Source organism: Lepidochelys kempii, chromosome 12, assembly GCF_965140265.1.
Source record: "Lepidochelys kempii isolate rLepKem1 chromosome 12, rLepKem1.hap2, whole genome shotgun sequence".
Lineage (NCBI taxonomy): Eukaryota > Metazoa > Chordata > Testudines > Cheloniidae > Lepidochelys > Lepidochelys kempii.
In genome coordinates, this window is record NC_133267.1 from 8,142,527 (window position 1) to 8,719,242 (window position 576,716).

Consider the following 576,716-nt stretch of genomic DNA (forward strand, 5'->3'; position numbering starts at 1 on the left):
CACTCCCCCCTCCTTATGTTTCCTTCCCGCAGGGGCCAAAGTGAGCCCCACTGGCAAGCCAAGCCCCCACAGAAGGCCTTATTGATATCCCCCGCACATGCCCAGAATGGAATGAGCTTAGTCACCTGCTATTTCTTCCCCCAGCTCATTGTTTTCCAACCCGCATTTACTGAACGGCTCGAACACTGGATGTTCTGTTCGGAACAGATTTTTAGGAGGTTCCAAGGCCAGCCACTCACTCTCTTTAGTTGCGGAAGCTATTTACGGCAGACCTGGGGTGGCACAAAATGCCCGTAATTTTCTACTGCTGCTGGAGATTCTATGTGATACGTTCACCAGCTCTTACAAAAAACCGGGAACCAAAACACGAAGGCAGAGGAAACGCACAAGAAGGCACAATGGACGCAGCAGCTATTATGGGAAGAACAGCCACCACTTAGCAGGACAGCGATTTGCATTTCTCCCACACCTTCCATCCAAGGATCTCAAGCATTAATTATTTAAGCCTCCAACATACAGCATTTTCCCTGTTTTCCAAATGTGAGAGTCAGACAAATTAATTAAATGATTTGCCTCAGGTTGCAAAGCTCATCAGTGGTCAAATCCAAGTCTCCTGATTACCTGTCCTATGCTTAAAACCACAAGCCCACCTTTCTCCTCCTAAAAACTTGTGCAAAGCCTTCCTGGACATGACTCCAGGAATGGCTACCGAGACATCCTTGGCTTACTCCTATTGGGTTTTTTTCCCCTGGACGCTGTGCTGACTGAGCTAATGCACTTAGGCACTAAAGTGTGTCACCCTGCCCGTCAGGAAATATATTTACGCTTCACTTAACACTGGAAATTGTACCGACTGGTTGCTGAACAAAAGCCACTCCAAATTAACAAGGTACAATACTCCAAGCAGCAGTCTTCTGACTACTAAGAGCAGCAGGGTCTGCAGCGATATGGAAGTGAATAGGTGACATTGACACAAACGTGCCCTCAGAGCCAGCTTCCAGCAGTGGGTAAAAATCATGAATGTGATTTAAAGTTCTATAAATCAGTGCAAGCAATGCCTCGCCTGAAGGCTACCTGCCATTGTCAACGGTCATTTTGTTACTGAGTGGAGAACAAAAGTAGTGGGCATGGCAAAACAAAGGTCTAATACCCCTTACATAGATGCTGTGCCCAGATCATTGAGGAACATAGGACTAGAAAGGACTTCCTTGTTCGTGGAATCCAGTCCAGCCCTATTTAAGGCAATCCCTTCATACATCCCATTCATAAGGTCATCAAACTGCATCTTTCAGCTAGTTTTGAGTAGTTATGGCTAAGAGACTGGTTGTCACATCCAGGATTTGTGACACAACCCAGTCTATTTCGATTTGTGTTGTTTAAGCCATAGAAAGCTACCCCTTTGTATGAAAATATTCCTAGACCGACTTACGAACCCATCAAATTTAAAGACGCACCAGATTTTATCAACACGAGGCACAGCAAACGATGTAATAAAACACTGGTGTGTCTCTTTAAATACCGTTAAACTATTAAGGGCAGCTATTCAAATGTCCTTCTAAGGGAAAAGTGTAATTGAAACACCGTGGCAGGGTTTTCCTTTTCTGAAAAAAGGAAATGAAGATTGTACTCATGGGGACAAAGCCATGACTTCCTGTAACAAATAGGCAGGGGTAAGCATGAGACTGCAAACTAGGAACGGAGGCGTTCACAGGTCAAAGGTGAGGCCCCAAATCCTGCAGACTTATGCGGGGAGGAGAGGGTTAAAACCTGTGTCTCGTTCCGGGATCAAGACCGTAAAACTTTAATTTAAGATTGTTACCTTACGAACAAGCATGTAGGGCCTGGCTGTCCTTTCCCACCCAGGAGTTACTTCGCTGAAAGTCAGAGGGATAACCCCTGTTTGGGGCTACTCATACCCATCCTGGTCTGTTTATCATCTCTTAATCAGGCCTTCATTTTGAGGCTAGATGAATCATTTGAACGGTTATTGGTATTATGGCTGAACCTAGTAACACCAATCAAAAGTCAGGACCCCACTGTGCATTTCCCTTAATATTCACACAATTTGCATTATCTGTTCTGAATGCAGAAAACCCTGTACATAATACAGAAGATGCATTAGATACTGAGAGCCTAAGTAGACTAAGGCGTAAGTAGACTAAGCAATTGCTTAGGGCCCCAAGCAGCTCAAGGGGGTCCCCCCAACTGTTGTGGGGGGCCAAAATATTCCTGCTCAGGGCCCCCAAATGGGCTAGCACCACCTCTGACAGCCACACATTTTAATGCTCAAGAATTTTGCCTCACCTTCCAAGACAAACAAACAAAATAGCCGCAATAGTGAGTGATTCAAAGCAGCTAAGGAGAACCCTGGTAACGCTCTTGAACATCCGGGAGCTACACGCACATAGCTATAGGCCCCAATCCACAGAGCTCTCTGCAGGATCGGGGCGATAGGTTAAGTCATCTTTTGCAAGTTGCAATTTTGTCGGAAATATTGGCTGTATTTTGTTGTAAAGCACTGCTAAGGAGAGAGCAAACACACGTCAGACTTTACAACATTTTTACCAACCCAGGCACAAGCCCAAGTCACCCATCCTTATTCCGGATCCCTCGCCCTAGAGGAGTCGAATTTTTGTGAGGCTGGTGTGAGTTGTACGTGCCGGACAGTCTGCCATTCCCTTTGAGGTCACAAATCGCAGGTGCTTCTGCCCCATCTGAAGAGGGGAGCGAAGCTGGCCAAGAATAAACAAACAGATAAATAAATCACACAACGCTTCCCAAGGTAAGAGTCACAGCACTTGCCCGAAGAGGGGGCCTTACACGAGCAGACACTTGGTCATGCATGCTTCAGTCCCAAGGCTCTCATTCATGCCCACGACAGACGGGCAGCTATAACCCTAAGCAGAAGTTACTGAGAATACTCCCTAACGCTGTACAGTGATTCGTTCTGCCAACTGAAATCAGTGACTGACATATGAATAAAATCAGGCATTCTGTTTCTCAAGTAAAGCCTTTAATTTTCATTCCTCACACTCAGGGTTATACAACAATCACCATTGTGGGAACACCACTTTTTTTACGCACAAAATATGCATAAGAGAACAGAAGATGTCCATTTCAGGGACAGCAGCTGCATTTATTGGACGCTGGCTCTTTGCAGACACAGCCCTTGGCACAACCATTGCATCTAGCTGGGCAACAGGAGCAGCAGCCTAAACAAAATAAAAATAAAAAGACAGTGTATTGACAGCAACAAAGATGCTGCATTCTCTAGAATCTCAGGAAATGCAACGTATGAAAGATGTCTTGATTGTGGTGGTTTTTTGCCCCTTTGTGATCTGTATCTAGTAGAGGAAAGAATACATGGCACACTTCTCCCTGTTCTATACTAAAAGATTAACCTCTCTTAATGTAGGTTCCAAGGGCTTTTGACAATCAAGTCCTACGAAGGTCTAACTCTGCTCTCAGCCATTCCATTGCAAGGACCCAATTCAATAAGCACATGCCTAAGTGCTTTGCTGTTTGGGATCCTATAACCAGAGTATCTATTGACTTCAGAGCAGTTCCTCTGCTTTTAAACTGGAGTAACAGAGCAGAATGTGGCCCTGAAACTTTGGGCTCCTCTTCACCACTCTTGCTACTCCCACAACTCACTGGAAACAACCTGATTACATCTCAAAGCCTCAGCAATAACACTTCCAAAGAAATTACAGCTCATACGCTATGAAAGTGTCAAAATACTTCGATCTAACCCACATTATCAGTGGTAAAAAAAAAATCTACTCACTTTTTTTGCAAGATACACATCTACGATTTTTGCATTTGCACCCGGCAGTACAGCCGCACGAGCCACCTTGAGGGATGAAGAGAAAGGAGAGGTCATCAGCATTGTTCAACTAGAACACCTGGTCAGACACCAAAAGGAGAATTTTATCAACAATCCTTTTCAGGTTATACAAAGTTCCCAAGCTCCCATCCAACCCCATGGCTCAATTTTCATTGTTTTTTCCTGTTCCCTGGCTCTTTCCAAAAAAGAGAAAAAAGTTACTTGAAGAATCTTCTCACGCCCTGAAAAAAGTGTATTTTAAAACATACTTGGCCCTCTTACAGGATATTTAAATATTGCCCACCTTGCTAAGGTACGACCAGGCGGTATTCAAGTCAGAGAGTTTGGGTTCCAGAATCCATTCACAATGATTTCATAACCCAGAGGGGAAAGCCAGAGTCACTCCAAGGTGCCACAAGTCCTCTTGTTCATTTTGCAGGTACAGACTAGCAAGGCTGCTACTCTGAAACCTCCAAGAGCTCGAAACTCTCTCCCCTGCCCATGCTGATGGCATGCAAGGATGATGGCTGTTTCCCAGTGAGGGGAAAACAGAGGCCCTTCCCAGAAGGGCTTAATTTGTGAGGCAAGAGGTGCAGGGTCTCAAAAAAAAATTTTTTTTTTTTTTTTACATCCACAAACGATGCAGCAAAGACCACAGGTGCTGGGCTAGGCACTGCCAAGCCTAGAGGTGCTGGGGCTTAGCCCTAGCACAAATTAAGCCCTGGCCTCCCCGACTAGTCTAAGAACCCCCCCATGGCAGCTTGGAGCAGGTGTCTGTGCATCCCGCCAGCGGGGGGAGTCACTCACCGGTAACACAAGGACAGTCCTGGGGATCCATCGCTGGCGTGGCTCCTTCAGTAGCGGCTCAGTCAGAGGGAGACTCAGGGATCAGAGAAGAGTTTGGCTCACGAGCTGCGCCCGCTGCCTCCTATTTATCCCGGCGGAAGGGTGAAGGTGAGCGCAAAACCTCCGCGAGCCCTGCACACGACCCCCGAAACACCAAAGGGGGACGCAGTCTGCAAACCCCTCCCCCGAGTGCATTGCACGATGGTGCTGTAGCCACACAGACTGACCAGGGCGCTGTGTGCAACCCCCGTGCATTGCATGGTGCTGTGTGCAAACCCCCTCCCCCCGTGCATTGCACGCCGCTGTCTCGGCACAGACCGATCACAGCGCTGTATGCAAACCCCCGCCCCGTGCATTGCACGGAGCTGTGTGCAAACCCCCTCCCCCCCCGTGCATTGCACGCCGCTTGGTCGGCAGAGACCGACCAGGGCGCTGTGTGCAAAACCCCGCCCCGTGCATTGCACGGTGCTGTGTCGGCACAGACCGACCAGGGCGCTGTGTGCAAACCCCCCCCCCATGCATTGCACGGCGCTGTGTGCAAACCCCCCCCCCATGCATTGCACGGCGCTGTGTCGGCACAGACCGACCAGGGCGCTGTGTGCAAAACCCCGCCCCGTGCATTGCACGGCGCTGTGTGCAAACCCCCCCCCCATGCATTGCACGGCGCTGTGTCGGCACAGACCGACCAGGGCGCTGTGTGCAAAACCCCGCCCCGTGCATTGCACGGTGCTGTGTGCAAACCCCCCCCCCCCCCGTGCATTGCACGGCGCTGTGTCGGCACAGACCGACCAGGGCGCTGTGTGCAAAACCCCCCAGTGCATTGCCCTGTCCCGCAGCTCTCTCCCGGGGCACGCGGACCCCGCTGCACCCCCAGGCAGGGCTTCTCCTTTCAGGCTCAGCCTGTCCCAGCCAGGGCACGGAAGAAGGAGCCGCGATCGCTCCCCTCCCCACCCTGCCCGGGGGGCGGAAGCTGGGCCCCGAGCCCCAGCAGCGGGTCTCCGTCCCGTGCGCAAAGCCGGGGCTCGGCCGCCCAGCGGGACTCAGGGGCTCCCGGGCCCGTGCGCTGCCAGGCGCGTGCGGGGAGAGTCCCCAGGCCGGGCTGCGGGGAGCTGGGACAGCGCCCTGCCCCACGCCCCCCGGAGCCACCCGGGCACAGCGGGGCATTGCGCCCCCTGGGACACAGTCACTGGCCTGGCGGCCCAGGGGCGGGTGTTTGAAGGGTGCTGATGGCAGAAGCTCTGCCAGCGGGAGAGTAGCCTCTTCTGGGAAGCCTTAGAGCAGGGACGTGCCCTGGTCTGGGACACTTTGGGGGGGGTGGGGGGCAGAGCGAGAGAAGAGCAGTCCCTTAAAAGCCGGTTTGGCCTCATCCTTTCCCAGTTAGGGCCTCTGTTCCCTTAAGAAGAAGAGGAGGACTTGTGGCACCTTAGAGATTAACCAATTTATTTGAGCATAAGCTTTCGCGAGCATGAACTTTCACTTCATCGGATTGAGTTTATGCTCAAATAAATTGGTTAGTCTCTAAGGTGCCACAAGTCCTCCTGTTCTTTTTGCGAATACAGACTAACACGGCTGCTACTCTGAAACCTATTCCTTAAGATATATGGAGTTGATCACAGTCATGGCAGCCGGTGCGGGATTGTAATAGGTCTCCCCGGAAGGCAGCCCCAGGAACATGGCTGAAACCCCCCCACTTCCCCCCCAGACAGAGGGCTAACAGGAGCCAGTGGCTGGAAGCTGAAGCGAGACACATTCAGATTGGAAAGAAGACACGTTTGTCAGAGCAGGAGTTAGCCATCATTGGAACAATTCGTTCCTAGGGGTCCGGGCGGCTTCACCATTGCTAATAGCTTTTTAAAATCAAGATTGGATTTTTGGAGGTGAAATAGGCTCTGGTTCAAAGGGAATTATTTTGGGGCAGTTCTATGGCCTGTGTTACACACTAGGTCAGACTGCATGAGCACAGGGGTCGCTGCAGGTCTTGGAGGAGTCATTCTGAACATTGATGATCAGCTGTCAACCGCAGCTTTATCCTCCTCCCCCATTTCCTTCTTTTAGGCTCCCCTCCTGTTATACCAATAAAATAAAAACCAGCAGGATCTTATTAAAGAGGAAAAGGCAAAATGCCACATTTATTGTGAATACATATAGAAAGAATCATAGTAAGCAGTTAGTTATAGCTATAACATTCCATTCATTCATACAAACACACACACACACAGGTTCTGCAAGGTTGTTATCATAGTTACCAGCCTTAGAGTTGCTCATATCAAGCCACTGGCTAGGTGGCCTGGACATGAGGAGGGAGCAGGGCCTTGTCAGATGCTCATGTGATGCTCCTGGAAGTTGGTTTGCAGAATCAGACCCCAAAGTTCTCACTTTCTAGAGTCCATTTTTATAGGAATTTCTTCCTATGCCAGTCTATGGGAATTGCTTCATCATGCTGTTGGAGAATCAATCAGCAGATGGCACATTCCTGACGGCTCCGTGCTGCCAGATGTTATCTTGTTCTTTGGTTCTCCCATTCTTGAGGCTGTTGGGTGGATTCCAGTCTGCCCTCTGGGGGTCCTCTGTTTATTTCCACTTGATGCCTTCTTCAGCCGATGGACACTGGATTCTTAGGCTGGCACCTCCCTGATCATTCAGTTATTATCCACACCGAGCATCCATCCTCATACATCCTCTATCTCTATTTTAATCACAATTGTTAACAAAGCAAGATGAATACAACAAAAGGGCTGGGAGTCTCTGGGTGCTGTTTCTGTTGTTACAGAGTATTGCTTTGAGTCTCTCCCTGTGTGAGTAGTTGTTGTTACAAAGAATTGCTTTGAGAACAGACTCTGTCTTAGAATGTACTAACACAATTAGCAGCTTGCAAGTTTCACACATAGAGGGAGAGAAACAGTACCAAAAACCAAGAGACTTCTTAATTAGTAATACCCTGGAATTTAAACTATGGGGAAACAAACTCATTTGTGATTTTAATACAGAACTTCTTTAATATGATCCAACACTCCCACCAACTCAGGCAGCATGAGGTGAGACCAAGCTCTCCCTGAGCCACCACCCCATCTTCAGTTTTCCCTGTTTATTCTCAGGGGACCCCACAAACAGGTCTGTTGCTGGGGCAAAAAGCCTGCACGGAAAGGCAAAGAAAACCCCAGAGAGTGGGAGAACCACTGAGGAAATTCTTCTACCTCAGTGGTACAGCAGTTGGAGGCAGGAAGGGAGGCAGCCAGAAGTCGTTCAGGAGGGGTGGAAAGGGGAACTGTATCCCTCTGCTCTGGGAAGTGAGGGGATGATCTAGCCTGGCACTGCCATTAGAAAGATGCTGGATTATGACAGGTCTCTGTGGCATATGAGTGGGAATCTGTTACAGCAGGGCACGCCAATGTTGACACCTCATATCGTGCAGGGAGAGCCACCAGATGCAGTAGCTTCAAGCAGGACCTGGTCACGTGCAGAAATATTAACTCAGTTTTAGCAAAGCCCTTTAGAAACAAAGAAAATCTGGCTTCTGTTACATCCATGCAATGCCCCTGCATCCCCCAGTGTTTGTATGGCAGAAGCACCTATGTACCATGGAGTTGGATGCGGATGATTGGACAGACTTCAATGGGATCGCCGGGGCATAGATGAGGACAGGCTGTAACCCTGTGTTTACTGTATTACCCACAGAGTGATTACAATTAAGGGCATGCATTTAAGGCACTCTGAATAGGCCTAGGGTAAAGAAATATTGCATTGTGGCAACAGCAGTTCCTTTATCAAAACAGCCGAGTCTCAGTGGGTTTCCTCCAGCTCTGTTACCCTCAGTGAGCCTTGTCACCATTCAGAGCAACTGCACCTGCATTCCTCCTCTGTACCCTCTCCAGGGCACCTACTCTAGGCCCCCCGTGGAGGCCCGTATCTCACTCTCTCCGGACCAGGATTTTTCCAGGCTGTACAGTTCCCTGCCTACCCTATGATATCCCCAGCAAGCCAGGCTGCCCAGAGTCTGCATTTTGCAGCCTCCAAAGATGATGAGCAACTCTAATTTCTAGCAGTTATATGTTACCACACAGCTCTTTCTAGGCAAATAGATTAATTTTTAAGCACTACAAGGAAACCATAAAAACCGATACAAGTTCCCGTACACATACGCTTGCTACAAGTGACTGGAGCATTGGAAGCCTACCTCCCAGGTGGAGCAGGGCCTAGCCTCGTGGTTGTGGCAGCAGCTCAGACCAATGGCAAGTGTAGATCCAGGTACTGATCCTACAGTAAAGCCAGAGTCAAAGAACCAAGCGAAGAGTCAGAGGCAGGAAGCACCCGGGAGTGAAGAGCTAGAGCAGGGCAAGTTCAGCTATAGGTATGGTACACAATGAGCAGTCACTACACTGCTGGGCTCAGGTAGCAGGCTGCTGGCTCACCTGACCAGTCAGGCAGCACAGCCATTTGTGAAAGGCTCATTGGGCCCAGCTGAGTTTGCTGGGTTGCCTAGCAACTAGGCTGGGCACCAGCTGTGCTCCTCACACTTACCAGAAGTCCTCCTTCAGTCTGATGGGGTCTCAGTCGGCCAAAGCCGTGCAAGTCCCTGCTAGGGAGGATTGGGGCTTCCTTTGACAGAAGATCCTGCTGTTGGCTGGATGAGAAAGAAGGCCCTGATGAGGTGGGTGAGGTATTATCTTTTATTGGACCAACTTCTGTCAGCGAAAGACAAGCTTTCAAGTTTACACAGAGCTCTTCTTCAGGTCTGGAAAACTAACTCAAAGTGTCACAAGGTTTGAACAGATGGTTTAGCACAGGCAGTTAACATATATTTCAAGGGACCGTTCAATGGGTGTTCACTTATGCTAACCAATCTATTCAAATCTTGTATTCAACAGTGACGCTTTGAGTTTCTTTCTCAGACCTGAAGAAGAGCTCTGAGTAAGTTCAAAAGCTTCTCTCTCTCACTGACAGAAGTTGGTCCAGTAAAAGATAATACCTCATCCACCTTGTCTCTCTAATATCCTGGGACCAACATGGCTACAACACTGAATGCAAAGAAGGCCCTGAGTCAGTTCAAAGTCAGGCTTTTCATCCAGAAGTCCTTTTGTTGTCTATTTGTCTGTGGAGAATCCAGTTTGAACTGCTATAGTCGACTGTCTCCACTGGGGTCGCCTCTCTGGAGGTGTTACACCCTCAGTGAATTTGCCTAATTGCCCCCCATTCTTGGTTCCTGCAGGAGCTGTGGTCACCCTCCCCCATGGAATTACATCCAGTCCCTGGCTCACAATGATACATAAACTTTGTAACAGAGTAAGATCTCCCAAAGAGGTCAATTTCCTGTCACAAGCCTTATAACAGCTGGGTCCCAGTAAGACCAGCACTAAGCTTCAGAAAAGGCAGCCACAAAGCTTCAAATATCCACAGATACTGGGGAAAAATGAACTCCTTGGGAGCCATCCCAATGAATGGACTTTCTGGATTAAAATGAGAGTCTTGTATTACCTGAAAATAAATTGCTCCAGCCAATTACATCCTTTGTCAGCATCCTGACAGATGAACAGGAAACCAGACCCTTACAGTTGTATTACTGAGTCCCTCGTGATTAGGGTCACCACCTGGTAGGGCCAGTATTTGACTGGTCTGGCCAGTTCTTTTATGGCATTGCCAGCTGGCAGAAAAATAATTTAATCTGCTGGGGTTTTTTTACCTGGGTCTAAAGATTTGCATTATTATTACAATATACTGGGATACCTGATGTTAAAAGTTTCTGTGTCCAGCTAAAGATGCTACCGTGCTTCCACTTCTGCAGTTTAAGAAAACGATGTCATCAATCTTATCCATATGTGTTAGCTCTCTAGATACAATAAGTGGCTGTTGAAGGGGGAGGGAGATTCTGGAGTTACCTTGTGGTTGGGGTTGCCTGGGGCTTGTTTTGTGGGGGTGGCGGAACTGCTGGATTTTTGCATTTCAAAGGTGGTAACTCTACTCGTGGTTGCCCGGGATGATGAAGGAAAAGCCACAACTGACAGATCAAATATAAAACATTTTCAAAAAGTGCCCGGATAGTGGGTGTTGCCGTTTTGGGGCACCAATCCTGCAACACCTTGGGCTAATGTTCCAGGGCACTGAGTATCTCCAGCTCCCACTGACTGATATTCAGCCTGAACGTTCCCCTTCTTAATTTCCTCCTATCACCCTCTGGGTGCTCCCTGTGTACTGTGCTCAATAATCCCTTTCCTTCCTTGGGGTTTACACCCTTCAGATACGAGCAGCATTTCCTCATGCCCACCCACCCCACTTTAGCCATCCTTCCTTAGCCCAGTTCTAAGTATTGAACCACATTTCCAGTCTTTCCTCAGAAACCAGACCCCCTCCAGCCTCCTGATTAATTTTGTTTCTCTTCTCAGAGCTCCCTCCAATTCTTTACTATCTTTCCAGTACCGAGGGGCTCTGGCCTGAACACAATACTCCACATGCTGTGAAGTAGGGAGCTATCTTCTCCCTGTCCGGTGACACACAGCCCAGTATTGCATTCGTGCCTTACTGCACTGCCAGCTCATATCTAGCATACTCACCCGGAGGGAGCACCAGGGAGGCTGTAATCTTGAAAGAGCCCAAGGGCTGATAATGTTAGCTAGAAGCTAGCAGCATGTTAGCCAGAAGCTCGCCTTTGAGAGGAAGGATGATGCAGTGGTTAAGGGTGCCACTTGGGAGATCTAGGTCTAGTTTTCTGCTCTGCCACAGATTTCCTTAGGCTTGGTCTAAACTACGGTTAGGCGGACGTAAGGCATCTTATGTCAACCTAACTCTTATCAGTGTCTACACTACAGCGTTGTTCCCGCTGATGTCCGTTGCCCGCTACACTGACCTAATAACGCCCCCTCCATGAGAGGCGTAGTGCTTAGGTCGATGTCGTTAGGGTGACGCCATGTCTATGGAGATACTGTGTTACTTACATTGCCTGTTGGCTGCCAGCCCTGAACGGAGCTCACAGCGGGAGCCCAGCCACCCTAGGGCTGACAGCCTGACCCACACATCCCTGGGCCAGGGGCTCCAGTGTCCCACAATACTTCACACAGTTAAGTTGGTGGAAGTGCTCCTGGGGAGGACATGTACCACCGACGTGGGGGGCATCGTGTGGACATGAACCACTACAGTAATTACTGTGGTAGCTGTACGTTGACCTAACTTAGGTTGACTTAATTTTTTTTGTGTAGAAAAGGCCTTAGTCACATAGTCTCTCTGCGCCTCAGTTTCCCATCTATACAGTAGGGATAATAGCACAGTCCCATTCTCACAGGGATTTTATGAGGATAAATAGACTAGTAATGCCAGAGTTGAGTGTTAGACCTCACTTTGCTTGCCCAGCCAGGCTATGGAATTGCTGAGCAGCAAGAATTAGGAGATGGATTCTGGCCAGATGCAATGGGAAGACGTATTAAAATCTAGCAGTTTAGAAGGGAGCATACAAGCAACAATAAACAACGTGGATTCCTAAGAGACTCCTAGTGCCCCAGAAGGGGGCAAGGAGGCCATGGCCTCCCTCCACATGTGGGATCCAAAATGACATGGGCCTTCTTTGCTGCCACATCATGGCTCATGCTCTATTTATCTTGGGTACTTTTATGGCCCCCATTACTGGAGCATCCGAGCACTGCACACTCTTTAGCTGGTCGTTTTCTAAAGTGGTAGATTTTAATCCACCCAGTGCAGCCTCCTCACTAGATTTCTTAATTCCCCAGTCTGCCATCCTGAAAGCTCATATCCTTGTGCTGCCCTGCTCCCTCCTCCAATTCCTTGCAGGTGCACATGGTCACTCTTTCTCAGCTAGCTCCCCTCTCATTCTCAGTCATTTCTGCCACCTGTCAGTAAAAAAAACAGCCCCAGGAATGGCTTTTCCTCTGGCTATAGTAACTACTTGCTGTGTCATTTTATGAGTCCCACTGCTAACAAATGGGTACCCCGGCAACCCCCAGACAAGCAACCAAGAAGCCAACAAGTCCTAATATGATAACCGAGGGGCTATTAAGCCCCTCTTCCTTCCAACACAATTAAAGGTGTACAAACTCTAATGAGCCCCTGGTTTTTAATTAGTGAGACTGTAGCTAAGTCAGCTATTTCCCCTTAACCTTTGTATGTCCATGTCTACCCTTGTGGCTGGTTGTATTTGTATTGTTGCATTCTGAGCAGCTTGCCTACAGGGCTTCATGTGAGTAGAGTGCCTACAGGCCATATATACAGAGCAACACCTACAGCAACCTAGTTTGGAAGATCCTGGCCTACTGCAGTGAGCTGGAAGGCTAGCCAGATCAGTTATCCCTGCAGAGTTGGGGAGCCTATCTAGACCGTAAAGCATTGTGGGCTGGTTACAGGAAGACCGCCATGTTCCCAGCCTGGGGGATAGAGTAAGCTGCTGCAGCTACTAACCATGTCATGTAGACACAAAAGATGTTCTGAGCCAGCCCTGTCACTAGCTGGTTATAAATGCATTTGGAAGTGGCGGTGTAGACAGGCCCCAAGTTGATGTAATATGTGTGTTAAGAAATCAGGATGAAGGGATGTTACGGCAGTTTAGACTTCACCCCTCTGCATTGGACTTGCATCTGAATTGGCACAATGGATTGAGGGTCAGCATCTTGCAGAACTAGGCCCTGTGTTCTAGGCACAGCGATTCCTAGGCTGCTTCTCCTTGCTACCAAGGGACAAAAACAACTTTCAGAGCCACCACTACAGAAATACTGTGTTTGAAAACATTTCTCCTTTTGCCTGAAGTTCTGCTGGCAAAAGCAAAGCCAAGCCCATGCTAAAGCTTCATGCGTGAGCTGCATTCTCTGGGTTCTTGTTAATGCTCCCATGAGATGTGCTGCTAACGCCCTGTGCAAGAACTAAACTCTGAACAGGGGGTTTAGTCTTGCAAGCTGGAAATCACTGAATTGAATGAACATGCTGAGTAAGTCCAGCATTACATTTCTCCAATCATGGCCTTTATTTTCATTCAACCTCAAATCAACATTTCTATGAAAGGTACAAAATAGTCATTGCTACATTACAAACAAAATTAGGTTTCTCCCTTCATACAGAATATTTACAGGAGAACAGAAAATAGCCATTTTAAGAACAGCAGCTGCATTTACTGGTTGCTGGATCTTTGCAGACACAGCCCTTGGCACAATTATTGCATCCAGCTGGGCAACAGGAGCAACAACCTGTTGACAAAAATCAAGACAAGATTATTGGAGATGCCAGACGAAAAACAAACCAAACACACACCAACAACCCTCCCCTGTAAGAATTTAAGGAAGTTCAACATGGACAAGACAAGGAGCAAAACCATGCTGTGAACTATACTTTATAAAATATTAAAACATCTCAGTTGTATTGTTAATACATATTCCTCACAAAGACCACATAAAAGTCAAGACTGGACAATCCTGGGTCATTTCTCACCTTAATATAGGTCAGCATCCTTGCTCTGACCCAACAGTTTTGTTAAGAACACTCAGCATATGAAAAAAACAACTAGTTGGCATTGGAAAGTAGAGAAGTTTTTACAAATTATACTTATGGAAAGGACACGGATTCCACCTTTCAGGCCCACACTTCAAAAATAAGTATACAGTTTAACAACAGATGCCCTGCTTCAGCAAAGCACCTGCTTATCTTAAAGCATATGCTTAAGACCATTCCCTGTCAGCAAAGTACTTGCAGCCTGATCCCAAGATCCCACTGAAATGAAAGGCAAGACTCATTTTCCCTTTGATGGGCTTTGCAGCAGGCCCATAAAGCACAGCCCACTCCCACAGACTAAAAGTTGAGCACAGGCTTAATTGTTTTGCTAGATCAAGGCCAGAAATTCTAGCTTCTATATTCCAGCCTCCATACTGCTGCCATGGAAGCCAGTCACAAAACCCTCATTCATCTCAGTCTCAGCAAGGCAGGCAACTGCTTGGTTGACAAAACATTTTTAAAGGGGGGGAGGGGGAGAGAAATACTCACTCTTTTTGCAAGAGGTGCACCTGCAATTCTTGCATTTGCAGGAGTCAGCACAGGTACAGGAGCCACCTGGTAGATAAAGGGGGGGGGGGGAAATGAGCATCACAGCTGGACTAAAATTAAGAGGACAATCGGGGGGCAAGGGGAGAATTTTATCACCCACATGAAAAAAAAAAACCTCAACAACAGGGAAAGTCAATAGACAGACCATGGACCAAACCCCCAGGTGTTTAACACACCACAAAGAGTCTTATTAACTTGTTATTATTATATTCTTTTCTCCTGAGTCTGGACCTTGACCAATAAATTTGGACCTTGACAACAAATAATTGATTACCCCCGATCAACAGGTTTCATCTCAGTCAATTGCTTCCCATTGCCCTGCTAAGTACGAATTACCCCTAGGTTATCCCTTGGTTTGAATCGGTCTTGTTACCTGGATCTGACAAAAATTCACTGCAAAATCTTTTCCCCGCTCCATGGGGATATATTGGAAAGTAGCCTACAAATGGACCCCCCCCCCCCGCTGGAAAAGGATCTTTACAAGCCAGCCCGGGGCGCGAAGGTAAAAGCAAGTGACATTTGAACCAGGGAGTTTGGTTTGCAGGAGCCAGTCGCAGAGATTTCACAGCGGCCCCGAAGGGAGAGGCCAGAGCCGCTCCCGGGTGCGTCGATCCTGATCCTTCCCCTTCCCCTGCAAGGAGCGTGGCTGTTTCCCAGCGAGGGGGAAGCGGAGCCCCATAACCCGCCCAGCAGCTTGGAGCAGGGTCTGTGCGTCTCCGCAGCGGGAGGAGTCACTCACCGGTAGCACAAAGACAGTCCTGGGGATCCATGGCTCACGGGCGCGGCTCAGTCACACGGAGGAGGCGAGGCGAGGTGTGGAGGGGAGCTGCCCGCCGCCTCCTATTTATCCCGGCCGAGGCGTGGGAGCGGGCGCAAAACCACCGCCCCCGCCAGCCCTGCACACGGGCCCCGAAGCAGCGAGCGGAGCTGCTATCACCGCACAGCGCTGCGTGCAAACCCGGCCGTGCCGAGCGCATCGCACAGGGCTCGGGGGTGCCCCCGCACAGAGCTGCGTGCAAAGCCTCCCGGAGCGCATTGCGCGGTGCTAGCCCCGCACACACCAGGGCGCCGTGTGCAAACTGGACACATCCCCCCCCGCCCGCATTGCGCGATGCTAGCCCCGCACACACCAGGGCGCCGTGTGCAAACTGTAAACATCCCCTCCCCCCCTGCATTGCGCGATGCTAGCCCCGCACACACCAGGGCGCCGTGTGCAAACTGTAAACATCCCCTCCCCCCCCTGCATTGCGCGATGCTAGCCCCGCACACACCAGGGCGCCGTGTGCAAACTGGACACATCCCTCCCCCCCCCGCATTGCGCGATGCTAGCCCCGCACACACCAGGGCGCCGTGTGCAAACTGTAAACATCCCTCCCCCCCCCTGCATTGCGCGATGCTAGCCCCGCACACACCAGGGCGCCGTGTGCAAACTGTAAACATCCCTCCCCCCCCCGCATTGCGCGATGCTAGCCCCGCACACACCAGGGCGCCGTGTGCAAACTGTAAACATCCCCTCCCCCCCTGCATTGCGCGATGCTAGCCCCGCACACACCAGGGCGCCGTGTGCAAACTGTAAACATCCCTCCCCCCCCCCGCATTGCGCGATGCTAGCCCCGCACACACCAGGGCGCCGTGTGCAAACTGTAAACATCCCTCCCCCCCCCTGCATTGCGCGATGCTAGCCCCGCACACACCAGGGCGCCGTGTGCAAACTGTAAACATCCCTCCCCCCCCCCTGCATTGCGCGATGCTAGCCCCGCACACACCAGGGCGCCGTGTGCAAACTGTAAACATCCCTCCCCCCCCCTGCATTGCGCGATGCTAGCCCCGCACACACCAGGGCGCCGTGTGCAAACTGTAAACATCCCTCCCCCCCCTGCATTGCGCGATGCTAGCCCCGCACACACCAGGGCGCCGTGTGCAAACTGGACACATCCCTCCCCCCCCCCCCGCATTGCGCGATGCTAGCCCCGCACACACCAGGGCGCCGTGTGCAAACTGTAAACATCCCTCCCCCCCCCCGCATTGCGCGATGCTAGCCCCGCACACACCAGGGCGCCGTGTGCAAACTGTAAACATCCCCCCCCTGCATTGCGCGGTGCTAGCTCCGCACACACCAGGGCGCCGTGTGCAAACTGTAAACATCCCCCCCCACCGCATTGCGCGGTGCTAACCCCGCAGAGACCCGGGCGCGGTGTGGAAACGCCTGCGCCCCGAGTGCAATACACAGACCAGGGCGCTGAGTGGCAGCCTGCTCTCCCTGAGCGCATTGCAGGGCGCGGTTCCCCGCGCAGGCCCCGGCGCTGAGTGCAGAGGCCTCCGCAGTGCGGCGCACGGTGCGATTCCCGCATAGACCCACCCAGGGCGCTGAGGGCAACCCCTGGCCCCCTCCCCTGCCCGAGGGCGGTGCACGGTGCGATTTCTGCATAGACCCCAGGGCGCTGAGTGCAACCCCCGGCCCCTTCCCCTGCCCGAGTGCGGTGCACGGTGCGATTCCAGCGTAGACCCACCCAGGGCGCTGAGTGCGACCCCCGGCCCCTTCCCCTGCCTGAGTGCGGTGCACGGTGCGATTCCTGCATAGACCCCAGGGCGCTGAGTGCAACCCCATGCCCCTTCCCCTGCCCGAGTGCGGTGCACGGTGCGATTCCCGCATAGACCCACCCAGGGCGCTGAGGGCGACCCCCGGCCCCCTCCCCTGCCCGAGTGCGGTGCACGGTGTGATTCCCGCATAGACCCACCCAGGGCGCTGAGTGCAACCCCCGGCCCCTTCCCCTGCCCGAGTGCGGTGCACGGTGCGATTCCAGCGTAGACCCACCCAGGGCGCTGAGTGCGACCCCCGGCTCCTTCCCCTGCCCGAGTGCGGTGCACGGTGCGATTCCCGCATAGACCCACCCAGGGCGCTGAGGGCGACCGCCGGCCCCTTCCCCTGCCCGAGTGCGGTGCACGGTGCGATTCCCGCATAGACCCACCCAGGGCGCTGAGGGCGACCCCCGGCCCCCTCCCCTGCCCGAGTGCGGTGCACGGTGCGATTCCCGCATAGACCCACCCAGGGCGCTGAGGGCGACCCCCGGCCCCCTCCCCTGCCCGAGTGCGGTGCACGGTGCGATTCCCTCATAGACCCCAGGGCGCTGAGTGCGACCCCATGCCCCTTCCCCTGCCCGAGTGCGGTGCACGGTGCGATTCCCGCATAGACCCACCCAGGGCGCTGAGTGCGACCCCCGGCCCCTTCCCCTGCCCGAGTGCGGTGCACGGTGCGGTTCCAGCGTAGACCCACCCAGGGCGCTGAGTGCGACCCCCGGCCCCTTCCCCTGCCCGAGTGCGGTGCACGGTGCGATTCCCTCATAGACCCCAGGGCGCTGAGTGCGACCCCCGGCCCCGGCCCCCTCCCCTGCCCGAGTGCGGTGCACGGTACGATTGCCCAGGGCGCTGAGAGCGACGTGTATCAGGAGAGTGAATTTGTGGGGGGGGTGGAGGGTGAGAAAACCTGGATTTGTGCTGGAAATGGCCCACCTGATGATCACTTTAGATAAGCTATTACCAGCAGGACAGTGGGGTGGGAGGAGGTATTGTTTCATATTCTCGGTGTATATATAAAGTCTGCTGCAGTTTCCCCGGCATGCATCCGACGAAGTGAGCTGTAGCTCACGAAAGCTCATGCTCAAATAAATTGGTTAGTCTCTAAGGTGCCACAAGTCCTCCTTTTCTTCCTGAGTGTGATGGTTATTTTGTTTCCCTAATCAGGACCATGGCACTAGAGGGCCTGGGGGGCAGCTGTTCCAATCGCACCCACCGATCAGGGCCAGCTCTAAGGCTCACACAGGCGCTGGGAACAGAGGTGCTGGGGGGCTGCCACACCCCCTGGCTTGAAGTGGTTTCAATCCTATGCAGGGTTTACAATGCGTTCAGTGGCTCTCAGCCCCCCTGATTTCGTGCTGGCCGAAGCTGTGTCTGTGCTAGGAAATGGGTCCGTTTGGGATCACCTCTCCTGGCCTGCCTATGGGCTGTAACACAGCCCAGCATCTCCACAGGACTATGTTCTGGGGGCCTGTCCCCCTGCCCTGAACCCTGCGCCTTGCATGCTGGGGGTGGGGAGCCAGGAGGAGAACAGAGTGGCCACACACATTCTGCTTTGGCTCTTTGCAGCACCTTTCTGGCCCCTGTATGCCACACGGTGGTCGCCGTTGGAAAGTGCTGGTGGCAACAGGGATCAGGGGTGTTCACCGTCATGTCATCTCCCGCTCCCACAGGGTGACATGGCAGGGAGGTGAAAACACCAGGGTCCCGTTTGCACTAGAGCTGCCGGTGTTGCCTCCCTGGTGGTGAATTATGGCGCCCAGGCATGCTAGTGTGCAATCAAGCTCCGTCCAAGATTTAGGGAGGCGCTGTGTGGTGACACTAGCTGATGTTACTTAGCTTGGAAGCTAGAGAGAACGACAGTAGCTGTTTGTGTCCGGGAACCTCAACAACCTCAACCCCTTTTATAATCATCACAACTGAATCCTGCTTCTTCCTTACTGTGAGAAACACTCCAAGGAAGAAGAAAAGGAGGACTTGTGGCACCTTCGAGACTAACCAATTTATTTGAGCATGAGCTATGCTCAAATAAATTGGTTAGTCTCGAAGGTGCCACAAGTCCTCCTTTTCTTTTTGCGAATACAGACTAACACGGCTGCTACTCTGAAACTCCAAGGAAGATGCCTCTTCTCTAGGCTGGACTACAGGAGCCTGCTGGGTTGTTGGTTGGATACCAGCTCAGGGCAGAGCAAGTGTATCTAATGAGAACCTCCTGCAGCTGGAAGACATCCATGCAGATAGCAAAACTCAAGAATCACTGAGGCTGGAACAACAAAGCTTGGAGTGAGGATAAATAAGACGAATCAGAGAAAGGTTCTCCAGAGAATAAATGAGACTGAGTATAGTGGAGGAGTGGCATATCCTACTGAGTGAGTGCTTTTCGCGCTGACCTACATAGAGGTGTTTATGGAGCCCTGGACATGAGACTGCTGACACGTGGCACAGGCTGACCGTGGCATCATGTGATGAGGGGGGAGATGAGCACTGGGTTACAGTTCTGCAATTACAGAGTAAATGGCTCCTGCGCAGTCGCACAACTCCAGCCCACTTCCCAATTGTGAGTTGGGTCGGTAGGGGTAAGGTCACATATATGGGATGTGCTGGAGTGCTCCTACTTCTATCTGTGGGTGGCTGTGCATCCACCCATGAGAAGTGTTCACACAAGGCAGAACAGCACAAGAAGTAGAGAGTTGTGACTGGGGAATATGGGAGAAATACACCTTAAGAACGGCCAGACTGGGTCAGACCAAAAGGTCCATCTAGCCCAGTATCCTGTCTTCCGACAGTGGCCAATGCCAGGTGCCCCAGAGGGAATGAACAGAACAGGTGATTATCAAGTGATCCATCCCATCTCCCATTCCCAGCTTCTGGCAAACAGAGGCTAGGGACACCATCCTTGCCCCTCCTGGCTAATAGCCATTGATGGACCTATCCTCCATGAACTTATCTAGTTCTTTTTTGAACCCTATTACAGTCTTGGCCTTCACAACGTCCTCTGGCAAAGACTTCCACAGGTTGACTGTGCGTTGTGTGAAGAAATACTTCCTTTTGTTCGTTTTAAACCTGCTGCCTATACAAGATCATTGGGACCCCATTATGGCTCAAATAGTTCAGCTCTATATCGCTGCTTGTGATAGATGACTGTGATGAGGGAGCATGATAGCTGGTACTCAGAATGGACAGAGGTATACATGCTAGCCTCTGCAGGTACATATTGTACTCTGAGCAGAATCCCACTTTATCACAATTATTGCTTTGCATAGGGCCTGATCCTTCAAGTGCTTTCAGCTTGCCACTGATGCAAGCAGGAGTTCAGGATGCCTAGCAGCCTCCAGATTGTCTCTGGGCTTGTGTGGCGAAGTCCTACTGGGACTAGTCTACATGGAAAGTAAAGCAAGCAGGAGGGAAAAGATAATACAGTGATTCTTACAGGTAACATAATCAGAATGCTGATAAAGAATGCCTTTATCAGCATTTGCCCTATGCACAACTTTCATTGACTGCAATGGGAGTTTTACCCAAGTAAACCTTTAAAGCCTCAGGAGTTAACATAGAGTTGCAGTGAGCACTTGTAATTAGGAGCTTGCCTTTGGCAGTGGGGGAATTTTGTCAGAGGAAAGGCTACAGGATGTGACCTTAACAGTGCTAGAAAAGCCATTTAAAAGAAGGAAAATTACCCCACTTTGAATGGTAGGTTTTAATACCTAACAGAAATCTAAAGTGTCTTGCTACTAAGGAGGGGAGCAGTTATTTGTTTTGAAAGAGCTGGAAATACAGGCCATTGAGTTTTATGTACAAGCTATTTTGCATCTTTTATGCTGTTTTGCAGGGGACTTGTGTGCAAGATGGGGAGGAGTACAATAGGTGAGAGACGTGCTGTCCAAGAATAAAGTGACCAGCAAGAGATTTTAAGGTACATATATACATGTAATTTTATTGCTTTAAGTAGCTTAAGCTCACATCGCAAATACTAACCGTATTTGGACAAATATACAAAAAGCACAATAAGGTTATTTTCATGTCACCAAATATACAGATCATTGTCAGGAAGGGCAGTTGCCTACATTATTTGCAGCAGCTGCATTTGGTGGAAGGTTGTCCTTTGCAGATACATCCTTGGGCACACTTGACGCATCCAGGTGGGCAACAGGAACAACAGCCTGACAAGGAGTAAAAAAAAAAAACAACAACCCCACAGTGTCAGAATTAGTCCACGCCAAACAGTGACCCTACCCTGGAGTGGTGTGTGTGGCAGGCTGAGACAGACCAAATAAGCCTCCACAGCTATGGCTACATAAGAACCCATATGGGAGTTTTGCATTGAGGGTAAATGATAACCTAACCATATTCTGACACTTGGAGACCCCAATCCCATAGTTCTTATTCAAGCCAGACTCCCATTGATTTGAGTGGGAATTTTATCTAAACAAGGGCTACAGAGTTGAGTCCTTAACTGTTGTATTCACGGGGGGAAATCATGTGGAGCAATAGGGGGAAATCACGGCTATTTCTGCCTTCTGTTCCTCTTCCCATGTATGCCTTAACCCCTTCGATTCTTTTCTCACCATCTCCAGGTTAGTCTATTTACCCCCCACCTTCCTATTCTGGATCCCCAGTTTAAAACACCCTCACCTCCTGGGGTGTATTCTGGCTTTCACATCTTTCCCCAACCCTCTTCTATTTTGCAGGTGCCTTTCAGGTCTACACATACTTTGGTCTTTGCAAGGCAGCAGATGTGGACTAATATTTTGAGCAGTTTATCAGCCCCCCCCCTCTTTCTGCAGTTCATTGTGGAGGAGGGGAAGGAATTACTAGGACTTGCACTGGAGCATGGAAGGAGCCACAAAGAGAGGCAGACATGGGTCCCATGTCAGTTTCCCTTGTGAAGCCTCCTCTGTTCTGGGGCTGCTGAAGAGACCAGACTGCAGTGAGAGCTGAATGAATGAACTGGTAGTCTCACAGGGCTCTCTGGTCTGTAACAAATAAAGGCAGAATTTGTTTGATGTTAGTTTAGAAACGTTTCTTGAAAGGGGCCAAATTCATGCCTGGGGGGGAAAAAAACCGGTGAAGTTATTCCAGGGACTCATTTGGCTTACTAGATCAATCAATGGGTTCTGTTAAAAAAAGTTAGACCTGCACATTTTCTATGTGCATGGACTGTAAAGATTGTAAAACGCTACCCGCTAGATGGGTTACTGAAATCTGTGGAGCTACTCACTTTTTCGGCATGACGTGCATTTACAGTTTGTGCATTTGCAGTTGTTACCACAGGTGCAGGTGCCACCTAAAATGAACAAACAAGGGACAAAACATCCCATGAAGACACATGGGGTAGAAGCCGGACAGCTCTCAAAAGTTAGATTCCAGCCAGGACCCTACCCATATTTATAAATATCCACATGGTCACACGTGCCCATCAGCCCCTGGATCCTGGGGAACTCAGACAGCACGTCCTATTTCACTGTTTTTGTCTAAGGGAAGTTTAGGAACAGGTCTCCGGGAAGAAGCTGTTCCCCGTAAGCCCCTGATGACAGGAATGGCCTCAGGACCACTGACAGTAAATATAAAAGACTTGGGGTTTTTTTTTTTTTTTAAACGCAGGTTGCTACATTTTTGCTTCCAACTTTCATCGCTAGCTCAAGGGGAAAAACCCGGAGCTGCTACAGCAGGGCATCCCTCACAGTTTGGGGGCCTCAAGCGGGTAACTGGACGCTTACAAGAGGGACTCCTCCAGCAGGGGGTCTACAGGCTCTAGGACAAACACGGTGCAGCAGACAACGAAGTGCTCCGAGCGGCTACGCGCACCAGGGAAGACAGGCGACTGGACAGAAACCCCCGAGGTTACATCCCGCGGGACGAGGAAACCCCCCCCCCCCCAAGTCCTAAGCCCGCAAATCCTCCGCAATCGCTACCGCAGTGCGCGGGAGGCAAACCCTGCCCCGCTCGGAGCTCCCGGCTCTGGCAGGGGCGAGCCGGGTCCGGGATCTCTCTGCAGCGGGGGGCAGCGTCACTTACCGATCGCGCAGGGACAGTCCTGGGGGTCCATCGCTTGCTTGGCTCCAGCCGCCGGCTTTGCAGAGACGCGGGGCGGGGGGGGGGACCCAAAGGAGAAGCTGCACTGGAGAGGCGACCGCGGCCCCTTATTTATCCAGGCCGACGAGAGAGAGCGAGTGCAAACCCCCCGCCCCCGGCCATTGCACACGGCTCCGCTTCGGCCCCTGCCCGGGGCACTGCTGAGCCCGGCGCCTTTGCACGGGGGCAGGCCCTGGCGCGCGCGCGCCCGCCCGCCCGCAGCCAGCGCCGCGCGCCCGCCCCTCTGCACCCGGGCCGGGGCGGCGCCCCCGGGCTCAGCGCCGCGGCCCCATTGGCCGCGGGGGGAGATTGGAGCGCGGGGCTCCTCCCAGAGGGTGTCCGTGAGAGCGCAGAGCACTGTATGCACTCATCCCAGCAGTGATACAGCCTGTCTCCCTGTACTCCTTCCTCAGAGCTGCCTGGGGTTAGTGGCCTGTGAGCTCCTGGCAGAGTCGTGTGTTTGGATTAGCCGCGGGCAGTAGCACAGAGAACCAGGAATGAATGGCCCAGCCTGCTCCACTGGCCACTTACTCCGTGACCAGGGTTAGGGAAGCTTTATGCTCCTTCCAGTGCCACAGTGGTTGGTGTGTGTGTGTGTGAGTCTCTGCTCTAACTCCCTGCTCAGCTGTCCATAACTCTCCACAGTATGTTCACATGGAAGCATCTGCAGCAGCCAGCCCAGAAAAAAATGCAGTCAATGCAGGAGTGATCAGAGCCCTCTTGCACCCTACCCCGGCAGCGCACAGCTGAATGTTAGGTTCATCACCTCTAAAGTGTGTAACACTATTCATCGTGCCGTCACATGGCTTCGAAGGGGACTGGGCATGTGAGCTAGGGGTTAGAGCAGGGGGTTTGTTCTGTGCTGTTTGTACCCATTCCTTTTAGTTTATCCTGGAAACAGAATTTGGGGGGTTTTTTTTAAGAGATTCTGTTCCTGGTCTGCTCAACTTATTGTGTGGCCCCGTTTCCCCATCTGTATAAAGGGTCTTCTGAGGCTTTGCTAATGTGTTGCAAAGGGCTTTGAGAATCTTGGATGGAAGGTGCTGAACAAATGACTTGCTTTTTAAACAGGAGCAGTTTAGGCTGAATTGAAAAAGCCCAAGCCCAAGAGGTATTTTCAACGTGGGAAAATCCTTTAGCAGAAGTAAACACATTTTTTTGTTTCCTTCCTTTCTCGACCCTAATTCTCAGCTGCTGCTGCTGCGTTTGGCCAACATTTCCAAAAGTGAGTGGTGATTTCCTACGCCTTCATTCTTGGGGACCCTATTTAAGCTGCCTGGAAGGCACCAGATTTTCAGAAAGTGCTAAGCACCTGCCCTCTGAGAACCAGGCCCCTTTAAGGTGTCTCACAATGGATACCCCAAATCACTAATTGCTTTTGAAAATCTTGGCCTTAGTCCTGTGGAAGCTGCGCAGAACAAGATTTTGTATTTGTCAGTGATCCCTCAAAGTCGAAGATGATCTCTTTCACAGGTTTTATTTTTATGGGTCCTTTGTTGACTGAGTAGTCCGATTCTTGAGCCACAGGCTTGTTGGCAGACATTGCAGGTGGTGGTGGAAGTCAGGGCTGGGACGTGATTGCTGCATGACAATTCTTTCCTTTCTTTTCTGGTGTTTTTCTGTGACCAGGGCAAGGTGATTTTCCTCAACAGTGGACGTTCCCTCTCTGACAAGTCTTCGCCAGTTATCCCTATCCTGGGCTACTGTTTCCCAACGTGTGGTGTCAATGCCACATCTCTTCATGTTTATTCTGAGGGTGTCTTTAAAGCGTTTCTTTTGGCCTCCCTGTTTCCTTTTTCCTTCGGTGAGTTGGGCGTACAGCAGTTGTTTTCGTAAGCGTACATCAGGCATGCGTGCACAGTGCCTGCCCACCTCAGCTGGTGCTGGATAATCAGGGCCTCAACACTGAAGATGTTGGCCTCTGTGAGGACACTGGCATAAGGGCATGGGTGATCCTCCCGCTTTATGTTGAGGATCTTCCGAAGAAAGGGCGGGTGCTGGCGTTCCAGGTTTTTCAGGTGTTTTCTAAAGGTCACCCAAGTCTGACAGCCACAGAGGAGAGTTGGGATTACCCCCGCTTTATAAACTAAGTCTAGTGTGTGTTCTGATGTTGTGATTGTTGAACACCCGGCGAGACAGTCTGCCAAAAGCAAGGCTGGCGCAGCAGATTCTGTGCTGAATCTCGACATCTATCTCTGCCCTCCGTGAGAGATGGCTGCCAAATTAGGCGAAGTCTTCTACATTTTCCAGTTCTTCTTTGTCAATGTAGATTTTCCTTGCTGGGTCTGATTATTAAAGGGTGGCTGGCTGGTGGAGAACTTTTGTTTTGCCGATGTTCAGAGTTAGCCCTAGGCTTTTGTAAGCTTCAGAGAAGCAATTAGGGGCTGTTTGTAGATATATACCACTATAAAACACCTACACACACCCCCCCCCTTATAATACCACTATAAAACACATAATAATACCTAGAATTTACGGTGTTGTTCTTCAAAGCATGCTATGACCCTTAACTAAAAAAGACGCACAATATTCCTTGTAAGGCAGGCACGTGCGGTTATCCCCCTTTTCTAGACGGGGAAGGCAAGCAGCAATTCTGGCAGAGGTTTTGAAGCCTGGGAGCCGAAGGATAGGCACCTGTATGAAAATGACCCAATTTTCAGAGCGGCTCAGCCCCTGCAGCTCCCATTGACTTTACAGGGAGTTACGAGTGCTCAGTATTTCTGACAATTGGGTCAATTCTAGGTGCTTAACTACAGAATTAGCAGCCTAACTGTAGGAACTCGGGTTTGAAAACTGTGGCCTAAGTGACTCTTGCCCTGGGCCATACAACAAGTTAATGTCAGAACCAGGCTCAAAATGAGGCGCACCTGTATCTCCCAGGCCCGTGTTCTCTCCTCCAGACCATGCTGCCTTTTACGTACAAATTACAGGTTTCAGAGTAACAGCCGTGTTAGTCTGTATTCGCAAAAAGAAAAGGAGGACTTGTGGCACCTTAAATTAGCTGATGAAGGGGAAAAATGGCTGTGCTGTTTGTCCTGCAGGTTCAAGCAACTCTTCTGTGTTGGATCCCTTTTAATTACGTGATGTTATACCCATTCAATATAATTTAGCACCTAGTGGGCAGGCAAACTGTGCTTCTTTGCACACGGCTCCCTAGAGGACTGATGAGTAAGCCAGCAGCATTACGATCGCCTCCTCCATTCGCTCACTCACCTAGCCTGCTCATTTGCAGAGCAGCCACGGGCGCTTTCGCACAGGCAGGCGTTTTGGCCGGGAAGCTCCTTCTCACCGGTTGTTGTTACACTGAGCTTTTGCTTCAAGTTTCTCACTTGTGCAACTCTGCTGGAGGTGACAAGAGATGGGAAGAATGCCGGCACAGACAGGGTGCTGGTGGCTGATGGTACTTTTACGACCAGGTTGCCTAGACTTATTCTGAGCTTGTTAGATGACACACTAGTAAAACTGGTGGTGACCTGCCTATGCTCATACTCCCGTGGGTGGAACGGCACCAATGCTAATGCAATGGTGGGAAATTTTTAAGTAAAAGCTCAGTGTAGACACAACCTGTGGGGCCAGTTCTGCTCTCAGTGACACGAATGGCACCTGAGCCTCCTGCACTGGAAGGGAGATAGACTGGATGATGCAATCGACCTTTTCCATCTCTACCTTCCCTTATGTTAGGACTCTGTGAACCCCACTCAATTCAGTAGGGTTTTGCGGGAGGAAATGATAGCAAAATTTGGTCCAGTCTGTTTACAGAAGGAGAAAATGATTCTAAGAGTGTAGAACTGGCTGTTCTCTCTGAGGGCCTAATCCAAAGCCCACTGCCTTTAATGCAGTGGTCCCCAAACTTTTCAGGGTCATGCCCCCCCTTCTTCGTGTTCATGTGCCCCCTCCCCTCCCAGCTGGGGCTGTGGCTGGGAGCGGGGATGTGGCTGGGGGGATGCAGACAAGGGTAAGGGGGCCAAGGCTGGGGCTGCAGCTGGGGTTGGGTCTGGGGCCAGGAATGGGTCCGGAGCTGGAAATGGAGCTGCGGCCAGGGGCTGAGGCTGGTGGTGGGGCGGGAGCGGAGCTGCAGCCGGGCCACGGTGGGGGCTGGCAGCTGGACCCACCAGGTACAGAGCTGGGGCCGGGGCAGGGGCCAGAGCCAGGGCCAGGTGTGGGGCCGGGGCTGCAGCTGAGGGCGGGGCTGGAGCAGAGCTGGGGGTGGGGCAGGACTGGGTGGCACTCCCTCCCCTTGTGGGGGCTGGCCCAGGTGCCACCATGCCCCCTGAACATTCCTCTGTGCCCCCCAAGGGGAGCACGTCCCACAGTTTCAGGACCTCTTCTTTAATGGACTTTGGATCAGAGCCCAAGCCTGCACAGGCATACAAAGAGGAAAAGAGGTGCCAGATGTGTGAGAGGCAGGTAATTGAAGCCACTTCACATGGGAGGAAAAGTGTTGTGTGAAAATGCACAGGCTGCTAGCAAGAGATTGTATGTAAGGGTCAATAAGAGCAAGGCTCGAGTAAAAAGGATGGCAGGTTCATAGGAAACCATCACATCCCCACATCAGCAGTGCGACCACCTTACATTACTGCCCCAGGTAAGTTCAAGATGCCTACAGCTGCTGTCAAGAGAGTGTTGCTGGGCTTTTACCAGTTACCCACGCAAAGTGTCTGAAGACACCACTATGTAGCCCTGAGGGACGTTAGGTCATGCAGACTTTAAGCTGCTAGGACATTGGTGTGTGACCCTATGCCCCATACAGTATCCACAGGGCCAAGCATGTGCCAAGGAAATTACTGGCGCCAAAAGCATGAGTCACCCATGATGCTGATGGCTGGCAATTGGCCGGAGATACTGTGTACTGAATGGGTAGAAGGAAACATGACTGCACAAAGCAACATGGCTAGATCCATGGAATGGAAAATGCATCAAGGACTCAGTGGAGGTGGCACTGCAGAAGCACTGGCCACGGGATGATTAAAAATGACCCCATATATTCAAACCAGGGGATATCAACTCCTGTGCCTCCCAACAAAGGAAACCTTGTGAGGCACCCACTTATCTGTCTAGGCATTCATACGGCACCATTGCCACCTAGCCCTCAGCACCATCATCCCACTGAACAATGATTCATGAACCACAGCTCCTTGGTCCTGGCCAAGGCTGTGCATGTTACAGCTGCCAGCACGTCCCCGGGCAGCCAGTCTTCTCCTGGCCTAGCAACTGTCACAGTGGTCAAACCATTGCAACGATGCCCCAGTTCCACGCACTCAGGCAGATGCGTTCAGTAACACAGTGGCAGAAAGGTAACTGACCGGAAAAGTCAGCTCCACTCAGTGATTGTGATGCCTAATTGTGACCCACGTCCATAGCTACATCCCATGTATGAGAACAGCAGCGGTTTTCATTGGTACCAATAAAAGCTCAATGGCTAGGCGTGGGACCAGTCATGCTGCCTCTCGACCCGTAGGCGAGTCACTCACAAGCCCAACATAATGAGAGTGTGGTCCTCGCCCGTGCCAGACACCAGGAAAACACACGCATGCATCGCACCAGCAACCAGCTGGACCATAACAGTGCAAGGTTGGAAACTTGTCTCATCTGAGTCAGTGGACACAGCAACACACACCACTTGGCATATTGTGTAAACGTACACAAAAGGTGCAAGTTCTTGGGAAACACATCACACTCCTCAGGCCTATGTAACACTCAGGCCCCAAGTGAGTGGTGTTCTGTCCTAGAAAAGAGACGGCGTTACAAGCACACTAAGCAGTTTCCCTTCGCTCTCCTTTGATGGCATGGGACTACGCGGCTGGAGATAGCGGTGGCAGAGTACAGAGGACAAGACACAAGCAGTAAGACACCTGAGGGAGACCCACTCAGAGCCATCAGCTCTTTACTGAGTAATGGGGCCTAGTGCCAAAAAACAGCATGAGACCAAAAGCAAGAGCACCGCATAGTCATTACCAGTAGACTTGCAACCTGTGTCCCAGGAAGGGAGGAATAAAGTTCATGGCAGCATTGCTGGCCATATACATGTGTCTCTGGGAGAGTTACCATTACAAAGAGATGGTCGAGGGTGAATGAATGAATGAATACATATCAAAGGCTGGTGTAATGAGGTGTACAAACCCACATTGGATCAGAGCAGAAAGGGGTTAACAATCTGTCCCAGATACAGGGAATTAAATCAGCCCTGCCCTGCAACACCTGCCAGAGACGTCAAGCCTGGAGGGAGAGCTCTCTAGCTGTATTCAATAATAAGGGGAGAACAGAAAATAAAAGGCTTCCGAAAGCTGACAGCAACGATTATAAACCTGCAAGAAGGGTCGTGAGACGCACAGTCAGCTACTTAGCTTCCCTGGGGAAGGCTCAGCTCAGGCGACAGACTGACCAGTCAGTTAGTGAGTGGAAGAGAGTGACCAGGTCTCCTTGAGGAAAGTGAAGGCAAGATGTGGACTAGATGGTTTATATCCTCAGGCACTGACCCCAGCCCATACCCAAGTGGGGCATGGGTACCTTCTTGATTGCTTTGCTTGATTTTGTGTAAAGAGGGTTTTTTCCCCTCCTCCAACATGATCTACATGTGTGATCTTTTTGGCTCCAACTGAAGCCAACGTCTATATAGGCAGAGGGATGGAAAAATGGGTTAAAAGAGCAGGCTTATAGATCCTTGTGTAATGAAAATTTTTGTACTGTTGCCTCTTTTTGACCTGAGCAGTTATTCAAAATCTGGGGATCTGCAGGTTGTTTCTGTTAGAAGGAGAAATTGATGATGGAGGCAGGTGTCTTTGGTACAATCCAAAAAATGTACAAAGTGCCATTTACCCGAATACAGCAGGAATCCAACAGTGGGAGATAGTTCCAAGCCTCTTTTAGCGAGCACTCTGCCCAAAAAATGCTCTCTTTAGGCTCTCTCAAGGCTGCACTTCCAGTCCTTGCTCAGGCTGCAATCACTCCTTCCTTGCTGCCTTCTTTCTCAGCTTCTCTGGTCTTTCTGCTCTCTCTCTCCCAGACAAACACAAACTAACAGCCTGTGAAAGCCCTCCACCCACATGCACCTTTGCTTTGGGTGGGGACATGTGCCTGTATGCAGTTTGGAGGTCCCTTTTTTTTCAGCTATCTGGTTTCATAAAGAAGCTTAAAGGCGTCTCACAACAATATTAAATGAAGGGCAGTAGTTATACCCAATCCTTAACAGTACCATTCAGGGCCTCTGACAAGTCCTGTGGCGTGCTGTACTCTAAAAGGCAGCATGTATGTGTGTGTTGTGCCACTCATTTCATATTGATCTATGGAAAACCAAGGGCCAGACTTTGATCCCATACCAGTATAGCCCCACTGATTTGAACAGAATTTTTCCTGACTTACACCAATATAAGTGAGATAAGGTCCAAGATCTATATGGGTATTCAGCTATGTCTACAGACTGGGGGCCTGATTCACCACTGAGTTATTCCAGTTTAACAATTGCGTTACTCACTGAAATCAATGGAGTTACTCCAGTTTTATGCTAGATTCATGCAGTAGTGAATCAGACCTTGAATGTGCATGCACAGACTATGCTGCATTGGGGAACCATAAAGCAGAAGGCATTTCCTATGAGCAGCAACTGAATAAGTATTGAAAGTAAGGAAATGTACCAAGTTCCTGTAATGGTGGCAGTCCAGGTGCCAGCTCGTGCCAAGGCCCATAGGCTTCAATTGAACACTGACAAATGCATAGCTGGAAACCAGTCTGGGTCACCTGGGTGTAAGTATTGTTAAAGCTGGTATTGGATTGATAGAAATGTGTTTAGACTTTATGAAATGTTTGTAGGATGCTGTATGTCTTCATCTTATAACAGCCGGTACCCCGTGTTGTAAGGCAATATTTAAGTGTTTGCTCTGTAACTATAACAGTGTTTGCTCTAAAACTGTAAACGCCTACAGTCAGGAGAGAAGCATTACCACGTGTGTAATGCTAGTTTACCATAAGAGGGGTCATCTCCTCTCCAAGAAAAGAAGGTCCAGAGACACCAGACAAGCCACTGTGGAACATCAGCAGACAAAAGACTTTGTTGATTGCTCCCACCACACCAATGAAGAGATGGGACAAGCACATGTCCCATCACCTTGAACTCTGGGGGAAGGGAATAAAAATCCTTGTTAAGAAGAAATTATATCTATGATGCTGGAACTCTGAGGGGCAAAGATTTCTAAGCATAAGCAAGAGTTCCTCAGTGCTTGGCCTGGGCTAGCCCTAAAGGACATACAGTGCTTGCATATTATAGCAGCTTCTGTTACCCTTTTGGAACGTAAGATTGTAACTCATTTGTTCGTGTATGTTTTCCTGTTTTAACCTTGTAAATAAGTCTCATTTCTTTTTCTTAGTTAATATATCTTTAGTTAATTTATTATATGATTGGCTACAAGCATTGTCTTTGGTATAAGATCTGAGGTGCAATTGGCGTGGGATAAGTGACTGGACCTTTGGGACTGGGAGTAACCTGAATGTGGTTGTGATTTTTGAGGTAAGGGACCATCTACCACAAAGGCAGGCTTGCCGGAGTGGCAAGATAGACTGACATGCCCAAGGTGACTGTCTATGATTCTACGGTTAGGCTGTTATAGCACTTGAGGAGTTCACATTTGATACGTGGTTAGTAAAATCTAAGTATAGAACTCACAACCAATTTTGGGTTTGTGCTCTCCTACTTCACAGTCTGCCCTGAGGTCGGTCCTTATGCTTGTGAGCCACTCCAGACTGCTTGACAGTTGCTATAAAAGATCGTATGACCAATCCCGGGATTCAGAGCTTTGTTTCTAATATCTATATTGAGGGGTGATAAGAGCCATGAACTCACTGAAAAACTTCCTCTCTAAAAGTGTGACAGCCTTACATGCGGTTAGCCCTGATATTAAGTAGGCATCATTCCAGCAGACTGGCTGTGTGACTCATCTAATCAGCACTGGGAAGGACATTGAATCACCTAGCTCAGAAGCACTGTTAGAGATCAATACATTATAGTAAAGCGACAAGGTGGGGGAGGTGATATCTTTTATCGGACCAATGACTGTTGGTGAAAGAGACATGCTTTGGAGTTTACACAAAGCTCTTCTTCAGGTCTAGGGAAAGTACTTTGTGTAAGCACCAAAGTTTGTCTCTTTCACCAACAGACATTGCTCCAGTAAAAGAGATCGCCTTGCCCACCTTATCTCTCTAATACCCTGCGACCAAAAAAGCTCCCCCCACACTGCAAACAAAACTAAAGTAAAGGCTGTTAATCACTGTACAGAGTTTGATCGCAAGAACTGCTGATAAGGAAAAGGCAGTGACAACCAGGCACTGAACATGGCAGCTGTAGCCAGTACTGAGAATCAGAAATGCACATATAGCGTAAGCTACCTTTAGAGTGCAAATTCTTGTTCTATACATGGCACCCTTCCCTCTTTGTACACTGCCAGGAAATAATCCAGCGAGAACCAGGGATTTCCATGAACACCAGACTGACAAAGCAGTGCACAAGTCACGACCAAAGTTTCTGCAATTATAGAAAGCACCGCAAGGATTAACAAAAGTACTGTTCTCCCAGCAAAGGTGGTAGTCTGCATTAGCTCTATACAAGCCGTGTTGTGGTGGTAGACTACAAGCTCACACTCAGAATAACACACGTGGCTGTATCCTACAAAAAAAGGTCATTACCATTCAGATGCTGCGAGAAGCATGAAAGTAGGCCACACCTCTAGGGTACCAATAGAGTGGTACTCCATAAACAACTGCTTGTCTACTGGATTACCCTAACCCTCCGCCATCTTCAGCTGGGTGGTGCAGTCAGGTACTAGGATGTGGGAAGAGGCCTGGTGAGGCACCAATGGCCAGTTGTGCTGCACAAACCCCAAGAACAGGTGTATGAGGCAGTAGGAAACATGACATGTAATAACCCCACCACAGCCGTTGCCTGTAAGACTCAGTGATAAACAGGGGACATGAAAGGATACGGAACCATAGCTGGGGTCAGGCACAAAGTCTCGTGTGGAGCTTAGGGCAAAATCCTATGCCATTAGTGTGTGATCAGAAATAGCTAAAAGAACCACCACAATATTATGTTGTTATGACCCACTGCAGACGATGGCCTGCATTCCCTGCACACTGGCTGCTACAGTACAACTACGGCACAGCTCCAGGCCTAGGCAAGGGTTCATGAACAGACATACTGCACCAGTGCGATATCAGCAAACAGTACTAACGAGCTGCGGGGAAGAATAACCTTCTGGCTAAAGCACTAGAGGTCCCATCCAGCAGCCATTGCGGCCAATGGAAAGACTCTCAGAGATTGTAAAGGGCATTGGATCAAGACCTAGGAAATCTGGCTTCTGTTCTTGATTCTGCTGTGAATTTGATTGGGACAAACAACTGGCCACGTCCAGTTCAGTTTGTGGCCCTTACATCAGGGTCTTGTTTAGTCACAAAAAGGAAATGTGGAACAATAACAAAAAGCCACAGTCCCATTCTTCACTGAGATTGTGAGGCTCTCTGGGCCTTCTCTTGCTTAATGGCTGGATCTTCTCCAGCCTCAGGGGTGGTCTTCAGTGCTTGCCTGTCCTCTCACAGCCTTCTGCTGCTGTCACAGGAGAATCTACTCCCAACCCTCTCCTGGTCCCAGGCTCCCTCATAGAGGGGGCCCTCCTTTGTATTCCCTAGCTAGGAATAATCAGACCCAATCACTTGATGCTATTATCTAGCTAGCTCAGATGATTCTCAGCACCTGCCTGTTGGGCTCCTTTCCAGAACACATCAGCTGCTCCCTGGCTTTTAAAGGGACAGATGACCCCATTATAGTGACCCTGGGAAAATCATAGCCACTCTGTGCCTCAGTTTCCCTACTTTTAATCAAGATTGATGTACCTTCTGGGGTGTTGTGAGCACATCTAGGTGAACAGTGGTGGAAATTATCTGAGAACCTTTTTCTAAATTCTGAAGCATGTTGTGACAGGTTCCCCCCCGGGTGCCACCTGGAACTGGAGTATCACTGGGCCCTCTAACCCACCAGCCTGGGTTCCCTCTCACACTGTGCTGCTGTGACAAGTTGCAAAGCCCTCCAAGCTTGCACTTCGACCAGCATTCACACAGGTAGGGACACATGCAGTTTCATGCAGGCTCTCTAACCACCAGCCTCCCAGCCTAGGATCCCAGAGCAGTACCGTCCTTCCCTGGTCAAATCTGGCCAGTATATGGGTTTAACACCCAGTCCGCCTCTCCCTTAATGTGAAGAGGACCATGCACACTTGTGGTAACCAAGCTGAGATCTTCCCCAGACACCTTAGTAAAATACACACTGGTTTGGATTAAAACATAAAATAAGTTTATTAACTACAAAACGATAGATTTTAAGTGATTGTACGTGATAGCAAACAGATAAAAGTAGATTACCTAGTAAATAAACAAAACTGCAAACTGAGCTTAATGTACTAGATAGGTAGGATATGAATTAGCAAATTCGCACCCTGAGTGATAAACAGGCTGGCAGATTCTTAAGGCACAAGCTGCCTTGGCTTTGCATCTTGGGTTTCCTAGGTTTTCATACACAGGCTAGCAATCCCTTAGCCTGGGACCATCAGTTCGCCCCTGTTCAGTCTTTATTCCTCAGGTATTTCCAGGGGTGCTGTTGTAGGGAGAATGAGGTACCCCCATGATGTCATTTTCCTCCTTTTATATCTTCTCCCCACTTGCTGAAAAGCTCTTTTGCTATGACCTGAGTCAAACAGTTCCCATTGTGTAGTGCTATCTCTGAGAGGTTTCTATTGTACCCCGTTCTTGGGGTAATCCTTGTGCTTGTGTGCTTTTCCTCAATAAGCCATGAACATTGTTTGGCCTTTTTACAGTTGTACCTGAAAGGCTGCTTGTGGGTGTTGTCAACCTCAGAACATGTTTCAGTAACACATACACAGCCTAACTTTGTAACTTCACATACGACGATGGCACATGTAATCCAGTGAGATATTGCTGTCTAGCAGATCAAGACTTTTAGAATGATACCTCACAAGGCATACTTTGTACAAAACATATCCTAATTACATGACAATGGTGAATATTGGGGTGCCAGGATGTCCCACATATATCCTGATGGATACATCCCATGTATGCCTACAAGTTTTATACAATTAATAAATCTGTAGCATTTCTATGGCAATCATGAAAGCCCCAGGAAATTCTTTTTATTTTTGTAATTTTTCATTTTACCTTCCAGGAATTACATTTTATTTGGTTTTGTCCCCCGTCGGGGTGTGGCAAGGCTGGGGAGGGGATGAAACAAAAGAAAATTAAATTTCTGAAATTCCTGGGGAGGAGGGGAGGCCCTGGGGTGGGGGAAGGAGAGGCAGCTGGAGAGAGAGAGATCATCCCACAGCGCTGGGTGGGGATCCCCACTCCGGGCGTTGTGACCTGATGCATGGGGTTGGAGTGCTGCTCAGGTTTGGCCAAGCCACCAGTCCATCATGACGATGAAGGGGCAGCCGGGCCAAACCTGAGTGGTGCTGCCACCTGGATGTCAGGTTTTTTGTTGTTTTTTTGTGTATTTATCATTTTCTTTCATGTTATTTCACATTTGTGGGGCTCCAGCAATCATGACTGAAGTATCACCAAGAGCCTCTTTTCTGACTGCTGTGCAGATTTACTGGAATGAGTCTGTGAGTCACACACTGGAAAGGCTCCACTGGAAAGGACGCTGCTAACTGCTGTGTCAGGGCTAACACATAAATGGCTGCATGGTGTGACTGTTTGCTCACACTTACATATGATAGCTGCATGCACTGAACAAGCATGGATGGCAGTGATGCCCAGGTGTCTACAAGATGCACTAAGAACCATGATTCACTGGGACATGCCCTTGCCCTGAGCCACCCTGATCACTGTTGGACATGTTACCGCACAGCCACTTGATGGGTTACAAGCCCTCCTGGCAACCTGTTTTCATATAAGAGAGACATAATTGTTAAGAGGAGTTTCCTAGAGTATATATTAAAGGATGCTATGTGTTTGGATGTGATGCATACAAATATGGGATCATGCCACAAGCAACCCAAAGCCGTCAACAACCCAAATGGTGACAACAGACACAGTCTGTGGACAGTATTGCATCAGGAAACGTATCAAGGGAAGGCTGGCAAACCACCACCAGCCACTCATAGGTAGATCTGAGGGACACGCAGTTAGACAATGAACCATGTGCACTTACCTGCACTGCATTTGCAAAGCTATTCAGAAGAGCATGGCTGGAATACTGCCTTGCCAAACTAGGATTAAAATCTACCAGTCCAAATACAAAATATACTCACTAAAACTCTGATATTTTGCCTGCATGCCCAATAAATAAAACAAATAAATTAAATAAAATAAATAACTTTCCAAGGCAAATAGGCAAGCAGAATTTTCTAAACCTTCGATTCTGTATATGTGGTGGATATGCATGGATAAAGATACAAGGTGATTGATTGATTGACTTACTGATTGCATACCCATCATCACAAAGTGTCTAGGCACAAAAGCAAAAAAAAATACAAATTAAGCTATCGTCATAATGAATCCATGGTGATCTGCTCAAGAATTCTGTGCAGCTCTGCACTGATGTTCTGTATATATCACATCAGTTCTATTTGCCTGCATTGTGCATTCACAGTCTGAATGGACAGGTTCCTCTTACAATCATTATTAAGATAGCATGCTGCACCTGATAGCACTGTTACTTTCAAGTAGCCATAATCTCATCATGGGCCAATTGGCGATATTCTCTGGGAGGCATTTTGTTACCTAGACAATAGTCACTCTTGACCATAGTTTGGTTATTGGAGGAGGCTGAACCGATGCCTAGATGCAGTGACTGTAACACGTTACTGGTATTATGGATTGTAGCTGAGGCCTGGCCTGCAGAGAATAATTAACACATGGAGGGAGGCGTCATTTTTTGGAAGCTAGAACTAGGGACATAAATGAATCATCAGTTTGAAAACAGAATGTTTGTGCTAAATAAATAGGTCAGCAGGCTAAAAAGACAGAATGTCTGAGCCAACTGAGATAAGCGGGAGAACATGCAGGGCACTATTTACTATGAACTTAGATAACAAGGGACAAAATAAGTTAGGAACGTAGAGATGAGGTAAAGAGGAAGTCGAAGCATGTACAGTGCCTGCTGTACAGGGATTGGTTCCTGCTAAGTAACCGAGCCAGTCCAAGATACAATGTATAGTAAATTCAATGAGATGTGTAATGTATATAAAGGGAGAAGGTTTCTGTGTAACTTTGGAGCTGTGATGTACCCTGCATCCATCCCCCCTGTGTTGGAGTCTGATCAACTCTGCGTAGCACTGCTGTATGCCAAATAAAGATACCTAAGTGACAAAGGCTGGGGTCAAACTGAGTTCTTGGGAAGCCACGTGGAAATAGGTCTCAGCTCCACCTTCTGTTAGCCATATTACTTCCTCCAGTCATATGCTCACATCAGTCTGTCAATGCACACTATAGACAAAAGCAATGTCTGAAGTCCAAGTCAGCATGTATGTTCTTGAGGATTGATAAAGACCTGTTCACATTTCATACCATTGAGGCACACAACATCACATCACCCCTCTTATGTGACACTGTTGCACACCTTCAGGTTGTTAATGAAGTAGTTTCATTGTCCATCAGCATCAGCACCTTGTTGGATATATTCATTGGCATGCCCTAGTCAAGTTACCTATTTCATGAAAGACTCATCTTCATGAGAGGTATGACTCACATCTGACCTCTAGAAACAAGATTGCATCTGAGTAGCTGGATCACATATTGACCATGCAAACTTGTCTATAAGAGAAAATATTAATGGATGAATTCACAGGCTATGTAGACCCCACAGAACCACAGAGCATTGCTTAGGGCTTGATCCAAAACTCATTGAAGCCAATGAGTCTTTCCGTTGACCTCAATGGGCTTTAGATTAGGCCTTTAGATATTAATATTTATTATTATTGATATAGAACCATGGGTTCACATGGTACAGTACAGTAGGACAAATATTTTGTGCCAGAGAAATAACAGATTCTTTGCCTCAAAGAGCCTATTTTGAAGGCACTCCAAAATAAACAGAACAATGTGAGAAACAGAATTACAAGGGAATGTGCATTTGGAATGTGACAGAATATGTGACTTTTGAGGAGGAGCTCTGTAAATGATACTTGGGAGGTTGTTTCAGACATAGAGGGGGCATGGAACGACATGGCAAGAGTGTCTGAAATGACAAGATGGCGACTGATACAGCAATGAGTTAGCTATGGTTCTTGCAATGACAATTGCCAGGTGGACAACACCCAATGCACAACCGTGTAATAAGTGATGCATGAGCATAAGTGGGTATGGGAGAGATGATAAAAGTCTCCATTGTGGACTAAGGCTTGTGGCCCTAGTGAGGTTCCATGGAGACAGATACCCCTGCTTGAACTACAGTGTCATTTACTGATGCCTAAGATAGACAAGACGTTAAGGGCCTGATCCAACGCCAACTGAAATCAATTACTTTATGGGAGCTGGACTGTGCCCTTACAGCCGAATTTTTCAGAAGTCTGATGCACTCACAGCCGTGGTTGATTTCAACCAGAGTTCTGGGTGCGCGGCACTTCTGAAAAGCCGAGCCCTGTGGCACTGACAAACTCTGGCACCCATCCGACAGTGAATAATGGAACTGCTGTTGCTGTCATCATTAATCCTTATTGTGTCAGCTCTTCTGTAACCTGCCCAAGCTATTGATAGAGGGGATCTCTGGATGTTAACACACACAGCCAATGCTTTTCACATATTATTGTAAACAATAAACATTCTGCACGCCTACACAGATACAAGTGTAATCAACCTCCGCACTTCCTCAGGTGTGGAATGCATCTCAGTGTGAGGACACCCTATGAATCCTCTCGAGACGTTCCTCTGGAGATTCTTCCTACTATGTACGTCATGTACAGATGACATAACTTCGATTCTAGCCGGAATGAGCTGTGCCATGTGCTTTTGACTGGTATGCTCCCCAGTGGGTTGGCTGTGGCCTGGTGGCTATAAGCCATAAAACTAGAGGCCAGAATGATGCAACCAGGATAGAATGTGAGCAAGCAAAAGTGAGGGATGCACCTGTTGTAGGACCATTTAATTGTTACACAAACCACCTTGGTGCATAGCATCCCAAAGCTATATCCTTACCAATACATGTTTTTTTTGCACTTTAGGTGATGCTAACAAAATCTTTGGTTGACTTAACTTGAACATATGGCCCATCAATTACTGGAGCACAGCCACTAGGGCCCAGATCCTCAAAGGTAATTAAACACCTAACTTCCATTGAAATCTGTGGGAGTTAGGCACCTAAATACCTCTGAAGATCTGGGCCTAAGGGCTTGTCTACCTGCAGAAGTTGAACTGATATAGGAGTTACTGGTATAGTGCCACTGGGAAAACTATTTCCGAAGAGTGTGTTCACATCTGCCGTTTGGACCAGCCCATGTCGCAAGGCTTGCGTCCACACAGCCGTACACATGGTGCGCTGTGTCCCCCACAGTGCCTGCCGGCCCACTGCATCATGGCATTCTGGGATACCTGCTGTGTATTGTGGGAGTGTTGACTGGGGAGATTGGCCTAACTCATCCTTGCCCTACAGCTTGTCTAGTCATTTATTTTACAGCAGTGCAAAGTGGGTGTAAAACGCCATCAAGTCTGAATGGTGGCACAGTACACCCACTTTGGAGTGAATGACTAGATAAGATACAGGGCAACGATGAACTGGCCGACCTTGCTGGCAACACACACACACGGCAGACAGAGAGGAATTTACGTACAGGTGAACATGACTTGATCATATTTATCATGTGCCAACAGAATAAAGTTCAGACCAGTGATACGTATGCTGGTGATTTAAAAGGGCCAATTTCACAAAGCTGAAAACGATTATGAGACAAATCAGGTCGGAGGAAGAATTTAATCAGAAAAAAAATGTGAATGATAAAGTGTTAACAAGTCCAAATGACTAGCTGCCTAAACCCCACAATCGAGAAAGAAGGCTATACTAGTTAAAAAAAATGATTTGGTTTAGATGGGAAGCGAGGGCAGATATAAGAAAATAAAACATAACATAGATTCATAGATACTAAGGTCAGAAGGGACCATTCTGATCATCTAGTCTGACCTCCTGCACAACACAGGCCACAGAATCTCCCCCACCCACTCCTGAAAAATCTCACCTATGTCTGAGCTAGTGAAGTCCTCAAATCGTGGTTTAAAGACTTCAAGGAACAGAGAATCCTCCAGCAAGTGAACTGTGCCCCATGCTACAGAGGAAGGCGAAAAACCTCCAGGGCCTCTTCCAATCTGCCCTGTTGGCCACAGTCTCTGTTGTCCCTAGGGGCTTATTTCAGAACAGGTTTGCCTCCTGTCCTGACAGGGGCCTGTCTTCCCCTCCCAGGAGGTGTTTCTGTAGTGGCAGGTTGGAGGGAACCTGAGCCCGCCCTCTACCCCAGGTTCCAGCCCAGGGACCCTAATGGCAGCAGCTGTTGGCAGCCAACCTTTCACTGCCAGAGTTGCTACATTTCCCTGGGCCACTTCCCCACAGCTCTCCCTCTTCTCTCTTCTTCACCCTTACCGATGGCTTGAGGGTGTCTTCATTAACCAGTCCTTCAGCTGCACTTCCTCTCCTCTGGCTCCCTGGCTTTCCTCAGCCTGACTGGAGTGAGCCCTTTGATAGTATCAGAAGGCCTTAATTAGACTCAGGTTTTCATATTAGCGTAATGGCCTCACCTGACTCTTTGCAGGTTAATTGGAGTCAGGTGTTCTCCTTAGCCTGGAGCAGCCCCTGCTCTGGTCGGTCAGGGAACAGAAAACTGCTAATCCAGTGGCCAGTATATCTGCCTTCTACTACTTTGTTGAACCCAACTGGCCTGGGTCTATCATACCTGTAACACTCTTTCCACTCCATTACTATCTCTGGAAGATGTTAAACAGTAGTTACTAAAGTTATACATTTTAAAATCACCAGGCCTGGATAACATGCATCCAAGTTTCAAAAGAACTGGCAGAGAAGCTCAATGGACCGTTAATGTTAGTTTTCTATAAGTCTTGGAACACCATGGAAGTTCCAAAAGACTGGAAGAAAGCTCCTGTTCCGCCGATATTTGAAAAGGTAAACAGGATGACCCAGGTAATTATAAGCCTGTAAATCTGATGTCAATCCTGGGCAAAACAATGGGAGCAGCTGATACGGGGTTTAATTAATAATGTATTAAAGGACAGTAATATAATTAATGCCAATCAACATGAATTTATGAAAAATAGATCCTATCAAACTAACCTATCTTTTTCTGGTGAGAGTACAAGTTGGCTGATAAAGTTAACAGTGTTGATGTACTCTGCTCAGACTTTGTAAGGCTTTTGATTTGGTACCACATGATATTTTGGTTAAAAAAAAAAACTAGAAAAATATAAAATTAACATGTGTGACAAAGCTCTGTCCTCGCCTCCATGGGTCCCATGTTTCCTGGCGGATTTCGCTAGCCTCAGAGGCTCACTGTGACCCTCCACGTAACCCTTCTCTCTCTAGAGACAAGGGTCACAGTCTACTGAGCCATTTTCATCATAAGACAGTGAGGGAGGTGAGGAGAAGTTATCCTTGCACAGTCTCTGTTGGCTCCCAGTCTCAGTGATTAATTGGGGGCAAAGGTCGGGGGCTCCCCCCCGGGCCCACCCTCTACTCCGGGCTCCAGCCCAGGGACCCTAATAGTATCAACTCTGGTAGCTGACCTTTTAGAAACATGACATGTACAATTCCCTGGGCCACTTCCCCCACAGCAGCCCTCACTTCCTCAAGCTCCACTTCACCCTTACCTCAGGGCCTTCTTCCTTGTGCCTGATATGGTGTGTACTGCTCAGTCTCTCCAACAGCGCAACTTCCTCCCACAGCTCCTGACATCCACACCCACCTGACTGACTGGGAGGCTTTTAACTAGTTTCAGCCAGCCCCTGATTGGCTTCAGGTGTCCCAATCAACCTAGCCTTCTCCCTGCCTTCTGGAAAGTTCTTAATTGGCCCCAGGTGTTTTAATTGACCTGGAGCAGCTGCCATTTCACTTATCCTGGTATCAGGGATTTGTTTAGCCTGGAGCTAATATATCTATCTCCCAGTACTTTTCTATAGCCATCTGGCCTTGCCCCGTCACACATGGCACACATTAAATGGATTAAAAACTGTCTAACTGATAGGTCTCAGAATATAACGGTGAATGGGGAATCACAGCTGAATGGCTGTGTTTCTAACAGGATTCCATAGGGATTCATTCTTGGCCCTGTGCTGTTTAACATTTTTATTAATGACCTGGAAGAAAACAAAATCATCACTGATCAAGTTTGCAGAAAACACAAAAATTGGCTGAGTGGTGAATAAAGAAGAGAATAGGTCAGTGATACAGAGCAATCTAGATTGTTTAGTAAGGTAGGCACAAGCAAACAATATGTGCTTTAATATGGCTAACTGTATGCATCCAGGAACAAAGAACGTAGACCATACTTACATGACCGGGAACTCTATTCTGGGAAGCAGTGGCTCTGAAAAAGATTTGGGGATCATGGTGGATAATCAGCTGAACATGAGCTCCCAGTGCGATGCTGTGGCCCAAAGGGCTGATGCGATCGGTGGATGCATAAACAGGGGAATCTAAGCAGGAGGAGAGCCATTATTTCACCTCTGTATTTGGCACTGGTGTGACTGCTGCTATAATACCGTCCAGTTCGAGAAGGATGTTGAGAAACTGGAGAAGGTTCAGAGAAGAGCCATGAGAATGATTACAGGATTAAAAACATGCTTATAGTGATAGACCCAGGGAGCTCAATCTATTTAGTTTAACAAAGAGAAGGTTAAGGGGTGACTTGATTACCGTCTGTAAGTACCGACATGGAGGAACAAACATTTGATAATGGGCTTTTCAGTCTAGCAGAGAAAGGTGTAACACAATCCAATGGCTGGACATTGAAACTTGCCAATTCAGAATGGAAATAAGATGTAAATTTTTAACGGTGAGATTAATGAACCATTGGAACAATTTACTGACGTCATGGGGGAATCCTCCACCACTGGCAATTTTAAAATCAAGATTGGATATTTTTCTAAAAGATATGTCCTAGGAATTATTGTGGGGAAGTTATGTGGCCTGTGTTACACGGGAGGTCAGCTGAGGTGATCACAATGGTATCTTCTGGCCTTGGAATCTATGAATCTACGACCCCTTAGGAATGATTTGTAGCAGAGGCTGGAGCTGTAAAGAGATCTCCTATTACTAAGGCTTCTTGATTTTTACAATGTAATTCAAATAATGTGAACACTGAAGAATTATTCTTGAAACTAGATGGGCAGGTAATACCTGAAAAGCAATGTTTCAAGCATCTGTGCTACAGAATTCAGGAAAATGGGGACGTGGAGGATGAATTAGAGCTAAGATAATAAATGCTGGCTCAAATGGAGAATGAGAAGTGGTGTAGTATGTGACAGTAAGATACCAGTAAGATTAAAAGGGAAAGGCTATAAAAGGTCTGTGCAGTTTTAATACATGGCGCTGAGCGTTGGGCAGCAAAGAAGAAAAAGAACGTGAATGTTGAAATGGATGAATGGTGTAAGCAAGAAAGATCACATGAGGCATGTGTATGTTAGAGACATGCTCACAGTAACACCCAGACATGAAAAAATGAGGGAGTGCAGGCTCAGATGGCTTGGCTGTGGTCTGGCACATTCCTCACAAGGATATGCGTAAGTGTCCAACCAATGAAGACTGAAGGAAAAAGACAGAGAGGCCGACGTAAGAGGAAGTGGTGGGATGTCATAAGGGAAGACATGTTAGCATGTGGCATTACAGAGGACATGGCGTTGAACAGAGCACTTCGGAGGAAGAGAACTTGTAGAGCAGAACCCATCTGATGGGATTAACTCAAGGAAGAAGATACTAGTGAATATTCGCTAGCAAATTAGGAAGTATTATTATTAAAACTAAACTAAACTTACTCAATGCATGAACAAGCGACACAAGGGGTTGTTTCACTCCCCCTCTAAGTCTCAAAACCCAGTAATTCACAATGGGTCTCCCAATCCTTAGTGCAAATTAGCAATATTTTATTGTACTAAGGATCTAATCAATGATTTGTTCATAAATAACAGTTCAAGGTGCAGAATAATACAACATACTATTTTGATTTTATTTGGGTTACTAAGTACTTGCAGTGTGAACCAACAGATTGCACACAGGCTTGTGAATCAGTAAGTCCTGGGTTCTAGTCCCAGCTCTACCACTGACATGTTGTACAACCCTAGGCAAGTCACTTTACCTTTCCTGCACTTCAGTTTGCAAATATGCAAACCGAAGATCAGGATGCTTATCCCCCCTGCAAAAGCGCTTAGAGAGCAATAATGATTATTATTCTCTTTGGGGAGGAGAAAGCAAATTCACACTCAGTATCAGTGGAATTAGTTAAGTCAGGAATGAACTGATTACTTGATCTAGAGGGAAAACATTGAACTTTTTTTCTCTAGGCCTCGGAGACTTGAAAATCTCTTGTGATACTACAAAAGAGGGTTAATACCTTTTCTGCAGTCATGGCATTTTGTGTGTGTGCATAGGGTGTGTATAGTGAAACAACTAAACAACTGGGATGGTCCTCACTAGAGCCACATGGTCATTAGCACTTTCTGGGTTGGGTGGTGTGGGTTTGGACATGTCTTGCTGATTAAAGCATTTATTTTTCCTTTGATGTGTGCATGTAACTCTCATGTTAATGGGAGTTACATCAGTGCCTGATGAGGGGAGAATTGAATCCCTCCCACATATGGAAAGGAGGTGAAGTGAGGCTAGAAAAGACTCTGGTAGACAAAACGTAGACCTGGAATTTACCTTGTATTCCACCTTTATGAACTTCCATCTCCACCAGCTGCCATATCAGCCTCCAGTCACTGGCTTGACATCAGTTGAGGGTGGATTGATGCTAGGACAACCGCTCAGCCACAAAATATTTCCAGGTGGCTGAAGAAACTAGTGTTGGGACTACCAAAAATAAAAGGTTTGCCATTGCAGTCCTGACTATCTCTCCTTTCGCTCCCTATTCCTTTGCTGCTTTCTCTTAAATCATCCATCCAGCTTAGTCCTTGAATTCCCCTTCCACATCGGGTTGCTTGAATCTCTCTTCAACTCCCACTCCTGAGAACCCTCTTCTGTTGCTTGCATCACCTTCCCTAGATTCTCTGAGAAACCCTGTTCACTTGAATCCCCAACCTCACCCTCTGCCCAGCATCTCCACTGACAGGTACATAGGGGGAAGAAGGACTTCCCCTCCTTTCTACTCTGAGGATCAATCTCAGTTGGTGGGAAGTCTCAACTGCATTCGCCCCATGTATCTCTGCTGAGTGTGGGAGCCAGGGCTGGCAGTGTCCTGATCTGATTCCTCATGTGCTGTCTATCCAGGTTTTGTATACTGGTACCCATAACTGTAGAGTCTGAGCACCTCATTGCTCCTGGCATGACGCTGGGAACAGGAGCAGTAGAGAATAGGCAGGCTGGTGGGGTCTTTAAAAATGTTACCTACAGCTCTTGTGGCAGCAGGTGCTTTCTGACTGGCGGCTAGTGGTGGCTTAAGGGCTGCCCTTCCACCACTGCTTGACGCTTCAGTCTGATTGGGGGGTTTAGCCTCTGCCACCATATGTCTATAAAACTGACGTTCTTCTTGTGTAGGATTTTTGCTTTCCCCTCTTCCTTTCTGTTCTTCTCTTTCCCCTGCTACCAGCCCCCATCTTTCCCTTCCTCTCTTACAGGCTCACATGTTCAGACTTCAAACTCATCCACTAAAGTTCTCTTCTGGCTGAAAGGTGACCTGAAGCTTCCCAGTATTGTTGCATGGGATGCATTTATTTATTTTTCCTACTTATTAATTTTCAGAATATATGCAGCCTGTAAAAAGCCCAAACAATCCAACAAAACTTTACAATGTTGAGAAGATGCTTGTTTGAGCTTGCACAACACCAATGTAAAAAATACTCCAAATTTGCATGCAGTATACTCTGTGCTGTCTTCATTACTCTGCATTTGTAAAATGACCAGAGATCTTACAAACTGTGACCCTGATCAGATATCCATGGAAGTTGATGGAGATTTTGCCACTGCCTCCAATGAGAGCAGGATCAGAGCCCTAAATATACAAATCAGTGGGAACCCTTCATTCCTCCACTCTAGCCTAAGTTGTTGAACAGAACAAGGGAAACTAACTAGACACAGTCTCAGGCAAGAACAATATGACAAAGAACACTGAGGCGCACAGTCAGTGTCTTTCACTTTCCCACACTCTGAACCCATGTGGTTATTCCTGAGAAGATCTCTCCTTTGAGGCCAAAAGAAAAGGAGGACTTGTGGCACCTTAGAGACTAACCAATTTATCTGAGCATAAGCTTTCGTGAGCTACAGCTCACTTCATCGGATGCATGTAGCTCACAAAAGCTTATGCTCAAATAAATTTGTTGGTCTCTAAGTTGCCACAAGTCCTCCTGTTCTTTTTGCGGATACAGACTAACACAGCTTCTACTCTGAAACCTTTGAGGCCAGTGATTATTAGTGTTACATTTATTTAGCCATCCATCACCAAGATACGTGGGCACATTACAAGGCTTAAGATCTCCACAGAGACCAAGCACCAGGATCCCTTGCTCCTTGCCAGTCAGGCAGGAAAGCATGGGGTTTTCATGGTCAGCAGGTTTTCGACAACCTTTTTTTTTTTTTGCTGGAAATGCCTATTCGTTGAAACTGAAATTGTTCACGAAACAGGGACAGTTTCAATGCATCTCCTGAGTTGAAAAATGTTTGGAGGGAAAAAAGTTCTGAAAACATCAAATTAGCCCTTTTTCAATATTTTTGAACCGGAAAGGGTGGTTATTTTTTTTTCATTCCAAATGATTCTTTGTTTCAACATGTTAGTAAATTCAGACTAAAAATGTTTTTTTAAAAGAAGAGGAAAAGTTCAGATCAAAACAGAACCGTTTGAAATTATCAGAATGAAATATTTTGAGTGACCCAACTGAATTTGTTTTTGGTTTGTTGGTCTGTGAGAATTTTCGAGATTTTTGACTTCATCCTTGGAGTCAGGATGTGAAAAAATATTCACACCCTCAAAAATTCCCATGGGACAGGGAAGCCATTTCTTTCTCAGCCATATTTGGTGTCTTTGCCCAGGAACAATAACTACTGGTCAGGCAGATTTCTCATACCTGTTCTGTTGGTAAGCTTATCAGAATTGGATTTTTATGGTTTTATACTTTTGTTGGAGAATATTGAGGTTTATTTTTAAGCATTTTCACAGTTGTGGGAAAGTATGGGGTGGTCATACAAATAATTATTTAATGAGAGCAGATGTTGAGATTCAAAAAGATAAAGCTTTATAACCTTTAAAACACAAATGGTCGATATCACGTGCCCAAGCTACACAAAGTAAATATCCTTAAATTGAATTGTAATAAGCTTTCAAGCAGCGTTTTTCTTACTTTGCCTATCTATAAATGTCAATCATCATCCATGGAAATATTTTTTCATTGGTTTGTGAGTTTCCGGTGAAATCCACATTTACTGATAAAAATCTAATCCCCAGACTAATAAAAGGCAACTCATTTATTAGAAGACACTAAGCAGCCATCGGATGGTGTTCTAGGCATTAAAGGTCTAGCAGGAGTGCTCCGGAAGAACGAGGCCTACAAGGCAGCAAAGTAGCGAGTTATTGGCTTTATTGAAGGTAAGTGACACACCCGCAACGGGGACTCCAAACTTTGCTGTCACGGAGGCGGAGAGCCCAGCGCACCAGAGCAATGCCTGGGACGGAGTCTGACAAAGGGGCGGACAACAAGCGATAAAAAGCACTACATATTAACATATCATGAATATATAAGTAGGTGCTTTCCTAAGGGGTTTTCCTCTAACTGGCAAAGGGCCATGTGCGGCGGTTGAAACCGGCCAAGGGCTGGTTACAGCCAGTTCTCTGTGTCCTACAATGACCATCGGCGTGAGAAAGCGTTCTTCCCTAGCTAGGCCGTCACAGAGTCTTCCGCAGTCCCTTACAGATGGTAACAACTTTCATAATGTGGCTCTGATATCCAGGGTCTAAAGGTGAAAGGCTTAATAGCCTATTACCACTCACCTGATCCAGCAAGGCCCTTTTAAAGATTACTATATTAAATCTTTGCTAAAGTGATATAGGCCCATCAGCCATTAGACATTCCCGATGAACTCCCTTGCAATAACCACATAGTTGAGTCCCTTGTGACTGTAATGACAACGCGTAGCTGGTCAGTGGGTTTTTCAACAGTATGAAACATGTTTTGAATAAAGAGGAAAAGGTAGCCATATCAATATCAGTAGATAATTTGTGTACAAGAAATCTGGAATTCTAGCTTTCATGCAAGAATTTCTTGAGATAGATAGGAAAATGCTGGATTGGCTCCTGCAACAGATGTGGCTTTAGAGATGTTTTCACTAAAATCTGGAACATTGTGTGTGACAGATAGGGCAATTTCCCGCAGTATCCTTTGGAGACCTTACTGAATTAAGTTTAAGTATCTTTGGAGTCCATTGTATTAAATGCAAAGGTTATGCACTATTATGGGTCTGAATGATCAAAGGATTATATTGAACAATGTGGCAGTCAAGAATGGTCTTTTATGACAATATGTATGTAGTGACTTTCCTGGGAAATATCTAGGGGGAGGTGAAGCAAATTTCCCACCTCTGCTTATGCAAAAAACTCAGCCTTTTGAAACTATGCCTCGAGGAGAAGGTGATTGTCTATTATTTCCTGTTCCAGAAAGCTGGAGATCAAAGGCCAAAGCTGTATTAAAGAAACATGCCAAGCTGCCCAGTCAGTGTGTCTGTTTTCACCTGAGGCTATTATGACTTTGTAACCACAGAAAAACCCCTTGCTGAGGTTGGAAGGACTGACTCCGACCAAAGCCCTTGTTGGAGAGGGGTGTGGGTGTGCGTGTGTGTGTGTGAGTGAGAGAGAGAGAGAGAGATCTGGTAAGTTTATTAGTATGCCTGTAGGTTCTTCTATTGTTTTATTATGTTTTCTTTCTAATGCTTTCACGTTAAGAATAAATGTGCTTGCTGATAAAGGGTGGTGTGATAACTTATAACTGCTGGCAATCACCACTGTTCATCACCTTTGGAGAGAAAGAAAAGCTCAGACACTGGCCTCTTTAGGCAGTCTGGCTTGCTGGGGATATCACAGTGTAGCTGGGGAACTGTGAAGCCTGTAAACAACCCAGATCAGGAGGGAGAGAGACAACAGGGCTCTGCCCAAGAGAGGTGACGGGTGAGGAGCCTGGAGCGTGTGCCCTCACGGCACTATAGATGGAGAATGCAGATGCAGTTGCCTTGAACCGTGACACTGTGTAGGGTTCAAACAGAGGAGGGGAGTGGGATGAAATTAGAGCATAGACATAGGGTCCAATCCTACAACCTCCTTTGATGAACTGGGCATCCCTGAGCATGTAAGGTGCTGAGCGCCTCCTGTGAAATGCTGAGCCCTCACCTCTGACTGAAACACCATCACAACTGGCACCTTTATTGGCAGTCTCAGCCCTGGTAACCTCTGGAGATTGTCTCTCCTGGTCAGGGTTGAAGCACTTTACCAAGCTTTCTTGGAAAGCTCTCGCAGTTGTTACTGATATTGCAAGTGCTGGCATGTGCTATACATACCGTGATAATTTGTTCGTCTCTAAGGTGCCACAAATCCTCCTTTTCTTTTTGCGAATACAGACTAACACGGCTGCTACTCTGAAACATGCTCAAGTAGTTTAATTAGTAATGGTCCTTTATTTGCCTACCAGTTTGTTAATGAATATATTTGCTAATATCTACAGGTGCTCACTGAGTTTTTGATAAGCAAATTTTAGATATCAAAAGAAATAAAATATAGGTGCCAAGATCATCCGCTTATTTCAAGCACAAGAACAGGAACGCACCAGTGTAAAATAGCAAAGCAGCACTAAATGGGGAAAAACACTCCCACCACAGAGTGAGAACATGAGATCATTCCAACCCCACTTTGAAATCTTCTGACACAGGTTACAGCATTACAAGTTGCTATATCCTTTGGAAATCATCACCACAGTACCCAAGTGCATGGGAAGCCCGGGTTGTCCACTCCTAAGATTTGGTCCTGGGTGGTACACTTGTCACTGTTGTAAACTCTACAATAGAGGCAGTCCAAGTACTATGAACCGTGGTGTGAATTCATGAAGGACACTAAGCCATTTCAAAATCTCATTACATTGGTTCGGTTGCTTCCGAGGTATAGGCTTGCAATACATTAGCAATGACTTTGCTTTTGCTGTGGGATATTCTGTTACAAAGCTACAGTAAACCCTTTGTCTCTATGCTGATGCCTAAAGGCTGCTCCAGGGATTTAAAAGGAAATAAAAGTAGGGGAGAAGGGTCCCTAGATAGACGCTGTGATTTAGAACAGCTCAATGGCAGATAATATTTCATATGAAAACCTTTTAAAAAATAAAATCAATGCCTAATGGATTAGAAGACTGAGCTCTGGAATTTAATTAACAATTTTTTTTAAATGGATCAAAAATCAGCTGTGTTGAGAGACACTTAAAAAAAACCCCTTTTATTCAAAGGTGTCTTGTATGAGAAACACATTCAGAACCTTTACCCTCACCTTTTTCCTATGTAGCTTGTCCCTCTAACATTTTGTTAGTAGATCTATGAAAATATTTTTAAATTATTTTATTTTCAGCAAACAATGGATGGTGTGTATTTTGTATGGCTGTTCTCTCTTAATGCAATTAATTACCAGATGACATGGCTGTGACTGTCTCCCTCTTCTGGATGACCTACAAGGCAGATAAAAGCCTACTACAACTGCTAGCTGGTATAGATTCTCTCTTACTTCCATTGTTTCTCATGCTTGAGGGGTGCTGTGTCTTTGCGGCCTAAGTTCCCAATTTTTCCCCCAGATGCTGCATGAGTGCTATCTAACTATAGCCACTGATATCTGTATGGAGGCAGCCAATGGATTTGAATGCACCTACTTATATACCAAAACCGGTTTTTCCACACAATTCTGCAAAACCATTTTAGGTTCCAGAGTGGTAATTCAACTACTCACACCTGAGAAAACATCAGGATGGTGTCATATTTATATATCAATAGCTGACATTTATTTTCATAGAAAAAAGAATAAAAAGCTAAGACCCCAGTCTTACAACTGGTCTGTGTGGGAACAGGGGTCTGTCTGCCCAGATCCAGATGCAGGTTTAGAGCCTAGCAGAACTGTGATTGATTTTGCACTTAAGATAGTAGTCAGCTAAAGGCACGTGGCTCTTATATGTATACAGGATCACACTTTTGAAACCAAGGGAAATAAATTCAAAAATGACAGAAAAGAAAAATTATAGTTTGGATTTTAAAAGCCCCCAAACCAGGAAATTCTAAATTACAGCTCTATAAACAACCATAATTCAGCCAGATTATATACATTAACATCCTATAGCAGTGGAAACAAAAGTAATATATATGTTAGGCCATATTCTATATAGAGAGAGAGAGCGCATGCGAATGAGAACACACTACAACCTTGAATTTCCATGTGTTTAAAATTTTACCTATCTGTAACATTACATTACCATAGCTTTTTCCTTTTAATAGCTCCACTTGATTGGCTTTACACCACCGTGAAAGAACATACTCCAAATTCCCAGGCCTTGGACTAATGATTTTGCTGTTACATTCCCTGAAAAGACAGTAGTAGTTTCTGGACTTTTGAAACGACCCGTTGATGATTAGAGTTTATGCTGGCATTATGCCCATGGACTGTTATGCAAACCCTTACTCACATGAGGCATCTCATTGGCTACAACAGTTAGCAAGACTGGACTTGAAAGTTGTACTTATCCACAACAGTTACAAAAAAGGAAAAGCTTCTCTTTAATATGCTGCATACTGCATCTGCCTCATTATTAGACAATATAGTGACACATTTAGATAGTTTCCAGAAGACTTCATAAAAACTATTCAAAAAGCAAAAGCTTGTTTCCACATTTAGAGTCGCATGATTTCACCTAAACTTGAACCAAAGCCAGGCCTGCAATGTGCAACCCAGTTTGTATTGATTGTTTTGTTGTTTTTCACATGAATGCTCCCTTTGAGATCTCATCATTCAAATTCAGAACAGTACAGCTACTGTTGACCAGTGTCCTACAAACAAAAAATCACAGGGTTTTATAATGCAGTCCATAAAATTAGCAATCAGGGGGTAATATGCTACCTATTTCTAGATGCGAATCAGGAAGTGCTAACTGGCTTTTCTAAAAGCAACCTAACTTTTTCATGCAAGTGATTTGAAAGTCTTTTCAGAGAAAGGAAGAAAAATTGAGCAGGAACAAAGACTTTTCCCAGTGGACCAGACCACTAGTTTATCGAGCTTGGTATAGTGCTTCTGGCAGCAGCCAACAAATGATACTTGTGAGAAAGATGAAAACCTTCCATAATGCACCTCACCAGTTGTACAATGCAGATGGAGGAAATTTTCCTTCTTCATCTCTGCAGACAACTGGATCATACCCTAAAGCCTGAGAGTTGAATACCCTTATAATTATGTCAGCTACAAAAGTTATTCATGGTAATTATATTGTTCTGTTCTTTTAAAAACCTAACCATGTTATTGTTAAAAGCATTTCAGATCACTTCTAAAAATCACATCAATAAGGCCTTGCAGCCTTGGACAGATTATTCCTATAAAGACTGTTCTTCATACCCCAACCTTACTGGACAGCCTGATTTTCCTGCCAGCCAACCCCATAACCTGGCTTTGCTTAACAGACCTTTGCCTCCTAGCTCTGCTTCAGAAATATTCCTTGATATTTCATTGCAGAGAGTAGATTGGACTCCAGCTCTTCTGCCTGTGCATTTTAATTAAGATTTTTGATAAATCAGTTACTTTTTCTACCCCAATTTGCCCCTGGACCCTCAAACGTTTTTTTACTTCAAATCCAGTACACAATGTGAATATGTGCACCAACATATTACTCATCCGTATGTGGTCAGGTGCCGTGTTTCAATCCTGTCCCAAGAACACATGCTCATATTCTGTTTGACTGATAGTAAGCAAACATCAACAACTGTCAGTAAAAAATGGCAAAATAATGTTGAAACATTCTCAAATATGGCTCTGAAGGGTGGGTTAGCCACGGAATAGATGATTTGATGGCTAAAGCACAGAACTGGGCATTGTTAAAGCTTGTACTATTCCCAACTGTACCACCAAGTCACTGTGTGACCTTGGGAAAATCATTTAGGGCCAATTTCAGCAAAGCAGTGAAGCACATGCTTTACAAAATGACTAGGGATGAGATTACTCACATATTTAAAGTTAAGCACTTGCTTCAGTGCTTCACTGAATCTGGGCCATAATAGCTGTGTGTGTCAGTTTCCCTGTTTGTAAAATATGGATAACACTTTCCTAGCTCACAGGGACATTGTGAGACTTAATTGAATGAGGGTGAAATTTACCCTGGTACAGACTGTTGGAGTAAGGCCCTCCACTCCACTGAAAACCTGCGTAGAGACAGCTGGCTGATGAGCACAGATCCTAGTTTTCTGTGATAAAAAAACCCAGCAAAATTCTCCGATTAAAAAAACGAAAACAAAAAACAATAAAAATCCATGATTATAATGAAATGGGCCATGGGGGCTCGGGTGGTTAGCCCTGGGCCGCCAGCCCTGGGCAGCTGGAGCTCCGGGCAGTCGGCCCTAGGTGGCTGGGGCTTGGGCTGTCAGCCTCAGGCTGCAGTAGTAAAAACTAAAGATTCTCTGTAAAAATGCAAATTCTGTGTTTTTCCCTCGCAAACGCATTTATAGGATCCCTGCTGACGAGTGCCCCTGCTGTGGGAAGAGTGTCTATATTGGTCTTATCTATGCCAGCATAAACGGTCACTTTGTGGATGGATCCAGGGAGGGCCACTGATCCATGTTAATACAGACCTTAACCTGGGCAACTGCTTGTGGAGGGAGGGGCTGTGATTGCTACTGCAGTCCAACAGGCTCGAAGGAACAGCAGCCGCAGGGAGCAGTCCATCCTGGCCTGAATTTCACCTCTCCACTCCTATGTATTTGGGCTTTATGTGAGCAAGTGAATTTCCCCCTAATGTTTGTAAAGTAATTTGAGGGCTGCAGTAGGAAGGAGCCCCAGAAGTGCAAAGTACTATTATTAATGTATCTTAAATCTTCAGATTTAGTATTGAGTACTTGCCCTATGGAATCTAGAAGTACAAGTTTTTCCTAATGCTAGATATTATGGATTCTGTAAAAATCGACAAAAAGCCTCATAAACAGAAGCAGCATAAACGCAAAATTGCTTTGAAGTTGCTCTTTCCCAAGCTATATGGTATATTTTAATACATGACTGGTTTCTACAGGCTTTTTTCTTGGCTTGAAATTTTCCTCGGTAAAGAAAGACGGAGTGCCAGTAAAAAGGTGAATAATATCAGTAAATGTTACCCTGTGGGGAGGTATTGTTAGCTTATTTTACTGATGGGAAACTGAGACAGAGAGGGTCAGTGATTTGCCCCAAGTCATACGCTGTCGGGATTAGAATGCAAGAGCCCAGGGCACTGGCTCTGAATGGTAACCCCACTAGCCCTGGCTTCCCACCTCGGCATCATGATGCTCTAGATTGCATTAGGATATGGCTATTGGGAAGAACGCCACGGAGGTTACCAGGAGATTGAAGTGAAATCGGCACGTGGATATTTTGGATGAGCAGAGCTGGCTCTACTCTCCTAACTCCACTTCTCCCTCTTAATTCCCCTCTCCATCATATACTTCCCCAGATCTGCCCACACTTCCTTTTGTAGCTGTTTCCACCTCCTCCTTCTCTTGCCAACTGCCCCACCTCCTCCTTCTCTTGCCAACTGCCCCTGCCCCTGCTTCCCTTGCCAACTGCCCCACCCCCTGCTTCCCTTGCCAACTGCCCCACCCCCGCTTCTCTTGCCAACTGCCCCCTGCCCCACCCCTCTGCCAACTGCCCCACCTCCTGCTTCCCTTGCCAACTGCCCCTTGCCCCACCCCTCTGCCAACTGCCCCCTGCCCCACTGCCAACTGCCCCATCTCCTGCTTCCCTTGCCAACTGCCCCCTGCCCCACCTCACTGCCAACTGCCCCATCTCCTGCTTCCCTTGCCAACTGCCCCTTGCCCCACCCCTCTGCCAACTGCCCCCTGCCCCACTGCCAACTGCCCCATCTCCTGCTTCCCTTGCCAACTGCCCCCTGCCCCACTGCCAACTGCCCCATCTCCTGCTTCCCCTCTGCCAACTGCCCCTTGCCCCACCCCTCTGCCAACTGCCCCCTGCCCCACTGCCAACTGCCCCATCTCCTGCTTCCCTTGCCAACTGCCCCCTGCCCCACCTCACTGCCAACTGCCCCATCTCCTGCTTCCCTTGCCAACTGCCCCTTGCCCCACCCCTCTGCCAACTGCCCCATCTCCTGCTTCCCTTGCCAACTGCCCCTTGCCCCACCCCTCTGCCAACTGCCCCCTGCCCCACTGCCAACTGCCCCATCTCCTGCTTCCCTTGCCAACTGCCCCCTGCCCCACCTCACTGCCAACTGCCCCATCTCCTGCTTCCCTTGCCAACTGCCCCTTGCCCCACCCCTCTGCCAACTGCCCCCTGCCCCACTGCCAACTGCCCCATCTCCTGCTTCCCTTGCCAACTGCCCCCTGCCCCACTGCCAACTGCCCCATCTCCTGCTTCCCCTCTGCCAACTGCCCCTTGCCCCACCCCTCTGCCAACTGCCCCCTGCCCCACTGCCAACTGCCCCATCTCCTGCTTCCCTTGCCAACTGCCCCCTGCCCCACCTCACTGCCAACTGCCCCATCTCCTGCTTCCCTTGCCAACTGCCCCTTGCCCCACCCCTCTGCCAACTGCCCCATCTCCTGCTTCCCTTGCCAACTGCCCCCTGCCCCACTGCCAACTGCCCCATCTCCTGCTTCCCCTCTGCCAACTGCCCCTTGCCCCACCCCTCTGCCAACTGCCCCCTGCCCCACTGCCAACTGCCCCATCTCCTGCTTCCCTTGCCAACTGCCCCCTGCCCCACCTCACTGCCAACTGCCCCATCTCCTGCTTCCCTTGCCAACTGCCCCTTGCCCCACCCCTCTGCCAACTGCCCCACCCCCTGCTTCCCTTGCCAGTGCCCCCGCGGCCAAATCCCCCCTTGACCCATCCGCCTCCCGCCCGCTCCCCCGCAGCCCGGCCCGCCCCGCGGCTGACGCTGCGGCGTCGACTCGGCGCCTCCCCAGCCGGAGCGGGGCGGAGGCAGCGCTAGGCCGCGGCGCGCTGGGCCGGCGGGCCCCGAGTGGCGGTTGCCCGGCTGCTGCCCCGCCCGGAGGCCGCCGCCGCCGCGATGCTGGTGCCCGTGTTCACCCTGAAGCTCAACCACAGGATCCTGCCCCGCACGGTGGCGCTGGGCCAGTACGATGGGACCCACCCGTGCCTGGCGGGCGCCACCCAAGCGGGCAAGGTAACCGCCCACGGGCCCCCGGAGACTGCCCCCGCTCCCCGCCACCGGGGCATCTCCCCCCCCCCGCCACTGCCCCCGCTCCCCGCCACCGGGGCATCCCCGCCACTGCCCCCGCTCCCCGCCACCGGGGCATCTCCCCCCCCCGCCACCGCCCCCGCTCCCCGCCACCGGGGCATCTCCCCCCCCCGCCACTGCCCCCGCTCCCCGCCACCGGGGCATCTCCCCCCCCGACACTGTCCCCGCCACCGGGGCATCTCCCCCCCCCGACACTGCCCCCGCTCCCCGCCACCGGGGCATCTCCCCCCCCCCCCCGACACTGCCCCCGTTCCCCGCCACCGGGGCATCTCCCCCCCCCGCCACTGCCCCCCCCCCGCCACTGCCCCCGCTCCCCGCCACCGGGGCATCTCCCCCCCCCGCCACTGCCCCCGCTCCCCGCCACCGGGGCATCCCCGCCACTGCCCCCGCTCCCCGCCACCGGGGCATCTCCCCCCCCCGCCACCGCCCCCGCTCCCCGCCACCGGGGCATCTCCCCCCCCCGCCACTGCCCCCGCTCCCCGCCACCGGGGCATCTCCCCCCCCGACACTGTCCCCGCCACCGGGGCATCTCCCCCCCCCGACACTGCCCCCGCTCCCCGCCACCGGGGCATCTCCCCCCCCCCCCGACACTGCCCCCCGTTCCCCGCCACCGGGGCATCTCCCCCCCCCCGCCACTGCCCCCGCTCCCCGCCACCGGGGCATCTCCCCCCCCCGCCACTGCCCCCGCTCCCCGCCACCGGGGCATCCACCCCCCCCCCGACACTGCCCCCGCTCCCCGACACTGCCCCCGCTCCCCGCCACCGGGGCATCTCCCCCCCCGACACTGTCCCCGCCACCGGGGCATCTCCCCCCCCCGACACTGCCCCCGCTCCCCGCCACCGGGGCATCTCCCCCCCCCCCCGACACTGCCCCCGTTCCCCGCCACCGGGGCATCTCCCCCCCCCCCCGCCACTGCCCCCGCTCCCCGCCACCGGGGCATCTCCCCCCCCCGCCACTGCCCCCGCTCCCCGCCACCGGGGCATCCACCCCCCCCCCGACACTGCCCCCGCTCCCCGCCACTGCCCCCGCTCCCCGCCACCGGGGCATCTCCCCCGCCCCGCCACTGCCCCCGCTCCCCGCCACCGGGGCATCCACCCCCCCCCCCCCGACACTGCCCCCGCTCCCCGCCACCGGGGCATCTCCCCCGCCCCGACACTGCCCCCGCTCCCCGCCACCGGGGCATCTCCCCCGCCCCGACACTGCCCCCGCTCCCCGCCACCGGGGCATCTCCCCCGCCCCGGCACTGCCCCCGCTCCCCGCCACCGGGGCATCCACCCCCCCCCCCGACACTGCCCCCGCTCCCCGCCACCGGGGCATCCACCCCCCCCCCGACACTGCCCCCGCTCCCCGCCACCGGGGCATCCACCCCCCCCGACACTGCCCCCGCTCCCCGCCACCGGGGCATCCCCGCCACTGCCCCCGCTCCCCGCCACCGGGGCATCTCCCCCCCCCGACACTGCCCCCGCTCCCCGCCACCGGGGCATCTCCCCCCCCCGACACTGCCCCCGCTCCCCGCCACCGGGGCATCCACCCCCCCCCGCCACTGCCCCCGCTCCCCGCCACCGGGGCATCCACCCCCCCCCGCCACTGCCCCCGCTCCCCGCCACCGGGGCATCCACCCCCCCCCCCGCCACTGCCCCCGCTCCCCGCCACCGGGGCATCCACCCCCCCCCGCCACTGCCCCCGCTCCCCGCCACCGGGGCATCTCCCCCCCCCCCCCCCCGGAGACTGCCCCGCTCCCCGCCACCGGGGCATCCACCCCCCCCACCCCGCCACTGCCCCCGCTCCCCGCCACCGGGGCATCCCCGCCACTGCCCCCGCTCCCCGCCACCGGGGCATCCACCACTGCCCCCACTCCCCGCCACCGGGGCATCCACCCCCCCCCGCCACTGCCCCCGCTCCCCGCCACCGGGGCATCCACCCCCCCCGCCACTGCCCCCGCTCCCCGCCACCGGGGCATCCACCCCCCCCCCGACACTGCCCCCGCTCCCCGCCACCGGGGCATCCACCCCCCCCACCCCGCCACTGCCCCCGCTCCCCGCCACCGGGGCATCCATTCCCCCCCCCGACACTGCCCCCGCTCCCCGCCACCGGGGCATCCACCCCCCCCCCGAGACGGGGGCATCCCCCTGAAAACTCCTCCCGCCACTGTCCCCGCTCCCCGCCACCGGGGCATCCACCCCCCACCCCCGAGACGGGGGCATCCCCCTGAAAACTCCCGCCGAGACTGTCCCCGCCATTGGGATACCCTCCCCCCCTGAGACTGTCCCTGTTCCCGCTCCCCACCACTGGGACATCGCCCCATCCCCGAGACTGCCCCTGTTCCCCATCACCCCCCGAGACTGCCCCTGCTCCCCACCACAGGGACCCCCAGGGAGACAGCCCTGCCCATGGGGATGTCCTGAGACTTCCCCCACTTCCCGCCACAGGAACCTCCCATGGAAACAGCCCTGCACCTGGGGACCCCCTGAGACTGCCTTCACTCCCTGCCCATGGGCCCCCCCCAAGACTGCCCCCCAATGTCTGCCATGGGGACCCCCAGGGAGAGAGCACTGCACATGAGGAACCCCAGGGAGACAGTCCCACTCCCTGCATATGAGAACCCCCTTGAGATTGCCACCACTTCTTGCCATGAAAACTCCCTTGAGACTCTCCTAAGCCCTGACACAGGAACCCCCATGGAGATGGGGACCCCCCGAGACTGCCCTCACTCCCTGCCACAGGGATCCCCCTGGAGACACCCACAGACATAGACACCCACCCCTGACATGTCCCCCAGTCCCTTCCATGGAGAAACCCCTGGACAGAGGGACCCCTCCATAGAGACAGCCATAGACAGGGGGACCCTACTCTGGAGACTGCTCCCAATCCCTGCCAGAGACACCCATAGACCCAGGGCCCCACTCAGATGCCTCCCTGCTCCCCACCACGGGGACCCCTTACAGAAGCACCCACAGGCACAGGAACATCTGCCTCACAGAGACTCCCCCTAATCCTTGCTATGGGGATCCCTCACCCTGGAGACACCTATGGACATGGGGACCCCTACCCACTCACTCCAACATCCCCAGTCCCTGCCAAAGGGACACTGCCTTGCTGAGGCACCCCTAGGCACAGAGTCTCCCCGCTCCCCTGGCATCTGGTGACTTCAGTGGGATCTGTGGGTATTCACGACTGAAAATCGGACCATTAATTCATATCCGCAGTAAACCTTGCAAAGCTTGCACTGGTCAGAGCAACAAATACAAACCCATTTCTTTCCATGCCAATGGCAACAAATATGAGGTCAGCTGCCACACCTTCCCTCGCAACCCTTCGCTGTGAAATGACTCTTCATTGTTTGTCATACACAGTAACTTCCAGGGGAGGAAAACCCTAACTGAACAATGCTCCTCCAAGAATAAATGAAAACACCTAATCTGAAAACAATTTTTGGCTCATGTCTGCCAGGGTTTTGGTGTCAGCTAAAAGCCTTGTTTTTCCATGCACATGATTCTTACGAGCCTCCTTTTTTCTCCTCCCTGAGGTGTCCGTAGTGGCTTTGGCTGCCTTTCTTTTACAGAAAGAAGGATGAGATGCTGCTTTCACACAGCTTGTACTGCGGAGCTTGTACTGAATGGGTCTGGTGTTGCCTAAGCCAGCTCAGCAAAATACATGACAACTCTTTCCTTTTCTCATCCCTTTAAAGCAGTGTTTCCCAAACTTGGGACACCGCTTGTACAGGGAAAGCCCCTGGCGGGCCTGGCTGCTTTGTTTATGTGCCATGTCCGCAGGTTTGGCCGATCCCAGCTCTGGGCACAGTGAACAGCGGCCAGTGGGAGCTGGGATCGGCCAAACCTGCGGACATGGCAGGTAAACAAACGGGCCGGGCCCACCAGGGGCTTTCCCTGCACAAGCTGCATCCCAAGGTTGGGAAACACTGCTTTAAAGGATGAGGACCAGGGAGCTGATCCTGCAATCAGTGAAGCCAATGAGAATTTTGGCACTGACTTCAGTGGGAGCAGGATTGGGCCTGGAAAAATTTGCTTTTTGCTGTGGTTGATTTTATGATACCTTCTGATTGCTGAAAATTGATTCATTCTTAGAAAATGGAAATGTGAAACCATGAAATAAATAAATATCCTCAAAACACCCCTCTCTTTTAGCAGCCTGTGCAGTATTATACAGGCTGATAGCCAGAAGCTCTTATTTACCATTAATATTTTTGGCTCTTGTATCTTGCCAAGAACACTGCAGCCCTAGAGTAGGTATGTCTACACTAGAATTATTGACCTAAAATTTCCCACTGTTGCATTCTGCTGGTGTTTAACCATCGTATTATCTGCAGCATTAGATGAAACACTGGTTAAAATGCAAGTGGTTGGTCTGCACTAGCTCTCCCAACCATTGCTGCCACCAGTCGAGCTGCAACAGTGAGGAAATTGGGTTGTGTGTTTAAAGGCTAGCGTTGACCTTCTCCCCTCCCCCAAGAGCATGATTCTGCAATGTGTTTAATACCTGCAACTCCCATTGCCTGAATTGAAGGTGCTCAGCACCCAATGGCATATGTTTAGCATATAGCAGGATTGGGCCATAAAACAGTTAAATTAATGCATCCGATGAAGTGAGCTGTAGCTCACGAAAGCTTATGCTCAAATAAATTGGTTAGTCTAAGGTGCCACAAGTCTTCCTTTTCTTTTTGCGAATACAGACTAACACCACTGCTGCTCTGAAATACATCACTTCAGTTCATTTGGCACCTTAGTGGTATTTTAAAGATTTGCGCTCATGTATGTTGTGATATTAGACCTCAGATTCTGGAAGGTCATGTGACTGTTTCTCACGTTTTAACTTGTTTGTTTACCCCATAATTATTCAATGTTTTGATTGCTTCTGATGTTCTTTTTTGTATTTTAAAAAGTTATAAAATATGTACATTTAAATCAGTGAAGCTTTTTTTTTTTTTTTTTTCCAGTTCTGGTATGGCTAAAAGCAGACCTTCAGTTGCTTATATCAAGTTTTTTGGGTCCTGATTTTCTGTAACTTCCTCCAGCATCTGTGTCAGGGCTCCTTGCTTTTTTGAAATAGCAGCTGCAGAATGAAATGGTCACTGATGCCCACAGGATTCTTAAGGGCCCTGCAAAGGACTAGAGTCTTGTTAATTTCATTGCGCTGCTGCTGGGGGAAAGCCATGATCAGCAGCAGAGGCACTGAAGCTATCTGCAAACATAGAAAGACAACACTGGAAACTTAATTTTTTTAAATGAAAGGTTAAATTCTGCAAAAAAAAAAAAAAAATGAATGACTTAAGTCCCCGCCCCACCCAAAAAAAGTTTCTAAGTTTGTTGTTAAGTGGGCAACTGTATTTTTCAAGTTGTGTGTTTTGTTATACAGTTCTCAGCTACTGTAATGGAAATTAGCATCCTCACTGACTTAACTCTGGAGATGTTGCAGTGTTAAAGGAAATGCATGTTTGCTGTAAATCAGATGACTACTTTGCAACACTGGAAAACTTTATTAAGTGCAAGCTCCCCAACAGTTCTAAACCCAACAAAGGAAGTTTAACACAATTGTTAGAATAAAACATAGGCTGAAACATAAACCTACAAAAGCATAGAAAAGTTGCACTTAGGCTGCTGCAATTTGCACATGATTCACCCCTGTAGTTCCCAAACTCTTTTAGTATTATTTATTTGTATTATGGGAATGACTAGGGACCAATCAAGAACAGGGACCCATTATATTATGCACTGTATAGACAAAATAGTAGACTGTCCCTTCCCGAAAGGCCTTGCAATCTAAATAGAGAAGGGTCTATTTAGAAAAAGGGTAGGGGAAAAGAATATAACACACAAACAGAGTGATTGGCTGCAAACAATTTTTTTCCTTCCCTTTTGAAGGAGATGGGGATTGGTATGTATATTAAAAAACTGTAGCAAATGCATTCTACTGTGCGAGTAGGAGGAGAATACCTTTGTCTTCACAGTTCTACTTTTAAATCCACCAGTTCCATTTGCAAACCAAGGTTCCAGGCCCTGAATTAGATCTGCTTGAGTGAACCCTTTTGCACATGCAGAGGGCCCTGGATTACAGTGGGTCTCGACACAGACAGTGCTTTCTTTGGCTGTATAGATCCAATTGCAGGATTGTGGCATAAAACTTTATTTGGGTTTTAACACAAGAAACGGTGGGGGTAAACACTGCTTCTAGGCATGTGTGTTAATTGGGCTTGGATTAATTATACTATTAAAGCATTTAACCTTGAAGATAAGTACAGAAAAAGGAGGCTAACGATTTTCCAATCTCATGTGATATTGTGCTACTTGCATATAGTGCATAAATTACTATAATAAATTGGTTAGTCTCTAAGGTGCCACAAGCCCTCCTTTTCTTTTTGCGAAGACAGACTAACACGGCTGCTACTCTGAAACCTATAATAGCCCTGTTTTTGCTAATACCATTACCAGGAGAGACAGGGCATAACTTTAATATTTTAAAAATAATCATTCTAAATACTAGAGAGACAAGATGGGTGAGAAAATCTTTTATTGGACCAACTTCTGTTGGTGAGAGAAACAGGCATTTGAGCCACACAGAACTCTTCAGATGTGAAGAAGAAGAGTTCTCTGTGGCTCAAAAGCCCCTCTCTCTCTCACCAACAGAAGTTGGTCCAGTAAAAGATATTACCTCACCCATCTTGTCTCTCTAATATTCTGGGACCAACATGACTACATCTACACTGCATACCACATTCTTAGTACTAGTCAGTCTCAGTTTTCAAAATGGTTTTAACATTACTCCTCTGCAAAGCTGGCACAATTGTGCTTGTAACAAACTTTGGAAATTGCTGGTTATGTAGCGTAGAAGGTACCTAAAGGGGGTGTAAGAAACAGTGACAGCAAAAAAATAAAAATCGTAATGCGTCCATCTATCTTTGTTAGATTCCAGAACCTGTGCCTGAATACCAAGACTAACTCTTACTGCTTCTGAATATATGCGGTGGCTAGCAGGATTTAGAACAATCTTTGAAATGTACCTTTTGTTTGTTTTTTTTTTTACAGGTTTTTATTCATAATCCTCATGCCCGTGGCCAGCATGTAAGTGCAAATCGTATGATGCAAAGCAGCCAGGATTCTGATATTTCTCTTCTCAACATTAACCAGGGGGTCAGCTGCCTGACAGCCGGAGTGCTGAATCCCCAGCTTGGCTATGATTGTCTTCTAGTTGGAACACAGACTAATTTGTTGGCTTACGATGTGTACAACAACTCGGATTTGTTTTATAGAGAGGCAAGTTAATTTCACTCTTAGTCTTCATCTTTCTTTCTTATAAAGAAGTTTAGGAGTCATAAATTCTAAGTTTATTTATTTGATTGCTGTGCTTTTCTTTTTGCAGATCAGTGATATAATTAGATTCAGGACTTTCTGGGCAGAGGACTTGCATGTTTTGAAAATCAGTATTATATTTTTAAGAGGACAATATAATGCTAATGTGACATTGTCAGTGAGTGAGTTTTTTTAATATGCTATACCAGTTGCAAGTCAAAACTTAAAAGCCTTTGAAAATATTCAGAGCTGAAAAAAATTAGAATAGAATTATATATTCCAATCCGATATCCTAAGTCTGCTTGGAACAGTATTTTGGAAAAGCCATGGGTTTGTCATTGATTCACAAATTTTGTAGGAAAAATTTAACACATTACATTATTCTGGGCAAACTATTCTTTATTTTTTGGTTAAATAGCTAAAACTAGTTCATTAAATATTTCACCATTTTCTTTCTTTTTAAACTAGAAACAGGGTAATAAAAATTAAAAAAAAACTAACCAGGTGTGCGGGTGGGGAAAGGAGTTTGTACATAGAAGGTTAATGACCAGCCTGAGTAATTGCAGACTGATCTTATTGTAAACTTCATCCTAACCAATGTGAGTAACTGGGTTGACCTACCTTAGTACTGTAACCTCTCCCCATTGTTTGTTACTCTCACTTGTCTCATGTTATAGTTAGGCTCCAATCCTGCACTTGAATCTGTATGGCCACAGGGGTCAACCCATGGAGATTTGATTACAAGATCAGGGCCTCCTATGGCCTCCATCCCACAGTCACATGCTAGGAATGAAAGGGTTTGCTCGTGTGCAAGTCCCATTGAAGTCTACAGGCCTTTGCACATGCCTGGGGGAACACTTCCACAGATCTCATGGTCAGATTGGGACTTTAGTTTATAAATTCTTTGGGGCAATGAGCAGGTCTTCGCTAAGCACTTCACAGGTAACACTGTTCTGGGTACGATAAAACAAGAGATACTAAAAATGTAACAGTTCAGGTTACTTTCTCTTACTCCACTACAGTGGACATAAACAGAGCCAATTTTGGAAGAGTACATGCTCATTAGGTTGTAAAGAATGTGACATTATGAAAAACCCTAAAAGTTGCATTTTTATCATAAGCCGTAGATGTGGCATACATACAACCACCATCATGTACAATTAAATACAGCATACCTTTTGCTGTTTATGTTTGAAGTTGGTTATCTATTTTGTTTAATTCCTGGTTACTGCTTCAACCTTTTAGGCTAACAAATAGTTTAAAGTAAATGATGAATAACTTCTGAGTTATTCCATACAGTATTAGGTTAATGTAATGCGGGATGCTTTCTCTGATGCATATACAGTATGCATAGGCCTATCTGAATCTTTGCTATGTTTAATGGTTTCCTGCAGATTACCGACGGAGCTAATGCAATAGTGCTTGGAGCACTAGGAGATATTTCCTCTCCTCTTGCTATTATTGGTGGAAACTGTGCTCTGCAGGGCTTTGACCATGAAGGAAATGATCTTTTTTGGACGGTAAAGATACAGTCTTTGACCTTGCTACAAGAGTATTTTTGATCAAAATTATGTTTAATAAAATCAATATTAAATTGATTTGTGATTAATCTTAAACTAAGAAAGATTTGAGCTAATGATAAGCTATGTGTATTTGTAATTTACTCAGTATATACAACAATTGGAGCCCGAACCAACGATATTCTAATAGTCTTTGTTCTCTTGGCAACTCAGAACACAAATGTAATTGTCACAGGCTAAACTAGCATAAGTATTGATGACTCCTTTCTTTTAATTTTAGGTTACTGGGGACAATGTTCGTTCATTAGCATTGTGTGATTTCGATGGTGATGGGAAAAAAGAGGTTGGTTTGTTGTGGACGGGTTCTTCTGTAGTATTGTCCTGCAGTGAATCTATGTTGAAAGAAAATAACTGAATCATCATATTTGACTCCTTTATGTTGCTGGTTAGATTTAACTGGTTGGAGCTATCGTCCTTTCTTAGGCCCTGATCCTGCAAACACTTATGCACATATTAAACTATACTGTGACTTCACTGCAACTAGTTACAGTGGGTAAAGTTAAGCATGAACACAAGTCTTTGTAGGATTTGGAGCCTTGCTTTGGCTGTGTTGATCACTAATGATAATTCTGAAGCAGTTCTTTGCATTTTACAGTGTATTTTCTCTCAGATAAAATTAAATATATGTAAAAAATACTTAAAGCAGCCAGCTTGCTGGACCCCCTATTGACTGATTTAGATTAGTTTAAATGGAAAAGAAACAGTTCGTTAGAAACCATGTTATTCATTATAGTGGACAATTGTAAAATTGTATTACAAATAATCTCATTTATGGTTGGACTTGTTTTTGATTTATCCATTCTCAAATCCAATCACAGTGCATCTTTTCAATAATGACAATGATTAACTGTTACCCACTGCATTGGTGTAAGACTGAAAATAATTTTAACAAGCTTCTTGCTATTGAGACTACATAAGGGAAGGGCAGGGAAAACAATTATGCCCAGATGGTGCATTTACAGTGTGTGGGTGTGGACCCCTGTGCCTATTAGGCTACTACATCAGTGTGCAAACTTCATTATAAAATTCAAAGATCAATAAGAGATAGAAACAGCGTTTTTTAGAAACTGGATCACTTCCCCCTCCCTTTTTATTGCCTGGGAAAAGCCTCATTTTTGTGGGCTAAGGACTTGTACCACTGACATGCGCATACCACAGATGTAATCTAAATTTCTTCTGCTCACCCATGACGCAGTCTTACAAATATACAGACCCTTCACCTATAGGGGTCTCACTGAAGTAATCTATTTGCAGGATTGGTGTCAGTCACACCTCTCTTCCTCCACCTTTGTGACAGGGGTGGGACTCACCACTGCAGAGCCTCCTGTTGGTACCTCCAGGAATTAGCTCAGTCCATGTGGAGCACCCTCCACTGGTGGTGTCCCATCCATCTCTCACTCTCTGTTGGCATCTGGACCCACATTGCTCCCTTTTCACTGCACCCTCTTCAGGACACTGCCCTCTAGTCCACACTCACCTACTTCTAGGGGTGTGGGTTATCAGTAGTTTTTCTCTTCACCCCAGCCACAATGGCCAACCACACTCCAAAGTCTAACCCCTTTTGGCAGGGGTCTGGTGCCATCCTGATAGCCAAGCCTAACATCCAGGTGTAAGTGCAAGCAGGGGGACACAGGCCCACCCTCTACTCTGGGTCCCGACCCAGGGACCCTTTGGCAGCAGCCTTCCTGCCCTCCTTCTCTCCCTTTGTCCATCTCTCTCCCTGGGCCATTCCCCCTTCAGCCCCTTTGCACCAGCTAGGCCCTTTCCTCAGGGCCTGCAGCCTAGCAGGTACCAGGCTGGAGTTCCCTTCTGCTCCCCCTACATGACCAGTACTGCACTGTCCCTGGTGCTAATCTCCTCACACAGAAGACAGACCTTCACCCTTTGAAAGCCTAGGCAAGACTGCCTGTCTCTTACCTGGGCAGCCTTTATATAGGGCCTAGCCTGGCCCTGATTGGCTACCTCTTGCTCAGCCCTGATTGGCTCCCCACAGGCCCTCTCTGATTGGCTGCCTGTCTGTGCAGCCACTCTGGCCTGCTGTAGCCCAATCTGGCCTGGGGGTGGGGCACTGCCCCACCACAACCTTATTTGCTGGAACTGAGTGGGCTGATGGACAAGTAAAGCCACGTATTAAGCAATGCTGGAGATGATTCTAGGCTAGCAAGGTCCAGTGAGAAGGGTACCAGAGAGGGGGTTAGAACTGAATTGTATTCTTGGCTCTGCCATTGATTCACATTGTGACCTTGGACAAGTCACTCAACTTCTATAAACTGGAGGTGATGACATTTGCTCATCTTTGTAAAATGGTTTTCCACATTGCCTTGTTTGTTCTTTAAGACTCCCTGTTCCAACAAATAGTGTGCAGGAAAGGAACTGATAAAACTGAGTGCATGAGCAGTAAGAACCAGGGCCCAAGTCAACATTGTCCTGCACATCATGCAATCATTTACACTAAATCAGAACGGTAGCATTTTGCACCCACTTTTGCACTGGTGTAAAGCACTAAGGTGCAGGGCAACAATGAACTGGACCCTCGGATTAGCTGATTTGGGTCAGCATAGAGCAAGAGGCCTTTGAATATGAGATGATCAGTGCTGTAAAATGAAATAGCATTCAGCTGTCTGCTCGTATGAGCATGGTTAATGCTTGGCATTGGAGGTCATGATCTATTTGAATCCACATGGCTCTTAGAGAGTTGCAACTGAGCTGCAGATTCCCTACCCCAATACAGAGGATATAATTTTTCTTATGTATGTAACTACAGTTATGAATGCTAGTACTGAGTTGTGGACAGTGAGACAAGAATATATCCTGGCAGTAGTAGAGTGCTTTCCCTCATCCTTGCCTTAGGTATTTTAGTATGTGTTCTTAGAGTTTACACTGCCAAAATAGATGGAAATAATGCTTGAACAAAAAGAGAGTCTATGGCACCTTTTGGTCCCAAAGCACTTTACAAACTTTTCATATCACCATTAAAAACTCTTGAAGACTGGGCCTAGCGTATTTGTTTGCTCAGTAAAAACTTTCTGCTTGCCTCTAAATTCTTGTGTCTTTGTTTTTGTTACTGTGAGTTAAATAAACTGTTTTAAGATTATTTCTTTCTTTTTAGCTTCTTGTTGGGTCTGAGGATTTTGACATCAGGGTTTTTAAAGAAGATGAGATTGTGGCAGAAATGTCAGAAACAGAGGTAAATTATTTCTAAGCAGTGTTTATTGTATGCTCAGATGGGTACAAAATATTGCCCACCAATCTACAGTGGCTTAGATTTACTATGATGACCAGTTGAGTTAATTAATCTTTCCTATTTTATGAGCACTTTAAAAAGTTACAATTTAATAATGGATTTAAACCATCTGGATTGTGATTTTTGCTGTGCTGTTTTACAGATAGTCTGCCAGGTTTTAAAAAGAAAATGTTGTTTGTCAGAAAATTAGGGCCCCATCCAAGCACACTGAAGTCACTGGAATGATCCCATTGAGGTCAATTGGCTATGGATCAGGCCCTCAGTCAGAAACTGTGAACAAGAGAGCTCATTCGGTTACAATATTTGCCCCCAAAATCGTAGGATAGGCAGGGTCAGAGCATGGCTAAGAAGTCAGTGCCTGTAGCTCTTGGGCAGGAAGTTCAGTAGTTAATAAGACAACCTCAGTATTTTATGTTGGTATTGTCTCAGATTAGTGGTGCAAGATTTTTCTCGAGTGCATTGACAGAAACATGAGTAAGCAGTTTGTGGATGCACAAATACAGAGGAAGCAAGGTTACGTTAAAAAGAAAATCACGCTGTATGGACATAACTGAAAGTTGTTTGTTGTAACCAGGTCAGATAAGAGTGACATGCACCAGTTAAAAACCATGACTGCACCTGTAGCCTAGACAGGGCCTAAATTACAGTTGTGGGACAGGAAGGCTTTTAGGGAGGGAATGTGTATGGGTAGAAAGTAAAAAGGTGCGGGGTTGTCACTCGTCAGTTTAGTGGCAGAGAGAGGATCCCCACTATTAGGGATGAATTGCTTTTTGGGGGGGAAAGCACCTTGTGGTTGAATTTAGGAATATTCTTAATTATGCCACTTCTAGGCTTGCAGTGGAGTGGGAAGGACACCTGAGAGACTTCCCTCCTCGAAAATCTGAGGAGAACTGTATTGTGGGAGGAAACTTGCTGCTGGAGTTAGGGATAAAAGGCTTAGCTACTAAACCACTTATGAAAGAGCTATTAAAGCTAAAGAAGTGCAGTTTTGTTAGACGAGGGTGGCTAGAATTAGAATTTAACAGGGATACCCTGGCCTGGAATATTTTATGCCATTTGTGCTTCTGAAACAGTTCGGTATGGCTGCTAGATTTGCTGTTTTCAGCACTTCCCAGTGCAGCAAGATGCAAGACCATGATTTAGCTAGCAAAGCTGTGTAGCATTCAGCAGAGAATATCTGTTAAAATGCCTACAGCTGGTCAATACCTGAAGTCTGCATTAGGTATTTACTGCAAATTATGTTCTGGAGTAATATCCTGATTTATAGTTAAAGGGGAAGTTGTGCTCATACATGATGTATTTCTTAACCTACTTGTTTTAAAGCCATGCTTACAGATTCCTTAAGAAGCTTGTTCTTATCTTATAGTTCTAAATTAAAGGGACGCTCAATAACTCACAGACTCTTCCTTGGAGGAAGATAAATTCCGTGCAACATGTTTGGATGATGGCTTTTATATAGTGTACTCATTTTAAAAGACTGCAGAGTTCTATTTTTTGAAATATTGTTTGTAGTCTGTAACAAACCAATACATAACCTTTTAGTGATGCTGTACCAAAAGGGCTAATGTGATCCTTTGATGTGTAAATGAGTATATGGAGTAGGAGTAGATGGGTTTTATTACCTCTTGTTTTTGGACTGAGATGACTAGTACTGTAATACTGTGTCCAGTTCCAGTGTCCACAATTTAAGAGGGATGTTGATAACTTGGAAAAGGTTCAAAGGGGATCCACATAAATGACTAAAGGATTAGAAACCATGCCTTATAGTGATAGACTCAAAGAGCTCAATCTATTAAGCTTATCAAAGAGAAGGTTAAGAGGTGACTTGACTAGTATATAAGTACCTACATTGAGAACAGAAATTTTGATAATAGAAGGTTCTTCAATCTAGCAGACAAACTTATAGAAGACGAAATGGCTGGAAGATGAAGCTAGGCAAATTCAGACTTGAATATGAAGGTGCAGATATTTAACAGTGAGGGTAATGAACCATTGGAACAACTTACCAAGGATTGTGATGGATTCTCCATCACTGGCAATTTTTAAATCAAGACTGGAGGTCTTTCTAAAAGACATGCTGTAGATCAAACAGGAATTAATTTAGGGAAGTCCTGTGGCTGGTGTTATGCAAGAGGTTAGACTAGATAATCACAATAGTCCCTTGTGGCCTTGGAAATGATGCGTCTGTAACTCTGATTTGGCATCAGAACACTTCTCATATTCATGTTGAGGGGCTACTCTAATAGCTAACTTTTATGTGGTGCACCTAGGAAGGAAAAAGAAAATTGAGTTACGGTAGAGTTATGGTCTTGTAGGTACTTCCCTGGTTCTGCCATTTATGTTTGTTAGTGTTTTATTATTTCTGTAATGCCATAGATGTTCACCAGTGTTCCTTCCCCTACAAGAGCTTGATCCTGGAAACAGACCTTTGTTTTATCTCATTGATTTAGGCCTGGAGATTTGTGGCAAACATTTCCCACTGTTGGTAGCACCTGGCCAGTTCCATCAGTGTTAGTAACATTGTGCTACTAGTTTAGACTAGGCACCCACAGCCATTTGTGTTTTAAAGAGAGTTTTGTCTAACCAGAGTGGGTCTAAATGACACCATGTTATAAACACCAGTGACCACAGGCGTTTTCTCACTGGTACAAAACTTTTGCCAAAGAATCTTAGTAAGAAGGATGAGCCCATAGTGATTTTAAACTGATCTTCGGTATACCTACTGTAGTAATGTTCTTTAAGAAGGAAAGTTATCCCCAATTAATTAATGTGTAAAACAGCTAATTTAGTACAGAAATTGCGTGCATTCTATTATCAGTTACTTTAAACTCTAGAAGTAGAGATGCGTTCTAACTCTTACATATTCTTTTTTCAGACCATCACTGCACTTAGCCCCATGTATGGCAGTCGATTTGGCTATGCCCTATCTAATGGTACAGTAGGAGTTTATGAGAAGACAGCCCGATACTGGAGGATTAAAGTTAGTACAATCAAATACGTTCTGAAGGAAGAAATTGGAACGTTATGGCTGAGATTTTCAAAGCCAACTTGCAGATTTGGGTGCCCGGTTCCTGTTAATTTTAATGGGAATTGGGTGTCCAAATCTCTTGGTTTTGGAAATCTCAGCCTATGTGTATTATGGAACTGGTTTATTTTATAGGTATAAAATGTCACTATACAAAATTAATAGCACATCAGTTAACTTCTGCCCTGCAACCATGTGGGGGATTTTGAATTCCTTGTTCATACTGGATTCATTCAGTGGAGATACTGTTGACAAATATTTCGGAGGTACAGTTATTTTACATGGCATTTGTGAGGGACTTGCATCATTTTCTATAACTACATCAGTGCGGCTGGCAGGTGTGCTGGTGATCAGGAAGTGAGCATGTTTGTATTTCTCTTCTGCTCACAAAGGAGGTCAGAAGTCTCACATAATAGCATCAGTATGATTTGTGTATTGGTTACAATGCCAAAGATAAGGCTTTGGGAAAGGCCAGCTAACAGAATGCTGCTGTTCCCAAGACTTCTCTGAACACAGGTTGGTCTCCTATTTCTGTTTGGTCTGCTGTTGATTTGACAAAATGAAATGTGTTTTAACAAGAATACAGCAAACTCAATGACAATGGACAGGTGGAAATACCTATTAGCTCATCTAGTCCATTTTCCAGAGATCAGCACAAGATTGTTCCCTGCACAGTATGTTTCCAAGTGCTCTAGCCAGTGTAATTTTAAATGTCTGAAGTAATGGGGCTTTCCCAAGTTTCATTGAGGGACTGTTCCACAGCCTAATAGAGCATGCTGCTAGGAAGATCCTTTCCGGATACTCAGTTTAAATTTTCTTATTGCCACTGACTGGAACAGTTATGATATTAAAAATTCATGTGGAAATGATTTTCTTTGTGCTAAGGGTATTTCCCAACTGCAAACAAGATTTATAAGAACTCTGGTACTGTAACTCTTGTCTCGGAGAATCAGGCTCTTGTATTGTCCACTGTTTTTGTGGGAGGAGGTAGGCATTGATCATCTTCTTGGATGGAAACATATTGGAGCGAAAGATTACATCTTTGGAGAACACTGGCCTGTATCTCTAATGCAGCTGCTCCGATTTCAGAGGTACATGACTTATAGGTAGGGTGCCCTGACACTCTGTTAGGAGACATCTTGTTACTCCTGTATGTAATCTGTGTAGATACGAACTCCAGTACCAATAGCAATAGCTTCATGCATTTGTTCTTTGTTTTTTCCCCAGTCTAAAAACCATGCAATGAGCATACATGCATTTGACCTTAACTCTGACGGAGTATGTGAATTGATCACTGGATGGTCCAATGGGAAGGTGAGCTTAAATGGAGAGAAAATGAGTAGCTGTGAGTCAAGAGATTGCATTGGACAAAGCTGTTTAGTTGTACAAGGCTGAACAGAGAAACTATTCAAAAGACTAGACCGAGCTCTGAAGAAATATTACAGTGAGCCTGTCTCAGCTTATGAATACCCTGTCAAATACTCCATCATTTACAGGAAGAACTGTCCCCTGAATATTTTTCAAATCAATCGCCACAGTATAGTAAGTTGTTTCTATAGGAGTGGAGATTGCCTAGTGCTTTTGTTGTGCCGCTTCCACTTCCATCTCTGTATATTGAGAACACCCTAGTATCCTTCTCCAGTGTTTCCTGGATGTTCTTAAATGACAAATGAAGGAAACTTATCAGATAATAGAGAAGGTAGCGTCAGTCTTAACTGTGGAAGGATTATTGCCACTCCATAATAAATCCATCATACATTTGATAATATAATTAATATGTAAACTCATTCTGTAAAACTCAATTCCGTTCCTTTTAACACAGTTGCTTAGAATCATAGAATATCAGGGTTGGACGGGACCTCAGGAGGTCATCTAGTCCAACCCCCTGCTCAAAGCAGGACCAATCCCCAACTAAATTATCCCAGCCAGGGCTTTGTCAAGTCTGACCTTAGCATTGTTGCTTGCTAGAAATGGCTGATTTAGCTGCCGGGTCTCCCATCGACACCATTTGCCAATGTTTTCTTGTAAATCTACACTCCTTTCACAATGTTGTCTTTCATTATCTCAGGAGAATTTGATTTCATTCGTCTCAGGTTAGCAAACTAGAGCCCCAGGATTCACTGGAACCTCTGGAATGGACTGCTAGATTTGATACAACATTGTTGTGTAGGAAACCTCAGCACACTTATTTCTGCTTTGTCTAGTCTTTCATTTACAGTATCCTCACTGGTCATTGATTTGAAAGTCTCCCGCTCCTAGAAGAACATTGCTGTGTCCTGTCCCTTAGAAGAGCAAAGCTATACAGAACTGAAAAATCCCCCCAGGGAATGATCATTAAAGGTCATATTTGTGCATAAAAGTAACACATTTCATCAGACAAGGACTATGAGTAAGGCTGGAGACTGTAAATGCTGCCTTAAGGTTACTTACAGTTTGTCCAGTCATTGCTGCTTCAAAAATATGCATCACCTTGAGAGTACAGGCTTGCAATTCCCCTCTTCCTTTGTCTTCTTTTTACTTTTCTCTGGGGAAAGCCTCTCCGAGGAGCGGCTCATTTTTACGTGTGTGTCTGGACCTGTCATTTCGTTGCTAGTTCATTTTTGTTGGTGTTTTCTTTTTCTGATCAGCAGAGCTGCAAGTTCACCTGCAGTTCCATAAGTGCAGCAGGGTTCCTCAGTTCATGTCCCAGAGTGCTGCATAATTTAGACAGTGAGGTTTGCTTTCATTTCCATCCTGTGTCTTGAGCATGTTCTGTATTCCAGGTTGACGCGCGCAGTGACCGAACGGGGGAGGTCATCTTTAAGGACAACTTTGCTTCCTCAATTGCAGGAGTGGTAGAGGGGGATTACAGAATGGATGGTAATACCCAGTTAATCTGCTGTTCAGTTGATGGTGAAGGTAAGAGTATGAAAAACCCTTTGCAGCATCAGTGTATTAGTTTAAGCTAAGCAGAAATGCCAAGAGCACTACCCACAAGGCATTACTGCCAATACATTCTATTGTTACAATACCTGCTAAAAAAAAAGGAGGACTTGTGGCACCCTCGAGACTAACCAATTTATCTGAGCCTAAGCTTTCGTGAGCTACAGCTCACTTCATCGGATGCATGTAGCTCACAAAAGCTTATGCTCAAATAAATTGGTTAGTCTCGAGGGTGCCACAAGTCCTCCTTTTCTTTTTGTGAATACAGACTAACACGGCTGCTACTCTAATACCTGCTAAATGCCTTTTGAGTTCGCATGTATTTTTGCCTGCCAAATCTGTCATCATCCTTTGCAAAATCCAGGGAATAGAAGGGTCAAGCTTTCCGCAAAGTAAGATTTTGAATACTACCTCCTGGATGATAAACAATCAGATCTGTTTTCTATACGATGACCTGTGGGCCTACAAAGTTCAGTTGCTTACCAGAAGTGATCTTCCAGTAAAAGTGAAGCAGAATTGTACTCCACACATGCAGGGATACTTCAAGCCATGCTGTTCAAATTGAATGGTGAGGGGAAAAAATAAATATGTGCGGGATCTCTTCAGCTTCTTCATGACAAATAAAGAAGATCTGAAAGAGGTTTATTTTTTGAAAATATATATGTTCTTGCTTGGTTTTTTAACTAGCAATTTAGGAAATAACAACCTTGTGTTTCGTGGAAGACACGGTGGTTGACTGGAGATCTTGTAAACTTATATCGTCAGATACTAAGGAAGTGAAACTTAGTTGAGATGGGACGTATTTTTTATTCAAACTATTTAAATAAGTTTGCTCAAACTTAATATACAGATAAGCATGGGGGTCAAAGGAAAGGCTCACAGGTGACTGTCTTAACCATCTGAAACCCGCTCAGCAGTAACACATGAACCTGGCACAACCTATTTCGAACACAAGTCCAAACATATTAAAGAAAGTAGCATAGCATACCACTCTTTATGCGTACTCCTGCGTGCTTTTATCATAGTTATCAGGAGAACCCCCTGCTTATGTTTGGGCCTGTAAGCCCTTTATTGCAGGGGAGTAAAGAACCAATGAATAGGGCCATATTAATAAGGCAACTCATCTTAAATAAGCCCTATATGTTAACATCAGTGGCCTTGATCCTGCTCTTTGAGACATGGGCTGCTGTTTTTTGCTGCATGTGTATATATATACGCAGAACATGGCAATGTAGGATCCTTTATTTTCATTGGCGCCTCTTGGCACTACTGTATTACAGATACTAAATGATGATAATCCTGCAATCAGGTGCATATGCGCAGAAACTTACACCTTCACAGGGTTTCATGCAAGTCATTGAGGCTCTGCATGGGCACAAGATCCAGACATGCTGAGCCAGTTGCACGATCATGGCCATTGTTCTTCTGTCTTTCAGTGTTCCCTCTCTCCCTCCCTCCTTCATTTGAATTAAATTGTTGACCACAAAGGAAATAAGTGTGTGTGTGTGTGTTTCTCTCTCTCCATTGGGGTGGTGTGCCTTTAAACTCAGAACCACATAGAGATTTTCAGCTTCCCCATACCTTTTTCTTGGCGCTGTACAGTCAGGCCAAACATTCAGAAGGAGCGTTGGTTTTTCCTCCATAGATTTCATCTTCTCTTACAAACAGAACTAACAGAAATTACAGGGAACAGACCTGTTGTAAAATGAAAGGCCTTTGCAAGCAGTTCTGTGGTACCTAGCTTTCGACTTGAACTCTCCTGCCTCAGTATCCCCACCCAGATTCTTGGGTGCAGGGACTCTCCTTGGATCCTACCCAGCTGGACCCAACCCTCTGTTCATCCTGACCATTATGAAACAAATCTTAGGCCTGAAGCTAAGTCTCCCTGAACAAAAAATAAGAGATAGGTTAGGAGGGTTGGCTAGCTAAAATAGATGGAAATGGTGAGTCGCATTCATACCAAGACAATAAGAAGAACACTTGGCCCCTGTAAAATTCCCAGACAAAAGCTTGGTCAGGATGTAATGTAATGTAAGACTCACCTAAACTAAACTAACTATAAAATAAACTAAAAGAGTTCAAAAAGAGAGATCTACATTGTTCTGTCACTCATTCTGATCAGTGAGGGTCAGCTTTAGGGAGGCAGGAGACACTTTCATGGAAGTCTCCAAATGCACTAGAAGTCATCAGCGTTCCTTTAAATGTCCAGCCATGTTGTCATGGTAAGTATAGTGGGTCATGTCCTCAGGTGGTGTAAATCAGCATAACTCCATTTACTTCAGTGGAGCTACACCCATTTATGCCATCTGAGGGGCTGACCTGATATTATTTCTACAGTCAATCTGTTAGTGATTCATGCCACAGAAGCAGAAGTCTAGCGATTGCTGCTAAAGACATGCTTGAAATGCTCTGGGCTTTGCTTTTGTGCAGTACGTGGCTACCTGCCAGGAAGCCAGGAGATGAAAGGAAACTTGATGGATACCAGTGTGGAACAGGATCTGATTCGGGAGCTTAGTCAAAAGAAACAAAATCTGCTGCTGGAATTACGAAACTATGAGGAAAACTCAAAGGTACTTCTCAAAACAAGATGCAGGGCCCGATTCTGGTCTCTCCCCCAGACCCACAGGCTGATAGAAGAACGAGAGTGCAGTGACAATGTAAAATAGAGACATCTTATGCAAGAGGCCTGCTCCTTGTGTGTATTCAGCGCCAGCTCTTCTTACTTTAATACCTAACGCTTTCCCTACTTTTTCAGTCTACTGAATGCATTGGCTCTGCAGAGCTAATGGAGGGGGGGCTGGATTCTATTCTGGCTCGTGTACTTGAATGATTAACTTAAGTTCTGACTGCAGAACCTTCATTTTTGGTGATGCATGGGTGAGAAGAGGGCACGGAGGTGATTGGGTGGGAATCTGACAAATGGCTGTGGTTGGGAACATGGGCAGAGTTCAGGGGATCAGGGCAACCATGACAAATGGGGGCTACGTAGCAAAGGACAGAGTTATGTTGAGCTTTGAGAACAGGCAGAAGGAAGAGTAGATCCATGCTGTAGGTGTAATGGTTAAGGCCTGGATTCAGCAATGCACTTAAGTATGTGCTGATGAAGTATGTGCTGATGTCCCATGGGACTTAAGGATGTGCTTAAAGTTCAGGGTTGTCCCAAGCAACCCCTCTCATGCTTTTCTAAAGAGAAGCGCAGTTGTCCACGAGGCATTGTATCAGTCAGAGTCAGCCAAGAGAGTTTGAGGAAAAGCCTAATCAAAACATTCTTCACAGATGTTTAAAATATATGAAGGCTGCTGTAATAGATCCCTTCCCATGGTGGAGGGCTCTTGGATGTATCTTCAGAACTGCTTTAATGAAAACCTTGCTCTTGTGGTGCTGAGCTGGAAGTGTGTGTTTTGCAGCAGGCTGAACTGAGCGCTCAGGTGAACGAAGCTGATGGGCAGAGGGGAGTGATTCCAGCTAACACCCAGCTGCAGACAGCCCTCTCAGTGAACCTGGGCTCTGACAGTCAGGCTGCCCACGTCGAGTTGTGTATTTCCACATCTAATGGTGAGAACTAATTTGCAGCTGATGATGGTGGTTTCCTGTAATCTCACATGCAAATGTTTTGGTGCATTTAGCCAGTGGTTTGCCTGTCCCCTAGTTGGTCTGTCATCCTCCATTTCTTCTGTCTGGATGCCTTCCTTTCACAGAGTTTTGAATCAACCAATGTTCCATCAATCTGAATAGGTTCTTCTGTGACCCCATGGTATACAAAAGTCTTGTTAGCTCCTTACTGCTTGTTCCTTCTTCCATGCAATTGATACGTGAAGTGAAGTAAATTGGTCTTGCTGATCCCTGTTGCCTTCCTCATGCCACTGGTAGGAGTGGCTAGAGAACCATGCAGTGTGTGCCAACCTGAGACTGAGCATGCAGCTGCCGGATCTGGGTCTTGGCATGGAGGCTAAATGTCTGTAATCCAATATCTTCTCCCAGAAAACCCTCCCCTACTTAATTTTGAAAGTGATGCAGAGTTACTTATTTCATAGAAGGTTAGGGTTGGAAGGGACCTCGGGAGGTCATCTAGTCCAACCCCCTGCTTGAAGCAGGACCATTCCCCAATTTTTGCCCCAGATCCCTAAGTGGCCCCCTCAAGGATTGAACTCACAACCCTGGGTTTAGGAGGCCAATGCTCAAACCACTGAGCTATCCCTCCCCCCTCGCCAGTGGAGAACTATTAATTAATAAACCACTTTCTCCCCTTTCCTAAGACACAATTATCCGAGCCGTGCTGATCTTTGCTGAAGGGATATTTGAAGGCGAGAGCCATGTGGTTCATCCCAGTCTCCAGAACCTCTCTGGTCGCATTCAGGTTCCCCTTACTCCTCCCAAAGATGTCCCAGTGGATTTACATATCAAAGCCTTTGTGGGTTACAGAAGCAGGTAAGGTTTGCGGGATAGTAGAGTGTCAAGCCCCATTTCTGACGAGAGCAGCGTTTGATGTGAAACGTAGCAGTGATGTAGCTTTCTGTGCCCTTGTGTTGTAGAAGGTCTGTGACAAGTAGAGTTGGGAATTTCTTCCTAGTTCCTGTGCATCCTGACTCCTATTTAAAAGAACATTGACATGCTTTGAGATGCTCGATTTCCAGAGGTGCGAAACACCTGCAGCTCCCATTGGCTTGGAGCTGCGATTGCTCAGCAGGTTTGAAAACGGAGGCCCTACATGCTGGAATCATTCAGGGCCTGATCTTGTTTCCTTGAGAGTCAATGGGAGGTTCACCATTGACAGCTGTGGGACCAGGCTTGGGTGGAATATGGGAAATATTAGCAAATTAGGGAAATGTGGTCTAGATGAAATTATTATAAAGTGGGTTCACAACTGTTTCAAAGACCGTTCTCCAGCGTAATTATCAATGGTTCACTGTGAAACTTGGAGGGCGTATCTAGTGGGGCCCCGCAGGGGTAAGTCTTAGCTCTGATACTATTCAATATTTTTATGAATGACCTGGATAATGGCAGAGTATGCTTATAAAATTTGCTGATGACACCAGGCTGGGAGGGGTTGCAAGCACTTTTGGAGGACAGGCTTAGAATTCAAAACAACCTTGACAAATTGGAGAATTGTTTTAAATCAACAAGATGAAATTCAATAATAAAGACAAGTGCAAACTGCTTCACTTAGGAAGGAAAAATCAAATGCACATCTACAGAATTAGGAGTAACTGGCTGGGTGGTAGAACTGCTGAAAAGGATCTGGGGACTACAGTGGATCACAAAATGAATATGAGTCAATGTGATGCAGTTGCGAAAAATGTTAATATCATTCTGGGTTGTGTTAACAGGAGTGTCATATGTAAGGTACAGGATGTAACTGTCCCACTTTACTTGGCGCTGGGTACTGTGTTCAATTCTGGGTGCCCACACTTTAGGAAAGATGTGGATAAATTGGCAAGAGTCCAGAGGAGAGCAGTGAAAATGATGAAAGATTTAGAGAACCTGACCTATGAGGAAAAGTTAAAAAAAAAGCCCGGGGCATGTTTAGACCTGAGAAAAGAAGACTAAAGAGGGATCTGATAACAGCATCGGGGGATAATGTTAAGGGATGTTATAAAGAGGATGGTGATCTAGGATGGTGAAGTTAGGAGAAGAAGCAGTGGGCTTAATTTGCATCAAGGGTTAGATATTAGGAAAAACCATCTAATTCTAAGGGTAGTTAAATGCTGAGATAGGCTTCCAAGGGAGGTTGTGGAATCCTCGTCATTGGAGGTTTTTAAGAGCAGGTTGGACAAACACCTGTCAGGGATGGTCTAGTTTTACTTGGTCCTGCCTTAGCAGAGGGGGCTGGACTTGACCTATCAAGGTCCCTTCCTCCCCTAACTTCTGTGATTGCATATGGGCTGTACTCTGTCAGATGCTGACTGTCCTCAACTCCCTTTGACTTCAGCACAAGTCCTCGATCCATGTTTGAGGGCAGAATTTGTACAAATCACCATATAAATAAAATGCATCTGAAGTAACATTTGAGAATCATTTTCTCTTTTCATTTGCCTGCCAAGACCATGGTTCAGGGTTCTGTTTCCCCTGCTCCAGCTAGTGGTATCTCTACCAAAAGTGTAAGGCATGGCTGGACCAGAGCTTCCTTTACTGTTTCAGGGGCCATCAGTCCACTGCAGGAGCAATGCAGAGAACTGAATGTAGGGGTTCCATTCATCTTTAATGTTACTTTTAATAAGTCTTAATTGTAGTTGTTAATAAAAAGTCTCCAGTTTTATATCTTCTGTGTATAGTCCTAATGAGTGTTCTGTTCATTGCTGGGATTGTGGTGACAGTCTGTGATGTAAAAGTGAATCATCCTGAATTTGTTAATGGAAGGGTGCAATAGACAAATCACTGGTCTGTTGGTAAATTTCTCTCTCTTTTTCCTTTGGATTCCTTCCAGCACACAGTTCCATGTCTTTGAACTGACAAGACAGCTACCCCGATTTTCAATGTATGCTTTGAGCAGCCCTGACTCGGCCCCTGAACCTCTAAGCTTTGTTAACTTTACAATCAGTGAGAGGGTGCAAAGGGTGAGTTTATGCTCTGCATCTTATTTTCTGGTTCTGAACACCGTTGCTGCTTTTGTATCAGGTGGAGAGTTTGCAGTTAACTTGGGAATCCCTAGAGCAAAGGGAAATACTGTAATCTACTCCACTACTGTCAATAAGAGTCTGTGTTTAACAGCTTACCGCTTGAGTTCATGCTTCTTTTTTTAAAAATGCTGGGATAGCAGAAACATTCCTAGAGTTTCTATGCATCTGCAGGAAATAGCTGCTTAAGACCAGAAGTTCTAGTAGTTACTCATCCCTTCATTATACTTTATCTAGTAGAACTTGCCCAGCTTACACTCATGGAAGGGCCCTGGCGTGAATGACTGAATTTTGTAAATTAGCAAACGGGGAAAAGTGCAATTAAGTATCTAGGTAATTCATCTTCATGAGTTTAATTCAGCTCAAATTCATAATGGATCAGTAAATGTTCTATAGCGTATCTCGGAAATATGGTGGGATGGCAACTCGCTATAGCCTGAACTGAGAATTGGCCAGTTCTTGGGAGTGGCTTAGTGAGGCTCTCTGGCGCATACGTAACTTTCATTGCATAGAAATTCCTGGGACAAAAATACTTCTAACTCGGGTGGTTGATGGCAGATTGATCAGATGTAATACTCTTCTCTAAGGAAAACTTTTTGGCCTTGCCCCTCTGAGCTCCATCTATCTTAGGTACTTGTATGGGTTCCGTTATGTGAGTGTCTCACGATCTGTAATGTACTTATTCTCACATCACTCCTGTGAAGCAGGGCAGTGCTTTTATCCCCATTGTACAGATGGGGACCTGAAACACAGAGAGGCCAAGTGGCTTGCGTAAGGTCACACAGGGAGTATGTGACAGAGCAGGGATTTGAACCCTGGCCTTCCAAGTCTTAGCTACTGTCTTAGCCATTGAACAGTCCTTCCTCTGTCAATTTCTTCTTATGTATTATTTGTATTAGTGTAGCGCCTAGGAACCTGGTCATGGACCCAATGTGCTGGGTGCTGTGCAGACACAGAACAAAAAGATGGTCCCTGCCCCGAAGGGCTTACGTGACTTTCTTACTTACTTGATTCTCTTATTCATAATATTATACAAAATCATGCTTTGAACAGCCCACTTATAACATAGAAAATTGTCCCCATTCCACTAGGTGGGAGAGAGCAAAATTAATCATGAGTCATCCTGATCTGTCCAGTGGGGGTGCTGTGATCCTAATAAACTTCCATTTGAGTTCCGTTTTCTAATAGAGACACTTTATTTCACGACCCAGAGTAGGACTGTGCATATGATCACAAGAGGCACTGAGCTGGGTGCTTTGCAGCTCTTGTCTAGTGTATCCCATAATGTCCACTAGAGCAAATATATTCCAGACAGTTTCTCCGTGGGAAGGGTAATGTTACGAATTTATTTTTCTAGGTTGTCATGTGGTTGAACCAGAGCTTTCTGTTACCAGAGGATGCAGAGTTCCAAAGCGCACCTTTTCAAGTCTGTTTCACTTCCCTGCGTGATGCAGGACAGCTGTGCATAAAAATTCAACCCAGTGGGGAGGTAATTTTTACTCTTACCCCACTATATTTAGGTCTAATCTTATTAAAGAGCAGTGGAACTGAGAGGAAATGCCTACATGGGAAAGTGAACAGGGAGCCAAGGTACAAAGCGGAGGAGGGACCAAGCCATTAATATTTCCTGGTCACTCGCTTTTCGCTATTTCTGTCCAGTTAAGAGTTTTTATATTTAGTCCAGGAGTGCAGGAGACCAGACTAGATGACCTCTTGAGGTCCCTTCCAGTCCTGTGATTCTCTGATCCTCTGATTATCATAGCATCAAAGTGTCTCATGGTTTTATGTGACTGCAGAGGCAGATGAAATGCTAGTGTTTTAAGCAGGATATTGTCCACAATGGCATATTTAATTCTCCTTCAATGGTAGTTTGTGCCCACTTTCCTATCTAGGAGTAAAATTTCAAGCTCAGCCAGTGATATGGACAATACAGCATGGCGGTCTTTCAATTTTTTGAAGCAACATATTCTTATATGGTGAAATTCAAGCCGGTGCAGAGAGGCAGCACAGAGCCTCTCCACCACTTAAGCCCTATTTTGAGGGCTTAGATGGGATGTAACTAGTGCATGATCCTTGTGCTGGCCCTCTGCATACTGATGCATTTCTCCCTTAGGTCCTGATTCAGAGTCCCCTGAAGTCAGTGGAAAGATTCCCATATACTTCAGATCTAGCCCACAGTGCTTAATTCTAGCAAAATGTAGTATCCGATTAATAGGCTTTCCAATGGAAATCTTGCAGTATTAACTGTTTTGAGCATTACGTTGAATATGCTGCAAAAGGGGTCCTATTTAATGGCTGTGGAGGGAGAATTTTGAAGCGAGGGGAAATCTGAAACTTATGGTTTTCATACCTGTTAGATTTCTATCAGCACGGATGATATAGATCTAGCCGGTGACATTATCCAGTCAATGGCCTCCTTCTTGGCAATTGAAGACTTGCAGGTGGAAGCAGATTTCCCTGTGTACTTTGAGGAGTTGCTGAAAGTGCTAGTTAAGGTGAGTAGGCACCAAGCGTGTCTAAATGGTGGTTGATTTGGTGATGGATGGTGGCTTCAGGATTTGATGACTTTTTCTCTCTTTCTATGTCTAAACTTTCTGTGGCTTTCTGCCATTTAAACCTGCAACCATGGCTTACTGTGCTCTGAATTAAGGAGAGGGTGACAGCCCCTCTCTTCCAAAATTTCTTGTTATCCAAAACAGGGTCAGGTCCCCTCCTGGCTGTTGATGATTAAGACAATTCCCTCATTCTGTAAACTCTGGTCAGGAGATTCAAAGTCCATTGAAGCTGATGGTTTGGATCAGGCCCTGAGTGAATCAGGGAGGTCAATAGGCCCTGAAAGTCTCATCTAGCCTTCCTCTTCCTGGGCAAGGATCCAGGCGGGGGGATAGGAAACTGTTCCCTATTAAATTGGTGCAGTCTCTACCTTTCAAAGCTAGACTCTCAGATTTGCTTGGACTTCACAAAGTGCTTGGGTGTCTTTACTCTTGATAGGTGGATGAATATCATACAGTCCATCAGAAACTCACTGCTGACATGGCGGACCACTCCAACCTTATCCGTAGTATGTTGGTTCGAGCAGAAGATTCACGCCTCATGGGAGACATGTGAGCCGCCAATGCATTTCAGGAGGGGGAGGGATAGCTCAGTGGTTTGAGCATTGGCCTGCTAAACCCAGGGTTATGAGTTCAATCTTTGAGGGGGCCATTTAGAAATCTGGGGCAAAAATTGGGAATTGGTCCTGCTTTGAGCAGGGGGTTGGACTAGATGATCTCCTGAGGTCCCTTTCAACCCTGATATTCTACAATTCTGTATAATTCTCTGGCTCTGGTGGCCAGTCATAGCTTTTTGGTAGAGAAGAACACCTTTAGATAGAAACAGCTGCATGGATCTAGGCTGCATTAAATCTAGGTGCGCATTATTTACACATGATCATTGTGTTCCTGATCTGTTCTTTAGGCTGAGAACTAGCAGGCCGATGACTCAGGCAGACTCAGCACGGGGCGGGCAATGTGAATCAGCTGTGAGGTAGTGTTGTCAAGCTCTCAGCTAGGCCAGAGGGAGTTCCTTGTGTGAAGAGGAAGGGAGCAATAGCTGGGCAGGGCAGGACTCATCCTCTTTGGGCTGGGGTGGGGAAGGACTCTGAGCAGGAGGCTGAGGAAGAGTTTGTTCCCTGTGTTTTCAGGGCATTAATCTTTTGCTCTGAACAGCTCTGTCCTCCTGAAGCTAAGGGCTAATGTCCATATCACAGCTGTCTATTGCAAGAAGTCGAGGGATCTAATGCAACTAATGATCAGCAAGACTAATTCTTCTGGGGAAACTAACTCCTTTTCCCAGAGCTTCCAATCACTAAGAACATAGATGTGAATGGCCATACTGGGTCAGACCAAAGGTCCCATCTAGCCCAGTATCCTGTCTTCCAACAGTGGCCAGTGCTAGGTGCCCCAGAGGGAATGAACAGAACAGGTCATCATCAAGTGGTCCATGCCCTGTCGCTCATTCCCAGCTTCTGGCAAACCAGAGGCTAGGGACACCGTCCCTGCCCATCCTGGCTAATAGCCATTGATGGACCTATCCTCCATGAATTTATCTAGTTCTTTTTCGAATCCTGTTATAGTCTTGGCCTTCACAACATCCTCTGGCAAGGAGTTCCACAAGTTGACTGTGCGTTGTGTGAAAAAATACTTCCTTTTGTTTGTTTTAAATCTGCTGCCTCTTAATTTCATTTGGTGGCCCATAGTTCTTGTGTTATGAGGAGTAAATAACATTTCCTTATTTACTTCCTCCACACCAGTCATGATTTTATAGACCTCTATCATATCCCCCCTTTGTCGTCTCTTTTCCAAGCTGAAAAGTCCCAGTTTTATTAATCTCTCCTCACACAGCAGCCATTCCATACCCCTAATCATTTTTGTTGCCCTTTTCTGAACCTTTTCCAAGTCCAGTATATCCAGTATCGAGGAGCAAAATGCTATTGGGGGAGGCATGTAAAAAAGAGTGAGAGAATGGAGTAAATATATTGTTACTTTGTTTTTCTGGTGTAAGTAATGAGGAATAACACATATGACTAGCTGTGTAGTTATATTGGATACCCATCTATCTCTTATGCGTTCAGCCTTCTAGCTTCAGACAACTTGAGAACAGCAGGTAGTGACAGTAACCATAGTAACGAAACATTGTTGCTTTTTTACATTAACAAAACATGAATTGTCGCCTGGTTTCCTTGTCCCTTGATCTCCCTTGTCTCTATTGTTCATTTTCACAGGAGAAATATGAAGAAACGGTACATGGAACTCTATGATCTTAACAGAGATTTACTTAATGAGTATAAAATTCGCTGCACCAACCACACCGAGCTGTTAAACAATCTCAAATCTGTAAATCAAGCTATCCAGAGAGCGGGGCAGTTGCGTGGTAAGTCCAGGGCAGGGTTCTACTTTGGGGATTCCATTTTTGGCTCACCAAGCCAGGGAAGAGAATGGCACATCAAAGAGCAAATGCAGGATTGTTAGAGCTTGTCTTGAAGGCCAGATAAATTTTGCTGTACGGTCCAGGACTTAGTAGTGGGAATCTTGCTTCAATTTTCAGCTACAGAGGAATATGAAATCTCTCCGTATTTGTTTAAACTGTAGTGTTACTCTCACTTCTAAAAGACAAATACAAATCATCTCTACAAGGTATAAGATACATACCCTAATCTCAAGGGTCCCAGGAAATGCTGTTCAAATGTAAAAAGAAAAGGAGTACTTGTGGCACCTTAGAGACTAACCAATTTATTTGAGCATAAGCTTTCGTGAGCTACAGCTCACTTCATTGGATGCATACTGTGGAAAGTGTAGAAGATCTTTTTATACACACAAAGCATGAAAAAATACCTCCCCCCACCCCACTCTCCTGCTGGTAATAGCTTATCTAAAGTGATCACTCTCCTTACAATGTGTATGATAATCAAGTTGGGCCATTTCCAGCACAAATCCAGGTTTTCTCTTGGACACTACAGTGCTAATAAACTATGGTCACATAAACACCACCCTATACCAGAAACCTACTGTCCGCTATTCCTACCTACATGCCTCCAGCTTTCACCCTGACCACACCACATGATCCATCGTCTATAGCCAAGCTCTGCGATACAACCGCATTTGCTCCAACCCCTCAGACAGAGACAAACACCTACAAGATCTCTATCAAGCATTCTTATAACTACAATACCCACTTGCGGAAGTGAAGAAACAGATTGATAGAGCCAGAAGAGTTCCCAGAAGTCACCTACTACAGGACAGGCCTAACAAAGAAAATAACAGAACGCCACTAGCCGTCACCTTCAGCCCCCAACTAAAACCCCTCCAACGCATTATTAAGGACCTACAACCTATCCTGAAGGATGACCCAACGCTCTCACAAATCTTGGGAGACAGGCCAGTCCTTGCCTACAGACAGCCCCCCAACCTGAAGCAAATACTCACCAACAACCACATACCATACAACAGAACCACTAACCCAGGAACTTATCCTTGCAACAAAGCCCGTTGCCAACTGTACCACATATCTATTCAGGGGACACCATCACAGGGCCTAATAACATCAGCCACACTATCAGAGGCTTGTTCACTTGCACATCTACCAGTGTGATATATGCCATCATGTGCCAGCAATGCCTCTCTGCCATGTACATTGGTCAAACTGGACAGTCTCTACGTAAAAGAATAAATGGACACAAATCAGATGTCAAGAATTATTCATAAACCAGTCAGAGAACACTTCAATCTCTCTGGTCACGCGATTACAGACATGAAAGTTGCGATATTACAACAAAAAAACTTCAAATGCAGACTCCAGCGAGAAACTGTTGAATTGGAATTCATTTGCAAATTGGATACAATTAACTTAGACTTGAATAGAGACTGGGAGTGGCTGGGTCATTATGCAAGGTAACCTATTTCCCCTTGTTTTTTCCTCCCCCCCCCCCCCCCCCAGACATTCTTGTTAAACCCTGGATTTGTGCTGCAAATGGCCCACCTTGATTATCATACACATTGTAAGGAGAGTGGTCACTTTAGATAAGCTATTACCAGCAGGAGAGTGGGGTGGAGAGAGGTATTTTTTCATGCTTTGTTTGTATAAAAAGATCTTCTACACTTTCCACAGTATGCATCCGATGAAGTGAGCTGTAGCTCACGAAAGCTTATGCTCAAATAAATTGGTTCGTCTCTAAGGTGCCACAAGTACTCCTTTTCTTTTTGCGAATACAGACTAACACGGCTGTTACTCTGAAACCTGTTCAAATGTAGGTAGACTTTGGCCCAGATCCTGCTAGTTCCATAGCATGGGCAGAGCACTGTGTGGCATTGGGGTCAGCCTGTGCAGAGCAGCTTGCAAATTAGGACCTCTCTTTCTGTTGCCCATGAACATTTCAATGTATGAAACTGGAAACTTCAAAGTATGGCTACGTACAGGAAACCTATGGGAGCTAAAGCATAAATACAGTCTGAAAGTCAGTCCAAATTCTCTTTCTAAACCCTACCGTAAGTTTTTTTTAAGTTTTGTCCCACTTGGTAAGTCATCAGCCCTATCACTACTGACATGCATGAACTCAAATTCGATAGGAAAGGTTCTGAAAACACGGAGGTAGGTAGGAAATTGCTGGGCTGAGGACAGAAATTCAATGTCAAACCTAATTTGTTTTTTTCTAGTTACTTGGCTGGAAGAAGCACCAAGTGCAGTCCCTTGGTATTTCCATCACACTAATTACTTGCTAATGAATTGATTGAGAGTTGCTGGGCACCCTAGATTCTTAGGAAAGTCAGGGAGTTATGGGTGCTCAGCGTGACTTTGGGGCAACAATTCAAAGCAGTTATCAGCATTTTGAATAGTGTAAGACTTACTGCTTTTATTAAAACAATTTTTACAGTGTAACATTAAAAGTTACATTTGAATTCTTCACTTCTGGCCCAGAAGGTTAAAGGAGGACACTATCAGGTTAAATCAGACTATTGTAAAGTTTACCTGCGTTACTAGCAACACCGTAGATTATTAAAACTGACCTTTAAATATATTTTAGCTTTTGCTGTTGGGTGGTTTCTTTATGCTTTTCTCTTTGCACGTGCCCAAGCACAGTGTTCCAGTTCTTGCTTTGCAAATAGGGAGATACTTATTTAAGCTATTTGGGGAAGGGACTATTTTACTGCATATTTGTATGGTGCCTGCCATGGTGGGGACCCTAGGCACTTTTGTAATACAAATAATAGCCCCCCTTTTGACATGGAATTAAGAAAAAGGGAAAATAGTCCTACTGTTTGGTTTTATTTAAAAAAAACCCAAACAACAATTAATTTTTTTTACAAAATCTAAATTCTGAGAGACCAGCTCTGACCTGTAAATATCTATTTAATGTTTCATTCGGTTACTTAAATACATACTAGTGCTGATTCTGTGTTTTTGTTTCTTTCCAGTTGGGAAACCCAAGACACAGGTGATCACTGCGTGCCGGGATGCCATTAGAAACAACAACCTAAATATGCTCTTCAGGATAATGCGAGTGGGGACTGCATCCTCGTAAAAGGGGAATAGCGACTGCATAGAGATGATACTTCCTTACAACAGGTGATCTTAGACAAATGAACAGATGTCATAGGAGCAGATGTCCTGTAGTATTTTCTTTCCGACTGTTCCCTAAGTAAGCCATTGGGAGACAAAGGTAGGGAACTTGATGTGTAGCAATGTATAAGGGACTAATACTGAGAAGCAGTTAAATCAGCCTGCAGCTCCACCATAGAATGAAGCAAATGGAAAGATAGTTTGCTGTTTTTTAAAGTAAGCCATCAGTTGGGATATGCTACTTTGGAGGCTAAAGGATAGGAAAATCTATGAAGAAAGGCTCAAAGTTTTAAAGTGCAGATGTGGTATTTATGTAAGTCACTCAAGACACTTGTATAGTCCTGGAATAGTTATTTTTCTTACTGTAACTTATTTATGGAATTTATTATATTTTGCAGTTATGGTATCAGCTTTTCCATTAAAACACAGAACTGTCAGGCTTTTGCCATATGTGTGTTCCGTTGAAGAGATGCGGTTATTTTTGTTATTTATTTTATGTTAATGAAACACATTTCAGGTTTTGCTCCATAATTGTCAGGCATTTTGATCACAGACTATACCAAGCAAGAGGTATGTCTATTAATACAAAAAACCTTGAGTTCAGAGTGGGTCTAAACCAAAACCTTGGCTCCTAAGGCTCCCTAACTTTGGGGTATTTGAGAACCATACTGATTTGTGCAGCTTGCTCCTACCCCTAGTTATCAGCTGCTGACCTGTGCAGCACAGAGCTGCTCTATGTCAGTGAATCCCTGGTTTCAGCCGCTACTTTCAGAACAGGTTTCACTGGGAAGGCCAGGTGGGAGAGGTGAGGTGACATGGGAGTCACTGCAGGCAGAAGTCCCAACTACAGCACCCCCTACTGGCTTTATAAAAAATAAGCAAATTAACCAGTTCCTAGGTTTCCATGAAGCTAGGAACTGGTCAGTTTTCTAAAGTGAACACTTGAGCCTCACTTTGCTTGGTGGAAATTCCACCTTCAGCTATTCATTCTCTGCAACTGCTGGATAAGAGAGCACATGCTAAGGAGGGGGAGGCGGGGAGGCAGTGAGAAAGAGTGGCATGTATTTTATGAAGGAGCAAACTGATCCTTGGTAGCAGTACATGCAGGAATAAAAAGGGGGCAGGAAGAAGTATCTAGGTACAAGAGGTAGGGAGAAAAATCTCTTGGACTCTGGCACAAAGAACTGTCAGAAGAAACAGTATTTTGGGCCAGTTAGTTAAAAGTGGGTTTAAATAATGCAGTAGGATGGTGGACTGGAGTGTAAATTTTTATGCCAAAGCTGATTTCTCCTATGAGCTAAAACAGTTCTTAACTGATGTGCCTGACCTGAATTGCATCCTCAGTATGTTTCCTCATTCTGCTTCAGCAAGCCCCTTCCATATGTAACTATCAATACCTGCATACAACAGGGCAGGGAGAGAGGTGCCCCTCATCTCTGTGGGGTAAGATGCGCACATGGAAGGGGCTTCTTGGATAGCTCCTCTGTAGCTAACAGGCTGCTTATGTAAGCTGTGAAATAGAGACAGTGATGCATCATCCACCCTGGAGAGGTTAGGGAGCTCATAGCTGGCTTAAAAAGAAATTAATTCTTGAAATCTGTTTTAATCCTGAGAACAGCCTCTGTCATTGATTCATCCCCCTCAGTATGAATTGTGCTGCCAAACACACATCTGCCATTTCAAATTGGCTGCAATAGCTTATCGAATCCTTGTAAGAACCAGATTGTTAGTCGAACTCTGCTTCTGATTAAAAGGGTCTAGTGAGCCACCGGTTCCATGCTGGGTTGGTGAATTTTAAAACTTTATTATGGAGCAATCTCTAGGGATCTCTGCCAGCCACTGTATTTGTAGGGAAAGATTCCCATAGCTCCAATCTCTCTTCTTTGTTCTACTTGCCAATTCGTCATGCTTGATTGGTTTCATTGTGAGTGCAGTTTGTTTTACAGCTATACAGTGGCTTTGATCAGAAGGCAGACCATGTTGTTATAGCCGGACATGCTGATTATCAAAGCTACGTACCATGCACTTTCATGCCATCCTGTCTCGATTTTTGTGTCTGTGGGCAAGCTGTATTCCTGTAGCATTCAGTTCCTCAGTACTAATAATCTAGATCTGTAACTGGGCCAACTCCCCACCTGTATTTGATCTGAAGACAGGAGATTTGATACTTGCTGTAAGAACGTATTTTGAACTCATCTGGCATTACAACTCTTGTCCTAAAGGATGAGCCAAGCTATGCATCACCGAAATAAAGCAACTCAGCTGGCACACAGAAATAGGCAACAGGTCAAGGTAAGAAGAGCAGAGTTCAGTGGAACCTGCAGTGACCCCCAGGAATTCATGCTAGATTGACACACTGGTCCCTACATGCACGTGTGTGTGAACCTATTAAACCATACTGTGGCTTTGTAACTGCACAAGGGACTAGCGCTTCTCCACACCCCAACCTACATGCATTCCACCCCCATATGAGATGACAACTCTTGGGAAAAACCTGGCAAGCTTGTCCTTAGAGCACAAATGTTTTCCCCACACACCCTCAGCTCCTACAGAAACCAGTTGAGAAATTGCACTAGAACCAGTGCCCTCTCAACAGGAACATTTATGCACAAGTGATTTTCAGTGTCTTCATTTAAGCTTCAGCGTGGGGGAAGCAATTAGAACTGACACTTGACAAAAGGCCGTTCAGTTCTAGTCCTGACTTCTCCAAGTCTGAGGATTGCTGTGTTATCTTATTCCTCGTTTCAATCAGGAAGAGATGTAAAATCAGACACCCACTACGATGTGCGTATGAATGAGGATTGGTCTTTTTAAGTCTCCTTCAGTTTAGGCTATAGCTACCTTGCTGTCTTGCTCCATAATGAAGTGGTCCTTTTGTTTTCAGCTACTTGACAAAACTGCTTCCATCTAATACAAAGGAAATTGCTGCATTGCCAGTGCCTGAATTACCCAGAAGCCTGGTTGCATGTTTCTAGTGTCAAATGCTGGACTCTGTCTCTTGTGCAGCGGAGGAATCTGGTGAGCAGCCTGAATGTCCTCTTAGACTAATTAATCTGAGCCATTTAAATGTTGCATAATGTTGGATTGCCTGGTATGTATCCCTTCACTGAAACTTACGGCATGTCCCCTTTGTTCATGTAACTGCTATTCACTTGCACCGTTTGTTCTTCCTCTGTGTCACTCTTTTTACTCCCTTCTGGGGCATGGGTATGTTTCACATTGATGGTATCTTTCTTCTGAGGATCAGTGCATTTTAAAAGCAGGGCCAATCTGAACTACCTTGCCCAAATTTCAGTATCAGAAAAGAGAGCCTGGAGAGAGGGATATTTGCTGGATAGGCTTTGTCAAGATTAAACAAAAATGTTTTTTTAATTTAAACATTAGCTAATGTGATTTAAAACACCACTTGGCATTTACTGCCTCCTGAATTTCAAGTAATCCTGGGGCTTGTTCTTTCCAACACACAGCTTTCCACCCCAAGGCCCAGCGTACAGGGAGTAAGAGGAGCTGTTGATTTTTAGCTCCCTCAGTGCCAGTTGTGAGTTCAGGTTCAGCTTCTAGCCTGTCCTGGGGGAGGCTATTCCAGACTGATGGAGCTCAGCCTTAGGAGGAGGTAGTTCTTATACATAATCATCAGCTTTTCCAGAAACTCAACCTTCTACTTCTATTTCAAATGCCTGGCTGCAGTCTAAACATTTCCTTGTACTCTTGGTGCTTGCAGCCCTCACATCCTTGTAGGCTATTAGGTGCTTCTCTTTTGTATTTTAAGCCACCTGATCAACTTTCCTTTTCTGCATGGAAAATTCCACTGCACAGTAGCTTAGGCTTTGGCATCTCAAAGGCCGAGAACGGAATCTATTTCTCCAGGATAACTGTAAGCCAGGAAGTGATATCCCCAACCCTGAAGAAATGCAGCTTGGCTTTGCATTTAACCTAAACTACCCATTCAAGATTTGGAAAGTGTCCTGACCTCCAGTAGGATTTGTTTTTAGTTTTATACTCATCACAACTGGCTTAAAATAGCACCATGGTTTAAATGTTTAAACTAGGTGAGAAAGCCTTTTGGATTATTTTTTTTTCCTAAAAGATCTGCTGTAAGAATGATTTTGGGGGAAGTTCTCTTGCCTGTGTTATACAGGGGGCCAGACTAGATGATCACAATGGTCCTTTCTGGCCTTGGAATCTGTGAAACCAGTCTCTACCTTGCACAGAGAAACTAGATCATGAAAACAAGTTAGTTAATTACACGTAGCTCTGGCTAAAGCTAGATCATGTGCAGAGAGCAAACTTCTTGCTGTGCTCCAGCGCATCACCATTTCTGAGTCCAATAATAGTCCTGGGTTACATACACAGAGGAAGCCACAGATCTGCACAGAAATTGGAGGGTAGCAGGCTCCTTCCCCATGCTGCTTCATCCCATGCCAAGTTGGTATGCGAAGGCATGGTCATGCATGTTTCTCTCCCACCCCAACTCAAGCCCAGGGGCTATATTCCATGGCTTAGATGGATTTGCAAAGGCACTATTCACAGCAAAAGCACACGTGTGTGTAAGTCAGTTACTACTGAAGGTGCAAAACACCTTCTAGGCAATGCAAAATAAGCTCAGCCCTGGTGTGTGCAAAGTAGTAGCGAGTCAACGATACAGAACTCAGCCAGACTGTTTCTTCCGGAGAGCCAGCACATGTTGTGTGACAGCACCAGTTAGCGGGCCGATAACGCCTCACCGCTTCAGCAATGTGGCGCTCCTAGCAAAGTCAGAACTGCACCTAGTGTGGGGGCAGCAGGTCACGCCAATCTGCGTTTAAGATGTTATTTTAAAAGCACGTACTGCTCCTGTCATGGCTGAGCAACCAGTGTCCTAACTAGCCTACCCAGCGGGCTGGGGTGGCATAGATGGAACAAGCTGCTCAGAATGCAAAATTAGGTATTCAGCTACTGGAGTGATGGAGACCATACCACTGCCCAGCTAGAATTAGGCCACAGCTTGAAGGGTGACAGTGAGAAGACACACTGGGGATGGCAACCGCACCTATTATATTTGCCCAAGAGACAAGGAGGGTGGATAGGCCCTTCACTACATTTTTTCCCCACCAGCACACATGATTTTAACTCCTGCTTATGTCCTCCCACTACCCTTTCCCTGCCCACCAAAACCCTAGGGGTTTGTTCTTTGTATCAATACAAGTAGACTGAGGCTGAAGGCTCCCCCCCAACTATCATCTCTTCCCCCCTCATCCCTTCCCAGATATACAAGGTTTCACTTTTTTCATTGGGGGGAGGGGAACCCATGTTTTTGGGAGACATTTTCACAAGCTTCTCTCCTTTACCCACCACCTCCTAGACAATATAGCTAATTATGTGGCAGCATGCTTTGCATGCACCATTTCTCAGTGCAGAGGGAACAATCAGGCCCCAGAAGAGATATGGCTTGCAGATCAGGGAAGTCAGGAAGCCCTGGTTTGGAACAAAGCCTGATTCGTTCTTGATGACCAGTTGAAGGCTTTGGACTACAAATCTGTGCAGTGCTCATAGCAGTCACCAATTTGGGCTTACACGAAGTCTCAATGTGCATCATGACACAATGTAAATTCATCGCAGGGCTCTTCAGGAGAGCCGGGCTGGAAGGCTATGAAAAGCAGCTATTCAAGAGTTGAGTGTTACGGATCCAAGTAAGACTCCCTCTGGTGGAGCAGCACCAGAATGTGAGAGCGAGTAAGAGTTAAGATGGGACAGCAGAATAGTGCTTCCATTTGTTATTAAAAAACCTAGCAAAGACTCACTTAGACTTCAGCACCAGCATGACAGCTCGGATGCGGTCAGGTGAAGTTAGCTCTCTGCCTAAATCAAATCTAGGCTCATCAAATGGCACCAGCCGATCCATGCATTACAGGTGCACCCACTAAGAAGACAGTCCAGGAGACTATTCAAAACCCATTACTGTATCACTAAGCCATTCCCTCTCAGAAGATGGCCATGCCCAGTGCTGTCACTCATAGTAGACAAAAGAGAAGTCCCAGAATCCAGCTCTGCTCTGATGTTTTTTCGGATGCTCCAAGCTACGATGGTTAACATACTTCACAAATTTCAAAGTCTCTTTGTCTCTGTAAACCAAGGCCAAGCAGTTGTTCTCTGGATTCACCGTCAGCAGCTAGAACAGACAAGAGAGATCTTGTTTTGGTGTTTTTGGAGGGGGAAGCAGGAGTTATTTTCACAAAAACGATTTCAAGATCTTATTCATATCAGGGAACCATCACCAAAATAAGGTACGTTACAGCAGATAGCTGGAGAATATCATGAACTTCTATGCTGAATACTGCCACCAGTGGCATGACTCCAGCATAAGCCTGAGAATAAACAACATAGCCCACTGCATATTAAGTCCCATCAGCTTAGGTTCTTTATTAGACAATTGTCATTTGCCTCATCTACAAGGGGCCTAGCACTGACACAATATTACCATTGTTGTTATGGAAGCACCCAGGGGTCTCACACAGGACTGGAACCCTGTTGCGTTAGGCGCTGTACAGAAACAAAGGTAAAGATAGAATCTAAGCTCTTCAGGGCTGGGACTGAGACAAGCAACCCTCAGAAGAGATGGCAAGTGCAGTTTTTACAGACAGACATTTTGGGTCCAGCTGTGCACAATAATCATGGGCTACAGCCAAGATGGGGAGCATTTCATTGCTCCTCAATCCTGGAACTGCTGCTATGTTCTCCCATCCCCCGTGTAGGTTAGAGCAACCTCAGTGCTGCTCTAGCTCTATGCACCTAGGAACGGTCTGCTGGCCAGGGCTTACGAGTTGAACACACCATGCTACTTACCTCTTCATCTTCACCCTTGGCAATGTAGGATGTAAAGCCACCATACTCTGCATCCCAATCTGAACAGGTGAAATAGGAGAGAGAGAGAGAGAGAGAGACTTAGAAAGCTCAGCACTCTCTAGTACTCCCACTCACCCACCTAGATCAGTAGCATCTCCACCCTGCTCTCCAAAATTCTTGGGTACCATACTGCCTCCAGTTACCTATGGCCAGTGTTGTCATTCAGAGACATCGGCTTGAATCAATACACCTCACTACCCACCAGGTCCCCACATACCCAGGGGATTACTACCAACCTGAAAGAAGAGGCTAGACCCTCCCTGGGTTTCACATCCATGGAACAGACACCTCCCTGTAACTAGGTGATTGAATAGGATACGCCTGGTGGTCCCCGCAGCATGCTCATGTTGACTCTGGCTTGTGCATTCCCAGGGCTGCTAGCAGCTGGCCAAGATGCAAAAATACTGCTGACCATTTAGGCTTAAGTTTTCAAAAGTGATGAGCTCGTGCCTGACTAGCTAGACCTACAGATAATCTCCCACCCCTAAAATTCACTCGTTACTTTGGAAAAATGCAGGCTTCAGTATTATGTCTTTAAAAAAAAAAAAAAAAAAAAAAAAAATCTACACATGAATTTAGTGATAGTGTCACATGAAATGTCACCAAGGGAACAGCCCCTCCACTCTCCTGTGGGTGATCTCATCCCCCAGCCCCATGCTTGGAGTGAGGATTCCCATCAGAAACTCCCCCTACTCAGCTGGATGGCTTATACTGCAAGACAGGTCTTGTTTCCCCAGAGGGCTGGCGAAGTGCCCTGGCCTGGCCCGGCCCAGGGAGTCAGAGAATCCATTGGGAAGTAACCTAGCGCTACTGCATGGCAGTACAGAGCCAACTACTGTGGGACTGGCCTACGTCAGTAATCCCAATCCTGCTGCGAATGATTATTAGCCGGGACACCAGGTGACATCACTGAGAACTGGGAGAAAAGTAGGAAGGAGCCTTCTATTTAGAGAACAGTATGAAAGGTTTGGTGGCTTCAAAACTGCTGAAAATTTAACAGATGAGGCCAGATGATTTCCAACAAAAGTCCCCTTTCTTTCCCCTTGGCAGCAAGGAAAGGGAAGGCTTGGATCTCCCCCCACATACCTTCACAGCCACAGAAGAACAGCAGGTCCAGGGCAAACTCTGTCATTTGGGTGTCATGGACTAGAGTGTAGTGGCCGTTTGTCCAGTGCCTCAGCTCCCCCATGCACATGGGGACACTTGAGCCTAGGGGAGGAAAGCAAGAGTCTAACCAGCTCGGGAGGATACAGCAGCTGCACAACAGCTAACATCTACCACCCCAAAGGAGAAGGCAGGCAAACAAGCTCTGCATCTTTATTTAGCCTCTGAAATACCTCCACTTTAAAGCAGATAAATTTGGGTCCGGCAGCCCCAGTGGGAGCATGAGGAGAGGAAAAGGCCATGGTCACATCAATTTCATTCCCAGCAGGCATGTGCCTTGTGTGTGCCATGTTTGAGGGGGCCGGGAGTTGCCATGTGATAAACACAGGCAGGTTATGGAGTCCAGCAAGGCTCTTACCAGCCTCTGAAAAATGGAAGAGCTCCAGGTGGGTTTCCTGTCTGTGGGACTTACAGCTCGAAACTTTAAAACCAGCATCCTCTGTGCTCTGCATGGACACCCAAGCTCCTAGGCGCTTCAACAGGAATAGGGTGTTGCCCCAAACTCCCCTCCCTGCACTGATGTACTCAGCCATCTCAGGGATGTGCAGATCAAGTTGTGGAAAGTGCTTTGGGATCCCTCAGGATGTGGAGAGACCTTCTATTCTCAGGGTTTGGCAGCCCCACAGTTCCGTTTACCATTCGCACTCTCTCTCCCCTATACCCCATAGCCTCTTTCTCCCTCAGTCAATCACAATGTTTCACAACAGCCATAATGAATGGGAGTGGTTAAAAAACACAGAAGGGGAGGAACAGAAGTAGTGGAGGCTATGGGGTAGGAGGGTAAAAGGGAGGAAACTGATTTCCATCACCACCTGTGCCCACCAGGAATCTTAGGTAATTTAGGGTGCAACAGGGTCTTTCACAGAAGAAAAATACTTGTAAGAGAATAGGAAAATGTGGGTGTAAAACCACATTACAATTGGCAAAGGGTTCAGGACAGGTGTGGTTCTTGAAGCTACTTAACTCTTTTTAAACAGTTTGACTAGATTTCAACTTGATGAGGTCACTTACTAAATGTGTAACCTGCAGAAAGTCATTAACTCAGGCCACACCCTTTCAGAAGCAGTCACTGATTTTAGGTGTCCAATTTCAGACACCTTGAGCCTGATTTATACAGATGCTGAGCATCACCATTTCAAACGAAGTCAATGAGAGCTGTGGGTACTCAGCACCTCTCGGAAATCAGGCTTAAGGTGGCCACTCAAAATCAGTTGCATCCGATGAAGTGAGCTGTAGCTCACGAAAGCTTATGCTCAAATAAATTGGTTAGTCTCTAAGGTGCCACAAGTACTCCTTTTCTTTTTGCGAATACAGACTAACACGGCTGCTACGCTGAAACCTGTCAAAAATCAGAGGCCACTCTTAAACTAACTGTAGCCTTGGGGTGAAATCCTGGCCTCTGTGAAGGCAATGGGAACAAGGTTTCCATTCCAGTTCTTTTAACTCCAGCCCTGCTGGCTTTACTTACTGTTCTTTGTATCACTTTCTTTGGTTTGGGGGTCACTTTCAGGCTGATCTACTTGGTCACCATCGCCGTTGGCCTTTTGACTGGTTTCTCCTTGCTTGGGTTTGGAAGAGCTGTGTCCAGTGCAATCTGCAGCCTTTTCTTCTTCTCCCTCCTCATCCTCATCAGAGGAAGCCAGGAAGTGCAGCTTTAGGCCTGTGAAGTTGGAGAGCAGCAAGAACAAGGCCTCGGAGCGGAAGAACTCCAGGCACTTCCTTAGGACATCCGGAAGGCTCCCCTCCTCAGCCTTCTCGTAACATCTGAAGGAGAGTGGGGATGTGATGAGCAGATAGCTGGTAAGGATCCAGCATTCAGACTAAGGAGAATACCTGCTAGGCATCTCCCCGGCAGAACATGGCTGACGGAGTTAACCAGCAGGACACAACACTACCTTTTATTGGGTGGCCCTCGGCTGCTCCATGTGATGTTGTCTTTTTGCAGAGCTTCACACACAAGCTGAAATTTCTCCCCCTAGGAGCCAAACACATGGAAGAACCCTTTAACACACGGCTGCTCCACACGCTTTCCTGTTGCATTAGGAGTAGCTGCTCAGTGCTGTTGTGCGAGGCATCCGGCTTTAGTTCTATACCTGCCTTTGTCCCACGCAGCCCAGCAGGGGCTAGATGAATCAGAGGGTTGGGAGGGTGATTGTGATCCTCCACTACCCTGCAGCTTGTATTATCAATTACACCTGTGCAGAACGGGCATGAACTGCTACTAGATTAGCATCCTCTGCCCTCACACAGGTGAGAGCATTCCCCACTTTACACAGGTATATGTGACTGCATAAAGGGCCAGGCAAGGTGAATCAGACCCAGGACCCACAGCCTCTGTAGGGAAGCCAAGTCACAGAGCGTAGCCTCTACTGGTCATATATTTCACAAGTGGTGCAGCAACCCGTCCCCCCGTTCCCAGTGCTTCCTGGCCCGGAGACTAGCCTATATGACACAAGGACTCAGGGTAGGGATTCCACCAAAAACAGGGCTAGGGGACAGGAGGCAGAGCAGAGACGAGAGAAGGGAACACGAGGAGTTGGAGCAGCGTTTGTGGTTCAGTCGGGGTGTCCCTGTGCAGAAGAGGGGCTACAGTCTATATAACTTCCACAGGATAAATCGGGTGGGGTGGGGTGGTTGCAGCCACAGTTCCTCCATTCCTGCCTGAAGCCACTAAGAGAGGAGGAAGACCAGCTGGATCTCAGCTTCTGAGCTGCACAAATGACCCACCGCATTCACCACCAGTTTGTGTCCCACACAGTGCCCAACCAGCACCCCAACCTGGGGAACAAGCCCACACACAGCACATCATCCTGGACCCACCTTAAGGAAGTTCTTCAGGAGAAGCTCTGATCGCTCCTCAAATTCCTCCTGGATCTGGGCTTGGGAATCCATGTCCAAGTAAACTGGGTTGATCCACTCGTACAAGATTTCATGCTGAAATAGAAACATCTTGATTTGAATGCTGGATTTGAGATTACACAGATAATGGGTCTTCCCCCCCCCCGCACCACAACGGTGTAGGGCTGGACCATCCCCTTACTGCCCACGGCATTTGCTGCACTCCCAGCAGTACTGCAGCCATTTGCAATGGGCACAGAATTCCTTATACAAGGCTCTCACTAGACCTACCCTCTCTCCCCAAACCAGTCGCTACTAATACAACCTTGCACTTTTCATACTTGATCTCAAAGCCAATGAATGGATGAGGGAAAGGGGGAAGTTAACAAGATTCAGTTTTAAGCATCCAAGAGATTGCTGCAAACAACAGTGAGAAAAAGGGGGAGTTGTAAAATTCAAGGAGCCCACTGCCTCAACTGTGTGCCTTCTAAGCATAAGTATGCCACAGACACGATGGAGGCTGGGTGGGGGGCGAGCAGATCTATGCTTTTTTTGCTTACATCGTATGGGATATGTGGACTCCGGGGCAAGAGGGATTCAATGTAGCGGAGAGGCCTGGCCACTGGTGGGCCATGAAACCAACCACTCACAGACAACCGGCACTTCCCTTCTGTCAGAACTTCAGACACCTGGAATGAAAAGGTGAGGACTGCATTACGAGTAGTATCTAGTATGTGTGTATTATGGCATGCCTAACGGCCCCAACTGAGCTCAAAGCGTCATTGTGCTAGGTGCTGTACATGCACTTAGGAAGAGAAGTCCCTGTCCCCAAAGAGTTTACACTCTTTGGAGACAGAAAGGATTATTGTCTGCAGTTTAGATAGGGGAAATGAAGTAAGATTAAGCGTCTTGCTCAAGTCTGTAGCAGGGCCATGAATTGAACCCTGATCTCCTGTGGCCCAGTCCAGAGCCTTAACCCCTGAACTATCTTTAGAACCGCTATGCCCCTGGGGCAGAGCAGGAGCCAACAAAAACTATGGGGTACATTTTTTGCTACTTGGTTTGCTGGATTACTATTTACCATGATCTGCAAAACTCAACTTTGATGTGGCTATCGAGGAAACACAAAAAAGGATGCCCAGGACAGGTACTATGGGAAGTAGTCACAATCCACGAGCAATAGCCATACATTAATTTACATATGTTTATTTTTACCTTAAAGCAAAAGACCCAGGCATTTAATAGACTTTATGCTGGCTCCCTGCACTTGGGTGAATTTCAGACTGGTCACTGGAAGTCAGGGGCTTCTGTATTGTGATGAGACGACTGATAAGTGCAAAATTTGACAAGTGCTAGTCATCGCAATGTACTCAGGGTGAAATTAACTAAAGGCGTTAATTCCACATTTCAGGATATATAGTGTCCTAGGGGGCTTTGAGTAATTTGGGGTGGTGGCAACAACTCCCAAAACCATTTGATAGAAAACAAAGTGTGGTAGGTCACAGCTGTGCTAGAAGGTACTCACATCCAAACTATGAAAAAAGGGAAGCCTGGACCAAGATTCAGAGATGTGTTTGGAAGTAACAGCAAAATGCTCCTTGCTGGATGTTTGAGAAAAGGGATTTTTGCTGACTTCTGCTGTGAGGGGTTTGTATCATGCTGACCCTCACTCAGCCATCCAATGGCAACACAAAGACACTTAGATTAATCAATGAAAGGGTCAAATTAAGAGATTCAATGACTGCAAGTACTCTAGGGGGATAAGTGATGAACTCTGGGAGCCTTTGGCAAAAGCACTCCCAATACAGTCAGCTGACTTTTTAAAGCCTATATTAACAGTGTCAAAGGCTGAATGCAGGACTTTGAATGTTGCTAAACACAGGACTAAATATCAGTTAGCAGGAGGCAGTCACAAGGCTAAGCTATGAATTCACATGGCTTTCCATGCCTACAACAAGTTGCCAACTGATAACAGCTTGGGGAATGACCAGTAGGGCTTTCTGTTTTTTATCTCACTTGTATCTTAAATAAACCCCTAAGCCATATAGCTGAGCTCACGGCTGGCCTATGTTAACACATTCTCAGTGCTGTTTCCCCGCTGACTCCTTGCTGCTGCGCGTCCCGCCCCATGGTATTCTCAGGGTTCCGTGAGGTACTTTTATTTAGAACACACAGAAAGACCATGATGGCGGACACTGGAGCCAGGATGTTACTCAGAGCTTGATCTGAAGCCCTTGTCCTGCTCTGTGGCTGTACAGCAGCTAGCACAATGGGGCTGCCATTCTGGTTGGGGCCCCTTAGGGTGCTACCACAATACACCCAATGAATGCTTACAGCAATCACACTTGGTTGAAGAAAGAAGAGCAGCTCCTTGCCTGGTGGAAAGAGACAGGAGACACTTCGAAGAAGGCCAGGGAATTCCATGAAGGGACTAATGACTTGACGACCTGCTGCGGCTGAAAGTGGCCTGAGCAAGAAAAGACCATATGTGCTCTTTACAGTCAGACATGAAATCCCCCCCGCCCCCCACAAACCCCTTTATGCTAGTTCCAGAACCACTTGGGACTGGTAAGTCCTGTAGGCCACATAGGAGGGAGTTCCAGAGTAGGAAGCTGGCCTGGGAGGCCTAAATGCCCACCAGGGTGGGCATCTCCTCCTGCCTGGATCTCAGTCACTGAACAGTCCAGTTCACAGAGGGTACTGGGCAGAAGTGTGGCTACTAGCATCACCCCCATCCTGCCACCCTCACCTCCCTCTGCAGCTATGAGTCAGAAACAAAAGGTTGCCCTCTTCATCTGTAAACTTAATGACCCCCCATCTGCTTCATCCCCCAAAGCTAGTCCTAACTGAGCCATTACCCAGTAGCACAATCCGCAGTGACAGCTTCCACCTGTCTCACTCTGAGACATACACATCACAGCAATTCACCAGCCTTCAACTGAACGAAGCTGCTTCTCCTCAGCCTACCCTGTCTTAATAGTGGCTGCTATGAAGACACACAAAAGCAAAGTGTGAGTGTTCCAAATTTGTCCCTATAACTGACATCCTCAGACATACACAGCCAAGGGACCACAATCCTACCATCGGTGCTGTACAGGTCCAGAGTGCCCCCATCGCTCTTCTCCCATGGCGGAACCAGGTACAGGATGAAGGCAATTCTCCGTCCTTCCAGCTCATCGTCATGGCATAGCAGGGTGTCTGCAATCACAAGCTTTAGCATGCTTGCACAGGGTTTGCAGAATTCATTCATTTCAGTGACCATTCCCCATCCCTGCACCTTTGAAAGCAAAATCCATCCCCTTCCCTGGAGCTGCATCCTCATCTGGCCACAAGCCCATCTGATTCACAGACCTTGTAGATGTAATTTCCTCTGGACTCCATTACAATTACATCAGCTGAACTAGTCCATCAAAGTGTGTAACTACAGGGCCCTCCTGCTACCCTCCTCTCCTCTTGCAGCTGCTGCTACTGCTCAGTGAGAGGAAATTGCTCAGCTTTCCCGCATGATTCAAACACTGTCTCTTAAAGCCACAGTTGCATCAAAATGCACTTCGAGCGAGTTCCCTGCTGGCAAGAAACGCTGTCCTGACAGTGCTTGTGACTGAAGGTCTACTCAGCCAGGACAGCATGGGCGGTACCGGTGCAAGCTTCCTTCTCTCCACTCCATCGATCTCACTCAATCAGGAGAACCACTTCCAGGGGGAGGCTGGTGTCTGTAACTCACTCAGTCCTGGGCCAGCAAGGGGACCCACATGACAAGACAAGATAAAGGTATTAACGACAAACACCAGGAAAACCTTAACTTCCAGAATTTGAATCCCAGCCATCCTGGGGCCATTGGACTGGTCACAAACACTGGATTTTTTCAGAGAGGGGCGGCAGGGATGTGGGGGAGCTCCTGAGTTCACTGGGCCTGTTTAAACTATTAATAGCAAAAATATTCAGGTATATCACTTCTTCCATTTTCTGGCCACGACTTGCTTCCTGCCTGAATCTTTGCTTTGCTGGAGGACAGCTTCGAGGAGCAGGAGTTGCCAGGGAGCTTTGAAACTGGGGCCCCCTATGGCAATGTAATGCTCTCCTTCCCCTCAGAGGAGAAGGCACCCTGCTCACTTACCTGTATACTCATACTTAGCACAGGACAGGTCAATGGTTGGTTCCAGCTCCACCTGTGTAACTGCAGACAGCCACTCCCGGAACTCTTCAAACAGAACTTTCCTGAGAAGACAAGCACACAGCAAATGGGACATGTAGCCCCTCAGCCTAGGAAACCTTTAATGCTGAGGTGCTGCAGCACTGAGTGCATTGTCGTGAACTATATTCAACTTATTGCAACTATTTGTAAATGCCAACGGTTAAAGATGTATAATTCCTGCCCGGAGTCTTGCTTTCATGGGCAACCCTACAACAAACATCCGGGAGTGCAGCCCCTATGCTGCTGAGAAACATTTAAAGCAACAAAGCAGTGAGAATGGATTTAGTCAGTAAGGAAAGAGATGAAAGTTTCAGACTTCTACACAGCAATTTTACAGTGCTAAAAATAAAGAAGGGTTTTGGGGGAAAGGAGGATGAGAGGATTGAAATGCTAATGGGGAAGCAATCAAGGAGGAAACTGAGATGATCATTAGAACTAGGTGGATGGGGGAATCTATGCAATTTCTTCCCTCCTCCCCCAAAACAGTAAAGCATATCTTATACAGCTTGAGTTAACGAGACACACAGTTTGGTGATAAATGGGGTTTTCGTTAAGAGACGATGTTAGATTTAACAAGAAAAACCAAACCAAACAAAAAGATGCATCAGGTAGGCTATATCAGGCTTTTAATGAGAAGCTCACAAAAATTTTTTAAAAAAAAGATTATGCAATATTATCAAATGTGCCTTTTTCTGGTATTTTTTCCTGAAATGTTTACTGTAAACTTTATAAAAATAGGCATAGAAATTTTTTTTACCAAAAACTATTTTTGGTAAACAAAAAATTCTAGCAATAGTGTTTTTAAAAAACTGTCCCAATCTACTAAAAAAAAAAAAAAAAAAAATCAGAAAAAATAATCATGAAACATTTATGAAAGAGAGTCCATTTTCAACAACCCTGAAACAGGGTTTTTCACAAATTTTTCACAAAATGATTTTCATTTTCTGGCCATGTTCCTTTTAGACCTCTAGAAAAGGGTGCCTGATCATTTGCCGTGATTTACAGGAGCTACTTTACCTTAATGCTGAGATGTGAGGCTCTTTTCTCTTCTTCAGATCATCAGACTACAGACATGCATGGAAAATAAGAACAATTATTTCATTTAGACTCTGCTCTAAGTCACAGTTGAAATAATAACTAAGGACAGTACTTAAAATAAATATTTCTAGGACCATCATCAGTGTAACTTTTCTGCGACTATTCTGGGAACAGGAGTGCAGAATGGAGGGCAGAGGGCCATTGCAGGCAAAAGTGGAATTAAGTAACCCAAAAGTTATTAGGCACAGTGCCACCATCACCAATACAAGTTAAAGGTCTCATGACACTGGTCCAAGACTGTGTAGCAAGGTTGAGTCACTAACATGCCAAGGAAGTGTCTGCACTTGGGAGGAGAGTATCTGTATGCTAGAACTACCAGACCTCCAAAGAACCTCTATGTTCAGCATTGTACAGGACGTAGACATAGGAATTTCTCATTCAGGTGACAGAGATGGAGCGACAGTCAATTTTCAGAGGTCTGGGGTGAAGAAACCAGAAAAGGACTACTACTGTCTAGTATTTAGGTTTAAACCTGCATTCTCCTGTAGTCAGTCTGCAGCTCTAATTCTGCAGAACTCATCAGTAAATACTATTTCATGTTCATATGGGTACAGACAAGCAACACAGCACATAAACAACCCCAAGAAGAATGGTCTTCCTTAGACTTTACAGATTACAAACTTCAGAGTGCAATAGGAGGGAGCCTGGTCACATGAGACTGGGACATAGGCCTTAAGGGGTTTCACTCCCAGCTTTTCCATTAACTTGAGATCCCCTACAGACCACAAAGACAATCACAGCACATATGTGGGCATGGCAGAATTCAAATTTTAAAAAAATAATTTCAACAGATAATATTAATATTTTTAAGATTTTTTTTTATTGCACAGTTGTGCAAAATTATGGGATTTAAGGATTTTTACCCCCGTGTTTATTCATTTGAATTTTCACAACTGCAGGAAACTGAAGGGGGTTGGACAATAATTATTTAATGACAGTAGACACTGATATTCAAAAAGTTAAAGCTTTATAATAATTAAAACACAAGTTGTCAGTGTCACTTGTCAAAATATACCAAGTAAATATCTTTAAGTCAAACTCTAATAAGTTGTCAAGCAGCATTTTTCTTACTTTGCCTATCTGTAAATTTCTATTATTATTACTGATGGAAATATTTTTGTTGTTTTTTTGTGTATGGTGAAACAGAAATTTACTGATAAAAATCTAATCCTTCCAAGCCTAGATGTGTTAGATAGATATAGCCAAGTTTTCCAAAAGCAGCCACTGGTTTTGGGTGCCTAACTCAAAACTGCTTGGTTCTGATTTTCAGAGATGATGAACACCCCAGACTTCAATTAAAGTCAGTAAGAGCTGCGTGTTCTCAGCACTTTTGAAAACAAGTACCTGGTTTTAGAAGCCTAATTTAGAGCCACTCAACAGTCAGCATCTGAGGGGCAGCCCTGTTATTCTGGATCTATAAAAGCGGCAAAGAGTCCTGTGGCACCTTATACAAGCTTATATAAGGTGCCACAGGACTCCTGGCCGCTTCAACAGTCAGTGGCAGCGTTTGAAAATACTTGCGGTAGCCTGTGGTCTGGCTTATCATTTCCAGGCCTCAGCGCTGCCAGCTGTTAAATGGCGGCACCCGCACATTCTGCGGGAGCATCTTAATGGGCTTAGCTCACGTTTGTGAGCCCTTAAAGAGGCGCCGACAGAGGGGCCAGGGAAATGCACAGCGTCGCTGCCAGAGGTGTGTGCCGCCGTGTCAGATTTGGGCCATTCGGATGAAGACGCAGAAGGTTGGTCCTGTCCCGGAGAAGCACCTGTTTGAACTTGTACAAATCGTTGCACTTCTCGTGGAAATCCAGGTCCAGGAGCTCCGTCTGCAGCCCGTCCAGGAAGCCCGGGCACTGGAGGAAGTTGGGGATCACGCAGTGACAGAAGGGAACAGGATCCACCGCGATGGCCTCTAGGACGGTAAATAAGACACGGTGAAGCCCGGGACGCTCCGCGCAGCAGGACAAAGCCCAGCCCCCCGCTCGGCCCTGGCGCTAGGGTCGTGGCCCCCCCGGGCCAGCCCTTGCCCGGGCTCCCCAGCCAGCGGGGGCCCGGCTCCCGCCCCGGGCAGGAGAGAGCGGCGCGGCGCGGCCCGGCGCGGCTCCCCGGGTCTCGGTACCGTGGTTGAGCGGCTCCCTGCAGCCCCAGGCGGCCCCCGCCTTCTCCTTCAGCGCCGGCTCCCTGATGGCCGCCGAGAACTCCCCGCGCACTTCCCGTTTGTCCCGCTTCTTGCCCGGCTCCCCCGGGGAGGGGTCCCGGGCCCGCGGCCCGCGCCGCGGCCCACTCATGGGGAAAGCGTCGCCCGGCCCGCGGGGCTACAGCAAGCCCGAGGCGGCGCCTACAACTCCCGTCATCCCTCGCGCAGCCACCGGAACCAATCGGCCTGAGCCGGGAAGGGCAGGGCAAAGCTCTGATAGGCCTGGGGGTGGGGGAGGGCAAGGCTACATCAGCCAATAGGGACGCTGAAGGATCCTGCGGCGGGAGCGGGATGAGCGGCTAGAAAGGCGGGCGGCGGAAGAGGAGCCGTAGCCGCGCTCTATGGTCCTGGCGCTCTGTGCCTTCGTCTCTATGGTTCCCCTTTCCGGCGCGCGGGCAGGCGGTTCCGGCGCAGCCACTGGCGGTGTGTGTGAGGCCTGGCGGGGATGTTAATGGTGGACGCTGCTCCCGCCGCTGAGCAGCAGTGACCCAGCCCCGCCCGCTGCCATGTCCGTGGTGCCGCCCAACCGCTCGCAGACCGGCTGGCCCCGCGGGGTGAACCAGTTCGGCAACAAATACATCCAGCAGACCAAGCCGCTCACGCTGGAGCGGACCATCAACCTGTGAGTGCCCGGCCCTGGGGTGGGGGAGGCCCCGGCCAGCCTCGGGCCCCGGCCCTCCCTGCACCCCCCTCCCTTGTCTCTCTGGGAGAGACCCGCCCCAGCTCCCGGGGGAGGGAGAAAATCCCCCTCAGTCCCCGGGCGCTGCTGACGCTGGAGAAAGCCACCAACCCTTCCTTCCCATCCCCCTGCTTGTACCTCAGCCTCACCTCCCGCCTGGGGGCACCCCCGACCCGCAGGGAGGAGCTCCCTCCTAACCCCATCCGCGCACGCTGGGGAGGGCTGAACTCGCTGGGTAACTGGGGAGGCCTCTTTGCAGGCTCGTGGTCTGGAGGAGACTTTCAGTCTCTGAGGAGAGGCTGGAGGTGTAGATCTAGTGAAATTTAAGAGCATGTTACTTTGGGAGCCCTGCACATCTGTTCTTCTTAGGTTTTTGTATTGCATCTGCCACTGTAGTATCTGAGCTTGAGTATGGGACATAGACGTTTGTGCCCCACGTATGTTCACTGTTTAGTGTTTGCTGACTGTACAGTAAAAATATGTAATATCTGGACTACTGGGAGCTGCAGGATGCAACATGGTTTACACCGAGTATCAAAGATGTATGTGCTAATGTGCAATAAAAATATTTTCTTTGTGTAACTGCCTTAGTGGGCCATCTCCTGAAGCAATCTTTCCTTTACAATGGACAGCACATTCTGGTGCTTTCTTCTTTGATAGGTAGATTTGTGAAGTTGCAGTAACAGCAAATAACAAATGTAATACTCAACCGTAAACAATTAAACACTCAAAAAGACAGATATGCATCACTTTTTATATAGTTGAGTTTATTCTTACAGCCCAAAGGGATGACTCATTTTAAAAAGTGAAAATGTTAATATACAGGGTTTCTTTCTGGAGGGAAAAAAAATCAACAGGAAGTTCTGATTCTTTGGAATTTGTGTTATCAGTACAGGTGGATTTTTTTTTTTTTTTTTTTGGACCCAGGTTAAAGAATTTGACACATTTATAAAGTGGACAGCATTGCTGTATGGCAAATATAATCTTATTTTAGAGACTGAATTGGAATTTAAGATTTTGGAATAAATTAAGTGTAAGAAGAAAGTAGTGATGAAATCCTAAAGCTACAGATAAAGAGGAGAAAATGCAAGAGAATGGTAAAGTGGATAATGAAGACACCAGTGATCAGAAACAAGGGACATGGATTTGAGAGGATGTTCATTAAGAGCTTCTAAAACTAGAGATGCTTATAGAATAGCAGTATGCATGAGAGCAGGCTTTGGTATTCAGAGGGCTAGCCTTTGTGGTTTCTGTGCAGGGGAGGGGGGCTGGGGTGGAGGGAATTCCAAAGTAGCAATGAATTTGGGAAGCTGTATCTAAGATTAAGGTTGTAGAAAAAAAGAACCTAAAAAAGACAGATTTCAAGTTGAATGTTTGTAATTACTCTAATAGTCATTAAATTGAACTGTGACTTATTTATAAATGTATATTGGCATATTTCATCAAAGCACCTGCATACCACAGATCAATAAAATCAAGTACAAATCAACAAAATATAATGGAATGTCCCCTGCTAATTAACAAACCCATTCCCTGTTATTAGAATGAGTGTTCAAAAGTCTGTTAAACAGATTTTTAAACCACAAGTTTAAGCTCTCTCCTAACTCAGGCAGTTGGTTTCAGAGATTCAGTTGGTCACAGAGGTATGGGCTCTTTACCTGAGTCTCTTACTGCCATTTGCAGAAAGCTTCAAACCCAGGACCAGTTACTGAGTGTGACCCAGCAGTTAACTCTTGTGGTGGCAGAGGGACAGTCTCTCACATAAGTGGAGCCTAAATCATAAATATTTTGAAATCAGTGATCGCTAACTGTACAACAACAGTAGCTGACCGTCAAGATAAAGTACTGTGCACTTGTGCATGTGAGATCTGGATTAGTCTTCATGACATAGTAATATGTGGTTTTTTTTTTTTTACCCCCTCCTTCCCCCCCAGGTATCCACTTACAAATTATACATTTGGCACGAAGGAACCCCTTTATGAGAAGGACAGTTCAGTGGCAGCCCGGTTTCAGCGCATGAGGGAAGAATTTGACAAGATTGGAATGAGGCGGACTGTAGAGGGTGTTCTGATTGTTCACGAGCATAGGCTGCCCCATGTGTTACTGTTGCAGCTAGGTACAACGTTCTTCAAACTGTAAGTGTGTATTGTTGGAACTTGACATTACAGTAACATTTAGTAGAATCACAAAGCATTACCAAATACCAGATTAGTTGTACAGCAAGTGCACAAGCTGCTCAGCTGTGCTAATGGAGCATGGATTGAAGTGTGAAATCCAGCTGTTGCAAATGTTTATACAGGGAAACATTCTGAATCATCTCTCTCCTGCAGAAAATTGATGATGAGGTGCTATTAAGTGTGCTGACTTCTAGTCTTCGTTGTAGTACACATTATCAAGAGGAGATGTTTTTAGAATTCATCACCAGTAATTATTATTGTCCCTGAATGAAGGGACATGATGAAGATAAATCATGTATAAACACACTCCGTTAACATCTTAAGTCATTGAGGCTGAATTTTAAACATATAGCTGCTTATAGATTATCCTGTTTCCTTGATATGGAAAGAGAAAGTAGATGAATTCTTGTAAATTTCACACAATTCTGAATTAGAGGTGGGAAAGACCTGATGGGTTATCCGGACCACCAGACCAGAGCAGATTATCAGCCCACAGTAGCTTACCTTCTAGTTTTTGTGCACTCCTACAAGTGTGGTGTGTGGTTTTTTTTTTGGTTTTTTTTTGGGGGGGGGGGTTGGGTTAAAACAAATGCAGGCGCGATGCCTACAGCTCAAACCTACCCTTTTCCCATTTTTCTCAAATCATTAGGCCATTTCTGTTAAATTTTGTAGCTAAACTGTGTCCTTTTGAAAAGTCCTAGTAGGAACAGAGCATGTTGTTGTTTATCACGTTTTACTGAAAATAAGTCATTGTTGCCATGAAAAAACTAATTGGAGGTGATCGACTCAAAAATGCTACCCTATTTAGTTTTGAAGTTGTAATAAATCCAGTAAGGTGAAATTTGAAAGTTCAGATTCTTTTGGCTATTTCTTCTGTTAAGAGCTTGCAAGTAAGTTTGTAAATTCCTAAAACTGAAGAACTGAGACTCCCTTAAACTTACCTGTGAATATATCTGTAAATAAAATAAAAGATATAACATTAGTTCTCATCATTAATTTTTCACAGACCAGGTGGTGAACTCAATCCAGGAGAAGATGAGGTAGAAGGACTCAAACGTTTAATGACAGAGGTATATTGTCTTCATTTTTCTTTTCTTGTTACAATTGATCTCCAAATGCAATTGAATGTTGAATAATTCTTGAATGTTTTTTAGCCAAAACATTATAAATAGCCTTTTTGCCATTCCTAGCCTTTTGAGTGCTTCAGTGATTCCCAACTAACTTCTTTCTGGTAGTTCATATAGTATGATATACTACTTCATTCATATATTTGTATTATGATAGTGCCAGAGAGCAGTGGTGGATTAGCCACTGGGCAACAGGTCCTATGCCCAGGGGCACCAGCCAATTGGGGGTCCCCAGAAAAATGGGCTCCCTGGCACCCTGACCTGCTCTGCCCGCTTGGCGCTCCTGGGGGAGCGTGTCTAGGTGCATGGGCTTGCCTCACTCCAACCACTTGGCACTCCCAGAGGGGAGTGGGGCAAATCCTCGTGCTGTGACCCTGTCCCTGGCTGGAGTGGCGGGTGGAGCGGGGAAGCCCTGTCCCCGGCAGAAGCTGGGCTGGTGGAGCAGGGGGCTTCCACTTGCTCCTGGCCCAGGGCCTGAGAAAACTGCAATCCGTCTCTGCCAGAGAGAAGCAGAGTTGTCCAGTGCTTAGGGTACTAGACTAGGACTTGAGGAACCGGGGTTCAATTCCCTGTTCACTGCAGACTTTCCTCTGTGACCTGGCACAACCTTAGACAGGTCTCTCCTTAGCCTCCCCGTGCCTCAGTTTCCCATCTGTAAAATGTGGTTAACACATCTTTACTTCACAGGGGTACTGTGAGGATAAATACATCCGATTATGTTGCTCAGATACGGCGGTGATAGTCAGACCCAGTCAATGATCAGGGCCTCATTGTGGATGACTGCATCCAATTCAGTTGTCCTCTGGTATCCTGAACTAGATGCTTAATTTATACACCAGGGAGAACACATTACTTAGACAACTCCTGCGAGTTCTGATTTAAATGGCTTTATATTCTAGCTCTTGGGGTCAATTACACTCAATTGCATTTGTGAACCATATTTTCAAAAATGTTTGTAAAGGCTGATCTACACTGAAAAGTTACATCAGCATAGCTGCATCTCTCGGGAGTGTGCAAAATCCCTCTCTGAGAAATGTAGTTAGGCCTAGTTTTATACTTTGTCTGGAACATGAGGACCATATATCTATCAATATATTGGTTAGTACACAAGTATTCTAACGCTAATATAAGACTACTTTAGCTTGGCTCTGAATTGCATTAAACCCTTATTACAGCATCCCTTAATGCTTCAAGTATCTGGTTCCTAAGAGTACTAGCAATGGAACATGTAGAAGTTTTTTGACTGCAACTGGATTTTGACAGATACTGGGACGTCAGGATGGAGTTCAGCAAGACTGGGTGATTGATGACTGCATTGGTAACTGGTGGAGACCAAACTTTGAACCTCCACAGGTGAGTGTCCATCCCTGCATAAATTTGATGATTAAAAAATAATTAGCAAGGTATGTTTCTGCAAAAAACTGAGTCCATATACTAATCAACTTATTTGGGCAGCCATGGCATGTCAGGTTTCTTTTGTTGGGTTTTTTTGTTTGCTTCAAGATTTATTCCTTTTTGCTGGCTGCACTTTATTCCTTTTGCTGCGACTACAGTTGGGGCTTTATTTTTCCAGAATGTGGTGTCCTTTAAAGAATATCATCTCCCTTTAAACTTTATTTTTAATTGTTTAGTGACGATAACGTGCTTGGCACTGTGGTTCAGTTTCTCTTGCTGTCCTGGATTGTTCTTACCTGTTTCCTAGTTTCATATGGTGATCTCATTTTGAGACTGCCAATGTTTTCTAGACTTTGAAAATTTAACTGTGGGGGCTCAGTGTCTTTCGTAATGTTTTATAATATAGTTTTAAAAAAGGTGAATAAAGTTGTAGCTGAGGTAGTTCCTTTTCGTCATATGTGTGATTGTCCTTCTCTGTGATTCATTCCTGATTCTTTAAGAAGCACTTACAGATCACTGTGTACTTTCAGAGTGCTGTACAAACTAATTAAACTTTTTTTCCCCCTCAGTATCCATATATTCCCGCTCACATTACAAAACCTAAAGAGCACAAAAAGCTCTTCTTGGTTCAGCTGCAGGAAAAGGGTAAGCATTTGTAGACAGAGGTTCTAATCCATGTTTTAGTTTTGTGTGTGCAACTACTGAGACAATAATTACACATTTCATATTGAAAACAAATGTGGTGTTAAATTGATCTTAATGAAAACAGGCTTGTCATCTGTAAAGCAAGGTCCATAAACAAAGTTTCATAAGCGTTCTGCTAAAGAGAATGGGATGGGAGAAATAAAGGATCTCATGCCCCGAATGCAAAAATAATTAAAATGTAGTCAGACTAGTTCTTTAAAACTTGCTAGCAAGCATGTACTGTTTAGGTTTTTTTGTATTTAATCTAAATTATTTTAATAGATTATAGTAACTTTTTAGGCCACAACATAGGCTGACAAAGTGGGTGAGGTAATATCTTCTATTGAACCAATATCTGTGGGTGAAAGAGATAATCTTTCAATCTTCCACTGACACAGATTGTCAATTTCAAATTAAATTTTAAATAGGATTTTTATATATAATTTAAATAAAACCAATATTTAAAATGTTTGAGTAAAAATATCCAATTTTCTTGAGGTTGTGTTTTGTTTTTTTTTTTTTAAAAATCCACCCTGATTTTTAGTCCTCATAAACTGGGATCCTTTGCCAGGATAACAGGTGGGATAGGAGTGCCTATGTACAAAATCCCAGCATTAGAGCTCCACCTCTAACTGTGTAAAATAAGTCCATTGGAACACTGTAGTTCTGGATGTCAGTGAAGTGATTTTGTATTTAAAGGGGGGAGGGACCCTCAGTGAAACCATAGTTTGAAATTGTTTGAAACAACTTTTCCATTGTTAATACTAACTTGGATTCATTTTTAGCTTTGTTTGCGGTCCCAAAAAATTACAAGTTGGTAGCTGCACCGTTGTTTGAGCTGTATGACAATGCCCCAGGATATGGACCTATCATTTCCAGCCTTCCTCAGCTTTTGAGCAGGTATAGTATGCTGCAGATTCACTGTATAAGCAGCTACTATGCTGACTAATAAATTTCTCAGCATTTTTATAATATATTTGAGGTGCATCACTGCCATTCAGATAAGAAATATGCATTCCTTAGCTTTCTCCTTTACTGAAAATAGTTTGTACCTCATCAGGCTTGAGTTCACTGATCTTACTCTTCGTGTCACCTGTGGTGGTGTTGAGCATCTACTCAAGTAACTTGCCATGCAACCCACAGTGTAATTTGTCAACTGTCAGTAAAAGAGGTTCCATTCTTTACCAGTCACGTCCACCCGGTTGCATGGAAAAACCTTTGAGATATCAGAACTGGTACCATCCTAAAAGGCTTGTACCATTCTTACTCTTTATTTTTATCTCCCAATTTATCTGCTCTCAGCCTTTGCAACTGTTGGTGTAATTTTCACTTTTCCTATGTAAAGACCACAAAGGAAGTCTCTTCCAAGAAACTAACAAAATGCTGATCTTTAAGCAGGCACAGGTTGTATTACTGTTAATCACTACTCTTGCAATAGCTTAATGAGAGCTGAAGTCCCAAATCTCTAAACTTGGGTTTCTAAGCAGTTGTTAAAAGCAAGGACATCTGAAAATTAAGATCAATACATACTTGATGCAGTACAAAGAAGATTTGCTATTTCTTGCATAATGGTTTCTGTGTTCACTCTGCAAACTTCAGTTTTAAGAGTTTATAACTCTTGTGTGAAGCTTCTTGTTCAAACCTTACACCGGACATATGCAGTATTTGTCCAATAGCAATTTTCTTCCACACTATAAGACTCCCCCTCCTGCCCCCCCCCCCCCCCCATGGAAACAAAACTCTCATAGCTTCTCTGTCAGAGAAAAGCCGATTTTGAAGGTTCAAGAAGAATTAGTTCTATAGGATTGGATCTCTTACTATACTTGTATGTAAAGCTGAGGTTAGGGTCTACCTGGTGTTGACAGTTACTGGCTGAGGTACAAATACTTCTTGACTGGAAATCTCATCTTCGCTTTCTGTCAGATGTGAGTTTGTTTAGCTCAGAAATAAAATATTGCCTTCTACATATTAGTGATGAAAATAAATCTCTTGCATGGTATAACTGTTTTTTTATTTTAGATTCAATTTTATTTACAACTGAATTCCCATATACCTGAAGAGTGTGGTAGAAGAAGCCGTCTCTGTGAGCACAGCTTTAAGATGTAGAGGGAAGAATACATGTGATGCAAGGATTTTTTTTTTTTCCTGAAAACTGCTAAACTTTCTATTGCCTGAATAGCAAAGTGAATCTCAACTGTGTAGATAGTGGGATGTCAAATGTGATTCAGTGTTTTAATCACTTTTCATTGTAATAGTCGCCAGTTTTTTTTGTACAACATTAAACAAAATAGATTGGATTATGTTTATCTATTTCTTATATTACAGCTATTTGGAATGTGTTACTGAAGGTGGGTGAGAAATTAAAGCAAATGCTTTCTTCCAGGGTATCGGTTGAGGGAAACAGTAGGTCTAGATAATGGCGGGGGAGGGGAAACATTTCAGGGAGGGCCCAGTATGTAAACTGAGCATTCAAGCTTGTGCTTTCATGAGCAAAAAGCTCACATGGGGGAACTATCCTGATGAGAGTCTGAAACCTTTAAGAGAAAATAGTACTCAGAGTTAAGGTATGAGTGATTTTAAAAAACAGTAGCCCAGTAATCTGCCTTATGATTAGAATGGAAATGCTAAGTGGCAAGGTGGGCCATTGTTATAAGTGAAACTGATGTTGACTGGTGTGTGAACTCCACTGCTCATTACTGGTGATCTCAATGGAGTGATCTGGAACACAACTGATTTCAATCAGAAAACCTTTCATGGGACTGTCCTATATTAATGGGATCCAGGTAAAATAGGAAAATACCCTAAAGAGCCTTAAAGGAGCACTTTTCTGATTGGTCATGGGGGCAGGGCTGTAGAACTGAATTTAGATTAGTAACTGCATTGAATATGTATCTGTCCAATCCCTGGGAGCTGTCTCTTTACTGAGCAGAGCTCCTATAGTTTAACTGGTTTCAGAGTAACAGCCGTATTAGTCTGTATTCGCAAAAAGAAAAGGAGTACTTGTGGCACCTTAGAGACTAACCAATTTATTTGAGCTTCCGATGAAGTGAGCTGTAGCTCATGAAAGTTTATGCTCAAATTGGTTAGTCTCTAAGGTGCCACAAGTATTCCTTTTCTTATAGTTTAACTGTATACTTGTTTCTTCTTAAAAGGATCCATTGAGGCTCGCGGATTTCATTTTCTCAATTTACCTCAATCTACTGCCTGTATTAAACATATCCAAACAACTAGGATTCTCTTTTATGGGTGTGTCAAATTATTTTTTAAAAGGTATCTTCTATAAATTGGAATAAAGGGTACACTAAAACAATACATGTCAAGTGATTTCCTAATGGTACCATATCCATCCATAGTATGGACTAATGGCTAATTTACACAATATGTCTGAGCTACATTAGGAACAAAAAAGACAATTTAAACAAAACTGCCTTAAAATATATTGTGCTGAAATGTTGGGGAGGGGGAGGAGATACGGGGACTCTATTGTATAGGAACTTTATTTAAAAAACTGACTACATACTTTGTGCCTAAAGCTAGGCTTCTGAATAAATTGGTTTTATTTTCTGAGGTGTAGAGCTCTCACAAAAGTCGATAGGAACTGCAGCTGCTCAGAATCTCAGGTCACTTCTATTTAGGAGTTTCGTTTTAGGCATCCAGATTTGAAAACTGCCCTTGGCTTCCTGCCCCATCATTAACCTGTACTATGAGGTCTCTTCCCTGTCTCACTTTTCCTTAAATTACTACTGAACTTCTCCACATCTAAACCGTACTTTGTAAGGAGAGACAACATTTTGGGAGAAACCCCCAGTTGGGATATTAAACTTACGGATTAATTCTAAATTCTGTTTTGGCTGTATTGCTCCCTAAGACAGAAGCTGATTGCTATTGTAGTTATCCCCAGAAGAATTAGCTAATAGTCTGTGTCCCAGCTTCTAGCTTTTGACATTACTACAGGTGAGAAAGGTCCACCCTCTGCTAACCTGATAGCTTTGGAGGATCTACCTTGTGATGATGAGCAGGGGAACTGAGTCCTGCAGTCTGTGGGAGTTGCAGTTGAGGGTATGTTGTGTGGATGTTTGATGCAGGGTTAGGGAATATGAACACAAAGTGGAAAGAGCATCTAGTAACTTTTGTAACAAGGAGAGAAAGGAGTGGAGAAAAATCTTTGATCCTCTGAAAAGCCCAAGCTTAGTATGAACTTAATGTAAATAATGAGCCTTAATTTCTGTTTCCTCATTTTTGAGGAATGATTTACCATAAAAAAACAAGGGCGATAAACTTGGGTCTAAAATAAGGGGTAGGTGATTAAATGTTAAATTTGCTGTCTGAGAGGGTCTACATAATGCCTGTTGCAATTTTTAATTCACACTTTTTAACATCCTAGACCTGAACAGAGAACAAGAGTGTAAGTTGTCATGTAGTTGCTGAGGAAAATCTCTTGCTAGACTGTAATAAGCAAAAAATAGAACTGGTGGAGCAGCCAAAGCTGCATGCCAAATAAATTCTTGCAAATGGCATTTAAAAATAAATACTGAGTGTTCGATACAAGAATTGCCATGAAGGATACAGGTAATTAAGTTTGACATAACAGCCTAAGAAGGGTAGGAATTTTAATATTACATGAGCCTCGCAGTGGTACAGAAAACAAGAGACTAATTAGTTTTAAATACTTGGCCGATGTGGTATGATGTACTACTAATTTGAAGGAACAACCAATTCCCCTTTTTTCCACTGTGGTGGGCGCTAACCAATATTGACTGCAAAAATAAAATTGCAAAATGGACTACTGCTTCAGTGCCATCATGTGGCAAAAAACAAACCCAGTTCCTCCGAATTAGCCATTGGGTGACCATTTTAAAAGCTAAGAAAACTCAACAAATAAACCTTACACATGGGAGTTAAAAATAAGCTAGGGCTGTGAAGTGATTAAAAAAATTAATCACGATTCATAGTGCTGTTAATAATAGAATATAATTTATTTAAATATTTTTGGAAGTTTTCTACATTTTAAATATATTGATTACAATTACAACACAATACAAAGTGTACTGTGCTCACTTTATTTTTTTTAGTACAAATATGTGAAAAAACAAAAGAAATAGTATTTTTTTTCAATTCACCTAATACCAGTACGGTAGTGCAATCTCTATCATGAAAGTTGAACTTACAGTTATAGAATTATATACAAAAAACCTGCATTAAAAAATAAAACGTAAAACTTTAGCGCCTACAAGTCCACTCAGTCTTACTTCTTGAGCCAATGGCTCACACAAACAAGTTTGTTTACATTTGCAGAAGATAATGCTGCCCGCTTGCTTACAGTATCAGCTGAAAGTAGGAACAGGCATTCATATGGCACTGTTTGTAGCCGGCATCGCAAGATATTTACATGCCAAATGCGCTAAAGATTCATATGTCCCCTCATGCTTCAGTTGCCATTCCAGAGGACATGTATCCATGCTGATGATGGGTTCTGCTCGATAACGATGCAAAGCAGTGCGGATGAACGCATGTTCATTTTTATTATCTGAGTCAGATGCCAGCAGCAGAAGGTTGATTTTCTTTTTTGGTGGTTCGGGTTCTGTAGTTTCTGCGTCGGAATGTTGCGCTTTTTAAGATTTCTGAAAGCATGCACCACACCTCGTTCCTCTCAGATTTTGGAAGACACTTCAGATTCTTAAACCTTGGGTTGAGTGCTGTAGTTATCTTTAGAAATCTCACCGTGGTACCTTCTCTGCATTTTGTCAAATCTGCGGCGAAAGCATTGTTAAAATGAACAACAGGTGCTGGATCATTGTCTGAGTCTGCTATAACATGAAATATATGGTAGAATGCAGTTAAAAGAGCAGGAGTCATAAAATTCTCCCCCAAGGAGTTCAGTCACAGATTTAATTAATGCATTATTTTTTTTAGTGAACATCATCAGTATGAAAGCATGTCATCTGGAATGGTGGCTGAAGCATGAAGGGGCATACGAATGTTTAGCATATCTGGCATGTAAATACCTTGCAATACCAGCTAAAGAAGTACCATGCGAACACCTGTTCTCAGTTTCAGGTGACATTGTAAATAAGAAGTGGGCAGCGTTATCTCCTGTAAAAGTAGACAAACTTTTGTCTTACCGATTGGCTGAAAAAGAAGTAGAACTGAGTGGATTTGTAGGCTCAAAGTTTTACACTTTTTTTTTGTTTTTTTGAGTGCAGTTATATAACCAAAAAAACCCTACATTTGTAAGTTTCACTTTCATGATAAAGAGATTGCACTATAGTACTTGTATGAGGTGAGTTGAGAAGTACTACTTTTATCATTTTTACTGTGTAAATATTTGTAATGAAAATAATATAAAGTGAGCGCTCTACACCTTGTATTCTGTGTTGTAATTGAAAATATAGAAAAATATCCAAAAATATTTAATAAATTTCAATTGGTATTCTATTGTTTAACGATGTGATTAAAATTGCAATTAATCACTTAATTTTTTAATCGGGATTAATTTTTTGAGTTAACTGTGATTAATTGACAGCAAGTTGGTGGTTGTTTGGCCTATGTGAAATGAGTTGGACCTCCGTCTAGTTCACAATAGAGATCTCACTCGTTTCAATGAAGTTTCATAGGATAGAGACTAAATATCAGCACAGCTCTTTCGTCACCCCTACTCGTGGTTCCTTCAGGGTCAGGTTGTGGCACGCTGGTACGGCTGTATGTGGAAAAACTTCAGTTCTCTATGGCTGTCATGCCAGCATCTTGACACATATTACATTTATTTTTAAGCAGTGGTTCTCGACTAGGGATACACATACCACTGTGGGTACGCAGAGGTCTTCCAGAGGGCACATCAACTCATCTGGATATTTGCCTAGTTTTACAACAGGCGGCATAAAAAGCACTAATGAAGTCAGTACAAATTAAAATATCATAAGGACAATGACTTGTTTATACTGCTCAATAGACTATATCAGTGTTTCTCAACCTGGGATGGGGTTAGGGAGGTTGCACATGGAGGGCTGGTGTTAGGGGGTGGCAAGCAGGGCAATTGCCTGCCAGGGCTGGATTAATATTTTGTGGGTCTGGTGCCAAACATAGTTGTGGGCCCCCATGGGGCAAGGCGCAGGGGGACGGGTTGGTCAGGCTCCAGCGTGAAGGGCGGGCTGGGGCTATGAGGCACAGCGCGGCGGGAGCATCCCTGCTCTACGCAGCCCAGCAGGAGGGTACTGTTTACAAACCTGCAGCTGCCAGACGCACACTGGCCTGCCCAGCCCTATGCTGCCAGCATGCCCCTTCCCCTTGAGGGCAGGCCTGTACCACATGGCCCACCCTGCCCAGCGCCCCCTCGTCCAGAGACCTCCATCACAGATTTCTATGCCCAGTCCCCACTCCTCCCAGAGACCTCTCTCGCTGGCCTCCCACCACAACTGCACAGCACCCTGCCCATAGACCTCCCAACTGCCCACCACCTTCCTCGCAGTCCCACCATCACAGCTCCACAGCACCCCATATTCCTGAGGGACTCTGCACCAAAAAATTAAAAATTCTGTGCACAATATTTTAAAATTCTGCAAATTTTATTTGTTAATAAATAAATGTGGAGGCTCCCAACACAGCAGTGGGGAGCACAGGTCACTGGTTGCATGGAGGTGGGAGATTACTCTGCAGTCTCGCCTGGCCCCACCCCAGGACAGAGACTCGGCAGTGAGGCTGCACCCAACCCTGACACAGTGCAATAGGCAACATTTCTACAATGTTGTATAAAGAATTGTTGAAGCACACTAATTAGAGAGGAGAGACTAGGTCTGGCTTCCATGCCTTTGCCATACCCGCTAACCTCCAAAGGACTCAGAGCCAGACTTTCAAAGGCATTTGGGTGCCTAAAGATGCCGATGGGTGCCTAGGGGGATTTTTCAAAGATGCCCGGGTGCCAGTTAGGTGCCTAGGTCCTTTTTGATAATCCCACTAGGCGTCCATCTGCATCTTTAGGTACCTAAATACCTTTTAAAAAGCTGACCCTGAGTTCACCCTGGGTGTGGAAAAGGCTGAAACACCTCTAAGTCTTTCACATCCTCATTGCTGCCTCAAGGTCCATGCTGCGGGAAAACAGGGATGGCCCCACTTCTCGGCCCTGCCGCTTCCCCCTCCCCAGGGAAGTGTTTACTTCGGTCTGCAGCTCCTGCAAGGAGCCAGCCCCGACCGGGAACGTGGCAAATCAACCGCTGCCGCCGGGGAAAGGGCAGAGGCGACTTTCCTTGGCTCTTTTCACGGCAGTTTTCTTTGCGGTGCCTATTGAAGGAAATCAAACAGCATCCGCCTCCCCGCCCCATTAGCCTCCCTCCCCAGCTACTTCACAGGCTCGGCGTGTCCCCCCAGCCTCCGCCCCAGTAATCCCCACACCCCCGTAGGTCCCTCCAGACAGCCGGGGGCGGTGCTGGGCAGGCCCGGGACGCGGCGGCGGCGGCGGCGGCGGCGCTGGGGCGGCCCCAGGGGGAGGCGCCCGCCCAGGCCCGGCGCAGGGAGGAAGGAGGAGCCCGCGGAGGGCCAGCGAGTCGGGGCCCGCAGCGGCGTCCGCGGGAGGCTGATCGGGCGGCGGCGGCGGCAGAGCCGCGGGGCGGGAGGGAGCGTTAGGCCGCGGGGGAGAGGAGGCGGCGGGGCGGGCTGAGCCGGGGGCGCGGGGGACAGGCCGGGCGCCGGGAAGCGGTGGAGGCCCGTGGCCGCGATGCCGCTCCTCTTCCTGGAGCGCTTCCCCTGGCCCAGCCTCCGCACCTACACGGGGCTCAGCGCGCTGGGGCTGCTCGGCAGCGTCGTCAGCGCCTACCGCGCCCTCAGCCAGGGCCCCGCCGGGCAGCCCGGGCCCCGGGGGCCCTCGGAGCAGGAGCCGCCGTCCGCCGGGGAGTCCGCGCGCGGAGCCGGGCCCCTGCCCCTGGACATCGCCTACTACCTGCTGTCGGACAGCCTCTGCGTCTGGGTGAGAGCGGGGCGGGGCCGGCTGGGGGCCCTGGGGGGGCCCGGGGGCGGGGAGTGTGGGGAGAGGGGGGCCAGAGGTGTGGGGAGGGGGGGCAGAGGTGTAGGGAGGGGCCCTGGGGTGGAGAGGGGGGAGAGGGGCCAGGGGTGCGGGGAGAGGGGGCCCTGGGGCGGGGAGTGGGGCTGGGAGTGGGAGGGAGGGGGTGGGGAGTGGGGCTGGGGCTCTGGACTGAGTAGTGAGGATTGGGGGAGAGAAGCCCAGGGGCGGGGAGTGGGGGGAAATGAGCCCCGGGGTCGGGGAGTGGGGCTGGGGACACTTGAGGGCCCTGTGGGGCAGGTCGTGAGGTTGGGGGGGCGGGGCCCTGGGGCTGGCAGTGGGGCTGGGGCCTGGGAGTGTGGGGGGGAGGGGCCCTGTGGGGCAGGTAGTGGGGCTGGGGACACAGAGGGCCCTGTGGGGCGGGCAGTGGGGCTTGGGGTCCTGGCAGGGCTGAGGGGTGGATAGTTGGGCTGGGCTGGGGGGTAAGTATTCCTGAAGGAATGAGTGATGTTGGGGGGCTCGTTTTGCAGGACGGTGACCTGTGGATCCAGGGGGTGCAATTGCCTTGATGCCCTAGGGACGAGGCCCCAGGAATACCTGGCTTGGCTTCCAGCTCCCTCTGGGGATAACAGGGGTCCCCCAGACTTGGAGGAAATAATCATATCCCCCCCCCCGCCCGCAACTAGCAGACTCTTGTGTAAATAGCACAGCCATGGTTCAAACACACCCTGCTGTAGTTTGTGTGGTGGGGCTGGTCGCTGGATTGACTGATTGACTGGACTAGGTCTGTAGTGACTGATAGCTGCTACTGTGTGATGAGGCTGGTCATTGGTTTGTCTGAAGTGAGTCTGATGGTCCGAGTCTGGTTTCCGAGGTCCAGTTATAGAGGTTACGCTCAGTCACTAAACAGAAATCCTCTGTATCAGTTTTGGGCCCAGTAGTGTGATTTACACCAGTATTTAGATTGTCCAGGCCAGAGGTGGTGTGTAAAGGAGTATAAATTACATGTTAAGTAGGTGCAAGTTTGCACTGGTAAACTTGTTTAGACCTTGCATGCATTAGGGAAATTGTTCAACATTTCTCGCTGCTGTTAACACCATTTTGGCTTCATCAGCCTCACAATTTTGGGAGCTGTAGAGTAGGCGGAGTGCCGTTTTGAGTGCTGGTTTGGGTCTAAACACTACTGGTCTGTCTGCAGTCAACTTCCCACGTTGCTAAAACGTGTGGACTTGAGCCAATACTAGCAACATTGAGAAACTTCTATATTGGGCCTTGCATGCTGGAAGAAAATTTACCTAGAATTTAGTCCCAATGTCTACATTACAAAAATTGGTTCCCCAGTTAGGCTTCCTTGTTGTTAGCTTCAGCAGAGAGGACAAAGAGTGTGAACAGTCCACAGGAATTTAACTCACTTTGCCCTTAGGACTGGTCCCTCCAAGTCAGGATTGAGTCAGATTGGGAGAAGCAATCTGGACACCAGATTTGTTAGTCTCTAAGGTGCCACAAGTACTCCTTTTCTTTTCACGTTCATAGTGTATTTGTTCTGTTGCTAAGCAGAGATTTCTCTATGGCTGTCAGTTTGGCAGATGTCAGTTTATAAATTAAAAAAGGAATTACAACCAATTTAATCTTATGTTTTAATGTTAAAAACATACTTTTCCCTTTTGGCTTGGACCCAATTTTTAAATTTTGGGCCCAGATCAAGAAATCATGGTTTACTAGTCTTTACTGATCTTTTCAAGGATTTTTTAGGTATTTTTTGGAATTGGCTTTGTGCGCGCGCGCTCTCTCTCTCTCTCTCTCGATCCTCCAGTCTCTGCAATGGTTTTGCAAGACTCAGACTGTGTTAATTTACATTAACTCAGTGTAAAAACATAAAAGTGAGATTGTAGACGCTCTTTGTGGTCACTAAGATAGTAATATGTTAATTATGGCAGCATACCTATGTGTGTACACCACAGTTTGTACTTGGATAAAGTATATGTTTTACTTTACTTTGTGTTCAATTTAATATTTTAATGTCTTTCTCTCTTTACGTGAAAATTATTTTTAAAGTTAAAATTTTAAAGTGATTTAGTCAATTTAGGTATCCTGACACTACAAAATAATAGTGCTTACTGTGTCTGTGACGCTTTGGGATTAGCCAGTGAGACAAATGAAAATATTAAACGTGATACTCAGAAATAAATGTTTGTAAGAGAGGATTCTGTCCAAATTTTGAAAGTTGTAAAAACAAGATTTTGCAAAACCTAAGGCGAGTAGAAGTGTTTCCACAATCTTAAAAAGAAAAAATCACCTGCAGTGTCTGAAACCAAAACATGCAGCATGAGAACCTGAAAATAGAAGTGATTATAAATGACTACAATTTATTATTATTATTTGTATTACCATAGAACTTCGGAGCCTTAGTCATTGACCAGGACCCCACTGTGTGAGGTGCTATACAAACAGAATAAAAAGACTATCCTCACGTCATTGATTTTCTTTGTCTATGCCTATTGATAGTTAAAAAAAAACTCAACAAAGAACATAAATAGTGAATGGGTATATTAGATTTTTAAATTCCTTTGTGTTTAATAATCCAAGGTGGCGTTACCAGTCTGTAGGTAAATCGATTTACAATATATGATTTTTAAATTAACTATGGGTAAATTTTCAAAAGTGCCAAAGACATTTAAAGGCTCTTGAGTCCCTTTAGAAAATGGGATTTAGGCTCCCAAGTTGGTTAGGTGCTTTGGAAAATTGTACCCTGTGTCCCTTTAAAGTGCTATGTTATCGGGATGTATCCTCTCCTCATTTCTTTTCTCATTTCTTGTATCCTATATAGTTCAAAAGAATTGGTTGGCAAAAGAATGAGAAACCAGTTTAAGCGATTCAGTATTTTCTGCTCATTACAGTTTTCATTGAAATGGCTGTCAAGAGCTATAATCCCAGAGAGATTTAACTGGCACAGTTCCAGAAAGCCGATAGGTTTTATTTATTAGATTTTCAGACCTGGTATGAATGAAGTCACTATGAATAGTGAACATGTTCAGACTGGAGTATTCTGACTTGCGTTCAGCAATTTAAATATCAAGGTGAAATAGATTTTGAAAATTTCAGCACAGACCAACCTAGAGTCTAATTTGGCTTGATGTCTATGTAATGCAAAGCATTACCTGTGACAAGTGTGTAGTTAGACTTGCATGTTGGCATCAGGCATTATCAAGCTTTCATGGCTTCTGTACAGTGTTTTTTTGGAAACTAAAATATAGATTTGTAATTTAGGAGGGAAACAGCTTGATCATTTTAAAAATAATTCCTTGTAAAGGACCCTGTCAACTTAAATTTGGCAGCATATTTTTATCAACCCTGAGACTAACGGAAATATTTCACAATTGGGGAAAAAAAAGTTCAATGAAACCAATGTATTTTAAACAAATAAGTATTCTCCTGTAGTGTTTGGGTGGCAAATATTCCAAAATTAAGAACTTGGAAATGACACTGACTATAAGCAAAAGGAAAACTGACTTTATTGATTTTTATTGTCTGGGCTGAGAGAAAAGCAAAAAGTCAGAGCATAAACTGAAAAGTAAATGGATTTTAAAAATGATAATGAACATTCTATTCAGATGTTTATAGTAAGATAAATTTGTTTGCAACATTTATGATTTTTAAATTGACAGTGTCCCTTTTTAAGTACTGTATTTTTAAAATTTCTAAAGTTTATGACCTAGAAAATGTTCACAATAATTTGTACTAACTACTAAATCTGATGCAGTTTTAAAAGCTTTTCATTTGTTAAACTGGTCCAGTTAAATGATGATTGCTAATCTAAACTAGGCTCTTAGATTAAAAAAATGTTTTGAATGACTTGTTAATCATTTCTGAGTGCCACTGACCTGATGATGTGGGGCATCATAAATAAGCTGTTGCTAAAGCTTAAAGCCAATGGAAACCAGAAAGTAAAATTTACTGGGAACAAAACTGAATCTGACTAGTCAGTTTTTATTGTCTAAGTTGAGATGGATAAAATAAATAAACTGAATAAATAGTGAAAAGAAAATCAAATTCTGACATTATTTCATTTTTAATAAGGTAAGATATTAATGATAACTTAGGTAAAGAAATCAGTTTCCTTGCAAGTTTAGGTTTGGAAGCTTGGTTATCTGTATAATGATGCTGTTGATATTAATGTCTCAGTATCTCAGGCTGACAGATCAGTGTTTCCACAAATGAAATGATAATGAAATGTATTCTACTGTACGTTGCCTAGAAGTTAGGCTTCAGGAAGGGGCATATTTTACTGGCAACCTGAAACAACTACTGCACAACAACAAGGGGGTGAGGTATAGTGTTCTCCTTTTATGAATAGGACTAAAATATGTTTACTTTATTTTTAGGTACTCGTAAATACTGCCTGCTGTTTTCTGATGTTGATTGCTAAACTAATCCAGTGTGCCGTGTTTGGTCCTCTTCGTGTTAGTGAGAGGCAGGTAAGTAAAACATTTGATGCTTCTAGACGAATTGCCTTGCTGTCAGATACTTGTTTTCTTGATTTGTCTCTTGTTTATCTTCACATGGGGTTTTTTTTTGTAGACGAATGGTTTTAATATCCTACCTGGGAATGCTGAGAGTTGCACAGAGTAACATTTAGCACCCTAACAGTTTTTTAAAGATACAAATGTAGCTCTTATGATTTACAATGATTTTTTAAAAAGTAAGATTGATTTTGCCCATCTTTCTATCAAAATTGCTTTCCTTTTTAACCCCAAGCTTAGAAGGTGATTTGTCCATGATTTGGAGATATCCCCTTTTGATATTTTGAAAGTGCACATCCAATAACATTTATGGAAGTTTAAAATAAACTAAAAGCCCTTTTCAGTTCTCTTATGGGTAAACTACTCAGTGCATATATAAGCCTCCATGAATCTTCTGGCTTGTTTCTGAAGAGGAGCTTTAATTTTGGTGAACTGCTATTTTATTTTAAAAGGACACCTGTCAACTAGGAAATTACACTTTCATCATAAATTTTGTTCCTGTGCTTACAAGTGCTCTTAATTTTAAAGGAAATTAGAGGAAAACAATTCCCTATTTTTGATTTTAGTTTACTTTGTGCAGTTGACAGTACTTTTTTACATCGTCAGTTTCACTGTTTTATTACTGGTCAGCTAAAATTCTTTCCTCCTGTTCTGGCATGATGACATAACTGTCATGCACCATCAACCTCTGCAAGAAGAGGATGTTTCCCATCAGTGGCAGTAGGCAGACACATACACAGAGAGGGCAGGAGAGCTGAGCCCAAGCCATTTGTTACTGGCCCTAGGCTTGCCCCTTTTCTAAACACCAGCAAGGAAGCAGAAAAAACGTTTTTTTAAGGATAGAATATCAGGATTGGAAGGGACCTCAGGAGGTCATCTAGTCCAACCACCTGCTCAAAGCAGGACCAATCTCCCATTTTTGTCCCAGATCCCTAAATGGCCCCCTCAAGGATTGAGCTCACAACCCTGGGTTTAGCAAGCCAATGCTCAAACCACTGAGCTGTCCCTCCCCCCAAAAGATTTCAGGCCATACTATTTAAAAAATAGAATTATTTTGAAATTTTATTTTCAAAAATCAAGTTGACTGTGTCCCTTCAAAATTTGTTTCTCTCGCTCTCTCTGTATATATACATGAAGTCATTTAAAAACATTAAGCCATAGAAGTTTAATGTAACAGGCATGCAGTGCAAATGGGGCACTATTATTTACTTGTTCATAGGTGTCTTGCAATCTATCATATTGGTAATTCACAAACCTAAAGACCCCTGAATTCAGTGCCTATGCTTTAAAAGCTTTGTGCTAGATTTTTTTCAGTTGTCCACGGTGACCATATGGACATGGAATTCAAAGCAGTGTCAATGCTAGTTTCTAGTGTGTTCACTGTCCCTTTAAAAATTGAAATATACTTTGATAGCTTCCTTTGAAAGACAGGCTATATATGTTGATAGGTCAAAAATGTGATCATCCTGAAGGAATTATTAGCCTGTTCTAGCTGTCTTGCTGGTGACTTCATTGTGTTTTATAAAGAGGGTTGATAGGACTCTTTTTTTTCTATAAAATCTTCCCATTGTATAGTGCAAATTGTATAGTGTCTTTTATCCTGCAATAACTAACCAGTGTACTGTCTTTCTTTCTGATTGCATATGTGGGAATGCTTTTTTTGTCCCACTGTTTCTCACCTACTCCCCTCTTGCATGTAGCCATTATGTTGGAGACCAAGCAACTTATACATTGAGTATTTTTAGAGGGTTAGATTTTTGTCACTTTCTCTTAATTTCCTACAATGGCAGAAGAAAGATTAAATATGTATATGCCAGCAATCCAGAAATAAAAATGGCAATATTGGTAGCCTCTCAGCCACATTGCTCTGATACTGAGGATCCATTTGAGATCAGGGCCCCATTGTGTTAAGCACTGTACAAATACATAGTGAAAAAAAAATTATCCACAATGCTGCACTGTCTTGTTGCAATGGTACAAAAGGAACATCATTTAGTCAATACACCTTAAGAGAAAGTGGTGTCTAGTGGAGGCTAGGTAGATGGCAGACAGCATGGATAAAAATGCATGATTTAAAATAAAAAAAAAAGATAACCTATGTTAAGGCCTACATTTACTATAATCTATTTAAATCACTTAAAATAATTAAAAAAAAATTAGAACACATTTGTCACCAAGTGTTAAAGAAAGTCAAACCATTGAGCTGATGGAAGTGACTGGCTAAAGGCCTGGTAACAAAGTTTGTTGACATGCTAAATCAGCTTTTGACTGACAGCAGTAGCCTCCTTTGCAGGTGCAGAGAGAATATTTTCTTCATTTCAATGTATTCAAGTTCAGTTCAGTGACAGGTTCATTCAAAGTTAAGAAATCAATTGGGAATTGGAAATGCAGGAAAACTTGTTTTCTTTTTCCAATCTATGAACAAAAATTAGGTGTGAGAGGATGAGATCTACTGGTTCTAAAATCTTGAAGGGCATGTTCAATTTGCTAATTAAAGATAAATAGTTTACATAGAGAGAGAACCTGTTTAATAAATCAATTTTAAATGCAAAACATGTTTTGATAAACTTGTTTCTTATGTATCTGGCACAATTAAGGTCATTTTATTTAATTAAGAAAATGCTATTTTTGTGCATTTTTGATTGTATTTGAATTTCCATCAAAATAGAGCTTGACACAAATCCTAAGTTAAAAGAAAAATCACAATTTTCTAAAATAGTTAATTTTTACTTTGCTTAACTCACATTTCTCCAGATAATTTAAAAAATCTAATTGCTTAAATTAATGTTTTTATAGTGTATCTTCCTGGTTAGCAAAAAGAAGCACCAAATTTAGTGTAAAGGCTGTATTTGTTTACAAATAAACATGTTTCACTGGTTACCAACCAATGAGAATCAGCCTTCTTTGGAAAAATAACTAAAAAGTACAAGTGCAAATCATGATTAAAATTGGTGATTTAAATCCATCCACCTTGATGGCAGGAATTTCTAATATTTCTCATTTTTGTGTTGTTCATATCCTGTTATTTAAAAAATAATACAAAATATCCCCATCTAGCTGTGTGACTAGCTGGCCTATCACATTTTCATACTTCTGTTTCCTCCATCTTCCTTCCTTCACTCCTGCCTATTATCTGTTGCACTCATCTTTTGCTTCTTAGCTCAACTGAGACCATAAGCTCCCTGGAGCAGGGACTGTCCTTTTACTGTCTCCAATATCTAGCACAATGGGACTTGTACATGCTGTCCTAAAGCACATGGTAAATGATAATAGCAGGCAATGCAAGTGACTATGAATTGGGGTTTCTATCTCCCCATTCTACCACATTCTTGCTGTGTAGTAAGTTTTCCACTTGTGAAATGCGAATACTTCCCTGTCTCATGGGTGCGTCATGAGGATTAAATAATTGTGAAGCATGTTGCGATGGTCAGATGAAGAAGCTGCATAAGTGCAAAGTATTATGGGGTTTGTGTATTAATAAACTAGCCAGGGGGTGGATAATTTTGTATCTGAGCTTTTTAACTACTTTGATTACCTATGGAAAACAAATGTCTTCCTTTTTAGCATCTCAAGGACAAATTCTGGAATTTCATCTTCTACAAGTTTATCTTTATTTTTGGTGTGCTGAATGTTCAGACGGTGGAAGAGGTGGTCATGTGGTGCCTCTGGTTCTCTGGGCTTGTGTTTCTCCACCTCATGGTTCAGCTCTGCAAGGATCGGTTTGAATATGTAAGTTTTTCGTAATGACTGTGTGTTGGGAGATGTGAGTTCTGCTCCCAGTGCCAGCACTAACTCACTGTGTGGCCTTGGTTGTGTCACTTAGGGCTTGATTTTTCAGAGATGTTGAGCATTCATGTCTCCCATTGACTTCAAACTGAGCTGCGAATCCTCAGCACCTCTGAATATCAGGTCCTTAACCTCCCTGTTACAGTTCTTCCATCTTAAATGATCATCCCATGTTAAATTATATTTATCCTTTTTCATAAAATGCTGAAAGATCCTCAGATGTAAAGCTCCATGTGTTCTTGCCTTGTCTAGAATTACTGCTGTATCCTTTTTTAAAAAGTGTCCTTCTCAAATTGCCTTAGCTAACAATTCTAGAAAATCAGCCTCAGTTTGATGCCCAGTTGGGTACTTCTGAGGGTAGTTTGAAATTTTTTTTGATCTCTCAAAGTAAAATTACAAAGAATAGAGCAAAAGGAATTGGATTTCATTGCATATTTATCGTTTCTGTGCAGTTTTAATGCTTTGAAATAGTTATGATCATTGTGCCTCTATGAAGAACTGATGGGACACAATGCATCTTTATGTGTACTGTACATTATAAACTGTATCCCAAACTATATCTGTATTCAAGAGTTAAATAGTGAGTCACAGAGGGGGAGAGTAATGAATAGGCTCAGGCGAGGAGGAAAGGCAGTCTTCATCTGGGAAATGAAATGAGATGGAGGGTTGCAGAGAGGCTGTACCAGGTGGCTGGAGCTGCAGAGGACATGGCTTTTGCACCAATAGCAATGAGACTATGGAGAGCTAAGATGGCTCTAAACAAGGATAGGGGGCCTCTGAGTAAGTTAACGGAGTGCACGTTTGTTAGGGGTCTTAAAATGAATGAAGAGTCAGTTCAGTTTTAGTTAAATAAACAAATTGACCCATATGCAGACTGTTGTAATTTGATCCATCTAACTGGGCCAGGTCTGTCTATTATTCTGGACATATGAATAGAGATATAATGTAGATTACAACATGAAAAGCTTTCACATGGTAGTGTGTGTGCCACAATATGTGTTACCTGACAAGCACTTTAATTCTCTTTTCTATGGACTATTATTGGGATTAGAAAAATCAGCTTTGCACTTTGAGTAATTGTAGACATTTAAGTATAATGTATGTGCTGCTTTCTTTACTTCAGTGTCATTAAATAAAAGCCTGAGCCAGACTGAATTCTCTGGTTTACCCCAAACTCTATATTTTAAGGCCTCTTGTACTCCCCAGTTTTTTCCCGTTTCACCACCCAGGAAGGGTTGCCTTTCCAACAGTTTGATAGTGGCCTTGGGTGAAATGAGATTGAGTGGGGTGGAATAACTGTAAACCAGAAATCAGCAGGAAGGTTATCTAGCAGTTCTTGGTATACTGAAGGTATCTTCTAGAAGGCTGAGAGAGAGCAGACTGTAAAGGCAGAAATGCTTATTGCGTTTGAGTGAGAGCTTTTAAGAAAGGAGCTGTGGTGCTGGGACTTCCTTCCTTGTTGAAGGAAAACATTAAAGTCTGGATTACAACACTTTTCTTGATAAATGTGTGACTATGAAGCGGAGTCCAACTCAAATGGGGAAAGAAGAATGAATTTAGCAACTGAATGGGTGAAATATGTGAGCCAACTTAATAATTAACCAGACACCCCAGACTGAGACTTTGACTCCCACTCGTGATGGGCCTAGATACTTTACCTGATTCTTTCATCCTTAAATTAAGATGACTTTATTTTTGGTATAATCTATAAGCGAAGCATATAAGAATTTTCAGTTAAAATTATATGTAATCTTAAATGATATAAAGGAAATATTTTTCAGTCTTCTGATCAAAAGGTGAATATGGTCTACCAGTACCTGGATGGGGAGAGATTTCTGATGGCTCTTTAATCTAGGAGAAAAAGGCATAACAAGATCCAGTGTTGGAAGTTAAAGTTAGACTAGAAATAAGGCACAATTTTTTTAACAGTGAGGGTAATTAATCATTGGAACAGCTTACCTATGGAAGTAGTGTACTCTCCATCCCTTGACGTCTTTAAATCAAGACTAGATATCTTTCTAAAATATACCCTCCAGTAGGGTTGCCAACTTCCTAGTCACACAAAACCGAACACCCTAGCCCCGCCCTTCCCTGAGGCCCTGCCCCCTGCTCACTACATTCTCCCTCCCTTTGGGGCTCGCTCTCCCCCACCCTCACTCACTTTCACTGGGATGGGGAAGGGGGTTGGGGTTCAGGAGGGGGTGAGGGCTCTAACTGGGGGTGCAGAATCTGTGGTGGGGCCAGAAATGAGGGGCTTAGGGTGCAGGAGAGGACTTCAGGCTTGGACAGGGAGTTGGGGTGCGGGAGGGGGTGAGGGCTCTAGCTGGGGGTCTGGGGTGGGGCTGGGGATGAGGGGTTTGAGGTGCAGGAGGGGGCTTCAGGCTGGGGGATGGGGATGAGGGATTCGGAGTGCGAGAGCAGGTTGTGGGTTGAGGCAATGGTTTGGGGTGCAGGAGGGGGTGAGGTCTCTGGGGTGGGGCAGGGTGTGGCAGGGGGCTCGGCTGGGGCATGGGGCTGGGGTGCAGGGGAGACTGAGCGCTCTGGGCTGGGGGTGCGGGCTTTAGGGTGGGGCCAGGGATGAGGGGTGTGGGGTGCAGGAGGTTGTTCAGGGTTTGGGGGGGGGGCTCAGGCTCAGGGCAGGGGGTTGTGGCTCGGGGTTGGGGCGTGGGCTTACCTCGGGGAGCTCCCTGTCAGCGGTGCAGCAGGGCTAAGGCAGACTCCCTGCCTGTCCTGGCTCTGGGCTGTGTGCGTCTTGGAAGCAACCAGCTGCTCCAGGTCCTAGGCCGGGGGGCCAGGAGGCTCCATGTGCTGCTCTTGCCCACAGGCATTTCCCCTCCCCCCCCCCACTCCCATTGGCTGGAAACCGGCCAATGGGAGTGCAGAGCCAATGCTCAGGGTGGGGGCAGTGCACAAAGCCCCATGTCTCCCCCGCCTAGGAGCTGGACTTGCTGCTGGCTGCTTCCAGGGCGCAGCACGGTGCCAGCTAGGACAGGTAGGGACTAGCCTGCCTTAGAGCTGCAGCACCGCTGACAGGACTTTTAACCGCCTGGTCAGCGGTGCAGTCCGGAGCTGGCAGGGTCCCTTTCCGATTGGCTGTTCTGGTCGAAAACTGTACATCTGGTCACCATACCCTCCAGCTCAAACAGAAGTTATGGGCTTGATGCAGAAATTGCTGGGTGAAGTTCTGCGGCCTAAGTTATGCAGGTCACTCTAGACAATGGTCCCTTCTGGCTTGAAAATCTGAGAGTATAAATGAAACCTAGAGTCACAAGGCCTTATGTGCTTTTTGTTTGTTTTGTTTCTCCCTGCCCTCATGGCTGCTTGGTTAGCTGGTTGACGTTGCAATGTTGGTTATATTCAGGAAATAATTAGGTTCAATTGAATATGTGCTGGGTGAAGGCAACAGGGAGAGGAGCAATTTGTTAACACTGTTTTGTATTAATGTGTTTTAGCTTTCCTTCTCTCCAACCACCCCAATGAGCAGCCACGTCAGAGTCCTGACTCTGCTGATTGCCATGTTACTCTCCTGTTGTGGTCTAGCAGTGATCTGTGGAGTTATCGGCTATACGCATGGAATGCACACTCTAGCTTTCATGGCAGCAGAGGTGAGACTTACTTTATATGCAAGTTGATTTGCACTTTGTTTTTCCTCTTAACTTTGGTTTATGTGGGGGCTTTTGCAGTTTGGTTTTTGAAATAGACACTTCACCTAATTCTTCCTCTTTTTCTCATGAAGCACGCTCATTAGTTTTTCTCATACACAGATGTCTTTGATTTCAACTGTGCCAAAAGTAAGCAGCATTGTAAGGATTTATCATAGCTACCACCTCTTAAAGCAAAGATGATCTGCAATCCTAAGTTTAACACCAAGATAAACACAGATGTATCTGTCTTGTACCAACGTATTTTTAAAAACAAGTTCTGAAAAATCAGATGTCTCAAATGAACTGATATAGTTGCTTAGGCATCTGATTAACAAACTAGGGGCACTGTCCTGCCAGCACTTACTTGCATGAGTAGAGTGTTTGCTTTCAGTGGGCCTGCACTCCTGTGAGTGAACCCGTGTGTCTGCAAAGTGTAGCCTCAGGAGATATACTCGTGTTCTTTTTTGTCTGCCTCCTAACAGTGACATCTGGTGGTGATCCTCAGACTTAAAGGAAAACATAGTAAAAACTGCAGTGAAAGGCTTTTGAAATGTTTTCCTGCTGACAGTCCATCTGATGCTCTTTAAAATGGACACTGCCAACTATATTGCATTTGAGCATATGTAATTACATTGGATTTTAAAAAGTACCCTATTAGTCTCTTTCCTGACTTTGCAAACATTGATTTAGCTTTATTCCCCTGTGTTTTCAGTAGAGCGATGTGAATGAGATTCTCAGGTTTTAGCGAGGCTCCTTCCTTCTCTTTGTGTTTCCTATCCCCTCCTCTTCTCATCAGTAGGATGACAGGGATGAGTTTTGGGAGGGATGTGAGTGTAGTAAGAGAAGTAGGTTGTGTTCTGAAGGGGCCTGGCAAGTATAAAGGGCAATAGGTTGCTTCTCAATAAACATTTAAAATACTAAAGTGCAATGCTCCAGATACACAACCGAGCATATCCTGTTAAATTAGTCCATTTGTCCCCATGACTTTTTTTTTTTTCCAGTTAAAGGAAATTTAATGCAAAAAAGAAAATTACATAAATGCAACACAGCGTTGAAATTTTAAAAGTATGAAAGGCAGGACATTCAGGTGTGGTTCCGACAGCAACCGTAGTTTGGTCATATTGCATGTGAACAGTAAAACATTTTAAGTGAACACCCTGTCTGATAATCAGTATTTAAGTGTTATGTAATAGGAGATATAAGATGTAATTCTATGCAAGTTCTTGTACCACACTCCTCATTGTAGAATCTGAGTGCGTTCCAGTAGTGCATGAAGCAACATAACTAACATGTTTGTTCTTTCATCCTTTTCCCAGAGGTAGAAGTACAGGGAGTATTTTTTGTTTTGGGCTGTTACAGCTGCCAGGAGAATGTAAATGTCCTTTTCTGCATTTAAAATTTCAATCATAGATTTGCATTAACCAATTGTGCAATATTTTGTTTTCAGTGTAGCCTCTCTCATCCTGAAAGATCAATGTGTGCTTATGGATTCTACATACAATACACGGATCACTTCACCCAACTCTGGATTGGCCAATTGGTTTAATTTTGCTGTCCTTGCTGCCTGAGTACTAAATAGTACAAATATCTTTACAACAAAATGGTGAATTAAAACAAGGTATTTAGACTCCATAGCACACAGCCCATCATATTACAGTTCTTACAGAAGCTAAAATATAGGGCCTAAACTCTTTGCGTTTTCCCTTGATAGATGTTTTCCTTATCAGGCCATGTCCTAGCTTTGACATAAATCTGTGCTCAACAGCTTATCCATCTAGCAGATCTTATCATTCTGTTTCACCACAAGGATTTAATTTGTGCATTATATTTACTTTTGCTCATTGGCTTGCTCAGAAATTTTCCCTGTAACTAGAAGATCTTTTGAGAACAAAGAACAGTACCTTTTCTGTTTCTGTAGTTTGGTATGTGATTGCATCAGCAACGTAGGAAGGTTTAATTGTCATGTATGTGACCGGAGCAGATTGTGTGGCTGACTTAACTTTTTATGAAAGTTGGCTCCTGATTTGTTGACGTTGCTTGCTTTTAGTTTGACCTATATGTGTTGCTTGGATGATTTGCTGATCATAAAATATAAAGATTTCAGTCAGACAAATGGCTGTATTATTTAAAGATAAATAATCCTAGAAATGTATTCCAAAGCCTTCGAGAAAGCAGCCAGCAGATGATATGGATATTACTAAAGGCTTAAATACGAACCGAAGAATGTTCTGACTGTGCTTTAAAAAAATCACTAAACAGGGACTGAAACTACAATGTTATTGCTTTAAGTGGACGAAGGCATTTATTTTCAGAGTCTTAACAAATCTTTGCTCCTTTTTATGCTTAATTTTAGCCTGTGGAACAGTTTTATAAAACGGATTCACAGTTAAATCCACTGTAAACACCAGTACATCCTTGGGTTCTTCAGTACTCACCCCTTCAGTTAATTAGGAGTGATGGTGCTGGCCTCTCCTCAGCTCTGAAGCTGGAGGTTATGTGATATGAGGCTGCAAAAGTGTGCTAGGTTAATGGGGGAGATAATGGGGTTGGGGTTCTGAGAATGCATGGAAGGCCACGCAAAAGCCCCTTGGTATGGGCAAGCTAGTTGAGCTATTTCAGACAGTTTTTCTGGTGGCTTGTCTTTGGAAGCATCTTAGGTGCATGATTTAATCTTGCTTTGTGGTATAACTAAATTCTTCTCACAGCTCAGGTTAGTATGGACTAGACAGAAATTATTCCTGCAGTGATTATGTCCGCCTCAACAAAAGGAATGAAAATGACTTAGAGGGTCTTTCTTAGTCCCGCTTGAAACTTTAAGCTACTAATAAGCATCAGTGCGTTTCCTTGAGCTTCGTACTCAGTTCCTGCCCACAGTGGGATGAGAACTGTGCAATGTATGACTGCAGGGAGCTAGCAAAGTCCTGATCCTGGCATGGACAGGGCTTTAGAACATTAAGGCTAAAGGAGACAGCATGGTCCATAAGACAGGGCAAAGAGTTGGGAGTCAGGAGACCTTGGTTCTATTCCTGGCTCTGCCACTGGTTCACTGTCACCAGCGCCGGCTCCAGGCACCGCCGTTCCAAGCAGGTGCTTGGGGCAGCAGTTAGAAAGGGGCGGCAGTGTTTCGGCAGCTCCTCTGTCCTGCCGGCCACGGCAGCGATTCGGCAGCAGCTTCTCTGTTCCGCTGGCTGTGGCGGCAAATCGGCGGCAGTTTCTCCCTTTTGCCATCCGCGGCGGCAGTTTTTTTCACTGCTTGGGGCTGCAAAAACTGTAGAGCCGGCCCTGACTGTGACCCTTGTCTAGTCACTTCCACTCCCTGCCTCAGTAGACCTATATGTAAAACGGGGAGGAATTCTATTAACGATTGACCTTTTTTTCCTTCCAGTCTCTACTTGTGACCGTGAGAACTGCTCATGTGATTTTACGGTAAGTAGCATCTGGTTTAGGTGATACCCATGCCAAGATCTTGGTGCAGATAGGTGCTTCACTTTGTGAAGGTGGTGCTTAGTTATTTTGTTGGTTTGCAAATGGGACTTTTTGGGAGGGACAGAGATTATTTATTGTTGATCATATTTTTTCAGTAAAGGTCGGTAATACAGTAGTGAGTGTACAACTAAGGAAGTTTATTAATAATGGTGTATCTGAAGCATGGACTCAAATATAACCACACAGGGCTTAAAGTAGGCTGAGATAGCCCAAGACCAAGGGCTAAATTCTGATTGCCTGGCTTATCGTGAATAGTGCTGTTGAAATCATTGAGATTAATTAGTCAGGTGAATAAAAAAGACCTAAGCGTGATGGAAAGAGGAGAAACAGCAGCAGGAGGGGGAAAAAATTGTAAACAATGTTGTTAGAATCAAGTTCAGTTTCTAAACTTATTTATAAATAATGTTGAAGTCTCTTCTCTTACAGTTATGTAATTCATCTCTGGGATCTCAACCACGAAGGAACCTGGGAGGGCAAGGGAACGTATGTGTATTATACAGATTTTGTCATGGAGCTAACCTTGCTTTCACTGGACCTGATGCATCATATTCACATGCTGGTATGTAACACTGAAGTCAGTGTTAAGCAAACAGAACTGTCTTAATATAAAATGACCTGGCCACGCACATTTTTAATTTGTAATGGACTGAAAGTTACACAGAAGGTGTTTAAATAAAGAGATGGAAATGTAATACTGCTCTGTAGGCATTGTTTCTACCTGTATCATTGGACTCTGTGGAAGCCATTTTGTTTTGCTGTTTTGGCTCTCTATAGAATTATCTGTTTTGCAGATGTTTCACTTCAAATCGATATGTACTTGAGTAATGTCAGGCTTGAATTATCAAGAGAAATAAATTATTTCCATCCCCAGCAGGAGACATCACATTGATCAGGAGTGAATGTAACTTTTTTTTGTTATAAATGTTTTACTGTTCAAATAGTGTTAACAGTATAAACTGGGGGTGGTTCTTGTGATTGTATTTGAACACGGAACACAAAATAACCTGGGTTAATGTTGGTTTATTTCTGTATTTAGATCTTTCTTCCTTCTCTTAAGAGCCTGATCCAATTCCCATTGGCAGAAATAATCTAACTAAGGTTGTAAAGATTGGGTAAATGTTCCTCTGAAAACATAAATTACAGGCAAAATTCTCATGTCTGAGGGTGGAACAGCTGTTAATGGTATGGGTTTTTCTGGAACAGCCAGACTGGAATTTTCTGAGCCCTTCAGACTGGAACACTCTGCTTTGCTAGCCATAGTGGATTCGTATGATGTATACTGCATTTTCTGCTATTTTTCAGTTCTTCTCTTTAGCTTCTTGGTATTCACTTCTGAGCACCGCTTTGTTTTGTTTTATAGCTGTTTGGAAATATCTGGTTGTCGATGGCCAGCCTGGTGATTTTTATGCAGCTGCGTTATTTGTTCCATGAGGTTCAGCGTAGAATCCGTCGTCACAAGAACTACCTACGTGTGGTTGGAAACATGGAAGCTAGGTGAGCAAATGATGAGTGAGTTTAAAGTGCTGAGTTGGATCCTGAAGAGAGAGCCTCCTGATAAAAAATGGGTGTGAGGGGGCACTGTTTATCATGTGTTAATATAAAGGGCTTGTGAACCACAAATTTGGTGATCCAGCTGTTGTCTCCTCACTTATACTATGTCATAGTACTGATTCTTTGTTTCTCCATCCCCTCCATTGGAAGTAGACCCCTCTTAGTGCTTGTCTACGCCTAAAACACTACAGGGACACAGCACCACCACTGCAGGGCTTCAGTATAGACACTGCCTATGCTAACAGGAGGGATTCTCCTGTCCACATGGATAATCTACCTCCTCAGGAAGCAGTAGCTAGGTCGATGGAAGAATTCTTCTGTTGACCTAGCGTTGTCTACACAAGGACGTAGGTCGGCTTAACTACCATGCTTGGAGGTGTGGGTTCACACCCCTGATCAATGTAGTTAAACCAGCCTAATTTTCTAGTGTGGGCCAAGCTTTAGACCTAACAGAAATCTGAGATTGACTTTGTTATTGCAGTGGGAGCGATAACTACGTTACAGTAAAATTGGTGGTTTTTTTAAACATTGGAATCAGGAATGGAACAAGAGCTTCAAAGTTTTAACTCTCGGTGGTCAAATTTTGGTCTTGCCTATGTTAGAAATGTACTGGTTTTAATTAAAATGTTTAAAAAGTGATTTATTTAAACTCCTAACATTGACACTCTTAAACCCAATTTACGCAAGGTTTAACTGTTTAGTTTGTGTCAGTAAGTTACTGATTTAAGCTAAATCAAAATCTTAAACAGCTTTGCTAATCTTAACTGTGGAGTAACTAACACTACCCCATAATGTTGATAATTTACCAATTAAATCTAAATTGATTTAAACAGGGTGTGAACTGGTTTAAGAACTTCTGTTTTAGGGATTTGCACGAATCTGGTTTGCACAAATCCAGTTTAAATCAACATATTTGGTAAAGACAGTGCCTTTGTTCCAGGGCTAAAGCATGTCAGAGAGAAGCCTGATGCACCATCCTTAACCCACACCATCACTGATAGGAGAAGTGCCTGTAGGATGTTAAGTCACCAAAGATTACATGAGCTTTTCACGATGGTCTTCCTTATTTTCTTTTGTGGGTTTCAATAAAATTCTTAGTTTGTTTTTATCAGTGATTTTTGTAGGCTTAATTTTTTTGAAAGAATTTTTGAATTGAGGTTGTCTTGAGTCTAAAAGTGTTTGATACTCCTTCCTTATCGTCAGATTGTCCTCACTATGGACCTAAATGACTCTGATTGCTTCTGGGGTGTTCTAGTTTGTGGTGACGGACTAGACCCTTAGTCTATACAGTGTACTGTGTCAATATGACTTTGTGAGAGCACTAGTATATCACAAGAATCTTTATGAAACTACCAATTTAAATTAGCACCATGCCTGTCTGTGGATTGTCACTTAACGTCTTCAAAATAGCAAGTTCTTCACTAATTTTATTGCAAAGCTTTCCTATGGCACTCATCACCATAGCCTCTGCACTTGGCTACTAGAAACTAGTTGTCTGCATAGTTTTATCTTAAACTTTTTTTTAAAGTGTATATGGGGGAGTATAAAATTGCCTGAAACCACAAACGATTACACCAGATAAGAGAAGAACTTCCACATTGATGTAAACAGCTGAATTTGGTTTTAAAAAGTATAACTTATTCTTAAGCCAAGACTCTTCATGCTGTACCTTGTGTGTTCTCAGCTTAACGATGATGAGTCTTGGAGGAGTAGCAAGGAGGTCTATGGCCATCTTCCCTTTTCATAACTAGATGGGACAGGGTTCCCAAAAATGATGCTATGAACTTCAGAACTTTCTTCTCTTCTAATGTGTGGTTGTGTTTTGGAAAAAGCTGCAAACTACTGTTCTACAGCAACCCAGAGTGAATGGCTAGTGCAGTGAATAAGGGTTTCTAATGGGAGAACTTTTAGGTTTGTAGCTGTGCTGGGGTTGGTGTGCTCATTGTTGTGTCTGTTCCGATTGTAGGTTTGCAGTTGCAACTCCTGAAGAGCTAGCTGTCAATAATGACGACTGCGCCATTTGCTGGGACTCCATGCAGACTGCCCGTAAACTCCCATGTGGGCATCTCTTCCACAAGTATGTATCTGGTGAATTGATTGCAGGAAGTGCCTTGCTGTATATAGATGCTTGGTTTGAGCAAGCTCAGCTTTTTTCCTCTACCTTCGTTTCCTCCAGGAAGATTTATTATTTTTTGGGTGGTAGACGAAAAACCAGAGACAACACCTTACCCTTGTGCTTAAAACAAAAAAAGCGGGAGTTGGAAAGGGAGGCCGGGGCTTTCTGAAGTACCTGTTGTCTAACTTGAAGAGTCAGTTAAATACTTTGTCCATGTGTTGTATGATCATGTTTGTTTTGCTAACAGCTTCTTCCCTGGTGCTCTCTCTTGGCTGTTAGTTATCAAATCAGAGGTTATGATCTGGGGGGCTAATTTGTTGTTGTTCACTTCAAACCTTTTCATAAATATTTATCTGCATTCCATGAAGCCTCTAATGAGATAATTTGTCGCTGTTGCAGAAGCTCCTTTTACAAAGCTACAGAACCCTATGAATATTTAATCACCAGCCATACACTTGAGAAGCAGAGGCTCTCCTCTTCAGAAAGTTGTTTTCCATGTATCTAAAATGGCATCTTTGCATTCTTTCTGAACTCAGGTTACTCTGAGCTGCATGGTCCAGCTAGCTAGTGAGAGAGGCAACATGTTAAAATGGATGACTTAAACTCAGACGTAAAAACCTGATCTAATAAATTAACCTTCATGCCTTCTAAGAATTAATTCTCTCTTCTCATCATTGTTCTTTTTCTACTAGCATGCTAAACATGAAGCTTTTGTTCTTGTTCTCAGATATGTGGGAGTGCATAGCTATTTATTTTGAGCATTGGTAGGTGGTGGAATAGCTTTTGTTCACATAAAATCATAAACTATGTCCTCATATATGCAAGATGTACAAAAAGAGATGGTAGCCCAGATTCATGTGGTTGTGATCAGCCTTGTGCCTTTAAGCTGGGTTTTCAAAGGAGTCAAATCGTGTTAGCCCAAATCCTATTGAATTTCACTGGGATTTAGGTACCTAACTCCTTTATGCTCCTTTGAAAATCCCACCTTTAATTTTGAGTAGAATTTTGTTTGAATTCACTGTCTTACAATGTCCAGCACTTGTTTGGTACAGTAAGTAATGACTTTATATCATTGACACCACTAATGTGCTTCTTGGTACACTCTTCTGAGGAGCAAGCCGATGTAGTTGGCCAGATTTTCATTATATCTACTTTGGTGTTACTAGTGTGCTCATTACCATCATATCTAGATATTTATTCGTACATCTCCATCATATGTAGATGGACAGCTTGAGCCACTAGAATACAGCCTTGCACTGAGGCTAGTGGGTTATATTCTTGACTTTGCCATTGACTTGTAGTTTGACATTGAACAAGTCTTCTTTCACCTGGGTTTCACCGTCTGTAAAATGGGGATGAGACATACTGAGACTTCGATGCATTGGGAGCTTCTGATTAAGTGTATTAAATGAGCACTAAGTATATGGTTTAAGAAATTGTATTGAATTTCTGCAAGAGAATACAATTCTGAATTCTGCGTGATTTCTCATTGCAGTCTAGGCAGTCTGAATCAGAAAGCAGACACAGTGCTTAGTGGATCCCTGTAAGTCCTGGGACCCCAAGAATTGCAGATGTAAATGAATCTAGAAAATAAATGCATTATTGCTTGCATCAATAAATCTTAGTCCATAAAATTCTCACAGTGATAGGCCCCTTGTCAATAGCAGAAGTAAGGTTAACTGTCTGAAGAAAAATTTGAACAGTTCTTTGGAATGCAAACTCCAGACCAGCCTGGCTAAAAGTGCCTTGAAGATTTACCATCATAGCCACAAAATCTGCTCACCTGCTCTTTATGATGATGATGATCATTTGACTTCCCCTTCCAAACTAAAATTTACATGCTCTGGGCTACTTGGGCAAGTAAATCTGTGCAAGGCTTCTCTAGACATGAAGAGGGTCTGTCTGGAAGTGTGGGTATAAAAGCAAGGTACAAACACTTTCACTTGGGTTTCTTCAGCTGAAAAGACAAATCAAGTGATGGGGTCATCAGAAGCTGATCAGATAGTCTATTGCTTCAGGTAGCTGTAAAATGTAACAGCAATCAGACCTATTAATGTGTTGCAGAGAATATTGTGAGGTGTGATTGTTACACTGCAGCTTCTCTATGTACCTGTGATCTTGATATCTCAGACAAATGCTATATGCTTACTAAGGTTTTCTGTTCCCTGGTTTCTTGTCAGCTCATGCCTGCGTTCCTGGCTTGAACAGGATACATCCTGCCCCACCTGTAGAATGTCTCTCAATATCACTGACAATCACCGAGTTAGGGAGGACCACCAGAGGGAGAACCTAGATGAGAACTTGGTACCTGTGGCAGTAGCAGAAGGCAGACCTCGCTTGAACCAGCACAATCACTTCTTCCACTTCGACGGTGAGTTAACCAGGTTTTACAGTTGATGTCATCCAGAAAAACAGAAGAGCAGCAGCCTTCTGTGTAAATAAGATCCTCATTGTGGTCCAGTATAAACTTAAACTGTCCAAAAATTTCCTCTCCCCTTCAGCTTTCTCAGCCATACAGTTCCTTCTCCTAGTTATAGGTGAATATTGGTTCATAGGGTGTGTCTGCACTGCAGTCAGAGGGGTGACTGCAGCACGTTGTGACACGTAACAATAGCAATGAAGCCACAGCAGCATAAGCCAGCTGCTGAAATATGTACACAGGGTCCCAGGCAGCCGTGGACAGCCAGTGCGGCTGTCACGGCTTCACTGTGAAGCTATTGCTAGTTAAAAGCTAGCTCAGATATGTCTACACTTGCTTTTGTCACACCTCTGGAGAGGCTTGAACATACTCTTCTAAGACCATCCAAAGCTCCCTTCTTCCTGTAACTCAAGGAAAAGGGAGTGGCCACTTAGAGTTCTACAGGGTTAACAATTCTAGAACTGTTGTTTGTTCCATAAATTCTCATGCTCATTGGCAGAGCAGGAAACACTTGGGGTTTGTCTGCCTACCCAAATTGTTTGCTAATCGGTGGCCGCTCTTGAAAGACTGTTACATCTTACCAGGCGTGTGTTGAAGGCTTTCTCCAAAATTATACTAACCATCTAGTCCCCATTTATCAGCCAAAACTTGGAAGAGCCTTGCAAGACCTGAGTCATATGAAATCCCATAGAGGCCTATGAACGTTTGGTCTTAGCTAAAAGCATATGTTCAAAATAGAGTTGATCAGGTGGTCCTGGTGGTTTCATTAATATATCATATGATATATGCACAAAGCACATGGACTTCTCAGTGGTCCTGGGTCATGCCGTTCCCTCAGCATGCTGGTACAAAAGCTGTTTTTCGTGCAGAAAAGGCTCATTAGTGCAAAGGTTCTTCCAAATTTTTGTTAACTTTGACACCAGCATATGCCTTCTTTCCCCAGCTCATGGGGAATTTTGTCACTTGTTGGTAATTTTAAAGCCTTTTCAGTTAAGTGTGCGTCCACACTGGCAGGCAGCTACGATTGGGCTCTGCCCTAGTGGAGATCCCAGCATGCTCATAGCAGGCATTCTAACTTAGATGCTGCACTGCCACACAATGCACCTTTATTTGTCCGTTCTGTTTTTGTAATCTCACCTCTTTCAAATCAAGAAAACCAAGAGAAGAAGGGCTGGTCCCTGCTGGGTGCATCCAGGCACTTCACTGCAGACAGCTTCCTGCACAGTCTCCATCTTCTGTGTTGATTTTGTCTCTCCTAAGGACACTTGCAAGTAGAAGCTCCCCTCCCCAGCATTTTCTCATATGAGAGACCACTGAGGCTCCTGTGGAGACAGCAACTGCTATCCCTTAGAGCAAGGCATGGACCGATTAACAGAGAAATAAGAAATGAGGAAGGGAATGGGAATGAGGATCTATCCATTTTCCATACTCAAGGAGGCCTGATCCTGTAATTATGACAGGAGGAGGCGGAGGATCACTCAGGGCGATTGCTCCAGCCTCCTGCACAGCAGCACTTGCCCAGTGATACTGGCAGCATGATTGTGAAACAACAGGGGCCAAAGTTAGCTCTATATAGGCAGACACATGTTTATTGAAATTGGTGGGGTTGCACCCACTTACACCACAGCTGAATTTGACCCTCGAGTTTTCCCTTTGTCAATGAGCAGGTATTTTTACTCTACAACCTAGAATTTAACTGTAGGTTACTGGTGCTGTAGTGGAGTTCATGTCCTCTTGATTCCCTAATAATCCCCAAACTATTCAAGACTCCCTCCTTCCACCAACCAGTTTTTGTTTAAAAATAAAAATATTGTGACAGATCAACTGCAGATCAGTAGTGGCTGGTTTAATGAAATGTTAATATGTACATTTCAAACAAATAGTGACAGTTATGGGGAGAGGGATATATTTGTCTTTGCTCCTACTTTCTCCCCATTTGGGAGACATGCTTAGAATGGAATCCATTGTAGAATTCACCTTATTCATTTTCTATAATTATAGGTGATGGAATTAAATACACATGGAAAAGCTCAGATTGCTGAAAACCTCTTTTATTCCTGGCTGACCTTCCTTTTGGTTTCTTGCTCTTAGGCTCTCGTATCGCTAGCTGGCTGCCCAGTTTTTCAGTGGAAGTGATGCACACTACTAATATCCTGGGTATTGCGCAAGCGAGCAACTCACAGCTCAATGCTATGGTAAGACTGATTGATTAATTAATTAACTAATTAATTAATAGGTTGTACTCCTATGCCCGCCAATCTGTGTTGGAGTGAAAGGGATGTATGTGGACTGAGAGTGAGTGGAGACATTGAAATCTCTAGCAGATGCCAAGCTCAAGGCTTCACCACAGAGACGCCCTAGCTTACGTGGGTGCAGCTCCATTGACGTCTAGAGCTGGGTTTGCATGTTATCAGTGCTGATGTGTGAAAATAAATGGACAGTGGAGGAAACTGAAGTGAGGGGAGACCATAAGTCCGTGTTAACATTGTGCACTGCTTGCAACAGGATGTAGTGGATGAGGATAGATAGGTTGGTGTGACTTCAAGGACTGGGCCATAGAGCTGCTTCTCTCAGCTTGCTTGGTGTTGCCGTCTAATGGTCCTCTCCGGTACTTCATTCCACAGACAGTTCATAGTAACAAAGGTTCTGATTCTGCATCCTGAGTGTTTTGCCATTGACTTCAGTAGTAGCAAAATTAGGCCTTAAACTGACAAAACTGTCTCTGTTTGCAGTAGTGTTGTAGCCGTCTCTGTATGTTTCTTTTCTTTTAGGATTATTGTTGCTAGAGTACTCATCACTGTTATTAATGGTTCTGAGCACCTACATAGAGCTTTGTGTTCAAACACGTACCAGTGAGATGATGCTCTCTTAGTACAGCAGAACCTTGCTAATTCACATTGAGGACTGGGACACTGATTATAAATTACCAGATTTTGTGGATTAGTGCATAAACAATAGCACATGATAGCAAAACTCAAGGAAATTACATCACAAAATGTATTTAGTTCATTTAATCTGACAAATATAATTTAATCTGAATTATTTGATACCCAATTTCATAGCATATTAGTAATTGTTCATCAGTGTATCTTGTAAAAACAATGACATCTACCTGATACAAGACCTTACTGCAGTGCCATCTCTGCTGTTGAATCTGTGTGGGGTGAGACCACAGTTTTTGAATATTTTTGGGTTTGCAGACTATCAACTGTAATAATTTTATTCAAGTTAAATGTGCACAGAGTATTTAAGCAGACACCGGCTATTCTTTTTTGCTGAACAGGATGACACAGGATGGAAGTTATATTTAGGATGACTAATAATTTATAAGGGTCATGCATATTTGAATATATTTCAGTATTGTACTTTAAATTGCCTAATGTAAGGAAAAAGACCACTGTGTTAGTAAACCGAAGTATTATGTATTTTAAATTGGAAACCAAACAAAATTCTGCTTTGTGTTATCTGAGAAAAACCCTAATAGAGTATTCAAAGAAAGAGGCCACCAGTGGCTGAAATGCTGAACCTGTTACTTTGGTCACAGATTAATAAAAAGAGAAAGCTGTTGTTACGTGTATTGTACCTCTGTTGTTTTGTGAGCTATTTGAAAGTGCCATCCAGTATGTGCCTGGTTTTCTCCCCACTGTCCAGCATATCATTTGCCATGTGTGTCGTTCCCCCCCCCCCCCCCCCGAGCGTTGGAAAGGTTTACTGATCCTGAACACACTTGTACTGGTCATGTAATGTTTTTTTTAGCCCTGGCATTTATCAAGACTTTTTGGACCTTTAAAAGCACATTATTTTGATTGCCCTCTTGCCTTTCTTTGTTTCAGTTGTACATCATTTAAACAGCTTGAAATCCAATAACTTGTTAGTTGCTCATGCTTTAATCCATTTGAAAGCTGTTTTCTCGGGCTTTCAGGTGATGATAACGTATCGGTTTCTAGCCTGAACAGCTTGAGAGAGAGAGAGTGGACTATTTAAAATGGACACTACTAGTCCCTTGGGTTATCAATGCCATGTTGGCGTTAATCTGGGATTGAGTATAGTAAATCTTAAACATTGAGTTAATTTTCAGTCACTGAAAGATTAAATATTGATGGTATAAACGCTCATGAAAAAATACTTTCATTAAAAGAGTATATGTGAGGTTTTTTTTGAAGCCTGTATTCTTTCAAGGGCGAAGTTTCATAATGAAATCCTGGCTCCATGTGAGTCAATTGGAGATTTGACGTTGGCTTTAGTGGCATCAGAATTTCACCTCATTCTGTAAGTAAATTGTCAGCCTGGTCTCATCTTTCTGCATCAGGATGTAAGTTATTACCAGCCTCTCTCTAGTGTGTTATTCTTGTAACTTTTCTTGCTGTATTTGCCAAAGTGGCGACAGCTACAGTTTCTCATCTCTTGTTTCTGGGAAAATGGGACATGCGCAAGGTTGCCGTCAAACAGTACAGTTGTTCTGACATTTTTCTGAGAGCGACAGTGACCCAGAACTCGTGTGTCCAGTTTGCTCTTGCAGTTATTGTCATTGCATGCATGATTACCACAACTGGAATGGAATTGCAGTCACTTCAGATACAAACTAGGCATATGTATGCATAGTTCTGAAAATCTGGGCCTTCATCCTTCCATTAGGGCTCTTTTTTTAAGGCACTTTGCACACAGATTTTCACATTATAAATTTTGCTTTTTACAGGCCCATCAGATTCAAGAGATGTTCCCTCAGGTTCCCTACCATATAGTTCTACAGGATCTGCAGCTGACACGCTCGGTAGAAATAACAACGGACAACATCTTAGAGGGACGTGTCCAGGTACCTTTCCCAACACAGGTCAGTCGTGAGATCATGTTCTGACAGGACCATACTTTACCAATTGTCTAGATCCATCACATGGATGAGAATGTTAAGAATGAACTAGGAAAATGTAATGTTGATTCTTCAGTTCTTCCTTGTTTATTATCCACTATCAGTATCAAATGTTGGGTTAATGCAACATCATTGTTCGGATTTCTCCGGCATAAAAGTCAGGTAATTTCTACTGCCACCCTAACTCAGGTGCCCTTGCACAGAGTATAGCATTTAGTATTACAGGATAGGATTTAATTTGAATGCCTTACTATACTGTGTAAAATTGACTGGCATTCTGATGCTGTAGGTTCTGTGACTATGATTATCTCAACTTCTGTGCCTATAAAATCGCAACTGTATTGTTGTATTAACCCAGCTTTTTCATGGAATTTCCTTGCTTTCTTAAAGCTACAGAAACACCATGTTTTCACTCTCGTATAGCAAAAATACCATATATGGGCTAAAAACAAATGTAAGAAATTTCATCTTAAATGGTAATTTGCTCAGAATGTTACAAAGCATCTCCTTGGTCACGTTGCTCTAGCATCATAACATTTGCGGCTGCTTTCTCTGCTGATGTGTGATTGAGCTATATCATTGGAGGGATGGGGGTATTACAAAGAAAGTAGTCAGCAAAATAATGTTCAGGTCTTATTACTTATTCTGGACTGCAATAAAACAATCTGGGAGCCCCGTTTCTGTTAGTAAGAATATTTAATTCTGGTGCTGCACACACCAGATACTGTAGGGTTACCTGGTATGTACCTTATATCAGTGTGTGTGGGGGGAAGCGGCTGTAATTCTGTGTCTCTCATATGGGTATTCTCTTTCTTGAGAATTTATCTTTTTGAAAGAAAGCACAGTGTGTTATGGGGTGTAAGGCAGATCTTGAAGTTATTCTTAGAACCTACCTTTGTATTTATTCATGCATTTCATGTAGCTTATTAAATCTGTGATGCTTGTGTTGTAGCGTCCAGATAGCGTTAGGCCTGCGTCAAACAGTCCCGTGGAAAGGCATAATTCCGATCAGGAGGAAGCGGAAACTGCTACTCAGGTAAGCTGGCACCAAAAAGCACAGGTGCACGATGGTGAAAGGAAACCAAGTTACAGAGACATGAACTCAGGCAGCAGAGAGTACCAGTAAATTCTGCCTGTGGGTATTACAGTGCCTGGGCGACTGGTGCACACTGGCAACACCGGTACAGAAAAGGTCAGGCTTCCGTTCTAAAGCACAGTCGTCTTACGTGACTGTGACAGGATGGTTTTTCAAGGAATTCTTCATCTTGTTTCATGTCTGAGGAAGGAAGGCTGTTGGGGAGTTGCAGGACAGGGTTTCTTGCTATCCCTGTATTCTTTAGGGTGATTCCTTAAAGGGGAGGTGGGAGCTCCACTCTTTATTTTCTCTGAGACTTTGGGGATGTTGTCCCTTTTAATGAGTGGATTTTTTTTCATGTATGGGGATTTTGTCATATGGTTGTTGAGGGGCAGGGAGGGAGATAGATCTTGGGGGCATGGGGTGCCTATGAGTGAATGGGTACAAATCGGGGGGAGGGGAAGGGGAGGAAGGTAGTTAATTCTTTTCCTTTCTCTGACTTTCCCCAGAAGCAGAAGGAAAAACATTTTTCCCTCTTTAAGGAGTTAATAGAATGGTGCAAGTCGGCTAAACTAAAGCTTGGAGGAAAGATTAGAGTCTCTTTATTTGATTTGTTTTTAAGATTCTGTTTTTCCCTGAGCTGAAGTGGTTTTACCTTCCTCTGTAGTTGGATTTAGAAGGGAATGAATCATCAGATACAGAATTTTCTGGCCTCTGGCAGCCTTTAATAACCTGAATAGCCCCGCTGTGTCTAATTTAAGGACAAGGTGCAGCAGTTTGCCATCAGCAGACTCCGAGGTAGCATAGGGTTTTATTTATATTTAAAGCCCTGAAGTAGAAGATATAACGGGGTCAGTATTGGCATGAGTTTCAAGTGGGAGGAAGACTCACAGAGGAGGAAAATCTGAAGTTGGATATAAAGTACTTGATTTTTCTTGTGTCACTTAAGGAAACCTCATCCTGTGTTTCTTTTGGGTTATTCTGATTTCTTGTGGTGTGTTAGTAAAATCGTTTTAAAGGAAAATCCTCTCATGTTCAGGAGCATCATTTTACAGATTTGCTCTAGCTTTGAATGTTCTGTGTTGCACCTGAACCTTTTTGGTTTCTGTGCTGATGTTCTGGATCTGTGTATGCCGATGGTCTGACTTGCTAACCCACCTGAAAAGCTTTAAAAGTTGCCTATATATGCGATGCTTTTGGAAATGCACATTCAAAGAGTGGCACGCTTCTTGGTCTGATTTAAAATACAGAACTTTACCCCAATTCAAACACTTTAATCTGAGCATATTGACTTGGGGGAGGATTGCAGAATTGGTAATGGACTGGGGATAATGATCTAGGGACTTTTTCTCCTGGAGATGACTGAGTGTGAATTTCATCCCAGTCGTGACTGAAAGTTATCAGTGGTGGCTGTGGGGTCTGTGGGAAGTGAGTTGGTGGTATCTATCCTCTTCCTACTGGACATGGTGCAAAATGGGCACTTCTGACCATCTTATTAGAGGCCTAAACCAGTAAATGGGCTGTGGAGATTGAATTTCCCTCTCAACTTCCATATGTGTTTCCATCAGGTCAGGCTTGAATCAAGTTGGGGTCGTGTGAAGGAAGCTTGCAGTGCTGCTACTCAGCCTGTATCTGTTACTGTGCTTACAGAGAAGAGTCTTTAGTCTCCAGGGCTGTCAAGCCAGCCCCTTCTCTTCACATTAAATTCACCAAAACAATCGGACCATCCTTATTAGGACAAGAAGTAAAGGGCTTAATCTGGAGCAAGGGAGATTTGGATTAGGTATTGGGAAAAGCTTTCTGACCATAAGGATAGTTAAACACTGCAATAGATTATTATTGTGTTTTGGGATATTGTTCTCTCTCATACTACAATGGCTGAGATTTTAATTAGGTTACCAGCTTCCTTCAAGAACAGTTGTCGGTCCCCAGCTCAAAGAACAGACTTTTGATGTTGATGGTCTTGCCTGTCTCAGCTTTCATTTTTTGAGTAACAGGGGGAAGGTTGTGGCACGGTATTCTTCAACCCTCGGACACTTTCGTTTTCCCTCCACTCTTTTCAGTCTTGCTTCAGTCCCCAGTAGGGCATAGATTCTTAGTCTCACTGGCTGATGACTTCCTAGCCATGGGTAAAGGTCAAAAAGGCGGGAGGCGGGGGTCCATACTGATTTTTCTAGGTCTGGCTGTTGGCTATGGGTTTGTGGTGACTGTCCTGTGGACCCTGGCTGAGGTGGAGGAGCTCATTCTAGGGTGCTTCCATTCTTTCCTCTTGGAGATCCAAGGAAGTGAGGTTGCTCACTTGCTCCAAGGCTTTCTGAGGGGACCACAGAGTTCTGTTACATCACTCCTCCACCTCCATGTGTAAGCAAGGCCCCCCCATTGATATAAACCTCTCCATACTGTTAAAAGGCCCCAAAAGGTCATGTATTGGTTTTCATAAAGAGGGTATTTAAGGTTGCTGCAGTAGTAGCACCATTATGTGATCTAGCTGTTGAAGTTTCATGTCTGAAGGGCCTCTGCTGACATCAGATTAGTCGATGCCTTGCTGCTTGCACTCCAAAGATGCTGGTATCAACGAGATGGGTGCGCTGATTCGTCCCCTATGGTTTAAAAATGACTCGCTTTGCTCACCAGCTGTTGAAATCTCTGCATTCCACAGTTTACAGCTTCCATGTTCAAACTATGGAGCTTTATACTCTCAGCAGGCTGCCATCAGCACAACTGGACGTTGAAATAGACGCAGTTGATGATTTGGAGTCCTAGCAGCTAGGCTGTAGAAACTGACATGAACGCTGTATTACCCCTCTGATGCATTTCAGGTGTCAGGGCAGTCTGCCTGGATGGCAAATGGTACCGAAGCTCTTTGGCTGTTCGCTCAGGTCGTGCATTTCTTGAAGTTACCGGGTTTTATTTTGCTGACCTGATATGATCGGACATGATCCGTATAGGCTGATTTCTTCACCTAAAGTAGTTTAGTTGTGTCTTTGTTCATCAACTCAATTTTCACATGAGCTTTGGTAGGCCATCTGTCCAGGGGAGTGAAGTACTGAATGTTTTGTTGGCGGTTGAGGCGGGTTCCTGTACACAGTCCTTGTACTGCTGTGACGACTACTTCGCTCAGTTGGAAAAGCTGGAAAACGCTCCCAAATGCACAAGAATTCAAACCACAGCCTCTGCAGAAATTCTGCAAGTCGTGCTATGGACAACCCAGTTCTAAGCTTACGGAGCTTTGTGCACCCTCTGGAGTCTTGTTCACAGCTGCTTCATCAGAATGATGGTTCTAAACTTTACTCTTGTGCCAGCATGCAAGAATATGGCTCACTAGCGGACCCTGCTTTCAGAGAGCTCTTATTACAAGCAAGTAATTTTTTATGTCTCCAAGACTGTCATCAAATATGGTACAACAACTTTGTGCAGTGCCCACAAATTACACTGGGAAGCAATGGAGTCCTTAATGCCGCATTTTCAGATGAAGGCTGGATTCCAAAATGTGTGGTGCTCGGTATGTTGCTATACTTCTATCTTGGAGTTTCTTGTAGCTCTCATCACAATTGTATCAAAGTGCTTCCCATGTAAATTAAATCTCCAGGCTGAGACCCTAGCAGACTTCATGGAGTTTTCTGTTCTTCTCCCCTCTCTGAGCAAGGAGACTCTTTGGAGAATACATTCTATCATCATACTGGAAATGCTTTGTCAGAGGAGTACCTGGAAAGTGGTCAGCCTCTATATTAATCTGATCTCAGGAAGCTCATTCCACAACTGAGTCACTTTGAGAGAGCTTTATCTCCAGCTTTCATGCCCTTACTCCTGGATTTTGTAATCCGAGTCTTTCCAGAGATGTCCTGGCAGGGTTGTAGATGAAGATGTAGTTGCTGATGTACTTGGGTCCTTTCGCATTAAAGACTTTGAAGATTGGGGCCAATATAGGCCACCATAATTTAACATGACAAACTCTGCAAGGTGTTGCAAGTAAAAGAATTACTCGTTCAATCTGTTGTTAGCTTTGAATTTAGTTTAAAAAGGCTTAACCTTTTCTTCTTATATTGCTCATTATTAAAAGTGTTTTGGTGGTAAGAAAAATTCTGGGGTTGAATTTATTGTATCCTAAGGCTCGGTCCTGCAAGATGTGGTAAGTGCTTCCTTCAAGGAGCTATGGCTGCTTAACTTAAATCATTGAGAGTGGAGAGTGTTAAACAATTTGCAGAATTAGGCGCGCTGTGATAATTTTCCTGTTTATCTGGAATAGCTGTTTCTGGGGGAAAGTAGAAATAGTTCTTTCTGGAGAGAAAGTATAGCCCAGTGGATAGAGCACTGGATTGGACTCAGGAGACTGTGTTCTATTCCCAGCTGTTGGGTGACATTGGATAAGTCAGTTCACCACTCTGTGCCTCAGTTTCCCCATCTGTAAAATGGGGGATAATGATACTAAACTATGAAAAGCCTATGTAAGAGCTAAGTTGTGCTATTATTATAGACTCATAGACTTTAAGGCCAGAAGGAACCATCATGATCATCTAGTGATTGTAGTCTGACTTCCTGCACGTTGCAGGCCACAGAACCTTACCCACTCTCTCCTACAATAGACCCATCATCTCTGGCTAAGTTACTGAAGTCCTCACATCATGATTTTAAAGACTTAAAGTTACAGAGAATCCACCATTTACACTAGTTTAAACCTGCAAGTGACCCATGCCCCATGCTGCAGAGGAAGGTGAAAACCCCCCAGGGTCTCTGCCAATCTGACCTGGGAGGAAATTCCTTCCCAGCCCCAAATATGGCGATCAGTTAGACCCTGAGCAAGATCCACCAGCCAGACGCCCAGGAAAGAATTCTCTGTAGTGATTCAGAGTCCTCCCCGTCTAGTGTCCCATTATCGGCTGTTGGAGATATTTGCTGCTAGCAGTCACAGATAGACTACATGCTGTTGTAGGCAGTCTCATCATACCATTCCTTCCATAAACTTATCAAGCTCAGTCCTGAAGCCAGTTAGGTTTTTTGCCCCCACTGCTCCCCTTGGAACACTGTTCCGGAACTTCAGTCCTCTGATGGTTAGAAACCTTGGTTGAATTATAATTCCCCCACTCCATGGTAGAATGCAAGATTTCTCAGTTTGCAGTATTTTAGGGATTGAGATTATTGCTGATTTAAAGAAATATAATAAAATGCCTTTATCATCAGAAGAGTGACTGTAAAAAAGAGCTTAATGTTGCTGTTACTCAGTTTACAAGTCAAAATAATATTTAAATGCTATCTCCAGTTGATGTTTGATCATCTAGTTTTGTCATTTGTGCTTGTATATTTCGGTGAATAATTACAATAGAATTTCTTGGCAACTTGGATGCACTAATAAAGAGTTTGATATATGATAGCAGATACAGGTAGCTTCACTGAGGTGCATTTGCTCTTCCATGTTCAGCGTACTAAGCAGATCCAGCTCACTCTGCAGTAAACGGAACATATAATGGTTTCCAGCTCAGCTAGCATTGTAAATTTACACAGACCTTTACAACAGGTTGTGTGTATAATATGCTAAATAGAATGCCAAGAATGAAATTCCTGCCCTGAGGAGCTTACAAGTTAAAGGCACACACAGTACAGTTCAGATAACAGAGTAGAGGGAAGATCTGACTCTGAAGATACGCAGGAAACAGAGATGCAACAACAAACTACTCGTGGTAGATGGGCTAGAGTTCCTTTTATAACCTTTATCACACTCTTGTTGCTCAGTTACAAAACGGGGGCCTGATTGTGCAGATCTAGCTGTTGGAAAACTGTTGAAGTCAGTGGCAGTTTGTGTGCATGTGGTCTGTAGGCTCTAAGAATTCTAAATCCAAAGGCATGAGACTGAGACCCAAGGAATTGGTGAATGCTAGTACTTATGAAATAGGCTGAATTGCTGTTGGGGGTGGTCTCGCTGTGAACTCTTTTTGCCTTTTAATTTTTTGCTTCTGTACTGTAAAGTGGGTCAGATGAGACCCTTCATTACATCACTTTTTGTGTTTGGCTTTTTAATCATCTGTAAAAAGCTGTGATTTGTGGGTTTGTTGTTTAATGTTTATTTTGAAATAGGGCAAGAGGTGCCACATTTTTGCGTTTGGAAATTAAGCCAATCTCATAGCTAGTCTGTTCTCTGAATCCACAACCAAACTAATGATCTGACAGCTGAGATGTGATGCAGCTTTATAGAATTCTGACTCTTTTTAAATATGTTTTGGCTTGACCTGCTGCACATTTTGACTGGAATTTGTGAAGAAGCCGAAAGGAATTAGCTACCTGAGTTGGCTGCCTTTTTCCCTTAAATTCCTTGAAAACCCCTGCACTTATTAATAGCTCCGAAAGGCTGTAGCTTGTTGTTGTGATATAGAAACCCCCTGTTGTCAAATTTTACACTTTCCTATAAATTCCTTCTTTACTTTCCTATCTTTATCCTAGACTGAGAGAGTACCACTTGAACTCAGTCCGAGACTGGAAGAAATGGTGGAGTTCAATGAAATGGAAGCAGAGCCCAGTGAGACAGAAGATTTTGAGGCCAGAGGAAGTCGCTTCTCCAAGTCCGTTGATGAAAGGCAGCGTATGTTAGTTCAGCGGAAGGAAGACCTGCTGCAGCAAGCTCGCAAGTATGCTCAATCCCTGACACGCACTACTGTCCACTTAATTAGAGTGGTACCTTGTAAAGTGGATTTTGTCTGGACTTTTCCCCCTGTCTTTATGTATTTATGCAAAATACAGTGGGAACAACAGCTGTATCTGCTGCAGCGGGATCAGGACTCTGTCTAATACAGCATCATTATCAAAAACACAATTGTGAAGTGCTGACTTAGGCCCATTTCTCAACAAGATGTGAATATAAACCTAGGGCCTTATCCAGAGTCCATTGAAATCAGTGGAATGACTTCCAGTGACTTCAGTGGGCTTTGGATCAGGCCCTTCATAAAGAAGAGAACCCAGTATCATTTACAAGTCTGCTGAGTCTACTTGTAGTAAACCATCATCTTGCCTCCTGGCTGTGGCTGTGCCTGCATTCATATCTTACTATATCTGACACCACATGTCAAACACAGTTGTTTTCAAGTGTCGAGCAAGTTTTTGTTTCTGCTTAAGCACCAAGTGATATAGGTCAGTTATGGTACCCCTTACAAAAAACTCTACACAAAGTTCAACCCAGTCCCCTCCCCTGCCCCACAAAATATAGTGACTGGTTGTAAATTGATTCTTTTGGCTGCTAATAAATGTTTGCATATTGAACTGAACTTTTTTTTAATAAATTCTGCTCATATTAGTGAAGGTTGATAAATTCTGATAAATGCCAGGTGGGCATCAGTTGATTGATGCACACAAATGCCCAGTGAGACCAAGTACCATACAACAAGGTGGTTATTTATTTTATTTTATTTATTTATTTATTTATTTGTGTTTGGTTCATTTCTATTGAACAAGTTTCTGTGCCAACTTTTACGAGCAAAACGTTAAACGGGCCTGCAAGAAGTGTATGCATGTTGTTTGCAGGTGCAGCCCTTTTTGTCAGCAAACAGACCCAGTTGCGTTTTTTAAATACCTCCTTTTGTGTTCAGATGGAACATAGCCTGAAGACTTGTGGGTGCATTTTAAGAGTCTCTTGAGAAATTTGTCCTCAGATATACCTGTCCCCAGACACATCTTCCCTCAAATCCTTAAATTTTGCTCAGAGAGGCAAATTATTTTTTCTTTCCTATTTAAAACTACTAGTTCACTTCTCGTATTTTTAGATCTGTTGTAGATTCAAACTGTTGCTTTTAACACTAATTTTAAAATGCAGCAGGATGTCATCTCTGGATGTCATCTCTGGAAGCTGCTTTCTTGCTCTCCTAGGACTCTCAAATGTTCATGAACTAATCCTTGTGAGATAGGTACTACCACCGTTTTAATGAAGGGGACATGAAGAGACAGAGAGGTTAAGTCACTTGCCTTAAGCCACACAGTGAATTGGTGTGAGAAATTGGAATAGAACCTGGATCTTTAGACTCCCAGTTCCATGCTTTAACCAGAAAGTTAACTATATAAATTGCATGGTAGACAATGTAGTCCTCTTTCTGGTAACCATAGCAAGAGTCCGAGTTTACGCTGCTTATGGATCTGCAGTTGAGGTATTTTTCCACTTTCCCTAACCCTAAACCCAAACCCTCCCTTGCTTTTCAGAATGATAAACCCTGAATGGCTTCTTTTCAGAGCCAGAATCAGCCACTCTGTTGTTTTCACCCATCTTTTCCCTTTATCCTTGTAGGCGTTATTTAAACAAAACCTCTGATGAGGACTCCACCTCCGAGAGCCCCTTTCTGTCTGAGGGTGCTGCCTCTGACCCCGTCACCGTGCGCCGCAGAATGTTAGCCGCTGCTGCCGAACGGAGATTGCAGATGCAACAGACCTTGTAGTACTCTCTGCTGCTGCCCCCACCGCCTCCTCACGAGCAATGTTGAAATAAATAAATAAATAAAACCCTGCACTCTTCATACCAGCAGGAAGTCTCTCTTCCGAGCTCAGCTCGCTGTGCTGATGAGTGAGCTGGCTGCGTCTCTGCTGTATAAAGCATGTGGTCTAATAGTGTTTGGACAGCTGACAGATTTAACCTTTTCTTTTGGTAATATTTTCTATGTGACACTTATCCCTTCACAAACAAATGCAGTTTTTAAGGCTTGGGCGTGATTTCTGCTGCTAGCATAAGGTGCAGGCCTGCGGCAGAGGCAAGGGAAAGACTGCTGCCTCGATTAACAGCTGTTTGCATAGGTCACTGAAGGTGCTTGCGTGTTTAGCTTGAGATCGTCCAAGGGGAGTATTAGAAGAAAGAATTGAAGTGTTGAGATTCACAGTGAACCCCATCTTAAGTCAGCAGGCAGCCGCAGCCACGGCCAAGTCACTGTACATATCAAGAATGAGTTAAAAATGTTACATAGGCCTGCTCGGACACCGATAAATGCTGGAATGTGGGAGCAGCGCATTGGATGGTCACGGTTGTCTAGCTACGAAACTTAAAAGTAAAGCATGAGTTGTACAGTGAGGTGCTAGCTCATATTGGTCTCAATAAAACAATTTATTTGACCCTTTCTGAGCTCCTCCTCACTTCCCATTTCTAGCTCTGCTCACCCCCTGGAGCTTTTATTTCTCTATGCATTTCATTGCCAGCAGCAGATGGGTGGCTGAGAAGAGTAAAGCTAAAAAGGGGGTACCAGGCAAATAGATTAGAAATTTGAAATCAGTGTTACAATATGTTGGTGGAACGTAGTTGAAACCTACAAGTTTGGTCTCTCGAGTGACATACAAAGAAGGGTCCATACACGGATGGATGGGACTTTATTGACCAGACAAGTGATAGCTACAGTATCTTGCTTTTTATTTTTTTAAGCCTGCATTGTGTAGTAGCGTACCCATTAGTTTAATCCAACGTACAGACACAAGAATCAAGGCTGCTGGACTTTAGGTTAGCTGTGAACAAATCCCCCAACTTTTTCTCAAAAAAATTTAAAGACCTTTTGACTTTAGACTCATTTGAAAACTACAATCCTAGGTTACATAGCTGAGTTTTACATGGCAGTGGCTTAATTTTAAATGTTTTGAGGAGTGTCTTCTAGTATCACTGTCCTTTGGAAGCAGCCCAGTATTACCTAGAATTATTGGTAATTTTTTTTTACTGCTGGTTTTTAGGACATTTCAGTGAATTTAATGAAAGGATGAATTGCAGAAATGTTTTGGTGAAGAAGATAATTTATTTTGATAAATCTCTTTGGAATGCCTTACCTTGCAATGCTGTTAGTAAACTTTAAAATATTTGTGTGTAAGAGAGATTTGGGTTTGCTCAATGCACAGCTGTTTGTTTTATTGTTTAAAAAAATTAAAAAACAACACCACCCCTCTTGATCAGTGTTGGAAATTGTCCTGAAGTTTCTTTAATGCAACTTTCCTTATTCCCAGTGCATCACTGTTATAGAGGTGGCCTGGTTTAGGTCTTGTGTAGCCGTTAAAGTAAGGTCACCTCCGTTGCTAAAAGGAGAGGGAACATATTTGCTTAACTCCAGGTTTTTGGAGACTTTCTCCTAACTTCAGCTGTGCAGAAGCTGTGGGTGCTAGAACCCATGAGTGCTATAAATGTGAAAGTGATGGAGGAGGATTGGAGTGCTGTCCAGGGAGGCTGCATAGAATGCAGCTTTTGAGCCTCATCTTAGTCTGAGCTCATTTAAAGAGTATTCTGTGTTTTAAGATTTGGATGTCTCTTCTCTCAAAGGGCAGAGATTCCCAGGTTCCAATGGGACACAGTCAGGTGCAAGGAAAATCTCAGGCTTTTCAATCTTCCATTCCAAGCTGATATGAGAGGAAGAGCTCGTTCTGTCTGCCTTTGGGGAGCTGGAGTTCCTTGTAACCAGGCAGATGGGTTTCCCATGTCTGCTGTGGGTCTGCAGAGACATTATCATCTGATTTGTTGCCTGTCTCCATTCCTGTGCCTCGCAGGAGAAGGACAGCCAGTCAAAACTCCTGCATGTGCTGAGGGCCATGCTCCTTACCCTTCTATTTACTAAGGCCTGGGAGCACTATTGCAGAGTGCATCCCTTATTTCTTAGTCAGCTGGGAAGCCGCTGCTCTCTGACAGCTCTGCATTTCCCTGCATCAGCCTGTCAATTGCTTCGTACAGTTTGCCTGCTTTGTACATTATATATCACAACAATTGTCCCTAATTCCTCTTGTCATTTACCTCTATGGAACTCATCCTATACACGATCCTTGTTCATTCACACTGGCATGAAAAGGTAAACAGGTGGTGCCAATAAATTGTACTTGAACAAGACCATCTCTCAGCCTGCTGAGGCCCCACTGTAGAACACTGAGTGACCTGAAATGAGGGGGACACACAAATTAGTCAAACAGGGAAGCTAAAATAAAATGGTGTGGGACTCCTTCGTCTAAATAACTTCTTCTAATCACAATTTCATAATTCTTTGTGAGGTAAATACTTTTCAAGAACTGAGGGGACACCTAAAATGAGTAGCCGCCCCTCAAAATGAGGGACATTGGAGGTATGAACAAAACCCTGGGTGTGTTTCTCCCTCTTGGTCCTTTCATCTCGACCCCTTTCTGTTCACCAGGGATGGTACTTCCTTTATCCCACTGTCCAAAAGTGCCACTTTCCCAGCCGTCCCCTGGATGGCAGCCTCACATTGGAGCACTCCTTCCAAGTGATCTACTTCAGCAATAATTGGCTTGTTCATGCCTGGAGGAGGAAGACACAGTGTTGCCTCTTTTACTCTGGTTCTGTTTCCCTTGAATGGAGTTCATCCGAGGAGAAGCCTTTGTGCTGACCAACCCTGCCGTGGCCAGGAAGAGCTACTGTGTGTGTTCTCGTGGAATCTACTGTAAACACCAGAGATCGTGGAGAAATAACAGAACCTTCTGAACCAGACTTGTTGCTGTGGGAAAGAACTTCCTTTGCTGACGACTGTTTTCTTTCCCGGATACGCCCATGTTAGGGGAGGTTAGTGGGAGGGTATGTGTGAAATTAAGGTCCTGTCTGTTTATATATCCTGCTCTACAGCTACTTCATCAAACTCACTGGCAGCCGGGGGGGCCCAGCTGGCCTGGAATCTGTGCTTGGCAAATGTTCCTGCTGGGTCAGGGGCACCAACCATGAGCAGAGGGTGCCAGCCTCATACCCTACTTCTACCAATTGCTGACGAGACGCTAGCAGGAGAGTATATGGAGAGGCCAAAGGAGAGCCCTGATAGGGCAGCAGTGTGCTCCCTTGCTGCAGGCCGCAAGGTTTTGTTGCCATTGCATGCAAGCCCTGCACTGTGTCGTGATTAATTGCCTTGCCATGACCCAGGGGGAGCATTGTATGGTCCAAAGCAGCCAGACTAGCAATCCTAACAGTTAACATACTGTTTTTCCTGCCTAATGGAGCACTTTAACACTGATCAATAACCCTCTGCTACAATGCGTATGTGATGCTGTACCTGAAACCTCGGTAAGATCTCATGGGTAGATCTCCGCATGCTCTGCCTGGGAGGCTGTTAGCCCTGTTTCAGGCAGAGGAACAGCCTGTGTTTCATTTCGATGGTGTTCTATAGCTGGTGTGTCTGTCTTCCAGTACTTGGAATTAATACGCCTGGCTGCAGAGCTGTGCACAGTAGATTAAAACCAGTTGTGGAATATTTAGAATCAGATACGAGAGAGCCAAATTATGTCACTTTTTCTAGCCCCTCCCTGGGGGAGAGTTCAGGGTCATTCCCTTACCCTCCATTTACGAGTGGCTTGTCTAGCCTAGTTCTAGATGTGTCAGCCAGAGGGGCTCTTCCACCACATCCCTTGGAATTGCACAGTCTAGTGGATCTCCCTGGCAAGAAGCTTTCCTATGATGCCATCAGTAATTACTTGCCCTGTAGGCTGGCGAACAGATTCAGCACAAAAACCCCAGCATCCAACAGTCACGCTCCCTGCCCAAGGGAAACTCTTGCAGTTGCAGGACAGTGGCTCACACAACACCGAGAAACATTTTCCATCCTGTGTCTAGCTTAGAGTTCCTAAGCCAGATCTGCAGGGCTGGGTTCAGAGTGGAACATGGCACCTGCTGTTCCTGAACACCTGTGTGTGACACAGTGGTTAACTCCTCCTTTGCCAGGCACAGGGTAATCCTCTGTATTCTGTATGCCTCTCTCCTAACCCAGTAGGTGTCCAATAAATCCAGCTAGTATTAACTCTCCCTCTATATCTTTCAGGCCTCATCACCAAGACAGAGAACACCGAAGGCAACATTGTCAAGGGAAGCTGACTGTGGACTTTACTCCCTTGGCCACTACCCCCTGAGTCTCAATAATGGCCCAGTTTCCTTGCAGAGCCCCAGGCTCTGTAGGGCAGCCATGCCCTGTTCTAAGCGTCAGTAGAGTGCAGGAGTGCCTTCCATCCCCGGCACCCTTATTCTACCTCCCAAGGCAGCCTTGCAGCTGAGGGACCGTGGACTTTGGCGGATGGGAGACCTGCGTGATGTGCCCCACAAAGAGAATGCTAAGTGTGCACAGAAGGAGCAAAGGGGCTTGGTGTTTCCTTGGTGAGGATGCTTCCTGAGCTCTCTGCAGGGAGGAGTCCTGGATCACAGAGGGACAGTAAATACCTTGGGCCTGAGTCTGGCCTGAAAGGAGGTGGGCTTTTCTCAGCTTACTGGAGCTGTGTGACGGACAGATTGATAGAGGCACTGGTGGATGTGTCACTTGCCTGGGCCATCTGGATTGCACTGTCCCCAGGCTGCAGATTGTCCCAGATGCTGGAGAGCTATGGAAGTTTGCTTGGTCGAAGAAACCCCATCGAAGATCATGGATTTGGTCCTAGTTGGTGGTAATTTACTTCTAGCTTCATCTGCGTCAGACAATCACAGTTGAGCCCTTCACTTAAAGTGTGGTGAAGAAGCCAAGGAATTAATCTCTGAACTTGTTTTAGGACTAGAGAGAGCAGCCCAATTCTGCTCTTGGTTCCAGTGGTGTAAATCCAGACTGATTTCAACGGAGGGTGTTTGGCACATCAATCTTTTTTTGTAATGCACTTCTCCAGCTAATGAACATTTGGGTAGCACTTTGAAGCTGGAGACCAATTCGGCCCTCTTATTGGTGCAGATCCTTTTGCTGGAGATACTTCTGTTCAAGTGACAGCAAGATAAGGACAGTTGAGTCCTATAAATGCAAAGTGTAGTGACCATAATATGTTTCTCTTTCTTCCCTGTCTCATTTCCCTCTCACAGAGGGATATGATCTGGCAGAGTTTATCTTTCTTCAGGCATCTTCTTTTACACCACTTGTAACAGTGTAACTGGACTCAGAGTCGGGAGCCCTGCACTCTATTTCTGGCTCTGCCACTGGTCTGCTGGTTGACCTTGGACAACTCACTTAACAAATCTATGCCTCAGTTTCCCCACACATCCTTTAGATTGTAAAGTCTGCAGGGCGCAGGAGTGGTCTTACTCTGTGTATATCTAATAATCCAGCACTCCTGCCCAGATCTACGGCTGTTCTTTATCGCTCTAGGTCCATTTCCTCTGTCAAACACAGCTCCTTTCCATCTCCTCGTTGTCTGGCCAGACTATGGACACCTTGAGTCTTTCCTTGACTTTGGGCTCCCACATTAGTCTCAATTACCTAACCACTGCAGAATACACAAGATTCATGAAGTAACTGCATGTCTGAACTGGGCATGTCCCATTACTTGCACTGAAACAGGTCCTGCCTGCACTGATGTCACATTCCACCTCTGCATGTCCTCCTTAGGCTGTGTGTGGCCAGAAAAATGTTGGTGCCGAAAGGGTTAAGTTTTGTGTCAGCCATTCTGACGCATCCTTTCCATTCCTCCCCATGGCTATTCCTATCCGTGTGTGTGATCAGAATAACCCTACAGAACATTGCATTCCCACACCCAACCTTGCTGGTTAACTTATCCAATTACTGCATATGCTCAGAAGTGCTCCAGAGTATCAGTTTGTTGAACTGAAATGTGCAATAGTGGCATGAAGCTATCCGCTTTCCTTAGAGGACAATAGCCACTTGTCTTCATTTCAGAAGTGATTGCTATGATCTGCGTTCCTGCGGCAGCTAAGAATGCCAAATGAGATTGAAGCGCCATCCTGCTGTGGTTACTGAGAATAAGATCCAGTCCCTGCTGCAAAAAGCTTACAATCTAGACACATAAAGGAAGAATTATTATTTCTAGGTACGACCACAGCGAGAGTAAGTGACTTGGCCAAGGTCATAAAAGAAGTCTGTGGCAGAGTTAGGATTTGTACCCACGTTTTCTGAGTCTCTGGCAAGTGCCTTAACCACAAAACCATCTTTTTAGTGTCTCAGTCAGCAATCCTCCTCCTCAATCATCTTCTTCTGAGGCTGAGCGGTAAGGCCGAGAACTATGATGAGGCTTGATTCAGTAGTTGTGGAGCAAGTAATAAATAAATAATGACAATAGCGATGTGATACCTGGTGGTGGTTCTCCCAGGAGCTTGGCCGTGAGTTTGGAAGGGAGAGCGGGGGAAGACGTGCAATAGTCGAATCAGGCATGAAGTTGGAATTTTTACAGAAGGAAATAAGCCTAGGTCTTTGGAGCTCAAGTCCATTGTCAGGAAGTTTGCCTGTAGCAGGGAAAGATGCTTAGAGGGTTTAATCTTTGGCACTCGAACACTGGGTCTGATGCATGAGACACTCATCCCTCTTCTGTCATCGGATACGTCTTCCTGTGGATTTGATTTGAGACTTGAAATTTGGTCTAAAATATGGCCAGTAGTACATTACCTTAACTTTCCTAGGTCTTTGGAAGTACACACAGGCAGATTCTCTTTTACTCTTTTTGAGTTGTTCTGGCAGTGCAAAGGAAAGCAGCTGGACCTGGACAGCTGAGAATTCCCTCAGTGTTTTTCAGGCCCCAGTATAGGAGACACGGCTTGAGCATGGTGCACACCGGCAATCCAGCGTAGACACTGCTATACAGTACAATCAAACTTTGGTTCATTGGCAAATTGCAGTCCTGCTTGTCGTCTTCCGTTGGCGTAGTTAATCCACCTGCACGAGAGGCAGTAGCCCTTCCTTCGACATAGCGCTGTCTACGCTAGAGGTTAGGTTGGTATAATTGCGTTGCTCGGGGGTGTGGATTTTCTAAATAAAATCCTTGGGTTTTAGACTGTTCCCGAGAGGTTTAAGATCATTCAATATTTGAAATGCAAGCGGTGCTGGCTAGTTGTAGTGAGATGTATCGGTCATGAGGTACTGTTTCTGTTCCCTGATTGGATGAGCCTAACTCTTGGAATTACAGGTCCCCAATGCAAATAATAGCATTTATGGATTGCAAATTGGCTTTCTGCGAATAGTCTCTAAACACTTGCTTACAATTCACTATTTTAGTGGATGTTTCTGCCGATGAACTCATTTGCTGGAATATTTGTGGAGGGTGAACTGAATAGGGATGCAAATGTAGTCAGTTATTTCTAATTTTCAATCTGAGCCAGTATTTGCCAAACATTTTTTGAACTCTTCACCCAGTTTTATCTTCAGCTTGTCTGTTGTCTTTTGTCCTGGTTTACTTGATGTTGCCCTTCTCCCTTGTCTAGGCCTTAGAATGCTAAATTCAGCAGAAACGTCTTTGCTACTACGGGTTCTATTTCTGTGTCCTAATGCATTTTCTTTTGTATTTTGTGTGCAAAATTTCCGGTGTCTTTCAGCCATTCTTCTTTTGAATCACCTGTGTGAGTAATTCGATGATGGCTCACATGGGGATCAAATTGTTGCTGGGGTTATCTTTTCTTCTGCAGAGTGAAGTTGAGACCAATGGACATCCCAGGGCTTCCTTTTCTGCCTGGTCAGAGTGCAGTTTGAGATGACAAAAAATGGCAAGAGACTACTTTGGAACATGACATTGGTCTGACTAGGTGGAGAGGAATGTAGGGTTTAAATTGGATTTGGTGTGGAACTGGCTGGCAGAAGGGATGAGAAATAGCCTCTAGGCTTTACACCTCTGTATCATCAGTTTGAATATGTCCCAAACTGGCTGCAACATTAGGTCATAAACCTCTGATGGCTGTTTGGTAGCTCTTAGTATGTTGGGAATCTCAACACCGATCCTAGTGGATGCATGTCTACATCATGACTGACACTGCTAGCCTTCATTATTGCCAATCTGAGTGGAAGCCAAGTATTGAGTGAGAATAGATATTTAGGCCCCAGCCCTGCAAACACTTAACCACGTGTTTAACTTTAAGTATGTGAGTCATCCCCAGATGCTTCAAGATACGCATGTGGGAGAACGATTTCAGAGTAGCAGCCGTGTTAGTCTGTATTCGCAAAAAGAAAAGGAGGACTTGTGGCACCTTAGAGACTAACCAATTTATTAGAGCATAAGCTTTCGTGCATCTGAGGAAGTGAGCTGTAGCTCACGAAAGCTTATGCTCTAATAAATTGGTTAGTCTCTAAGGTGCCACAAGTCCTCCTTTTCTTTATGTGGGAGAACGTTTGTTAGATCGGGACTGTAATTGCCATCGCTCCTGCGTTTGGTGATCTCTGCAGTTCCGGGTCAACACATGTTGGTGGGCTGGGGTGGGAAAAGTCTTCCAAACTGGAACCGCCTGTGCATTAACTTCCTTAGAGGACACACAGGTGACTCCGGGGCTGTCAGCCTGGCACCTTGCACAATCAAAAGCGCTAAAGAAAAACAAATGTTAGTGGGATGATCCAGTTTCTGTGATTATTTTTTTTAATTTAATTATTATTACTAATAAATTCCTAGCTTTTCCATAGTGCTTGTCAAGCCTTAGCTCTCAAAGCATCTTACACAGGAGGTATATGAATCAACACCCCCATTTTACAGGGCATTAAAATGTTCCACCCACTTCAATGATGCTGAAAGGCATGTGGCTGGCAGCCTTTTGAGACTCAGGATGTCTCTTTCTCCAGCAAGCCGGCACAGCAAAGGTGCTGACCGTGACAGCTTCCTCCCTCTACTTTCCTGCTAGTGTGCCTCAAACCTGACCTGGAGGCCATCCCCGAGGGAGCAGAAGACAGTTCAGATTCTATGTATTCCATCCTTGGCTGCTGTGCGTGCTCAAGACAGCCAATGAGATTGCAATGAGTGTCGACGGTGGTATTCCATGGGACACACTTGATCAAGACTACCAAATCCATTTCACATAGGCTACCAGCAACCATCAGATGGCAACAACATCCAGATGCTTCTGCCCTGGGCGTTGATCGTGCAAGGTGTATTGTGTGGGCAGATCCCTGTGCCTGCACAGAGCCACGCTGAGGCCAACAGCAATCTGCATAGGTGTAGGGGGCTGTCTATATGCGATGCAACTTGCAAGATCAGGCCATGGGCTAGGAACAATTAGCTTAAACCCAAAAGGCCTGCGATTCCCAATCTCCTGAGCCACGCAGGGCCCAGATGTTTTAGTGCTCAGCTTCCACAATGGGAGCCAGACTTCCAAAAGCACCCGACATTCATCCAATAGGCTGAGTTCTCGTCACGGTCTAGCCACTGATCCCAGGACCTAAGTGGGAGCTGAGGTTTTTCTAAAAAATCTGGCCCCCGTGTCCGATAGCTTTTTGAAACAACACAAGAGGTGGAATAATTTGCAGTGGTGCCAATTTGTAAGAGGCTGGGAGGCACGTGCTCCCTCCCCTGGATTTTTACACTGGCTCAAAGTTCCATAGGCCCCAGAGCCTGGGGGGGTGGGGGGGGGGTGGGTGGCATGGCCTGACCGCTTTTAAGCAGTGGTCCCGCACTAAATCAGTCCTGCTGCTGCCAGGGAGATCCAAAGCATGGCTACTGAGATTTGATGCAGCTGCCCTGCCATACCCATGGACGGGCGACTGAGCCAAGTTTCAGTGAGTGGCCTCGCGACCTGCCACATGGAGAGTCTGTTCCTGGATGGTGGAGTGCAGCCCCATGTGGGTAAGAGAGAGGGGAGACTCCCTGCATGAGCAAGACCCAGGATTCCTGTGCATGGGGCGGGGAATGGGATGACTTACTTCGGAGCGGAACTGGGTCCCTGCCAGAAGTGGGAACGGGGGTAGGGACCAGAATTTGTCCCCTTCCCCCACATCCCCAAAAAATATATGAATTGGCACCACTGTGTTCTTTTTTCTTTTCTCCCCCCCCCTCCTTAATTAAAAAAGAATAGTCATAAAATAACTGTAGTCTGAAAACCAGAAGGTGAAAGACCAGGATTACAGACAAACATTCTCTTTATTGAGCTACACATGAATTTTCCATTAGTCAGAGAAAGAGATTGGCAGTGTCTAATATATCACAGAAACCTCACTGATTGGTAATAGAAAGGCTTAGAAAGACCTGGCGCTTTATATATATATATATTTAGTTTCCTCTTTATTTATTCATTTTATTTTAAACAGGTGTGTGGTTTCTTCAGCGACGGTAACTCTGAAAAGTGACTGTGAAGATGTCTGATTACTAATCAAAGTAGAAATGATGAAGGATTGGTCATGAAAACGGTGGCTTTAATGTAAACACTACATTTGATTTTGGTTTTTTTTTTTTTTTTAGTTTTTTTTGTGATTGGTGTGTGTGTGTCTGTGTGTGTGTGAGAAACTTTTTAAACATTTTCTTTCTTTTTTTGTTTTTGGGTTTTTTTGTATTTTTTTTGTATTTTTTTGTCTGTTTTTGCAGCACAAACATCCCCACATGAGAGAGAGAGAGCGAGAAAACACCATTCACTAAAAGGAAGGATCAGAGGAGGAAAAAAGCAGCACAAAAAAGCATTCACTGGAAAGAGTTACAAAAATAAATCCGAACAAAACAAAAAAACCCAAAGAAAAATAATCCCTCTAAGGTCTCCCAAACCAACCCCCAAAACAATAAAAGAAAGAAGAGGAAGCCTATCTGGTATGTAATACACAGTATTCTTCAGAGCAAAAAAGTCAAGAGAGGGAAAATCTCTGGATAATTTGGCCACTACAGGCCAGTGACAGCTGTGCTTTTTTGATACAAACCTGGAGCGCGAAAGAGACAATTCAGAACAAAGAGTCATTATTAAACTAGGGGAAAAGAATAAATAAATATAAAGCAGAAAGACATCCCCTGCTGGATACCTGACCCACAGTCATGGTCTTGCATTGTAGTCTTATCACTCCAGGCTAATAAAGACCCCCCTTTTTTTTTTCTTTTTAAGGAGGCAGGGCACAAATAAACACAAAAAGGGAAATTAAATGAAAACAAATGCAAATTCATTCCTGTTAAAATGAGGAATGGAGAAGAGGAGAATACCTCTTAGCACGGTTGCAAAAGATTTTTCTTTTCTTTTTTTAAATAAAGGGGGGAAGGGAAAATGGGAAAGGAATATTTTCTTTTTTTTTCCCTTTTTTCTTTTTTTTTAGCTACAAAGCACATGGAAAAAACGTGGTGTTTTTTTTCATTTTTCTTTTTTTTTTTCTTCTTTTTTAATCTTTTAGCTTCTAAATGTAAAGACTCAGCTAAAACCAGATCTACAGCAGTCTACGGAAACACACAGCCATCATTCCATGTTCAGAACATTATACATTGATTCAATAAGGAAGGCTGTGTCTTATGCAAAAGGCCAAAAGGTCATGCTACCGGTAAGGAGAACGCCAACAGGAGAGTCCGTGAAGTGGTCTGGAGAGAGAGAGAGAAGGGAGCCCAGGCTTGAATACATTAAAAATCAATCAAGAAATCAATTAAATCATAGGGGGAATCCCTCACTGCCAAGTAAAACAGTATCACAAGGGTTAATGTCCTTAATTAACCCTGTTCAAAAATAAATTGCGTCTCCCCTCCCCTGCCCGAAGCCCACCTGAAAGTGAGGTTGGTACTGATACACGGTTCGAATTTGATGGACAAATACATCCCTCCCCCCCAGTCTTTTTGGGGCACGCGCGTGTGTGTGTGTGTGTGGGGGGGCGGTGGTGTGATTGCCACTATGGGCCCTCCTCTTTCTTGCAGAACCCGCGCCGGTAAAAAGCCTGAAGCTCCACATCTTGTGCTTTAACTTGGGAGGAAGTTACATTCCACAAGTGAAGAGCTTGTTACGTAAAGAATGCTTTCCTGCTGCGTCCCGGTTAAAAAAAGTTCTAAAATATTGTGGCGTGGGTTTGTTTTTTTCTTTCTTTTTTCTCTTTTCTTTTTTTTGTCTTTTTCTTTGTTTATTTTTGAAACCCACAAGAGCTGAACAGAACCGAGAGGCACTGAGAGCCCAGCCCCCATGGTGCTGACTTACGGCTTCCTAACACCAGTCCCTAAAAAATCCAAGAAACTGGAATGGGGAGGAAGAAAAAAAAAAATCCCCTTCCCCTCTACCCCGAAGCCACTCCCCCTAAAGAAGAGTTAAAAAAATAACGCTATCGCTCTTTGTTTTAAGAAAACAATGCCTTTTAAAACTCATAGGATACCTTAGGTTCAAAATGCAGGCAGACCATTTAGCAAATGTCAGCGTAATTTTTCTTGGCTTATTTAATTGATTTGATTTCTATGACTGGTGACAATACCAGGGAGGGCTGAAGCCTGTCAGAGAAATCAGTTCTGTCCACAGCTCTTTGAGATAAACTAAAAAGATTGTGGTGGTGGTGGTTTTTTTTTTATATGTGTGTGTGTGTATATATATATATATTTATTTATATATATATATATAATTTATCATTATGCCTTTTTATTTACCAGCTTGCATTATTAGTATAATGATTTTGTTTTTTGTCATTTGATTTGGTTTTTGTTTTGTTTTGCGCTTTTTTTCTTTTTTTAAAATTTTTTCCTCCCGCCGTGATCATTACCAAAGGAGTTGCTTTGCTATACAGGACGAGAAGGCGTCAGTACAAGCCACAGCCTCGGAGGTTGTTGGCAATGATGATATCGGTGACCGCGTCGAAGACCACCTGGATGTTGTTCGTGTCCGTCGCACAAGTCATGTGACAGTAAATCTCCTTGTTGGGGGAGCGGTTTTTGCTTTCAAATTGTGCTTGGATATATGCTGCTGCGTCCTCGTAAGTGTTAGGGCCTGCAGGCAAACAAACAGGAAAAGAAAGAGAATCCCGTCAGAGGTCTTGCAGGCATGAGCACGCTCTAGGGAAGTGATTTTCAACCTATTTACCATTGTGGGCTGCATATGCAGCTCTCTCTGTGTTATGTACATCCACGCAACATACATACTACTGGTATGGCCCTGAGGATGTCACAGGGGCCGCAGCTGGGTGCTGATTGGGCCGCAAGCGAGGGGGCTGAGAACCACTGCTCTAGGGAGATCTGGAAGAAAAGGGCTGGAAGAGGGGTTGGTGTATTATCCCATAAAGGGTAAAAGATGATGCACGAAGAAGGCATTTTGTACTGTTTGGAGTTCACATTAGAAAACCAGGTGTCATCTACCCCCCGCCCCCCACTCTCTTTTTCCCAGAAGACTCTATAGATAGCTGGAGAGCTAATGGGATAATAAAACTGCAAATGAAACATGAGCATCAGAGAAGAAAAGGGATTTCCAAACTCTTTGGATCAGAGCCTCAGCTAGTGTAAATTGGCTAACTCCACTGACTTGTTTACACAAGCTGAAGATCTTGCTCATTGTTTTTGTTTTTAAACTCTTATTTAACGCTAACACCTGAATGAACAGCTGGGAGGAATGAACCTCCCTCTTAAAGATTCAGGATTCTGCAGCCCTTTAATTAAAGTTATAGAAAGCTCCCCCTCCAGGTCTCCGCACCACCAGGAGACTTCCAGAAACCCCAGGGGAGATGAGACTTGATAGTCCTGATATTTCTGAGGTGAAAAATAAGCAGAAAAATTAAAAAGCAAACACATTAGACAAGCGTGACGGCCTTCTTTATCCATTGCAAAGACACCCAAAAGGGCCGAACCTGCTGTTTGTTCTAATTTTGCTGGTCACATCAAAGATTAATGCACTGAAACTATCTTGGAAGCTCTGATATTTGTGTCTCCAACTGGGAGCCACGTTATCAATAGGAGGAGAACAAACAAAGAGATGGTGCGAGAGGAAAAGCATCAGAAAGTTAGCGCTCAGACCTGCTTTGTACCGCACCAACTTTAATGGAGTTACTCCTAATTGACACCAGCGACAGCGGGGTCAGGTACAGTGACTTCACGGGAACAGCAGGGAACTGCTAATCGGTGCGCATCCGTACAAACATGGAAAACGAAGGCCAGGTCTACACTACAAACTTACATCGGGATAACTACATCGCTCGGGGGGTGAAAAATCCAGACCCTTGAGTGACGCAGATAGTGCTGTCTACACTAGGGGCTAGGTCGGTGTATGTCAATAGGAGGGCTTCCCTGTCAACATAGCTACCACCTCTTGGGGAGATGGGTTAGCTACTCTTCACTAAAAGCGCTACAGTGAAGCTTTTTAAGTGTAGACCTACCCTAAGCACCACTTGTGCTTGATTCAGCCAAAGCTCCACCCACCCCCAGGTTACTACAGTCCAAGCTACGCTGAGGAATCTCACTATTTTGCCCCAGTTAATGCATTGAGAAAAGTATCTGGGCCCATGGAGATAAGCTTGGAACATGTTGATCCTTTCCACAAGCATTACAAAGGGGGAAAATGATCACGGGTGCATCCATGTAACTACTGCTACAAGCTGAAATGAAAACATATTTAGAGGCTTATACGTGAGCTTGATTTTCTGCATTTCACTTGCAACCCAAATCCCTACAGCAAACCTGGGAGCGGCATCCCCCATGCTCCTTCTGTTGCTGTAGTGATTAGAGACATAATGCAACAGGGAAAGCCAAGAACCACAAGGCACCAAACTCAGGTTTGGACACTAGGCCCAGATGCACAAAGGTATTTAGGCTCCGAGCTTCCATTGAAAGCAGTGCTAGTTCCTTAATACTTTTGTGAATCTGGGCCTAGGCCTTCATTATACTCACAGTTACATCACTATACAGCCAGAGTAAATTTCTTAATATTCATAGACTTCCTCCAGGGTTACACCTGTGCACTGAGCTGTAAGACTCCTACAGAAGTATCCAGCAGTTCCAGCAATGCCCAGTAAGTGGATTATTATGGTCAGTGCTATTACAATGGAAACTGTAATAACCTGTGAGAAATGGAGGTTGCCTATGAATCACATCAGTCGTGTTTCACAGGGCATCAGGCGCTTCTAATAACCGCCCTATAACACTGACCGACAGGGCCCGTTTCTCCTCCCTTGGTACAATGGAATTACTCCTGATTTACACAGCTGTAACGGAGACCGGAATCAGGCTTGTAACGTTAATCAAATAGATTGGGGGGAACAGACTTGACAGGTGCAACCAGATGCAAAACCAACACGCACACCGCTAAGTACTGACTAATTAAAATTACCGACAAGATGGCTGCAGAGTGGTGGGCCATTTTGATGCCAGGCATGGGCACCACCCTCACCAGGGGCTGCTGGGTCACACCAGCTGGGCTACTGCCAGGCCGGGAGGCGGTGGCATCACCCAGGCTGACAAGCGTGAGCCCCTGCCTGTGGCAGACCTAGCCCAGGAGTGAGAGGAGAGGACACGTGGACTCCCCACTGGAGAAGAAGCACCAGGCTCCTTTCTGGGCAGGGGTAAGGGAAATAGCCCCTTGACTGGGGTGAGAGCTCCACCGTCTGCCAGCAGCCTGGTCCCACCCATATCACAGGTCTCACCCCCGCCCCGCCGGTCTTCAGTGACAGGCTTTTGGGGGTTCATTTTGAGAACCTCGTCCCCTTACCCCAGCCAGGGTGTGAGTGGAGGCCAGCGCTGTTGTGGGCCCGTTTTGAGGTCCCACTCCACGTGCTGCTGCAACAGTTTGTACTGTGTAAAAAGAAATGTCCAGAAGGGCCTGTGTTCTCTAAGGGGCCTATCAGCTCCTACAGCCTATTAGACAGGGCAGAACTTGAAATCTTTGTCAAATGTTGGCTTGATGGTCTGGAGAGGGTGGAGGGTCAGTTGTTACAGCTGAAGAATACATGTTATTACACTAAGCAGCTTATGAGAGCATTGAGGCCTGGCCCCTTGCTGAAATGCACAGAGCCAGGCATCTTCTGAAGAGCTGCTACGATCTGGAGAGTTAGTTTCCTTTTCAAGCTCTCCTTCTCTGGCTCTGTTCCTTTATTTTAATGCTATTTCTTGGAGGAGTGAACATCCCCATGTTAGGTCACATCTGAAGGAGAGAGGGTGGTTGGCTTAAGCCTGAGAGGGCCTGCACATAGTCTGCTGTACTGTACCCTAAACAGGGATGATGTTGCCATTTTCTTGGGAATGGGAACACAGCTGGAGCCCAATTAGCCTGCTGGCTATCTGCATCCAAACCCCAGGGAAGCCCATATGAGGGGATGATCAGTTCTCAGGTGTGTCGGAAGATGTAATCAGCAGTCGTACACAAGATGATGTGGATTATAGTGCTCTGTAAAATGGCATTGATCCGATTTGGACAAAAATTTGGCACCTGTGGAAAAGCCTCTATGCCAGACAGATCAGTCCTTCAAGGCCAAACTTAATTCAGGAGGGGTCTGTCTTTCATAAAGCTTTTCCTTTGCCTCCTCTTTCCTCATCTGCTCCCCCATGCTACTGGCCCTGCTCCACGCTGCTTATCATCTCCTTTGAGCACCCAGCCCATCCCCTGGAGAAGTGCAAAGCTGGGGGAGAAGGGGTGAAAGAAGAGAAGAGGAAGGCTATTGAGAAAGAAGCTGAAGTCACTTCTCCTTCCAGCTGAGGGATGGCTGGGGGGATGGGTTAGCAAGAGATGCACAAGAGGATTGTTAAACAGGTGCAGCTGATTATCTCCATCCCTGGGTTTCCTCAGGACCAGTGGAACTATTCTCTTGGGTGGATTAATCCCGACTCCGTTACTTGTATTTGATTTGTTTCAGTCTATTTGATAAGTAAGTGCTGATACATCTCATGGTGCACCTCATGGGTCAGCGCACCCAAGGCACCGTTCTTTGACTAGTGTAAAATGAGCATCCTGTCAGGAGATATCCAGTAAGTGGAAGAAATGTCCGACAATGTTGTTGTACTGAGCAGCTACATAGGTTTGTATGTAAAAAGCAAGAGCAAGGGCCAGCCAAATGACTCACTGGTGGCATGTCCCGAGACCAGTTTGACTCCAGTCACGAGTCTTGCTTCCTGGACTGGCTGGGGCTAGGAATGAGGTGAAAGCAGCAGGCTGAATCCCTGTGAGAAAGGGACTGAGGTCCAGTGTCTCAAAGGTATTTAGGTGCCTAACTCCCACTGATTTCAAGGCGCCTAATTACCTTTGAGGATCTAGGCCTGAGCACTCTATAATCACTCAATAAGAACCCTTCTAACTTCTGAGAGGGTGTGCTGGGGTGTTCACCCCCGACACGGCCCGAACAAGTAAAACAGGCTAATTACCTGTCAGGCCCTGGCCTTCCTCCAGAGGCCGCCTGTATGGTTAGGGTGACCAGATGTCCCGTTTTTAAAGGGACAGCCCATATTTAAGCCCTCCTGCAGATGTCCCGACTTTTTCCTAAAAACAGGCAAATTGTCCAGTATTTTCTATATCCTGCCCCCCATCAGTACTGGCAGCTCCTGCTGCTTGCCAGATCCCTGCTCACCCGCTGCCCGCCTACCAGCAGTGAGTGTGGGGGGGTGTCCAGTGGCTGACAATGGGGGGGGGGCAAAGCTGCAGTGCGTGGGGCTGGTCGCTCCCCCGGCTGGTTTGTCCGCGCAGCCCCCGCTGCGTGCCGGCTCTCGACCAGCAGGGCCCCGACCCCGCTCCCGTTTCCGGCTGGCACTGGCTGTGCGCTGCGGTGGCTGGTGAGTGCGGGCAGGCGCCAGGCAGCAGCTGATTACGTGTCGCCTTTGCTGCCCACCCATTGGCCCTTTACATGCACCCCCTCTCGCTGTCCTCTCCCTGCTTTGCCTCTTCACTCCCCCCCTGGCCCCAGGGAGCCCGGGGCTGCTCTGTCCCCTAGGCACCCGCTCCTGCTGAGCCACCTCTCTGGCCAGGTTCACTGTAGCCCCTGCAGTCAGGTTCCCTGGGCCCTGGCGCACAATACATCCTTAGGGCTTAACCCCTTCCTGCCCGCGCGATCGCTGGGGGACGGGGGGCGGCTGGGTTATGTCAGTGGCCGGCAGCAGCTTGGAGGTGTTAGCTGCCTTTCGACACTGTGCGGACAGGAAGGGACAAGCTGCTTCCCGCCATGGGGGAGCGGGGGTGGGGTGGGGTGGAAGACGAGCTCTGCAAAGACACGGGCCAGGCCATCCCTTCCCCCTCCTGCAGTTGGAAGCAGCTCCCGTCCCTTCCTGCCCACACAGTGCCAAAAGACTGCTGCTGGCCACATTCTGGTGTGAATCCTGGCAGAAATCTGGGGAAGGGGATGTGACCCTGCATGCCCCTCCATGTGTTGCCACGGGAAGACGTGGCACCAGGTTTCAGGATAGGCGGGTGAATCCCGGGGGTCCCAGCCAGGCATGGAGGGCAGAGAGCACCTGGAGGGTTGGATCAGTCGGTCACCTCCCCACCCCACCGTGTGAGAGAGGTGTACAGGAGTGTGTGTATATGTGTGTGTGTCACCTCTCCCTGTGAGAACCCTAAAGCCTTAAAGATAAGAAGGTAAATAAAAAGAATCCAACTATGCACTATTTCTTTTAAACGGGGCTCAGTCAACTTGATGTTAATTTGAAAGTTTGTACTGCATAGTTCTGATTGATTGCCATGGAACTCACTTGAATACGAGTAATTTTCCCAGGTGTCCCGTATTCACCACAGGGAAATATGGTCACCCTGCTGATAGCTGATGAAACCCAGCTGGGGGAGGAGCTTGGCTAGGCTTATAAACAGAGGGAGTTGGTGATAAGAGAAAAGGGCTCTAGGAAGGTGATCTGTAGTTACCCCAGAGGGGAGTTTGAGTTGTTGGCTAGGGACAAGGAGGAGTTCTAGGGAGAGACTAAGTATCTTGCCTTGGATTACAGACTCTGGTAGGAAGTTGAGAGGGGTGAAGTAGCCCCAGGAAGTGGAGGAAGCTCCAGGGGTAAACCTAGAAATGGGCTAGAAGATAAGAAGAGAGGAGAGGTAGGAAAGAGCTCAGGGACAAAGCAACAGGAGCAGACTGTGGTTGCTAGGGATAGGGTCCCTGAGCTGGAACCCAGAGTAGTGGGTGGGCCTCAGTTCCCCTGTTGGCCATTGGGAAAGTGGCCCAAATTTCAAAGTGGATCAGAAGATTGCCTAAACCACAGATAAGACAATTTGTCCGGTGGGACTTTGGCACCCCAGAAGCGGAGGACTATCGTAACCTGGCTGAGGGGCCAAGACATGAAGAGGGAGCACCTCAAGTTCAGAGAGGCCATGGAGCAAGCAACTAATGGAGAGGACATCAGACCAGGTGAGAGCTGATCCCCAGATGTTGCCACAAAGAGGTGCCCCAGTAGTGTAGAAACTTGTTTGAGAGCTATGGAGGATTATTTGATAGACAGCAGTCCATTCCATTCTTGCTTATTCCTGACCAGGACAAAGGGAGACCCTGTCGGTGGGCACTAAGCAGCATTGGCTGTGTTAGTCTTGGAATCAGAGAGAACGACCAGAGGGTCTGTTTGTGTCCAGCAGCCTTACTAAAGAATCCCCTTTATGATCACTAAAGCTGAACTCTAGAAGAAAGATTTCAGAGGTATGTGAAATATTTACAACGACTTTTGAAACCTTCAGAATTTTGAGCAGTTCTGCCTCTTGTTATAAATTCAGAATTGTTTCTTGGTTTCCAAGACCTTTCCATGCTATATTTGCCAAGCCAAGCTGTTTTCCCCAGGCAAACCTAGGATTTTGTGATTTCACAGCTTTTTGCCCGCAGAATGCCTTTCTCCTGAAATTTCACAAAACCTAAACATTTTCAAGGGAGTAAATATGTGAGAAACAAATTAACAGAAAATTTTCTAAAAACATCCCTCCACTTTAAGAACCAGCGGACCCAATCCTGCAGCCTTTTCTCTCGTGAGTAAAGGCTGTAGGCTAGAAACCTTACCAAAGACACAAAATAACACAGTTTATGAAGCATGCAATGTTGTTGTAGCCATGTTGATCTCAGGGTGTTACAGAGACAAGGTGGGTGAGGGAATAGCTTTTATTGGACCAGCTTCTGTTGGTGAGAGAGACAAGCTTTCATGTGTACCCAGAGCCCTTCTTCAGGTTGGTTTAAGAAGTGCAGGCATAGGGCTCAGTGTATAGCTGGTTCTTCCACAGATAGTGAGTGTTTCAATGAATGACTTGAAACCCTTAATATCCAAATGCCATAGTGGCCAATTGAGCTGCCAGTCGCAAGGGTTAAGTTTCTCCCCCCCCCCCTTAATTTTTTAAAGAAAAAAATGATTTTGCCATTAATAAATAATTAAGATGAGGAATAAAATATTTTGTTCTTCTCTGCGATTCAGTCATAAACCAGACTCTTATTTTCATGACTCACAATCATGTCCTCTTTGCAAAATCCAGATGTCGCCCTCATTATTCAAGAAGGGGAATGATTGGCCAATTGGACTACTCAAATGGCTGACCAGTCTTTACTGTGTAATTGTGAGTGGAAGCCTCATTTTCCCTCTGCTCTGGGGCTGGCCAATTTTAACTACTGGAATGTTCCACATTAAAGACTTTTTTCCTTCTTTCTGTCATCCGCATAGTGCACACTTCTGGGAGTTATGTACTTACCCTGCATTCTGCCCTTTAATATGCATGGATCTGTGTGTACGGATTTGGTTGAGGGCAAAGGTAGCATAGGATTTAGCTGAATGATGTGTAAAAGTGTAATAAGAGAGTCCCTCTGCAACACACACACACTCAAGAGTGTAAAATAATCCTGCCAAAGTCTGTGTTTTCACTCCCTCAACTGGCTCACTCTCCATCTGTTTGGATGGTAACATAACTAACACTGGATTTTTGCTAAAGCTGCCAATTCTGGGGCAAACCATTCACTTTGGCACTATGATCTGGATGCATGAGCATGGGACTTGCAGTCGGAATGTCCTGCATCCTCTGCTTTTGTTTTGCTGTGGAGTCTCGGGCAAGAGACCAGAAGGGCAGCACGGCCTAATAAAGTAGGCAAGACAAACAGTTGAGGAAATATGCCTTCTAGACCCAGCTCCACCACTGATGTATTGTGTGTCTTTGGGCACGTCTCTGTAAAATGGAGGTAATTGTTCTTATCTCACTGGGGTGATGCTGATTAGTTAAAGACTGTTGCTCTAAACATGCACAGTAAAGTTCTCTCTGTACATATGTCAATCTGAGATCTCTTTATACGAGACCTAATTATCCAACATCTACCTACTTCTGGAGTTCTTACACCTTACATCTAGTACTGGCCATTGTTGGAAGCCTGATACTGGTTTAGATGGACCACATGTCTGATCCAGTCTGGTAACGCCTATGCTCCTGTTGGAGAGAAGAGCCTGCCGTAGCTTGGCTGTATGTTTGTCATAGCCATTACTTTTAGGGTGTTTTCACTATAAAAATCATTGGTCGTTGTCATTTCAGCCATCTTGCTACAGGAGCAAGACTCCATTGTGAACTTTTAGACAATGTAGCTGCCTATCAGTTTAACGCAGTCTGGTGGTTTCTTTTTCTTTTCTTTGAAGGGTTTAAATTGTTTGGTAAACATTACTCAATGGAGTTCAGTAGTTTATATTGTGCTGTAAAGGATATTTATTTGACTTCTCATAATTTCCCACAACAAACAACTTAATATCCATTAAACTATTGTGTGCCATGAATTTCCCTTAAACAAAAAAATGACCTTTTGGCATCTTGTTGCTCTGACAACCAACCAGCTGTAGCCAAAGTAAACACCAGAAGATGGATTGGTTGGAAGACCCCACCCTCTTGAAGAAGGGGCCATACTGTCAGTAGATAACTCAGGCCCCAGTCCTGCAAACACCTACACATGTAGCGAACTTTACAACCCTGAGTAGTTCCATTGATTTCAGTGGGACTTCTCACAGTAGTAAAGTTAGGCATGTGTATAAGTTTGACTGGGATGGTAAGACAGGGTTGCCTGCCATAGCAGGGGACTGGTCTCAATGACCCAGGAGGCCTCTATGCTCCTATATGTGTGTAAGTGTTTGCAGGACTGGAACCGTACAATCGTTGGCTGGTGATTCCCTTGAAAGTTGAACCTGCTAAACATATCAGAAGTAGAGCCATGGGCAGAGTTTGATCGTGAGCTTATAAGGAAGGAGGAAAAAAATTCTTAATATTACTACAATTAACATTGTTATATTACTCCATTAGTTATTGGTGGAGTTTTGTATTTTGATGCTTCGTAAGTTCATATGGTGTCTTGAGGTTTGCGTGTCCCATGGACAGCATAGGACCATTCAGTGTTACTCCCACAAGAACTGTCCGTAAGACACCCATCAATACAGACACCCCCTCAAGGCACCATATAACTTTAGGGCACATCAAGTGTCACTTCTCCTCTGCACCCCAGTGTTGCAAGATTACTTCTTTCATCTTTTGCTTCCTGACTGGTAGGCTGGGCTGTCCGAGTCATGACACATACCTGTATACTCAGGGAAGCAGATGGTCAGAGGTGATTTCTTGATCTTCTCGGCAAATAGGTCTTTCTTGTTGAGGAAGAGAATGATGGAGGTATCGATGAAGAATTTGTTGTTACAGATGGAGTCGAAGAGCATGAGAGACTCATGCATGCGGTTCTACACCAGGAAGCAGGTCAGAAAGGAAAAGAGAGACAGGCGGGGGGGGGAGAGAGATAAAGGAAAAGTTAGATTTAGGAAAGGAGACTGTTTACCAAACCAAACTCTGGGAAATGGTTAGAAAACACGTTTTCTAACACAGGACACTCATATAACACAAGACAGTTACAAAAGACAAGGAGACAGTTTTATTCTCTTCAGATCAAATCCACGTGAAGTTACTTAATATTCAACAGAACAGAATCCTAGTAGAGGGCACAGGACCGCAACAGAGCCTCCCATGATGACACGACCTACCATTTGCCATTCTTGATTGGACCGAAGGTCTGCTTCTAGCCGTGATCAATACCTGAAGCTTCTAAGAAAGGTGAAAAGCCCCCATAATGTATCTGACCACCTGTACAGTGCAGAATATGGGGGTGGAGGCGCATACTTCCTGAATCTTGCAGTTATCCATGGATGCCCAGAAGCATGACATTTCATTAGTCTCCTCTTAATCTGCAGAATTACAAGTTGTTGTTGTTGGTCATAAAGTGATTGATCTTGCTTTCAAATTCAGGGGAACTAGAAAATGGTCAGGACTGGAGAATAAAGCAGACTGTAGGCCCTTTCTCACCCCCATCAAATCAACCTATTTAATGAAATCATAACAAAGTCCTTCCTCAGATACCCAGGCCCTACATTGCATGGCCTGTCTCTTCTGCTGGGTGGAATGGTGCCTCACCTCCTCCATGAGGCAGAGAAAACAGAAGCTTCCATGCTCGGTTTTGCGTCTTGCTGGCCACCATTATGCAGTGTAGAGTAGAGTTGGGTGGGAAACAGTTTTCCCACCCTGTAAACCTTTTCAAGAGTTTGCTGTTTTTTCCATCTCAAATAAGACAAAAAAATCAATCTCAAATATTTGTGAACTGAAATTTTTGGTCTTGGGTCAGTTGTAACTTTTTTGATTATTTTTGAAATGTTTCATTTTGATCTTTTTTTGTCCTTTTTAACCCTTTTGGTCCAGTCTGACTAGCTTTCATTTTTTTTAAATGAAAAGTTGTTCTGAACCAGAATTCTTTCATTTAGAAAATGTTGAAACAAAACATTCCAACAACTTCGAGACTTTTCTCTTCAAATTTTTTTTTGAGATGGAAAATTTGTCATACTCACCCTGTTTCCTGAGCAGTTTTGTTTGTGATGAATATATATATATTTTTTCAATGGGGGGGGGGAAAATCTGTCAAACTTCCCAGTGATCTCTCCTGGTGACTGCTCAGCAGAGCTCGGCAATTGAGCAGCAGCTGCTCTGGCATTCGCTCTGCAAGGCAGCATACTTTTTCGGTGGCGTGGGGAGAAAAGGGTACCGTGGTGAATCTCACTCTTATAGGAATGCCAGATCAGGGACTACTGAGGCTCCAGGATGGAGTGGAAATTGAGGCATGTATTGAAGTAGCCCTGTGCTCCCACAGTGAACACAGTACCTATGTATCCGTCAGTAGATACCTGCCAGCCAAGTAGCATCAGACACATGGCATTACTCCTCCATAACCACTGTGGGCTACATTCATGCTACATAAACATGGTGGTGCTCCTAGTTTTGAAAGGAGCAGAGTTTGTTGTGTCAGCACTATCCTATGCCCTTGTCCCCCTTGAAAGTCTTCAGTCTGTCTCTGAATATCTCCTAGTAAGAGCAGGCATTGTTAAGAGTCCTGGCCCTAAAGGATTCAACATATTGGAGATGTAAAATGAACCAAACTTCTATTCATTGGCCAGTGTCGCTGCCCTCCTGATAGCATTCTGTTGCTGGTTACCTGAGAGACATTGCTCCTATCGGGAAGCTCTTCAGTGCCAGGACTTTGACTGAGAGGCTTATTTACACAAACAATTAGATCGTGCCAAGCTGGGGTGTGAATCTACCCGATGGGAGCCTGCCGTTGTCTGGCTGTTCGTGTGCACCCTACTGACCCGTGCTAAGAGTTTGTCTGAGAACTTTGAGCTAGTCCCGTTAATGAACTGTTAATGTGTCAGCAGAGTGGACACGAACAGTTAGACCACGCCAGGTTAGTGTGGGGTAGATTCACCCCCAGCTTGCTGCAGTCTTATTGTCCGTGTAGACAAGCCCTAAGAGAGAGTTTTAGTGAATCTTTGTATTGGATGCTACTCTGAACGCTGCGTTTGGTGGCTTCTCGGCAGCTTCTTAATTAAATGTCCCTCTCGTAATCTGGTGAGGGTCACATGAGGTCTGGTTTTTTTAATGATGCTATAGGACTTGTCACCAGAAAGCAATGAAAAGAAGAAGAAGAAAAAAGACAAGACAAGGTTGAGCTAGTATGAATTTGCTGCCAGAAATCACAGAATATCACGAAAGTGTTTTGACTCTCAGTGCTTCCATTGCATTCCATCATGTTCAATGGCTTGAGATGCTTCGTTTATATGAACAGTTATATACACAAGTCATTAAAGCAGGGACTGCTGGGACTGCAGCAAAGACAAGGATATACTGTACCACAGGTCCTTTCAACAGTAAATTTTTTTCTCTGCATAAACTTACCTTTAAAAAAAAAATCCAAATGCCATTTGCTATCATTCTTCTTACAATCATAGGCCAGATTTTAGACACCGGTCACACATTTTGTGTCCATAAATTGCCAGGGCAAGTTTGCCTCTTTGATTATTGTACCGACAAAACCACAAGCGCAAAAAATAGGGCCCTAGTTAAGGCTAAGATGAAAATGTTGTCCTTTATCAAAGTCATGCAGTGCAATAGTTACATTTGCCCAGCAATGAATTCTATTACTTTGTGGAATAGTCTCCCAAGAGAGCTGATGGCATTTCTACTGCTTAAGTCATTCAAAACGAAACTAGACACACCACTATTAAATGTACCACTTGGAACAAACCTGCACTGGAGGGAGATGGAAACAGATATCACTGGGTTAAGAAAACAGAGATATGGAGGGCTTTTATCCCTTTCTCATTTTAGAAGAAGAGCAATGAGACTGACACACAAACAACCGAGAGATCGATTCTCAGACCAGTGTATGTGTCATGGGAGTTATGAGAGTCACTTATGAATTTGACAGAGCTAGAAAAATAACCTTGTCAATTGCAGGCCCCAGAACTCTGTAACCTATTCCCTAGGTTGATCAATAAGAATCCTACCCTTGCCATCTTCAGGTCACAAAGCAAGAGTCACTCTTCAGTAAAACATTTCCCAAAGAACAAGAGCAGAAGTAAGTCAGGAAGCATGCTCAAAGGAAGGAGCCAGTTACTATTATCTGAAGCTAGCAGACTACATTATGAATTTAAATATCCATGTAGGTTAGATATTTTCTTTTTTTTTTTGGTTAGGGCAGGGATTTGTTTCAATAGGAGAGGGGCTGTTGTGTCATATAGACATTCATTACCTGTTGCTGTGCTCTGTTAAAGGGGCAAACATTTTTACCTGAGTCAAGTTAAATAAATAAATAACCACGCTCTCCTTACTGTCCTCTATTAAACGTGAATTGAAAAGGAAACAAATAGCCCTGACTGAAAAGTATTCATGTAGAAATTTTCTGATGGGGGGGGGGGGGAATAAATTTTTCCTGCCAAACTTTTTTCACTGTGGGATCAACACTGTAGCTGGTGTCCACTGAAGTATGGTGTTAATATAACCCACATTCTGAGTGTCCTGCTCTCTAACATGGTCAGGTATTCCACAATACACTAGACTGAGGATCTGATCCTGAAAATCCTCCATGCGCAAACTCTGACTTCAGGGGCATGTGGACTTCTTGCAAGACCAGTCCCTAAATTTTCCTTTGCAAATACATGGAAACCCCTCAAATGTTTCAAAACGTAAAGCAGTTCTTGAGCAGGTGATGAAGATTTTTTTCATTGAATTTAGCTGCAACCAGTCAGAATGCACTTGTTTGCATATATGTGATTGGCCAACTCTGTGGCGGTAAATAACAGAATCTCATTGACTGTCACATGGCTGTTTTCAGCTAACCACGAGCCAGGTTTGTCATCATGGATGTAAATATTATTCATTAGCCAATGAATTTATTATGCAGCATCACTACATAACATTGGAAGCCACTCAAAGCAAATTTTAGTTCAAGAACTATTCAGAAAGTAAATGCCAGCTCTCTTTCCAGGCTTTCCCACGATAGTGCCCTCATTCTCATAGATTCATTCATTTTGAAAACTCAAACTTATACCCTAAGCCACTGAGTGGGTAAGGAAGGAAGGGGGCCAGGGCAAGAGCGAGTGAGCATTGTTAACTTTTAAGTAATGGAGACTTTAGGAAACAGTGATAAGTAACTGGACAGATAGGAAGTCAAGAAATTTTATCCATTGATTGATTCAGCCACTCAGTTTGGCTCAGTAACTCTGATGGATTGCACCCTCAGCAAGTTTGCAGATGACACTAAACTGGGAGGGGAGGTAGATACGCTGGAGGGTAGGGATAGGAGACAGAGGGACCTAGACAAATTAGAGGATTGGGCCAAAAGAAATCTGATGAGGTTCAACAAGGACAAGTGCAGAGTCCTGCACTTAGGACGGAAGAATCCAATGCACCGCTACAGACTAGGGACCAAATGGTTTGGCAGCAGTTCTGCAGAAAAGGACCTAGGGGTGACAGTGGACAAGAAGCTGGATATGAGTCAACAGTGTGCCCTTGTTGCCAAGAAGGCCAATGGCATTTTGGGCTGTAAAAGTAGGGCATTGCCAGCAGATTGAGGGACGTGATCGTTCCCCTCTATTCGACATTGAGGCCTCATCTGGAGTACTGTGTCCAGTTTTGGGCCCCACACTACAAGAAGGATGTGGAGAAATTGGAGAGAGTCCAGCGGAGGGTAACACAAATGATTAGGGGACTGGAACACATGACTTATGAGGAGAGTCTGAGGGAACTGGGATTGTTTAGTTTGCGGAAGAGAAGAATGAGGGGGATTTAATAGCTGCTTTCAACTACCTGAAAGGGGGTTCCAAAGAGGATGGCTCTAGACTGTTCTCTGTGGTAGCACATGACAGAACAAGGAGTAATGGTCTCAAGTTGCAGTGGGGGAGATTTAGGTTGGATATTAGGAAAAACTTTTTCACTAGGAGGGTGGTGAAACACTGGAATGCGTTACCTAGGGAGGTGGTGGAATCTCCTTCCTTAGAAGTTTTTAAGGTCAGGCTTGACAAAGCCCTGGCTGGGATGATTTAACTGGGGATTGGTCCTGCTTTGAGCAGAGGGTTGGACTAGATGACCTCCTGAGGTCCCTTCCAACCCTGATATTCTATGATTCTATGGCATTTTCTTAGTTCATGAGGTTGGAAAGAGTTGTTAACAAAATGAGCAGTTTCTCCTCTCTCTATAGCTGGACATTGGTCTTTATATATTAGTTGCTCAATCCTGCTAGGTTAACATTAGTGTCCTACTGCAGGACAATGGAGAAGCACCAAGTAACATGTCATATCGTAGCCCACAAGGTCCCTTTGCATGGCCCGAGCAGTGCAAAGGGCCTTAAAACTGCCCTAAACGGGCAGCTGAAGATTCCCCCAGCACGGGCTACCCTGATTTATGGCAGCCTCTCTCAGTTGTTTCCCCGACCCCTTTAGCATAAGGAACAGGAAGAGGCCTTGTGAGGGCAGGGAATATACTACATAATGGCCTTAGTCTTTAAGTCAGGGGGACTGGGAGCTGCCCTACAGGGCAGCTTTAAATCTCCTTTATATGGCTGTCATGGCACAAAGTGGACTTACCCTGTGCTAAGGTTCTGGCTCGCTATGGCTGCAGCCTGCAGCCCATAATAGCCCTGGAGGCTTTAATAACTGGGCTCTGGTCCTGCCTGTGACACTGAGACTGGCTGGCTTGAGACTCTCAAGATGGCCTGATTAACCAATTTAGAGTCCACACTCTGGAGACTTAATAGCATCACACTAACAGGCTCTGTCTTGTGAGAGGCCTAATTAAACCACATAGATTAATACATATCCTTTACTGGCCTCACTAAGAACCCCTTAGATAATTAAACCACAAAGAATTAAAAAAAATGGAGTTGACTTTTCCTTATGTCTGCTCACACCCTTTCAGTCATATTTATTTCTACCCTGCACTTCATTGAACTTGAACCCTGAGACCAGATTGGTTTGTTTCACTCTGTTTCTAGTCCATTTCACTTTCTATTCGCCTGCACTAGCTCAAAGGCTGTTGTGTTTAGTGCTTCCAACATTTCAGGGTAAAGTTTAAATCCAAAAAGCCGAGTCTTATTGATGTATTTTTAAAACCTCATTTCAACATTTCTACTCCTAGTACATGTTGTTGATGATAATCCTATAATAATAAAATAGAAAACCTTAATGTTAGGCCTAAAATGCTTGACAATGTGACCTAACCCCCTGCTCCTCCCCTGCAGTTTCCTTTGAAAGTAGACGTAATTATGCCATGAGCACTGGAAGTATGAGTAATAGGTGAAAAGAGTTCCACATTCAGCCTCCTTTAGCATTATGAAAATGAATATATTGAGCCAAATTCATCCCTGTTGTAAGTCCATTGTCTAATACAACTACATCAGGGATCACTGATTTGGCCCATGCTGCCTTTCTATCCTTAATGCTTTTTCTTCTCGCTCTCAATCCCTGCAGGAACATTCTGAGTAGCGTGTTACCTGATGTTTGTACAGGGGCTCATCAAAAACAATGGTAATTATAATGCAACCAGAGAATGACGCATATAGTACTCCTTGGGCTGTAGTGTCACTGGGGAAGGGAAAAACCTGTGTTAGGCCCAGGAAGCTCCAAGAATTTTAACTCCTGGAGTTCCTCTGAATCATCCCATCAAAGGATGAGCAGTTTGTCCCTCTGTGGGAAGGGTGGGGAGAGGTGGCCCTCCAAACCTTTAGTGTCTCAAGATCTGCAGGGAAACCCCAGAGAGTTTAGGACCCTCAAGGAAGACTGTGGATTTGTATTTTTCCTTGCTTCCCCCTAGCTCCTTCCCATGGTGGTAGGTTTCCTTCAGGAGCCCTGCCATCAATCTGTATCTTACTCCAGCCGGAGTATGGCACCCTCCTATGCTCCTACTATGATTTGTGTGAGTTAGTTTCAGACGGGATCTTGTAGAAATGGTGGTTTCAGCATAGAAATTCTCAGCACTTTTATATAACTACTTTGTTCTACAACCTCTAAAGCCTTTTGCCCTGCTTTTGTGAGGCTGTTAATTTTGTTGTCATCCATTTTCATTAGGTACATAAAGACCACTGAAATAGATATAATTAAGGGACAGCTTTTCAAAAGTTCCTGTGCAAAAATTTGAGTGCAGTTGGGCACTACATTTGCGTGTTGCATACCGTAATTGCTGATACAATTCAGTAATTGCATGCTTAAATGGCCAATTTACACGCACAGCTACAGAAACAGATTATGCACATTTGGGGAACAACTGGTGGGGTCATTTCTGGTATTGCTCCATGGCCAGCTGGGACTTCTGTTGCCTTGATCACCTAGTAAAACATCACCACTCCATTTGACTTCCATGGAGCTTCTTAAATATGGCCACATGTGTTTCCTGTGAAATAGACAAAGAAATAGTCGCTCTGTAAAAGTGCACGTTGGGGCAGCTATGTTGATTTCAATGGAGAAAGAGCAAATGCTGCTAGTACTGATCACAACAGATTTTGAAAAAAAGTTATTTCCACCCTAGGAAATACAGGCTATAGTGGAACTCGTAGGAGCTTTGCTAAGTTGATGAGCAGTGACTGACAGCCAGAGAGCACACATTTTGTATTTACTGTAACGTCTATACAAGATCAGCTCAAGTTTAGTATTCTGCCTCTGGCAGTGGCCAGGGTAGTGTCAGGAGGCAATATACCGACACAAATCAAAGTAAGGTAATAGTAGGAATCCCATTTAAAAAAAACCCTCTCTCAGATAAAAATAAATCTCCAGTAAATATCTTCCTACTAATTAATATTAAAACATAGCTTTCATATTTCACCAGTAGGTCTCCATGTACTTTACAAAGGAGGTCAGTATCGTTACCCCATTTTACACGTGGAGCAAGTGCCTCAGTTTCCCAAGGTCACCCAGCAGGCCAATGGCTGGGAATAGAACCCAACTCTTCTGAGTCCCAGTACAGTATCCACTAGGACACACTGCTTCTATCTATTTGCCCACTGTTGGGCAAACAGCCGGTCAGTGCCATAATATGTATGTATATGCAGGGCAAGAAGTTGCTGCTGTTAATAATGCTGATCCTTTGTTATCCATTAGTGATTCTCGGTTACTACAAGCCAGCTTTTCACCTTGCCTCTGGGATTGTTTAGGGGCCTGCTTGGCCCCTGTTGAAATTAGAGCAGCCCTAGGGCTGCTCTAACTTATGTTTGGTCTGTTCTGGCTCTGTAGCATATGTAGACAGCTGAGAATAACCAGGCTGTGTATGTATTTCTTAATAAAAAGATGATCCAGTTACACATTTAGGAGTTTACAATGAATGTTTTAGTAATGAATAATTCTTCTAGGGGTGGTTTGAATGTGAATGTCACATGCAGTATTGAGCAGATGTCTGATTTCATCTTACTAACCCTGGGTTTACTCTGTAGTTCTCTAACAGAGACCAGCTGTAAATGCAGAGCAGTAATTTGTCCATACTCCAGAAAATCCATATCCAGCAAAAAAAAAAAAATACTAAAAGCATGTGGTGCTTCTTCATGGAAGCCTACTCAAACTGCCACCACTCACCTCATTTTGATTGGTTTCTTCAGGCTTCCATAACAGATGTGCCATATGATTTTTCCCGGTTCCTTTTTGGAGTCCCAGTTTTATTTAAGGGATATCACTCATGGAGGAAGAATAGATGAGGCAATAAACAGCATTTGTGGGGACTTAAGCCCCCCAAGTGAAACTGAAATGACAATAGCGTATGATGACTTCAGAGCCACTTGTGCCAATGCCTGGAACTTTTTATTGCTATTATAGGACACGATTTTTTTTAAAAAAAGCACAACAAAAACAAATGTTTCTTTTTCCTTGGGAGGCCTTGAAAGTTTCCTCACAGGTCAGGTTTTCTAAACTTTTGATCGTTTTTGTTGCTCTCCTCTGGACTCTCTCCAATTTGTTCACATCTTTCCTAAAGTGTGGTGTCCAAAACTGGACACGGTACTCCAGCTGAGGTCTCACCAGCGCTGAGTAAAGCGGGACAGTTACCTCCCAGGTCTTACACACATCACTCCTGTTAATACACCCCAGAATGTTGTTAGCCTTTTTTGCAACAGCGCCACATTGACTCATATTCAGTTTGTGATCCACTGTAACCCCCAGATCCTTTTCAGCCATACGACAACGAAGCCAGTTATTCCCCACTTCGTAGTGGTGTGTGTTGTTTTTTTTCCTTCCTAACTTTTGCGCTTTGCACTTTTCTCTAGTGAATCTCATCTTGTTGATTTCAGACCAATTCTCCACTTTGTCAAGGTGGTTTTAAATTTTAATCCAGTCCTCCAAAGTGCTTGCAATCCTGCCCAGCTTGGGGTCATGCACAAATTTTATAGGCATGTTCTCAGCTCCATTATCCAAGTCATTAATGAAAATATTGACTACTACCAGACCCAGAACAGACACCTGCGGGTCCCCACTACATAAGCCTTCCCAGTTTGACAGCAAACCATTGATAACTTCTCTTTTAGTATGGTCTTTCTACTATTTTTGCACACACCTCATAGAAATTTCATCTAGATCCCATTTCCCCAATTGGTTTATGAGACTGTCATGTAGGACTGTGCAAAAGCCTTACTGAAATCAAGACATGTCTACTGCTTCCACCCTATCCACTAGGCCAGAAACCCTGTCGGAGAAGGTAAATAGGTTGGCTTGGAATGATTTGTTCTTAACAAATCCATACTGGCTGTTCCTTATAACCCTTTTATCTTCTAGGTGCTTACAAACTGATAGTTGATCACCATCCTCTTTATTAAGTTGTTCTCCATGCTCACTGAAGGTAGGACAAGAAATAATTGGCTTAGTTTGCAGCAAGGGAGATTTAGGTTAGAAATTAGGAAAACTTTTTGACCATAAGGATAGTTGAGGTCTTGAATAGATTACCTACAGACACCGTGAAATCCCCCCACCACTGGAGGTTTTTAGCCAAACACCTGTCAGGGAAGGTCTAGGTTTACCTCAGTCTGGGGGTGGGACTAGATCTCTTGACGTCCCTTCCAGCCCTACATTTCTATCATTCCATGGTTATCTGTTTAAAATGATATGATTGGATATGGGTAGTGGCAATAAGGTTAAGGTTCAATTTTTCTACACTGCAACTGGTGGAAATCCTTCTTTGTGTCTTCTGGGAGTCATCCAAATTGTAAAAGACCTTTGATCTAAATTAACAAAACTGATAAGTGTTTTCAAAGGAGAGAAATACTCTACCTACTCTGTTGTAATGGTAGGAAATATCCTGATTTACTGAAGTTAAACACAGTTCGATAGATACGTGTTCAGCATCCTCGAGACCATGTCAATAAATGTTTCACATCTGTGGCTGCAAAGACAAATATCCACCATAGAAGTGTGGATCATACTTAGAACAGAATTAAGAGGAATGGGAAACTTCCCACTTGTATTAAGTTCATGAATGAATTATTTAAGGAAAATTAAATGGCTGAGATGAATTGATTAAAAGTTAATGACTGCTAACAACTTTTATAATACCAGCGTAGACACGTACTATTTATTTGGAAAACTGTATTTCTTCCCAACCAAGAATGATGCCATTATATTTAAATGGATTTTCATGCATATGAGTACACTGGATATTGAGTAGTGCTAGGGACCACTGCAAAATGACAAGCTTTGACCAAAGGTGTAAGAGAACCAGAAAACCACATTGGAAATAGAAGACCACATAACCAGATTATAGACCTAGGAAAACAAAGGCTATTGCACCATGTCCATCAAACTATGATCTACAGAGCATCAGTGAACAAATATGCTGCTTTCTGTATGATAATGGCTTATAATAATGTTCTGTTTGTTTTATGGGATGAATGTGCAACCCCTTGTCCTAAGCAGTTAGAGCCAATCATGACATGGAAAACCCAGCGGTATTATTCCACCAAGAAAACAGCACCTGTGTTGAAATCTCCACTTGGATCTGCTAAAGGCATTTTCCAAAAGATCAGACATTAGAACAAAGCCCAGGAAGTTAAAGTTTAACTCAGCCACATTGCCCTCCATGTGTACAAGTATACCATGACCAGAATACACAAGGACTGCAAACCATGGTGCATGTATACATTTTGGCTGAGGCTGTGTCTACACATAAACTTGCACTGGTTTAATTAAGCTGGTTTAGCTAAACTGAAGCAAATCCCTTCATGGACACTCTCTCTTACTTTGGTTGAGAGTCCTACTTTGCTTTAGCTCCAATCTGTTTCTAATCAACTTAAGCTAACCCGAAATAAGCTGAGTTTGAATTGAAATAAGTGTCCATCTTGCATAAACCAGTTTAAAATCAATTCTTAAATTAAACCAGTTCAAATGTGTGTAATAGTCCGCATAATACTTAACTCTGGTAGTGCTTTTCATCAGTAGCTTAACAAAGAAGGTCAGGATCATTATCCCCATTTTACAGATGGGGAAACTGAGGCACAGAGCACCAAAGTGACTTGTCCTAGGTCACCCCGCAGGCCTGGGTACTGAATCATGTAGATGAAGAGCTAATACTGCCATGAGGGGCTTAACTTTTGCATTTCTTGAGGGGTGTGTGTGTGTGTGTTCAAATTATCCATGTTAATGCTGCATTAATGTAAGGGTGGGTTTTTTGCATTTAATGTACATGCTTATTTCAGACTTTCAGGTCATTGTGCAAGACAACAGATGATACTGGCTCACCATGTAAGTAATATACACAGATACCCCCAAATTCTGACAACAACCACCCACCCAGGCGTTTATGATCTTACTGACATGACCACACAGTGTTAAAATAGTTTTTGTAAGGAAACAGCCTTCAATTTCAAGCTTCCACAGAGTAATTGAAAACAAGGGTAAGTTCAAAAGACAAAGATCTGATGTACATATTTTAAAAATACCTTTTGTCAGCATCCTCTTAAAGCTCCATATTTCCAAGAGCCTGGAGCTCTGGCAAACATCTGTAGCAGCTGAGTGACGGTTCCATCAGTGTCATGGCAGCAGCTCCGTGTGCGTGTGTATTGTTAATTCAGAGATTTCTAGGGCCTCAAAGGGAGACGCAATAAAACCCTCTCACACTAGAAAAGAGCTGGCACTTTATTAACATTTTGTAACTAATAAATACATTACTGACGGCCAATAAATTATTACAAACACTAACGATCTATTAACCAGATGGACAGTCACTCCCCGTACAAAATTACAGTTAATACAAGTTGGGCCACTGAACATGCACAAGAAAAGATTCAGCAAGGAATCGACAAAAAGAAAAATCTTAGCAGACGTCAGCGTTCCTTAAAAAACAAAAAGGCCCCGGGTGCTGCTGTGGGGAGGGGAGGTGGTGGGGAAGTTGGAGGACAGTTATGGGCCATAGTTGTCGGTGAATAGAAACAAACGGTGGTGATGTGTATGATTCTAAAAGCTGCTATTTCTCTATTTAGTTGGAGGGGAAAATGGACGGGGTGGGGGAGAGAAAGGAGAAGGAAAATGGATGAGGGGAAGAGGGATAGCTCAGTGGTTTGAGCATTGGCCTGCTAAACCCAGGGTTGTGAGTTCAATCCTTGAAGGGGCCATTTAGGGATCTGGGGCAAAAATTGGGGATCGGCCCTACTTTGAGCAGGGGGTTGGACTAGATGACTTCCTGAGGTCCCTTCCAACCCTGAGATTCTATGACTTTACCTCAGCCAGGGGAGCGTTATGAGCAAGGGCCTAGATTACAGAGGGAGGCGCAGGTGGTAACAAATGAGGAATACATTCGGTAAAGAACACACTTTTTTTTTTCAATGTAGTAAAGGGCCTGTCTTTAAACATCCCGATTTGTTTCCCAAATTAGCATGTAAGGGGTGGCTTAAACAGATCTACATTCGAGTTTGGTGTGGGCCGTTTGTTTTGTGGTGTCTCCAAACCCCAAGTTGTCTGCCCCATTTGCATCATCTGCCCATGACAGTGCTGCATTGTGGGAATAAATGGGTGACTCTCCTGTTGCCCTAAGTGCCGGGCACAACCGTTGTGGGAGAGACCTGTGACAAATCAGGCCTGCCCTATGAAATGCAGGTTCGCCGTTGTCCTTGCCTCCGGTAGTTGGGAGTCCTCTCAGCCCTAAGTTATTACCATAGGTGTGCTGTGGGGGACCGCAGTTGTCCCCGGCTAAAGCATAAAATGGACTGCAAGACCGGGGTGCTGTCCAGTCAGTCAGTGCTGGCCAGTGAGCGTGGCACTGGAAATGCTGATTAGTCTGGTTACCGAGGCAGCAGTGAAAGTCTCATTGTCACCCCCCGGGGCGGGAGGGGCTATTGGCACAGTGTCACTTGTTAACATCACATGTCAATTGGGTGTTGGCCATAAACCTACTTTCTAGAAGCACTTCAAGGGGGAAAAAATATATGGCAGCAAACCTTCACCTTCCCTGACCACCATTCCCTCCTCCCCTTTCCATGAGGTGGAGTGGGCTTTGAAATGCATTCACCCTTTCCCATTGCCATGTCCCCTCACGATATCATGCTGCCTAGTTTGGCTGTGGGACTTACAGAGCTAAGCCCCCATGACAGGCCATCCCTTACACCTCCTCTCTGGTAGTCACATGAAGCAAGGAAGTCAATGGTTCCTCTAGCTCTCTCCTTAGGGCCAGGGAGTTGCACTGCCTATTCCCGCGCCTGTTTCTGACATCTCTCCTGGCAGGGAAGAGTGTGACTTGCCCTCCCCCGACAGCCCTCTGACTCATCCCCTAAGTTGGAGTTGCCCATCCTCCCTCTGAATGTCTCCTCCAATGTCTCAAGGATATCTGATGGTTTTTGAGGTTCCTGTCTTTGGAGGGTTAACATGCAAGGCAAAGGGTAAAAGTCCAACCCCTTCTTACTGCAGAGCTCACACTGCAGGGGAAGCCAGCTCAATGGAAACAATCAACTGTCCTGTCAGCTCAAACTCCAGATTCTTCTCAAACCCTTCCATCCCAGAATACAGGGTGCTGGCTGAGAAGTTTCTTTCCCACTTTGATCACCAAAACAGCAGCAGTCACAGCTAAGAGGCAGGAGTGCTTCAGGGCAGGTACTGTGATATCCTTCTGTTGCTGCTGGAATGTGTCAGCAGCTCTCTGGCCTGCCTTCAGCTATTTATCTCAGCATGACTGAGGGCTCTGAAGGAAACCTACTGGGGGAAATCGGAGAGAGACACACAAGGCCACCTTTTGACAAGGAGTGCCATTCAGCCTCCAAATCTGCACCCCTAGCGTGTCTGCTGGACATGTGCAAAGGCGGGTCTTGGGCATGCAAAATGGAGGTCTCCCTATTAGAGGCCACATCCCAGTGTTGGAGTTGGAGAAGTGACCCAGCTGTGTCTCTAACCTACTCAGGTCCAATAGTGGCCATTTGTCTTTTGGAGGTATGCTACAGTGCCATGCCGTTCTTGTGGATCCTTCTGTTCAGAGGATCACTTCATTGCTAATGTAACTGGAAGTAACACCGTTGGCTTGTTGTGCCACCTTACATCCAGAGTCAGGAATTGAACCCATGTCTCCCAACTCCCTATCCACTGGACCACCTGTCTTCCAGTTATGGTACTACCAGTCAGGATGCCACAGCTAAGGCTGTAAAACCTTTTATTCCATTCTGAAACCCTGTTCCTAGTTGTTCTGAAGTACCTCAGACACTCTGTTTTGGGAATAATATGATACCTGTGATCAAACAAGTGCTAGGTAAGCCCACACTTACAAGTAATTTTTTGGTCAGGAAAATCTGATCTATTTATTGATCGATTTCCACAAGCCACTTCGATGGAGCTAGGCTGATATTTCATAATGCTTCCTTGCCTGGGCCTCTGACTGGCTTGGTCTGCGACCTTATGCTGAGAGGCGTGGCCAGCGCATTGGGTATATCTGGGACTGCATCCAGACCCTAGAGAAGAAAGAGCAGGCTATGATGGCAAAGGCAGCAAGGTGGCCAGTTCAGTGGGGAGGAATTCACAGTACTCGAGGTATTGCTACACCTCATTCCATTGTAGTTGGTGGGAGGTAGAAATGATCCACAGGAAAAGACAAGGCATTAAATTCCCCACTGCAGCCTCACAAGCCAGATATACACCTCCCATACCAGAGACGTGAGATCGTAGTGGGTGCAACAGAATGCCCCCGCAGAACACACTCTGGGGTCTGGAGGAGTGCACTGGCAGAGAAGCAGTTAAATACCATATATCCTAGATCAACAGGGATCTAATTGTAATGAGGCCACTATAAGGCAGAGCATAACAAAAAAACTGATTTCCGCTGTGAACTATGTATTCCTGATTTAGTGGAACAGTGGACCCCTCTGAGTAAAAATAAAACCAAACCAAGGGGGAGGATCATAGACCCTCCTAAGCAAGCATGTACTTCTACCACTCTCAAGACCACGGGCAGTGCCAGCAGCTCACTGGTCTCTAGGGACTATTGCTTTCAGACTGGATCCTATCAGTGACTATCTGGGCTCTGGTCAGATTCAGACTCCTGGTTCTCCCATGTCAATATGTTTTCTCTGTGGGTCTCCTGTATGACAGAACAGGGTGTGGAGGTTTTGTTTTCTGTGGCTTGTCCCAACAACCCAAAGGCCAAATGTGTATCTCAGTCAGTATTTAAGCTGTGGAAGGAGGCAACTTCCATTAGTGCTTAGTACAAAGAAAGGAGCAGGCTGATCTGCCCTGTAGTGGCTGGTATATCTGAACAGCTGCTGTCTCTGCGACTGCTGGTGTCCATGCAAAGCGTGAGCTACAGCAAGGTACAAAGGGGAAATCGATCTTGAATGCCCACAAGGACAGAATGACTGGACCAGGCCAGGGAAAAGCTGGCTGGCTATTCTAGGGCACTGTGAAGGCAGCTGCAAACAAATATCATCCAATGTATTAACAGTCCTTCACTGTGTCCCTGTCTGGAGGTACTGCTGCAGGGAGATAGAAGGAACTTGAGTAGAGATGAACACATTTAACTTCTGCTGCGACAGATCCAGTCTAGAGCTGTGTCACATTTCACTGTTATGAATCATATGCTACTTGCTCATCTGGGATAGATCCCTTGCCATGTCATCCACTGCATTTGAGATTTGCACAATGCCACTAGTAATTTGAAATCCAAGTTATAGTAGCTCTAGCATTGGGCACCAGACAGCCCCTTTAATCTAGAACTGGTCCTAGTGAAAAGACCTCAGTTTTGATTCTAGATCAGTAATGTGGAGCTGGCTATGTTTGTGAAGAACCTGTTTGGGTTGTGACAAAAAAAATCACTGTCCAGGAAGCGGCAATGAATAGCTTTGCCTGAATTTGCTGCAGTTTGCACAAGTTCACCATACTTTTCAGTGCAAGTGAAAGGTCCCTCTAGTGAGTTCTTGCGTTGCTGGCTTGAACACAGAATTGTCTGTTTTCAGAATCACATTCCCAGTGTAATATCTATGCGGGTCACGGGCCTGCATCTGCCAACATCCACGATACCCTATAATGGCAGCAGCTCAGAAACCATAACTTACAATAAGACTGTATTCCCCTCTGATAGTTCCTGATGGAAAACGAAATGGGGGCATAAACATGGCCAGCTCTTTAGTTTAAACTGGACCTATTTGTATTTCCCTTCTTCAGCAATGGTGGGCCTCTCAGGAACTCTGCCACATACGTGTGATGTGGTTGCTGTGGAGATGGTACACAAGTAATATGGGCTTGAGTGTGTGACCAAACTGGGAGGAACTAGTCTAAGGGCTTGATCCTTAGAGGTGCTGAGCAACCACTATTCCATGAGCTCGACCTCTCCGTATCAAGCATGTTATATTTATTCCCCTCGCAAACATGTCTTGAATTCTTGGTCACCCTCCTAAAGATTCACCTGCCTGGCACAGAGGAAATTGTGGTCCCATGTATTGTACTATTTTTATCCAATCAACCTCATTAATAACCAATCCCGCTTCCTTTGAAGTCAATGGCAAAACTCTCATTGACTTCAATGTGGGCAGGATCAGTCCCTTAGTATACATCTGTTTCTTGGGCAGATATCACAGGATACTGCTGCTTGTGTGGTTCGTTCAACGAAGGCCCATTGTTACTGTCTGTGGAATTCTCATGATTTCTGGCAAGTACTCAAATTTTGTGACTTCTGAGGTTGCATCCTGCAGTCTTCCCAGGGGCAGACCTGGTGAGAGCACTGCACTTGAAGTGACTACATCACTGGGTTCAGTAATGTTGGCAAGCCTTTGTTTAAAGGTGGAGGTTGACATGGTCACTTTATGACGTAAGAGTGTGTGTGTATGTGTGAGAGAGAGAATCCGTTCTGTGATTCATCTAGATGCTGAGATGCAGGACAGTTTATACTTCAACAAGAATTGTGGATGGGATTTGTCATGAAAAGACAAGTGGCAGAAGCAGTAGGAAACCTGTGGGGTCAAGAATCAAGACCTGATTACGGATCCTACAGACCAGCTTCCTGCCTTTACCACCCCACATAAGACCTGGATCATAGCGTACCCTCCATCAGAACCTCATACAGATGCTGCAGTTACCTACTACACAATTGGAAAATGAAAGGCAGCTTCCATGGAGAAGACATTCAAACCATGGAATATCTAATGAACTGCTGCCCTCTCAGATCCTTCTCCAGAGGGACAACCTGGATTCATTCCATGTCATTGCAAGCCATAGAGTGGAGGACAAATCTGAAAGATGAAAGAAGATGAATGGGTAGGATTTTCAAATGCACTCAGTGCTGGACTCTTTCTGCTCCCATTGAAGTCACTTAGAATGGTGTCACTTAGCCAACAGAAATAGGCCAACACACAGTGCTTTTGAAAATGAACACTCTACATGTCTCATTCTAAGCAAAATATCCAGTTTGGCTGATGATTGTACCAACGGACTGAGAACCAGTTACAAGAATACATTCTTTCACAGGGCGCAACCTTCATACACAGCAACTATTCAACTATTAGAATTGGCTGTGGATTATTTAGTTATAAATTAAAAAAAAAGCTATGTATAGTTTAAGAGAAAATACCATGTAGACTCCCATCATTAATAACTAACTATATGGCTAAATTAATCCTCTGCGACTAATTGGTAGTTACTCATGTACTCACTAAGACCTGCTCTTGCTCCCATTGAAGTCAGGGCAAACTGATTCTCCTCCCATTTACACTGATCTAAATCAGCAATAACTCTGTCAGGAGTCTCATAGGCAGACTTGAAGCAGCTAATGGCATTCCGTATGCACCATCAGTACCAAATCCTGAGCATAAAGTGGTGTGACTTTGTGTTAAATGCCCTAATCTTGCAGAGATCTGGCTTTCCTTCTATTGCTCAGTATATTCAAAAGCGGCATTGCATGCTCTCTGGCCATGTTGTCAGGATAGACAGAAACACCTGACACAGCACGTGCTCAAACTGCCTATCAATGCACAAAGGGGTGCATGCCCTGACCCTACCTGGCACCACCCATGGGGCCGCCCCAGGGGTTCTTGGATTCGCAAGATTGCACCAGATCTGGGAACTTCACTACACAATGCCTGGTGCAACGCCATCATTCATGGTCCCTCTGACTGGTGCAGTCATCCTCTGTGGAGAACATGTGGTGGTGATGTCTGTTTGAAATGATTTCAAACATCAATAGTTAAACTAGTGCAAAATTAGAGGAAGTAAAAGGAGTTTTGCCACAGACTCCAATGGCAACAGGAAGAGAGGGCTGACATGTCACTTCCTTGTAACTTTGCAGGAAAGTGTAATTACTATGTAATGACAGGTTTAATGAAGTAAAATGTGTGTATTAGCCAAGAAGTTGTTCTACTTAGGCTTTGTAATACAGAATGTAATTTTTCAGGTTTAAATCCCATAATAGTAATTTTGAAGACATTACCAAATAATTACTCCCTTTAGAACTTAGCTTATAATTACGCAGCACATGGCCATTACATAATTATGGAGTTATTACATGGGTATTTGTGTCCTGTAAAACAAAACTGTAATGACTGACAATACAGCAGAACCCTCCATCCCATCCCTATACTGACCACTCTCCACTGTCATGGAACAGCTACGGGACATGGCTTGGACACAGTTCAGCTGTTGTGTAAGTGGACACAGCTCCACTGAAGTCAGAGGCACGATAAGGCTTAATTTGGGTCTGTGTGTGCAATTGCTGTTGGGGATTCTGGGTAGCCTGTGAGGTGAGTCCCAGACAAACAAATGGGATTGCAAAAGAAGGCAGCCTACTGTTGGGATGTCCTGTCTCTTTAAATGTTTGAGCACTGCCCAGTGCAAAGCCTCACTTTCGTGTTAGATTCTTTCTGCTGCAAGAACAATAAAGTGAGCACAGCAGACAGCTGTGTTTCTATCCACTCCTTTTGTGTCTGCATCTCTCTCCTTCTCTGCTAGCTCTAAATATAGTGATGGGCGTGAGCTGGTCCAAAGAGGGATGGGATAAAATGAGGCAAAGGAAGATTTAGAAGTTTGCCCACTATTCAAACAGAGAGACCAGTTTGATAGTAGACCAGTTTCTCCAAGGGAGGTTGTGGAAGACTGCCCAGCTGATTGGACAAAGCTCTAGAGCAGAAATTGTAGGGTATAATCCTGCGGTGGCAGGATTAGATTACTCAATAAATCTTTTACTTTTCTTTGATTCTAGACTAGGCTCCTCAGGCTGTAAGTAAAAGTGGAGGTGTGACTTCTGCCTGTCAAAATGTTTATTAATAATCAGTATATAAATTTCCAGTACCATTTTATTACTACTGAGGCCCCAACTGTGCCATCTTTACCCATGGTGAGTAGCACCTTCCTATATGAGTAGTCCCACTGAAATCAATGGGATTGTGTGCGTAATAAGTTACTAAACATTGTGAATAAGGTTGCCACAAGTAAGCATTCATGTGCCTACATTCAAATCCTCGCTCTAACCTAGTGTTTTTGTATATAATGAAACCACAATGGCTTTAATCCAAGTACATAGATGGTTGCATTTTCATGGAGAAAACATATCATAGAATGATGCAAGTGTAGGACTGGAAGGGACCTCAATAGGTCATCTAGTCCAGTCCCCTGAACTCAAGGCAGGACTATGTAATTACTACATGCTTCAAAGTCATGACCATTAACTGCACAACAGCTGTATACAGAACCTGGGCATAAATCAGCGTAGCTCTCTTGATTTCAATGGATCTAGGCTCACTCACCCCAGCGGAGGAATTGAACCCTGTTACCGAAGGCATGGCAAGTCAAGGGCCTCAGATAGTTTTTGCTGATGCTGACAGCCCATTCCAACTCCTGCAGTGTGACATCTTCATAGGGGTTAGCGATATGGTGCTGGGGACTGGAGTCATTCCAAACATACAGAGCTTTTCAAGATACACTAGTAGAATAAAAAAGCATCTGTGGCCATTCTCCATACTAGCATCCAAGAGCAGGGTGGTATAAATTTAGCTGATTTTCACTAGTTATTAGACGTCATGCCATCCCTCTTCCCCCCCACCCCAACATAATTTTGTTGTGATTTCAAGTACCAATGCAAAGTACATGCTACACGGTGAGCGTGTGTTTTTTGTTTATAAATAAAAATAACTCACTCTGGGGCCTGTAAGGGATTTGAAGGCAGAAGGATGCAGCCTTTGTGCAGGGACTGTCTTATTGTGCAACGAGGGCTTTAGTAAGGGGCAGGGGGACGACGACTGTATCTCACTATTTTAGTTATACACAGTTCCTGCACTTATAACTGTTTCTTAAGAAAGAATAAGCATTGGGCAAAAGGTTGGCTGCTCATGGCAACCCCCACCCCCACGGAAAAGAATTGGGAGGAATGACCGAGTCTAGTGATGAGTAAGGCATTGGGATGGATTTTGGAGGCAAAGTCTATAGAAGATCATCAAGTAGAAATCATAATTATATTTAGTCCTTGCACAGAGTTTTTCACCTTCAAGTGCTATGCAAACATTTATTAGTGAATCCTCACAACTCTTCTGTGAGGCAGATAAGAATTATAGGCAATTTCAATTTGAGAGGCAGAGGCAGGCAGGTTAAGTGATTAGCCCAGAGACACAGAGGAAGCTGTGGGAACCAAATGCATAGCTCCCATTCCTGAGCTCAACCTACTGGACTCTACCATGTTTGTGTTTAAATGCATTATTATGGCACTTAGGAAACTATTGTGTTTATAATAGTTTAGTCCAGGTTAATTTAAATCCAACTATTTACTTCACCCTGATCTATTTTACTCTGGAAACCCCATATAGTATCAGCAATTCTAGAAAAAGGGAAGAAAAGTCTAAGAAAACATGCATGGCTAAAAAGGATCCTATATCCAGTCAACATAGAAACCATGAAAGATGCTTCCTGGCTGGTCTTCTGAAGGGGATCAGATGCCCAAAGGAGACTGACTCCCTTTAAGGCAGGGGTTCTTAAACTGGGGGTTGGGACTCCCAGGGGTTCATGTGGTTATTACATGGGTGGGGGGGTCACAAGCTGTAAGCCTCCACCCCAAATCCTGCTTTTCCTCCAGCATTTATAATGATGTTAAATATATAAAAATGTGTTTTTAATTTATAAGGGGGGGTTGCACTAAGAGGCTTCCTATGTGAAAGGGGTCACCAGTACAAAAGTTTGAGAATCACTGCTTTAAGGCATTGTGAATTAAATGTTGGTCCCATTCAAGTCAATGGGAGTTTGCCATTGATTTCACGGAAGCCAGGATTTCACCCTATTATTTTTGAAACACTGCCAAGGATAAATTCCAAGACCAAAAACTCAAAGAACAGGGAAAAATAATAGTTCTCCCTCCATCAGATCCATCTTTGTTATGCAAAGCTGTGGGAAGTACCCAGCGTGGGTCTAATTTTCACAGTGCATTTGTGCATGCTTAATGGTGAAGCCTCCTTTGGGTACAAATGATCTGATTGGTGAGTGCAAAATGAGATTTGATACACCTGCACATGACTAATTAGGTTTCCAGACATACAAGTATGCAAATTTCCATTTTGTGTATGCATTCATCCATGTGTGCGCAAAGCAGAAATGCATAGGGACAAATATGGGAGAGACTGAAATGGGACCACATTGGGTCAATTGTTTCTTGAGGTAGGCTGTTGAGTGGTGTATTTCCCCCCCCCCCCCCCCCCAATTTGCTCTGGTTTTAAATCTCTTTTTAAAATCCTTTTGAATATAGTGTTCATTACAGACTCCTGTATTAACCAGGGCAAAATCCGGCAGTTGACAGCTTTCTCAAGCAAAATCTCCCATGAAGTTCATTGGAAACTTTGCCTGAATAAATTCTGAGTCAGGACAATAGAATTCAGCCCCCGGAGATCAATTCATGCTGATTACATAACACACAGCCCATTTGCCACCCTGCAAAAAACCTACAGGAGAGATGATTCTGACCCAGAACACTGTATTTGAAACCCCCTGAATCTTTGAAGAGGTTTGGATCTGGATCTAATCCCAGATAAGAACTCCATGGCCTGACACTCAATTGCCCTGCATGTCGCAATGTCATTTACAGCAGCGTAAAGTGGGTGCAAAATGCTATCCATCAGATTGGCCACAACTGGCACCCACCCCACACAAGGTGCAGGGCAGTGGAGAATCAGGCCTGATGCCTCAGAGCCATCTTGAATAAGAACACCGATTCAATTACTGTACTTACTAAACAGGATAATACTCTACCCCCAGCAATGGGGAGGGGGGAAAAAAAAAAAGGCCCCAAATTTTATGTGCTACTGAGCAGCTGCTTCTGTTAAACTTCAATAAAGGCCAAAGCTTTTTCTATCAGCTGTAATGAGATAAAGTCTTTGGTGTTCTATGCTATGTATGTTTGGCATTTCACTTTATGCTAAATAGTTTTATATATAGGCGTGTGTGTATGCCCCAGTATCTATCTATACATTTTTAGATAAATGGATGTTATTTCATAGCTCTGTTCTTTAAATTATATCCATCTCTTTCACATTAGTCATCAGCACCAGTGTGTAGTGCAATGTACTGAATGTGTCATATTGAAATTTTTGGCCCAGATTTTAGAAACCAGTACAAATTAATTTGCCCAAGGGCAACATTTTACTAGGGGTATCCCTGCCATCCTCATCTGCCAAATCACCTCTAAAAACCAGAGAGCTGAGGTGGTCTTTTGGGACCATGTAGGCTTATTTCCCGGCAGTACTTTCCTCAAAAATTGAAATTAGAGGGCGTGTTCAAATTTATGGGGTGGGGGTGCGTGTTGGAAAATGACTAAATTGGCAACACTGTATGTAACCAGTTGACCCCTGAGAGGGGATGGAGGAGCTTGGGGGGAGGTGTAGGAAAATCCCTGCTTCCTGGCTCCCAAAAGCCTTCCAGTGAAAGAGTGGCCTCCAGATTCCTATTGTATGTCATCTTGAACAGGAAGGCAAGGAATTGAGCTCATTAGTTATCTTTCATTTTATCTGTAGATGCTGCCAACTTTAAATTTTCCCTTGTACAATCTAACTGAAATCAGTGGTGTGCAACCAAGAAGCCAGCATGGCCCATTTGTTTTAGTGGTTTTAACTTGGTCCCTTCTGGCTTTAAACTCTATGAAGCTTCCCTGTAGTTGACCTGTTTTTCACATTGCCCACTACCTGACTATGGCCCTGAACCTACACCCACTTGCTTAAGTTTACTGCCCTGAGTAGTTCCATTGATTTCACAGGGATACATTAGGCCTTGATCCTGCAAAGACTTATACAAAAATCTACTCCATGATTCCGCCAACTGAGGCTCAAAGGTTGGCACAGGAATACTAAACCTGCTGGCTGACTCTTGATGAATGCTGTCCCTGGGGGAGCTCTTTTGAGTTTCAGGCTGAACGTGGATATTACAGTGCGGGGAGAAAGAAGACTATTCCTCTTCAGCAGTGATGAGCCAGGGACAACACTACAGTACAATGGAACCACTCTTGCTGTTACTGCAGATACCTGCCCTGCGGGCAGTGATGCGTGACTATAAAATGATAGATATTATTTAATAATGTAGCACTATTTGATTATCATTTATACAGCTATATATTAGCATAAGCTCTGATATAATTGCATAGGGTAACTGCTGCCCTGGTAATTTCTTGCAGCCGGAGGACACTATCCGGATAAACTATTGGTGCAGTTTTAGTCACACAGATACCCTATGCACACTTTTTTGTTCACCTGGAAGATCTAAATCTTCCCAGACTGTGAATCTTCTCCAGCCCTCCCAATATCACTCTTCTCCTCATCCCTGCCTTCCTGCCAACTCAACCAGAGCGGTCTCCCTTCTCCCAACCTTACGTTTCTGTTCCCAATGCCAGCTCCCTGCTCCCCTCCTGCCATACTTGTTTCTTTCACTGACTCCCACATCCTGAACCCAAACAGGACCCTACTTACTATGTTGTGCAGGTCAGTCAGGTCTGGCATTATCTTTTCTGGGCCTGGGGACACAAGCTGTATGAAAATCCAGATCTTATTGGGGTTTGAGATACTCCAGAGTGCCCCAGGGAAATCTCAGCCCACACGAGGTAAGTGTACAGCATTCGTGCCAGGACCCACAGAAAGAATGCTAGACCTACCAAGGCTCTTTGCATTCATATGTGTCTCCCTGCTGTGGCATTTATATAGTGCTAAACATTGTAGCATATAGCTATACTCCCTACTCTGTTATGACTGTCTCCGAAGATCGGGCATGTTTGGGTCCAGTAGAGAACCCAGCGTTTAGCGCTTGTGAAACGGTACAGGTTTGATCTGGTTCTTGCTATCTAAGAACTAGTCTGGCACTTTGCAGTTAGTATAAATGGATAGGAAAAAATACATTTTAAAAAACCGTGAAGAATATTTTGATAGTGTCCTGTTCAGCCAATCATCAGCTATCTTTGTATGAAGACCAGTGTAATCTCGCGAGACTGTAACCCAGTCCAGAAACTTCCCGGGAGAGGTCACATAGATGAGGATCATGGGCAGGCCTATGGGTACACATGCAAAATATAGTAAAGAGTTAAGGGTCAGCATGGTCCTCCCTGCTCTCTCCTATGAGCCAAGGTTTTGGGGGGCCCCCCGAGACCTTTCTAAAATCTGGGTTCACCTGCATTGTTCACTAGCAGGTGCCCTCCGCCCAGAGCCACCACTAGGGCCTCCACAAGGCCTTCTGGGGCAGAGCTTGAAACCTTTTCCCCCAGAGGCCTCACCCCCAGCAGTGGGAGCATGCCTGAACTCCCACTCCTCCTCAAGCCATGGCCAGCAGCCGTACAACAGCAGCAGAGCCCCCCGCACTCCAGCATCCTGGCAATGCCAACAAGCTGTTGGTGTACCACCACCCCCATCTGCTTTCCCCTCAGTGGCCCCAGTCTTTGTTCTCCTGATCATCACCAGTGCCCTTCCCTCCCCCTCCACTTCTGCAAGCCTCTCTTCTCCACACCCTTGCCCCCTGCCTCTCCTGTTTTCACGTTCCCTTCCTGCTCCATCATGATGATCGCATCAGCTCCCTACCCCAATTTTCCTAAGAAAATTACATTAGAGTATCAACAACCCATAGCATCATCTACGTAGTTAAAACATTACACTGAAAAGGGATCTTGAAAAATGGCTGCATGCACCTGTGCACATCAGTGTATAGAGGTGTGTGACATGAGCCCCACACAGAGTCCCAGAGCTGAGCACTACCAATCTGTGGGACAGTTTGGGATCCAGACCCAAGCTTTGTGGCTGGCCATTATCTCTACCATGGACCAAACTCAGTCCTTGGATCTGAACACCCCCGCATCCAAAATTACCACCTCTGGCCCACTGCCAATTTCAGTCCTGACAGCTACCAGCAGTCTAGTATCACATCAGTCTTTGCTGTCCCACTCCACGGGGTGTGAATATTTGACCCCTCACCACTTAAACGGAAAGAACCAATCAGAGTGAGGAGTCCACTAGCCAACTGGGAAAAGCAATCGAGAATGCTTTTATATTCATAGAATCTCAGGGTTGGAAGGGACCTCAGGAGGTCATCTAGTCCAACCCCCTGCTCAAAGCAGAGCCAAGCCCCAATTTTTGCCCCAGATCCCTAAACAGCCCCCTCAAGCATTGGACTCACAACCCTGGGTTTAGCAGGCCAATGCTCAAACCACCGAGCTATTTGTGAGGAACTGCTAGGTACCCCCCAAGCAAATTATTTTTCTAATTCAAGGCCCATCGTTCAGGAAAATTGAAAGCTGTTCCACAAAAGTCTAGCATTGCTTTTCATGGGGCCACTGGTAAGCAACAGCACAAGTGAACTGCATGCTTCTGGTATTGCTGAAGAAGCTAAGTATTTAGAACCCTAATTTTAAAGGCATTTAGGCACCTAAAGACGCCGCTAGGGGCCTAGTGTGATTTGTGTGCGCACACATACACACACTCGACGCACAAAGCAGGCTGATTTCCACTCTCCCCCCCACATACTCATGAGTAGCCTTAGAAAACCTGGTGTCCTAAAAGAGACTGAATTATGGCATCCCCCTATGGGGCCTGAGATGCTTACTTCTGGTTGTGGGCCACAGTCTCTGGTCTGCTCTGTCCACTTTGTACTGCTCACATAGGGCAAAGTGGACAGATTTCATTTGGAAATGTCCCTTTGAGAAGGGAAACTTCTTGCTGATGCAAACCTGGCACCGCTGGGTCCTTTGCCAGTCACCTTCCCCTGGACATGCATAGGAGAGGGGAGAGGGCATGGGGGGGGGGGGGCGCACAACTTCTCCATGCTAATCTTCTGCCTAAAACCCCTCAGGGCCCTTAGGCCAATGGCATAAGTTGGGGCCAGGCTGACACTGCACCCAGCAGTCTTAACTAGCTCTTAGAGAACCCTGCATTTAACAGAGCTCGGACGCAGGAGGAAATTGATCCCAATGTCTCTTGTGCCTTGATCACCTCTGAGGGACCTTTAAAGTGTCCCTTCATGCCTTCCAGTCCGACACCCATGCCCACTCACTCTCCCTTCTGAGGAATGAGTCCATCCACATCCGTACTCCTTTAGCTACACTAGGAAATGTACTACTCAAAACTTTGTGCAGAACAGTTCTTGCCACTATTGTCTCATTCCATGAGTGTTCCCATGAATGTCCAGAAACTGCCCACTTACAGTACAGTAGCTCTGTAGTAAAGCAAAGAGAACAAGGATGAACTTAGAGTAACAAATGGGTTATCGAAACCATGCTAGAGAAATATATTCAACATTAATTTTGAAAGCGTGAGGTAAAACTGTTATTGGTAACGAATGCCTTTACACAATGCTTAGTAGCTTCTGTTACTGTGTCTTTCTTAGTAAAAGACACTAGCAAACCTCAGTCGGTCTGTTTTAGTCGTTCAAACGTTTGCCCCTCCCTGCCCCAGCAAAATTTCAGAACTCCACCTAACCTGACCTTTCCAACTTTGGGATAGAAACTGGAGCCCGACTGGGTCTCCAAAGTCAGTGCTGTGCATCTGGAGTTTCCAAAAAGAATGAAAGAAAAATAACGAGAATTAAAAATATCCCTCAAGTTTACGAAGAAACTGCTACTTTGATGCTAAATATTTTTAAGGCGTTGAAAAATTGATTTTTGTTTTTTAAAATGAGCCTTTTTTGGTAGTTGAAATACATTTTTAGTGGCTCTAGTAGTCTGCACTACAGTATCCTGAACATGGGCTGCCAATCCTAAAACTGAATGGTGGAAAGAGACACAGGGGGGATTAAAAAAAAGGGGGTGGGGGGAGAGACAACTAGGGGAAAGCAGAATTTTCTGCAAAGGTTCTTGGGAGCCAGGAGGGGGGATTATGTAATTTCTTCTTCAACTTCATCTTCTGGAGGGAAAAAAAAAAAAGGGAGCAACCCTTCAACCTGAACGGGAGAGCGTTTCCTGGAGAGCGTGGGGAGAGCAGCGAGCGGGGTTTAGTAGAGTCCGCATCCACGCAGGTTGTTGGCAATGATGACATCCGTGACAGCATCGAAGACAAACTGGATGTTGTTGGTGTCAGTGGCGCAGGTGATGTGCGTGTAGATCTCCTTGTTGGGGGACTTGTTCTTGCTCTCGTACTGAGACTGGATGTAGGACACGGCCTCAGTGAAAGAGTTAGAGCCTACAAGAGAAGCCAAGAAGAAAGTAAAGCACGCATTAAAACAGTCCCAAACCTAGGGCCCGAATCTGCTTCAACTGAAGGCAATGGGAATTTAGTAGCATTATATCATTGTCCTAACATGGCCAGTTCTTACTGGGTACCCTAAGAAATAATCTATGGGTCTGACCCTACTCTCACTTGCAAGAGTGAAGATAACAGAGTTACACCGATGTAAAATTAGCACAGGAGCAGATGCTTTCCTGCCAATGAAACCATTCCACTTTGTGATCCCAATGATATTTTCTTTCTGGATTACTGGTACCCTGTATGATCGTGCATGAAGGTAAAATGACAGGATAGTGGGCGGCATAGAGGTAGAGGGCAATGAGCACTGAAGTCATTTTAAAGAGGGAAGCAGAAGGAATTCTGTATAATCTTGCCAAAGAGCAGCGACTGTCCGATGAAGTGAGCTGTAGCTCATGAAAGCTTATGCTCAAATAAATTGGTTAGTCTCTAAGGTGCCTCAAGTACTCCTTTTCTTTCTGCGATACAGACTAACACGGCTGTTACTCTGAAGCCTGTCCAGAAAAGCGTCTGTTATTCGAGCTGGCCAATGTTTTCCAAATTTTGGTTTGTTTGACAACATTTTTAATCAATGTTTCCAATTTCAAAGCCAGGATGAACTGTTTGCAAAAATATTCATGAAAAATTCAGCCCATCTTTTTTGACCTTCTCTATAGCTGGTCAAAAGAATTCAAAATTTCTGTGAAAAAATGTCATTCACGTTTAAAATGTCAATGGAAAAAATGGATGAATTTTCACCCCCAAATTTCCCATTTTTCAATCGGTTCCAGAAATTGTCCTTCATCACTACAGTGGCATCTGCTTGTGGAAATATAGCTTAGATTGTGTCAAATAAATCACAAGGGTTTACACCTCTTCCCTAGCCAAATGTCTACGCCAAAAGCCTATTATCTGCTTATATGGATTTTATTTTTTCATTCTTTTACTGGCCAGATTCTATGTTAGATAATTACATTCTTTGGATGTACATTTCCACTTGGATACAATAGTCTTAATTTCTTGTCCTGAACTGGTGTATTGTCAAACAGCAATTTCACTAACTCCCAGAAGTGACTGTGTTTCATTGTTGGGCGGGGGTGGAGAGGAATAATTCCACTGTTTCGAGTCAGGGAAGCACTCTGGATTCCTTCTGGACTGAAGGTGCTTTATAAATGTGAAATATTATTACATGTTGTCAGAGATGGGCCTGCACATGGCTGAGTTTTGCCTGAGCAGGGGTTAAAGCTCTGGTTCAATAAAGCACTTAAACAAGTTAATGAATTCAATGGAACTTAAGCACGTAGTTAAAGTTGAGCGTGTGCTTATGTGTAATGCTAGGCAGAGACAGACTGCTGAATTGGGGCCTCAGTAAGGCTTACAGGACTGACCCCTAGGTTTGGTTTGGTTTTGTTTGTGCCAATATACATATGAGCATTTTTTTTATAAAAGGAAAACTTGTCAGTAGGACGCACAAGGATGTAGCCACTGGACTCCCACTGAGGGCAATAGGGGATAAAGTATTGTGACTCTTGATGAAATGTGCCCATGTCACCCTGACACGGCTTTGCCAAGGATTGTGGATTCGCTGAAAGCATGGGTAAATTAAGGAGAAAGAAACTGACAGTGCCTTAGAATACAACGGCCCCTTTGTGGATGCATTCTTCTAATAGTTCTGTGCCAGTCAGCAGGACTAATGCACATTTGGATCTTCATTGTAATAAAAGAATTTTGTGTAACCAACTCTTGATCTTAAAACCCCCTTGTTTGATTTATATGCTCATCAATGAATTCTGTGTAGCAGCAGAGACCCCTTTTGTTTGAACATTGCTTTTTCACCATGCCACCAGGCCAACGTGCAGGTGTTTCTTGGGTGGTTTGTGTTCTGTGGCATTTGCGAGATGAACGTTTGAGGACATGAATAAGCTTCTCCCATCAACATCTTCACTTTGGCCCTAAAGTTCCAATTCAGCAAAGCACTGAAACCTGAGCTTAACTTTAAGCGTGTGCTTAAATCCCAAAGCATGTGCTTAAAGTGAAGCACATATTTAAGTGCATTGCTGAATGGGGGCCTGAGCGAGGAGCCTGCCTTCTGGCGAGATGTTTACACGGTCACGTAGAACCAATGTCCTGACTCCTATGCCACCCCTCTCCTGGCTATTGGCACAGGGGCTGCGGATGGGGAAAAGGAGTGGGGCTGAGGTTCCCTGACCTCCTGACAGTTCCCAGCTGCCAGAATAGTGCCTCAGGGCTGGGGGCGACTGGTGCAATTTAGAACGGTCTTGAGGGTCTTCTAAGTTATGAGAGGGACTGGCATGGTTCCCAGCCAGGCCCAGAATTGGGATGCTACAAGAGGGCTCACAGCCACATTTGTTTTCCTCCTTTTTATTTGGCAGAGGCCTCAGCAGCCACAGATGATCTAGCCACTAGTATCTAATTTGTCCCTGTATTGAGATTCCTTTAGCATGAAAGACTCTCTATAAAACTAAGTTCCATTCTTTTCTATTTTACCTACTATCAGCATCTCCACGTCATTAGAAATAGCTCTAGGAATTCCTTAAGAGTGGGGCATTTCTGTGGCAACATAATTAATTCTAAGAAAAGGAGTACTTGTGGCACCTTAGAGACTAACCAATTTATTTGAGCATAAGCTTCTAAGGTGCCACAAGTACTCCTTTTCTTTTTGCGAATACAGACTAACACGGCTGTTACTCTGAAACCTGTCATAATTAATTCTACAATATGCCTAAACATTCATCCACACCTTAGAAGTTCATTCAAAATTGCCCCGATGGACTTTGAGTACAGAAAATCCTTTGTTGACTGAAATGTTTAGTTAGTGAGGTAACTAGCTTTATCTACTGGCTGGATTCTTTCCTGTATCTCATAACCCCATCCCCAAATAAATACCTGATCCTTCTCTGAAAGAGTAAGCTGCAGAATTTCTCTTGAATCACAAAGGGAGCAGATCAGCTCAATATTAATTTACTGTTTGTCACAGCGAAAGAACGAGGGATCCTCTCTGCCCATTCAGAGTGGGAATCAAGTGCTCAGATCTGGGGAGCTCTGTTTTGTAATTTGTTGGTGTGCCACAGAACTGTGATGCTCTTGGTATACTCGGTTTGCAACCACGCTGACTGACAAAGAGACCTGCCTTTCTGTCTGTCAGCTTGATTCATCCGGATGTCTCCAGCAGGACTCACTAATTCATGACTGTAAACGTTGATTTTGATGCCGGCTCAGAATTTGACTGAAGGTTTGTGGAAGACAGTGAGATATGGAGTGGAGCAGCAGATTGCAGGAGGAAGCGTTCTCATCATCAACAGGCCAGACGTGAGGCAGTCAGGCACAAGAGGGGTTTCCTGCATGCTGTTTTGTTGCAGCACTTCAGTGCTGATCTCCAGGGTACGCTAATGTCCATCTTCATTTAATATTAAGTACATTGCATCAAAAGTACTTAGTATCAGTAGGACAACTGTCCCGACTGATGCTGGGGACCTCCAGAGCTCCAATGATGATCTGCTACGGGCTGAGCTAAAGAGCTCCAGCTCTGTGACTGGTGGCTGTAACAATTCACATCCTCTGAGGACTGGGTTAGAGGGGGACCTGTGGGCTACTGCAGCAGCAACCTGGAGGCAGTGTGGCCTAGTGGATAGAGCACTGAACTAGCACTGATTCTCGCTACTGGCCTGCTGAGTGGCCTTGGGCAGTCACTTCAGTGCTCTGTGCCTCGGTTTCCCTATCTGTTAATTGGGGACAATTATACTGACCTCCTTTGTGAAGTGCTTTGAGATTTGTAGACTTTAAGACAAGAAGGGCCCATTAGATCACCTAGTCTGACCTCCTGCATAACACAATCTCCTGATGAAAAGCACTTTGTAAGAGCCAGGTATTGGTGGTATAATTAGTAATGCCTGGCATATGGAAACAGAGGTGGCTATCTGAATCAGGGGAAACGGAGTGGCCTTGTGCTATGGACTCATTGGCTTTATTTGTCGATGGCATGGCATGTGTCTTCTACGCTGTGTGTCTATCCAGCTGTAATTACTTTTTTATTTGTTGGTTAATAAGCCAGTTGAGTCTTTTCTGGGGCATCACGGTGCTCACGAGAGGTGTCATATTCCCAAGGGGTTAGACGACCATTTATTCACAAACAGCGCAGGTTCTTCAAACCTCTGCCAAATTGCCCAACCAATGAGCCTCAAGAGGCGGGAGCTTCTAGAAGTGGGAGCCAAGTATCATCTCCATGCTCATTCAGGCCTTGACCTTCCCTCTGAAACTGCCAACAAGAGGTCAGCTAATGGCAACTGTGGTTATTTTAGTGATGGTGATGACTTGTTCCCTAGGGACTTGGCTTTTACATGGGCCATTGAACAGCTGTCAGACAATGGAAGCTGCTGGGGGCTATTTCTGCAGCCTTTATTCAAAGAAAACTTCCGCTGGACGTCAATGGGAGTTTTGCCTAAGGGTTGCAGGGTTGGAACCTTTATCATCATTGCCTGAGATGTACCTTAAAAACCAACAACCTCTATTTGAAAAGCTGCATAGCCCATTACCCTGAGCCACCTGTCTCTTTGCTGGGCATTGTTGTGCACGTGGTTTAAAAAGGAACCCTTGTTTCTCATTACCTGTGTACTCTGGAAAGCAGATAGTCAATGGAGATTTCTTAATTTTCTCCTCAAATATGTCCTTCTTGTTTAGAAAGAGGATGATGGAGGTGTCTGTGAACCATTTGTTGTTACAGATGCTGTCAAACAGCTTCAATGATTCATGCATGCGGTTCTGCAATATAAAGGAGAGAGCATATCAGGCTAAAGACAGTGACCGCGTGGTGTTCAACATGTAGGGAAATCTAAAATAACTAAATCGAGGAGGGAAAAAAATAAAAACTACAGTATACGTAATAAATTTATGTATACATACAGGTGAACATATACATACACAGATGCAATCCCTATATTTGACATAGTTAGTAACAAGGGCATTTCACTACATAGAGCTGTTTATTTTGCATAGTGTATAGTTTACAGGATTTCAGCTCATATAAATGATCATGCACCATGCATGTAGGGGGAAGCTACTTTGCCCTTTGGTCAGATCTATGTGTAGGTGCAGGTCATGCAGATTTTCTAAAATATTCTGGTTAAAATTTTTCACTTCATTGTTGTGTGTGTATGGCACACAGTTGGTTGGATACATTAACCAAGGACTGGTGAGATCCTTGAATTAATCCAGAGTTGGAAGCAGACAGCAAGGTGACATCTTCTTGTTATTGACCTTGCCGTGACCTTTGCCTTGTTTTGTTATTTTGTTTAGTGGGTTTGCTTTTTTTTTTTTTTTTTAGTGGGGGTTCTTTGGAAGATGGCTCAACAAAAAGTGTCTAGCAAAGAAAAATTTTAAAAGAAAATAAGAAAAAAAGGGGGAAAAACCCTGTACAGAAGGTACCTAAGAACAACCAAACTACAAGTCAGCAGATTAGCCCGTTGATGTTAGCTCATGCCTCACGGAAGAACATTAGCTTGTTTGCCAATAAAGGAACCACGCGTTCAAATACACACACAGGGGGAAGGCAGCTTTTTAGTTATAGGTCATGCAACGACAAAAAGATACAGAAACAGATAAAACAAAAGAAATTAAATGTATTGGTTAGGAAGTTGCAAAGTCCGCCACGTGGTTTATGGTGGTGGAAGGAGCTCACGGCAAAGTCAACCAGTAGTGTCATGTTCCCCTGCTGCTTTCAACTCTTAACTCATTTTTCTTGGTTCAAGAGAAGCTTCATACCTGCCAAATTTGGTGGGTCTCTCAAAATCTCATTTTTTGGCCTTTGTTTGGTTAGATAAGGTCAGACGGCCGAGGAAAAGTTGTGAAGGTGCTGAAGCTTGGTGCTGTTTGGAGCGAGAGGCCGAAGCCGGAATGCGCACGCCGGTTGCGCGGCCACCTCCCAACCGGGAACGGGACAGCAGAGAGAGCAGGCATAATGAGGACGAAGCACACCCAAAGAGTCATGGGATTATCAAAGGCAAATCAGGTTACAGACCAGACCACTTGCTTGATTTTTGGCATTGGGAGCACCTCAGAGGGCACACCCCCAGTCCACCAACACTCATACAAGACTAGCAGCTGGTACAGTGAACACAGGAAATAGGCGAGATACAAAAGTCGTACATAATCTCATCTGTTAAATTGTTTCGGTGATCGGTGTGGCACAGCCCATCTGCATGTAGCCACACAGAATGACTTGTACAGCGTATGTACAGTGGGCCCTATTCAGCAGCCACTGCTTGTCTACGTCTCTTGCTGAGGCTGCACTGTTGACCCCAGTGTTTTATTTATTAGCACTTTCCTTTTTATCGCTGGACATCCTTTAATGATCACTGAACATTTTATTTAGATACAAATGATTCCATGGACAAGGGAAATATTTGAACCGGTGATCAGATGTAGCATCAAATGAAGTGCTAGAACTGCAACGTTCCTGTTTTACTGACACCATGTAGCTTTGATTAGAAGCTGTGGCTTCTATTAAATTGGGGGTTCGCTTTCCCCTCCAGCTTGTATGGTAATGATGTGTGGTGAAGAGGTGGCTACACGCTTAATCATTCATTTATTTGACGCCATTGTTTTTCCTGGATCCTCGAAGATGCTAGAAAGAAGGCATCTTGCAATTTAATGGTGCAAGCTGCAAGAAAACAGTCAACATCCTTTTGACCACCGGTAAATGAGTTGGTAGGTTTGCTTACATATAATTCAACATAGCACAGAAGGACAGAACTACCCCATTTTCTTAGCTGGATGAACCTTCAAGTGTTTCCTTTTTCTTTTTAAAATGCCACCTGAGAGTACGGTACTGTGCAGGTGCTCATACCTCTCTTTGTACTGTGGGGTATATAAGACACAGAGCGCTGCTTCCCTTTGCCAGAGGTGGAATCAAAATCATAAAGCTGTAGAAAGCTGAAAGGACTTTGTTCAGATGACCCTTGCCTTTCTAATACCCTTTTGTGAGGGGGGAAGAAGAGGATGGAAGGTGGAAAGGGGCAGGAACACAAATACACAGAGTCACTTTTAACCAGAGTCCCTCGCAGAACATTATTTGTGCCATTCTCTATTATTCTTAACTGTTAAAACAAGATGCATACACAGCAAGATGTAAACACAGCTTCTGGGACTGAATGAAGAACAATCCGAGACTAGACATTTTGGACTTTTATAATACTTACCCTTCTGTTCATCATCTCAGAATTATAAAATAATTAAAGAACAATCAGAACAGGTTAAAACAGCAGCGTTTATACAGTACTGCAGTCAAAGCACATCAGGTAATATATAGTGAACACAGAAATCTTGGTTTCTAAACAGAGCAGAGGCCTTCTCATCTGGTGGACCTTTTAGCTAGTGCTGTCATATTCCCACTGTAGCCAACATGCTCCAAAATCCCATGATGACTTTTTCCCTTTAAATTTACATCAAAATCTGGAGGGAAATGGAACACTTTCCTTGAGTAAGTAATTGATGTCATTGAGTCGTCACCATTACGTACATACAGCAGAAACAATTAAATGGCAAACCCCAGTAGAAAACAGTACTTGCAATAAACATTCCTTTATACCCTACAAATTCGAGTGCCAGGATTGGACATTGCTCCTGGAGTCCCCAGGCTGAATGAAGCTAGTCTATTGTCTCCTCTGGGTTTGGGACAGCCATCTCCTGACAATATCTAAGATCTGTTTTCTGGCTGAATATTGCCACTACTCCCCTGAGCTCTCCTTTTCCACCCACTGTCTCAACTCTGCTTCTGTTGTAATGACTGGGGCAAATAGGGCTGGGAAACCATGACATTTCCCTCTGTATGAGTCCTCTTAATATTTCCACCTCTTTTACCACATTGTGCCTACTTCTAGATGCATTTGCTTGGTCCTTTTGGTGGAGAAGGAAGGAAAGAAAATCTTCTAGTGTCTCTCACCTTGTTTCCTGCCAGCAGTTCTCAAATGCAGCAATTAATATTTCCTATTTTTGTGCTCTGGTGGCAAAGAGGAGGTGATTTGCTTCTCTGATCTTGCTACCATCCTGATCAGGACTATTGTGCATCAATACTTTTCTTCTGCTCCCCAATGTATAGCTTCTAGTTATATTTTCTACAGATGCCAAAGATCCTTGAACTTGCTCTTTGCTTCTAAGCACATGGATGACTGGTGCAATCTGCACACTTATAGCCAGGAGAGTATATTAATCACATCATTCAGTGAGTGCCAGTTTCTAAAGGTCCAACACTAATGCATAGCTAAGGTCAACAGCACGAAGGTGTGAGCGTGTTACACATTCAGCAACTAGGACACAGACAGTATCTTCACATACCAACTAGATACAGAGGAACTAAACAGTTTAATTCCAGAGGCAGCAAAGTGTACCAAGTGCATCTGCCTTTTTAACCTAGCATGTAAAAGGAAGAACTGAAGAGGATATTATAGGTTCACATGGTAGATCCCATGCCACCATTGTCTTAAAAAGTGTCATAGGGAGCAATAAAAATCCCCACCTGCTTATGATCCATTCCCGTGTTGTATATGAATGTTGCTAGTGGGTTTTTCCCCTAACCGTTACCTGGGATTTGGATATGGCCTTGGGTTTTTTTTCATATCATTGTCTTGTGAAGACTAAAAAAGTCACTAAACTACCACACTGAGAGTGTGACTGTGCAAGGATGTCCACGGAGCTGCTCAGTCACTTAGCAACTGAGTATTACCCCCCTTTATTATTTATTCAGTACTGTGGTGGCACCTATCAGCCCTAGTGACGGACTAATTAGATTTATATTGCCTGCCGTAAGCCGCTGTGTGAGACCCATCTTACCACTGGAGGAAAGCTTCTGTGAACTGTGTATGGGAGGATTTAGGGGAAAACTCAGCATAACATTTCATTTTGCTTTGCTGTCTCTACCTATAGAATATGTACGAAACCAATGGAATTCCAACTGCATTGTGGGTGTCTACTCCTACATTTCATTCTTCTGCTCTGGGAGTAGAGCATGACAGTCAGGTCATGGGTTGGACCATCATATGAGGAAGGCTTTGGATGTGCTGGCAGTATAGCAGTGCCTGGCTGAATTCAGGAAGTTCCGATTGGCTACGTATGCAAAGCTTGGATTGGTACTTGAATGTAGGTCTAGAAATCTCATGAGAAGAAACTTTCATGAGATTATTAGTTCAGGCTAAGCTAGACATGCAGGAGGACTAGCCTTTCTTCTGGTTTTCATGTATTTCTTACTGTTCCTCCCTGAAAACATAGAAGTGGAGAGGCATCCCTTACGAAAATTACGACAGTACTATAAAGCAGTGGTCTCAAATACTACAGCGCATGCTAGGTGCTGTGATAACAGATAAGTGTGGCATGGTTTTAAAACAAGGGTCATGACAAGTAGATTAAAAATGAGCAACTTTTCTGAACTACAAGCAAGGTTTCACTTTGAGGGGGAAGGTTTGGATCAGTTCTTATTTTATCTGCACTCATTTGCCCATTCCTATTTGACAAGGTTCCACAATTAACTGCTGCTTAAGGGCTGGCTCTCCAGTGAACTGGCCACTACAAACTTCTTGGGTTCAGTCTTCATCTGATAGGATTGGCCTGAAACTGGAAGCTGCCTGTAATGTCTAGTTCACTGACAGAGAGACCTCAAGGGGCTGCTGCTTTAAGTGCCTGGTTGCCCATTTGAGCCCAGTGAGAGAAATCCAGGATCTTCATTAGAGACTGTTTGTATTGTAACTATAATTTTGTCCACGTAAAGTACAGTTTTATTCAGAAAAGTATAAAATGGAGAGGTGAGTTCTCATGATTATTGTCAATGTTATGCTCAGTTTACAAGGAACAAATATTTTTTTCAAGTGCCATTTTTGCAAACGTGTTTTAAGACCTCACACACAAGCTGGGTTCTTTCTTTCTCATGTGTCATCACCAGTAATAAAGATTTTGCTCTTAGTGACATCTGTGCAATCTCAGGGCCTTCAATGGTTTTGCACAGGTTTAAGTGATGGGAACTTAGTAAGGGTTTCTATAGATGATGTGCAAAGAAGAACACAATCTAGCTTACTTTCTTAACTGTTGCCTTTGTGCTAACAAGTATGAAACAGTAAACGCTCCTTTTTGTAAATAAAGGCAGCAGATCTGACTGATGCACACAGGGGCTAAATCACCTGACCTAGGAGATGCCATTTACACAGTTAGTTTTAAAGCTGAACTATACTTTAAGGAAGGAGATTGTGGTGAATAAAGCTGTAGGTGAAATTGTTCCTGACAGAATGGTAGGGGTGAAATTGACTGAGGTCAAACTGTCAGTAGATGCTGTGTTTTCAGCATGCCACTTGCATAGGAGATCTGAGTTATGGAAGTAGCAGGGCCAAGGATACTGAATTTGTTGTTTTCTTTTTTCACTACTTGTGTTTTAACTCAGCAGGACTTGTATAGTTAGGCTAAACAAGAGCATCATCTGCATTTAATTTGCACTTTGCAGTGTTGTAGTTTCTTTGCAGGGTTGCCAAGACCTGAAGAAGAGTTGTGTAGAAGCTCGAAAGCCTGTCTCTTTCACCAGCAGATGCTGGTAAAAGATGTTACCTGACCCACCTTATCTCTTTAATTTGCACTGACAACTGTCCAGTCAAATGATCAGAATCTGTGTCTTTTTTCCTGTTGCCCAGAGTACCAGGGAGCGACTTGTGAAATGAAATGTACATAGAAAAAAAATCCCAGAACTGCACCTCAAATTAATCCAACACTAATATTCTTAATGGAGAGAGTGTGGTGCAACTGGGGTTACAGAAGCTGCTGTTTCTGCCTACATCAGGGGTTCAGAAAACATAGTCTGAATTAAAGACCTAATACAACACTAGTAAGGCTCCCATTGAGAATCGTCATTGTATTTCTGTTCTCTGTTAGAGGTCATTGATGTTTCTGTCACCATGGATGGTGTGGGGAGCAACAAACATTAAGTAATATAGCCTCACAAGACTCCTGTAAATCAATTTTATCCGCATTTTATAGACCTTGGTAAACCAAGGTTAAGGCCAAAGCACTAAAAAGTGATCACTAATTTCAGGAGCTTCAGTTTTTTGGTGCCTAACGAGAGACAACATAAACCTCATTTACAGAAGTCCTGAGCATCCACATCTTCAACTGATATCTGATGGTAATCAGCACCTTTGCACCTCAGACCCTAGACATTTTTGCAGATTGAGTCCTTCCTAACCTGCATATGCTCCTCCACATCGTGTGACTGGCAGATTTCCCATTCCAGAAGGGGCATCGCCTTCTCAGTGGGTGAGTGTCTCTTGGGAGCTATGGAGACTTGTGGTTCACAAACACACACAACAGAGTTGCTGTACTCTATTATTTTAGATCTATATAGCAGATGACACTAATGTTATTACAGAAAATTGATCACAGAGTTGATGGGCAGGATTTTCAAAAAGCTTTGAGAGTTAGGTGCCCAATTCCCATTGACTTTCCCCTAACTCCCTTAGGCCCTTGAAAATTCCAGCCAATATCTGTGATACTGGGATAGATACATAGAAAGTGGAAAACACATGAATAGGAAGGGTTCTTAGTTAATACAGATATTATAAAGTAGCTGGTGCATCCTAAATATTTTCTGGAGGAGTGTGGTGCGGTACGGTGATTCAGAATCTCAGTCTGAATCTGTAGATCTAGGGGGATGCGGATATGAGGATGTTACTATCAGACTAAATTCTGGTGTCAATGTAACCTAAACTAATGCAATGTAGGATTTCAACAAGCAGGTGACCTCTTTACCAGAGTTCATGAATCTGACCTAGAAGATGTAAATATCAGTGCTCAAAAAGTCTCTTCATGAATCCATTATTGCCTGCAAGTTACCAACTCTTTTAGAGTCCCTCCCCACCGTGTTATCCATTCTAACTTCTGATGCTTTACAAACAGGAAAGAGGGAATAAACGTTAGAGCCTCCTACAGAAACTGGTGACAATAGCATCTCCATTGAATTGTTGCACATTGGGCATGCACAGAACATTTAGGAAGCTCTGACTTTTGGTTCTTCAATGCTGGGCAAGTGCAACTCCATTTAAAAGAAAATACCTGGTTACTCCTAAAACGACTTGCCTTTTCTGTAATTGACATTCCATCTCCCCAAATGCACAGGTATCTTTCTTAGTGCATGCCGTATAGTTGGTGAAAAGTGCGAGTGACTGTTCTCCCACACTTCTAACACATTCAGATTAACGGGAGTGCCACACAATCATCTGGCAGCTAGTGTATCCCGATATCTCTTATTTTCAATTTCCATGCAGTATTTCAGGCCTAGTATCACAGTGGGGAGGTATAGGAGATAATCCCATCCCCCATAAAACAAATTCCACCTAAGAGTTGAACAGTTCCCGTTTAACCGGGAAAATGAATTTCTTTTGCATTTAGAAGCAGGTTACCCTGATAGCTTGAATCCGCCTGAGGAATTTGTGGGGTTGCTACAGCTTTGTGTATCTGGATGTTCCAAGTGCTGTTTATTTATTTCCTTAAGTTTGTTTTCAAAAGCACCTATTCATTGCTTATCACTCTACTCTCTGGGTTCAGGATCCTCTTTATGTCCCATGGCATTTTGCACTGATCAACTTGAGAGAAAAGAAAACATTATAACTTAATCAGAGCAAGAAATTGTTACCTTGGTTAACTCCACCCTGGGCAATGGAAGACTTAATTTCCAAGGGTTAGGGGAAGAAAGGATCTGCACACGATTTCAGAATCAAGGGAAGACGTATGATTAACAAAATTCCATTGATTTGGTACAAGCCAATGGGCGTGAGTTGATCCCTGAGCAACGGCAGGCTATGCAATAGGCCAGTGATGAGGTGTCGGGACCTGTGTCGCCCCGTAAGCACTCACCGTGGTTTCGTCTTCATGGAGCACCTGATCGTAACCACTCAGCGCAACACAAAAAATGATTGCTGTGACGTCCTCAAAGCAATGGATCCATTTCTTACGTTCTGACCTCTGACCTCCCACATCGAACAGCCTGTGCATGAAACAGGGACGTCTCTTCATTTATTCTTTATTAACAAAGGGAAAATATTAGTAATCCCTTTTGTATTTCTAAGTACTCATCCCTAAAGGGCTCCTAGCACAGGACAACAGAGTCTGCAGTGACTCTCACTTCTTCCTTCTCTGAGGTTTTGAACCCCGCTGTCCCCAAGGAGGAGTTCTACCGGCAGCGGCGGTTAGGGGAACCCATGATAGCATAGCTCCTGACGATTGTCCAGGGGCTTGGGTGCTGTGGGGGATTTGTTGACCGTGCATGGGCAAGGGGCCTCTCTGAGGACAGCTCTTCCAGAGAGCCCTAGCAATCTGCATGTATCTTAGGGGATCTGTGGCTTTAAGAGGCTGAACTCCCAGTCTAATTTATTGTGTGTGTATGTCTTAGAAACCTCCGTCCGCTCTGCACTCGAGAGTACAATTACTGGCAAACTCCATGAGTGTCAGCGTGTGGAGTTTCTCATTGCCTACATGTGACTCTCTCATGTGGACAACAAATGGCCGAATGTTTTTCCCATATGCCATTCCAGACTGGAGCAGAGACTGTTTGTTCTTGTGTCATGGCTCCAGCACAGGCAAGAGCCAGAGGGTTCAGAGGAAGGGGCAAGGAACCCCACCATGGGCAAATGTAGAACAACCTGCTCATCAGGGATTTTTTTTCTAAACCAAGGCAAGTAATACCTTGGTGCCTACCCCACACAGGTGATGAAAAGATTAATGTGGGCCAGAGAGGCCAATTAATCCACTTGGTTGCACCTGGAGGGTGGGTCAGGGCTAGTTACTGATGAAACCCAGCTGGGGAAGGGCTGGGTGGTGCTATACACAGAGGAAGTTTGGAACAGAAAGAGGCTGAAGGGAGAAACTCTGCTGTCCCTGTCCTGGGAACTGGGTGTGAAGAGACCTTGAGGGAACAGGAAACCTCTTGCAGGGTGAGGAGAGCCCAGGACAAGGCTTGGCAGTAAGAAGCCCAGGGATGTGGCAATAAGGAATTGTGTGGCATGAACCTTGACTGCCTGTCCTAGGTTCCTGGACTGGAACCCAGTGTAGTGGGTAGAACTGGGTTCCCCTACCAGCCCCCAGGAAGTGGATATGGACTACAGAAAGCCCTAAGACAAGGATGTATGGATCACTGAGCACAAAATCGAAGGTGGCATAATGGATGGAGGGACCAGATGTTTTCTTGCTGGACTCTATTATCCTGGAAAGGTAGGAATGAAGTGTGACCCAGCTTGAGGGCTGAGTCACAAGGAGGGATCACCCTCCCCACCAGGACTGGAGCAGCTGTGAGAAGGGGGTGCTACAGAGGACAGAACTGCCATGCCATACCCAGCCATGAGTGGGTACATCTGTGGTGAGTGTACTCTGCTTCAGTTACAAACCATTTTACATATGCTACTACCCACAGAAATGCAGCCACCTCTAGGGTGGAGAATAGCAGCTAGTCAGACAAGCATACTGTGTGAGAACTTTTGGCCAAGGTAATACGGTTGCAGTCTTGCACTGCCTGACAATATAACAGTGGATTCACATCAAACTTACCTGAAGTGGAGGTTTTTGAATGTGAAATGGGTTTCTACAATGCCGGTTGTTTTGACCCTGGTTCGAAGTATATCCTGCTCTGTTGGCTGGTAGTCTGGAGCTCCGATTCGATCTAAGCTGTCTAGGTAGCTATAAAAGAAAAAAAATCACGGGAGAGTAAGAAACACTAATTGTTGTCAATCTAATTTTTCAGTGCTCTTTGTACCTGTTGGTTAAGGGAAAAAAATCCTCTCTTGAAAAAAGCCCAAACCCACTGGCTCAAGTACAAGATCTCCCACTAAACCGGAAGCAGGAAATGAAATGATCAGGTTCTGCTTGATAGGATTCTTGATAAAGGGATTCCAATCTGTGAAATGTGTATTTTTGTTGTTTTCTATTTGTACTGCAGTAGCATCTAGTGGTGATCAGGATCTGACTGTGCTTGGCACTCTACACAACCCCCCCACTCCCCCCCCCCCCCAAAAAAGCCCTAAAGAGTTTCCAAAAAGCTTTTTCGAAAATGCCACAGCATTTTCAAACTATGGTCCAGAAGACTATAGTAAAGCTCTCCTACACTGCAGTGTTTTGGTCCATTACTGTAGAATACTGTTGTTTTTCCTTCCCCCCCCCCCCCAAATGGTAAGCTTTTTGCAAATGTCCTCTCCTGTATCTTTACAGCACCTAACCCATTGTGAGTACTCCTGTAATATAAATAATGATATGATAGGTGAAAGGGGGGGGAGAGAGAAGACAGGCACAAAGTGCATATACAGAAGTCTAAGGCTTAGACCAGGGAATTAAATACCAGATTTTCAAATATCTTTTATTTAGGTGCTTAATTTCAACACCAAAGCTTGAAAATTTTGTCTCATGTCACTGCCGGTGGCTTCATTTTACACGGCATGGATATAAATACTATTCACTAAGTGCTGGATCCTGCTAGGGGCTGATCAACCCTGGTCCAATCCACCAGCAAAGCACTTAAGCACATGCAGACCACCTGAGTAATCCATTTAAAATCAATGAAGCTGCTCATGTGCTTCAAATTGGGCACAAGCTTACAGGACTGAGCCTAACATAAGTTCATCCAGTGAAAAAGAACGGTGTGCAACAATGCCTAGAAATAAGAAGGCTGGAAGCAAAACGATAGGCTTTTCTGCGGGAGAAGTTGCTGACTCTGAATGGGCCTGGCATAGTTATTTCATCTAGAAACCAGCTCAACACCTGCAAAATGTTCCCTTTGAGGTAGGTAGATAAGTACAGTGGTTGCCATTAAACTTTTTACAATTTCACATTTTTGCCTAATCATAGTTCCTGAGGTATCTGTGGTATTCCCGTTATCTACCACAGGTAGCAATGCAAATACTGTGGTAGTGGAAGCTACTTGCCATGAGCAGTTGGAAAGATTTTTATCGTGTCCACTTTATTATTTGGGCTAGTTGAAAAAAATTTTTTTTTTGGACCAGCTCTAGTAGTTATCCCCATTGAAGCCTAGGCATAGTAGGGCCTGATTCAAAGCCCATTGAAATCGGTGAAAAAACTCCTATTAACATCAATAGGCTTTGGATCAGGCCCTAAGTAACTTGGCCAAGGTTACATAGTGGGGCAGTGGCAGAGATTGGCATTGAACCTAGGTCTGCAGAGCCCAAGTGTTCTGCTCCAATCCTTAAGCCATAAGTAAAATAGAACCCAAACAGAACACAGTAGTGGTGTAAGCAGAGCAGAAATAATGGAGGTCAGAAAAGATTATCATTAAGGGTACAATTTTCAAAAGCACCCAAGTCATTTATGAGCCCACTTTTGACAATTAGATTTAGGATCTTAAGTCATTTAGGTGCTTTTAACAGAGTTGGCACCCACCTCTCGATGCCCCCTTCTGATTAGGCATGTCTGGTTCTTTAGTTCTGGTGACCCCTTTTGGCGGTTGTCAGGAGGATTTGTCAGTGACACAGCGCTCCGGCCGAGTCACACTGTCTGCATGTTAACCAGCACAACCCCCTTCCAGGATATATGGTCACCCAGGGCCTCTCTCAGTACCCCTCTGTTGGTGTCTCTCTCTAGTCCTCTGTAGGCTTTGGTATTTATGTAGTCCAGCCCTGGTACAGGGCTGTATCCCCAGAGCTTCCTCCCTGGAGACACTATCTTCCTGCAGCCCTCCCCAGGCTCAGTCCCTACTAAGTCCTAGCAACCAGCCAGGCACTCCCTCAATGCTCCCCTGGGCCCTGCTATTCTTCCAAGCAGCCAGGCCTGCAGTCCTTCCTTCTATTGCTCCAAGCAGCAACTGACTACTGCTCTACTCTGCAGCTCCTTTTATAGGGCCCTCCTGGGCGCTGATTGGCTGCTTCCCCTGCAGCCACTCTTGCCTGCTTGGAGGACCCCTCCACTGCTCCTTCCCTGGGATGGCTGTGGCAGAACCCTGAGGCCTTCAGCACGGGGTCTTTGGGCCTAGTCCACCCCATAACAGTGCTTTAGAAAATTTTACCCAATTCTGACCTTAAAATCTATGAATGTTGCCTTTGTCTTGAACCCAGGCCCACTGGGTGTTTGGGAAGTAGCCTTGGCCACCGGGCCACACCAACGCATGAGAGTCCCAGGGAATTCACAGACTTGGGTGGGCTCCCCAACCCACTTCCTGGCTGGCCACATGGTCTTGACCCTGATTGGCTGGTGACCGTAGATGCCCATCCTGCTTCCCTTCTTGCTTTGTCTGAGCAATGAGCCATTGCCTGCTAGTTCTTCTCAGACCCATCTGACCCTGACTTGCTGGCTTGTCACCTCGTTTGACTTGGCCCTGCCACCTGCCCTGGCCCCACCTTGCTGTACCTTCCCCTTGGATTGGATCTCCTGGTGACTGGACCCCTTGTGTGAACTCTGACCTCTGATCAGGACTTCCCTTTGACCCTCCTGATTCCTGGACATTACAGGCCTTCATTGTATAGACTGGCCCAACACTCAAACCTGAGGCATACAGGTTCACTTTTTTTTTTTTTGTATTAAATCAACGTTCCTCTTAGGTGAAACTATCCATCGATCATTGGGTCTCAGGAAACCATGATCCATTTACTCACCCAAACGCAGGTTGTAAGGCTTAAAATAATTCAGCCTGATCAAATGTAGCATATAGAAATAAGATGAATTTAGTTTAGATTAAAATTTAATAAGTGTTTTCAGCATTCAGCTGTACCATCTGATGAGACCTTTTCCGCTGTCAGGTTGCATACACTGTAACTCCTATTGAAGTTGATGAGAGTTACACGTATGCATGAAGAAAGGGCCCCAGTGGAATTAGCAGAAAATGCCAGAGATGGGAAGAGAAATGGTGCAAGATTGTGTAAGGAAAGGATCATGTCACCCAGAATTAATATGAATTTACTGATGGGTGGAAGGCAGTTCAAGTTTGAGCCCTCCACGTTTGGATGCACATAGAGTCTGGTTTGAGCATCTCCCTCAATTTATGCTAAATGTACCTTTTTTTACATGTAAGATTTTGTGAGTGGGTTTGGCGCTCGTGGAAGAGGAGGACTCATAGCACTGACGTGATCATATGTGCGCTTCCCCATGCAGCTCTGTTGCTGTACCTCAAGTCTGACCTGTAACATCTTTGGCTGATTAATTCTGGGTTCTTATATAGTCTAATACACTTCAACCCTGACCTGCAACACGTCCTGCTGTTCCAGCTGTAGACACCTCACAGCTGTGCCAAAGTACCTGAAACTGTATCTGCAACACTCCCTGGTATTGCAATACCAGGCTACCAAGCAACTTTACTCATGCACCTCTCTGTGCATGTTAGTCTGTATCCACAAAAACAAACACACTTACCTCCTGATACTTGACACTCCATGCAAGGCACTAAATTTAAAGTATCAGGAGGTAGCCATGTTAGTGTGTATCCACAAAAACAACGAGGAGTCCGGTGTATAATAATGCCTGCATCTGTAATTTTCACTCCATGCGTCTGAAGAAGTGGGTTTTTTACCCTCAAAAGTTTATGCCCAAATAAATCTGTTAGTCTTTAAAGTGCCACTGGACTCATCATTTTTGTGGATACAGACTAACACGGCTACCTCCTGATAAGGGAATTAGGTATCCAATGCCCATTGAAATTTGATGAAATTTGGCCATGTAACTCCCTTCTGCGCCTTTGAAAATTTGATCCAAGATGAATTCATGGGTGTAAATCCATGCTGAAGCGGGGTCTTATTATGTGGTGGTTTTGTGATGTGCAACAAATGGGAGAACAGGGTAACACCTACCAACTGATTTTTATTTGTGTCCTGAGTTACTTTTTGACCAGAGCGCTTGAACAGAAAGACCTTGGTCTCCATTCAGTTCCATGCTCTTACGGTACATTCCACTACACTGGGAAAAACCAAGCCATCCTCTAAACTGAACAACAAACCCACTGCTCAGCCTGCTTTTGTCATCTTATATGTTTGCCACGGAATGTTTTTGTTGTTCATTTTCAGTGAAGAATCACAAGAATTACGTCACCCAAGGAACTTGCAAGGTCTAAGTAGAATTATTTCTACTGTGCCCTTTGTCAAGCATTTAAAAAACATAATGATTTTGTGATAGATGCTCCCTTATAGCTTTGTGATGGGCCCTGGATGTATGAATGGGGGCTGTATCAGCACATCCTTGTAATAAGATTCCTCGCTCTGATGGCTGCAGACATAATCACTCATGTTCTATTCACAACTGGTTGTCAGCTTGTATTATTTAAGAGATGGCTGTCTGAAGAAGTGAATTTCTCTACACAAGCATACACAGCCAGCTTTGCAGTAAATTAAGTTGTTCATATACACCTGGTGGTCTGTGCCCTCATGAAAAAAGTAGGGGTGTAAGAGTGGGGATGAGGAACTTCTCCCTGGATATTTTGTTCTGAGCTGCACACTGGATGCATGCATTCATCTTTGTTTCTTGCAAACGGCTCAGTTCTCTTCACCTTAGCATGTTTCCTGATAGTTATTACAATTTGTTCTTTCCCCTGGGGGATTACTCTGTATATTCCAGGAAGTGAAAACAGAAAAGAGATTAAAAGAACAGGCTAAGAAAAGGAATATGCAGAGATCCAGCCCACAAATTGCAGCCTTAGTATGCTGCAGTTTGCCAGGAAGTCAGATACCAGCATGTAGAGGGTGTAGCAACACAGGAATTGACACAAAAGAATAGACCCATGGTCCATCTAGTCCCCTATCCTGTCATGGGCAATGTCCAGTAGCTTCAAGAACAACTTCCCATCTGCCCGCACAGTGGATAATTATGTCTGTCACATAGGGGAAGTTCCTCCTAATCTCCATTAATTAATGATTAGCTTATGTCCTGAACCATCAAAGCTTATAGCCCTAGTTTTAAAAATTCTCATCCACTGTATCTGTGTGTGTTCTCATTATGCGAATACATCTTTTATGTTTGTCTTACTAAGCCCTTGGGCTCTCTGTCTTGTGGCAGTGAGTGCCACAAACCAATTTTGCATCATGTAAGCGGTATGCCCTTTAATCACTTGGGAATGTCTTGCCATTCCCTCTCGTTGAATGCCCCCTTGTTCTTGTGTAAGGAGAATTTTAATAAATGTGCCTGACATACCTTCTCTACACCATTCAATCTTTTGTATACCTCTAGCAAGTCCTCTCCTATATGTCTCGTCTCTAAATTAAAGAATCCCAATCTTTTCAAGCATTCCTCATATGTCTTAAATTATTTCCATTCCCTGTCTCTGGCGCCTGTGTATTTCTGTTATTCCTGATGAGGGCGGACCCTCACTTTATAGGAAGGCACAGTATTTTCAATGTTAATTTTCAACCCCATTCTTTATACAGTGTTAGTTCTGTTGGCTGCTGGGGCTTGGAATTTCCTGAATCTGGAGCAGCATCCTTTCAACTGAACTTTTTGCAATTGAACTGAGTGCACTGGGCATTGAAATGCAATGTTTCACCAATGTTCTCAAGCTTCATGGTAGGAGTGCATCAGCACACAGGTGTTACACTAATATAGAGCTGTAGGAATGGGAAGCTGTCTGCTTTGGATGGCCTGTTTTAACATTTTTAGCTTAGTTCAGTTCCCCACTGCCTGAGGTCTTTAAAGCTTCAAAGAATAGCAGATCCTAACTGCACACATTAATAAAGACCTGCCCCAAGGGTCATGATTCTGTTACGTGACACGCACACTTATTGAATGCTGTTGTGATAGGACTACAGTGCACTGTAGATGCTATATATGGTCAATGGAAGCAAAATCTTCCCTTCCTATAGAACTTAAATTCTTACTGCTTCTATGGTAAGAAGCCCTGCTGAGAAACAGGGAGTCAAGGCCCACTTTAATGAGGATGGGGAGAAATCACTACAAAGTTCTCAGTGATCCTGAGAAACACTAAGAGCTGTAACCCAAAGGCCAAAATATTGCAGCAGACAGTTGTCACAGCCAACAGTCTTGATGACACAACCCATAGGATACCAACATCCATTTAATGACACTTTAGAGGATGTGCAATGACCATATGACTCTCCTCAATCTACGTCATAACGACATTGGAAACTGGGCCTGTTTTGCTTAACTTGGGCACCAGGATGTTGTAAACTAGGGTGTTGTAAACACATCGTAAGGGGCAAACCAGAGCTTGTTTGCAGGCTGCATTGCTCTGGGCATGCAGGAATTAACAAAAAAGCTTCAGAAAGGATAGAATTTTAGGATACATGAGTAAGCCTCTGGCATTTATGCTCTTGAGTTGAATGGCTCATTTACTGTATGCATCTTCTATCTTAAAGGCATTGTTTTGCAGCAGATTGCTGATTCCTGAGTCATTCCGTTTATGAGGCAAACCCCAAACATATCATGCTGCTAAAAGTAAAGTCCACAAAGAACATAATTTCCTGAGGTACAGTCAGAGAAACAGGTTGAACAGCTGATGCGAAAAGGTAAAGCGTGGTCAGTCTTGAATGTCTTTACAGAGTAATGCTTAAAATAATCCAGATTACCAAAACCACTCTGCTGAGACCACATGTAAAGCCTCTTGTCACTTCTTCTTTAACTTTCTGCAACAGCATGTAATACCAGTCCACCGATACTACAGGTAATGATGACTTTGCCGTATAGGAATTACCATAAGAAACAGACCAATGGCAGCATGTCTCACAACGGCCAATGTTGGATGCATCCTAGAAATACTTAAAACCTCCCCAGTGCATTAAATTGGGTGATACTAGACTATGGGGTAGGGGGCAGATTTCTTCCTGAGTTTAAATGACTTTAATAAAGCCTCAATCAACAGCTACCTTGGGTCAAAATATAGCAGAGGCAGCTGGCTCAGCAGAATCGTTAGGGTCTATTTTCAAGGAGGAACATTTTCAGGATATCTCCTAGGAATTCATGCTCGCAACCGTTGACATTAATGAAAATGAAGTGGGATCTCTAAAGTGATCTTTTAGCAGCCCACATGTGGATTAAGATGTGCATGTTCTCTATGACCAAAGGGTTATATGTACTGTACCCAGCAGTCTAATTTGCTGGCATTAAAAACACCAAACAACTAAATCAGTGTTAGCTAACAGTTACCACAGCTTTTTTCCATTTTAAGTAGAGTTCATCTGTGATTATCTCAGTTATTACTGTGAGGTAACTAATGGAAAACGTTGACTTTTCAATAGTGATCATTGTATCAATTTTTTTCACACGATTCAAGCCTGGATACTAACTTCTTGTTTTCTTTAATCAATGGACAAATACCCTGGTGTGTAATTAACAATAGTCCTTATTTGGTATCCCTGAAATTAAGCAATAAACAAAAGGCACTTGACTGAAACAGCACTGGTAGCTGCTCTGCACAAATACAGTAGCCTCTCGTGATATCTTCCACACAAATGAAAAACAACTCTCATACACAAACACCAACTGTGGATAATGCCTTGAGCAGGCATGAAACAAATCTTAATACAGTTATTTGGGACGGCTTGATATGAGGCAGACACGTACTATGATAGTACAGCACCTCCCCCCCACCTTTTACCATATCTGCCACATCTTTCCCCCTTAATCCTTCTGGAGAACAGGAAAAGCCACACGCATGCTACTATATTCTCTTCCAATCATTCTGGAGCACAGGAAAAACACATGCTGTCATACATATGATTCCTGGCCCAGTCATATAAAACCGTTTTTGCCATCGGTCATCAAAGACAAACAACCATACCATAATATGCCTCTTGATTAATCCTCACATATGGAAACCTATGCACACAATCACCCTATGCCCCTTTAGAAATCAATTCCTGAGCATAGGAACCACACACACACGCTCCCATCCCATTTCATCCTTTAATTCTAAAGGATGTTGAATATTGTTCTTCACGGATCTAACCATGAGTTGCCCTAATGGAGAGGGAAAAAAGACAATAGATTAAAAAATAATAGGGCAGAAGCACCAGATAGGTGCCTTCCGATTCCAGTTCAGAGGAAGGCGCTTTTGAGAATGCACTTAGGGAAATTAGACACCCAATCCGCTGTTTTCCCTCATCCTCTCCGCTCCCCCTCAATTACACTGCTCTTTTTTTTTTTTCAAATACAGTCTCTCGCTGCAGCACCTGCATTTCATCATCCTGCTGCAGCTGATAAATCCCCATTTTGCAGCCGAACAGATCAGATTCTGGTATGATCAAAGTCATAATCATAACGCTGTCCCCTGCCCCCAAAGCCCACTTACAGAACCAAAAATACAGGCAGCATGACATCCCCACTTGACAGGCTGGCTACCTTTTGTGGAGAGAAGCTAATTCACCCATGGGTTGCACCTGAAGGATGGGTCAGGACTAATTACTGGTGAAACCCAGTTGAGGAGGGGCTGGGTGGTGCTACAAACAGAGTATGTTTGGAATGGAAGGGGGCTGCTGGGAGAAACTTTGTGGTCACTCTCCTGGTAGAAGGGAGTGAAGAGACGTGTAGGGAACAAGAGGGCTCTTGCAGGGTGAGGGGAAAGCCCAGGGAAAGGCTTGGGAGGAAGAAGTCCCAGGAGGTGGCAGTAAGGGGTCCATTGGGGGTGAACCTTGACTGCCTATCCTGGGGAACCCAGGGCAGAGGTTAGACTGGGGTTCCCCTACTGGCCACTGGTAAGGTGCGGTGAAGCCCCTGAGAGAATGATGTACAGACCACTGGGCCCAGAATCACAGGTGGCAGGCTGGACAGAGAGATTGGACATTTGTTTCTGTTGGACTTTCTATTACTCGGGAAGGGGTGGGACTAAGTGTGACCTGGCCGGAGGAAGAAGAGGTAGACCATCACCAGACTGGAGCAACCATCAACGGGGAGACCTAGAGAGGAGAGCCTGCAGTGGAGCAATTCTTTTTAAAAGTTGTGCACATCACCAGTGATGTTACTGGTAAAGCCCAGCTGAAAAAAATCACTATATAGAGCAGAGCTGACCCCAGGATGCAGCTACATTGACGGGGCTTACCAAATAATAAATAGCCATTGTAGTAGTTGACGGTGGGTGGGGCTCTCTAAGAACTCTCTAAGAGTTTCCAAATGAAACACACTGGAGACTTGCAGTTCAGTACTGTCCTCATCTTTTGTAAACTATATGGCCCAGAACAAAACTGGACTATGGAAGAATTTTGTCCTGCTTTTGGTTGATGACTGACAGTGACTCCCCTGATTTCCTTTTCCCACAGGGGTTTTGCACACAGACTGCAGAGCTGCGTCTTTTAGTTAATGACACCATTTTCATGTCGGGTTGTTCTCCAGTTCTACCTGATCTTCTTTTGCTAAATGGGAGGAAGGTGGCAATGGCTGATTTCCAGCCCCTTGGATCTTCCTGGATGAAGCTGACTAGGTCTCCCCGTCTTGGGATCAGCCCAAGAGGAAAACTGCAGAGCTGGAGTCAGGACCAGCTCTGCGCTGGGAGGCTCAGCACAGTGTGTGTGTGTGTGTGTGAGGATTGATTCTCTCTCTCATATATATTTCTCTCTCATATTCAATTTCTGCTGCTACAAGCCTGCTAACCCTTGGAGCTGGTGGCTTTCCACACTGCCGGAGAAAGTTTAAAAATTAAATAAATTGGCAGGGCCTTTGAGATAAAGGCCTGTTCTGATTAATAAAACCAAAACCTTAATTGTAGAAAGAATGCCGCTGTGCTCCAGGACGAGGGTCTGGCATGGGAGCTCGAGGCAGATGATTCATCCACATGGCATTCTAGCATTGCCATGACAGTAAGAGAAGCCACTTCAACCCCGACACAGGAGAGAAATAAACAAACCGATCTTGCTCTAGAAAATGCAGCCTGCTTGATGATGAAGTCTGACGAGTTACAAAGGCTCACTATCAACAGAGCTAGCCAAGTGAAATCCCTACTCCGGCTCATTTTCTTTGTCCCAAGGCAACCTTCTCTAACTCTGGAAGGCAAGCAGGTGCGATCATAGGTGTAACTAGTCCTGTTGGGTTCAACCTTTTGGCCCCTCACTGGCTGGGTCAGAGGTCCCAGGATCTGAATAAGGACATGGGACCTCTGCTTTTGTTTTTAAACTCTTGGGTAGTGTTGGGTAGCAACTTTAGTTTCTTTACCCCTAAGCAAAACAATTCTTGCCCATTTTTAAAAAAAAATCAGATCATCCATGGCAGAGACGCCATTTCAAAAGATCCGATCCAGTGGAGTGGTTTATCTTTAGCTGGCATGGGAAGGAAAACTTTAGCTAAGGAGATCTGAGCTCTAGTGTCAATCAAGTACAGGAGTCCTAGAGTTTGGTGGGAGGACAATTGTCAGACCTGGGTTTTTTACGCCCACCTGAAACTGGCATGAGATAGGCCTGTTTCATGCAGTCATTCACCTTGCCATTTAGAAAGACGAGCTGCTGCTAACGGGGCCATGCTACCAAGAGTCCAATTCTCCTTTCCCTGTACAGCAGGTAACCTGACCAATTAACTATCAGCTGGGGTTTCCATTTGCTACTCACATTGTATGTCCATCATAGATACCGTGTGTGATGAAATAAGCTAATTTCACAGCTCTGTTCTATTCCAACATCTTACCACACGGTTGGCATAACCCAAAACTAGTGATGGGCAAACCTCAGAAGGCTTGGATATGAACCAAAATGTCAGTTATCCCAGTTGCATCTGGATCTCTTGGGTCTGCAAACCTGGGTTAGAAATGTCATGCAAACAGGCCAGAAATACTCTGCAATGAGCCTTCTCGTGGTATTTCAGCATTTTGGCTTCAGTCCAGCTCAGAACCCAGAAACGAGAAGAGACGTACAAATTAAAGTAATGCGGGAGAAAAAAATGATCCAAACTTTTCCATACCTTCAGAAAACATTTGGGTTGACTATTTAGTGGGTGAAGATCTGTCTGCTATTATTCTAGCTGAAACCGCTCATTAGTTCCTGCACAAGACAGACTGTCACTGGAGCAGCCCCACTCTGTCAGACTCCTCATGTCATATTTTTATATCACCCAATGTGATCAACTGCAGAGTGGCCTGGAAGCTGAAGGAGCAACTTGAGCCTTCTGTGGCTGTTCAAATATACCTGAAAGACTTGACCCACGCATCCCATCTCGCTTTGTCTGGCCTGACTTCTGAGTCTTTGCTGCAGGAGGCTGGTTCCTGTGTAGCTGCCTCAGAGTACTTTGAGCCAATTAATTCCTTGTAGACATGGCTTTGATTGACAGGTATCATTTACTATGTCATTCTGGTGGGCCTCCATTCCTAAAGAAACTTATCTGCTAGAGAATTTCCTCTCAAAGATGTTACAGGATAAGGAAGATCTGATGCCCGGCTGGGATGCCTTATCAAAACGGCAAGAGTCGTTGCGATGGCATTTCGTGATTGCAGTCTTTTCCCTTGTCATTTTGCTAATAATCCAAAAATCAACCAGCATACCTGATTGTACAAAAAAATAGCCAAATAACTTGACTTGGGGGAGTAGCGGTTCCTTCAATTTAAAACCCCTCAGAGAGAAAGGAAATGATAAAATCAGCCTGGTGTTCGTCAACATGGGACAGATTGAGATGCGGGGGGGAGGCAGTGAAGGTTTGTGGGAAATTTGGGGAGGGATTGGAGAGCTGAAGTTGCCTTTTACTGTCCAGCGTTTCCCATGCAAGGGCTAGGGACAAGTGCAATCCCTGCACGGAGGCATGCAGGAGCTTTCACATGTGCCTCTGGGATCTATCCATGTACAGAAAGTGGCGAAGGCTTTACTGGGATATGGGATGGTGCAGCCTGTGCTCTCTTCCCATGGGCCAGGGAGCGACTATGCATCCTGGAGGGGCAATGCCTCATGAAGTGCCCCATGAGCTGAATCGCTCCACATGTGAGCCAATGGTTAAATAGTACTGTCAGCTCAATTCTATGTTTGCAACAATCATCTCTGTCGGCTAGGCCAAGAGTGTCTCTGGCCTACGTAGTCTATCAGGACAGGAGTTTGAGCTGAGAGTAGCTTATTTGCAAAGGGAGAATGGAGTTAGCACAAAGCAGTGTCAGGCCTGGAAAATATCAGTGGTTCATCAGACCATGGTTTCCTTTGTTTCCAATAAAAAGTCCTTGCTGGGCCTTCTCATGGGCATAGAATTGGAGGGAGTGGAGGCAATAGAGCATCCAGTGCCGTTAATGTAAAACTCTCCTTCACCCGCCTCAATAGTTGTATCATTGTAATATCTGAAGGCATCATGAACATTGAATTTGTCTTCACAACCTCACCCCACCCCCCCGCCTCGGCGAATTAGGGAAATATTATTATCCTCACGTCATTTATGGGGAACTGAGAGAAGAACTGACTTTCCTAAGGACATGACAGGAAGGCTGTTGCAGAACCAAGAAGCAAATCCAGGTCTCCTGAGTCCCAGTTAAGAGCTTTAACCACAAGACTCTCCTTCCTTCCTCCATGCTGCAGTCCTTAGCAATCCTCCTCCTCATTGACTTTAACTGGGTATTTTGCCCAAATAAGGGCTGCTTTTATAGAGTCCCTAAGCAGCAGTTCACACCACACATTGTAGATGGTGGTGGTAAAAACCTGGTGATTTGTCAAAAGGAAGACATCTCTTGCTCACAAAAAGAGCAGTTAATAAATACGTTATGATATTTGATGATACAATTTCAAGTTACCCTGGGAAGCTGAATGCAGATCACACACATTGGATTTATTTTGTGCAGACTGGAAGGGCTGAAAAATGGCTACTGTTGTGTGCTTCACTGCTTTGTCCAATAATATTTCACGCCTTGCGACGAGGATTTTGTTGAATTCTGCAGATCAGCGACAGAACATTTAAACACAAGACACACAGTAATTACGGACACAGAAGAGTTTTTACAGATTTGGTGGAACAGCACCAGGTGATGGAAAGATCAGCCATGTCTAATTAAAGCTTCCTACAAAATAAAGAGACTTTGGCTCTTGCTGCAAAGGAAAAAAAAATCTTGACTCACAGGAATGACGCTCGTGTTAAAATGTGGGATATGGCAGAATGGTTTATTCTTGTAATATTGCTTGCTGCACATGCTAGTTTGTTGTACGGTTGACTGTGTTGGCTTAGCTTTCACACACGGATGTGGTGTTGGTTGTGAGGAAAGATGGCACACGCTCATTTGTTGTTGCTAAGAGCATGCAATTTGGCCCCTCTTTCCACAAAGGCCTATTTCTCACAATGGCAGGGCTGAAGAACAACCTAGAACTTACTAGGGATAAGGGCCAGAGGAAGCTGGAAAGTAAAGTGGGTTGAAAACTAAGGAGTAAGAAAAGGGATCACCACCCTCCCCTAAGAACTCCCGAAGAGCAGCTCAGCTTGCAGTAGAGAGCAGAAGCCTTCCTGAGATTGTATTGCACTCTTTCCGTAATTTGGTGCCTCGTTAGTGCTCTGATGGGAGCATTATAAATACCTAAGCAGATGGGGAGGTAGTCGAGAGCGACTGGGGATACACTGTACACCCTAATGGGGTTCTCAGGTGGCATGGGAGATGATTTATTTATTTATTTACACCATTGAAGTATTTATTTTCAGTGCAAAAAAAAATACTCATGTGGAATAACGTGCTTAGCAGGCAGAGAGAGAGACAGACACACACACACACAAAGCCATAGCAGCGCACAGTATGGCATCTCTGGAGGAGTTGCTGCTACACTTTTGGCTTGTCAGAAATAATATGCTAAATCCGCCTAAATTGTGCATTTATTCCACCAAGTAAACATTATACTATACAGTTAGGGGGCTCTTGAAAGCAGTTAAAACAGACAAGATTCCCTTGGAAATGTAGTAATTTTACTTTATAGGCCTCTTTTCAAGACATCAGGAGCCTGGAAATGTGTATATAAATGTGTGCATACATTTTATATATGCAATTACTGTAACTCTGTGCACAAAGTCTGCATTTGTGCTTGAAAATGGCCAGTTAGTAGCTCAACTTGTTTGTGTCTCTCTCTGAAAACATCAGCAGACGCTGAGAGTGCATGAGGCTTCAGATGTTCTTTCCTGTTGGCTCTCTATGGCTGTCAAGACTGAAGCTGGCAGAACCTCTGTATGATGAAGAGCGAGGCATTCTAGAATGTGAATGATGAGATGGGTTTCAGAGGGGCAGCCGTGTTAGTCTGTATCAGCAAAAACAACGAGGAGTCCTCATGGCACCTTAGAGTCTAACAAATTTATTTGGGCATAAGCTTTCGTGGGCTAGAACCCACTTCATCGGATGCATGGAGTGGAAAATACAGTAGCAGGTATACACATACACATACGTGTGTGTGTGTGTACATGAAAAGATGAGAGTTGCCTTACCAAGTGGGGGGTCAGTGCTAACAAGACAATTAAATTAACAGTAGGATACCAAGGGAGGAAAAATCACTTTTGTAGTGCTAATGAGGGTGGCCCGTTTCAAACAGTTGACAAGAAGGTGTGAGTAACAGTATGGGGAAATTAGAAATGGATGAAACTCTTGTTATGGATGGACAAGATAATGAGCTTCTGATGTCTTTAGGGTGTCATCACATGAGCGGCCTGAAGGTAGTTTGGGCACCTTAACTGTGAATTTGTATACTATAAAATATTGGGGTTTCTTATAAGTTTAACTTTAACGTATTTCCTGTCTTCTTAGATAGTTGGTTTTTACTAATGACAATGATCCTTTGAGGAGTTTTCTCTTGAAGCTGTCGATATGTGCGCTCAGTCAGAGCTTCAGGAAATATTTTTGGTGACGAATTAGCTGAAAACACACTTCGGGGGGCACTGAAGCTATTCATGAATTTGGGTTGAATTTGGCAAATACTTTCAACCAAAACAAAATGCAAACAAATAAACAAATCCAGGTTTTTTCTCAGAAATGTCAAACCGTGTGATTTGGCATCAAACTGAAAAACCAATTATTTGCTCAGCTCTGTCAGCCTTAACTTTGCTTGAATAACGTTTTTTGTCTGGATTCCACGATAAGACGACAAGGTCTTTTACAACATGCGGGGGGGATGGGGGCTGAAGTGTGAGGATGGGCTTGCAATTGATTTCAGTTTCCGGAAGAGGGGAGTCAAGTTTCAAAATTTGGGAAATGTTGCTCTAAATCATCTTAATTTTCAAAATGCTTGGGTCCAGAAAGCAAGCTTACAGAGGGGGAGTGCTGACCTACACTTTAAAAAGAGCTATTAGAATCCCAAAGTGACACTGATCACACGGGGCTGCCTTATCTACCAGGCATGTGATTTCTGGAGCATGTATATTTCTGGCCCTTCCAAGCGAAACCACCACATTGCACAGGAGCGAGAACGGAAGCCAGCAGTGAAGGGGTTAAAGAAACGCTACACGTGACTTAAATCCTCAAAAGAGGGAAATTCAGACTGAACAATGAAAAGCTGATATTTCGTTGGCTTCAGCCCATGGAGTTTGTGCTTTGTTTCTTTTCCATCTATTTATTTATTTATATTTTTGCTCAACCAAGACAACAAAGATGGTTCAGCCTAAAAGGAGGTGGAGAAGGGGTTGCAGGACCAATCTGTTCTCTCTGAACCATTCACCCCAACCCATTCTGACCGTTGCTGGCAAAACAAGCTGGGTGGGCTTGGATCTTCGGTTTAAACTGAAGTTGAGAATCCAGGGAGCTTATCTGGAGAACGTATTGTGGCTGAAACTTCATAGAATCATCATAGAATATCAGGGTTGGAAGGGACCTCAGAAGGTCATCTTGTCCAACCCCCTGCTCAAAACAGGACCAATCCACAACTGTGGGTTTTTAGACAATCCCAGTGTGATTCTTATAGTCTTAACTCTACTTTTTTTTGTTTTTGTGGGAACTTCACTTATTCCACCATAGACCTGTAAGCTCAGCTGCGGTCTGTGATGGCACTGACAGAAGGCTAGCACAGCCTGGATGTGTTTTGCACTTGCAGAGTAGCAACCAAAGAATAGGGCACAAGAGAACTCTCACTTAATGGATCCTGTCTTCAGCCCACCTATCCCCACTACTCCTTGAATTCTTGTCAACTTTCCAACAGATGGGGTGAGAATGGGAGGATCCTTCATGCACCCAACCCCCAACAGAAATCTGGGGCCAGATCCTCGGCTGTTAGTACATCACCAACCACAGTTCCACTGACTTCAGTGAAACTATGCTTATTTACGCCACCTGAGGATGTGTTCTGATATTTGGAAACACCAGGAGACAAAGTGGTTGGGTGTAAAATCCTCTGAAGGTTTGCTAACAAAACCTGAAGGAAAGTCAGAGTTCCATACATTTGTTCTGACTTGTTATGTGCACATGTGCCACCATCTGCATTGCACAAGCTGTGCCCAAACGTACAATCCTGTGCTGCTGAACACTCCCGGCCAGGATGCCCAGATATACATCCCTTCTGCCACCAGACACAGAGTGGTTGGTATGCCGTTAAACACGCAGTGTAAGGTGTACCTTACAAACGAATCCCTTCTGTACCACTGAATGTACAACACCAGGCATGCCCAAATGCATCCCACCATGGATTCATAAGAACATAGGACCGGCCATACTGGGTCAGACCAAAGGTCCACCAAGCCCCGTATCCTGTCCTCAGGTGCCCCAAAGGGAATGAACAGACAGGTTATCATCAAGTGATCCATACCCTGTCACCCAATCCCAGCTTCTGGCAAACAGAGGCTAGGGACACCATTCCTGCCCATCCTGGTTAATAGGTCCAACAATGGCTATCTTCCATGAATCTATCTAGCTCCCTTTTGAACCCCATTATAGTACTGGCCTTCACAACACCCTCTGGCAAAGAGTTCCAGAGGTTGACCATGCGTTGCATAAAAAAATACTTTCTTGTGTTTGTTTTAAATCTGCTACCTATTCATTTCATTTGGTGACCCCTTGTTCTTGTATTATGAGAAGGAGAAAATAACACTTCCTTTTTTACTTTCTCCATGCCAGTCATGATTTTCTAGACCTCTATCATATCCCACCTTAGTTGCTTCTTTTCCAAGCTGAAAAGTCCCAGTCTTATTAATCTCTCCTCCATACGGAAGCCGTTCTATACCCCTAATAATTTCTGTTGCCCTTTTCTGAACCTTTTCCTATACCAATATATATTTTTTGAGATGGGGCGACCACATCTGCACGCAGCATTCAAGATGTGGGCGTACCATGGATTTATATAAAGACAGAAAATATCCTATTGCCTCATTATCTATCCCTTTCTAAATGTCTGGTGCCAGCTGGGCCCGGCAAATGCCCACAACCCTATGCAGCTGCATATACTCTACCAATGGAACATAAAATTCCATATATGTCTGAAATCACACCCTGTGCTGCTGAAGGGACCTTTGCCAGATGCCATGTGAGTGGCAAGGAAGCTGGCGAGGCTGCACCAAAGAAACCATTCACATTGTTCTGGGGCACAAAATACTCATGAGAAAGTGCTCTGCCTCTGAGAACAAACGGGAGGCAAACATGCGGCGGTTGCACTGAGAAGCATAATACAGTTGTGTAGCACCCAGGCAGCTCTAGTGTGTCAATTCTGGCTCTCTCAAGGCTACAGTAGAAAGAAAAGGAGTACTTGTGGCACCTTAGAGACTAACCAATTTATTTGAGCATAAGCTTTCGTGAGCTATAGCTCACTTCATCGGATGCATACTGTGGAAACTGCAGAAGACATTATATACACAGAGACCATGAAACAATACCTCCTCCCACCCCACTCTCCTGCTGGTAATAGCTTATCCAAAGTGACCACTCTCCCTACAATGTGCATGATAATCAAGGTGGGCCATTTCCAGCATAAATCCAAGTTTAACCAGAACGTCCGGGGAGGGGGGTAGGAAAAAACAAGGGGAAATAGGTTACCTTGCATAATGACTAAGCCACTCCCAGTCTCTATTTAAGCCTAAATTAATAGTATCCAATTTGCAAATGAATTCCAATTCAGCAGTTTCTCGCTGGAGTCTGGATTTGAAGTTTTTTTTGTTTTAAGATAGCGACCTTCATGTCTATAATTGCGTGACCAGAGAGATTGAAGTGTTCTCCGACTGGTTTATGAAGGTTATAATTCTTGACATCTGATTTGTGTCCATTTATTCTTTTACGTAGAGACTGTCCAGTTTGACCAATGTACATGGCAGAGGGGCATTGCTGGCGCATGATGGCATATATCACATTGGTGGATGTGCAGGTGAATGAGCCTCTGATAGTGTGGCTGATGTTATTAGGCCCTGTGATGGTGTCCCCTGAATAGATATGTGGGCACAGTTGGCAACGGGCTTTGTTGCAAGGATAGGTTCCTGGGTTAGTGGTTCTGTTGTGTAGTATGTGGTTGTTGGCGAGTATTTGCTTCAGGTTGGGGGGCTGTCTGTAAGCAAGGACTGGCCTGTCTCCCAAGATTTGTGAGAGCGTTGGGTCATCCTTCAGGATAGGTTGTAGATCCTTAATAATGTGTTGGAGGGGTTTTAGTTGGGGGCTGAAGGTGACGGCTAGTGGCGTTCTGTTATTTTCTTTGTTAGGCCTGTCCTGTAGTAGGTGACTTCTGGGAACTCTTCTGGCTCTATCAATCTGTTTCTTCACTTCTGCAGGTGGGTACTGTAGTTGTAAGAATGCTTGATAGACCCATGGAAAAGAAGCCCTTGAGGAATTCCACCATGATTTCAACAATTTCCATCCCACCATCAACCTCAGCCTGGTCCAGTCCATACAAGAGATCCACTTCCTGGACACAGTGCTAATAAACAATGGTCACATAAACACCACCCTATACCGGAAACCTACTGACCACTATTTCTACCTACATGCCTCCAGCTTTCACCCTGACCACACCACACGATTCATCGTCTACAGCCAAGTTCTGCGATACAACCGCATTTGCTCCAACCCCTCAGACAGAGACAAACACCTACAAGATCTCTATCAAGCATTCTTACAACTACAATACCCACTTGCGGAAGTGAAGAAACAGATTGATAGAGCCAGAAGAGTTCCCAGAAGTCACCTACTACAGGACAGGCCTAACAAAGAAAATAACAGAACGCCACTAGCCGTCACCTTCAGCCCCCAACTAAAACCCCTCCAATACATTATTAAGGATCTACAACCTATCCTGAAGGATGACCCAACGCTCTCTCAAATCTTGGGAGACAGGCCAGTCCTTGCCTACAGACAGCCCCCCAACCTGAAGCAAATACTCGCCAACAACCACATACCACACAACAGAACCACTAACCCAGGAACCTATCCTTGCAACAAAGCCCGTTGCCAACTGTGCCCATATATCTATTCAGGGGACACCATCACAGGGCCTAATAACATCAGCCACACTATCAGAGGCTCGTTCACCTGCACAGCCACCAATGTGATATATGCCATCATGTGCCAGCAATGCCCCTCTGCCATGTACATTGGTCAAACTGGACAGTCTCTACGTAAAAGAATAAATGGACACAAATCAGATGTCAAGAATTATAACCTTCATAAACCAGTCGGAGAACACTTCAATCTCTCTGGTCACGCAATTATAGACATGAAGGTCGCTATCTTAAAACAAAAAAACTTCAAATCCAGACTCCAGCGAGGAAACTGCTGAATTGGAATTCATTGCAAATTGGATACTATTAATTTAGGCTTAAATAGAGACTGGGAGTGGCTAAGTCATTATGCAAGGTAGCCTATTTCCCCTTGTTTTTTCCTACCCTCCTCCCTCCCCCCCAGACGTTCTGGTTAAACTTGGATTTATGCTGGAAATGGCCCAACTTGATTATCGTACACATTGTAAGGAGAGTGATCACTTTGGATAAGCTATTACCAGCAGGAGAGTGGGGTGGGAGGAGGTATTGTTTCATGGTCTCTGTGTGTATAATGTCTTCTGCAGTTTCCACAGTATGCATTCGACGAAGTGAGCTGTAGCTCATGAAAGCTCATGCTCAAGTAAATTGGTTAGTCTCTAAGGTGCCACAAGTACTCCTTTTCTTCTTGAATACAGACTAACACGGCTGTTACTCTAAAGGCTACAGTAAGGGATTTGTCCTTTTAATCTGACTCAAACCTCTCTGCTTCCTAAAATGAGGCAAAGGATTTGGAATATGCAGCAATGCTGTATGGCAGGGTGAGGAGGGAATGTCCTGCTGGGACAGATAATGTGCTGTATTAAGGCGTGGGAAAAGCCCAGTTTCGCACTCTTTTGCCAAACAAGAATGGTAAGGCAGCAGTCCGACTAGGTTGAATAATTGGATCAAGTCTAGACCTTGACAAATAAGAAACAAAAGTGGTGTTTAGTTAGGGATGATCAGAGCTATTAAATCAATGAATGTGTGAAATGGTTACTGCTGGGCCCAGGGCTCCCCGAGGCAAACCCTGACCTTAGCATGAATGTCTTGGCTGAGCACTGGGGTTTGGGATCCTCTCCTGAAAAGCAGATTAGCAGTGAATTTACTCTATCTCCACAGGGGTGAAAGGTCGCTTTTGTTTGCCTTGTCTATTGCAGCCTTTGGTGCACCCCATAGACATTAATGTATTTATCCTCCCAAAAGGAGGTAGGGAAGTATTAATAGCCCCCAGTGTACAGACGGGGACCTGAGACACAGACTAAATAGCGGCTTGTCCAAGGCCACTTAGGGAATCTGTGCAAATCCATGTGCAGAATCCAGATCTGTTTTATGCTAGCCCAGTGCCAGCTCTCATAATCATATTGTGAGTCTCACCATATTTGCTGTTTTTTCCAAAAGCCCCAGCCCCTGGAGGCATGTGCCTATGTGAGAATCTCAGCTTTCACAAAAATGAAAGGCGAGTTTCTACCTCTCCTGGTGGCAGAGAACAGCTTGAAAACCTGTCCCAAGCAGACACTGAAGATGCAAATAACCATCCCTCCCCATAATTCATTTTTTAAAAAAACCCGGATTTTTAAGACCAATCTTACGATTGTTTGGACCTGACCGTGATCTCTGAACACTTGGTCATACCCTGCCCCACTCCAATGCAATACTGTTGCAAAAGAAGCAAATGCAATTTGGGGTTGCATTAACAGAGGTATAGAGCATGCAAATCATGGGAGGCGATAGTAGTGCTCTGCTCGGCGCTGGTTAGGCCTCAGGTGGAGTACTGTGTCCAGTTTTGGTCACCACTGTATAGAAAGGATGTAGAGAAACTGGAGAGGATCCAGATGTGAATGACGAAGATAATCAAAGGGATGGAACGCAAGCCATGTGCTCAAAGGCTGAAGGAACTGGGTATGTTTAGTTTGGAAAAGAGGAGATTAAGGGGGACATGACAGCGGTCTTCAAATGCTTGAAAGGCTGCCATAGAAAAAGATGGACAAAAATTGTTCTCTCTTGCCACTTAGGGTAGGACAAGAGGCAATAGGCTCAAACTACAGCACAGCAGATTTCGATTAAATCTCAGAAAAAACTTTAACTGTGTGTAACTTTGTAACAGCGGCTCCTCTTGAATGAATTAAAACCAGGATAATATGACTCTTTCACTGGAGCAAGGAAGTTAGATGGAGAAAAAGGCTGATAGCAATGAAATGCAAAGGAGAGACAGAAGGGGAGAGTAGAGAGATGAATACAGTACATCACTGGCTCAGGCGTCTGATCAGGCCTGTTCTACAGTGCTGTCCCTGCCTTTACTACAGGTACCTTGCTGTAACCTGCTTTGCTCTGCTTTCTAGGTTGCGCCTGCATTAGGAGAGTCACCCTTCTTTAGCCTCTCCTCCTATGCTCTGGCTGCAGCTGTGCAAGCATTCCCCTGCTTTCTAGTCTCCTACCAGCTGGTTCCCAGCTTGCACCGGTGCTGCAGCAACATCTGAATTCTGCTTTTCTGTCTCTTCACTGTACTCAGCTCCCCACCTCAGACCTGCAGTACTGCACCCTTCCAAGAGACCCTTGCTTCCTAGACCCCCCTCGGTCTGGTCTCTAGCCGAGCTTCCACTCCAGCATTACAGAAGCTCCCCTTTCAGTCTTCCCCAGTTCCGCTCCATGCGGCACCCTCACGGTTCTCCTCCTTTCCCCTCTTTTCCTGTGCTCTGCTTCCCAGTTCAGACCCTTACTGATGTAAGGATAATAGCCCCATCCTACTCCACCTCTAACAATAAAGTCCCCTAGCAACCAACCGACAATGCCATTCATTTGCTCCATGACAGCCTTGTGCTCATTAGCAAGTTTCCACTGAATAACATGCTTTAATGTGTCTGTGCATGACAGACTCTGCCAGATTCTGTCTGAGCTGAAGGCAATCGCTCTGAAGCGGCTCAGGCAGAGCGGTAAGCACATCCTGCAGGAGTGTAGCAGTGCCCTTGGTTTAGGAATCTGCCCCGCTGTTTTCCTGATCCTTCTTAAAAATTAGGATGAACGGGGCTCAGGACTAATACTGTGCGAATAACTGAGTATTTGGTTTGGGTGCAGGTCTGAAACACCAGGAGATTGGAGGAGGGGGAACAGTTGAATTGTTGTGGTTGACCCAAATTTGTGCGTGTATATATTTTTGCACAAAACCCTTTGCCTTGCACTACTCAGAACATCAGTCTCGGGATGAGTGCGTTGCTTTAATGAGGAACAGACACAGGCCAGCAGCCTGTGGTGGAGTTGCCATCTTTACCATATTGCTCTCTGTACTCATCATGCGGTGATATTGTATCTTCACCTCGTAATGCAAATGTGAACAAGTCACAGAGTTGCACTGCCTCTAGGAGGCTTTTAAGAGCTCTCAGAAAACAGCTCTCAGAATCTGCACCTGCAAATAATTCAGTGGGCGTTTAATAGCTCCGAGCCTAGACGCGCATGCAGGTCAGGTAACCAATCAGGACCGTGTTATAAAATAGGACCATTATAAAGAACCACAATTATTTTGATGAGCAAAATCAGAGGCTGAGGTCAGTCAGGGCCTTTTAAAAATCAGGGCCTTAATTTCCTGGCTGCTTGTTTGTGGGGCAGCAGCCCCCTCAAAATCCAGGCTATTCCTATGAAAATCCAAATCTGTAGTACTTGCTGACTGAAAGCTAGGCAAGAGGCCTGACAACCATACGGCAGCTGCAGACGCATGGGGAAGCTGGGTTGCTCAATTTAGATTCTGGCTAGAGAGAATTCATGACCCTGCTATTCTCAGGTGTTTAACCATTCTGAACAGCAAACACTTAACGAATCCTAGGAAACCTCTGCGTGTGTTTCTAAGAAACTCCCTTTGCATGAAGAGGTCTGGACCTGTGCCACTGTATAAATCGGCACTCGGCCATGTGGCTTAACAATTAACCTTTTTCTTCTGCCCCCTCTGCATGATGACACATGACATGTATGACACTGACACATTACATGTTGGTTGTGTGTTACTGCTCTGTATGACACTGGCCTCTTTGGTTTTGCTAAAAAAATGACCCCAGTAGCCTCTAGTAATGGCTCCAAACCTTGCTGTATCAGGACTGTACGAGGAGGGTGGTTGGGATCGTTACTGCAGAGTATTCCATGAACTAGATTCACCCAAGCTAACATAAAGAATTATAAATCACACATCCTTGTGCCAGCTACTCCCCCGACATCTCAGGGGGATAGTCACCTGGTTGCCACAGCGTGTCTTCCCTTATGGTTATAGTACGCTAAGGGGGTGCAGCTTTAAATTTCAATCGGGACTCCATGAGAGCCTTGTCAACAGTGCATTGTTGCTGCAGCCATGGCCCTACCCCAGCCAGTGCTGCCCATCTTCTTGCACCCCAACAGGTCTCCCCGCAGAGGAGACATGGTGATTGTTTTGCTGTGAGCTTTCTGTCACCATCAGCGGCCTCCACAAGAGTCTATGACAGTAGAAACTGGCACAGACCTGAGAATGAATTGGTGGAGCTGAGAATAGAATTTCTTCCAAGAACATGATGGACCAGTGACCTGTGGCATCAGTCAGTGCATCTCCCTTAAAGTCAGTTCAAAGGGACTAGGGAGGTTCTGAATTTTTGGGGCCAGATCTTCACTGGGTGTAAGTCAACCTAGCTCCACTGATTTCGGAGTCTGAAGAGAGGAGGCCCATTGACTTCAATGACGCTACGCTGCTTTGCAGCAACCGAAGATGAGGTGTTCAGCGACATCACAGAGATCACCACCTCTGGAGTCGCACAGCTGCCAAAATTAGGACATCTAAATGGTCCACCAATGAGGAAAACGTCCACTGGAAGCCATTTGGGGAGAAGGGTACAAGACTATACTAACGAGTACACTGTTGTAATGTGAGTGGCTAGTGCCAAAAGGCAGAGCTGATGGAAAACTGGGACTGTGAACATACACGTAAGGGGCAATAACAAAAAACACAAACCTACCGCCCCACCAAAAAACAAGCAAAGAAACAATTGAAAAAATCTTGGTGGCAGATTGCCAGCTCCAGCTGCCTTAAGTGTATTTCAAAATAAAAATACACAGTCAAACAACTAAAATATCCCTGCACCAAATCTGTCACCTACAGCCCTTTCAACGGAACATTCTTACTTTGTTGTTATTTGTCAGCCACAGATGTGAGCAGATTACATAGCAGTTAGCAATGGGACTCCACATGTTTCTGCAAGACAAAGCATAAGCCAAGTTCCTGGATCTGGGATTTCTTGACCCAGGGCAACTCCCTCTCTCTGACCAGCAACTCTTTCCCAAAAATGTAAAGGCCATCCCAGGATAGGAAGAAAGGAAAAGCAAAAAGATGATGCGCAAGAGTCTCTGAAATATGAAGTGTTATATTTAAAATCCCAGCAGCCTGGTACCACAGACAACTTTGTGTGTCTAATACCTGCATTTTCCTATCTCTACATAATCTAAACTTTCTGGTTGTCTTAGATTTTTTTTTTTAAAAACAAGATAATTCCCATGGAGGGGGAAAGGGGGAAGTTAATTTTGGCTTGATTCTGCCATTGTATTTATGCTGAGTAGTTACTATATCCGTAGTCTACTGAGTTTGGGGATAGCAAGGTACTACTAAACATGAGTAAAGGTGGCAGAATCAGGCCTTCAGAAATGCAGCCACTTCTGGGTGGGCACAGCGCATAAGTTCACTAACCCCCAATAACAATAATTTAGGACAGAATGAAGAGAGTGCTCTAGTATATTTTCTGATATTTAAAATGCTGGAATGTGGTTTTTGTTTTTTCACAAAAGTGTACAGAATTTGAACACCCTCGCTCTCCCCATCATTTGTCAAATTCCTTTTGCTACTAAACAACGCATTTAAGGACAACACACATGGTAATGTGCGGTTCCCTCACTGTGGATTAGAAAACCGATTTAAGTCCATCAGAAACCCTGTGGTCCTGTTTAGGATCATGGGTATCGAAACCAAAGTCATAGGTTCATAGAGTCCAAGGCCAGAAAGGACCCTTGTGATGATCTAATCTGACCTCCTGTGTCACACAGGCCAGAGAACTTCCTCAGAAGAATTCCTTTAGAACTACTGCGCATATTGTTCAAAACACCAATCTAATCTTGATTTAAAAATTGCCAGTGATGGTGAATCTCCCATGGCCCTTGGTAAATTGTTCCAATAGCTAATTACCCTCACTGTTAAAACTTTACACCTTATTGCCGGTCTGAATTTGTCTAGCTTTAACTTCCAGCCATTAGATCTTTGTCTATCAAATTGAAGAGCCCATTAACAAATATTTCTTCCCCATGTAGGTATTTATAGACTGTGATCAAATCAGTCCATTTAAACCAGGCACTGTAACATCAATCCACGAGGCAAAGAAGTTTAGCTATTGTGCTGGAAGGCTGCATGGAATGCCAGAGAGGTGGAAGTTACCACGAATGCTTTATTCATGAGGAATTAATTATCCAGACTGGGCTATCTACCAGAACTATTCAAAAAGACCTTTGAAAACCTATTTGTTTCTGGGGAAAAAGGTAACACAGTGTCCCCACTTGTCTGTAGGGGATACAAATAAGACAACCCTACAGGCTTGGTATTTACCTTTCTGTTGACCTGGCTGGTGAATCTGGTATCCCCTGCTACAGAATGCAGAGCCCCAAGTGATGGAATTCTGTTCTAGCCAGTGGTAACTTTCACTTCTGTCCACCAATAGCTCCTATCAATAGCTCTCCTTTAACCCCCCACAAGTAGAGCTTCCTCTCTTCAGGGAGGTTAGAGATTAATCTAGGGTGATGTCAGCTTAGCCTAGTCTCACACAGAAATCTTTCTTCACGGCACATAAAAGGTGGTCTCTTAACTCGTGTTTAGCTAATGGCACATCTGGTTAGCAGCTAAAGTTAAGGTCTATAACAGGAGCCTGGGGTTGAACTTGAGCTGCTAACCTGAGTTAAAAGCTGGGTTGCTGGGTCTTCCCTGTTGTTTAGCTAACCCGAGTTAAGAATACACCTTTTTTTGCAGTCAAGACACACCCATAGAACAAGGTGGCTTTTGCATGTAGAATACACCCACCCCGGAAATCCAGGAGACTTCTGCCAGCTTAAAGGAGCAGGTCCTACCACATTGCTTTGCCACTTACTCTCTTTAGGCAGCTGCTCTAATGAACTCCTTTATTAATGAAGTCAGCAGGAGTCCATCTGATTGGGTCATCCATTGTGAGGACTATTTGTGTCTACACTTCTGAAAGGATGGATGAAAGAGCCCGGTCAAGGAAATAAGTTTGCAAATGACTTTTCCTCTCCTGACAGACCACCCACCTCATAACAGGGCTTGCCTGGAGTTCACTGGAGAGTACATGCCCTCCTCTGACTGCTAAAGGCCTAAAAGGGAGCAGAAAGAGGTCGGGTGAAAGCAGGGTCATGGCCCCACCCTCTGTTCTGCAACAGCCAACAGAGCTTGTATTAGGGAATGTAGTGAATCCCCTCCAAGCATGATGCAGCTTCTGCTCTGCCATGTCTCCTTTGTGAGTCCCCAGGAGGGATTCTGGCTGACTCAGCAGCCTGGAGACCTGGTGTTCCAAGATCCGTCTCAGAATGGATGTTTCAGAGCTGAGTTGGAAGCGTCTGAAGACAGTTTAGATGAGCATTGCTGACACAACCTAAACTGTAGTTTATTAGCACAGATGGGATCATTATAAGAAATGGGTACATCTGATGTGTATTGATTTCCCACCCGGTCAGTGTCTGGCATAGACTAAGTGCACTGCTTAGTCAGCCCTTCATGCTTCTAATCCTTCCTATTGTGATTCAGCTTCTTGTCATTTTCGCTATTGTTGGCATTACCAGACATTTCCTAGCGCTGGCCACCCGTTTGTTTGGGGGTGGGGTAGGGGAAAGATGGGCAGAGTTATCTACGTCTCTCCACTCTTCCCGTGTTTTAACCCCTTCCGGCTTTGAGACATTGTGCCAAAGCCGCTATTCTACCAGCTCTGGAAGACTGGACTGGACTGTCCATGATGCCCCTGAACTCAAGGACAATGCTGCGCTACATTCAGGGCGCACACCGTGCTCACAACACAGAAGATGGAATTTCAAAGGGAATGGCAGACGGTGCCTTCATCTGGAAAGAGGGTGGCTTATGTGATGTTACTTGGTGGGCCACAGTCTAGTATTGAACAAGAGTCTCTGTCACAAAATCCACGGTTACATTAGGTGCTCGTTGGCAAACTTACTGGAAGTCCAAGCAGAGAGGTGAGCGGAGTCTGAACTAAACGGCCCTGGAGTCTGGTTCCTCTGGCTCAGGGCTGAAGCATTTTGTTGGGTTGGGGTAGAAGACACTTGCTCTGCTAATGTCCTTATTGTATCTGCTCTGCGCATACATAGAGACCCTCTGTCTCCAGGGCTGTGAATCCTCTACCTGTCAACAAGGCACTAAAGTCATGTATAAAGTGGGAAAAGTGGAGAACCAAGGAAGTGAAGAGTAATATCTGCTTTCCTCCCTCTTCCAAGCCCTCTCTACTCTAGATCCCTTCTCGTTAGAAGGGGCCCTTTCCCTGCTACTCTGGCTTGTCTGTCTTGTCATTCATATGGCTAAATCTGATTTTTTCAGTAGCTTCAGGGGAGGGAGTTGAGAAGACAGATGAACCCTTGGACAATGGCAGTTGAGTTTGCATAGACTCAGATACCATTTGGACATTGGACATCATGGATATGTTCTGAGCTCTGATAAACTAGTGCAATTTCTCTCTTGTAAATCTTGCAGGTGTGTCACAGCATCCGATTACTTGGGCAGTTACCCTGTTTTACAGAAAATTCTTGCCCATGTGCTGGGGGTATCCAAAGCAACACTAGCTCGGTGGTGTAACTCAGCTGAGTTGTCTAGACGGCAAGGTAGGTATGTTACAGCATGTTCTCGCCTCTTACATGCTGCTCTTTCAGTGTTGCCGAGTGCCAGGAAAAGGATTCAATTCATATATGTTCATATACCAGCGTGGGAAAGCACCTGCATCACGTTGTCTCACTCTCTGTAGCTAACAAGAAGGACCTTACACAGCTCTTTCCAGGTACGTAGCTGTGACATGGTGCCAGGCCACTCCATGCTGCCCTGTGGAGTAGGGTGAACCAGAGTTCAACTTTCACTGTTCCTTGAACCAGTGTTCAAGACAAGGGCTGTTTGGGAGACAGAGATGGGAGGATGCAGTTGGGAAGCTGGGCGCCACAGATAGGCCCTTAGGACTGGATTCAACCCTAAACTCAGAAACCTTCCCATTTCTGTTTCAGTTTAAGTTAACTTACTCTACTCTCGTATTATAAACAATGTCTCTCAAGGAAAAGACCTTGCTAACTACCATGGTAGCTCCCCCCCCCCCCCAGCTGAGTTAGTCTCCCAGCTTACAGTAGTTCATAGTATTGACTTGTTTTATGAGAGTACCTAGATGCCTCAGCCAAGATCACAACCCCCTTCTGCTAGACACCGTACAGGCGCGTGGTAAGAGACCGCTCCGGAGCCTGAACACCTCTGAATTTGTGCCAGCGTTACCTCACGAGGGACAAACAATGTTATTCCACATCAGCCTTCTCTGGACTTCATTGAGCTTTCCCCTTCTGCAGTCTGTTCGCCTCCGACTGAAGTAAACGGCACTGAGCAACACCGGTCCAATCAACTGCATTTGGCGATATGAGTTTTATAGGGCAGCTTGGTTTTGCTTATCACATAGGCAGCTTAACATTCAAACTTGAGCACCAAAGGCAGGAATATTTACTTGCAGACAAAGATAAGTCAAACCGTAAATCCAGCTAAACGGTATCTACAGCTCCGACTCGACTAATGCAGCAAATTATCCCTTTTGGTTTTACTGGGACTTGTGGCTGAAGGTGTAAAGGTGGATTCTTCAATAAATAGCTCAACAGACTCACCCCAATTCATTGGATTGTTCACTTAGGTTTAATTGGAAGGAATATCAGCCTAAGTGAGGCGGAGTGATGGGATAGACAGGGGAGGGAGCATGTCAACCACATTTTAATGGACAAATGCGATGAGAAAATAGAATCTGCCCAGTTGATGGGAATAATAATGGGAAAAACATGACCTATAATATTTCTTTCTTAAATCTGAGTGAACCCTCTAGTAACGGGAGTGCATTAAAATGTGCATTGTCTTAGAATTTATGTGTAAAGCTACAGTGCCCGGCAAGTCATCCAAGCCGAATCTTTACTTTGTTGGTAAAACTAATTTCACAGTGCTACACGGTCCCAAAGCACATGGCACTAGTACAGGGGTAATAAAGCACAGGAATGGTACTTACACAAGAAGTAAATTGGACCTGATGTGCTAAATGGGAATGAATATCCTTCTTCTAGCCATGTTCAGCTTCTGCCCTAGTGTCCCTAGCAACACTTATTACTTTCATGTCTGCAGCAGGATTCATTACCCTCCCTCCTAGTCCACCTACCACAGAGGATGGGCTAAGAAAAAAGGAGGATCCAACAATCGGTGTTGAAGGGGGAGGGAGAGAAGGGGAGAGAGAGTTTTCTGAGGAATAATCATTGGATCCTTAGAATCAGAGTTAGTGATGAAAGACATATGGAGTCATCTGGTCCCAACTCCTACCAGCGTGGGATTATCCACTGCATTCTCCAGTGCTTTATCTATAAATGGGCATCCATACTGGGTGATTGTTTCTCAGTCTAATAGACTTCTCTGTTGGGAAATTCTTCTTGATAGTCAACTCTAAATTGTCCTTCTCTTACTTTCAGCCCTATTAGTCCTTTTTTCTAGCCCCTTGTCTGTTAGTGGCCTTGCTTCGGGGACAGAGTATATTACGCTATGAGCACCAGCCTTCTTTGTCAGAGCTGCTCTTTGACCTTGTGTTAATGGCCAGCTGCAGCAAGGGAAGGGATGGGGATTGAACGCTGGAGGGCGATGAGCTCTGCTAAGGTTCATGTGCGGTGACCCTTGAGACCCCTCTTCCTTTTGCTTAATCCAAGGCTTTGTAACCCAAAGGGAGAAAGGGGCGTGTGGGGGAGGGATCCCAAGCAACCAAGACAAATAGAGCTGGCAGTGAGAGATTCTTCTGCATCTGACGGGGCTGTGTGCACCAGGGCCAGGCCTTTGGGAGCAATAATGGAGAGACCAGGCTCCATTTTCCAATGCACTGCAAATTAGCTATCTTAGAGGATAGCAGGGTGATGGGGAAATGTGCTCACGTTGCAACCTAGTTAAGGAGTGAGGCAGGGGAGGCGACTGGAAGGAAGACTCCCTCAGCGTAATCACTGGACGAATTTGCGCATGTGCTCCTCTCAATGCTTTTCTTTTGGGTTAGTATGAAACTGTGTAAATCTGGGGCTTGAGGGGTCTCAGGCTGGCTCATCAACACCACAAAAGCCATCATCACAGCTGGCCCCCTTGCTGAAAAGGCACTGAGAATAAATGACTCCCTTGCTCCTGGAGTTGGCCCACCAAGGGCAAGGTTGAGTTTGATGGGACCAATGACTGCAGCGGAAGGTGAACAAGGCGGGACTGGTGTTCTGTAAATCATTCTAGGACCTGCAGGCTGCGGTGATATTGCACTGACTATGAAGATATTACAGAACTGTTCCAGTGTTCTGTGAGTCTTGCTTGAAGGATGTTAAATAGACTCACCAGTGTGGGAGCTGTCTTGGGAAAACAGGCAGCTAGCAGCCATCCGTGTGTCCTAGTTGCTCTCTGAGGTTCTTTTAAAGCAGCATAATCACTAGGCTGCCATTGAAGAGATCGCTCAACTCCTTCTGTTCCTTATACGATGATTTAAGTTAGCAGCGATTTGCAGCGCGTTCTAACACCCTGCATTGTTCTCCGTACAAGGGGTTGGTTGGTGTATGTGGTACAGTAATAATTTGGAATGAAGGTTATACCAATATCTCAAGCAGATTCCCCTTCAAAGAGAGTGGAGCTGAAAACATTCTCTAGAGGATTGTGCAGCTGAGGCCGTAAGCAGGATGCCAATATTTTATTCTGAACTCAATGTAACGTTTCCAAAATTCATTGCCAACAGAGTTCTTGACCCTGGGAATGTTAAGCTTCTATAGCTGCTGGGCATGTTGCTAAAAAGTCAATACATGTTTTACAGTTTCATTGTAATTTCATGGCCCTGGCCATATCTGATGATCATTCTGTTTTCTTGGAATAAGGAGGAGAATAACCTGGATATCCATGTCCACCTGAAATGGATTCTGGCCTTTTTATGTATGTGCAATTGCCCATCTTCTTGCCTATCTAGCCAAGAGCATGTGCTGCTTCACTACTCGGTTTGTGTGCGCACATCCCATAGGGACATTCAAAAGTAGCGTGTGCTGAAAATCCGGTTCTTCCTAGGCAGCGCCCTGAACTGAACCTGCCTAGTTAGGAATCTGATGAGAGGAAAGACCTTTCACTTTTCAAATCTGATCCAAAGTAAGAGATTAAAGAATCCCAAAGGAAACACTTATTGTATGATTTTTGAGCACAAATACACTCCAACTGAAGGTGTCCTGCTGTACAAGAAAAAAGACACGAGGAGTGCCCAAGGCTTTTCTTTATGAGCGGGGTCGCCACAGCTTGTAGGCAGCAAGATTAAAAAATAAAAAAAGTGGTGGTAGGGAGGACCAGGAGATAGAGTGGGAATGAAAGAAACCAAAAGCAGGTGATTAGGGATACAGCACGCAATCCACCCATAAATTTGCCTGGAGATAGATGAAAAAGCCACCACCAAATGACAGAAGCATTTGCAGCATTTTAATGGCCTACCCTTTCCTTCCTTTGCCTATTGCTTTACTTTTAATGGAAGGTGCTGTCTAAGATGCCAGAGGCCCCTTATAGAGCATCAATTATTTCTCCCATTTTTCCCCTTGCAATCAGAGCTCCCCCCTTTCCTCAGCATGCGTGTGAGACCCTCCATAAAGATGGGCTGATTTTATAGACTTAAAACAAACCAAACCAAAACCCTCTGGAAAAGCCCTATGCAGGCATATGTATAAATTAGATGTAGAAACCCAGATCTCTTCTGCCCATCTTTGATGGAGAGGAGGAACTGCAAATGTACATTGTGTTTAGGGCAGTACAAGAGGGTACAGTCTGTGAGTACTGGGATGGAATTAACCATAGGAACATTTAGGCTAATAAAACCCATGCTAGTGTGTCTCTCTCTTCTGTGCTATTGATTAGATTGTGGATTAGTCTCCCAACGGAAGCAGTAGGAGCCTCCTGGTTTATGACATTTAAAACTATACTGGACAAAGCACTAGAGGACGTGATATAGGGAACAATTCTGCATTGGCCAGTGGGTAACATAATAAGGTGCTTTTCTAGTTGCTTAGATTCTAGGGAGGTTGCTAATGTAGAAGGTAAGAGATTTCCTGGTATATGTAGAAAAAAGCAGGGGACAATCATAGTGTCCTGGCTAATGTCCATTCAATTAATAAAACAGATGGTAATGGACAGGGCTGCATCTGAGGGATGGCGGAGCACATAACAGCGTAGAGATACCAAGAATGATAGCGCCTTTGAAATGCCTAAGTTGGACAGATAGCTTGGGACTCTCGGCATTGGAGTGGGAGGTCTACCGTGGACTGCTATGGGAACAGCATAGGTAGGCAAACATGAGTGCTTTGGAAAATCCCACTCATACAGGCTGCTATATAATGCTATATAATGACTGCACTATCAAATTCAGTGGGTTGAGAAGTGCCTTGGACTACCCTGGCATATGAAACATATTTCTGTCTGTCAATTCTGTTCTGCTACATAGATACCAGGCTACATGTTTAATACAAAGATGGGCCCAAACCAAAAGACTGTCCCTATAGAGGTGCAGGCCGGATCACTACATCCAAACACCTGCAAACTTTGGGGAAGTTGATTCTGATATGATTTGGAGTCAATCCTTCTCTGCATTAAAAGGAAATAATTTCTGTATGTGCTGGTGATTTAAAGCCAATATTAGTTACATTAAAAAATGAAACCAAAAAAAAGGTGTTCAAGGGTTAAATGAAAAATATGCCTTTAAAAAAGAGATTCACTCGGTGTTAATAAGCACCAACTGAACTGTCACTTGTGTTACCATCTGGCATAGTGCACCAGGGCCTAGAGGAGTACCGGAAATGTTACAGTGCCCTTGTCCTATGACGGGATCTCTGCTTATGGTGACTAAACCATCAGCAACTCCTAAATGATAACAGATCTGAAAATGCAAAATACTTCATTGGGTTAGCTGTTTTAAACTAAAGATAATGTTGAATTTGAAGAAACAAGTCTCCAGCCACAACAAAATCCTCAGCCGGTATTATGGGAGAGTGGTGCAGATTTTATCTGGCTAGAGTAGCTGCGGTGGGGACAAATGAATAGAAAGAGTGAAGGCCTTTAAAGCTACTAGTTTCCTTCACTGGTGACTGATGTGCATGAGCGTGCCTTGCTGACCTAGATCCTCCAACTTTTAGCTGAGTAGTTCCATCTTCTTCAAGGGGGTACTCCTGTGTATAAGGGTTGCAGGATCAGTCCTTAATTCTTCTGTTCCTTCCAATCTTTAGTTCCTCCTTCTGTCTCTTTCACACTCTGGAGATTTTCAAAGTACTGCAAAGGAGTTAGTCACACATCTTCCATTGAAATTAATTCTGATTGGCTGTGATTGTAATACAATCATTGCTGAAAATATAGCACAGAAATTTCCAATCTGTTGCCGGTCCACAGACCACTAGCTGATGGACTCTGCAGAGCATGCTGGTCATCTGGTGTGGGCTACTCCCCCTTAATTCCAGCTGCTAAATAGCATTAAAAGAAGATTGAAAATACAGGAATACTTTCCTACTGTTACTTTTCCTGGAGGGGATATATATATATATATATATATATATATATATATATATATATATATATATATATATTGGCCAGCACAGCCGTAATCAGGGAAACATGAAAATCTGTGTTGGCAAAAATGGCTATGTTTTATTGTTAGAGTGAATAATTAAACAGATTAAATGTGAATATCCATACAATAGATATTTAGAATTGGCACAATGTTAGGGACATCAGCTATTTATAGCTTCATAGGCCTGGAAGAGACCTCCAGGTCATCTAGTCCAGTCCCCTGCATTCATTCTGGAGTACAAAATAATTGCATCTTGATCTGAGGTTGCTGGGTCATGACATCACAACATTTGCATGTTCCCATCTTGACATGGGTAAGTGCCTGATCACATTGCATCATCATGCCGTGATGCAACATAGTGAGATCAGTTGCAATCCCAGTGTTTTGGTGTGAAGTTCTGCTCTATACTGAAGAATGTCTGATCTCAGGCTTTATCACAGAAGCTAAACAACCCAAACAGCATCACTGATTAAGTTACAAAATGAAGTTGTTTTAGTATCAATCGTTAGGTAGAAGCGGACAGATTTAGTGTTGGATGGATAACAATTAAAGCTGGGTCCAAATCAAAATGCATCAAACTCTGGGAAATTCATATCTGGACGTAGGTCCAGATCAGAAGTTTGTTGGTGGCCCTTCTATCGTCAGAATGAGGTGAACCAAGACCCTAGACTCAAACACTTGTGATCTTTGTGAACACTTGGATCTGATTCCTAACTGTGCACCTTGAGCTCATCGTTAAGAATAATACCAATAACACAAGGAAACCAACACCACTGTAACAGCAAAGAGTTCACCTATTTTTACTATAATCTGTCTGTCTCTGAATTTCTGGGAGGCCTATCTCCATAATGAGTTCTGTTAGGGAGGTGGAAATTGAATCAACTACATTGTGCAACAATTTGTCCTATTAAGCAGGTAAACAAAGTGTCCTATTATCTATCAGACAGTCCAGAAGTCAACTATCCACATGAGCAGATCCACTAGATCAATGTATAGAGCAAACTACTTGGAGACATTCCCTTTATAACATCCAGATCAAGCACTGGGATGAACTATTCTGGGCAAAGAGACTAACTCCGGTTGGATCAGAATTAGACTGTATTGGAGTTCTGCATGATACTTTGATAGCTTGGAACACAACACTCACCCCAATCTTTAAACATCTCCAGTAGAGTCATTGCCAAGACATACCTGAGCATTTTAAAGGACACTTCAGACCAAAGTTTAATGAACCCAAATGCAACATTTCCCCTCCTTCTGATATAATAACCTATGGAATGGGATACTCACTATTGGGCAGAGTCATTAAGTTGATATTCCCGGGACCGGTTGAAGCACTCCTGGATTCCAGAATCTGCCCAGAGTCTCATCATAGCTGACAGCAGCTCTGGGGAGAAGGGCTCTGTGTCCTCCATTCGACTTACTACATCACAGACCATCTTAGCATCAGCCTAGAGAGGAAAGAAGCAACAGGTCACATGAGTTGCTGAGATGTATTCTGGAACTGGAGAATTGTCCTCTCCTTCTTGAGACTCCTAAATAATTGAGAGAGTCCTCAGCTTTAGAGCCCACAAGTTTGAGTCATGTTTTAGGATTCATAGCAGAGCCATCCAGTAGAGTAGCCAGAATTAAGGCCGGAATGAGGATGTGTCAAAGAAGCCATTAGGAAGCGATGGTCTCCTAGTACATATTTGCACAATCCACATTATATAAAGTTATGGTAGTGAAGTATGTCCAATTAGCAAATGGACCAATATGTATAATGTATGTACATCTCATGGGCTATTCAGCAACACAAATAACCCAGATACAGTGCAGTTACGTATGTATGTAAATTACCAGTAAAGTGAGGTATGGGCTGGGCCAAATTCTTTTAGTCATGTGTCACCCCACCGAAGTAAAGAGGATTATCATATGATCAGATAAGTAGAATACAGCCTATTAGACTATTTCAGATTTGTCTACTACTACTTCCTCTTTCCCATGATTTCACACCAGCATACAATGACATTATTGAGAATTCATAATAATAACTACATGCTGCATATGTACATGGTGCGACACAATTTGGATGAAGATAGATATCCTGTCATGATGAATTTACAGTGTATCACAGGATGACCACAAACAAGAGGAGACAACTGCATAGGGAGGGGGAAGAGAGGGGAAGTTACATATGAAACATTTATTTCAACCCAAAACTAACATTTTTGGGGGGTTTTTCAGTGAGAAAAATATCATTTCTGGATTGATTTGAAATTTAATAATTTTTTCCGATTTATTTGGTTCAGCCACCCATCTGAAAAATCAACTATTTGCTCTGCTCTAAGATTCTAGTATCACTTTCTTTTTTATGGCTGTTAAGTGTTGTCCAAAGATCATTTGGAACTCATCATGGACAATATATTCCTAAAAGCATTAATAAAAATGTAATTAGTGTCAGCTGGTGTAAAACACCAAAAAGCTTTGCTAGGATAACAAATTGCATGGTTTCAAGAACTGGTTCATATCTGCCAAATCAGAATCCTCTGTTCACAAACTGATTTCAATAGGGCTTCCCTATGATCTAGTTTCATGTATTTTTATTGATTTCCCTTCCCTATTTTCATAACAGGCAACTTTTCTTTCTTTTTCTAAGAAAAAGGATTTGGGTGACTTTGGCATTTATGAAAGTGAGAGATTAGCAGCCCACGCTCAGGCCCTGCGTAGTGTAGGCACTCAGCCACCTTCTCAGACAGAGTCCTGACAACACACTTTGCTCTCCATCTGCAACTCCCACCCTAGTCATGGGCTTCCACTTGCACCTCAGTCTTGACCTGCCACCCTCATCTTCTATTCCAGTCCAGCATCCTACTTGCACCCTTCATGCCTAGCCCATCAGACCCTGTGCTGTCACAATCCTAGATGTTTCACAGTGAGGGAATGCTGGACACTAGTGTCACGGATGAGCAATCACAAGGGATTTTCAGCCACATTCTGGTCTCATTTACACCAGTGAAAATCTGGAGCAACTGCATTTACTTCAGTGGAGGGTTTTTTCATATTGGTGTAGCCTGGATTAGAATGTGGAACCTGGAATTTGAACTCATCTTTCTAGAGGTGTGACTAGTTAATATGTTATCTCATGGCATCAGTCCAGTTCCCCAGGAAATTTTTCTTATGGTTTTGGCACCCAGAGGAATTTTCTGCAAGTAGGAAATGTCATCTGCATTTGGACAATTCCAAGTGAATGAATGCATTTCGCATGTAATTCATGCTTGTGCAGAGAGCCAGAACTGGCCGTATGCAGCACTCAAAATAAGGCCTAAGTGGGATTTAAATAGTTAATAGGCTTTGCGCTGGCCCTCTGCGTTTTTGGACAGCTGTAAATGGGTCACGTTGCAGCCCACTGTGCTGAGAACAACATGCAGTAGCTGAAGGATATTTTGGAAAGTTTTGCTCTTGGTGACTAGATTGCTGAACGTTAATACACCGAAACACAAACAATTACAGCGAGAGCTAGTTCCGCACAGCTCTGCTGAGAAAGCTGTTCATTAGAATATATAATTAATTTCTTGATGTGGTCTCTGGTCTCGGTGAACCTGTTGAGTGACCTTCGCTTGTAATGCTTTGCCTCAAGTGCTTAAACTGGCCCCAGGGAGAGAGTCCAGTGCATCAGCTGCACTGTATTTGGTTATTCCCAACACAGCTGCTGCATTAGCTGAGCTTCAGACACTGAGCATCCAAGCAGCTGGCAGAGAAGAATAACAGGATAAGGCATCTCGCAGTCAGTGATAAAGTGAGACAAGTCGCTAGGGGAAATTGATAGGAGAGGCAAGACTTCACTGCAGAGAAGTGTGGAGTCCTCAGGGCAGCTTGGCTACTAGCAGATGCAGGGCCACATCCACAGCTGAGGTAAATTGTTGTAGCTCCATTGAAGTCAATGGAATGCCGACAATTTACACAAGAGGAGGATCTGGTCTGAGGACTTTACAATGTAATTCAAAGGGGGAAGCAAGTCATAGCCCCTTACTGCCTGTCAGGGGTCAGGACACTCTCCTACCTGTCAGCCTTTTCTTTTCTTCAATGTCATCAGACAAAAAAGAAACACAGGGGAGGGAATTATTTTTGATTGATTATTTTTGAAAATGATTTTTAAGAGCAGGTTAGACAAACACCTGTCAGGAATTGTCTAAATAATAACTAGTCCTGCCATGAGTGCAGGGGACTGGACTAGATGATCTCTTGAGGTCCCTTCCAGTCCTATGATTCTATGATTCTAAACTCTCTGGACCGAAATCTGTCCCTAGGTAACTGCAGGGACTTCAGGGGAGTTACACAAGTTGTGAACCTGACCCTCCTCGTTCAAATATTGCCTGATTAAATGCCCAAAAGATAGAAAATTCCACATTGTGCCTTTGTTGCCAGCGTTAATTCACTATGCTCGCACCTAACGGTTTTCGTGTTCTCAGAACGGTGAGCAGCTTTGCAAATCGCGCAGGATGAATTGTGCAGGCACAGCTGAATTTAGGATGAGTGTGAAGCCTGTCAAGGGGTGTGTGGGGTGCTTTACAATCCTCCTGAGTTCCATGACATCTCCAGCCAGCTGGGGGCTGGGGTCATCCAGGTAGCACCAAGCCCCAAATTTGTTCGATTCCAAACTCCTGCAAACTTGGCAATGAAACCCAAACTTTAGACCTTAGTGCTATCTGGGTGACACCGACCCTACCGTGCAGTGGGAGCTGACAGATTATTTATCACGTCAGAAAGGGGAACTATGCAAAATTTCAGAACGGGAAACGATGCAAAAATGAGGAGGTTAGTTAAACAGAAATTAAAAGGTACAGTGACTAGAGTGAAATCCCTGCAAGCTGCATGGATGCTTTTCAAAGACACTATAATAGAGGCTCAACTTAAATGTATGCCCCAAATTAAAAAACACAGTAAAAGAACTAAAAAAGAGCCACCGTGACTTAACAACTATGTAAAAGAAGCAGTGAGAGATAAAAAGGCATCTTTTAAAAAGTGGAAGTCAAATCCCAGTGAGGTAAATAGAAAGGAGCATAAACACTGCCAAATTAAATGTAGAAATGTAATAAGAAAAGCCAAAAAGGATTTTTAAAAATAGCTAGCCAAAAACTCAAAAGGTAATAACAAAATGTTTTTTAAGTATATCAGGAGCAGGAAGCCTGCTAAACTACCAGTGGGGTCCCTAGACGATCGAGATACAAAAGGAGCACTTAAAGACGATAAAGTCATCACAGAGAAACTAAATGAATTCTCTGCTTCCGTCTTCACGGCTGAGGATGTTAGGGAGGTTCCCAAACCTGAGCCGTCTTTTGTAGGTGAAAAATCTGAGAAATTGTCACAGGTTGAAGTGTCAATAGAGGAAGTTTTGGAATTAATTGAGAAACTTAACAGTAACAAGTCACCAGATGGCATTCACCCAAGACTTCTGAAAGAACTCAAATGTGAAACTGCAGAACTATTAACTATGGTTTGTAACCTGTCCTTTAAATCAGGTACTGTACCCAATGACTGGAAGATAGCTAATGTAATGCCAATATTTAAGAAGGGCTCTAGAGGTGATCCTGGCAATTACAGACTGGTAAGTCTAACGACAGTACTGGGCAAATTAGTTGAAACAATAGTAAACAATAAAATTGTCAGACACATAGAACATAAATTGTTGTGCAAAAGTCAACATGGTTTCTGTAAAGGGAGATCATGTCTTACTAATCTATTAGAGTTCTTTGAGGGGGTCAACAAACATGTGGACAAGGGGCATCCAGTGGACATAGTGTACTTAGATTTCCAGAAAGCCTTTCACAAGGTCCCTCACCAAAGGCTCTTAGGTAAGTTAAGTTGTCATGGGATAAGAGGGAAGATCCTTTCATGGATTAAGAACTGGTTAAAAGACAGGGACCAAAAGGTAGGAATAAATGGTAAATTTTCAGAATGGAGAGAGGTAACTAGTGGTGTTCCCCAAGGGTCAGTCCTAGGACCAATCCTATTCAACTTATTCATAAATGATCTGGAGAAAGGGGTAAACAGTGAGGTGGCAAAGTTTGCAGATGATACTAAACTGCTCAAGATAATTAAGACCAAAGCAAACTGTGAAGAACTTCAAAAAGATCTCACAAAACTATGTGATTGGGCAATAAAATGGCAAATGAAATTTAATGTGGATAAATGTAAAGTAATACACATTGGAAAAAATAACTCCAACTATACATACAATATGATGGGGGCTAATTTAGCTACAACTAATCAGGAGAAAGATCTTGGAGTCATCATGGATAGTTCTCTGAAGACGTCCGTGCAGTGGTAGTCAAAACAGCAAACGGGATGTTAGAAATAATTAAAAAGGGGATAGAGAATAAGAGAGAGAATATCTTATTGCCCTTATATAAATCCACGGTACACCTGCATCTTGAATACTGTGTACAGATGTGTCCCCTCATCCAAAAAAGATATACTGGCATTAGAAAAGGTTCAGAGAAGGGCAACTAAAATGATTTGGGGTTTGGAACGGGTCACATATGAGGAGAGATTAAAGAGGCTAGGACTTTTCAGCTTGGAAAAGAGGAGACTAAGGGGGGATATGATAGAGGTATATAAAATCATAAGTGGTGTGGAGAAAGTGAATAAGGAAAACTTATTCACTTGTTCCCATAATATAAGAACTAGGGGCCACCAAATGAAATTAATGGGTAACAGGAGGAGGGATAGCTCAGTGGTTTGAGCATTGTCTTGCTAAACCCAAGGTTGTGAGTTCAATCCTTGAGGGGGCCATTTAGGGATCTGGGGCAAAAACTGGGGATTGGTCCTGCTTTGAGCAGGGGGTTGGACTAGATTAATAGATACTAAGGTCAGAAGGGACCATTATGATCATCTAGTCCGACCTCCTGCACAACGCAGGCCACAGAATCTCACCCACCCACTCCTGCGAAAAACCTCTCACCTATGTCTGAGCTATTGAAGTCCTCAAATCATGGTTTAAAGACTTCAAGGAGCAGAGAATCCTCCAGCAAGTGACCCGTGCCTCATGCTACAGAGGAAGGTGAAAGACCTCCAGGGCCTCTTCCAATCTGCCCTGGAGGAAAATTCCTTCCTGACCCCAAATATGGTGATCAGCTAAACCCTGAGCATATGGGCAAGATTCACCAGCCAGATACCCAGGAAAGAATTTTCTGTAGTAACTCTCATCCCACCTCATCTAACATCCCATCACAGGCCAGTGGGCCTATTTACCATGAATATTTAAAGATCAATTGATTACCAAAATCATGTTATCCCATCATACCATCTCCTCCATAAACTTATCAAGTTTAATCTTAAAGTCAGATAGGTCTTTTGCCCCCACTGCTTCCCTTGGAAGGTTATTCCATAAGTTCACTCCTTTGATGGTTAGAAATCTTCGTCTAATTTCAAGTCTAAACTTCCCAATGACCAATTTATATCCATTTGTTCTTGTGTCCACATTGGTACTAAGCTTAAATAATTCCTCTCCCTCTCCGGTATTTATCCCTCTGATATATTTATAGAGAGCAATCATATCTCCCCTCAACCTTCTTTTAGTTAGGCTAAACAAGCCAAGCTCCTTGAGTCTCCTTTCATAAGACAGGTTTTCCATTCCTTGGATCACCCTAGTAGATGACCTCCTGGGGTCCCTTCCAACCCTGATAGTCTATGAAAAGGAAGTTTTTCTTCGCTCAGAGCACAGTCCACCTGTGGAACTCCTTGCCTGAGGAGGTTGTGAAGGCTAGGACTATAACAGGGTTTAAAAGAGAACTGGATAAATTCATGGAGGTTAAGTCCATTAATGGCTATTAGCCAGGACGGGTAAGGAATGGTGTCGCTAGCCTCTGTTTGTCAGAGGGTGGAGACGGATGGTAGGAGAGAGATCATTTGATCATTACCCGTTAGGTTCACTCCCTCTGGAGCACCTGGCATTGGCCGCTGTCAGTAGACAGGATACTGGGCTGGATGGACCTTTAGTCTGACCCAGTATGGCTGTTCTTATGTTCTTACGTCCAGAGGGTGATTAGAAAGGAGGAGAGAGAGGGTGGAGTTTAATGTATCCCTCCATGTTGACATTTCCCATTACCCTCAATGCCAAAATGACTCAGGTTTATCTTGCTGCTTCTCTCACTGGTTCAGAACTAAGGATGTGAAAGAAGGCACCTGAGATATCACGACACAGTGACTGCTATGGCAGAAGGGAAGCTGCAGTATTTTCCTCTCTCCTGCTGTAGAGTTTTACACTAGAGCCAGCAGTCAAATTGCAGTAACATGTCTCTTGACCACAACTAAAACTTCACACCAGCCTCAAGTGGTAGCCACTGACCACTGAGCTACAAATCCCCCTGTCATTGTTATTTATAATTTGTCCTGCGGTAGTGCCCAAAGGACCCAATAAAGGACCTGGTTCCCATTGTGATATGCACCGTGCACACCTATGATGGAAAGACCTTTGCGGTCTCTGCCTCAAAGCGCTTCCGGTCACTTCTGTACAGACAAGCGCTGCAGGATAATGACTAAGAATCAGACTGGGAGACCCATCATCCGTGATTCAGGCGGTTTTTCCAAAAAGACGCTTGTAGAACTGTGTTCCAGCAAAGACTGTATTTTTGATATTTCAGATGACTACAGGGATGGGGTAGCAGCCACTTTGAGTGTGGTCAAGTTAACTTCCACTAGCTTCATAGTTACTTCTCCCATTGCTGAGAACCTGCCATGACCTGGGGATATTAAGTTTAACTGTGCTTCATCTTGCCAAGGTGCACAGATATCCTCCCACCCGTTGCACATCTGTGTAGGGGTGAGGTATAATGTGCTCCTTGCAATCCTGTGAATATACTGACTCTGCAAAGCTACTGCAATTGCCAGTGTGGATGAGAAGGGATAGGGCGTACTCTGTGCCTCTCAAATAGCCAACAGCACTAGTGCTACATAAAGAGGCATGCAAGCTGCACCCTCTTCAAGTAGGGTTTAATAGTGAGGCCAAAATGGAGCTCTCACCAGGGCTCTCCACTTCCACAACACCCTGAATGCAGAGCTCTGCCTTAAAGGCACCACACAAAGTCCTTATCTGCTGAACACTTATGCTGCTAAAGACTCCGTGCACATATGCTGAGTACATAGAGATTTCAGCCGTGGAGACTTCAGCTGCTGAAGACTCTAGCATTCCAGACCAGTGCTCGATGTCTCCAGCCCATAAAGTCTTTATGGGCTGTTGAAACCTCAGCACAGCTCATGAAGACTTCAGTGCATAAAATACTCTGGGCTGAATTCTTGATGCACTGAAGATTTTGTGAACATAAAGACTTCATCACAGATCACCTAGATTTGAATTTCATAGCCAGAAATATTTCTAGCCTCTTAGAGTCGCCACCAATTCCAAAAATAGTGTCTGACACATCCCCAAACCAAGACAAATGAAGAGCCTTGGTAAGTTCAGTTGATCTTGGTGGCTTGTTTCTATCCTAGAGGTCATCTTGCTCCAGCTGATATATTCATAAATAATCCACGTAGTGCTGAGAATGTGAAATTCTTTCCCTCTTTCCAGACTTTTGTAAAAGTTACAAAAACTGCCAGTAGTGAATCTACCTTGGACTGTGATTTTGTTAGATCTCATAGCTTATGTGTGGTCAGTACTTACATGGGGGAGCACAAAGGAAAAGAGAAGAGCCGCAGGAACTGATGTCCCTTTCCCCTCCAAGTCATTATTAAGCCAGCGTCCTGACCAGTTGTGGTCTTAAGGATTCCATTGAACCTTCTGCAAGAGTCAGGATGCTAAAGGCTTTGACCTGACCAAATTCCAACTCAGGTAAGTATAGTTAGTATATTCTGCCTAATTACACTGGTCTTCCAGAGGTTTCTACTGGATACAATGCTCTTCCCATTGTATCCCAAACTGTTTTGCAGAGTTGCTGTGTGCTTTCAACCAGCTGCCATGTTTCAACCCTGGAGATGACTGCATTTCAGTGGCAGATGTGAAAAGATTCCTTTTAATCAGTTTGTAACATGAGCTGGGATCCTAATGGAGGAAAGAGACTATATAAATATAAGTGGTTACCATGAACTCTGTGGTGTCAAAACCATATTTAAAATACTGTACCTTGCCACACTGTCGTAAATCCTTCTCAGCTTTTATGAGACATGCTGGGGATCCTTCTGCCCCTACTCTAGGAGTCTGCGTGCTGAACTAGAGAATTTCTCATATTTGGACCTGCTGTATTATTATTTAAGAGGAGGCCTTTTACTCAAGAAAAGATGTCATTGCATATCTGATTTATGACATGCTGCAGCAGGATATAAACTGAGGACATAAATGAACAGTGATGATGCAGGAGAAATGGAAACAAAACGAGATTTCTGATAGGGCTCCTGTGATAGTGACTATTTGATCCTCATATGGGTCGGATGCCCAGATAAGAACTCAATCTATTTAGCTGAACAAAGAGAAGGTTAAGGGGTGACTTGGTTAGAGTCTATGAATTTTTACACGTGGAACAAATATTTAATAATGGGTTCTTCAATCTAGCAGAGAAAGGTGAAACGTAATCCAATGGCTAGAAGTTGAAGCTAGACAAATTCAGACTGGAAATAAGGCATAATTTTGTAACAGTGGGAGTAATTAATCATAGAATATCAGGGTTGGAAGGGACCTCAGAAGGTCATCTAGTCCAACCCCCTGCTCAAAGCAGGACCGATCCCTGACTAAATCATCCCAGCCAGGGCTTTGTCAAGCCTGACCTTAAAAACTTCTAGGGAAGGAGATTCCACCACCTCCCTAGGTAACGCATTCCAGTGTTTCACCACCCTTCTAGTGAAAAAGTTTTTCCTAATATCCAACCTAAATCTCTCACACTGCAACTTGAGACCATTACTCCTTGTTCTGTCAATCATGGGAACAATTTACTAAGGATCATGGTGGATTATCTATCACGGGCAATTTTTTTCAATTGAGATGGGAAGTTTTTCAGTTTTTCTGCTCTAGGAATTATTTTGGGGGCAGTTCTCTGGCCTGGGTGATACAGGAGGTCAGATGAGATGATCACAGTGGTTCCTTTTGGCCTTGGAATCTGTGAATCTATAAGCAGTCAGGACAGGGAGGTTCTTTGGCACTGACTAACCAGCAGAACCTGCAGCTCCACTTCACCCAGGGGAATTAACTTTTGGGGAGATAAAGCATCTCTCCTAGTGGCTCTGAAAGTGGAGAAAACAGAATCTCGATGGGCAACAGAAGGGGAATTGGAGGTGGAATCATTTAATGTTTCTGCTGTACAGGTTATCCACCAAAAACAGTTTAAAAATAGTTCTTATTTTCCTTTGAGAGTCATTTTATCCAACAAAATCTGGGTTTAAATAGACATAGATGTAGCAGGCAAAATAATAATATAAAAAGCCACTAAGCCTGAACTGAAAGGGCATGGGGCCATCCGTCAATGTGTGCATTTGTTAGCTGACTTAACAAGCAATTAACGATCCAAGAGGAGAAAACACACCTTTTTTTCCCTCTCACTCTCCAGGACACAGCTCTAACTGTGAATGACCTTAACATCTCCAGCCCCCTCTGGGCCCAGCAGGTAGATTTTAAAATATCACCTGGTTGACTTTTCCCCTCCTCCCCCCTGCCTCCTCCCCTATGCTTGGCTCTCCCTCTCTTCCCAAGGGGTTGGGCTTGGAGCCTCCCACCATGATTTGCCATCTGTACTGAAGCGAGCAATTAAATAAAACAAAAAACCCTCACAGTTCCTATCCCACAGGGGTTTTATCTAATGAGCATCCCGGTGGTATTTCAGATATGCAGGAGCTAAAAATATATGGTGGGTCACCCATGGGACTGCTGGAGCGAGAACAAATGCACTGGGAGCTGCAGTGGTTTTTTTGCTCCCTTTCCTTCTCTGTAAGTACAGTTTTCCAGCTGCTCCACAACTGAACCAAGGGCAGAAGCACAGGGAACTGCTCAATGCCCTTCTGTCATACCATTCAGCTGATCAGACCTCCTAGCTTCCTCCTGCAGCTCCTTAGTGACAGATACAGGTGATTTTTTTGGGGGAAAGCCGGTTTGCAAAGGTGCAAATTTTCATTACTTTTATGTTTTACGCATTTGCTTTTTATAAGGGAAGGTAGGGCTGGCAAAAGGCCCTAGTCGGACAGCCCAGGAGACTGAAGTCTCCAAGTTACTCCCACGTAGTAGCCGTGTCCACTTTCTCCCTTCTGTCCCATCCTGTGTACCTCAGTGACGCCCCGGAAAAGGAAAGAGAGTTTAGCCTCTATGCCTTTCTGCACAGTCAGTCATCAAGGAAACCCATTGGGACCACTAGCCTTCTCCCCTGTCTCTTGTCACTACGCTGCTCACGGAAAAATCTCTGGGGAGGTATTGCCTCTCTCTGGCCCCCACCCTGAAAGGCAGATATTTGTGGGGAGCCTGTTCTCACCCGTTTGACAGGGTCTTGGGGGGCTGTGAATGTCTGCCCAGGGAACTGGGATTGCTTAGTCTATGGAAGAGAAGAATGAGGGGGGATTTGATAGCTGCTTTTAACTACCTGAAAGGTGGATCCAAAGAGGATGGATCTAGACTATTCTCAGTGGTAGCAGATGACAGGACAAGGAGTAATGGTCTCAAGTTGCAGTGGGGGAGATTTAGGTTGGATATTAGGAAAAACTTTTTCACTAGAAGGGTGGTGAAACACCGGAATGCGTTACCTAGGGAGGTGGTGGAATCCCCTTCCTTAGAAGTTTTTAAGGTCAGGCTTGACAAAGCCCTGGCTGGAATGATTTAGTTGGGGATTGGTCCTGCTCTGGGCAGGGGGTTGGACTAGATGACCTCCAGAGGTCCCTTCCAACTCTAATATTCTATGATTCCTCTGTCTTCTGTGTCTCACGAGAGTGCGGGGATGTCCTAGGCATTGTTCAAAAGCAAACCTACACCCCAGCTGATGCACTGGAAAGGTTCTGTATTGGTGGTACGGGTTAGAACTTCACAAGACAGTGAAATACATAGACAGTGGTAAAGAAATGGTTTGTTTATTTACTGGGAAGGGAATGATGTGTGTGTATGTGTGTGGTGGACAGTGAGTACAAACTCAGTGAATAAAGAGACAGAGTATGAACCTAACTGTAGTCGTTTAGGCTTCCCCCTTGTACCACTTTCACCAAGTCATGTAAAGTATGTCCATTTAGTTCTTCCATATGCAAATCTATGATTAATTTTGTCCCAGGGAATAGACTGTTCCTGTGTTTAAAGAATTCACTATGTAGCTGGAAGAAAAGGAGTACTTGTGGCACCTTAGAGACTAACCAATTTATTAGAGCATAAGCTTTCGTGAGCTACAGCTCACTTCCTCAGATGCATATCGTGGAAACTGCAGCAGACTTTATATATACACAGAGAATATGAAACAATACCTCCTCCCACCCCACTGTCCTGCTGGTAATAGCTTATCTAAAGTGATCATCAGGTGGGCCATTTCCAGCACAAATCCAGGTTTTCTCACCCTCCACCCCCCCCACACAAATTCACTCTCCTACCAGCAGTATTATTTTTAATCACTAAAACATGCCCAAACACAGGTCAGATTTTTCGGAGAAAGTATCGGGAGGGTAACATAAATAACTCCTGGCTATTCACCCTGTCCCAGCAGGTCAACTCCCATTGACCTTAATGGTGCAGAAGTGGGTCTTATAGAACGGATTAAAATTTTCTTAATTGAATCGTTTTCTGATGAAAAATGCCCTTTTCACAAAGCTGAAATTTTTGGTGAGAATTTCAGTATTGCTGATAAATTTCAGGAAGATGGAGATGAGGCTCCCTGGCTGTCAGCCTGGAAGGTTCTTGTCACTGTTGCTTTCCGCCCGAGAAACTGACAAAAGCTTTGCGGGAGAGCTGGTGGGCTGAGCACCCTGACTTGGCCTTGTCACCTCCTCCTGGCTCCCGGGCTGGAAAGGCAGAGAGCCCTGACTCTCTGTCTCTCCACCTCCTTCTCAGTCCAGGAGCTGAAGAGGCAGAAAGCATGGGGAACATGGAAAGGCTCAGGCTCCTGACCCCCCACATCCCCCTTGGTGTGCCAGCCACCTAAGATGTTCACAGAGGTCTTGATCTAAACACAAGTGGAAGAAGACTATAATGGTGTAGAATATTCTCTTTGAATCTACTTCCCTCAGAAGCCCCCTCATGGTAAATCTTTGCTTTTCTTGCAGAAGGAGAGGGTGTTTACTTGAACTCAGAACATGCTCGTATTAAACTTGCTTAGAGATTTTACAGACGTCTTTTTGACTCCATAAACTGGCGAGCGTAGGTTTAAACAAAAGGGGAATAACAGGGGTAAACGGATCCGGGTTGGAGTGACTGAATGCAGAACATTTCCCGTTTTGATTCACTAAATCCCAGTAAATGTCACCACTGCTGTTATTTACTCTGATTGATCAAGGCTGTCACTTAACCTATCTCAGAGGTACACACCATCTTTCCTCCACTAGCTGGTTGTACTCAAAGCCACATCTCATAAAGTTTCAGTAAAGCCAGGCTGTGTGTGTGGGGTGGAACCCTCCCCGCCCCCCAGCAGAATTAAGTTTTATTAGCAATGCAATAAAAATCAAAAATTTTCCAGCAAGCTGTAATAAGCCAGGGTACAATGTGAAAAGAATAATGACTGAACTCCTTAACACTGGCCAGGAACTGGGGATGGGCCAACTGGTTTCATAAAAATAAGGACTAAGCCAAACTGGCACCGAAGTCCGAGTACGATGCGCCTGGGTGTGTTGCCTTTGGGAACTTCAACCTGGAGCTTCTGGATATAAAAATGGGAGGCTCTGTTGCTTGAGCTAAGGAATAAGGTTCACTAACCATGGAGGCACTTGCAACCTCGTAAATCTGTGTATGTGATCTAGCCACTAGAGGGAGGCAAAGAACACCACTGTGTTCGAGGGGGTTTCACAAACTTCATGAGTTGAGGTTAGAAAAAGTTGATTTAACGTTTTAAATGGCTGCATATCCGATTTCAGGCAGCATCGGAAGCAGAAGCACAGCGGTATCGCACACAGAGCTAGTGTTTTCATGGTATTTCCAGCTTGCATGAAACCTGGAAACAAGGCAAGCCTTGCCAGAAAGCCCATTCTAATGGTATTCCCACCCCACATTCAAGACCCAAGAGTGTGTCTGGGCGCCAGCGAAGCATTGAAACGTTTGGCCCATTAGCAGAACTAAACTGAACATTTTGAAATTTGTGGCTGGAGCATTTAGGGTTGGGGGAGATGCAGCAACGTGCCCCAATTCTTCTCCAGTCTGTGTCCTCCTTATCCATGCTTCCTTCTGCCTTTGTAACATTTTCTGTTGGCCTCCCACTGCTGAGGGACACTTGAATTTATGACTGCACAATCTGAGACCCAGGTAAAACACCTGATTTGTAACAAGTGCTTAGCACCTGTTTTCTTAAAGGCAGGCCAGTTTAAAGTGTCTCCAGCAGGACACCCCAAAATTTATAGTCACTTTTGAAAATTTAGGCCTACATTCTGGTAGCCCTTTTGTTTGGAAAGCACCTGATTTCAATCTCAATCATACTGATGTCCATTAGGAATAACTCTGCTGAAATCAATGGTGTTATACCGGGGTAAAACTCAAGATGCTTGCCAGACTAATTCACATCACACAGCAGAACGAAGCCTAACAACAACATTCAACTAGAGTAAAGCAGCTGTCTACAATGCCATGCTAACCACCTTGTGTCTTATTTGTATAAAACTGTTCACAAGAAGTGCAGACTATGTAGGCGCCAAGGGAAAGCCCTTCTGTCTCTGGTGACAGCAGAGGGTATCATCATAATTTTATAGACTAAACATGAAACAACGGCTACAGCGATGTGCAGATATCTTCCTCTGAGGCTGTGCCATATGCCTGACAGAGCAATAAGAGCCTTATTCCCTTGCTAACTTTCATATTCCACAGGAGATAAGACAATTCCACTACTTCTGGTTCTGTCTTTTTCTCCCAGCAACTTTTGTATTTTTAGTATTCACTCCATAATTTCTATGTTGAAGCCTGTTTATTGTACACCACTACATACAATGCTCATTGCTTTACACTTAGGGAAATAATGAAAAACAATAATATTACATATTCATAGATTCCAAGGCCAGAAAGAACCATTGTGATCATCTAGTCTGACCTATGTAACACAGGCCAGAGAATTTCCCCAAAATAATTCCTAGAGCGGAGCTTTTTGAAAAACCTCCAATCTTAATTTTAAAATTGTTAGTGTTGGAGAATCCACCATAACCCTTGGTAAATTGTTCCCATAGTCAATAACCATCACTGTTAAAAATGAATGCCTTATTTCCAGATTGAGTCTGCCTAGCTTCAACTTCTGGCCAGAAGACAGTGTTATATCCTTGTCTGCTAGATTGAAGAGCTCATGATCAAATATTTTTTCCCCATGTAGATACTTCTAGACTGTGATTAAGTCATCCCTTACACTTCTGTTTAAGCTAAACGATTAGAGTTGTTATAGCTCTAAAGGATTCCAAAGCACTATGTAATATGAGAGAACGGCTTCCCTCATTACTAAAGTGCAGCCACCTCTGGCAACAGCAGTTTAACAACAGACTGCAATGCAATAGGAAGTGAATTACATACATTTTGGCTGGGACACCAAGAGTTAACACACTTTTTCTTGGTTACAAGCAGCAAGGAGTTCAGAAGGATGTCGTATCTGGCGGACAAATGTTGTATGCAGCAGATTTAATATTTCCAAACGTGGAATTATGGAAGGTGTTGTTCAGTATGAGAAATGGCTATTCACGCTATTCCTCTGTATCTCTGATCCAAAAATGTGGTATTTTTTTCTTAAAAGTATGTTGTGAGCTATTAGTTGCAGGTCTGAAATACTGTCATAACTACCATCATTTCTTGTTGGCCAATAGAATTACAATACCTGCCATGGCTGTCACCAGCAGAGTATGCACGATGATCTTTCTGAGACTGGCAGAGTGTAGAAAGGGTAGATGGGATGTGATGAGTGTGAGCTAACAGCTGGACTGCTTGTTTGCATGACACATAGAGACATTTCCTTGCTCATTTTAGATATCATTATACTCTGGATTGTTTAAATCCATTCTTCTCACTTCAAGGCAGTAGATGAGAGGTGGATACTTCAGAATGTCCTAAATATGTGAAGCAAAGATTCACTTCAGCATTTTTAATCAGATGCAGATAGTCCAGAAGAACATTACCACTTAGAGGGTGACATGCTTAATACAGTATTGGAAGGTGCTCAGATACTCCGGTGATGAGGGTGGCATAAAAACCTATATAGAGCAGAGAATGAGATCCTGGTAATGTGGTTCTGCTACACCCCCCTCCTCCTCTGTATGATGTGGTTTTAGAATTCTTATATGCAAGATAAGAAAGTGTCCATTAAATTAAACAGCTTTGAAGTGTTCATATTGGAGGAAGCGTTAAGGAATTATATGGCTTCCCATCCTGGGAGAACAGGAGGGGAATCTGGATATTATATACCTTGGGGAAAATAAACCACTGTCTTGCATTCATATAGCACCTTGAAATCCAAAGGGTCCCAAAGCATTTTACAAACTACATGCACACACTGTTTAACTGTGAAGGAACTTCCTGACCACTGAAATGCAGCTAATTCTGGGGTGGATCATGGCAGCTATTTAACAGTACACAACACTTCTACACAAAAGTTTAGGGCCTGACAGAGAATAGCAGATCCGTTTGAAATGGAGGTGGAATTTAGGCCAGTAATTTATAAAATATAATTGCCAAAACTAGAAAATAGGACACCAGCATGAAAATCCACCAATTTTGCAAACAGTAGGATGGTTCTTTATCTTGTTGTAAGGGTCACAACATCTTCAGCACCACAGTATCTCTAGCAGCATGTTGGGGTTTGGTTCACTACGACTCAAGGGAAGAATCCCACCTATACTGATTTCTGAATGCCACTTGCTGCAGAATCTGTGTTCCCTTTGGGGGAATATACCAGGCCCCAGACTTCCCAGTTTGAATGATCTGAAAAGATCACAGCTGTAGGGGCAATGCTGGGTGGGGTGGGGTGGGGGTGGTATATAATAGTTACGGGAAAGGATGTAAGGAGAGTGGCTGATGATCAGCTATATGGAGAGAAATAATGGTTCTAACTGAAGGCCAACAAAGATCTTGGTAGTTGTCAGAAGTTGGATCTAGGTTCAGTATTTAAAGGAAGACGACTGCTTCTAGCCTGTACAGTTCTCATTCTTTTAGCCTTCTTAAGAACTCCCATGTTAATGATCTACCAGGCAATTGCTTATGGATGATGGACAGGGATAACATTGATTTTGATACGAGACCTTCTTTATCCTATAGGAAAAAGGGGCACTGTCTTTTGAAGAGAAAAGAAAATGTCACCTAGAGAGGCAGTATTCAGAATACAAAGCAACTGGATATTTAGAGAGAGACTGACATTTTTTACATCTGTGGCTAAATGCCGCTCATGTATGATGATTTATAGGGCACTGTCTTCCCGCTGAGAAGCCATGCAGTGCTGGAACCTAGTAATTAGTTTAATGCTCAGAGCTGGATGCTGAAAGGTGGGTACTAATATCTACTCTACAATTAATGTAACAGATTTGTCACTGCACAGCACGGCTCTGGACAAAGTCTGTGGGTTGCTGTGGACTGCCCCTGAGAAGTCTTCATTAGCATGATCAGAAGTACTTTCCCGGTTTTTTAATCCTGCTTCTGCCTGGAGACGAGGGGTGATGGTAGTCTTCTCAGGGGACAGCGTGGATAGAAAAGGGAGTGCTTTTTCCTTCACCCTTGCTAAATTTCAGCTCCCTACAGGAAACCATCTCTACCTCCCTCCTCTAGACTGTGTAAACCCCCCATTCCTCCCTGAGTATCTATAGTGCCCATCACTGAAATATCTACAGCAGTAGGTTTGTGGTGAAGCCTCTTACGACTTCAAAGAGGTCTCTGGCTCTCCCAAGCCAAACTGACTATTTCCTTTTGGTGACTGGCCTGAGGTGATGTCACTTCTTGCAGATATTAACTCAATATACCAGTGACCAACAAGACAAAGAATGATTGCTTGGAATTTGTTTTGTCCCCTGAGCTTGGTGCTGTTGCCTGGAATGAATTCTAATTTTAATCTAGACTCAGCATATAAACTCCTCTGGTCCTCCTAGTCCTGCACTCCCTATTCACAACACTTATGGCTACACAGAAGAGCTGACATTGAGGCATCTTAGCTATTACAGCTGATGAGATTTAGCATTAAATTGTATTAAAGGGAAGCTACAAGTTAAAACTATTAATGGGTTAAAAAAGAATTAGATAAATTGATGGAGGATAGGTAAATCAATGGCTATTAGCCAAGATCATCAAGGATGCAACCCCATGCTCTCGGTGTCCCTAAACCTCTGATTGCCAGAAGCTGGGACTAGATGACAGGGGAAGATGACACTGTAATTGCCCTGTTCTGTTCATTCCCTCTGAAGCACCTGGCACCGGCTGCTAGCAGAAGACAGGACAGTGGGCTAGAGGGACCCCATATGGCCATTCAAGTGCACTTAAGTAAAATCTTTAAGGGCCAATTTTTCAAAGAAGGGCTCATTTTAGTCTCCATTTGTGCACACGCAACTATGTTCATGCAGCTTTTGAGCATTACCACTTTGGCACATCGGAGGCACAATTTACACATGCCTGTCCCCAGATCTGTAGGAGCAAGGGCAATTCGGGGTGTGTAAAGTCTAAAAGGAGGGGCCATGGCTGAAGACTTTGGTCCCTAAAAGCTTTTTAGGTCCCTGGGTGAGCACCTGAATAACCAAAGTAATCTCTTCTTACTCCTCCTCTGGTGGGAGCAGGGATTAGCATACGCAGAGAAATCCACCTACCCCCCCACTGAGTTACCTCACACCTGTGTCATTCAAAGAGAGAAGTGACTGGGTTAGTGTATGGTGTTATGGCATGGAGGTCGCTCCAGTTTACCCTTTGTGGTCAGGCGTGGCACTGCAGGTGACCCCCTACCACAAGTTCCCCTCACCTGGAGTATAAACAAGTTCCAGACTGCCTTTCTAGTATTAAAGAGTGCTCTCTTCGGAGGGTCTCAGTGATGGAGCTGCCTACAGAGGACTTGAAGCCTAGACTTGCTAAATGAGCTAATCAGAGACACTGGCTGTGGGGAGGGAGCCTCAAGCAGCTGGTTCCTTATAAGAGAGCTGAAGCAGTTGTTGCAGGGAGTCAGCTCCGAGCAGGACAGCTGCAAGCCGAACCCCAGGGCGGGTCGCCCCCCTAAGAACTCATCAAACAAGGACTCAGTGAGGGACCCTTTCGCTCCGCCAGGCTCTGAGGTAAAAGCTATGCCGCGGGGCCTGATTTTTGGGACTTGGCGTTTTACCTTTGCGTCGACCCAGACGCCAGTAAGGGTGGTGATTGGACAAGCAAGTGTGTGGAGGATCTGTAAACGGGCCTGGAAGAGGGAGAATGAAGAGCAGTGCAGAGGCACCCTGGCCACAAGAGGGCGCACGGGGGCCAACTCATGTAAGTCTCACTTAGCTAAGAGGAAAGGTCAACACGAAAACGTAAACGAAAGCTTCAGACGGCTATTCCACCGGGAACGCTCTGCCCTTGGGTTAATCAGTCTCATGTCTCTCCCCTTGAGCACCCTAAGGCTGAATTCCCTGGCCGGAGCTTGGGTTGCCGCTGGGCGCGTGGCCAGATGACAGTCTTTCCCTCCCCAGTGCATTGCTCTCTGCTGAGCCGGGAGGTCCCATGCCCAGTTCATGCTCCAAACCCTTTATTAGGCCCAGGTGCTCCTTATCTAATTAACTGTCACCCTGCTGCCTAGGCAACTAGCCACAGGTGGGTTAACTAGCCACAGGTGGATCTGGCTTGGCTCATTCTCCTCAGTGAAACCTGTCACATGCAGTGGCGGATTACTGCACAGGCCAACGGGGCGCGTGCAGTGATGAGCTGCCAAAATCTTAACAACGGGTTCCCTCCTCACCCCACGAGGGGGTCGTTGCCCACCCCCCAGGACTCCTGCCCCATCCACCCCCCTCCCCTGTCCCCTGACTGCCCCCAGAACCGGGCAGGAGGGTCTCGTGGGCCACCATAGTGGGTGCCCACCCCTAAGAGCCAGAGGCACCTGTCGGGGGGGGGGGCGAGGTGGGGAGTCCTGGAGGTGCTTACTTGGGGCAGCTCCCAGGAAGCATCCAGCAGGTCCCTCTGGCTCCTAGGGGCAGGGGAGCGTAGCTAGGGGAGGAGCAGGGGGAGCAGCCGCTCCCCCCACTGATCACATCAAAAGTGGCACTGTAGGCGCCGACTCCCTGGGTGCTCCGGGGCTGGAGCACCCACGGGGAGAATTTGGTGGGTGCAGAGCACCCACAGGCAGCTCCCTGCCCCGCCCCGCCCCGTCCCCAGCCCCACCCCGCGCCCGGCCCCAGATCACCACACCTCCGCTCCGCCTCCTCCCCTGAACGTGCCGCCCCGCTCTGCTTCTCCGCCCCCTCCCCCGGCTTCCCGCGAACCAGCTGTTCGGCGGGAAGCCTGGGAGGGATGAGAAGCAGGCAGAGGCTTCCCACTCAGGCCGAGGGAGGCGGACGTGAGCTGGGGTGGGTAACAGTTCCCCTGCGCGCCCTCCCCGCTCCCCCCCCCCGGGTTACCTGCTGCAGCACGAGTGACCCTCCTCGCGCCCCCTCACCCCAGCTCACCTCCGCCTCCCTGGGCCTGAGTGCGAAGCCGCCGCCTGCTTCTCAGCCCGCCCCAGCTTCCCGCGCGACCAGCTGATTCGCGGGAAGCCTGGGGGGGCGGAGAAGCAGAGCGGGGCGGCGCGTTCAGGGGGAGGAGGCGGAGGTGAGCTGGGGCCGGGAGTGGGGCAGGGAGCTGCCAGTGGGTGCTCTGCACCCACCAAATTTTCCCCTTGGGTGCTCCAGGGCTGGAGCACCCATGGAGTCAGCACCTAAGGTGCCACTTTTGGGAGGTTAAATTTAGAAGCCCTTTTGGAACCGGTTCTAAAAGGGCTTCTAAATTTAACAACCTGTGAACCGGCTCTAGCTCACCACTGGGCGCGTGCCCAGGTGGGTGTGATTCCCAGCTTCTGCAGAGATAAAGCTAGAGTGCTAAAAACAGTAGTGTAGCAGGGCTAGGACAGGCCGCGGTGAGCGGCACTATGGCTTAGCTGAGCTGAGCAACCCACCTGAAACCTGTGGCTATATACTCCGCATGGCTACCGATGAATCACCAGCTCTCCATCTAGTTTTGTTAACATAACCATGAACAATCCCCGAGAAGCGATGATGTAAGCCCCGGACATGTTCGCAGCATGTATGGACGCTGTGGGCCACATTGTCACTCAGGCCTGGATCCTCAGAGGTACGTAGGTGCCTTATTCCCACTAATTTCCATAGCAGCTAGGTGCCTTAAGCTACCTGTGAGGATGTGGGCTCTAGTGGCTCCCATTGTGACACTTAGGGCCAGCTCAGTAACCAACATGCCCCCCAGGTACTGAGCTCTGTTGGGTACGTGGGCACGTATTGTGGGGCCTCATTTGGAGCTCAGCTCTTCTGAAAACCTGGCACTGGCCTGTCTTTAACACATTATTATTCCAGCGGCAACCCTTTAAAAAAGGCTATCTGGGCCTCAGCAGAAGTAATTCCACCCCTGTTTTCACTTTTCCCTCTGGACATCCTTCACCTCCTAACATGATTTGTTTGCTTTCATAAAAAAATCGGAAGTCTAACAATTACAGGTAAACTCCTCAGAAGTGTCTAAGTCATGGCAGTGCTTTTTGAAAGCGTGGCCCTGTATTTCTTCAAACAATCAGAAAAGGGCATACTGTACAATGTGAAGCCCTTTGGCCTCACTGTTTTGAAATGCCTAATTTCTAGGATAAGCAAAATGGATTCACTTTTCCCTGAACTCTTCATGAATGGCCCAGGAAGAACAGCCCAGGGAATGGAACTTATTTGTGCAGAACACAAGCGGGTTGCAGCACTTGTGCCATGTGCTATGCACACTAACTAAATGAAAAACATGTCACACAGCTGGCTTGGGGTGTGCAATGCCTCCATTCAAAGATATGTCAGTAGCTAGCTGTGATCATGTCACAGCCAAAAAGTAGTTGTGCGATATGCTTTTCATTTCATGCGTGCAATATATCACCAAATCTGTAACCCTTGCTTTTGAAACCTACCCTTTGCTCCTGAGTAAACGTGAACTTATAAAGGTTCCAATACAGGAGATGCATGACTCTAAGCAATAGGCAAACGTCGTCTTTGAGTAACCCAGCATGGAACAATCTTTCCACCTATCTCTTGTGATCCTGCTTTTTAACACAGATATAAATATGTGTCAGATCGTTTTAGCCCTGGTCAAGGTGAGATCCTGCATAAACTCAGATTGGAGTGTAATGAAAGAGGCTAGGGAACTAGAGCTAAAACAAAGCATTTTGAACCCACAATATGTGCTTAAGCATAGTCGCCATAAACTAGCTTTTGGCTGAACGCTGAGGAAGTTTTTGAGCACCATAGTGCTGTAAACCTCTCCCAGAACCGAGACCCAAATACATGTTACAGGCTGGAAATAATTCAGAGAGATTTGTGCATGGGCCTCAATGACATAGAAATTAAACCCTGATGAGCAGAGATAAGCAAGCTGCCCCTTAACATAGCTCAGGCACTTCACACACTAGCTTGCATTTGCTTATTCGCTGCTTTTATTTTTACACTGCTGGAGAAACAATCACCCTCATTGTCACATTTCATGTTTTGCAAGACAGATAAAAACTTTTCCCAATCCCTTGGTGGGGTGAGAGTTGGATGGGTAAGAAAGAGGCGAGGGAGGAGGAGGAGGAAATCCTGTGGGTTTTAGTCAATCTGTTCTGCAGTCAGTCTGTCTCATCTCTGACACCCATAAAGCCTGATTTTTCTGTCTGCTGAGTGCTGTGCAAATAATGTTAACTCCCAAGCTTCTGAACATCTATTCTATCAAAGTCGCTTCTAAAGGCTTTGGAATCAGATCAGTGCCCATCCTTCCTCCAACAGGCTCGGAATGAGAAGATAGATTCCGTGTCTGAGGGTATGCCTTCACGGCGGGGTTCACTCCGTTTCTTACTCAGCTATTGCTTCTAGTCCCCCTCCTGCACACACGCTAAACCTTCTCACCTGAGTTTGGTGGAGCTTTAGCCCAACCTAGCTGCCTTGTCTGGGACCGTAGGCTAAAGCCTGAGTAAGAATTTCACTGGGATAGTATCCTACTCCCTTAGCAAACAGAACACAGGCTGGATCACTCGAGTGCTGATAGTCCTCTAATGCCTTCCCACAATTCCCTCATGTGCCCAGGGCAAGCCAGTTCTCCAACAATTCACTGGGACAGAATCACAGAGTGGCTCAACTTATTGCAGCACAAAAAACCATGGGATGTGTCCCCAGAAGTCCTAGGGACATCCATAGCGCAACACCCGTGAGGACGCAGGCCTGGCTTTGCAGTGTGACTACTCGCTCCCAGGCGAGGCTAACCTGGGAGCTCAGACCTAGCAGCTGATCACCCAGAGTTAATGCTGCAGTGAAGACATACCGTTAGGGGCCTTGCCCTTTTTCTTTTCAACTGGTATCTCAGTGTGCTGTGGAGAGCACCTCCCCCTTCATTCTAATCCCTTTTCTACTGTTGTGTCTTCCATAAGAATCATACAGATCAGAAATGGAAAAAGATCTACTCCCCCTGACTCACCCCCTGCAGTCAGTGTAGGATTGTTCCCTATAGTATATTCTCCACTGCTTCGTCCAGTCTAATTGTAAATAACTCAAGCAATGCGGAATCCACTGCTTCTCATGACAGGCATTTGGAATTGGATTGCAGGAGAATCACACAATTATTGACACATAGTGTTCCATATAACCACACTTGTCTAAGGCAAGGCACAAACGGATTTCAACTTCAATATTAGGTAATGGGACAGTCCATAAAATAAGACAGACAGACAGATGTTGTTTTTATGGCAGCTGACGAAGGAGAGGCAGAAGTAGGTAATGGGCCCTTTGTGTTTGGATATCTTAGATGCCACTCTATGTATTTTATTATTTATCCTTCTGGCACACAAATAGTATCAAAGAATTTCAGACACAAAAGGCCTGTAAGCTACTGTAATTGTGTTTGTCCTACACCCTTATAACCATGTCATTATGTAGCTGTAGGAGATCAAGCCAACAATGATCTGAAAAGGAACTCAGTTTATTTTACCCTGAGTGAATGAGGAAGACTCTTTTGCTATAACAGGGATGCACCAGAGCAGATTTACACAAGTAATGGAAGGTTTCAGAGTAGCAGCCGTGTTAGTCTGTATTCACAAAAAGAAAAAGAGTACTTGTGGCACCTTAGAGACTAACCAATTTATTTGAGCATAAGCTTTCGTGAGCTACAGCTTACTTCATCGGATGCATTCAATGGAAAATACAGTGAGATTTATATACACACAGAACATGAAAAAATGGGTGTTTATCATGCACACTGTAAGGAGAGTGATCACTTAAGATGAGCTATTACCAGCAGGAGAGTGGGGGGGGGGGGAGAAAACCCGTAATGGTTTAACACAAAGAAAGATGTGTGTGCATTTTGATAGGCGGGGCTTACCCAGGCACCATCTTGCTGGAGGAGAGATTTGAGTAAAGAAGAGGCCTCGTGCTGTCACAAGGACAGCATGGTCAAAGGCAACGGTGGCTGGTGAGCTTTGGGTCAGGTGGGATATAGCAGAAGAAAAAAAGCTTGGTGCCCTGTGTAACCTACCTTGGCCCTGGAGTCCCTGCCAGATGCACTGGGGCACGTAAAACCTGGTCCCTGCAGTCTTTGCCTGGAGTGAAGGGGTGTAAATTGTAGAGGGCTCTAAAGTTTCACCCAGCTCTACATTAATGCAAGCTAAGTACCTTTGAGAGTGGGCCAGCAAGGTCTATATGGGGCCTTAAGAGCTCACTACAGTCCCAGCAGCCTGTGGTTTGGGCGGTGAATTAAGGGCCACAACCCCACTGAAAATCACTACGGCTTTACCTTCTGCCACTGGTCAGAGGGAGGGGACCATTCCCTGAACAACAGTAGCTGTGGGTAATCTAAATCTTACAGCAGCAACAGTAAGTCCCCCACTAAAAGGGACTTCATGGTCTGTTTAAGTTGAAGTTAAGGTACCTAATGTAATTGGAGCAGCAAAAGATGTGCTCACGTATTAGGCAACTATACATGGTTATCTTAAAATGATCCAAATTCTGGGTATAAAGTGGACCCCAAATCAAACCCTAAATGAACTGCTGACGGTATCATTCAGACATAGCAAGAAATTCCTTCTGAGATCTGGTTGGTTAATGGTATAACATGGAAGCTAATGGACTGGCAGTAGCATAGCAAAGTGGATGGGATCCATGTTGTGATTTGAAGGACATGACTGCTGAAATACTTTTAGCAGGGTTGGAATCTTGTCTATCGGCCTATGGTACCTATATGGTCTTCGTCATCATAGCAAGCGAGTGCCTCACTATCTTTAAGTTCATAGACTATAAAGGCAGAAATGACCTCTTGATCACCTAGTCTAGCCTCCTGCATAACACAGGACAGAGAACTTCCCAGCAGTAATTAATTAATTCCTGTTTGAGCTAGAACTTTTAGAAGAACATCCAATCTTGATTTCAACATTGCCAGCAATGGAGAATCCACCACAACCTTTGGTAAGTTGTTTCAATAGTTAATTACCCTCACTGTTAAACATTTGTGCCTTATTTCCAGTGTGAATTTGTCTAGCTTCAACTTCCAACCACTGGAGCTTGTCGCAGCTTTGGTTTTTTTGTTTGTCATGCGGGTACTTTATAACCTGCAATAAAATCTCCCCTTTGTAAGGCTAAATAGATTGAGCTCCTTGAGTCTCTTGCTATAAGGCTTCTGTCTGAAATGGACTCATCATTGTATTTAAATATAATGGGCTCGATTCTCCTCCAATTTATACCAGTGTAAAGCAGGAATAACTCCATTAGAGTCAATGGATTTTACACTGGTGTAATACTGGTGCAAGTCAGATAACAATCAGGCCCCCTGAGGGTGAAGGTGGAGAATGAGAAAAGACATTTCTAAGAAATAAACGAAGAGCTGAATAAATTTACCCACCCAGTGTGCAGCCAGAGGGAAAGAGAACTGCCAGTAATGGCCAATCTAATCATTACAGAGCAAGAACCAACAAAGCTGAATACTTTAATTAGAGCTTCCTTGGCTGGCTAACTATGAAGAAGACTGTATATTAGTAACAAAACTCTGGGATGGGAAAGACTCATTCTGGAGTGGCGTTGTCTGTGTCTGAACATGAGATCAGTGGGTAGGACTCTAGCTCATTATTATAATAATCCTCTTCCCCTAAATGCCTGTTATTGATTCCCTTTACCATATTAAATTCACCCCCTCCATCTCAGAACACACTTTGGACCTGAGAAGAAGGTTTCACATTGTTCAATGGGTTCCCGACAGAGCTTTCTTCTCAGCCTTTTCCCCTGCCCTAGGCTCGCCTGTGAAAACTCTACTTAGGTTTCTACTCACAATTGCCAAATAAGAATGAGTGAGGATTCTTTTGTGCACAGAGGACAGCAAAACAGATGGAGTCCTTCTAGGGACTCTGAGATGAAGAGCATTGCTACCTATTTCCAGAAAGCACATCTGTATTTCTTGTCCTCATTCCTTGTTAACTTTTTCAGGATTTCCCTTGATGAAATACTAAAGCTTAGCATTATGCTACAGTTAAGGTACCGAAGTCAGTTCATCACTGGAAATCTTTAAGACTGGATGTCTTTCTGAAAGATACGCTGTAGTCCAACCAGAAGTTATGGGTCCCATGCGGAAAATACTGGGAAGGTTCCTTGGCCTGTATTACGCAGGAAGATGATCATATGGGTCCCTTAGAACCTTAAAATGAAGAATCTATAATGGTTTCGGTTCCAGCCCCAATTTTAGTTGATTAAATTTTTTGGAAGGTGTCACTTTCTGGCTTGGTCTGGGCCAGAAGTTGGAATGTGTTTTGTGTGGAAAGTTTGAGCAAAAACAATTCAGCCATTTCCCTGCATTATTAAAAAAAAATCAACGTGACATTTGTTTTAGTACAGTCCCGGTGAGCGGTGCTGGAACAATTTGTATCGTGGGGGTAGAGCCATTGAACGAAACTGCAAACCCTGTATCTGATGGAAACCACTTCAAGCCAGGGGGTGCGGCAGCACCCTTAGTTCCAGCACCTATGGTCCTGGTGCCTAAATGGATGATGGCACAAAGCTGAAATTTGGCTGAGAAACCGTTCTCATGAAGGAGAAATGCCTTGGAGTGTTTGGTGAAAACTGGCTTTGATTTCACTGAGTTATGAGCCTTTGAAGCTCACTTGCTGTATGTGTACAGGACATTTGGAGCTCCTTTTATTTTCATTGTCATAAGAGTCCAGGACATATTTCTGCATTTAGAGCCACAGCGTCAGATGGTATAAACTGGTGTCACTCAGTTGCAATCACCAAAACAATGCCAGTTGACTCCAGTGGAGGATCCGGCCCTTAGGATCCAAATCTACTCTCAGTGACACTGGTGTAAATCTGGAGTAAGTCAGTGGAATTCCGTGGAGGGACTCCAGCTTTACACCAGTATCAATGAGCCCAGAATTTGGCTCTCAGACTTTTCCTATGATCCGTTCTCTTCTCTCCAAGCTACAGGGTGCATTTGAATAATGCAGGGACCGAGTGTGCCATTTCGGCACAGCCCAGAGTAGGAGAGGTGTGGAGTGGCACTCTCTCGGGGAGAACTGGGATTCAAGGATCCAGAATGCCTTCAGGAGCTCTCAGGAGTGCAGGGGGGTGGAGCTCTGCTTGCTAGTGTTTAAGGTGGGTGGCCCCGTAGCTCCACCTCCTTTCTGCTCACTTTGGGATGCCCCCTGGGAAGTATGGCGCTTTCCTGAGCACAAGGACTGGAATTCTGCCTGGCCTTTGCATGGGCTACACAAGCTGGAGGTGCCTTTCATTAAGCACCGGGCATAATCCAGCCCTCAGTCAGCAGCCAAGTGTTATATATTTCCTTCCTCACCAGCAGCACAGCCTCCTCGAGTGCAAATCAGGGAATGAGGCGGGTAGTTGTGATTCCTTAAGCATATGTGCACAGCACAGCCTTCCTTGGTGCAGCTCAAGGCATAAGAGGGGTAGTTGTGACAATAACTGGCCTATGTGTGCCAGCAAAGGTTCAGTCCGTGTCGTTCTAATCACGCCGTGCTGTGATGGGAAAGTGCTTTGCCATGCACAGGTCATGAAAAACAGTTTGAGGGGCTTTTGTTTGTCTCGTGCGCCCAATGAGAAGATGCAATGTGTGTGTCTCGCACTATAGGATATTATAACAGAGTATTTGTGAAACAAGGATGTGATCATGCACTTAAAGGGCTCCCTTGAGCCATGGAGGCCCGGCTGAGCATTAAGGGCAGCGTGGAATGACACTCCCTCCCCCTGAGCTACCCGGGGCAATGCATAAAGCTTTACTTCGTCACCCAAGTTGTCTTGCTGGCTGGGGGCTGGGCCATGGCCTCCGCTCACCTTTATTCCCCGTGGGATGCTGTGCACCTCTGCGGAGCTGGGATTCCTGGAGGCCTCACCCACACTGCACATGCATGTCTGTCCAATAAGCATGCTGACCAGTATTGACTCACTGTTTACATGTATTCCCCATCTGTCTGTATCTACCTGTTGTCTCTTGTCTTGTACTTAGATTGGGGGGCAGGAACTGTCTTTTTTTTTTTTTTGGTTTGTTCTCTGTTTGCACAGCACCTAGCACGCTGTGGTCCTGGTGCATGACGTTTGCTAGGCGCTATGGTAATACAAACATCAGTTATAATGATAATTAATAACAGTGTCCGAAGGCTGCATGGGAATGCATACTCGCAAAAGGGCAGAGTTAGGGTTCCATATGCAAATTGTGTCTCTGGACTTTTGAGTGCTTGAACGTTTGCTTTGCACAGGTTTTTCTTGATGAAATTAAATGTGCTTGCTTGGCTAGGCTGCTTTTTTATAGCAATGAGAGAGCTTTTGTTGAAAGGGGAAAACAAATGAATAGATCCACCCCTCCCCCAGTGCCTTTCCCCTCCTGCCTACAATGACACCTACTCCTGCTACATAGGGTTTATCTGAAGATAAGGGGGAAGAGGGATTTTTGAGTGAGCCCCTTTGGCGGTATATTGGAATATGAAATAAGTTCTTTCCAGTGAGCAGCCACATTGATATGATCATTTTGAGGAGCCAAAGATGTTTCTGTTGCTCTCTCTTTGTTCAGTGATAGTCAAGTTATCTTAGCTTGTCTGGTGAATCCTTAAGATGATTTTGTGTCAGTCAATGGATGCAATCTTACACTCTGTAGAGTATTTAATAAAAATCATCTTTGTACCAGAGATACAAACCTTAGCTAATAATGTCCCCTTAATAACTATTCTAGATCTGATTCTGGTCCCACTTAGAGCAGTTTTATACCAGTGTAACTGGAGTTACTTCAGCGGATTGATTCCTGTTTTACTCTGGTATAAGTGATATCAGAATTGTAGTTTTTGATTATCACTTCAAACAAAGCTGCCTTTTCGCTCCTTTAAAAACCAGACTGGGGAAGACCCCAGTGCTGCAACCACTGAGGCAAAGAAGAATCATCCCCTTTTTTGCACAGATACAGAAATCCTAAAAACTCAGACCAGCCAATCCCATTCTCTTTAAAGCCATTTTCCAACACTGTGTAGGTAGAGAAGCCCTGTTATATACATGATCTATTACATGGACAGATCAGCTGACAGAATAATTTTTAGTGCGAGAAACCATGTTCTATAATTAACACCATCTGAGGATATAGCCCATCATTATTTATTATGCAGCACACTGAGGACCACATCTTTCAGTGCTCAGCACTGAATATACTAATTTCTAAAAATCTGGCCAGTAAGTCCTCAAATCAGTTTAGAAAATGGGACTTAGGCTCCTAAGTCACACAGGTACTTTTGAAAATGTTACCCACAGCTCTAGTCCTAGCAATCCATGGATGGCCATGCACCGGTAACAGAATAATGGCAGCACAAACAGTAGCTGGCAAGACCAGCTGCAAAAGCGTGAAAAGGCTAGAGCAGTTTTTTAAAATTTGCAAATAACTCATTCTTTTAACAGGTGTCTGCTATTTAAAGGGAAGCACAATAAGTAATAGATCGTAGGAGTCCCTCAAGATTGTAAGAATAACTAGCTTGTATATATAGCACATTTCATCCATAGGTCAGCATCAGTCCCCATTTTACAGATGGAGAAACTGAGGCATCAAAAGGGGAAGTGACTTGCCCAAGATCACCCAGCAGGCTAGTGGCAAAGACAGGAATAAAACCCACAGCTCCTGAGTTCTGGCTAGTGACCTAGTTACTAGACCACAATGCCTCCAAGAAAGATGCACCTCTGGCTCTAGTGATGCTGAGCAACTCTGTGAGACTGCTCTAGGAAGGGGCTAATGGGGAATCTGAGGAGAGGCTAGAATGGTCTGGTATGGCTAAGCACACAGTACGCTGACAGGGAAGAGAGGTAAATGGGAGGAGACTGGCTATATTCCAGCCAGGCCGATATTCTGAATGCCACAGTCATAAATCCAAATGTGGTGTGACAAAGTGCTCTTGAATAGCCTGGTCCAATTCACAGCTCTCATCTGATTCACCTCGCTCTCAGGTTGGTGTTACATAATGCATGTCAAATACAGAAAGCCATCAAAGCATTTCTGCTTCTCCTAGGCAAATGTAGAGGAACACTGTAAAACCAAATGAGCTATGCTTAATGCTGAAAGGAGTCCATGTTTCTATGAGTTATCTCAAAAACCAGAACAGATTTTTATCTACCATCTTTTACAAGACTCATCATTATAGTATCTGAACATCTTGCCCTGTGACATGCAGTAGAACTGCCAACATAACCGCTGAGCTGAGATATTCAGAGTTATATCATGGATTTGGACACCCAATTTCCATTGAAATTAATGGGAACTGGGTGTCAAAATCACCTACCCAGCTTTGGAAACCTGAGCTGTGGTGTATTTACTACGTCACTGCACTCTTTGTTTTCTCTGAAGGGCACCTTTTACAACTGCTAAGGACTGAGGCAGGCATCCATCTTTGTGTTCCATTTGCTGCAGATTGCGAGACACCCATGCTCATGGAGAGTTTCCTTGCTGTTATCTTAAACTAAAACAAAGTACATTCTGACTGAAGATATCTGTTCTTTGTGTTGGGAAACCACAACAGAACCCATTTCATCTGACTAGAGCCGAGTGAAGAGTTGATTTTTCAGTTGGGTGGCCAAACTGAAAAATAACAATAAACATTAATAATCGTAATAATAATAATAAATAATAAATAATAAAATTGGTTAGTTTTCAACCAAAATTGCTTTTTAAAAAAAGTTTTTATCACAAATGAAAAACTGAAAAAATGTCATTTTGGTTCAAACAAAACATTTTGAATGTTTATTTGAAATGAGATTTTTAAGCCGAATTTGTGAATAGTTCCAATGCCCTGAAAAAAGCAATTTTTGGTGAATTTACTATTTGTTGTAAAAAAAAAAAATTTGCCCTGATCTAGTCCTGACACTCTTCCTCCCTGCCTTCTCTGACACCTCTTCTTCTTTTCTTTTCCCCACACTCACCCCGCCCCACACATTCCACTCTATTTCCCCCTCTCCTTTCCCTCCACCTCTTCCCAGCTTCCCTCGTCTCTTCTCCTGAGCCCCAGTTTGGTTTTTGCTCTCTCAGTGTGGGAGACCACCAGCCACAGTCAGGATTGTTGAGACAGGATAGCAGAATGTTCCAAACCCCTGCACGCTAATAAACACATGGGTCCTGAGTCTCCTCTCCCTTCCACACAGGTGTAAATCAGGAGTAGCACCACTGAAGACAGCAGAATTACACAGATGCGAGCTCAGCGTAAGCGAGAGGAGAACCAGGGCCATGTTTCTTTTGTGGCTAGCTCTGCTGTTTAGAAGATAACAGAGCTGTGCTGTGTAGCCGTGATACTCAGACAGTGGCTTGCGAGCTGCAAGTGGCTCTTTAATGTGTCTCCTGCAGCTCTTTGCAGCACGTGATAGTCAAACACGGTGTGATTTAATAATTAACCAATCTGAGTTATTAACTCCTCAGCATGCTTTTACTCTGTTATCAACCAACTGTAGCTAATAAAATATTAATACTTGGTCTGTCATTTTGCTGCAAGAATAATACATATATATACTAAATATTCCCCCCCCCGTACTGTTTAAATATGAATCTATAGTATTAGAGTAAAGGAAACAATGAATTCACACTGCTGTGGCTCTTTTGGGTAACCTTGATTGCTAGTCGGGCTCCTGAACCACTGAGGTCTGAGAATGGCTGCTGGATAGTTTGGTGATTTGCCTCTCTCCCTTGCATTACAACGTCTCAGTTTCTAGACACTTTCTGTTCAGCTCCCAGTAACACCCGGGTGTGAGTCGTATTCTTGGGAGATGCAATTTCTTGTGCAGACATTAAGTCAGTGGCGCATTGAAAAGGGATGGGGAGGGGGGGGGGGGGCAGGATGCCCACTGGGAGCGCATGGTGCCAGAAAGACACACACTCCTCCCCTCCATCTCCCATGGCTACTTTCTCCATTAGCTACCAGCCTGCTGCATCTTTGTCTGGCTAATAAAAATAACCTAGAAGTGCTCAGGAGCAGATGCAGTGATCCCAGAGACTCCAAACATCTAAGGGGCTTGGTTACCAAGGCAACACCTTGTCTCCTAGCTGCAAAAGGCCACGACAATGAAGGCAGCCTATGGAAAATGAATAGAGTGACGACAACAAAAAACCAGCCGGGGAGGGGGCTGGGAGGGGAGGGAAGAAGGAGATTTCTTGGGCCAGGAAGGAGAAAAGCTAATTGAGCCAAGATTAGCTGCACAGAGCACATGAAAGCAAAGCTAGGCACAGCCCTACGCCCATTGAAATGCATGGCCCAACTCCCGTTGACTTGATGGGAGCAGGAGAAGGCACTAAGCTTGCACAAATCAGCTTTTTTTTTTTTTTTTTAAAAACTACAGTGCTTAGAGATCCCAGCTAGTTAAAAACAATGCACTGGCCAGGTCAGCAGCCCTCCTGGGAGCCTGTCAGACAGGATTGCAGCATGCCCTTGATTTTAAATCATTCTGGGCTCCCACCAACATATCCATCAATTATAGAGCAGCCTTGTTAATTACACATCACAGGCAGTCCAAATGGGAGGCACCATCCTTCCTCCTCACAGGACAAATCTCTCAGGCCTTTCCCACAAAAACCTCCTCCCCTGCTTAATTAAGCTCCCAGGGGTCGGGCAGAATGTTACACCTGAAATATCTGGCTGGAAAAATCCTCCCTCGGTCTGTCTATGGGCACATCACCACTGGAGCTGGAGGAGTGATTTCCAGCTCAGTAGATGTACATGCATTAGGTTTGACAGAGCTAGCATGCTAAAAACCGCAGCACGAGTGGAAGGATGGGCCAGCTGCGACGAGTGCACCCCTCGGCTTTCAGATGGGCTTGTCCTCGGGGCAGCTAGCCTCTCCCACTGCTTCCTGCTGCTATTTTTTTGGGTGGTAGCTCAATCAAAGCGAGCGCAGGTGTGTCGACCCGAGCTGGACATCACACCTCCAGCCCCAGTGCAGATATTGTCTATGCGTCATGGGGTGGATTGAAACCGTGCTGGATCAGGGCTAACGGTCTGTGCTGAAGCCAGACCTGCCTCGCTGCACCTGAAAGCACGGCTTGATTTTTGCAAGGCTTTGGAGCTAGGCTGCTCAGCCAGAGGGGTCTGGGTCTCAGGCGCAGAGAAAACAGGGTGTGGATTGAGCCCACCTCTTCCTTCTCCAACTCTTCTTCCCCTCGCTCCCTCCTATAGTGCGACTCATGCCAGCAATATCAGTCGTTTCACACCGTTGTGCATGCCGGAGAGCACCTTGGCAGCCATTTTGTCCAGCTGCTGCCTGGGTACTTAGGGTGAGGGAGCGTTCCTTGTACCTTTCTTTGCCTCTCTGCTCAGAGGACCTGTTGCCCGGCACATCATCTAATCATTTACCCCTGGGAAAAGCGGGTGTGCAGTAATCCGAATGGCAGCATTCTATGCCCACTTGGCACTGGTGTGATGGCACAAGGCAGAGTGCAATGGAGAGTCAGGACCTTGATCTCGTCCTTCCTGGCGATCAGACTTGACATGAAAGGCTCGCACCAGCGCACAAGGAGAATTTAGCCTGCAGTCTCCCCAGGCACTTTCACTCACGTTGCAGGACCTCCAGAAAGCATCAGAGCCACATTTCCTTCAAAGCAGAATGAGCTGTCAAGCCTTTTACATCCTGTTTCAGAAAGGAGCATTTAGGCCCTGATCTGAAGCCCACTGAATCAAGTCCTTAGACTGAGGCAAGCGCCAATCTGGGGCAAAGCTGACCCTTCCCGCTCAGGTGAACAGTTTGGGACACTTCTTCTGCCGGGCTCCATGTCCTCTTCTTCCTTCTTCTCTGTTTGTTTCTTTTTGCCAAAAATCTCCCCATTAACTCTTCTCACTTTACTGCTCTTCCAGCATCCTGCTCTCCCTCTCCTTTTCCCCACAGGCTCTTTCTGATGATGAAGAGCTTTGAAGTCAATTTGTTGCCTGATGTGAAAGCATTTTATTTGACTAAAGTCTTTACTTTATTCCCCACTTGCAATCAATACAACATGAGCAACAGATTTGCAAAATGAGCACTGTTGGCTTAGGTTTGCATAGGAATTTTTTCTTGCTTGTTCTATGCTGTGTGCAGAGTTAACCTGTCTGCATCCAGCATTGTTGATTACTTATTCATTATCCAGATAGCTACGAGGTGCAGGGTGCTTTCCCGGCAAGTTTTGAGATAAAGGGTTGTCTTCTCCTCAGCCTTATTTATAGTAGTTTGAATCTGGAGTAACTCCACTGAATTATTTGGGAATTCCACCAGTATAGCACAATCAGAATCTGGCCCAAGGGCGTCTGTCCTGTGCAATGAACAACAGTGCCAGTTTCAGCAACAACCCTTGTGAGATCTCTCTGTGCAGTAAATGGAAAATACAATACACTTGGTGGTACGAGTGAATTCTTGGCAGGGATTTGCCTATCCAAGTGCTTACTGATTTGTGAGTACTGCTTGAATATTATTTGAGAGTCATGCAGTTTATCAAATGCAGCACTTTCTAGCCCATGCCAATGCCAAATCAAGGAGCAAAAAGAGATAGGGAGGACAATGCCATGCTGTTTTCACCATGTTTCCTCCGGGGTTCGATTCATGGTGCTCTGGGTATTCAGTATATCTCAAGCATTCAGTAAGCAGAGCAATGCTTGTTAGCCAGTCCCTTTTGTGAGCTGATCATGCGCTCCCTGTGCAAAATAGTCTCTTTGTCTGTGGTCACTAAACATAGAGAGGAGGGGAGAAGCATAAACCTTTGGCAAGATTTGTTGGCAAAGCTGGAAATGAAAGGACTGAAGTTTTGCAGCATTCCCTTTACATGCAGGAGATTTTTCAGGGTGGATTGTTTAATGAAAGAGAGAGCTCTTGGGGGATGGGAAAGGAATGAGGAGAGGAAGATGGGACTTTAGGGATCTGGAGCTGCTACCTTGTAATGAACCCACTGTTGCAAAGCTTGAAATAATGAAATCACATGCAGAATTCTACACTTTCTGCTGGATTGGGGTGAAGCTAAAGGAATGGCTTGCCTTCTCTCTGCCAGAAAAGAACAACATGTGTGGATTTATGGTCTGCTCCAGGAAGTGGGTGTTGGGTATTTGGTAGGTACCACTCCTCCTTCTGAGACAGCACTGAACCAATGATAGACACCAGCTGGCACCATGCTGCAAGTTGTCATCTTTGGCATGAGACATATCCCCAAGATCCTGTCTGCCGATGATAACTAAACATTCCCTGGCACTTTTTGCAAGTATAACAGGTTTTCCAACCAGAGCAATTTCATTATGTGGCCCCAGAGTTCTTCCTGCAGTTCCAAATGGATCCAGTCATCTTTATAGCCTACCCTGTTGGGTAATGTTGCTGTGTCCTGTTGAACAGCCTCAGAACACAGTGGCTGAACTTCTTTGTTGTTGGAAATGACACTGCCTAGATGGCATTCTGCTCCTTTGTAAAGTACTTTGGAATTCTTTGGGCTGTCCAGCACTATATGAATACAATAAACTGTCAGTTGTTATGGCATCATTCATTCAAACTGGACCATGTCATAGTTCAGAGTATGAAAATGTAGGATGAGATTTTCAGAAGGACTCAGCCTTGGTCTAACCTTGTTCCAACTAAAGCCAACTGATGTCTGTGGGAGCGGATTTTGAAAATCCCACCCAGAGGACGTGATCGTTAATAAGAATAATACAAAAAGTAGACTTTTCAGATCTGGGGGTTTTTTTTTTGGGTGTCTAATTTTGCACCAGTAGTCACTTGCATGGGTGATAACACATATACCCCAAATCAGCAAAGCACTTACACATTGCTTAACTTTAGCCCATTGACTTCAATGAAACTGAAGTATGTACTTAAGTTAAACAGGTGCATAAGTGCTTTACTAAATCAGGGCCTAGCCTGCCACGTGTGAGCAGGCAGTTAGATATGTAAATGCTCTCATTTGTACCCACATTTTAATTGCACCCACAGTTCATTGCAGGCGCAAAATTAGATCCCAGGGTTAAATACATAGCCCTTCATTTTCAACTGATTGACATTAAAAGCAAAAGCCTTGTGATTTCAAGAGGGAGCATTTCAACCACTCCAACCCGGCAGAGGAGATATACAAGGTTCTTCTCTAAGGGCAAGGGAAAGACTATTGGACAGTACAGAAAGGAAATATTTTTGACTGGAATCGACTCTTAGTCTGATATTAACAGCGAGTCCCAGCTGAGAACTGGTAAGCCCTAGCCATTTCCCTTTTGTCTCTTAATTGGTTTTTATTTATTATTAGTATTTATTTGTCTTTACAATCAGCATAGTCGGTGACTGGCTTTTTTCCCCTCTGATAAAACAGATGAAGACAGCACTGCAAAAACAACAACAACAACAAAATCTTCAAAATTGATAGAAGGCATTATTTTGATTCATAAGATAGATCATTTTATTTTTCAAGTGCCTCCTCACCTTGGCAAACCCCCTGAGGTCTTTGGAAGCAATAAAATAAGCTGTATCTGTCAGGAAGAGGTCCAGCGCAGGGTCAGGGGAGTGGAGGTGGAATATTAATCCTAAATCACCCTTAATGCATGTCAAAAGCCCATCTTATTTCCTGTCCCTTACAGGAAGTTGGCAATGGATAGAATTTTCAAAAACACCTAAGTGGCTTTTAGTGATGCTATGGGTCTTGAATCATAGAATTGGAAGAGACCTCGAGAGGTCATCTAGTCCAGTTCCCTGCACTCATGGCAGGACTAAGTATTATCTAGACCATCCCTTACAGGTGTTTGTCCAACCTGCTCCTAAAAATCCCCAATGATGGAGATTCCACAACCTCCCTAGGCAATTTATTCCAGTGCTTAACTACCCTGACAGTTAGGAAGTTTTTTCTAATGTCCAACCTAAACCGCCCTTGCTGCCATTTAAGCCCATTGCTTCTTGTCCTATCCTCAGAGGTTAAGAAAAACAATTCTTCTTCCTCCTCCTTGTAACAACCTTTCATGTACTTGAAAACTATTATCATATCCCCTCTCAGTCTTCTCTTCTCCAGACTAAACAAACCCAATTTTTTCACTCTTCCCTCATAGGTCATGTTTTCTAGACCTTTAATCATTTTTGTCTCTCTTCTATGGACCCTCTCCAATTTGTTCACACCCTTCCTGAAATGTGGCGCCCAGAACTGGACACAATACTCCAGCTGAGGCCTAATCAGCGCAGAGTAGAGCGGAAGAATGACTTCTTGTGTCTTGCTTACAACACTCCTGCTAACACATCCCAGAAAGATGTTCGCTTTTTTTGCAACAGTGTTACACTGTTGACTCATATTTAGCTTATGGTCCACTATGACCCCCAGATCCCTTTCTGCAGTACTCCTTCCTAGGCAGTCATTTCCCATTTTGTATGTGTGCAACTGATGGTTCCTTCCTAAATGGAATACTTTGTATTTGTCCTTATTGAATTTCATTCTATTTACTTCAGACCATTTCTCCAGTTTGTCCAGATCATTTTGAATTTTAATCCTATCCTTCAAAGCACTTACAACCCCTCTCTTGGTATCATCCACAAACTTTATAAGTGTACTCTCTATGCCATTATCTAAATCACTGATGAAGATGTTGAACAGAACTGGACCCATAACTGATCCCTGTAGGTCCCCACTTGTTACGTACTTCCAGCATGACTGTGAACCACTGATAACTATTCTCTGGGAACAGTTTTCCAACCAATTTTGCACCCACCTTATAGTAGCTCCATCTAGATTGCATTTCTCTAGTTTGTTTATGAGAAGGTCATGCGAGACAGTATCAAAAGCTTTACTAAACTCGAGATATACCATGTCTACAGCTTCCCCCCTATCCACAAGGCTTGTTAACCTGTCAAAGAAAGCTATCAGGTTGGTTTGACACGATTTGTTCTTGACAAATCCATGCTGACTGTTACTTATCACCTTATTATCTTCTAGATGTTTGCAAATTGATTGCTTAATTATTTGTTCAGTTATCTTTCCAGGTACAGAAATTAAGCTGACTGGTGTGTAATTCCCCGGGTTGTCCTTAGTTCCCTTTTTATAGATTGGCACTATATTTTCCCTTTTCCCTTCTGGAGCCTCTCCTGTCTTCCATGACTTTTCAAAGATAATGAGATAGGCTCTTTTGAAAATCCCATGCAATTTGCTTCTGAGTACTGCTTATATCCTTAATTACTTCTTGCTGGAAAGTCTTTTCATTGCTCCCAGAATGGTCAGCAAATGGGCACCACAGCTAAAGTGCAGCAAGTTGATAATCTGTTCATGCAGACAGGGCCTGAAGAGGAGGGGTTAGGAACTGACTTGATTCACACATTGCACTGGCTCTGATTAAAATGCAGCTCTCTGCACCTTGTTCCCGAAGGCATCACAATACATGGGACAGAGTTATTAACTTTGCCCGTCTCCTTCTTGCCCCCTCAACATGGCATGCCCTCATTGCAAAGATCCACAGCACGATTCAAAGGAATAGGCAATGTACTGTCAGATCTTTTCCACAGATACACAGTTCGTTTTCCACCGTCCCCCTAGCTGCTATCTCTGGAGCAAGAGGCCAAGCAGAAAATTCCCTTCCCTTTCTGGTTTGCCTATCAGAATTAAGCTTTCTATAAACCTTCTCATTTCTTGGGAGACATAGAGCCTAGCAATGAGGCCCTTGATAGAAGAGTGGCATGTTCCTCTTGTCCCTGCCAGAATCCTACTCTCCTTCATTCAGCTTTTCCAGCAGCAAGGGGCCAGTTCTGCCAAGTGCCCCCTCAACTGCCAGGAGAAATGTAGCTAATCAAATGAACGAAAGAGCTTGTGCCAGTCTGGAATCCCAGCACTAAGAATGGAGGCACGTCTGGGTCTGATACTCATGGGACAAGGCAACAGTGCAAGTGAGTGTATGAGCAACTCCTGCTTTGACCCTACTTCCTCTCAGAAAGAGCAGAGAGTTCTGATCAGAGAGGAGAGGCTTGTTTTTTTTCAGTCCCTGTAGATATTATTGTTGCCTCAATTAGCTTGCATCAAAAAGACTGCTCCATTGATCTCCTTAAAGGCACAGCATGGCCAGTATTTGTTAGTCTTTCCCCCCCCCGCTTTTTGCAAAGCCTCGCTTCCTATCTTTCCAGATGACCCTCTCCCCCTCCCATTTCCCACACTGAGGAGGAAAAACCCCATGCTGTTCCCTTCATTTCCTCAGACCTGTCAGTGGGGCAACACGTTTGAAGTCAGATTTCTTGCCTCAGTTTTAAACTCTGCTCAGTGCCAAAATTCAAGAAGAATCGCTGTTGATTTTCAGTTCAAATATTTAAAAGATCACACTGATAGTTCTTTCACGTCGTTCAATTATAGACGCTCTGGATGACCCAGGCTGGAGTAAATTGGCCTCACGCCATAGACTTCATTGCCACAGTGCTTATTTACACCAGCTGAGCATCTGGCCCCTTGGCTTCAGTTGCATTCTAATGTTTTTTCTCTAGGCCATTCCCCCAGGTCTTCGTTTTTAGCACTGACATTAAATATTTAGAGCACAAAATGACTAATTTGTCGCTCCGCAGCCGCTACATTTTGCGATGGTTTGGGAATTGCAAAAGTTACTTGTCACCTACAGTACTGGAAGTTTAACAAAAATATCTTACGTTTATGGAGTACTTTTAATCCCAAATAACTTTACAAGCGGCTCATACCCAGCAGAGCTACCGTTTTGCACACTACTGAAATGAGGGAGGCAACCTAGTGACAGAGGATGTGGAAAAAGCTAATGTACTCAATGCTTTTTTTGCCTCTGTTTTCACTAACAAGGTCAGCTCCCAGACTGCTGCGCTGGGCATCACAAAATGGGGAAGAGATGGCCAGCCCTCTGTGGAGATAGAGGTGGTTAGGGACTATTTAGAAAAGCTGGACGTGCACAAGTCCATGGGGCCGGACGAGTTGCATCCAAGAGTGCTGAAGGAATTGGCGGCTGTGATTGCAGAGCCACTGGCCATTATCTTTGAAAACTCGTGGCGAACCGGGGAAGTCCCGGATGACTGGAAAAAGGCTAATGTAGTGCCAATCTTTAAAAAAGGGAAGAAGGAGGATCCTGGGAACTACAGGCCAGTCAGCCTCACCTCAGTCCCTGGAAAAATCATGGAGCAGGTCCTCAAAGAATCAATCCTGAAGCACTTGCATGAGAGGAAAGTGATCAGGAACAGCCAGCATGGATTCACCAAGGGAAGGTCATGCCTGACTAATCTAATCGCCTTTTATGATGAGATTACTGGTTCTGTGGATGAAGGGAAAGCAGTGGATGTATTGTTTCTTGACTTTAGCAAAGCTTTTGACACGGTCTCCCACAGTATTCTTGTCAGCAAGTTAAGGAAGTATGGGCTGGATGAATGCACTACAAGGTGGGTAGAAAGCTGGCTAGATTGTCGGGCTCAACGGGTAGTGATCAATGGCTCCATATCTAGTTGGCAGCTGGTATCAAGTGGAGTACCCCAAGGGTCGGTCCTGGGGCCGGTTTTGTTCAATATCTTCATAAATGATCTGGAGGATGGTGTGGATTGCACTCTCAGCAAATTTGCGGATGATACTAAACTGGGAGGAGTGGTAGATACGCTGGAGGGGAGGGATAGGATACAGAAGGACCTAGACAAATTGGAGGATTGGGCCAAAAGAAATCTGATGAGGTTCAATAAGGATAAGTGCAGGGTCCTGCACTTAGGACGGAAGAACCCAACGCACAGCTACAGACTAGGGACCGAATGGCTAGGCAGCAGTTCTGCGGAAAAGGACCTAGGGGTGACAGTGGACGAGAAGCTGGATATGAGTCAGCAGTGTGCCCTTGTTGCCAAGAAGGCCAATGGCATTTTGGGATGTATAAGTAGGGGCATAGCGAGCAGATCGAGGGACATGATCGTTCCCCTCTATTCAACATTGGTGAGGCCTCATCTGGAGTATTGTGTCCAGTTTTGGGCCCCACACTTCAAGAAGGATGTGGATAAATTGGAGAGAGTCCAGCGAAGGGCAACAAAAATGATTAGGGGACTGGAACACATGACTTATGAGGAGAGGCTGAGGGAGCTGGGATTGTTTAGCCTGCAGAAGAGAAGAATGAGGGGGGATTTGATAGCTGCTTTCAACTACCTGAAAGGGGGTTCCAAAGAGGATGGCTCTAGACTGTTCTCAATGGTAGCAGATGACAGAACGAGGAGTAATGGTCTCAAGTTGCAGTGGGGGAGGTTTAGATTGGATATTAGGAAAAACTTTTTCACTAAGAGGGTGGTGAAACACTGGAATGCGTTACCTAGGGAGGTGGTAGAATCTCCTTCCTTAGAGGTTTTTAAGGTCAGGCTTGACAAAGCCCTGGCTGGAATGATTTAACTGGGAATTGGTCCTGCTTCGAGCAGGGGGTTGGACTAGATGACCTTCTGGGGTCCCTTCCAACCCTGATATTCTATGATTCTATGAAATGCCACCATCTCCAGAATGGTATGCAGAGGCAATTTAAAATGACCCAGTAACCGTGTACAATGGTTAAGGATGGGAAGTGAACAAGACCAGTGCGCCAAATTCTCCTCTTATTACAACCAATAAGCAACTGAGTGGTGCTGCTCTGTTACTTTAGGCCTTTCTATAGCTAACAGAAACTGCAAGAGATATGTAGGGAGACAATGTAATTACACAGATTGGAATTTGGCCAAGGCACAGTTGTAGCTCCACTCCATTCTTATAAAAAGCGCCTCTGGCTCTTTAAAGTCCACAAACGACCAGGATCTGAGTTTTACATCTGTCTTCCAAGACAATGCTTCCTAGCACCACACAGGACTTTAGTTCAGTACTGGCTTGCAGAGGGTGCTACCTATGAATTGCCTTAAACCACTTCCTGCATAGTCGTTTTCCCCTTGCAATGTTTTCCTTTAGAGGTCCCCCTTCCGAGTGCTGGTACTGATTTAGCTTGGGACATCTGATCAGGAGGCAGCCCTAGGTGGTATGGGTTAAAATGACTCCAATCTACTGGTTAATTGAATGTCCTCGATTTCCAATTTTCATGAGGTTGGGATGCATGCTGAACACACAAGTGGGGGAGCAAAGCCAAGCCACCAGGAAGTAGTGACTGCTCCCACTAACCAAGAGAAATAAAATGTGTATTGTGCTGATCTGTATCAGGGGAGCGTCATATCATACCAGGGTCTCATCATAGCCAGGCTAGACATATAAACTTCTTGTTATACCTACAGCTGTCCACGTTAAACCAGTTCTGGAAATAATGGGCCTGATGCTCAGTTACTCTTGGGCCTCTTTATGCCACTTTGCAGCAAAAATACCCTATGGGATGAGGGGGCCTCCCAGCAAGTGTAGAACTGGCAAAATGGCTGTACGTTTGCCCTGCTCCCAGCACCCGACAGAGCAGGTAAACTGGGGACATGTCAGCGGCATGTTCTGGGTTGGCTTGCAGTGTACTGCAGTATGACTATTCTCTGCTTCCCAGGGGCGGCGGGAAATAGAATGCTAGTTGGAGACACCCTGAGCTGCTCTGATTTAAATCAGGTGAACTTCTGGACAGGGCCCTGCCCAGGGAACCCAAAGGAGACTCAAAGTTAAGGCTGGTCAGGAAACTTAGGACAAAATGTTTTTTTGTCAGAAATACCAGTTTGACAAAACTGAAGCTGTTCATGGAAGGGTCAGTTTCAACTAATGACCCATTCCAAAATATTTTTGGAAAATCATTGAAATGTCATGTTTTGGCATTTTCAAACCCAGTTTTTCCATTTTTTGGTTTGAAGTGACATTTCATTTGAAATTTATATTAATTTATAGTAAAAAGAAAAGTTTAAATAATAATAAAAAAAGTCAGATTCAAAACGAAAGATTTCAATTGACCTGATCCAAATGTTCTTCCACTTTTTGGTTTGCCAATTTTTTTTGAGTTTTTCACTTTTTCTCCCAATTTGGGATGGGAAAATTTTTCAAAACCTTGAAAAGTCTCATGGGACTGAAAAAAACGTTTCCCAGCCAGCTCTTCTCAAAACCATGGTAGCCCTTCCCGTCCCTCCATTGGTAAAATGCGGGAACATAGTAAATAGGAATCAGGTCAAATATCATTGATGGACTGATAGGTTTTATTCCCCACACCTGTAGTACAAACATATACCTACACAGGATATGATACAGATAGAGTAGATGAGCTAGTGTAAGGCTACTCTAATATTAAAGGGTTCTGATACAATCTGCTGGAAAAACACCATCAGGAAAGCTAATGTTGGCTTTCTCATCTCCCTTGCCATGGAAAATCATTTTAAAGCTGCAAACATTCTTGTAGGTAGTTGGATTCTTACTCTCATCTCAGCGAGAGGAAGGCTTCCAGCCCTGGGCATTATACCATGACTGATCTAGTCACTCTATCTCAAGTGCATGCTCACAAAAATCACAGTAGTGTGGAACTGCATTTAAAAACTGAAGCAACGTGTGTTCATTAGGTGCCCTTTTCCCTCAGACACAAACAGCTGTATAATAAGAGTGCACAACAAGAGGATGAAATTCACCTCTGTGCAGAGGGCTAGCTCAAGGCCTATGTATCCCTTATGTGTTTCACTGGGACCTAAATGATGCATACTGTGTTCTTCTGGTCATCTCCACAGGGTTGAATTGCACCTCTTCTCCATATCGTTTAGGAAGTCTCAGTAAGGGGTTGGAATTGAATTCCACTTAGACTATTAAGAGCAGCTGAAGGTCTGTACTGGATTGTCATTGGAAAAATGATTTTCCCTAGATTAGCTATAAGGTGACCTAAAACCTCAGGGCCAGATTTACAAAGGTATTTACATGTGCAGATAAGCACACTGGAGTTTACAAAAGCACCCAAGTGAGTGAAGCACCTAACTCCCATTGACTTTCAATAGGCATTAGGGTCCAGATCCTCAAAGGGATTTAGGAGCTAGGTGCCCCCATTGAGGACCTGGGCCTAGGTGCTGAACTTGCTTAGCTGTTTCTGTAAATCCCACTAGGCTCCTATTTGTGTCTCTAGGCACCTAAACACCTTTGCAAATCTGGTGGCCTTATCATAAGGCCTAAGTGAGAGACAACTCTGCAACTATATTCATTTCTTCCAAGCATCTATTTAGACTTATTTAAAATATGCCCATCCAGAGGTCTGGGCACATGTACAAAATGTATTTGCCTCAACGCAGAGCGGAATCCCAGTGTGCTGTACAAACACTGCCCTGAAGATGTTGCAATCTGTACAGACAAGACCAACACTGGGTGGGAGGGGAAACTGAGGCACAGAGAGATGACTTGACTTGTGTAAAGTCACATGGCAGGTCAGTGACACAGCAGGCATTAAACCCAGGTCTCCTGACTTCCAATCTAAAGCACTCTCCATTGGACAACACTACCTCCCCAAGTAACAGCTGTATACTCGACCGGTTAAACCAATTCCTTCATCAAAAAATAACGATTTGCAATTTCTTTTTTTTTTTTTTCCAATTGTTTGGGTTACGTTTGCTGCTACAAACCAACCCCTCCCCACTCCCCGCAATGATTGAATAGGTTTCCCCTTTAAGGTAACTTTCTGATTTTAATGTTAACTGTTTTCATTTCCCCAAGCAGGGTAATGAACCCCGCCAGGATTTCTGTGTGTGTGTTTGTAAATATTTGCATCCTGCCGCACAGACTGCTTTCTTCGTTCTCCTTATCGTGGTAAGATGGCAGCTGTGCCAGCTTGCCAGGCAAATTTAAAAGCATTTTGAAACCTCCGTCCTACACAAATATGAATGGGTTTTCATCTAAGGGGAATGCATTATTGGAGAAGATGCATTGTTTAATCATTCAGAAGGTTATTGTTTGAAGTGCTCACAGTCAACAGTGCCTTGAGTAGTACAGCTAAAAAACCAACAACAACAAAACGAGGAACTTAATTTCACTCTCCTTAATTATGCTGTCTGTATGCAGAATCTTAAGTACACTGTGGGCCAAACTCAGATGTGGAGCAAGGGAGTGCAATTCCATGCGTTGTCTTTCCCCAAGTTTGGCCCTGTGAGGATGCTAGAGCAGCTCAACAATAATTCCCCGGCAATCAGTTTCTTTGCTGTTCTGACTTATTAACACTCCAAAAATATTTTTGAAGTGTGTTTCTTTAAGGAAGATAAAGCCAGAGGCTCTGGAGGGAGACCACTGATCTGACCCAGTATGGCACATAAATCAGAGCACCTTCAGGACCATTACATCTATATTAAATGCGTATTTAAGACATTGGCTTGAAAATATTAGCAAAATTCCTATAGCTTTTACCAACAGAGCTGATAATTGTAAATAATAGCTCCAGCCGGCTTCATGCTCTAGTGCCCAATGCAGGAAACATAAAACATCATTTTTATGCTAGTACAGGAGGCTATATTAGCAAAATTAATGATGAAGGTTATCAAAAGAAACCCAGGTGTAAACACATATAGCCCAGAGCAAATCTCAGCTCAGTAGTACTGTACTCCATATTGAGATTTAAATAAAGCACCATCCATCCAACTTTTGAGCGAAATAATAATTAACATCTGGATCCATTCTCATCACTATGGCAGTTTTTAATAACACCAAAACAATGGGGCTTCAGTCTCGACTGCAGTGACCTTCGGAAAAGCATTACTAACTTCACTAGACTTATCATCAGGAGCTTTATTAATAACATCAGTGACACAGGCCAAATGGGACCCCTTGGCGACTCCTTGTCCATTGGATTAGGTAGGAATTATTCTTCAAAAGATCTTATTAATCAGAGTAATATCAGTGTTGCTTTCAGTGGTCATTTTTAGCATATTTCAGACTATCATAAAGAAAGCGCTCCAAGAAGTCCAAGCAATCAGATTCAGTGGGATGGTTGACCATGCCCTGGCACTGGTAGTTTTGAACATTATGGAACTTGGACATCTTAGACTTTTGTATTTTGAAGTCATATCAAGAGTGGGAAAATGACAAGGAATCATTTTCAGTTTTGTTTAATTATTTCCTGCGTCAATGCTTTATTTTGCATGGATAGAAATCCCTGATGTTGTCTTCGTTTGCCCAGAAATTCTGGGACAAATGCTCTCAGTTTCACTGTCTTATAACTTGGAAGCAACATTGTTCAGGAGACAGAGTTTAATACCAGCAGAGGTACACCTTGAACATTAGATACATTTGTAACATGGCATTTATTATTCTGCTCTATGACTTCTGGGTTCTATTCCTAGCTGTGTCACTGATCTGCTGTGCTGCTTTGGTCAAGACCTTTAAAGCTCTTTGCCATCACAATGGTCACCTTACTGGCAATCTTAGCAGAGATGCAAAAGATTGAATAAGCCATAAAGACTTGACTCTCCCCCTCAGAGGTCATCTTATCATATCGACGAGAAAGCACATAGGTGGGGCACTCCCTCTGCCTGGGTTGGACCCGTAGTGGAATAGAGACGCTCAGATGCACTCACTGAGGAGCATGGTGTAAAGAAATCTATGTAGATAGGCGGGTAGATGACTTGAGTCTAAAGTATAATCAATCCAGAGCCTTTCGAACGCCTACATTCATTTAAAAAAGAAGTAAACGACAGGAGGCACAGTGAAGAATGTCCCTAAGACTAGGCTTCTGGAGTTCATGTGCTTTTAATTGTGGCTGTGATCCAGGATCTGTATACCGGGGCAATACAAGGAAGTCAAATGTAATACTGTACTAGTGGACTGTCGTTGCCGCCATAGCACCCCTGGCTTTGGACACAGCAAGTGCATGAATGTCGTCTTCTGACAAAGGAAGGGCTGGTTCCACAAAGTGGGCAGGTAAAGGTTTGGAACAGGTTTCTATGCGCTGTCCTATCTCAGTCCTGAAACCTTAATGAAATAAAGGCCCTTTCACTCCTTACTTTCTAGCTTGTGATTGATTTGATTAGTCTGGCCTCAGTGGGCCTGACCCTGCACCAATCTCCCACCGATGTGAGTGGGTGTTTTGGAGGTGCCAGGAATGCAGGACTGGAACAAATAAGACACAACAAAGGGCGAGCGTCTGGATTCCATGTGACAATATCACATACCGTATTAGGGCTATTTTCTATCTGATCTATCTATGCATTCATCCCAGGCTCATCCCAGTAATATCTAGCCGCTTACTGCTCTCCTCTCATCTTGGAATAATATTCACCGGGAAACAGTTCAAACAAGTCCTTCATCACACAGTACTCGAGGCAGAAATTAGCAAAGGAATTCCAATTTTCCATTCAATTGGATGTGAGACTAGAAATGCTATAGCAGGGCTTCAGTGATGGCTGCTTGGACAGTAGAGGCTCCGTATTTGGGTGATGTTTCTTAACCAGCAGCTCTCTGTTTAAATTGCTAATACCAGCCCTATAATGGGATAGGTTGTTTTAGCAGATTTAGCACAGATTCAGTCTTGCTTTCCGGGGCAATATGAACTACAGCTGGGCCAGAGACACAAAGTTTGGATCCGAATCCAGACCTGAACCTTCCCCAAATTCAGAGTTGTTCAGTTGTGAGTTCTGGTTTAGCTTTTTATAGAGGAACAGCCCCATACCTGCCAACACCCTCAACAAAACCCCCACATTAAATGTGCACGTATTTGAACTAGTCATCCTTGCCAGTATCTTAAAGATATTTTATTCCTCTGCCAAGATCTTTTGCTTTCACCTCTATCTGGCTCTCAGCCTTCACCTCCCTAGGTTGGGTCTTGCATCTCCAGGATGGATGAACAATCCAGGGAATGACAAAGGAGAAAGGGACAGCTAAGAATAGATGCTAGAATCTAGTTGTGGTCATGCTAGGGTTTTCCCCATAGGTGATGGGTTTAGATCTGTTGTGGGTTTAGACCCTTAGACCTGTTGGAGGGTTTAAACTCCAGTAGTCTATTGTGAAAATCCACAGAGGTGAGAAGGCTCACCCATGATTCTGAATTATTTGCTTTCAGGGTTTTGCTTTGGGCCCATCTCTGATATGAAGTGGCTCTTTATAATCAGAACTTTTGCCTCTTTCCATCTGGATTGAAAGGGCACTGTTGACCCTGCAGCGCTTTAACACCATGCCAGTTAATTTTTATTTTTAAAATGACTGAAATGGTTTGTTTCACTGATCAGGAGTCAGGGTTCTGTTCTGTCGACAGGGCTTCAAGTAAGACGCCTCTCATGCATCACAACACAGCAAAGCTATTAAAAACTGCAACTTCATTTCGGTTTCTCTGTTGATCAGCCAAGCGGGAATTCTAATGTAATCAAAGTTTAATGTCTCCCTTGTAAATATCACAAAATCAGTAATTGGTTTTATAATTGAATTTTCAGATCACGTATCAAAGGAATAATGCTGCACACAAGATAAGTAATGGCCTGCCTCTGAAAGGCCAAAGGTCTGATATGGAAAATTCTACAGAATTTAGATAAAGATTTTAATATACCACTGTAGTGCTAAGAATAGACTGTGTTATTTATATTGTCAATGGAAATGGCTGAAATCATAGAGGTCTTTGGAATATAAAGCTCCTCAGTCCATTATTCACAAGAATCATGTTCATGGAGCAGAAGCTGAAAGCTTACACTGATGTGTGGATCGTGACAGATCAAGTTCTTGTTCTGGGCTCTGTCCTACAGCCCCAAGGTGCTCATGGGGGATATACCTTTTGTGGAGAGGGGGAGCATTACCCTTTTCCATAAACAGAGTAGAGGATTTTCCAGGAGGGAAAGGGCAGGGAGTAATAGCCCACTTCAAAATGGGATCCCTCATTTAGAGAGGGCCACATGCTAGCTGCCTGTTGCAGAAACTGGGGGAGGTGGGGCTGTCAGGGACACAGAACCAGAGCCTTTCACTTCTTACACATCTGTGTGCTCCCTGGGCGGATCTGCAGGATTTGACGATTTCCAGGCTGTTACCTGCCTCCTGCAGATTTTTCCATGGGAGGGATGATCCAAATTTTGTACTCCTTCCTTAATCAGGCAAACACCCACTGAAGCTGTGGGAATTTTAGGTGCTCAGCACCTCTCAAGATTTGGCTGCGTGGAAGTTAGCATAAGTAAAGGGGTTGATTATCCTAGCATCTGAGCATCAGCATCCACAGTGGTTGGAAGAACCGCCAAATGGGGCATAGTTTGACCAAATGTGTAAGATTAAAATATAAAAAGAAAAGGAGTACTTGTGGCACCTTAGAGACTAACCAATTTATTTGAGCATAAGCTTTCGTGAGCTACAGCTCACTTCATCGGATGCTGAAGTGAGCTGTAGCTCACGAAAGCTTATGCTCAAATAAATTGGTTAGTCTCTAAGGTGCCACAAGTACTCCTTTTCTTTTTGCGAATACAGACTAACACGGCTGTTACTCTGACACGTAAAATATAAAAAATACCACTAGGGTGTGCCATACCGTCTAAAGAAGGTGGAGCTTCAGGAAACTAATTGAGAGGCAATTGATGCCAACGTCATCTTGAAATACCATGCCCTCTGCAGCTTCTCCAGACACTAGGGAGTTGTCAGCTAAATCATAGATCAAAATGTAGCACTCCAGAATGTTCTGGGGCACTGGTTCACTCCTGACTGGGACAAAAAAGGGATGCCCCCTGAATTACTAGTAACACTTATCAGATGACCCTGGGGACCAGATTCAGATCTCATTTAGACAGATGTAGAGTCATAGACTTGACGGCCAGAAGGGAACATTATCTAGTCTGACCTCCTGCACATCACAAGCCACAGAATCTCACACACCTACTCCGACAACAGACCCATAATCTCTGGCTGAGTGACTGAAGCCCTCAAATCTTGATGTAAACACTTGGAGTTATAGAGGATCCATCATTTACAGCAGTTCAAACCAGACAGTGACCCAGAAAGTGGTGTAAATGAGATCAGAGTTTGGCTCTGGGGTTTTATTGGTTATTTCCAGGGATCCTAGAAATCCGTTTACCACACAAAAACGTGGACAAACGTGGAATTTGCCTTTTTACAGAGACACTTTAATTTTTACATTTTGTGAAAAAATAAAAGCATATGCAGTAGAACCCTTTTTATCCGAGCCTCCATTATCCGTCTCTCCGTATTAACCGACCCACCAGCTGCCCAGGCCTGACAGCAGCTGGGGCTCCAGGTGGCCATCTGGAGGCCCAGCCACGTGAGGCTGGCAGCCAGAGCCCTGCCACGGTCAGCCCCAGCTAGCTGGTGGTTTGGTTAATACAGAGAGCCGGCTAATGGAGGTTTGGATAAATGGGTTTCTACTGTATATCAGTAAAACATTGTGCTCAATTGATACCTATCTATATATTGTGGATAGGGAAACTAAAGTTCAGCACTTCATTTTAATTGTGGAAAAAATTTGGATTTTTTTTTTTTATCAGAGAATTTTAGGATTTTTAATCACAGAAAACTTGGATCCCTGGTGATTTTCCATCCAATTATTCATCAGACCCAACCCTACTTAGAGTTTGATAATTGACAAGATCACAAAACAAGCTGGAATGGCTGCAGGCAAAATCCAAAACATCTCATTTAAAAAATATCTCTCATTAACAATGTGGATACTTTTGTTGCCACATTTGATCATATTGGTTTTTGATGGTGGCCCAATGTTAAAATTCGTTTATAACTGTGTCACTCTCTGCTGTTCCTATTACAACAGGCTTCGATCTTTATCATATTTTGGCCAACATTTTCATACTCAGTGATATTTCCAAGAGTACAATAAACATCCACTCCGAAGCCTTACTTAATTCTTTTAATCTGTTCCATCTTTTTATGACTGTATTTCGTATACGTTCACTGATCTTTCTACCCCTGCTAATTGAGTGTGAATATCAGCAAGTCTGAGCAGTAGTCAGACAAGGAGGGGGCCTGTTTTTCCTCTCACAACATTTTTGAACTGGTGCAACTCCACTGGTTTCAGTAGCGTTGCTCCTGGTTTACATCAGTGGATGAGAGAGGAGAACTGGTGCCAATGAATCAGCTTGAACATGATCCTCCTATGTTCTTTTCATATTCCACCTCAGTCAATCCGAGGCAAGGAAGAGTATGGGAGAAGGAGGCTGGACAACCGCACATGGCAGATGTTCACGTGTCACAGATATTGGTCACATAACTTGATGCACCACTGGGAGACACAGAGATACTCCAGTGATGAGGGTGATATAAGAATTGATATAGACTAGAGCGTTGTTATAGTTAGAGCTGGTCAGAAATTCTCTGCTGGAACGTTTTTCCATTGAAAAATGCCAGTCCACCTAAATCAAAACATGACATGGGGTCAGTTAGGTTTCAACAAAGGTCTGACAGAAAGCTGACAGGAACGTGGCAATCTGATGAAAGAATTGTTCTGACTCTCTTGTTTAAAGAGATAATTAGAATGATTTGTAAAATACAGTTTGTGTGTCTTGTGTGTATATACACAAAATATTACATATTATATACATGCATATACATATATATGTGTGTGTCTGTGTATATATATGTATATGCATGTATATAATATATTTTGTGTATATATACACACAGACACACAAACTGTATTTTACAAATCATTCTAATTGTCTCATTAAACAAGAGAGTCAGAACAATTCTTTCATCAGCTTGCCACGTTCCTGTGAAAATCCTGTTTTGATTTTGATACAACTGCATTTTTCGACAGAAAACTGTTCTATCAAATTTGTCAACCAGCTGAAGTGTTGGTTTGAACTCACCTCTTCCTTTGACAGAATAGATGGTGTGGGCTGTTTTTTTTTTTAACTTGGATGAACAGTATTAAAAAATAAATGGCTGTTTTGCTTGATCGAAGTCTCAAAAAATGGATTGATGTATTACTTACCAATACGTTCTTCCTGTCATTCAGAATGTGTCCTTATGAAACATCAACAAAGAGAAAGTTTACCCTTGATCAGCAATGTAATAACGTGAAACTAGCTAACTGCAGATGAGAGTGCTATTCACAATAGCTCAGCCTAAATGTCCATTTACACATTGGGCACAATTGATATGTTTAGGTAAAAAGATTCCACAAAGTTGCAGACACATCAATCTTGAGATCCATAAATGCCTCGGTTTGCAATAGGTAGCTGTTATTAATAGTTCCCACAGACAAGAAGCCCAGAAATTATTCAATAATCAATATACTGGGCAACTTTTGCTGATAGTATGCATTAAAGCACAAAGAATGTCTCAGCTAGACTGTCACAAATGATGACGAAATGGGTATGCAATTTATTTTTTGCGGGGAAGATGAATGCAAGCTTGACCTCATCATTTAATAAAGACCCCATTTTTAACTGTCGCGCTATTTAGCACATCATTGGAAATAAAACCTTCTACCCTTTCATCTTTCAGAGACCAGGACAGTACCATTTGAAATGTGGACAATAAAGAATAAAGGCAGCCAGCAATTTAGAAGGTTACAGAAATCAATCTGTCATCATCTGCTACGCGCATACATACAAATTAAACACCGGACGATGCTAATGATTTTGATTGTTTAGAACGTTGGGCTGAATTCTCCTCTTGCTCACATTGGTTTTTACACCAACAGAACTCTGTTGATTTCAGTGGGGGTTATTCCTGATCTTCACCACTGGAATTGGGCCAGCTGAAACTGTTGTGGTTGGCAGGACAATTCTTCTCAGGGCAAAGACGGCACCTTCTGTTAGATGCCACTGCCTAGGGTTCTTGTGCTGCTCCTTTAAGAGAAAAGCGAAGCCTACACTGTTGTCGACTGGGCCACGGGTCACAGAGGAAAAAAGTAACCGTGTCAGAGTGTCTTCAATCTCGACATGTGTTTGTAAGGGGGAGAGAGGACCCAAGACATCTCTCTGCTTTGGCATTCTCCATAAAGGGGTAGGGCACAGGGACAAAGGACTCCATGGTGGCTCCAGCCTGTACAAAGGGAGGGAGCCAAGAGGCAGCAGCTGTACTCCCAGGAAGCCCTGGGGGTGCTGGGATGGGCTGTCCCTGATAAGCACTAGTGGAACCAGCAGTATTATTCTGTGGGAAAGGTTGATGTGGGTGTGCAAATTGCGAAGTCTGCTTTAAAGTGTGGCTTTGGCAATAACGCTAATGACTGTGTGCGGGGAGGGGCACCACGACGTAGCAACCCCAGCAAGCAAGCATCCTAGTGTGGTGTATGCATCATTGCGCATTGTTTGGCAATAAGGCTATAGCTGTGTGCGGGGCCCAGTATGCTCCCCATGGGGCAGGAGTCACACACCAAGGAGCCTCCCAACATCTAGATGCTCATGACACCCTTAAATGAAAATGGCTCCAGAAGGGCAATGTATTATTCATTATTATTGATTATATATGTTGTATTTATTCTCCATAAATTCTTATGACACTTTCATGTGAAAATAATAATTTCATAATTCACTGTCCAATACACATTAACTGAAACACAACTGGCTCTGCAGCGACAGCGTATCTGTGCCCAGGAACTATAGTTACAGGGTATGTGTAGAGGAAAAAAGTAACCGTGTCAGAGTGTCCTCAGTCTCGACATCCCTGGTACCAATAACCAGCTTCCCCACAAGAAAATAAAGAAAAACGAACATTTGTCTGCAGGCTTCCTGCCAAGAATGGGACTAATTTAGTGGTGGCAACACCAAACAGCACGGGTTCCGGAAGGCAGGCAAGCAAAGGCTTTGGTGGCAGGGCTAATTCTGCCTGCTAATAGCAAGGGGTCACAATAGGGTTGTTGGACAGACAGGTGAGAAGCTGCAAGAATTTGTGAGAGGAAAAGGTGGCTGGGCAACTGGTTATAATCAATGTTTAACGAGCTTCAGCGAATGATTGGCGAGCAGGGGTTTAGTGCCACATAAAAGGAGGGAGTGGCTCCTTCCCTAGGACCTTTTCTTTCATTTGGTTGGGGGGGGGGGGGGAGAGATTAGCAAAGCTAGGTGAATGCTTGCCTTGTTCCTTTCTGTTAACCTTTCACTTAGCCCAGGGCAGCCCCTGCTAAAACACAGCCAGCAGCACTGGTATGAGAAGGTTCTTGAGGCAATAATGTGGGATTGGCCGAGTCCTTGGGAGTCCAACTTTACTCTCTGTATCTCATTCATCTGGCTTGGCTTTGCTTGGCCTGTTGCAAGCCCCCAGGAACAGGGAAATGGCACTGCAGGGCTCCGCACTGCTTTGAAGCTGTGGGCAATAGTGCTCCTTTCATGGGGGGGGGGGGGGTTGTCTACAAACAAGCCGTTTAAAGAGGGGGGTGGGGGAGATGGCTAAATAGGAAACTACAAGTATGCAGAAGGAGCCGCTCTGGACATCCTGATGGAACACTTAGTCATATGCTAGCAGGATTCTGGGGAGGCTTCTGCAAGCTTGTGTTGTGGATATCTTGCCACCAACTAGAAAGGGTGAGAGCCGTTGGGTGACTTCCTTGCCTCTGATGAAGTCAGTCTCTCTCTAGAGGGTATTGAATCATCCTTTCCCATATACTCTGCCCTGAGGCTTCTACAAATACTCCTAAAGCGAACCTCTTTTCTTCAACATTGCATTGAAAGGCAGCTGCTGTCAACCAACTTCTCAGGGCAGGATCTGCTGCTCCACCCCCACCCTGAGTCTCTACCTGCAGCCCTGATAGGCACGGACAGCAGCTGAACCTTGTGCTATGCTATCAGTGTGCTCAGGAACAAAGCATAACCACAATGAATGTTTCTTTGCCAAATGGTGTGGCCCCTCCCCTGCATCCTTGCTTGTGCCTACAAGAGAGGAAAAAAGAAATGTATTTAGGGGATTCCTCTCTGTATGTGCACCCCAGAGACCTGTTTTTTGGGGAGGGGGATGAGAAACATTTTTGCGGACACCCTTAGTTCAAATATTGGCAGCCTCACTCTGCCATTTATAACTATACCCAGTGATGAGTAGGACTGTCTTTGCTTTTCTAGCAGAATAGAAGTGGACTCCCACTGGTATATTTCATACATGGTGAACTCTTCTGAAGTCATGAATTAGAGGTAGCAACTGGCTATGTAGAAACACTAAGCAGCTACAGTAGAACACTTGGTTATAAAGCGAGGAAGGAAATGTTGACCTGGACACCAGTATTATTCCTCTAAGCCTTTAGTTTTCATTATTATTTAAAATTGTTATTGGGGTGGCACCTAGAAGTCAACTATTGTGCAAGGTGCTGTATAAACATCAGGAACAGCAGCATGATGGAATTACAATGCAGTTGTGCAGATGGGAATATGGTATAATTGTAGGGCTAGGTACTGCCCATTACCAAAGATCCCTCCTGTCTGTCTAACTCTATTTTTAGAGTCCCTGCTGTCCTTGAATCTAGCCCCCATAATCAGAACTGCACAATAATTTAGTCAGGGAGACCCTTCTCCTTCAGCCTCTCCATGATGATTCAGCAGCTAGTGTTTGGTTGATTTTCCTGTATTTACTTCCTCTATTTTTTACTTTTTATAGACTGAGTACAACCCTACCCTGTATGCAGGATATCCTCCTAAGTAATCATTTGTCCAGCAGTCTGGAAAATGCCTGGTTCATCGGGGGCTAAATTAGCTTCCTGGGACCAACTGCTACCATTTCAAATCTGATTTTTTTTTTGACCAAGGTACCTTCTTTTTTGAAGAAGGTAAATGTCTGATTCACCTCTGAAGAAACTTTAGATACTCTCTGAAAACATCAGGAGACAGACAATTAAAGAGCAGAGGGGCTTCCCCTCAAGGAAAAACCTGCTTTTGTTTTTGAGGCTCACAGAAAGCTTTACACAGATGAGTGGGCATTTAATTTTCTTCCTGCTGATGGCCACATGTGCAAACATATTTCCTTGAGTTGCCAGAGTTGCACAAAATAGGCTGACAGCAAGATGTATAAGAGGGACCATCCAGTTGTAGGTAATAATTAAATGACAGGCTCTTCCAACTGCTAATATGGAAGTATTAAGAATTCAGCTGTGGGTTTCCTGCCCCTGGCTCAGAGCTCTCCTAGAAGCAGATCAGCAAGCAGATTTCCTGGTTCCTTCCTTTCTGTGGAGGGGAGGTAATCTGCACCAGCTATAGACCTGGTGTGGATTATTTCTCCTGGCATTGGTTCAGCTGAGCTGCTCTTGCCCTGTTTGGGGGAAGTATTTCTGATGAACAGCAGTGTAACTATAAGTGCATAATCTCCTCATGAGACATGCAGGTGAAATTCAAAAAATTAAAACAGCTCCCCCAATTAAAGTCAGCCATATGTCTTATGGCACCTATTCATAACAAATAACACTTTAGGGTTCCTTTAGAACAAAAATATAATATAGTAAATTTCCAATTTAGCTGAGTTTTGGATTTCCTACATTTTCAGGGCTTGTTTTCTAAACCTTGATGTTTCATTACGGCTAGCTTTTTGCCTTTAATTTCCCTGTTAATTTGTTGTTCTTTTAAGAGAAAAGAAAAATATTCTTCTCCATGCAGCTTGTGATTTATTACAAATTACACTGGCAGACTTGGTAGAGCTTGCAAGTTGCTTGATCCAAAGCTATTTAGCTTGTCACCTGATATTAGCCAGAACACCGATATCCCCAACACTGCAGTGCCCTTATTTGAAACTCTACTACAGCAAAAACCGCCCAAAAAACAAAACAAAAACCACTTAAGTTGCTCTTAGCCTTTGGGGGATCTTAAACTGCATAGGCCACGTTTAAGCCTTCACACTAGTTTAATGGGAGCCGCAGTTTAGGTTGATTCAAAGCTACGATACTTCAAACCCCTCTAATGTTCTAAACTGCTCTAGATTGGAATCCATTTAAAACCACAAACCCAAACTGCCAGCTTGCCAATTATACAAGCTTGTAACTTTAAATCCGCTGGACTGATTTCTTCTTTCTCATTTGGGTTTGTTTTATTTTTTAGGATCGCTACAAAACAAGTTTGAACATTTGCTTGCTTTTTGAGCTACCCAGGTGCAAAATGTGTAGTTGAACCATGTGAGGAAAGTCAGGGTCCCAGATGTCTGAACCCATTTTTCCCTCAAACTTTGCATAAAAATTCACTTTTTGGCTGAGCCCAAATCCTGCAAATTTCAGCACTAAAAGAAGTCACTGGAGAGAGTTCTCTATGGCTGAATAAATGGCCTGGAGGGGTAGCTGGAACCTGGAACTCAACCTTAGCTATTATGTGGCCAACATTTTCAAAGGTGGGCAACTAAATGGAAGCAACCCAATCTTTTTGGAGGTTCTGAGCACTTGCAAATCCCACTGACATCCAGCTGAAAGTGTCAGTTCCTCAGCAACACTGAAAAAGCAGGTTATCCTCCTAGCTACCTAAATAGGGATTTAGGTGTCTAATTTTAGGCATCCTGATGTGAAAAAATGACCTGTGTGTGTCTGTGTGTGTGCATACTGTGCAATATAAATCCATACGTGTAAAGTGTAACAGCAAGGCTACATATGTTAAGGGAAAACCCTTGTTTTGAGAGTTAGAAACACATATGAAGTTTGAGTGACCCACATGAGTGTCTCAACACAGAAAAGAGTATGGGGGCAGAATTAAGGATACAGATAAGCAAAAACAAGACTAGCCAGCACTCTGAGCATGGCCTTGTTCCTAGAATTTCCTTTGTATGAAGCACACATGCTGTACTGGTATATTTCTCCCTACCTGGCCTGACTTCAGGTCATCTGGAAAATGTAGGGGTATTTCTCTTTAATTCCTTAAAACAATTTCATATTCCCAGATCCCACCCTATAGGGCATTGTTTTTGTCAGCCAGGCTTCATTTTACCTTGTATGTTAGACATTGAGATCTTTGTATTCTGCATTCGCTCAGTTCTGGAGTAGTCCCAGCTCTCAACCTCCCCTTCCTTCACAAATGGTGTTATGCTGTATATTCCTATACTAAGATTCTTTCAGTGCAGCATGTGCTGCACTGTATTGTACATACATGGAGACCCAAGTAGCATGTACGCCCAGGTACTCTTGTATGTACAGTTCATATGTTCAGACCTCCGAGGCAAGCCCACAATATATCCTGCCCCGAAAGTACGGCAGGTTGGTTGTCTTTTATGTCTACAGAACCCATTTTTCATCATAAACCAATATTACCTTAATAAGGCGCATCTATGGCATGTGATTTTTAAGCAGGTTTTTTCTCAGATAGAGAACAGCCTATTTTAATTGTTCACATACAATTGGATTCCTTGCAACTACCACACGAGGTGATGCCACCATTGAGAGATCTCTAGCCATCATCCCCTTGAGTCCAATCTGCCGATTTCTGGCATTTACCTTGAAAGGTCTTAGTTTATTACAGGAAGTCCAATACAGGACACACAGGCAATACAAGCAGCCATTGGGGAAATAAATGGGGAGATTCAGTTGCAAAATACAAAAATCTAGTGCTAGAAAGCAGCTCTCTCTGCACAAGGGTCAGGCAGACAACACTGGCATCAGCGGAGACTGGCCAGCAAGTATTTCCACATCTGGTAGGAATGAGAATTCCACAGCGAATTTGTTGAAAAGAAAACAGTAGAGAAATCCAGAAGACAGCCAAAACGTTTTAAGGTGAGGGTATCTAGTGGATTAGTACATGAGGAAACATTCTCTACACACACACACACCCACACCAGGAATTTTGCTTGCCATAAAATGGACAGTGGTCCATCAATCTTTTGATGCAAACATTATGTCTCACCTGAATGGAAAATGACTTTCACTTGAAAACGTGACCGTTTAAAATAAAAATGGGCCTATTTTCACTGAATATGAGACTTATTTCTCAGCAAAAAGATTCATGGTTGCATAATACTTACGCAGAGAGGAAGGTTGCTGGGCTTTCAGCAACACCGTTTCATTATCACAAATTTGCTAATATCTTATTTTAAGGATTTTGCACTTGCTTCATATTTCACATAGCCCTGCTGTGCAGTGATCCAATAATCCTGCTGTGATTTAGGCTCTACCTTTGAGGATCTGCTTTGCTGTTGCCATGAGATCATTAATATTCAAGCTCATTTTCAAATATTTCCCCCTTCAGTCACTTCCAGAAGCTGTATTAAACAGCCAGCATTGTCACATCAGATGAGCTAATCTTTGGGTCCTACTACAACTATATTCTAGTCACAATGCTGCCCCTTTTGCACACAAACCTGGATGGATGATCATTTGAAAGCTTGAACTAGAAAACAGCAGTAAGTATACTTTATGACCCAAATGTAATAACTTTCTCCATTAATGGGATGGCTAAATACAGAAAATTGAGCAGACTAACTGCACTAGATGATCATATTCAGAACAATGTTTACTAAATAAGCAAAATTCATATGTCCCTTGTCTCACTGGGGTTCAGGAGTTAGTTGAGTGGATAGAATAACATGAAATGTGCTTAGCAGTGTGTTTATTAACCTATTGGCTTTCCAGATTCAGTTGTAAATGGAGAACGCTAATATCTCAAGGTCAATCCTGGTGGAATTGCATCACTCTTTAGGAAAATATTTTTTGTAAGAAGCATCCTCTAATGAGAATACTTTCCATACCACTCCACCTACTTTGTAAAAGAATCATCCTTAATGAGATGGTTTTTCAAGAGGGTTTTTGTAATTTTTACTTGATAAAAATTCTTTATGCCTGGATCACCCAGTTTTGGGATCTGATTCTTTTCATCAAGCACTTTGGTCTTGGCTGAGTACTCTCATCATGAGCTGAAATTCCTCTCTTGCCTGAATAAACTCCTTGATAGAAGGCGCTGGGATTGTGTGTTGCAGGATGCTGACATCTAATGCATGGGCCTTTGCACTTCCTATAGCACTTTCCCTGGGAGTATCTCAACACAGTTTACTATTAATAAATCATAGTCATCATCATGGAGTTTAAGGCCAGAAGGGACAACCAGATCATCCAGTCTGATCTTCTGTACACCACAGGCTACCCACACCATCCAAGCTCCCCCACACTAAACCCAACAAGGGAAATGAGACCAAATTAAATGAGACCCACAGGAGACTAGACTATTACATGTTACAGAGAAAGAATAGGAAAGGCCAGGGTGCCCCAGTGCTCAAGGCACCTGCAATGGCAGGAAAATGATTAAATTAGACACACGCAGTTAATCCTGGCAAGTGATCAGCACCTGCATGCTGCAGAGGAACGTGAACACCCCCTAAGGTCACTGTCAATCTGACTTGGGGAAAAATTTGCTTCCCAGCCTCACATACGGTGATCAGCTAGACCCTGAGCATGTCTGAAGTACTGCATCCAGTTTTGCCCCCCCCCCCCCCCCCAAAGGATGTGGACAAATTGGAGAGAGTCCAGTGGAGGGCAATGAAAATGATCAGGGAGCTAGGGCACATGATTATGAGGAGAGGCTGAGGGAACTGGGCTTATTTAGTCTGCAGAAGAGAAGGGTCAGGGGGATTTGATAGCAGCCTTCAACTACCTGAAGGGGGGTTCCAAAGAGGATGGAGCTCAGCTGTTCTCAGTGGTGGCAGATGACAGAACAAGGAGTAATGGTCTCAAGTTGCAGTGGGGGAGGTCTAGGTTGGATATTAGGAAACACCATTTCACTAGGAGGGTGGTGAAGCACTGGAATGGGTTACCTGGGGGTGTGTGGAATCTCTATCCTTAGAGGTTTTTAAGGCCCGGCTTGACAAAGCCTTGGCTGGGATGATTTAGTTTGGGTTGGTCCTGCTTTGAGCAGGGTGTTGGACTAGACACCTCCTGAGGTCTCTTCCAACCCTAAGCTTCTATGATTCTATGTGAGCAAGAGCCAGCCAGCCAGGCGAGAGAGAATGCTCAGTGCCTCCTCAGAGCCCCGGCGTTCCCTATCCAATGTCCCATCTCCAGCTACGGGCATCCCATATGCTTCGTCTTCACAATGGTCCTGCCAGGTAGGCAAGTATTATGCTTCTAGTGCAGATGGGGAAAGGAAGTCAAAGGGAGATTAAGAGCCTGGTCCTGCAGTCTTTCCGCAGAACTTCAGCGGAATTTTTGATCCGAAGGCTCACAAGATCAAGCCCAATTACCTTAGGTGACACCGAGTGGCAGATTCGGTGAGAGAGTCAAAAGGTCCCAACTCACAGTTCTGTGTCGTAACCCATAGACAACACTTCTTCACCTTCTCTATAGCAATCAGACAGAGAACGCTTATTCTAATATCTACCTGGAAGTAATGGTTCTCGCCACACTCCTCCCTTGAATTGGCATAATTCTAAGCCTCTGACGAACGCTCAATCAGCTTGCACGGTACGTTGTTCCAGTGCCACTTCTGCATAAAGAAATATCCGCTGGCCGTCGTTGCTAGAGAAGATGGGGGAGTCTGTGAAATCTGTTTGTGACATTTTAATTAGGAATCATAAATGCATTTAAAAAACAACAAGCAAGTGTCCTTGAAGGGAACTGTCCAGGTGGTGGCTGAAACATTAGCCGTCACAGCAGTGTGAGAGACGACCATTCCATTGAAGAGAATGGAGCTGTGCCATTTTATATCAGCTCATGATCTGGCCTTGTATGTCATCTTTCAAGCTTCCACTGCCCTTCCTGCGATTCTTTTTGGTATGATGCTGGTGGTATATTCCTCTGAGTGAACTAGTACCAGTGTGGTGTGAGGGAGCACAATACTGCCAGATGAGGTGTTTCTTTAATCAGATGTAAAACCCAGGTCTTGACCACTTGCTAATAAGCAGTCATTTTCCCCAAGGGTAGCAATATCATCTCAGGGCCCTGGCCAAATTCCAATTTGAATAATTACTTTCCTCCTAGCTAAATTCACCCTCCAGATCCAGTGCGAGGTGCATTTTAAAATATAGGATACAGAACTCTTCACATCATCTCCTAAATTGTTCTGTAGTGCTGCTGTGCTGATGTTTCACCCCAGAAGTGGCTGCAATTTCAGTGGTAGGTAAAGAGATTCCAATGTATAAAAGGCTCAGTCCTGCTCATTCGCAAGTCAGTGACAAAATGCTAATTCAGTGGAAGCAAGTGTTAAGCATTTCAGGATGAAAAGTGCTACACACATGTAAGATATTGCAGTCTATTATAGCTTTGAAGATCTCCTTGCTTCAAATCAGTTTTCTATGGATGTATTATATATTAAAAAAATCCTTTTGGGAAACATTGGCAAGAAACTTACACTATTACAAATCTCTGCCCACCACTGAAAGGAACAAAAATCGACATTTCAGATAACAAACAAATGTCTTTGATTTCCTTTCTCTGCCAAGGAACACTGATATTTTTGGACTCTTGAGCATTCTTCAATGTACTTCATTAGGATTTTATTAAATGTTGCCGTATATGGTCTGTTGTAAAGCCACAAAACAAGCCCTGGGGCCAGACCGATTTCAATCGAGCATCTCTGGTTTATAACAGCCAAGGATCTGACACCCTGTAGGTCTGCAAAGAGCTCCAAAGGAACCCTCTTGGAGACATTTGGGACCAGGATGATGGAACAGGAAGGTTAAGGAAAGAATTTCTCTTTAAACTGTTCATTGTTGAGCAGCTTCCTTCTCATTCAGCATTCCCACTAAGGAGGGGTCTTTTTTGTTTATTTCAGTAGTGGATCCTAATTTACCTTTCTTTCTCTTGGGTAGTTAACAACCCAGGGCCTCAATAACATAAATCCCAATGTCCTATTATACACTGACAGGGCTTGAAGGGTTGAGTCTCAAGGGTGGAGGTGAGGTGGCAGGCAGGGAGGGGGAAAGGCAGACACAGACATTTAAAATAAGCAGCTATTTTTCAACCTGACCTTCTTGCTAAACAGATGTCTAAGTGCCGTTCCTTGAAAGAAAAACAAAAAATATATAGAAATCAGAAGGGTACTGCCAGGCATCCTAGCTTACTTCTTAAACTCTGCTTGACCAGACTACAAAAGCATCATGCAAATGTGTTTTACATTAAAGTTCAGATTTTCAAGAGTGAGCACCCCAGGACACCATAATATAATGCGCGTGCAAATAGGTATGTCATTTGTCTGTAGAAATGAATGCATGTCCAATTTGCCTGCACATTTAGCACACACATGGGTGCCACTTTGATATTTTTGCAGGGAAATGGGCCATTTGGATGCACAACTTGGCATTTGCACATCCAATCACAATTATTGTTTGTACACACAAGATGCACAACTGTGATGTACACATTGACACCTAATTTGCACACACAAATGAATGGACAAATACATGCCTAATTTGCATGCATAGTTTCTGCAATTCCATGCGCCAATTAATTATGCCGAATTTGACCCTGGCAAATACAACGGCTGGTACTGCATAGACCAACAGGGCAGACTCTGTGTTTCAGTAGCTTTCAATATCTCTCTCCAGTAATTTGCAGTTTTCACTTTTAAGCGAAGGAGCCTTGGTGCTTCCCATTAGAGGGGAGTCCAAGCCACAACGTTCAGATGCAGATCGGGACTACCCCAATATCTGAGAGTTCACATCTGGGGGCCTTGAAGTTTAGCCCATTAAAAAGGTATGGGCTGACCTGGATTTGGATTTCAAATGCCCCCGAAATTCTGGGTGTTCACTTCTTTGGATTGGGTTATGGCCTCTGTCTTTTTCTTTTTCCCCCTTGATGGGTGATCATACCAGAAAGTAAAGCTCATAACTGTCTCTCTTCCTATGCAAAATTATGGGCTATTAGCTATGGGCTATTAGCTTGCTTTTAGTTTCCCAAGCATGTTGGACCAATCCATCCCTAGTTTTAGCAGGATTCCAACAGCAACTTTAACCCAGAATTTTCAAATATTGTACTGCGCTGAACTCCCTTTGACTTTAATGAGTCACTGACTTAAATCCCTTTGCAGATTTCTCCTTTCATAACATTTAATTAAACCTTAAAACTTTTATTTAGAATAAAATGCCAGTGAAATAGAAAAAGGGGTTCTAATCACTACATCGAATCTCAAAGTATCTTATTTTAAAAAGTTATTAAGCATCTTAAACATAACGACAAACGAATAATGGCTAAACAGGAAACTGCCGCCTTGATGCAAAGTGCGAGTTAAAGACATGGCTTCCCATCAGAAATCCAAGAATTCCAATATTGTTCTATGGGTTTTTTTTGTTTTTGTTGTGAAGAGACGGAGCCAGTCTGTAAAGTTTGGATCCAAGTTATGGATTCATACCTAAACTTCCCCAAAGTTTGGGGGCATTTTGAATCTGGAATTTTTGATTCAGGTCCATCTCTAATAATAAAAAAAAACTTGGGGGGTTAACTTAAGACTTAACCTTCTGTTAAAGTCACTAATTTGTTCTAGATTCTGCACATTACAACAGCTTTGACTCATTCTGATTTCCTTGGTGTTGGTGAGGTGTAGCAAGTCCACAGTGCCCACCAAGACCCCATGATCCAGATAGACCATGTAGGGAAGTATAAGTGGGTTCTTACTCCCCTGTACATGTGCATCATTCAAGTCATAATCTCATCCCAAAGCAGCATGTAGAGTCTTCCAGTGCTATTTTTCATAATCAAACCGATCTCCTGTTAATCATTATTATTTATTTGGATTTTGATAGTGCCTAGAGATCAGGTCTCCATTGTGCTAGGCACTGTACAAACATACAATGAGATTGTAAACTCTTTTGTGTCAGGGACGAAGTGTAAGACTTGAGACACCAGCTGGCTACAACAAACAGAAGGGTGGAGCAGAAGGAAACAATGCTGATCAGCATAATACACTACCACAGCTGGACAGCTGTGCGGCTGTTGTCAAGCTTTTTGTTAGGCATCACAGCAGAGAATATTTGCAGGAGGACCGGGAGGGGGCTTCACGGATGTCTGCAGGGAGCTGCTCTCACACGTGAGGCCGCATAGGTGAAAGTGCAAAGGTGCTTTATAAAAACAAAAAATGTGCTCAAGACTGCCATCGTTCGCAGATCAAAGGCAGGGGCTGATGTCTTGATAGCATGAGAGACAGAAGGGGTAGAACCAGGATAGACCATAAACGGGGTTGAGTGAAGCAAAGTAGCTTGTGTTTGATGCGTTGAAGTGGGGGCAATGGAGGAATGCAAAGAAAGGGGAAGCATGGGTGAAATGACGAGCCGGGAAAATGATCGCGGCTGCAGCATTTTGAATTTATATAAGGGCAAGATTGCATTTATCAAGGAGGCCAGAGTGGTGGGTGTGGTGTAGTCGAGAGAGGAGATAGTGATGGGGGATGAAATATTAAATGGCAGCCCACATAGAAAATGATAATGTTCTTTTCACTAGTCTAGTCTAACCCAGCTGCCCTGTGCTGAGGCAGGACCAAGTATACCTAGAACATCCTAATGGGTGTTTGGTCCAACCTCTTCTTAAAAACCTCCAGGGATGGGGATTCCACAGCGTCTCTTGGAAGTCTATTCCAGAGCGTAACTACCCTGATACACAGAGAGTTCTTCCTAAGAGCTAACCTAAATCTCCCTTGCTGCAGATTCACCCATTACTTCTTGTCCTGCCTTCAGTGGACATGGAGAACAACGGATCACTGCCCTCTTTATAACAACCCTCAACACAACAAGACTTATCAGGGCCCCACTCAGTCATCTTTTCACAAGACTAAACCTTTGATCCCTTCCGTTGCTTTCCTCTGGATTCTCTCCAATTTGTCCATACCTTCCCTTAAGTATAGTGCCCAGAACTGGACACACTACTCCAGCTGAGGCCTCACCAGTGCCAAGTAGAATGGAACAAATACCTCTCCATGTCTGACATACAACACTCCTGTTAATATATCCCAGAATGATAGTGAATTGGGAATGGTATGCATGCTTACTGCCATTCTACTGATTTCAAAGGGACAACCTGTAGACTATGGTACTACTCAGTGCTAGTAAGAGGGCCCGATTCAGGTCCTTATATATTTATGGTAACATCTCCGCAAGTTTCCTTTAAAGGCACACACATGAATGAAATCCATTAATTTCTCCTGACATTAAAACCCCTCCTGATCAGGTATGAATTTGCCCCCTACAGAATATACCCCAATTTCAGTTTTCTCTGTTATCTTTAACAGCCGGTGGAATTGTGGTCAATTTCACTGCTTGGTACTGAGGAGAGAATGGAGGAAGTCTAGGAAGTGTTTTTTCATGGATTTTGTTCCTATCAATGCAGTTTGCTCTGAGATTCTTGATCCATGGGGGGAGGGAGAAGGAGCTGTTACTGATGAGGCCTAAATATTGGCTCTGGTCCCATAATCGCAAAAAGAAAAGGAGTACTCGTGGCACCTTAGAGACTAACCAATTTATTTGAGCATAAGCTTTCGTGAGCTACAGCTCACTTCATCGGATGCATACTGTGGAAACTGCAGAAGATATTATATACACAGAGACCATGAAACAATACCTCCTCCCTCCCCACTCTCCTGCTGGTAATAGCTTATCTGGTCACGCAATTACAGACATGAAGGTCACTATCTTAAAACAAAAAACTTCAAATCCAGACTCCAGCGAGAAACTGCTGAATTGGAATTCATTTGCAAATTGGATACTATTAATTTAGGCTTAAATAGAGACTGGGAGTGGCTAAGTCATTATGCAAGGTAGCCTATTTCCCCTTGTTTTTTCCTCCCCCCCTTCCCCCCAGATGTTCTGGTTAAACTTGGATTTATGCTGGAAATGGCCCACCTTGATTATCATACACATTGTAAGGAGAGTGGTCACTTTGGATGGGCTATTACCAGCAGGAGAGTGAGTTTGTGTGGTGGGGAGCGGAGGGTGAGAAAACCTGGATTTGTGCTGGAAATGGCCCAACTTGATTATCATACACATTGTAAGGAGAGTGATCACTTTAGATAAGCTATTACCAGCAGGAGAGTAGGGTGGGAGGAGGTATTGTTTCATGGTCTCTGTGTATATAATGTCTTCTGCAGTTTCCACAGTATGCATCCGATGAAATGAGCTGTAGCTCACGAAAGCTTATGCTCAAATAAATTGGTTAGTCTCTAAGGTGCCACAAGTCCTCCTTTTCTTTTTGCGAATACAGACTAACACGGCTATTACTCTGAAACCGGTCCCATAATTGTTATTTAACTGACTTGCTGTGTAGGATACAGACTATGCATCTTCCCAATAAAAAAAACAAAGCTCTCCTCTGCTTTCATCTATAATTAACTGTATGCAGGTCAAGAAAAGCAAATCTCCCAGAGTAGTGAGGCTTTCATCAGCAGCACAGCTCCTTTAATTAAGAAAAATGCACTTCTGCAGAGAGGAGGCTGGTGGGGGAGGGCAGAGGGAACGAAAGAAATAGATGCCTCATGTTGAATAATAAGCTTTAAGAGGCTGTGTGGTCCAATGGATAGGGCATGAGTCCAGTCTCAGCTCTGCCACTGGCCTGCTGTGTGACCTTGGGCGAGTCAATTTGCCGCTCCATGCCTCAGTTTCCCCTTCCACTCATTGTCTTGTTAATTTAGATTGTAAGCTTTTTGGGGCAGAGGCTGTCTCTGTCTTTGTACAACACCTAGCACAATAGGGCTGCTATGTACTACTGTCAACTAAATAGCATGTTCTCTCGGATTAAACTTGTGTAAAGGATGTGGAGGTGCAAAAATAATGACTGGCGTTCTTCTGGGGTGACAGCCCAATATAAAACCCGGAGCAGCAGCATGCACATAGACAACAGGAAAAGCCGTCAGAAGGTGATGGTCTTTCAGCTCAGTTGCAAATTACCGATACATATTTTGCTTTAGTGTGAGAGAACGACATGGATAGTAACGTTGTGGCAGATGTGCAGCCCAGGGGATTGCTCACAAAGGATAAGAGGAGATTGACAAGGGCAACCTCCTGGAGCTCCTGACTCTCCTATCCAAATACAATGATGTGGTAAGAAAGAAAATTGGAAGTGGACCACACAATGCAAAATACCCCCATTTGTCAATACCAAATGAAATCATTCACGTTGTCAGAAATGATACTTGAATGCTTAAGCTAAGAAGTTAGAGAGAGAAGGTGGGTGAAGTTGTATCTTTCATTGGACCAACAACTTCTGTTGGTGAGAGACACAAGCTTTCCAGCTTACACGAAGGTCATGTCTACACTTAAAATGCATGATACAGCTGCACTGCTGTAGCACTTAAGTGAAGATGCTCCTTTACCAACGGGAGAGCTTCTCCTGTCAGCATGGTTAATCCACCTCCCCGAGAGGCAGTAGCTATGTTGACGGGAGAAGTGCTGTCTACACCAGGTGTTAGGTCGGTATAACTACATTGCTGAGGGGTGTGAAAAGTCCACCCCCCTGCGCGATGTACTTATACTGGTATAAATCTGTTAGTGTAGATCTGGCCTAACTTTGCTTTCTAGACCTGAAGAAGAGCTCTGTGAAAGCTTCTCTCTCTTACCAATAGAAGTTAGTCCAATAAAAGATATCACCTCCCCCACCTTATCTCTCCGATACCCTGCGACCAATGCGACTACAACACTGCATAAGCCAAGAAGTGAAACAGGCGAATGTTTTCTCTATAATGGTTGACAAAATTACAGACATTAGCAAAGTAAAACAAGGGTCAGTTGTGGTGAGATTATTTGCATGATACCATATGTGAAAGATTTGTTGTTTTCCATCCTGCCGAGTCACTTGATGAAAAGTCTCTTTCAGTACATGAAGAACACTTTGTCATGGTGTGGTACTGATATACTTAACTGCATTGCCCAGACTAATGGTGCCAGTGTTATGAGTGGACATCTTAATGGCATGTTTCAACCACAGGCTCAATGTCATTATTGTTAATACTTACAAAGGAAACAAACATGCATTGAATTTTTTCACTATCCTGGAGAAATGGTACACTTTGCTCTCTGGATCAGCTATACACACTAAATTCACAGCCATTCAAAAAAAAAAAAAAGCACAACCCAAAAATCATATTGAAGAAGCTCTGTAACACTTGATGGGCACCTCAACTTTCTGCTCGTAATGCTGTGAAAGACAATTTCATCCATTTTTTTTGTGACGCTCACTGTACTATCTCGAGACAGGTCAAGAGGTGACCGGGCAGTGGGCGCACAAGGTCTTAGTTCAGTATTAGACTTTGACTTTAGTGTCCTCCTTTTCATGTTCACAAAAATTCTTCGACTGCTTAACGTTATATCTGGCTACTTGCAAGCAGCTGAGTGCAACTTGTCTCTGGCATGCTTCTCTGTGGACACCCTTATCAGTGAATTTCTGAACACGAGAGATTCAGAAGTGGCATTTTGATGAAATATGGAGTGAAATCATTACCGTAGTGTCAGAAAATGATTTGAAGCTGCTTGAAGCTCAGGGAGTACACAGTTGTGTACAAAAGTTCCTGAACTGTCCAGTCAGCAAAGGCCATACATTTTTGAGTGAAGAAGTGAAGAAGAGAACAGCTCCTTTTAGATAAAGGAGATGTCAGCACTGACAAAATGGTGTGTTTGCTGGTCAAATAACTGGAGAACTTCAAAGACGAGTTTTCTGAAAACAAATCTGTTCCTGTTGGTGTCAATTGCCTTAACCCAAAGTATATGAACTTTCCTGACTTTCTACAATTAAAACCACTCATAGAACACTATGGATGTGATCTAGACAGTGTGGAGATAGAGGTAAAACTCTTGCCAAAAGTAACTGAACGCTATGAAGAAGAGAAGACGTCCAAGACGGAGTTTGCTGCAGCTAAGTTTTTTTTGGATAAATACAAACACACCTCCACAAACAGCACAAATGATGTGTGATTGCTGTGTGCATGCCTCCGCCAAGCATTGCATGTGAAAGAACATTCTTGTGTCTGGGATGGGGGAAAGATTACCCAAGGAACCGCATGACAAGTGACCGGTTAAGGGACTTGACTGTCATGGCTATTTGGAAAAAAAGTTGTCGAAGTCTCTTGCTCTGCAGAGAGTTGTCACAAATTTGCTGCTGCTCATGGCAACAGGTGTATCCAGCTTCAATAAGATATAAATAAATGGTCCCTGACATTATTTATCCTCATTCTGTAAAAATCCTTGCTTCCCCAGTAACGGTCTCAGCCAGCCCTTCACTCCCCTGAACTAATTATTCAAGCATTGCCCCTGTAGGACAGTTCAGGAAGGGTCATAGAATCATAGAATATCAGGGTTGGAAGGGACCTCAGGAGGTCATGTAGTCCAACCCCCTGCTTTAAGCAGGACCAATCCCCAATTAAATCATCCCAGCCAGGGCTTTGTCAAGCCTGACCTTAAAAACTTCTAAGGAAGGAGATTCTACCACCTCCCTAGGTAACGCATTCCAGTGTTTCACCACCCTCCTAGTGAAAAAGTTTTTCCTAATATCCAACCTAAACCTCCCTCACTGCAACTTGAGACCATTACTCCTTGTCCTGTCATCATATACCACTGAGAATAGTCTAGAACCATCCTCTTTGGAACCACCTCTCAGGTAGTTGAAAGCAGCTATCAAATCCCCCCTCATTCTTCTCTTCTGCAGACTAAACAATCCCAGTTCCCTCAGCCTCTCCTCATAAGTCATGTGTTCCAGACCCCTAATCATTTTTGTTGCCCTTCGCTGGACTCTCTCCAATTCATCCACATCCTTCATGTACTGTGGGGCCCAAAACTGGACACACTACTCCAGATGAGACCTCACCAACGCCAAATAGAAGGATATGATCACGTCCCTCGATCTGCTCGCTATGCCCCTACTTATACATCCCAAAATGCCATTGGCCTTCTTGGCAACAAGGGCACACTGTTGACTCATATCCAGCTTCTTGTCCACTGTCACCCCTAGGTCCTTTTCCGCAGAACTGCTGCCGAGCCATTCCGTCCCTAGTCTGTAGCGGTGCATTGGATTCTTCTGTCCTAAGTGCAGGACCCTGCACTTATCCTTATTGAACCTCATCAGATTTCTTTTGGCCCAATCCTCCAATTTGTCTAGGTCCCTCTGTATCCTACTCCTACCTGCCACCGTATCTACCACTCCTCCTAGTTTAGTATCATCTGCAAATTTGCTGAGAGTGCAATCCACACCATCCTCCAGATCATTTATGAAGATATTGAACAAAACCGGCCCCACGACCGACCCTTGGGGCACTCCACTTGATACCAGCTGCCATCTAGACATGGAGCCATTAATCACTACCCGTTGAGCCCGACAATCTAGCCAACTTTCTACCCACCTTATAGTGCATTCATCCTGCCCATACTTCTTTAACTTGCTGACAAGAATACTGTGGGAGACCATGTCAAAAGCTTTGCTAAAGTCAAGAAACAATACATCCACTCTTTTCCCTTCATCCACGGAGCCAGTAATCTCATCATAGAAGGCGATTAGATTAGTCAGGCATGACCTTCCCTTGGTGAATCCATGCTGACTGTTCCTGATCACTTTCCTCTTGTGTAAGCGCTTCAGGATTGATTCTTTGAGGACCTGCTCCATGATTTTTCCGGGGACTGAGGTGAGGCTGACTTGCCTGTAGTTCCCAGTATCCTCCTTCTTCCCTTTTTTAAAGATGGGCACTACATTAGCCTTTTTCCAGTCGTCCGGGACTTCCCCCGATCGCCATGAGTTTTCAAAGATAATGGCCAATGGCTCTGCAATCACAGCCGCCAACTCCTTTAGCACTCTCGGATGCAACACATCCGGCCCCATGGACTTGTGCACATCCAGCTTTTCTAAATAGTCCCTAACCACTTCTTTCTCCACAGAGGGCTGGCCACCTACTCCCCATGCTGTGTTGCCCAGCGCAGCAGTCTGGGAGCTGACCTTGTTCGTGAAGACAGAGGCAAAAAAAGCATTGAGTACATTAGCTTTTTCCACATCCTCTGTCAGTAGGTTGCCTCCCTCAGTAAGGGGCCCATACTTTCCTTGGCTTTCTTCTTGTTGCCAACATACCTGAAGAAACCCTTCTTGTTACTCTTAACATCTCTTGCTAGCTGCAGCTCCAGGTGCAATTTGGCCCTCCTGATTTCATTCCTACATGCCCGAGCAACATTTTTATACTCTTCCCTGGTCATTTGTCCAATCTTCCACTTCTTGTAAGCTTCTTTTTTATGTTTACGATCCACAAGGATTTCACTATTAAGCCAAGCTGGTCACCTGCCATATTTACTATTCTTTCAACACATCGGGATGGTTTGTCCCTGTAATCTCAATAGGGATTCTTTGAAATACAGCCAGCTCTCCTGGACTCCTTTCCCCCTCATGTTATTCCCCCAGGGGATCTTACCCATCAGTTCCCTGAGGGAGTCAAAGTCTGCTTTCCTGAAATCCAGGGTCCGTATTCTGCTGCTTCCCTTTCTTCCCTGTGTCAGGATCCTGAACTCGACCAACTCATGGTCACTGCCTCCCAGATTCCCATCCACTTTTGCTTCCCCTACTAATTCTTCCCCGTTTGTGAGCAGCAGGTCAAGAAAAGCTCTTCCCCTAGTTGGTTCCTCCAGCACTTGCACCAGGAAATTGTCCCCTACATTTTCCAAAAACTTCCTGGATTGTCTGTGCACCGCTGTATTGCTCTCCCAGCAGATATCAGAATGATTAAAGTCGCCCATGAGAACCAGGGCGTGCGATCTAGTAGCTTCTGCGAGTTGCCGGAAGAAAGCCTCATCCACCTCATCCCCCTGGTCCGGTGGTCTATAGCAGACTCCCACCACTACATCACTCTTGTTGCTCACACTTCTAAACTTAATCCAGAGACACTCAGGTTTTTCTGCAGTTTCATACCGGAGCTCTGAGCAGTCATATTGCTCCCTTACATACAGTGCAACTCCCCCACCTTTTCTGCCCTGCCTGTCCTTCCTGAACAGTTTATATCCATCCATGACAGTACTCCAGTCATGTAAGTTACCCCACCAAGTCTCTGTTATTCCAATCACGTCATAATTCCTTGCCTTCACCAGGACCTCCAGTTCTCCCTGCTTGTTTCCAAGGCTTTTTTCTGACAGCCCAAGCTGTGGAGGAAGACTTAGCCTGGAATGCTATTCCTGATCATAAGCTTGTTCTATGTAGACTGAACTGTTCAATCAGCAAAGGGATCTTCGGCAGAAAAGGCATTCAACTTTTGTGACTGTGCTTAAATGATTACAAACAGAATACATACTTTGACGGTATGTTCACAGTCATCAGAACACTGAAGCTGGCAGGTGCAACAGGAGCATTAGCAGTTCTCTTCCACCAGGGGGCACTGCAGCATTGGCAAGTTCAGAAGCCGATGGAATCTGGGATGCGAGGACAGTGTATGTGACTTGTCTGCCAGGTTATTGGCTATTTCCGAAGAGGCAGAGCCAGTTCTCAGAAAGTTGCCATCCACCATTTTTGGGGCGAAGCCATTCCCTTTTGGCTGGAACAACTCTCAGCAGCGTTTGCTTCAGCCAGCTCTGGCTGGAGGCTGAATGTGCAGATGAGGAGAATCGTTGGCTAGGAATGGTCCACACAGCCCTGCTCTCTAGAGCAATCCCTGTCCAGTTGCAGAGACACTGCATTAGTGCCCAGATATAAAAACGCTTCCTAGACTTCCTGATGATGGAGCTGGAAAGAACCTCCTAGTCATCTACTCCACTATCCTGTGCAGGGCGCGGGATCTCTCCTTTCACTCTAAACTTCAAGTGCTTTCTTTGATTGCTTCTGGAACACCTCCAGCAAGAGTGCTTAAATGCCAAAGCAGATCATTCTGTTGTCTACTGCTGTGGAGATCACTGTTTTCCCCAGTCCATTTTAGGCCATAATTTATTGTTTCAAATTTTCTGGATGTATGGTTTTTATTTTGTGCATGCAAAAGTTTTGAAACGAAGACCAGATGCCGAATGTAACCTTCAGATTGTTGGTTTGAATCTAGTGCAGGTTGCTAGTGACCAAGAGCTGTTTGGTGGCCTCTGTGAAAGGAGCTGGTGATCTCAGTCTGTGCAGAGGACTGAATGGAAATGGAAAATGAATTATTCTCTTGCTGTTCTACATTGTTCCTCCAGGCCAGGGGTGCGGTGCGCAGGGAGCGAAGCTTATGTAGGCTTTACAGCTTAGCATGTTGGAAGGAAGTATGTCTCGGCCAACGTGTCTTATAATTGATCACAGCCCCCACCCCCAGGGAGGCTTTGCTGCTGGCACAGGAGAGAGGGGAAGGCTGTTCGACACTTCCCTCCCAAGAAGAATGTTGTGCCTTGTCGGAAGTTGGGAGGAACAGGCTCGTCATGTAACCATGGTGACGCTGGGAAGGTACGGAGGTGATAAGCATCTGGCCCTTCAAAGATCATCCTATCACGAGAGGGGGAAAGGAAACAAAGGCACAAATTCCAGCCGGTTGGGTAGAGTGGCAAAGTCGGGAGAGGCACTCTGCAGGCTATCTGAAAGCTTCCCTGCGCTGCCTGTCCATGTGTTTCAAACGCAACATGGCTGGAATCAATCCAGATCTAGATGCCAAGAGAGTAGTTGAGTCTCCCTGGCCCATTCAATCTTCGGCCTCTGCTGAAACTGCCAAGAAAGGAGCCAAGTGCACTTTCTCCACTAGGAATGTAACTAACACCATTCACAGTGATCAGAGTAGCCAGCTGGAAGAAACAGATCCTGGCCCCTAGTAAGCAGGGGAGGATTTGAACCAGTAATAATACATTTGCTTAAAAGGAAACGTATCTTCCTGGACATAGGCATTTTCAAGCTCGAGCTCATTTTTCCCAATGAGGCAATAACCTGCAGCTCTTGTAAATGAGGATTTATAATGGACATGCTGGCACCAGCTGAATGTACCGCGCAGCTAGCGAGGGCTTGTGGGGATAATCGCTGTTGACATCAAGCTGGAATTTAGCTGGCAGAAGGCAAGGATGTGCACTGGGTTCAGCGCTGACCTCGCTTTGGCTCCTTACTTCTCATTAAACACTCATCAAAGAATAAATTCCTGGGGATAGCTTGAGTTTCAAGGAAAGTCAAATGAGCAAGGTGAGAAGATGTCCCCTCACCCCGCCCCACAAGCCCCCCTCCCTATATGCTGGGTGATGTGAAAGGAGAAGGGGGACACAATAAAGGGGGCATGGCAGGAGGGCCCGTCCATTTCCTTAATCCTCAGGGTCCTTGGCTGGGTTGAGACAAATGTTTCTGGGGGCTGGATCTGAGCACTGACAAGCAGCTTAATCTTCAGAAAACCTCAAAGCAGAACATGTCCTTCCCCTCCCAAGTGGGCCTGATGAGGCTAGAGGTGAAGACTTTCTGACTACAGGAACTATTGTTATTAGCAGATGTGCCCTAATAGTCCCTCCTCTCACATAACTTATGGGTTGAGCCTGTTCATTTTAAACACATGGGGCACAATTCACTCCTTGGGTTCTGTTGGCGGGACCCAAGCTGAGGTGACAAAAAGTCCCCTGGAGAATGTGTAGCAGCACGAATGGCTTGAAATCCCCGTTCTGCGGGAGGGAGTTAGATATCGATACACTCGGGGGCTGGTGTAGGCCAGCCTGGCTGACCGAATGAGTTTGAATCTGCAGCTGGGCCCCAGTGGAAGCGCCCCGGAAATGTGCTGAATCAGCGCATACCCTTGGCATCCTGTGATTCCTGCCCCTCTCCAGGTGCAGCAGAGATGATGGTGTTCGTGCCACCTACCCTCTGTCCAGGGAGAATGTCCTCTTATGTGCAGCTGCCACCATGAGTACTTTTGGCATGAAAATTGAGAGGACTCAATCCTGCTTAGTTCAGTCTATTGCCCTTAATGGTGGGAGGAGAGCAAGAAAAATGGCACAGAGAAAGAAAGACAGCACTTGGGATGAATTTAATGTTGGTAAAATGTGTCATGTTGCCACACGTTTGAAGCCGTCAGGTACAGCCTGGGCAGAACTGTCCCACCAACATGCCTCAACTGGGTTCCTAGAGGGGCCACTAAGTCCTTGGTTCCACTGCTGAAATTGCCAACGAAAGTCACGTTTGTGATATAGACACCTTCCCACTAGAAGCTGGCCTGATGTTGCTTGGGCCACCAGATGGTAGTGACTTACAGTGCGTTTGGGATGCACTTGAGCCAGAGACCTTAGAAGTAAGAGGCTTTGTAGCCCATTACTAACTGCTCAACACATCCGTTTCCCAAGATTTTGTTTCTTTAATTTGCTTTCCAGAAATGTACATTTTGCCTTTTCAGTCCACATACAACTCCAGCCTGCGGTTGGCTTTTAATCCATTGTAATTCTTAAAACAACCTTTCCAGTAATTCTGCCTTTAAATAAAATGAAAAACTTTTCAGTAGCAAGCATATTCCAACAACACACACTGGATATCCGATGTTACAGTAACTGAAGATGATAAGCATGGCTTATCAACTGCTAAGGCTAATTTAACACATTAAAGAAAACCTATGTAGGATTTTTTCAGTGACAATGCATGCAAGTTACTTAGGAGTATAAATAAAACAGTTGAAAGCTAAGGAACTGATGCAAAGGAACTGATCCAAAGGCAGATTCAGCACAAATACTCCTGTGGGATATCCTTTACTAGCATGATTTATAGGACTCCTAATCTTTGCAAGAGAATCTTCCCTGTGCCTTACTATTACTGACCATGGATCACATGTCTATTAAGGAGAATAAAGAATACAGGATAGGAACTTCTATATGGTGTCTTTCACAAAGAAGGATCCCAAAGCACTTAGCAAACTGCAGAGGTAGTGTCACTTACACACTAGTGAGGGACACCAATCTGGGGCACAGCATGGTTGATGTTTAACATCAAAGAAACCGCACACTGCGGTTTAGGACGTAAGTGAAGAAGAATGCTGTAGCCAACTGAAAAGTCAGAGGAGATTTAGGTAAGTGGAGTGGCCGTTATTGAAACTGGAATTTGGTCAGAAGCACAGGGCTAAAAACCCATCTCTTCATTCTACAGTGATCGTGAATCACTTGTTATCACTGCATTTTAGTGTTTAAAAAAACCAAAGAGCTACAGAGGTTGAATGAAGTTGAGTGAATCAGTCCAAGAATGAGGTGTTAATAGGGGAAGTTTTGCAACAAAATTGATACATTAAAGAGTAATAAGTCATCAGGACCAGATCATATTCATCCAAGAGTTCTGAAGGAACTCAAATGTGAAACTGGAAGAACTACTAACTGTGGTATGTAACCTATCGCTTAAATCAGCCTCTGTACCAGATGAATGGAAGATAGCTAATGTAACACTGATTTTTAAAGAAGGCTCCAGAGGTGATCCTGGCAATTACAAGCCAGTAAGCCTAACTTCAGTACCAAGCAAATTGGTTGAAATTCTAGTAAAGAACAGAATTATCGGACACATAGATGAACATGATATGTTGGGGAAGAGTCAACATGGCTTATGTAAAGGGAAATCATGCCTCACCCTCAACTAATTCTAATAGATTAGAATCAACAAGCATGTGGACAACTGTGATCCTGTCAATATAGTGTACTTGGACTTTCAGAAAGCCTTTGACAAGGTCCCACACCAATGGCTCCTAAGTCATGGGATAAGAGGGAAGGTCCTCTCATGAATCAGTACCTGGCTAAAAGACAGGAAACAAAAGATCAGAATAAATGGTCAGCTTTCACAGTAAAGAGAGATAAATAGCGGGGTCCCCCAAGGATCTGTACTTGGACCAGTGATGTTCAGCATATCCATAAATGATCTGGAAAAGTGGGTAAACACTGAGGTGGCAAAGTTTGAAGATGATACAAAATTATTCAAGACAGTTAAGTCCAAAGCTGACTGTGAACCATTACAAAAGGATCTCATAAAATGGCAGATGAAATTCAATGTTGATAAATGCAAAGTAACGCACATTGAAAAACATAATCCCAACTATACACACAAAATGATGGGGTCTAAATTAGCTGTTCCCACTCAAGAAAGAGATCTTGGAGTCACCATGGACAATTCTCTGAAAATATCCACTCAATGTGCAGCGGCAGTCAAAGAAGCTAACCAAATGTTAGGAACCTTTAGAAAAGGGATAAATAATAAGACAGAAAATATCATAATGCCACTGTATAAATCCATAGTAAGCCCACACCTTGAATACTGCGTGCCATACTTGTTTCCAAAAATAAAATGCTTATGGGTCTGGAACAGCTTACATACAAGAGGAGATTAAAAAGACAGGGACTGGTCATCTCAGAGAAGAGTCAACTCAGGGCATGGAGGATTAAAACAGAGGTCTATAAAATCATGACGGGTGTGGAGAAAGTGAATCAGGAAGTGTTATTTGCTCCTTCATATCGCCAAGAACCAGGGGTCACCCAATGAAATTAATAGGCAGCAGGTTTAAAACAAACCAAAGGACGTACCTCACACAACACACAGTCCACCTGTGGAACTCATTGCTGGGAAGGCCAAAAGTATAACTGGGTTCAAAAAAGAATTAGCTAAGTTTATGGAGGATAGGTCCATCAATGGTTATTCGTCAAGATTGTCAGGGACACAACCCCATGCTCTGGATGTCGCTAAGTCACTTACTGCCAGAATCTGGGACTGGACGACAGGGTCTGGATCACTCGATAATTACCCAGTTCTGTTCAATCCCTTGGAAGCATCTGGCATCAGCCACTGTCAGATGGACCATTGGTCTGACCCAGTATGGCCATCCCCCCCTCAGAGGGTTCATTGGGAGGTAGTGTGCCCTCCAGGTTCACAGACGCTCTGTAACTGCCATGTTCCATTCTGGGGAGCTGCCATTTTCTACCCTAGAGCTTGTGGGCTGCAAATGGGGTGGGCGAAGTGTGCGCCAGTGTAAGAGCACAGCAGAGTAGGGCCCGAATTGTCCAAACCTCTTTAATTTCCCCAGTGCCCAGCTAGTTGAGAATCATCGCTGGTCCCAGCCCTGTATTTATTAATGGGCTTATTTTCTCTCTCCTGTTCACTTGCTCCCACAATTGCATGTTCCTTTCTTATTCCCTATTACCTGTCCGGAGAGCATCATCTCACTCTCTTCTGCTGTGCTCACACTTAACATCCTGTCCTGCGTGTATGTGTGTAGCACATTCACTTCAACACCCGGCCTCAAATATATACAGTGCAATCACACGGAATATGCATTAAAAAATCCCTGACATATAAAATAAATAAAACAAACCCCAAACCTTTAAAACAGCCCCACATGTACTGCCCTGTGACGGGGATCGATCACAATTGGTGGGGCTGTTCTCACAGGATGGAACACATGTTGTTTAAAATGAGAGTCCCCCCTCCCTGATCCCACCCATGCACACAGCCTGATTCTCCTCTCGCTGACCCGGGAGTAATTCCTCTGAAGCCAGCGCAGTCAGACTGGTGTAAGACCAAAGCGAGTGAGGTGAGACTTGTGCTCATTCCATTGAATGTTACAAATAAAAAATGTTACAAATAAATGGCTGACGTTGCTGGCTTTTAAGGGACAGCGCATCCAACAGCCTCCATGCCACCAATAAAAAACGCCTGCAAGCCTAAGCCTCCCACAGACCTGCAAAATGAAGATCACAGCAAAAAGGAGGAAATTCGTGCTTGCCTGAGCCACAGCGTTTAACTCCTGTGGATGAGATTCACTCTGGCTTTAACAAGCTCTCAGTGTCAGCTCCCGGGCAGGCTTTGACTGTTTGAAAGAATGTGCTACGTGGCCCAGAGTGGTTCAGGGGAGAAATGCTGACGATGCAGATCTCCAGTATGAAAGAACGGGGCGCCTCGGAGCCCCGGGGAACTAGTTATCAAAGAAACTAAACCGGACACACAGACCGATCGTATCTCCTAGTTTTCTGCATCTACCTTAACCACAAGGTTAAATATCACCATCCTGCAAAACGATACCGTTTCACAACAGATCTTTGGGGCTTTTATATGTGACTGCAGAATTTGTCATTATTCCTGCCTTGGGAAAATAGCCAATGATACTCGGAATTACACTCTGGAAACTGAATCAGGAGCGTGATTGCTTTCCCTCCGCCCACATGCACAGGCCCCCACTGAAGTCAAAGGCAAAACTGACACTGACCTCCTTGAGGCCAGAATTTCACCCACGTTCTTCTTCTTCTCCGTCTCCGATCAGTAACAAAACTCTCAGTGCTAACTGGGTATATCCCTCTAGCTGAATTTCTCCTTCACCTCCCTCCCAGGAATACCTCCGCTGAAGCTCACGAGCACAGGTTTTTGTCAAGAGTTTCCACACTGCTTTGCAATCGTGGGCACAAGTAATTCCACGCCTCTGTAACGCAATCATTTCTAAGCACTTCCCCTTCCCCTCAGGAGGGTTAAGAGGCTCCGACAAGTGTGGGGGTGTGCTATAATAGCGTCTGGATCTGTCACTAGCATTGTGTATTTATACCACAGATAAGAAGGGGTATTTTCTCTGGGTAGCTGAGCACAGGGGGAAGAGGAGGAGTCCCTTCCTAATAGTTGCTTAACCAGATTGAGGGGCCCCCAGGAGGAGCTGGGCTTGCTAAGAGAATGTAAGTTGATTCTGTTCTATTCCTGTAACTTAACTGGTTAGCCCATGCAGAAGCATTAGATGAGACTAAATGTGTGTGTGTAGGTTTTCCTCCGATGCTTTGTTCCCAAGACTGAATAAAAATACTTAGTTTTAAGAAGTCTGACCAATATCACAAGTTGCAGATTGCTGAAGGGAGGATTAAGCAGGTGCCCAAACCGAGATGGGTCTGCTCAGTAACAGGCAGTTGATATACTGGCGGGAGTGAATCCAGGTCCCAGTGGAAGGAATGAGACATTCCACCCTCAAACAAACAAGGCTTAAAGACCTGAGACCTCAGAGACCAGAAAGAGGATGGACAGCTAGCTCTGTATGCCTGACGGAGGTTTAATTCACTCAATCGAAAGCAATTCAGCATCCTCTGTTGGAAGGCACCATATAAGTGCAAAGCATCATTTCTTCAATCCATGATCCAGGATAATAAATATTTATCTCTTTTGTATTAGATGTCTTGAGTTTGACTCATCTAGCTTCATGTGCCAAGATACCTTGAGGTCATCTTCTCTACGAGATCCTAAATAAAAAGAGAGTTGCTACAGGTTCTTTGGTCCCTCCGAATGTTTGACCATCATTGACACCCTGCAAATGCACAGTACCCTGCCGGGTCTTCTGCATGGAAATAATAGTGCAGTATGTTTTAACATGATGCATATTTAATCTGTGAAACTCACTGTCATAGGACCTGAATGAGGCACAAATAACACGGTGTGTTTAAAAACTGATCAGACATATTAATAAGGGCAGCATTTATTACAAGGGCTAGATTTATTACAAGGTGTGATGTAGTGTCTGGCCCAGACTGGCCCATAAAGGGTTAATAGGGCCCTAGGGAGGCTGCGCAGGAGGCAGCCAATTAGAGAGGGTCTGGAAGGAGCAGCCAATCAGGGCCAGGCTTGTCCATATAAGAAGGGCTTCAGAGCAGAGTGGTTTGAGTTGCTCCCTGGAGCTCAAGGAGGGAGGACTGGCTGCCCTGCAGGAGGAAGAAAGCCAGCACCTTGGACAGAGCAGTGCTGGGCAGGATCAGGGGAGTGAGAGCAAGCTCCCGGATGACTGTTGGCATGCTGAGGCCCCGAGACCAGGGCGGAGAAGGTGCTGGGGCTGTGGGGAAGTGGCCCAGGGAAGTAGACTGAGGGGTTGGAGGGAACGCAGCATGCAGCTGCCCTCTACAGGATCCCTGGGCCAGGACCCAGAGTAGTGGGCAGGGCCGGCCCCCTCCCTCCCTGCCCCCACTCACCACTGAGGAAGTGGCTGGACAGTGGACTGCCATTCCCCTGGAAGGGGGAGCACAGAGTGTGGCATAGCCAGAAGGTCCTTGAAGTGACATGGGTCCAGGAGCAGAGATGATGGCGGGTGAGACACCACCAGAAGAGGGTGCAGAGATAATTCCCAAGACGGCCAGCAGGAGGTGCCGCAGTGGCGAGTCGCACCCCATCACACTTTGGGATATAAACTGCCCAGCAGATGAGGTTTATCTCCGTGGTGTAATATTGCTCACTTACCTGTATTACTACATGGTGTCTTTAAGTATTCTCCTGAGGTGTCCAATATTGATTATTGTTGAAGACTAGCTATTACTCTCTCCATGTGTGGCAGAGAGTTGCTATTTGTATTGGGATAACTCCCAAATGATTGATGCAGCATTACACCAAAAGGTGCAGCAGGGACTCATGGATATAACTTCAGTCACTCTGCGTCTCCTTTTCCAGTGAAAGAGAGAAGGTGACCAGATAGCAAGCGTGAAAAATAGAGATGGGGTAGGGGGTAATGGGTGCCTATATAAGAAAAAGCTCCCAGTATTGGGACTGTCCCTATAAAATCAGGACATCTGGTCACCCTAGCAAGACAGCATATCTCCTTAACAGGGTGCAATAGGTCTGCACTCTGGGTCAGGTAGTTGAGCTCTAAGGAGTGAAAGCTGCCAGTTGTATGGAGGGAGCTTGTAGCAAGCAGCTGCTGTGTATCTGACAGAAACAGGGTAGAATGGTTCTTGGATGGGGTGTGTGCAGTGGTGTGATTTCTGAATGCAGAAGGATGGAGCACTGGCTGGAAATTCAAGGCCATTTTCGCAGTCTCCTCGCTCATCGGTTCAGCAGAATCTCGTCTCTGGAAGGCTGAGGCTTCTCGGCCACAGGCCACGAAATGGCTTTTTCATTTCAGCCTCTTCACCCTGTCTGGGCTCCTCTCAAACTTAGGACGGAATCAGCCATCATTCAGATTTACAGGCAAGGCCCAGCAGGAGCCTCCGTACGCTGCAAGCACACCAATTAATGAAATTAATCTCCACCGAGCCAGAGGTGGTCACGTCACTCTGCCCCTGCTGCAGTCAAAGTGAGCAAGAAAGAGCCTTCCACTGGGTGACGCGAGCAGGGATGCAGGCATTACCGCAGACGCTTGAAATGCAGTGTGGCATGCTTGCATTTTCGAGACAGGAATTAAGGAATTCTGCTTAATGGATGTGAGGTATGTATGAACATAAGGAGAGCGGGACTACAGCCTGCGAAGGGTTAACATCAGTGGCACGGTCTACTTAATATCCTCAGTTTTGTGATCCAGTATTTTGTATATCAAATGATGAGTAAGAAAAATGGGGTAAGAAAAGATTTGTGCTGGACAGAAGTAGTGTAAGGGCCGCCCTTCATAAAGCCGAGATAGCGGAGAAGGGTGGCAATGGGACTGGAATCTGGATCTTGGTTGCCCCTGCAAGGGCTCTGGCTAGGGCAAAGGATACAATAGCTGATGATGGAAAAGGAAGAATGAAGACCTAGTTCCCCGCAGTGTGCCTGCAGCAGGCAGGAATAGAATCCAAGGGATCTGACTTCCACTCGTCCCCACTATCCCAGAAGTAAAAGCTTTTTTAATACATGGCATCAGGTTGCTCTGCTGGCCTGTATGCATTCTGTGATGGCTGGTCACGGACTTGTCCTCCTTCTCCTCTCTCGGTGTGGGGTGAGGAGTTTGGGTTGAGTAATCCCGGCATTTCTCCATTCATTGACACCAATTAAGGCTTTGGCCCTATTTCCCCAAATAGTTAATCAGTCAAGCTCCATTGACTTCAGTGCAGCCGCTGAGGATGTGCCTCCTGATATCTACTTACCATCTCACAATGGAGATGGCTGCAATCAGGACATATTGCTACCACCAGACTTCACCACCTAGAATGGGGACCAGACGCCGAAGCAAAAATCCAGGGTCACAGGATGACCCGGCCTCTTTCCAAATTACCTACAATTCCTTGCAGAATCCCAGAAATGCTATGTGAAGGGGAGAAACCCTGCTATTCTGTCGCTGTGTTTATTTCTGACATTATTGAATCTTGGATGAAACTTCTAGACTCTACCCTGTGATTCACCCCTCCATCTCGCATTCCCAGTTTCCTCAGGGCATGGGAATAAAGAGTTTTCAGGACCACATCCATTAGGTCCCTCCTTGCCTATTCTTAGATTACAAAGCCCCTAGCACAGGGTCCATGTCTATTATTAGTTGCAACAAGCCTAACACTATAAGCGCCGAATAAATGTTAAATAATATTAAATGAGACGAGCAAGAGGTTTCTCCTGCACACACCAGACTTAAATTTTAGGCTGTTATGAAAGTTATTCATGAGACAGCTATTGAAGACCAGGGTTGCCTCGCTAAATATTTTCAGTTCACATCTGGAAACATTCAAATAATATGCATGTTATTTAAGGCATTTAGAAAATAAATATTGTCACTCTTTAAAAATGACTAAGCAGAGTGAGTCGGCTATATTTGTAAATGTTTGAAAATGCTGATGAAAATAAATTCAGTTAATAAAGGACATATATTTACAAATAGCTGGGTGGTTTGTAATGTTCTGAAATAGCTGTTGGACAAATTGACTCACATACTGTGTGGAGCATTTTCTCCTGTTCCCAAAATGCTCAGAACAGGAATAACAGGAGAAATCTATGCTGGAGAATTCTGAACCTGGTCACGCACGGAGAGAGACCTATTCTAGATGGCATTTATTGAGATCAGAATTCTCATTTACGCTATCAGCGATGCCGGAAATTTGAATGATGGCCCACTTCCTCGCCAATTGCCAGTCCATCAGATTTCAGGCCACAAGATGATCTCTCGCCGGTTTCATGCCATCTAAGTGAGATCAGAATCATGCCGATGGTGTGGAAAATGAGTGGTACCAAAGAAAGTATCCAGGAGGAAGCCTGGAAGTGGAGTGTCATTGGGACAAAATGCAGTTGGGTGGCTGTGGAAGGGAGGGCGGCAGGGTCCAGAGTCACTATGAGGAGCCCTGGTAGACTGGAGGAGGCATGAAGAAAGAGCGCATGAAGAAGAGGGAGATGGAGAATCTGAAAGAAGAGAGATCTAGCTAGGACTCTGCAAGCAAAGGACAGAGAGAGGAGTACAAAGCCATGGAAGATGAGGAGGCCCTGGAAGGGGAGAGAGTACTTGAAAATTATCTAAATGAACTACAGGTCTCTTAGGGGAATTTGCTCTGTTGGGGTGATTAGGTTAGGAGTAACTGCACAGGAGCCTTTGGCACTAATGCAGAGAACAGTAGTTATTGTTTATAGTCCGATTTTTGAAAGAGCCTGGTTGACTTAAGAGCACAAGATCCATTGCTTTCCAATGGAGTGTGTGCTCCTAAATCACACAGGTGCTTTTGAAAACCCCACTTGAAAATAAGAGCAGGATGTAGGCTTCATTTCTCAATTGTGTGAAGTGCACGAGCCCTGTATAGAAATTCAGCTGAGTTTGGGAAAGGCCCAAGGCTTTAGATGCCAGTTGGTCACTTTGCTGACACCAAGCAATATTTCTAAGTGGCACTTCCTGAGCAGTTGGCCATTTATTGAACTGACTGGAAGAGATGGAAGAACCAGTAAAGGGATTCACCAACAAGTCGTGTGGGGCTTAGTGGCAGAGATGATTGTAGATCTCCACGTCTGGTTTGATGCAGTAGGCAAGGAAGACAGGGCAGAGCTAGTGCAAGTGAATCAGGAGTTACCGTGTAAAGCCATTCAAGCAGGGCACATTTCTTGCTGACTTTCCTGTATATCTTGCTTTCCACCTGATGCTCAGTCCCATCTCTTTATCATCTTTCCACGTGGACCTCAGCCTTCTCTCTTTGCCTTCGCCTGGCACTGGGTATAAGCAGGGGATGGGAGGGGTCACTTTTGAGCTGCATAGTGTATTGTGTGGGGAACCTCTGGTTGAGAATTTACAAACCAATCCTGTCTGCTCTTTGACAAATGATGAGAAGGAGCCCTTGGATAGTCTCTTCCTAAAAAGCCATCAGTGTGTTTGCATTTAAAGCAATACAGTTGCCTTCTTGGTGCTCTGGATGGGTAAGAGAGTAAATCTAAGAACCATCTCTCCCTGCAATCTGGGGTTGGGCAGGAGGAAAGGCAGGGAGGGAAAGTAGAACACAATTATCCTAATGGCTTCTGACTGATGGATCATGTATCCCGTGAAAGCTTTTAAGCACTTTGCTATCAAGGGCTCCTAACAACCAAGTGGCTGCTAAACAGACACATGCCACCACTGTTTGTGGGCGTGTGTTTCAAAACCAGCACTTTCCTATCATTTGTTTGAGCCTTTGCCAAAACTGACAGCCCCAGTGATCCAAGTCCTGTATTTCTCCACTCAGCAGGTACACAATGGGCAGCAACAGGGTAAGGTCCCCCCCGCATTGCTCCCCCCTTGTAACCCTTGGCCTCCCTACTGATACTGCCCATAGGGTCGCCAGCTGGGGTAGTTTCTGGTGGTTCTGTGATGAGCATCTTCATCCCCAGGGAAATAGGCTGAACCCCCGGCTTATTTCACCCAGGCTTCTGCACTGTCATCGCAAGGGCACTGATAATTATCCAATAGTAACAACACTCCAATACTATTCAGCTGGGCTTGGTTCAAACCAGCCACCCAGCAGCAAAAGGCTCAGCATTTCCTGATCAGTCCTCCGAGTCATACAGCCCCCCAGCCCTGATCTGCAAGTGCTACTAGAGGCTGATGGGAGGTTTGAACAAAGGTTTCAGTAATAAACCAAGGAACTGTGACGACGGCATTTAAAAACTCTAAGTACTGACACCTCTTCCTCCGCCCATGTCAGTAGCCAGCTCATTTGTCTAGGGCTAGGCGTTAGAAATACAAACCTCGATTCAGGACTGCTGGGGTCTATTTCTGGCTCTGCTACTGAGAGAGTATGGAACTGAACAAGTCCTTGATTACATATTATATGTCTTACTGTAGCTCCAGGAACCCCAGTGATGGACCAGGCTCCTGTTGTGCTAGGAGCTGTACAAACATAGAACTGCCCAACTTTTCAATAACCCATGAAACTTATGCCCGAATAAATCTGTTAGTCTTTAAGGTGCCACCAGCCTCCTCATCGTTTTTGTGGATACAGACTAACACAGCTACCCCCTCTGAGACTCAACTTTCCAATAACATGCACTGATCTGGAGTGCCTTTACTTGGGGTGCTTAACCGCTCTGTACCTCAGTTTCCCTATTTTGTCCTATAGCTATACGAATACTTCTCTACATCCTCGGGGGTCTGGGAGACCTGTACACCGCACTGAGGTCTGGGAATGAAAGGCACCGCTTAAGCGTCCATGTTTGTTTACTGTGCAGTGGGTAATACCACACGCAGCCGACATCCAAGTGGCTTTCGGGATACCACTCCGCAAGCGGCGTGCGGTGCGTCGATGCACTGGCAGCTGCTGAAGAGCGATGCGTGGTTCTGTTGGATTTGGCAAGCTCTGGGAAATCTTGCTTTGTAGGAAATGGGGTGCGCCAATGTGGAGGCGCTTGAGGCATTAGGGAAAACGTTGTTTGTGCTTTTCTACTCAAACCCCAGGAGGTGTCCCGCCAGCCTCGGCAGGCAAATGCAGCCTGTGCTCCTAGGACGCGGAAGGCCAGAGACTGACCCACCACCTTAGTGTGTGTGATATTCTAATTTCCGTCACACCGTAGGCTGTCACCTGAGGTCTGCTGTGGCTTCTGAAGTGACCGTAATCTTAAGCTTCCACAACCTGCCTCGGAATGAACTCCTTCCAGAACAGCTGCCCTTGCTGAGCCGAAGCGTGATGATGGCACCACGGTGAGTCACTCCCGTTTGGTGAGTGCTCCATGGTACTTGGAGACCGCGTAAACATGCCCATAGGCAGTACCTGAGCCCCCCGGCGGGGCTGCGCTGGGTAAATGGAGGCATCGCTGCTCTGCGACAGCGGCTTGTCTGCCTCTGATGGCTGCAATTGCAGCCAAGCAGCACCTTGCGTATTGGATCCAATCCTTCTCTTTTGTAGCCACTACCTGCTTCTAATTAGTTCTTGATTCGACAGATGTTCTTGCCAAGAGGTATTTGAGCTGCTGCTGCACTCAGAACTTGAACATATGCATGAGCTGATCAGATAGATTCATGTTTCAGTGGCTTTCAATGGTGCACAGGTGCATTGGGGTCTGACATGGGGGCCCGAGATAGATGCTATTTCTCATGTACTCTGAGCTCCACAGCTAGGCTTGGCCACTTCATCTCTGATTTTTAAGGTCAATTATATTTCTTGAGCTTACATTTAATAGTATATCTCCAAAAGCAGAGTCAAGAGAAGTACGTTCTAGGTGCCAAGCCATCAATGACCCCTAATCACCTTACATGCAAAGGAATAAATCAGATCCAAATTCAGAAAGGACTGAATTGGATCTGTGCACCAGTTGTGGGAGACCTGCAGCATGAATAATTTTAAAAGCCCAAACTCCGTGATACTTCTCAAACCAGGTGTGAAGGCATTTCGCAAAGCCAGGGCTTCAGAGGCAAAGATTCAGACACACCTGTGCAACTCCCAGAAGGAAATCTGGAAGCATGAATGAAGTCTTGCCTGACGGCCACTTTCTCTTTGTAACCAATATAACGCTCTGGCTTCAAGCCAGGAAGTAGTGCTGAAAGGGCCAGACTGTGATTTGGGAGAGCACAGAGACTGATCCCTCTGTGAGCTGCTGGGAGAGCATGTTGCCCCCAAGTGAATGGAGAAACGTGGGGCCGTGACTCTGACCTCTCTCCCCTCCACACCAGCTGGGTGCATGTGCAGGAAGCAGGCTGCATTGCTCTGACGGACAGTGCAGCCTGCATATTTCATCCACACACTGGGCCATGCAGGGAAGGATTGTGTTTTCCTGAGGCATAATCCCTTTCCTAGCTCTGCCTGGGGTTAGGGCAGTGGGGAGCTGCCCCCAGTACGAGCCAGTGTCCTAACAGCACATTCTGGTCCTACATATGCAGGAGCCCACAGAAGGGAGGACAGCACGTTGCCCTGTGACAACTTCTAAGCACATCTGCGTTCCCTGCTAAATTGCCACCAGTAACACACTTCCTGCAGCAAGCCTAGTCCGGTTAAGGAGATCTGGATAAGCATTTAAACTTTACATAGATAGGAACCGATCCTGGAGCCTGATGGGAGTCTTTCCACTGACTGCTATGGGGTTTGGATCAGGTCCCTTGTGAGGGTGACCCATCACTGTTTTTTGTCACTCTGTTGCCCCTTGTAAGCATGGCTTTCCATTTTCTATTGCAGCCCAATGCCATGATTTTCCACTGGACTCCAGGATGAGTCATATGCTGCCACTATCTTTGTAGAGGTGAATAGCTACACCACAGCTTTCTCATCATTAATCCCGCGTTAATGACACAAGCGTCAGTCTTTTTTAGCTCTCTCTTGTTGTGGCTTTGCCTCTATTTTACAATTCCACCCCGGCAGCTCTGACATGACAGGTATATTTTTAAGAATAAATCTCAGAGTAAAACAGTCAGCTGCTCTGCAATTCAGAGAAGAGCCCTGAGAATGATTAAAGGATTAGAAAACATGCCTTACTGTGATATACTCAAGGAACTTAATCTATTTAGCTTAATAAAGAGAAAGTTAAGGAGTGATTTGATTAGTCTGCAAGTCCCTAAGTGGGGAACAAATATTTGATAATGGGTGCTTCAATCTAGCAGACAAAGGTATAACGTGATTCGATGGCTGAAAGTTGAAGCTAGACAAATTCATACTGGAAAGAAGGCATACGTTTTTAAGTGAGGGTAATTTACCAAGCATCATGGTGGACTCTCTCCATCACTGGTGATTTTTAAATCAAAATGGGATGTGTTTCTGAAAGATCTGCTCCAGGAATTATTTTTGGGGAAGCTCTTTGGCCTGTGTTATAGCAGAGGTCAGACTACATGATTATAATGGTCCCTTCTGGCCTTGAAATCTATTAATGAATTGGAAATAAATAAGAACATTTTTGTCACTGAGAAATCCTCTCCAATCCATGTTAAAAAACCCCCACAAGAAACCTCCCTGCCTCTAACATTTGCCAAATGGAAAAGGACAACACTGATAGGGAAGTAGGGGATAACGGTAGCCCTGCTCCTTTCAAAGGGGACTAGGGATCTTGGGTGAGTTAATATTTGGATGCCCATCTTCAGACAGCTTAGAGGAGCTTGATGATTTTCACGAGGTGAATGCTCTGCACTGTCCGAAACCAGACCCTCTGAAATTGAGCATTGAAACCCTGGGATGCCCCAAATTACTATGAAAATGTAGGTCCCATGCTTAGCCTGTCTTTTCATGGCATGGTATTTGAGAGCGGGTTTGAAAACTGTTTTAAAGAAGGAGACAATTCTGACACAGAGTAACTAGGGAGATTCGTGAAACCTTAAACCAAAAGAAACCCCTCAGTCAAACGGATTCCTAAATAGCTGAACTTTTTTGCTATCGTTTTTTTAAAAAAAATACAACTTGAGCAAAATAGAAACCAGCTTACTCAAAAGTCGTAGGTCCAAACTCTTCTCTCAGTGACAGTGATGTCAATCTGCAAGGGGCTGAGCACTCAGGCCTTGATCTGGGGAAGTACTGAAGTGTACTTTAAGCATGGATTTCAGTCCCTTTGAAGTCAATGGGACCTTAGCACATGCTTAAGTACTTTGCTGAAGTGAGGTCTACGGCAGGTACATGAAAATATACACCTATTAGAAGGCTGTAAGTGCCAAAGAAGAGCGATTATTTAGCATAATAAAATAGGTATAATTAGAGTTTAGAGGTTGAAATGAAGAAGGGGAATGGACACACCTCCTGACAATGAGTTTCCAGTTAAAGCCTATTTATGTAGCACATTTAAAGTTACACTGGATATAGCAGTAGAAAATACAGAGTAGGAAACAATGCTGCATTGGCAAGAGGATGGGCTAGATAACTGAATAGACCTTTTCCATCTCTAAAGTCTCTGGCTCCATGATTCCTGGACTTTGGCAACTTGGCTGTGCAATATGCTTGGTATTTGTGGCTGCATCTTCTTTACACTTCAGCAACCCTCTGCTGCTTCCTCCATGGAATCAGAACAGATGCTACTGACTGCTGCTAAGGTCTAGATAACCACCCTCGGCAGCTCCCACTGCAATGTGTATCAATGGTTACTGTGTATTTTCACCTTTGCATTTGGAAACCAAGGTCTTGATCCAAAGCCCACTTAAGTCAATTGAAATCTTTTCATTGGCTTTGATAGCTTTCAATCAGGCCTTAGATGTATAACTCCCATGAATGATAAATGGAGTGGGATGTTTATTTCTCTGTGAAATCTGCTGGAAACCTACCCCTCTGAGTTAAGATTGCCTGGGGAAGGGGAGCTAGCATCTCTCACTACACATTTGAGTTGCTAGCGATACTGACATAATGTAACGTGAATTATTCAAGTTCACATGTACACATTCCAAACTTAGCGAAGAGTCCAGTCCTGTAGGTAAGAGCTATGGTGCTTCTTTCATACTTACAATGGTACCAAATCATAAATATTTCAAAAAGAAAAGGAAGACTTGTGGCACCTTAGAGACTAACCAATTTATTTGAGCATAAGCTTTTGTGAGCAACAGCTCACTTCACAAGTACTCCTTTTCTTTTTGTGAATACAGACTAACATGGCTGTTACTCTGAAACCTGTCATAAATATTTCAGGGGCTCGTGTGGAGCTGGATGAATGCTGTAAATAATTATCCTTGAATATTTGTTTGAATTTATATAGAAATTTGCTTTGATCACACTCAGGCCCCGTCTGCATTCATTTTCTATGAACGCTTGTGCCAGCAAAACAACCATATAAATGTTTGTGGAAAGCAAATTTCAAAGCCACACGTGTAGTATTCCTGGAAATTGGAATTTACAGTTCAGCACTCAAGTATTTTCACCGTGAGTGCTTACACTTTTCTTCAGGCAGGGAACAGAATCAATATGGTGGGATTTTATTTGATTTCTCTCGTGATTCTCCAGAGCTGAAGGCAAGTCCTAAAATTTAAGTCACGTTTGGAAAATATCAGCACCTTGAGTCATCAAGGTTCCTATTACACATTTGTCAATGAACCTTCCCACAAAGAGACTTAGTCTCACCCACCCAACCAGTTCATGCCGCAACATTCCACCTAAATCAACTTCGGTCTCCAGACCCTCCACCTAATAACTCCCAAATCCACTAAGGGCCTGGCCCAAAACCCACTGAAGTCAACAGGAGCCTTTCCGTTGACTTCAATGAGCCTTAAAGAAAAGTTAGGCGGTACCACACACCAAGAAGGTTAGCAAATCCAGACGCTGGCAGATCAACAGGGGAAATGAATTCCAGAACCAAGGACTCTCAGAGTAGCCCCTTATTGCTGTATCAAAGGAGCTCCAGGTTATATGTCTCTGCTGATAGCAAATTATGGCAAGCTGGTCCCAGAACAGAGGTGGTCCCACAGGTGAGTAGGTCTCAAACCATTTAGGGCTTTATAGGGGAAAACTACTACCTTGATCTCCACCAGGAAACTAATCAGCAGCTCTGAGTAATGTGTTCCCTGCATGATGCCATTCTGCACTAACTTGAGCTTCCAAGTGGCCCCAGTCCGCAGCCTCATAAAAAGCACTTTGTAGCAATCTAGTCCGCATAGGGGTTTCTGATGGTAGCAAGGTCCACATCTGAGGAAAAAGATCGTGCTCTTCTAGCCAGATGTCAATTGCAAAAAAACCCCCCTCCTTTCTGGCCTTTCAGAAGATGGTGAATCTGGGTCACCAATAGTGGCTGTAACTTTCTCAAACTGGGATGCAGATCTCCCCCTCACTAGTTCCCTACACGCTCTTTGGTTTTAGCCTTCATCTATGGTTGGATTTAATAAAGACATTGATTTATATATAGATCTGCTGTGACGGGAACCTAGGCCTTGATGGGAGCAAAGAAACATGTTTTTTTCTTCCCCGTGCTCCTGACTTTACAAATGATGACAAATCATCACCAGCATAGTGAAGACCGGATGCTTGCAGAGAATGGTTTGTGATCAAAACAAATTCACCAAAAAAAAGTCAAATCTGGGGAAACTAGCAAATCACTTCAAGCTATTCAGTAAGCAGTAAAACAGCAAAGCTCATCAGCTAAAATGCGCACTTGTTAAAGCCTGATAATTTGCACAAAGGGCCAAAGTCACTGCTGGCATAAACAGGCATAGCTCTGAAGACAATGGAATGGCACCTGCTTGTGCCAGCTGTCCATTTGTCCCGTTATATTACCATTATCCCATGCTGAGGTTCCTAATGCTATGACTCTCTTAGCCTGCATACACCCCTGCTTCCTCTCAGACAAATTATATATATTGTGTGAATTAAGTAGCAGAACTGCAGAGACTGCACTATTGATCTGATTCACAGAATCTACTGACCTCTCTGCTTTGAGGGAAATAGAAGATTTGATTCTTAGGCTGGACAAACTATTTTCTAAGTGATATTATTTATCTGTGTGTGGAGAGATCCTGACAAGGGCACGAGAAGATCACATAGGTTTTCTCCTCTGTTTCATTGGTTTAATTGGAGTGATGAGGAGAAGGTGGATTTTTATAATAAAATGTATCTTATGCTGGATTGACATCCTCCAGCAGTGAAATCCTTTATTGACAGCATCTAGAGAAGAGCCAAAGCACCAGCTGTGCAAAGTTTCCGTACTATTGACGTGCTTCAGCCCTGAGATGGGAAAGACCATCTTTCATCATTCTTATTGATAGGACAGTAGTGCCTAGAGGCTCCTGCAGAGATGAAGGCCCCATTGTGCTAAGTCCTGGATATACACATGGTAAGAGACCGTCCCCGTCCTGTCTATGTTAAAATAGACAGATGGAAGAGAGAGAGATGAAATGACTTGCCAAGGTCACACAGCGGGTCAGTGGCAGAACGGGAAATAGAACCCAGTTTTTCTGACTCCTAGTCCAGTGTCTTACCCAGTAGACTGTGTTAGGGTAGTTCAGTCTCCATGGCCCATCTGCTGAGATTGGAAATAAGGCCTCAGCTAGTGCCAGTTGTGATAATATATGGTGCACTATGAACGTTTGTCCTTCGCCAGAGGAGATGATTTAATGGGTTGTGTAAGACCTAGGCTGCTTGGAACCACCAATTCAAACCTCGGCAAGTTCAACTCACCTCCTGGCCTTTTGAAGTATTTCAGCTGAGGACCATTTATTTATTTAACTGTTTGTGGATCTGTTAGTGAGGCACGGCAGGGGAGGGTAATATCTTTTATTGTAGCTTACACAGAGCTCTTCTTCAGGGCTGGGAAACTACTCTCAGACAGACAAGGTCTGTGAGGTGACATCTTTTATTGGACCAACTTCTGTTGGTAAAAGAGACAAGCTTTTGAGCTTACACAAGAAACTTTAACAAGTGCGACGCTAAATGCACAGAATGGACACAAAAGGTCTTATGACTCTTTCTACAGTCAGGTGTTTGCCTAATGTTCTTGATACGGTTCCCCTTGCTCCATTCTTGTGCAAGCATGCTGTGCGGAATGGCCCTGGCTTCCTGTCTCCACGCCAAAGGGAGCTGCATTTTAGTGATACTGCATGTACAGCAAAATCTATATTAAGTGACCACCCAGAGGGCCAACAAAAACCTGGCACCAATGGATTTGAACTGCAGGCCAATCAAAATCATATTGTGGATACTCTAATAATTATTCCTTATGATGATATTGAACATGGCCCTTTTTGTCTGTTTCACTGGATAGAGAAGAGAAGCACTGTGAGATCCTTTACAATGAAGGGTGCTACATTAATATACTGGAGGGTTTTTTGGGGGTGGGGATTTTGGAGCTGAGCTGTGAGAAGTCCAGCTCATTTTCACAAAGGTCACCAAACAGATGCCAGATGACAACTTTTCAGTTTGGATCCTAGCGCCAGAGGGGAACTGATGATCATGTGGTCCCTCTCCTGTTAGTAATCCCCTGAGAGAGCCAGTTTCCTTTTCTGTTTTCTTTAAACCAAAATTAAAAGGATAATTTTAAATGATGCCATCTGTTCTGTCCACTTATTGTCCAGATGTGCACTACAAAGCTCCTTTCTGAATCGGGAAGACGTGCGTGTGTGTGTGTATAATACCACCGATCTACAGAAAACTAGCCCATGGCAGATAATTTGCCTGGATTAGTTTTATCTGAAAGACACATAGCTGAAATTATTTCTGAAAGTGTGATTGAATCAATTGGCCCCTCATCTGGCCCAATAAAGTGACGTTTATATGTATCAGCAGAGCTTATTCCTAGAGATTAATTTTAAGAGCTGAACTCTGTGCTCCAAGCATCACTGGGAGAGACATCTTCAACGGAATGGAGGAACTGTTATCAGAACTTGAAGGTGTGGGTTACTCTGATCCTGCAGGAGAACTAGTCCAGTTCTGCATGGCCTTTCACAAGTCCTTCCTGCTGCACATTCAGCACCCCGGTACGTATCTATAGGTTCACAGACAATCAAAAAAGCAGACCAAATGTTTTCCTTTAAGTGAGGATTAAAATGTTGCCATGACAACACAGTTGACACCATGATGTAGAACAGACTTCAGAGATATCATGCTGGCACTTCAAATGCTCAAGAAGATGGCATTTTCCAGAAAGCAACATTGCACATTTCTGTCCCCTCTCTTTGATCTCATTCAACATTGCCCTGTCTTCCCCTATGGAATTTTATGGGTTTTTTCGATCACAATATGGAATTTCAGAGAGGACTAGGCTCTGCTTTAGAATGTTATAGAATGGTTCAAAATTCCTATAGAATGTATCCTAATCTCTATCCAGTACTACAGCTTGGTGGAATCATTACTATATAACGTTAATAGCTTTCTATAGAATCCTATTGGATCCAACCCTATGAAATTTTATAGGATGTTTCCACGTGGGTTCTTCCTCCCATTCTCCAGCATTGATGTTTTTCTCTCTCCATCACAAATAATCACAGGGGATTTCTTCTATCAGACATTTATTTCCCTGAACAAGCACACGTACATTTCCTAAAATAGATCCAAAGTTTGCCCGTTTATTATTACTGCACTATGGAAAAATAGATACTTGCAATCAATATGATGACAGTTATAGGATCAAATTTTGGCCCGAAGCTACATGTCAGTTTCTTTCCTGAATATCCATGTGAAGTGAGACAAACAGACTAACTCAGCCCCACTTGAGCGCCTAATGATTACTTGGTGCTAAGGCAGGCTCCAGCCTGTCTACTTAATTGGCTCTCTCTTTGAGCCAAAATCTGTTCTCAGGTTGTAGCCCATGCTGACAGCTATGACATGCTGATAGAATTTGTTTCCACTGTAGAATTAACATGGGCTTACTAGGAGAGTGACTGTGTAGAAGTGGGACCTCATATTATAGAGAACTTTTCACTATGTGAGGATCATTCTCTATTCTTGATTTACTGACCAAAATCTAAGCATTGTCATCAATGCAGAACCAATATACTGCAGCTGAAGAGACGTGAACTCATGCATCAGCCCTGCGGGGCATCAACTACATGGCCAGCTAAATTCTGATTCTAGAATCTCTACTGGTAGCAATGAGTAATTGATTTGTTGTAAGGAGCAAAGAGAATACACAGGGCTGGGCTGTGACAGGCCCTTATACCTGGCTCTAGAGTCTATAATAAACCCTTATTTTAAAGACCATAACTTTCAAAAAGTCCCATTTTTGGGCAATGATGGGTTGAACTGATTGAATCAGCAAGGTTGTGCTTCAGTCTCACTATTCCTGGTAGAACTTAGCCCTATCCCAGCTCTATCCATTTGGACCGACCTACTTTGACACAGAATAACCTGACTGGTATTTTAGAGGCCTATGGGAACAACTATTGTCATCACCACAAATTCAGGCATCTTGTCTGTCACACTCTGCCCCGCCCTCATCACACTTCCACCCAGTGTTCCTCCCCTGCCGTGCCATTTGTCAGTTTCCCACATAAACACCCGTGCCTTCTTCCAAGCCGGATGGTCCGAGCTTCCTGAGGTCCTCTACATTTAAATCCCCCTCAAAGACTCACTGCTGCCATGCTGCTTATAGCGAAGCTAGTTGGTGCGACTCTTCCTGCTAACCTCAACCTGTCTGCCTGTGTTTATGAGCTCCCCGGGCCAGTGGCCATTCCTTCTTCTCTCTCTGGACACCACCTGACCCACTGTGACTGTTACTGTGAACAAATAAATAACAATCTCAAAAGACACCATTTTAATACCCCCCCCCCCAAACCTCACTATTCCCTGAAGCATGGCGAGCAGGGACCCAAGTTGGAGGTTGTTAGTGGTGAGGTCGGGGGAAGTTTGCAGTCCCACTCCAAGCATGGCATTTGAAAGATGTATTGCAGATTGCAGCACTTGTAAGCCCTTCGGAATTCCAAGGCTCAGATTTCACCTCTCATTTTCTCAAGTCCTTTTTTATAAAGTTGATGACCTAAAGACTAAGGTGCTATGGTTACACCCCTGCCCCTCACCCAAATAGGGAGCTGGAAATATTCAGCCTAATGCATCTGCTCTTGCTGTGGTGAGTCAGCAGGAAACAATCTTACTAGCAGTGCTGGGGTGAGCACGTCCTCATCTGGCACATGGCAGCTAGACTAAGGGGAAGAGGCTTGAAGGAATGACAGCAGCTGCACAGGTCTGTGTTGTGCAGATTAAGAGGATGAGAAAGGTAAAAGCATCAATGAGAGGCACACACCTGCCCAAGGTAGTGGACAGAGGTCAGTCACACTCCCTCTAAGGATTGCCCTAGTGGAAGGAGAAGGCTTGACCTGGAAGAATATGGGATAAGCATCCTTTTAGATGGTTTTCAGGCTTGGTGGGGCAGTGAGAAACTTGATGCATATTTTTGGAAAATCTTCAGCAATGGAATAAGATTTCACTTTAAATTATAGTTAGGGCTATGGCTTAGATTAGGCAACAAGCAGAAAAGTTTAAGAGCAGTTAAAAGCACAGGTTTCCCTTTCTCCTGCCCAAGACAAGAGCCAGATAAAAATGTATGCAGATTCTTATGCACTTCATAAGGAGATGCAGGGCCTGATTCTGAATTCACTCACACTGCCACCAATCAGGACTAGCTCAGGTGTAAATCAGAAGTGAGAGCAGGCTCAGGCCCTGCATGTTGGCTGCATGGCACAATGCAATGCCACCCAAGGGTGCTGTGCAATATGGATGTTAAGATTCTATCACCTTGGTGTGGACAGATTTCTTCAGCCCCAAGTTCAGTGGCAGCACCGGCCATTCCTATGGGACTTAAGGCTGTTCAAGATAGTAACCTATCATTGATACGACGTCTTCCTTTACTCAAACAACATCAGCTACAGCAGGAGTGAAGTGATGCCCTACTGTCTGAGTCTGTATTGTCCCATAACACGCCCCTAGGCAGCACTGTGCATCAGAAGGTGCCATCTTCTGGATGAGCTATGACTCCAAACACCCTAACCACTTGTGGTTAGCATACATCAAACAGTGTTTGATCCAGGAGAAGGGATGTTAGACCCAGGATCCTGGCCAAATGCCGGTGAGCATGACTACATTCTGCCTCCTAAATCCCCCCTACAGTTGGACATGGCATTCTGTGTGCTGTAAAGTAGCTACCATGCTTCACTCCAGAGTGGGCTGCATTTCTGTGATGGTGAAGCGATTACTTGCACGTGTGCTGGGGCAAATCCTGATATCTTTACTCAGTCCTTACTCTGTGTGGCTGAGTACGGACTTTAGGATCTGGCCCGTTGCAATAGGCTTTGGGAATCCCTGGGGAGGAAAGGCCCTATGGGAATATGAAAGTGTATTGTCTGAAGGTCAGTTTGTCTTAAATGATTCTTTACCCCTTCCCCCTTTCCCTCTTTTATTAAGGAAAGTCTCTGGGTGAGGGATGCAATTTTCCTCCGTCATTTTCACCTAACTTGCTGCACTGAGGCTTAGGCTCATGTTTTCTTCCTTGAGGCTCCAACTCCCACCGGGGTCAGGGGGAGCCTTTCCATTAACTTAATGGGAATTGCACCAGGCCGAAATCCCCTGGCACAGGACCTGGTGGCTGATTTTGTGGGGTTTTATCCTTTGGAATCTTACTGCCTGATTTTGAGGGGTGTTGGGTTCCTGCTACTCTCACTCATTTAGGTCCTAATCCTGCAACAGGATTTGCTAGCATGAACCGTGACCCCCATGCAGAATCCTGCTGGAGTAATGGGGCTGCATCCATAAGCTCCCATGCCAGTCTTGGTTCTGTAGATTTTGATCAGATTTGTGCACATCTGTACATCAGTGAAGTGCCTAATGCAACTGATCCACAGACGTTATGGTCCCATCCTGCACGACTCAGTGTAATGCGTTTTTTAACGGGTTCAAGGGGCACGGGTTAAGGCTTTATGTAAAAATAATGGGCCAAATTTTGCTCTCTCTCATGCTGGTGGAAAACTGGAGTAACTCTTGACTACACTGGAATCACTCCAGCTTTACACCAGTGTAACTGAATCTGGTCCATTTATCCTTTTAATTTTAGTCTGAACATACAGTTGACTGAATAGTTTGCATTGCCTTAGCAAAGCCACCATTTGATGGGTTAGTCCAGAGCGTTGCCTTTCATCAATAAATGCCAAAGCCTTATTCCATCCCCTGGTGACATTTATGTTACCCAGTACGTTGCTGTGATTAATTCATGTATTACCATGCACATGCTAGCTAATGGCACAGCTATTTAATCCTAATGTTCTCTTATTTTAAACACATACCCAGAAACAATTCCAATACAGAGTCCCAGATGAAATGTGCTATATCCTGGATTTTGCTGCTGGATGTGCTATGGAATTGTGAGCCCAGCAGAATTTGCTCTGTGAGCATTGACAATGAACTACCTTTTGCTGGTTGAGGTTTGGGTTCTATAAACACAAAACACCCTATTCCATCTGTCTCCCCCACATGAGACACCTACTCACCTGGCTCTCCTCCAGGTTTTGTCCCATGCTCGTCCTGAGATAACTTGAGGACCATGAAGGCTTGTCCTTTCTTGGTGGATCTCCTGATCTTCAGAGGAGTGCTGTGTGGTCACTCCCTATTCCCTCTGCAGGGCCTGGAACTTGCCTACTCAGAGGAGGTGTGGGGTCAGGCCGTGTGAACCCAAGGCTTGCAGAGCTTTCATAGGCCGAGGTGCATCATTCTGATCTTGGGTGCAGTTGGGATTCCGTGCAAAGAGTTCATGGAGTCCTAACCCTACCCATTTTACTCAATCGTGGCAATAAAATAATAAGCTCCAGAGCTATTACTCATAAACAAATCTGGAGCACCGGGTGCGCTACACTTTCCATTTATTATTTCTTTCAGTGCCAACAGTTATAAGTGCCCTTAGCCCCAGCCAGTTGGTTTTAAATATTAATTGATGTGAAATGTGTCCACAGTGGCTGGGCAGAGCCTTCTTTCCTCTCGTGTTGGAGCCAATACCACTTTATGTCCCTCGTCACCATCTAAACAGCCAGGACTGAACCACTGAGGGCCAGTCCTCTGCTGGTGTGAATCAGCACTAACTCCACTCAAGTCACTGTGGGTATGTCAATTTACACTAGCTGAGGATTGGGCCCAGAGACTTTCCCAGCTGCTCTTCTTTTGAATAGAGATTGAAATGGCTATTTCTCTTTAGCTCTATTGTGGTTCCAGTATTCTGCACCCAATAATCTATGGGAACAGCTGCCACTTCAGCTCTAAAAGCTGGGGGGAGGATAGCTCAGTGGTTTGAGCATTAGCCTGTTAAACCCAGGGTTGTGAGTTCAATCCTTGAGAGGGCCGTTTAGGGATAGGGGCAAAAATTGGGGATTGGTCCTGCTTTGAGCAGGGAGTTGGACTAGATGACCTCCTGAGGTCCCTTCCAACCCTGATATTCTATGATCCTAAAAGGACGGTCCCCTACCCTTTATTCAGTGAATAATGACCTGTTCTGCAGCTGGGAGGTATCGCTGTGTATTAACCTGGTTTGCTAAAGTCAACCGAAACTTCACTGAGCCGCCTGTTCCACCAGCTCTCTGGATTTTCATGCTTTCTTTCCTCTGCAAACGTGTCACTGAGCCTTTCTCATATGGTCCTCTTATAGGGAATGGGGCCAGGCACATCAGACCAGGGTGTGAATGAACTGACTTTAGACTCAGCTTAGTTCTTTTGGCACATTAAGGATGGCAATGACCATCAGTGCACACACTCTGGTGGCCGCTTTGAATGCATTCCTCTTAGAATTCATGATGCGGACATACAGAAGTGCTCTGGGGAACAGACATTCTGGAAGAAGATCGACTGATGAATCAATAATGGAGCAACCTTGTATTTTAGAAAGTTGTGCTTTTTTAGGCAGGTCTATGCAAGAGGCAGCTGAGATCCAAAGGAAATTCAGCAGCTTATTTGGGCAGCTTTTGAGTGACACCTGGATAATGCGGGGTAAAGGAATATATCAATATATACTTCAGTGCAGCCTGTGAGAATGAGCTCTGACTACAGCTGTGCAGAGCAACAAAGACCAGGAGAACCTGTGTTCCTCGCCAAAGCAACTGCCATGAAGATCTCCTGAGCTGAGCTGGAATAACCCCATGGCCTAAAGCCACTCACTGCTGAGGGCTTTCAGCCCTGTGGACCTCACTTCTCATTGGCCATTGAAAACCTTACCTCCTTGCACTTTACAGAACTGTCCCGAGGAGGCGGGTTCCTATACCTACCGACCCGACTTCTGTTTTTATAGGAGCATTTTTACACTGCACAAATGGAGCTTTAAATGCTCGTTTCCCTGGCAAGGCATGGATCTCATCCCTGTTTTGTTCCTTTTCCTCTGAGAGAGATTTCCCTCAGTATCAGCACTTTGTAGGGGACCGGGGGAGGGACAGCATGGGGGAGGACAGAAGAAGAAAAAGCATTAACCTAATGTGTATCAAACAGCTTCCCACTTCAGAGATTCTTGCTGTATGGGGCATTTGGGGCATCCATTGTACACACAGAACATGTTTCCCTTCTCCAGCATTCATCCTCAGTTCTCTCTCAATTGCTCTCATTCCATCACTCCCTTTTTTTGTTAGTTAAAACCGAATGCCTTGGGCCATCTCAGCTAGTGACAAAAAATCTGTCCCTGAACGAGCCAACCATCTCTCATAGCAACAAGACAGACTGTGAACATAACAAGCACCCTTTTTCTTTTTCCCTGAGAAACTCACTGCATTTTTTGATTATCCTTTGCTGCTCAAAAATGCGAATGACGGTTATGGAAACATACCTCATCGTATCAGGTATTCCAGGAAGAGGGGGCAGGGAGGTGAAAAAGGGAGGGATGGCTTAGCCATGGTGTCATAAATATAAAGGGAAGGGTAACCACCTTTCTGCATACAGTGCTATAAAATCCCTCCTGGCCAGAGGCAAAATCCTTTCACCTGTAAAGAGTTAAGAAGCTAAAGTAACCTCGCTGGCACCTCACCCAAAATGACCAATAAGGGGACAAGATACTTTCAAATCTGGAGGGGGGAGGGCAAAGGGTTCTGTCTGTCTGTGTGATGCTTTTGCCAGGAATAGATCAGAAATGTAAGCCTTCCAACTCCCATTAAGTTAGTAAGTAATCTAGCTAGAAAATGCGTTAAATTTTCTTTTGTTTAATGGCTGGTAAAATAAGCTGTGCTGGATGGAATGTATATTCCTGTTTTTGTGTCTTTTTGTAACTTAAGGTTTTGTCTAGAGGGATTCTCTATGTTTTGAATTTGATTACTCTGTAAGGTATTTACCATCCTGATTTTACAGAGGTGATTCTTTTACCTTTTCTTTAATTAAAATTCTTTTAAGAACCTGATTGATTTTTCGTTGTTCTTAAGATCCAAGGGTTTGGGTCTGTGTTCACCTGTACCAATTGGTGAGGATTTTTATCAAGCCTTCCCCAGGAAAGGGGGTGTAGGGCTTGGGGGGATATTTTGGGGGAAGACGTCTCCAAGTGGGGTCTTTCCCTGTTCTTTGTTTAACACGTTTGGTGGTGGCAGCATACGGTTCAAGGACAAAGCAAAGTTGCTAGCTTGGGGAAGTTTTTAACCTAAGCTGGTAAGAATAAGCGTAGGGGGTCTTTCATGCAGGTCCCCACATCTGTACCCTAGAGTTCAGAGTGGGGAACGAACCTCGACACATGGACATAAAGACTTATCAGCCTATTTAATTTAGTATGGGGCACCTGTCCCTAAAATTGCTGAGTGCCAGATGGATATCCTGTGACAGCAGCCCTAGCTAATGTGTCGTCATGACACTTACCATGGTGGAAATTCCTTTTAGCTACAACAGAATATAATTGTTGATGTTCTTATGATAAATCTACCATATAGAAGTGTGGCGGGTCCTGTCTGCATTCTCCACTACGTGCAGCAAAACTGGAGGTCTCGCTGAGTTCCAGGTCTCATTCTATTGAATAAATACTGGCAAGAGAAGGTGCCATGGCTGTCTGTGGTTAACTTAAAGGTCACATGACTTGCCGGCTAGCTTCACTGTCTATCAGCTCTAGAGTCTGTCCCAAGTTACTGAAAGCCTTTTTAATACAGTAAGCCCTCAATAATAAAATAAAAAGCAACCGGATACACATAGCATGACCACTCATCCGCCAGAAAGTAAATAAAATCCGCAAATGTCCTGAGCCAGCAAGCAACAAGTTCCATGTAAAACTTGAGATGGATTATTTCAAGGATTGTCTCTTTTATGGTTTCTATAAAGGCCTGCTATGGAACACGAAGCAGCATCTTTCCAAAACATTACCTGTCATGTAGGAGGTTATAACAGTGCTGTCTGGGCCTTGGTATAGTTGAGTTTTAAATAAAATCATTGGATTTACGTGATCTCACCCCTTAAAGCTTAAATTTTCCACCCAGTAAAACTCTCCTGCATGCTCATAGCACCAAACTAAACAGGGTGTGTAAGGTGCTGTTAGACTCCCATTAAAGCCCTGTACATGTGTTTATCTGATGTGTAAATAATGGTAATGAACATGCGGAGGAGACAGAAAAGGCGCAAGGAAGGTCAACGTTAAAACTGGGAGTGACTTGCTTTATTTAACACATTATTTCACCATTGTCAGTTGCTTTTCTTGCAACATTCCTGTCTTGTGGCTCCTAAGTGTATTAGTTAAACAAAGGCAGATTTCTTTCTAGTTATAGCGTCAAATTTAAAGACCATTTCATGAAGGTGTGTCCGAGTTGCACCTAAGCAGACAGGTGTGACTTTAAGTATGGAGGCCTAAGTGAGCGTTTTGTAGAAACTTAACTTGGTGTAACACACGTGCTGAGCAGAGGGAGAGAAATACAGACACAGGCTCCTTCTCTGGCACACCAAGGCACTTCCACAAGTACATGAACTCATCGATACTATCCCATATATATACAGCTGTCTTTGCCGCCAATTCAGTGTTTTAAAATGAACATTCAGGCCTCTTGCTATTTTGCCATTATAGCTGATCAGCTCTATGCAAAACAAGATGGAATTGTGGGTTTTATGATAAAAGCATGAAATTTGCCAGAGTCTTAGGGCCTGATCTAATCGAGATGTTCAGATATGGGGTGTTCGCCAACTCATGTTGGCTGTGGCTGCTATTTTAACAACATCGCCTTAATCGGCAAATAATGTCGTTTTACAGTTGGACGTACAAGGCGTGTGTTTTTGGTTTTGCTTCACTGTGACCTTAAGTTTGGCATAAGGACACATTTTGTACTAATTTGGATTGTCAGTGTAATCTTGGCAGAATTTAATCTCAGTTCTGTCTTTTTTTCAGATGCTACATTGGTGGTGTGAAAGCTGCGTGGTGATTGGGCAATATTAACTGTTTACAGCAGCAAAAGATATGATATTCCTATTAGCTGTTACTAGAGCTTCTAACATATCAGAAAGATACATGTTTATTCGAGAGCCAGATCCATCAATGAAGACATCCTATTCCTCCACTGACTGGGGCAAGTGTGTGTTTTGTCAGGGAGACACAGGTGCAGTTGATTAATCCAGCAGAATCAAAAAGAGCGCATTTTGGATCTGGCTATCAAACAATGCCAGAGACTTTCATAAGCTGAATGCATTTCCCATACCGATAGATATGTGTAGATTAGATGACTGCGATAGTATTAAAAAGACTCTGACCAAGACCCATGGATGTTGGCACAAATCCTGCTGTATCAAGTTTTAACAGGACCACACTTAAAAGAGCTGAGAGGGCAAAAAACCCTAAGAAAGTTGTGGATGAAGCCAGATAAACTGCAGAGGACAGATGCATGTTTAATTGAGCAACACAAAGGCACCCCAGAAAAAGAAGCCTGCTTTATTTGTGACATGAATCTACCGTCAAAAGGCCCCCATGAAGCTTCTACCTTCAGCATCGATCGTCGAGCCCACAAGCGTGCACTTCAGCTGCAAGACCAAACCTTGCTTGCAAAACTAAGCGCAGGGGACTCTGTGGTCCAAGAGGCAAAGTCTCATGCAAGATGTTTGGTGTCTCTTTCTAACAAAGTCAGGGACAAGAAAACTGGGCTTGCCTTTGCTGAACTGATATACTGCAGAGACAAGACTAAATGAAGATGTCTTTGAACTAGCAGATCTCCCTGGGCTCTATACAACTACACTAAAATATCTGGAAGTGACACTGGCTGGGCGCATTCACAGCACTGAATTAAAATCCCGTATACTTTGACACATTCCAGATCCCCAAGCACACAAAGAAGGACCTGATGCGATCTTTGGCTTTAATCAGGATATTGGACATGTCCTCCAAAAAGCACATGAGGAAGACTGTGACAAAGAAGCACTTCACCTGTCCCAAAGAGCAAAAATTATTTGAAGGTACATGTTTCAAATGAAAACACAGTGTACTGGATCATTGGACCCAGGATGCTGGAATCACTATTGGCACTGATGTCCATGATATTGGATGGTCCGAACATTAAAATACAGTCAGAACAAGTGTCCATTAATACAGCTACCCTTGCTGTTGTATTGCAACAGTTGTGTCAAAGTAACATCCAATGCCATGAAGGCACAAAAAGTTTGTACCACAACAATGCTTGAGACTTACCTTTGCCAATCTGTGCTGGTTTGATGCTTCATGCACAGACATGAAAAAGTGAACTAGTAGATAACTTCTTGAAACTTGGATTGTCCATCTCCTATGACAGCGTTGGCCATCTCTACCAGCATGGCAAACAGGGCATGCCAACACTTTGAAGATGAGAATATAGTCAGTCCTCTAAAGTTTTGTGGTGATCTGTTCGCTACTGTGACCATAGACAACAGAGACCACAAGCCCTGCCCTACCATAGCAACAGACTCCTTCCACGGAACTGGGCTATCACTTTTTCACCATCCAGTATTCAAGTGGAGGGAGTTGTCCATGGAATTCCCACCCGGGGCTGAGAGACTGCAGCATCAGTGAAGAAGACTGTCATCACTTCTTGGGTCTTACACAATTTTCCCTCCATTGATCTTGAAGAAAATCATCCTTGCTGCAAATGTTGAAATCAAGACTGACAGCCAACTGATTACCTAAGCCCTGCAAGAAGAATGCAGGGGGCTTGAACAAGGCAAGCAGCAAATCTGAATACCTTTAATGGAGATCAAGACATTCCCTGGGCAGCTTACCACGACAGCAAACAGACAGTGCCAGATTTTGCCCCAGCCATTACTGTGCTTCATCCCCTCTTTCCAGATGATTCCAAGACTCTGTCAATGATTTGTCGTGCCACAGATGTGATAAGGAATGCTGTATGCCACCTAAACCCACTGTGGGTCCTCCCCTTTTCACCATAACCAGACAGATACAGCGGACCTGACCTGCTGGTTATGGAGAGGAAAAATTTGTCCTTATGCTGGGTGGTCTTCATTTGGAGATGTCAAGTGAACAGCTGATTGGAGATTGGCTAGAAGACCATGGATGGATGGAAGCCCTTGTTCAGGCCAAAGTAGCCTCTTTAGGAATGGCTTATTCCTTCATGAAAGCATCTCATGTCACACGAACCAGGTGTGCCCAACTGCCAGTATTCTGTACATCTTGCTCCAAAATGCATACAGACAGTTTACCCAAGGTCTCAGGGAAGATGAGGCACTAACAGGTATTGTCACGGTGTGACAAGAAAAAACTAGAAAACCCATCGTTCCACTTCTGGCATATCACACTTCATCCGGAGCTCCTTGTATTGACCCAGATGTGCTGTCAATCCACCAGGCATGCTTTGCTCTCTACACTGAATGCCGTAGAAAGCTGTCACCCTGGTTCTTTGCGTTAGATCATACTAATTATTGTTCAGTTGGTTCCTGTTCATTGGGTGCCTGCTCACCTCCACGATATGGTAAAGCCTTCACACAATGCTTCCAGACACAGCTAGAGAGTTCCTAAAGGAGAACTTTACAGTTTGCAAGACATAGCACGCTTTCTCTGCAATTGAGCTTTACCAAGCTCCTGAGCAAAACACTGCCAGAATCAAAGCGGATGGTGGAGCTGCTGGAGTAACACAAAGGCCAGAGGACTCTCAGCACCAGATGACAGCGGGACCAGAAGTGGCCAGGCTGACAGGAGAATTTGAAGCCGCAGCAGAGAAAGGAACCACCAGAAAAGGGTCTAACACAAAGCACCATGAGCAGGTGAAAGGTGTCCAGACTTCTTTTGCATGGCATAACCAGGCAATTGTTGAGGTCATAGAAGACATGAGCAACCCCTTCTCAGAAGAGAGTGTAGACTTAGTTAAACTGAACACCAAAGACATTTGTAGGCCCTGTTGTGATTGTCTCTGCTAGGGACACTGAAAAGACTGGGCAGAAGCAGTATGACATGTTTGTAACAGAGATTGCAAGACAAAACCAAGCCATTAACAGAGCTTATCAAGTGAAATAAAGTCCCCTTGTTCAGCAGGCCTCCTGTGAAGGAGACCTCCAAGACCAAACTGCAGCTCTCCTCCTTGAAAAATGGTGGGGAATGAGATGTTTCAATAAACTGAAGACTGAAAAGTCCTTCTTGTTTCTTCATTCGTTTTAGGCTGCATGTTTATGTAAGCTGCCTTTTCCATCTTTTTGAGACACAGAAATGTCCTGTTATGCATAGATCAATCTGAATTATTGTTGTTAGAGAAATATAACTTTCTATTCATGAATAGATGCTTGTAAACTTATTATTTTTTCTGTATAATCAATATTTTAGTAACTATTCTCTGGTGACACTTCAGAGCATGTTAATTTTTACTATTTTTGTATAACCTCAACCCGTCACACTTCATTGCTTTTGTTTTTGGGACTCCTAAGACAATAGGAATCTAAATGTACAAACACAAAACCTCACTGGGATGGTTTAATATCATAAACAATCAATCAGTAGAAAAAATGCATTCAGAACTTAAAATGGCTGCTACAGCCAACATGGCATGAGTTGACCATGGCCCCGTACCTGAAAATTTTGATTAGGTCATGTCCTAAGACTCTGCCAGATTTCATGTTTTTATCATAAAACCCACAATTCTTTCACAAATCTGCTAGTATGGTTGTGCCAAGGAGAGCTCAGAGCTGACTGGTACCAGACTGCCCTAGAAAATCATTCCCCGACTGAGGTAGAGTGGGATATTATATATTATTACAGCTCCTACAATTCTGAGGATGGAGAGGTTTAACAAAATATATCCCACTAGTAATTGGCAGGTGCTAATGTTTTTGCTGGGAAACTACCAGCTGGAATATTTCCATGCTGAGGTTCCTAACTCATTCATTCTTTCACGAGGGGCTGGAACTTGGGCAGGGAAGATGCAAGACCAGGAGCAATTATTTATTCCTTTCAGAATCACATGAGATGCGCTTTTTTTTTTTTTTTGCGCGTGTACTTGCTTAACTCAAATGACTGCAACATAAAAAGTGAAAAGCTGCCAAGTGATCATATGTGTTATGGTCCTGTCACTTATGATATAGGCCAGGGATCGGCAACCTTTGGCATGCGGCCTGTCAGGGTAAGCCCCTGGTGGGCCGGGCTGGTTTGTTTACCTGCCGCGTGGCAGTTCCCACTGGCCATGGTTTGCTGCTCCAGGCCAACAAGGGCTGCAGGAAGCAGCGCGGGCCGAGTGATGTGCTGGCCGCCTGTCCCACAGCCCCCATTGGCCTGGAGCAGCGAACTGCGGCCAGTGGGAGCCGCGATTGGCCAAACCTGCGGACACGGCAGGTAAACAAACTGGCCTGGCCAGCCAGGGGCTTTCCCTGGTGGGCTGTGGGCCAAAGGTTGCCAATCCCTGATATAGGCTATGTCTATGGGCAGGTCTACATACGGGGCTAAGTCGACCTAAGTTATGCAACTCCAGCTACGTGAATAACATAGCTTGAGTTGATGTACCTTAGGTCAGCTTATTGCGGTATCTACACTGCCTTATGCTTCTCGTTTCAGTGGAGTACTGAAGTCGATGGGAGAGCAATCAGCGGTCGATTTAGCGGGTCTTCACTAGACCCGCTAAATCGACCCCCGGGGAATCGATCACCATGCAACGATCCCGCAGTAAGTGGAGACAAGCCTTATGTTACAGAACCTATGCTGGTATATCTCTGCCGCCATAGCCTCCTAGTGTAGACGCAGCATATACGAACAGAAGGAGTTCTTCTCCCAGCATAGCTCTGCCAGCTCTCCCAAATAATGTTAGCTAAGCCAACTTCTTCTGTTTGCATAGTTGTCTCTACACTGAGGGGTTTGCTGGCATAGCAGTGTCAGTTCGGGAGCGTGATTGGTTTTTTTTTTTTGGTCATACTCTTGGCCATCATAGCTATGCTGCCATAACTTAATAGGGGTGTGTATATGTGTGTGTAATGACCTTTCAAAGGGAATTTCAATATACAGATCGCTTCGTTTCATGGGCATTAAAAACACTTGCCTAAACAACAGCCTCTTAGGGAGTCAGATAAGCAAAAGGCTTAAATTGGGCAATACCACGCATTTAAAGAATGCTTAAATATGTATCAATAGCTTAGACTGTAGCACCTCCAGATATCTGGTCAATAACCTGCATTGTAAAAAAGTCATTTAGTTCACAGTGCACACTTATAGGCTCAGACTATGTAAATACGCATTTTATACATCTGTGGGCAGGTCTACATACGGGGCTAAGTCGACCTAAGTTATGCAACTCCAGCTACGTGAATAACATAGCTTGTAACATATACATCATCCTGTAAGAACTCTGATGAAGATTTACAGTCCGTTGTGCTAATACAAACTTACTCAATGAGGCTATTTTAGCCTGCACTCCTTTTCTGTGAAAATACCACTAAAGAAGAGGAATTCAAAACGCAGAAAGAATTCCCTCAACCTTGTGAGAGTGCAAGTAGGGCTATGCATGGCCGTGAGTTTGGGTCCCTAAAATTTATAAACTCATCCAGATTCTCTCAGCGTGGTTACAAATGTAGAATTCCTACTGAGTTGGTGCATACTACAAACGTATTCTGAGGGCAGCATTGACCTATACTGCAAGGTATTTTTCATAACCAATAGCTCAGATTTTTAACCTTAGACTTCACCCAGTTGTCTCTCTCCCAAAGCAATAGCTGAAAACCAATCATCTGCCCATAATTATGGTCGATCCAAACACTTGCATTGATTTGTTTTTTCTTTCAATTACTAACTTTAGACTTCAGATTCCCCTACATAACTACACTGATCAGTGTGATTATAAGGATGAGTTAAAGAAAAGGAGCGTTTTTCAGAGATACTGGCACTTTTAAGGACTGTCTAACCTGTAGGCGTACGTTTTATGGCCTGAATCTTACTTAGCTTTCCTCCCATGAATCCAGTTAGAAAGGTAATGATGAGAAATACACATATGTTCCTTCTGGGCCAACTACAGGTATTTGAGCAGATATTTTAACCTCAGTTATACTCATGCACTCTCTCTGAAATCAATTGTCACACACCTGTGACCAAGGGCAGAACCTGGCCATCAATATCCCCAATCTATATAGTAAGATTCTAGGATTGTCACTCTGAAGCCTAGAAAGTCTGAGTCAGAGTGAAGTGATGGAAACAGCTGCAGGCATGTGGAGAGCTCTTTTTGTTTAGAGTATCACCAGGTTCAATCATCGCTGGGTTTCGCGGGCTGGTCCGATCTGGTCCAATTTTTAAGTTCTCACCATTTTGACTTTACAAATTACACCTGTGCAACAGCTTGGGCTTCCAGCTAAAGTAAAGGTTGTATCTATGCCCTGCCAACAGTCCTAGACCATTGTAACTCAACCAATTACTATCCTTACTTTACAGTTAATTTGCCAACTGATCCACCATCTGTGCAGTCTTGCTCATACAACCCAGGAGATTGTTACATGCACAGTTGCCACCATTCGCCAGGTTCAATCATCACTGGAATTCAGTCCTTTATGTCCAATTTTTAAGTTCTCCACCATTTTTGGCTTTCTTTACACATGACTCTGACAGCATGCACTTCCAGCTATTACTAGTAGTAGTAATAATGAACGACTGACAAGGAGAATCTGGAGAATCTATAGAAGAAAATTCTTCCTGCCAATGGACTCTTCTGTTGGGCCTCTAGTAACTTTAAAAATAAATTAGATGCATATAAATAAGAACAGCATCTGCAGCTAAGATAATTAAAATAACCTCACAAGAGCCATTCATCTTCATGCTTCAGGGCAAACATATGATCACCAGCTGGGGTCAGGATGAAATTTCCCTAGCAAGGTACTGTACATAATTACAGTACCTTAGGCTGTTGGTACCTTTTCTTCTGAAGCATCTGGCATTAGCCTTTGTCAGAGACAGGCTGATAATAAATGGATCTCTGGGCTGGTATAGCACTTACTATGTTCATCTTATGACTTTGACTGACAAAAGATGAGGGATTCAATTATGATTCTTCTTGGAGGCTTAATATTTAGCCTAATGGAAGTGGCAGGAGTGAATATGAACAAGTGATCTTGTATCTCTGAAACCACCAATGAGTCCTACATCAACAACAAAACCCAAGGTCATTCATCTCAGTCACACTTTATAAATGAAATAAGTTCTTTCACACTGAAAATTTGTATATGTCAAGTTTCCATCTCTAAAGAACCCCAGGTGAAATTCACCCTGGTGCAGAGGGCCGCCACAAGACATATCCACTGCTTCTTGTGACCTAACTGCAGGGCATAGGTCTTGCATGTAGTACTGAATATCACCCTAAAAGTACCACATTCCAACCGGCCCTGTTATGGAATGATTTAAAATGGAAAAGCATTGCTTTAAAGGGATGAATTCTGTAGCTATAATACTGATCAAATTGCCTGTTTAATGGCACCAAACCCTCTGTCTGGAGCACCTGTGAACTAATAAATGCAGGGAAACAGAAACTGTATAATATTTCTTTGTTTCTTCCAAGATCAAAATAAATACTATTATACACTTTAAAGCCAATCATTTTTGCAAGGAGTGACTAAGAGAAAGGAACAAATGGTGAGCAAAGGGCCAGGAGAACCGATTTCTACAATAGCTAGATCAGGGAGAATGAAGAAATACTATGACAATCAGCTAAGAGATAATGTAAGGATCTGTTATGAAATAGCCCATGTTTCTCCTTGATCTTGTGCTTTTTATTAATAAACAGATAAGCCGCAGTCTGAACACAAGGGCCTTATTTTGATCTCACTTACACCTCTGTAAATCAGGAGTAACTCGAGAGAAGTCAATCCAGCCACCCCGAGTGAACCAGATCAGTGAGAACTGACTCAAGCCTAATTATTTGATCTTAGACAGCCTATCAATATCCTCTAGGCTAAAAGCCTTTGGCAGATGCCCAGCCAACAGTGGGTAGCCTTTCTCTCTGCAACAGACTTCAAAATAAACTTGAGACCTCTCTCCTGGAGCTAGTATGGAGCAATTCCCAGAATTCTCACTAAGACCACAACATCCAGAAAGGAATTAGAAATACCTGAAGGCCTACAGGACATTAGTCGCTTCTTCACATGAAACTACTTCACCCTTTTTCTGCTCTTCACCAAGAGTGGACTCCTGAGAACCCATCCTTGGGATTCTTCCACTTGATTAGAACCCCCCCAGTTTTTTTGTATTAACTGCATTATTCTCATTCTGTACACTTTCAACTCCGGGATGTAGGTGGGTTCTTTTTATGACTATTATGAAAATAATTGAAGGGGGAAAGAAGTCTGATACACGCAAAAGATTTAAGTGTATCTCTGAAAGGGACATTGTCAAGATAAAAATCATGGGCCAAAAGTTTCACCACTTAGTTTAAAATCCCATAGCGAGGGCAGGAAGTGGAACAAGCATTGATTTGTAATACCTATTTCTAATATGGGCGAATTTTCACCTTCTTCTGGGAGCATGGGGCAGAGGTCACTTGCCAGTATGAACTAGAGTAAATGGTGGATTCTCTGTAACTTCAAGTCTTTAAATCGTGATTGGAGGACTTCAGTAACTCAGCCAGAGGTTATGGGTCTATTACGAGAGTGGCTGAGTGAGGTTCTGTGGCCGGTGATGAGCAGGAGATGAGATTGGATGATCACGATGGTCCCTTCTGGCCTTAAAAGTCTATGAGTCTAATTGGCTTAAAAACAAGATTTTCTCAAGGTGGATCCAAGAGTTGGTATTATGCCAGATCACGTTTTGTAGTAACCCATTGCTTTTCACCATTGTGGAGCCACGTTCTAAAATCACATGCCTGGTTGCACATTTTCAAAATCCTGTGATGGGACATACATACTCTGCGTGTCAGAGGCATTGTTTTAAAAAATGTCTGTTCATTGACTTGTGTATAATGAAGACATGTACGAACAAAATTACGGGGGTGTCACTGGTACATTACAGGGTGTCCTCATGTTCAAAGAATATTTTATTATTTATGGGCCTGATCTAAGTCCCAGAGACATCAATGGAAGCCTTTCCAGTTACCTTAAGCTGGGGCAGGCGTTGTTCAAACCCTATTTCTATAGGAACTGATCTTTAGAAGTCAAAGGGGGGTTTTGGCTGAGTAAGGGCTGCCAAGATTTGGCTGTTAGGTTTGTGAAAAGTGGGGCATGCACCGAAAACAAAGAATCCCAAACCCAAAGCTTCACCCCTGCATTTGCATTTCTGTACACCCACCATTCAGATTTTGTGTTCAAACTGTGATTTGGGGGGGCTGAGTCCCTGCAGTTTAGAGGCTGTCTTTAAAAATTTGGCCCAGAAGAGCAAGGGGAGCGGAGTTAGCAACAATCCAAGCAAACCTCAGCTTCTTGTCACCACGACACTGTTTCTGTGAGGCAGGGAGAACATGAGGGGTAGTCCTCAAGTCCCCTTGGTGTAACAGGAATTCTCCAAGGGAACAGTTGGAACCTTCTCTGCAGGAACAGGAACTGACATAACCTTTAATGCTATCCACAGGTTTCAGGCAGCAATTTTTCATTAGTCATAGTCCTGATTACTGAGATCCTCCATTAGTTGGTAAAGCCAGAGCCTAAGTGGAATGGGTTTAACCTCAGAGAATTAGGATTTCATGCATAAAAAAATTAAATTTTACATTTAAAGCCATCTGTCACAGACTATTTATCAGACATGGAGAATGATTTTTTCCCCCTGTGCATAGATTTTAGCAAAGACAAGCTATGTGCATTGGTTGGAGATGAGTCACTGACTAATCAACAGTTCAAAGCCATCATGTTGGTTCTCAAACTGCTCACAAGATCTCCAATAGTAGTCTCTATTCTGTAAATCATGGTAGAAAATATCACCAGGATTTAGTTTCCCTATGGAAAAACCAGCAACACCGAGACCTCCTTGCTGTGCGCAAAGTGACATCGGGTCCAAATGACCCCAGAGCAGTAGAGGGCACACAGGTAAACAGACATGCCAATGCAAGTAAGAAGCTAAGCAGTGTGCATAGCAGCAGGAAGACTGCCAGAAGTGGAGTAGTTAATCTGAAACACTACAGCCGCTGCATGCCTCCACACAAACCTTATTCTGGGGAAAAAACCCTCATTCCAGAAGTCATTTCACTTCCAAAGTGGATTGTTAAAGAAGAATAAGAAATCAGATAATTAAAAAAAAGAGAATTTTTATTTGCAGACACAAGGCCAATTACCCTGAAAAAACTAAAATTATTCTGAAAAAAAACTTTCCCACGTAGACAAGGCCCAAGGAAGACACCTGAACATCAGCAGAACGTTCTCTGTGAAATATTTCATTTTTTTTGCCTCAAGCAAATTTCCAATGGGTAGAAAATATCTACTGTACTGTTATCATGAGTTTATTTGCTCACATCTGTATTTTGGACCTTTGTAGGAGAATAGGAACCTATTTGTGGCCTGTAAAAGAGACCATGCACTGCCGTGTCCAGAGACAGCTGGGTTTTGTAATATGGAAGGAACCTATGGCCCCATTTTCATACTGTTTAGAGAGGCAGTTGTGCCCATAATTACCACAATTGCATGTGCATATCAGTAACTGCATGTGCAAATCTATTAAGTTAGCCACTTGCACATGCAATTTGCACAAACTGATCAAATTAGTCACGCAATTGCATAACTGAAATGTCTGAAAATCTTCCCCTAGATGTGTTTGGGTTGTGCAAATATGCCTCTTCTCATGCTATGTAATCTCTAGTTTTTCCTCCAAAGCAGCTCTTTGCAAATCATTCAATCCATCATTTCAATTGGATATTGACCTACCCTTCGCTCCTTATCACCGTATTCAATGCCCAAGGTATCCATGGCACGGACGATAGCTGCCAGTGACTGAATAGTGTTGCTATAGACCACAGGCTTGTACTGCTTCACGTCTTCTCCGGAGAAACCATCTTCATGAATGATCCTACATAAAAAGAAATGATAAAGACCTGAGACGAATGTCATTTGCATCGAAGCGTTAGAACAAAGTTGTTTAAAAATTGATTTAATAACTCGATTGGCCTAATTTACTTGGCATTTCTTTACTAGACCAGTGTTTCCCATTAGTGGCGCTTCAGGCTTTCGAGAGTGACATTCTAGTTTTCTCCTTGCTAGCTTCACGATGAGACCTCACACAGGGTTCCAGTTTACTGCTGTTGGCTGCCTCTCATTTAATTGAACACACTTGAACCTGGAGTGGTGCTTGAACGGCTTCATCTTCCAATTGTATGACAGCAGCAGCCACTGGTAGCCTAGATGAGGTTTCAGGTCCCAATCTACCTCACACTGAGGTCTATGGAAATGTTTCTCTTGATTCCAATTGGAATTGGATCAGGCCTGTAGTCTGGTAGACAGCCACAAACACATCTATAATATAGCACTTACAACCCATTGGAATCGCCTGCTCAATAGACAAGTTTACCATAAGGAGCTCTGCCATCTGCACACCCTAAGAAGGGCTAATAACCTGAGTTCTGTCACAAATTTCTCTTTACTCAAGACTGCGTAGAAATTATACTTACAGCAATGTATCAGTTCTGTGCACTAGAAACCATTCGTATGGTACTGAATGCACAGGTATTCTCTATTCACATGTAAAACGTACCAGAGCAACACTACATATTCCAACTCAAACCAGAAAATATGACTTTATAATAGTTAATATAAAACAGAGGTGGGCAAACTATGGCCCGTGGGCCACATCCAGCCCGCGGGACCATCCTGCCTGGCCTGTGAGCTTCTGGCCGGGAGGCTAGCCCCCGTCCCGTCCCCTGCTGTCCCCCCACCCCACATCAGCGCTCTGACCCACCGCTTCTGCCGGGCAGCACGGGTGGCGTGGCTGGCTCTGGCTGGGTGGCGGGGCTGCGAGCTCCTGCTGCTCTGAGCAGCATGGTAAGGGAGCAGGGGCGGTTGGATAGGAGTGGGAGTCCCGGAGGGCAGTTAGGGGCGGGGGGTTCTGGAGTGGGGCAATCAGGGGACAGGGAACGGGGGGTTGGATAGGTGTGGGAATCCCTGGGGGGGGCTGTCAGCAGGTAGGGGGGTGCGGAGGGCAGTCAGGGGACAGGGAGCAGGGGGCATTGGATAGGGGGATGGGGTCCTGGGAGGGGGCAGTCAGGGGACAAGGAGCAGGGCAGGTTGGATGGGTCAGAGGTTCTGAGGAGGCAGTCGGGGGGTGGGGGGGGAGACGGATAGGGGACGGGGGCCAGGCTGTTTGGGAAGGCACAGCCTTCCCTTCCCAGCCCTCTATACAGTTTTGCAACCCTGATGTGGCCCTCGGGTCAAAAAGTTTGCCCACCCCTGATATAAAACCATCCAGCTCTATGCATTAGATTTTTCTCTCACTAGCTTTAAACTGGCGTAGCTTTATTTGCTTTCATGGAGCTACTCCTGGTTTTCTCCAGTGTTAGAAGATGAACAGGTCTATAGATCTTGTACTAAACAACTGGTCTAAATCCAAGCGTTTGCCAGTCTTCTTTGTTTAGGCCATCGTAATAATTTAATAGAGCCTTCACTGCTTATTCAGTTTGTATTCCCTCATTCATTAGTCTAGTTGCTAAAACAGACCATAATCAGTGGGGGCTGCTGAGGTGAAGCAGTGGCTGGGGACTGGGAGGGGCCATGGGCCACGTAGCGCTCTCCTGCAATAACTAAGAGGAAGAGTAACAAAAACACTCATCAGGAATAGTCTCACAAATGGCAATGTAAACATACTGCAGGAGCCAAGGGGGTGTTACTGCAAATGGCAGGTGGTGTCTGGACCTGCCACAGTACCAAGGGAATAAGAAAAAAACAAATGTATCCGCATAAAGGTCTGGCGTTAAGAAGAAAAGGAGAGAAAAAAACAACCCCCAAACCAATCAACACAGCTACTAATGTAAGAAATGGTGCCACCATCCAGACAGTGATTATGGTCTGATTATGGTTGCTAACTATGTCGTTGGGGACAGTACGGCGCTTTGGGTAATAGGTCGCATTGAGGATGGATGGCTTGTCGCCAAGCAAGTGTACTGTTTCTGTATTCTTTAATGGCAATGAGCGTGACTCTTGGAGAAAGGGTGGACTTTGCTCTCAGCTTGGAGTGGGTAGAGCAGGGGTGGGATTGAGGACTGAGATCACCCTGGAGTGGGATTGAGGACTGAGATCACCCTGGAGTGGGTAGAGGAGGGGTGGGATTGAGGACTGAGCCCTCCCTGACATTTTTGCAACCCTGATCAGATGACTGTGCAATGGAGCCTCCTGCACTTACCACTCTGCACAGCCAGAATTTTATATTCATGCATGCAAGCCAAGGAATTTCATACACAGAGCCAAACCCTGGGCCTGCTATGATGCCGCTGTACTGCTCTGGCAGAGCCATGGGGCCATCCGGTCAGCTTACCCATCCCGTTGAGGGACTCCTCAGGTGGTGTAGAGCTGGATATGTTGCCTGTACTTTACCACCTTCACGCTGGGGCAAGCCGCACGTCAGGCCATAGCTAGAGCTTGGGGACCCTAGGCTGCCAGAAAGGCCGCTTGGATCAGAGCAGTGCTGAGACTGCTGTGCTATGTGTTTGGGACTGAACCAGCCCTTGGAGAGTCCCAGTATTGGGAGGCAGGAAGGTGGCAGAAAGCCACCTCTGCTCCCCATCTCCTGGCTCCTGTGCTAAACAGAGCTCACTTAGACCCACCCATTGGACTCATCTGTGGGTCCAAATATGAATTTGAGTGAGTGCAAGTGGCCAAAAAGATTGGTGAATCCTGATCCTCCCCTTGCACTAGAAGTGAAACTCCCTTGGGTCCCAGCTTGATTTACAGTTGAGTCATTACTAAAAAGGATGTGAGAAATTCACAAACTCCTGGGCGATGTCCAGTAATTAGGACCATATTTGGCATGAATCAAGTGGAGGGTGACACAAATCAAGGACTCCTGGCACTAAAGTCTCTGGTCTTATTGTGGGTGCAACTGATGTGCAGAGCTGACTTTCATTATACCCCTTTAGTACTTTTGGACAAGCAAATTCTTCCCTTCTAAAGTCTGTGCTGTGGACACTGGAAATATGCAAACATGGGGTGGCATTTTCCTGGAGAGGCATGAGAAAGGAATGAAGGTTTTCCACTTGTTCAGATGCCTTTATGGCACATGAGCCCAAATCCCTATAAGAAGAATTTCTGTTATGCCAATTTCTACATTCATAAGGGGGACAGAACTACAGAGGCACGTACTATCATAATCCCTTCCTGGTCAATGTGTGTTTCCCCCCTGAGAAGCCGCCTCAAGCAGGATTTAAAATGAACGCCCCTAAGGTGAGCCACAAAAAATCAGGTGCAACAATGCCTGTTTAATGTGTGTTAATTAAGACAGTGGCTTTAGATTCCAACATTTCACCATATAACTTAATAATAATAAAAAAGCACAGCTTAACAATGCAGAGAATAAACAGAGAGGACCCGATTCTGATCTCATGCCGAGGCACCTGAGTAAATCCACTGAAAGCAACAAGAGGCATGAATTCAGTCTCCAGGCTCATCCAGTTCTCCATCTCTCTGCAAAAACTGCCACTGCTGATGATATAATTAATACTAGTTTGGATTTATATAGCACCTTTATTCCAAGGATCTTCCAGCCTTGCACAAATATTAATAATTAAACCTTGCAAAACTCTGGGAGGAAGCTGACGTGCCTCACAAGAGAGACAGGGTCGTGTTTTGCTTTTCGTAGTGTTGACACATGTCTGCTAGGGACTAGATTTCATAGAATCATAGAATCATAGAATATCAGGGTTGGAAGGGACCCCAGAAGGTCATCTAGTCCAACCCCCTGCTCGAAGCAGGACCAATTCCCAATTAAATCATCCCAGCCAGGGCTTTGTCAAGCCTGACCTTAAAAACCTCCAAGGAAGGAGATTCTACCACCTCCCTAGGTAACGCATTCCAGTGTTTCACCACCCTCTTAGTGAAAAAGTTTTTCCTAATATCCAATCTAAACCTCCCCCACTGCAACTTGAGACCATTACTCCTCGTTCTGTCATCTGCTACCATTGAGAACAGTCTAGAGCCATCCTCTTTGGAACCCCCTTTCAGGTAGTTGAAAGCAGCTATCAAATCCCCCCTCATTCTTCTCTTCTGCAGGCTAAACAATCCCAGCTCCCTCAGCCTCTCCTCATAACTCATGTGTTCCAGTCCCCTAATCATTTTTGTTGCCCTTCGCTGGACTCTCTCCAATTTATCCACATCCTTCTTGAAGTGTGGGGCCCAAAACTGGACACAGTACTCCAGATGAGGCCTCACCAATGTCGAATAGAGGGGAACGATCACATCCCTCGATCTGCTCGCTATGCCCCTACTTATACATCCCAAAATGCCATTGGCCTTCTTGGCAACAAGGGCACACTGCTGACTCATATCCAGCTTCTCGTCCACTGTCACCCCTAGGTCCTTTTCCGCAGAACTGCTGCCTAGCCATTCGGTCCCTAGTCTGTAGCTGTGCATTGGGTTCTTCCGTCCTAAGTGCAGGACCCTGCACTTATCCTTATTGAACCTCATCAGATTCCTTTTGGCCCAATCTTCCAATTGGTCTAGGTCCTTCTGTATCCTATCCCTCCCCTCCAGCGTATCTACCACTCCTCCCAGTTTAGTATCATCCGCAAATTTGCTGAGAGTGCAATCCACACCATCCTCCAGATCATTTATGAAGATATTGAATAAAACCGGCCCCAGGACCGACCCTTGGGGCACTCCACTTGATACCGGCTGCCAACTAGACATGGAGCCATTGATCACTACCCGTTGAGCCCGACAATCTAGCCAGCTTTCTACCCACCTTATGGTGCATTCATCCAGCCCATACTTCCTTAACTTGCTGACAAGAATACTATGGGAGACGGTGTCAAAAGCTTTGCTAAAGTCAAGAAACAATACATCCACTGCTTTCCCTTCATCCACAGAACCAGTAATCTCATCATAAAAGGCGATTAGATTAGTCAGGCATGACCTTCCCTTGGTGAATCCATGCTGGCTGTTCCTGATCACTTTCCTCTTATGCAAGTGCTTCAGGATTGATTCTTTGAGGACCTGCTCCATGATTTTTCCAGGGACTGAGGTGATTTACACCAATCAGCAACGTTGCCAAGAAACACAGCTCAAGATATTGCTCTGCACGTCGGAATCAGACTGGGATTGTACCACCTTAGTTCAAAACAGCATCTAAATGAATGCAAACAAATTGCACATCATTACTTTGCTTCTGCTTTTGTTATTGGTGGAACAGTCACTGAGCATGGCCAGCTTTCCTCACTGACATATACAGAGTCCAACATCTCACCAGTTCTGTCTGCAAAATAGCTGAGCCATATTTGTGGCACAACTGGGATCGGGTAGGGGATGAAGGAATCAGAGCTCAGCAATAAAGTTGAGAAGTTATAATTGCTTTTTCAACACATTTTAAGGCATAATAATATTGGGTCTGATTCTAATCTCACTCCCTGGTTTACACTGGTGCATCTCCCTTTACTTCAGTGGAGTTACTCCTGGTTTACACCAGTGTGAAAAGAGAATCAAGCTCACTTTGATTCACGTGACAAAGTCCCCCTTGAAGGTGGTAAGAGATTGGTGCCATCCACAATGGATGGTAGAGAGCTGGACCACTGATGTCCCAGAATGCTGTTCCTGTAGACAGGCTTCCTTCCAGAGTGGGAGAGTGAGATAGGAAAATGTACTGTTTCACAAGTATACCTGAGAAGCTAGGAAAACAGCTTAGAATCAAAATTTACAAGGGGACTCAATCCGGCCTCCAATTTTGCACCTACCAGTTGCAGACAAAATAACTGTGAGCACAAATAGTGGCAAATAGATGTCTGGTTACCTGAGTCGTGGATGCAATTAGAAAGTTAGATGTCTTGTTGCTATTATTTATGCCCACAAAATTGCACCCACAATTGATTGTGGGTGCAAAGTTGGAGGCTATTTCAAAAATGTGGCCCTTAGTCTTACTCACCAGATAGCAGTTTCACAGAGAATTACTGTACACACCACAAACTTCAGGTAAACCAAACATTACCTCAAGCCCACTACAGGGAAACCAAAGAGTACATCATAAAGCATAGCTTGTCTGTAAAGCCTTAATTATGACTGTGTCGGTGCAAAGAGACTGTCAACAAGGAAAAGCCGGATCAGCAGAACTCTGGAGCAAAGCTTTGCTACTAGATGTTCGTCCCTAAGTACTGCATGGCCGTAAAGGATGATTTTAAGTCACATGCTGTTAAAAAATTTGGAAGCAGAAATAATCACTAGGCCTAAATGTTGCAAACAGGGAACCAGACTCTAGCAAGGTGTCATCATGACACACAGGTACAGTTCACAGCATGCTTCGTTATCACAAATGAATGATTTCCAGGGGGCTGATTCCTGCAGCCTTTACTTAGTCAAAACTCCCACTGGAGTGAATGGATATGACCCAGAGAGTTATAATACTATTTCCAGATAGCCCAGATCCGGAATTAAATGTCCAGATGCCACAATCTTGCTTGGGGTTAATGTCAGAATAGTGATTGTGTAAATATGGTTCCTCACCCATGCAATATTATGTGTTTGCAGTAGGTCTTCCAGTCATAACCTGCTCTCTGTACTGACAAAATCTCTAGTTATGATTTCAGTTTGCTCTGCAAAACCAGTACAGCTATGAGAGAGTGAGCTCGATTCTATTTCCATCTGTGCACAATTAGCGAAATGATCAGCTCAGTTCTGATCACGGAGTCCTTATTAGTGGTGATGATGTAAATCCAGCTGAGCCCTGTCTCTTCCAGGTGCCCGGCTGAGTTTGCTGGGTTGGACACCAAGTAATTTTAATCTCTACATCCGCTGGAGTTTACAAAGTGTGTCTGACAATGCCCCTTACCCAATTCTGAGCTTCACTGCTTAAGTGCACTTTCACCATGTAATGTGTATAATTACTTGCTGATCCTGGACAGACATGACTAGAAAATCAATATTCAGGAGCCATGCATTTTCTCCTTTTCGAGATCTGTAGCCAATCTTTAAGATACATGAATTATTCCCTTCTTCAGTAGTAGCACATGGCTGCTGCCTGGAAAGAAGATGACCCCCTATAAAATCTCTCTCTCTCCAAGTATCTCAAGAATTAAGCTCTAGGTGTGTCTAGAACATATCTAGGATTTGCAGAACGACTTCGGTTGTTAAGAATGCCTCAAAAAGAAGACCTGTCAGATGTGATCAATTACATGTCTTTCAAACCTAGCACTGGGACGATCTGCTTCATAAAAAAAAAAAAAGGTTTACATACCATTCTCCGGATCCTAGGACAGTGCCCACAGATGCTTTTAATTTCAATCTTATTCTTGAGCTCACCCACTCTGAACACTTACTGGTCTTATTTTTATGTTGTCCCTGGAAAAAAAAATGGCATTCTATCCATATGATTTGTTCCCAGTCGGGGACACACACAAGCCAATCCCCTGACTGGTTTTTGCGCAGCTGATGGCATGGCCTCGGCTTTGAGCGCTAACATTGCTACAGCCAGGGAGGCCAGCAAAAGCGATATGAGGTTGCAAGAGGATACAGCGGCCAGAAGGTAATGGAATTCGGGGCTGAATGCCAGCTGTTTAGTATCAACAGATGAACAGTAGAGCAAAAAGATGCTGATCTCAAATATCAATAACAAGAGACACAAATCCGCTTCCTTTCGCATGAAAGCGTCCCCATGCTTCAGTGCCTGACTCACGCCTTTGCCTTCTTTAATCTTGAACCAGAGTTCATTTAAGCAAGAGGAACCCTTGTAACCAGGTCAATCGGCCCATGAGAGCCAGAGGGGGAAAGCTCAGGGGCTAGGCTACCCCATTCTAGGAGTTCTGCAGCAGACAGAGACCTAGGAAACACACAGGTAGCTGCTGAGGGAGATGAAATAGTTCCAGATGAACAATTGGTGTCTGGAAAATCCCCAGGCTTCTGGTCTCTTTAGGACCCAGGATCTGGACCCTTATAGTGTAGGGTGGGGCAGATCTCTCCTCTCAGCCATGCCTTCTGCCTTCCTTCCTAGAACTCAGGACAAGTTCTAGGAAGGAGTGCAGCCTATAACTTGCCTTTTCCCTCTTTATGGGGGAGAAACTAGAAGGAAGAGGGGTGACCTGCTAACCTCTCCTAGGCCAGGAAGAACAATGCTGAATCGTGTTGACTCTGCCTCCAAACTGTGGAGGAGGAGCATTGGGAAAGCCACACCTCCAGCCGAGGCACCTGGGGAGAAGAGGACATTTTGTTATGAAGGGTTTTTTTCAGTTGTGGTTTATATGAGATGTTTTGCACCAGTCCAGGAACTGGGGAAGGGTAAAGCTGACTTTAGTTCTAGCCAGTGCTGTTAGTCTTTCCCTTAAAGTCAACTTTACCCTTCCCCAGGTCCGGAGGATCTGAGGGAACAACTCCCAGTCGGCCACTCCTAGCTGAGGATCTCTGCAGTAGCATTCCAACAATGACCGCTTCCTGGGATGCTTCTAGCATGTCCCCGGAGCAAGAGCTGGTGTGCTGGCTTTTTGTCACCTGGGAATTCCCTTACATCAAAGCCGCACAAAGCAGGCAAACCACAGGAGCCCTCTAATTTATCACATTTTCAATTCTGAAAGAAGAGCTTTGGAGAGTTTAGTGGGTCGCTCATGCTGAAATATATTACTTTCCTTTTGTTTGTTCAGCTGAACATTTCATGAACACTGTCTTCTCCCACTGCCCAGCATTTCCCTAGCTATCATTAAGAAAAAAAAGTCATTCCCAGGAAAACACTAGAGAAAAACGTGGCTGAGACCCATGAGCCAGACAGTGAAATCCCCTGAGGATCAGTGCAGCTGTAACTCCGACAGACCCCGGTCGTTGGGATCGAACCTGGGACCTCCGAAGCTTGGTGCATGAGCCTCTACTGCATGAGCTAAAAGCCATATGGCTGTTAGTTATGGCTGTAGAGCAGACTCATTAATCTCTAAGTGGTCTCGGTGCCACTAGATGGGACAGAATACCAAACCCAGGTGATGTGTGGGTTACACAGAATCTATGTACTAGCTTCTAAACTTTTGTGTCTGCACCTGAAGAACTAGTGACCAATTCTGGTCGCACACTACAGTAAACCAGCAGTCACGCCGATAAAGACAGTGGAGTTACAGCGGTGAACAACAAGATCAGAATCAGACCCTTACTGGGCTTGTAGGGGGGATTTGCAATAAAAAATACACGTTTTCTATGGCTCCAGAAATTGGCTGGACTACAGTAGATTTGAATCTCTTCATACCAGCCCTAGACTTGGCTCAGTGTATCTATAGTCATCAGCATGGATGTCCTTGCACTGATCTTCCTTACTATGAGTGAACCTCATTCTCACTGAATATTGCATGATTTGACCCAGTATGTCTTGGTTTTCATGTTCAAATTCTGCATTTTAGGCATTTCAAAGGGGCCTAAGGGAATTAGGTGCCATGCTTCCACTGACTAGGTTTTGTTTGGATAGATCTATTTAAATTCAGTATTCAAATCGAGTTTCTGATTCTCCTGTAGCAATGGAGATGGAAGCAGAGGTAGCACATTCAGGCATCTGAAAGGTTAAGTTCGTTCCATGTTCCATGGATCATTTAATGTTACATCAGACTTCTGACGCAATGTCAACAAATGATCAAAGGTGTTTTGAACACCTAGCATGCTTTCAACTTCAATAGATGCCGCAAGTCAAAACTCTCTCATCTGCTCACATCTTGAAACTGTTCTATTAGATCAGAGCTGAGCAGAATCTTCAATTCTCAAACGACTGATGCTGAGCCTCGAGCAGCAGCATTTTCAGTTTTAGCAAGCTGGCGGGGGGAAGGGGGAAGAGTGAAATATTTAATGTTTTCTGAATATTTGCTCGGACAACCCACCAACGTTTTGGGAAATTTGGATTTTGCCAAAAACTACTACAAAATCTAACAGCAGCCACATCTGACAGAATAGTCTATACCGATGCTCACCCCAACTAAACAGAAAGTGTGTTCTACAATAGCTTCTACCAATTACAAGCAAGGAGGTAATCAGTTATGCAGACCAAGAATTTATTTATTTTGGAAGGTTTTGATCATTAATTCTGATTTTTTTAAAAAGATGGTTCTGAGGTAGTCAGAGAAGAAAATTGAAGGCATAGTTGGAAGGAATTTGACATGGCAACATGAAGTTGCCTTGTTCCTGAACAAGAACAAAGGATGATTTAATGCTTGTAAGAGAAAAGATAGTCCAAGTCAAATGCCTCGTTCAGACGCATCACAAGCACACCACACACAGCCAGTTATGCCACACTGATCTTGCAAACAGTGTGTCCAGGTTCCCACAGAGGGAAAGAAAGAAAGTCAAGAATTGCTTAGCACCATTATATTCGGCTCTGTTGGACGAGTACAGAACAATCTTAGCCCTGTGGGACTTATTCTTTGATTCAAATGACTATATACAGACCCCTTTCTGTACCAATAGCACTGTAAGGCCGTGTGGAAAAGAAGATGAGCCTTGTCCTTCCACAGAGCTGAAATGCTTTATGCATGTCCCGGTATAATATAATCTACAGAAAGAAATTCTGAGATGTGTCACAAAGGGGCCAGGCAACACATCACACCAGATATTTAAATAACTATTTATTAAAATGTTCTGGATAAAGGTGAACTCTTTTTTCCCCAAGATGCGGTATTTTCACCTGCTTTATCCTGGGAATTGTAAGCACCTTGACACCTAGATTATGGAAGATTCTCTAACATCACTCTAGTTTTTGTAAGTTGTATTATAACTTCCACTGAAATGCTGTATGGTAGCCAACCTATTTATTGACTATCAGGGGTCTGCATGTGTTGCAGATGCAGAATTAAATGATTGAGGCTATTTTTAGCCCTCTTTCTCAATCAGTGATGATACTGCTGACTGGTCAACACAGTGATATCATTAGGTCCTGTGTCTGAAGTAGAGGCATCAAAATTATTCCTTTTTAATAAAAGCAATTCTAAATATTTCTCTGTGGATTTCAAAGCTGGGAAGAGACTTGTTTCCAGCACAACAATGAATGATAGGAGTACTGCAAATGATCCCAGTTTTGCTTTAGGATATACCCACTGCTTAATAGTTCAGCAGTCATGATCCTAAAATATTTCCATTGACTGCTTACTACTTGGGTGGTGAAACTCCTATGAGACATCCACTGGCTATCTAATGCTTCGACAGCCACAACTCAGTATCTACCATTTTATTTTACTATATGGCTTAGCAATTTGTCCTCTTCACTTGTTGGTGTATATTTGACCACTGAAATTTATTGCAGCTTTTTTCCATGGTTCTTTAATTCAGTCACTTATATATTTGGAAAATACATTGTCGTTTAAAGATATATTGCTGTTATTTATACCATTTTCAAGCAAATGGATCAACTTAATGTTTTTCCAGTTTTCCTGAAAGTGTTTCTTGGAGATGTCCCATTCCGATTCTGGCCAGCCCATGTGTGTGAGGGCACAAGGAACAGCATCTTACATACTGCAGCCATCTGCAATCATTAAAACAGGAAAGGTTTCAGAGTAGCAGCCGTGTTACTCTGTATCCGCAAAAAGAAAAGGAGTACTTGTGGCACCTTAGAGACTAACCAATTTATTTGAGCAAAAGCTTTCGTGAGCTACAGCTCACAGCTGTAGCTCATGAAAGCTAATGCTCAAATACATTTCTTAGTCTCTAAGGTGCCACAAGTACTCCTTTTCTTAAAACAGGAAAGTGTGCATGGTGCTAGTGAAAACAAGCAGTGTGTAGATGCAAGTGAAAAGCAGTTCTTAGAGGTTTCTGAAAATTAGATCATGATAGGTGTGGTCCTTGAAAGTAACCACAAAAGTCCATGGGAGCTCAGCACCTTGAAGATTCACATCCTGTATTTTGAACGGTTTATATTTGCTTCTTTTCATTAGATTTCTAAATACATTTAACTGTAAAGAAAGCTCTTAATGGGAAGGTTCCTCTTCATCGCTCTACAGTAAAGATGGAAAAAGAGTGTGGGAGTGTGATAGAAAAAAGCCATTTTAATTTTATAAGACTTCTGAGCAATTAAGAAAAAGCATTTCATTCACCAAGCGATTAGTAAAGTGCACTATGTGCTGAATGGAATGTGGAGAGATAATTGAAACAATTTGGTTGCTATGCACTAGACATTACTAGAGTGCATCAGCCAATCACTCAGTACCAACAAAATCTATATGCTATGGATTGTAATGTCATTTTCATCTTCCAATGGCAGTATCAACACTGGTGAAGGACATTTCTTGGGGCTCCATGGCTCAGCTGTGTATCAGACCTTCCCCTATCTCCCAGCAAGTCATACATTTTGAAGAAATGCTCAGGGCCTCAATTATTGCTTCCTTATCAAATAAATGGAGTACTCAGCAACAATGGACACAAATTGATTGGCTAACTTTGGCCCCATTTTATTAAAACACTTAGGTGCTTAAAACTAAGCACATTCTTTTGTGCTTTGCTGAACTTGGGCCTAAATAAGTAGCGAACACCAAATGGGAGGCACTATTTCTTTAAATACGTCCAGCTGATGACATAAAGCATACAGTCCCCTCTCATGCATGAGAAAAGATGGGGGGGGGTTGTGTTAGGAGAGGGGTATTTGTAGGGATTGTAGGGACAAAGAGCATTTCATGAGATTTATAACTGAGCTTGGGTTACCTGTGGTCATCACTTCTTCCTAGACAGCTATTAATCCCCAGTTAATGCCCTGGGCTTTGGCTGTTAATGATTAAATACACCTTCCCCTTGACCTTTTAGGGATTTTTTGTATCAATGAAAGTGAGGGACAGACTGTGGTGACTGGAGTTAGGTTTCATTCAGTATTGCAATCTGTGGGACAAACTAAATGTTCATGGATCAGCTCACAGACATTTAACGAGTCCCAAAGAAAGACAGGCCTGAATCTAAACCCCAGCTCCGCCTGTTCCTAAACTTTCGAAAAGTTCAGCTCACGACCTAAACTTTGACCCTCATCCTGTGTTAGCTTTCAGCTAGACTGAACACGGGCTGTGATGATTTCATGTGATCACATTACAATAGAATGTCTTGATGGTTTGTCGATGCAAAAAAAAAACCCCAACAAACCAAAACGGGAGGGTTGGGGTGGGGGTTCATTGCTTTGTCAAGGCCAAAAAAGGTCTGTTGTGGCACACAGGTTTTAATACATTTTAAGTTGTTGGTCAAGGGAAATTAGGAATACAGTCATATTCTTTATATTACAGTAAAAATTGTTTAAATCATTTAATTATATTTAACTCTTCACATAAAACCATTAAATAACCCCTACTCCATCACACTGATACACAGTGTTCAAATTAGAGGGCTCTTGCTCAGTAGTACATTGGCCAGACAGCGAGATCACTGGCCTTATTCTGTTCACACTTACGCCCTGATTGAGCAAAGCACCATAAACCTTTGTTTAATGTTAAGCATGTGCTGAAATCTACTGACTTCAGTTGGATTTAAGCACACGCTTAAAGCTCTGATTCAGCAAAGAACTTAAGTACATGCTAAACTGTAAGCATGAGAGTAATCCTGTATCCCTATTCAGGAAATCACTTAAGAACATTAAATCCCATTTACTTCAATGGAACGTAAGCACATGCTTAAATTTAAGCAGGTGCCTACATGCTTTGCTGAATAGGGATGGACATAAACACTTGTTTAAAGTAAATTTTGACGTAGAGGCTGATCCCAAACCATTTGAGATCAGTGTTAGGCTTCCTAGTGAGTTCAGTAGACTTTGGATCAGACCTGTACAGTGATTCAACTGAGACCAGAATCAGACCCTATGGCTTTTCAACTGAAACACACTGAACAGAACCCAGCCTTAAAAATCAGTGTTTGTCACACAAGCCACAAATGGCACAAACACAGGGCCCCAGTCATGATAGAGAGAGGGCTAATGTTTTGTCTTGTGGGTGGTAACCCAACAAAGCCACATAAAATGTAGCCAGGAGCTGCATTAGCGCCGATCTACCAATGTATCTAGAGCACAGACTGTGCGCTACAATTGTGATATGGACAAATGAAATGCCCATCACGGACTAGCCTGAGAAAACCAAGCTCGTTTCAGGTTCAATAAAGACACTTAGAATAATGACTTTTACAGAGCTTGTTATCCCATGATTGCAAAGCGCTTTGCAAATGCTGTCTATTTAAGATTTCACATATCCCGCTAGGAAAAGGTGCTGGATCCATTTTTAAGATTAGTAAACTGAGGCACAGGGTGCTTAATTATAAAAAATCACAGGGCAAATCCAGTAGCAGAATGGCGAACAAAAATCCAGGAGTCCTTGCACCTATTTCCTGCTCTGATCACTAGTTAACACTCCCTCTCAGTCTGAGTCATGTGCTGCAGTGATGTTAAGGTTAGAGCACAGAACTACTGTGCCACCGAGGCTCACGGGTCTTTATAATATGACCTTTAACCCTCTTAAGATCTTACTGAGCTAAACTGGAATAGGCCATACATACATACATACATACATCAAACTTCAGGGAGCCAGATTCTCACCTGGTGTTAATCCTCCACTGAGGATCTGGTTTATGATTTGTGACATTGGGTTTTCAAGTCATGGTGTCCAACTGGCATGAGCAAGAGGCCATGTAGATTTCCTACTAGAAAGGAATTTAGTTTATTACACCCAACTCTCCTGAACAAGTGTTTCCTTAGCAAAAGTGAGAGATGGCCCTTGGTGTTCAGTAAGTGGAGCCCGCTGCTGAGCCTTTTACTCCAGGCTCTTGCTTTGGACAGAAACCAGTGGAATTTAATTTCCCCTCAATTTTCACAGCTTTCCTTGTGACTTCAGCATCCAGCAGGAGGTGCTCAGCACTTAACAACTGAGTGGAAAGTATAGAAACATAAAGGCTGTCATTCCAAGGTATTTTGCATAACTTCAGCCTGCCGAAATGATTTCAAAAGACAACATCGGCTACAGCTTCAAAATGCCTAACTTAAAAAAAAAAACAAATATGAAAAAAAAATCCCCAACCAATTATTGCATCTCTTACCTAGGGGGATCCATTTTCCAATTGAACTGATGTTTCCTATTGAACTGGGTTGTGCACACATCAATATACATGTTGCAAACAATGTTTTCTTTACTAAAACTGACAAGAAATTGACAGTAGGATATTATATTTCAAGTGTATCACATTCAGATAAAAAGCTCACGAGTTAAAGGTCCAGCTCCCATGTAAGCAGTCCTTACTCATGAGGTGAGTAAGGGTTTGTAGGATCCATCTCTAAAGGTCATCACACAGTCTATGCACCCCTTAAGCCCTTAATTTAGGACTTTAGTGGTGCACAGACATTCTGAATGTGGTGAATTTCACTCTTTGCTTCCATCAGTACTGTGTATGTCAGGGACCGGAGTGATGGTAGGCAGGACTAGTGGCAGGATCTTGGGAACTAGGAACTGAAGCCAGGAGTCTGTACCAGTGTCAGAGTCAGGAGTCAAGCCTAGAGTCAGAGCTGGAGCCAAAGTCAGGAATCAGGTCAAGGGTCAATACCAGGTTATTAGGGTCAGTGTTGTGATCCCAGGGGTCGGTCGGGAGTCAGAATCCAAGTTGGAGCCGAGGTCAGTGTTGGGAGTTCAGAAGCAGGGCAGTCATGGCAGCGAGCGAGGGATTGACATTGTTGCCTGGACATTTCCTGGAATGCCCCAGAGGCTTATACAGGATCAGGGAGTCAATCAGGGATTGCTAAAACAACTGTCCATCCTATCACTCGAGGTGGAATTTCCCATGGCAACCTCTGCAGATGTGGATTGCAGGGAGCACCCAGGGTACAGCAGCTGCTCTGTGGCAGTGTGCGGAGGTGGTTTTTTGATAGCCCTGCAGGCCCACATTAAAGTCTTGCTGATCCTTACATCCTATAACATAGCTGTCAGGCCCCAAAGAGAACAGTGAAATAGACATTTTTTGTTCAAACTTGGATGGAAATTTCTCCACCAGATCTGGTGAGACTATTTGTTCCTTGATCCAAGGTTATAAAAGTGCAGTCAGGAGAGTTCTGAAGCTACACTGTTCTCAATGGTAGCAGATGACAGAACGAGGAGTAATGGTCTCAAGTTGCAGTGGGGGAGGTTTAGATTGGATATTAGGAAAAACTTTTTCACTAAGAGGGTGGTGAAACACTGGAATGCGTTACCTAGGGAGGTGGTAGAATCTCCTTCCTTAGAGGTTTTTAAGGTCAGGCTTGGCAAAGCCCTGGCTGGGATGATTTAACTGGGAATTGGTCCTGCTTCGAGCAGGGGGTTGGACTAGATGACCTTCTGGGGTCCCTTCCAATCCTGATATTCTATGATTCTATGATACAGTGCCCTCTGTAAGGCTAAAATTTCAATTTCTTGGATTATGTATAGCTAAACCAACACGTGGGGCCAGATGCTCATGACCTTGTGGTTCATGACCACAAAGATACAGTTCGGAAGTACATTATATTTCAAACTATCGCAATTAACATCCTTCTGCCTCTCTAGCTTTGCTTGAATGGCCTGTCCTGCATCCATTCATGTTAGAAAGTATCTGAAACCGATAGAGTGAGTATGTGCCTCTAAGCCTATATTTCAAAAGGAAAAATATTCTTCCTAACTGGTGTCAGGTTTAAAAGTGTTAAAACCTTGAATCCAATTGAAAAAAAAAATAGGGTTTTTTTGTTAAGTAGTTTGTTTGGTTTCCTCACTTCAGAGCAGGATCGGGCCCCAAGACAATGTTGACAGTACTGTATTACACTAAGGGCAGGTCTACACTACAGGGCTAAGTTGACCTAAGTTACGCAACTCCAGCTATGTGAATAACTCCCGTCGACTTACTATATGCTTCTCATTCCCGCTGAGTACTGGAGTCGACGGGAGAGTGATCGGCAGTCGATTTAGGGGGTTTTCACTAGACTGACCCCCGGTGGATCGATCGCCGCGCATCAATCCCCCGCTAAGTGAAGACAAACCCTGAGACTCCCAGATCTTCAACTGATAAAAACTGGCCCGGCTCCTTTCGTATTAGTCTTAAAACAGGTCAGCAGGGCCACTAAAAAGAATTGTTATCACTCATTTATTTCTAGGGTGCAAGGAACTCAGTGTAATTGACAGGCCTCTTCACATTAAAAATCAATCAAAAGGGTGAAATATATTTGGTCAAAACTGTCAATGCCAAAGTCCATGAAGCGCTCACGCCTGCTCTCATTGAAGTCAATTGCAAACTTCTCACTGGCCTCAATGGAAGAGAGATCAGGCTTTATGGCCCCAACTGAACAAAGTATTTAAGCACGCGTTTGTCTACACAGACTCCCGTTTCAAAGCTAGCTACATCAACGCACACTAGGGAACGGTCAGAGGCAGTGTCCAGAAGGACACTTAGCATGTAGCAGGCTATTGTGGGGCAGATTTACACCCCAGCTTGTCACTAACTAGTTGTCCATGTAGACAAGCCCTAACTCTAACCTCTGGCCGTGTCATAGTCCGGGTTCCCCCCTTCCGGGGAACTCCTTCCGCAACAGTCTAGCTGCTCCTCACAGCGGCTTGGCAGTCCATAGCCCGGCCACTTCTTCAGCGGTGATGGGGTGGGCGGAGGGACCCAGTCCTGCTCACTACTCTGGGTCCCAGCCCAGGGACCCTGTGAACAATAGCTTCCTGCTGCCTCTCCTTTCTTTCTCCACCAGTCTGTCTCAATTTCCCTGGGCCACTTCCCCGCAGCCCCAGCACCTTCGGCTCCTGCCTCTAGCTCCTTCACCCTCCTCCCGGGGCCTCGGGCCTGCAAGACCTAGCAGCCCTGTTCACGGTGCTAGTCTCTGTGGCCCTCTAGGAAGCCAGTCCCCACCCTTGGACTGACTCGCTGTGGCCTGCAGCTTCCTTTTAAACAGGCTGTCTGGGCTCTGATGAGCTGGTCTAGCCGCACCCTAATTGGCTGTTTCCTTGCAGCCCTCCAGGCTGGGTTTTAACCCTATCAGGACCAGTGAGGGGCAGATACCCCATCACACACATGCATAAGTGTTTTACTGGTTCAGAGCCAGAGTGCCGAGTACTAAATATGTGCTTAAATGCTTTGCTAGATAGGGGCCAAAGTGCTCAGCACCTTACAGGCCTAAGCCTCTTCATGGCAAAGTCCTAGAGAATGTAATAGTGATTAAAATCCAATAGGGTTCCACAGATGTTTAATAAAGATCTATAGACACTACAAACCTATAGAACTTAATAGAGAATCCATCTTCCTTAAATCATCATGGAGATTTCTACAGCAGGGCTACCATTTTCTGTTAAAAAGCGATAGGATTTTTCCATGAGGGAGAGTTCTGCATGTAAAGGGGCTTCCAGGATGGGAACACGGATTAGTAATGTCAAGGCCATGCCATACCAATGGGCTGGAGTTGGAACAGGTGCATCACTAGGTAGACTGTACCTAAATGGCCTGATGCATTGATGCTCTACTCCAGCTTCACACTGGTTTTACACTGTACACCCCTAGAATTAGTAAAAAGAAAAGGAGGACTTGTGGCACCTTAGAGACTAACCAATTTATTTGAGCATGAGCTTTCATGAGCTACAGCTCACTTCATCGGATGCATGCCTTTTCTTTTTGCGAATACAGACTAACACAGCTGTTACTCTGAAACCTAGAATTAGTGTAGTTACACCAAAGTAGCAAAGTGATGAACCACATAACCTTGAGGCTCACTAATGCTACATTTTTAGGCCCTGATTCAGGAACAAATGTAAGCACAGGCTTCGGTGCATGCCTATTCAGAAAGGCACTTAAGTGTGTGCCTTCAATGGGTCTTAAGCACATGCTCAAAAGTTAACCACATACTTAAACGCTCTTCCTGAACAGAGATGCTTTCCTGAATTGGAGCCTTAGTTCTGCTATGATTACTGTATTCTTTTTTTTAATTACATTTATTTTCCTGGTAATTTTTCTTTAATTTAATTTTTGCATCGTACAACAGAACATGAAAATGAACTATCCTGTTAATGATAAATAGCAAGTTACAAAGCAAATGAATTATTAAAAATGTAAGTGATTGAGGAAACCCTCTCTCTCTCATTTTTTAAATATATCAGCAAACTGAAAACAAACCATTTTCTGATGCAAGTCCTAGGAGGTGATGGGGAAGGAAGTAAATATAGTAAATGAGCAAAGAGATCTGCTACTGAGGTCAGCATAGAGCACACAAATAGAATTCAATGATTCTTAACAGTGCACCCAAACGCTGTCTGAATGTAGGTTTCAGAGTAGCAGCCGCGTTAGTCTGTATCTGCAAAAAGAAAAGGAGGACTTGTGGCACCTTAGAGACTAACAAATTTATTTGAGCATAAGCTTTCGTGAGCTGTAGCTTTTCTTTGTCTGAATGTAATCATTCTGTGAGAATTAGCAACATGGAAACAAAACCAGGCCTCTGAGACATACACTAAAGTCACACCAGTGAGAACAGTTATTATCCACACTGATCCTGCACAGAGTTAAGCATGTTGGTAACTTTACTGACCTGAGTAACCCTAAGCTAGGATTGCTCATGTGAGAGTGTTACTCATATGTTTAAACCTTTAAAAAATAGATCCTATTGTCAACAGAGTTCTTGAATCAGTGATTTAATCCTACTAAAGATCTGAGAGTTAATTAATCCATTTGCCTTTGATTTGATTCATTGTTGATGAATACTGCAGACTGAAATCATAACTAACTTTGATACTATATAAAACAGTTGCAAGGATGGAAAATGAATTCTGCACTGACAGCTAAGATTTTGCTAAGATTTCCTGTCTATATAACAAAATCAGTATCCATGGGCTTGTGTTTATCTTTGAAATGTCTCGAAAAATAAGACCCTCTTCCTCACAGAATTATTTATTGTAATGATCTTGCTAGTGCATCACTGCGCTCTCCTGGATAGAACCAGAACTGCTCCACTGTGTCCTGCTCCCTATAATGATAACAGCAAGTGGAGGTTCTCCTTTAACTCAAGCAGCAAAGCGCCTATGCTTTTGGAACCGGAGAAGCCCTGTTCTGTCCCCATTGTTACCCGGAAGTTCTGAAGAATTCTTCTGTCGACCTAGTGGAATCTACAATAGGGCTTGGGTTGGCTTAATTACTTTGCACAGGGCATGACATTTTCCACAACCTTGAGTGATGTAGTTCAGCAGGCCTAACTTCATAATATAGACCAGCCCTGATTCACACCTGCTGAGGAGCTGGCCCGTAGGCCCAGAATCCACAAAAACTCCCACTCGGCAGCCACCTAACCCCGTCCGTGCCTCACCTCACTTGGCACCTACGATTTTTGCAGTGAAAGTTCCTTCAGAGCCTTTGTTCCTACCTCAGAGCCTGCAGATTGCTGCCTTACTGTAGGCAGCTGGACACCTGTCTCCTACCTATGCCCCAAGTGATCCACAAACCAGGGGAAGGTAGGCAGAAGAGCGCCTGAATTGCCTGCAGGATCTGATCCAGTAGGTGTGTTCAGAGGCTGATTAGGGGGAAGGGGTGTTTTGAAAGCAGTTTGACTCTGCAACTTCGACTTCAGCAACAATTAAACGCTAGGGACGAGATGCCCGAAAGGGGATCGGGTGCTGCGACGCTAAGCCCCCTTCCCAGCTCCCATGGCCGTTGTGTGTGAAGTGAGACAGGAGCCTAACTCCCTCTTCCCAGAAAAGCACTGAAGCCACCTGATTCCAGGAGAGGAGTTCCCAGCTGTGGATCCTGGGCAGAGAAAGGTGCCTCCATGAAGCCTGACCTCCATGGGAAGGGGGCTTAGCACACACCCTTCTGGTCAGTACCTCCCATTGGTTAGCTTCAGTGGCTTCCTGCTTAACAGGATGGCTTTTGTAGATGGCATTCCAAGGCGCCTGTCTCTCCCCATTCATTGTGTAGGGAGCCCAAGGGTCTAACGCGGCTGTGTGGAGGCCACTGTGATTCCAGTGATGCTCTAGGTGATGGGAGGGCAAAGGGAGGAGAAGGAGGATGGTCAATGTCACAACAACTAAGTGCCTTTGTGGATCTGGGCCCTAGTGTTTAATTATTGCTACGTAAATGTTCCAGAGTCAAACTGTTTGCCACAAACATCTCCTTCCCCTTTCTCTCCAGCCAATACCTGGCTTTCTTCTCACTCCCTGAATCCTTATGTTATGCCAACAACCAAGGAAAAAGCCTTCCTAAGCACGAATCAAAGGAAAAGGCAGAATTTCTTTGCAAACCAACATAAAAGCTCCAGCAACCTCTGCGTTGGCTCCACATTCAGCTGTAGGCCGATAAGGGCTGCAAAGGGTGGAGATCAAAGCAAAGAGCAGTAACTGAAAGGAACAATGGGCCCCATTTAAATGGAAGCCATCTTGGTGCCCCATGCCCTTGCACACAAACACTTACTGGAATATGCCTAATTTATATATTAATAGCTGCAACATCTCTTCCCCAGGATTCTGTACATAGAGAGACTAGGATCTGTTGTAGACCTAGGCCATTTGCACCACCTTCCTTAACTAGGAGAGTGTGGAAAAGACACTTCAAGGCTGTTCACTGCAATGTGAAGATCCTGTAGAAATAAGAAGGGCTATTTTGATTAACCAAGCACTTTCCCTCCTCCCCTCTGCCTTACACATACAAGTCAGTCTGCTATCTTAGAAACCCTAGACAAGGTAAAGAACAGCGATGAATGGAAAGCGGAATTTCTGTTGTGGGAAATGATGACATTTTTAAAATTGTTCTGAATTAAAATGAAAAGCCAAAATTTTGAAATATAGTGTGAAATGAAAATTACAAAAAAATTCAATTTGGGACCATCAAAATGTTTATTTTACATGAGGACAAATCAATTTGTTTTGATAAGGTTGAATCATTTTGTTTTGACTTGTATATTAAATAGTCGTTTTAATGTATGCATGAAGTGGATACGAATGGAATATGCTACAATAAATATTTTAGTATAATATCCAGGTCAAAACAAAACGATTCAAACTTAACAAAACAAAACTAAACATTTTCCCTTATCACAATGAAACAAGCTCAGTGGTTTGAGCGTTGGCCTGCTAAACCCAGGGTTGTGAGTTCAATCCTTGAGGGGGCCATTTAGGGATCTGGGGCAAAAATTGGGGATTGGTCCTGCTTTGAGCAGGGGGTTGGACTAGATGACCTCCTGAGGTCCCTTCCAACCCTGATATTCTATGATTCTATGATTCTATGATTTCACCATTATTGAAATTAAATGGAAAAGTCAGAACAATTCATTTTCTCATCTCATAAAAAATGTCAACAAAATCGACACATTTCTGTGAAAAGTTTTGATTTCAATGAAACTGAATTTTTTTTGACAGAAAACTGTCCTGTCAAAAATGTTTCTCCTGGTTGTAGTAAAGAATGTGTTCACTTCCATTCTGTGTTACCAGCCAGTAACGTATAGAAACATTTAAGCAAAAAGTCTCTCTTTTTTGGGGGACTATTTGCTAATCCTATAAAATGTGACACATTGTCAATCTGCTTTGTCCACTCCTCCTCCAGGAGAAATTACATCTCTGGGGGAAAAAATCCACTGGCCAGCGATGACCTACATGAGAGAATTTTCATTAATTCCTTGTTAATGTTACATAATGTCATTTTGCTGAATTAAACTTGTTTGGATTAATCCTCTTAAATGATCTCTAGATGCATGGAAATCCAGCTGCAGTTGGATCATCCCACACCCAGTTCTTGAAAGTCAAAACGATGCTTTAAAACGCCGAATGGTTTAGTTAAATTTATCCAACAAACTGGAAAGATACAAAGCAGCTTTTTATTGCTTTTTTAGATCATTTACAACTTCTGTAAGCTGTCATTAACCATCATCAAAGCCAGAAAGTGAGGCAAATGGGCCTGATATTGATTTTATCGCCCAATCCTAAATAATATTTCTGGTTTCCTGTTTGCCTCATCTGAAATATTTGTTAGATAGACAGTGACTTAGTTTTCCAAAACCATTCTGACCTGCTGTCATAACCACGTTAGTGATGATATTCTGTATGTAATACAGAAAGTAAAGGACACACATAGCTTGTTCAGCAGGCTGCATTTTTATTGAGAGGTTTATAGATACTGCTAGACTCTGAAGATTTAAAAAACAAAAACAAAACAAAACAAAACCCAGCCTTAAATGGGTGAAATTCCCCCTGGTGCCAAAGACCAGCATGCACCATGTTAGTCCCACTTAAGATCTCAAAATCAGACTTAAGTGGGACTTAAGTGGTAGGCAGAGCTAGGGGTTAGGCTGGGGCCTCAAAGGGGTTGAAAGTCAATGGGAGTCGGATGCCTGACTCCCATGGGTTCCTGTGGGCCTCCCTACACAGACATGAATTTCTCTCCAAATTCTAGTTGTAGTGTCATTTATTAATAATGAATCCACTGCCAGCAAAAATAAAAATGGACTCTTAGGGCTTGTCTAAACGATACACAGGTTCGGACTACTGCGGGGGTGGGGTGGGGGACTGAATAGCAGTGCGCACCAAAGTGCTGGGCTGTAACTCCCCCGTGTGGACACTGCGGGCGTAAACTAAAAGGTTCCTAGTTTGCATTCATGTAATCCTCAGACGTGATTATATGAATGCGAACAAGGAAACTTTTAGTTTGCATCCACACAGGGGAGTTACAGCACAACACTTTGGTGCGCACTGCTATTCACACCCCTGTAGTCCGAACGGTGGAGCAGTATAGACATAGCCTCAAAGAAGACTTTTGGTTTGGGATCTGAAACTTTGCAGCACTAACTGCCTTTGCTGAATGTTTGTTTGAGCAGCTATCAGTGTTTCTCTTTGCCTGGCCCTGATAGTAAAACTGATATTTTTTAAAAAAGCATAATACTTCTACTATATTTTACATATTGAACAGAGAAGGAAACAGTTGGACAGACTGTGGAAGCAGAGACTATCTGCAGCTCTGAGTATACTCCATATCCCCTCACAACAATTATTCATTTCCCATTAAGGCTACTCAATTGCCTTCCTGATCAACACATTCATTACAAATCAATGAAAGCACCAGCTGAGCCAACATTTGCATCTACATGAACTTCAGCTCACAGGCCTTAACACCCAGCTCCCCAATACACTCCCTTTGAATGAGAGTCCAATGCATGCATCCAGTTCCTCACAATCACTGTCAAACACCCCGTAAGTGCCGTCCTGAACAAGTTTAGGATAAGTTACCTAGAGACATTGATGCAGTGGGAAAGCCTATAATGTGTTTTTTTTGTAGAGAGGATATCTGGGGGAAGCCCACTTCCAATGGACTGAAGCAATGACACTTGAACTGTGCATGACACCGCTGCCTGGTGCACCCTGGGGAGAGCACAGGCTGTGTGGTAGGCCATTAGCATTTCCCATAACAATGCAACTACTGCTGCCCATCACACCAGGCAGCTATGCCCTGGGTAGCTGTCCAAGCACCAGTGCCTCAGAGGTGTACAGATTGGTCTCCACACCAGGCCCCTTGCACAGACTTGCCTTTTCCCTTCCTCCCTGCCTTCACAACCCACCATCACACCTTGTTTCTTACCACCAGCACATCCCCACTCTCCTTCAGGCTCCCTGCTGCCCAGCCTGTCTGCCTTGCTCAGCAGCTACAAAGCGGTGTGTGTGTGTGGGTGGCGGGGGGCTGATGGGCAGACTCAGGGAGGCAAGCTGGACAGCACTGAAGTATGTAAGTAACTAGACAACTCCCTTGGCTTGTCTTTGCAGAGCTACCTTTGGTTCTGAGGAACACTTGAGATGATCAGAAAATGTATCTGTATGAAGCCAGGGGCTTCTAGTGACTCCACTGGGAAAAAAAACCCTTAAGGTGTCAGGGTACACTTTAAAAAGGGCTCATCTTTAAACATTTCTTCTGCTAAAGTTAGGAAAGCTTTGACCAAATGGAAACATCAGCTGTCCCCAAGAAAGTGTCTTAAATATGGAGATGAACTTCATTTGTTGCAGTATGCAATGGAGGGATTTTAATCCAGTTTAAATGAACAGCTAAACAGCCCTAATTGTGAAACTGCTAAGGGTGCCTCCATATGAACAATTAACTATATTGTAAGGGACATATGCCTCCATTTGAACCTACATGCTATGGGGATTAGAATACTAGGGACATGGACCTAGCTACAGAGATTTTTATGTATGTTTAGTTCTGGGATTGTGTTTCCTATAATTCAGGAAAAGGCATAACCATGATTTCAGTTTCAATTGGATAGGGTATTCCTCAAGACCTGCCCTAAAGTCCAGAGGTGATTGCATTACTATGGTGGGTGACGTGATTGCTGTATACATATAGTTCTGGGGTTCTCAAACTGGGGGTTGTGACCTCTTTGGGGGTTGCAAAGTGGTTACATGGGGGTTGTGAGCTGTCAGCTCCATGCGGCTGACAATCCCGAGCCCCCATTAAATTAAATTAACCCAACCTATTTTTAACTTATGGGGGGGGTCACACTCAGAGGCTTGCTGTGTGAAAGGGGTCACCAATACAAAAAGTTTGAAAAACATTGATATAGTTTCTGAAGTGCTTTAGGATCATTTGAGATTATACATGCTATATTACTGTAAAATATTATAATAACAAAGTTGAGTTCGAATTGATCCCCATCTATAAGTACCTACATAGGGAAGTGACTTCTGATAACAGATGGATCTTTAATCTAGCAGAAAAGGGCTGGATGAGATCTAATGGCTGAAAGCTGAAGCTAGACAAACTCAGGGTAGAAATAAAGGTGCCCATTTAACAGTGTAGAAAATTAGCCCGTTGAACAATTTACCTAGGGAGGTGGGGGAGTCTCAGTCGCTTTCAGTCTTTAAAAGCATCGAGGCTGGATGTCTCTCTTAAAGAACTGCTCTAGTTCAAATAGGCATGATGGGCTTGATGCAGAAATCACTGAGTGAGATACAGTTTGTGTTATGGAGAAGGTCAGACTTGCTGATCCTGGCTGGAAAAAGCTAGGAAATCATGATATGTCTTGTGACAGTGAGACAGATCCTCTGCTGGTGTGGTCAGCATCGGTCCAGTGAAGTTACTGAACAGCTATGACTTACTGAAGCTGAGACACTGGTCAATATGTTTTAAAGCTGTAGGAGATGACAACCTCTTAAATTACAAGACTGTAAAAACTTGCTTCAGATATGGGTCTATTTCTGTTGGACCATATGAACTGGAATCATAAACTCACTGAACGTTAAATCTCACCAAATGAGGGTCAATCCATCCTCATCATTGTATCCACTCATCATACTTCATACCTGACAATAGCCATTATATGAACAACATACCCTCTTATTTCAATGTCTGTACTTTGACCCGTTAACCTTTTACCCCCAATCGGGGATATTGCAGATTATGTATTCCTTACGCCATCTGATCTTAAACTGAACTTCTTAGCCCTTGATAATCTGTACTTTATTCCCTGATAACCAGAAACTTCTGTGCTTAAATTCTATACTGTTTGCTTTTTTTTAAACATCATCTTAATAAAATTTTTAAATATATAAATACCTATCTCTTGTGGAGTTCATTATTTGGCCTCTTACAATCTTGCTGCTTAATTTTCCTGAGTGCATCGTGACTTTCCGAGGTTGTGCATTTGAACTGGAACGTGTCAGATGTGGTATTTTAGGTTTCCTCCCACTCACTTTATTAATAAGCCTGTCTGCAGGAAGGAGGTTATGTTGCACCTGTGATTAATTACACTGATTTGGTTATATTTAATTCATAATTCGTAAGCTTGACAAAACAGGTCATCTGATTCTAAGACCAAAGAAGAGTTTCCCACTAATGGCTGCAGTAAGAGATCATTCAACCCTTTTAAGAATGCTATAATATTTAATGAAAGGAAGATCAAACCCACCTGGGACTGGATCTTTAATTGGAGTCAATCAATGTTGAAGCAATGGAGCTACACAAATTGACCGCCTTGCCCATGAGTCAAAATGGCCTTCTTGAAGGTCAGTCCGAGAACTTTGGATATCTCCCACCAAACCCATGAGATCTGTATCCAAGATGCTGAGTTAACAGCTCAAGGGACTGGTTCTCTCAATAGCACATGGGACAAGTACTGAACCTCAATGGCAGTGACAGAACAATCTTTATTCAATTGTCCTGCCAGTGTGCTTCTATGCTCACCACTTCTAGGGATGAAGTTTAATTACCACGGGAAATTCAGTCCATGAAGTCCTGAGACTGCCAGACTGGGTAGACTTTGTGACAAGGACACTTATCTATTAAATAAGAATATAAGAAGGGCCATACTGAGTTAGACCAATGGTCCATCTATCCCAGTATCCTGTCTTCCGACAGTGGCCAATGCCAGGTGCTTCAGAGGGAATGAACAGAACAGGGCAATTTCAAGTGATGCATCCCCTGTCATCCAGTCCCAGTTTTCTGACAGTTGAAGGTTTAGGGACACCTGGAGCATTGGTTTGCATCCCTGACCATTTTGGCTAATAGCCATTGATGGACCAATCCTCCATTAACTTATCTGAGTTCTTTTTTGAACCCAGTTATGCTTTTCGCCTTCACATCCCCTGGCAACATGTTCCACCGATTGACTGTGAATCGTGTGAAGAAGTCCTTCCTTCTGTTTGTTTTAAACCTGCTGCCTGGTCATTTCACTGGGTGACCCCTTGGGGAGGGGTAAATGACACTTCCATATTCACTCTCTTCACACCAGCCATGATTTTATAGACGTCTATCATCTCCCCACTTAGTCATCGCTTTCTAAGCTGCACAGCCGCAGACTTGTTAGTCTCTGCTTGCATGGAAGCCGTTCCATCCCCCTCATCATTTTTGGTGCCCTTCTCACCACCTTTTCCAATGCTGATGTATCTTTTTGAGATGGGTTGACCAGAACTGCATGCAGTATTCAAGGTGTGGGGGTACCATAGATTTATATAGAGGCATTATGATATTTTCTGTTTTATTAACTATCCCTTTCCTAATGGTTCCTAACATTCTGTTAGCTTTTTTGAGTTCCGCTGCATGTTGAGTGGACGTTTTCAGAGACGTATCCATGATGATTCCAAGATCCTTCTTGAGTGGTGGCAGCTAATTTAGATCCCATCATTTTGTATGTACAGTTGGGATTATGTTTTCCAATGTGCATTACTTTGCAGTTATCAGCGTTGAATTTCATCTACCATTTTCTCACCCAGTCACCCAGTTTAGTGAGATCCCTTTGTAATTCTTCACAGTCAGCTTTGGACTTAATTATCTTGAGTAATTTTGCATCATCTGCAAACTTTGCTACCTCACTGTTCACCCCCTTTTCCAGATCACTTATGAATATGTTCAACAGCACAGGTCCAGTACAGGTCTTTGGGGGACTCTACTATTTACCTCTCTTCACTGTGAAAACTGACCATTCATTCCTGCCCGTTGCTTCCTATCTTTTAACGTGACTACTGTATTACCTGCCTACTGTATTTTCCACTCCATGCATCTGATGAAGTGGGTTTTAGCTCACAAAAGCTGCATTTTCCACTCCATGCATCTAATGAAGTGGGTTTTAGCTCACGAAAGCTTAAGCTTGTTTTTGCTGATACAGACTAACACGGCTACCACTCTGAAACCTGTCTTTTAACCAGTTACTGATCCATGAGATCAGTACATGAGATGAGTTACTTCCCTCATATTCCATGACTGCTCACTTTGCTTTAGAGCCTTTGGTGTAGGACCTTGTCAAAATCTTTCTGAAAGTCCAAGTACACTATATTGACTGGATCACTCTGGTCCACATGCTTGCTGACACCCGCAAAGAATTCTAATAGATTGGCGATGCATGATTTTCCTTCTTATCTGGTACACAGGCTGATTTAAGCATTAGGTTACATACCACAGTTAGTAGTCCCACCATTTCATATTTGAGTTAGGAACTGGACTGTGCCCACCAACATACTTCACATGGGATACACATTTTTATAAATATGGAGACCAGTCTCAGCCCTGGCACATTTGGCATGGAGCTTGGCTAGAACTCTAAGGCATAGCCCAATCTGACTCTGTGGCCATGCAGCTTCCTGTGGATCATTAGTGAATACACATACCTCCCCTCAAAGGGGAAACTATGTAGCATCTACGCAACTACCTTACACTAACCCCCTCTCAACACAGTCCATGCTGGAGCATTACAATACAGTACCCCCTTAGCTCTTCAAGGTGGATGGGGGTCAGGCTGCTGCCAGCTGTTAATCACCTGGGCAGATCAACTGATGTCCTGGTGGAAAGCTCCAAGCAAAGTGTGGCACACCTCAAGACAAAGGTCACACCAGAGACCCCTAAAATCCACACAAGTATCCAGAGTATATTGGAAAGCCCTGATCTGCTCCCTGCAGCTGTTCTGTTTCTAACTGCAACCCAGGGCTGCATTAACATCTGTGAGTCCTGTGGGTTTGGGAGGGCAGGGCCTCGGATGACTAGGACCTGAACAAGGCACAAGCATCAGTTATGTGGATGCAAAGAAGGGTACCAGAGAGCAAAGAGCTAACACGCAGCTTAGTCTCCAGGCTTAGGTGCCGCAAAATTTGGAAACAAAGGTTAAAATGGTCCATCACAATGTGAGCTCATGAAAATGTCAAGTACAATGACTATCCCGGTTATCCCTTAGATTAACCTAGGCCAATGGCTCAATTGTACAAGTCTATGCAGAATCCAGTCCTTTCAGAGTTAGGTTATCCTAATTAAGTTTGGCTTGGGAAATGGCTCAAAGACTACGGTACCCAAAACTTTGCTTCTTTTCCTGACCTCTGTGGTTTCAAAACCAATTACCTTCTAGTGATTTTTTCCCCCTAACTTGGCTGTACAGAAAGGTGGGACTGTTTGTCCTTGAACTTCTGTACAGGGAGCAGAATCCTTTTGGAGTTCCCTGCACAAGGTGCATGTGTTACCAGTTTGGGATTGCGTGACAGTGTGCCACAAAAATATATCTCCCTATAAATGCATGGCGTGGATGTTCCCTTTTCAGCAATGCACTCTTTAGCTATCGAAGAATACAAGCATATGCCACAACTACCAAAAGACCACAAATAATTACTTCCACCAGGCTTGAGTGAATGTCATAAATGGATTCTTCAGCTCCGCCCGAGAATGAAGACAGCAGGACCTGCAGCTCTCTGCTTGTCTTCCAGAGGCACAGTCGCTGCTCTCATTCAAAAGCCAATTACCCTTCCCACTTAGAAATGCTCAGCAGCACACCACTGCCATCACCCTCTCTCCTTCCCTCTCCCCTTGTTGCTAGGTCTGCCACATAATGGAGCGCAGAAACACGGCAAATGCTTTTCAAAGGCTAATAAACAAGGTTGTTTCCTTCCTACACAGCTTGCCGCATGATAACTAGGGACTGGCAAATCAGGCTGTGTTGCAAAAGGAGCACTTAAAAAAAGAGAGAGAACAATGTCCAGATCACGTTCCATATACCTCTAGACAGAGAAGGCCAAATTCTGGTGCTTGGAAGTGGGCACGACCCCACTGAAAACAATAGGGAGTTGCACCCACTCACACCAGCTGTGAACTTGGCCCACCAAATTCATATTTTAGACAGCTCTTCTCGAAACATCGGGGGTTGGCCACTTTGGAAGACATTAGACCATTGATCTCCACTTGTGAAATTGCGGGGTCTGTCCTGACCACCTTCAAGTCACACCTCAGCAAGGCCTGATGGTTCCAGGATTTTTTATGTTCTTCGGTATGAAAGAAAGGTTTACTAAATTCTGTCTGACAGGCCACACCAGGACAAGTTATCCCTCAACAGCCCATCACTCCAGAATGGTCAAGTTTGGTTACAGCCAGAATGCTGGGATGCAAAGTGCATCATTTTAATTCAAGCAGAAATTAGCTTTTCCCTTGTTCTTGGCTGCATCGTCATGGCAATAAAAGGTTCAGAAACTGAACAGTGGCAAAGATTTGCATTCATCCTACAATGTCTTCGCACCGCTGTCTCCTGCTACTCGTCATGCCGCTATGTCTGTTCCTACACCATGCCCATCACCATGGACACTGAGTGCCTAGGTAGCCATAGTTCACCGCTGTGTGTCGTTTCACTCGGAAAAGCATTTGGAAATACAGCATGTGTGAAAAGGACTAAAGGCTCAATGATGGCTTGGAGTGACAGCTGGGGGACCAGTAACAGTCATGGCATCTGAATCAGACAAGTGGTTGTGGCATTATGTCTGCAGGGGAGCTTGGTAGGATGAAAGAGAAAACGGGGATACCGCGTGGGGCAAGCCCTGCCCCCCTATCCCCCCCCAATGTGTGGGGCTGGCCCGTGCCCTCCCCCCAACACCCTTGCACCCAAGCTGCTGGCCTGAGCCCTGCCTCACCCCCACTCAGGGTTCATGTTTGAGCCAAGCCTGCCTCCCATGAGGCTGGCATCACAGTTCACCAGAACCCTGCCTGCCCCCCACCTCCCCACGGCAGGCATTGCTGCTCACCCAACCCTGCCTGCCTGCCACCTCCCTGCCCTCCCCCTCCCACGCAGCTGGCATCGCTGCTCGCCCGACCCGGCCTGCCCCCCTCCCTCCCCGCAGCTGGCATTGCTTCTTGCTAGAGTCCTGTGTCGTCCTCTTCCCTCCAGGGCTGGCGTCACCACTCATCCTCCCCCGGCATGTTCCTCTGAGTCCGGCTAGGGGTGCACGCCACACTTTTTTGGCAAAAGTCGGCATTTGTCCTGTTTGCTCTTACCAACTGACCAGCAGTTGGCTAGAGCAAACGGAACAAATGGCCACTTTTACCAAAACCATCAGGATGGCCAGGACAGGACTTAAAAAAAGGGAGTATGCCAGCCCAAACGAGACGTATGGTCACCCCAAGCTTGGGGCATGCACTCGGTGGCAGTACTTGCTACCTCTTTATGAAAGGAGTAGCTGTATATCCTCTTCAGTGTTGGCCCCTCTGCATGAGTTAGTGGCAGAGAAAGGGGCCCTTCCCAGCTTACCCCCACACATGCTCTCCATAGGGCAGTCCCGCGGTACACAATCAAATTGTGAAAGGTGAGAGCACCGTGTAATGTCCCTGGTTTAGAAGTGGGTCTGTATGCTCTGGAACCATTGCTGAGCACTTCCTGCTAACCCTCTAATGGTCTCTTATCTCCTGATTGCTTCTTAATCTGCTAGGGCCATGTCTTTGTCTCACTGAAATCAATACAAACACTCCCACTGACATCAGTGGACCAAGATCTGGCCCGTAGTAAATAAACAGTACTCTGCTTAACCTTGTGGCATCTTATATCATCACAGCTAGTGCATGGTGGCCAAGAATGTCTCAGTACACTTGTACCACCTGTGTACATTGCATGGTAGGGGGAAAGTTTTCCTGACAATATGCATGAGGCACAGGTCCCATTACATTACAAGAGATTGATGTTCACTTTCAGCATGGCAATTACCGCACGCATGGAAGGGCATGTGGAAGAGCCATATGGGTGGGTCATCTTTACAAACCCTCCTGTTGCAACGGCTTCCCTGATTAGCATTGGCTCTCCAGCCTCCCCAGCATGCATTGCCGATTTCCCTGGGACCCACACAGATGCGTTCACATTTGCCCTCAAATATTTGTACCATCAGGGGTTTATTCACAAAAATGGATGCAGAAAGTGAAAGCCTTGCACACAATTCTGCAAATATGTAGTCACATAAAGGATCACGCTGGAGGTGGCCATTTTGAAATTTATTTGATTTCCCCTCTTCTTTTTTAATAAAAATTTGTCATCTAATCTTGGAGCAGAAACAACAGCATGTGACTCTTAGAATCAGACATCACGAACAGTCAGACAAAGTCAAAGTGAATAATGCATAGGTTGGGATAGGTTCACATAGTGTCTATAGAACAATTTCAAATTCTGAAAAAAAATAGTAAAATCCAAGTCTGCTCAGATAATTCACAAAAAAAGGAACGGGTTATAACCATGATCAGATGAATGATTCACCATGGATAGCTCCCCCCAGTACTTCTAATGAAGCTTATTAGTGGTAGCGAGAAGCTGGAAACGGTAGGGAAAAGTCTTTATATACGGTAAGGTGTCACCCTGACCAGAAAGCCTCTCGCATCTGACAGCTTGGCTGAGAGCCACACCTGCACTTAAATCCTTTTCCCAAGCCCATAGTGCACTAATATGAGCCATGTGAGCTCCTTGCAACCAAGAAACCACCCGGAGAGTTATGGGAAACTAATCTCTTGGGAGGGAAAACAAAGAGCCTGCTTGGCCCCCATGTACCATTATGTTACTTGATAGCCATTAGAGCTGTACGGAAGATATTGGGCTCCTTCGAGGAAGCTGTTATTAGAGGTCTGCACCAGTTCCAATTCAGCTTTGTGTGGATGAGCTCAAAATTGGCTTTTGAGTTGGATCTAACTGAAATCGACAGCAGTGTCACATTAAATGGGTGAGATTAAAACCCTTCCCGCTTGTACCAGGAAACATGTTCCATCATAAAAACAGACATGCACCTCCTCCTCATCTGCATTAATCTTTGTCATCCGGTTTTATGCTGGTTTCCGATCGAGGTTTAAATTCCTATCTATATTAGATTTTTATATAAGCCTATCCCCATGATATCTAAACTCATCTGGGAGCAGCATGCATAAAGGTCCAAGTGATTGTCTTAAATTCATTACAAAGGTATCAGACTGGACCCTGGTATACCAGCCCTATAAGAATAGTTACATGCTCAGGTTGACTGTACTATATGTATTTTAAAGCACACACCAAATATTACGAACCTTTCATTTATGTAACACTTTTTTCCCCTTCTAGTGAGGTATCTCTTGGGTTTGGTAGGATTTGTACAGGCTGGGATTTAATTAGCTTAGGCTGATTTGAATCTTTCCTCCCCCGTAAATTCAGCATGTTGCAGGCATTCCAAAGATGTAATGTTTTGGTTTTGCAGTGTAGGCTTTTAGTTTTCCAAAGAGTAAATCTGTGAACATTCAGAGAGTTCTCGCTCGCAAGACATCGGTTAGAAACCTTGAAGTACAAAAATCCCACCAGAACCAATGACCCCACTGGTTAAGTAATGTGGGGGACTGGAAGGCTCAGGGAATTGATAGTGGATAAGGAGCCTCTTGCTTTCAGATCACGGTGACTCAATGTGGTACAAACTGAAGACCACTATCAGCTGATGGCTGTTTGGTGGCCCTGCTGAGGGGGAGTTTGCTGTGGGGGGCTCAAATTCAGTTCTTTGTGGATAATGCACAATATAAATGCCACCACCCTGGTTCGTACCAGAGAGGCCAAGACTGAATGATCACAGACTAAATTATCTTCTCATCACTTGAGTTAGTCCCTGCAGAGCAGATTGAGGCCCATTGTCATGACAAGCTGTGCACTTAAACTGTATCTCTCACTAAAGGGCTTCTGTTTACTAAACACACCGGTTACCCTCCATCTCACCTGCACATTGGTTATTGTACACTGCCCTGCACACCTTGGATGGTTATTGTTGGGTTGGCTATAAGTGTTTGGCTGCTGACAGTAATATTTGATTTGTTGTAGGAAAAAAAACACACAAAGAATTACCGAGACTTTGAAAACACAGATACAGAAAAGAGGTAGGTCAGATTTTGAGTTGACTAGAATTGACAGTGTCCCCTTTAAACAGTGACAATTTTAGTTTACTAATATCTATATAATAGCTTCACAGCCCACAAGATATGGGAAAACATGTGTGACCAAAACATCCCCTAATCTATAAACATGGACAATGGCAATGAGTAACCTAAGGCAAACAAATGGCTCATTAACCAATCAATTGATAAAACTAAATGGAATAAATCCAGCTAAATGCTAATCGGCTGATCCAGCAGGACACACTGAGGTCTGAGTAAGCTAGGTTCTAATGCCAGCCCTGTGGAAGAGGAGATTTGTATAGCTAGGAACCTTAGTATGTAATACCTCTTGGAACTGAAGAGAATTTAGTTACAATGGACTTTTATTCTGACATGTTAATGTTCTTAATGAACATGGACACAACAGGCTGAATTCATGCCTGGTGTCACTCCAGCTAGACCAAGAAAGAATGTTGGGCAACCTAGTTACTGTTGTGAATCCGAGTTGTGGGCCTAATTCTCCATTGCCCTGCACCTTATCTTTATCTCGTCAGGGCTGGTAGCATGGGCAACCTTAATTCTGGCATTTCCTAACTTCTGAGTGCATGACTGTGCAACCTTAATCCAATGAAGTGAGCTGTAGCTCACGAAAGCTTATGCTCTAACAAATTTGTTAGTCTCTAAGGTGCCACAAGTCCTCCTGTTCTTTTTACAGATACAGACTAACACGGCTGCTACTCTGAAACCTTAATCAAGTAACTTACTCTCTTTGGGCCCAGCATTGTGGACCAGGATGCCATTTTGCCACAGGCCGTACAAACGTATTAGAAAAAGAGGATCCCGACTTACCATCTAAGGATCTTGTGCTGTCACTTGTCAGGACAAAGGGGGTGTAAATTCTTACCAGAGTAGATTACTAGAGCATCCAGTCATCTTGCACTCACTTGCATTGCTGTAAATGACCACACAAGGAAGGGGGCAACGCTGAATGAGACCCTGGTGTTTTAAAGGCTCCAGGGTGGTGCTTTGGTACAGGGGGTATGTTGGGAGCATGTCCCGGGGGAGTGGGTATGGCCAGAGTGCAGCTGCACTCTTTAGTGTAACAACCCTGGGACCATTACAAGCCGGCCCATGTTAGAACTGCTGTAGCTTCCCTGGGGACCAAACCAGGCCCTAGCAGCCCCAGGGAGGAGAGAAACTTTCAGGATGTAAAGTTAACAGAGCTTCCTAATCTCTCTGATAAGAACAATGAAATGTCCCACGTTGCTATGGACGTGCAATATGGAAGTACTTCCCTCTCCCGCCCCGGATTACTGAGCATAAGCAAAAGCAGGGAGCCTTTGAACCTTGGCAGCTTAGTGCAGGCTCTCAGGCCCTTTATGGAGATGGAGTGAACCTACTCATCTTTCAGATATTTCTCTCAAGAGACAGCTGGCAACTGTATCTCTTCAGACACCTGGAGGTCAGTTAGGAGTAGCTCCCCAGCTGCAATCTCAGCTGGTGCAAGGCAAGTTATCCAGTCAGTGATAGAACAGAAACTGCCTCTGGAGCAGTCCGCGTCACGCTGCGGTGGTGACCTAAACCCATTGTGACTCCAGACAATGTGTGACCATGTATCTGCTTGATATCACGAGCCTTTGTGCTGTGAGGAAGCACGGCATGTATCATTCAGGCCTGGAGTTATTCGCCCTCTGAATTTCCAGCAAAACGGACTTGAGCTTTAAATAGAAGGGTTACCCTGGGGGGGGGGGGGGGTTTAAAAGAATGGGCAAAACTGAAAACCTCACCCTGGAATTTACATCCAAATATCCTGCCTCTTACATGAGTCAGTATCACAAGTTCTGCATGGCTTTTGGTTCCTCCCAGCAGCACTCACTAGTGCCACCATCTGTAGGGGACCCTCGGCAATTGGTAATATCAGAGGAACTGACTGTGGGAAATCCCGCTGTGCATCCCTGAAGATGATGCAACAGTGTTCCCTACATTCTATTCTTGCATATTTTGTCCTGTCTACATTGAAAGGTCTGAAGCAACTGGGGCTTTGCCTTTTAATTCCTCCCCAATGAGGCTAATCCATAACGTAACAGGTCTCTCCATTAGGGATATTTCCTGCTATTGAGTCTCAATTATTCTTGGAAACAGGTGGTTCACTCAACTGAGCTCAAGTGGTTATTTATAGTAACAGGATCATTAGTAATAACAGAAATAATGGGTTTGATTTTCAAAATGAGGCACTTGAAATTACAGATGCAAAAATGCATGCACAAATCTAATTTTTCATGAGTAATTGCCAGGGTCGTGAATGCAAATCTGGTGCTGATATATTCTGGGTGTCTGACTTGCAATTTGCTAACACAATTACCCAATTTGCATGTGCAATTGCAGTAACTGTACACAAAATGAGGTACACATTTGCATGAATGATTGTGTGCAACCAGTTTTGAAAATCAGCATCCAATATTGGGTCTAAAAAGCACTGTTCTCAGCCCTGAGGAGCTTGGAATACTGCACAATCAGTTAAAATATGTTCATTTAAAAGAATCCTAAAATAGATAATCTAACATAATCTAATTGCAAAGGCAAAAGAAAAAGGAAATTATGCTTTCAGATTCTCTCTCTCTCTCTCTCCAATAATGTAACAAATGCCTGGACATAGGAAACAAGCCAAATAACATTCTGGAAGGTTTTGTGTGTGCCTTTTGAGGCTGGAGTTTTTTAGGAGCAGCACTCAGTACCCATTCATAGTCATTAACACCCAATGCTCATAATAGCTGTTCATTCTCAGAATTGTGTCATTTCCCAGGTGTATGGTATAGGGCAAGGATGGGTAAACTTTTTGGCCCAAGGGCCACATCTGGATATGGAAATTGTATGGCGGGCCATAAATGCTCATGAAATTGGGGGTTGGGGTGTGGGAGGGAGTGAGGGCTTTGGCTGGTGGTGAGGGTTCTGGGGATGAGAGGTTGGGGTTGCAGGAGGGAGCTCCGGGCTGGGACTGAGGGGTTTGGAGGGTGGGAAGGGGATCAGGGTGGGGGCAGGGAGTTGGGGCATAGGAGGTGGTCAGGGGTGCAAGCTGTAAGTGGTTCTTACCTAAAGCAGCTCCTGGAAGCAGCAGTATGTCCTCCCTCCAGCTCCTATGCGGCGGCACAGCCAGATGGCTCTGCGCGCTGCCCCTGCAGCTCCCATTGGCCACGGTTGCTGGCCAATGGGAGCTGCAGAGGCAGTATGCGGAGCCCCCTGGTTGCCCCTATGCATAGCATGGAGTGGGGGACATGTCCCTGCATCCGGGAGCCGCACAGAGCCCTGGCATGTGTGGAGCGGGACAAGCCCCCAATCCCACTCCCTGGCTGGAGCTTGATGGTCAGATTAAAATGTCTGAAGGGCTGGATGCGGCCCCCAGGCCGTAGTTTGCCCACCCCTGGTATAGTGTGTTCTAGGGTTAATTTCCATATACCAAACCTCCTTACCATCATCGACTACCATCAACTGTAGGTACAATGCACAGAAGAAAGCTCTCTATGTGCAAACAGACAGTGAGCCACAGCCTAGAGGAGAGCCATGTGTGCATTTGTCACTTGGCCGGGGGGGGAAGACACAAGTCATTTTTAAGTGCCGATGGAAAGATGTATACTAAAGTCCTGAAGGAGTTAGTTCTTCATCTACCGGACACCTACCACTCAGTGATGCATTGTGGGAAAATTCATGCCACTGCTGTCTAACATGGCTCAACCCTCTCCTGGAAGGACCATCTCTGTGGATGAGAAGGTAGTTCAGCCTCCTTGGACTCCCTTCTGAGCCTGCCAACAAATCAGCCAATTAAAAACAGCTGCAGCAGGGCTTGGTAATGATGTTAAAATGTGGCTCTCCCCTAAAAGGTGACTATAAAATACCACTGTGGGGTTTCACCTTCATTGTGTCACACTGGTGGTCCTGTCAAACATATTCAGCTTGCAAGTATTTTTTTCTAACTGCCACCCCTGAAAACTCACCCTGGACTCTGATAGTCAAGGCAGGTTCTTCCCAGCTCATGCACCATCAGCAGTTATTGAGATTCTGCAGGCTAAATTAGACCCTAGGTGACACCTGTGCAAACCCATTATCTTGCAAGCATTCTCTCAATGGCACCTGGTTAAAGCCACTTTAGTCTCCTTGGCCGCACGGGAGTCATGGAGACAATCTGAAGACAAAAAGAAAAGGAGTACTTGTGGCACCTTAGAGACTAACCAATTTATTTGAGCATGAGCTTGAGCTGTAGCTCACGAAAGCTCATGCTCAAATAAATTGGTTAGTCTCTAAGGTGCCACAAGTACTCCTTTTCTTTTTGCGAATACAGACTAACACGGCTGTTCCTCTGAAACCAATCTGAAGACAATCGCTGTTACACTGATGTAACTGATGGCAGAATCTGACCCCCAAAAAACTTAACTCATAAAACTAGGAAATTCAGAGTTCAGGTTACAACTGTCTCCTCCCCTTATTCTCAAGTACTGATGCACATGCAGTAAGTAGCACTGATCTACCTAGGCCAAGTGCCGTAGAGAACAACTCTGGAATTTCCTGGCTTTCCAGAGTGTGCCTGCCACGTTCCTGAAAACTATGACGGGTAGAATTTGTGACTCTGACAGAGGGGGACCTAGTACCAGAGTTCATTAACTTGGGGCCATCTTGGGAAAGCCAACTAGTTGCAGAGACCCAGCAACTCCTTATTCTCCCAGTGTATTTCTGGACCACTAACTGGAAAGGCAACGGTGCTACGCCAAGGAACTGCTCCTGGAAGAGTTTTCTTCTTTCCCTCACCCCAAGCAAATATTGTATCATTTCCCAATGATTGATCAATTGAAATCTCTCTTGATCAAAGCCATCTCCTTATTTGAGGTTTGTCCTCGGTTTGTCCTCTCTGTACAAACATTTCCTGCTTTGCTTCCTTTTACCTGCCCCTGGGGTCTATTGCCAGAGCAATTGCCTGACTCTGCTCATTGTCCTTTTATCCAAACTCTTCTGGGTCAGCCAAAGTAAATGTCTGCCTCTGCTCATTTGATATCGCTCCTCACTAATGAGACTTTCATTCTGAGATTTTATTTGGCCTGTCTCCTTGGTGACCCCTCTTTGATATTTCATATTCCTTCTTACTTAATTCAGCCAGCTCGCTCTCATCCCAAGAATAGGACATTTATTTTTTTAACAAATGAAACTCCAATTCAGCTTCATTTTGAGCAGTCAAACAGAAAGTGCACAGGTTTCCTCTGCTTGACTTTATCTTTTCACAATGTTAGCCACTAGTTACAAGACATTACCTTGTTATCTCGGCACCTTTGGAACAGGATGGGTGGCCGGATGGATAGATTCATAGATTATAGGGCCAGAAGGGATCATACTGTGATCATCTAGTCTGACCTCCTGCATATCACAGACCACAGGACTTCTCTGAATTAAACTTTCTTTGAACTAGAGTTTACATATATTTTTTAAATCCAATTTTGATTTAAAAAGAGGCCAGCTGTGGAGAATCCACCATAGTAATTTTTCCAATGGTTAATTACCCTCATTATTAAATATGTTCCCTTTATTTCTCGTCTGAAATTGTCTAGTTTCAACTTCCAATCATTGGCTCTTGTATTTCTGCTACACCAAAGAGCACTCTGTCATCAGATGTTTGAACCCATGTAGACATGCCCACTTCAGTTCCACTACTCCTTCCCTGCGATTCTAAAAAGCCAGCATTTCTATGCTTTGAATGCATTTTCAGTTCTCTTTTCCTATGCCAGAGATGCAGCCCTAATATCCCCAACCCCATGTTCCTTACACAATCCCAGGTATCTAGGAGGTGCCAAACTTGAGATTGACACCCACGGTGAAAGTAAGCCGGTCTGGTCCGGCGTACCGGCAAGAGCCAGTACACCGTGCCGGACCCGCATCCCCAGACTGGTGCTTTACAGGGTCCAGGTCTCCCCGCAGCGGCCGGAATCCGTGGCCCTTTAAAGTGCCCCCTGAGCCCTGCTGCCGGAGCCCCGGCGTAGCAGCGGCAGGGCTCTGGCAGTGATTTAAAGGGCCCGGGGCTCTGATGTGGTAGCGGCGGCTGCAGCTGGTAGCTCTGGGGATGATTTAAAGGCCCCAGGGCTCCCAGCCACAGTCAGAGCCTTGGGGTCTTTAAATCTTGATTTAAAGGGCCAGGGCCCAACACTTCTGGTTGAGGCCACGCCTCTTCCGGTCAAAGCCACGCCCCCTGCTCAGGACTCTGGAGTACCGGTAAGTCCTTTAAGTTACTTTCACCCCTGGATATTCCTCAACCAGTCACTCATTCTCAAATTCCTGCCTATAAGCCCGTTACGTTGTCTGCTAACTAGTTTGATGCCAGAAAACACAACAGTGTAACTTTTCTCCCACTCTCAAGCAAGCGGCTAAATCATATTGGGACAATCTGAGCCCTGGTGTCATTCTTTTGAAATCAGTGGAGCTCTACCAGGCATGAATTTGGCTTATTGAGTTTGTCCATATCGTGGTCTGCTTCTTTTTCCACTGCCTTCAGAATTAGAACAAATTAGCAACAACATTTTTTCCAAACATCCGCCTGAGCTGGGCTGAGATCCATAAGTCATTCGGAGTGGACCTGTTTATCGGTGAAAATAGCAACGCTGCTACTAAGAGGCAAGAGTGGGAGTGTAGTTAAGGTAAAAAATGCAGATGGCAGTCCCGTTAGCAATGAATCCAGCATGGAAAATGAGAAATGCCAAAGGCTCCAATTTTCTGAATAGATTTAATTCCACCTCACTATCTGCAAGCCCATTAGGCTGACAATTGTGTGAGTGGAGGGGGAAAAATAAGGTTCCAAGTACAAACACTTCTGCATGAAGAATGTTATTAAAATGTCCTGCTGAATGCTGGCATGCTGCAACCACGAATTTCAGCATATAAACTGACACATGTTGTGGCCAAAGTGCAAACTGCTTGCAAATTATTTGGCAAATGCTAATTGCCTGTTATCAGAATGAGGACTGGCTCAATTCATTTAGAACCCACTTGAACATGGTGGGTTTAAAAGTTCAGCGTGAACTCAAATACTGTTGGGTTTGCAGGAGTCACTGGAAAAAGCAGCTGGGCGGGAAAGCAGAGGGATAAAAAATCCTGTTTAATTAATAGGGTGAAAAAGCGAGAGCAGAAGAAATAAATTAAATGTGAGGGTAGGGGGAAAGAAGGGAGAGAAACAGGGTGAGAAAAAAATCCAATGAAAAAGTAAGTACAGTAGCCCAGACCCTCGGCTAGTATAAATCAGCATATTATTCTATTTGTTTAGTGCAGTAATACCCTCTTAGACGGGATCTGGTTCTACATATATGCTAAATAAAAGGCCAAATTGCTCTACAATGGAGCTCTGTCAAATTCCTCCAGCAGAGAATCTGGCCCACAAAATACCCATCTGTAATAAGCCTCTTTTAATGGGCTTCAATCCCAATGCAGTATACAGTATATATTTAATGGGCTTCTATCCCAATACAGAACAGTCATCCCAGTAGCTAGGACAACATGGACCCTGATCCTTGGGTCTGGTGGAGCTTCACTCAGCACAGGTCTCTAGCAGGGTGGGAGGGAGGCAAAGGTACCTTTACACATCATGTTTGCTGCTCCCTGATCCAGGGGCTTGTTTGGCCCCAAAGTAAGTTACAGCAGCCTCAGTGCTCAGACTCATTTGGGTCTGCACAGTTTGACTGTAAATCACACAAAAAGAGTCTGAGATTGCTGGTACATCCTGATTCTGGCTGAGCCGGAAATACCCTGGATAAGAGCCACTGTATAGTTAAATTGTGGAACTTGTGCTTCTGTCCTGGCTAGAACCCAGAAGTGCATAGGTGAGCTGAAATAAAACCTGAAGAAAACACAAACCAATCTTTCTTGAGCTAGAGATGGGTCCATACCAAAACCCTACAACCAAACAATCCTAACTTTTGAGGGGCAAAGGTTTGTGTGTTGGAATCCAAATCCTGTTGCGCATACATATTTGGCTAATGAACCAAATGAAAATTCCGTATCTGATCATCCTCAGATATTAGAGCGTTCCAGTCTCTGACCTACATCTACATTTTGCAGATGGCCTCTATTTTTATCATGGCCCGAGCAACAGATCTGAATTGTGCAGTTTGAGCCTATCTGTATTTCTAACTTCAAAAAAAGTTCTGCTTAAGCTTATCTTGAATTTTTGGCAAGGTTTTGGAGAGCCAGAGCTGTCCTATTTTATCCACACCAGCTCAACCATCACCACCACATATCCTCTGTTTCTTCACAGAAAATAAAAAATTCAGTATGTCCACCAAGAAACTCCCCTTTATCGTTCCATCTGCTCATGGAGTATGCTTAGATATCCTAGGCATAGTTATAAAGAAGAAGGCATATCAGCCAGTATCAGATTATGTTTGCACTGGGCGATATCCCCCTTGTTGTGAGCAGAGACTAAATATCCTAGGGGATTGACTGGTAATGGAATATGGAGCTTGGGCCGAAATCATGGCCTCACTGAATCAATGGGAGTTTTGGTTTCAATGGGACAAGGATTTCACCATTTGTCATTCATGTGAGTCCGAGCTTGGTTGGGGGTGATGAAAATTGGATGACTTTTTTCATTGTCTATGTGAAATAAGTTGGTTGTCAGAGACTAGTGTCTCCATCACTACTTGCCCCCCTTAGTTGACTCTCTCAGCTAAAGACTTGGAGACTGATCTCCCTTCTTAACCCTAGAGGTCACCCCCGCAGGTCAGAGGTAAGACAATACAGAAGAAGCTGTCACTGGCATTGCCTGAAGAGTAACTCTTCTGTAGCTAAACAGTTGACTTGGCTCACCAGGACTGTCAAGGAGGTTCCTTTCATCTGCAGATATATAGTTATAGCACTATGTATTATTTGCATTACTGTAGCACTTAGGAGCCCCAGTCATGGATCAGGACTCCTCAGTGCTAGGTGCTGTACAAACACACAACAAAAAGATGGTCCCAATTCTGATTAGTTTTTGGAAAAGGGAGCTAGGCTGACATGTGTGACTGCTAATCAGACTAGAAAGATGCGCAGCAAGGCCTCAAAGTCTGTAGAGTCTGTTCTCTCACTCATGCATGTGGAGGTTTATGTGAGTAACTCCAAATAAGTCAGGGATTGCACAATATGTAACTCGTGTCAGCTGAGCTCATTGCACACATCCGGGCTCCTGGCATTCCTTCAACCCCCCACCAGCAAGCTCCCTTTGGGGCCCTATGCCCACTCTACTTCAAGGTCTTCCTGCCACTGCCCCCAGACTCCCCACCGCCAGAGGTTCAGAATGGCTCCCCTTCTCCTCATTCCCTTCATGCTCCCCTTCCCCCTTCTCAACCTAAACTTCAAAGCTCTCTTGTCTTGTAAGCAAGTCATTCAATGTACTTACCATTTGTATTCCAGTGCCCACAATGTTACTATCCACCCACAGAACAAGACATGGTCCCTACCCCTGTATTCTAAATATGTGACTGCATCCTTGGTGCTGCACTCGACACTGGATGAGTTGTTGGAAAAATGTTTCCACCAGCCTTGCTTTTCCTAGCTGCAGAAAGGTCAGTGTGTCTAGTGGATAATAAAGCCTCTTCTGTGCATACAGGAACTGTGACACCTACATGCCTCCCTCTCCTGAAGCTTCTTGTTTTAATACAATGTACCACAGTCTACTCTACAGCAAGACAGGTCCCTCTGCGTCCAACTAAAACTACCAAAGCAATGGGAAGAGCTGTTGTACTAGAACCAGATACCCCCTGGTTTCTAGAGATAAACTGCACCCTGCAAGTACATCTAACAGATCCGCTCTGGTCTCACCCTGAATGATTTCACAGTTGATTATTCAACAAGAATATTAATAAATGTACATATTGCACACTAAATCCTAACAGAAATACTTCCGCTATGTAGCGTACTGGCTTTGCACATGTGTACAGTGTTGTCCTCTAATGGATAACGCACACAGAGGTTACAGAACCTACTATTAGAGCCAGCTAGGGCAGGTTTCCTTTAGCTCAGATGACAGAGACCTGTATTTCTGGAGCTGAGAGCCCAGGGTTCCAGTCTGAGCTCTCCAAGTGCATGCGGTGTACCTAGCAGTTGCATCTGTTTTCTACAGCACACAGATTTGTCACAGAACATGTCTGGCTAAATAAGATGGTTTGTATTGCAAGAGCCGGAATGTCCATTCCTCGGGAAATTCTGTGACTTCAAAATTTGTTCTCATTCAAGGTTGGAACAAAATCAACGAATTCTGACACTTCTCACAAAATGAAAATTTCGAAAAAAAAATATTCATTTTGGATCAATGACAATGTTTTTTGTTTCGATTTTGACTTTTCAAACATTTATATTAGGTCATAATTTATAATCCAAGACAAAATAAATTGAAATTAAAAATCATTTCACTGTAATTGAAATACTTCATTTCAAGTTTTTTTAAATGAAATGCTGTCAAAATCGACACGTTCCCCTCGGAAAGTTTTGTTTTCAACGAAACAGCATTTTCTGAGGGAAAAATGTTCTTTTGGAAAAATTTTCAACAAGCTCTAATGCTCATCTTATGTTCTGACACATGAGCACCGCTCATATTTTTATCCTATCTTGTGTAACTGTGGATGCTATTCTTTTTCACACAGAGTTAAACAGTTTAAAAGTTATGCACACAATCCCTTGTAAAATTACCAGAAATATGCCCCTAAAATAGTTTTTGGATGCACAGCTGCCCAATTTGCAGTCAACTGTGGGAACTGCACCTTTCTGGAATCCCTGCCCATCAATATGTATAATCCCTCTTCATCTTCATCTTGCTAAGACAGTTGCCCCAATATTCTTCTTCTATAATGAGTTCCACGGGGAATCAATCCAGCGCCTGCATTAAAACGCAAAGCCTTTCCACTCCCCTTTAAAAATGGCTTCTGAGATGTCGCGCCCCAAGCCAATCACCCTTTATAAATGAGCTTTAGCTATGGCAGACTTTAATACTGTCCATGACGTGATCTTTTAGGTTTGTGTTGGAATTAAGGGGGGATGGGAGAAAAGAGAACATAAATGATTATTGCTTTTCTTCCACTCCAAGAGGCTGGTGAGCATAATAGCCCTGCGGACTGCGCTGCCTCTGACCCGGCGCGGCCCAAGTGAAGGACGTGTTGACACAGAGTGCTGTAATAAGACAGATGTGACAACGCTGAAATGCTATAATTCTGGCTGGGTGCCAAAGAAAGGGTTGGAACCTCATCGCCTAGAGGGCAGGTATATGCTGCAACGCAGCTTGTAAGGGACAGCTGGTTAGGGCTTGCCATCTCTTCAGCTCTGGTGGCCCAACCAGCACTCCAACAGCCCCATGTCCAACCCATTTTCCTCTGGGTTTATCCCACCTATTAGCGTTAGTGATTCAGAGTGGTCGCTGCGCTGTGCAAACATTTGCCCTGCGATTTCTGCATGGCAGAGACACAGGCCCGGTGAAGTGAGTGGTAACGATAATTCAACGGGAGGAAGGAGTGGGGTGCTAAATATAGATTCAGCCTGTACTATTCCTGTGGCTATCACAAGACATATTACAGCAAACTGATTGGAAGTGGCCCCGTTTGTGCCTTTGTACGAGGTGATATTCCGGTTAATTAGAACACTTTCCACCAGTGTGCGGCACAGGGAAATCCCAGCCTGGCTTTTTGATCCTTTTCTGTCCTGCAATGGATTCCACCTCTGCTGCTCTGTACAAGCTTAACAAACCATAGACTGTTTGGAAGAGATCACTCCTTAATCTGGCTTGTCATAAGACCACTAGAAGGGTAAAAAGAGAAGGTCATACACATCTGAGACTGGCACAGAGCTGTAAACATCCTTATGTATCTGAGCTAAACTGTTCCCAACTCCCTTTGCTACCGTTTGAAATCATCAAAACTATAATTTTTATGATGTAAAATACCTGAGATGCTGCAAAATTCCTCAGCAAGTACTGCTCCACTTTCCTTTTAGGGATCAATGTGTCAGTCCTTTTCTCCATCCTTTTACACGTCTTTGCTGTGGATGGGCCTGACTCAGAGATCACACCAGTGCAACACTGGGGGATGTGAGAGGAGAACCTGCCTCTAAATCTCCATAATCACTTTGGGTCCAAGTGAAGAGCAGTGCTGCAGGTTAACGCACGTTGCTGAACACTCCACCTTATATAGGGGCCCCTGAAACATTCTGAAACCGGGTTCTCTAATCCCTTGCACATCTGTCTGGGAAAAGCGAATGCAGAAAATCAGGGAGACAATGACACATACAATATTGTCTGCAGGCACAGTTGGGTTCTGGGTTTAAGGCTGGCTAAAAATGTAGCCATTCCCTTTAAGGATTTTTCCCAATGTACTGACAGGAGCGAAACACCGAGTAACTCAGCATGAATCAAAATTTCAACATACAGGGCTTAATCATCTGCATTTGTAGGCCGACACCTGTTAGTCACTCGCCCTCCAAAACACGCTCATCAACTATGGATGAAGGAGGAAAGAAGGTAAAATCAACTAAGGGGAAAGAGGTGAAATCACAAATGTGTTAAAGAATAAGTGGGCTTTCAAAAGAAAATTAAACAGAAGCATAGGAAAAGGACGGAAAAGTGAGTGTGTGGGGAGAGGTCAGACATGGAAAAAGGCTGAAGGAAAGAGGGAGGAGAGTGGAGATTGCAAAAGGAAAGGGAAAGAAAGAGAAGCTAACAAGTAGTCAGATTTTTCATGAGAGTCTTGCTTTGAACAATATTAGATGATAAGATTGCCAGGGTTGGACCATGGCTTCCTGCAGGTGCCGCCCCACCACAATGAGGTCCTGGTCCTGAATGGGCATTTGGGTACCACTTCCATACCAATAATAATTTTGTATCTCTGTCTTCACAAGGATGTGACTATTTTTCTCCAATGAAAAGAGTGGAAAAATGTTCCAAGCTTTTCATAGGGAAAGTGTGACCCTTTCCTCTACCCTGGGGTAGTATGCCCCCTCTTTTTTGTTTGAAAAGCTGCCTGCTTACTCTCTGAATTTCTCACTCTAACTCCCAGTTTAGTGGAGCTGCTCAGGGAAACGACATTTCACCAAAGGCAAATGGGCCCAATCCCACAAGCACACTGCCTGTAGGACTCCTATTAAAACCAATGGCAGCTCTGCGCCTGCAGAATTGGGCCCCTGGACACAAAATCATTCCATCCCCTCTTCTTCCCATGTGTGTGAAAATATCAGCACAGAAATCTGGGATGGGGTTTACCCATGAGAATCTCACTTGGAATGACCTTTCTAACTACACCTGCCTTTCCACCAGGGAGAGGTGGTCTTAGGTACTGTAGATCTTTAGAATGACCGTTCTCTTGATCTCACTTCTCTTAGTGCATGAGCCTTCTTCCCTGCAGCTCAAGCCATCCAGGACAGCCTCCCTACATCCCTCTGCATCACGGACTCTCCACCTCTATTTAACTGCCGGCTGCGGACATCTTTCATCTCCTAATTCCTCCACTGCTCTTCTATTGACCCTACGACTGATTGCACTTTCATTGTCAGTGTGGGCTTTCCAGAAGTCTTCCCCACACTCACACTTGTATTACCTGATCCTGGAAAGTGTTTCGAATGATACTGTTTAACAACACATACTGAATAAAGCTGCTTTATTTCATTGCAGCCATTTGGATCAGAGATTGAGAACCTTGAATTGCATGTGCATACCCACCTGAAATGGCCTCCCCTAGGGACTGTATGGGGAAGCCAGCTGTAGCTGACATCCTCTGACACACTGAAATTGTTATTTAGGCTGCAGTTTTTCCAAGATATCTCCCATCAAGCTGAAGTAATGCAGTCGACCAACATACCATATCTCACCCAGCCATTCTCAGTGCAACTGAACCTACGAAATACCATAGGGGAAAGAACATCGAGAACATGCTCAATGGGCCAGAATATTAGCTCAGCAGCAGCAGGATGCAGGGAATCCTCCTTCTTGTGCTTTAGTTGTTTTCCACACAGAATATTTTCTCTGGAGACGTTACTGCCTCTGTTCCTCATCTGACAGCACTAACTTAGGGCTTCGATATTGCAAATCTCTCCTGGTCTGAGTTGTCTGTACTTGATGCCAGCGGATTACTCGTACGACTAAGGATCACATGTATGATCTGGCCTTCTATATTATGGTAAAGGAAAACACTTAACCTTGCATTGGATGAGCTTTAGGAAGAGGACGGATCACGAATCATTTTTCTGGGGTAGATGCTTGAGCAAAGCTTTGTTTGCTTATTTTGTTTGTCCTTGAAATGCAGCTTGTGACAGCAAAATACAGCTGGACTAAGGGTTGGTTGTAACAGCAGGACAATTCCTGAGGCTTTCTCTCACGAAAACTCCCACTGAAATCAATGGGAGCTGGTCTAAGCAGAGTAGCTACAGGTTGCAAAACAATCTTCATGAATACTCCCAGGAAGGGTCTGGTCATTTTGACTACATTAGTGACTACAGGCTGCAGCATGCAGATATCCCCTGGGTTTACACTGCTCTCAGTTCTGAAGAAACAACACCAAAGCCAGTGGCGTTATTTTGGATCTACACCGGTCGAAATGAAAGCAGAATTTGTCTCATGAAAACTCATTGAGGCCCTGCTCCTGCTGCCTTTAACGTCAATAGCAAAACTCTCCTTGGTTTCAATGGTGCAGGGTTGGGCCCGTCATGCAGAGCACAAGGAATTTTGTCACCTCAGCTAAATGTGCCTCTCCTCACACACACAGGCTATGTCTACTCTTACAAGGGCATGTAGATTACAGGTGCCACACGCTGCAGTGGAAGGCAGGCCCTGCCTTGTGTAGCTATGCATCACAGTGAAAGGCTCCATCAGTGGAGAGGCAGTGGGGAAAGGCACTGGCAGCAGGTTGCAGCGTAGACGTGGGAAGCACGGCTTGAGTGTGTCGAGGGCCATGCAGGATACAGGCCTTGGGGGCTCAGGCATGTTGAGCCCTCTACTCACCGAAGCCATGCTCCACCATCTACACCACGATTTATACCCGCAAGTGAAGACGTAGCCGCGAGCCTGCCGTGACCCCGCCCACTCTCCTGCTCTTCCAGGAGTGGAGGCTGCACTCACAAATGAGGGAAGCAATGCTGTTCCCTCACACACTTCCTCCCCCTTTGGAGAAGTCAATGGGATCTCACGTCCTCTTACTTTACCGTGATTATTTAGGTTACGGTAGTGACCAGAAGCACTACAGAGCTCAGGGCCCCCCAGTACAAACACCTCATGAGTCTTTCTCTACCCCGAAACACTTACAATCTCAAGAGACAAGAGACACCAATGACAGGAGGGGACACAGGCCCAGAATTTCCTGAGAAATGGACATTCCGGCTCTTGCAATACCAACAGTCTTATTTAGCAGAGCCAAGCACAGCGCCCAGCTCTCGCTACTCTCAGCCCAGCATCCTCTCTTCTAGCCCATGCTGCCTTTTGACAATTGGGGCGGGGGGGGGGGCACAACAATGAAGCTGCATGAACTTATCTTGCTATCATTCCCGAAAGGCTTGCAAACCACACAGGCTTAGCCACTTACTGTGAAAAGAAGGAAAACAAATGTACACAATATGCAGTCAAGCTCTCTCTTCAAAAAGCCGCACATGAAAGATCACACACTGAAAATGCACCAAGAGTCAAATGCTATTGGCCTAACTCTCAGCAGTTGATAGGTATCACCTTAGCCTATAGACTTTAGGCCAAAGGCTGCAAACACTATTCTGGAAAAGTTTAGGGGATGCTGTGAAGACTTCAGCAAGTGAGGTAAACGGGTGAACAATATGAAAATATTCTAAATGTTTAAGTGTTCACATAAATGACGCTCTTACACATTTTCAATATCTATTACCCTGGGCTTTGTCTGTGTTACCCATCACACGGATAAGTGGGTAAAAGGATTGGGTTCTGCCACTTAAAATGTCAAATAATCTTCCCACACTGTCCAATGAGATGAAGGTTAGCCAGTAAAATTGTTATATGGACAATCCTCCTTTATAATGCAACAAATCAAGTGACCGGCTACAAGTTTCCCAGGTGATATTTTGCTGTACGTAGAAGCCACACACAATTTAGCCGCAAGAGTAGAACTAGGATTTTCCATCTCCAAACTCATCCATCCGTACCACGTAGCCAAAGGGAAATTTCCCTTAGCTGTTAACAACTCCAGGTCTGTGACACACATGTGAGCAAAGACCATCTACGGCAGAAGGCAGCAATCCTCACAAACACTAGTCAGTTCAGCCCAATGAAATTAATCTACAGGAGATTAGATTATCAACTTTGTAACTGTACAGGACGATTTTAAAAAGTGCTTTTGTGAATTTGATCATTCTAATTGATTGAAGAAATAGAACAAATCTGTTCTGTAATCCTATCAGGATGGAGATTTCCAATAATGCTACAGTTGGCAAATGTTACTCTCAATACATCAAGATAGACCCTCTGAGTTAATGAGAACTGCACTGCCTAATGACTCACTTTTTTCATACACTCATTCACTGGAAAATAACGTTGTCAAAGCTCAAATGTCTCCTGTTTTCAGAACAAGTGTCCCAGCTGCACCTTGGCTTTTCTTTTCAATCCTTGGCCCAGAGCATATTTGCCTTGCCATACCAAACCATCTATCCCCTTACCACTACTACTTAATTAAATAAAGCACATTTTATTTCAGACAGGCTTCCCTGCATTAAGGAAGGCAGAACCACATCTCAGACAGACAGATTAGTCCACAGAGGAATCATAAGAGCAAATCCTGCAGTGGTCGTTTAATGCATCTGCTTAGATAGAAGCAAACAGGATCAGTGTTCCTTAGATTCGTTCCCCACATGCAGCCCAATTCTTCAATGGCAGGCAGTGAAGGATGCTATTCATCTCATGTATGTTTCCAAACGAAAGTTCTCCCTGCTTGTCAGCATAAGAAAGAAGATAAGAAGCTAACAGTCCTGGTGAGAAAGGCAGTAGCTGTTACGGACAGACAGACTGTAGGTTGAAAAGATTATGGGCTTGATTTCCAACAGTACTCACTACCCACAGCTCCTGCACCTTACGTCTAGTCTGCTGTGGGTCCTTGGGAGCTGCCAGGTGTTAAGCACCTCTGCAAAGCAGGCCACGTACCATTTCCATAGCTTCTGCTTCTGTTGGGCATGTTAGCAGTCCAATTGACTTTGCAGCCTTAATACTGTTCAGTTAGTGTAGTTTTTGTGTGCGTTTTTATATATATATAAAATACATAATCAAAACAAAATGAGCCTCGCAGCAAAGAAATGTACTGCTGCTCAGTCTGAGTTTCAACCATCTTTCATTTCGGTACATTTTGTTGTCATTTGCAATATGGTTTACATTCATTTCGGTTCTTGGTGATGAATTTTCTTTTCATAAAGTCTCAATTCCACTTCCAAGAGCTGGACTTGGGTCACTATACAGAGAAAGCCTCCAAAGTATGGGCTAAATTGGGCTAGCTCTAACATGGCTGCCCTGGGAAGTAGGGACTTCCCTAGCATGGAGTAACCCCCTTCCTCTATGCAGGTGTGTTAGGGCCGCCTGGATCTTAGCGCAGACTGCGGGAAGGGGGCGGAGGCTGAGTCCCAGATGCTCCCTCTAGGGAAAAAAATGGCTGCTCTCTCCTAACATGCTGGCTAGCTGGGGGAAACAGACTGCAGCCTGAAAAGGGCATCTTACAGTACTCCTCATTAGTACAGCCGGGGTCTTGGAGAAGAAATTGTGCCTCTGGGTGGTGTCTCTGAGGCACCATGCCTTCCACTGCTCAAGGTTGGGCAGTGCAACTACACCGTCACCCCTGACTCTGGGCTGAGCCTGAAGGCACAATGGAGCCCTAGAGCAGCCAGTAAAGGCAGGCTTGCTGAGCCTAAGGTTTATTAGGGAACGGTACCTGTTGGATGGCATTACCTGTTTTTCCCAGAGTCTGAACTAACCGATAGACCAGGGAGAGGCAGATAAATAAAATGGATGAGGAATCTAGTTGCTACGATGTCATCACAGTCCATGTGGGATCACGGACCCGAGCCACAAAGTTTGGCTAGAGAAGAGAACATCCCCAATTTGGATCTCTCTGTGCTATCTTTTGAATACTCGCCCATGAGTGCTGATGTATGTTAAAGAGAGATCTTGTGTCTCTGTGAAGATCCAGGAGTTATAAATGCCTCTCTACTTGTATGGTAAAGCATCCAGCCCACTTTTGAGTGCTGTAAAAATAAATAACTATAATATTGATAGAATATGGATATAGACTGAAACTGACCTACTTCTTGCATTGGCCCCATCCAAATGCTCTCATCCTCTGGATATATTTACTTTCTTGGGTGATCTAGGCTTACTGTGTGAACTTAACCAAAAAGATGACATGCATTTGTCAGACTAAAAATAAACAAGACGAATGGCCCGACACTCTCAAATGCAGACCCATGTGTTCCTCTGAATGGTGTTGGCACATTAAATAATGGGCAACGGGTGATAAAGTCACAGAAGAATGTCATGTGTCATTCTTTAGTTAGGTCTGGTCTCACAAACGGATCTGCATTTCTGTGGGACTCCACAGGGACATAAAGGCCAGTTATTAAGAAATATAAGGCCCTTGATTCAGCTAAGCACTTAACTATAAGCACCTCAAGACTTACGTAGTTGCTTAAATGTTTTGCTGGATAGGGATAGACCCATGCTTAAAGTTAAGCATATGCATCAATGCTCTGCTGAATCAAGGTCTAAATTTACAGATGAGGCTGAATGTTCGAACACTGCATTGTATTCAATGAAGTTGCACGTATGGGGGCAGGGGGAAGGCAACTGAGGGATGAATTTGGCTCAAGATAATTTGGGAAAATAAATACATCCTTGTATTCCAGAGAGTGAGACCTCCCTGATTGGACTAGTTCCAGAGCAAAGGTGGATGGAGTACCTTGGTGGGGACCCTTTGAGCAAAAAGGAAACAGGAGAATAGGAGGCATGCTGACACCAATCTCGTAAACATAGGCACTTGCATGATTTTACTCACATAAGTCGCCCCATTGAGTTCAGTGAGCTTATGTATGTGAATAAGGCTGGGTGTGTACCAAAACATTTGCTGGATCAGAGCCAGTGTTTGTAATTTCCTAATGGGTAAGGCCATTAAAGAATTAAGAGGTAGATATAGGCCAAGGTGACTGCCTAATCAAAGAAAATATTAAAGAATATTCTCAATAAGCTTGTAGGTTTTTCTTTCCACCCATTTCTCCTTGGTTTTGTGATTAAAAAATCAGATTATACAACATTTTCATCATTAAACTACAAAGGCAAAAAAGACCTTGGGCGTTAATAGTTCTGCTGCTTTGGCAAATTAGTAGTTGTATACCATAATCAGGAATACAAATCTAAGCACATTTAAATTTCATGGTGATGAAATATCTAAACAAAAGCTGAACCTCTGAATATTTGTATGCTAATCTACTGGAGATCACCTCCAACAAATAACACCCTTTCTTAAGGCATTAGTTTAAAGTGTCCCAAAGTTTCCTGTACAGTTGTATTTGATTTAAGTAAAGTGTGTATCTTTGTGTCAGCAAATAATAAAGGAAGACTGGGGTGATAGCCTCACCCCCTCTCCCTAGACCCTTTGTGTTGGGTAAAAGGTTCAGAGTGTCAGAAGGGGACCCTGAAAGCCCTGGTTCCCGCGGGGTGAGAATTCCCCCAAACCAGGCATTATGCACAACAGACATAAAGGTGCTTTTTGAGGACTCCTTTATAAGTCCTGGTGCAGGGGCAGGACTGGGAGTGGGAGCTGTGTGTTGGTGTGTGTTGTGGAGATGCTGGACTATGCAGCAGCCCATAGGACAGTTCAGGGAAACTGCCACCTCTTAAACAGTCCCTCAGCAAAATACCAACAATTTTTTTTCACAATAAAAGTGGAATTTTTTTTTATGAAAACCTTTCACCATTTTATGACTTGGTTCTGGGATAACTGAATCCTGCTGGTTCTCTCTTAAACCTCTCCTGGAATCCTCTAAACTACTGGGGGAGAGGAAAGGAGGGACCACAGAAGGTAGGTGAACTCTTAACAGTTCAAAAGTTTCATTCATTTTGATTAAACAAAATGTTGATCCTTACTAGATGCTCAGGGGAGTTTATTCTAACCTTGTTGGTCTATTTAGATTCAACTTTAGATTTACATTAAAAGTAATTTTTTGAAACAGCACAAAGAGTGAAGATGAGAAGATTGGATCTGATCAGAGCAGGAGCAGACTTCTATTCAGCATCAGCAATGACTGCACATGCCGCCCCCCTGGATGTTATTGTACATAATTTATTCCATGACCACTACTTTCTGATTATGAATACAATCAATGAATAGCAGGTGTAACTCCATCTACTTTGAAATTTTGAGTCAGCTATTGAAATGGAACACCTCTGTTCTCCTGGATTTGGGCAAGTTTTTGTTGTGATTTAAATGGGTTCATGCCTCATAACTAACTAAGCTTTCACCTGTTGCTCACTGCCTTGAAAACCACATCTGATCAAATTAAGGCAACAGATGTGAGTGCTTTCAAAAGACACTGCAGTGCTCATTGTATGCAATGAAGAAGCCAGGTGTGAGACCATGTGAAGTGACCCCCAAACATTTACCAGACACTACAGCTGGTTTTGAATGTTCAAAGCTGAGTCAGTGACAGTGGGGCTACAATGCCATGAAACTCCAGATGGGTCTGAGCCACAAGACAAACACATCCCCATTATGGATCTGCCCGTGCTACCCTGAGTACTGATGTATGTTCAAGAAAAATCTCTCCTATCACTGTGCTGATGTTTGAGCAATAGAGATGTCTACGTGTATGGAGCCTCTGCTTATTCCTAGTAGTGGTGCCATCAGATCCATGCCCAATATTAAAAATAACCCCATCACAGCTAAACCAGTGTGCTCCGGTGAAAAGACAGTGATTTGGCTGGGCATTCATGTGTCAGTGGTAAAATGTTTGACGGCATCCTTTATCTGAACAAGAGCATGTCTGACTTTGACGACCAGGTTACAGACATTCTAGGTGGGGAAGAATAGCATGGTTTAGCATGTGTTAGGAGCCTTTTGAACCCAACATCTTCTACAATGAACTATCGCGCCAATGAAATATTTGGCCCTTTTTCCAAAATCCTGGTGTGGAAATGAGCCTTTCCATCCATATATCCTGGGGAATTCTTGTCTTCGGGAGATGGGGAACGTGTGGGTGATGCTTGATGGCAATGGCATAGCAATGTAAATAGTAAGAGGCAGTGGAGCACTGGATTGGAACTCAGGAGACTTGGGTTCCAGGTGCTGAGTGACTTTGGGCATGTTATTCCATTCCCTGTTCAGTATTCTTGTCAGCAAGTTAAAGAAGTATGGGCTGGATGAATGGGCGATAAGGTGGGTAGAAAGTTGGCTAGATTGTCGGGCTCAATGGGTAGTGATCAATGACTCCATGTCTAGTTGGCAGCCGGTGTCAAGTGGAGTGCCCCAGGGGTCGGTCCTGGGGCCGGTTTTATTCAATATCTTCATAAATGATCTGGAGGATGGTGTGGATTGCGCTCTCAGCAAATTTGCGGATGATACTAAACTAGGAGGAGTGGTAGATACACTGGAGGGCAGGGATAGGATACAGAGGGACCTAGACAAATTGGATGATTGGGCCAAAAGAAATCTGATGAGGTTCAATAAGGATAAGTGCAGGGTCCTGCACTTAGGATGGAAGAACCCAATGCACAGTTACAGACTAGGGACCGAATGGCTTGGCAGCAGTTCTGCGGAAAAGGACCTAGGGGTGACAGTGGATGAGAAGCTGGATATGAGTCAGCAGTGTGCCCTTGTTGCCAAGAAGGCCAATGGCATTTTGGGATGTATAAGTAGGGGCATAGCGAGCAGATTGAGGGACGTGATCGTCCCCCTCTATTCGACATTGGTGAGGCCTCATCTGGAGTACTGTGTCCAGTTTTGGGCCCCACACTACAAGAAGGATGTGGATAAATTGGAGAGAGTCCAGCGAAGGGCAACAAAAATGATTAGGGGTCTGGAACACATGACTTATGAGGAGAGGCTGAGGGAACTGGGATTGTTTAGTCTGCAGAAGAGAAGAATGAGGGGGGATTTGATAGCTGCTTTCAACTACCTGAGAGGTGGTTCCAGAGAGGATGGTTCTAGACTATTCTCAGTGGTAGAAGAGGACAGGACAAGGAGTAATGGTCTCAAGTTGCAGTGGGGGAGGTTTAGGTTGGATATTAGGAAAAACTTTTTCATTAGGAGGGTGGTGAAACACTGGAATGCGTTACCTAGGGAGGTGGTAGAATCTCCTTCCTTGGAAGTTTTTAAGGTCAGGCTTGACAAAGCCCTGGCTGGGATGATTTAATTGGGAATTGGTCCTGCTTTGAGCAGGGGGTTGGACTAGATGACCTCCTGAGGTCCCTTCCAACCCTGATATTCTATGATTCTATGATTCTGTGCCTCAGTTTCTCCGCCTGTCAAGTCAGGGTAATGATACTAATCTCCTTTGTTAAACAGCTGGAGCTCTGCTGATGAAACGTGTCCTATAAGAGCCAGGGGGTTGATTATTATTAAATGGTGACAGTAGAAAGCATGAGGCATTTCTCCTTCCCTGTCTCATTTACTACACACTGCTATGCTGCCACCCAACAACTGGAGGATGAGCTATGGCAACCAAGGCTCGGAGCCAAGTATTTGATCTGGAGGATTGTGCTGCTGAGGATCATTGTAGGAGTGATGCCCTGATTATCTACTCCCCCGTACCCACCACTTCAATGTATGTGAATTGACACTGGACACAGACAACTGAGTGTGGATTGTCGAGGTTGTGTGAGAAAAGTTACTTTAGACATGGGATGCTGAGCATCTCCTTTGAGAAATGCTCACTGGTGCTTTGGTAGGAGGGGGCAGAGAAGATGTTGGGTATCTTCTTGTGAGGATCAGTGGGGCTAAAGGATTAGTAGTCAAGGACAGTTTATTTTTCTTTGAGTTAGGAGCCCAGACTCTGAAAAGTGGACCCTAATGGTGGAAGTGGAGTGTGGCACATTTCAATTCTATAGCCAGCTTTGGGGATGGTTTTGCAGGTTTATTCCCTCTGATGATCTATCCCAGTATTAACATTCCTCCCAATACCGATTGAGAGGATCACAACTGGTATCCCCCGCTATTGCATTTAGGCTTGGGGAGAAGGCATAGAGAGGAAGTATGACTCAAAGGGCACATTTAGAAAAAAATTAGGAACATCACTTTACCTCTAGCAATTAGAGTTTTTCTTGGGCCAGACCCTCAGACTGGGCCCCTCTGTTTCTATTATGGCTACTTCTTTCTTGACCGAGGGAGCATACTTCCATCTTTTTTTTTTCCTTTTCTTTTTTTTAGCATGAGGCAACTTTAGTTATGAGTCTGAATTTAGGAGCCTATATCTCTGCATCCACCCCCACACCACATCAATGTAAGTTACGCTCGTTTGTACTCATTTTACACACCCACGGAATGCCAGAGTGTTGCAAGTTACACTACAGCACTATTTACGCCCACTTACATCAATTGCCTGACCAATTTACACCTGACATGTAACTTACAACATCTTCGCTATCTCTTCTGAATTTGGCTTAAACTGTTGAACATGGCAGGCCTCACCCACTATTAAAAAGCAACTGATCTTTATTATATAGCATACATGGTTTGCAGCTGACGTGATCTCGGAGAAATTAAGGAAGTGGTTAGAACAGGGGACTAGGAACCAGGATTTCTAGATTATATTTCCAGCTGGTCAGCTGCCTTGCTGTAGGAGAACTGTAAGTCGGTATCGCTGCAATATTTACTGGAGCGGGTTAACAAACAGAAAATAGTTTTCATGTAAAAGTTTCCACACTTTTTGTGAAAAATACTATTTCAATGGGAATTTGTCAAATATTCGCCCTATTTGCCTAGCTCACAGGAGTAATTAGAGGGTTAGTTGTTTGTAAAGTGCTCTGGAATCCTGGCCAATTGGCACCACATAAGCGTTCTTTGTTTAAGGTTTAGGTCAGGAAGTGGAGAATCAGACAGGGTGTAAACTCTATGAGGCAGGGATCATCTTTTTGTTCTATGTTTATACAGCGCCTAGCACACTGGGGACCTGGACCACAACTGGAGTTTCTATGTGCTATGTACTACATGTCATCAGTAATAATAAAGGTGCACAGCTCTCTTCACTGGTTTTCCTATGGAATAGAGAGTCCATTTCAAGCTCTGTCCTGATATTCAAAACCCTCCTGGGATTCACCCCAGCTACCTGAGAAGTCCCCCTTCTCAGAAAAGGGTTCACCTACTGAAGCATCAAAGCCAATGCTTGCAGCACACCTGAGTTCTCCCATCCAAGTTAGTGAGTGAGCATTTCACACAAACCAATGAACGCCAAGAGATGGTAACAGTCAGTTACTACTGATGTGGGCTAGATTTGAATTTAATATTCAAGCTGATATTAAAGGTAACATGAGCACCAAGGCTTACTCCACGGTCAGTCTTCTGCAAGTGAGACCACTGTTTTAAATATCAATTCACTTGGTATTGGTGTAATGTACTGACTACAGAAATTGCTCTGCTGACAACAGATGTCTTGTGGTGGTGTCAAAGATTCTGGTTAATAACAACAACAATAATAATTTTAAAAAAAGAGCGTGAAAAAGGGTGGATTTCCCTGGACATGAACTGCAGGTGCAAACTGGGCATTTGTGCCCATAACTGCTTTAGCAATGGTGCAAAAATTGAACCCGTAATGGTGCTCAGATTTAGGGCGCACATTTATTTTGCGAACACAACCCATGCCTACAAAAGAGACATGCAGCTTCAGCCTGGCCATAAGTGTACCCGCCACATCTTCATTTAGAATACTCTCCCATTCAGTGACTTCCCTTACATATAGCTAGATTGTGTGGCAGGCACAACCATAAGAAAGGAGTGCCCCAGGAGGCATTGTTTCTCAGAAACCCCACCTGTAGTCCCACTCTTTCCTGTCTTCCTATTTGCTCCAGGGAGTGGTACTTCCTGCTGGCCTGTATCAACAGCCAAATTATGATATTCCCCAATGTCAGCTCAGGTGTTCCAGCTGGCTCAGCCGAACTCTATTTTCCACCTCTCCCAAACAGAACACAATTGAGGTAGCAAGTCGTCAATGCTTTTTCTAGTTCAAACAACAAACTGCTACCAAGGAATCAGACATTTGATACTTCTCTGCTGTCATCTCACACAAAAAACAACTCCTTTTTCATTGACTCCCCATTACGATCAATAATGTTCCCTTGTAATGTTACATTGATTATCACAAAAGAAAAGACAAAAGGTTTAGGATCAAGAATAATATTGTCTCCGGTTTCTTTTAGGAAATACAGACTGTGCATAGTGGAAAACAGGTTAGTAAGAAATGATTAATACACAAATAATATTAATAATGGAAATAAGCAGAATGGTTCTATTTCTATACAGAGTGTTTATCAAGCCAGAAAAAACACAAGTCCCACTCCCTGAGTGTATTTAGACATTCACTCAACATCAAGAACAACAAGAAAGAGATAGCACTTTTCAATAATAACTAGAAATTTGAGTAAACTTTATCACAGAGAGCAGCAAACCAAACAAAAGGCTCCAAAGCATGCATCATATTACATGATCCTGAAGTTCAGACCTATTGTGTGGATCCTAACATACAGAGGCAAATTTGATCACAACAGTGTTGTCATGCAGTCAAATGGCACCTTTGGAAATGCTTCTCCTGGGTGCCTCTTGGTTTTACTGAAGCCTTATCAACCAATTCCATTTTTCTAGAATGCACCAACCCTTTGTTCCAAAGCGTTGACGGCGTAGCTATACTGCATCTGGCTTCTGAGCAGTGGGATCATTATGACTGTGCATTTTAAATATCCAAGGAAGTCCCCTTCCCAATGCCTGATCAAAATTTTGGATAAACAAAACCAGAGACACCTCCCAAAGAATCCATCTCTGATTTTACACCAGACTTTGAGTAGGCTAGTCTAGGACACTTTGCTTCATGGAACTCACTGATAAAACAGGATATATTATTAACTATTAAAACCCAAGTTGGGACAGAGACTCCACAGGACTGAGTGCTGTACAAACACATGGTCTCTGCCCCAAAGAATTTACAATCTAAGAAATATTCAACAAAGATGGAAAGTCTGCTACAAAACGATTGCTCTTAAAACAAGTATTAATAAAACTGCAACGTCCTTAATTTAATAATCAGACTGTGTGTGTATTCATAATAGGTTCCCAGCTACCTAAGGCATGATCATTTTCATCCTTAAAAAAACAAAGATCCTAAATTTCCTCACTCTGAAAATGGAACACCTATACATTTCTGTTTTGAAGGTGGGAGTGGAAGGTCAAAAGAGGAAGCTACATTTAATTTTTTAAGAGACCTCTTGATTTTAAGACTGCAGCAGCTCTTTCACTTTAAACATATTTGGCATTTACCCTTTTCCTCCCTAGGTTCATGTAACAAAGTATTCTGCCCTTTTTTGCTTTACTTCAAATGCAGCTCCAGTAAGACGAATGCCATAATGGGAAAACTAGTTAAACGAATACTTTCTGTGGACACACAAACATTTATAATAGTACTTTTCACCTGAGGCGCTCCAAGCACTTTGTGAGCATTGATAGAGCCTCGTATCTGGTGAGGGTGGCTATTTGTGCGTTGTTCTGGAAATGCATGTTCTGGTACTTCCAGGAATGGCATGCATCCACCCCCACTGGTGTGATCCCCTCCCCATCTTGTGACCTTGCACACAGGGTGCATATGAGGTCATGCCAGTAGGGGCAGAGTGGCATGCTCTTCAAAACCACATCCGGTTTTGTCTCAGTACTGGACAGGGGACAAGCCACCCAAAAAGAGGATTGTCCAGTTCAAAACCAGAAGAATGACCTATCTAGACCTGGTCCTCTGAACCCTTACCCTAGCAGCCACACAGATGAGACAAAATCTGAATCTAAGATTGCACATAAATATTGCACGTGTCAAGCTCTAGTCTCAAGCACTTGACTTACACATACATGCCCCTAGCATCCACCTCCTGATTCGCTGTGCTGCGGAATGGGCCCTGATCCTGAAACAGGCTCTGCATGCAGCCAGAGAGCCGGCTGTGTTGGAATTATTAATAATATTAGGAATTATTAATATTAATATGGGAGACACTAATTTAACCAGTAATTCCTTTTTTTAGTCCAAAGGCCAAATGGTATTTTATATAATTGATCTAAACATGCCTAACAGCCTACAAATAAGCAGTCACTACACCCAATACAGTAACAAAGTATTCCTAAGCATGTGATCGGTATACTTACATAAATAGGCCAGACCTAGAGAAAACCGTCTCATTCTGGCATGCTCCAGCATGATCAGGTAGGATCTGACAGGGCACCCTCACATTCAGAATTTTTATTATACCCCTTAACAAACAAGTGATGTCATTGCCAGTTACTGACTTCCACTAAAAACCAATTGGAGACAGTTCACCCTTATTTCCAGTCTTAATCCAGACAAGATTTACAACCTCCTCTCTTCCCAAGGCCTTTCCTCCCATCCTTCTTGCTCACCAACAGTTTTTCCAATGCATCTCAGGCTTTACTTTTAAAATAATACGGGTATGTGGGGTGGAAAGAGCCATGTTGGCTCCTTTTAAGATATTCCTTATCCTTGTCTTATTTAAAACCATCTGCAGTCACCCCTATCGGTCAGAAGCCTTCTGTTCAAAAACTTCCCCTTATTTCATTAGTTATTCTTTGAACCAGATGTCCATCATGCTTCATTCCTTCTGGCCTTAAAACTCATTATTTTCAAGGTCTTCCTTCTACTTGCTAGTTAGGGCCTTTCTTTACAACATGTACATATTTCCTTAAACAAACTTAAGATAACACTGATACTTTGATTTCATATTTATCCTACAGCCTGCGGGTAGCCAGTTCTAGGACTGGGAGCTGCTGGCTGGATGTTCTCTGTCCAGATCAGTATGTGGATTTATATTTGGGTGATGAGAGTTTTGCAGAAGTTGAAGTGGAAGAAATTTCAGTTTTGTGGGGGGGCTTCCTTTTTTTGCAGAGAAAGGTGGCCTCTAACCTCTCTAAGCTGGAGCTGGAGGAAATTTTGGATAAAAGATTCCAATGACACCATATCGTATTGCAGGGTGAAGATACATTCTGACAAATGTCCATAACGGATCACAGGACCATCATACCAGAGCAATTCAGTTTCAGATGGCATGATGGCCAGTATTACAGTATTAGCAGTCTTTGACACTCTTTGAGGATATAAAACAAATGAGATCTCAAGCCTTGGGAAACATGAGTCCTTGTGATATATCCCTGTATTATTTTTTTAGAAGGCGGCGGGGTTGGGGGGAGTATTATCTGAACAGTCCAGCTTCAACTTAACCAGCGACAAAGGGACTCAGACTTGAAGTCAAGATGAACCTAACAAAAGCTCTTTGTGAAAATCCAATGATGTCAACAAAATCCCCCATACTACAGCTTGATTCACCCCCTCCCTCCATCCCCACCATGAAGGGCTGATTCTTTTCATTTTCAAAAACAAATGGGATGACACCAAAAAACAATGTGTTCCACAAAATAAAAAAAATAATTGCACATTAGCAAAGGCCCGTTTAGTGTCAGGGAATGACAGGCTCTGCTTAGCGGAACAATATCAATATTGGCATGCGACCAGTCTCCTTTCACTGGCTCATACCAACCCTACGGTGGTGTTGTGCGGAATGATATTTCTTCTGCTAATGTGTAAGTAAAGAGAAGCCACAAAGGCTACAGGAGTGTTAAAGAGCAAATCACAGAAAATGCTCTCATAATAATAAAAATAATAATATACAGTAACTTCAGGAGTAGACACAAGGAGTTTAATGAATGAGCCAAATCCCCTTCACTTAAAACTCAGCTGCTATACAACTCCTGATTTGGCTAGTTAGTTATTTAATGTATTTAGGTTTTTAAAATGCACTAATCATAAATCAGTTAGCATGTACACATTGACTGAATGCCAATAAAGGACCTGCCTATTGACACTAAACCCCACACCCAATTCCCTTCCCCACAGCGATGCCTGGCAAAACAAAGATCCTTTGCAATATGTCCTGAAGACCATCAGATCCAAGCTCTGACAGGCTCTAGTTAGTCAGTCCCAATCAGCAGCCTCTTGTTCCATTTTTTTCTTAATTGTATTTAAAGAGATAGAACACTGAGTTCCTTTCACAAAACCTCTAAAGCAGCGGTTGCAAAATGCAAATGACTCTCCTTGAAAATGAGAGAGACAAGGTAGGTGAGTTCATATCTTTTACTGGACCACTTTCTGTTGGTGAGAGAGACGAACTTGCACAGAGCTCTTCTTCAGGTCCAATAAAAGATATGACCTCACCCAATTTGTCTTTCTAATATCCTGGGACCGACACGGCTACAAAATCCCTACACATCTTCGAGAAAATGGTTAGTTCTTGATTTTGCCCAGAACAGCAACCCTGTAGGTACACCAAAAAGCACTTAACTAAACATGCTAATAGGGCTGTCAAGTGATTAAAAAAATTAATCACCATTAATCGCGCTGTTAAACAATACTAGAATATTATTCATATAAATATTTTTGGATTTTACCACATTTTCAAATATATTGATTTCAATTATAACACAGAACACGAAGTGTACAGTGCTCACTTTATATTTTTATTATAAATATTTGTACTGTAAAATTAAAGAAATGGTACTTTTCAATTCAATTAATACAAGTACTGTAGTGGAATCTCTTTATCATGAAAGTTGAACTTACAAATGTAGAATTATGTACAAAATATAACTGCATTAAAAAATAAAACGTAAAATTTTAGAGCCTACAAGTCCACTCAGTCCTACTTCTTGTTCAGTCAATCGCTCAGACAAACAAGTTTGTTTACATTTGTAGGAGATAATGCTGCCCGCTTCTTGTTTAAAATGTCACCTGAAAGTGAGAACAGGTGTCCCCATGGAACTGTTGTAGCCAGTATTGCAAGGTATTTATGTGCCAGATGCACTAAAGAGTCATATGTCCCTTCATGCCTCAACCACCATTCCAGAGGACATGCATCCAGGCTGATGACAGGTTCTGCTCTATAACAATCCAAAGCAGTGCAGACCAACGCATGTTCATTTTTATCATCTGAGTCAGATGCCACCAACAGAAGGTTGATTTTCTTTTTTGGTGGTTTGGGTTCTGTAGTTTGCGCATTGGAGTGTTGCTCTTTTAAGACTTCTGAAAGCATGTTCCTCACCTCGTCCCTCTCAGATTTTGGAAGGCACTTCAGATTCTTAAATGTTGGGGCGAGTGCTGTAGCTATTTTTCGAAATCTCACATTGGTACCTTCTTTGCATTTTGTCAAATCTGCAGTGAAAATGTTCTTAAAATGAACAGCATGCTGGGTCATCATCGAGACTACTATAACATGAAATATATGGCAGAATGCAGGTAAAACACAGAGCAGGAGACATACAAATCTCCCCCAAGGAGTTCAGTCACAAATTGAATGAACACATTATTTTTTTAACAAGCATCATCGGCATGGAAGCATGTCCTCTGGAATGGTGGCCAAAACATGAAGGGGCATATGAATGTTTAGCATATCTGGCACATAAATACCTTGCAATGCCGGCTACAAATGTGCCATGTGAACGTCTGTTCTCACTTTCAGGTGACATTGTAAATAAGAAGGAGACAGCATTATCTCCCATAAATGTAAACAAACTTGTTTGTCTTCACAATTGGCCAAACAAGAAGTAGGACTGAGTGGACTTGTAGGCGCTAAAGTTTCGCATTGTTTTGTTTTGACTGCAGTTATGTAACAAAAAAAAAATCTACATTTGTACGTTGCGCTTTCACGATAAAGAGATTGCACTACAGTACTTGTATGAGGTGAATTGAAAAATATTATTTCTTTTATCATTTTACAGTGCAAATATTTGTAATAAAAATAATATAAAGTGAATACTGTATACTTTGTATTCTGTGTTGTAACTAAATTCAATATATTTGAAAATGTAGAAAAACATCCAAAATAGTTAATACATTTCAGTTGGTATTCTAGTGTTTAACAGTGCGATTAAAACTGCGATTAATCGCAATTAATTTTGTTGAGTTAATTGCATGAGTTAACTGCGCTTAATTGATAGCCCTACGTGCTAACTGCAGTTAGCAGTCTGTTTTTGGGCTGCCCAATAGTAACAATACTTTGCACTTAGGGCCTGACCGAAAGCCCACTGAAAACAATGGAAGCCTACTAACTTCACTGAGCTCAGATCAAGCCTCCACAGAGCACACCACCCAGCAATATCAGGTTCTCAAAGTGCATTGTTACACAGCCTCAGAACTCCATGTAAGGTAGGTAAATGTTTTCTCCCAGTCCTAGCTGCCTTAACCGCAAGAGTATCCTCCATCCCCCAATTAACAGTCTTTTAAGTATACATATGACCATATCCCAATAAAAGCAAATCACCTGTATAAAAAAAGTTGGGAAGAACATGTGTTGAATGAGTCTCCCAAACAGCTAGCAAAAAGTGAAATGAAGTCAGAACAAAATCATGCCAACCATTTCCTGAGGTACTGAGAGCTTATCCTGACGGAATACAACCGTTTAACTCTTCTGTTACAATGGTGTTGCATTGAACATCTGCAAACTCCTCCTGCAGAACAGGAACTAAAAGCAATCATATGCAAGCTAAGGCAGACACCAAACTAAATGCCCTTTGTTTTCCAGATCACTTATTGACCTTGCACCTTCTCCACCAATGTAAAGTGAGTGTAAAACATTACCATTCTTAGCACACCCACTCAGCATTCTCTTTGCAGTGGTTGTAAATGACTACTCCGCGTGGAGTGCAGTGTAGAATTGCCTTCATTGTGTTTTCCAAGACACACATATTAACTGAAAAGGACAGTATATGCATTTAGTAAGGGAAAAAACAAACACCTTCTACATGGAGCAAGCTGCTGACTGGGCCCCAGACAGCACATGCTGCAGATGCAAATCAGACAACTTACCTTGGAGTCCTTTAAAGATTTTTATCTGCGTGAGCATCTAGGTCCTACAGGGAGGCTTTCTGTGTGTATGTGCTTGCCAGTGCTGCCCTCTTCATGTGTTAGATTTGGAGACGAACGTGCAGCTCACAGATGCTGGATAATACTTACTCCTGCCTTGAGTGCAGGGGACTGGACTAGAAGACCTCTTGAGATCCCTTCCAGTCCTACGATTCTATGATTCTATGTTCTCAGCTCTCTCTGCAGTCATCAGCTGCCTAAAGCGAGGCATCAGTGCTGGTTGGAATTTTCCTTGATTTCTGTTTAATTGAATTTTCACGTGTATCTCCTCAACTGTTTTTCCTCCAAGGCCCATTTGCACCCCTCCTCCTCCCGCCCTCCACTCATCCATGCAAATGTTTCCAGCCAGCACCAGCTGCGGAAATTAGGTGTTCTTGGGCATCTTCTACTTTCAGAAAACCAGCAAGCAATTGAATGACACCAGTGATTGTTCTGTGAGGCTTGAAGCCTTCTACTTGAAAAGACCAGTTTCTTTATTAACAGAAAAGCTCTCTCTGAATCTGGCTCACATGCCAAGATTCAGAGGACTCTGTTCAGAAGCGATGCCTGTAGGGATGCAAGTTACGCATTGGCTAAAGGGTGTAAGTCAAGGGGAGTCAAAAATGCCATGTAACTTACAGGCTAAGGAGATGGGACAAGATGTTGCTATGTGACCTCATGGTCTTCTTATTGGCATTTTAGCATAGCCATGCTGAGTACCAGGAATAACGACACTGGAACAAGCTCAATTTAGCAATAGAGCTATACCTATTTATAACCGGAGGAGGCTACAGAGGCAGCTCCCCTCCCCTCCCCTCCTGCTCCTGGCATTGCGGACACAAGTGTTTTGCTTTCTCCCCAGAACAGGAAGCACACACCTCAGCTTCCTCTCAGAGTCACTTTCCGAGACCCCCACCCATACCAGCTAGGTACTTCCATTACAACACAAATTACACCATCATGGATTCACTTAGTCTCATCGGTGACATTGGCCCAAAGTAACTGTCCCTTCCCTCACCTATTAGTCTAAGCTCCTTACCTATCTGGTTTCCCCATTCCATGGTATGAGAAATTATCGTAATGTCTGTTTCCAAGCTATGCTTTCAGCTAAGAGATTGCGTGCCTTGAAGCAGTTTGTCACTACCTTACTGACCGTGCTCTGAGACACAGTGAGCAAGACTTTTCTCTCCCTATCCCCCAATGCCAAAGTGGTATAGCGCTCTGAGCCCAATTCCTATCATTCTGGGGATTCCACAGGGCTTTTCACAATTCTCCACTGCATTTCTGAGCACAGCTCTCCTTCATCACAGATCTTCAACATAGCAAAGATAAAGTTCTCACTGACTTCCCTGGAGTCAGGATTTCACCCCTGAACCTTATCACAGGATACTGGACAGGAAAGATGCTGTTAGGGGCTTTACCACCTTATATTTCCATTCCAGCCTCAAATGTTGTTTAGGGTTGTGTGCACTGGACAATAATTAGGAAGAAATTAGATGAAATTAAACAGAGGAAAATTTAGGCTGAATTTCAGAAAAAATTCTCTAGTGGTGAGATCTATTAGATGCTCAAATACTACAGCTACAGCGATGAGTGTGGAATAGTGGTGAAAGCTTATTTTTTGGTCATTTAAAACTAGACTGGATAAAGCACTGAAGAATATACAATAGGGCAGTGGTTCTCAAAGCTGGTCCTCCGCTTGTTCAGGGAAAGCCCCTGGTGGGCCAGACCAGTTTGTTTACCTGCCACATCCGCAGGTGCGGCCGATCGCGGTTCCCACTGGCCACGGTTTGCTGCTCCAGGCCAATGGTAAATGCCCAAACCTCTCTGTCATGCTCTTTACTTCCATCCCCCATTGGATGAAAGATCTGATTTTAGGTGAGGTTTTCTATTGTTACACCTCATTAAACTTATGGTTTGTCTATGCTTAGAGAGTACTTCTGGCAGCCCTCCCTCAGTGTTTATCCACTTAGGCTAATCAGATTGAAGTGGTATTTCAAAGGCTAATCAAAGTGAAGTTTCCAGTCCTGCAAGAAGGAAAGTCTTGTTTTTCAGGAACTCACTATTCAATAGAATTCACCCTAGGGCAGAGGTTCTCAAACTGGGGGTCGTGAGGTTATTACATGGGGGGGAGCGGGGTTGCGAGCTGTCAGCCTCCACCCCCAACCCTGCTTTTCCTCCAGCATGTATAATGGTGTTAAATATATTTTAAAGTGTTTTAATTTGTAAGGGGGAGGGGGGTCGCACTCAGAGGCTTGCTATGTGGAAGGTGTCACCAGTACAAAAGTTTGAGAACCACTGCCCTAGGACAAGCAATCTTAGGCTCAAGACGTGGACTTTCAGGACTATTATTTGCCAGTATTTTTAGAGTGTTTTTTTAAAGGTGCTGAGCATTGGCCTGACTATGGTCCCATTAAAATCAACGGTAAAACTCTCACCCTTATACTAATTTAACAGCCTGACTATACATGAACAGAAAGTGGACAGTATCCTTAAAGATCCATCTAAGCTATATACACATAGTCTTCTGATACATCAATAGTAGTAGTTCAAGTTTTGCGGCAATTCATTGTTTCTCCCACTGTTGCAATTTCCAGTAAACAAGTGCTATGTCCACTGAAAATTTAGGGCTTCATTTTGATCCCACTTAACACCTTTTACACTAGAATAACTCTACTGACTTCAGTTTACACCAGTTTACACCCAACTTAAACCAGTATAAGTGAACAGACAGACACTTGGGGTCATCCTTATCCATTTTGTTCATTCAGTGTCACTATCTGGAAGCATTTCTTGCACTGAATATTAACTATTCGGCCGTGATTTGCATGAATAAAGATGGTCTAACTTCCCCCAAGTGTCCATGGCACACTGACATTTATCAGGTGTGGCTTTAATCATTCTTGTGGTTTTTCTCTGAACCCTCTCCAATTTTATCAACATTCTTCCTGAATTGTGGGCACCAGTACTGGACACACTATTCCAGCACTTTCACCCTTTGGCTGGCTGGCTGGCTTTCCATTTCTCCTGCCAGTCTCTATCCTCAGTAAATGCTTTTATCGCTCTGATTCGCTTGCTTTTAACAAATCTCACATAAAGGCTTCAACATCAAGACAGCAGTACACTTTAGCACCACACCTTCATGTCAAAAGTGTCTCTCTGTTATCTGCAACAGTGCTCTGGATGGGCATTTAGGAAAACATTATCAAGTCTTTACAAACCCTTTTTATTATCAGAAAGCTGAATTCTCTACTACTACCTCCTTTGGCTCCTATTTCAAACATAAAAGTGTCTTTTTCAAGCTCCTGTTTTATGCTTTTCGAGATGCTCCCCACTACTCTAGTGGTTTCCCCTCTTTTTGGTTGGTAAATGCCCAAACCTCTCTGTCATGCTCTATACTTCCATCCTCCCTGCTTAGGAGTGAAATTAACAGTCAATTAAATGAATACAACACACCTGATTCTCCTCTTCCTTGGGTGCAAATCAAAAGTAACTATACCGAAGTTGATGGAGTTACACTGGTGTGAAACCGACATGAGATGAGACTCGGGTCCGATATGAAGCAATGGATGCTGGCTTTATTGCAGCAAGAATGTCTACTGCTCTTCTGCCAATACAGCCTCATACTGTCTCCTGTTTAGGCCAAGGTTTCCTGCAATGCCCCACGTTGTCACCCAGTTCTGTCCCATGCAATGGTTGCAGCTTGTCATGTCCGCTTTTTATGGCAGCTTTCCCAATTTCCAGATATACTTTCTGGCTCTTCTGCAGTGTTCCTTTAGTTTACTGCAGTGTTCCTTTAGTTTACTGTATAACAAAGAAGAAGGATGCCTGCCTTTAAAATAACTGTGTCCTTGTATGACATTCTGGGGTGCAATCCAGACTGGTGAGGGGCTGCGTCACCACTTGCCTTGCAACCTGCAGCCTCACAGAGCTTTGCTGCTGTGACTCCCAGCCTGGGCCACTCACAAACAGGCAAACAGCCTGAGTGGCTGAGATCACACCCTGAGTGGCTGTGTATAGCTGCAGCCTGCCAACACATTCCAGTCACACTCTGGCTTCCACCAGCCTTGGTCACCACTCACAGGGTGGTCCCACCACACTCCCAGTCCCAAATTTCCCCCCAAAATGCGTATTCTGCACGGTCCAGTCCTCTCCTGGACAGTTAAGATATTTTAAGTCCATTGCCCCTCTAAGGGGATCAATATCCAATAGTTTGCTACTTTAAATGGAGTTACCTGCACAATTCGGTTTAAACAAAAACATTGGATTAGTTTTGATTAAAGAATAAAACAAGTGCATTTAACTACAAAAAGAGAGGTTAAGTCAGTACACGTATCAGGCATTAAAGTCAGAAACGGCTACAGGAGAACTAAAGATATAACGCTTCCTAGTATTAAAACTTAAACTCGACTTGGTTCAAGGTGAAATCCCTTCCCACATGTTCCCAGTAATATTGCTGACCAAATTCTCCGGCCAAGATCTGCTCCCAAACACCAAAGGCTGTTTCTTTTGTCTTAGGTGAAAGAGAGAGAGAGAGATAGGGAGAGATACCTTGGGGTGTGTTTGCCCCTCACTTTATAGTCCAGTCTTCCTTTTGAAATGCAATTTCATGTGGGTTATCTCTCGATAAAGTTCATTCCTGCTGTGAGACTGGAGTCATGGAGGCTCATGGTGAAAGAGATTTCATGCTGTTGTTGGCTAAGATACAGATCTGTTGTTCCTACTCCCCTTCCTTACCAAAGAGTGGCCACTTGACAGGCTGATGACACCCAACTAGAGGCGTCAGCTTATCCTTTGAGCAACTGGTTTGCCCCAAACTTGTCTGGTAAACACATTTCAGACTTAATTTCAGCATATATTTCTGACTTTACATATAATGTTGCTACACACATTTCATCATGATATTATTGACCAGGGAGTTATTAGTTTTCAAATGACACCTCACCAGGCATATTATGTACAAAGATTATTACAGTAGTGTGTAAGGGGTGAATACAGGAGTGCATTCCATCATGCTTAATATTTGCATAACAGTAGCCACTGCAGTCCATGGACATCGATCCAGCCAAGTGGTAGCAGTATAAACGGTTTGAAATCCTGACCTCTGTCAGGTGATCAGGACCAGGAAATGAAGACCAGCCTCTTACCGATACTCCTGAGTGTCATACTGGAATCAAGCAGCTACCAGGCAGCCGTGCAAGTGGCCCCTCACCTCAGTGTCCCTTTTGAGTCCCCAGGAACTTCATGGAAGTATGTACTCAAATCCAACATAATTTATTAACCAAAAAGCGCAAAAGTCCCAGAGGGTAGTCCATTTCACCCCAGTGCAAGTCATCCCTCAAATCACATATCCTCCTGGCTGCCTACATAATACATACCACATTTTGGTGTCCTGCACCACACCCAGACTCTGTCAGTCCTCCTCTGTCCCTCTACCAGGACAGCCCCCCAAGCCCTCTGGGGTGCAACCCCTCCTCTTCCCAGTGGGAGCCTCTCATGGTTCCTCTGGAGCCCAGTTCTCCTGCAAGGAGACACCAGCAGGAAAGCCCCTTTGCTGCTCCCCCTTCTTTCCAGTCTTCTCTGTCGGTTGGCTCCGGGTCAGAGCTGTCAGGCATCTCCCTCTACTGCTGCTGCTCCTCCTGCCTTTAGCCCTCTGGCTCTGGCTCTGGCTCAGGGATGCCCATCAGCAAACCCCTTGCTGCTCTGCTGCCTTCAGGCCTCTCCCAGGAACCACCTTCTGTCTGGCAGCTCCTATCTCCTGCTGTCACCTGACTAAGGGCTTGACTACACTGAAAATGCCAAAGCCACTGCAGCGCGTCAGTGTAGACCCTATGTACGCCGAAGGGAGCGGTTCTCCCATTGGCATCGGCAATCCACCTCCCTGAGAGGCGGTAGCGAGGTCAATGGAAGAATTCTTCCGTCAACCTAGCGCTGTTTACATGGGGACTTAGGTCAGCTTAACAACGCTGCTCAGGGGGTGTAGATTTTCTCCAAACACAGACAAACCAACCTAATTTTCGAGCGTAGACCAGGCCTATCTCAGCCTGCTCTGACACACTGAATCTTCCCAGACTCCTCAGAGCTCCCCAGGTGCTGTCCCACCCTCTTAACTGGCCCAACTGCTCCCAGTTTCATTGAACGGGCCCGCTACCCCATCACGCATGCCTCATTACAGTTTAGTGGTGTCACCTCGTACCCTCTCTTAATGCCAAGTCTCATTTTGCTGCCCTCGCTTGTCCACTACAGTGTTCTCCGCTACAGGTGAGCAACTCTCCAGGGGTGGCCCTCGCGATTTGCTTAAAGAGTCACAGGGTTCCCCTTTCCAGCACTTTCAGATTTGTAATAAAATACGGACAAATCTGGCTATACTTATGGCTACAAGTTTGTTTCTGGCGGCTCCTCTAGCAGGGGCATTAATAATCTCACTGATGCCCCATTACTGCTGGGCAGCTTGGTGGCGTGTAAGACCTTGCATTGCTACTTTAAAATTATTAGTGTAATTCCAGGGTTTAAACAAAATAATACATTGCCATAGGTTTCCAGGGCTGGAAAAAGAGTAGGTGAAATTTCAAATCCCCTTGAAAACGATAAGACAGCAATAGGTACCTGTTGCTTCAGAAAGCAGAATAAAAACAACAGCTTCCAAAAGATTCTTGTCCTTCTTAGTTTCCTAAGCTGGAAACAAGTAGCAACTTTTACCTGGCTCGTTTGGAAAAGCAGGTCGTTCTTTGGGAGGAGATGTAAGCCCTGCTTACAAACTGATACTTTATCACGACATGAAGAAACAGCCATCAACCTTTGAGGACAATAGGCCTGCACTAAGAACTCAGAGCAAACTCTCTTCTCTTTGAACATTAGAAGCATATGTAAGCGTAACACCGACAGATCCCAGTTGTTGGCAGGCAGGATTGAACCGCGGACCTCTGGAGCTTAGTGCATGAGCCCCTACCGCATGAGTTAAAAGCCAACTGGCTCTTCACTAAGGCTGTAGAGCAGACTCATTTAACTCTCTCTTGGTCTTGGTGCCACTGGATAGGACTGAAGGCCACACCCAGGAGGGTGTGTACATAAGAACATGACAAACACCTCTTACAAGAAAGGACTTTCCAGCTTGGCTGACTTACAATAAGACCAGAAAAGCTTTCTACTTCAAGCTGTGATCTGGGACGTTCTTATAAACTCGGCTGGGTCAATACTTGGATGATGGACCTCCAGGAAGGGAGAATGGGGATCCTGTAAGTGGCACTCTCCCTTCTAAGTCAGAACTGAACCCAGGCCCCAGCATAGGGTGAGGCGACACTGTTGCTAGAGGTGCTACCTTTCAGATTAGCCCTGAAGGTTGGGTATGTTAGACTCCCTGTAAGATTCAATGTAATTTTTGCAAGAGAAAGGGCGGAAGAACCAGAGTCCTGACCAAATTCCACAGGAGAAAAATACATGTTGCCAGCCTGAAATGCCCCCTGTAATTTCAATGGGAAAGGGTATTATTCAGTTTCTCTCTTAAATTTGCTGTCGTACCACGGGGTGTGGTTAACCAGTTGCTATGCTTCACCCCAGAGCTGGCTGCACTTCTACTGCTTGAAAAGTGATTTCTACAGTTATAGCCTCAAAATTTCGAACGTCGTAGAGGCCACAAGTTAGGTACCTACATCTCTATTTAGTCACTTAAGTAAGTGGCCTGACTTTCCTAAGTGCATCTACTATGCCCATCAATGGCTGATTTGAAAGTTTTGGCTACAGTTTGGCACTTGGGAGCCAACTGGATAAAGCACACTCGATAAATGATAAAGACTGTGTGCAGAGGAGAGGGAAATTGGGAAAGAGATGCCTCCAAAGCCCAACCCATCTACTGCCTGTGACGGGACGGACGCGATCATTCTAGCATAAAGTGAAATTTAGCTGTGCATTAAAAATGTAAATGTAATCGAAATAGCCTAGCCAAAATGGATTTGACCTCCACTAGCAGAAGAGCTGATCTAATTAAAAGAAACAACAACAACGACAAATACTTCCAAGGAACTTTCTTCTCCAGGGCATTATGGGTCACAGCAAACTTGTTTACTCAATATTGGAATTTGTTGCCAGTGGAAGAATTTGCATTTCTTTTACAGCAGGTAATATGAGGCACTGGGGCCCCGATTTTTAAAGGTATTTAGGTGCCTCAAGATACAGATAGGCATCTAGTGGGATTTTCAAAAGCACCTAACTCCCCACTAGAGGCTTTTCACAATCTGTAAGAATCTAGCACTGGATAACTCCAGGGAAAAGAAATGGGCTACTTCCAAGTTATGAGTTTGGCTCCAGCTTGGGTCAATAGCGGCCAAAAGTCATCACCATGTAAAGACTGTTTGGTGGCCACCATCACAATTGGCATCTATTCTGGCAGACACACGAAAGGAGACTCCAATCCTTAGACAGAGCCTGTCTGTGTCAAGCTGAGGTACACGAAAGTGGGCTGATTCGGGGGGAGCTGCACTATCTGTACCTCTCTTGCTTTCATTCTTCAGAAATACTATTCTGGTACCTTTCACCCACTAAAGGAATCTCATCTAGATACTCAGATGACTGGCACTCTGTATCTACTCACAGCTTCACTTAACTATAATATTAAAGGGCACAGTTCTTCTCTCTTTACTTCAAAAGTAGTCCTGTGGTTTTCAGTGCAAGTGTTTGTGCAGTTAGGCTATGTCTGCATTGCAGCCTAGGTCGGCAAAACTTACGTTGCTCAAGGGTGTGAATATTCCACCCCCCGAGCGACATACGTTACACCAACATAAGCGCTCATTGGCACAACACTGTCAGCGGGAGAGCTCCTGCTCACATAGCTTATGCCGCTTGCAGAGGTGGGTTTTTTATCCAAGGGAAGAGCTCTCTCCCGTCGGCACAGAGCATCTTCACCAGACACGCTGCAGCGCTGTACGGATAGACATACCCTAAGACGCTATTCCTTGTGAACAAGGGTGGTAGAATCTAGCCCCAAACAGTTCCAGGTAATCTAGTTTCTTCATGTTATCTAAAAATCTCCTTTAAAGGGGTACTGTCAATGTAAAAATCTGACTGAAAATATTGTACCTGCTATTGTTATAAGTAACAACCAAAATTACTCTAACTGAAAAAGATTGTAGTGTCAGGGCCTGATTCTCAGTTGTGCTAAGACTTTATGCTAACGAGCCTGGCAATGTAGATCTGTCTTAAAGTGGATTCACTTTAAAGCCACCTTTAATGGCTGGGGGACATGACTTTTTCGGAGCTCTCTTTGAAACATGAAGACTGGATATTTGTATAAAGGCTGGCTATGCAATATGAGACCAGCATGGGGCAATAATAATATAAGGAGAATTGGACCTGGTTTACATCCAGATATGAACTTCACCAGAAATCAGGAGTAGCTGGATTCAGGGTTTTGGTTCAGGCCCATCCATGACGATGCTCATATGGGTCAGTGTTGTTTAAAGGAACTGCATTGTGGTTTGGGGTTTGGCATTTGAATACTGAGTGAAAGGAACAAACATGAGCCCTGAGTTTGCGGGGAGTTACAGAGGAACCTAACTGTCCATGCGCTGAATAGTTGTGCTGACTTCAACCAGACTAATTGTGTGGCTTGATTTTCAGAGGTGCTCAGCACCTGTTACTCTTATTGAAACAAAGAGCAGCTGCAGCATCTCCGCCCCTCTGAAAAGCAGTCCAATCGTGCAGGAAGTTAAGCACTGCACAAGTCTTTGCAGAATCAGGGCCAGAGTTTTGGCAAACGTGGACGATTCTCTGGGGAAGAGAGGAAGTAAGAGTGCGCTAGAGAGCGACAGGTTGGTTCTGCGCTATGTGGATAAACTTGTTAAGGGTTGAGTTTAAACCTAGTTTTAAATGACATGTGAACAAGCCCTTCCTTTAAGATAGTTTTAAGAGACAGCTAAGGGGGCACACCTAAAACAAAGCCTAACAGAGTCTTTCCAGGTACTAGCACCATGTGAGAGAGGGTTCCATTGGGTATTGTGACCAGGTCGGGGAGGTGGCTTTCAGGGAAACGAGGACACACAGAAACTGGGGACAGACAAGAACAGAGAAAGAGGCAGAGGCAAAAAACAAGACACCCAAGCAGTAGCCAGTGAGCACAGTGTGACCTTGGGAAAAGCAAAAAAGAGAACCTTGGGGTCTGTTGGCTAAAGGGGTTTGGGGCTGTAAGCTAAGAAACTACTCCTTTTGGCTTTGGTCCCTCCTGTGTTCAGAGGAGCGGAACTTTGTAATATCTTGTAAATAAACAAGGCTGCATCAAAGAAAATACCAAACTCCATCCATTTCTACTTTCACCAGGAAAATCCCCTGTGCCCCAAAATTTGCCTAGCTGCTCAGGTCAAAAGGGATCAGCACTTAAGACGTATGTGCTGCAGCTGCCATGTGTAACTGAAGGAGACAGCCATCAGCAACTCTGCGTCTCTCAGCCATTCTCTTGATTCATCACATTCCAAAATGTAAAATGCCCCAAAAGCCTTCAATCGGCTTGGACTTCCTCACCCTTCCAGGTGGGTAGGTTTGGAGCACAGCTATTTGACAAAGCAGGGTTTTAATAGAATTTTATTCTCCTTCTGCATCTCTGTTTGTCCATATGAAAGAACCTACATAGCAAACAGAATCTGCCCGCAGATATAGAGTACAAAACAACCTCATCTTCCAAAGCTAGGGCTTCTTTCTGCAGTTGAAATGCCACTTTCAAAATGAAATCAGCTGAAATCAAACTGTTCCTGCCTGGAGTTCATAAAGCATGAAACGCATTTACAATTAAATCCTAACATGGGGAATTTCACTCCTGGAATGGAGAAACCCACTAGTCACTTTTGTTGACTCATATGCAGATTTTTGTCCACTGTAACCCCTAGGTCCTTTTCTGCAGAACTGCTGCCTAGCCACTCGATCCCTAGTCTGTAGTGGTGCATGGGATTCTTCTGTCCTAAGTGCAGGACTCTGCACTTGTCCTTGTTGAACCTCATCAGATTTCTTTTGGCCCAATCCTCTAATTTGTCTAGGTCCCTCTGTATCCTATTCCTACCTTCCAGCTCATCAGCTCAAATGTCTAAAACTCAATTTAAACACATTTTGAATGCAAACATTTAGAAGAATCAGGTTTCCTGGCCATGCAGCAGCCACCTTGAAATTAACAAGTTGATACAGCACTTTGCTTTTTGCTGAGCTGTAAATCAGGAGAATATCAATTTATCTGTAGTTAAATTGAGGAAAACAAGGGCATGCTACTAAAAGCTTTCTGCTTTATTAAGTAAATGTTTTCTCGTTCAAGTGGAAAAATTTGTCAAGTCTGGCCAAGTAATCAATCACAAAAGCTATTTAATGAAAAGCATCATGACATTGTGGAATATATGTATGTAACTGTAACTTTCTTTTCTTCTGGCTTTTTGCACTTATACAACTGATGTACGCTAAAGGCTCCATAATGTCTTTGATATGCATATCTGCATAAATATTAATGTATATTAATAGGCTTTACAGGAACCCAAGATAAGAAGTGACCCCCAAAATATGGAAAGGAGTATATCGTTGAGAATTACTCCTATCAAGGTAAGAAAATATTAATTACCTTAGTGGCAAAAGGTCAGATTCACTTTTACACCATTTTACACCACTCTGGCAGTGTAAAGAGGCCTTATAATGGGAGCAAATTATATTTAGACCCATCTTCAAGGCACCTAGAAGGATGTAAAGAATTTGTAATTTAAATGAAAATCTGGCCCAATATCTTTTGCATGAAATACTCAGTCCTCCACCATTGAAGCCAATGGGAGTCTAGCTATTGATTTCAATGGGAGAAGGATCAAGGTCTTAGAGCCAGATCATGCCCTCATTTGTAAAGTCAACGAATGGCCAAAGCTAAGCAGAAAACTCCATGGTGATAAGTAACAGTCAACATGGACTTGTCCAGACCAAATCTGGTCAGGCTACCCTAATATCCTTCTTTGACAGGCTAACAACCCTTGTGGATGGGGGGAAGCAGTAGATGTGATATACCTCAACTTCAGTAAGGCTTTTGATACAGTCTCACATGACCTGCTCATATGCAAACTAGCGAAATACAGCCTAGAGACAAACCTACTATAAGGTAGATGAACAACTGGTTGGAAAACTGTACTCAGAGCGTAGTTATCAATGATTCACAGTCAAGCTGGAAGGGCATATCGAGTGGGGTCCTTCAGGGATCTGGCCTGGGTTTGGTCCTATTCAATATCTTCATAAATGATTTGGATTATGGCATAGAGAGTACACTTACAAAGTTTGTGGCCAATACCAAGATGGGAGGGGTTGCAAATGCTTTTGGAGGACGGGATTAAAATTCAAAATGATCTGGACAAACTGGAGAAATGGTCTGACTTAAATAGGATGAAATTCAATAAACAAACACACAGTACTACACTTAGGAAGGAATAATCAGTTACACAAATACAAAATGGGAAATGAATGCCTAGGAAGGAGTACTACAGAAAAGGATCTGGGGGGGTTATAGTGGATCACAAACTAAATATGAGTCAAAAATGTAACACTGTTGCAAAAAAAAGTGAACATCATTCTGGGATGTATTAGTAGGGGCACTGTAAGCAAGACACAAGTAATAATTCTTCCACTTTAGTAAACACTGATAAGGCTTCAACTGGAGAACTGTGTCCAGTTCTGAGCATCACACTTCAGGAAAGATGTGGACAAATTGGAGAAAGCCCAAAGGAGAGCAAAAAAAATGATTAAAGGTCTAAAAGACATGACCTATGAGGAAAGATTGAAAACATTGGGTTTGTTTAGTTTCAAGAAGACTGAGGGGGAACATGATAACAATCTTCAAGTATGTAAAAGGTTGTTATGAAGCAGAGGGTGGTAAATTTTTCTTATCCGCTGAGGACAGGCCAAGAAGTAATGAGCTTAAATTGCAGCAAGGGAAAATTAGATTAGACATTTGGAAAAACTGCCTAATTGTATGGATACTTGATCTCTGGAACACATTAGCTAGGGAGGTTGGGGAATCGCTGTCATTGGAGGATTTTAAGAACAGGTTAGGCAAACACCTGTCAGGGACGGCCTAGATAATACTTAGTCCTGCCTCAGTGCAGGAAACTGGACTAGATGCCTTTTGAGGTCCCTTCCAGCCCTACATTTCTATGAGTCTATGGTCTTGAAGCCACACGATGGGATAAGCTACTTGTGCTGGGCCTATGGAGTTTTTTAGACGATGGCCCTTCAGCAGGATGGTACTGAACACATTTTCTATTTAGGTTCTTATTTTGTGCCCATCACTGAATGCCAACAAGGTGATTCTCGCCTCCCTGAACAGGGTGCAAACCATCCTTTTGGTTATCAGCTAAATGTGCTGGCCCCATTGCACCACAGAGACATTTAATAGCTATTGGCTGGTCCAGCTAGCTCATTAACAAAGGTTCCAGTCCTGCAGTCTTTACTCAGACAGAATTCCTTTTGAATGCCGATGGGAGTTTTGCCTCAGTAAAGACTTAGAAAAAAATTCTCCCAGACATGAAGGAGCCAAAATACTGCGAACTACCCACTGGCTATAATAGCAGCCATAGCCCAACTGAAGGGGCATCACACACTTTGCTTATGGGCTGGAGGGAAGTCCCTTCAACTCTGTTTGTCTCCTGCACCGACCCCATTTACTAAGGGGACCAGAGCATCAGACTGAGCAGGATCAGGCCCTAAATAGCCCAGAGACTTTTGCTTGTTTGTTATGTCAAAATTATATTCACATTAAAGCTCTGCTGAGGAGCTAAAAGTAAAAATTTTGGTGTAGATGGAGACTGACAATGGGAGTAATGCAAATTCCAAAAGCAAATTTGTGCATTTCCTGGCCCTTCCTATCCAGCTTCTGTTAACGTCCCACAAATGTAAAAAAAATATTATGATTGATCTCTCATTGAAAACAGACCTGATATCAAATATCTCCCCAATCCCCATGACGGTGTTCTAAGTGGCTGTGAACATCCTCTAGTTCTTTCACAATTAGCTCTAGAGCTCAAGAAGTGAAACATTTCTACTGGTACCCTCAGAAATATTTCTAAGAGAGTTTTTATTATATTACAGACAATAACTGAGCCTTAGATTAGAGGGCCCTTTCGGTTAGCCCTAGACCGATCAATGCTAGATACTGGCGTTCTACGGCAATATTTGGCACTTGCTTGTTTTGAGTTGAATACAGACGGCATCCTGTAATCTGGTCTGTAATCCTCTGCCCTCCTCTACCCATGCAGCTTGCATGAATGGTTTTAAAAAGGCAGTGTGCTTTAATTAACAGTTTTGAGGGATTTTTCATTCTCTCATCATTTCTTTTTGTTATGAAAAGCATAACACAAAACCATTAATATTTTCTATAAACAAAATGAGGCCAAAAAAAATTTTAGGAGGAGGAAAATGGCAGTAGGTCTAAAATGCCAACACTCTTTTCTTTTACTTGATTGCCGTACTTCCTCCTTACATTCACCATCTTCAATGATAAAGGAATCAGTATGGTGCTCAACTGCATCCATTACTCTCTGTTACTTGTCATGTACTTCATAAATATCCTGGACTGAGATGTGCTTTAAAATCACTTTTCAGCATAAGAATTCTACATTAAGGAGTGAAGAGAAGAGATGTGGCTGAACCCTAGGATGGCAAGAAGAAAATCCATTCAAAAGACTCTGGTTTTAAGAGCACTGGGCTACAGACGCTCAACCCACAGCCATTTGAGGTCAATGGAAAGACTCCCAATTGACTTTGGATTGGCCTTACGTAAAAAAAAGAGAGAGAGATATAAATAGATTAGTTACCAGTATTGCCAACCAAAACATTCAAAATCAGGAGTCATGTGATTGGGTAAAAATCATGAGACTTTAAAAAAATTGGGTTCATTTTATTTTCTGTCTAGTTTTTGAGCCTTTAGGTTACACTTGGGTCACAGTTTCAAGCTTTTCTTCACAACCACAAGGGCTAGAAACTTACTTAAAAAACAAGCAAACCCCAACTGAGATTCTCAAGTAATGACCTGACTCCAAGAGATGGGGCTTTAAGGAAAACGCCAAATCTTGGGAGGCTCGTGATATTTATCATGAAAGTTGGCCATGCTGTTCAATGTTCTGATGTGTTGACGTTTGGGTGCCTGTCGGAGGATTTTGTTTGACTCAGTTATTCTCATCATTTTCAGTTCTTTGATAATAGTAAAGGCCAAATCCCACCCACTTTCCACACAGGAGCAGTCACACTGAAGTTCAATGAGTAAACAGGCAGGATTTGCCCTTAGATTACAAATGATCTGATCAGAATTAACTTAGTATTTTACTTCTGCAAAAACTTTTTGAGTTTGGGTTCCCCCCTTTGCCCCCCCCCCCCCCGCCACACACACATTTTTGACTCCCTGTGGTGTGTAACATGTTCATTTTTCTGCTACCGATTACTGGCCCAAGAATTGGACCCTTTTGTCCTTTTCCACTTGTGCTTTGGATGGAGTTGAAATTAAGATTCTCTGCTTCAATTAACACTCTCTGTTTCACAGTTTCAACAAGGCCTTTGTTTGTGCACTATCTTTACTCCCTAAAGGTCCTTCAGGAGCTATTAGCAAGATTTTAGCTGTCTTTGACGCAGGTCTAATTTTGGATCTCAATCCCTGATTGCATTTCATAGGGCATGTCTACACTAGAAAGGCTACACTGGCACAGTTGCAGCTGCGCTCCTGGAGCGCTGTAGTGTAGACACTTACTACAGTGACAGAAGGGGTTCTTCTGCCCGTGTAAACCCACCTCTCCAAGAGGCAGGTGCTAGGTCAATGGAAGAATTCTTCCATCAACTTAGCTGCATCTGCAGTGGGGGAGTTTGGTCAACCTATGTTGCACAGGGCAGGAAATGTTCACAGCCCCAAGTGATGTAGCTACGTTTTAGGTGTAGCCCAGGCCCCAGTTAATCTTCACTTAGTCCTTACTTGGGCCAACTTCCGATGCAAATAAGGGCGTGGTCCAGTAGTAATTATCATGAAATTCTACTATATATTTTTTAAAGTAAACGTCTCCAAATTAATGAAGCAGCTGTTTCCTTTACCAAGCCGTTTTGGAGCTGTTTATTCTATTTTGCTCTTGTTGATGTGTTTGGGTTCTCCCTTTACTTCTGTTTTACGCACTGCTTTCTGAACCGCTGGCCTCCTTTATGTTCAGCCCCACAGAACTGAATGATATTTAAGGCCATTGAGAGCTGAATGTTGCAAAGTTAGGCTATGCAGACAAATTCCCTGTGCTAACAGTATCAACGAAAGGAAAAAAGTTTGAAAGATGGGATTTGTGGTTCCTGCCAAGGCCATGATATCTTCTCGCTGAAATCTAACACGGATGAACTGAAAACACAGTGTTGGAGTGCAAAAGGGAGAGGGGGGAGAAGGGGCATGATGATGTGATGAGCGTGAATTATGCAGTATATGTGCACATACAGTAAACCTGACCGTCTGAGGTTCCAGTCTGACAAGGTAGTGAGCCTGCTTACCTCCAGTGTGAGCTGAGGGAGTTTAGCACCTTTCAGGATCAGCCTCTAGGGCCCAATTCTCCTCTTTATATCAGTTTCACATGGGTGTAACTCCACCGGCTTCAACAGAGTTACTCCTGATTCGCAGTACTGTACGTTAGAGAAGAATCACGAGGAACCTGCTAATACGTTTTAGGACTAGACTGTAACTTTACAAAGTGCTCTGAGTAAGGTAGCTCTGCCCCAGAAGTGGGCAAGTGAATCGACTGAGCGTCACAATTCACTGCCTAGTTCCCTCACCTGGCTCCCGGTGAGACGTAATCTATAATTGTCCTTGGCCAGGAGCAAATCATTTCCCCCTCTGTGCCAGCATAGCTCTGGTGTGGAGATGTGGAATCAAGGCTCGGCTCACGTCCCACCCCTGCCCACCTCCAAAGATGTAGGGAACAAGTAACAGCCCCACTCTCCTGACCCCCCCAACAATCTGGAGCCAAGCCACCTCCCTCACTCTCCTGCATAAGCACACTGGATAGGTAACAATTGTGCCATTGATGTTTAGGGGTCTGATCATTGTCTCACACTGGTATAAAGCAGCATAACTGAGAGGACAGCCAGGCCCTAGAGTTTCTGTTCAGCTGTGTGCTCAAAAAGCAGGAAACCGGTTGCATTTTTTTACCTCATGTCATGATTCAGTCTAGGTTTTTCCTATCTCTGACAAGCTGCTGGTTAATCACACCAAAAAACCCACAAAATATTCTCTAGCTTTTCAGAACTCATCAAGGGAACGACTTGCAAAGGTCTAGTTAGTTTTCTAGAACATTTTCTACAGGACTAGATGTTTCATGTCAGCCTATGACTCACTGCAAAGAGTGCCACTCTAAATTTCAAAGAGAGAGAAAGCTGTGCAGTTCACAACGGCCTCTGCAACACATAAGAGGGACAAGGTGAGGGAGGTGATATCTTTTATTGGACCCATTTCTTTTGGTGAGAGAGAAGCTTTTGAACTACACAGAACTCTTCTGCAAGATATAGGTTTTCGTATTTCGAAAACCATGAACAAGAAACATTAAAATCCATTAGCCAAAAAAATAAATAAATAAATTCTTCAGCTTATCTGACATTTTAAAAAATATTCTAATGGATCACCCACACAGTCAACATAGCAATAAGTGTGAAGAAATGAAAATAAAAAAAACAGGGTCCAATGCTGCAAAATTTACTACCAAGTGCAATGTTTCCTACTAAGAGTAGTCCCACAAAGTTACTAATAGTGGTACTCTGCACAAAGTTACTACCAGTGGTACTGTGCACAAATGTTTGCTGGATTGGGTCTAAAGATACAAAGCAAACTAAGGAAAGGCGGCGTGGAACATGAAGGAAGTCCCTAGATCCAGTATAGCAAATGGAACAGCACTCAGAAATGCTTCAGAACAAAGGGGGCAATACTTCTCCCTGTAGCTTATTCAAATTCACTTCTAACCCTGGGTGGGTTTTGATCATTACAGCCCTTACTTGAACATACAGAAGAGTAAGAAGCAGCAAGGCCCTTTCTAATACCCCTGCCCTGTTTGTCACTCTGGCTGCAGTGGGGAGAGAAGAGGCTAAGTGCCGGCAAATGAGCAGGGAGTGGGAGGAGCCCTGGCTCTACCCTCGTCACTCATTGGCCAGAGTCCCAGGCTGGATGCTCAAGAGCAAGTCAGCAGCTCCATGCCAAGGGTGAAGTAACTGAATTGCTCCCCAGAGCAAGCAGAGGTAAGGGGAGAAGATGGAATGAGGACTCCCTACAACACAAATTGTTCCTGGTATATTCCTAGGGAGATGCAGCTATATTCCAGCATGTGCACAGGGCAGATTGTAAATTTACATTCGAGCCTGTAGTTTGCGTTCTTTGAGCTCTCTGGTTGCACATGCCACCCCTTTGAACCAATGTATTCAGGGAGAAAAGTTTGTGCTACACATTCAGGTACCGATGATCGTGTGAAACCACTAAAGCTTTGGGGCCTGTTGTCTTCTTGAAAGGAGCAAGGCATCGAGCAGCTGTCTCTATGCATTGTTTGCTTCCAGTATCACTTGTCATGATATTGCTTAGGCTGGCTGGAAACACAGTGGGTGGGGACTGCTTATTTCTTTCAAGCACTTTTATTAAGGTTATAAGTAATTCAATTACACGAAGAGCAAGGAGAGTTTATGACTATTTTTGGCGTTTGAGAAAACTTCGAACCAATATGCCATATTATTTTGATGATTGGGAAGAATATTTAACTGGATAATAAATGAGAATGATAAAACAACAGTATAATAATAATAATTTGTATTTATTCTATAGCACTTCAAAATGCTTTACAAAAACTAACCAGTTAAACCTCAAAAAACCTCTGCCAAGTAGGTAGTGGAATCCCCACTTACCAGTGGGAGAAACCGAGGCACAGTGTGAACTGAACTGATAGCTGAGCCCAATGCTGGACCCATACCTTCTGACTCAGCCCTGTACATTAAACATTAGGCAATGCGTTCCCTAGTGACTTCCCGCAGATCTACAAAAACTTAAGTAGCTACAGCAGCATGCTAATTACAGCTCACAACTGAACCAGTGTTTAGGAGTGTACTGCCTGTGTTCAACTGTGGCCTTGAGCAGGAGGAAAATGAGTGAATCTTTTAAAAATTTGTAATGATTCAGACTAGGGCTTTTTGCATGTTTTACAACCTGCTGGTTAGTCAAGCCAAAAAACCCACTGTGGTAAGTTCATACAAAACATTCTCTACTTCTTCAGAACTCATCAAGGGTCATACTTGCATCTAGTTAGTTTGCTAGACCACTTTCCATAAGACTCAATGTTTCATGTCAGCATATGACAGTTGAATTCATTGCAAAGAGTTCCACACTAGATTTCAAAAGAGAGGAAGCAATGCAATTCACTATTACCGCTTCAAGATAGCGGCTTTAATATTTAGAGTGCAGAGAATAAGAAACAAATCGAGATCCATTAGCCAAAAACCCATTATTCTGCAGCTTGTCTGACATGCCATTATGCTAATTATGGCTCACAACTGAACAGTCATATTCAGCAAAGCACTTAAGCACACGTTTAAATACGTTTTATTGAATAGGGATGGACTTAGCCATGTATTAATTGCTTTCCTGAACTGGGGTCTCCTTGATGAATGTTCCAAGCCACACCCTGTTATCTAGAAATCCAATTATGCTAAAAAGATTGTCTAGATTTCACACTGCATTACAGATAGTACAGAAAGAAAAGTTGCATATTATAACTTATCACTATCTCTGCATTTATTTTAAGATTTAACACACAAGATAGTGTCACATTTATTTGAAGCCTAAATACAAATGGGTGATTCCTTCTCTTGTAAAAGAATTCTTCACTATATGCTTTATTGTTCATAACCAAATAGATCAGGCATATCCATTAAAAATACTCATTAGTTTATGTTGTAGCAAAGCAGAGTTGAACCCAGTCCTGATTCTGAAAAGGGGGTGCCTTATGCTCACACTGACCTGAATGGGGGTGAAGGGTGGCAGAGCACCTTGAGGGACTGGTCCCCTAATTACTATGGCCCAGATCCTGCAGTTCATTGCATTGGTGCAGCAATCTGCCCACATGCAACAATTTGCAGGCTTGGACTCAGCAAGAATAATAAGAAAATGTAACAAGCCATACTACTCTCGGAGAGCCAAATAATTGTTAACTCTACAAATACAGCTACAGACATTGGGTTATAGTGCATCAAAGTTATCTTCATAGTTAGATTGCAATTATAATGATTTCCACGTCTGCATTGCAAATGTTTGAGATACTCTCTCAAAAAAACCCATGCTCTAAATCAATCACCAGAATATCCTTGTTCACTGAAAGAAAACCATCACACCAAAAGATACATCAAACTCTCTCAGAAGTCTCTATAATTAGGTTTTATAAAGGCATTCTAATCCTAATCCCAATTCTAAATACACCTCTTAAATTGCTGTAATTTCTATCTGCCACGTTTTATAGCACTACTTATTTCAATGATTAACTAGTCTCAGTGTAATGCTCTCAAGCATCTCTTACTAGCATATGCTATCTATTCCTTTGTTTTAGAATTCATCATTCTAAAAAATTCTAGGCATATTGTCAGACCATATACCTCAGTGTGAAAACTACCAGAATCTCTTGGCTTTCTGGTGTAATGCACTAATTGGAAGCACCTAATAATATGTATAGGGCCCTACCAAATTCACGGCCCTGAAAACTGGCTGTTGGGGTGGGAGGGGTGGGTGCTGTATTGCCATCCTTACTTCTGTGCTGCCTTCAGAGCTGGGTGGCTGGAGAGTGCTGGAGAGTGGCAGCTTCTGGCCAGGCACCCAGTTCTGAAGGAAGCAGCGCCACCACCCATAGCTCAGAAGTGAGGGTGGCATGATATGGGGGGGCTGTCACTCGGGGGAGGCAGGGCCAGCTTTATGGGTGGGTGACTACCCAGGATGCTGTGGTTGGGTGGGAGTGCTGTGGTAACACCCTCCGCCCCCCTCCATACAGTCAGCCCAAAGCCCCTTGAACCCCCGAGCGCTGGAGCTGGGGAAGGGCAGGGCTGGGGCGCCCCAGTTGGGGTCTCCTCGCATGCGCTGGGCTCCAGCTGCCGGTCCTGGCCAGCCTGGGGAGGGATTGGACTTCTTCCCCTGCACGGGCATTCCCACGGCTGGGTCAGCTCTACCTCCAGGAACCTCCCTGGCTGCAGGAAGCTCCGTGGCTTCTGGCCGGGAGCCCAGCACGGAAGACGGTGCAGCTGCCAGCAGCAGCGCAGAAGAGAGGGTGGCATGGTATGGCATTGCCACCCTTACTCTGCACTGCTGCTGCTGCTGGCAGGGCGCTGCCTTCGGAGCTGGGCTCCCGGCCAGCAGCCGCCACTCTCTGGCCGCCCAGCACGGAAGACAGTGCTGTTGCCAGCAGCGGCACAGAAGTAAGGATGGCAATTCCGCCACCCCCCTACAATAGCCTTGCGTCCCCCCGTGACTCAATTTGGGGTCAGGACCCCTACAATTACAACACTGTGAAATTTCAGATTTTTTAAAAATTCTATGACCGTGAAATTTATCAAAACGGACCATGAATTTGGTAGGACCCTAAATATCTGATATAAAAATAATCTCAGTCTCCCTCATCACATTCTAACAAACACACTGTTTAATTCTAGCCTTTAAAGAATTCATTAGGTTCTCATCAGGCCTGTGTGATTTAGAATATTATATAATACTGCTTGACCAGGTAAAATGCTAATTTACATATTATTTAATTAACCTCCAAAATATAAATATCAGCGAGTTGTTCATTCTACAGTCATAATTCTAGATGCCAGAGATTTTGAACAGCTCTCTAAATATGCCTCCTGCTGTATTCATAGCAACACTGCTATCTCCACCCAACCCAACGTACAGAGTTTCCACAGTAAAAGACACCTCCCAGTTCTGATGGCTGACAACGTAAGCAGGTTCATAAAGACAGGCGTCTGTGAATTTTTAACTCAGGTATAGAACTGCAAGCATATCATATATTGCTTTGAGGTCTACTGATGAAAAGCACTGTATATCAACTAGGTATTATTATCATTATTACTTAATGAACTGAGAGCAGCATCAGATCAGTATATTATCTTGTTCCGTCTCGTTAAAAATATGAATCCTGCCACACAGCGCTACGGTACAGTAACTTTATATGCCTACATAGTCACAAACTGTACATGGCCACAAACTCATCCCACTATTCATCTTCTCTAAGGGGGGTTTGGATGTGTTTTGGTGGAAGGGAAGTGGCAGATATGCGGATGTCAGCATGCACACACAAGGCCGTTCCGCTACAGATCTACTGCAGACAATCGAATAGATCCCAGGGACACATCTAACCATGTGGTGGTGTTAAATTGCAGTAGCCCCTTCCCACTCCAAATTTGCCAATAAACCAAAGGGCAAAACTGTGCAGACCATCTGTAAACCAGCCTTTCCAAGCAGCGGAAGCTGTGTGTAGTCTTGCCTGAAACACAAACATATCAACATAAAAAAGCCATCTGAGACGTGGAGGGTTGCCAACGCTTTTGGAGACAGGGGGAGTTTTCTTCCTGGATCTCCTGCCCCAGTACGATCACTGGGGCCTGGAAAATGTCACTTCCCCTTATTTTTCTGGGAGTGACCCCCCCGGTTGGCCCTGCCCGGCGGTTTTTCTGGGGGCCAGCCCAGATCACAGTCAGTTCCCCCCTCCTCTCCTGTGAGTGGCACCTCGGCTGAGAGCGGGGCGGGGCTCTCGGAAGAGAAGGGCCCGATCCTGTTCTCGTTTGCAGTCAATGGCAAAACTCCCCTCCCCCCGTTTGCCTGCAGCGGGAGCGGTGGATCGGGCCCTTCGTTCCCACGCCGTGGACGCCGAGCGGCCCCGAACCCCTTCGGCCATTTCCGAGCCTTTGCTCGGCTTCTCCCGGCAGCTTCCGAGCGCCGCCGAGCTCCCCGAGCCAATCGACTGTTCCAGGCTCTTGCTGGGCGCTGTCCACCACTTGCACCGCCTGAAATCTCACCGCTCGCGCGGGGACCGGCCCGGGGGGAGGCAGCTGCCTTGCAGGCAAAGTCCCCCCCCCCATGCGCAACCCCTGTCTGATCTGCCAAGGGGGGGGTCCCGCTCCCCCATGCAGGTGGACAGGAGCCGCTGGCAAACAGCCCACCACACCCTGCCTCCACACCCACGGCTGGGCACCGCTCTCTCTCCGAGCAGCCCCCGGGGAGCGGGAGGGGGGCGCTCCGAGCAGCCGCCCCCTTGCAAGGATCCTTGTGCACATAAATAAAATAAATAAATAAACAAGCAACCAACAACCCCCCTCCCCCCCCCCCCCCCCCCGCCGCACCGTGTCAACTATTAGAGAACAGGAGAGGGACTCACGAGGCTGCGATCAGGGAGTGCTCAGTGATGGCGCCACCTCGAAGGAGCTTGTCGTGTCTGTTCCAGGGTAAGGCTGAGATTTATTTATTTTTGAGGACACGCTGAAAGGAGAACACCCTCGCCCCTTTCCCTAGCCTGCCTCGCCTAGGGGGTGCAGTCACTCCCCAGCCACGGGGCCAACTCGGAAAAAGAACCCATTTTTTGGTTGTTGTTGTTTATTGCACAGCAACTGCCTCATTAGCAAACGTGTGTGTGTGTGTGTGTGTGTGTGCGCGTGCAAAGGTGTCACAGCAGAACCCCCCCGCACTACAAGTCCACAGCAGTTCGTCACTTGCTTTCAGACAGCCTCGTGAGATTTAAAACACACCCGAGCTCAGGAGAAATGGTTGATGGAGGGGAAAAAGGAATCACGATCCGAATTGACCAGCGCTTTTATAAAGGAGCCGGTTTCCTTGTTGTTTAATTATTATTTTCGGGGGGGGGGGGGAAGGGAGGTTGGTTGTTTTTTTAAAAAATCCCCATTTAATTTTAATTGGTGATCAGGAGCCAAATTCATTTCTAATTAATTAAGAGGAAAGGCTGAAAGCTCGGGGGAAAGGGGCTTTGAGTGGCAGCAAGCCTTGTTTTAAATCCGCATTACAGGCAGATTTTTAAAAATAAACAAACAAATACATGCCAGAGAGCCAACCCAGCAGCCCGTGGCAGGAGATCAAACACCGAAGGGAGTGTGTACGTTGAGGGGAGAGAGCGCTGGGAGATAAAAAACTGACATTAATCTTCATTGACAGAGGTATGTTTAATGGTGATGCCCTGGTTACATCTGTGCCATTCACCTCATCTGGGAAACCCATCCTGCCCCCTTCACCCACCCACCCACCTCACACACACCTGGTGAGACAGCAGAGAGAAACCACACCACCTTCCATTCAGCACCAAACCCCTGAACAGCAGACACCTGATCGTCCATGGTGAGCAAAGGGCTGGATCCCCCTCCATCTTCTTTCCCAACCAGAAATCACTGCTACAGATGTGCCATACCAATGGGTCCACAAGCCACACACAAAAAAATAATAACAACAATAACGCTCAGATAAATATGGCGGTCAGGGGCATTCTTACAACTAAAGAACCGCCTTCTTGCAAACCCTCCCCCCCCTCCAAAAAAATCAACAGGGGAATGCCAACAATTTTTTTTTTTAAGGCAAAACGATCAACGCTTTTAGGGCACTAACCCCAAACCACTTACTTCATCTGCTTCACAATGGTGCTTTTCCCAGATTCTCCAGCCCCTGTTGGGACAGACACAGAAAGGAAAGAGCCGGTGAGTGTGAGCCTGGAAGGGGATCAAGGAGATTACACAGGAGGGAGAGCAGCGGGGTGAATGGAGGGGAGGCGGGGGGGGGGGGCATCTCGGTGAAATACCAGTTTCCCAGGGCACAATGTGCACGGACGGGGGAGAAGCCTGACCCCGGGAAGAGGGGCCGGGAGGCGGTGAGAGGGGGCCGGGGGGAGCGGCCGCTTACCTAGCAGGAGCAATTTCACGTCTTTGGCGGCGGTGATCCCATCCTCCTTGAGGTTTTTCTCGATCGCTTTGCTCCTCTCCAAGGCGGCTCGCTCCTCTGCGCTCAGGGTACATCCCATGATGGCCACACACACGCGAAAACCCCTCTCGGCGGGCGCCTCCCCCCTTCTCAGACACTCCGAGGGAAAGGGGGGGAAAAATCACCCCGCCCCAGGGGGGGAAAAAAAAATCTGGGCAACCAAATGCGTGTGTCTCCCCCCCCTCTCTGCTGCCCTCCCCTCCGCTACCTCTCCCTCTAGCAATCAATGCATCCAAGTGGGAGCCGGGCAGGGCTGGGGCTGCAGGCAGGCGCTGGCGGAGGAGGAGGAGGAGGAGGGTTCGGTGGGGGGGAGGGGACAGGGTGGGTCCTGCTCTTGCGGGAGGGTTGTTGGCGGAAGGCGGGCGGGGTGTGTGTGTGGGGTGGGGGGGGGTCTCTAATGGGCGGCGGCGGCGGCTGCGAGCGATCGCATCCTTCGGCGGCTCCGCGCGGAGAGAGAGAGAAGCAGGAGGGGCGCGAGCGCGAGCGCGGGCGCGAGGGCGGGCGAGTGCGCCAGGGGTCCGCACTCACGGGCTCGCCGGCCTCGGTGACGTCCGCAGCGCCCGCCCGGCGCATGCTCCCCGCGAGGCGCGGCGGCTCTGGGCGTCTGCGGGCGGGAGGAGGGAGCGCTCGCGCGCGCGCGCCCTGCCTTCCCCCCCTTCCCGCAGGTGCAGCTCGGAGCCGGCCCCAGCGGCGCGCGAGGCCAGGGTGGTGGGCGGCGGTTCTTAAAGGGGCCTCACCCCAGTGGCACCGGAGGAGGGGCGGGGGGGGGGTCCCTTAGGAGGGGATCTGTCTCTTGCCCGAGTGCTCTGCAGGGAGTCTGGGCTAGGAGCCTGTGCGGGGGACAACTCGCCATTGTCTCCATTCGACCCCCCCCCCCCCCCCAGCCCGGGAAAGCTCTCCCATTTCTTCTCCTCAGGGATGTATTTGGTCGCTAATCGGTCTTTTCTATTGCTAATTTTGATCATGTTGAGAGCAAAGGCTCCAGCCGGGGCTGCAGGAGACGTGGGTTATATTCCTACCTTTGTCACTTCCCATGTTGGCCTTGGACAGGTCACTTACTTTTTCTGTGCCTCAGTTTCCCCTCTAGAAAATGGAGAGATTGCTTCCTTTCTCCCACCCATTGTCTGCTTTGTAAACTCTTTGGGGCAGGGACTGTCTCTTACTCTGTGCACCTGCAGCGCCTAGCACCGTGGGTTCCCTGTCTTGGTTGGCGCCTGGAGGTGCTGCTGTCATATAAAGCATAATATAGGATTCTGTGAAATATATATGATTGCAGGGATGAAGCCTTTTAGGCCGAGGCACAATTGTTACTGGGGGGTGAATGAAGTGAGAAAAAGTTTCCCTGATCCCACCTCAGGTTTATACACCAATGTGTTAATTACGTTGGTTTTTTTTTTTTTTCTTCATGTGGGTGTGTGCAGTTTTTAGCTGGGGATTTTTGGGAGGGACGGGAATTGGAAGGGAGAGTAGTTCAACATTGCTTGACATCATTAGATTAATCACCCAAAAGGGACTCTGTCAGTGTTTGGGCACAACATTTAGATGTTTTGTTTTGTTTTGTAAAACCCTAAATATTAATGGAAATAGTTAATAATATTTAGAAATAATCAGTGCAAACAGTTTGGGGTTTTTTTAACCTGAAAATTAATCTCCACGTTGTTTGCCACCCAGGCCTTGTGCTATTGCACTGGAAACAAAAAATGAAATTGACTAGAAACTAAAGTAAAATTGATTAGTTTATTTCCATAATCCAGGATACAAAAAAATAATAATAAAAGACATTTATGGTGAAAAGTGAATTACATATTTAACACTCTCTCCATTTTAATAATCCAGTATATTAGTTATAACAGATGATTATTTTAATAGAGAATTTTTAACCCGACAGTCTCTTTAACATGTACAAAGATACACAAGAATGATATTATTTATTTATTTATTAGATTTTATTAGTTCCAGTCTTTGCATATAAACTGTCAAATCTTTTTGACCAATGTCATTTAATCTGAAAGATGTCGGTGCCTGACTTTAGATACCCTAGTTTCACAATTTTTATGTTAATATTTTGGATATGTTTGGTATCTGTACGATAAGCAGGATTAGTCTCCTCATGGGTCATCCCATGCAGGCTAATCAAAAGAACCCTCCTTTCTGGATTTTTTCTTCTAATTTGTATTATTATTTTCCACCCGCAAAACTGACAGTTGTCTTGGAATTCCAACCAGCTGCATTCTGTATTTCCTGACTAAATTTATCAGTTAGATTCTAAATGAAAATTATGAAACAGAAAAGAACAGAAAGTGTTAGTAGGGTAAATAATGGCATTGTTTAAAACTCTTCCATGGAATTGCAGACAGGTGATATTTATATTCCATTTTAACCCATGAAGTTGATGGCTGTTATGATGTCTGAGCATTAATGATATCTAGAGCTATAACATTGATGAATGCAAGCATAGAAGGTGAGTAAGGATAGGTAGAGATAAAATGCACCACACAGGCCAATGAACAAAATGGAGGGCTATTGACAAAGGATGTAAGAAGGAACAAAAGAACGTGTTATAAATAGATCAGACACAAGAAGATGGCAAAGGAGGTCTGCTACCTAACAATGAGGGAAAGCAAATAACAGATGTGAAAGGGAAAGCATGAATGCTTACCAGCTACTTTTATTCAGCCTAACTTACCATGCTTGAAACACTGAATTTTTGATTATCTGCCATGTACAATGGCTATTCCTCTGGCTCCTCCACCTTTTCCTTGCCCACACCCCTTCCCGCTATGGGAATCTGATCTCCATCACAGCAACCATGGAATAAAGAGAGGAACATCTCTGGTAGGAGGAACATCTCCACAGAGCTTCCTTTCCGACCCTCCCCCTTCAGAACAGGGTTGTCCATCTCTCCTTCTGACATACTAGGTGGAGGGGAAGAATATGGCTGATAGTTAATGAGGGAAGGGAGAGGTTTTAAGGCAGAATCAGGAAGAGAAAGATTAAAGAACACCAAATAATGTGAGCAAATTCAGATGAGTAGGACCCAACAAAATTCACTGTAGAGTCTTAAAGTAACTATCAGAAGTAATGTTTGAACTTAATTATTTCTTAGAACCCATGGATAACAGATAAGGTCTCAGAGAACTGGAAGGGGTAAATATGTTCAATTATTTGTGCAATTGGGAAAACTCATAGACTTGCAGAATTACAGACCAGTGAGCCAAATTCTTCTTCCAGTTGCACACCAGTGTTACTCCAGTGAGGGATGTGAATGTGATAAGAATTTAATGTCAATATCTGCTCAGAGCTTGGAAAACTGACCAACCTGAGGATTAAAACTACCAGCCCGAGGTCAGTATGAAAAATGATGAAACCTGAAAACTGTTTGGTTTTGTTTTGGAAAAAAAATTGAAAATTTAGATGAAAACGAAAAAAAAAATCACTAACATTTTCCATAGAGAAAAAAACCCATTCTCCGACCACCCCTACAATAAAGCTTTTTGTCTATAGACTTAAGAAGACAGCACTTTTGCCAATTCACATTTGGAAGGTTATCTTCCTGAAGGTAAAGGCTGCACACATTTTTAATGAAAAATTAAATTCTCCAACATGGATGCATGAGGCTCTCCACCTCAGCACCGACAGTTTCCTACTCACCTTAGATGAGTGGATTTTTCAATCCCTATGCTAGAACAATTAATAAAGCAATCAATTTGTACACAGCTGAAGGATAATAAAGTGGTAAATAGTAGACACTGTGGATTCATCTGAAACCTATCATGCCAAACTAACTTAATTTCTCTCTGTGAAAGGATAACAAGCTTAGCTGATTTCAGAAATGCAGTGGAGAGTTAGCATTTCAGTTTCAGTCTGATATTTGATACAATTCCACCTAGCATTATTGTGGGGAAATGAGTGAAAGGCAGACTGGATGGAATTACTATAAAACTAATGAATAATTGGCTAGCTAGAATAATAAACATGCTGAAGTCTTCACTCAGAGCTACACTGTGACTTTGGGCTCACACCCTAGCAAGCAGTAGTTCCTGAGTAGCACCAAAGGTATTGTTTCCCTTCCAATTTGCCTCTTGTTCTGGAAGAAGAGTAAGCTATTTTCCCACTTTCATGGGGCAGCTTACTCCCTGTGAATCTGACTGGTGAGTTGATGGGACGGGGGCATTACTAAAACTCTTCCACTTTTCCTCTCCACCAGCTCTCTGCCCACTTTCTCATGGAGGGGGAGTAGTGGGTGAGTAGCCCTTGCTTTCTCCTTCATGCTTGGAGTTACAATCTGATCAGAGTAAGCAGGAATGCAAAGGGGGGGCATGCTCTCTCTTACTTCTCTGTGTAGCCAGGTAAGGGCGGGTGAGATGATCAAAGCCTCAGTTTTCACTCAGTCCTGATGAAAGGCAAACTCCAGTGGGATGTGGCCCGTGAAGCAGTTAGTAATTCCTCTAGGTTTTTGAGCAACATTTTCAAAAGTTACATCAGTGCCTAAAAGTCAGCCCCTCAGAGGTACTTAGTCACCTAACTCTTGCTGAAATTGAGGGGATTGAGGAGCCTAAATACCTTGCGAGGATCTGGGCCTGAGAAAATAGGGCACTTAAAAATGCTACCCTTCCCCTCTGTGTCTGGAAAGTGCCTAGGATCTTTTGGATGCCGCCACAATCTAAGTAATAAATAATAACATTATTGGGAGGAGGCATCGGTTATGTCCTAGGTTCAGTATTATTTGATATTATTATTAATTCAATGTTTCATGAACAAATTGGTGCCTGGAGTGGAGAGCGTGCCAGTTAAACATAAATCAGAGCAGGCAGAGATAGGAGAGGCCCTTTTAGTTCATCTAGTCTATCTTACTCCTATGGCAAGATGGTTCCTTTACTATGGTGTAGAGGTTTTTTTTCCAGTTTAGGTTTAAATGTCTCTAGTAATGGAACGTCCACCAATTTCACTGGGAGATGGTTACACATGCGAGCAGACCACACCATTAGGAAATGTCTCTGGCTATTCCACCTAATCTTTCAGTTCCACCCAGTTAAACCTAGTTATATTGTGGAAGACAGGATTAAAACACAGCTTGATCTCACTAAATTGGAGAAATGGACTGACATCAATACAATGAGAGACGATAAAGGCTAAGTGGTTGACAGAGGAAGGAATAATGAAATGCTCAAATATTTGGGCCAAATCACAAAGATTCTTACTCACTCTCTGCATGCATTGCCTGAGTGAGAGAGAAATCCAAAGGGAGTAAGAATCCATCAGGGTTCAGCCCATTCCATTGCAAAGTACCAACTACCAAGCCATGTACAAGCAGAGAGGGTCAGGGGTGGGGGGAGTTGAGTTGACTATGACTCAAGAAGGAGATTTTATCATAAGAAACACAAATGCCATATTGTTTGCCTGTAGAACAAGCATGGTCAAGGGACTAGATGGGGCCAGAATCTGATCATGTTTAGAAAATATGGTAAAATTTTCCTCTTTGCTAAAGCTTTTCTACCCTCACCAGAATGACGCTGACTACTGCTCTCTTCTCCCTTCAACCCCCTTAAAAAACAATCCTACCCCCAAGCTTTCTATAACTTCAAAGGGGAGCAAAGCCAGAAACTCCATGAAACCCACTATGGACTTTGCTATTGTCAATCACGTTTATAAGAAGGCTATTCATGTATTAGGGCAGAGGGGGGCAAACTACGGCCTGCAGGCCACATCCGGCCCGCAGGACCCTTCCGTCTGGCCCCCAAGCTCCTGCCAGGGAACGGGGTCAGGACAGGCTTGCAGAGGAGCCAGCCCAACTAACCCCGGCAGCATGGTAAGTGGGGTGGAGGTTGGCCCCTGGCCACTCCCTTCTGCTCCCCTCCCTCCCTGCCTCCCTCCCTCCCAGTCACAGTTCCCCCAGCACCCGGGCAGGGTGGCTGCAGCTCTGGCTGGGCGGCACGACTATAGCGCCACCAGACCTGGTGCTCCAGAGCGCGGTCAGGGGGAGTTCGGGGTGGGGGGAGGCGAGGAGCGGGGGGAAGTTGCAGGGGGGTGGTCAAGGGGCCTAGGTCCTGTTGCTGGGGACAGGGGCAGGGCAAGCCAGGGCCCCCCTCCACCTCCAGCATGCTTGGCCCCTGTCCCCAGCAGCCAAGCCCAGACAGGGAGCAAGCCCTGCCCGACTGCCAGGGAAAGCAGCCAAACGAGCAGGGGAAACACACAGGGAAAGGACTGAGGCCCCCTTTCCACAACCCCACAGGTAATGTGGGGCAGGGAGAACAGGGAGGGTTGAATAGGGGGCGAGGGGGGCAGTCAGGGGGTGGGGAGCAGGGAAGATTGGATAGGGGATGGGCGTCCCGGGGGGATGGTCGGGGGGAGAGAGCAGGGGTGTTTGGATAGGATGCAGGAGTCCCAGGGGGCAATCAGGGGTGGGGAGCGGGGGGGGGGGGGTTGCATGGGGAGGAGTTCTGAGGGGCTGGAATGGGGGCAGGGGCCAGGCCACGCCTCACTGTTTTGGGAGGCATAGCCTCCCCCAGCCTTCCCTACCCGGCCCTCCATACAATTTCTGTACCCCTTGTGGCCCTAGGGCCAAAAAGTTTGCCCACCCCTGTACTAGGGTGATGGGACACAGTACAAAACCCAAAGAGAGAGAGATTTCACTGTGCTCCATACTGAATCTCCACTGAAATTCTACATTCAGTTTTGCACACCACGTGGAGAACAAAAATGTATAGAGCTCTTAGAGCGTGTTCAGAGGAGAGGAACACCAGTGAATTAGGAAAGCTGAAAAGAGCGGCCTGGGTCCTCTGTGAAGAAAACACTGAAGGAAGACTGGGTGACTGTCCACAAACACATCAAGGTGATGATTGGACTGAACCATTACTCCATGCTATGGGCTACACCAGCATGTTCACTGGAAGGCCCATCAGCCTCTGCAGAATTTAAGCTTTCCTGGAAAAGAAAAAAAAGTTTCTGACTCTTCTAATTGTGAAAACACCTCCCAAATAAGATCCAGTGCATTGCCTGGGTGAGTCCACAATTAGCCCCAAATAATGAAGTCTGGGGCATTACTCCAGATTTATAGCAATATAAGTGAGAAGAGAATTTGAGCGATTATTTCTAAGGAGGCATGCACTACTGCTATTCTCTTCAATGACTATTCACTCTGATTCCTAATGATTCTTTAAATGTCAACATCATTATTATTTATATAGTATCAGCTGGTGCGAGGCAGATAAAAAGACAAGGTCTTTGCCCAAAGAAGCTCACAATCTAAATAGTTAACTATTTTACTGCTGATCATTTTAGCAGAAACACTCAGGCGTGCTGTAAAAGAGAAATGCCTACAATCGAGTCTGGGATTTGAGGTGAAGTTTAATAGAATTGCACCATTTCCTACTCTTCCGACCCAATCAGATTCCTGCATAATGTGATGCTACAAAGAGGACAAAAGCTAAATACTCTTTTTGGTCAACAAGGCCAGAACATTTGATACCACCGTGAGTGTAGCTGCTGTGAGAACTCGAATAGAATAGAATTAGAGGTGGCAAAGAAACTTAAATTCTATCAAAGTTCTGTATTAGAAAATACTAAACTCCAACAATGGTTCCGCACTTGAGCAAGCTGCCATGGAAAGTTGTGGAAACAATGCAGATAAAGATGGTCTAGGATAGTTATCCTGATTCCAAGTCATCAACAGTGGTGATGTAGGGGTAATTAAATAAATCCTGCTCCAATTCAGACGGATAGACAAAAAGATCCACTTGTGATTCCTGTGTGTACATAAAGCTATCATTGTCCAGGTGTGATTAAAGTACATTTAAAGTACTACAAATACATTTTGAAACATTTTTATTTAAAAGATATTGAGCATGCAGTTGATGGCACACAGGCAGCAGTCTGTTCATAATGCTATCATGAAATGCAGGATCAGGGCCTACCTTTTAAAATGCTCTGTTACAACACAAGAGAGGCCTGGTTGGTACACAGATCTTAGGACACAAGCCCTACTCACATGAGTTGTCTTTACTTATGTGAGTGGTGCTATTGAAGGAAACTAATGTGTGTACTATAAAAACCACTAATGTGTACAACTTTTCAGCACATAAAGCTTCACTGCTAAGGCAAATATTCCATAATGGATTAAACATAATTTGTATCATTTTTTCACACTTAACCGCTCTCCATATGTCATCTAGAACCATTCATTTGTGCTCCTGTATTAGCATTATGTAATACAATATTTAAAATAAGCATTTATGATATCAGCCTTAGTAATATTGTATGGTAATAATGCTAGCTTTCTTTATTGCAACTGTTCGGGTGATATTTTATCCCACACCATAGACTCATCTGGTCCGGACTTTTTACTCAGATGCAAATGGAAGAATACAAACTACACTGAAGATGTGCTGACAGAGAGGATCCGGGGGTTCTCACTGAATACTAGTCAAGAATGGGATAGTACTGCAAGAAAGGCAAATGCCAAATTGCTTGCATTTGTTGGAGTATCAGCTGTAAAACAAGTGAGGTTAAAAGATTAGGCAGAGACAGTCTGACCATGTTTAGAAAAAACTGTAAAAAACATACTTGTATGTGTCAGGGCTACTCATCTGAGTAAGGTTTGTAGGATCTCATGCCCTTAAGGTTAAACTTTGGCCCCACTGAAGTCTATGGCAAAACTCCCTTGACTTCAGTGGGGTCAGGATTGCATCCTCAGGGTGGGATTCACAAAGGTATTTAGGTACCTAACTTCCAATCTCACGCCCAGTGCCTGTGTTTGACTAATTACAAGGAAAGATCTGCATTAGCAACTCGAGATGAAATAAAAATACATATTCAGCAAGAAGAGCATGGACCAGGCGTCCGCAGTGGGCCAGGTGATTCAGGACATATTTGGATGCTTTCCTGAAAGACCCAAAGATGGGGGAGAGGATCCCATGCTGTGTCTCTCCCCTCGATTGAAAGTGCCCCCTTCTGTGGCTGTGGATGCATTTAAATTAATTCCGATCTGCATTGATATGGTGGTATGGCAGCTGTAGTCAAACCACCAAACTGATGCCACCACAAACTTCCCGGGGATTGATGTCAGGATACATAGTTGCCTTAGTTTCTCCTACACTCGGGGCTCACAGTGGCTTTTGACAACTTGCTCGGATCCTGACATGCTGCATCAATGAGAGTTGCCCAGATAAGCCATTTAATTCTGTCTCTTTAAATTCTCCCCGCAGTTTCTTTTGAATATGATATTTTTTGCTTCCTCTCCTTAGCTATGGGCAGTGTTGTTGTGAACTGTTAAACAGCTGGCTCGTTCCAATCCCAGAAGCGGCTGCATTGCAGTAGTTGGCGACATGATCCATGTGTTTATGCATAGTTTGGAAAGTGCTTAAGGATCCTTTGGGGGTGAACAGCTCTCCCTAAATGTAAGCTATATTAATAGCCTCTTTTATATTGGAATGGTCATCTCTTTGGGGAAAGTTATCCTTGTTTGCTGGTGCTTACTTACATTGGTAAGTGTGTAAGAATAAATCAGATATTATTCCTGCTTTGGGGGCTTTTCACTCTCTCTCTCCCACGTAGTTTGGAGGGCAATGGAAGTTTCTATGGGTAAAAACCATTATAACACAAGTTTTGGTGAATCACCGTTATGGCTTGACCTTGCACCATTGACATCAATGTTTTGCCGTGGATGTCGAAATGCAGCAGGATCTGGGCCATGCATGCATAGTTTCAAATAGATGGAGTGAAGCTATTGGGAACAAAATCATGCTGGGTGTAATTTCATTGCTTTAAATAGGCTTACACCAGGAATTAATTTAAATTTATCCTATTGTATTTTCTGTAAGGCAAAGACTAAGAAAGGACTTAGCAGCCATTTGTTATGCTGGATAATAATCTCTGATTGTGGTAGATTTGGAGATTAGCGTGAAAGCTATAGATCCTCTATATCCTAGGTACAATCCTGACCTGCTGGTTTTCTGGATTTATGCCCTCCTTGATGCATGGGTCATGATCCCGAGTCTGTTCCTGCCTGTGGTCATAGCAAAGGCAAGAAGAGACATGATTCATTTGTGGCTGCTCTGCTCTCGGGGTATTGTACGTCAAACTCTGTGAGTCTCGCCGGTTTCTCTTTCTCTGAGCCAAAGATCTCAAAGTACAAGTGAAGTTAATTTAAATATTAACAAACAAATGAGGTTAAAAAAATAGTGGGGTGGTCTGATTCCTCCTAGAATTGCTATCCAACCAAGCAAAAGCTACACTTGTTCAGTGAAGGAGCAGGAACTGGACCCTGTGATTTATGTGGCCAAACACAGCTACAGGGATAAACATAGCCTGATCTACCGTCAGACAACTGCAGCAAACTGCTCCCAATCCATCCACAGAGGGGGAAAAAAATCTGGGTCGAATAAATTGAAATAATGAATAAATTTAAGGGAATTGTGATCTGCTCACAGATGTTTCGTGAGCAGGAAAAGAGGCCACGCTGCTGAGTAAATTATTTGCTGTGAGTCTGTTGTTCAGCTCACCTGCTGGTTCTTCTGATGTAAATGGCGGCCCAAAATAACATAGACAGGAGCACCTTAGTCAGCCCAGAAGAGCCAACATTTTTGCACTAGTTTAGGGCTAGATTGTACCTTTAGACTGGGATATGAGCAAGGGGTGGGGTGTAAACTGCATCACCCAAGGAATAACGCTTGGGGGAGGGGGCTTGTACCTCCCCCGCCAGGCACAATTCCCTTCCTGCCTCCCGTTTGGGGAGGGAGGTATGGTCAACTGCAGCTGAGCTAAACCAGCAGCAGATATGCCACTTACGCTAGCTCAGCTATGCTGGTCAGCACATTGGGTGGGGTGGGATGGGAGCAAAGCCAAAGCTCCACCCATTCTCTGTCCCTTCTTGCTCACTGTGGAGTTCCTTTACATCCAGATCAAGATCATGGAAAGCAGATTTAGCGTCCTGGCAAAGCTGGGCCCAGCCCGTTTTTGGGATGTGGGAGGCAAAGGTGACATGAAGCCAGTTTTGCCAATCCATGGTCCTGGGGGCCAGCATTAGACAGAGCATCCTTTGGGCTGCTCTGTCTTATACCAGCTGCCTAAGGAACGAAGGAGCTGTAATGGCAGCTGGCGATGAGGTGGCTGTAGGAGCTCTCCTGGCTATATCCCTCTAGTGTGGCCGGTAAGTGTCTAGGAGCTGCGGCCCTGACCCCACGCAACCAGGGAGTCCTCTACAATGAAACCAGCAGAAAGCAGACTTAAAGGGCAGTGAATCTGCCCCCCAAAATCTACATTACTCTGGCCTATCTCTATCATAGGCCAGACTGAAACACCAACCCCAAACTTTGGGGAAGTTCAGGCTCAAAGCCAAATCTGGAGCTGCATTCGGTGACGCGGGTGTATCTCTTAGACAGATGTGTTTGTTAAGAGAATGAGGCACGCTCTGCCCGGAGAAAGGAAGATGGTGGGAGATACAAGATTATCACCTTCTCTACCAAGACATGAAGGCACATATTCATACTAGTCAGCCAGGAGGGATGGAAGCAACGAATCATCCAACCGAGCTGCAGCCAGGAAATTTCAGGTTAAATATTTGAAAAACTATCTAACCATGAGAACAATTTAGCAGTGAAAGTCATTGCCAGGGGTGTCATGGAATTGCCATAAATGAAGGTTTTCAAGTTACATTTGAGACGCGAAGATTCAGAGACTTTAAATCCAGAAGAGACCATAAATTCATCTAGTCTGAGCTCCTGTGTAACCCAGACCATAGAATTTCATCCAGTTACTTCTGTATCGAGCCCAAAGGCAGCCAGTGTGCGCTGAGGTAAAGGGTCTGCCACTTCTCTTGGTAGTTTGTTCCAGTGGTTAATCACTCTGGGATTATCCTAGGCTCACTATGTCTATCCAGCAACAGTGGTTTATGAGTGGTGTAATCCTGATTCTTTGCATAGGAGCACATGGAAATAGACTAGCTGAGTCTATCCATCCATCCATCACACTGGACATTTGTGCTCATCGGACTGGTATTTGAACACCTACAAGCACTTCCTCAAGCCCAAGAGATGTGATGTTGTGGTGGCGTCATAGCTGCACCCATGAACTCCCAACATTACAACACAATGTTTCTGAGGCTGATGGCTCACTTCGAAGCCTAACGGCTCCTTTTATACATGTCATTAAATTTTGCAAACGAAAGAACACAAATTAATGGTTCTACATTAAACACAGGGAAAGGTTTAGTGTGGGGAAATGGTAGCAATTATTTGTAATTTGTTATACAATATTTGCTGTTATAATGAGGCTCTACGTGTTATAAAGTTGTATAAGGGCCCAATTCTTCCAACGGTCCTCTAATGAGGAAAGTCTCATATAAGTAACTTTACTCACATGCAGACTGAGGTTAAGAGTTCATATTTTTATCACATATAAGCCCAGATCCTGCAACTCCTTTCTGTGTAGGCAGACCTCTGTACCCCATATGAAGGCTAACTGAAGTCAGTGGCTATATTGGTCTACCTGTGAGCAGTGAGATGAGGAATAGGGGACTAAGGGAGGTTTCAGAAGAATGCAGCATGATCTACTGTTTAGCATACTGGACTGGGGAGTCCAGGGACCTGGATTCTACCCTTGGCTCTACCACTGATTTGAAGTGATGCCTCTGTTTCCCCTCTCACCCTTTGTCTGTCTTGTGTATTTACAATATAAGCAATTCAGGGCCAGGACTGTCTCTCAGTAGGGGTTCGGACAGTGCCTAGCACAGTGGGGCCCCAATGCCAGCTGACTCCTCCAAGCACTGTTGTAGTATAAATCATTTTTCCTAATTTCCTTGTCAGTACTACAGAAAACTGTGTGCAAGTCTCCAGATTTTCTTCTTCTAGGAGAACACAGATTGATTTGCCGAAGGTCTAACTAATGGAAATACATTGAAGGGAACCAGTGAGGCATGTCACTGAACAAAACTCTAAAGACTGTGGCCGGGACTTTCAAATGGGCACCCAAATCCATTGAAATTCAATGGGAGCTGGGTCCCCAGCTCCCTTTCATAATCCCAGCTTGTATTATTAGGTATTGATGCATTTTTTTCGCACCAAATTACTGGTGTGTATAATGACATGTATAGACATCAGAAGATGCTCAACAGAGTAGATCAATGGGAGAAAAAAATCCCATTACAATCATATCTCCAATATATAAAAGCTTTGCATAAAGAATCACATTAGAATGTCTGTGTAAAGGCAATGGGAAAGGATGCAAATATATCAACTTGCCACAGGTACCGGATTCCCCATCGTTACCACTGTTTCCTTGAAAGAGCTGCATTCACTATGAATAACGACATGGTGTAGCTCCTGTTCTCGCTAGATCTCAGAGCACCCCTGAAACCTTGCTGTGCCAGAGTGCTGGGAATCAACAACTGAATCAGCACTCTGGCCACTGTTTAACCCATTCGGCCCTTGGGGAGTTCCTGATTAAGAAGAAGGGTTCCTGATTACCAGAGCAGATTGGGGCCGGGAAGCTAATGAGCTAATTGTCAACTGGGTAACCATGAATTCAGAGGGAAGAGTGCCACCTATGGAATTAGCAAATATTTATGGAGCGTAGCCTGTACACTGAAACAGACTGAGTTAGCTTTGGCTAACACAAGTTCCTCAGCTCTGTTGTAAAATCTAACCCCCATGCCCCCCTTAGGGGATGTTCTCAGTGCTGTGAAAAGAAGGGGAGATCCTGGCAGATTCCATTGGACCTCTAGTGTCATGGGGATGGAGAGAAGAAAAGGGTGCCTGGCAGCAATGCAAAAGCAAAGAGCCTTTTTGGATGGTCCTTGACTTTTTGATTTCCAGTGTTGGGGAGCGGAACCCCCTCTGCCACTTTCAGCCTCACCCACCAAAAGAATCAGGAGAAAAATCCTTGATTGGAAACTCCTGAGTTTTCCAGCCTCATTCACAGGAAGAACGAATATTGGGGAGCCACCACTCAATCCTTTCATACTGAGTACCTGTTGCAATGGGCTGTTCTGGGCTGGGGAGAGGTTGCTCTGACATCGGAGTATCGGAAACAGCTAGACAGCAGGAATTGCTAGGAAATCTGCTGTACATGAGCTCAGAGCTGGGATTCGTATGCTGTCTAACACGTTATTAAAATCTCCATCCATCTGATGTCACAATTGCAATGCAAGATTCTTGTTGTTCAAGCTTTGCTTCTGCAGTTTGCTATAGAACACATTGTGGTCACCTTGGATTGCTAGTTAATCCCTTTGTGTCTCTGTTTCTCTTTGAGTCCTGTTCTACTCCCTGCCTTCGGCATAATGCTTGCAGGAGCTCTCACTGGGTTTCTGCACCTCTCCTTTGCACAGGCTGTGGCTTAATGCCACAGATGAGACAACTGGAAGCAATGGAAGCCTTTTAAATACAGCATGAAATGAAAAAACAAAACAAAAGAACACATAAGAGAACACATACACAATGTGAATACGCACCAGTCTTAGATGGTTGGTGTTTTAGGCAGGATATTAGCTAATTTATTTCTTCACTAATAACAATTTTTTAAACATTACCAAAAAAAAAAATGGAGCTGAACCAGAAGACTGGGGGGAATGTGAATGCGCTACTGATCTTCAAAGAAGAAGAGAAGAATGTTCTTTGCAATTATTGCCCAGTAAAAGTCTGTTTTCAATCCCTAGTAATGTAGGAGAATAAACATTCTGAGAGTAAAAGAATCTGTAAATTCCGAGAGGATAATGGACCAGTGAACAATTAGATGCAAGAATTTTTGAAGATTAAAGGACAAATTAAGTCAGACAAACGTTACCACTTTATTACAAAATTAATGGGGTAAAGAGCACACAGTAGATCTAACATATCTTAATTTTAGAAAAGCTTTTGAATCAGTGTCTCCTGAAATCTTATTTGGAAAAATAAGTTTGAAATCACAGGGATATGAATATTTTCATATAAACTGAAATGGATCATAAGCAAAGAGCAATGATAAACAGTAATGGGTGAAATGGAGGTGAGGGGTCTGGAAGGCTGCCTCACTTATAAGTGGCACCTTGTCTTATTTACGAACACGGAAGAGAGGCTAAACAGCATGCGGTTTGTGGAGGTTGCTAAACTTAGAGTGGTTGCAGACACCACAAGGATGAGAACTAATAGAAAGGGACCTAGATGGATTACTAATATGGTCAAGAATTAACAATGTAAGATCTGTGCTGCGCACATGAAGGTGAATACATCTGGAGAAAACTAATCTGTAGCACAAATATTGAATAGGAGAGAGACCCTATGACCCTAAGAACCCCTTTACGCCAACCAGCAAAGGGCACAGTCAACACGCTGTTGTCAGACTGTTTAGCCAAACGGTGTCTTGTAAAGCATCATGTAAAAACTGGTGAGATTCTGGTCATGAATATCACTGTGTGATGTCGCTATGGGTTGTGTATAAAGAGTTATGCATGTGTGCTGGAAAGATGTTCTCAGAACGTGTTGCAGAGGCAGTTGATACACAAGTCTGCCCTAGACAAAGGAATGTGGATTTACCTGTCTGCATGGATCAAGCTAACAGGCAGATGAGAAAACAGCGTGGCTTGATTCCAGACAAAGGACAGTGAAAATATCTTTGCATCTAAGGTAAACAAAGTGATCGAGCCAGTCGAGAAAGCAAATTGACCATAGGATGAAGAAGAGACTTGGCACCTGCACTCCAAAGAACAAGAAGCAGGGGAGAGGAACTTTGTCTGGATTTGCTTTTCAGCGGTTTTCTGGACTATGAAAGGAAGAAAAGAGACTCAGTTATCCATCATGTTAGGGACAAATATGCAGTCTATTTGGCATGGCAGTCGGAGCACAGTTATTTAGGGCAGGGACTGTCACTCTGTGTTTGTACAGTGAAATGGAGCCCTGATCTCTGGCTGGGACTCTAGGATCTAATGCAGGTAATAACACCAGCCATTTAAAACTAGACTGGACAAAGTGCTTGTAAACTGGCTGTGAGGACCAATCCTGCATTGACAGAGGCATGGACTAGATGGCCTGGTAGCTCTTTTCCTTCGCTGGCTTAAAAAAAAAATCTGTGAAAGAGGTATGTTTTCATGAGAGCTTTGTATTTGCATCTCAGCTTCTCAAACGCTCCATACCCTCTGTGCAGCGAGGGGTGTTACCCGGGAGGCTCCCTCTTTTCCTTTCTATGCCCTGAGTCTATTGGCTTCTTCTTTGGCTCTGGCCCTTTCCCTCTATTTACTTCACTTCCACATCCCTTCTGTGCTTCTTCATATGGACATTTCCTCTCTGTTTCCTCTCTCTCCTGCCCTCACTACACTTTCTTCCGTTTTTAACGTCTCTCCCAGTTCAAAGTGCCCTTCCCAGCTCGTCATTTCTAACTGCTACTTCAAACTGCCTGCTTCATGCCATCTTTTTGAACTGCCTGCTTCAAATGCCTCCTGCCTTTTAACAATCATAAGGACAGAAAACCCAATCCTGAGGCCGAGTTCTACCCTGGTGATGGTAACTTCCTTTAGTGTCAGACTAGAGTAAAAATCTCCAGCACAGGTTATTGCTTCATCTATTATTATTCTGTCAGTGTCCTATTTGCCATGTTAAGCTGAAAGTTTTCCTATGTAATGATAATGACTTATCTACAGCAATCTTTTATTGTGAAATGCTTTACAAATTGTATATTTACATGGGTGACTTTGCCGACTACTGATATGTAGCCACCTCTGAGATAATGCAGCCACTGCAGAGCAGGGCCCAGCCACACTACCCAGCACGAGGGCAGAGAGCGAAGAAGATTACCCTTAAAGTCAGAAATTCCAGTGGGAACTTTGGCTTGTACTTTGTCTAGGACACAAAGCCTGAGAGCCTTCTGCTTATAAAATGTGTCCTTAATGATCCCCATTGGACACGGCTTCAGTCTGAGCTCTCTCCGGAAAGACAGCACTGCCTGGAGTACAGTGGCTCCTAATTTTAGGCTGGAGCAGTGGTTCAGTAGTTATACAGAGGGAAGAGGGCCACCTGCTGAAGCAACATAGATCATAGATTTCAGAGTAGCAGCCGTGTTAGTCTGTATTCGCAAAAAGAAAAGGAATACTTATGGCACCTTAGAGACTAACCAATTTATTTGAGCATAAGCTTTCGTGAGCTACAGCTCACTTCATCGGATCATAGAATCACAGATCATTGGAGTTGGAAGAAACCTCAGGAGTCATCTACCCCAACCCCCTGATCAAAGCAGGACCAATCCCCAACTAAATCATCCCAGGCAGGGCTTTGTCAAGCCTGACCTTAAAAACCTCTAAGGATGGAGGTTCCACCACCTCCTTAGGTAATGCATTCCAGCGTTTCACCACCCTCCTAGTGAAAAATTTTTTCCTAATATCCAACTTAGACCTCCCCAGCTGCAACTTGAGACCATTACTCCTTGTTCTGTCATCAGCTACCACTGAGAACATTCTAGATCCATCCTCTTTGGAACCCCCTTTCAGGTAGTTGAAAGCAGCTATCAAATCCCCCCTCATTCTTCTCTTCTGCAGACTAAACAATCCCAGTTCCCTCAGCCTCTCCTCATAAGTCATGTGCTCCAGCCCCCCTGCACCTTGGATTTCCTTAGACGTCTTCCATCAAGGTTGGTGAGATCATGAAATACAGATCTTTCTGAAATATTGGGCTGGGTTCTTGTGATGCCTGCAAGTTCCGGTAAAAATCGTGCTACATGACCGTATTGCTGATAATAACAGTTTGGGTTTCTTTCCAAGGCAGGACACGTACCCCTCACCTTCCTCTATCTTATTTCCTGAGACGGGGTCTTCCCATCTGGGAAGAACCATGGCCTTCAGGGGCTGTCTATGGCTGTGCCCAGAAACACCCACTCCCCCAGCCAGCACGGGAACTCCGTTACAATGTTTAGCTTCCAGACCGCAGAAGCCTCATACAGCTGCATGGGCCAATATCTTCCAAAATATTTGTACACATCCTCCATGTTTAAGATGGATCTATCATTTTTATTTAATCAGTCCCTTAATCTGGGGCTGGGGGGAAAGAAGAGAAAACCTACAGGTCTGAAAGTTTTGAATAGCAAAGTGCAGAAGCAAGGATTTCAATGAATTCTTTTGTTGATTTTGAAACCTGTTCTGCTTTATGCTTTTAATTTGTTCAGTGTAATTTGTCACAAGCAGTTTTCTGCTGCTGGAAAACGTTTTCTGTGAGATGTAGATTTCACTGCATTGTGCACCAAACCATTTGTTGCTATTTACTTTAAAAAGTAGCCTTCTGAGGTTCCATGCATAGAGCTGCCATCTGTTCAGGATTACACTTCAGAACTGCTGGTTTCTCTGTAAACCTCCTACCTCATGGTGAGCGCCTATGTGCATTTGCATGTGTAGGGGAATGCCAGGAGGGATGATTTTGTTTCAATGAAATAAAACTTTACAGATGGTTCCTTTATTTTCTGAAATTCTGGCCTGGCTGTCATAGAATCACAGACATGAGAGATGAAAAAAGAATGCCATTAGTGAAATTGACCTGGTTGATCAATCTGTGCATTAATGTTCACCAATATTTGATCATGTTCATTAAAATACAAAAAGATAAAATATAGATGCAGCGATCCGGCTCTTCTGCCTTACAAAGACATTGGGCCAGATCGCCAGAGGGTGTCAGTTGGCATCGTCCCATTGAAGTCAGTGGAACTACAGTGATTTACACCACCTGAGGAGCTGACTTGTAGGTTTCTCCTTTTACCCTCCCGCAACAATATATTCTAAGTGGTGAAAGAAGAGGAGGACTTCACATTCCTGAAGACTATGTATAGCTAGTCGAGGTGAGGAAGATATAGATGGTCAGTTACCCAGGCCCTTCATCTGGGCTACTATTTTCTCCACATAAAATAAGTCATCGTTTAGTCTGATCTGCCACCCTTAGAGTCACTAGGGATCCTTTCTGAACTACAGGAACTCAGCTCTTGCGGGACCCAGAAAAAACATCAGGGCTATTCGTGAACATAGAGCCACTCTCCCCTGTGGCGTTAGCAAACTGAGTTACCGACCAAAGCCTTGGCCATACCCATCTCCTCTAAACTATCAGCATCTCTCTGATTCCTGAGATGGGAGGGATTATTGGGGGCCAATTCGGGATTCAGATCTTTTTAAAGTGCAAGTGGAAAACACCAGGCTGTTTCCTATTGACTAGCCCTGAAGCACTATGCGAATAAATGCTGCCTACAGCCACTGTGCTCAGTCAAGTGTGGTGTCTCTTTCAGGGCTGGAAAACCCTAAGCTAGAAAATGCATAAATTACACAGCACCTTTGTTCTGTGGACTTTAGTTTTCCAGGGATCTAAAATAATTCCTCTCTCCCCACCCCCCCCAGAATGTTGTTATATGCATGGCTCGCAGCAGCTAAAATCATGGTGGATTGGGATTCGTCCTGAACAGGAAAGGCCAGTGTTTAATTGACTGAGCTACCTGGCCTTCAGAGCTAGAAACAGGACTGGATTCCTCAGGTGCTTTTAGTTTGTGTTCCGGGAACATGGGGCCTTTCAGTGCAACAAAGAAGCAGCTTTTCTCACAGCGGGGTTTGAAGAAAGGCTAAGTGAAGTCACTGGGCTCCCAATTTTCAAAGAGGAAGAGGCCAGTTTCATTTTGACACAGCAAAATGCACTACAGGAGCACATTTCCTTAAATAAACCTCTTTCACTGGCTCCAAATGGTCGGTTTTAGTCAGGGGCAGAAAACATGGTAGGCTTTCTATGTGTTCATGTCTCACAACAAATCCAGCCACAACAAGAGAGGGCTCAATGCAGAAGGCTCTGACCCCAGCTGGCATTGTTTTACAATCTCCTTTGGCAATGGATACTAATATTTAATATAAAAGTCTTCCCTTTTATTGTACCCTTCATCCAAGGATCTCCAGGTGCTTCATAAACACTTAATTAAATCACACAATACCCCTGTGAGTGAGGTGGTTGCCTATTTATCATACGTCTTTTAGAAATCCCCAAATTCATGAGGTACAGAGAGATTAAGGGCTGGATTCAGATCACACCCTGAGTTACAGTATATCTGAATGATTTTGGAGTTATATCTGTGTAACTGAGAGCAAACCCTGTATGACTCTGTGAGCTAGATCTCTGAGTACTCAGTACCCACATTTGGGTCTGGCTTTACAACAGAGCTCAGTTCACAATGAGGCACATCAATAAAGGCCAGATTTTTTTTAGCACCTGTGACACACACTTAGGGCCAGATTTTTAAAATTAGCTCCTTTGGCAATCTGGCCTTGATTGTGGGTGCTGAGCGTGTTTGACAATCTGGCCCTAATTGATTTAGCCATGGTTAAGGGTAAGGTTTTCAAAGTGATTTAGGCATCTAAGTGCAATTTTCAAAAATGACTTCGGCACCAATGGGATCTAAGTGCCCCAGTGCCTGAGTCGTTTTTGAAAATGGGTCTTGCAAATAAGCTTTTGAAAATATTACTGTAAGTGACTTAAGGATGCAGAAGTTAAGGGACGCACACAGCTAATAAGTGGCTGTTCAATATTTATGTTTAATACTTAAAAGCAAAGGTTACAGAACACAAATACCCTGACTCCCAAACATCTGCTCTAACCTCTAGTCCATACAGCCACATTATAATAATATATCAAACCACATGGCAAGGAGAGTAATTATTATTCTTTCCCACTTTGTCTTAACATCTGTTATTATTAAAAGATTTTTTCCTTGGGCAAGGATATTTTTCTTCCTAAAACAGACATTTGGGACTTGGATGGCTAAGTCTCTACAACCCTGTGAAATGATTCTATTGCTATATGTAGAGAAGCTTCTGTGTATATAGCATCTACTGGTTTACACACTCCTGTTGAGTTTTACTGATAGCTGCTTATAATGATCATTCAGCTAGGTAGCCTTATCTATATACTAAGTTTGTATTGGTTTAACTAAAATCTTATATTATATAAACCTGATGGAAAATGATTTAAGATTGTCCACACAGAGGTTTGCGCTTCCTTAACTAATCAATTTTGAAACTGATTTTCACTAAACTAGTGCAAGTTTTTTTGGGTAGGCAAGACCTTATTATCCCAGAGCCATTTCCCATTGGCGATGGTGTGTTGGTTTGGTTCTCAGTTATAAGGTGCAAGTTGTTAGGATCAGAATTTATTTGATGTTTTCAGAAACAGGAAAGAATTTCACACTTGTGGAATGCCATCTGACGGTAGGTAAAGCATGTTACAATTGTTGAAAGTGCCTTTTACAACCAATGATTTGTCTGACCTATCATGCAACTAAAATACCTATTAGAATTTGTTTGGTCCTTGCAAGATGGAGATTTTGCTTCTGTGCATGTCTGATTTGAAGAGCTCAGGGATTCACATGTACTCTAGGGATTGTTTGGAAACTGTGATAAAAAAGACGGCTGCCAAAATTCATCTTCACAGCAGCATTCCACCGTATATGCAGTGGAGAACTCATTCCTCTCTTGCCAGAAAAATCACTTTTTCCTGAGGTTTCTCCAGCATGCAAACAATCTTCCAGGGGCCGATAAGTTATCGACATCCTGATATCAAACGGAGAAGAGATAACTAAAGAACTGAGACCTCTTCCAGTGTCAGTGTCAAGAGACTTGCGGGCCCCTGAAAATGACTGCACAGATGCTGGCTATAGGCAGCATCTAACCGATAGCTGTCTTGTTAGTGAAAAGAAAAGGAGTACTTGTGGCACCTTAGAGACTAACCAATTTATTAGAGCATAAGCTTTCGTGAGCTACAGCTCACTTCCTCAGATGCAGAAGTGAGCTGTAGCTCACGAAAGCTTATGCTCTAATAAATTGGTTAGTCTCTAAGGTGCCACAAGTACTCCTTTCCTTTTTGCGAATACAGACTAACACGGCTGTTACTCTGAAACCTGTCTTGTTAGTATTATTCTTGTTAGTACTGGCAATTTTTCTCAGACATCTGTACTGGTAACCAGGCAATGGAACCAATAGCAAACTGTGTATGGCAAAATATAGAACATTGGCAACATTCAAATCCTTCTGGGGTTGGACAGGATTTCTCTCTCCCCCCCCACTACCTCTCTTTCTTTTGAGGCATAAAGGTATCACAGATTGCAGGTCCTGACAATATGTTGCATTGTTTTAAGTGTTGTCAAAGGATGCTTCCTGGAAACGATTCAAGGTGGTGACCTGGGAGAACAGAAGAGAATCCGCTTTCTAATGGTATGAAACAAGGCTCTGATTTTAATAGAAATTAATCTTTTAAAATTGTCTTTAGCCTGCACCGTTCTGACCAGCAGGGTATTAATATTTTAAATGGCTTCTGTCAGCTTGCTTGGCAAGTCTTTGTCATGTCTTTACTCGTAACCGTGCCTTTTAACCCTTTGAACCTTGTGTGTGTGTGGATGGAGCTAGAGTTATTGTCTGTTACTGACTTAGCTTAGATTTTGAGAGGCACACGTAACTGACATCCCAGAAGAGAGAAAGCCCGGGACTGAGTGGTTTTACACTGGTGTACAGGGCTGGTGCAGATAACGCTGCCACACCTGCAGCTGTGATAAGCCTCCGACTCCTGGGTTCTCCAGGCCCCTGAAATGCCAGGCTGACAGTTACAATTCATAGTGCGGTTCTGCACGGTGCGGGGTGCAAGCTACTTTCATGCCCGAGGAAGAGCTAAGTGGAGTTAGTTACATAAGCAGCCTGGGGGACCACAATGATCCCCCTTGTATTGTGGCCTTTGCGGGCTCATCTTCTTCCTCTGTAATAAAAATCCTCCATCCACCTGTAATCTCCAGATATACACAAGCCAGTTCTGGACTCATTCCTTATTCTCCCTCCAATGTGGGACTGCCCAGTACTGCCTCACCTTCTCAGCATGTGTGCGAGGACAATATAGGGGAAGTGAGAATGGGAAGCAGCATAGACTGCACACTCAGCTGAAGGCCAGCTTTGCTCTGACCGGCCCTGCTCGTGTAACTACATTGACTCCAGTGATCGACACCAGGGTAAAGTCAGAGGATACTCATACCCTTCATGAATGAGGCCATGTGCCATTCCCAATTGTAGATGTTTCCATCTGTCTTTATGAGATAGTTCCTGCCTTTCAGATCTCGGCCCCAAACAATGGAACATCTGGGGGGGATTTAGTAAAACAGAACTTGTGGTGCGAGTCCTTCAGAAATGGAGATCACTGACCCAAAACTACTGTAAGACACCAGAGAATGCACCAAATGTGTATGAAAGCCAGACAATGCCTCATATCGGCAGAAATTCCAACAAAGCTCATAGTCAGACTAAATCATGGCAGGTATCAAGAGTTGCCATTCAGGCCTGCATTATTAAAGGAGCTGAAGGGAATTAGGTGCCCAAATGCCACTGAATGGCAATGGGAGCTGTGTTACGAAATCCCCAACCCTTCTTTGAAAAGAGAGGGGCCCTGGGCCAGCGCTGACGTAGGTAAGGAGTTATTTCACCGACGTCAGTGGAGTTGCAGCAGTATAAATGAGAGAAGAATCGAACAGTGTCTTTGTGAGAGAGCTCCTGTGTTATTTGACCCCCATCTGTGAGTTAATTTTTGTGCCACGTTCCTTTGCCTCATCCTAAGTGTGTAAATTACACCCAGCTTGCACACCTTCTGACTGCCAAATGGGTGCTAGTTTATGCTAGTTTACCACATAGCTGATACCCATTTTGTGACCCATTTGCAAGTTGTGCCACCAATTACATCATCATCAAGCTGGTTCCTGAAGGCCCTTTTCTAACCCAGGGGGGCTGGAACAATTTGAATCTTGGGGGTGCTGAGAGAATCATAGAAGGTTAGGGTTGGAAGGGACCTCAGGAGATCATCTAGTCCAACCCCCCTGCTTGAAGCGGGACCAATCCCCGATTTTTGCCCCTAAATGGCCCCCTCAAGGATTGAACTCACAACCCTGGGTTTAGCAGGCCAATGCTCAAACCACTGAACTATCCCTCCCCCCTATAATAGGACCAATCCCCAATTTTTGCCCCAGATCCCTAAATGGCCCCCTTAAGGATTGAACTCACAATCCTTGGTTTAGCAGGCCAATGCTCAAACCACTGAGCTATCTCTCCCCCAAAACCCTGGGTTTAGCAGGACAATGCTCAACCTGCTGAGCTATCCCTTCTCCCGCCATTGAATCAAACTGTAAACCCTGTATATGATGGAAACCGCTTCAAGTCAGGGGGTGCTGCAGCCTCCCACCCCCGCACCTCCTAGTTCCAGCACCTATGTTCTAACCTGTTTGTGGAGATGCGTGTATGCTGCCTCACATACTAGGGCCCATCCACTGTCTCAGCTGGTTCACAATCTGCACATTATGTTGCCCTTTGGACATTTTGGTATGGCTCCCTCTTGGCACAAGGGACGTTTGGGCGCTGATGCAGAAGTCCAAGAATTCCCAAGATGGTCCTGAAGAGTCTATTTCTTAGGTCTGTCAGAGGACCTGTAACATCACTCACCAGCCAAACGACATGGCATCTGCCAAGAAGTAGATACAGAGCTGGGTGTCATCAGCATACTGTTATCACTAGCGATTGTGGCAACTCTCAACCTCTCCAAGTTGTCTCACGTAGATGGTAAAGAGTGGGATAGTACTAACCTCTGTGGAACTGTGGATGGGGAATAGGGTGACCAGGCGTCCTGATATGAGGAGCTTTGTCTTATATAGGCAACTACGCCCTCTCTCCCCCTGAAAAAAAAAGTGTTCCAATTTTTCACACGTGCTGTCTGGTCACCCTAATGGGGAGGCCTTGTGGGGATGAAGAATTGGCTGCCCAACATAGCTTTCTAGGCTTTTTTTATGAAGAGTGATTGACGCCATTGTAGTGTACAACGTCCACTCTGACATTTTGGTTTTGTCAATAGGGCAGCGGCACTACTGAAGGCTGCCGAGAGGCCGAAGAGTACGAGCACTGAGGTTTGCCCTCCACCCATGACAGCCAGGAGCTGAATAAGCATTATTCAGACCACCTCCATGCCATGTCCTGGTCTATTTTTGCACTATGATGGGACCAGGGTGACAGTACCACATACTATTGGAGGTGGGTTGTCATTTTCTCTGAGATGATTTGGGCAAGGATGCAGAGACAACACTGGAGGAGATTTCACGTGTTGTTTGTTGAGGACTGTTGTGTTCTTCAGGAAGGCTGAGAGGTTGTCTGTTCTGAAGGAGGCATTGGTAATAATGCCCATTTGTCCTTAGGTGGCTTTTGCTAGCCAGTAGGGAGAATGATTTATTTAACAAGTCATGGCCCAGACATCTCTCACAGATTCCAGGGCTTCTGTTTATGTCACGGGGCCAAATTCCGTCATTTCTTTCTAATGTTGCTACTCACTTAAATTTAGAATTTGATATTTTTTTGGCTAGGGATGAAACATTTAAAAATCGAACTGCTGTTGTAGGCAACGTGCCCGGATAACTGAGTGTGCACAGATCCTCAACAGAAGTGCAACAAACTTTCAACAGCAGGATGCACAGTGTGCAAAAGGGTGTTGAATGTCTCCCAATTTGTTGTCACAAACGCTCAGGAGGACCAGGATGTGGTTTTGATTTTTGGATGCACAATTATGTTCTTCGCTTGTCAGGCTGTGCTTAATTATTTAATTAGTCAAGCACATTTAGTCTGAGTTTTTGCCCATCTAAATCATTACTCCAGTCATTAAAAGGCTGCTTTGATTACCGCTTTTCACAGTGTGGAGCACGTCTTACGTGTGTCAGCTTTCTTCTGACTATTCCAAATTTGGATTAGACAGCATATCTTCATTACGTGGGGTTTTGGGGGGGAAATATCAAAGACAACCTATAAAGTAAAGATGTCTTTCATCCTGCCAGTGGAAGATACAGCATGAGTTAGTTTGCTTGGGGGAGCCTTAAGATGTGGCTTTGATCAACAATAGCTAGTCTCTGCTAGGAGTAACAAGAGGGCTTGAGACATCAAACGAATAGACTGGCTGCATTAAGAATGTTACCAATGTCTGTGAGAGTGATAACTGTACCTAGGACCTCAGAAACAATCATTTCCCACCACCAAACGAAGCAAAAGCCATGGGAAACTTGCCACCCTGCCACTTCCAACTTCACTGACCTGCTAGAGACCTAGGCCCATTGAAGTCAGTGGGAGTGTCTTTCAACTGAGTTCAGTGGGTGCTGGACCAAGCCCCAAGGGAGGAGCAATAGGGACGAATAGAGCCAGACGGTAGGGCGAGAACTGAGAGGCCTAGCAGAAAGGGAGAGGCAGTGAGAAATAAGGGAGTGGGAGGAGTTGTTGGCAATTAATGCTATAGGACAGAATAGGGAGATTGGCAGAACCAAAGGGAGGAGGTGGAAGGATGATATTGGGGCCAGGTTATGTGGAGGAGGGCAGAGAGATGGGAATGGAGTGAATGGTGCAAGAAAGGGAGAGGGAGAGAGAGATTTGTGCTAGGAAGGAAATCACAGCCAGGGATAGGGACACAGCAACTGGGAAGGGGATGGATAGGTGTCCCTAGGGACAAAGCGAGAGAGTAAGAGGGAGAAGAGGAAAGGACAGAGATTTGGGGGAGCAAAAAGGGCAGAGATTTGGAGGAACAGAAAGGGCAGAGATTCTGGGAGATGGAGAGAAAGGAAGAGAGGAGAGAAAACAACACCGGGATGCAAACTCAACCAGGCGAGACCAAGCTAAAGGAGGAAAGGAATGGAAGAGAATAGAGGAGAAGTGAGGCTGGCACATTGCTAAGGTCAGAATTTTTAGTGTATTTATTAATTTTCCTTCTTCCCATTTCCCTGGCAGAAAGTGGGGAGCAGATCTCAGGGCGTAGAGTATCCTCGGGGTGGGCCGCTCGTGGCTCATCAGTGCACTGAGCCACAATCTGATTCCTGGCCTGCGTCTGGGACAATACGTCTATGTGCTGCAGCAAGGTGCTCAGGCCTTCTGACCAAGCTTCAGTTTAGCCCTTCGGGTTTGTTGAGCTGTTATTAATCCATGCAGTTCACAGGAGCCCTAAAGGTCAGACTCTGTGCTTTAATTTGGTATCCAAGCTTGTCTGACTCTTAAACCCCATTGATTTTTAATACAATACTGAAAAAGAGCCTTCCTGCTGGAGACTGCAACAGCACAGAGGAAATACCTGTTCTCCAAACCTAGCAACATTCACTGTAACTGTGCTCTAAAAAGGGAAGATGTGGCCATTTTAATGCACATTTTGGACCTAATTCTGCGGTCAGTTGCAGGATGTAAATATGACCTAACTCCACCAAAGTCAGAGGAATCACATCAGATTTAGGCCAGAGTAACTGAAACCAAAATGTGGCCATGTATACTCTTGGATGTACATTTGCTTATTTAGTTCTGTGGAGCAAAAAAACTCATGCACTGGTAGACCAATAAGGCAAGCAGATTCCAGAGGAGAGGGGCCCTAATGAGGACACCTTTCCCCCAGCCACAGGGACTTTCAGTTGAAGCATCCCAGCTGATCAGGACTGTCACATAGGGAGAGAAGTAATCTCTTAGGTAGCCAGGACCCAAATTATGTAGATCTTTACCTGAAGCCATCCCAGACCTCTGAGAGAAGGACCTTGTTGCTAGCCCCACTAAGTAAGTCAGCTGCTGCACTTTGCACTGCTTTTAGCTTCTGAGTGATCCTCAAGGCTTGAGCAGAGCCATTCCAGTAACCCACACTGGCAGCCAGAGAGGCATGGAGAACTGGGGAGGTTCACTAGGGAGAAATGCGCTCCGTCATGTAGCCAAACACCAAACCACGCATTGTTCACAGCAGCTTTACAGGAGGAACCGAATTCTCCTTTAACCGAGACATGCGGATGGTTCTGGGCAAAAGGCCAGTGGAGCAGAGCTCTTGTATTTCCTCTTGAGCAGCATCAAGCCTAACTGGAGTCCAGCTATTTGTCCTACATCAGATGCCCCCTGCACAGGTGATGCCAATGAGACAGGATATTGAAGGTAGCAATCCTAAGCCCAGCAATTACACGTGATTGATTCACATGAAAAGCCACCACTGTGCAGAGGTCAAGCAAAAGGCCTATGCACCCCTTAAGTCCATTTAAGTTCTGAAAATAAGGCTTCACTGGGTCTGAAGTTGTACCGGAGGCATTGTGCAGATGCTGAGCACAGGGATGAAATCTATTCATGGGGCAGAATCCTTTTAAGTGCTAAGGACCTTCAGCTCCCCCTGAAGTCCATGGGAGTGGAGATCATGCTGCACCTTGGACGAGCAAGCCCCTGGTGCCTAACTTGTCCTCCATTTGCACTCCCTTCTCCTTAGTTTCAATTTCACAACTGTTAATTTTTTACTTAGTAAAATGTTTGATGTGAAATCAATTTCGTTCTTTTTGCTATTGCCATTCTGAGGAAATGTTCTCCTTCTTCAGCTTGTGCTATTAATATTTAATGCACAGGCTGGTGGGATCATTAATTAAAGTTTCCATTGTTTCCCTGCCTGTCGGATACCATCTCCATACTTTTGATCAATGTCCCAGTTATTTGCATTCTATGTATTTACTGCTCTCCATTTTCTGCTTCAGCTATTGAGCTGCAGTTTAATTCTCTTTGCTGGTCTGTTGGCTCCATAGCACCTAGCCGTTGTCGTCTTCTTTCATCCTGTCTCACTCTTGCCAGAGCGATTCCTTTAGACACCAGCTCCACACAAGTAGCTGAGAAAGACCTGACCTTACATGGTTATTTGCTCTACTTTAATCTATGTTGCATTTAACCATACTATAGTTGTCGATTGTGGACCGATGAGCTTGACTAAAATCAAGGATCCTGATACTTTTTCCACTGAGATCAGTGACAGAAGTCTGATCAATTACATAGAGAGCAGGATCATATGTTTAGAACCTATTCCTGAATACTCTTAAGTTCCCAGTGCCTTCAATGGAAAATGGGGATGCTCAGAATGTCACAAGACTAGGCCCTTCATTTTCTCTCCACCTTCTTCCTGAGTATTGCTACTTTTCTTTCAATAGATTCAGACAATGGTGTATTTTCCCCAACCCTAAAATCTTCTGGTTGATTTATCAAAATACATATTGATTTTTGAAATGGTAATACGGGGATTTAGGGCTTGATATTGTGAAGAATTTATCTGTTAACCTGAACATTTCCCCTGCCCAAAGCAAACTTTTAAAATTATGTTCATGATGCATTTTGGCCCAACTGATCAGTTTGCGAATTCCTTAGATTACAATGCAAATGTTAAATAATAGCGAACATACTGAAGACCAGCAGTGCATTGGGTTCTGCTTCCATAGCAAAATGTAACACTCCCATTTTTATAGGGTAGCTGAGGCGAATGCTTGTGGGGTGGCAACTGCCTGCTTCCAGAATGTTACTTTACATTCCTGGCATATTTGAAAATGTGGGCCAATATAGTACAAACTCTATATTTTGTCTTACAGCATAGACCCAATCAGGGCTAGTCACTGTCTCATTTTACCGTAACACTGGAACTCTTCTGATCTAAGAGGCTTTCAGGACTTTTAGCTTGGGAGACATTCAGAATCATTTGTCTATATGGTGATGATCACTTAATCTATGTAGTCAGTCCATAAGATCTCATTACCATTTAGTCTCCCGGTCAATATTGGGTCTTATGGTCAGCAGGGACAAAGCTGAGCTGATGTCCTCAGGATCCTTTCCACTGAGAAGCAGGTTCTCAACCTGAAAGTTGCAAACAGGTATCTGATAGCAACCGCCCTTCCCTTTCCACATTTGTGGGTCCTGGTATGGAAAGTCTCGGAACCACTGCACTCACTCCAAAGCAATGCTCATTGATCAGATACTTGGATAGTCATATTCAGAAAGCCAAGAGAAAGATTATTTCATGGCCACATTAGGTATCTTCTTCTTAGAACTGGTGAGGAGCTCTCTTATTGTGCTTTACTGGCATTATCTTGGACTGGTAGGATAAATAGCATTAAAATGGGAATCTCATCTCTTTCGGATGATAACACATTGCTAAGAGACTCCTAATGAAGTTAAATGGGATTAGGTCATTCAGCTAGGCTAAATGGAGAGCTACGCTGAATTTGGGCATTGTTCAGTAGCAGGGGCAAAATGTTTTTAACAAAATTTTTTTGGTCCCCAAAATAGTCTTCTTCAAAAGCATAGAGGTTTTTCCAGAAAGTGTTGACTCTTACGAATTTGTTCACACCATTTTCAGTGACTATTAAAAAACCCCAAACCCTTCTCAGAGCTATTTCTGGAAATGGTTACCAGTGGTTTTTTTTGGTTTTTTTTTTGCTTACCAAAAACCCTGCGAAACGGAAATGACATCAAAATTCTGAAATTAAAAAAGAAAAATTGACCTGCTCTGTTCTTCAGCTTTCCGCAGCAGAAGAAGGCTTAAACTAGGATTCATTACATCAGCAGGGCTGCTGAGAGGGCTGGGATGGCTGCCCTCTCCTGGAAAACTTTCCCCCAAAACAGTGGATCTTCTTAGCCTCCCAACCCTCTCCCTGTGCCCCTTCCCCAAAACTCTAGCTCATGTAGAACTGCGCCATCTGTCACATGACACAAAGGGAGTTCGTAATTGATTGCTGCTTTTCTCCTCTACTGCTGATAAGCACGAAGTAAGACTGGAGACAGACAGACAGGAAGCTCTCTGCAGCTGAAAGGTAAGGGTGGCATGGTGGAAGCACAGAAGAATTGCCCCCAGGTGGCTTGGCACGCTTGAATTGGACAAGTAAGTTAGAGATGGGCTCAGGTTCCAAATCTGGATCTGGGCTCAGATTTCAACCCCTCCTCCCCAAGAGTTTGTGGATCTTTGGATATAGAAGAGTAGCTGTGGTCTATCCCTTAAACAGGTCGTATATAATAACTATTATGATTTCTCCATCCAACACGAAAAGCCGTGCATGTAAATCTGGCTGATATTAAAGACACAGTGGGATGCAGATACAAATATTTAGGTGGAATGCCTTTGGTGCTCGCTGCTGCTTTGCTGTGGCAAAGTTAGAATATTTGTTTCGTTTTCTTTGCTCATGGGATACTTGGAAATAAATTAAGAAAAGTAATTAGAAGCCTTCACTGAGAGGAAGAGTTCTTTATTTGGAGGAAATTCTTTACTACCCACTACAGGGAAAGTAGATTAGGAAACTAATCTAATGAATGCAGTGAAACATTGGGATGAGATACTGGACAGAGGGACAGGGTTTCTGGATTTCACCGCTTTACCACTCTGTGGAGTCCCATGCCGTGTAGTACTCAGCACCCTTAACTCTGGGAGCTGAGGGCATTCAGCACCTTGGAGGGCCGGTCCCTTCTCAGCCTGTTGAACTGGAATGCAGTCCATGTGAGTTGCCGTCTCCTGAAATAGACATGCCCCTGGTAGGACTCAGATGGCAGCTGAACTGAATTCCCTTGCTAATGCTGTGATAACAGGAATAGAGAGATAGAGAGCGCTTGGATTTCCACATGCAGAATTAATCTCCTAAAACCAACTCATGCCTTTTTTTTCCCCAGGGGTAAGAGGGGAGGGCAGCATGTTGTTAGCATTAATATAGTCAATGGCTTTTGTAATCTGCCTTAAAGAGAAGAGAGCGGATGTTGGCTGACAGCAGAATGAGCTTGGCTTTTTTTTTTTTTAAACAATCTGTTTCAGGGCGTGTCCTCGAGCACTGCAGCAGCTCAGACATCCAGCTGAAGCAGCAGCTAACTCTCCCCTCCTCCTCCAAGAAGAAGCGAGGCAGCTGTGCATTTAATCTCCCCATTCACAGGGCACTGTCACCCAACCCCACGGAGAAACCGCAATGCTCTCAAACAGACAGACTGGCCCGGGGATCGATACAGGCTGCAGACTTGGCCATAATGGAATAACGACGTTTTAGGAAGTCAATAAAAATGATAATAATCATCTGTTTATTTCCCGGGGCAGACCAGGATTTTAAACCAAGCAGAGGATCAACAGATGGCTTAATAATCGGGTTCAGAGCAATGTCAAATAACAAAAGGGAGATATTCTATAACCGATTTAAAAGTAGCTGTACTTGAACAAAAAACCTTCAGAAACAGACTTCAAAGAGAAACGGCAGAACTAAAATTCATTTGCAAATTTAACACCATTAATTTGGGCTTGAATCGGGACTGGGAGTGGCTGGCTCACTACAAAAGCAGCTTTGCCTCTCCTGGAATTGATACTTCCTCCTCAATTGTTGGGAGTGGACCACATCCACCCAGATTGAATTGGCCCTGTCAGCATTGGTTCTCCACTTGTGAGGTAACTCCCTTCTCTTCATGTGTCAGGATATAATGCCTGCGTCTGTAATTTTTACTCCTTGCATCTGAAGAAGTGTTTTTTACCCACAAAAGCTTATGCCCCAATAAATCTGTTAGTCTTTAAGGTGCCACCGGACCCTTTGTTGTTTTTGTGGGTACAGACTAACATGGCTACCCCCTGATACTTGACAAATGGGAGAAAGACGGTCAATCCCGGAGGCATGGTCTACACCTGAAAATTAGACTGGCCTAACTCCGTCACTCAAGGCGGTGAAAACCGTGGTGCCCTGCGCAATGTAGCTATGTTGAGCTAATCCAGGGCGTAGATGTGGGTAGGTCAACCCAACCATTCTTCCACAGACCTTGCTACCACCTCTTGGCAAGGTGGATTAACGACTGCGATGGAAAACCCCTTCTGTCCACGTAGGAAGTGTCTACACTTCGACGCTGCAGTCGCGAATGTCGTGCAGACCTCAGACTTTTCCTCTTTCTCGCTGGCACTTTTCCTCTCCCTGGGAAGAAATGGGCACCCGGTTTGATAGGGTTCCAGGTGTGGGCTCTGGATTTTCTGAAATTTAATCTCTCAGGGTCACAGTCAGTTGTAGGACTTGGTGCAGGCATTCCAACAGCCTGTGGAATGCAAGTCTCTGTAAACTTTCTGAACTGCCTCTTTGACTAGGACATCTTATTTCAGTGATCTGACCTTTGGATAATATGGACCAAATTCTCTACAGGTGTAAAGTGGCACAGACCAGCAGAGAATTTGGCCCCGTAGCCTGGATTTAGCGTTGCTGGACTGGGACTTAGGAGACCTGGGTTCTATTGCTGGCTCTGCTACTGCTGGGTGACCTTGGACAAGTTATTTCCCAGCTCTGTGCCTCAGTTTCCCCATTTGTAAAACAGGGATGATGATACTGCCTTCCTTTGTAAAGCGCGTTGAGATCTATGAAAAAGAGCCGGGTATTATTATTATCAGTTAAATCCTACATGCCTCCCCCACTCACCAGTGCAACCATGGAACACCCCAAATGCAACTGAAGCACCAAATTCCTCGGCACGGGCGGCTGGGAATGTTTGGATGCAGAGGGAGATTCTGCAGCCCATTGCAATGTATGGAGCAGAGCTCTGTGGTGGCTACTGTGTGGGACCAGATGGAGGTGTGATCGGGTGGGCTATGATGTATGGCCAGTGGGTCCATGACTTAGCCCACAAACTCATCTAGGGAGGAAGCGGTGACCTATGGATGCTCCCTGCCCATTCCTTACATATCCTTCAGGAGATGCTGCTTGTTTTGTTTCGCTGCCCTGCAGAGACGTGTAGGCCCACTAGTTAGCAGGGAAGGAGTGCTAATAACAGGTGACACACAAAAGTCTGAGGTGTTTAATGTGTATTTTGCTTTAGTCTTCTTTGAAAAAATGAATTGTGGCTGGGTGCATAACACAATGAATATTAACAACAATGGGAAAGGAACACAAGCCAGAGTGGGGAAAGAACCGGTTAAAGAATATTTAGCTAAGTTAGATATATTCAAGTTAGCAGGGCCTGAGGGAATTCTCTTTGAAAATTTATGGAGGATGGGTGATGTCCCAGAAGACTGGAGAAGGGTAAACATAATCCCTATCTTTAAAAAGGGAAACAAAGGGGACCGCAGAAATTATAGACTAGTCAGGCTAGCTTTGATACCGGGAAAGAAACTGGAACAAATTATTAAACAGGGAGACTATGTGACTTGACCGGGGTCACACTGGATGTCTGTGGCAGAGCAGGGTCTCCAATAGCCCTGGGTAAGGCCCTCCCCATGGTACCATCCTTCTTTCCTAGGCCAGCCTCCCCCCAGTTTGTAGATCTGAGAGGCTTGTCGCAAAGCCCGTCTTTTCTCTCAGGCTTTTTACTCTGTGAGGGTTAGTGGAGTGGATGAGGAAATGAGTGACAGTTTTGTTTTTTTTTACCATGCACCTGAAGTGAGGAGCATGATTTAAATCAGTAAGATACAGATGTTAATAAATAATGAGTTCAGAGTGCTTTTCTGAGTTTCCATTGGGTCTCCAATCAGGGCAGTTGGTTCTCAGTCCACAGCTCCCTGAATGACTAGTTTGTAATCTCCCGATGTTCCTATCAGCCCATGAAAGGGATCAAATCAATTAGCTGGATCATTAGAGGCTTGACTAGAAGGAAGCTCTTTGGTAATTGCTGAACTGTGTGAGGTCCTCAGTTTTCATTCAGACTCTGCAACGCAGGCTTCCTGAATTTCATTGTTCAACTGGACTTCCTTCTCGCCACTTCCGTTCTGATCTTCCACCAGCTGCAAAGGCACCTGAAAGGAGACCTGCAAACCGTTGAATCAGGATTTGGGATGTGGCAGGTTGGGCAATGGTTCTATGTTTGAAATAGGAGGATGTTTGAAATGCTAAAGAGGGTAAATTCAGGAAGTGAACGGTCGAGTCTTTGCTCTTTGCCTGTTGCCCTATAGCAGTTCTCTCCACATGACATTCCCTGTTCTTTTTGTGTCTTAGTCCTTTAGTTAATGATGAATTAAATCAGACCCTCCTTGTTCCACTTAGACTGCTTTTGAATTTTTAAGATCTGGTACAGCTGGGGGTTATATAAGTTGCTTTCATTTCTTCCTACCCTAATTTGTTATTCCTCTCTACTTAAAATTCTACATTGCCTTTAATGAAGCTTATTTTGAATGGAAAATATTGAAATTTACTTAGCGTATTTACAATAAGTATTTGGCATGCTTTCCACTTGGCTTTTCACACATTCTCTGAGCTTGAAAGTTTTACTCGTATGCATTAAAAAAAAAAAGACAGTTTAGTCACTAACGCTTTAAAGGTTCAGCAGTCAGGCTAGGTTTAGTTCTGAAAAAATTTCAAGCCAAATTTTTCAGAATCAGGCAATTTGGATAGCGTTTTGCATCTAACAATGGCACGGTGCTGTCTTTCTTTTCTTTCTATTGCATCTTTACATTAAACAAATCTGGCTGTGTGCAGAGAAATCAGCCATTTTGTTTTCAGAGTTGATGCAGCCTGTTAATGGGGAGAGGCACACACTGTATTCTCTCCTGGAGACTTTACTTTCAAGTTCGGCCCCCAAAATCAGCGGTCACTTTTTATATTCTGCCCCTACATGACAGCCTAAGTTTCTGTGCACAGTATAATCGGAAAATTATGCTTAGTTGCTCTGACCATAGTATCTCGCTTAATGGCTCGCTATTTTTACATAGAGGTTATGTAAAAACTTGGTATTTGGGAGAACTTTTTCCTCAAAGGCTTTTATGACTTTATAACTCAAAAGAAAGATAAACACAAATAGCCCGAAAGGTGTTGAACAAAATGAGTCCTAATGAAATCCTGCTCTGCCTAATCTGTAGACATTTTACTTAGAACTAAGCTCATCTAATTAGTTAGCTCCAAAGCTTCCAAAACCTCAGATTTAAAGAAAATAGTTTTAGCCTGTTTCAAATAGATGCAATAGCCCCTCCAGCCAGTAATGCATTCATCTGCTTAATTAACATGTATTGTACTTTTCTCAGGGCCAAATAGATCTCATTTGTGTTCTATTTAACTAATTTTACTTTTCTTCTTTATGTCACTTCCTTTCAGCCCTCTTTCAATAGAACAGGAGATAAATCAGAGCTAATTTATAGCCTAAAAAGAGAATACAATAGCTCAATGGGAATAAAGGGAGAGGTGGATTATTAAGATAATTATTCATTTATATAGCATTGTAAATGTACATGGTACTGCACAGTGATCCTGCATCAGTGTCGAACATACAACAGGACTTCGCCCCTGTGGCAGGGCAGGGGTAAAACCCCGTTTAAAGCCCTGCCAAAATGCTGGCTGTAGATGGCTCTCTGGTCAAAAGGCCAGGTAGAGAGACATAGGTATGCAGCAGGGAGCCCAGCTGTAAGCCCTAATGAGGGCTAGCTCAGAGCAACAAGCTGGTCTGAGAGGGAACAGCTGGGCTAAAGACTGGGAGGGCTATAAAAGCCCTGGGAAAACCTCACTGAGGGGTTGGGCTGGGAGGAAATAGGAGGGCTGTTTCTCTGTCTCCTTACCTACTGGAAGGTACCTCGAGGGCCAGAAGATGCTGGGTGGGGTCTATGGTGTGATTGTTGTTGGGGGAATTGGGGCTGCACAAGAACACTGTAAGTAAAGACACAAAGGTGAAACCACTGAAGAAGGTGGTGGGACTTTTTATTATACCAGCCTAAACACAGGGTGCAGGTACAAAAATGGGAGTGCTGGTGTAGATCCTGTGACAGCCCCAAAGAAATCAACAGTACAAGACAGAATATGTACAAGGTAGGCTGTGGTCATTAGGAACAGGGGGTAGCATGAAAGAAGATTCTGAGAGAGGAGTAGCCAAAGGAGACCAATGGAAGAAGAGGAAACTTGAGTAGAGACTAATGATTAGAAAAAGGTATAGGAAGAGCTGAAGGTAGGGCTAGAGGTTTGAAGGTGAAGAGGGAAACCCTGAATGTAATCTGGATGAAGATTGCTCAAGAGAAGAAGCCCAAACTATATATGGTTGAAGACCACTCTAGTGCAGTGGTTCTCAAACTTTTGTACTGGTGACCCCTTTCACATAGCTCGCCTCTGAGTGCGACCCCTCCCCCTTATAAATTAAAACACTTTAAAATATATTTAACACCGTTATAAATGCTGGAGGCAAAGCAGGGTTGGGAGTGGAGGCTGACAGCTCACAACCCCCAGTTTGAGAACCCCAGCTTAAGTGGAATGTTCAGCGGGTCACCATTGGCAAATGGGCTTTAGAATGGGGAGATGGGTGATGGGTCGCTGGGGCTGGTGATTCTTGAGTGGACACCAATAGAAACCTGAGGCAATCAAGAGAGGCCAGTCAAAGGTTTCTAATGGAGGACACTGGAAAAGTGAAAAGATTCTGGGCAGGAGAAGACCTTGAATAGTGAGAAAGGAAAATTATCTCCGCACCTGAGTTTGGGATCAGTTGGAAGGAGAAGTGAGAATGGAGTGAGCAAAAGAGAGGAAGGTTCCAGTAACCAAGAAAAAGAAAAGAACATGGGCTGAGGTCTTGATAGCTGAGGTGGAGAGGAAGGGCTGAATAATAGAGATGTTGTACAGAAATTAACAGCAGGATAGGCAAGGGCTTGGTCATAAGGGGGGGGAAAAGAGAGAAGTCTGATATGATGCTATGGCTGTGTGCTTGGATGTGGAGAAGGACTGATCTCTATTTTTACATAGAGGTTATGTAAAAACTTGGTATTTTGGAGAACTTTCTTTAAAAAGAAAAGGAGGACTTGTGGCACCTTAGAGACTAACATTTATTTGAGCATGAGCTTTCGTGAGCTACAGCTCAGCTCACGAAAGCTTATGCTCAGATAAATTTGTTAGTCTCTAAGGTACCACAAGTACTCCTTTTCTTTTTGTGAATACAAACTAACATGGCTGCTACTCTGAAATCTTTCTTTAAAGGCTTTGATGACTGTATAATTCAAAAGAAAAATAAACACAAATAGCCTGAAAGGTGTTGAACAAAATGAGTCCTAGTGAAATCCTGGATTTGGCTCAGGCCCTAAATGTGTAGCAATATACAAAACTACTAGACAACAGTTTGTGATACAAACCTGTCCTAAAAGAAAGGGTGGGGGAAAGGTAGGGAGATTATCACTCTTAATTTTAATGTGTGCTTAAAATATTATTTACCACTTTTCATTCTTTACTATGATTTATGCATACATCCTCTTGACAACCCTGTGAGTATCTCAGTTTAACCGGTGGGGAAGCTATGGGACAGAGAAGTGAAACAATGTTTCTAGTGCCATAGAGACACTGGCAGCGTTAGGAATAGAAAACAGATCTCACTTCCCAGCTTGAAGGCTACGTCTTCTTTCAGTTATTACCGAGCCTTCCCCAGGCAACTGCGCTAGGGGGTTTTCTCCGCATAAAAGCTATCCAGTTCTCTGACTTTTTTTTAAAAAGAAATGAGAATGTTACGTTCCCATTACAGATCTTTTTTCAATGAAAAAAATGGGAAATGAAATGAAACCTTTCCACTGCAAACAGGGCATTTTCGGCCTGTTAAACTAGAATATCTTTGAGATGAGATGTAGAATTCAACTCCTGACCACTTGTGATCATTCAAGATCCATGGTGCTTTTTTGCAAGACTGCAGTGATAAATCTTGGTTCCCTGGCCAAACTCCAATGTGACTTATTACATTCTGCCTTCATAAATAACCCCGGCAGTTTTAATAGAGTAGGATATTCTTCTCCACTTCCTGCCTTAAACTATCCTGACATATGTTTCCTTGTGCTCCCTGAGCTGTCTTAGAATCCTAGAATATGAAGGTTGGAAGGGACCTCAGGAGGTCATCTAGTCCAACCCCCTGCTCAAAGCAGGACCAATCCCCAATTTTTGGCCCAGATCCCTAAATAGCCCCCTCAAGGATTGAACTCACAAACCTGGGTTTAGCAGGCCAATGCTCAAACCACTGAGCTATCCCTCCCCCCTGTTGGTCTGTCTCTGCCTCTTGTCTCTTGTTCTTGTACTTGTCTTGGAGACAGAGGTCACATTGTGGTCCTGGCCCAGGCCTGCGGCTCTTGGATATGAATTCAATACAAATAAATAACATGACTTTTGTTAAACTCTTGCATTCCACCCCAGAAGTGGTTGCATTTCCATGGTAAATGAACTGATTCCTGTATGTCGTTTGGTATATCAATGATATCCACTGCCCTTACAGTTTTTCCCCAGGCTGGATCCAAAAATGAAAAGCCACTTCAGTGCCCAAGGCTTTTAACACCAGGAAAACATGACAAAAATAACAAGAGATGAGAGTTCTTCATCTGTAGAGAAACCTCTTTCATGGCCAAACCTACTGGGAACGTTTTCAAAGGCTTTTGTGTATGAAATGCACTAAAAAATATGGGATTTTTGTTTTACTTGTCACTTTTTAAAGGCTCTGAACAATTGTCTTAAAAAGGGTGAATTGTGGTTGTATTCAGTCCCCTGTGCAGAAGCTTTAGAATAATGAAATCTCAGTTGTCCCTTGTAATGATAGCAATTGCCATGTGGTAGAAATCTTAATGCAGAATAGATCTTGGAACTTCTTATCACATAGAAGTAATTTGCTGAATTGCAAAGAACCTGGGAGTTCCTTGCCGCCATCTATTTTAAAGTTCAGTTTTGTCCTGAATGCATCAGCATCTCAAGAATAGAAAAGGGATTCTCAGAACAAAACAGGTCCCTCTGAAGTTTTTCCAACCTTCAGGTAGGTAACTGGGACAAAACACAACGTGGTTTTACAGAAGGTAGAGCGTACCAGACCAACCTGATCTCCTTCTTTGAGAAAAGTGTTTTTTTTTAGGCAAAGGAAATGCAGTAGATCGAATCTACCTGGACGTCAGTAAGGCATTTGATACAATTCCAGGTGGGAAATTGTTAGTTAAATTGGAGAAGATGCATATTAATAAGAGAATTGAAAGGTGGATAAGGAATGTTGGGTGTTTTAAATATTTCAGGGCGCTGAAAGATGTTGCCACCAAAGTGTCCCAGAGTTTAATTTTTGAAAATACGGCCAGTTTACCACCAAAGCTGCTTAACAGTCGCTCCAGTGGCTGTCATCTCCACTGCAAGGAGGGCTGGTTGGAAATGTTCTACTGAAACAGCATTTTGGTGGCAGCTAAGGGTTTAGGCAAAATTAATTGTTTTGTAACAAAAGTAGTCTTTTGGTGGAAAAAGTGATTTTTTTTTTGTTTTGATTTTGTTTCTGTCAAAAAAACCGCACGCATGCAAAACAAAAAGTTTCTCTGAATGAAACAGAAGATGATGTCCTGGAGCCTGCCCAGTGGAGGAGAAAGGAAAAATGCGGCATCTGAACTACAGCTCCCAGGAGGCATCTGAACTACAACTCCCATAAGACACCTTGGTGACATTAACCAAATTATTGCTAGTTGGCATAGATTTTTTTCAGAGAAAAGTCAACATTTTCTGTACAAGCACACTCCCCTATCCTGCTCTGACTACCTCAAATTACAATTTGTGGACCCTGCTGTGAGTATTGCAGTAAAGACACCTTCATTTAAGCATCATTCGAGGTACATATAAATCACTTGAGAAAGAAAGGAATGAACAATGATACAGATGCCCCAATACAGGGTTTCACTTTACTCTGATACAAGAGTTACTTTAGAAAACTTCTTAAGATATCACAATGATTGACATGCCTATTAGTGAGCAGCAGTGGCATGAATCAGTCATCTGTTCCTGACAAAAGAAAAGAGAACATGAAATAGAAGTGAGAGGAAAAAATAGAAAGGGAAAGGTGAAGGCTAAGAAGTGAAATGTGGGCAAAGGAGGGTTTGAGGAGAACTCAATAGAAGGGCACATGCCCACAGTCCTCCAGACAGTGTGGCTGTATTTTGTTAGAAGAGATGATTCTTAAATATATCCTTCACTTTTTAATTCCCTGGGTTTAAGATGGTTTTTTATAAGCTATGACATGATATTTTTTCTCCAGGTGAAGGAAAAAAAAGGGGTCAGCATTTTGTTCCCATTCTTTATAAAAACTTGAAAAGATTTGTTGTAAAATCCAAGCACAATTGTTATTACATTAGAAATCCAAGTGTTTTCTGCCTTGAAAGAGCCTACAGAGAACTAGAATGTGATCCGAACTATGACATCAGCTATACCAGTGATCATACTGATTCACAATACCTGATCAATTAAGAGGGGAAGTAACTTTTATTGATTGTTTAAAACCCTGGGTTTTCATTAAAACCTATTTTACTAACACTTGGGAGAAAGGCTCTCTTTGCTAAGGATTCAGCAGTAGCCTTCATCCCTACAATCAAGGTCTGAGACAGCTCTCAATCCAGCACCCTGAGTCAGCCACGGAGTTCTCCAGTAAAACCAAGGAGAACAGAACTTGATATTCCTAAGATAAAAACAATCAATAAAAAAAGTTAAAGGGGCACTGAAGGGAAACAAAGACAGCCTTTTCATGCCTTCTTTATGGATCTCATGACTGCAAAGAGGCCATGATCCCACTGTCTTTGTCCTTTGCAGGTCACCTTTATGGGCATTCTTATCTTTTGAATGTTCTGCTTTTCAGACACTTGTGTTCTAAGAGCATCTTGCCCTATGAATTTTTTCTTGTCAAGTTATAAAATAATATTTATAACCTCACTTCCATTTTTAATTATTTATTATTAAGTATTAATTAATAACAGCATTACTGTGGTACCTAGTCATGGACCAGGACCACAGTGTGTCAGGTGCTGTACAAACACAGAACAAAAAAGATGGTCCCTTCCCCAAAGAGCTTACAAACTAAATTGGGTAAGAATACAGGAGGCGAATAAAATGGATCCTAACACTATAGTACTGATTACTGCAGCTTTTTACTAGATGGCACCCTGGACCCAGAAGCTTTTGTGTTCCCAGTAGTCTTTGATATCTCCACTGAGGATTGATCTTTTTATTCGCCCAAGAAACTCTTCCCCCTCACCACATTTTATTGACTCTGTAGATTCAGCTCTCATGAGTCATTGCCGCCAAAGCTTTTCTAAAGTCCAGGGTAAATTATGTCCACTGTTTCCTCTGCTCAACATTGTAGTGGTGGTCCTTTTTTCCTCAGCAGATTCTGTTGCATGCACCAGGCATTGTTGTCCTTTTGGTAACCCAGACTCACTTTCATTAGCTAAATCGTAACATAAAGGGTCTCCAAACATTCCCATAATTCCATTCTAAGCGGTGCCAATAGGTGACCTGTGCCATGCGGTAATCTAGTCTTCTGTGGGCTGTAATGCTTTGGTCTAATTTTGGTTGTGGTGTGTGGGTGGGGTGGTGGTGGCCTGTAATACTGAGGAGGGCAGACTAGATGACCTGGTGGTCCTTTCTGGCTTTAAACTCTGTGACCATAAGTATCAGTAGTAATTGCATATTTCAATCTGTATCTAAAATGAGATTGACCTGCTTCCCTTTTAAGATTGTGTGTTAGGGGCCCCCATCCACTCAGAGTTTCAGCCCCCTCAAGAGACAGCTGTCAGGCCAATGGTTACAGTCCATTAAGACTGAATGAGTTCAACCACCCAGCAATGGAAAAGTCTTCATAGGGGCATCCATCCTCTTTGACAGGCCTCATTGCATGCTCCTTCCCACCAGGAAAAGCCTGTCTGAGGCACCAGGAGACTTCGCACCTGGGTCCTGAAACAGGAAATGATTGAACATGATGGTAACAGAGTCCTTCTGGAATAGCAGGGCTGCTCATCTGTTTAAGACAGACTTTCGCAGACAAGGGAGGTAGGGACTAGAAGAAAAATAGCAGGGCATGCTGTTAAAGGGAACCACAATTAGTCCCAGGAGGATCTTTGCTTGCTAAGGGATTGTGATGTAACTTCAGAGGAAAGCCTCTCTAACTTAGCTTGCAAGATTAGATGAGGATAAATATGCATATGGGCTGACTGTTGTTTTAAAATCCATACTAAAACAGTGTGGAGTTACACTAATTTACAGCAGCTGAGGATCTCACCCATATAGGAATTGCCCAAGTCACCAATAAGATGCAGCTATAGATTCAGGGCTGGCTCTAGGTTTTTTGCTGCCCCAAGCAAAAAAAAAAATGCCGTTCCAAGAGTGCAACTACCCCCCCCAAAAGGGTGGCCAGAATGCTGCCCCCCAAAAAAGGATGGCTGCCCCTGGAATTGTGCCGCCCAAAGCATGTGCTTGCTTTGCTGGTGCCTAGAGCTGGTCATGTATAGAATCCATTAGAATAGCAGGGTGGGAAGGGACCTCAGGAGGTCATCTAGTCCAACCCCCTGCTGAAAGCAGGACAAATCCCCAACTAAATCATCCCAGCCAGGGCTTTGTCAAGCCTGATCTTAAAAGCCTCTGAGGAAGGAGATTCCACCACCTCCCTAGGTAACCCATTCCAGTGCTTCACTACCCTCCTAGTGAAAAAGTTTTTCCTAATATCCAACCTAAACCTCCCCCACTGTAACTTGAGACCATTACTCCTTGTTCTGTCATCTGCTGCCACTGAGAACAGTCTAGATCCATCCTCTTTGGAACCCTCCTTCAGGTAGTTGAAGGCTGCTATCAAATCCCCCCTTATTCTTCTCTTCTACAGACTAAATAATCCAGTTCCCTCAGCCTCTCCTCATAACTCATGTGCTCCAGCCCCCTAATCATTTTCGTTGCCCTCCACTGGACTCTTTCCAATTTTTCCACATCCTTCTTGTTGTGTGGGGCCCAAAAGTAGACACAGTACTCCAGATGAGGCCTCACCAATACCGAATCGGGCGGAATGATCACGTCCTTCGATCTGCTAGCAATGCTCCTACTTATATAGCCCAAAATGCCATTAGCCTTCTTGGCAACAAGGACACACTGTTGACTCATATCCAGCTTCTTGTCCACCGTAACCCCCACTCCTTTTCTGCAGAACTGCTGCCTAGTCATTCGGTCCCTAGTCTATAGCAGTGCATGGGATTCTTCCATCCTAAGTACAGGACCCTGCACTAGTCCTCGTTGAACCTCATCAGATTTCTTTTGGCCCAATCCTCTAATTTATCTAGGTCCCTCTAGGTGATGTGTTGAATAGCACAGAGATACAGGACACAACATTTTGGGAAGGGAAGAGTGCGCTAGTCAGATTAAGCTGGAGTGGCAAAGTAGGCACAGAGAATGCAGTGATCCAGATTGGAACTTGGCCTGGACTCCCTTCTTGTGAGAAGTCTCAATGATTCATTACTACCAGATAGCTGGGCCCTCAGTGTTACACCACAAAGAGGGCAGTGCTTAACACCACACGAGGGTATTACTTCAGCACTGACGGAGAGAAGAGTGCCGCCTAGTGAATAGCATCATGTTCTTCCCATGGTCGAAAAGTACATGTTGGGGAAAATGAGGACACTGCTTGGAGTCATGCTGGAGTGTGTAGACTGGGAGTGAGCTAATAACACCGCACAAACTCAATAGCTTTTTTTATTATTACCTTTTTTTCCTTTTAATACTCAGTATATTTCTCTGGCAGATCGGGAACAATAAGGGAACCCACCTACAGCTAATTAAACATATTCTTTTTGTGTGTGGGGGTGGGGTGGGGCGGGGGACGTGATAATGAAAGATTTCTTTGACTTGCCAGATAAGGTAGATGCATTTTATTGCAAAAGGAGTGAGTCCAGATCCAAAGGCTGTGCTTTAGAGACCATCTTTCTCTTTTTCCTTCCCTTACAATCAAAGGAGTCACTCCATTTTCAATACTTAATTATCTTTATCATCCAACACTACTCTGCATTTAACGAACATATTTAAATAACCCGTTTTGTTTCAGAAGCAGAGCCGAACATACTGTATTTTGACTAATTTCTATGAAGTCTTTTATACCTATGCAGTAGGCCATGATATGTACTAATGGAACAGGCTTTGTCTGGAGACTGTAGCTCTCACATTCAATTAATAATGTCTGAGATCTGTTCTCATGTGATGTGTGGGATGTGTCCAGTGTGAAATGCGTTGGTGGTCTCAGGGCAGTTCTAGAGCAGCGGCTCTCAACCTTTCCGGACTACTATACCCTTTTCAGGAGTCTGATTTGTCTTGCGTACCCCAAGTTTCTACTTGCTTACAAAATCAGACATAAAAATACAAATGTCACAGCCACACTGTTACTGAAAAATTCCTGACTTTCTCATTTTTACCATATAATTATTAAATTAATCAATTGGAATATAAATATTGTGCTTACATTTCAGTGTTAGTATATAGAGCGGTGTAAACAATTCACAGTCTGTATGAAATCTTAGTTTGTCCTGACTTTGCTAGTGCTTTTTATGTAGCCGGTAGTAAAACTAGGCAAGTATCTGGATGAGTTGATGTTGCCCCTGAAAGATACGTGTACCCCTGTGTAGGCCTGAGATTTAACTCACCCCGTTCTAAGCCAGCCTTGGGTGAAACTTGGGGATTTCATCACTAAAATTAAGGGGAAAATGCTCCACTGTTGCTAAGGTGCCCCCACGTCAGGAATGCCCCCCCCAACAAGAGTTCTAACACCAAGGGTTGTAAAGTAGAGACACCCAGGCACTGGGAAGTTTAGGGAGGAAACGGAAAGATCCCAAGAATTGGAAAAATAGATAAGATAAGCTCTGACCACTACATTTATGCTGACCATCTGCACCAACAAAAAAGGTCGAGCTGAGTTTTGCACCCAAAGCAGAGCGTCAGATGTTTGGTTATGTATGAAGAGCACAACCCCAAATGTATGGCACTTACTCTTTGACTAGTAGTAGTAGGCATCCTTCAGTCTCGAGAGACCATGGCTAGGAGCCCCCGAGACGTAAAGAATTTACTCGGTTGGTTTTATGGTAGCTGCAAACATAGCTGAAAGACTCACTTGAGAGAGAGAATCTCTGCCAAATCTGTCACGTTTAAAGGTGATGTTTTGACCCTTTGGGCTCTGCCTTCTGCAAGCTCTTTTCTCCTCTGCTAAGCTGGACGGCTTCCTCTCATAACTCCAGAGACCTTTGTTAAGCTCTTATTTCCAAAGGCTGCGGTCTTGAGTGTGATCTTCCCAATTGCCCACATCCATGTCCATTTCTTTGAGGTCTCGCTTGCACACATCCTTGAGAATGTCCTTTGGGATGCACCCATCATTCATCTGACACACATGCCCAAGCCAGCAGAGGTGTGTCTGCGTGCTGGGTATGCTGGCCCGTTTGAGCACCTCAGAGTTGGCGAGTCTGTCCCTCCAGGAGATTCCAAAGATTCAACGACGGCAACGCATATGGAAGTTGTGAGCCTCTTTTCCTGATGAGAGTATAAGGTCCATGTCTCACTCCCATACAAAAATGTTCTGATAACACATGCACGATACACACAGATCTGCGTGTGTTCTGTCAGTTTGTTGTTTTGCCATACCCTCTTGTTCAGTCTAGGCATTGTTGTGGTGGCATTTCCAGTGTGGATGGTTGAGTTCTGTTTCAAGTGAAAGGTTGACTGCGACAGTGGACCCCAGGTATGTGAACTCGTTCACCACTTCGAGTTCATAGCTTTTGATCTTGTTGGAGGGTGCTTCCTCAACTCCTGGGCACATTATGTCAATCCTTTTTAGGCTTCTAGTAAGCTCGAAGCCTTGGCAGACTTTGGAAAAACTGTCCATTAGGCTTTGACGATGAGCTTCTGACGATGAGCTTTGACGATGAGCAGTTGTCACTGCTGCATCATCAGCAAAGAGGTGGTGTTGGATAAGTGCCTCCCGAGTCTTGGTTTTAGATCTGAGTCTTGCAAGACTGAACGGCTTTCTGTCAGATCTTGTGTGCAAGTAGATTCCCCCAGTTGAGGAACCAAAAGCTTGTTTCAGTAGCCGGGAGAAGAAGATCCTGAACATAGTTGGGGCAAGTACATGGCCTTGCTTAACTCTGCTACGAATCTGGAAAGCCTTTGACACTGAGCCATCATATTGGCCTGTGCCTTACATGTTTTTGTGGAAGGACTGAATCATGCTTAAGAGCCTGCGGGAACATCCAATCTTTTCTAGAAGCACGAATAGTCCACTTCTACTGACAAAGTCAAAAGCCTTTGTGAGATCAACAAAGGCTATGTAGAGGGGCTTCTTTTGTTCTCTGCATTTCTCTTGCAGTTGTCTCAGCAAGAAGATCATGTTGATAGTAGACCTTTCAGCTCTGAAGCCGCACTGTGATTCAGGATAGATTCTGTCTGCAAGGATCTGAAGTCTGTTCAGGACTACTCGGGCAAAGGATTTCCCCCGAATACTAAGAAGGGAAATGCCATGATAGTTGTTACAGTCGCTCCTGTCACCCTTGTTTTTATAGAGTGGTGATATTGGAATCTCTCATTTCTTGTGGTACTTTGCCTTCTTCCCAGCACAGGCAGAGCCGCTTATGAAGTAGAATAGGTTTTCCGCATTTTATGACTTCGGACGGTATGCAGTCTTTTCCAGAGGCCTTTCCATTGGGGAGGCCATCTATGGCAAGGCTAAGCACCTCAACAGTCAGTTCATCATTGAGTTGGTTTATAACAGGCAGGCTTTTGATGGCTGTGTCTGTAACAATATCTTCCTGAGAGTAAAGCTCAGAGTAGTGTTCCAGCCAGCGATCCATCTGCTTGGTGCAGTCGTTGATTGTTTCCCCTGTTGTTGATCTCAAGGGGGCTGTCTTCTTTGAAATTGGACCTAAAGCTGCCTTGATCCCGTCATACATGTTTCTGATGTGCCTGCATCAGCTGCTACTTGGATGCTTTCACATAAGTGCAGCCAATTGTCATTGGCGCAGGGTCGAGCAGTTTGTTGTACCTTGGTTCTTGCCACTCACAACGCTTGTAAGGTGTTTTTCATTTGGGTCTCTCTAGTTGTTGGTTTGGGCTGTGCGTTTGGCCTCTATGACTGGTGTCAACCCACTGGAATATGCATCAAACCAGTCATTGGTCTTGTTTTCCTTCTTCCCAAAGACTGGCAGAGCTGCATCGTAGATTGTGTTCTTCAGTTGCTCCCACTTTAGCTGGGCGCTTGTGACACAGTCACTGTGGTCAAGGGCTTGTACTCTTTGAGTACAGTATGAATTTCTTGAGAATTGAGAATTTGTTAATTTATTAATTAAAATTAAATTTAAAAATCAGTCCTGCAAGAAATTTTAATATACTGCGTTAGACCATTTCTTTGTTTCAAACGATCTTCATGAGAGAGTAACACAGACTCTTCAAACTTACCAGATAGTTAAAACTCACACAGATCTCATGCTTTGGCCACAGCTGAAGAATTTTTTTTAAGATTAATGGTCATTTTTGCCACTTTTCTTTATAATTGTAAATTTCTCCTTCAGCAGAGGCTGACAAAGAGAAAATTCCAGAAAGAACTTTCAAAATGGCCACCTGCTCCCATTTTTTCCAGTGAGAATGAAGCTAAGCTGCCTTCAGAGAAGATGGTGGCTGCTGACAGGATAGTAACGCTTGTGTTGGGGATAAATACAGTGTCAGTTGTTGTCAACTCTTGCAAATTTTATTGTGAGTCTCACAATACTGGGTGTTTTTCTGAAAGCCTTGACTGCTAGAATCAACAGATTCCTTGAGAATCTGCTTTTATATTTTAAAAAAGTAAGTTTTTAGCCATTATAGTTGCAAGAGAAAAGCTTGAAAATGTGAAGTGAGTGCTCCAAAAACCAAAAAGCCAAAGAAAAAGAATCTAAAATGTAATATTCTTTTGAAAAAAGTCCACACTCCTGGTTCTGAAGTCAATTTCATGATTTTTTGGGTCCTGACTCATGGTTTTTTAACCTTTGGGGTTGACAATGCTCCACATCCCTGTAAATTACTGATATGTACTCAACCTCATCTCCAGTTTAACATGGTTTTTATCTGGGAATATAATTATTGGAAATAAAGCCAAACTCATTCACCAGCATTTGAAGAATCTGCACACTGAATGTGGTGATCTTAAATTACAATCAGCTTCTGTAGAGTGGTGCAAAAATAACATATACTTTGGGGAGGAAAAATCCAAAATATATTTCTGGATCATTTTGCAACTTCAGAATGATTTATGCCTCAAGATCAAGCCCAAACAACAATGAATGTTAACTTTAAAAGAACAGCAACTACTAATCTTCCATCTGGTCATGGAGTATTCTGTCCTACTCCTTCTCTGTGTCATCTTCTCTGGCTTTGCCTCAGTCCAAAAAGGTGCAAACTTCATGACTTTCTGGGGATGGTGCAAAAAGCTATTTCCTTGAAATGTTTTTGAGAAAGATTGAAGAGAGGTTCCCATAACGAGGGAGCTACTTTGTTGCTTTGGTTTACTAGTTGAATTTGTTACTGGTAGAATGCTTTTGTGTCTCTCGTGGGCTGAGTTTATGTGCTATTCATATATGATTTTTTTCAGTTCTGCTGAGTGTTCATTGTTATGGTGACAGTAGACTAATTAATTGTCAGGGTGCCTAGAGCTTCTTTTTTGCTGCACTTTAGCTTTATATATAAAATCAAATCTTCTCCTGCTCTTTAGTCTTTAATAAGGCTCCATTCCACATCTTGGCATGATCATCCTTTGTGGGCCAGGCTATAAATTCTGCTGTCTGTGGACCTATATTGATGATAGAGCAAAGGTGTCAATGCAAAATTTAGTGCAGAGGGATTTTGTCTTTGGTCATTTTATTTTGCTCTTCGTGGTAAGTCGCTCAGTCATCTTTTGTGGTTGTCATTGTTCCTCTTGTTTGTATTTAGTTGTTGTTTCAATGCTTGTGTCAGACAGTGTGGTCTAATGAATAGCCCACTCTCCTGGGAATTAAGAGACCTGGGTTCAATTCCTAGCTCTGCTACAGACCTCCATTTTGCCCATGGGCAAGTCACTTTGCCTCTCCACGCATCATGTTTTTCTCCCTAAACCTTACTGTGTCTTAGCTAATTTGATTGTGAGCTCTCTGGGGCAGGGACTGAGATTCTAACACCTTCGCTGGACAACTAGCCACACTGAGCTGCTTCTTGAAATTCAATGGCTCCTGTGAAGCAGCTGCTACCAGACCCAGTCAGAGAGAGGCTACAGGGCAACATGGACCACTGGTTTGATCCAGTGTGGCAATTCCTTGTTCTTACAGTATATTTAGACCTATGTTAATAGCTATTATTTATTGTACTGAGAGATGGTAATAACAATAAATCTTTTATAATGCTTTACACTTTCAAAGGCGAACCGAACATTAACTAATTAACATTCAAAGAAAAGTGCAGAGCCCAATGCTCACCTTGTGCCCTGCTCCATGGCATTACATAACACAGCCAGGGGAGAGCTCATTTACTTTCTCCCATCAGACTAATGTGATGATTTGGGAGAAGCTTGACAGCAATCTACCGGCACAGTTGGACTGGGATTACGCTCATTCTAGCGACCTCATCACCATAATAAAAAGGAGTTATGTTTATCAACTCCTCGGTCCTGCCCATTTAGAAGATTACCATATTTCCAATCCCATTTCTAGTAAAAGAGGATTGCTGACCATTTTTCCCCCTCTGCTGGTTGTTTACGTGCTCAGGGTATTTATAAAGCCCCAAACAGGAAAGCTGTGTTTGCCTTCCGTATTATCAAGAGCTGGCAAACCCAAGTGGGATAATTATTCCCTTGGGAACACGTGCACAGCAGAGCAGTGGCAAATCAGTGGCCAGGAGCATCTTGCTGGTGTCAATAATATTTGTTTGCCTTACAGAGAGATTTAACCTTTCTTTGTCACTTCCCTCCATTTGACCTAGTCTGTGTTTTATGGCTCTGATCCAGCAAAGCACTTAAGCGTGTGCCTAATTTTAAGCACGAATGGTCCCACTGAATTCAAGTTAGGCAAGTGCATAAGCCCATCAGATTTATGTGAAATTTGTTCTATATAAAATGAACCTTGTGATTTTCTTGACTCCCGTTTTAATGACTGTATTACTTGGAATGTAAAAGACCAAATTCCCATCCATCTGCTGTTGTGAGCTCAAGGTCAGCAGCTTTAGACTTCCAAAAGGTGACTGTGGTAATGTAATGCAGGAACCACAGAGGGTTGACTCTTCCACACTCTAGGGTGCCACAAGTACTCCTTTCTCTTTCTGTGAATACAGACTAACATGGCTGCTACTCTGAAATCTTCCACACTAGTAATTCCTGTAGCTCAGGGCTAACAATATGTCACTGAAGGGTCCCATACAGACAGCAGGAGTTTCACAAGAATCATAGGACTGGAAGGGACCTCGAGAGGGCATGTCGTCCAGTCCCCTGCACTCAAGGCAGGACTAAGTATCACCTAGACCATCCCTGACAGGTGTTTGTCCAACCTGCTCTTAAAAATCCCCAATGATGGAGATTCCACAACCTCCCTAGGCAATTTATTCCAGTGCTTAACCACCCTGACAGTTAGGAAGTTTTTCCTAATGTCCAACCTAAACTGCCCTTGCTGTAATTTAAGCCTATTGTTTCTTGTCCTATCCTCAGAGGTTCAGAAGAACAATTTTTCTCCTTCCTCCTTGTAACAACCTTTTATGTACTTGAAAACTGTTATCATGTCCCCTCTCAGGCTTCTCTTCTCCAGATTAAACAAACCCAGTTTTTTCAATCTTCCCTCATAGGTCATGTTTTCTAGAACTTTAATAACTTTTGTTGCTCTTCTCTGGACTTTCTCCAATTTTTCCACATCTTTCCTGAAAGGTGGCACCCAGAACTGGACACAATACTCGAGTTGAGGCCTAATCAGTGTGGGGTAGAGCGGAAGAATGACTTCTCGTGTCTTGCTTACAACACTCCTGCTCATATAGGGTTTCAGTCACTGAGATCGTGAGGGAAATTAGATCTTTATAACAAAATGTGCAGGGCTCAGTCATTCTTCCGCTGAATTCAGTGGAAGGTTTGTCTTCAGTTTCAGCACTAGTAGTGTTGGACCCAATGACACCGACCCCATGAAGACTCCTGTTACAGACTCTTCTATAAATGCAAAGTAAAGAGAAAGAAGTTGTGCGTGTGGATATAGCTATTTAATATGCTAATATAAACATAAAATGTAGGTGAATCACTTTGTAATGAATCATTTATTTGACAGTTTTATTCCTTTTTTTCCTTTCCACGTTGTCCATGAACATGTCATGATTTTCTCCAATTTATTCACTATTCACTACTATTAGCTGGATAATCTTGGCAAATAATTCTTGGGCTGTAGAATATTCACGAGTAGTTCATTATGAATATTTAATACATGACATTCAGAACTTGGGATGTGCTGATCAGTTTTGACTGGACATATAGGGTATGTTGACACTGCACACGAAGTCTGGGCTCTGATTCAGGTACAGGTTTGAGCCCAAACCCCCCTTATGGCTACACACCAATCTCTGACTTAGGTCAGCAAGCACTCAGGAGGACCCAAGTCTTAGGACCCTATATGTATGTTGGGGTGGGGGGTCAGACCTGCTGGGACGTGGGTCCGAGTCCTGCCATTTTGCATTGTGGATGCAGGTAAAGCTCCAGAGCTGAGTCCGAGATTCTGAGTAGTGCAGCAGGATGCCTGGGAGAGCCAGGCCCAGCAATTGTAAACCCAGGTTTACAGGGCAGCCTGAGTGCTCAAATATGGGCTTGGAAACATTCAGTCCACAAGCCCATGTCCCATAGACCTGGGTTTGGAGAGCAGTGTAGACATACCATTGATCACATGGACGGAGCAGACCCCATTGTGCTAGGTGCTGTACAATCACAGAACAAAAAGACAGTCCCTGCCCCAAAGAGCTTCCAGTCTAAGTATAAGACAAGAGACAACAGGTGGATACAGACACATGGGAGCATAGGGATGCAATGATGCTATATTGGTCAGGGGGTGATAGGTAGCCTCAGAGCAATGAGAGTTAAATATATGTCTGTTCTCTAACTGGATCAGCCTAATGGTTAGCATCGGGTTTTTGAGACTCATGATTGTGAATTCAAATGTGCTTTCTCTAAATATTCCCTAATATTTGCTTAATTTGCTGATTCTGAACAGTAAATTATTTTGCTAGAATAGCTGAAGAAAGTGAATGCAGAAGCAGCGTGTCAAAGCAAATTCATTCACAGTGAACAAACACCTGCCAAACATTGTGTGTGTGTGTGTGTGTGTGTGTGTGTTGAAATATTCACTCAGCTCAAATACACATTTGGTAAAGGGAGCTGTTTCTAATTCTGTCTACAACTTTTATTCTTGTTTGGCAGGGAGTGCTGTTGAATGATGGAAGCTGTTCCTAACTCTCTCTGCTGTGCATTGAAAATGTGTCCATCCATACTGCACTCTTGGAAATGAAGTCATTTGCACTGCACCAATTTGCAGGAGATAATTATAAGGTTCTGGGCTTGTGGGGACAAGGACATTGCACCCTTTCTGCACATGATTAAACCAGAAAGAAAGGACATCAATAAACTAACATTAAAGGTCTGATTTTTCAATGGGTTATAGGCCCAGAATTGCATTTTTTACAGAAAGGTGGAATTGGTCATGTAGCTTACACACGTAATGATCAGACTTGCTGCCCTCATCCAGGAAAGCAAGGGCTTAAGCACATGTGTATTTTACTAGTTCTTTAAATGTCAATGGTACTATGCATATGCTTAAAGAAAAGAACGTACTTATGTGCTTTGATGATCAGGGATCTAAGTGGCCACTTATGTGTGTCTCTGGTGATTTGTCTTTGCAGTTGCTCACATGTCTTTGCATACGGAGCTGAGCTTCCACCCAGGCCTTGAGGCTCTGACTTCATTCTCTGAGGATCAGCACACTGCACACTCTCATCGACTTCTGTTGGTGACCTGAGAACACACAATGTATACTGCTTGTTGGCATTTAAAATCCAGACTCAAATAATTATTAATATGATTATTAATTCATCTTCACCCAAGTTTAAGCACTTCTCGGAATAGGAAAAAGATATGATCCCTGCCCTGAGCAGCATACATATTAATAGTGGATGTGATGTTAATGAGCTGCTTGTAATAGGGTATGCATTTTCCATGACACATTTCAAAAGAAATACACTTTCCCCCGCAAAAATTCCATGCAGAAATGTTACATTCTTCCAACAGAAAACCAACAATAATATTTTCCCCAGTTTAGGGAGGGGAGAGCTAGCAAGAAAGAAAATGTCTGCACGGGAGTTTTGCTTTTCATTCTTAACGTGGAAAATTTGGAACGAAACAAAAATTTGCCATAAAAATTTTTCTTTTAGGGGAAAAAAGGGGCCATTTTTTGGTTGAAAAAAAGTTCTCCAAAACCTTTCATGCCGTTCTATTAATGCTGGAGTCACAAGACAGGAAGGCCGGGGAGTGATGAATGGGTGACACCAGTGAGTAACCATGGTTACTCACTGAGGACTAGTGCACACAATGATGGATATAAGGTTTATTTTTTAATTCAGAGTAAACAGCCAGCTAAGTTATGTTGGCATAAGTGGGTCGTAAAGGAGGGGCTTTGAACGTTCGCTGGGGGAGGGGAGCATTCCAGGCTCAGGGGCAGGATGGCAGAGCACCTGGATCAGGCTGTGGGAGAAGCAGATGAACAGGGTAATGAGGCTGGGGGTCTTCTTAGTGCAAAGGAGTAGGCAGAAGAAGATCTAGCCGAGGTACCAATTTGCAACCAAACAGCCATGTAAGCTCAACTGTGTGGAACATCTCGGATCTGCGAACATTTTCACAAGTACCCGGTGGTCAGGAAGGGGACGACTCCGCAAATGGCAATGGAATGATGTCAATCTGCTTATCGGTGAATATATTTGAATCTGTTATTGTCATGGTTTCACCAGCCCTGTTAGGGCCTGATGCAAGAAAGCACACAGGCATGTGATAAAGTCCCATTGAAGTCAGTAGGACTGAAGAGCACGCTTTAAAGGAAGCGCATGAAGTTGCTGACCCAAATTTGGTCTTGTGATAGACAGCAGCACTTCAGTCGACACAATCTTCCAACCTCTGCCCCCCACCTCAGCTTCCCTCCGTTCAAGGGACACCTGATCACATTTCTTTCCTTACTTGTTCTGCGGCAACCCCATTAAACTCAACTCAGAAAGTGCACACAACACGGGGAGTTCACAAAACTCTGATCTCCCGTTCAGCCACCCGAGGCGCGTGTTCCTCTGAGACCCAGAACACACTGGCTGTGACACTGAGACATGAGCAGCATTGCTTCTGGCCTCCCAAGGAACTTACAATGGTAGCAGAGTGGAGAGAAAACTTGATGATCATCTGTTGTGGAGTTTGGATGCTGGAGATTATTGTGGAGCTCACTAACTCCCTTAGCAAAAAGGATGGGTTTTTACATATATAATTCAGTTTAATTAGTTTTCTTCCTGGCCAGTTAACCAAGCGGATATGCCTCTGGTAGCTTTGCTAGATGAAAAGCCAATCTGTAAATTTATCCCACATCAGAGGATGTTGTTTAAAGGGGAAAAAATAGTTTCTACTGGAAAGTTTTCTCTACACTGTCATCATTTTTCAAAACTTCTGGGACTGGGGAAGAAATACGTGATTGAAAGGAGGGTTCTGTGCAGTTGGAAGCTTTGTATAAACTTCCAAAGGCTTTCTTTGGTATATATATATTTATCTATTTTGTCACATATTTGGCAAACAAACTTCCCCGGCTCATTGTTATGTCTACTCCAAGTCTGGAACCAGAGTGGACTTTACCAGGGAGTGGAGTCCTCTATCTGATGGCTACGCTCACAGATTCAGTTTGTGATCTCTCTTACTCTGGTGTAAATCCACATAACCCTGATCCTGCAAGGAGCTGCATGCTGGTGGACTCTTCCACCTGTGCAGAACCCCACTGAGGTCAATGGGTGCTAGAGTCTGCCCATAAGGGAAGTACTTACAGGGCTGGGGCTACTTTCTTGTAGCTCATGATCCTGTAAATGCTCACTCACATGTGGAATGGCTACATAATGTATTATTTCACCCCACTGGAAGAAGAGAGAGCAAGCTGATAACGCCTGAATGGCCAGCTATGGGATATATTAGTTTTGCAAATACAGACACACATGAGAAAACATCAAGATGGAGACTGGCTCCAAACTTGTCTCTCCAACTAAGAAAAACTCTGATCCAAATAAACAGCATGCTGCCTTCTGTTACTGATAGACATTTTAATACCAAGGAAGTAAGTGCCATTTTTTCAGAGTCCAATTATAACTGCATTATTTATAATTACGAAGAAAATTCTCAAGCACATCATGTTACTTGACACAGCCACTGATCATCTCCTCTCTCTGATGTTTAGCGTTTTGCTTTTTTTTTTTTTTCTGGTTTGCTATTTCCTGGTTTGGATATTAAGGTTTATTGTATTTGTTATATACTTAAAGCTCTTAGGAGGAAAAAATCACGAACCCTTGTCTATTGAATATAGTGAACGCCCTCTGGATTTGTAGCTTGGTCTTAACATCCTTATGTAGTTTAATCAAACCCATAAACAAATTTGTAAAGCATAATTAAACACCCCCTTGCAATGGTACCTTGGGAATGAAGATTCTTGATCTGCGACAATCTTTGCAAATGTTACACCTCTTTCTGGGGGCTACTTTGTTCGACAGACGTTTCAGTGGTTGTTGAACGGGGATGCACTTTGAACTAGGTGCATAGCTGGCTGTTGCTTTCACTCTAGAGGGATTTGCTTGCTGGTTACAAGAATAGGGGGGTCCCCTCCAGCATGATCCTGTACAAGGTGAGGATTTTTGAAGTTAAAGTTGCATAAGTACAAACATTCACATAAAGAGCAGATAGAGATTTCAAATATAAGTTGTCTGGGCCCTTTTAAATCGGGCCCTTTTAAATCCAGCCCTTTCCCCTTTACTGTGATACACACCCATCTGTAAGGTCCCTCCCACACATGCAGTAAAAACCCTTTCAGGCAGGCCTATATGGAACACAGAATCTCTTTTTAGTCAAGTGTACTTTCATGTATACTGACCACTGGCTCTGATCACACCCCCACTTGCCAGAAGAATGGCCATACTAGGTCAGACCAGTGGTCCATCTAGCCCAGTGTCCTGTCTTCAGACAGTGGCTGGTGCCAGATACTTCAGCGGGAATGAACAGAACAGGGCAATTTATCGAGTGATCCATCATCCCCTGTCATCCAGTCCCAGCTTCTGTCAGTCAGAGGTTTAGGGACACCCAGAGAATGGGGTCAAGGCCTGGACCATCTTGACTAATAGCCATTGATGTGCCTATGCTCCATGAACTTATCTAATTGTTTTTTTGAAACCAGTTATGCTTTTGGCCTTCACAACATCCCCTGGCAACAATTCCACACAGTGCATTGTGTGAAGAAGTACTTACTTTGGTTTGTTTTTAAATGGCTCCTATTCATTTCTTCAGGGGAACGCTGGTTTGTGTGTTAATTGAAGGGGTAAATAACACGTCTGCATTCATTTTCTCCACACTCTTCATGATTTTATAGGCTTCTCTCATTCCCTACCCCCATAGCTGACTGTTTTCTAGGCTAAACAGTCCTGGTCTTTTTCATCTCTCCTCGTCTAGCAGCTGTTCCATGCGCCCTACGCATATTTCCCCCTTTTCTGTACTTTTTCCAATTCTACTCTAACTTTTTGGAGATGGGGTGACCAAAACCACACACAGTATTTATGGCGTGGGGTACCAGGGCTACAGAGGCATTATGATATTTTCTGTCTTATATCCCTTTCCTAATGGTTCCCAACATTCTATCAGCATTTTTGACCACCACCGTACGCTGAGCGGATGTTTTCAGAGAACTGTCCACTGCGACTCCACGATCTCTTTCTTGAGTGGCGACAGCTAATTTAGACCCCATCATTTTGTGTGTAGGTGGGATTATGTTTTCCAATACGCATTACTTTTGCCTGTATCAACATTGAATTTCATCTGCCATTTTGTTGCCCAGTCACCCAGTTTTGTGAGATCCCTTGGTAACTCTTTGTGATCAGCTTTGGAGATAACTACCTTGAACTTTGCCACCTCGCTGTGCACGCCTTTTCCCAGATCACTTATGAATATGTTGAACAGCATCGGTCCCAGTACCGACCCTAACAGCTCTTTTTGTCTTTTGCTGGTTGCCCATCAAATTATTTTTTGCCCTGCCTAATGTACTTTTACACTTGCCTAGCCATCAATTTATTTTCCTTTCTATTTTCCTCAGTAGGATGTTTTCCAATTTTTAAAAGATTTTTTTTTTGGTCTCTAACCACTTCTTTTACTCTGTTGTTAAGCCCTGGTGGCATTTTTTGGTCCTCAGAGTGTTTTTTTAATTTGAGATATACCTATAGTTTGAGCCTCTATTATGGTGTTTTTAAAAAGTTTCCATGCAGCTCGCAGGCATTTCATCATGTTCCTCTAATTTCTTCATTTTTGTGTAGTTCCTCTTTTTGAAGTTAAATGCTACTGTGGTGGGTTTCTTTGGTATTTTCCCCCTGGCAAGGATGTTAAATTTAATTACATTATGGTCGCTATTACCGAGCAGTTCAGCTACCTTCACCTCTTGGGCCACAGCCTGGGCGCCACTTTGGACTAAATCAAAAATGGCCTCTCCCATTGTGTATTGCAGGACTAGCTGCTCCAAGAAGCAGTCACTAAAGGTGTCTAGAAATTTTATCTCTGTGTCCCGTCCTGAGGTGACGTGTACCCAGTCAATATGGGGATGGTTGAAGTCCCCCATTATCATTGAGTTTTATATTTTTATAGCCTCTCTAATCTCCCTGAGCATTTCACAGTCACCACCAACATCCTGGTCAGGTGCTCCATAGTATATTCCTATTGCTATATTATTATCCAAGCATGGAATTTCTATCCATAGAGATTTTGTAGTACAGTTTGATTAATTTAAGATTTTTACTATAATTGACTCGATGCTTTCTTTTACATATAGTGCCACTTCCCCACCAGCCCAACCTACTCTGTCATTCCTATATATTTTGTAGCCTGGTATTAGCATGTCCCGCTGATTATCCTCATTCCACCAAGTTTCTATGAGGCCTATTATATCAGTAATCTCATTTAATGCCAGGTACTCAAGTTCCACCATCTTAGTATCTGGCCTTCTTGCATTTATCTACAAGCACTTATAACATTTGTCAACATTTATTTTTCTGCCTTCATGTGATGTAATTGAATGGGGCTATTTTTCATTTGACTTTTCTCTTCAGTTCCTACCTGTTCTTTATCAACATCTCCTCTTTACTCGGATATAGAGTATCCTCTTTAATAAATCCTCCCCAAGGGATGTGTCTGTCTGAACCCTGTGCTCCCGCACACCTGTTGGCTTTCCCCCAGCCCTTAGTTTACTCCTCTGTGACCTTTTCAATGTTACATGCCAGCAATCTGGTTTCATTTTGGTTTAGGTGGAGCCCATCCCTCCTGTATAGTCTCCTCCTTTCCTAAAAAGTTCCCCAGCTTCTAATCAACCTAAATCCCTTCTCTGTACACCATTGTCTCCTCCCCACATTAAGACCCTGCTATTCTGCTTGTGCAACTGGCCCTGTGTGGAACTGGAAGCAATTTAGAGAAAGTTACCATGGAGGTCCTGGACTTTAATCTCTTATGTAGCAGCCTAAAGTTGGCCTCCAGGACCTCTTCCTATCTTTTCCTATGTCATTGGTACTTACATGTACCACAGCCACCGGCTCCTCCCTAGCACTGTACAGAAGGCTATCTAGATGTCTTGAGAGGTCCGCAACCTTCAACCCGGCGGGCAACTCACCATGCAGTTTTCCCGGTCATCACAAACCCAGCTATCTATACTTCCAACAATTGAATCCACCATTACTATTTGCTGTCTCTTCCTGATAACGTGAGTTCCCTCTCCTGGGGAGATATTTTCAGCCCCATGACATCATCTGGACACCAGGCCATCATTATGTAAGTTACACTTCCTCATGTTTAGATCTCACAAACCTGCACCATGTAACATGCACGGCTCAAGCTGAACTCAGTAACCTTGATGGAAAGAATTCCAGGTCTGCAGCTTACCTAATTTGCACACATATGCTAGTGCTAGTTATGTGTGAGAATGGATTGGAGGCCTCTTTATATGGCTTTCTGGTTGAACGTATAAAAATTCCACGGCCCCGTCAGTGGAGATTTACAAGCTGCTTAGTAGCCTGTTTGCTAAAGCGGAGCTCCCAATACTTTGCTCCCCCATCACTTTCACTGGTGTTAATGGACCTGATCTTTCCATGACTTCAGTGGTCTTTAGATCAGGGACTTTTTCACTGTGACAAACCCTGCGTTCAAATCCTGGTTGTGGTTTATGTATTAATTTTGGCTGCTAGAAGGGGCTCGAATGGGGTGAAATTGCTACATTTCAGCTTACCAAGGGAGCAACGATTTGCAGCGCCCTCTGAATACTGCTATTTATGGCATGCCAGAGCTTACGGAGCTTATGGCCGATAAATCAGTTTAAGCTTGCAACTGAGATTTAGGCTTTTACTTACAAAATAAATAAAAAAAATAAAGCACACTTCAAATCTGCAAGCCCCCAGATCCTTTGTTATGAAACAGCAAGAGCTAAACAATAAAGAATAGCCCTTACACTTGTGGCTTGGCCAAATAACTGTTTAAATAAATCTCCAGAATATTTCAATCTTTGAGTGAAGTCAAAGAGCGTATTGGAGCGGGGTGCTATTCTGAAAAAATGAGGGTGCAAAAATGCCCCTTTTTTACTCAATAGACATGTTCAGCATGTGCAATTTTACTCCCTAAAATAAGTTGATACTGTTCTTTTTTCCCATTAGCTCTGCAGAGACATCACAGCTATAAGAGTGTGAGCCGGATTCTATTCTAGCTGGGGCATTATCAACAGAGTTCTTAACTACGTTCTCACTTCAGAAGCTTTCTTACATGTGAGCCAGGCAGAACCCAGCCTTCAGAGCCTATGCATAGTTTGCAGAGCTGGCAGTTAGAAAAAAAAAACACCTCTTCCTTTTAAACTGAGCAAATATGATCGGGAAGCTGTTGTGACACACAAAATATGGAACATGTTCAGAGTTGCTTTTCAGAGCCATCTGCTATGGTCGTTATTGGAGAGGGTGCAGAGAAGAGCTACAAGAATGATCCGAGGACTGGAAAGCATGCCTGACATGAGAAGTTTGAGGAGCTTGAACAATTTAGCGTATCAAACAGCGGACATCTCGGCATTGTGGGACTTTCAACTACTGTGTCTAATGTGCTTATGAAAACTGTTGAAGGAGTGCAGGTCTTCTTTTTAAAACATCCCCCATGCCTCAGCCTAGAATGAAGGACTGCACCGTGGAGGATGTGCCTCTTCGATTTCTTGGTGGGAGTGGCTGCCCAAATCTAGTTAAATCGCTGCAGTGTTGATGAATGGAGAGTAGCAGCCAAAACAGGCAAACAATACCCCCTCCCTGAACTACTTGATGAAGGTGCTGTGCCAGGAATTCCGGTGGAACATCAGCTGAAAAACAGGTGTAGATTGTCTGCAGGGTTGTTGCAGCTGAGCCAGTCCCAGGATATTGGAGAGACAAGGTGGGTGAGCTAATTTATTGGACCAGCTTCTGTTGGCAAGAGAGACAAGCTCTTGAACCACGCAGAGCTCTTCTTCAGGTCTGTGTAAGCTCCAAAGCTTGTCTCTCTCACCAACAGAAGTTGGTCCAATAGAAGCTATTGTCTCTCTAACAGCCATACAGACAGATGTATGTTCTGCCCAGCAACGAAGGGGTTTTTTACAGAGTGTTCGTGAGTGTGTGCTCTATGCTTGCTGAGTGCTGTTCAGATAAAAAGCATGATAGACCCTGCTGCCTTTAAAAACAGATATACCATGTCAATTTCAAAACATCTGTCACTGGAGCATCAGTCACCTAAGCCCCATATTCTCCCCAGCTGCATTTCTGAAAGAATTTATAGATTTCCTGCATCTTTTCAGAGCGCTTAGAGGTTATAGGAGTGCAAGCAGTGATGGATCTGTCTCTTGCCTGCCAAAGCAGAGAAATGTCTAACACACTGTATCCTGTAGGGACCCTAACAGAACTGGCTTCCATCCTCTCCTGCCCAATTCTTGGAGAATCTGATCTCGTCATACAGCGGCAGTGGGGAACAGCATCCAGAAGAAAGTGGCTGAGATGAAGGGCAACTCATGAAACGTTAGTTTGTCATAGGTCTCTGGGTGCGAATGGTGCCAGTTTTGCCCAGTGTAATTGCTAAACCGTTAGCTGTGGACCCTGTTCAGAGATCCTCATAAGTGCAGGGCAAGATCAGTTAGAAACACACCAGCTTGCACGATTATCCAGGGTCAGTAGTTATATTAGCAAGGATCCAATGTCATAAAAACATTTTAAACACTTTCAGGGAATATGGCACAGATATTTGTGGTTACAAGTCACTGTGCGGAGGTTAAGTTTGTAGGTTTAATTCACTTCATGAATAATTGAAGTAAAACTGGTAAAATAAATCAGTTCAAGGAAATGGGGAGATCATTGCTTTTGTGGTTAGGGCACTGGACTAGCACTCAGGTTCTGCAACAAACTCTCTGCGTGACCGTGGGTGAGCGCTGTGTGCCTCAGTTTCCCATCTGTAAAATGGAGGTAAAAATACTTTCTTTCTCCCAGCTTGTGCCTATATAGGTTAGGAATTCTTGGAGCAGGACCTGGCTCTCACTAAGGATATGTCTGCACTTCAAGCTGGTAGTGTAAATGCTGAGTATGATCCCATCCAAGATGCTAGACATGTACTTGGGGCAGCAAGACCCTCCCTTCCTAAATCTCTTGGGTCTGCAAAACTCTGCTGGCAATCTCACACATTCAGTATTTCTTGTGGGACCATCACTACATTCTGCTTCCAGTCAAGGAGGACGAATCCTCAGATTCTTAGAGAGGATGCAGCCTCTGTGGCTATAGGTGGGAATGAGGGGCCTTGGGGTTGCTAAAGCGAGGGGGAGGGATAGCTCAGTGGCTTGAGCATTGGCCTGCTAAACCCAGGGTTGTGAGTTCAATCCTTGAGGAGGCCATTTTAGGATCTGGGGCAAAAATTGGGGATTGGTCCTGCTTTGAGCAGGGGGTTGGCCTAGACGACCTCCTGAGGTCCCTTCCAACCCCGATATTCTAAGGACGGTGAGCCAAGGAGTGCTGTATGATAAGTCAAAGTGCTGCTTTTGCACCTCTGGGTCGATGCTGGAGTGCTTTTCATTGCAAAAGAACATGACGTGAGGGTCACTTTACTATTGTCTCTTTGAATGAATCCATTCCAAACAGCCAGAAGGAAGAGAAGTTTCAGGTACCTTCTTTTTATAATGCTTCTGGTGTTTTGATGCATGCAAAAATCCGGCTTTCAAACACTCTGTCAACCAACTTGCACAATACCGTGAGGCTAAATGTTGGGACACTGCTTGTAATATGAAATGAGTCTGCTTAATCTTGGTTTAGTTTTTTATTTTCCTGATTCCTCCTTTTGAATTGTCCTGACTCTTGCTTCGCTGACAGTTTAGCACAGCTGGGCTGGCTATTGTTTTTCATTCATGTACCTAGAGGAAATTATGTACTATTGATAAATAGAGCTGGTGGGAAAAAATTGGTGGAACCATTTTTTACTGAAATCAAAACACTTCATGTTTCACTTTCATGAAAAGTGTCAATTTCACCAAAATGTCCTTGTTGGAAGGAAATGGGAAAAGAAAGTTCTGACATTGTTTCAGAACAAAGCCTTTTGATTTTTTTCATTTTGAAATGACCTTTTTTAAATTAATTTTGTTTTATATATATATATATGTAGGTGTTTTATATATCAGTATTCAGATCATAAAAATACCAGGGTTGGAAGGGACGTTAGGAGCTCATCTAGCCTAACCCAATTAGTCATCTAATCTAACTCAAAACAGGACTGATCCCCAATTTTTGCCCCATATCCCTAAATGGCCCCCTCAAGGATTGAACTCACAACCCTGGAGTTAACAGGCCAATGCTTAAACCACTGAGTGGTATCCCTCCCCCTGATGAAAGGTTCTAGGTTGTGGTTTTGATAATTCAGTAGGTAGCAGTCTTCCTTCTGAGTCAATGCTGAAATAAGTCCCGAGAATGGTGCTGTGTGCTGTTGAAATGCTAGGGGTGCCATATTTTGGAGTAGATGTAAAACCAAAGTACTGATCCCACAGAACTTTTTGCAAGAATTGACATAGTAGCCAGATTCCAACTCTGGTAATTACATTCTCCCCTCCTTTGGCCATTGTGGTTGGGTAGGGTTTTCTTCTTCACTTCCTGTCCTAAACTGTTGGATAGTATAACTGTGCACTGTTAACCAGCTTTCATGTTTCATCCCAGAGGAAGCTGCATATTAATTATTGTTATTTATTATGATTATTTTAAGTATATGTATTGGAGCAGGACCCACTGTGTTAGGTGCTATAGAATGTAAAGAAGGTCGCTGCCCCAAGGAGTTTACAAACTAAGTTTAGAACTTAGATGGTTACGACGAGCAGACAAGGGGGAGCCTAAGAAAACCACAAGGCAATACTGATCAGCATGGTCACCAGTTGCCTACTTGTGGCTGTGTTTTTTGCAGGGATCCTAGCAAAGGCAAGTTTTAAGGAGGGATTTGAAGGAGAACAATGAGGTAGCTTTGTGGCTTTTTATGGGGAGCTCCTCTCACGCACAAGGGGTGGCAGGGGAGAAAGCGCGAAGGGGCGTGTTTGAAAATTTAACTAGTGGGTGATGGAGGCTGGCATCCTGTGTGTAGTTTCTGAGTGGTCATCAAGGTGAGGCCCATGTAAAGCACCTTGTAATGGTCCAACGGGATGCGTTTAATGGGGGTAAGGTCCACATCAGAGAGAACTCTTCTCAGGCACTGTACCAGCCCCAAAAGAAATAAAATACTTTAGGCCACGGGCAGCATCTGAGAATCCGGGAGCAATCGGGGATCTGCTTCCCCAGCCAGCGGTGCATCTCAAGGCCAAGGTAAGAGCCTGCCCAGCCAGCCTCCTCACTGCTGGAGCCCTCTGCACTGCCAACTCCTCAGCACACGTCCCTGACCCCAAACTTCAGCTCCCCACCTCCACTCAAAGAGAGCTTCTGCTGCCTCCGCACCACACCATCTGGGTGCAGTGAAAAGGAGCCAGAGAGCTGCACCAATGCCATCTCCGTGCTGGCATCAATGCCACCTGCATCGCCTCACCAGCTTCCCCACCAGCCGGGCACGTGTGTGCGACAAGAGAGGTACCAGATAATCCAGGTTGCTCCCTAGCTTTTCCTCCTGCGGGAATCACCACATCTGCTGGCATCCCCATCAATGCAGAGAGCATGAGGGCAGGGTAGGGTTTGCAGTTGAACGCTTTGGAGCCTGTGTAACTGGAAGTTCCCCAATGAAAGGAGATCTCCAACCGCCTACAAAGAATTGGTTTGGTTGGGATTTGAAAGGCTGAGTTTGAAGAGCTCAGGCATTGTGTGTGTGTGTGTGTGTGGAGGGGGGACCCAGCCATGCAAATGCACAAGTCTTACGCCGAGGGGCACATCAACAAAGCTGAAGGAAGGCCATGTTCCCCTGTAGTGCCATCTATTGCTGTAAGAGTGCGAAGTGCGATGAATTATTTGATTGAACCGTGTTGCTTTCGCCTGCCTGCCACTGGCCAGCTCGGAAATGCGGCCAGCGTTGTAAGGGCGAATAGCCATGTGCGATCTGAGTGGCCCACAGGCCATGTTATTCTTAGGAAGTTTACCAACAAAGCAGCGGTGACTCTTCCCGAGGCTGGTGGGGGGAGTGCGGTCCACTTCCTGCCCCCCTTCAGAGCAGCCATGTGCAAATGCAGATCCCCCCCCAAAATCCAGTCCTGAGACTGCTCCTGAAGGGTGGAAAATAATACAGGGAGTTTCGCTACCACATGTGAACTCCCTGGTTTCCACAGAAACCAAGCAAAGAGCATTCTCAAAAAGGGGAGAGAAGAAGCAAACGCGGACCGTGTTATTGTTTTGAATACGTTGTTTTGATTGCACAGAGGATTGCAGGAGACAGCCTCAGCCCAGCGCAGTCAAGGCTGCCGTGGTGCATACTGCATGTAAAGGAAAACCCGCATTTAGTACCTGCCTAATAACGACGGGTGATATTGCTATTTGGTCACTATTGTGATTTCCCTTCGTGCTGTCGTGATTTCCCTTCCCTGTCGTGCTGTTCCCTTCTTAAGCTGGTGTTCCCTTCCACCAAGAGTTTGTACATGTAAGGGGACTGTTGCCCCCTTACTAACATTCAGCGGGGATGTTTTAGTTGCTAGCTCCCAGTACTAAAAGGGGGAAGGGTCGAGGGGGAATCAGGACCCTGAGACTGACAGTCCCCAGGAACAATGGGGAGAGGCCAGTGCTCCAGGTCAGCCTGAATGACAGGGCGGGCAGGCTAAACAGGGAGTCAGGAGGCCAGGGAGGTCCCCTCCTCCGTGTGAGCTGGAATTGCCTGGGTCAGTCAGAGTGGGGCCGAGCTAAGGAGAAAACAGGGGCCCAAGCTGAGCTGGGGAGCAGAGCTGGGCCAGATCGAGAGGGACCAGAAAAGCAGCCCAGAGAGAGCAGACCCCGTCCTGGGAGCAGAGCTGCAGCCCCAGAGCCAGAGGCACAGCCCAGAGAGAGCAGACTTGCCCTGGGAGCAGAGCTGCAGCAACCAGAGCCGGAGGGGCCAGAGAAGCCGCCCAGGGAGCTGGAGGCAGAGCAGCAGCCGTGCTGAGACAGAGTCTAGCTGGAGCTGGGGCTGGAGCAGTCCAGGGCCGGGTATTGTGACCAGCTGGGGAGAGCGAGGGGGGACCCTGGGCAGCGGGCCCAGCACAGGGAGACGCCTCAGCCAGGAGGCTCTGCAGGCCAGACTTGGAGGGGGATTGGTAACCCCGACAGGGAGGGGGCAACGCTGGGAAGAAGCCCTGCCACCTAGAGCCTGAGAGCGTGTGGCCACCACCAGAGCAAGTGTCCAACCCGCAGCACCCCTGCAGCAAAGCCAGGTCCTCAGAAGAAGGCCTGGGACTTACAAGGAGCAGACTGTGAACTGCCCTGAAATCCCAGAGACGCTGTTTGTGATGTTCCCTGCCACAGAGCAGGGTGATGGGTTTCCTTTCCCATTTTCCCTTATTCTTTTTAAAATAAACTGTTGATTAAATTACTTGCATTTGCTTTAACTTGTATGTAATGGTCAGTGGGTCAGAGAAGTGCCCAGTGCAGAGAGAGTACCATGGAGTGGGGACACCCTAGCCCCTGTCCTAGGAGACCACAGCAGGGTTGAGGGTCGAGCCCCCCAGGAATCCTGGGTCCAGCCCTGTTGGGGTTACAAGGACTCTGCCAGACAGGAGAGTGGAAGGGGAGTCCTCAAGGGCAGGGAGGCCACTGGGTAAAGGAAGTGGGAGCGAGGACTCAGATCCTTTCGCTAGCCCACTTCACCGGGGTAGTGCAGAAGCCAGGAAAGTTCCCCACAATAGCGGGACTATTCCCCCGCTTACACACAGAAAGTACTGGGGTTCTTTACCCCTCGTAAACATCCCCTATCACGAGTGCAAACAGCAGACCTAGAGTCTGATCCAAAGCCCGTGGCAGGCAATGGAAAGATGCCCACAGACTTCAGTGAGCTTTGGCATGGGCCTCCAGTGCGTTTCGGCTCATCTAGCAAAGAGCTGGCTTATCAGGGCCCTCTTAGCGCTGAGCACACACAGCGGCTGTTGCCAGGGGGATGCTGCGATGTACAGTCCTCTCGGAGCCCAAAGGGGGAGATCAAAGGGGCTGGAACACAGCAAGGCAGATTGATAACATAGTTTGTGGGGCTGGTGACAGGCGCATGGTGTGAAATGTGCCTGTGAACCGCCTCTAGCTGAGATCTGGGTTTGGAAGTGGCTGGCTGGAGCTGTCTGTTCGTGTCGTCTGCAAATCCTCTATTTTTAGCCTCTCAAAGCCAAATGAGAGAGGAACCGTACGAAGGGGGAACACAGAGTGAATGCCACCTAGGATTTGAATCAAAACCAGCCCATCTGCGACCTGCTTTCTTTTTTGTGGGATGGCTTTGAGAGAGAGAGAGAGGCATTAATGTCACTTATTAATTACCTCAGGGTGGGGTGTGTGTGTGTAAGGTTTCAGAAAGGGACCTCAGTGGCACCATGGGGGAATGAAGCACAGGGATGCTATTCTCCCAGAGCTGAAATCAGAGAGCAGGGCTCTAAAAAGAATTCCAGAGCTCCGGAGAAAGCCAGCTGGTTTTGCCTGGACCACATCCCCATCCTGATAACAAGTGACCACTCAGGAGGCAGCAGCTTGTGAAATAGGCCAGGGTGGTTTCCTCCCATTGTGGCAACCTGCTCCTCCATCCCCCGCTCCTCCATGCAGCTCAGATTTTAATATTTCATTCAGGGAAGACAGCCAGCTCTGCTACCTGGAAAGGAGGAGCAGCAGCTGCAGACAGGCAGGAGGGGGCTTTACAGTATGGAGTCTCATGACTCACTTCACTTCAGCATGGCATCCTCTTCCCCCCCGCCACCCTTTCGTCTGTTGTAAACCTTCCTGGGCTGGTCTGTAATGAGCCCCCAAGGTGAAGGTTTGAATGGTAGACTGGCGGATTGCTAGGACATGCAACCCTGGCTGGGTCCTTTTACAGCTGCAGGTAGTTTGTCCCCATCAATAGTCACTATACCTGTAAGAAATACATTAACAAACACCTATTATGCTGAAGACAAATCCTGAAAATAACTATGCCCCTAAAATGCCCATTAAAGTCAATAGGTGATGCAGGTGCTTAGAAGGAGCCTGGTGTGCTCTGATTATTATTAATACAGTAACACTTAGGGTACAGCTACATTTGAACCGGGAGTTGTGATTCCCAGAGATGCAGACACACTCACTCTAGGGCATAATAACAGCAGCGTAGCCACCATGGCAGGAGCAGTGGCGTGGACTAGCTGTCCGAATACACACCTAGGGGGGTCCGGTGGGATTGTACTCGAGGCGGCTAGTCTGAGCAGCTGCCCACGCCACCCCAGCCATGCTGTTATTTTTAGGCACTAGCATGAGCAGAGGTAGTGTGGATCCAAACCGGGAATCCCATCTCCCAACTCAAATACAGACATCCCCTCAGAGGCCCCAAATCGAAGACCCCACAGACACAAGTGAGAGACAGCCCCTACCCCAGAACGTCTGGAGTCTCAATTATTATCCCAGTTTGAGAGACGGAACAGAGAGATTAAGTGACTTGTCCAAGGTCAAACAGGAGATCTGTGTCAGAGCTGGGCCCTGAGCCCCGGTTCAGTACCTTCGGTCAGGTCTACACTTAAAATGTAGATCGACACAGTGCTGTTGCTCGAGGTGTGGAAATTCTCACCCCTGAGCAGCGTAGCTACACCAGCCTAACCCCAGGTGTAGACATGGCTAGCTCAGGGGAAGAATACTTCTGTTGACCTAGTTGCCTCCTCTCGGAGAAGCGGATTAACTACAGCTATGAAAACCCCCTTCCTTCACTCTAGGGAGCGTCTACACTGTGGCTCTACAACAGCGCAGCTCCAGCACGGTAGCTTTGCCACTGTAGCGCTCGTAGTGTGGACATGGCTTTAAGCACAACGTCACCCTTGTCTCTCAGTGAAGCCCGTGGGAGCTTCAGTAGGAGCAAAACTGGGGCCCAGGGGCTCAGCACCTCTCGGGATTTGGCATTAGGACCAGTAACACAATATCTTGTATAATTTCATAGCCACTTTCACGCGGAAGGATCCCAAAGAACTTTATGAACTATGGGCCTGATACTGTACGTTGTTGATCTTCTCCTGCAAGGGAATGAGTGCCCTCAACTTGCATTGACTTCAGTGGGAGCTGAGGATGCTCAGCACCTGACAGGAAAAAGATCGACATAACATGCCTTAACCATTCTATCCATCACCAAAACCAGATCCCTGGGGAGGACCACAGCAGTTGTTCAGACAGTACACAGCCACACTATACAACAGCTGGGGTAGGGAGGGAGAAATATCATGTCTAACTGAAACTGCAGGAGGATTTAGGTATCCCTATGGAACTGGGGACTGCCAGATGTGCGTGTGTAAGGGGGAAACCTTGCAGTATTCCTGGGGCACTGGGAAATGCCAGGTGTGTAATGTGCCAAAATTTCAGTTGTACAAAGCAAAAACCACAAACCTGCAGTAGTCCTGGGGATTTGGGAAATGCCAGATGCGCAGCGCCCCAAACTGCCAGATACGCAACATGCAAAATTGACATGCATCTGCCTGGAAGCATGTTGATGAGCCAAGCAGCTTCTGAATTCCTGCTTCCATTTTAACTCCTGCTTTGGGGAACTGAAAAATCCACTTGTAAATTATTTTTTTCCTCCAAAACTCCATGCAATTAGTGACGGGGGTTGGCAGAAAGTAAAGATCTTGGAAAATCCATTGATTTCACTCTTCTCCACTGAAAACGTTGTTTTCCCAATATATCATTTTATATAAAATTAGTAACTAGATAACAAGAATCAAATAAGCATCAAATTGTTACTCAGTTCAATAAATACAAGGAAGTTTGTTTCCTATAAAAGATAATCCAACCTTTTACCTAGAATTCTTTAGCAAACCTTTTCTGAGGTTTGATGACTCCAGTTAACATCTTAAAAATGATTTAAGAGGCTGGGTGACTCTTAGTTAGAACAGCTCATTGGAAGTTAGGAGGAGAGGGCCACTGAGTGCCTTTGAGCACTTGCCTCTCTTGTTCATCAGCTCTGCCATCTTTAAAACTGGGGTAATAATACTTACCCGCCTTTATAAAGTGCTTTGAGATCTATGGATGGGAGACAGTGTATAAGTGTAAAGTTATTACCTCTACTTTATAATTTTCATACAGCTCTAAACTTCTTGGTTTGGGCCTGTTCTTTTGAGATTTCCAGCCCATGGGCCCAGTCCTGAGTAGTGTGAAACCCAGGCCCTAATCCAAAGCCCACTGAAATCAATGAAAAGACTCTACAATTGATTTAGAAGGGCTTTGGATCTGGCCCTGAGTGAACAGGAATTGCTGGTGCTCACTCAGCACCTCACAGGATCTGGCCTCAGATGTGCTCTCAGCATTCCAGTTCTTTCTTTATCCCTATTTACTAACTTTGGAAGAGCAGTCCCTTCCCTGCAGTGACCCTTTCTTTGTCTGTTGCATCACAAACTGTGGCAGACTTTTACTGCTATCTGATCATTCAGTTGGCGTGTGACAGACGTACAGATTAACACATCAGCCGTGCATATGGTCTTGAGCAGTGCCTTGATATCCAAGAGAATAGATCTTCTGCTATTCTTGGTTTGATTCATTTCGGTGGAGGTGGGAGGAGAGAAATGATCAAAGAGCTCGGTAGCTTTTAACCCCATCCCAACTTTTCTCTAAAATCCGATTAGCGTGAACAGAAGAATAAAGGGCAGATACCACAAGGACATGCAGCACTGCTCCTGTTCTCTCTCTGCTAAAAACCCAACACTGATACTTTAAATGGGCTGTTGGTTAAAAGAACAGCGGTTGCCTCAACTGTGCAGGGAAGAGTCTGGTCATTTCAATGCCCCACATAACCCAGCATCAAATATGAATTGAAAGCTAACAGAAACACACTGCCAAAGAGTCTGAAAAGTCCATTTGCTAAATGCCTGAACATCTGGAGCACAGCCTTTCCGAAGGCATTACAGCAGAAGAGCAAAGCTAGAGCTTACAATATGCACATGTAACTAGCTTAAAGAGATCAAAGGACAAAAAGCTGCTGAAAGCTGCTGGAGAGGGAACTTTGCAAGGGGTTGTCCATTTTCGGGCAACCAAAACAGCTACCGAGAGAGAAAATGCCTTGTGTAGATGCTCTGATGAGGAACAACCCCTTGTGTGTGCATGTGTGTGCGATTAATGGTGCGATTAACTTTCAGAAACAATGCAATCTGATTTGAGAATGCTCCCTGAATTGGCAACTTGTCCCCAATATATTTTCCAATGAGCCGCATATCATTTGGGTAGATTAGATTGGGTCATGTCCTGTTACATGAATCAGCCTGTGACCTGACGTGACACAGCACAGCAGAGAACAGCACCTAACCGGATTTGATGAGTCTTCCTGCTTCCCCAGTCTCCACACCATGCGGCATATCGAGTGCTGGGGTGTTGTTGTTTTTTAAGCTATTTGATGCCACTTAGAGGAAGAGTCACCCGACTCAAGCTTCTTGTTGTAGGCAGAGTTTGCAATGAATGGATTTCTATCTCACTGGGTCTCAGTTGATGCATGGCACACAGTTATTATTAGTTATTATCCTACTGAGATTGGGGCACCAAGGGACTTGCTGAAGGCCACACGGTGAATAGGTGACAGAGCGTGGATTACATCCTAGATATTCTGTGCTTTCAGATCCATGCTCAGCTCAGTCCACTAGACAGAATTCTGCCGACCTAAGTTCCCTTGATGTTTTAATTCAGTGTGGTATTCTTCCTGTCTTGTCTTAACTGTTGTGTAGTGCAGTGCATGCAGAAACAGCTGCCATGTTCAACCATAGAGGTGGCTCCATTTCAGTGCTGGGAGAAGTATTTACATGTTAGTTTGTAATATCCTTTGGGTTCCTTAGGGATCAGAAGAGCTACACTATAGATGCATAAGATACTGTAGTAGTAAAAATACAAATGATGAGGGAGGAAAGGACATGGAAATGGGTGTTGCAATTAGCCATGCCTTGAATGCCAACACATTTGAGCCATCCTGCTTTCCTGAAATTCCTTCCATTTGAGTTTCAGAAGTCGTCCCTTAGTGGATGGGTCTCAGGTCCCTTTAAAGGTGATTGTAATGGATATCTCATCCTTCCACCCTAGGAGGCCTGTGCAGTGACCTCCCTGCCCACACATCGCTACCCACCTCCTCTGAGACTTGCTGGGTTACCTGCATCCTTTCTGCTCACAGACGCTGAGGTCATCCTCAAGCGCAAGTCGGAGGCCAATGTAAGGAGGCAATTGGGTAGCTCTCCTTTTCTGTATTTTGGAGCATGCCTTTCCGTACTGCAGCTCACTCTGGTTTCCATTTTGCACAGTAATGTTCCAGCATTGACGCTGACGGTTATTGATGGGATGCTTCGTTCAATCCCCCGTGGTTCCTCTCCAAAATGCTCAGTGTGAACTCTCGGGAGCTCTGTGCTTTCCTCCCCGTTAAATGTAGTGCAGCGTTCAAAGCCACCACCTTTACTGATCACTTTTCTTCCCCCAGCTATAAACTAAAACGGCTCCAGGGTGGGAACGTGGCGGCTCCCGATCCTTCACCTCTGAAAACCTGGCTTCCAAGCCTGGCTCAGATCACATGGGAAGAGGAGTTTGTTGGTCTCGTGCTTACTCTGAGCTGCCCGTATCTTAAAAACACGGTGGAGCTGAGGCTGGTATTAGTAGCGGCAGCTAAGTGGGGGCTCCAAGTTCAGACCCTGTTCTCCCTACGGCACTGGTAGCTGCGAACACTGCTTAAGAAGACACTGTTACAGCCCCTGGGGAAGAAGCAACTGCCCACGCACACACTAGACAATTCATGGTGTAGTTTTGGTGGGTGAGGGAAGGACTCATAGCTGGTTGCGATGGCCTGGGGCCTGTGAGTGTCGATATCTAGAAGTCAGCTGAACCTAGTGAAGCTTTCCGGGTAGCGTCTCACGGAGAGCCACAGGAATCACCTGGGCGTGTTGGAGGCCAGGAGTTGTGTGCAGTGGCAGAGCTGTCCTGTTACAAAGTGAAAAGGAGGCAGTGTTGAATCGCCATTCCACTTCTGCAGGTGCAGCTTTTGCATTTCACAGTTTCACAAAAAGGAGAGGAAGAACAGTTGGGTGGCTAAGGCACCGCACTGGGACTCAGGAGATTGGTCTTCAGTTGCCAGCTCTGCTACAGACTCCTTGTGTGGCCGTGGGCAAATCACTTAATCCTCTCAGACTCCGTTTATCATCAGCAAAATGGGGATGATAGTATTTCCTCTCTCTGAGCCTGCCTCTCTCCTGACTGTTCAGGCTCTGAGTCTACTGAGTCCCTGCCCCAAGGATCTGTCTTTGTGTCCCGTGTTTGTACAGCGCCTAGCACAATTGGGCTTTGATCCATGACTGAGGTCCCTAGGTACAAACCATGCAGCCCACAAGTGCTGAAGTCCAGCTGTACAGGATGGAGCTGTGGACTGCAAGCTGTTCAGGGCAGGGACTGCCTTTGACCACATGTCTACCCGGTGAGTAGCACAGTGGGGCCCTGCTCTTGGTTGAGGCCTCTAGGTGCTATTGTAACATAAATAATAATAACCCAAGGGTTGCCTAGCACTCTCATGTATCCAGGCGCATTCGGGATCTTCTCAGTCACAAAGCAAGAAGAAGTTAGAAATTGAGAATCTTTCCCTGCTGCAACATGAAAATCAGTTTGAAGAAGCTGATTCAGGAGAAAGAGCTTTCGCAATAAATAAATGGATGCTTCTCTGTGTCAGGGCAGCTCCATGTGGGCTCTGAGACATGAATCAGAATTACCGATTGTGTGTGTGTAGCATTTACTGACTGGTATTTTGGTTATGATTGCCAAAGAAGTCTAGGTGAATTAGACACAAATCTTCTATTAAAACAATGTGCCTTAATCCCCTGGATGATTTTGACAGTCTCAGACTTTTCTATCTATGGAAGCAGGAAGTCATGCAGTCTGTTCCGCTTGTTGCTGTGTGGCTTACCTGATAATTGCATGCAATCCAGCTAGTGCTTCCCTTTCTTTTGGATAAGGGCATGAACATCTTCTGTCTGTGGAACAGCCTTCCTACAGCCTAACTGATGTCAGGAAACAAATTAGGAAGAAAATATTAATGGGGAGGGAACAGGGCTGATGTATTGAAATTGCCGTGTGAATAAGATAATGACTGGAGGGGATCTTGAATGGTCCCTTGAAATATGTGTTGACTATCTATGCTGAATAATCTGTTCCCCTTGTATTTAGCTGTGACACTTGGAGTACCTTTCTCAGACCTGAAGAAGAGCTCTGGGTAAGCTCCAAAGCTTGTTTTCTCACCAACAGAGGTTGGGTCAATAAAAGATATGACCTCACCCACCGCGTCTCTCATATCTTGGGACCGACATGGTTGCAACACCACTGCGTACAATAAAATAATGTCAGTCTGCACACGGGCCTGGAAATGCTCTGGTTAAAAGCAGATCCTTTTCTGAGGGTGTTGTACATCAGATCAGCTGACCTATACTGCTGGCTCATGTCTTCTATATCTAGAGCCACACTGAAAGTGATTTTCCAATTTGATAATTAAAAACATATTTGCAAGGGTTGCTAAGGTCCGATTCAGTCCATGTTTGTTCTCTTTTTCACTGGCATTAATTTAGCCATGGAGGGATGATGGGGGAGATGATTTGCATGTGGGAGGGGACTCTCTGAGATTGCTGTCAATGTTCTTTGCCCTGCAGTAGTACCTAAAGACTGCAGTTCAGATCAGGACTCCCTTGTATTAGACACTGTATAAAAACAGAGTGAGCGTGGGGCCCACCTCTCAAAGAGTTTACAGTCTCAATGGACAAGATAGAGGCACAGAAGCGACTCGTTGCTCAGTCACGTAGCGTGAGTGGCAAAGCCAAGAGCAGAACTCGGGTGTCCTGACATCCAACTCAGTGCCCTAGCCAGTGGACTACATTGCCTTCCACTGATGCTGTTAGTAGCAGCAAGTGATCTGCAAGAACTAGGAAACAATGGGTTGTTATCTGGAAGTGCCTTGACTTCTCGTTGGTCCTTCCATCTCGGGGGGGCTTTATTTCATTCTCTCCATGCGTGTTTCCTTTGCCGTCCTCAGCCCCCTGAAGTTAATCGGAGCCTTGCTCTTTGAAAGGAACATTTTCTCCACTAAAATGCCCAAGCAAACCGCTTCCCAGGAGATGTACTGGCTGGCTCCGAAGAGATCCATTAGGCCCCACTGGGACTGTGAATCCAGATCTCTAGGAGGAGGGGGGAAAAGCTTGAAGGAAACAATATAGAAGTGGTCCCTAGAGATGTGGAGGATCTGTCTAGCTTCAGTGCTTCTAAGGTGGCTATCCCCATGCTGGCTAAGTACCCAGAGAAGGGAAAAGGGTCTACTAACCTATCAGGGCATATCTATAGCTCCCATTCTCAGTTCAATGCAGATGAATGAACCTTATGGAGATAGAAATTTTGGGACCTTCTCAGGCTATAACATTTCCCCTGTTACTTAAACTCCTAGTGAGTCAACTAGAAAACATGTATTTTTTCCTCTTTGTTAGCTAAAGGGAATATTTTGTGTTGTGCTTTTGGGATAGAAACATCTCTACAGCCTGGGCTATGGTTTAGAGATGGAACCTCCAGCCAAACGTTAGGTTGCCCCAAATGGGTTTATGTTTGGTTGAGTTTGCATCAGCCAGGGGTGGACTCTATTTGTGTTCACATGGAAACTGGGGGCAAAACAGGTTTGAAGTCACATGCATGAGTACTCACAGCAACTGAATTTTCACAGTTGCACTCCTTAATTTGTGCCAGAAATTATTTTGTGCTCATCTACTCAGGCAACAGAAATAATACCATGTGACTGATGTGACCTGTCCTAAGTAAATAATGGAGCTGAATTTTGACTATTGAGTACAGGATGACGTAATGGGATGATGAGTGAAGTATTAATGATCAATCCACAGGGGTGAGAAATCAACAACAAAAAGTATACAGTGAATGAATTCTAGGAAATCATGGCCTGCTTACCAGGTATCCAGGCTGAGAGGTTAAAGTTATTGACTAAATTATTCATTCTGAATCATTTGCTTCACTTTTACCCCACACTTTACTTTCTCTAACTAAACGCAAAAGTTTATCTTTCATGGAGCCATCTAGCAAAATCTTGTCAAATGCAACAGTGACTAGCATTAAAGCTTTAGATGGAATGCTAATTGATTAATTTTAAACTATAGCCAGATGTATCTAATGCCAAAGAAATGCTCAATAGTTATCAAAACACTGCTACAAGACTCCGTCTCCAATAGGAAATCGCTAGGATTGACTAGCTGAATCAGTGTTGCCTTGAGGCTACACTATATGTGCTTAATCTGATGCTCAGAGATACCCTACAGTTTAGAAATTAATTTTTCTGACTGTATCCTTGGTAAAATGAATAAATATGCCCCAGACCCTCTCCTGAGGGATCCATTGCAGAGGAGGGTGAAACCAGTCAGGAAGGTAATAAGCCCGAGGAGGAAGGATGCACTTATGGTTAAAGCACTGGATTTAGACTCAAGGAATCTGGATTGAGTTTCCATCTCTGTCACATGCTTCCTATATGGCCTCGGCCAAGTCACTTAATCGTTCTGTGCCTTGGTTCCTGATCTTTATAATGGGTCTAATAATACCCCCTTTCTGCCACCTTTTGTCTTTCTTGTCTATTTAGATTGCAAATTCTTGGAGCAGTGACTGTCTCTCACTATATGGCTGCACAGTTCTTAGTACAATGAGGCCCTGATAAAGCACAGGGTCTCCAAACACTGCCATAATTATTATTATTAATAATAATTAATAATAGCCTTGTTTGGATGAACGATAGAAACCTGTTAAATCTTTCAACAGGCTTGTTATTATCTTAAATTAAATATTATCCATCTATTTGAGCCAAGGTGTCCAGTTTCATAATTTCTCTGCTATGAAGTTTAGTCATGTGGTCTCTATAATCCCACCCTGTATGAACTCCTCCCTCCCTCCTACCCCATCACCTGCCTCATGTCATCTCTTCCCTCTCATTAAAGAGAGCTGGAAGTGGCTGTCTCTACAGTCAATCTCAGACACTCAATGCATCTGCCTGGGAAGGCTGGTAAAGAGGAGTTTGCTCCCCCGTGGGAGATGTGTGTGTTGACATTCCCTGATCCCAGCTCGTCTGCCTTGGAAGAAAGGCACTCAACCCAGAAGCCAAAACTCTAGTTCCTTGCGCATTGCTACCACCCGAAGACCCCAGTCGTGTATCACTGTGTTCTCCTCTCTTGCCCTCTGTCTCTCTCTCTTCGCACATCAGAGTTTTGACCTCTGTTGAATCTAGAAGGCCAGATATGGAGCTGTTGTAAGTCGTCGTAGCTCTGTCGACTTCAGTGGCGTGGTGCCAATTTACAACAGCTGAGGATCTGGGCCTCTAACTTCAATGGAGTGACACCCGCTTCCTTGAGTGGAGAATCCAGCCCTCTGACTCAAGACATGACTGTGGGAATTAGCTCTGAGAGGTGTTTGGGGTGGGGGGTGGGGAATTTATTGGCTCAGCTGGATCAAAGTGGAGAGTCTGGTTTTGCCTCACAGTGGATGGTTGGTTTGACTTCAATAAGGAAAAGTCACCCCAGGCAAAGGTTAGACTTGTCTCCAAGGTTGAACTATAATATAGTCTGTGTCTACACTTAAAATACTAGAGTGGCACAGCTCCAGCTGGATTTCAGTGTAGACACTCACTGCAGCGATGGGAGGGTAGTAGCTAGGTAGAGGTAGATTAGTGCTGTCTAATTAGGGCTAGGTTGGCTTAACTACATCTCTCAGAGGGGGTGTATTTTTCACACTCCTGAGCGATGTGACTGTGTCAACCTAAGATTCAGTGTAGAAGAGCTCTTAGAAACTGCCAGTTATGAACCATACACATTCAGTGCCCCCTTCAAAATAATCAGCCATGCCCAAAGCATAAAGTGATGAGTAATGAAATCAGTCATGGCAGATGCATTTAGTATTTAGGTGACACACATGCTGTCTAGGATTTGTGGTGTTCTTGTTCTTGCATTTTGTCTTTGGAATTAAATCAGAGCCGAAGTCATGTGGTTAATTAAATGAAGACTTAATCTCGGAACCTTTCTGGGTTTCTCAGCTAATCCAGGTTCATTCATTGTAATGTCTTTCAGACACAGCTGGCTTTCCCGTCAAAGAGACATTGAGACACAAAAAGGACAAACTCAAGAGGAGGAAAGGGCATAACTGGATACCAGGAGCTCAGTAACAGAGAGGCTGGCCATCAGAGAAGAACTCCCATTTAATGGGGGATGTGTGGCATTTGTCACTATCAATAGCATAGTAGGGCCTGACCCAATGCACTTTGAAGTCATTCCATTGACTTCAATGGACTTTGGATTCGACCTTTAATAAACAAGAACACATGCTGGTAGCTTGCTCTCTCTTTCCTCCAAGGACATTCTCTACATACATGCTTGAGGCCAATTAAGAGGGCAGAGCAGCACCTGGGGGCTATAAAGGATTGAGGGGGCCCTGGTGAGAAGCAGTGCCAGTGATTCATAGCCAGCTAGTTCAGTCAAGGAGGGCAGGTGAGACCTGCTGGAGATCAGGGGGCTGGACGACTCCTGGAAGGAAGCAGAAGGTGCTTGCCAGGAGAAAGCGAAAGGCAGGAGAGCACCAAGAGGGAAGTGCTGGCTGGTGTCCCCAAGCCAAAGAGCCAGGGCCAGAGAGCTGAAGGCAAGAAGAGCAGAAGCAGGGGGAATTGCCTGCTGGCTCTAAGATGGAGAGATGGAGCCAAGGGCTGGAGAAGGCTGAAGGCAGGGGAGCAGTGGAGGAGCAGCCCTGCTGACACCTCCAGGGCCAGAGAGATGGGCTCAGACGAACTGTGAGAGGGTGGGGGGAGTGATGGATGTTCCCAGCAGAGAGTGTGGGGGTTCCTGCTGGGAAGAGTGGGGCAGCATGCTGGTTGGAAGGCTGTCCTGGTACAAGGACAGGATCGGCCTCACGCTGGAGAGCCAGGGCGCGGTGAGGGATGCCGGGGCTGCGCTGGGGAGCCAGTGTGCAGTGAGGGATGCCAGGGCGAGACTGGAGGGCTGGGGCGTGGTGAGGGGGGCCGGCGGGGGCTCCGCTGGAGAGCCGGGGGTGGGGCTGGGGAGGGACGCCAGAGGTATATGTTCCATGTACTGTCTGGACTCAGCTGGGGGAATTCTGGACTATGGTGTTGGGAATTGTTTTGTTATGATGTGCCCCACAAGGGCTGTATTTATACTTGGGGAAGATGCTCTGGACTATTTATGGGGAATCTGCAGGAGGGAAACTGAGCATGCCGCCGCCTGCAGCAGAAGGGTGCCCCAAGGCAAGGGCTGCCCTGTGACAGGGAGCTTGAATCACAGATGTTTGGAACCTCCGGGCTAGATCTCGGCAGAAAGCCTGCATCTTCCTCAATAGACTGACCCCGAACTCTCTGCGAGGATGCATTCAATATTGGTTAGGGCAGCACTGAGCCAAGCACCACCATCGCTGCGGCCTGCAGCATGGTTAGGTCTTTTTTTTGAGAGCTCCTATACAAGTGTTGACTGTACTTGCCCCTGGTTGGCTGGTTACCTGTGACAATAGCATATCCCAAGGTGATATGGCTGCAGGCCGGATCTTTATGCCCTGCCTAGAAGTCTCACGCAGAGGGGAGCTGCTTCTTCCCTTTCGAGCATGTAGTTTATCTACCAGGTTCTTTGAACATTCTTTGCTAGCCAGTTAACACTGCCCCTCCTCTCCTACAGGCTGATGTCCGTGTGGTGCTGGGGGCACATGGGGATATTTTCCTTCTTACTGATAAGCTGGTGGATGGCCACAGACCTGCAGGAACTCCATAGGCCAAGCGTGCCTTCTGAGAATGCCAGTTAGGGACTTGGCTCTCCACGGAAGCAGTGACCTAGACGATTGACTTTCTGCCAAACTCTTGCTGCTGTGGCTTCCTATGCAGCGAGCACTAGCATTTAGATTGCGTCTGTCTCGATTCTGGTTTGTGATGGGTGAATGTCATTCCTTAAGAATATTTTTGACTGATGTTTAGGCCCAAGTACAACATAAAAAGCTGAGATACAGAGTGGGAAGGCAAACTCAATCACAGAGGTGAAGTACAGGTCAAATCCAGACTGCCACTTTCGTGCAACTATAAATCTTCATTAAAGAAGGGGGTGAGGGGGAGACGACTTCAGCGCCACCTACGTCAGTCAGCCTTGAGCCACCAATGCACCATTGCTTCAGCAAGGCTACTGGTGCTGAAAGCTGAGCACATGCATACGAGTTTTCTGGATCCCGTTCAACACAGATTAGAAGCTGGCAAAAAGAATCCAAAATATCTTTGAAGTGGGTGTGATGGAGTTTACAGACACACTCTAAAGCCTGCTCTATGCTAAAAAGTTAGCTCAACCCAGCTACCTTGCTCAGGGGTGTGAAAAATCCACTCCTCCCTGAGTGACATAGTTAAGCCAGACTAAGCTCTGATGTAGACAGCTCTAGGTTGACAGAAGAATTCTCCCATCGACCTAGCTATTGCCTCTTGGGGAGGTGGATAATCTGAATCACAGGCAGAACCCCTCCCGTCGGCACAGGGACTGTCTACACTGATGCACTACAGTGGTGCAGCTGTAGTGTTTCAGGTGTAGACAAGCCCTGAGGTTAACGGAGAGATGGAACAGCACTGGGTCAAGAAGGTCCCACCTCTCAGCAGCCGCAGACCCTCCTCCAAACGGAGCAACTGCTTAAAGGGACACTGACACATAGGCACGGGGAGAGAGAAGGGGAGGCTGTCTGTAGGAAGGAGTCCAGTTTGTAGCTCCTGGGACAGAAGGATCCACAGGGATGGGGCAGTGGGTAAGACCTGTCCAGGAGGGCAGAGGCCAGACAATTTTTCTCTTTCCTTCTCCCTGAAAAGGGGAAATAACTGGACGGTGAGAAGAAAGCTCGGAAGCCCCAACTGACTATGTGAATTGTTGAGATTGTTTGAGCAGCCCTCCACAGGGAGGGAAGCAGAGTGCTGTGACCATGTGTAACCGTGCCTCTGTGGATCACAACTGAGAATACCAAATTCAGGACAAACTGCTGAGAAATAGGGGAAAAAACACCCCAAAACTGGCAGCTATTCTTTCTTAAGATATACCAAACCAGCAAATTATCCTCTGTTGATATTCACCCCTTCTTGTCAACTGTTGGGAATAGGCCACTTCTACCTTGATTGAATTGGCCTCGTTAGCATTGACCCCCCATTTGGTAAGGCAACTCCCATCTTTTCATGTGCTGTAATATATATACCTATCTACTGCATTTTTCACTCCATGCCTCTGATGAAGTGGGTTTTAGCCCATGAAAGCTTATGCCCAATAAATTTGTTACTCTCTAAGGTGCCACAAGGACTCCTCATTGTTTTTGTTGATACAGACTAACATGGCTAACACTCTGAAACCAATGATCTACAAGGTCATAGTTTAATCAGATAAAGTTACACCATGCCCCAAACTGAAGAGAGAACAGGGAAAGTAGGAAGTCGTGCAGGGAAGGCCAATGTGGGCCATCACAAGAGGGGACTGAGACACCCCTTCCCCCTTGGGCCAGGCCCTGGTGGAGAGGGAGGGCTGGTGTCCCACTATTCTTTCCCCCACCCCGCCCCGTGTCTGACTAGGGGAACACTGAGGGATGATGGACTGTAACTCTGCCACCAGAGCCTCAGATTGCTTGCCAAAGCCACCCTAGGACTCTGGGGACTGTTGAGCCACAGACAGCCTGCAAGGCCTGCTGGCCCCAAGTGAAGCCCACTGTATTGGATCTATGTAACCACAAAAGCCTCTCTTAGACTCTGACTCTGCTTTACTCTAGGTCCCATCCCATCTTTCCTTTCAGGATGAAATATACCATTATTCCCATCTCGGGCCTCTTCCTCTGTCCCTGTTCACTCAAGGCAACAACAAGAGGAAGCAGGTGACTACAGGCTGAGCCACCTTGGACTGGCTGCTGCACGGGGGGATTGCATGTCGGAACGTTCTGAATCTAGGATCAGATTCTCTACTACACAGCACTAAATATATTGCCCCCCTTCTCCCACCCCTTTGTTCACCACTCTTATCCCTGGATCTAATTTCTCCTCCACCGAATTATTATTCCTCTTTTGAACATCTTGCATGTTTCTTGCAATGCTCATTTATTATTGATGATGGCTGCTGTATAGTCTGACTTACCTTTGTCACTGTAAGAGCTAGTTGAGGGAACTCAAGGGAAATTTACTCCCCCCCCAAAAAAAAAGTCTTGTGGGTTTTTTTTTTTTCAAAAAAATTTAAAAAATTAAAATATGCAATGTTGATATTAAAAAAAAATCAACACGGTTCTACTCACTAAACCAGATTTTTCTCTTGTTCATCTTATTACTCATCTGTTCTGCAGCCGCGGAGTTGCACCAGAGACAGCACTCGCCATGGGCCCTATCTATAATGTAACTCTCTGGTGCTGGAGGAATGGTGACACAGGTTGTATGGAGTCCTGAGCACACTGCGTGGCCAGTGGAGAACTCTACATCATCTCACTTTTATGACCTTCTTGAAGACTTGCCCCAACCTTGGGCTTAATCCAATGCCCATTAAAGTCAATGAGAACTACCCGTGATCTCAATGAGCATTGGATCAGGTCCATTATGTGGTACAGTGGCTTCTATCCCATTGTCACCAACTGTCTCTTGTGCTATTGTGAAGGATGGTCTTGGGTGGACAGGAACCCCGGCTCCTTCTGTGTAGCCTTAAGAGACTGCTCTGTCAGCAGTTGTGATGATCACTGTCTGTAGAATCCCTTGGCCAGGCATATCAGCTAGACACCTGGGCTTTCCATTTGGAATCTAAAGCACTTATTCTCTCTCTTTTATGTATGTGTGCGTATACACCCCCCCACCCCCAAAGCTGGTTTGTGAGCTGCAGTTGTAGTACGCTGTTTGGGACACCTGACATAAGACTTCATATGTGTATTAAGTTCCAGTAGTTCATTAAAAAATAGGCCAAACGGTGCCATTACCACAATTGTACAGCATGTAATTTCAACCGAATATGTATGAGTAAATTTGAATTCCTTGTCAAAAAAGAGATTTGTTGCATCACCATACAAAACAACTAATCCATCAGCAGAAGTAATTAGCAAAAGTTCGGCTGGTTTTCCCAATGCATAGGAGTGAGTGGCTAAAAGAGGAGTTGTTCTTATCAGTAGCCTTATCGTGCTCTTTTAAACGAGGAACGTAAGCCAATGCAAATGCAAATCGGCATGATAGTACATGCGCTAGAGTACTGCAGATGCTCTTCCTTTGAGAGGTATCACAGTGGGTGCACACATACCTGTAGGTCTCAGGGTGCACTTTCTGCAAAGTCTAAAGGACTGTGACCCACGGTTAGCTTTGAGTTCTGGTGTGGGAGTTCAGCTTGTAACAAGTGGATATGGGGAAAGTGGTGGATGTGATATATCTTGACTTTAGCAAAGCTTTTGATACGGTCTCCAACAGTATTCTTGCCAGCAAGTTAAAAAAGTATGGATTGGATGAATGGACTACAAGGTGGATAGAAAGCTGGCTAGATCGTCGGGCTCAATGAGTAGTGATCAACGGCTCAAAGTCTAGTTGGCAGCTGGTATCAAGTGGTGCTCCCAAGGGGTCTGTCCTGGGGCCAATTTTGTTCAACATCTTCATTAATGATGGGACACCTCATGATGGGATGGATTGCACCCTCAGCATGTTTGCGGATGACACTAAGTTGGGGGGAGAGGTAGATACACTGGAAGGTAGGGATAGGGTCCAGAGTGACCTAGACAAATTGGAGGATTGGGCTAAAAGAAATCTGATGAGGTTCAACAAGGACAAGTGCAGCGTCCTGCACTTAGGACGGAGGAATCCCATGCACTGCTACAGGCTGGGGACTGACTGGCTAAGCAGCAGTTCTGAAGAAAAGGACCTGGGGATTACAGTGGACGAGAAGCTGGATATGAGTCAACAGTGTGCCCTTCTTGCCAAGAAGGCTAACGGCATGTTGGGCTGCATTTGTAGGAGCATTGCCAGCACATTGAGGGAAGGAGATTGATTAATCTCCTCTATTTTGCACTGGTGAGGCCACATCTGGAGTATTGTGTCCAGTTTTGGGCCCCCCACTACAGAAAGGATGTGGACAAAATGGAGAGAGTCCAGCGGAGGGCAGTGAAAATGATTAGAGGGCTGGGGCACATGACTTATGAGAAGAAACTGAGGGAACTGGGATTATTTAGTCTGCCAAAGAGAAGAGTGAGGGGCGGTTTGATAGCAGCTTTCAACTACCTAAAGGGGGTTCCAAAGAGGATGGAGCTCGGCTGTTCTCAGTGGTGGCAGATGACAGAACAAGGAGCAATGGTCTCAAGTTGCAGTGGGAGAGGTCTAGGTTGAATATTAGGAAACACTATTTCACTAGGAGGGTGGTGAAGCACTGGAATGGGTTAAATCTCCATCCTTAAAGGTTTTTAAGGCCCGGCTTGACAAATCCCTGACTGGGATGATTTAGTTGGGGTTGATCCTGCTTTAAGAAGAAGGTTGGACTAGATGACCTCCTGAGAGCTCTTCTAACCCTAACCTTCTGTGATTCTATGAAGTCCAGCCCACGTTTGAATACGTTGTTTACTAAATGAGCCATAATGACTTTTTCCCATGTAATGTGTATGGATTACTGCTAGATAGAGTTTTATTGGAAGTTATATATGCACATTGCTGGGAGAATGGACATGTAAGTGTGACAAGAGAGCACAGCAGGAGCATAACAGGACTCTAGATCAGTGGCTCTCCACCTTTCCAGACTGCTATACCCCTTTCAGGAGTCTGGTTTGTCTTGCGTACCCCCAAGTTACACCTCACTTCAAAACTACTTGCTTACAAAGTCAGACATAAAAATACAGAAGTGTCACAGCCACACACTATTACTGAAAAACTGCCGACTCTCTCATTTTACCATATAATTATAAAATCAATCAATTGGAATATAAATACTGTACTCACATTTCAGTGTATAGTACATAGAGCAGTATAAACAAGTTATTGTCTGTATGAAATTTTAGTTTGTGCTGACTTTGTGAATACTTTTTATGTAGCCTGATGTAAAACCTGATGTACGTGTACTCCTGGTTGAGAACCTCTGATCCAGATCACTTTTTCCTTGTCCGGCAATTCCCCTTTTGATATTTCCTGTGTTGAAAAGTAAACACAGGTTCCTCTGAATTCTCCTTAGGATACATGTGTCCAATGACTCTCAGCCATGTAATCTATGAGGCCCTCTCTCCTTTCCCAACCCCCTTCCTAACCACATGAGATATTGCAGTTTGTCTGAGGAAGGAAGTCCTCTCCCAGCTCTGGAACCTTTTTAATTTGAACAAAAGGTACACCAAAAGAAGCCACACTCCAGCACTATGTTCCACTTTGAAGTGCATGGTCTAAGACCTATGCCTCTTCACACACTGTATTGGGTCCCAAGTGTGGGGCAAATATCCGAAATGAAGACCACAAGAAACACAGCAGAGAGCAGGGAGCTCCCAAACAGTGTGGCATTCATCTCACCAGCTCCAATAACATTGTCTGTTATCTCATTTCTGGACCCAGTATTTCCAGAGTCAGTAATTTGCAACAATTAAAGTGAATTAAAAGGAGATTTGTGTTGGCTAGAGGAAACTGTGGGTCCAAATTAAGGAACATCCCTCATAACAAGGGACTGTTCTATATCCACACTGCTTTAGGAGATGACAGTCTTGTCTGGTGAGCTACAGCCCTGAGAGCATACATTCATCTGCCGTGGAATGGAATTGAACGCAGCGTGAGCTGGGAGCAAGTGGCATGATCTATCATAGCCTGTGTTGGCAAGGATTGTCACTGAATGTCACACAATATACGAATGGAAATAGACATCGCAATGTGAATGGAGATGGTATATCATTGTAATGAGGCATATGGCCTGTGAAATTTAAACACAGGACTTGCTGAGATGTATAGTATGTGGCATTTATGGAACTACATTAAAAATATGAGGCAAGATGTTTTATGCATTTGGCTTGAATGAATACTTTCCAGATCTGCAGGTCTTAGGGTTCCACTGGATCGTGCAGGATATGTGTTAACAATAAAACCACATAAAGCGTGATCTGATACACAGGGTGGTTCTTTTCCTCATCTCCTCTCTTACTCTCTTCCACTCCTATGCCTGATGCAATTTGCATTAGCTAATTTAAAAAAAGAATCCAGTACCTGTGAACCCTCGGTATCCCAGAGAAAATGTATTTTATGATGTCTAATTGAGAGATGCTGAGCACTGAAGACTACAGATGATCATGTATAACTATCCACATATAATGTTTGTTAGCATTACTAGGAGTTAGGTGTGGAGTTCAAAAGGGAAATATACTGCCCCGGTAACAATTGACCAACCATTCTCAATGTGGTGGGCCCAGGATGGAGTTGTGTGGGTGGCTTGACTGTGACGACCAGGGGGAGCCCTTGATCCAGCAGAGCATTTAGCACATTTAACTTTAAGCCTGTGAAAATCCCCATTCGTGTCAGTTGGACGGCTTATTCACTTCAAGTGCTCTGATGGATCACGAGCTGCCTTACGCTGAGTCTTGGTGAGCCTATTAAAATTGTGATGAGCTTATTGAAATTGTGGGGAAATTTCTGCACTGGAAAGAATGAATTTAAAATGTACCTTGTCTTTATTTAGACTAGTATTAGACCTAGAAACATAGGGAGAGATGGTCAGCTTGTGATCCACCTTGAGTGTGGGGCAGTGCAGCGTTTGTTCCCCCGTGCACTGGCGTAGCTACACCACGTGGTCTATTCAGGGGGCCGTCACCCACCTGCGTAAGGGTGCCTTGAAATGGCTCTGTGGAGCTTGCATCCGCTCTTGCCTTGCTCCTTATGGTCCTGCACCACCCTATTAAGCCCTATTTATAAAATAAATCTTATAGTCACATATTCTCAGGGAGTCAATGGGAGCTTTTCCCAACAGGAGCAGGAACGGACTCTAGCAGTAAAATTCACCCCTGTACAGAGGGATGCTCAAGATCTATGCCCCATTTCAGTCTCACTTAAACTCTTGAAATAGGACTTCAAAAAGGACTTGAGTAGTGCATAGGCCTCATGCTAGTCCTGCACCAGAGTGAATTTCATCTAAATTAAGTATAATTGTATTAAAGCCAGGTGAGTGATGCCGTTGTAAGTGATATCTGCATTAGACTCAGGGTATTAAAATTAATTAAATATATAGTCCAGCTCCTGCAGATTTTCATGCACATGAATAGACCTACTGACGATTTGCAGGATGGGGCCCTGTATATTAGAAACAATAAGGTATTATAGAATTAATAGAAAATGTGGATACACATAACAACTCCACAGTTAGGAAGCACCTGTCTTCTATTTAATCAGAAAAATAAGACCTTTTCATTAGCACTATAAGGAAAAATGTAATCTACATGTTTTGTACTGGAAGTAGCTAAATCATATTTATATGGTGAAACTAGAACCAAAAAAATTATTGAACATTTTCAGAAGTCCAGATTCATAATCTGATCAGAGTTTGAGCTACATCGTAAGTGAGCCCATGTTTTGGGTGACAGGTAAAACTAACGGCCTACCAAGCTCTGGTTATTAAAGAGGAGTAATATTTTTTTGCAAGAGGGAGGGTTGTTAACTCATGATGTGACAGGCTCCCCAGGGTTGGCGTTGGGTCCTTATTTATTAGCTATTAATCATAATTACAATACTTACCCCTTGTATAGCACTTTTCATTGGTAGAGCTCAAAGTGCTTTGCAAATCTGGATAAACATTTTATCCCCATTTTAATTAAGGTAGACAAATGTGAACTGGCTCACTTAAGGTCGGTGGTGATTTGGGTGACCAGATGTCCCGATTTGATAGGGACAGTCCAGATTTTTGGGTCTTTTTCTTGTATAGGCTCCTATTACTCCCCACCCCCGTCCCGATTTTTTATACTTGCTGTCTGGTCACCCTAGTGGTGGTGCTGGAGGAGATTTTCAAAAGCACCTAAGGGATTTGGGAGCACAAGTCTAAATTAAAGTCAATAAGACTTGTGCTCCTAAAACTGTTTGGTGCTTTTGAAAATCTTTCCCCACTAGGTCTAAACATTAGACAGACATATGGCCCTGAAGAAAAAATATGACTCCAGATGAGTGAAGGGTAGCCAATTATGAAAAGGGCTCCGGAGGCAATCCTGGCAATTACAGGCCAATAAGCCTAACTTCAGTACCGGGCACATTGGTTGAAAGTATAGTAAAGAACAGAATTATCAGACACGTAGATGAACACAACATGGTAGGGAAGAGTCAACACAGCTTTAGTAAAGGGATATCCTACTTCACCAATCTATTTGAATTCTCTGAGCGTGTCAGCAAGCATGTGGACAACGGTGATCCAGTGGATATAGTGTACTTGGACTTTCAGAAAGCCTTTGACAAGGTCTCTCACTAAAGGCCCTTAAGTAGGGTGACCAGACAGCAAGTGTGAAAAATCAGGACAGGGGGTGGGGGGTGATAGGTGCCTATATAAGAAAAAGCCCCCCAAATTGGGACTGTCCCTATAAAATTGGGACATTTCGTCACCCTACACTTAAGCAGTCATGGGATAAGAGGGAGGGTCCTCTCATTGATCAGCGACTAGCTAAAAGATGGGAAACAAAGGGTTGGAATACACAGTCAGTTTTCACAGTGGAGAGGTAAATAGCAGGGTCCCCCAAGGATCTGTACTGGGACCAATGCTGTTCAACATATTCAGAAATGATCTGGAAAAGGGGGTGAACTGTGAGGTGGCAAAATTTGCAGACGATACAAAATTACTCAAGATAGTTAAGTTCAAAGCTGACTGTGAAGAGTTACAAAGGGATCTCACAAAACTGGGTGACTGGGCAACAAAATGGCAGATGAAATTCAATGTTGATACATGCAAAGTAATCATAATGGAAAACATCATCCCAGCTATACATATGAAATAATGGGGTCTAAATTAGCTGCTACCACTCAAGAAAGAGATCTTGGTGTCATTGTGGATAGACTTCTGAAAACATCCACTCAGTGTGCAGTGGCAGTCAAAACACAATGTAGGGAACCATTGGGAAAGGGATAGATAATAAGACAGAAAATATCATAATGTTACTATATAAAACCAGGATACACCCACATCTTGAATACTGCATGCAGTCTGGTCAGCCCATCTCCAAAAAGATATATTAGAATTGGAAAAGGTACAGAGAAGGGCAACAAATATGATTGTGACATGGAACAGCTTCTATATAAGATTAGAGACTGGGACTGTTCAGCTTGGAAAAGAGAAGACTAAGGGGGGATATGACAGAGGTCTATAAAATCATGACTGGTGTGGAGAAAGTAAATAAGGAATTTCGCATAACACATGAACCAGGGGTCACTCAATGAAATTAATGGGAAGCAGGTTTAAAACAAACATTAGAAAGTATTTCTTCACACAACGCATAGTCAACTTGTGGAACTCATTACCAGGGGATATTGGGAAGGAAGGAAGTATAACTGGTTTCAAAAAAATAATTAGATAAGTTCATGGAGCATAGGTCCATCAATGGCTACTAGCCAAGATGGTCAGGGCACAACCTCATCATCCAGGTGTCCCTACAACGCTGACTTTCGGAAGCTGGGAGTGGATGACAGGGGATGATGGATTACTCAATAATTGTCCTGTTCTGTTCATTGCCTCTGAAGCATCTGGCACTGGCCACTATAGGAAGACAGGATACTGGGCTAGCTGGGCCATTGGTCTGACTCAGTATGTCTTATGATCTTATAATAATAATTTACAAAAAGTCTCCTGACTCTCAGTCCCATGGTCTATCCAATGGATCATGCCCCGCCTCACGCACTACTGCAGCTAATATTATGAATGTCATTGGAAGTCACCCAGCTAAATCTCTATGCAATGCTTTTAAATTGTCCTAAAGAATGTGTGTAATACCACTCAAAGCCATGACAATTCTGTTTCATCAATAAATACACATGGGCCAGTATCAGCTGATAAATCAGAACAGCTTCATGTATTTCACCAGTGCTTTTATGCTTCTGGGAAACAGCACTGTGTCTCTGAACTTTCACCCTACTGGGTTTGGAGAGATGCTCCAGATACTCTGAAATGGTTAAGTGTTCACCTGTGTGACATGTTCTGGCACAGTTGTGCTGCTCCTGCTCTCAATGTTTTCATGTTTTCTTTCTGAATTAAATACACCACTCAAACACCCAGTGTTAAGACTGCAACTCCCCGATGAATATCATGCCCACGACATAAAGCGTTGCCTCGGATCAGAACAGTAAATATGGAAACAACACTGCATGCTAAGCATTGTGCATCTCTGAGTTAAAGCTGATAAAAACATGGAGGCTCAACCAAATGGAATGGGATCTACAGGAAACATGGGTCAAAAAATTATCACTTGTTTTTCAATCAAATGCCAAGCATGTGACTGTGTGACCTAATATCCTCCTATCTGCTAGTGTAGTTCTCCCTCTTCTCAGCATTGCGCCTTTTACATTAGTCTAACTACGGTGTATGGAAAATTGTGTTAAAGTTAATTTGTAAGGAGTTCCTCAGTCCTGTTTGCAGGCTACACGGTTCTGTAGGGAAACATGAAACCAGAGTCAGTCAGCAGCAAAGAGCCAGCCTAGAGAAAGCTATGATGAGACGAGCTTCTCTGCTGTAGGGAGCAGCCTGCTTTGCCTCTCTCTGTTTTGAGGTTCTTGAGTTATCATTCTGAATCCTAAGAAACAAAAGTAGTGTTACATTGCAATCTTCCAGCAAGAATATTTTATGTTTTTATCTGACTTGTCTGGGTATATGTTGTCAACATTATACTAATGAACTTGAGTGAATCCATCAAACTGAAAAACCCGCTATCTTTCGACAGGTCTTTAAGTGCTCACGTACCGAACTTCTCACGTAAAACTGCATTTCTGTCCCAAACAAACCTCCCGTCTCCGGCATTTTCTCACAAAGGAATGTAGATGAAAGGCACAGTGGTAGCTTCCAAATGTTCCTATTTTTTAGCCCTGGACATTGTTTAGACTGAGAACATAGACTTACCAGTACATAGCCAGGTTTGCTTCTGACATTCTCCTGTCCCCAATGCACATGTTTACTCGTCCCAAGAAAGCACCAATTTGCTTGGTTGTTTTGCATGGAGCTATAACTGAAACACGGCACTATGCAGTACAGTTGGTTAATTTGTTAACCTTTCCCCTTTGCAGTACCGGTCTCCACAAGTGAAATGAGTTTAATTGCCTCAGACTGCTTGCCAGTGGCTATTTGATACACATCGAAGAGTATCAGGGACCCTGCTGACTGGGCCGGAGCAGTTGTAACTTGCTGAGGTGGGATAGTGTGACTGTGTGTGAAAGCCCATCTCAGCCTCAAATACCTCTGCCTAGGGTATTGGTTTTTCCTCTCTGGAAATACCAGGGAAGACGGATATTGGATACTGGAGGACACTTAAAACAACTATAAAGACCTGGGAGAACTACCACCATCTACTGCTAAATCCTAAATAACCTGGTATAAATGCTGCCCACATAAACTAGCATGTGGGATGAGGTTTACAGAAGTTCACATGGCAGTTAGGTGCTTAATTGCTGGGTGTTAGGTGTTTCCTGTCACGTGGGCCTTTGAGGCTCTCCCCTTCAATGGTTCCATTAAACTAGATTGAACCAAAATGGGCCTGATTCTAATTTACACACAAGGTCATTTACATCACTGACAGGGCAAAGGGGGTTTAAAGTGGGAGCAAATTGCATTTACACTTCTTTAAATGGCCTTTAGAGACATAGGGCAGGCTTCTCATTTACATTATCTATACATAGAATGAATGGGAAAATGAACATGAATATGTCTGGCAGTACTTTAGAGCCCAATCCAGCAACCGCTTATGCTTATGAGTAACATTAAATAGTCCCTCTGGTTTGCTCACATGCATAGGAGCCACAAAGTTACACTTGTGCTGTACTGTTCGCAGGATCAGAACTTATATTTCCACATGTCTAGCTTGCCAGCGGATTCCAGAGTGATTCCTGCTGAACCAGCTTGCTTAGCTGCAGCTACAGAATTACATAGGTAGGTGGGGAGGCTGGATTCTAAAAGAAACCAGTGTAATGAGAACCCTTTATTGTGAGATGTGTGGATACCAAGCAAGCTATACCTATGCTTACTGTGGACATTTAAATCGCAGTATCATCCACAACTTTCTATTAAACCTCCTCTCTTGACTTAGCGTGCAGATCAGGTTACTGATCGACTTGACTGGTGGATTGTGCTTAGACATGTGAAGCCTAAAGCAGCTGAGATAAGTTAAGTTATTTAGGGTACAAAAGATATAACCAGGAGTAATGGGATAAAGCGAAGTAAGTTAAACTTCTTGAGGGTCAAGTTATACTTTTGACAGTGAGATCAAGGGTCAAGTTAAACTCCTTGACAGTGAGATCTATTAGGCTGCGGAATTGACTCCCAAGGGCAATGGTGGAACAGGGATAGCCATCATTTTGGACATTTGAACCTGTATTGGACAGAATACGAATGAATGTACAATAGGGACCAATCGTCCATTGGCAGGGAAAGAGACTAGATGAAACCTTAATAGGTCGTTTTTGTCTCTAACGCCTATGAGTCTATAAATCTGGAGATAGAGATGACTGGCCCATGTTGCAAATCTGAGCTGATTTATAGTATGTAGCAGGCGAGGTCTCCATTTTAAGCATCTAGAGTCTTTTCTAAAGCCAACAGGAATCTTTCCATTGACTTCACTGGCTTTGGATCAAGCTGTGCACGCATAACAGGAAAGATCTTCCTTTTATGGTGACAAAATGACAACTACTTTCGATGCTGAAGAAAACGAAGTCTGCAGCCAATAAATCATAATCGCCAAGTGAAATGCTTTGGAGTAACTGGCCGAGACAGCAGAAACCATCCATCTTCTTAGAATCTTGGAGCATCTATTGCATATCATCAGCTACAAACAGTGTAACAGAGTACATATTTGGTTTGAAAGCACCCAAAGGATTGTTTCGGGAAACAAGAGAAAAAAATGTTTCTTGAATGCTGCTTTTTAGTGCTGTGGTTTGGGAGGCAGGCAGTGGGGCCTGCCAAAGAGTGAGGGCAGCTTTCAAGCAAGGAGAAGAAATGTGTGAAGTAAAACTTGCGTAAATAGCATAAAATAGCCAGAAAACTTGGCTTTCGGTAAAAACTCCCAGCACTGGAAGAAGGGTCTGGTTTAGCTCAGAAAGGCTGCCCAAGAGGAGCTTTGGCATTATAGCCACCTTGTTCCTCACACGCACTTCTCATCCATTTTTTGCAAAGCATGTCCATAAAGCTGCCATTTTACATTCTAAAGACACAGTGGGCCAGATCCTCAGCTGATGTAAATTGGCACAAGTTCACTGAAGTTAATAGGGCTATGTCAGTTTACAACAGCTGTGGATCTGGCCCATTCATTGCCTGTTTCAAAGCTGTGCAGCTCATCTTTCAAAAGCACAGGCTCCTATTGGAGGCAGTGTGGCCTAGTAGGCAGAGCACTAGACTGGGATTCAAGACACCTGGGTTCTCTTCCTGGCACTGCTGCTGGGTGACCTCAGACAAGTCACTTAACTCCCCAGGCCTTGGTTTCCCCATCTGTAAAATGGGGATAATGATATTGCTGTCCTTGGTAAAGTGCTTTGAGAGCTACTGAAGGAAAACACCATTGTTTTTTCATTGTAAACCATGTACCAATGGGGGTTCCTTATATTCTTCAGGAGGAGAATCAGCTTCATAGCCAAATACAGTAGTTTGGCTTAACAAGGTACCATTGAACCAATTATGTAGCTTACTGAGATACCCCAGAGGCTTGTGGGGGATAGCATAGCAATTTTGTTGAGGTCATTAAGGACCGAACAAGATAAGGAGCTGTTGGCCAGAAGTCAGGTTTATCCTTGCTTACCCATATCCATGCTTCGGAAGGTTGTTTTCTGATATCCTTGCCTTTGTTCAGCCCTTTCTCCTTTTCTCCTGTCCCCCGTGACAATACGCATACATAGAGAGCAACGTTTTTAGAAGAGTCCACTAATTTTGTTTGCACCCCAGGAAACACCCAGGGGCTTTCTTTTCACACGTCCTCAGCTCAAGCCCATGGACTTTAACTGGGATAGTGGGTGCCAAGCACGTCTGGCAACCACCCTTTAGTTGTCTCAAGTCGGCCACCCAAAATTAGTGAGCACACTTTTGAAAATATGAGCCAGAAGTCAGATACTGAGTGTCAGAACTGGAAGGAGCAATTACACTCTGGAATGTATGCATCCGATTAAGTGAGCTGTAGCTCACGAAAGCTTATACTCAAATAAATGTGTTAGTTTCTAAGATGCCACAAGTACTCCTTTTCTTTTTGCAAATACAGACTAACACGGCTGCTACTCTGAACCCTGGAACGTGTTTCATTGCAGTCTGGCCAGCTGCCCATTTCCCACATGTGGAGACGACCGATTCCTCCCTGGGAGGGTGGTTTCATTTCCACTTTGTGTGTGTGTGTGTGTGTGTGTGTGAATTTAAAGCAGGTGAAAGGTGCTCGCGTGAGAGTCCTGGAGGCTAAAGTCCTCCTCTGTTTATCCACAGAAGAGTCATGGCCTAGCAGCAACTGGCAGCGTAAGCTTCCCCCTCCCCCTCCCTCTGCCAATTCACTTCACCCCTGAACCCGCAGAGACCTCTTCTAGGGGTGAGAATAGAGTTAATTGACTTATCTGCTGAGACTGCCAGCCGGGCTGCCAGACTGTGTCAAACGAGGTGGTTATATGAGGGATTTCTCTCCAGTAATAGCCTGGGCTACCAAACAGGCATTAGACGATAATGACTTTCGGTCCCTAATAAATATGGACTGGATATGGACCGGTGACTCTATGGTTACTCTGAGTCATTCAGACCATCATCATTTATATTTTTGGCTGCTTTTTGTGCCTTTCAATGAAGGACTAGTTAGGGCTCTGTTATTAGACGTACCCCATTGAGCCCACAATGGGACCATGAGCTGAGCCCACTCTGTTCTTATAATCCGCATCTGGTACAGCCTTATTGTTTTACAGAGACAAGGTGGGTGAGGGAATATCTTTTATTGGACCATCTTCTGTTGGTGAGAGAGACAAGCTTTCAAACTTACACAGAGCTCTTAAGCTTGCAAGCTTGTCTCTCTCAGCAGCAGAAATTGGTCCAATAAAAGCTATTATCTCTAATATCATGGGACTGTCTCTCTAATAGCATGGGATTGACACGGCTACAACGACACTGCATACAACATATTATTTGTTTTGTCATTCTTCTCTTTGGAATCCTGAGTGTTCAGCACATTTAAATATCCAGTAGCATCAAAAGTAGTTATTGACCTTCCTATTGATCGAATGTGAAACATTTCCATGAATCATCAAGGCTCCGCTTAGTCTTAATAGGACAGGCATTTCCAATGCATTGTTAACTACTCCCTTAAAGAGTAGATCAATGTTGTTTTTTTTAATTTGAGATCATGAGCAAAATTCATCTTGGGTGTAAGTTCACTAGAGTCAGCAGAGTTACATTAGGAGTGTATAATAATAATTAATACATTTTTATTCCAGACTTACTGGAAATCTTAAAAATTTTCCAATTAATTTTTTTTATTTATTCTGTTAGTTTCTATAAACATCTGGGACGTTGTATCATTTTAAAATAGCAATCAAACAAACTGGGACTCGGACCAGCTTTGCCAAAATACCGCAGGCTGTGTAGCAAACAAATAATTCCAAAAAGAAGAGGTGTTGAAAAAGAGAAGGAAAACATGTTCAGAGAAGAATTGGGATGAGCAGCAGGTCTAGGATGGAGCACTAAGCACTTTTAAGAGGGACCCTGGTGGATGTAATTAAGTTGAGTTGTGCATAGACCAAGAATACCCTGCCCTGGTCTGCTTCCAATGGAACCTTGAGACAGAAGACAAGACAACCCATCTGATCTCAAATACCATGGAGAGAAAGAGAGATGGAGACTACGAGGCAAGTACTTAGGGTTGGGAGTTTAAGGAAGTCAGTGGCTCAATTCCCATGTGGACATGATTCTCTTTTCCCAGTGGTGCAAATCAGGAGTGGCCACTGAAGTTCATACTGGTACACCAGTGCTGAATCAGGCTGTGTATTTATTTGAGAGCCGTTCAAGAAAACAACACAATTTGCATCGCTAATAAGCCCATATAGCTGGAAGAACTGCAGTCAGGTAATGTACTCTGTACCATTTGTGCCATTGGTTTATGTTTTGTATTCTTAAGTCTTAAGGCTCTCGGCAGCGCAGGGTCAAATTCAGTCACATCTGATATTGAATCCATTGCTATTGACATCAGTAAGGCCGGAGACAGTGTGAGTCAGGGCAGAATTTGGCCCACTGTAAACCATGGGGATGCACAGGCATTCAACCTGAACTGCCGGGGATTGATTACTACTATATTTGAATGCTTAGGTCTGCTCAGGTGGCATAAAAGGGCATCATCTGGCCCAAAGTATCCAGCAGAGAATTCCCCGATCAGAGGGGGACTCACTGCTGGCCGAAGAACTCCACAGGTGGGTTCTGCACTGGTGCCCCCCACTATGGGCATACGCAGAGGAAGGGGTAATGGCAGGGCATGGCAGAGTGGAACTCCACTACACCTGTCCTCCACTGGCCTGGGCTCCACAAAGGCTCTATTCTGGTGGCGCAGCTGAGAACAGCCCAGCAGTTGCTCTAAGGAAGGTTGGGATTGAGGTGAGGCTCCCTGAGACTCCTGCCCCCTTGTCCAGTACTAGGTAGGGCTCTGGTGCAAGAGAGGCACCACTCCTCCGCTGTAAAGTGTGTGGATCAGATCCTCAAAGGTATTTAAGCACCTAATTCCTAGGCCGTGTGCCCTTGTGATCGCTTTCACAAAAGTTATTCCAGATGCAAACTACAGTGGTACAGGGGTTATCATTAAAGTTGACCAAATAAAAGGAGGACGTCAGAATGGAAAATAACACTCTCCCTCAGAGTTCCAGCATCAAACAACACGTGGTTATTGTGGTTTAGTGGCGGAAAATCTAGGGTTACAATAAGGGCCTTCTGTCCAAGAGGCCACTTTGATTTATTGTCTCCATTTGAAGCTGAATTAAGCTCAGATTTCTCCAGAAAAGCTTTTAGAAAACCAGTGTAAAGCTGGCACAGTGCAGGGCCTGGGGCTTACTGTATATCAAACAGCATGTGGAATATGGAAGTCTTTAGCTTGAACCAGGGGTCATTGAAGTGTTTGAGCTGATGATGTTCCGCTAAGTAGATCCAAGTGCCAGAGCTCGGTGTAGAGTGCTTGCCCCTCTCCCCACCTACACCCATAATTTATGTACAGCTGCTCCTTCCAGACAACTTGTATCTCCATGATGGCAGATAGATCAACACTTATAACAATGATTCACTTCTTTGTAATGCAATTAGAAGTAACAAAAGCATCTGCAATTATATAGGCTAGAAAAAAATTACCAGGGCTATCAATCCTGCTCTGAGAGAATAAGCCGAGGGTTTGCGGAGAGTCTGAAAGACATCACTGCTCACTCTTATTGCTTTAGCATTTGCAACAAGCCACGTGTAAGATGTCATTGGGAGGATAACATGCACCATGGCAGATAAGTGGGAAATTAGGAGGGTTAAGAGGAATTTGAAGAGAAAATTGCCAAGAAGATAAAAACATAACAGGAAATTCCGAGCATGTATCAGAAGCAGAAAGTCTTGTAAGAGAACGATGGGTCCTTTGGACCACCACAGTGGATAAAGAGAGCAATTAATGTGGACAAGCACAGGGCAGAGAAGCTAACTGATTTATTTGCATCAGTTTTCAGCAGAGGATGGGGCACCTAAGTCTGAACATTCGTTTAGCAGCAGTAACACCAAATGGGACACAGCTTGTTAGGATGAGAGATGAAGGGTCAATTGCTTAGAGGAAGGGCTGCTTCCCCACTCTAGATGAGTGTGGGATGGATCTGGAGAAGCTAATTAAGCAAGGTGGTGGCGCCAAGAATTTGCAAATGAAACAGGTGAAATGGTAACATGATCAGTGAGAGCTGACGATCTTTGCCTTTCCATTGGCCAACAGGTGGGCTGAGTCACATAAAAGTAAAGAAAGGGTCACCAGATTTGAAGCTAAGGGGAATTTGTGTGCTGGGTGAAAGTTTAGGAGACTAATCTTTTGGTTGTGTGCCCTGTTAACTTAGGGCTCTATTTGCAGGGCTGGGCTGGTAAAGCAAAGTGATCAGGACTTGCATGAGGAAATATCTCTTTTGCTTCCTTTTATTTGTGTTGGGAGGGGTTTTCAAAGACAATAAGCTGATGTTGAGCTGCCCCATCTAAAACCACTTGTTTCTATCTCTTATTCTTCTGTCACTTGCTTACCTTGGGGAAAGAAATGGTTCCCCCCCTTAATTGATAAATATAGTGTCATATTGCCTCTTCCATGCATATGAAATTATATGTTCAGGGAGGAAAGGGGCTGACAATGATGTAATCTTCTTCTTATTAAAATCTAGTGGGGGATTCCTTTTTGCTCGCTGTTATTTATGGAGCAGCCTAGGTGTGCCTGGAGAAGGCCCTACCCCAGGGAGGTTACAATCTGTCAGACAGGGAGATGTGACAAGAGACCACAGAGAGAGGGGAAAGCGGCTGTTGTAAATCCAGCTCTTCCAAAGAGCTGGATTGAAAGGAATTTTTTGTACTGAATCAATGATGCTTTCAAACCAATAGGTTCTCTTCCCCCCCACCCCCCAAAGTTTTAAAAATCTAATTAGAGTATAATTAGAAACCCCTCTCCTCCCCCCCCCACCCCCTCCATGCACATATGAGAAATGAGGGAAGGGATGAAAATGAACAAGCAAAGGAACTGAAATGATGTTTAGTACGAGTCTCAGATCCACAATAATTTATTATTAGGCCTACAGAGCATGCCAAGCCCTAGTGAGGCCTGCAGGTGCTCCACACCTATGGACACTGGCCCCATTAGGTACTGCTTATATTGGGGGTAGATATTGCTTGTATGATAATGGTCTGCAGTTCATGTAACTAACAGTGCTGGGCCAAATTCTTCAGCATATTCTTTCACTTCTGTGTTTGTGTCTACATCCCCTTCCTTTTGTTTGTGTGCAGCTTTAGATTGCAGTCCCTTGAGGGGAGGGATTGTCTCATTTTGGTGTTTGTACCGGGCTGCATTCATTGGGGCCCTGATCCTGCGTGGAGCCTTGGGGCACTACTATAACATAAATACTTAATAATAATAATAATAATTAATAATAATGAATAACTGATGGAATCAGCCTGAGGACCATGCATCTGCTTCCACTAGGATTCGTGCTTGGTCCCCTCATGGACACTCGTGCATTGCGATGTCCCTCAGGATGTCACAACACACATTTCAACCCCCCCATCCCTCCCCACCGCATGTCAGCCTGGGGGGCCAGAGGGTAAATGATCCACGCGGTAGCCCTGCTGGATGTGAGCATTATCATTTTAAAAGCTGTGTTGATCCAGAGGGAGAAAAGCCTTCAAACGCTTTCCTCCCAGGACAGCTTGGGCTCCGAAATCTTAAAACAGCCTCCAAGCACCAACGCGCACACAGAGAGAGCTTGTTTAGCTGCCTTTCAAACTAAAACATCAGAAAGCAGCACAGCTTCTTGAATAATTCAGTGCCCTAAAAATATTTCTGCCTGTGTGGCGCAGGGTTAACAGCGCCCAGATGGAACATCAGTCACCATGAAAAGACATTTTTCAGCTCATGAGGTGTGAATCAAAGGTGTAAATGAAGAAGCCAGCCCTGCATTTTTCACACAAGCAATCATAACATCACCAAGATCTAGATCGTTCTATTTCCCCACACACCTCCCCATGGCTTTGTATTTCTCTCCATGCCCCTGTTGGCTGGCCTCTTGTCGTTTTACTTAGGAAATAAACCTACCCAGCATACATTGCAGCAGAGCTGCTAGGTGGGCTCTTGCATTGTGTCTCCTTATTCAGATCTGTTGAATCCAGGTCTCCTTGGCATGTTTGATTTCTCTAGCTGTCCCTGTGACAGGGTCCAGGCGCTCTCTCTAGGTACTGTACATGGCCTGGGTCACTGTAATATGTGAGCACCGCACAATCATGACTGGATCTTATCCTCACAATACCGCTTTGGGGGTGGGGAAGTGTTGTTATCCCCATTTTACCAACGGAGAACTGAGGCGTCAGGGAGATTAACTGACTTGCTCAAGGGCATACGGAAAGTTGGTGACTGAGTCAGGAATTGAACCCAGGACTTGCGAGTCCCCATCAGTACCCTGCCCACTAGAGCGCCCTTCCTCCCCTGTGAACAATATCCTGCGTTTTTAACATACGGGGCAGCCTTGCAGGTGACCCCAAAAGGAACAGTGAGTGCACTGCTCTCAGAGCTTGCTGCCACAGAGGCATGAATACTAGGGGGATGGAGCTAGCTATGCCCCAAGCAGTGCCCTGCATCTCTTAGGAGTCATGGATACCCAAGCCTAATATTCGAAGGCTGCGCTAGGTTGTTATCCTGAACTGCTCCTACTCAGATGCACCTGGGATTTGAAATCCTCCCTGGGCCTTCTGACCTCATCCCAGCATTGCCATAAATTTGCCAGTAGTATCTAATGAGCGGTTTTGGTAATAAAACGCACAGAAACAAAGACATTAATACAGTATGAGCACTGTGTGTCAATCAGTAGATTCAGTAATATCCCTCCCCATGAAAACATCCAACCCCTATAAACCAGCCCCTTAGACCAAGGCCTGACTGTGCAGATAGGCCTCATAGCATGCACCAGCAGTCAACACATTTTGTTCAGCCAGCTGAGGGGAGGGAAAGATGAAATGCTCACAGAGTTTAAGGCCAGAGGGACCGACCTCCTACAAATCACAGGCCGCCAACACCACCCACCGCTCGCACGCTAAATCCAACAACTGAAATCGGACTCAAGTATTAGCGCCCACAAGCCACTAGACTATTATATGCCATGGGCAGAGAATAGAAGGGAGCGAGGCGCACCAGGGCCCGAGGCCCTTGCAGTGGCAGGGAACTGATTAAATGAGGTATAGCCAGATAGTCCTGGCAAGTAATCCACACCCCATGCTGGAGAGGAAGACAAAAAAATCCCAAGTTCACTGCCCATCTGACCTGGGGGAAATTCCTTCTAGACCCCGCATACGGTGATCAGTTAGACACAGAGTTGAATGCCCTTACTTAGTTTGTCCCAACTGAAAGCCTTCAACAATAATGTGTTTGGCTTTAAAATCATGAGACTTTTAAAAAATAATAAATTTTAATTTCTTCCTATTTGCCTTCTGGTTCCTCAGCCTTTAGGATGCCCTTGATTTGTGTTTGCTAGTTTTTCTCTGCAATCAGGAGGGCCAGAAACTTGCTTTTTCTCTTTCAATCTCTTGATTCCAACAGAAGGGGCTTGATGGAAAAACACGAGATATTGCAAGGTTCATACCATAGGAGTTGGTAATACCAATGTCCTGCCTCCAGTCCTGCACACGAGATCTTTAAATCTGACATTTATTAGATGGAGGACTGCAAAAGTCAAATAGTCACTGTTTGAACCCAGTTAGAAAGTAGTTGACCTTAATGTGTCAGATCTCACAAGTAGGGTCAGGCCTGATTAGTACTTGACAGGAGACCTTTCATGGAAGGCCAGGTGCTGCAAAAAGTGTGGAGTCAGAACATGAGATTCCCCCCTTTGAATCTGTACTTACCCAATGTCACAGCATTGTGTTATTTGTCAATGTGCTTTAGGGGGGTCCCATGGTTTGGATGAAGCATAATTACAGTCCTCACCACTTAAGTCATTAAAGTTCACCCAGCATTTATTTTTGTAGGAACAGAAGTGCTAAACCTTGGTCAATTTCCAACTTGAGTAATGACATTCCTAAAATTCCCCTGTGGCTTCAACTGGATATTGTATCCTGGGATAATGTCCTGTTCTAAATTGTTTTGTGTTGGTGATGTGGGCTTTCAAAACAGCTGACACATTCTGTCAGACAGAGCCCAGATATCATATGGCTAGATCCTCTTAGTCCTGTCCTAAATAAAATTTCCAGTGCTCTGGAGTGTGCTGTCACTTTATTACGTGGCAGCCTGCCTCCTTTGGTGTTTAAAGGTTTTGTTGTTTGCAGGAGTTTTCATTTCACCTGAGACATGTAGATAGTGTTCCAGGTCAAGTTATGTCTAATCAGGCTTGCTTGGACCAGTCAGAGATTTAGATGATCACATCCTATCCTATCCTATGACCACAAGGTCATATTTCACTCACCAGGGATATATGTCTACTTAGATTAAAGGACGCAACAATAAGTGCTTCCTTCCAAGTGCTTCCCCCCCATTTTGGATGGTGTTTGTAATCCTAATCCTTCAGCATTGCTAAATTGACAGCTCAGCCACCAGGTGTCCGGCAAACAGAGGAAGGGAGGATCCGGTGGAAGCTGTAATGGAGATGAAGAGGGCTTGGAGAAAGTAGGCATGGAGGTAAGAGCCAAAGAAAGTAGGCAAGAGAACTACAGAGATACAACGGTGAGGAAGGATTCGTGGCCAGCTGCCTGCTAATGTCAAAGGGCAACCCCTGTGCAGAAGCAACCTGGGAGAGTCTATTCAAGAAGCCTAGAAGGCTGAGATGTTTTGTAACTTTACAACTTGTCAACTGGAAAAACACTGTGGGCCTAGTTCATCCCTGGTGAAGTCAGTGGAAGAATAAATATGGCCCTGTCTGGTCGGAGCATCCGAACATATTCTTCTTCTTCTTAGTTGTGTTACAGCAGCACATCGGGGCTGTAGTGGAGGTCAGGGTCCCTTTGTGCAATGCACACAGTACTACATACATACGAGAGAGTCCCAGCCCCAAACAATTTACACCCTAAATAGACAAGACAGACAAAGAAAGTATTAACTATTATCCCCATTTCACAGATGGGGCACTCGTCCAGAAAGGTTAAGCGACTTCTCCAGCTTCATCCAGGGCATGGTAGAGCTGGGAATGGAACCTGGCTCTCTACAGCCCATTCCCAGGTCTGAACCACAACACCTTCCTTTCCCAAGGGCGTAGCCGGGAATGCAGTGTGCGTGCTAACAGGGCGGGACACAGTTTGTTCTTCCCCAGCTAGACGGGCTCGACATGGCTCACAGGCAGTAAATAAAGCTTGGTTTTGTTAGTCAGGAAAGCAGGTGTGACTCGCAGAACAAGCAGGGTTACATGGTCACAGGCTTATGTGGAGATTTAAGGGTGCAGCTTCCTATAAAGTCCATGGGAGGCATCTAGCTAAAATGATGAACTACACTACGAACATGTACCCAATGAGGGTTGGCAGAGTGCAGTGACAAGGTACTATCTGAGCAAAATGACTTTTCCCATAGTCACACTTAAAATTGGGCAAATAATACAGAAAATATATGAACACAGCTAAGCTATGAAGGACTGGTATGGCACCTTGATACTGTGTGGCTGATCATTCATCTCAGGAGCTCTTTGGGCCTCAGAGATTCAGCTTGCATTTGCACCAGTGGCTTGGTAAGAAGATGATTCACTGAAGTCAGTGGGGCTGCCTGGGTAAAATTTGGCCCAATATTATAATATTACTGGAAATCTCCAGTTGGTACTATTACAGATAGCCTTATAAGTTCTGTTTAGCTGGATATATGGGCGATTTACATATTACAAAAAATGCTGTATTGTTAATTGTGGTGCAGTTTTTTCTAATAGTTTTTCTGAATAGTTTGTTCATATCAACTGTAAAAATTAGTTTTTACTGTCTGAGCCTCTCTGAACAAAATAACTTTTGAATTGCAGACAGACCCACAGAGACAAACATTATAAAAATCCCTCCAAGACAAAAAGCAGAGGCTTTGAAGAACAATTAGGTGACTTGTTACTGGGAGGAAGTGTGGTCTCACGCAGAAATCCTCACACTTCTTCATAAAATGGTCCTCATCTTAGAAGAAGGATGATGGTCTTGTAGACCACCACTCCTCCTCTTCTCAGTCACATGGTCAACCTTCCTCCCATGCCCCAACTACTATAATTGTCTACATGGAAAACTAATATTAAGGAAGTACTTAGTGTATTTTCACTTTTTAATGCAATTTCACAGCTGGAAACAAAAAAGAAAAGACAGCAGCTACATGTTACCAGCCAGCTGTCTACAGATTACCAGCAAGTGCTCTGTAGACAAGCAGTAGTCCATGGTCCACCAGTGAGGAATCTGTACTCTAGTGGTCTGGAAATCAGGACTGCTGGCTTCTGTTCTGACTTATACAGTTGGGCGAGTACTTAACCAAACTAAGCCTCAGTTTACACATTTGTATTCTTCTGCATTCTGTTTGTTGAGTTCCTTAGCTCAATGTAGCTATTAAACTCCTTTTCTCATCTCTGAAATTGCCAGGATGGAATTATAAGTCAAATGGTAGAAGTGCTCTTTCCTTATTATGATGCTTCCTTTCAAATTAAATTATCTTTGCACCCACATGCTCCTTTTACCACCTGCTTTTCCTGACCTCCACTAAACCCTGTCCATCTTATATACTACAATCACTCCTACTTTCTCCTTAGCTAACCCCACAGGGGAAATTCAGCTCCCCTTGTTCTCCTGTCTTCATGCAGTAAGCACATTAGGTGGAACACTTGGTAAGGTAATGTTGTTCAAGTTTGAAGAGGTCGAATATGTTGAACTACGGTCTCTAAGCAGCTATTTGCATTAAATATATTTGAATGAGTACTTGCTTTGACAGATACTGAACAGTGTTGAAAATGACTCATTAAAATATTACTTTCCCAGTCCGATGAAGTGAGCTGTAGCTCACTAAAGCTTATGCTCAAATAAATTTGTTAGTCTGTAAGATGCCACAAGTACTCCTTTTCTTTTTGCGAATACAGACTAACGCGGCTGCTACTCTGAAATCTAAGCAATCAGTATATTTTAAACGAAGTTTAATTTCAAGAAACTGGATGGGGATCTTTGGGATCTAATTCCTTCCTAATGAACAGTGAAGAGTTTGATCCTTTTTGACACAATGAGGGAAGGGGAAGTGTGTCATTCCTGTTAACAGGAATAAAGAATTACGGGCATACAATTTCCCATGTATTGATAGACTACACCAATTAGTGGCCTAGGTTATTGACTTCATAGACCTGCCCTGATATGGCTCATGTTTGTGCAGAAGTTCATCAGTAGAGTTTATCTAGCATATGAGAGTTTTTGCTGACTGCTCCACTATGAAAGGCATGGCTGAGTGGCTACATATTTGGGTCTGCCATGTTAGAGTCCCATCCAGTGGCTGGAAGTTGAAGCTAGACAAATTCAGACTAGAAAAGTGGTGCACATTTTAAACAGTGAGGGTAATTAATCACCAAAACAACCTACTAAAGGATGAAACCGAATACCCTTCCTTGAAATCTTTAAATCAAATCCAGATGTCTTTCTAGAAGATACGATCTAGCTCAACAAGAAATTATAGTGTGGATGCAATAATACTGAAGTGAAATGTGAGGGGCTGTGTTATGTGGGAGGACAGGCTAGATGAGCACAATGGTCCCTTCTGGTCCTCCCCAACTCCCAGGCTCTCCACCATGGAGTCATCTCCAGTTCCTGTGTCTCCCCCTTCTCTTCTCACTTCCACACCCTTGACAAATGCAGTCACTTCTTCCTCTATAACAGTTTAAAGTCCACCACAGTGCTAAAACACTGGCTCATATTGGATCACTATCCGTGATTCCAGCATCCCCCTCTTTCTTTGGGTCCCCAGGATCTCAGTTCTCACCCTGCTGGTCCATGCAATAATATGCTGTGGTTAAGTGGGTATATATAATGTCTTCTCTTGCTGCTCTGATCACATTACCCTTCCTCCCCTCAAGTACCGCAATCTTCTGCAATTTCCACAGCACATTCAAGCTCCTCTTAGTGATGTCCGTATCACAAACTTAGAAAGAGCACCCAGGCTGCAGGTACTCCGGCTGCTTTGATCCATATGGCGAAGGCACTGATAGACGTTAAGAAGAAAAGCAAAGTCTAAAAGAATCCCAGCTCAATATCCCTGTAATGCAGCTACTCGGGGCTCGACCTTCTCCAGGGCGGCGGGGAGCCACACCGGCTCACGACACACAGATAACATTTGGGGAAATTAGTCCGGCCACGGGAGTCTCCCTTGGCGGCTCCTGCAGCAACTGAAACAAGCACAGTAAGCTCGGGCCCTAGGTCGGGGATGGCAGCAATAAGTCAGGTGCTCAGGCCCTCCGGCAGGAGCTGAACAGTAGCAAACGGTATATAGAAATTGGCCCAGGGTCAGGGCAGGGCAGGGCAAGCAAGTCAGTAGCTCCAGCCCTCAGGCAGGGGCTGAGCAAACAGTTCAATAGTAGCAGGCCCAGGCCCTAAAGGACCTGGAAGAGGGGGAGACGGCCACCCACGAGTTGAGTGGCAGGGGGGACGCAGGCCCACCCACTCCACTGTGTCCCAGCCCGGGTCCCTAGCAGCAGCAGAAGATCCGCTGCTGGGTCACTGGGGCTCCTGGCTGCAACACACTGACCTGGGCTCTGGCAATGCTACAGCCAGACTACGGTCGGCTGCCCCCGGGCTACTTCCTAATCCCCCTTCTTGGGGTACCTGGGTCCAAGCGGTGTCCTCCGGGGTGTCCAGCACCTTGGGTTCCTCTGGGCAGCAGGCTAGCGGCAGGCCCCGGAACTCCTCTGGGTAGCGGCCGCAGGGCAGTTCCGGCAACTCCTGGCACACACCTTGGCCTCCCCGGCGGCTGGGCCCTCAGTGAGCTCTGAGGGCGAGCTTTTATACTTCTGGGTCGCCGCCTGACCCGCTGAGGGGCAGGCTCAGAGCTCCCTGGCTCCGCCCACTCCAGCACCTGGATGGGCTCGTCCTTCTCCAGGGCGGCGGGGAGCCACACCGCCTCACTACAGTCCCACATTTCCATCGCCCTGAATCCTATGCCCCATTCCAACCCATATGTCACATGCTTAGGCTAATGCATAAACGAAATAGGATGTTCACTATTGACATGTTGATGTCCATTGGACAGCTGCAGGATCAATATAAGCTGTCACAAAATCAATGTAATGAGGCAATTAGTTTTAAGAAATATAAACTCAGCATATAGCAAATGCCAGTGCTGTCTTTATTTCTGAGTATAATCTCCAAACAAGGATGGGTACTGCACGTGGATAGGGAAATCTCATTAGATACCTGGGAGCAGATACATTATGATGTTACAGATCTGAGGGACAGATCCTTGGCTGATGTAAATTGGAGTAGCTCCACTAAAGTCAACAGAGCTAGGTTTGTATAGATCAGCTGAGCATCCGGCCCCAAGTGCCAACTGCAGAGTGCCACACGTCTATCTAAAAGCATCACATGGAGAAGAAGCACTAATCTTACACGTCATCTGTCTTGCATGCCAATCCTGCTGCCACCAGATACACATCCTCAAACATTCTCTGGGTAGCAACCTCTAGTATATTGAAGTAAGAAAACAAAACTAAATTGACAGGTTTCAGAGTAACAGTCGTGTTAGTCTGTATTCGCAAAAAGAAAAGGAGTACTTGTGGCACCTTAGAGACTAACCAATTTATTTGAGCATGAGCTTTCGTGAGCTACAGCTCACTTCATCGGATACATACCGTGGAAACTGCAGCAGACTTTATATACACACAGAGAACATGAAACAATACCTCCTCCCACCCCACTGTCCTGCTGGTAATAGCTTATCTAAAGTGATCATCAAATTGGGCCATTTCCAGCACAAATCCAGGTTTTCTCACCCTCCACATTGTAGGGAGAGTGGTCACTTTGGATGAGCTATTACCAGCAGGATAGTGAGTTTGTGTGTGTGTTTTTTGGAGGGAAGTGGGGGGGGTGAGAGAACCTGGATTTGTGCAGGAAATGGCCCAACTTGATTATCATGCACATTGTGTAGAGAGTTGTCACTTTGGATGGGCTATTACCAGCAGGAGAGTGAGTTTGTGTGTGGGGGGTGGAGGGTGAGAAAACCTGGATTTGTGCTGGAAATGGCCCAACTTGATGATCACTTTAGATAAGCTATTACCAGCAGGACAGTGGGGTGGGGGGAGGTATTGTTTCATGTTCTCTGTGTGTATATAAAGTCTGCTGCAGTTTCCACAGTATGCATCCGATGAAGTGAGCTGTAGCTCACGAAAGCTCATGCTCAAATAAATTGGTTAGTCTCTAAGGTGCCACAAGTACTCCTTTTCTTTTTGCGAAAACTAAATTGCTTTTCCTCATCTGGAGTCTGACTCAAGTATGTGAGCTGATCCTTGGACTCATGGACCATTGAGTCTTACTTCAGTTCCAGGTAACCTGTTTGAAATGAGTTAAAAATAGAATTGCACAACACCTAGACCCCCCATGTTTGAGGTCACAGAATTGTCATTATTATTAGAATTCATGAAAAAACGTTCCACTGATATTCA

At 44.6% G+C, this 576,716-nt stretch overlaps 6 protein-coding genes and 1 long non-coding RNA gene across 15 annotated transcripts; 4 read left to right on the forward strand and 3 right to left on the reverse strand.

Annotated features, from left to right (window-relative positions):
• Positions 1–13,604: 13,604 nt before the first annotated feature.
• LOC140896166 (metallothionein) lies at positions 13,605–15,693 on the reverse strand. Its single transcript, XM_073307464.1, has 3 exons — positions 15,438–15,693; positions 14,639–14,704; positions 13,605–13,848 (listed from the first exon to the last, which is right to left on the reverse strand). Exons 1-3 carry the CDS (start codon positions 15,466–15,468, stop codon positions 13,754–13,756), a joined length of 192 nt encoding a protein of 63 aa, XP_073163565.1. The 5' UTR covers positions 15,469–15,693; the 3' UTR covers positions 13,605–13,753.
• A 7,225-nt stretch (positions 15,694–22,918) lies between these two features.
• On the forward strand, positions 22,919–25,125 carry LOC140896167 (uncharacterized). The gene is made up of 2 exons (XR_012154457.1): positions 22,919–23,112; positions 24,974–25,125. It is a non-coding gene; the product is annotated as an uncharacterized lncRNA (long non-coding RNA).
• A 31,573-nt stretch (positions 25,126–56,698) lies between these two features.
• BBS2 (Bardet-Biedl syndrome 2) lies at positions 56,699–90,203 on the forward strand. 5 transcript variants are annotated; one of them, XM_073307469.1, is made up of 17 exons: positions 56,699–56,908; positions 64,024–64,251; positions 65,682–65,807; positions 66,088–66,150; positions 68,977–69,054; positions 71,987–72,091; positions 73,364–73,450; positions 74,899–75,034; positions 77,489–77,628; positions 78,466–78,613; positions 79,315–79,486; positions 81,483–81,612; positions 83,030–83,161; positions 84,030–84,167; positions 84,664–84,776; positions 86,435–86,583; positions 89,622–90,203. In XM_073307469.1, the coding sequence occupies exons 1-17, from the start codon at positions 56,792–56,794 to the stop codon at positions 89,726–89,728; spliced, it is 2,169 nt and encodes a 722-aa protein (XP_073163570.1). In that variant the 5' UTR covers positions 56,699–56,791; the 3' UTR covers positions 89,729–90,203. The 5 variants fall into 5 exon arrangements, with proteins under 5 accessions (XP_073163570.1, XP_073163573.1, XP_073163571.1 ...); XM_073307472.1 differs by having other exon boundaries at positions 64,024–64,059; XM_073307470.1 differs by lacking the exon at positions 66,088–66,150.
• On the reverse strand, positions 89,276–108,305 carry OGFOD1 (2-oxoglutarate and iron dependent oxygenase domain containing 1). The gene is made up of 13 exons (XM_073307475.1): positions 108,060–108,305; positions 107,707–107,852; positions 105,863–105,909; positions 104,768–104,868; positions 103,732–103,848; positions 103,026–103,117; positions 101,211–101,339; positions 100,633–100,746; positions 99,708–99,787; positions 99,281–99,576; positions 97,735–97,857; positions 96,589–96,647; positions 89,276–95,914 (listed from the first exon to the last, which is right to left on the reverse strand). The coding sequence occupies exons 1-13, from the start codon at positions 108,226–108,228 to the stop codon at positions 95,753–95,755; spliced, it is 1,635 nt and encodes a 544-aa protein (XP_073163576.1). The 5' UTR covers positions 108,229–108,305; the 3' UTR covers positions 89,276–95,752.
• A 208-nt stretch (positions 108,306–108,513) lies between these two features.
• On the forward strand, positions 108,514–116,496 carry NUDT21 (nudix hydrolase 21). Of its 2 annotated transcripts, none has more exons than XM_073307477.1 (7): positions 108,514–108,759; positions 110,751–110,951; positions 112,000–112,063; positions 113,384–113,473; positions 114,085–114,160; positions 114,985–115,099; positions 116,219–116,496. In XM_073307477.1, the coding sequence occupies exons 1-7, from the start codon at positions 108,644–108,646 to the stop codon at positions 116,238–116,240; spliced, it is 684 nt and encodes a 227-aa protein (XP_073163578.1). In that variant the 5' UTR covers positions 108,514–108,643; the 3' UTR covers positions 116,241–116,496. The 2 variants fall into 2 exon arrangements, with proteins under 2 accessions (XP_073163578.1, XP_073163577.1); XM_073307476.1 differs by lacking the exon at positions 108,514–108,759 and adding an exon at positions 108,848–109,358.
• Positions 116,497–122,816: 6,320 nt separating this feature from the next.
• Positions 122,817–160,546, forward strand: AMFR (autocrine motility factor receptor). Of its 2 annotated transcripts, XM_073307478.1 has the most exons (14): positions 122,820–123,155; positions 127,571–127,663; positions 131,273–131,437; positions 134,947–135,099; positions 138,524–138,564; positions 139,051–139,183; positions 139,985–140,118; positions 142,142–142,252; positions 144,472–144,662; positions 146,802–146,905; positions 149,407–149,541; positions 150,530–150,613; positions 157,085–157,269; positions 158,913–160,546. In XM_073307478.1, exons 1-14 carry the CDS (start codon positions 122,907–122,909, stop codon positions 159,058–159,060), a joined length of 1,926 nt encoding a protein of 641 aa, XP_073163579.1. In that variant the 5' UTR covers positions 122,820–122,906; the 3' UTR covers positions 159,061–160,546. The 2 variants fall into 2 exon arrangements, with proteins under 2 accessions (XP_073163580.1, XP_073163579.1); XM_073307479.1 differs by lacking the exon at positions 150,530–150,613 and having other exon boundaries at positions 122,817–123,155.
• An 8,810-nt stretch (positions 160,547–169,356) lies between these two features.
• On the reverse strand, positions 169,357–468,400 carry GNAO1 (G protein subunit alpha o1). Of its 3 annotated transcripts, XM_073307481.1 has the most exons (9): positions 467,810–468,367; positions 467,533–467,575; positions 376,024–376,165; positions 260,463–260,623; positions 224,587–224,715; positions 222,901–223,030; positions 181,636–181,789; positions 171,931–172,154; positions 169,357–170,779 (listed from the first exon to the last, which is right to left on the reverse strand). In XM_073307481.1, exons 1-8 carry the CDS (start codon positions 467,925–467,927, stop codon positions 171,967–171,969), a joined length of 1,065 nt encoding a protein of 354 aa, XP_073163582.1. In that variant the 5' UTR covers positions 467,928–468,367; the 3' UTR covers positions 169,357–170,779; positions 171,931–171,966. The 3 variants fall into 3 exon arrangements, with proteins under 3 accessions (XP_073163582.1, XP_073163581.1, XP_073163583.1); XM_073307480.1 differs by having other exon boundaries at positions 169,357–172,154; positions 467,810–468,368; XM_073307482.1 differs by lacking the exons at positions 169,357–170,779; positions 171,931–172,154; positions 181,636–181,789 and adding exons at positions 194,019–209,961; positions 214,629–214,782 and having other exon boundaries at positions 467,810–468,400.
• Between the last annotated feature and the right edge of the window lie 108,316 nt (positions 468,401–576,716).

Bases quoted from the DNA above. Each gene is read 5' to 3' on its own strand.
- AMFR (XM_073307478.1), top strand. From the start codon at position 122,907: ATGCCGCTCCTCTTCCTGGAGCGCTTCCCCTGGCCCAGCCTCCGCACC. The intron at 123,156-127,570 runs GTGAGAGCGGGG...CTTTATTTTTAG, and splicing joins CGGACAGCCTCTGCGTCTGG to GTACTCGTAAATACTGCCTG. The intron at 149,542-150,529 runs GTCAGTCGTGAG...CTTGTGTTGTAG, and splicing joins AGGTACCTTTCCCAACACAG to CGTCCAGATAGCGTTAGGCC.
- OGFOD1 (XM_073307475.1), bottom strand. From the start codon at position 108,228: ATGAGTGGGCCGCGGCGCGGGCCGCGGGCCCGGGACCCCTCCCCGGGG. The intron at 99,788-100,632 runs GTGGGTCCAGGA...TTTGGCTCCTAG, and splicing joins TCCTGAAGAACTTCCTTAAG to GGGGAGAAATTTCAGCTTGT. The intron at 97,858-99,280 runs GTAAGTAAAGCC...TTCCTCCCCTAG, and splicing joins AGAAAGTGATACAAAGAACA to GCTCAAGTGTCCCCATGTGC.
- NUDT21 (XM_073307476.1), top strand. From the start codon at position 109,228: ATGGGACATAGACGTTTGTGCCCCACGTATGTTCACTGTTTAGTGTTT. The intron at 110,952-111,999 runs GTAAGTGTGTAT...AATTTTTCACAG, and splicing joins GGTACAACGTTCTTCAAACT to ACCAGGTGGTGAACTCAATC. The intron at 114,161-114,984 runs GTAAGCATTTGT...ATTCATTTTTAG, and splicing joins GGTTCAGCTGCAGGAAAAGG to CTTTGTTTGCGGTCCCAAAA.
- LOC140896166 (XM_073307464.1), bottom strand. From the start codon at position 15,468: ATGGATCCCCAGGACTGTCTTTGTGCTACCG. The intron at 14,705-15,437 runs GTGAGTGACTCC...TTTATCTACCAG, and splicing joins GGACTGTCTTTGTGCTACCG to GTGGCTCCTGTACCTGTGCT. The intron at 13,849-14,638 runs GTGAGTATTTCT...TTTTGTCAACAG, and splicing joins GTGCACCTCTTGCAAAAAGA to GTTGTTGCTCCTGTTGCCCA.
- GNAO1 (XM_073307480.1), bottom strand. From the start codon at position 467,927: ATGGGATGTACCCTGAGCGCAGAGGAGCGAGCCGCCTTGGAGAGGAGC. The intron at 260,624-376,023 runs GTAGGTCAATAT...TTTCCTCTCTAG, and splicing joins ACGGTGATAAGGAGCGAAGG to GCTGATGCTAAGATGGTCTG. The intron at 224,716-260,462 runs GTGAGTATCCCA...TTTCTTTTATAG, and splicing joins CTTAATGACTCTGCCCAATA to CTACCTAGACAGCTTAGATC.
- BBS2 (XM_073307469.1), top strand. From the start codon at position 56,792: ATGCTGGTGCCCGTGTTCACCCTGAAGCTCAACCACAGGATCCTGCCC. The intron at 75,035-77,488 runs GTAAGAGTATGA...GCTTTTGTGCAG, and splicing joins CTGTTCAGTTGATGGTGAAG to TACGTGGCTACCTGCCAGGA. The intron at 83,162-84,029 runs GTAATTTTTACT...CATACCTGTTAG, and splicing joins AAATTCAACCCAGTGGGGAG to ATTTCTATCAGCACGGATGA.